Genomic DNA, 576716 nt, shown 5'->3' with positions numbered 1-576716 from the left:
ATTTATTATTTTAAAATGAGAGTAATGGTCATTAGCTCCTGTACACGCATGAGACACCATCAGACTGTTCTTTAGGATTAAAAACGTCCATATTCAAACTTAAACTAGACAAACTATTACTATTTAGTTCATTTCTAAAACATCTTCATATACTTGTATTAATTTTACATGTTGATTGTCTAAAAAAATAGAACTTAAATTAGACTTATCCTTATTACAATCTTCACTGACAGGCACTTGAGGGATAAATTGGGGCACTGAGAGCACTGCATCATTTACAACTTACTGACACTGTACTTTGCAATCAGCTGATGTGGAAGTTAAGCAGCGTCGACCTCGTTCACAGTACTGACCAGGTAGAGAGCTGCTAGATGTTTCATCACCAGGATTATCCAACTGTAGACGGTAGCTAGTGCTGGTGTCCTGACCTGTGTCAGCAGAAGCGGGTATTCCTGAAGAGAGAGATAGTTTGGTGGTAGTACACTTGCCTCCTCATTGAAGTTCTCAGATTTTCAGTTTTGCCGCTGGCAGTCTGATCACTACTGTCTGAGCTACCCCGTGAGTCAAGTCCTGTAGCTTTGGAGTAAATGTTGTAACATAGAGATGCACGGTCCTTGACTCTGCCTGTCTCGTCAAAACGTTTTAGTTTTTTCCACTCCTGATTTTGAAATAAGGTTGCGATTTGGAAAAATTTCATTTAATAAAGTTTCTCACCTCGTCATAAGATCTAATACAACCTCCACAATCACACATCATTAAAACTGCTGTATGTTCATATACACTGAGCTCCATACTGTACAACTAGCAGATAACTAAATGAATAACCACTTCTAAATTTTGTGGACACCATGTTCTCTTGACTGAAAAGATAGCTCATAAGACTAGAGATCCTCATTTACGAGTCAGGCCGCAGCTGCTAGGAATATTATTCTGGGTTTTGTTCACTGATAAACCATAAATAATGGTATTCAATACTTTTCAGATTAAAAATATTTAAAATTTGAATTGGCCGCAGTTTTATACTGGCCTAAGATAACAACCTCTATATGTCACTGAGGAGATTTGCATTTAAAATTGTTAAATTGCGACCCAAAATTTTGTATTTTGGGGGCAGGGGCAATTTTTTGATACTAACAGAAAAGTGCAATTTTGTACCCTACAGAGGTACACTAAGTTTGGTTTTCTAGGTGCGATTGTTAAAAAGTTAATTTGGGGTATCTATACTTTTAATTCAACCTGTGTAAATACTAAGTTAAAAATTTATATTTTTTAAATATGGATGTAGCCATTTTTGGCACTTCAGTCCATAGTAGCAGATGTTGAAAAATGTGGTTCGTGTTGTTTATAACACAATGGGCAATGAAAAACTAGCTAAGTTATATAAAAAAGAATATCTCTTTATTTTTGAATAATCAGTAAGACCATGTTTAGATTTTTATTCTACTATGGCAAACTTTTTAGTCTCTCCTAATGAATTGATGAAAGCCAACTAAACAAATTCTTTTTTTCTTAAGTATAAGTATACATAGCACTTGTGCACACTACAAATGACTTGTCTTTACATGTATGGTATCTACACCTTTACCTATCTAAAACACTGGCTAATTGACACTAAGTACCAATGGAGGAGAAATAAGTTTTATTGCAACCCTGTGCACATTGCTCTTCGATGCAAATAATTTGTTCTTAAATTTGTGTAAGCCTGAACTTGTTTTTCAGAGAACCGACAAGGTGCTGTATTTTTAACAGATTATCATGAACTAGGTTATCAAATCAGGGCATTTCTGGGTTATCACTTAGATATGAGTTAACTTAAAATTCTTTCCATATGATTGTAAATACGACATTAGCTATTTTGCCAATCCTAGTTTTTACAAACCTTGTCCTAAAAACTTTGTTTTTAGGAAAACTACAAGTGCATATATCAAGTGCAATATGGTCATAAATAACTAGGTACAGTAGACTATTATAGGAGGACATTCTAGACAGTGTTATATTGAAACATGATTACACTCTGGGAGTGAGATTTCACTCTCAGTTTTTAATACACAATACTCCTCTGACATCTCCTTAGTATATAACGAGTCTTCCAATCTTCTTTCATTCTCATACACAATGAGATGTGAGGAGGACATCCAGGAAGAAATGGACAAACCACTAGAGAGTGTGGAATGATGAGGGAGTCTTATGCTGAAGGCCTAAAGGTATGAAGAGAAGCAACAAAAGTGGCCAGAATGAGGGGACCAATGCTCTCTGTGCCTAAGCTAGTTATGATCAGTCAATTGTGGAAGTGAAAAAACATAAGAGGCTGATGAGGCCATTGGAAATGGGATTCAAGGTAAAGAGGATTAACTTATCAGACTGAAGTAAAAGACGATTAGGGTGCATAAAAGCTGCTGAAAAGTAAAGTACTAAAAGATGCACAACTAAGAGCCACAAAGCTAGTGAGTAAAAAACTGTTTATAATGGTGTACGATGCGTGTTCAGAACTAACATACCAGCAATATATATATATATATATGTTTTATGTTGTGAGTTAATAATACAACAATTAAAATTTTGAATACATTTAGGAAAAACTTACTTCATAAGCTATTTCTAAGGTGAAAACTTACAGCTAAATAAACTCTGCTTGAAGCAAGCTGTCAACTTCGCTAGAACAAACATTTTTCCTGCATCATACTGTAAATAAATGTGTACGTAACATCATGTAAACAGATTATTCATCTATTCTCAATCACAAGTCAATGGATTCCCATAGCTGTCTCCCAGTATGCCAATTGTCCCTGCTTCTAGGTTCATATTCGTACACATCATGTTCCCTTGAGAGGGCATATTTAAAGAGACAGAAAAGTGTTGTGTGCAAAACATAGAGACTAAGTAAAGTCAACAATTGGAGCTTTTTGAATGTTGCTTTGCATGACTCTCTGTGACCCAAATTAGCAATTACTCCAATTCTTTTCTTTTTAAGCTAAAATACTCTAAGAAATCAGTTCCTGCGCTGGCGTCACACAATGTCACTCTGTAGGACAAACGTGGGTAACTCAGGTCGTAATATGGTGTCATCATACCTGAATATGGCAGTATTTAGCAATTTCCCCAAGATATAAATGCCCAAGGATAACTTTGAACACATAGAATTGATGTTAACTGTAGAGAGATCCGCAAAACCCACAAAATCTCTTTACATAATTTTTTTATTAGTGTATCTGCACCTCTATTTCCAGTTTTAAAGTTTCAGGTATAAAAAGACAGGAGAATACTTTCTCGAATTACTTAAAAATTGTTTATTAATCAACAGTTAAGTAATTTCAAATTAAAACTGGAATTCAATGGACAATCCTTCTATAAGTTGGGTATTTAGACTTAATTTCCAAATGCACGACCACTTGTCTTGTAAAAGTTTTCTCAAGAAAAGGTTTCCTTGTTTTAAATAAATAAAATAAGTTAAAGTTAACTACTTGATTCAAAATTAAAATCGAACTAAAAATTTAACTTTCTTACAAATTCAAATAAAATAACAGTTTTTAATTTAATTCAAAACAAAATGTACTATTTCTTTATTATAAGCAAAACATCTAAAACCTTGCTGAAAGTTTCTTTGTACCACGTGTGCCCCTTCCTGTTGGTACACTGTTGGTACAGATTCAAAGGAGAAACTGTAATTAAACTATATTTCATCCAAAAATATCTACTACAAACTTGATGTCTAGTTGTATTAAGTTTATTCTTACTGTAGTATATTAATTTTCTATTGCAAGTAACCTTCAACTAATATTTAAATTAAAAAATTTACTTCACCAATCCTTGCAACAACTTGTACTCTCTTGCAAACTTGTGTTAATTATTTAGTCTTCTCCCAATCTTCCTGATTCCCTTTGTATCAAAATAATGCAATAATCCCTAATTCCCACGCAGATTGTGTAAGGAAAAAGAACTGGACAAACTACAAATAAAAACCGCAGAACACTCAAAATAGATGCCAAGATGTGTGTGTCTGAGGTACCGATTGCTTCCCTAACCACAACTACATTATCACCGACACCCTTGATTGGCCTTCAATTAACCAATCACAAGGCTAGAGAAATAAATTTTCAACTGCACAATCCCAATTGTAACCCATTATCAAATTATACTTCTAAATAATCCGCCATCTTACTGTCCAATTCCTACATTCGCGGACCCTTTCTTGAGAAATTATATTTTTAATTTTACCTTCGTTTTGACAAATCTACTTGTATTCTAAAATATTTTGTATATATTTTCTCCCATAATTATTCAATAACTAAATTTTAATTTGCCTATGTACCAATTGTTACATAAACATTCCAGGTCAAACCTTGGTCAACATGTATTCCTAGGAATTTTGTTGAATGGGCTTCCTCAACCATGGAGTCATCTAACATCACGGTTGGAGCACAGTCAAGATCCACAAAGTGTTGAGAAAAATTGAGACAGTTTTCGAATTTTGTTTCTGTGGGTTTTCGTATTGTAGCTTGGATTGGAAATGGTTTGGCTTGTCTTTATGATTTGAGATCTGTCACTCAAACAAGACTGGGACCTCTGGGATAGCAGACCTCGAAACCCGTAAGAATGCAACTTGGAAAGCAAGGTTTTGTGGTCAACATAGTCAAACTCTTTAGACAGATTTAAAAATACATTTAAGGTGGACCTTCAACCATCTAGTCCTTCTATAACCATCTCAATCAGTTGTATTACATGGTCAACTGTGGATTTGCCCTTCTTGAAACCAAACTGGTCAGTAGCGTGCTGATTGTTTTCTCTAGGAAGCTTAGCATCCATGCGAGAAAACTAGGCACATGCTAATAAATTAGAATGTTAAATCAGTCCGTCAACTAAAAATTATAGTTTAGGAGTTTATAGGTTGAAGTACGTACCCACACGGTTGTTAACTATAGCTGTGGCACATCTTATTACAAATCCATTCGTTTGAAAGAAGTTACTTCCTTTTCCATCAGTGAACATAAAATAGCACAACCCCAATTGTAACCCATTATCAAGTTATACTTCACAACAAATTATACTTAAAGCACAGTGCTTTGACACATTACTGTCAATGTCTTTGATGAGATGGTGAGCATTACTTTCAGACCATCTACCGCTTTCACATCATTCTTTTAATTACAGTCCACTACTTTTCGTCCTATGTTCGTCCTTTCAAATGTATTTATTTCGGATATAGTTACAGTAATGTACCTAAATTTAGACATGAATTCATTACAAAATATATTTATATGAAATATATTCTTATTGCAAAAAATTCTTTGTTTTTTATTATTACATGGCTTTTTATTAAAAAAACTGTTTCTACCCGCACTCTGGCAATCATATTCTGTATAAACTCCTCATTTATGCAAGGAATGTCCATTGCACCTTCTGCAAAACAGATTTACCGAGCCATGTGATGTTGGTGGCACCTATTTCAAAAAATACTTTGAAACATATTGCAATAGTTTGTTTAGTTATTTTTAGTGTTTGTTTGATATTCATGTGCGAAATGTAAACAAAATATGTGAGAATCACAACATAGCTAGCAACACACTTTCATCTAAATATGTCAAACACTAGTAGAATCATTTGTTTAATGTTTTTTTTTAAAATTATAGCGGTTTTTTGCCATTCATGTATAAAATATAAAAATTAAACAAAAGGTGTGAGCTGCTAGTGACATCCATTCACATAAATACGCCAAAAAATAGTGGCATTGATTGTTTATTTAGATTTTTAGATATCTTTAGTATTCATAAGTATTCTTTTGACATTGGTGCCACCAGATTCATATTGCTTGAGAACAGGGCACTCGAATTCGTTACTCCAGGAATAGCTGATGTGTTAAAGTCCAATGTCTGTCTAGTTTATATTGAATCCTGCATTTTATAAATAACATGTTTCATTAAAACAACATATATCATGATACTACTGCTTTTTAGAATAACTTTATAACAACTACACCCTCAGGTTCATTCCAATAGTGTTACTAAAAACTAAATCATAAAAAAATATCTACATCTATAATTTTACAATAGCACCTCTGAAGACAAGAAAGAGGGGCATTTTTCATCACTCCAAGAGAAATTGCAAACATTTAAAGTAGGTAATTTAGGCAAAATTTCGAACTAGACCCAAATAAAAATGGCTGAAAATAAAATAGTGAATAAATTAGTTAAAGCTTCCTGGAGCCTTTATTTTTATTAATTTAAGGAATCTTTACAAAAATATTACATGGTTTAAAATTAAATGTTTCTTAAGGAAGTTATTTTTTTATAAATAAAGACACGTCATTCCTTCCAGTCATCTTTTATTTTCATTAAATTTTTTACAAATACTTACATTATAAACGGCGTATTATTAAGTTGTAAGCAGCAATTTATTGGTTGTATTGATAATGGGAAGTAGCGTCAATAGTCTGGGCAGAAGTTAGTTTTGTGTGTGCTACCTTCATAACTATGGTATCGTTCACCTTTTCAATTTCAAATAAATGAAGTTTTTCTGTTAGACTCTTTTTTTCCTAACGTGAATTTTTCTTGCAACACTATAAATAGTTAATGAATCAATTTAATTGTCTGTTATTACCGTTGAATAAATGTATGATATCATACCTTTTGTTCAAGTATTATTCTTATAATTTGTTCTAATCTAAGAATATATATTGCGTTTCAATATCTTCAAAAATATCAGATAAGAAACCGGAGTTAGTTCATTGAAGACAATACTGCATAACATCGTGATAACGTTATGGTCAGACACTGAGTAAGGAAATACACTAAGTGACTAAGGTAGCGCAATGGTCATTAAGAATGGTGACTGGGTAAGGAATGGTCATTAAGATTAGAAAATGTTTATCTAAATGTTTTCAAAGAAGAACTATTGCTACAACCTAATTCTGTCTGTTTCCAAATGAGTTTGGATTCTGAGACAGTTATATTTGATGACGAAACTGGGGGCTGCGTAGGAAAGTTTTTGAAAAAAATCTTACTGAGATTGGTCATGGGCATTCACTTGATACAATCAAGAATAAGAACGTTTAAAATATTGTGCAAACGCTTGTCTTGGCATTGAATTTGTATTATAATTACGGATTAGTTTTCTTTACTGTCATTAGCTATTAATATTATCAATCAATGAATAAACTGTTTATTTCAGGTGCATCCAAAACAGGCCCGTTTAGTAAATCTATTGAATACTTGAATATCGCATGTTTGACCAGAATAGTACAATCCACAAACAGTTTAGTCCTTGGAAATATGTTATAACATATTTGTATTACATTGATTTGTACAAGCATAATTTAAAGTGTCAAGGTAACCAAATTATAGTTTTTTCAACGATTCATTAACTATAGTTGTGTTTAGTTAGAACTTTGGTTATACTACTGGTATAATGAAAGGTTAGAGTTATCTAGTTTAGTTTTTAAATGTTCATATGACGTACTAGATTTAGTCATTTAAAAAATATTGTATAGATTGGACGGGTCAAGTGCAAAATGTTGCTTTTGCACCTATTTGTTTCAATAATGTTCATAATATTTGATTAAAATCATATAACCAAAATTAATAAAAAAACTAACGTAACGAGTATCGATACACCCTCATTTTCAGTCCAACATATCGATACATTGGGTTCGATTCAACGCCAAGAATTGATATCGATACCCAAGTCATATCGAACCACTCAAACAAGCACAGCCCAGCTGTGCCTGTTGGCTGCTATTTTTCAAATTACGCCCATTTATCATAATAATTTCTACATTCTGACAAATCAGGTGTTTGTACCACTGCCATTTTGATTTAGACAGTTTACATTTATATTTATCTGCTGCACTATAACTCATAAATCAACACACTGATGCTAAATAACTAGCATTTAAAAGCAACCAAAATAATATATTCTAGGAAAACAAATAAAAAAATAAATTATTTATTTAAAGTGCATGATAATGCTACGTAAGGTTGATTAATATAACTAAACAAATACTGTGGAATGCTGTAAGTATAAATTGTCTTAAATGGAAACATTTCTCGATTTTTTTATTGTCACGTATAATGGATGAACTCAACATTTATTTATTATTTTTATATCGTTGTCTTTATAGACGGGCATGCATAAAAACGCGCGTAAAATTTAAATTTACAATTTAATCTTATAATTGTGATAAGAAGTTGAAACAGGTTTTTAAAATTTGTTATAATAATAAAGTATCTTTCGAACACAAGGTAGTGATATCCAATTTAATTTGTTCAAATTGCAACGTGGAATATGTTTGATTTTGCTGAGAAATCCATGAACTTGTTTTAAATTGACACTGAATTTGATAACGATCTATATGTTATGGTATTGTATTTTTCTTCATGTCCTTTACTTACTTAAGCGTTCATTAAAAGAAAAAATAATATACATGTCATCCTAGAATATATAATTATTATTGACTTTAGAAAACCTTAGAGTATTAACAAAATATATATAATTCACAGTTTTAACAAAAAAAGTACCATGTAATACCATTTAGATAAATAATTAATATTTGCTTCCGTTAATTTTCTTTTTAATAACAAACAATTTACCGTTTTTATACTTGAATTAGTTTTATCCCTCAGTAAAGTTTTGCCGGATTATTTTGAAAAGTTTTTAATACCACTGCGAAATATAAGCATAATTATTTTGTACAATTATGCACAATTTGTTTAATTATACATGTATGTATAATTACGCATAAACATTATTTAGATTAATTTAGTATTTTTAATATGTTTGTGGAAAGCACATATTACCAACATTTATTTTATTTTAACCGGCATTATCAAAACGAAATTTGAATCCCGACTTTTATCATATAATACATTTATTTATTATGAATAAATATATTGGTGTTTTATTTTGAATACATATTAAATTTTGTGATTAAAATCATCTATTTTTATTTAATATACTCAAATTATCTCACTATTGTAACTTTCATGTTACTGATAAATTACTTATATAAAAGTTTTTATCAAAATGTTAGTACAAAATATTATTGTCAATGATAAATAATAAGAAAACCGAAATTTTTACAAGCAATTTGCAATTAAAGTCCCTTTAATCGTATTCTAAAACATAACTCTGTCGAAAGTTCCCAGGAGAAAGTAAAGTGAAGTAATAAACGGTTAATAGGCAAAGTTTCAAAGTTTGTTGAACATTAATTTTTCTTTTGTAGTACTGACTAATCCGGTGAAGTAGTGGTTTGGAAATTATGAGCTCTCTGTAGGTTAGACTGAAGCTTTGAAAGTTCCGTGTATCCTATACGCGAACTTCCAAAATAGTATTATAGTAAATTTCGTGGAATACCGTAAAAACTCTGCAGATTTTTACGGTAAAGTTTTGTTTGTAATGTTACTTTTTATCTAGAGAGCTGTGGTTGTCCCTATTGATTTTTCTGAAACGTATTCTTGCCAACCAATCACAAGTAGCTCGATTTTTCCAGTAGAGTGAGGTTTTTTAATGTGTAGTTTTTAATAATAACATGTAAATTGTAATTTATTTGAAGGTGATAACAGAGTTCCGGCTGTAGTTCTATTAGTCGGTGAACGTAGTTTTGGATCGTTAAGTGTTGTTGTTATAAATGCAGGTCGCTACTCTCTTTAGAGAGGCTGCCACGCTTCTTGGAGCTACAATGGAAGCACCTGAAGGGCCTGGCCTCAAAATGTGAGTGGCCCAAACTTTGACCTGTATTGATTATTGTGCTATAAAAGTTAGATTTAACTTTTAATCGTCGTTAAAACCTTCTCTCCATGTAGCTGTTTTCGTTATTTCCTGTGGATATTGATAATTTTGTGTTAACACTTCAACGGCAACAAAACTTATAAATAATTGGAGATATCTAAGTAAGGCCTCAAACGGCAAGCGGCCCACAGCTCATTATGAAATTTTATATGTATGTTATCAATTATATTCTTGCATGCTCTGGATAGTTTTGTGTTAAAATAAAAATATAGAATACATTTTTATAGGCCTGGTTGAAATACCTATAGTCCAGCCTTGATGAGTTGTGACATTTAGTAAACAACCATTGTGTTAATATTTGTTCATGTAAATGAGATATATGATTTGGTTATATTGTGTTTTAGTAGATATTTGATGGTTATTGTATTACTAGATCATTTAGTTTAGTCTTGTGTGGTGAAATAGGCTTGTGTAAATTAGGTGTGTGACAGTCCTATATTCAAATTGAATGATAAGCCTATTAGTAATCAGTTCTCATGTAGATTGGTGTACTTGTTTTAGATCCTTTTATTAACACCATGAAAATAATGCTAATTGAAAAAATACAGTTTCACAACTGCTTTGTGGAAAGATAATTATATCTTATGTGTTACGGGAATTATCCCGTAAGCGCATTGATACTTCTTAAGATACATTACTGGTACTTAAATTAGGATATATACTGATTTCACTAATTAGTAACATAGATCAAAATCATGGTTTTTTATGTTTATTTACAGTTTGCTTTTTGACACACCATTAATTTTGTGTTGTACCTTACACCCTATTATATTAAATCATAAATTGTTTAGATTTAATTCAATTTTATTGCTTATACAAAGGGCTTTAAGTAGCATAGGCTAACATTATAAGTAGCATATAACTTTGAAGATTAAAAGATTGGAATTTTATTAGTAAATTTACTTATATATAAACAAAATAAATTAGGCCTTGTAGCTTAGGTGTATTGTTTTCCACTGTAAGCAAAACATAAATACACATACAGAATATAATATATAGCCTATAGGTAATTATAAAATTACTAGTGTTTGGCCTATCGAAACCATCTAGTTAACAGTAAGTCCATGTAATTGAGCAGTTTTTATTTAATTAATTTAATAGGTCTAAAGTGGCTTTTTATTCAAATCCAAGACGGTTTGATATCCACTTATAGTAAATATAAAGTAATAGCATCTTAATTTTAATGTGCGATCTTTAACAATATAAACAGCCTGGCATTTATTTTAATTAGATTTCCAAACCTGCATTAAGTTAATAGTGACCTTGAAAAGGTTGAGCTGTTTTAAAATTTTTACTCAATGTCTATGGCTATAAAAAAGTAATAAGTTAAATACTACTCAACAATTTAACCTTAGAGTTTTCTTTACTTACACCAAGTCTTCAACATATGAAATATAAATAGAATCAAAACGTAATATATTGTACATCAATATAATACCATTGTCACATATATATATATATATATTATATATATATATAATATATATATATATATATATATATGTGTGTGTGTGTGTGTGTGTGTGTGTGTGTATAAATTATTATACAACTATTAATATTTTGATTGTAGACCACTTTTTATGGCTGTTGAGTGTTCTCCATTTTATATTTTCAGGTAACATAAAAATATATTATAAATAATGATTAAGACAATTATCCAAAATATGTATTACACTTACGAAGTGTATTATCCAAAAAGCAGACATTTTAATTCAAATGATGTGCCAAATAATAATGGGTTTAGTTAGGATAGTTTAAAGCTTAATGTGTTACAGTCTTTATGGTGCCTAAATATGTTGCTCTACAGGTCGGTCATTCTTTTCATAAACTGAGCAAAAAATAAACGTTGCTTTAAAGAATGGGGATTCAGTACTCTGATACCAACATTGTAATGTAATACGTTAGGCTACCTATATATTTTTATATTCACAAAATTATATGAATACATACCTAATGAAGTATGTTTAAAATTGTGTAGATGACAATTTGGGTATAAATTAGATCAAAATGATTTTTAGAGTCAGTAACAATACATTAAGTACTAATCTAATCTAACCGATTCCTTTTGACTTTAGAGAACAAGAAAATGCAAGTAAACACAAAATCTTATATTGGTAAATACCATAACATGTGTAACATGAATTATGGTTACATATATACTTGATACTTTTGTTTCCGCAGGAAGTTGGCCCATCTTAGGGCTTCTGCAGGTCCAAAACTGCCCTGCATAGGAGGGACAGTGTTTATGGTAGGGTGGGGTGTTCCAGCCCTTTACAATGATAAAAAAATTGTTCCATGCTATAGAAGGATTGATCTATTAGGAAATTTTTTAGCTCACTCTTGAATTTTTTGTTACAATTGATTGTTCTTATTATTAGTGGTAAAACTTGATAAATTTTTAGTCCAGAGAAATTTGGTTTTTTTTTTTCAAAAAGAGTAAGCCTATGTTGCATTGAGAAATTGTTCTTAAATCTAGTATTGTAATTATGACTATTGTTTATAAATTCTAAGTTTTGAGATTTTATGTACCAGGCACATTCATAAATATATAGACATGGAACTGTTAATATTTTTTAGGTTTTTGTATATAAATTTGATAACTAGCTGTGAAACCGTGTATTCAAAGATCAATAGGAATGTGAGTATTTGGTTTCTTCACAGCCCATTGGAAAATAGAAAACTACTCCTACTTTTGTTTACAAGCTTTTGTATTCAACATCTTTTTAAAGTTGTTCAAGGATTGTAGTCTTAACAGATTTGGGTAGGCTAACAAATAATTTTTGCTATAAATTTGGCAGGACTGTACCCTTACTTACATATCTACATCTTTTTATTTTCACATACCTACACTTATAACCTATAAGACTGATGACTCTGTGCCACCCATCTTTAATTTCAGACTTATATCTTCTGATCTTGGAATTTTAGGATTAGTTCTTGTCAACTATAGGATTTTGAGTATTATTCATCCAGGTTCTCTTGATTGAAACCAAGATAGGCCTATATCAATAAAAAATGTTTATGAATGAATTTTGAAAATTAGGGTTTAGTGGGTTGAGCGTTGATAAAATACTTTTACCCTTTTACCATAAGCTGCTTGACGCAAGTGAGTGCCAAGGTGAAATTTTACAGATTTTTGTATTTATAATTCACTGTACACATTTGTGTAATGAGATAGATTAACTTTGTAGTAAATTTAAAAGAATACTCTGAAACAAAAGGAGTTAATAAAATTTATACGTTTACAAAAAGTCAGTTTTGTAATTTTGAGGTTATTATAACATTATAAAAAATTAATTTACTCATAGGCCACAATTAAACGTATTGATGTAAGTGAAATGAAAAGGATACCTTAGCTTATTGTACTAATTTCTTCTAGGCTAGAAATATGTTTTATTTGAATCTATAGCTAATGACAAAACTATGTATAAGTTAAACCTGGAAGTATGTACATAAATAACAAAATTTAAATATTGATTTACAGAAAGAGAACAAATCTCATAATGCAATGGTTTTGAAAATATATATTTTTTAAAAATGCACTCTTTTTAACTAGATATTATATGGATTATAAGTTAAATCTGCTTCTTTACTACTATAAAAAATGTTTTACTAAATTTAATAGCTACTTTCCTATGTTATATTTGGTTTATTATACCTTAATGGTGCCTTCTTATCTATTTATTTATTTAATTTATCATTTATAACCTAATTATATTTTCAATTCAATGAAAGTTATGGTCCACTTTATTAGACATTATAATTATTATTATGACAAGTATAGGATACCTATGCTATTCAGAATAGTTCATGTTATATAAATCTCATTTTGTAACGATACAAATAAAGATGCATTTGGATTGAATTTCATGCTGGTAGATAACTGCATTTTTGTGGTGGAATTAAATGTACTATTAATTAGTAGTAGTCTGATGTTGCCGCACAAATGCATAATTGTCTTCAAATAAAAAAAAATATTAATGATGTATTTCTTCATATAGTACTATTAATTAGTAATAGTCTGATGTTGGCGCACAAATGCATAATTGTCTTCAAATAAAAAAAATTAATGATGTATTTCTTCATAAAGGGGAGTAAAATTTATATTTTAATTTAAAGTAATGTAGACCTGGCATTAATAAGCTTCATACAATTTTTTTGTTATTATGTCAGTAACATTTGTTGTACAATCTTTGAAAATAATAACTAAAAAAATAAATCATTACCTCAGTCTGAGTGTTTGCAAAATAATGTTATTTAGTGGTTCTATTAAAATAACATTTCATTTAAAGTTTTCTAATTTAAGTGAAAAATCGGTTTTCAGTGTAACAAATATAGGTTCTACTGGCAAGTACAGGTATATACCAACCAGAAGTGAACCCTTGGGGAATAGGACTACCTAGTGTAACTTTAAAAAGAGTAGAAATTGGTGCACTGCAATATAATTTCAAATGTGATTACTATACTGTGGAATTGTATTTAACGCTTAAATATATTATTACAAAACACAACTGAAAATATTGTTTAGGTTCAATAAAAACACTTTTGTCATAATATTTTAAAAAGCTTTGATGGTCATGTATAAACATGTATAAACATGACAAACATGGTCTTGTAATCACAAAAAGGTAAAACATAAAATGGTCTAGTCTAAGTATCCTACCTTTGTAATTTTGAAAACTAAAAAAAAAAAACACATTAGACATGAAGTAATAAGATAAGTTTTTTCAGAAATATATTGCAATAAATATTGTTGTGGGAAAGATGGGTCATAAACCAAAGTTTATATAGCTTTATTTTAGCTACTTGAAAATTTGTGTTACCAATGGGCAAACATTTTGAGATTTTCAGGTTTCCAATCTACTTGTATAAGGAAGGGTTAATGTCCTTAATGTGAAATTAAGTTTCTTACGCATATTTTATTGTATTGGAGAGGAAATACTGGTAATGGTTTTTTTTAATTGTTAAAGAACTACCCCTGATTAAACTTCTGTTAATTTTATGTAGCTGTTAAAAAATCTCCTTAATACCTGCTAGTGGTTCAATTTTAGTACACACAAAGTAAACGTAGCATTTAGAACCAGATCTTGATTTAGTGAAAGAAATATACATATAAGGGAAAATCAAAATAAAAATTCCTGTATATGGCACAATGTGTGAATTCTCATCGGAATAGTGTCATGATCTAATGAAATAAAATTGCTTCCTTGATCTTCATTGCCTTATTTATAACATTTTACCAGGTTCGGCAGAACCTTAATCGCCGATTAAGCGATTAGACTGAACCAGTTTTTGGGCTGTGGGGGAGGGAGGATAGTAAACTTGTTAACACTTTCTTCGATCAGTGACCCCATACATCATTGAACATAGTTTGGACTGGAGAACAGAGAACAGTGAGGTTTTGCAGTGTAGACGTGTTAGGACAAACAATAAACCAGTGATTGTGATGCAAAGAATGGAGCAGCGTCCACAGTCACCACATTTGTGCTATCTTCCTTTGGGGATGTCTCAAGGATAAAGTGTTCAAAAATCACTCTTACACACTGCGAGAGTTGATAGAACAGATTATTAAGAAAGTTAACACCATACCCCATAATATGTGTGAAGAAGCTGCACATAGCCTTAGAGATCGTCTTTTCTGGTGTATTGCTGTTAATAGCCTACATCTTGATAACTCTATTGTCTAAAATAAATTTTTTTTTGTCTACACAACTCCATTACTTTTTTGTAACTCCTTAAAAATGCTTAGTCAGTTCTGCTGCTTCACCCTGTATAATTGTATTTTATTTATTATTATTATGTATATTTCATTTCAAATCAAATATTCATCCGGAGTAAATTACTTAGTCAACCAAATACTTCTATAAAATTTCTTTTGAATGTAGATAGAAGATTTTCCTTTTTTTTACTTCCGTAGAAAGAAATAAAAAAAATATTTCCTTCTTCACATGACTGTTTATTTGTAAGAAAACAAATTTATGTTGATTTCAGTTTTTTTTGTATAGTATGGATTGTATTAGGAAATTTACTTTCGAATTATTGCATAAATCCACATCTTAGTAAATAATAATTGTATCAAAAACGGCTCTTGATTTTCCACAAACTATTAAAATGTTTACAGATTAAAATATTTCATGACAGAATCTTCAGGATGGGTGTGCATACTAATTGAAATCCGACTGCTCTTTTTTGTTGTGTAAAAATGTTATTAAGTTTTTCTTTTTTCGTTTATCCATATAGATATATTTCAAATGAAGTATGGGAATGAATATAGAAATGGTTTATTTTTATTGAAAATTCTCTATGTAAACCAGACTTGTTAAAGCGTATAGGCTATGCCAGAATTAGTTTTAGATCATTCTTGTTTCAATGTTCGTTTAAATTAAAATGTACTATCTACCCAAAGACCAAGAAAATTTCTACTGTTTACAAGTTGAAAAGGTTCAAAATTTGAAAAAATACAGTTTCTGTTATATTTTGTAACAGTTAAAAAAATATTTAATTGGCTTTGATTATCAAAACCTATGCAATATTTACTAGTTTTATAGAAGATAAAATTTCAATTTATTCTGTGCGTTCAACAGAGAATCTTGAATCATCAGAGTAAATGTAATACTGATTGTAGAAGTGAAATAAAGTCGCACTTATTTTGAAAATGTTATACTTGAAAGTAAACTTATGAATGATTTATATGTGTTATTTTAGTATGGAGGGCAAATTTGCATGGCTTTCCATAGTATGAAGTTCTATTTCGACACATGATTTACTACCTATAAAAGCACAATCCCAGCAACATCACTGCCACGTTCCCTAAATATGTTCCCATGCTCTAAAGTTACAGAACATTCAAGCTTTGCTGTTAGTTTAACTTTTTTGTCAACATGATATTTTCAGTATACAGTTCCACTAAAGGAATTAGTCCACATTAAGAATCCTTCCTTTCTTAAGTGTGTCTATGTCAGTGTGGTGCAATTGCATACAAGAACTGCTTACATGTTTGTGAACTAAAAGTATGGTAGTCTACTGTGTAATTATAAGAATGTGAAATTAGCTTCTAGTAAAATTATTATGGTTTCCTGTAGGGCGCTAGGAGTTTACAGTACAATTGGGTTAATAGCCATACATTTATAGTACAGTTGTTTTTTTATACACATATGTGTTGTAATAATCTCATGTATCAGTATCATGTAACCTGTGCCAATATATTGTTGGTATGCTTTCCCTAGAATATTATAAGAATGTGTATTGCCTCCAGGTGCATTCACTTCCCCAGCATTCTGGTCTGGAGTGAATTGCTTTCTGTTATTCTAGAGGAGTTTGAAAATTTAATAGAGAGTGATCCTCAAAATTATTCTGAATAAAGTCAACTCATATAATTTTTACAAAATACCTGTTCTTAATTTGAGCCAATTGCTTATAAACTATTGTCAGTGGACATTAGGATTAACACGGAAATTATGTTTATTAGAATCCATCATAACTGAAACTAGGAACAGAGCCAACATTGTAATTCCCTGACTAAGACAACCAATGCTTGTTTCATACCCATTTCCTGTATTTAAATCTTTCAACAGAAATGATAGCACAATGCAGTAGTGTCGTTCAAGCAGACAGCACAAGTATTACGTTAAGTAGAGAGTTGCTACGATTGGCTTCTCTGTGTAGACTCAGCAGCTGCATAGGCTTTGATATTGGAACCTCACATATAGGCTAATCTGGACATCTTTACTTCACATGCACATATGCCATAAAAAAAATCATCATTAATGATTAATATGATGAATTAAAATTTGTATGACTTGAAGGTGCCATCTGCTTAACCACTACTTCTGTTTCAAGCTGTATCTTAAATTTTGAAATAGGCACTGTTAGAATCAGCATGTACAATAGGCTATATTAATATGTTAAATTGTATATTGTTTGATGGTATACCCATTATATTTTTGGGTGGATGTAAACATTTTCACTTTAAACATGTAAACACTTTGCATGCAAACAGCTTTTTTGTAAATTGTACGTAATAAACCATGAAGAGGAAAATATATATTCAAGCCCTCTCTTGGATTTCAGTGAAGAAAGAGTATTATTTTAAGTGCCAGACATTTTACTAAATCTTTTAGAATAATTTTAACAAAATGATCAGTTATAGTACAATTATAACTCATACAATTCAAAGAAAATTATAGCAATCTTTTTAATATTGTACTCTTAATTGTATTAATAAATTATCCATACATACAGATCATAAGTTAAAATAAATAATGACACTTATTATTTTATTTCAATTTAATAATTAACAAAAACAATTATTAATTATAATGAAGACCACAGACTGTTTAAGTTGTAATATTATACAATAACACACATATGCTACACAGTTGAAGAGTAAATTAATTAACTATTATTTAAAAATTAACTATCCTAACAACCCGCAATCATGTGTCGCGTAACAATTATATGTTTTAATTTAAATTCTTCCTTACAAATGTGGGCAAGAGAAGATAATAAAGTTGAACAGCCAATTCCTTCATCTTTGCATTAAATGTTATTTTTTATTGAATTAAATTTGAACTCTCAAATAAAATTGAAAACACAGTTGTGTAGGACACTATACAGTACATTGATGTTGAGCGGTTTAGTTTAAATTTTTTCCTACTTTTTTTATCTCTTCAGACACAAGTTGATTTCACATTTCAAGAGTTAGTCTCTGATAATGTCAGGTTTCGGATGCTGCATTTCTTAATGAATTGGTTCAAAGTTCAACACAATAAAAGCCTTATTAAGCGTTCTTTGCATTTGTAATTTTGTTTTTTACAATTTTCTCAGAAGCAACAAAATATTTCAAGTTATGGATGAACTTGTGCATTAAGCAACTACTTGAATTTCAATAAACAGAAACACTAAAGTATATAATCCTACTTTATCTCATGTAAATATGAGATTCTATATATACATTCTATAATCTTAGAACCTTTTATTAGTTTATTTTTCCCTGAGGAATGAATTGAATTGCAGGTCTCAAAACAGTGTTTCTGTTTTTTAACTACTTGATGATTACAAATGTATGCTATGATTCATTTATCCTTTTAAACCCTTTGTTGTTAAAATTAAATTTTAAAATAGTTAACAAAATTCCACATGGTTAAAATCTTTATAAATACAATTTATTTGACTTTTTGCGGTTTATCTATTATTTTTGTATGAAAATCTCTCCCACAATTTTAAGTGAAATCTGCAAGCATTTAATATAAAAAAACTATTGTGCATTTTATGTTAATATATGTCATTGTTGAGTTGTAACTGGAGGGGGCGGAGAGGATTCATGTGTACAATCATTATTACCCTCTCCCCCTCTTATGAAGATGTTGTGAACATTAGAAAGTGACTTCCCCCCCCCCCTCTTATGAAGATGTTGTGAACATACTGATTACTTAAATTTCATAACTGAATTTATGGATATATATTGCTTTGTTTAGTATTAGAATAATACATAATTTAAACTTCTGAGGTTTAGTCTGATATTAAAGTGCCTTTGATAAAGAGATTTTCTAAATTTATTTACTTGTTTGTAGGTCTGGGTACAATGATGGAACACCCATAATGAAGACGGAACCCCAACACTATGCAGACGGGACACCCATGATGAAGACCGAACCCCAACACTATCCGGAAGGCCCTGGAGTACTGAAGCAAGAGCCTAACGATGATGGCTACGAAACCAGTGGAGATTTGGATTTAAGGGCCCAGAACGAAGTCAACAAAATGATGAACAATACAAACTCGTTACATCAACAGATGTCCCAACATCTCCCACAGATGGCACACCAGCAACACCAACAACCTCTACCTCATCATCAGAGTATGTCTCAACATCCTCAACACCAACAACATCCTCAGCACCCCATTCCACAGCATCCTCAGCAACCCATGCCCCAACATCCCCAACAACCGATCCCACAACACCAACAACATCCCCACGCCCATCATCACCCCCATGCTCATCCTCATAGCCATCCTCACTCCCACCCTCATCCTCACTCACACCCTCATGCCCACATGCATCACCATCCCCATGTCTTGCAAGGTGGCAGTGTTATCAAGTACGAGATGCAGGAAGACCCGTACAGCTTTGTAGATGAAGATCGCATGCCTATGCAGGCCATGCAATGTCCACCTGTCGTAATGCAGCAGGTGCCAAAGAAGCGTGGTCGTAAGAAAAAAGTTAAACCAGAAGATCAGCAGTTACAACAACAACTTCACGGAGGGTAAGTGTAGTTCAAGAGAAATAGACATTGCTTAGAGAAGGTTTTCATCCTCAATACAATATCTGTAAGCTGCATAGCATTTCTTGGGTTATGGCTCTGTTACTACTAGTTACTGTTGGAAACATTCAACAGCCACGAAGGCTGGTTAACATGTCTGGTACCACAACGTCAACTCGATGTCAAAAATTACAGTATAATTTTTGTTAACAATATATTTTTATCGTAAATATTGTTGTTGTTAGATTATGAATATTATTTATTTATATTGAAATTACATATTTAAGATTATACTTTGATGTTTTGGTGACGTATTATTTAGAAGATTGTGCAAATAACATACTTATTATTTAAATTAATTATGCCCAGGCCCAAAATAATCATACCAATATAGTGACTTTTGCAAGTATTACTTGTATAACCCTAGTACTTTTTGGTTTTAGTTTGGTTACTTGTTTTCTTAGCTATAAAAAATAAATATGTTTTGTTTAATTTAATTTATTAATAATACTGTACGTACTAATACTGCAACATTGCTATATATATAATTAAATTAATTGAATTTGTAATTAATTAACAAATTTTTATTATACTGGTACAGTATTATTAGAATTATACAAGTATTTCTTGCAAAAGTAATCATATTGGATTTTTTGGTCTGAGCTCAAAAAAAAAAAAAATAAATAAATAAATAAAATAAAAAATATATATATTTATGTATATACTGATATATATATATAAAGATACAATTATTTTTGGTTTGAGCTAAAATATATATATATATATTTTTTTTTTTTTTTTGAGCTCAGACTAAAAATCCAATATAATTAATTTTGCAAGAAATGCTTGTATAATTCTAATAATACTGTACCAGTATAATAAACATTTGTTAATTTAACAATTTATTACAAATTTAATTTAAACAATTATAAGACTTAAAAATAAAATTGCAAAATCAAGTATAAAGCTCGTACACTCTTTGTCTGGAAGACTTCTTTCACATCTGGACAAAGTTGTCAGGTGTCAGACAGGGTTGTGAAGCAACCATGTATAAGAGAGGGGAATTATCCAACAGAATCAATATTTTTGAATTTTACATTGCTTTTACACCTCTTGTGTCTCCTTGTTTGTAATCAGACCCTGGTGGTCAGTCAATACGCATGAAATGTTGCACAGATTATTTATATACCCATACCGATGGCAAATCTCAATTTACAATTTATAATCATCATATATTTCATGAATGTGTTTATATATATTCAGTTGAACCTTTTTCATAAAAACTGAAGAAAAGAAATTATTATATTGCTTTAATGTACTTTTTTTCATTTCTAAATCAATAAAGAATGCTGTGTAAAAGAAAAAAAAAATGAAATAACACAAAAATCTAGCTAACATTACAAAATTGAGGCAGTAATATTCTAAATGTTTTAATGTGGGTTGGGAATTGACTAGTAAATGTGTAGGAGGTGTAGGAGAGAAGTTAATAATAAATTGTCCTTGACATTCACTCACAGTTCATAGTGTGTTTGTGTTAATAAATTTAGCACCAGTTACGATATGAATTAATTAAAATATAATGTAAACCATTATTAAAATGTTCATAGCTGAAAACTATTTAAATTAAACCTATTCAACTCTTTTAGGGTGTGTTGGTTTTTGTATTCTTTACAAACCCATAAAACAACGAAATGTTTGTCTTTTTTCGTGTGGAACAGCTGAGTGACACTTTTAACACGATATAATCTTGATAGTTAGTACAATTATATTGGTGTAATATTTAATTCTTGTATTAATTGAAGGGAGACTTGGTCCTAAACCTTCATTATCAATTACGTAATATTCCAGATAACTACACTGTTGTAAAATAAACACTCATATCATTACAGTAGTAAATAGACAGCAACCGGTACAAACATATCATGGGAACTACAGACCTGCTGTGCAGCAACCGTTTGGCCTACCAATTAAAAACTAAAAACCTCTTTACTTCTAGTAGCTTTACTGTCAGTTTACAGTGGATGAGTGAAGCAATAGTGATGTACTTAATCTTGTATACTTCTTGACATACATAATTAAGTATTGTGAAGAAAGTGTAATACTTTCATCGAAAAACCTGAAATCTTGACTTGATCTAAAATTTGAAAGGAACAGCTACCACTCTTGCCATTATGCTGTTTGGCTCTTTATCTTAGACAAACAAGCTATTAGCATAGACTGAGCTTCTTGTTTTTGTACTATATGAATGCGTAAGGAATTAATGATTCAGACCAAGAAGAATTGTCTTTGCCATAGAGAATCTTCCAAACTGCAAATCGTATAAGCTCAGCGTATATCAAGTCTTTTTGTACTATTTAATTTGTTGGAGGATTTTTTATGTATGATAAGATCAGTTAAAATGCTGTAATCATTCCAGTTGCTAACAATTAATTTAATTTATTGTTTAATAGTTAACATAGCAGCATGTGAACTAATATAATTTGGTGGGTTATTTGACAAGAAGAGAAGGGGGAGATGTGAAGGAGGAACTTCCCTTGGAAATTAAAAGAACCAGGGCAAAATTGTGATATTTACCATTGCAAAACATTTTAAAAGCTCAATATTAAATTCTTATGAAAAATCCTATTTTAATAACAGAAAATTGTTTTGGAAAAATGCCAACATGTTGTAGTACAATGTAACAAACTGTGTTGACTTCACGATATGAGTATTTTGTAACTAAAAATCATTAACCCTTCAACGCGTTTTGCCGTACTAGGTACGTCATGACACTTTTACTTGAGATCGCGTTTTGCCGTACTGAGTACGTCATGGAGTAGTCGGTTATTTTTTGTAGCTGTAACAGACGACTATCGAATGTTTTCAATGAAAAATGTATACCAATCGAAAGGAGAAGATTCAAACTTTCGATTAATTGAGTCGATATCTCGAAAAAATCGATCTTTAGAAAAAATATCTGAGAAATCAGCTGCATCCGATCGTTTGTCAGCTTACGTTTGTTGTTGTTTACAGTCATTGTTAGTGTGATGGTTATGTTCAACTGACATATTTTTGTGTGTTTTACGTTCATTTGTTTAGTTATTATTAGTTTTACAAGCTAACTATATTGTTTTGAAGAAGGAAATCCCGTTTTGATAGGAACAATTTGTTGTGTTTTATAAACATGAGTTGGGGATGGTTTGTAGGTTAGCTAGCTTTTAGGGAAATTAACCTAAAGTAGGTTAATTTTGTTTAATTTGGCTAATTTTAAACACTAACAACATAGAAGTATAATAAAATAATTATAAACTTGGGTAATTTGCTTATATTATTTATAAAACACAAAATCTCTAAAAAACCGCCAGAAAAATCAACGCAGGAGGGAGTATGACCATGAAAAAAAAATAACGCGTTGAAGGGTTAAGTAATTATTCTTTGTGGTATATTTGCTTCTGAACATTTTTTATTATATTATATTGAGTTTTAATTTTTATATATAGCAACTAAATCTCTTTTTCTACTCTGTAGGACCGTGACAAAAAAAACCTTCAATATCAGTATACATATTTTTAATTCAGTATAAGCATAAAATAATGTCCACAAAATGAGAGTTTTAACAGTATATATTTAAAAGTATTTTACCAAAATGTTTCTAACAAAACTTCTTATTGGTTTAATGATATAGTTGATGGATAACTATTACATAACTTTTTCATTAGTATAAAAAGAATAGGGAGTGCCGATGGCCGAGCAGTCTAAGTCGTTGGACTTTGGGTCTGAGTTAGAGATAGCGCAGGTTCAAATCCTGTCTGTGACCGTTGCACTTTTTATCAGTACCATCAACCTTGTACTGTATCGACTCTCCCCCTTATTCTGGCACATGAGGACGGACAGAATAATGCTTAAAGGGTCTCTCCTTTAAAAAAAAAAAAAAACATAAAAAAGTCCTTCTAATTTCTAACTAAGTTTGTTTCATTGCAGCATGAAACCAAAGAAATATTTTGAATGTAGTAAGATGTATGGTTTGAAAATACACTTAACCCTTTCCGCTCGTATGTCGGACATCGTCCGACATTGCTATTTTGCCGTTCCGCTCGTATGTCGGACGCCATCCGACATTGCAGTGACGTCAGCTTTTCTTTATTTTTAGGCGGCCTACGATGTTTCCGATTGGTGCTGCGATCGCACGGCATTCTCAGGAACTAATAAATGACAGCTGAACTACGATTGGTCGGCTGCTGATTTATTTTGCTTTGTCATTGTAGTCACGTTTCCTAACCAATTTTCAGACGCGTTCGCATTAGTGACTCGATATGTCGTTACCAAGTACCTCTTTTCTTTCTGATTCAGAAGTTATTGCTGAATTACTTAATTAAGGCAAGGATAATCAAATAAACATACAAAAGCCAACAGTTATCTGTCAGTATAACAAATATATGGGTGGCTTGGACCAAGCAGACCACTATATTGCTTCCTACAAATTTCCCCGTAAATCTCTGAAGTAGTGGAGAAAGCTATTTTTCTGGATGTTGGAAGTGGGAATAGTAAATAGCTTTCTCTTGTTCAACACGAATAAACAAAACCATGGAGAAAAAAACAATTCAACACAGGAATTTCAGAGAAATCCTTATCACTGAACTTGTAGGCCATGTCCGTAACCCTATGAGTTTGAAGCGGGGTCGTCCTTCATCAGTAGAAAAAGAAGAAAGGCTAAACAAACAACCTCACTTTCTTGCAGCTCATCCAACAAAAAAAACTAAAGACTGTGCTGTTTGTAGCAATAGAAAGGTGCCAGGAGAAAGAAAGGAAACACTTTACTATTGTAAAACCTGTTCAAAAAATCCTGGTCTTCATCCTGCAGAGTGTTCTGAACGATACCATACCATGCTAAAATATAAAACTTATTAGTGTAATTATCAAATTTTATATCTCTAAAATATAAATTAGAAATAAAATAAAATTATTATACAATATAATAATGTATATACTTTATTGACTTCCAGTTTGCTAAAAATGGGTTTTTACTGAAAATATGCTAAAATAAATACGAGCTGAGGGGGCAGACTAGTGAAAAAAATCCGAGTGGAAAGGGTTAAAGAACAGTATCTGTGTAAAATCATATTTGAATTAGACACAGATAAAGGAAGTTGTAAGAAAATAAATTCAAAAAATATTATTTTTGTCAAACATGGTGTAAATACAGTAATTATTGAGCTCTAAATAACAGAGGGAATCATTCGATGGACGGAACAAGTTCTTGATATCCGATCCTATGAAAGCAGCGGGTGGCTTGGAAATTCCTCGAAAGGAATGGGTTTTATTGAATCGTTTTCGAACTGGGGTTGGGAGAAGCAATCACTGGAAATTTAAGTGGGGTATTACTGACGACCAGACGTGTGATTGTGGCGCAAACTCTCAGACAATGGAGCACATTGTAAACGACTGCCCTTTGCGATTGTTTTCTGGTGGTCTGGCTGGTCTAAGTGGTTTAGAGGATGGGTCTCTAAACTGGCTCAGTAATTTGGATTTAGCTTTGTGACGGGAGATCTTAATATTATTTTTAATTTATGACTCAAGAACTTTGTTCTTACGTACTTTTTAATAATTGTAATTTTTAATTTATTTATTTATGGATAGCTGCCTTTGTCCCCCATACGATATATAATAATAATTGAGCTCTAAAACACTAAATGGTGTATGCAGTAATCAAACTATAAATTACAATTTGTTCATAATGTATAGCCACAAAATATAGTGAGCTTGAAAAGTAACCAATAACAAGGATAGTTGTTTACTTCTGACTGCCCAACAGCTGACGCTGTGGTGTAACTGTTGCCGCGATGTCAGCTGACTTAACTCATGATGAACACTTGGTTTTTGAGTTTTGTGGCAGAAAACAATGCAAAGTGATTAGACAGAATAAAATGAAAAACATTCAAATGAAATTCCCAATACTTTGGAACAGAAATGTTCTTACAGATCTGTTGATTTGTAATAAACTCAATTGGATGATACATTGTCCAACGGTCTTTCTCAACAGAACATGTTTGGGCGATATCATCCATTGGTCTCGTAAGGATTAAGCTGGTCTGTAGCTTTATGTAACATTCTCTATAGTATGAATTGTTTGCAGGATGGTTTATCCTGACAACATGATGAATCCTCTCCAGATGAAACCTCTCAAGGATCCGACTGTGAAAGCATTCAAGGAACGCAAGAAGCATGACAGGTTCAATGGGATGCCAGAAGAAGAAGTATCTAAAAGGACATTACCGGATCATCTAACTCAGAATTTGGATATAGTGATTGTAAGTCAAAAATAATAATTAAATTTGAACGACAGTTGCTTTTACGATTTATGAACTACATCCTAAGAAATAGTAAATATCATTTGAGAGTTGATTAACCCTAGTCGTGGCAGTCATTTCACTTGTTAATGGAATGGCGTTTTGTGTAAGGTATTTTTCTTTTTATTAAAAAAAAAATACATATATAACAGCAATTATGGTGTATAATACATTGTTTTTTTTTTTTTTTTTTAGAAAAGAGTGGAGAATAACATTCTTAAATTTATAACAGGTGTATTTTTGTTATATATATAATTTACCCAAATTTTAAATTTCTTTTACATTAATTGCCTGGGACCATGGTTTGAAAATATTTTTATTCCTAGAACTTTAAAACTTCAAGATAGCCACAAGTTGTCAAAATTATGTAGTTTTGAAAATATATAGGTTTTTAGGAATATATACAAAGAAACTAAAAAATATGTGTGAAAATAATTTGAAAACATGCCTAAAACCCAACTGAATAAAACAGCAACTATCAATTTGAAATTTAGTAACCAAAAACATAATTGTTTTGAGCCATAGTAAAAAAAAACTTTTAAAAAAGAAAGAAAAAACTAACAAAATTGTATTTACAGTGTTAAAATAAATCAATAATTAGTTTGTTTATTGTTTGTAATGGTTGTATTTCTGACTTGGGCTAAAACAAAACTACAACATGCATCTAAATTTAGTAAACAAATATATAACTGTTAGTATTATTTACTAAAACTATTCACATAAAACATTACAGGATCATAATAAACACGTTTTATGCAATAATCTATAAATATTTACAGTCATATATTACGAACGTAATAAATGAACAAAATAACCAATACAGTCAGTCAACAACTGTGCCGGGCTATAGCAACAGAGTTGAAGATAAATTCCACTTTATAAACAGCTGATTGCATCATCTGTCCACTCGCTACAACTATTTAAAAAACTGTCTGCAGACAGGACAGATTCTGATGTTTTCAATGGTGTCCAAATCAAGTTGATACGACGAGTTTACGTACTATAATAAGTGAAATAGTGACGCCATGACTATCAACGACTAATCATTGGTTGCCAACCTCCACGGGACTGTCACCGGTGAATAGTCGTTGATTGCCAACACTAGGGTTAATACAAAAGTGTTCTCAATGGAACCCAGCCATCAATGATATTTAATTTGCTACTAAATCATAATCTTTAATCTAAGTCATTCGGCCCAATAGTTGGAGAAACAAAATAGAAGCTGCTTGCTGCAAAAGTATAATCTCCTGAATGACACGACCACGAGGGCAGGCTGTCATTACGTCCACGGCTAAGACCTACCCTAGGGTTACCCCACTTCAACTGTTGCTCTTAATTAGTTGTAAAGTTGAAAATAAATTTACGATTCATACAAATGTACAGCTGTTGTAATCATTGTCTTATAACTAAATAACAAACTTTAAATTGTAATTCTAGCAAATTTTGCAACTTAACATTTTTTAAACCAGTATTTTTACATACATTTGCAATTTTTTCCTACTTGCGGTAGTTATATAACAAATTGATATAACAATGTTATTACTTTTTAAATTGGGTAATTCTAAGCAATATATGGGTCAACCTCGATTTTTCTCATATTACAATATAATGTTCCAATAGTCAATTAGAAAAGGAAATGACTAGAATTTCTTGCCGGAAAGCAGTTATAGGGAGCAGGCAACTCATATTACAATATAATGTTCCAATAGTCAATTAGAAAAGGAAATGACTAGAATTTCTTGCTGGAAAGCAGCTATAGGGAGCAGGCAACCGCGAGAATTACCTATTAGTGATCAGGGGCACTGACGTGATCTGGGCTTCAAATTTGGAACTACTCGAGTTAATTTTTTTTTCTAAAAGAGCAAGCAGCGCGAAGCGCTGCGCAGCGGGCAAGCATCGTGCGTGATCTTCATCTATACTGAATTGATTCAGGCCAAAGGAATGACACAGATTCCTTTACCAGATTTTTACGGAGATTTTGTATTGGGCGGATTATATTGGTTTACTTTGCTTTCCAGCATGTAATTATGTGTTTAAAAATTGTTTTACATACATTACCTACATTATATTGTAATATGTAATAACAATTTATCAGAAATTTTTAATAAAAAAAAAGGATCACGCACGATGCCTGCCCGCTGCGCAGCGCTTTGCGCTGCTTGCTCTTTTAGAAAAAAAAATTAACTCGAGTAGTTCCAAATTTGAAGCCCAGATCACGTCAGTGCCCCTGATCACTAATAGGTAACTCTAAGCAATATATGACCGTCTGGCGGTTGCCTGCTCCCTATAACTGCTTTCCGGCAAGAAATTCTAGTCATTTCCTTTTCTAATTGACTATTGGAACATTATATTGTAATATGAGAAAAATCGAGGTTGACCCATATATTGCTTAGAATTACCTTAAATTGTACTAAATATAGCAGCAATACAATATTTAGGATATATGCATGCAATAATATAATTTTTTAAAATTAGTAACTACATAACAACAAATTGAAATGAAAACAAACTCAAAATAGGCTTTAAACAGCGAAATTCACACGTTAGTACCTGAGCAACAACAATACATGGACACCTCGCTAGAAACAACAGCTGATGAAACGATGATGTATAATGTTCGGTGCAGTCTACGAGAAATCCAAAGACCACCAAACCATAAAGAAAACTCACAGGTTTTCAAACGGAATAGGTTATAATGCGATTTGACCTGCATTAGTGTTGGTAAAATGAATTTTAAGACATGAATGTTTATAGTCAAAATTGTTGAGATGACGCTTAGTAAAAGTCCAAGTCATCAAAAGTATTGATGATGGATGCTCGGAGGGTTACTATTTCTTTGCCTTACTTTCTTGAATGACTTCAAATAATTTCCTCAAAATTATTGAAATAACGAAGTAAAAACTTGCCTCCTGGTTTTCAATAAATGATTACAATAGGGAATTTACCCTTATGTCCTGCAAATAACCAATGTGTATCCTTTGTTCAGAAGGGAAATGCCTGAAATAAACCTGGTTATCTAATAACTACTTACTGATATCATTGATATCAATTTTTTTTAAACTTTGTAAGAAGCTAATGCTAGAAAGATTGCTTGAATACTGTACAATTTTAAAAACCATAGTTACCTTAAAATAGTATTTAATATAATTATAAATTTTTTTTAAATGTAAGGTAACCAAATGCAAATTGGTAACTTCAAATGTTTAAATCTGATCAGTATCAAAGGAAAAGAATAAGTTGTAATAGTAAACAGTAAGTTTTATACCGGTATTGTTTTATTTTTTAGTCACTTGAGGTGCAAAATATACCATTTTACGATTCTGGCATATACCAGAAGGCATCTTTGCTGCATTGTATGTTGTGTTTGTAGAAACAATCTTTCTTATGTTACCGATGTTAGAAAAACTAAATGAAATTAAAATATGTTGCAGATTGGTATAAACCCAGGATTGTTTGCTGCTTACAAGGGTCACCACTATGCAGGTCCAGGAAACCATTTTTGTAAGTATACATTTTACCATTATGAACCTCTTTAGTTCAGATTTAGCTAGATTATGTTTTGCAACAGTAGCTTATATTTTAAATCCATAAAGCCTTAGGTGCTGCTTTTCCAAACTAATTGAGACCAAATCATGTTCAGATTACCAAACTTAGTTAATATGCATTAAAGACTTGGAGACTGCTTGGTCTAAGGCATCAGACTTTTAAATGAAATGAAATGAAAATAATCAAATAAAAGTTAGTTTAGCATAGTAGTGCTTTTGCAATTAAAATGTTAATATACAACAAATTTCACCTGGTTCAGATTTAATGTAAACATATTATACAACGAAAAGAAATACATTGATGAGTATACTGAAGGAATTATTGAAATTTAACATTCTTTTAAAATAAAAATAAGATGAGTTATTTATCTAAAATTTAAATAAAAACATTACATACAATAAATAAATAGCAAAACACTTAAAATGATAAAAATCATATTGACAACCCAATCATTTTTGTTACCATTTCATACTTATAGCTGGGTAAATATAACAATGTTTATATTAAAAAGAAAATTATCGTTATTCAAAAAATTCACCTGTTGAATATACAGATTTTAACAACTTTGTATGATTAACTCTCTCCAGTTCAACTCCTTCAAGGTGTATGGCTGGAAGGTCAGCATCTATATTAGATTTGCAATTAAAATACTTGGTTACCGTATGAGTTAGAGATAACGGAGAAAAACTGTTGTTCCAGGGAAATGCTTGTACCTATCTGGGTTAACTCCTGAGCCCATGACAGCAGATGATGACTACAAGCTATTGAAGGTTGGCATTGGTTTCACAAATATGGTGGAAAGAGCTACTAAGGGAAGTGCAGATCTCACCAGGAAAGAAATTAAAGAAGGTATTTTAATTTGAATCCCAAATATCTTTAATCGATTGTGAAACTGGTATTATACAGGGTCGAAATGAAGCATCATCCTGCCCCATGTTAAAAATTTTTCTATGAAAATCAAATTAAAGCCTTTAGGAATTGTTAGTCAGGCATCTTCAAGATCGTTGTAAAAAATTGTAAAATTTGCCTTGCTTCCCAAAATGTTTTTGTGGAGGCATTTTAACATTTTCCTAAGGTAATTCTCAACTTGTGACTCGCTAATAAAAGAACTAAAACATAAACATAATGGTAACTTTTAAAATTTTAAACTCACATATTTTAGTTTAAACAACGAAAATGTTTAAAACCACATAACAATTGATATTCAAGTAAATAGTTTTGGAAATGAGTATGACTAAATTGGAAATCTATATTATTAAACTCGTACTGAAGATGTATGCTTGAACAGAGATAAAACAAGTGTACAAGTATACCACCCTCCCTCACACATCTTGCTTAATGTCAGTAAAATAAATCAGCTCATCGTAATTGTATCAGTAACCTCTGTAATTCCTACGATATAATTATCTTAAAAAAAGAATGATTTTAGTGTTTTATTTTAATGGCTCAAAATTTTGTTTAAATGCTCATAGATGTCTGGCACCCATTTGGTACACTTGGGGGACACTTTCTATTTTAGAAATGGTTTATTCCTAATTCACTCACCAACAATAACACAGCTTCAGGTTTCACATAAAAAATAACATTATTTACAAACTGCAACCGACAGCCTCACAGGTTACTCTATGTGGTAAGACTTTTGTAGTAGCTGATATTTTGTGAAATTGAAAAACTATTGAGTTTTCATTTGTAGATTAAAGAAATGTGTAATTGGTTAAATAGCTGTGCTATGGAAAAGCTAAAAAATGAATAATAAACTTTGCCTTTGGCAGTTTTAACCTAGTTTTAGCAAACCAAAAAAATTGGCTGCAGCCAGTTTTGAGTTACTTTTGTCCAGTCAAAAACGTCAATCACTGGCAGTTTACATCAGCTGCTGGCGGGCAAAGGGTTAATGCCCTCATTTGAAGGGATAAAACAGTTACTGTTTGAGAACTGGTAGTTTTATTCTTTCCCCTGCTGATTATCTCCCCAATTTGATTTTGACTTTGAGGTTCAGAGGTCTTAGCCACGTTATATACTGTGTTGGTGAAAATTTCCTCTTAGTCATGCTTCTGTTGAGATTAATTTAAAAAGAAATCAACTTTACTCTTATTAAAAACTGTTAAATGGCTAAGATTAAAAGCCTCAGGTTTTCTCATACTGTTTTTATGGCGAGCAAGGAGGCTTCTTTATCAAATCCAATTTACCGATTTTGTTGTTGCATGATTTTGGGGTGCTTTACAATTTTGTTTTCAGCCAGATCATGGGCTGAATAGGTGTTTACACCGAACTTAGGTTTTCAGTTGCACAAATTCCACATAACATTTACATCAACAATACAGTGTGATTAGTGATTCATTTCTCTTGATCCTAAGAAAATATTGGTTTATGGCCTAGGGAAGTCTTGATATAATTCAAAGCTTTTATCCTATTCCTCACGTAGTTTAGTAATAAATGTTTTTATAATTTATATACAATTTTTCACTTTTGGCACAATTATTTCACCAGTGGCTCTTTCGCTGGTTTAAGTTCTGATCAAATTATCAGACCAATTACAACTAGTTATTCATAATGCAGAAATATTGCATGATGTAATTCTAATATGTGGTGATTTAAAAATGTGGGATTGTCCCACTTGAATAGGGTGACAGATTGCAGACTATAATAGATAGACTGCTCACTTCGATATTAATATAACGTACTGAAATATTTCTTATAATTCACACTTTAAAAGTATTAATTCATAGTTGGTTGTGTGATTTTGATGTTAACATTTAGAAAAAGTTGTATAAAACTATATTTTGTAACAACTATAAAACTATTACGACACTGACTCTGCTCCAATTGTAATATTACACAGAGTCTGCTAGAGATCAGCATTACTCAAATGCTCTCATTATTCAAAATAGATCATTGGGGAGACTGGTATTATCCAGAGTGGTAGAATTGTGCTACACTCTCTAGCAATATATAGAGATTGTCTAGAGTGATTTATTTACTTGCAAACCTTAAAAATAAAGTGTCTCCAAGATATTTAAGAATGGCCTATTTTTCATTTTTTGAAAGTATTATAAGATATTGTTTAATTGTGTGGGGTAATGGAATAGGCATTCAAAAGGTTCTTATTGTACAAAAAAAAAGCTATACGAATCATAACTGGCTCTAATCCGCGTGATCACTGTCGACCTCTTTTTAGGCAATTAAACATTTTAACTGTTGTAAATTTGTATATATTTGATGTATTAATGGTAATAAAGAAAAATCTGCATCTTTATACACAAAGAAATGCCATACACTCTCATAATACACGAAACCAAGAAAGAATTGAGCTGCCTAGATTAAGACTTTCAAAATCAATGAATTATCATAAAAACATGGGAATAAGGCTTTTCAATAAGTTACCAGTTTCTTGGAAAAATTTAAACCATCATAAATTTTCAGAGAGATTACATGAATGGCTTGTAAATAATCCACTGTACAACCTAGAAGAATATTTTAAATTTAATTTTAACACTTAGTCTAGATTGTGTATAGGCTAGTGAGTACTATTGCTTAATAGGATTGTTTTTAAAACACTATTGTGACAAATTAGTCAACTAATAGTTTCTAGTATTGACGATGTCTATTGCTTGTTATGTGACTTGCCGAAGGATAAATAAATGTCTTAATTGTCTTAATTTGTCTTAATTGTCTTAATATTTGTACTCTTGTTACTGTAACTTGGTCTTTTTCAATGGAAAGCACATTTTTATTTAGCCCAAAATTATGACATTACAAATTTTTTATCTTTAAATTATTAGGAAACGTTAGGACCCAGTGTCATGGTTCCTTTAAGTAGTACTAGTTATCTTGTGTGTACGAAGACTTAATACAGTCAGTTATTCTTTTGTAATTTAAAATTTGTTGCCAGTTTTGACACTATATTTATTATTGAAGGCAATAAATAATACTTCTTACATACACAAAAGTGGAATTAAAAAGCCACGTTTATTAGTTAAATAACATTTTTGTTTTTCTACCATTAGCAATTGTATAATATAAGGTTTATGTATTATAGGAAGCCAAATCCTTCTAGAAAAGCTGCGAAAGTTCAAACCTAAAATAGCAGTATTCAATGGAAAGCTTATATTCGAAGTGTTTTCTGGGAAGAAAGATTTCAGTTTTGGTAGACAGCCTGAACTGGTGGATGGAACTAATACGGTAAGTTTTTAATTTGTCATAATGGTACTAATCTTTGTTATTTATTTGCCAATTGGATTTTATTTTGCTAGTTAGCAAAATTCTAAAGTAAAGAGTGAATATATTAAGATTTGTTTGTATATTCAGTATTTCCTTTGTTAAAAATACCACCAAAATCAATGTACCAAATGTTTCCATTTTATTGGTCATGCAATAGCTAAATACAATTTTTAACCTTTGTTTTTTTCTAAATTTACTCAATTTCAATATGGGATCCAAGCATATCATATGGAGATCCATTTTTTTTTTATTCCTCCTTTCCTCACTCATTTCATGTACATTTTCTGAACTATACATAATGTAAAAAATCCACTATTCGAGTGTACTAATAGCAAATTGTGGTTCCAGTACATGTGGGTGATGCCGTCCTCCAGTGCGCGGTGCGCTCAGTTGCCCCGAGCGGCAGACAAGGTACCGTTTTATGCTGCACTCAAGAAATTCCGTGACTACTTGAATGGACTTGTGCCGGAATTAGATGAGAAAGAAATAGTGTTTACTTACTCTAAACTGAAAAACTTTTTTGAACCCGATGTGAAAGAAGAGCCCAAGGACGGGCAACTGTGTAATTACGGGGGATACAATGGGCGCATGGGTGATGGCTTAACGGACTTAACTAATTCTGTGATCAAGAAAGAAAATGGAGAAGAACAACCGAGTGGTCCTCCCAAAAAGAAGCGAGGTAGACCTAAGAAAATCAAAGTCGAAGGTGAAGCACCCCCTGAGAAGAAGGAAAAACCTCCGAAAGAAGTTCTTGATAAAGACGGCAATGTCATACCAAAGAAGAAAAGGGGCCGTCCAAAGAAAATCAAACCGGAAGTAGCAAACAATACGACGACAGAGCAACAGCAACCTCAACAGTCACAGAGTAACAGCAGTACACCTGTTGCAAGCACACCTCAGACTGCCTCACATACTCCCAACTGCTTCTCTCCTCCGATACAGTCACCCATCAACCTGTGCCAGCAGGGTTTCTCACAGATGTATAACAACCAATCTCATACGTACAATCAGAACTCATCACAGTCACCTCTGTCCAGCCACACCTTCCACCAGTCTCCCATGCAGTCTCACGGCTACAACCAGTCGCCCCAACCACCCTCGTTCACCCACTCGGACCTGTCATCAGAGATAAGTGCAGCGATATCGTCGGAGCAGAATATCGGCTCTCGTTCTCCTAATTCGTCTAGTCTGGGGGGGCCTCCAGATTTTGAACCTGCTGCCACTTTACAAGAAGAAAATAGTAAAAGTTCCTCAGACATAAAGGAAGAAAATATCGATAACCATATGGATTGTCATTTTTCAAGTCCTGCTCCATCCAAAAAGAAATCCCCTGATTTAAACTATCAGAACTACGATGAGTTTTCTGGTGATTCTGAAACTAATACATCTGTGAGGTATCCACAGAGACCATCATCTGGGTTCGCTCCAAAACCAGTAATAAATCAGGATGTAGCATCAAAGAGCTTATCAGGATTGGAATCACTAGTGGATCAGATTCCGAATATCGGTGACGGTGAGACACCTCATACAGTAGTGAGCGGAGAAGCGATGGAGAGTGCTCCATCTTCAGGTGGTGGTGGGCAGTTCAGTGAAGACTCTGCTTATCTTTCGGACTACCCTCGAGTGTCTCACTACAGCCCTCAATACCCTTCTGCAGTTCCTACCACATGCAACACGTACACATCCCCGTCTCCAAGCATGAACTTTTCTGTGACTTCGTTGGCGAATAGCAGTGCCACGAGCAACAACGAGACCCCAGGATCCTTCTCCGTCACCAGCCTGGCTTCCAACTATAACACAAGTCATACGGTCACTTCATCCTACCCTAACTTGATGGGACCACCTCACCCTATGGGCTCTCATCACGTAATAGACTCGTTTGGCGGTGGGCTTGTCGACCGCACTTGCAGGATAGGCTCTCCCATGGAACCTCTTTCAAACATGAGTGGGGTCAACATGTCGGTTCCATATCCTTACAATCAGTATTCTAGCCCTTATCCTGGTGGCCCTCCCGCGGGCTTCCCTTACTCACCCTCCCACAACATTCATGTACCTAGTCCCAATTTTCCTTACCCGTCTCCCTACTCTAATTCTGGATATCCTCAGTCCAGTTATCTGCAAAGTCATGTTTTCGATAGAATAAAAAATGAAAGAATGGATATTGGGTTTGGAGGTTTCTGATATGCTTGATTTGCCTGTCAGTAGTTTCAAGAAGACCCCATCACTAGCAAGACTGCTTACAGTTCAAGCGCTTTAAGTTCTTTTGTAATTATATATTACTTTAATGTCTTTTACTTTATAAGTGTTATTGTTATTACATATGTATTTGTTTACGGTATCCATTCGGGTGTTTCAAAGTCCTATCTGCTATATATTCCTCCGTTTTAGTAGATTAACATTTACTTTTGTTAGGGAACCAAAACGTAAATGTAAGAATTATTATTTACTTGTTTGATGTCTCCCTTTCTTCTTAGCAGTTGAGGGTTGTAGTAATTTTTGGTTTGTGTGATGGATGGATTCCAGTTGGGTCAGACATATACTGAAACTGAAAATGTTTAAAAAAAAGGCCATACTCTCTAAAAATAACACACTATTTAATGAATAGGGCTTCAACCTAATAAGTAAAGGACTAAATTTTAGAAATGTTTTTAACAAGCAATGGGTAATAGAAAAGTAATATAAATTATTTGTATGCTTTAAAATTTGTTATGATAATTAGTTTAATTTCAAACTTAAGAGCTAGGTTTATTTAGCTAATAATTGATAAAAGCTAATCAATAATATTTCTGCTCCCTAACAATTAAAAAAAAAATTACAATAGAAGAAAAACAATAAGTTAAACAAAGAAGTCGGTATCAAATCAACAAAAAAGTTAATATCCTATGATAAAGGAATGATTGCATCTTGTACTTTTTGGTCATCGTTTGGTTAACCTTTAGTCAATTATGATACAGCTCTGCTTTTCTCAACTCACCTGGATATGGATTACTGGTAGTTTTGGTTTCACATCAGTTGACTGAATATAGTTCTTCACAGCGATACTGAAATATCTCTGGATTCTGTTGACAATCTTACAGTGCAGTGTTGTAAATCAGAAATATCAGTAATTGGCCAAAACCTGATCAGGTTTACTGGCCGAAACAACAGTAGTTAACCTCTATTCTCCATTCATAATATTTTTTTTTTAACTTGTCCTTTCTAAATGCAAATTGAGACCCTACTGGCGTGATGTACTTGTACCTCTCTCTATACATCAGCACCGTCTCTGGCACCTAGAGGGTTATATCACAGTACCTGCCTATTTATAGTAGACTACATATTGTTAACCCTCTGAGTCTCAAGACAATGATGAGGTATTTCTGTAAAGCACTTGTTTCTCTCTAATAGCATCATTTTTGGTACCCAGAGTGTTGTAAGATAATAGCTGACTATTGTACAGAGTAACCCTTTGAATCTAAGAGGGTGAAGGATGTCTATAGAGCAGCTATCCCTCTCCAATAGCATTGTCTCTGATAACCAGAGAGTTGTAAGAGAATAACTGACTATTGTACAGAGTAACCCTTTGAATCTAAGAGGGTGAAGGATGTCTATAGAGCAGCTATCCCTCTCCAATAGCATTGTCTCTGGTAACCAGATAGTTGTAAGAGAATAACTGACTATTGTACAGACTAACCCTTTGAATCTGAGAGGATGAAGGATGTCTATAGAGCAGTTATCCCTCTCCAATAGCATTGTCTCTGGTAACCAGAGAGTTGTAAGAGAATAACTGACTATTGTACAGACTAACCCTTTGAATCTAAGAGGGTGAAGGATGTCTATAGAGCAGTTATCCCTCTCCAATAGCATTGTCTCTGGCACCCAGAGCGTTGTAAGAGAATAACTGACTATTGTACAGATTAACCCTTTGAATGTGAGAGGGTGAAGGATGTCTATAGAGCAGTTATCCCTCTCCAATAGCATTGTCTCTGGCACCCAGAGAGTTGTAAGAGAATAACTGACTATTGTACAGACTAACCCTTTGAATCTAAGAGGGTGAAGGATGTCTATAGAGCAGTTATCCCTCTCCAATAGCATTGTCTCTGGTAACCAGAGAGTTGTAAGAGAATAACTGACTATTGTACAGACTAACCCTTTGAATCTAAGAGGGTGAAGGATGTCTATAGAACAGTTATCCCTTTCCAATATCATCTCTGGCAACTAGAGAGTTGTGAAAATGACTATTGTACAGATGGTTAACACTCCGAATCAGAAAAAAGCACTTGTCACTCAGCAGTATCATTGTCTGTAGGATCCAGAGTGATATGTGGGAAAGCCACTCAGGCAGTAAGAAGAACTTTTCCACCTCACCCTTAATTTATTATTTGGATATATTGTGGGTCTAACTTCCATAATTACAAAGTTAAAACATTATTTCTTTTTTATATTGTTTCAATAAACATATTTAATATCAAGGCTTAGTTGTAGTAAAATTAAAATTTAAACCGTACCACGGTTTGGATTACAATTTTTGATGAATTCTATTATGTTCTGTAAAATGTGCACAATTGAAACCAGAATGTGTTATGTGTACATTGTCTTTCTCTCCAACCTTGGAGGTATATATGAAGGAACAACTACACAGGTTTAACTCTTGTCTTGCACCATTCTTAATGTGGTTGTTTAAGTATAAGAAGGAAGGGAGGACAACTAGAACTGGAGGAATTACAAGCTAGTGCTGTAGGACTTGGACAGTCTTCTCGGAGTTGTTCTGTACACAAGTGTATATGTACTTACGAATTTTATTGTTTCCATTGATATAGCAAGATTTAGTCATCAGCTCGGACCCAGCTTAATTCCATAGTCAATATATTTGCTCAATACATTGATTTTAACTAATTATGAAACTATTTTTCAAAATTATTGATTATTTTCAATTCAGATTGAGTTTTATTTGTTAACTTTGCACATCTACATCGCCATTGCCACTGTGTCACAGAGTACAAAGGTTTTTCGAATTACTTAACTAATTATAGCCCAATTATATATAAATTGAATGTATATTAGTATTATGAGAGAGAATAACTTTTGAGCGAGTTTGAATTTTTTTAGTAGTAGATAACTCGATTGTTGAGTATGATTTTATTTAATATTTTCCCTACAAATACCCCTCTTATGCCAAAAATTTTCAAAGCTGGTTGTACAAGCTTCGAAAGTTATTCTTCATTCCTCGGAGCAGAAAGTACCCGATTCTCTGCCAGTGATATTCATTTGAGGTCAATACATGAATTTAATCAGCTGCCTGTTCTTAGTTCTCTTATACAAGTCAGTATGTAGATATGGAAAATTCATAAAAAATGTAAACATCGACGAACAAAATTAGCGGAGTCCTTTGTTTATTAAATTGAAATTTTGCTTACTTAAGTAATTTGAAGCTGAGTCTGAAATTCAAACACCCTCAAAATTTGGCTGTCTATTGTACCAGTTATTTCCCAATTATTTATTGTAAATATACGTCGAACATTGTACAACTTGTCTTCCATTTGCTTTGTTTGTTAAACGCTTTCTCTGTGGATTTAATTCTAAGTAATTGAATGAGAAATGTGTCTAGTAACTTAGCTTTAAGTTAACAATTAAATAGTTGTAGTTGATTTGTAATTATTATTATTTAATGATTGTATATCATTAACCAGACCAGCTGGTAGTTCGCTGAGTCATGTAACAAAACGTTTGCTTTTTTGTTTCTCACTTAAGAAGTTTCTAAACAAAATTTCCATATGTAAATGCATATTTTTACGTAACATAAATACAAGCTTACAAATTAGTATTAATTCGTATAGTCTTGAGTTCTAGGTTTTATTTGGTTTACGACTAGTTGTTTACGTAAGTGCTGTTAGTAACTGTATATATATAATTTGCTTCTATCTGGTTTATTAAATTCACGAAATGTAAATTACCTGTTCTCTCGTTATACAGCTTGTAAGCTGTGACTGATATTTGTTGTTGCGTTGCAATCCTTAAATAGGTTATTTCACATTTAGTTAACAAATCTACTGATCATTAGCTGTATAAAAATGATTAGCTCAAATAGGGCAATAACATTCTTTAGTTGTACGACTAAGATAATACCTTAACGTGTTCATAGAGTTTAAGTTGAATAACTTTAAGTTCCTGTTTAAATTTATAATGATCAATCGTGGTCGGTTTGGATAGTACAGTTTCCTTTATATCTCACACGTTACCGTGGGTGTGCGATCGACTTTGTAAATGAAATCCGAGTACAAGGTCATCGCATTTAATATATTACATCACAAACTATTTACGTATTTGTGTTAAATTATCGAACGCTCTCATATCAACCAGTACAACCAGTGAGTTGAATAATATTTATTGAACCTTGGAAGTATTAAGTTTGTATGCGTGAAGGTAAGCAAAAGGTGTAACTTAACCTCTAAAGGGAGATTGATCTAGTCAAAATATATTCGTGGAACGTGTATTTGTGTAGTACGGCGTAGCTGATGAATATGAGTGCAATACTGTATTTCTATTATAATATCATCAGAAAATTTGTAATTCTACTGACTGGCTGCTTTGTTTTTGCTTATAGAATATGATATAGACTGTCAACATTACTGAGGTGCTGGCTATTATGTTTTGTTTATACATATATATATATATATATTTAATAGTTATAATTGTTGATAACTATGAGAAATTTTTTTCGTTTATAACAAGCCTGTGTAAATATTTTATTGTTTCGGATGCATCTTAAAATGATATGTTATGCTTTATGGAACATAATTTTGTTACAATTCAAGTCCAAGGCAAACTTCTACTAGTCAAATTCGAGGTACAAACAAAGCAATCAGTCAATAATAAACGTAACTCCTGTTTCTAGTTGAGATATACCACAAATAATTATTTGTTAATTTATTTAGTAACAGGAAATTATCGTTATAGATTTAACTTCGAGAATTCCTGTTTATTGAAGCTTTATTGTTTTGGAGGCGTGACAATAATTTAGTTAGATATATAATTTAGTTATATATGTATATCATGATTTTAATTTTAATTTTTATAATATTTATTTGTTATTATCACTCCCATTTATGTTGTTACCATCACATTTCAATTAGTGCTGATTGTTTCTATATACAATTCTAATTGTTATTTTGTTATTATATTTGCTCGTGTTATAGTTTTTTTTTTAGTTTATTGTAAACTGTTGTGATTACAATTACACTTGCTGTACAAGATGTATGTACAAATTTTCTGTGTGAGGCATGTTGTTATCTTTACTGGTTTTATTTATACACTTTTAAAAGTTAATATCTCAAAGAACTGTTTTAATGTTCAAAGGAAATATACAAGGTAACTTAGATGAATTTCAAAAAGGAATGTTGAACTTTCAACAAGCCAAAACTAGGCTGAGGACAGTAAATGTGCAATGTTCAATCAACTTTTATTTGATTCTTCCCTTACCAAAGATTACAGTGTGTCCATGATTATTTTCTTGTGTCTGTCTCGTAGACCTTCCAACCTCTGGTGAATCATTTGTAAAACCACAAAAGTTGCATTTAATGATGCTGAGTGCGGGGTGAAAGGCTGTACGAATGTCAGTGAGTGTCCGATATATATGATAGAGAGTGTGTTTGCGTGTGGATAACTTTTTATGAAGCAAACAGGCATCAGATATTTTATATGTGAGTTTCCAATCTCAGTTGATCTGTATAAATGAACTATCTTTTGTATGGGGCATCTGAATGTTTCTTGTAATTGTTATACATGTTGTTCCCACTAGAATCTCTGTTCCGTTTTAGGTGCCCGACTATTCTACCTCATCTTAAAGTTTACTAAGCAATAGTCCAATGGTCTGTTTGCGTTGTCTTAGCTTGTATGTCAACACCCAGATCTAATGTATGTCAAATCGATTGTACAGATTATGATTGTATGGTGTGATATAATGATAAAAGAGTGATGTTATTTAAATTTCCTGTTTCTTTTTTTAAAATCTAAAGATATTAAAAGATAAAAATGTCTCGATGTACTGGATGGAACTTCCAATTGCTTTTTTGCCCGTTTAAACCATTTCATTTACTGTCGTTGAAGTAAACTACTATAGAAACAATTCTTAATGAACAACTCAATGAAAATTATTTTAAATGAAATGTCTAAAAGTAGACACAACAGCAGAACAATAAAGAAATTAATAAAAAGAAGAGAGAATCTTTTACCAGCAATATTAAAGTCTTATTCATTCCTTTTTATTATATATCTTTAATTTCTAAATATTAATTATGACATTTGCAGAGTTGAATTCATCTCTATTATATTTTTGTTAGAAAATTGGTAGTAAAATATCCCCACTCAGCCATGGTGATAGGAAACCCAAAATTACTTTAAAAACAACAAATATTTTCACCTGGACATAAAATGATTTCTGTGTATTAATATTTATTATTCATTATCTGTTATATTTTTAAATTTATTTAGTTTCTCACTACTATCATGATGTTGGATGTGAGACATCAAAGAAGTGAATAAATTGCCATATAATATATATTATATTATATTATATTATAATCATATCAATGAGTGGGGATTCTGTTGTCTGTAACCGAGGTGAGTTCCTATACAGACTTGTGTTATCTGGTTCAGTAAATGTACTTGTACATTTCTTCGTGGATTCTTAGTTAGGTTGTTTTATGGCTAAAAGATTTCCACTCATCATAGATATAATTAATTTCATCATGAAGTAAATAGTACTAGTATGCAGGCAAAAATGATGTTGCCTACGACCTATAAGGTTGAGAAATATTATTGTAAATGCTAAACAAGGAAGTAATACTTTAAATACCATTTCATTGATGAGCAATTAGTTTGGAATGTATATAATCTTGGAGCATTAACATTATGTTTCTGGATAGAATATCAAAGTTGACTACATTATGTAATTAAAATAAATGTCATGTATGACAACATATGTGGGTGTTTCAAAAGTAATATCAGGTTTTTAAGATGCAATATTTTATTCCATTTGACTTGGAACCATAAATGATACATCACACGTCGCACAGTATACAATCCAGTCGGCAAGATCTTCCCATAGCTTAATCTTCCCGTAGCTTGATCAGTTAACCCTTTGAGTGCCAAGTATTTATTGTGTGGGTGTACTGAAAAGGGCCAGATATTTTTGTAGTGGGTGTACCTAAAAGTGTCAGCCCTTTTGCAAGGTTTCAGTAAAAGAAAGTACAGCTTGATTATTTAATAAGCTATCAACATATTTTTTTTATTTTTCCCTGAAAACTGCCTAATTAACATAAAATAACAAAGTTACTATGAAATTAAATTTAGGAATACCAAAAATGGACTTACCTAAAAAATTCCAGAACCTCCTTTAAATTTAATTTTTCAACCAATATTACCAAAAAAATTCATATCCTTTTCTTTGTCCATATCACTGGAAAGCGTATTTAGTTGTCTATAAATGTTGAAAAATGCATATTTTTATCGTCAATAATGAGTGAGTTATACAGCTTTTAAGAAACTAATGTCACATTGTTTCCAGTAGCCATGTCAACCAAAAATGTTTATTTGTGAGTTTCATGATTTAAAGTTTGTAAAATAAACACAAGAACTGTACAAACACACTTAAGCTTGATGAAAACTCCTTTGACAGTACATATATACGAAATATAAAACAACTTCACTTCAGAATGTAAGCTCAAACACAATACAAGATAAACAACGCACTGAGAAATATGCATCACAATCTGTTGACAGTACCTTTGAGATTAATTTTCATTAGTCAATTGATTGGAAACTATAACAATTTATTTTTAATAGAACAGTTCTTCATGAACAATTTAATCTGATATTCGTTTAAAAATATAAAGTTTTAGATTTTTATGGAATTTTTTTCCGAATGTCGGTAAAATCGGGTGTTGGCACTTTTTGGCCAACTTTAGACGTCCAGTAGAATCGGACGTTGACACTTTTCAGATAATTTTTGACATCCGGTAAAATCGGACGTTGGCACTCAAAGGGTTAAGTCAGGTAAATCAGTTGGAAGCGGAGGATCACACAAAATTAAATTATGATCTTTTATGAAACCCCAAAAGAAAAAATCACATCTTGTCCTTCAAGATGTTGGAGGTCATAACAAACTGACCATTTCACTTGGCAACAAGTGGCTAATAAAGCGATATGTTCAACAAATAGTGAATGGTACTTCGTTATGCCAGTGAGGCAGTGCACCGTCTTTCTGGCAAATAGCCATTGTAGTGCAGTAAGATAAGTATCATCGTACAATTGCTTGATTGACAAAGAATAGCATATGAACTGTCCAGCAAGATATGTCACATATTCATCCAATTTCGGGGAGTCTCATTGGGATTGTATTTTGTTGACACTCATAATGAGTATTGATATTTCCGTTTAGGTGAAAATGCCAATTTAATATTAAATGTGATGATGAAGAAAATCTTCATTGTCATGCAGCAACAATTTGTCTGCAAAGATAACACATAAACCGTAGTCTGTATTTGTAGTATCTGTAGATCTTGCAATAACGGTGAACGATAATGAACTACTTTAAAGCTTTAATGAATAAATTACCAATTATTCATTCTCGTAACTAGTCTTCCAAGCAGATTTCTTAGGGCTGCACATAAAAGGCTCGCACAATTTCTTTAGTCGCTCTTGGTTTTCTTGTACTCTTAAATTTGCAAAGAAAGCCAGTGTTTTCAAAATGATGATGCCATCTACAAGTGTTATTTTCACATACAGGATTGCAGTGGAATTTGATAAGTAATGCATATTGAACTGCAACTATAGATTAAGTCTTTGCAAACTGTGAACCAGCCATCAGCTTTACTATTTATTTTTTCTAATTATAAAGAACAGTGTATGTGCATGTACACAGCTATATCCAATGAAACTGTTTGAGTTGGTCTTTCATTTCATTTGTAAGACATGATAGTATAAATACTGCAAAGTTCTAACCTTCTAATATTCACTTTAAAACACCTGTTTTTTCTCATAAGGAAGGCTATCCATAAGAAAGTTGAGAACTATTTACATAATGAGGTGAAGAAACATTGATGTGCAACTTGGTTTTTATGGTATTTTTATAATGATTAGGAGGTGCAGAATTAGTCGTTATTATAAACACAAAGTTTTTAAGTTTCCATGTGGGTTTATAGAATTTAAATTTTATTGTAGACTGTATAAATATCATTAAATCGTCATGCAAATTTCTTCTTAGCATTACATTAGATTATGACGCATGCTGAAGTTCAAGAACCCTAACTTAATGGCTTGGTATTGTTGGAAAGTTAACTTGATTAAACACTTTTACATTGTTAAATGAGGTAAAAAAAATGAAACCACATTTTGAGAACGGTTTGCTTTCTTATTCTGGAGTCAGATTGTTGAAAAAAAAGGTTAAACGTCTTAAAATCAATAAATGTGAAAAATGTTTCAATAAATTGTAACAACAGTTCTAAGTCGAAAGTTGTTAACCAAAACCAAAAGCTAAAAAATGAAGCAAATAGACACTTAGCAGGAAGTCCATCATAGTGGGTTCTGTGTCAATGGTTTGTGACAGGAATGATGTTACTACAGAATAAAAGTACCATGTGAACATTTAAACAAGTAGTATTAGCACTTAACAGAGAGAACCCAATCTCCATGGCTTACAAAATAATAGGGTTCTTCTTATAACAACAAATACTCAACTTAAGTAATAATTTTGATCTTGAAAAATGGTAATGCAAACTATTGATTATTTTTTCTCTAGGACAAGAAGCTTATAAATTGTACTTAGTCCTATAAAAACCTTTGCGCTGCTTCCGGAGTGACAGGATATTCAGGATGGGTAAGGTTAGGGGTTAGGGGCTGCCTCCTATCGAGATCCATGAGGAAGAATTAGTGCACTAAACCTCAAAGTCGTGTCTCCCTGGAAAAAGGGGAGGTCAACTCCGAACCAGCCTCTACAGTCAAAGTAGATAGGGGGTGGTATACCCTTGTTGAGGCTAGCAAGAACCTCTGAGGTTAGGGAACAAAACCCCACCAACTCAAACAGTCATCTCCCGCAGTAGACTAGACCTACTGAATTGCCCTTGAACCCCAGAATCTTGACATTTGTGGTTAGTGATGTGCCGCTCCTGGACATCCATAAGGTTGCCCAGATATAAGTGACACAGTGCCCAGTGGTAGATTCAACTGGAAGGCATAAACCAGCCAGAAGTGACCCCTGGTGGGTAAAAAACTATTGATTTAACAGTATGTTAATTTTAGACACATAGTTTAGTATGTCTCACAATTGGATCTTCACCAGTCAAGGGGCTGATGAAATTATCTTGCAGTATAATTGCACGTGGGATGCACTGAATGGTTTGCAGAGGTGGAGTGAACAGGAATATATCAACTGGTAGACGGATGTTGTGGTTGCCTGTCTTACTATTGGATCATACTTTAATATAGGGGAATCGTAGAATAGTGGAAATATTTCTCTTTATTCAATTCATCACAGTCATAACAATTAGTAAATTTCATAACGGTAAGGTTCCATTATGGCTGCCCAATCACATTTATTACATGTTCGATGCTGTGGAAGCAATAATTTACAAAGTTGGAGTTGAAAGGCTCAGAGGAAGAAAATTTTGATAAGCAGAACAATCTTTTTTTATACTTTCTGTGGTTGCGATTCTGTATGACTGTTTTTGGTTTAACTTTTCATTTGAAAAGGCACGAATCCTTATTGTGGTTTAGTAAGGTTATGAACATAGACAGCAACGTGAACCAACACGTTAACATTTGGAGTAAAGGACATAGAGTGTGATATGACTTGAAGCGACATGATTCCGTGCAAACTGTATTTGATAGTTTGACGTCACTTTCTGTGTATTATGCCCTGATTCAACAAAGAATTTTGTGACATATTGCTGTGGACTTGTATAATATCATGTTCTTGTGTATGATTCATTACCTTACTCGCATTTCTATTTCATTGTGATAAAGGTAAAATGTTTGCCAAATTACATCAACTAATCCATTAACGGACACTTCAGCTACCATGCTACTTTCTAGAATGTGTTACGTCAACGTAATATCTGTCTAGAATATGACTACTGTAGTTACAAAAAAGTATTCATTTGATTATAATACTTAATGCGCATAAGCTTTTGAAATAAAGATGGAATTCAGAAAATTAACTTAGTAAGATGCAACCAAACTGTTTACAATTTTTTTTCAATAATTAACCAAATAAAGTAAATTGTCCTTTAGAGTACACTGACTTATGTTGATGAAGATATCAGTGATGAAAATGTGAAGCACAATTCAAATTTACGAGGTGAATTCTTTCTCTTTATATTTTCTCTTGCTTTTAAGAGTAGAAGTGTACTTTTTCAATCACTAGAGTGGACTTTGAAGGATGTTAGCAAAAAAGAATTCAACTTTACATGTCCTCTGGGTGGATATGATGAGTTTTAGAAACAAGAGTTGTGTAGAGATCCATTCCAGTCTGCAAAATGCCTTTTTTCGTGACTTATTCTTGTATGATTAATTTCCTTAGTTGAAGTTGGTTTTAATGTGTGGTAAGTATTAAATCGTACTGGAATTGCAGCACTAAAATTCTTTACAGACCTCTTAACTATGGTATAGGGAAGACTAAGATTAGACCATTTAGGGGAAGAAATATGATATGAGGGTTCTTTTAACGAATTTGTGAAAATTAACTGAACAAAAGTAACTGAAGTTCTGGCACTCGTAAGGAATGATAAGTTCTGACAACTATGAACATACATAGGATAATACATACCCTCCATTCCATGCCCTGGTATAAAAAAATGTTCAAGATGAAAAAAATGTTGAAGATTAAATGCAATTAAATGTTAATTGTTAAAAATGTAAACTCAACAGTTACAGTTAATAGTTGTTGGTTGTTTCATGTCAGGAAAGGACAAGAAATTCTCACTAGGGCGTGATTTAAGCCATGGATTATTTTTTTCACTGTAATGATATATACAGTATATCCTCCTTTAGTAAAATTAAATGGTACCTTTAGGAATGTAATATGTAACAGAAGATGCTCTTTATAAAAACGACTACACTGTCAGAGAGTAGCACAGAGATATGGAACTTATCTTGAATTTATTCATACCTCTGGCAACTCTCTCCCTGGAACTCTCATGAAATTCTTGTGAATTCATATCAAAACCAAATCTAGTTGCCCACAAGTGATAAAGAATTTTGTCTTGAGGATTTTGGTATAACACCAAAATGTAGACATGGTCTAACTGAAAAGCCAATTCGTTGATTGGTAGTAGTAGTTTGGACACAATCTCATACCGACCTCAGATTGTCCAGTTACCCCTGATAATATTGTAATTTGTTTAGTGCAGGGTGGTATATCACGCAGGCCTTGTGGATAGCATGCAGAACTCATTTTTGACATTGACACTGTGAATTCTTTCTGATACCTAAAGAAAACATCACTTGTAGATTTTTATATATTTATAGAGCAATATTTCATTTCCTATGCAAGAATGTTTTGCAATACACACTTGGAATAATAAGAAATTATCTTTACAAGGTTGAAATGAATTGGCTTGGTTGTGTATGGATTGGCTTGCCCATAGAGGTTCACCTCTAAACCTGTAAGGCACATCTGTATTAGAGCATCATGTGGATCGAAAGAGATTCAAGGTTTTTATTATCGTTAGGCAATCCAAAGAAATGCAATTGACAAAGTCATAGCTAATTATTTACAATGGTCATAGCATATAAACCTTAAAAAATACATATTAGGCACATATATTTCATATAAGTCAATTGAATAAATATGAAAGTCAATAAATAAACTAAACTATGTACATAAATTATTTACTAAAGTTAATGTAAGGTTTAAAAGTTGAATCTACACACAGTTAAAAATATCATAAATAAATAAATAAATAATTTAAAATCTTAGGCTACTAATATCACAGTTCAAAAAATCATTCACTGAATAAAAAAACAATTTGTTTAAACCAACTTTGCAGGGGTACAGTCCATGCCTTTTCAGATAATTTGTTAAAAAATTTAAGTTTCATTTTAATGTGACTTCTATTGGTTTTCTCTAATTTTATTTGAGGCAATTCTAAAAAATAATTTGATCTAGTTGGATATCTATGTATGTACTTCCTGCCGTACTTTAAACAACTCAAGACTCTTTAACACTAATTAAACAGCAATATATATATAAATTATAAAGGGTCATTACTTCTAGTTCTTTAAAAATTTCTACACACGACGCCCTAGGTTCAACATTTTTTATTATCCTAAGGGCTTTCTTTTGCCATACAAAAACTTTTTCGGAATTACAAGAGTTACCCCATAGGGTTATGCCATAACGCAAATGAGATTGAAAAAATGCTTAGTAGGCCATAATTAGCATATTTCTTGATACACAGTTTTTTAACCTTCTCAAAAGATAGGTTACCCTTGCCAGTTTTTTACACAGTTCTTCAATGTGATAATCCCAGCTTAACCTCCTATCTAGATACATTCCCAAAAGCTTTACAGGCTTAATGTCTTTATATATTGTGTGATTCAAAGAGAAAATGATTTTTTTCAGTTTTGCTGTTGTTTACCATAAGTTTATTAGCCTCAAACCAATCTAATGCCCTTTAACTGCCTGGTTTTCTAACTTAACAAGTTCATCAAGACTTTGATCAAAATTTAAGAGAGTGGTATCGTCAGCGTACAATATTGTTGTACACGGTGTATTAAAAGCTAAGTCATTGATGGCAATAACGAAGAGTAAAGGTCCTAACACTGAACCTTGCGGGACACCCACTTTTATTTCTCTAAAATTAGATTTGTCTTGTCCTTGTACAACCATCTGCTCTCTATAACTAAGGAATGATTTGAAAAGATTTAGTTCATTATTCTTAATACCATAACAAAACAATTTTTTCACTATTAATTCATGAGAAATACAGTCAAAGGCCTTTGGTAAATCTATCAGTGTTGCAGACGTCAGAAACTTACTTTCAAAATTTAAAAGAATTTTTTCCACTACTCTTTCTACAGCTTTTACAGTACTACGTCCAGAGATGAATCCAAATTGTTGATCGCAGAACAAATGATTTTGTACAAAGAAAAGATTTAGTTGCCTTTTTATAAACCCTTCTAAAATTTTACTAAATATTGGTATCAAGGAAATTGGGCGATAACTTGATGGAGTTTTTTATCTCCTTTTTTATAAATGGGTGTAACTTTACTTATCTTAAAGGAATGTGGACTCTAGAAACAGCCCAAAGTGGCTCATCGAGAAGAATGAAAAATTTCTCGCCAAACATTGCTAATTCATAGTGACATACCAAAAAACCCTGTTGCAGTTATTGAAGTCACTACTTTATGATTTTAAGTATTTTTATAAAATATTAACTTTTAATATTTCTGTGAAATGTTGGTGGTGTTATTGTGTTTATGAATGTTCTTCACCACATCTTGCATCTGAATTAACTATAATCATTTTTATGTCATAAAAATCCTATGTTCAAATTTTTTCAATACAGAGAATTTTTAAAACTTACATCTTAAACTTATTGGTCTTGTACATCACATGCTACTTACCCACAATTGAGGCGCAATGAAATTGCACTGATATTGCAACTATTAGATTGAAACAACGCTTATGTCTTGTTACTGCTCTATTTAATTTGCTATATGGTGAGTTAATAAGTAAAATAGAATCTAATTTTCAACTACAAAGCCGTGTAATACCTTCAGCGTCACAGCAAGAAATCAAGGAGTTTGTCATGTGCATTCCTTTCAATTTCAGGGGTCAGATAAGCTAAGCGAAGACACTCGGATTTAATTATCTGGAGAAAGGATTCTGGTATGGGAACAAGAAGTAACACTTTATTGTCACTTTTATAACACTTCAGTGCCAAAGGGAAGTTGCCCGAGACAGAGCTCCTGTCTATTGGTGGTTGGAGGAATTTTCACATCTCCGGAGAAGATCACATCTCAGGCTTAGAATGCACCAGGGTCAATGCAGGGGATGATTGAACTCTAATGTTATCAGGAAGGAGTTCAGAGCTGCAAGGTGGAACGTGCAAAGTATGAAGCACTTGAAGCAAGTGCACAAAATGGCTGGGTTAATAGCAGTAATAGCCTCGGTGGCTGAATTAAAAATAACAAGGTGAATAGACTGTGTCCAAAATGAATGTCACTCTAAAGAACAGCATAATGAATGCTTTGTTAATCATCCAGTGATGGAGCTTAACCCTAGAACTGTTAATCGACATAATTATGTCGGTTAATGCCGCTTTTGTGGTGTTAACCATCAAAATTTTGTCGATCAAACATTCCCTCGTATAATTACTTTTTATAATATACTCCGGTAACGTATATATATAATTCATGCACCATTGGATTCGGGAAGAAAAATGCTAAGGAACAGATGAGTTTTATTCCTCTTTGTATTATGGTTATGACGTAGCAAGCTTGTTATTTTGAACGTAAAAGAAAACGCGACGCCGTTTGTTGTGACCGCCATATTGCCGCTGCCGTTCTGTATCACTTTCGTGCCGAGCTGTGGATATTTCTAAGTTTTAATAGTTTTACGCGTGTTTTAGTGTCGTATTTAATGTGTAGTGTGTTTTTTGATGTCGTAGTAGTGTAAACATATATATTTTAGAATAAATCAATTTCTATTTATTGAAATATGTTTGAGAAATTACCGGCTTTGTGTAGGCTATGGCAAAATGACTTGGCTAAAATTCATTTCACATAGTTTGTTATTGTTTTCACTTACTAAACGTTATTTATAGCACTCTTTTAGCTTTGAAGTAACTAATTATTTTTGGTAAATAGATAGTTTTCATAATAAAATATATATTTCCTGTAATTTCTTTGGTTATATATAATAACTGTTTGGGTTATTCTATATTTTTTCAATAACCTTAATTTTATTTATAGTTTTCTAACTATATAATATTTCCTATTACTTATAAACCATAAATTTATAAATTTTGATGTAGTACAAGCTTTAGAAACTATTTTATATTTTGCTGAATGAAAATTTTTTCGCAAAGTTTTTGAATAATGGCAAAATTTAACTTTTTTTACTTTTCAAAAAATAATTTATGGTAATTATTTCATTACTACTGTATATTCTATTTTATTCTAAGTAATAAAATATGCAAAATAACATGTATTCATAGATAAATGTATTAGCAAAACTTGTTTTACCAAAGTCTTAAGTGTACACCCGATTTTCAGAATTTATACGCATCGCTGCTTTTTGTTCTATAGCTTTATGATGCTTTCATAAATGTGTATAATGTTTATGTTTTTCTGAAACTAGATAAATTTGACACAGAATGGCTATCTCACTTATTAATATTTCTCACTATAACTTCATTTGCTAGGTATGGTCCCCCCCAAATTTAAGAAATATTTTTCGTAAATTTTATATTTGATTAAAAAAAGTGTTTATTAGGAAATTTTTGATGGTTAATTTTACAATATAGTGCAATTCTACGTTTAATTCTAAACACAAAAATATATACTCTTATTTATATTGCTTTTATTTTATATTTTTAATAATTTTTTTAAAAAAACCTTGCGCGAAGCTCCAAAACAGCCCGACACTACAGGATGAAATGACCGCCAGTTCTAGGGTTAAGAACATCACCATGATGCAACTAAGGCATATTCTTCAGGCTGCACTAAAGACACTTGATACATGTTTGTTTGACTCAAAAGCAGTCTGGGAATGCAAGAATGCTCTGGCGGAGCTGGCTATGAGTACCACTCGGTTGGGTGCCGGGCCATTAGGGCATTCATGGAAATTAAAAAGCAGACATCCTTGACAAAAAGGGAGCGGAGTCCATAATGGTGGGGCCTGAGTCAGGTTGTGGGATAGCTTTCTCCAACAGCAAAGCTCTTGTAAAAGATTGGGAAAATAGGATAAGAAACTTCAATTAGAGTAGAGCCTCAGGATTAAGACAATCTAAAATGTTATGTTAAAGGGTGGGCATCTCTTCTAGATCAAACTAAGGAGGATATAAGACTGATATTAACCCTTAGCACGCCGTAGACGGAATAATCCGCGATGTTGTTGGTCTTATAACGCCAAAGACAAAATAATCCGCCGATAGATAAAAATATATGTTTTTACTGTTTTTGAAGTTTATAAGCTCAATATATAAGCCACATTACTAAGTAAGGTACTGGCTTGACCAAATAATCCAGTTGCAGCTGTCAGTTGGACGCAGTAGGTAAACAATAAATTGTTTTGTTGCTGGCAGCTGTTCTCCCACTCCCTTCTGTACACTGATGATGATACTATCCGCCATTACCGACTGTCAGTGGAGCACGCATTGTGCCTTTGGGAAGTGTTCTTGCATCGTCATTCCTTATACAAACAGTTGTAAAAAGTTATTGTTACCATGTTTTAGGTGTTATAATCAAGTTTTTATTGTTTCTTTTCTGTTGTGTAATTATGGCTGCAAGTCATATCTGGACCCCATGGCTTCATCTCGATTTGTGTTTTGAAGTTTACCATACAACTGCCTAAATCTATTATCAGAACTTATAAACTGATCAAGATCAGCATATTACACTTTATTTGTTTTCTTATCCTTGTACATAGTTTTCATATTTTTCATCACATGTATTTGATTGAAGTCAAAAGATGACTTTGTCAATTGCATGATTAATGTTTAAAGACAATATACTTTCTGATTTCTGAAATATTTCATTATTATGAAAAAATGTGATTATTTTAATGCAAGTATTACATTATTGTAAAAATTTATTTTTTGTGTGTGACTATTAGTCATTAGGAATGAATAAAAAAAAATAGCTTTAAGGAATTTTCATTTTTATTTTTTCACCTTAAATGAGCGTAATCTAAAAAAATACTAAATTTATATTGGCGTTCAAAGGGTTAAGAATGTTGACAGGACATGGCCCCCCTAAGGAAACATCTTATGAGGGTGGGCCTTAGCCAGACTGATGAATGTAGACTCTGCGGAGAAGAGGAGGAATCAGCGGAGCATATTTGGTTAAATTGTCCTGCTATATCAAAAATTAGGAAAAGCTTCCTGCAAGCATATCTTCTCAGCCTCAAGGACATCAGAGAACAGGAGCCCTCAAATCTGATTGGCATCTGTAAAAGTCTCAGATTTTGAGGACACACAGTATAAGTAATGGAGGCGCAAAGGTCCTTTTTAGGACTAAGCGCGGGGACAAACCAAGGCATATTCTAATAGAGATAGAGCTGAATTATTGTGTTCGCTTTATCTTCAAACTTAGACGATATGACCATATAACAGCCTTCATCAATCAGTTACATTTGTTAAAGTTGAATCTACTCTGTCAGTTCCACATTCTTAGCTTGTTACATTCTATTTTGTATAACGATTATTCCCCTTCCTATCTGTCTGAACGCTTTTCTTTCATTTCTGAAACAAGCAATTGGAATACTCAACGTGGAGCCTCTCTGTTATCTATTCCTGTTCATAGATCCTCTATTTACAGTAAATCATTCACAGTCTCTGCTTGTCGACTCTGGAATAATCTCCCGGATCATATGAGAGGTATTCGTAGTCGGGAACGGTTTCGGGGGGTGCTGAGGGACCATCTGTTTCGGGCCTCGTCGGGTTGACGATATCGTGGCATAGGGTATGGGACGATGGCTTTGTATGAATGGTGATGGATGAATGTCTGTTAGTTTCCTTGTAAGTTTTATTCTATTTATTTATTTTTAGTTTCATAGAGAACCTGTATTTCATTTTATTACTTTATATAAATAGAGATTATATTTTTTTAATGTAAAATAGTAATGTATACTGTATTGTGGCTCTTGTTTTACAGTAATAGTATAGTTTATTAATTTATGGTTAGGTGTAAGAGAGGACTTAATAGTCCTAACCTCGCCAATTGATTATGTTTTACGTTGTATTCAATAAAGACATTTAATTTCATTTTAGCTGTCGAGGACTGATAAGGTGTTGCAAGGTAACAGGCCCCCCGATAGTCAGTAGAAGTATTAAAGGCATTTGAGCCTTGTAAGCAGTTTCTGTTCCTCCATCTGAATGTGAGCCAGCCTCTCCTGAGCAAGTGTCCATTGCACCTTTTAGTTGATGGGGGCTGATTACTAAGCTGAACCTTGTCATGAAGCGAGTACTTATGGATTATTCTGACCACACTTCATTTGTATTTTTACGGTGTAAAATAGAAACAAATTGTATGTTTTTGTACCAAATTAAAGAACCATAATATTGAACAGTGATAAACATGTTTAATGACAAATATCACAAATAATGCCTTAAATATTAACATTTTTTTAATCATGAGTCCTAAGACAACATTGTTAATCATGGAACAATCCAAACCTTGGCTTCATTTTATATTAAAATATTCTACACATATCATCAGGCTTACTACAGTGATACTATACATTCAATTACCTTATTTTCATTGATCTAATTGTCTTTAAACAGCCAAATTAAGTTAATCACACTATTAAAGCTAATTTTAAAAGATACAACTTAAAAACAAACAACTTAATTTTAAAACATAAAATGTATTACACAATAGTGCTTAATGTATGTTGTTTTCCCTGATTTCCTTGCTTGGCCAGTGATGTTAGCAGGAGTCAATCAATGCATTATTAAACAATCACATGCAATATATATTAGTTAATATAAATACAATGGCCATCCTAAATTTAAAATCAGTCTTATATACAAGATAACAATATGATTTAAATTTAAAAAATACAAGAATATATATTATAATTATATATATTCTATATATATATATATATATATATATATATATATAGTATACTATATAATATATATTAGTTAATAAAAATACAATGGCCATCCTAAATTAAAATCAGTCTTATTTACAAGGTAACAATATGATTTAAATTTAAAAAATACAAGAATATATATTATAATTATATATATTCTAATATATATATTAGTTAATATAAATACAATGGCCATCCTAAATTAAAATCAGTCTTATTTACAAGGTAACAATATGATTTAAATTTAAAAAATACAAGAATATATATTATAATTATATATATTCTAATATATATATATTAGTTAATATAAATACAATGGCCATCCTAAATTAAAATCAGTCTTATTTACAAGATAACAATATGATTTAAATTTAAAAAATACATGATAGTATTAAATACTTTGTTATATGAACTATCACAGCTAATTTCAAAAGTTAAAAAATCATAATTCTAATTTGATATGTACAATCTGTTATACAGAGTACCAAATCAGTGTTCTTTATTGTTATTCTGTTCCATGCATTATTAAACAATCACATGCAATATATATATTAGTTAATATAAATACAATGGCCATCCTAAATTAAAATCAGTCTTATTTACAAGATAACAATATGATTTAAATTTAAAAAATACATGATAGTATTAAATACTTTGTTATATGAACTATCACAGCTAATTTCAAAAGTTAAAAAATCATAATTCTAATTTGACATGTACAATCTGTTATACAGAGTACCAAATCAGTGTTCTTTATTGTTATTCTGTTCCATGCATTATTAAACAATCACATGCAATATATATTAGTTAATATAAATACAATGGCCATCCTAAATTAAAATCAGTCTTATTTACAAGATAATATGATTTAAATTTAAAAAATACAAGATAGTATTAAATACTTTTTGTTATATGAACTATCACAGCTAATTTCAAAAGTTAAAAAATCATAATTCTAATTTGATATGTACAATCTGTTATACAGAGTACCAAATCAGTGTTCTTTATTGTTATTCTGTTCCATGCATTATTAAACAATCACATGCAATATATATTAGTTAATATAAATACAATGGCCATCCTAAATTAAAATCAGTCTTATTTACAAGATAACCATATGATTTAAATTAAAAAAATACATGATAGTATTAAATACTTTGTTATATGAACTATCACAGCTAATTTCAAAAAATCCTAATTGTAATTTGACATGTACAATCTGTTATACAGAGTACCAAATCAGTGTTCTTCTGTTCCATGCATGAGGACTGGTGTGGGCTAGAATGGATACTGTGCATGTTTTCCACCACCACCTGAAACCAGATGGGCAAGCATAAACATTAGTGTTGCTGCTTAAAACACTGTAACACATTCAACCTCATATTATTTAGAGTAACTTTTTAATCCTGTCGTTTGAAATATTTTAGCTCATAGAAAATTTTTCTGAGGTCGCAGAAAATCCTGAAGAATCCAATTATGCCTGATGTTCCCATCATTAGTCGCCATCTTTCAGGCATAAGATTTAAGCTCTAAAAATGTTGTTGTCATTGCTGCACTGCATTTAATATAAGAAACTAAATAGCACCTGTTTTACTATATAAATTTACAAAAGAAAATAATTCAAAAACCCGTTCCATGGATTCCATCATAATGTTTTAACTTCGTTGTTTGTGATTTGAGGAATGACTTTTATCAAAGAGTCTCCCTCCCTACAAGCAGCCTTGTCATCACCAAGCTAAAAGACTAATAGAAGTGTGGTAGAAGAAGGTTTCACTTAAGAATGAAAACCATTTAGGATAAAGAACAAAGAAAGGAGAGAGAAGTTGTCATTTATGGATCTGAAGAGTTCTGAGAAAGTTTTTGTAAATACCAATGAAGTGGTGCCATATTTTTTTTAATGGCACACGAACAATTCCATAGTGATTCTCAGTGAAAGATGCTCCAATCTCATGATCCATTTTAGAGTAATTTGAATTTAAGTTTAAATAGCAGTTTTTCAGGGTCCTAGAATCAACGAGTGAAACAATAAAAGTTTTAATATGGGCTATTGATATGCCTCGAATTTATTTACCACATTCCATTATATTTGACTGAATAGCATCAACGAGTTTAGTAATACTTGAACTATTTTATGGCAGAATGTAGGAATTCTTAGCTTTTTAGTGAAAACACTTATGATGTAATATGATGGAACCCTTTTATAGTTTTGAAACAGAAGTAGGCATATTTGAGATAACCTATGTATCATTTGAGTGTTCATGCAAAATTTCAACACTATTGTATGTATTAGCTTTTTCATGACATAAACAAACACATCCAAACAATCATATATAATTTTAAGGTTTAATTTCTTAAAAAAGATGTATGCCTGCTTGGCAAACTACCAAACTCAGTCTTTGTACCCTCAGTATTCAGTCTTGGAAAGAATAAATATCTGCAAACCGAATACAATATAGTTGTGCGTCCTTGCTTTCCAATATATTTTCACTTTATAATTCTTTTTCCTCGGTTTGGTTTAGAAATTAGATCAATCTTTTTATACTTAATCAATAACAAGTGCAAAACTTGCCGCTGCCCCCTCGATGGGGTTTCTTTCATTAAAAAATTTGGACTTTGTGTCTGGTAAGAAAAAGTTATAGTAACGTACTCGCTTGTTTCTTCAAATTGTAGTCACAGAGCAAATTATTTGCTGTGTCATGTCTCTGCCCGGTTCCTTGGCTTTTTATTCCTTCAGCCCCTGTAAGTATACCACCCCACAATGTCAAAGGAAACCAATTTGGAGTACCTTATGTGTACACATTCACAACTCGGTTCATTCAATTTTATAACAATGTTTAAAATTGTACAAAACTTTCATATGAATTACAACAAATACTTTCAGGAACAATTAGTAATTATTTAGATATCCTGTGTGGTTTTGAGTTATATGGATTTTAACAAACCCTTGTAAAACATACATTATTCTCAGTTTCCATAGAAACAGTGAACAATTGCATACAATCAAATTAATCTAGACCAATAAATAAAACTGTTACTTTTTATTGAACTTCCCCTTAACGAGGTAGCTTTGCAAAGTTCCAATACCTCTTTGTTTCTCTGATGGTTTTTTACGTGGTGACTAAAACTGGTCTGTTCTCATAGGATTATTGGTACCTCTGTCTCCTCCCAAAGAAGCATCTGCTGCAGGATCTCCAAATAGACGGTAGCCACACATAGAATCTACATGTGAGACCTCAGCTCATGCAAATTTTCTCTCAGTTTCTAGTTGTCTTGCAAATGATGGCTCTGATTTTAAAGAGCTCAAGATTTTGTCTGATGCCTTGAAAGGAACCCTTGTGGGTGGCCAGTCTATTCAGTAGTTGAGTCAGTCCCATCTTTTACTGAAATTACACTGTGTACCGCGGCAGTCTGGTCTGTGTTCTAGCAGCTATGACTAGAGCTCCACAATCATACAGTATGAAATGTCCCGTGTTTAAGAGATTTATAACACAGGCCTTGTGTGATGAAGCGAAGCCATTGAGAAATGGGTGAACTGGGAAATTTAACACAAAGATGCATAGAACATATGTATTCAAGAAGTGATACAGAACTGATACATACTGGCGTGATATTGTCAAAGATGTTAGATCACTACTCTGTTTCATTGAAATCAGAATGGGGAAAATGTGTGGAAATATAGAATACACCGATTTAGAAATTACTTAGTAAGTAATGAGAGACTAATTAAATTAAAAAGCTCAGGGAAGTAGATTGAAATAACATATACCGTAGATTTGAAGTGTTACTGATGAAATTTAACCAGATATATGATAAAAGTAAATTTAGGAAGGAAGTCAATTAGAAACATAACAAACCATTACCTAAACGGATGAAAACTTGGATAAATGACAAAGTGATTATCATTTATTTTTTCATTTTTAACTTCAGATGAAATTGAAAATATTTTTAACTCAAAACATTGGTGATATTTATAAAGCATCAAAATAAAAACTACTAATTTTGATCATTTTTAAATTCCAAGTAAAAATGACCTTACCTAACATGGGACTTTAATAGAATTCAAATTCAACAGATTTTATCTGGAATCTTTACAGTAGGCAGTTATCTTTGCACAAGATTACTTTCATAATATTTTCATTCTTGTAGCGGTAAGTTTAATACTACAGTCACTGAGTGAATCAATGGCACTAAACCTAGTTGGACCATTACTTCATTTTTGCTGAAAGGCTCTGCATTTGAGGTAAATCATGACAAGAGATAGTTTAATTCGTAATGAGTTTCTCATGATTATTATTATAGTTTTAAACAAAGTATTATACCCATCTGATAACAAAAGTAATTTAATTTTTTATATTGGTTCTATGATCTAAATGAAATATATCTAGCAAATATCAGAAGTTGTTTTAAACAGGTACATATAGCTGATTATTTAACAATTAGTTGAACTCTCTATAAATTAAGAGATTAATATTACTGTGACCTTTAAATGAATCAGTAACATTATTTATGTTGAGAAAACATGAGTTATGTATTATACTATTGTAAACATCATTCATCTGAATGAAAAACTATAAAAGCTTGTATCTACCACCTGATATATTTAACAGTTGATATAAAAATAATCTTGAGATGAGTAAAACATTTAACTTCTCATTCTCGGATGCAGAAGATTCAGAGAGCGTTGAGGTAAAAGAAGTATTCATGTTAATGACAGTTCATTAGGAGCAGGGATGACATTATTAGGCTTGGAGACTGGTTCTGGAGCCTGATTGCCCATTCCAGGGACCATTCTGGAAATAACTTCCTTCTGAACTTGTCCAGGAATTTTTGTTCGGATATAAAGAGGAAACTCCTGTAATTGTTGAAATCTAGTAATTGTTTTGAGGGAGAAGGGCACATGAATCTTTTGTTTGGGTTTTGCTTTGATCAGAGCCTTTATACAGGCTTTCCCAAGTATATTCTTTGGCTTCTCTTGAGAAGTTTTTACAGGAATCTCTACTTGTTCAAAAATTTGTCAAGGAATTTCTCTAGGAACGTTTTATGGTATTTGGTGGGAAAAGTTTTGAGTATATTGCCTCAAGACTTCTCCCTTGTCATTTTTCTTACCTTTACGAAGGAGACTTTTTGGTGTCATCAGTAGGTGAAGGTTGGGTGTTTGGCCGGATTGTTTTAGGGCCTGCTGGTACCTCATTAGGAACTTCACTATCAACAATCTGCGGGTCTTTATCTTGAACTTTTCTGGAGTCCTGTGTAACATCCGTAGAACAGTGTTGACTGGAAGTAGGTCCTAGAAGAATAACAAAAAGGTATTTTTCCCCCTAAGAATATAAAATAAACATGTTGTTTACATTTAATGTCCCATATAAACCTAAATGTTTTTATCCAATGTTAGAAATTAAAATAAAGACCAAACAAATATTATTTCACTTTTACATGAACAGTGCTTATCATTAAACTGTCCACACGCTTTGACCATAGAACCTATTGCAGTCTTTACTAATATTTGTAGATTCTCAATTACTATTTGGTTTAACCCATAGTTCACGTGTTCCTACCTATGGTATTGATTTCATCTGTCTTTATCTAGTGGGAACTTTTGTCCCTGAGTCTATATTTGCAGTGGATCTGCCATTAGTTGAAGTAGATTTATTTTAGAAAAGATAAGCTCCATGGAGGACAAGCAAGTGGGTATTGAACTGAGTATGTAAACCTCATGGAGGTCTATACATCACCTTATCTAATGGAGTCACAAGTTGTCATGATGGAGAACTACTGACAGACACTCGGAGAATAGAAAATGGTTTTATACAGTATTTTTGCACATATTGGTAAAGAAATATTCAATGTAAATAACATATCCAATGAGTCAGTACCAGAGCTATAGAGAGAGAGGGGCACGGAGTGTTGTTTACTTCAGATGGCAAAATTATAGGGGCGGAAAAATATAGGAGGTTGAGTCATTGCGTCACAATTGTTTCTGAAGTATAGATATAATAAAATTTATATATACACCTGAGTTTATTGAGCTACAATAATGGGATTTATATTAAAAGTTTGATTGTTTATTCCTGTATTCAGCGATACTAAAGCAAATTATACATATAAAAAGAACTGCACATTTAAACATTTATATCTCGGAAACTGAAAATGAGATTAAGACATAATATTTGTACAAGTCAAGTACAATTGTGCTGTTTTTGAGTATCTAATATTAGAATTACATTATATGGAAAAGTTGTTTTTACATTACCATTGTGTGGAAAGTTTTGGATTAGTCGTCTGAGATTCTTACCTTGGAGACCTGTGGGTCTGTCATCAGGCTCTTGCTTAATTTGAGTGTGACTTGGTTTTGGAATTTCAAGGGGAATTACATTGAAAACTCCCTTTTTGTTCTCTAAAGCGTGTTTGTTTTTGCCAAGTATAAGCTTGGGCATATCATGGGTACGTTTTCTCAGTATAATCTTAAGTTTTCTTGGCATCGGCATATCATCCTCTTTTTTTATCTTCCACAGGACTTTACCCTCAACTCTTCTGGAGTCCTGTGTAGTACCTGATGAGCACTGTCCAGTAAAAGTTCCACCTAAAAGAATAACAAAAAGGTATTTTTTCGTCCAAAATTATGAAATTAACATGTTGTTTATATTTAATGTCCCACATATGCTTAAACCTTTCCATCTAATGTTAAAGATAAAGATAATTATATTTTTGCATGAAGATTTTGCATTTTGATAAAGAAATTCTCAATGTACTAACATATCCAATGACTCAGGACCAGAGCTATAGAGAGAGGGGGCAGGGAGTATTGTTTACTCCAGATGGCAAAATTATAGGGGCGGAAAAATATAGGAGGAATAAGAAGAATAAGAATCATTTATTCCATTGATCTGTTTACAGAAATAGGACAAGTCATTTTAAAATTACATACATTGTTAGAGCTAAAAATTACATTAACACAAAAGTGTTGTAAAAATTTCACATGAAATTTAAGTAATGTAGCAATAAATAAAAGTAATTATAGTTAGTTATAAACTAAAAACCTAACATTAATATGGCAATTCATGAATTCCTCAATGCTGTAAAATGGATTTTTCACTAGCCAATCATATAACTTTTTTTTAAATATTTTAAAGGAAACAAGTCTCGCATCATCAGGCAGCTTATTAGTCATCATCAGAGGTTGAGTCATTGCGTTACAATTGTTTCTGAAGTATAGATATAATAAAATTTATATATACACCTGAGTTTATTGAGCTACAATAATGGGATTTATATTAAAAGTTTGATTGTTTATTCCTGTATTCAGCGATACTAAAGCAAATTATACATATAAAAAGAACTGCACCTTTAAACATTTATATCTCGGAAACTGAAAATGAGATTAAGACATAATATTTGTACAAGTCAAGTACAATTGTGCTGTTTTTGAGTATCTAATATTAGAATTACATTATATGGAAAAGTTGTTTTTACATTACCATTGTGTGGAAAGTTTTGGATTAGTCGTCTAAGATCCTGGCCTTGGTAAGTTATCTTGCGTTTATAAAGGAGACCTGTGGGTCTGTCATCAGGCAGTGGTTCTTGCTTAATTTGAGTGTTATTTGGTTTTGGAATTTCAAGGGGAATTACTTTGAAAACCCCCCTTTTGTTCTCTAATCTGTGCTTTCTTCGCCCAAGTATACACTTGGGCCTTTCATGAGTATTTTTTTTCAAGTCCGTCTTAAGTCTCTCTGGCATTGGCATTGCAACCTTCTTATTGACCATCCACAGGACTTCACCCAAAACTCTTTTGGAGTCCTGTGTAGCATCGGACGAGCATGGTTCACTGGATGTTGCACCTAGAAGAATAACATAAAGGTATTTTTTTTCCCCCAAGAATATAAAATTAACGTGTTGTTTTCATTTAATGTCCCACATATACTTAAACCTTTCCATCTAATGTTATAAGTTAAAATATAAACTAAAGAAACATTATTTTACTGTTACATAAGCAGTACTTATCATTAAATTGTCCACATGCTTCAACCATAGAATCTATTGCAGTATCTACTAATGCTTGTAGACTCGCAATTACTATTTAGTTTAACCCATAGTTCATTTGCCCTAACTATGGTATCGATTTCATCTGTCTTTATCTAGTGAGAACTTTTGTCCCTGAGTCCATATTTGCTATGGATCTGCCATTAGTTGAAGTGGATTTATTTTAGAAAAGATAAGCTCCATGGAGGACAAGCAAGTGGGTATTGAACTGAGTATGTAAACCTCATGGAGGTCTATACATCACCTTATCTAATGGAGTCACAAGTTGTCATGATGGAGAACTACTGACAGACACTCGGAGAATAGAAAATGCTTTTATACAGTTTTTTTGCACATATTGGTAAAGAAATATTCAATGTAAATAACATATCCAATGAGTCAGGACCAGAGCTATAGAGAGAGAGGGCACGGAGTGTTGTTTACTTCAGATGGCAAAATTATAGGGGCGGAAAAATATAGGAGGTTGAGTCATTGCGTCACAATTGTTTCTGAAGTATAGATATAATAAAATTTATATATACACCTGAGTTTATTGAGCTACAATAATGGGATTTATATTAAAAGTTTGATTGTTTATTCCTGTATTCAGCGATACTAAAGCAAATTATACATATAAAAAGAACTGCACATTTAAACATTTATATCTCGGAAACTGAAAATGAGATTAAGACATAATATTTGTACAAGTCAAGTACAAGATGCACAAAATGGAGGAAATACGAACAATCTTAGCAACCCAAAACTGGGCAGATGTAATATCTAAAGAAAATACAGAGGCTGCCTTCACTGCTCTGGATAGTGTCTTGCGATTTACTCTGGACGCGGTATTGCCCACATAAAACAGTACAAATAAAGAAAAACACGAGTAAAAAGAGTATGGGATGCCGAATGTGAAGAACTTAAAAGATCATATTTAGAGGCATTAAACCGAGAAATCCTCACTGGTAATATAGAAGACAAAAATAACACAGCTCTCAGAAAGAAAAACTATGACCTCAAACTGAAAGATCTGAGGAAAAAGCACAATGTACACCTTATAGAGCAAGCAGAGAACAAATCAAAAGCCTTATGGAAAGTAATAAACTCAGAGAGGAAGAAAAAGAGTGAGACTTCAGTTTTAGAAAACCTGAATATAGAAGGAGGCATGCACAGCTCACCCAATAGAATAGCAAACTACTTAAACAGTTTTTTTTTGTGACAATTGCAGATTAGAACACTGAAACAGAACGAAAGGGAAGAACATGGCACAATAGAAGACCCTGTTGAAAAAATATATTGGCTCAAAACCTCCAGCTTTACAAGGCAACTGAAGAAGAGATAAGAAAAACTATAGATTCAATGAAACCCAAAACTTCGGCTGGAGAAGACGAGATCTCATCTAAATTAATTAAATACTGTAAGAATGAACTAGCAGCCTCTCTAACAAACCTAATAAATAAATCTCTTAACGAAGGAGTATTTCCTAGCACTTTAAAAACGTCTAAAATATATCCAAAATACAAAAAGTGGAAAAAACCACTGAAGCAACCAGCTACCGCCCAATCTCCTTAATACCAAACTTCTCAAAAAAATTCTTGAAAGAGTAGTTCTCAACAGACTCACAGAGCATCTTCATCAGCATAACCTTTTTACCTCTAAACAGCACGGCTTCATCAAGAACAGGTCAACAACAACAGCCATTACGCAACTCATAGAAGGCCTCATAGAGAAGCTAGAATAAGGCTACATTGCCTCAACAATCTTGGCTGGACTTCAGCAAAGCATTTGATTGCCTGGACCACAAACTGATAATAAAGAAACTAAGGGTTCTCGGTATTTCTGGAAAAGAAGCACAATGGTTTCAAAGCTATATAAGTGACAGGAAACAGTTGGTAGAGATCACCTATGAAGACAATCACGTCCTACAAAAGATGAAATCACAAGTACTACCAATAACTAGAGGAGTGTGCCACAAGGATCAGTGCTTGGTCCTGTCCTGTACATTCTTCTAGCAAACGATTTTCCAAAATACCTAGAAAACTTCTGCGAGGCGGTCATGTTTGCGGATGACACAGCGTTGATTGTTGCTGACAAAAATAAAGAACAATTGGAAATAAATTCCTATGTGGCTTATAACATGGCAAAGCAATACTGCTACCAAAATGACCTTGTCTTAAATGAAAGCAAAACCTGCCAACTCATCTTCACAACAACCCCAAACAACCATCAGGGGCTCCCAGACATCACAACTGTCAGTATAAATAAATACTTAGGCATAATTTTAGATAATACCCTAACATGGACACCTCACATAAACCAGTTATGCAATAAATTGAACTCCAGTCTCTTTGTTATTAGAAGAATGAAAACAGGATCAGCGACCATAAAACAGCACTAACTGCCTACTATTCACTCTTTGAGTCCCAGCTTCGATACGGACTGGTAGCCTGGGAGGTACAAGTGACACAAATCTGCAAAGAGTACTGATCATACAAAAAAGAGCAATAAGAAACTCTGAACGGACTGGGCCCCAGAGACTCTTGCAGAGAGGCTTTTAAGGAGCTCAAAGTACTGACAGTGGCCTCACTCTACATCCTTGAAACTGTGCTCTTTACAGTTAAAATCGGGCCAAACTAGAATGGAAGAACAGCATTCTTATAACACCAGGTACAGACACTACTTTCTGCTTGACGCTCACCACCTTAGTCTATACGAGAGGAAGCCTTCCTATAAAGGAGCCACCTTCTACAATCGACTGCCTGAGAATTTCAAGAGGCTGCCTGAGAAAAAAACTGAAAACCGCACTGTCAGACTGGCTACGGGGACCGATCCATCTACACAGTACGAGGAGTTCCTGAACTGGAGAACCCATTGACAAAAAAAAAGAAACTATAGCAACTTTTATGATGTTATATCATAACCTTGAAAATTTAACACTTTTTTACCTATGTACAGTAAAATTTTTGTATGTATGTAAATGTAAACCTGTGTTTTTTCTTACAATGTAATGTTTTTGACGCAATACTATACTCTATGTATATGTAAATAAAGATTGATTGATTGATTGATTGATTGACAATTGTGCTGTTTTTGAGTATCTAATATTAGAATTACATTATATGGAAAAGTTGTTTTTACATTACCATTGTGTGGAAAGTTTTGGATTAGTCGTCTGAGATCCTTACCTTGGAGACCTGTGGGTCTTTCATCAGGCTCTTGCTTAATTTGAGTGTGACTTGGTTTTGGAATTTCAAGGGGAATTACATTGAAAACTCCATTTTTGTTCTCTAAAGCGTGTTTGTTTTTGCCAAGTATAAGCTTGGGCATATCATGGGTAGGTTTTCTCAGTATAATCTTAAGTTTTCTTGGCATCGGCATATCATCCTCTTTTTTTACCTTCCACAGGACTTTACCCTCAACTCTTCTGGAGTCCTGTGTAGTACCTGATGAGCACTGTCCAGTAGAAGTTCCACCTAAAAGAATAACAAAAAAGTATTTTTTCGCCCAAAATTATGAAATTAACATGTTGTTTATATTTAATGTCCCACATATGCTTAAACCTTTCCATCTAATGTTAAAGATAAAGATAATTATAATTATATTTTTGCATGAAGATTTTGCATTTTGATAAAGAAATTCTCAATGTACTAACATATCCAATGACTCAGGACCAGAGCTATAGAGAGAGGGGGCAGGGAGTATTGTTTACTCCAGATGGCAAAATTATAGGGGCGGAAAAATATAGGAGGTTGAGTCATTGCGTTACAATTGTTTCTGAAGTATAGATATAATAAAATTTATACGAGGGTCGTCCGTAAAGTAACCGCCGTTTGGGCGTGGCGCGATAAGTAGTGGGGGTAGCGCCGCCATTCACACATCTGCGTGCGCAGCAGTTCAGTACGCTTCTAGCTGTTGAAGGGAGAGCATCGTGCGATCGCGCGTTCTTTTGTTACGACGTAAAAACATGAGCGCCGTGATAGAAAATCCCGCCAAATGTGAAGTGCGTGGTGTAATAAGATTTCTGTGGTTGAAAAGTTACACAGCAGCTGAAATTCATCGTGAATTGAGTGAGGTGTATGGCCCAAACATTATGAGCGAAGGTGTAGTCCGTCAATGGGTTCGTTTTTTTTTAAAATGAAAGAACGAACGTTCACGATGAAGACCAGAGTGGTAGGCCATCTCTCGTTAGTGATGACTTGGTGAAAGGGCATTGGTGCTAAGGGCATCTTGCTCGTTGAATTTATGGAGCGTGGTACGACCATTACAGCTGCAGCTTACTGTGAAACCTTAAAAATGGCTAACGACGAGCGATTCAAAACAAGCGTCGTGGTCTTCTGACATCTGGAGTTGTGTTTGTCCATGACAACGCCCGTCCTCATACAGCTCAAAGAACAACAGAACTTTTGGAAAAGTTCAAATGGGACGTTTTTGACCACCCCCCCCCTACAGCCCGGACTTGGCTCCCAGTGATTTCCATCTTTTCCTGTACATGAAGCGGTGCTTGCATCTCAGAGGTTTGCGAGTGATGAAGAGCTTCAAAACGCTGTGACAGGTTGGCTACGTTCTCAGGCGGCAGATTTTTTTAAAGATGGAATTTCAAAAAACTGTTAAAAGATATGATAAGTGCTCGAATTTGTATGGTGAATATGTAGAAAAGTAGAGAAAAGCTGTAGTTTTAACATTTATATAATAAACTTTTTGTATCTCAACTGGTTTACTATTAATTTAAAAACGGAGGTTACTTTGTGGACGACCCTCGTATATACACCTGAGTTTATTGAGCTACAATAATGGGATTTATATTAAAAGTTTGATTGTTTATTCCTGTATTCAGCGATACTAAAGCAAATTATACATATAAAAAAAAGAACTGCACCTTTAAACATTTATATCTCGGAAACTGAAAATGAGATTAAGACATAATATTTGTACAAGTCAAGTACAATTGTGCTGTTTTTGAGTATCTAATATTAGAATTACATTATATGGAAAAGTTGTTTTTACATTACCATTGTGTGGAAAGTTTTGGATTAGTCGTCTGAGATCCTGGCCTTGGTAAGTTATCTTGCGTTTATAAAGGAGACCTGTGGGTCTGTCATCAGGCAGTGGTTCTTGCTTAATTTGAGTGTTATTTGGTTTTGGAATTTCAAGGGGAATTACTTTGAAAACCCCCCTTTTGTTCTCTAATCTGTGCTTTCTTCGCCCAAGTATACACTTGGGCCTTTCATGAGTATTTTTTTTTCAAGTCCGTCTTAAGTCTCTCTGGCATTGGCATTGCAACCTTCTTATTGACCATCCACAGGACTTCACCCAAAACTCTTTTGGAGTCCTGTGTAGCATCGGACGAGCATGGTTCACTGGATGTTGCACCTAGAAGAATAACATAAAGGTATTTTTTTCCCCCAAGAATATAAAATTAACGTGTTGTTTTCATTTAATGTCCCACATATACTTAAACCTTTCCATCTAATGTTATAAGTTAAAATATAAACTAAAGAAACATTATTTTACTGTTACATAAGCAGTACTTATCATTAAATTGTCCACATGCTTCAACCATAGAATCTATTGCAGTATCTACTAATGCTTGTAGACTCGCAATTACTATTTAGTTTAACCCATAGTTCATTTGCCCTAACTATGGTATCGATTTCATCTGTCTTTATCTAGTGGGAACTTTTGTCCCTGAGTCCATATTTGCTATGGATCTGCCATTAGTTGAAGTGGATTTATTTTAGAAAAGATAAGCTCCATGGAGGACAAGCAAGTGGGTATTGAACTGAGTATGTAAACCTCATGGAGGTCTATACATCACCTTATCTAATGGAGTCACAAGTTGTCATGATGGAGAACTACTGACAGACACTCGGAGAATAGAAAATGCTTTTATACAGTTTTTTTGCACATATTGGTAAAGAAATATTCAATGTAAATAACATATCCAATGAGTCAGGACCAGAGCTGTAGATAGATGGGGCACGGAGTATTGTTTACTTCAGATGGCAAAAGTATATAGGGGCGGAAAAACATAGGAGGTTAAAATCGTTGTGTCACATATGTTTCCGAAGTATAGATATCAACACAATTATAGATACCAGAGTTTATTGAGCTAAAATAACGAGATTGATATCAAAGTTAGCTTGTTTATTTCTGTATTTAGCGATACAAAAGCAAATTATTTATTACAACCAAATTACAACTTTGAATATTCATAATTTGGAAACTTAAAATTTGATTAAGACATAATATTTGTACAAGTTAAATATAATATTGCTGTTTTTGAGTATTTAATTTTAGAATTACTGTATACAAAAAAGTAGTTATTAAATTACCTTAGCAATTTTTATTCTTGGCCAAGCGTCTAAAAACAGGTGGCATTGATAATGTTTAATGAAGTTCTTAAAGCTTTTACCTTAGGCGTCTAATATTGTAAATATCTATTTAAAATGATTAATGTTTAAGATAAATTTATTGGAACAAGGTTTTTATAACTTACCCCGGCATGTGCCTGCTGGTTTAAACGTACAAACCGCCAGACTACTGAGGCAATACCTCCCTGGCCATTAAAAATAAGACGAGTTTTAAGTGTAATACAGTAATAAAATATATTAAATTTGACAAAATATGAACATGTTTTTTGTGTTCTCTTATGACAAGAAGTTGAGTAGCCTCCCACTGCACAGTCCAAAAAGGACCTTTGCAGTTGCTTGTGGATATTCAGGATGGGTAATGTTGGGGTCAGGGGTAGCCTTCTGTTGAGAATCAATAGGAGGGATAGTGTGCACTATATCTGTCATGTAATCTTGAAATAAGGGGGAGCCTGGTCTGCACCAGCCTCTCCAGTCAAAGCGGGCAGGAGTATCACGTCCTTATGTTCAAGCTAGGCTGCCTTTAACACTAGGGCTGGACATGGATTGGAGCAGAAAACTGTTGGAAGCAAGTGTCGCTAATCAAACTGCTTCTACAGTTTCTTCGGACACCTATTAGTCGAGACCAAGTGAGCACCTGTTTCAAGACGTCACATCGTGAGCCACGTGAAACTATGTCAGACTCCTAACTGAAATATTATGTCTCATGGAAACCATTGGAAGCAAAAATTTCACCCATGCAAATACAATGGAAAATTAACCTAACCTTACTTTAGTTGCAGGCATCTTATGTCCGATTGTTTTTTGTGTCACGAGTTCCTTTCAAAATGTCAGAAGTTGACGAATTGGTATATGTGGACAAACCTTTGGTAAAGGTAGAGGCATAGCTACTGCTATAAGACATCACTAAAAAGATCATCGCAACCAGTGTGAAATATATCTGACATTTGGACAAATTGCCATAAGCATTCTGGAATGTTAATTTCTTCTTGTAATTACGCTGAACGGGTAACAGACAGCTAGTAATTTTTTGACCTCTCGATTCAAATGTGTCTGTGGTAAGCTATCACACACTGGAGGAGCAAACTGTCACAATGCTTTCAACAAAATGACCCACGACACTTGCTTCCGATGGTTTGCTCCTCCAGTGTGCATCCAGCCTAAGAGAGCTCCATCCACCATCTGCCCGTGACCACGCCCCGAAGATAATAATTTTTAAAGGGCATGGCTTTGAAATGGATAACAATTTAAGACATGTTAAACTTCACTCAGCTTTTAAAATTATTTTTATGAGCAACACAGACAAATGTTACCCAAACATCTCAACATAACTCCAAACACTCCTTACTCTTCCAGTCTCTGTCATTCAGGTGGAGAGCAAGCTGCAATTAATTAAACATTATTTAAGAAGCACCATGAAACAGATTAACAAATTTAAGTACCATGTTAATTGCAAACATCAAAGAGCACAAAAATCAGATTTTAAGTAATCAATATATTTGCAGCTGAAATCTAGAAAAGTGAAATTGTATTGAGTACAAAAATAATATTCATTCTTTTCTTTATCACATGGTGTTTTACTATAAAGTTTTTATGCAGAGGTTAGTGTGCTTTTATATAATTCCAGTCTTAAAAGGTTTGTTTAAAAAAATGTTAATTATAAAATTAATGAGATAAAATGTGGAAAATCTACACGGGCATAGTATTTTTAGTGATGCTGTATTATAACTTTATCTCTTTTAAAGCATAGTATTCCTAGATGTGAAAAACGTTATGTAAACACGTTATGTAATTAGATATTTTTGTATATATATATATGTATATATATATATATATATATATATATATATATGTATATATATATATATATATATATATATATATATATATATATATATATACACGAGGTCCAATCAAAAAGTATCCTACCTTTTGGTGCAACGTAAAACTGAAGTTACCTGAAAAAAGCTGGCGTTAATTTTCTTCAAAATAAGCACCCTGAGAAGCAACACAACGATTCCAGCGACGTTTCCACTTCTGGAAGCAGTCTTGAAAATCACTTTTCGGCATCGCCATGAGATCAGCCGTCGTTTTTTTCATAATTGCTTCTCGACTTTCAAATCTGGTGCCTTTCAATGGTTTTTTGAGGTGGGGGAAGAGCCAAAAATCGCATGGAGCCATATCTGGAGAGTACGGAGGCTGAGGAACTTGCGGAGTGCCGTGTTTCGCCAAAAAAGTTTGAATGAGCTGAGAAGAATGAGCTGGCGCATTGTCGTGGTGTAGCCGCCAATTTTGAGACGCCCACAAGTCAGGTCTTTTGCGGCGAATCGCATCTCGGAGACGACGTTGGACACTTAAATAGTACTGTGCATTCACAGTTTGACCCTCAGGGGCATATTCATGGTGCACAACTCCACGGTGGTCGAAAAAAAACAGTAAGCATCACTTTGACATTGCTTCGAACTTGCCTTGCTTTTTTTGGCCGAGGATCCTGGGGAGACTGCCATTGTGATGACTGAAATTTGGTCTCAGGGTCATATCCATAGACCCAACTTTCGTCTCCAGTTATTATCGATGTCAAAAAGTCCGCATCATCCTCACAACATTGCAGCATGTCCTCGGCAACATCCAATCGCCGTTGCTTCTGCTCGTCTGTCAGCAATTTTGGCACAAATTTTGCGGCTACCCGGCGCAATCCCAAGTCATCCGTTAAAATTGCTTCAGCTGATCCGAAACTGACATCTAACTCAGTACTTACTTCCTCCACAGTCATTCGACGATTTTCACAGATCAAAACTTTTGCTTTCTCGATGATTTCCGGAGTTCGACTTGTTTTTGGTCGGCCCGAACGCGCGTCACTTTCTGCCGAGGTTCGACCACTTTTGAAACGGTTATACCACTCTTTAATCTGCGTAACACTCATTGCCTCATTTTCGAATGCTAGCTGAATTTTCCGAATGGTCTCACTTTGTTTTTCTCCGAGTTTCACGCAAAATTTAATGCAATGTTGTTCCACTTTTTCCGTCATCTTCACAGTTAGAGAAAACCGATACGCGCACTTGACTTATCAGTACATACTGACCCGTCTCCGGCGAACCAGTCGGGGGATCAAGATAAGACTTTGTACCTTTCCTTATCATAGTAGGAACTATTGTCGCAACAAATCTTATCTCATTATTGGCAGCAGAAGCCGTGATACACGACGAGGTCGGATACTTTTTGATTGGACCTCGTATATATATATATATATATATATATATATATATATATATATATATATATAAATATATACTGTAGATAAACAGTTAAGAACACTAAGATGTTCTTACATTCCAATATTAAGTCAACTTCTTCCCTTTTAGAGCATTATGAAAGTACAGGATGTTTGAAAATTTGAACTAAAACTTTGACAAATAGTCACATGATTCATGAATGTTATCTATCTCTATCAATAGGGTCCTGTGCAGTACTTGACAAGCTTTGTTCAGCAGAAGACACTTTTGGAGTAGCTCCTAGAAGAAAAACAGAAAGCTATGTTTTTACACAAGAATATAATTATATATGAAGCTTAAATATTTCAGTTTGCAAGTTTTCTGGCCAGGAACTTTATTCTAATTTCACTGCAAGAAAAGTAGATTCTTAGATGCTTGTTCAATGTTATTATCATATCAAGAAATTTAATTTGGTGATTTTTTAATTAGACTTTCAGTGATTTAAAGTGATATAATTAATCTTAAAGTTTAATTTCTAGTTTTTTTTTTAAATTCTTTATTGTAACATTATTCCTGCCCAGTATTCTTAGACGTGAAAAAATGTATGCTGTCTCAATCTCCATTTTGTTATTTTGAATTTATATTGTTACTAATTTTATTGTTTTAATGAATGATTGTTATTATATTATAGTTTGTTACACTTTTAACGTTGTCTGACTTAGTAAGGTTTTATAAAATAAATATTTGATATAAGTAATTTTAATATTCTTATTTATATTAGAATTTATTTAAATGTTAACGAATCATTTTGATTGGAATCTTGTTATTGTTTAATTGATAGTAATATTTTTACTGTTAATGATTGGAGACTAGGGAAGGGGAATTGTTTGACTAATATGTTTTTATTTAATAACAATATTATTAATGATGGCAAGGTTTGACAACTTGAAGTTTAAGAACACTAAGACATTTTACATTCCAATATTAACTGAAATATAAGCACTGGCTTGCTGAGCTTCATACCAAATAAATATTCACTAGAAAATATTCTTAATGGTGGCATTAAGATTGTTTTTTAATCTGAAATTTTTTTATTCATGACATCCTCATCTGTAGTTTCAAGTGTTAAAACTCTGTAAAAAATGCAAAATGCAGACAACTGTTGCAGATTAAAATGGTTTCAATTAATAATTATTAGATTATTTCAGTCCATTCTTTTTATAGAACAGCCTGCAACTAAGATAGTGCTATTTCAAGTGTTTGAATTGGTTGATAATAGGTGGAGGGTGTATGTCAAAGTCTTCCCTTTTAGAGCGTTATGAATGTACAGAATGTTTTAAAAGTTTGAATACAAATTTTGATTAATAGTCAGATGAATTATATGTACCTGTATCAATCTTTGCAGTATTCGATGAGCACTGTTCACCAGAAGAGACTTCTGAAGTATCTCCTAGAAGAAAAACAGAAAGCTATGTTTTTACACAAGAATATAAATATACATATTGTTTACATGAAATGTCAACCATAAACCTAAACCTTTTTATCCAATGTATATAATAAGTTAAAATGTAAATTAAAGTAACTAACATTATTTTACTTTTACATAAATAGTATTTACCATAAAATTATCCATAGAACCTATTGAAATGTCTACTAATACTTGTAGATTCACAATTACTTTTATTAAAATATCCATAGTTCATGTTTTCCTACCTATGGTATCCATTTTATCTACCCATATCTATCGGGAATATTTGCCCTGGTTCCATACTTGCACTGGACCTGCTATTAGCTCAATTTCTATGTTTACACATATGAACCAAATTATTTACAATAAAAAACTTCCAGTTTTTATGAAGTTAAGAACAAAAAAATATTCTCGTTTTTGGTGCTTTTCAACAAAACTGAAACTTTGAGAATTCATAATTTGAAACTTGTAGTCAGTTTTTTAATTAAAGTTTTAATTAAGTGGAGTTTTATGGTAAAAAAAAAAAATAGAAAAGAAGACGCGATTTTGTATCAGTGTGGGAAAGAAATATGGCAGAATGATAGGATTTTGTCGATTAAAATTTGATTAATTTTGAATAATGTTGTGGGAACCACCTACTTTAGTTTGTAGACTGATAACCAACACATACATTTTTTTCCAATAACATTTAAAAAAATCAAAAGTCTATTTAATGTAATAATGATGTCATCACCAGGGACTTAAAATAGTTGTGTGTTTCCGGGTGCTAATAAGTCTATGAGAATCTCATTTCTCAAAATATTTTTCTACATTTTAAAAATTTGAACAAGGTCCTTTCAAATAAAAAAGTTTTTTGTTGATCTCTTTGTAGTTTTCAAAAACAACCTCACATCACATTTCGAAATAAACAGCCCCACCCTATTCGACTACCAGAATTCGCTCTGGATTACTGCTTAAATGGTATTTTAGTGTTGCTTTACAGTTGTATTTGCTTGTTTAGTGGCAATGAAAAATGAAAACTCTGAATGACACATTCTCAAAAAGACTGAAATAAGTAAACTCAGTTAAGGAAGATAGATATACCTGTATCTTTAGATCAACATAATAACTCCAGAGACGACACTCCAAAGTTTCTACACAAGATTTGTAACACTTTGTATGTGTGAGATTTGATGACATGTCATACAGCATTGTCCTGATTTATATAGAGCTGTGAAACAATATTTTTTAGGCTTAAATACATTTTAAAATGAGGATATATATAACAACATGTTATTTACCTGATCGGAGCCCAGCGATGTCTTCTTTTGATGAGCAATTGATATCTCTTTTCCTGGAAACAAATACCAATAAATCAATCTTGTATCAAAAGTACTAGAAATTATGAGCCTGAAATCGGTTTCTATTTTGGATGAAACCTTGTGGCTTTTCTGTAAGTTCTAACAAACTCGAAAGAGTATTTAGAGCTCAAAAGAAAGCTGTCAGAATTATTCACAAATTTAATTTCAGAGAGTCGTGCAAAGATGCCTTCAGAGAGCTTGGATTGTTAACTTTACCATGTCTCTACATTTCCGACGTTGTTCTATACTGTCAACTCAAATGCGAGTTGGTCCAAGGCAGTGATGTCCACCAATACGAGACAAGAGGCCAGGGACAACTTTCAGATTGTACAACATAGAACGATGGCATTTGAACACTTGCTGTCCCAAGTTGGTGTGAAAGTGATAAACAAGCTGCCTGAAGGAATTAAACATCTCAGTGATTCTAAACGATTTAAATCTCGATTAAAACTCCTCATGGTGTCAAAGGCGTTTTACTAGTGAGAAGGGGTCAGCGAAGGAATGACTGTCACAAGTACTTTAATAAGCAGTTTAAGAAAATGAGATCTGACATAGCAAGACTCGTAAACTCCAACCTGGAATCCTTGTTTAATGAACTGAAACAGTTTGTCATTCTCTCCCAAGCTGTTTTTTTCTGATTATTCAAGTCCTAAAAGTGCAGACTTAAAAGGCTCCTTTGAAAGACATTGCTGGAATGAAAGCTGTTGTTATCAATGCTTCAGAAACTGTATGCAGTGTTTATGGTACAGCTGAAATCCAAATATCTATGGATATCGGTTGAACTTTAGAACCTAGAGTTGTGAACTTCCTTTATGGCTTACTGTGATTAGGAAGAGCCAGAACCACCAAGATCAGCTTGAAGAGCATTAACTGAAAAGACAACGCGTCTCCGCTGTTGTAATTAGTAGTGGGACAGAAACAAACACAATATCAGTAAAAAAAAAACACTCAGTTCATAACTAGACTTAAGCCCAGTGTCACCGACAAGATCGATTGTTTGTGTTGAAGAATCTGGTGTATCAAAAAATACTGTGACGAAGCCAAAGACAAAGGCAAGTAACTACAATTATATCCAAGTATCTGAATGTTTCCTAAAGGTTAATATTCTTGAGATTTGTCAGAGAGGTCTTTAGATGCGTCCATTTAGAGGTGTGCTCCATAGTAATCACAAATATGGGTCTTAGAATTGTGGGGGCGGGGGGAGGGGGAACTACTACTGTGATAAGGAACTGAAATGTTTCACAATTCAGCACCAGAACGAATGCGATCTACAGAATAAATGCGATGAGTTATTTTCTTCCTTGGCAGAAACTAGTTCCAGTAATATTACTATGTCCAAAACACGCCTTTAATTTGACAACGTATGTGCTTCCTTCATCTTAGATACTGGTATCATATACAGAGACAACGGAAAATGCAACGCCAATTACTGCACTACTAGGGTTGGTGCCTTGTTTACTGTCACTAAACATCTATTTCCTTTCAGGAGGTCTGAGCCATAAATTTGTTCTGAAAGAGTTTGGGGTGACATCGACCTTGGAAACTAGAACTTTTTGTTTTCTCGCAATCACTTCTCCTCTTCAGTTCGTTCTGATATGATTGACACTTATCTTAACACTCTGGAAGGGAAAAGAGACCTTGTAAAATTTAATATTTTAATTATGAAAACACTACCTGAACACACTCCTGAAAAGGTGACGATTCTAAAATTAGTAATGCTGAGACCTTTTCATTACCCTTTCATGTATTTTATTTGCATTTTTAAGTGTCACATTTAGTAGTCCTTTTGTTCTGCCCATGTATAACTAATCACGGCAATATGTTATCATAACATGGCAGTATTCCATTTTTAATATTAACTACATGAAAAGAACCAAATTTATAAAACCAAATTGTAAGTTTATTATAGTTTGAATAAAGTAATAAAAGTTCTCAGTTTGTTTTATATTCAAAATTAAATCAATCTAAATTTCAAATAAATAAATTTATTAAAAAACAACTTCTTTAAACTTGTCATTTCCTTGAAATAGTAGTTTCTCACAAAATTCAATAAATTCAATTTAAAATTAAACATCTTTGTTCCTAGGTTTTCCAGTCTACACTATTTATAACATGTGCAGCATCTAAGGTTTCTGTAAATTCACTTTTTGACTGAAATAGTCAAATAGTCTTTATTAACCATTGATCATAAATGAAATATGTTTCACCCATAAATGTCAAAATTCAAATATATAAAACTATATAAACCTAATTAAGATTAACAGTAAAACTATACTAGCCTAATTAAAATCTGCAGTAAAACTATATTAGCCTAATTAAAATCAACAGTAATCTCACAGAAATGTTTTAATGTTAATTTCAAATATCATTTGCACGGAATTGTGAGCTATTTTCAGAGTATATTTCACTCTAAAATATTTAAAGTATACAAATCATAATTGAAAAAGTATTGAAATAGCAATTAGACAATTATAGACAACTCAAACTAGAAGAAACAACAGAAACCAAATCCAGATCAAGATCACAGAAAGTAATCAGAACCGCCAACACTAATAACAGAAAAATTTCTACACTAAGCCTGTTTGATTAAAATAATCAAATTTATTTTTAAAATGTAAATTATATTAGGTAAATTTAATACCTCAGTTTTGAAAAAGTGTTAGGAAAATATATTATGATGTAAAATCAAATATTAAAGTTGCTCCTGAAATAAAATCATTCAATTCCAGCTCTATCAATGTTTAAATGTTTAATTTTACACAAATTTAGAGAAACTTTTTCAATGGTGGCAAGAAGGAGTTTCAGAAAACTCGGTACTTAATGGCACTAAAACAATATGGTGTAGGAATTTAAAGTAATATTTTGGATAATTTGTAATTAGGCTCACAGAAAAACAGGGGTGTAGATAATGATAAGATATGTTTACAGTATGTATATGAAAGATGAAAAAGGAAATGCCATGCTTGATTTTTGGAGAAAATTAGCTTGTTATTAATTGTAACAAAATGATTGAAATCATCATTACTGACAAAAAAAACAAATACTAGAAATAGAAGAAATACAACTAATAATAAAGTTAGATTCTAGGTACAGTAGATCCTCAGATTTGGAAAACTTTCTTGTTATCGAGGGACTTTTCTTGCTGAGGTTCGTGCTAAATTTATACTTGTTTTGAGTTACTACATGGATATGGTTCAAGGCACTATCAAGGTTTTTGACTGATTTCACTCATACACTATATTTTCGTATAGAAACACCTCAAAACTGCACAGATATGACAAAAGATAAATAACTGTGACTAGTCGATGATACAGATCACAAAAAACGTTTACCGTATCGGGGAGGAGGAGGTTTTTATGTGCCCAAGACATTGTTTCTCTGAAAATACGTCACTCATGCTGGGAAACATGCACACGAAAGAGTGAACTCTTGCTATAAAGGAGGAATGTACGAAACAACGTACTTCCAGGGCTGGTTTAAGAGGTAAATACGCGGTCGCATAGGATGCCAATCCAAAGGGGGCGCCTAAGCGCTCTCCAATGTTCAGTATTAAAGAAGGAGACTAGACTAGAGGTTGTAAATTGATTCACATCGCCAAATTGTAGGAGTAAGGAGTTAGGAAAAATCGTATATCGTAAGGTGGGACCTTTGCGCATACTCCCACTACTTGATTTATTGTTATTCCCAAATAACAATAACCACAAATAATAACAAATGGACTCGTCCGTCGGGCACCCCTCCGTCATCTACTTGGCCTCATATGACGGACATCCCTCCCCATCCGTTGCGTCTTGTGTCGCTCTGTCATCTACTGTCTCATGCCATGCGTTACAGTAACGTTTTATCGTTCGATCCTAACCATGGAAAACGAAACACCACTTAACCATACATGGTGAGTAAGACCTTGCAAAAAGCTTCATCTACCTTGCAAACTTCAATGGACCTCGTAAAAAGTGTTCAGACATATTTGGAAAATATGAGATCTGATGAAGGCATATCCTAGAGGCTTCTGAAATGGCGGAAAAAATTGGTGTTTCTGCTGAATTTGAAAAAGAAACCGAAGTTCGTCCAAGTGAAACAATGAGGATATTTTCCTGAGAGTGAGGATGAACTGATTCAGGCTGGACTGGCATCATTCAAAGTGAAATTTTTCTTTGTGGTACTTAAAAGAACAATCAAGTCACTTAAAGAGAGGTTTGAACTCATGGAGAACCACAGAAAGAGTTTTAGTTTTCTTTATGACACTAATAATCTTCAGACATAGAACAAGAAGACCTTGAAAGACGCCGGAAAAAAACTTCACGATGTTCGGAGTGATGTAGAAGAATGTGACATAAATGGAGTCGAATTGTTCGAAGAGCTAGACATTTTTGCGCCAATGTTGCCACCTGGAAGTTCTACAAGTACGGCCTTGTCGTATATAACAAAAAATGATTATATGGACACAATTCCTAATGGTTTTGTTTCTCTAAGCATCCTTCTGACGCTCTATATTTCAGTAGCAAGTGGTGAAAGAAGTTTTTCTAAGTTGAAACTAATAAAAACTTATCTCAGATCCACCATTTGGCAGGAAAATTTGAGTGGACTAACAAAAATGGTCATTGAGAATGATTTGTTAAACCAAATAGACACTAACTACGTTCTCAATGAAATGAAGTCAAGAATAATCTCTTTTCAGTGTTAAATGTAACCGTTTTTAAGTTTGTCTTTATTTTACGAGTATATTAATTGTTTAATTTCTTTAAAACTAACTTGCGTTTTATTTATTGATTTGTTCACACTTAATTAACTTAGAATTTTTATATATGTAATTGGTTTTTAAATTTTTTAAATTTTATATTAAACAAATAAGGGCAAGGATGTTTAGCACATGCTGATAATTACAGTAAGGCCTACGTTTATTCATATTTCACTTGTTTCGGACGTTCTTAAGCACTCATATTGTTTAATGTATCGAGACCCGGAGATAATCCTTACTACCATGTAAGTTTTTTGGAGGGGCACCAGAATTTTGTTTGTTTACACTAGAAAAATGTCTAGAACTGGTCCTGCGTACTGCTGAGGCCAAACTTGTACTATAAAGGTTCAGTGTTGCATAAATACTTCCTATTGAGGGTTACAGTTTTGACCTGAATTGAGGAAAAACCTTGCTAATGAGGTAACGAATAAAAGCTTTACTACAAAAAGAATCTTGACATTAGATGATAATGTGATTTCAAGGAGGTTATAAAAATGAAGGGTTGGAAAACATTTACTGTAACGTTAAATTAAAATATTGATTAATTAACCGAACAATACAAAAAGGTGAAAATACATACTGTAAAAGAATGACAGATGAAGACAATATTGACAAAATAAACAAGGAATAGTTAATGCAAAAATATTCATAAAAATTATTCAGTTATGAGACATTTTATACGAGGTACAAATACAAATTCAGATTTAAGTCGTTTAACGAAATTCTTCAAGTTTTCTCAATCCTTTTGATGTTTTGGTGAATGACAGAAGAAGACATCAAATCGAAATAAAGAAATATTTCCAAGTTTAAACCTATGTATCATATTGCTAATCTCTGTAACCATTCCTACAACTATTGCAAGCACGAAAAGATTGATTTTTAACTTTAAAATGAAAGAAGTTGTGTTGTGGTCACTATGACACAACCGAGTCTGTCAAGCGGAGTTCTAGCTGCGGAGTCTCAACTGGCTAAGACGATCTGTAGACGAGAGAATTAGCAATATGGTGTGCCTTCTACTACACTGTATTAAGCCAAGGATACTGGTCAAAATAGACTTTTGAAAAAATCAGTCTTGGTTACCGTACCAAATACAGTGGAAAGGTAGTTACTAAACTACGGCTGTGCTGGACCGGAATCCCTAGTCCCTAAATCATACTAGTGTTGTTCACTTGGAATGAAGTCCACGTTCATCAGCATCTGATTCACATCAGGTTCAGCATAGCTTCTACTAGTACCAGGAGTAGATAGTGAACCAACAGACGTAGCTGCATCCGTTATATCACAACTAGTTGTTTACTGTCACTATCTTGCTTTTTAAAGTAGCCTGAGACATGCTTTATTGTATCGATTAACAGTAAGAAACTTAAGTAATGTACAAATCAGTATTATCGTACACCATTAGTGTGACAACCTCGAGTATAGGCAGTGTTGGCCGAGTTAAGCCATCCTTAACTGTCCACGTTTTTTAAATTTTCCTAATTTTAACATTTTATTAAATAGAATGGGTAGTTGTCTGAAGTTCAAACTACTTACGCTAACTCTATAGAGGTATTGAAATTGTTGAGAAACATTAACTTTTAGAAATGTTCCCTTCATACTGAACTATTACTAATTATTTTAGCTTTTTTATAAAATTTTCAGACTTAATTTAGGTACTTTGAAAAGTAAGCAAGGCTACGTTTGTTTTATAGAAAGATAGCCCAACATGGGACCTAAAACATGGGTTTTGTTTCACGTTACCTTTTTTGGTGGATTAAGAGATATGTAACTTCCCGCAAAGGACAATTTGAAACAAATTGAGTGTAAGCCATTTTGAAAAGTAATTTATCGTAGTTGTACGTGGGAACAACATATAAAAAAAATTAAATTAATTAAATATGTTAAATTAAAACATTGTTAAGCTAGGCCTACCACCATTGAATGGTTTCGGTGGAATAATCCTGATGAAGAGTATTAGGTAGAACAAATTAACATTTGTAATAAAGTTATTCCAGAAAAGATCATGGTTACATATATTGATGAACATAATCACATGTGAATAAAACCTATCATAGGTCAAACCTATCATATGCAGTACTGACACTACATTTAGCCCTATCTTTAAACTAAGTCTTTCCTATATTGGCAAGAATACCATGCAAATTTAACTCTTATCATTGTTCCCTGCAAAAGTAATAACATAGTCCAGGATAGTTAAACTTTCAGTAAACTTAAGGGGAGATAGGCAGTTTTCTCGCTCCCATGCTATTTAAATGGGGAAACATACACATAGTTAGGTACACTTATCTCCCTAACCACTAATCCTACAAACCTGAAACATTAGCACTGGTATAAGTGAGGTATATGGAGTATCTTATACCTATTTATAATAGGTTTTACTCATATAAATATTTTTTTTTCTAGTACTTAATATTTTCAACTTAAAAAAATAAATTTTTAGTTAAATTTTTTTTGTAAATAATTTGCTTAGATACAAGCAAACAATTAGGTACAATGTATTAGTTGATATGCATAAACAATTTCAGGCTTCTATTTACTTTGGTTCTAGGGTTGGTAGGCTGACAAATTCAGTCTTTGGCAATCTTTTCCATATGCAGCTGTTCACACTTTCGTTGGGGTTTTGTGTCTTTCCGTGTAGGCAGCGCTTGAGGAGTTCAGGTTTTGACAGATCTTCATAAATTGGTTTTATAAGAAACATTACAGCTTCAGGCAAGGAGTGTTTATGAGTAAATGGGGTGTTAGTGAACTTGGCTTTTTGAAACTTACACCATGTGTCTTCATCGGAAGGACAACGGTCGTGTTGTGGGTTCGTGTCAGTAGATAGCCTATGGTAGAAGGTTGCCCACACAGCGTCTTGCATTTTTTGAACATCAGTTGTATTTCTTCGGATTGCCAGCCCATAGAAGGTTTGGAAGTTGTCGATTTCAACATCGGTTAGCCTACCCTTGCCGCCCAAAACTTTGCCATCACTGAGTTGTTTTCCTTTCATTGTAGACTTTAACTTTCGAAGTATTGTGCCAAGGCGCTTTTGGATATGGCCTACACACTCCAGTTTGACAATATCCACATCTTCACCATAAGGCTTAGCTTCTAAAACAGACTGAAAGCCTTTAGAGTCCCCATCCCCTAAATATTTAGTATACCGCACTCGAAGCTTCTCTTCTGACCGACTGCAAACGATGTTGGCCCCGACCACCTCCATGCCTCCACTCGACCCGGAGTAATTTGCCTTGCAAACTTTCTTGTGCTCTTCCAGCTCTTTTTCATCATTTTTGTATAAATCTCTGGCACAGTTTATACAAAATTTAGACATACATTCAAAGTCTAATACCTTACCGGTATCAAACGACGTAACCGTAATAATTCCATTCAAGGATTTGTAGCCGCGCTTTTGCCAAGTGCCATCAAAAGCCGCAGCTATGTCAGAACTTCCATTATTCTCTTCTACAGCCTCTGTAGCAGCATTTCTGAGAGAAGTATCACATACTTCTGTAACCCTAGGCAATATGGTCTTGTATAGTGCCTGCATCCTGGAGTTTGGTGGAGCTAGATTCATGACCGCAGAAAACATTTTACCAGCCTCAAGCTCTTTGCCGATTGATCTTAGGGCATAAGCATACCTAATATTTAGTTCATGCTTATTGTGGATTGTCTTTGTGTTCATGAATGCACTACTAAACTTATATTACAGTCCAACACTAACTTATGGGCTATGCTATTAGTGTAACCAGAATCAATCTGAACGCTAAGACAGTTAAATGATGCACTACAACTAGGCCTAATACACTTAGTAAAACTGTTTATAGCCTGAGATAACAGTTGAAGGTTAATGATTACATTTATGTCATCATCTTAATACTCATAATCCTTGGGTAGTTTTGAGCCAGACAGTTTTCTAGAACTAGAGGAAGTTACCTTAGGCTGAGTTTCTGGAGTCTGGCCTAGGCTAGGTTTTGTAAACTGATTACCCTGGTACCTCTTACGGTTAAATTTTTTTATCCTAGGCATGATATATAGTATATCAAGGTAAATCACTTATAATAATAGAATTATGCTGTAAAAACTTAGTTCTGAACAACTTAGTTTGTCACTTGTTTGTAAACACACCACTGAACAATAGGCCTATGTAACAATCACAAACTGTCATTTGTCAACATCAGCTGTCACAAAAGAAGTTACTGACAAATATTACAGAAAACAGAATTGAACTAATCGTGTGACCAACAAACAAAACTAAAATACAACATTAGTATATGGCTTTAAATTACTATATAAAGTACCGTAGTTGAAACCAGCGCGCAGAACTTGACACTAGACGCTACACCAAAGGGTAACACACCTATGTATTTTATTTTCCCTGAACTATATCAAATGAAAACCATATAAAAGTATATATTTTATTAAACAGAATTAAATGGACAATCGAATAAAAATGTTTTTAAAAAATATATTTTTTGGTCGAAAAACTATCTCCCCTTAAGTAGCATTTTTCTAAGCTTTACACAAGGCATACACCAACAAAAACTACCTAGCCCTAAATCAAGTGAAATATCTTTGCTACGATTATCAATTACTAAAACTATTTTGCTTTTGCAAAAGTAATAACATAGTCCAGGATAGTTAAACTTTCAGTAAACTTGAATAGCATTTGTGTAAGCTTTACACAAGGCATACACCAACAAAAAATACCTAGGCCTAAATCAAGTGAAACATCTTTGCTATGATTATCAATTACTAAAACTATTTTGCTTTTGCAAAAGTAATAACATAGTCCAGGATAGTTAAACTTTCAGTAAACTTGAGTAGCATTTGTGTAAGCTTTACACAAGGCATACACCAACAAAAAATACCTAGGCCTAAATCAAGTGAAACATCTTTGCTATGATTATCAATTACTAAAACTATTTTGCTTCTAGCCTTATGGCTAATTCTAATCTTGTGAGACTATCGTTGTAACTAAAGTTTCCCCCTAAGTCTAAATTAGGTTTATCATTTAGACTAAACTTATTTCTTATCTTCGCTAGTAAGGCGATATCATATCACTACTATTCAGTCAAGTCGAATAAATAAAACAGTTATCACAGAAAACTGTGTTGATTCTTTCAACATGAAATATTTGCAATACTAAAATATTGTTTATAGTAAATGTCGTTTTACTTACGCCATAATATTTTGTAAAATATGTTGAATTCACCTCAGAATGAAAACAAACCTATTAGATTAAGGAACTAACGAGAATAGAGAAGCCTAGAACAAATAATTTGTACAATATAGGAACCGGAAGTCAACTACGAGAGTCTAATTTGCAACACTAAAATAATGTTTATAGTAAATGTCATTTTACTTTCGCCATAATATTTTAATATTTTGTAAAATATGTCGAATTCACTTCAGAATTAAATTTATCCTATTAGATTACGTAACTAACGAGAATAGAGAAAGAAGCCTAGAATAAATATTTTTTACAGCACAGGAACCGGAAGTCAACTACTAGAGTCTAATTAATATTTGGTTTTCCAGACGGCTTGATTTTGAATAATGTCACGAAGCCTTGTTTAATTTAAAAATGTTTAAAAGTTACGTTATTTAATTTAAAAGCTTACGTCGTTGATGTAAAACAATGACAATTAATTAATACAACAGTATTCATAAAATTAATTCAATAGTTTGTAATCATTATCCTTAACAATTAAAATATATCTTTCTTCTTCAAACGTTGTATGAAAAACTGAATAACACAATATGAAACGAAATATAAATTTTAACAATGTTACTGCGTCTATAAATTGATATAACGTAATACTAGATCAATCCACTTAAAAAACACAATATTATTTGTTTAATTATGAACTACGGTACGTAAAACAAATCACTAGAAAGATATTAGCCTATCATAATAATATTTACCTGAAATAATATTCTATGAAGCTACCGCATTGCTTTAAAATGCAAACAGATTATTATTATTACGAATTATTACGGATATAAAAGAGTATTGTTACAAAATACGATCAAACCCGTTTTCTTGGCAACTATTATCATTGATAACTGCACGAAGCGATAACGGGTGGTGGCGGCCTGGAGGAATATCAGTCTCAAGTGTCATGCCGATAAAACGTCATTGCTATGAGAAAATACTACTATATTACCATATACAGTAGTCACAAGAAGGGTAATTATCGTACTGCAGCAAGAATCTTATTCAATAAATAAATAGTACTAGTAGAGCCAGCCTTATTGGCCCAATAATCCACTTTGTTTTAAAAATCGACATGATACAATTTATTACTTTGTTTTTAAATTTATTTTTTAAACTGTATCTTTATTTCTAAACTTTATTAATTAGAATGTGTTGCTCTCCAAATCTACTGCACTGGACTGTGAATCCAGATCGGATTGTAAGTTTCTGAGGTAGGCCTACGGGACCAGCCATCAATCAAAAATAGGTGTGGCCTAAGATAAAATTGAAATTACGGTTATAATAAGGTAGATTATGCCTAGAATGTCTGTGCAAAGTTTTATTATCATCGGCTTGTACGTTTTTGAAGTACGACACCATTCATAGATTTTCTTTTCAATCGTTAGCCTGTAAAATCAATACAGTTATGATAATAGGTGCTGCCTGAATGGTTATTATTATGATTTAAAGTAGACAACATTTATGTAAAATCTATATTGGAGTTCCAGTTAAGTAGACTCTTTAGAGAATTCGGGTTTTTTATTTTTAGTTTTCATCTTCAAATTATAACATTAATATAGGATTTACATGGGATTAGTACATTTTTGTTAGGATGTGTTCTATGGATAGGTCATGTGCTGTTTCACACTACTATACGGCAAATAGTCCAATGGTCATTTGTAAGATTGTTTATTTCACAAATTTAAATTTCAAGAATGTGTTGAAAGATAATGGAATGGAGTTCACAAGTTATTATTTAATTTACAAGTGATATAAATGTGTGTTTCTGAAATAAATTACATTTCAAGATAGACCTAGGTCTATGCCAATCTTACTGATGAGCAATTTCTTGAATGACACAGTATAGTTAAATACAAAATTGACATTTAATTTTCTTCTAAACTCATCTAAGAGATATTAAAGTAAGGTAAGTAATTTACTAAGCTGGTAGTCTACTTGCACATAGTAGATTCTATTAGGCTGTATGGAATTTCAACCATTCAGATGACATCTTCGATTACATAATAATAAAGTTCACATGAGTACCCCTGAGAAATCTAATTATGGTTCTCTTAAACAGAGTTACAGTGTTAGGTCCAAATTAATTCCGAATTCCATGCTCTAATACGACCAAATCAAATGGCATGCCCAAGTGATCATAAGACAGTGCTGTCGTGCTGATGAGACAACCATCCTTAATAACTTATTATGTCCATATTTGGCCTACTTTGGCTGACAGGCTACGCCCATGTGGAGATCATTTCCTGTTTTTGTATATATGTGTGATCTGTATTTCTATGAGGAAATAAATATTCATTCATTCAAACTACTCAACATAGGAACTCCACCCGCACCTTAATTTCAATAATTAGTTACCTCTTTTACAGACAACATTGGGCTTACTATACCTTCTTCAGTGCTACGTAACCAGCATCAGATAAATCTGTGACCACATATGCATCATGATACTTAATGCGATCCTAAGTTCGGTGCTAATTCAGTGTTACATGAGCAAGTCTATGTATGGCGTGTATATTCTTGCTGGGAGAAAGTTTATTCTAATGTGTATGAATGTAACATTTTCCTGACCCTGGCTATAAAGGAAACAGAGTCCGCTGATTTAGACATAGCACAATACAGAGTATGCTGGCAGTGATACTCGGACGAACTCCCTTTAAAATGAAAACTGCTAGTTAGGGCATATAATCATAAATATTTGGGAGTTATGTTAGGTAATAGAATGAATTAATCAGCTCTCATTTGTTTTATCATAGATTAAGAAACAATCCACACTCTTCGGCAGTTCAAGACATTCTTATCTTGAATGAAATTAGAACAATTTATTTAGCCTATAACCATTCACAGTCCTCCAAACACGGAACTTCAAGAAATAATTTGACATTGTCAGCAAACATTAGATATTTGGTTGAAATTGCTTTGCCGATGTCATTAATAAATAAATTGAATAAAAAAGGAGCTAGATGTGACCCCTGTGTAACACCAGAAGTAACTGAGAAAGTGTTGGAGAGGGAACTGGCGAATTTCACAATCATAGTACGCCCACAAAGATAACTAGAAATCCATTTCAATACAGACCCAGACACACCAAAGGCCCTAAGTTTTGCGACAAGAAGATCATGGTTGATCCTGTCGAATACTTTGGAAAAGTCTAGGTAGATGCAATCGACTTGATTATGTTTTGAAAAAGCAGATGTGACATAGTTTTGGAGTAAGATTAGATTTGTTGCAGTGGACATTCCACTGCGGAACCCGTGCTGTTCGTTGACTATTGTATGTTTCAGGTCAAATGCAAGCTTATCTAGGACAAGGCTCTCAAATAATTTGGCAAACACAAGTTGAATGGCTATGGGCCTGTAGTTTGTAACTTCAGTTCCCACCGGATTTGTAGATGAGTACTATAAAACTAAGTTTTAAGTTAGCTGGATAAGTGCCGTTCTTCAGCAGTAAGTTGAAGTATACAGCGAGGATAGGTGCTAAAACAGGACTGCAGTACTTTACCACTGCTGGAGGTATGAGATCAGGACCCATACCCTTGTTGGGATCCTGGGTATTGAGCTTCGCTTCAACCTCTTGAGCAGATAAGGTGAGGCTATATAGGTTGCAGTTTGTGTCTAGATCAAAGGTACTAGAGGGAAATGACAAGTTAGTATACACCGACAAGAAGAAATCTGCAAAAAGTTCACACTGTGACACGGAGTCCTCTGCTTCAATACCATTTTATTTCAAACAAGACAGTGAGGTCGACGTTTTAAAATTATTGATATGCGACCAAAATATTTTTATATTATTAGGAGTAGAAGATTCCAGGAATTCAGTGTATCTGTAGTAAGAATCTGCGGCAAGTATTTTGCATTGCCTCCTGAGCAACTTAAATTCCTCGTAGAAGAAAATCTCACCGGTTGTCTTGAACTTTTTGTGCATTATTTTCTTCTGGATCACCAGTTTTCCAAGTTCAGAGCCAAACCAGGCAGGAAAAGCTGATCTTCTCACTGTCTTTACAGGACAGTTGATTTTGACGACTTCAGCAAGGCTATTGCAGAATGTCACAAAGTGCTGTTCAGCTTCCACTTGAGAAACTGATGGGTAGGATAAGCTTTGAAGCCACGCAAACACAGAATTAGAGTCACATTTTCTAAAGTTATAACTTGATGAAGAGGAGTTCAAGGTGGCACAATTCTTCTGGAAATTGATCACGAAAGATAAAGGTGGATGATTTATATCATTTGGGATGATCTCATCATCAGCAATTAGACACTTCTGGAGAGGAAGTAAAAATGGGGTTGAGAACAACTCCACGATTTTTATTTTATTGTGCTGTGATATATTTAATATACAAGCCAAGTTAATTAAGCATTGGGAGGATGGGCAAGGGGAGCAAAGAGAAACGTTTTCCCAGGTTGTTGTAGGTTGATTGAAATCTCCCAAAATAAAGAAATCTGAGACTGTAGGATTGCATAAGGCTCTCCAGCACAGCATCACAAAACTGTTCATACTTTGCAAGGTGCATGTTAGGTGGGGTATACGTTGCACAAATAATGTAAGATTTCCATTTAAGTTGCACTTTAATGAAAACACATTCGACATCAGTAACAGAAGTCACCAGCTGGTAACAATTGATTGGCGAGGTAACAGTAACTAGGACCCCACCTCCACTATCTTTAATATTGAAATATTTAAATAGTGAACCAAATTGTACAGTTTGCTGACGTTCGTCCTAGAACACCACTATAGGACTGTCGTGATAGCACGGACACACCTGTGCTAAACTATCCTAGAGTTCAGAATGAGTAATCCAAGCAAAGTGACAGAGTGAAGCGGTGGCGGGCGGGTGTGATTTTGCAAGACCCCTGACTACCACTGCCCCGCGCCCCGTGGTTGTCAACCCCAGTATGTGTTCCGTGCCTTCCGTGCTTCTCTCGTGTATAAAGTAACTGAATGTGGAGTACCACACTTCAACCTCTTATCGTTCATAACTCGACAACAATGTTGTCAAGTTCATATAGTGAAACAAGTATATATAGTGAAACGTAGTTGGTGCAATGTATTAACAAAGATGATATTAACATTTAAATTTTAGCGCCATAAATAATCTGGTGAGTTTTTCAAGTACTGTAATTTCAATCTAGGCTCCTAGGCACCGCTCCGATCAGTGACAATCAATTCAAATTTTAAAACGTCCTCCTGGCGTACCTAAATGAGATAATTTGACGAAACAAAAAGTATTTTTAAGCTAATGTCCGCAAAAAGTGAATCCATTGTTCAAAATTTAGATTTTTAAATTACGCAATTATAAATAAAATTAATTAAAAACAATCACAAAATTGTACTTAATATATTTTCAGTGTTACTTGGGAAAATAATCACTGGATCCCCTAGAAAGTGCTTTAGCGAGTAAAATGATACAAAATTCGTACAAATAAAAATAAAGTTAGGACGTTTTGAAATTAATATTGGACGTATGGGAATAAACTTACGATCGTCGATGGGTTACTGCGCCCTCTTAATGGGAATAAGAGAGGTTCGAGAAAATGGCTATATCTTAAGAACTACAAGACACATCATCCATCTTTTACTTAGAATTTATACATTCTAATATGGGATCCCAGGATACATACCTTTTACATACAGGGTGTAAATTAAGTTCTGATAAGCCTGAATATATTCCAAACGGATTGAGATATCGAAGTACAACCTTCACTATACTCATTAAAATATTTTTTTTTTATTTTTCAATGATAAAAAATTCCCCACCCCTTTTAAAAGTAGGTTACCGGGGGGTATTTTTTTCAAATTTCAACCCCTATCTTGTGACATGTCATTTTAAAGGTCTATTCAATCTAAAAAGCTATGAAACGAACAAAACATCTCTACGACGTTTCTAGCAAAAGTGATGGGTAAATAACCCCTTACATTAAAATGCCACATAGAACAATACGCCAAAACCCAACCTTGCAAGAACCAAAGAACCAAAAATATGCACACCAGAAACATTAGATACTACGTAAAGGGATAAGCTGGGCACCTCAAAGTCTTACTAAAAGATATCATGCATACATTGTGTTGAAATGCGCAAAACATTGGCATTATACCTACAGATTATTATTTTTACGTTATTTGCCCACTTAAATTTTACAAGAAACGGCGTCGTAGAGGTGATTTCTTAGTGTCATTGTATTTCTATTGAATAGACCTTTAAAATGGCATGTCACATGATGGGGTTTGCAATTTCAACATTTAAAGCTCCCCCATTTTAAAAGGGGGGAAAAGTTTTTTATCATTCAAAAAATCCAAAAGAATATTTTAATAAGTATGGTAGAGGTTGTACATCGATCCAGGCGTATCAGGACTTAATTTACACCCTGTATACATTTTACTTGAAAATATTGGCATGTATTTGTATTACCTAAATAATATGTATTAAATATATTTAAATTTATTTTTAATTTCAAACTATGTCATCTCTGATAGACATTTTGAGATATAAATTGACTTATATATATATGTATAGAGGATATATCTACTGTATATACAACTACACAAACTTTGATACGTGAAATTTATTACCGCGGCTGAGTGGTTGACGTTTATTACATGCATTGCAAATAGACATGGCAGACGCTCGGCGATGAAAAATTATAGACATGCAAAAATATGATTTTCAAGTAAAATTTTATTTGCAAAGCATAATATTTCGTTACATTGGTTGTGTAATTTTGGTTTTTCAAACACAAAGTGTGACAGAAACACGTTATGACGATCGGTTAGTAACTATCATCAACGTTCACGAATATAAATCAACGAAATATATATTTGTGTGCGATGTTAATGCCATAATACTAGTGATAACAAAGGCTCTATTGTCATATTAAACATTGTTTTGGGCTACAGTTTTAGACAAACGATTACAGGCATCAACCTGAGATCTGACAGGAGAGGCGCGGTATAGAAAATATTTTTGTTCATCTTTCACAAAACAAGTTTGGCTTTTATTTAGAAATTTCTTTTAAAAGCAAGTACGCTGAACCTGAAAAAAACAAAGCTGATAATTTTGTAGTAAGAAAAGTATTGAAAAACATTGCAACATGACAATTGGGGTAACGTGTTTAATAAAAGATATGTTGAAAGATAAATCATTATTTTTCTAGAGCCAAAGTTGTTTCACTAAAAACAAAATTAGAATTTAATGGTCGAGAACTTCAAGATGCTTATATTTTACATATCAATTGCCTACCAGAATTAGTACTTATTGTAAATTAAAAAAGTTTGAACACAAAACTTATTGCCAGATTTGATTGTTGCTACTGGTAACCCTTTGAGGGTAACCTAGAAAATTATCACAAGTTTTATTTTATTATTATTATTTATTTATATTTCATTCCTGAAATGTATGTAAACAAAACATGTTCTAGTGTTCTAGTGTAAAATAAAACGAATTACGAACTAGTCAGATATGATTTAAGTGACCACGATATTTCTTTACTTTGATTGCGGAATTACAGTTGTTGTGAACATTTAATTAAAATGTGTTATAAAATAATGTAATGTAAATGGGTTACTCCATAACCTCAAAATTATCAGAAGTTTACCACCAAATGGTTGAAAGTTCATTGTTTTATATTTGTTGGTAGGTCAACTAGAAACACGTTTTGATAAGCATATACTAATTGTGTAAACGTCTTACATAATTTTGGTTGAAAACATACAGGAGAAGTTAAGAGCGAGTATAATTTAATCACTTGTAATAATTATAATATTTATAAATGGTAAAATAATCAATCTAGAAGGTTTGTAATTTTGTTTTTGTTTTTTTTACTACTACCACTATTGGTATTCATTAACAACATAAGTCACTAATACACGACTAGCGTTAACAACTAAAGCGATGAGAGCTACGTTAGATACAAATTAGCCGTTCAAGGAGATGACTGGCCATTGCCATTGCTCGCCGCGCCGTCTCTCTCGCCCGAAACTCGGGAAGTGAGGGTTGTGGGGAGGTGAGGGTTGTATTATATTTGTCAGCCCCCACAGGTCGCAGGTGGACTTGTATTTCCGAAAAAAGTAAAAGTATGAGTCTTGTGTTTTCTGTATATCAGCTGTTATAGTTAAAGCATCAAAACAAATTAAAACAAAACTGAACCGTGATACATTGTTCAACTACGAGTATACTTTCAGTTTAACGCAAGTTAATATACCTTGAATATTTGTATCAATGGGGGAGGGTACATCAAACCCCCCTGGATACGCCTTTGTAGTGGAGTGACTCTCAATGAAAAGTGTGGAACCATGCAGACTACTAAGCTGTAGTGTTGAAAACCTTTAAAATGGTATTTTAGTTCATTTAATGAAGTTTATATATATATAGTATACAGGTTGTGGAAAAAGTCCCGTACGGGCTTGATAATTCCCGAACGGTTACAGTTAAAGCAATAATACTTGGTACATCATTACTGCACCTATAAATGTACTTTTTGAAGCGACTACCATATTTTTGTCGTTTCAGGGGGATGGTCCGCAAGGAAATCTTAAATGAGAGCATAGGTCAAGTAGTACATCAAATAAAAGGTCTTTAATAGTAGAGTACAATGCCACAAATCCGACCTCAAAGGGTTCACTATTTAGAACATTACGCTGGTTTAAAGTTTGAAACATTTACAATGTAGGTCCTGTTCTAGATGGTCTAATATTCTTATCTTGGCTCAAGTTGTGAAAGTAAAACCTGGTAAATTATTACTGGACTTATGAAATAGTCAACAACTTGTAGTAGTCAAGGTATATTTTCAAAAATATCAGTCCCATCGGAAAATCCATTTCAATTATAAAAAGGTCTCTCCAACAGCCACTTCTCCAACGCTGACCCGAGCACAATTTTATTGTAGTACGAACAAATAACAAATGCGGTATCAGTTTTACACCAACGGCCAGCTCCTCCCAGCAGAGTGGTGGCAAAACTGCACCGTTGGATTCCGTTTCGTTCAGCTTTTTGTTTACAAAAATTGTAGAATTCAAATTGGAATAAAATAGAACAGAAATGTCTTTTACTATGATTTTGCAACACATTCGTTCATTATCGAGGGTGACGAGACACGGTTCTGTTCTAGATTTATCTAGAAGTGTGGTGAGACAAAGACTACGGCGTGATTTTGAACTGCGTTGATCACAATTCTTCACTTATCGAGCCATGTGTCTGTATCATAGCACTAGTGCGAGCAAACAACACGTGGTGGCGTATAAACATGTCGTCAAAATCGTACAGTTTCAATGTTCCACCTGGGATGCCCTCCAGATGGCAATGTTTTCTCTGCTCAGATTGGCTCTCATCTACAGACGAATCTCGAACAGATCTAGAACCTATAGCAATATTTTCTCACCAAACCAGTCTGCCTTGCGTTCGTCAGTAAATGAGTACAATTAAACTGGCACGCGATATAAAATTGTAAAACACAAAATAAGGTGCACCAAAAGGAAGATTAATAGCAACATCTTTTTAATAGTTTAGCCATGGTACAGACATGTCATCAATTTTCTTGGTCTTTTAAAACCAGACCGCTCAATATGAAGTTGTGAGAGGTGTGAAAAACGGAATCAATAGTTCAAACCTAACGAAATTAAGTAATGAAATTTACGTTTTTTCCAAAAAGTAAATAGCTACACAGTACATGTGTATTTTAACATATTGTTAATTTTGTCAGTCAAAATTGAAATTGAAATAATATATCGTTGTTATTGCAACTTCCTCAAGTACACTGTATAAACTTACACAAAACAAACACCTGATAACAAACTTTCTAAATATAATTAACAGTTTTGACACTGAAACAAATTTTGATTAGCTGTTGATTTACAAAAAAACTATTTAACATAATATAATTTTGAATTTAGGTAAACTTGTAGATCAGAATCTAAGGATTCAAGTGGCAAACAATAATTGAGCGAATGTTAAGTCCATATGGTTGTTTAGATTTAGAGAAACTTAGACATGGAAACGAGCCTACATGGGCAAGGAGCCTGGCGTAGAATCCAGCTTGGGTTTTAGAATGTGGGATATGCAAATGTAAATGTACAATTTATGCACTTATAATCATTCAATAACAGCCAAAGTTTAGTTTCAGTATTGCTTTATATAATTTTACGTAAAATATAAAAAAAGTTAAAAACAAAATAAAGATGAGAAAAGGGTCCAGTATAGATCAAGGCAATGACTTCAACTTCTTTTATACGAACACAGTTCCAGGTTGTATAAAATTACTTCATTGAAACAGATAATTTACCAAGAGATACGAGTAATTTTGAGATCAGGATTTCTCAAGGTGAGGGAGGGGGCGGACTGGTGAGGCTATATCTCATGTCTTATAGTTTGTCTAAAGAAGACAGTTTTACTTCAGGAGTTTATGTGACGGAGCCGGGTACCGGCGACCTCTCTCGCACGCTAAACAACTCACTTCAAACGTCTACCACATTAAAATATGCACCTATATTACCTCGGATATAATGTTTTACTGATTGGGTAGTATTCACTCACGTATTCGAGTAAAAGAAACATATTTTGTATGTTATTGTGAATCATGATAACAAAAATACAGAGAAAAACACGGGTTTCTTATTAAAATTTAAGCTTTCTCCCTTTTAACTCAACATAATTCCAAAAGTAATGAAAATAAGGAAATTCTAAAACATCATTTATTGCATGTATCTTTAAGAACGACATACCAAACAATTGAGAGTTCTAAGTTAATTATTAAAGGCGTAATTAACTGTTTTGTAACATCTCATGAAATCGGTTATTATTGATTATTTTGAGATTTTGAAAGTACTATACATACTGGTCATGAGTGTTGGTAAGGATTCGTGGTAATTCAATTTTACATCATTTCACAAATAGAAGATATTTCAACAGAGTGTTTGGTGATTACAACGGGTAAGCAGTGGCTGCTTCCTGGTCCGGGAGTACAGTCTGTGTCTTCAGGTGGCAACTGTGGCCGAGCGTCATCGTTTCCCAGAGGAAGTAAAGGTAAAGAAAAATTTCGGAAGTTTCTTCCCAAAACTTGCCGCCTCCCGAAATATGCCGCCCTAGGCTATAGCACTTTAAGCCCATATACAATTGTTCTTAGGCTGGCTTATACGGTTTTTTCGAGTCACGATTGACTTATGGATTGATTTTCTAGGGTTATTGCAAGATCATACACTTCCAAAGAGCTTTTTTCTGCGGAAGAGATCCTTGAGTCTGGGACCTGAGATTGCAGGACAGGTGCAGAGAATGATCCTGATCCGGTGATACCCTTACTTTAACAGACCTTCTAATTTATCACACTTTGTGCTTCATCCTCAAAAATTGTCGTGTTTCCAATCACATTTAAATTACCATAAACAAAACGAACACTTACCCCAAAAATTTGCTTTCTTTGGATAAAACTTCAATCTTTAATATCGCCCTAAGTGTTTTAACGTATTTCCGGAACACATAAGAAATTTTAATAATTTCAATGTAAGGAGAATGAGTTTTTGGCTGGAAATACGTTTTATAGTTTCATAGATTCCCGGAGGAGATCATGGTGGGAGGAGGGGGGCAGTACGTCTATTTAGACAGTACCTAGCATCTCACTTGTTTATCAACAATTCATTATCATCATGTCCCGATCGAATTTACTGTCATTAATTTTACCTACAGGTTAAAATTGTGTATTCTTTCAGCATAAGATCTGAAAATTTTATTTTGCGAATAACGTACAACTATAACCAATTGATGAATTAGAACATCGCTGGCTCTGGCACACGTGTTTTGTCAATAACTTTTTATTGCTTTGGGAATAAATTCTGATACTTCTGTGCAAATTAGTATTTAATGTGTACTATATCGTTGCATAACATTGTTTTCAGGAATTCCACCAACGGCATGGAATTCCAATCCGGTCTAGCGGGTATGTCGCTGGCCCAGCTATTACGTTTTTGTTAATAACCTTTTTGCTGTGTTGGGTACAAATTCTGATACTTCTGTGCAAATTAGTATTTAATGTGTACTATATCGTTGCATAACATTGTTTTCAGGAATTCCACCAACGGCATGGAATTCCAATCTGGTCTAGCGGGTATGTCGCTGGCCCAGCTATTACGTTTTTGTTAATAACCTTTTTGCTGTGTTGGGTACAAATTCTGATACTTCTGTGCAAATTAGTATTTAATGTGTACTATATCGTTGCATAACATTGTTTTCAGGAATTCCACCAACGGCATGGAATTCCAATCTGGTCTAGCGGGTATGTCGCTGGCCCAGCTATTACGTTTTTGTTAATAACCTTTTTGCTGTGTTGGGTACAAATTCTGATACTTCTGTGCAAATTAGTATTTAATGTGTACTATATCGTTGCATAACATTGTTTTCAGGAATTCCACCAACGGCATGGAATTCCAATCCGGTCTAGCGGGTATGTCGCTGGCCCAGCTATTACGTTTTTGTTAATAACCTTTTTGCTGTGTTGGGTACAAATTCTGATACTTCTGTGCAAATTAGTATTTAATGTGTACTATATCGTTGCATAACATTGTTTTCAGGAATTCCACCAACGGCATGGCATTCCAATCTGGTCTAGCGGGTATGTCGCTGGCCCAGCTATTACGTTTTTGTTAATAACCTTTTTGCTGTGTTGGGTACAAATTCTGATACTTCTGTGCAAATTAGTATTTAATGTGTACTATATCGTTGCATAACATTGTTTTCAGGAATTCCACAAACGGCATGGAATTCCAATCCGGTCTAGCGGGTATGTCGCTGGCCCAGCTATTACGTTTTTGTTAATAACCTTTTTGCTGTGTTGAGTACAAATTCTGATACTGCTGTAAAAATTAGTTATAAATCATAGTATAACTGTTTTCGTGAAATTCCAACATGGCCGGGCCAGCTACATAATAACTCCGAACACTACGTTTTTGTTACTAACTTTTTACTGCTTTGGGTAAAACGTTTGGCACTTCTGTACAAATTAATACTCACTACATTTTTGATAATAACTTTTTACTGTGTTTGCTACAGATTCTGATACTGCTGTACAAATTAGTACAACAAGAGTACTAAATCGTGTTATATTTCCACCGTAACTTCGTTATTTGTAGAAAACCCAGTCATTCCACCGTGGTTTGGGCTTGTGTCTAAAACAAGTACACTCAACTGTGAACTTATGTGACTATGATAACACCTCTTCGTCTAGACTACTCTGGATATCTGCTTGGTAACCAGACGAGATCCTCTGTATCCTAGGTGTTTCCGATGTCGAAACGATGCAAGGAGTTCGTTATGGACGTCATCGCCGGCGTTATGGATCACTGTTATGGATCTATTGAGACAGACATGGACTCCAGAAGTCGATATATACCAGTGTCAGATTTCAGTCTCTGTACTAAGTAGGAGGTGAAATGGAGCTTAACTCAATATCCTCAATAATTCTTGTTTGCGTATAACGTATAACCTTGAGTTTTGAGAACATGAAAACAACGTTAAACTTCATGCAGTTTTCGCCTACATTGTTAGTCGCATAATTATGGAATATGACTAATTTAAAAGTTATCATTAAATACTTATCTAAACTCTTTTTCTTTTTTATATGTTTACGGGTTATTTAGAAAAAATTCTAAACTTAGTTGCACTTCGTAGTTTAAATAATATACCTTTATAATGAGACATTTCTCATAGCGCTGCGATAAACAATAAGGGCGTAAAACTGCATTGGTTAACACTGTTCTTAAAGGGAAAAACTCAATGTATTTTTATTACGGCTGGCTCACCAGTTTGTCGCCGTTATCTTTGTCTCGTCGACTGAGGCTGATATCTAGTAGATGTGTGACAGTTGCATTTGAATGTATCAAGCAACAAGTATGACTTGTTATTGTATAGAATGTTTAACCCTTTCGCTACCCTCCAATTTGAAACTTCAACAAAATTAGCGCGACTGATGATCAATTTCTTTCTTAGAGAGAATTCCTCTGTCGATTTCACCGGAAATTATATCCGGATCAGAATATTGCCTTCATGATCCCACATGAGAAGTTTAACTCCTTCGTATAGTGATGCAGTGGAGAATGAAATGGCACGTGCCACCGGTATCATAGGCTTTAGAAAAGTAAAAATCCAACCCGTGTAACACAAGTTGTTGGATAATGTTTTTTACGGAGTCCGTATCCTAGCCCTACAGATTCCCTATCTTAGCCCTACAGAGTCCGTATCCTAGCCCTACAGATTCCATATCCTAGCCCTACAGAGTCCGTATCCTAGCCCTACAGATTCCATATCCTAGCGCTACAGATTCCGTATCCTAGTGCTACAGATTCCGTATCCTAGCGCTACAGATTCCGTATCCTAGCCCTACAGATTCCGTATCCTAGCGCTACAGATTCCATATCCTAGCGCTACAGATTCCGTATCCTAGTGCTACAGATTCCGTATCCTAGCCCTACAGATTCCGTATCCTAGCGCTACAGATTCCATATCCTAGCGCTACAGATTCCGTATCATAGTGCTACAGATTCCGTATCCTAGCCCTACAGATTCCATATCCTAGGGCTACAGATTCCATATCCTAGCGCTACAGATTCCGTATCCTAGTGCTACAGATTCCGTATCGTGGCCCTACAGATTCCATATCCTAGCGCTACAGATTCCATATCCTAGCGCTACAGATTCCGTATCCTAGTGCTACAGATTCCGTATCCTAGCCCTACAGATTCCATATCCTAGCGCTACAGATTCCATATCCTAGCGCTACAGATTCCATATCCTAGCGCTACAGATTCCATATCCTAGCGCTACAGATTCCATATCCTAGCGCTACAGATTCCGTATCCTAGTGCTACAGATTCCGTATCGTGGCCCTACAGATTCCATTTCCTAGCGCTACAGATTCCGTATCCTAGTGCTACAGATTCCGTATCCTAGTGCTACAGATTCCGTATCCTAGCCCTACAGATTCCGTATCCTAGCCCTACAGAGTCCGTATCCTAGCCCTACAGATTCCCTATCCTAGCCCTACAGATTCCCTATCTTAGCCCTACAGAGTCCGTATCCTAGCCCTACGGAGTCCGTATCCTAGCCTTTCAGAGTCCGTATACTAGCCCTACAGAGTCCGTATCTTAGGCCTACAGAGTCCGTATCCTAGCCCTACAGAGTCCGTATCCTAGCCTTTCAGAGTCCGTATCTTAGGCCTACAGAGTCCGTATCCTAGCCCTACAGAGTCCGTATCCTAGCCCTACAGATTCCGTATCCTAGCCCTACAGATTCCGTATCCTAGCGCTACAGATTCCGTATCCTAGCGCTACAGATTCCGTATCCTATTGCTACAGATTCCGTATCCTAGCCCTACGGAGTTCCGTATCCTAGCCTTTCAGAGTCCGTATCCTAGCCCTACAGATTCCATATCCTAGCGCTACAGATTCCGTATCCTAGCGCTACAGATTCCGTATCCTAGCGCTACAGATTCCGTATCCTATTGCTACAGATTCCGTATCCTAGCCCTACGGAGTCCGTATCCTAGCCTTTCAGAGTCCGTATCTTAGGCCTACAGAGTCCGTATCCTAGCCCTACGGAGTCCGTATCCTAGCCTTTCAGAGTCCGTATAATAGCCCTACATAGTCCGTATCTTAGGCCTACAGAGTCCGTACCCTAGCCCTACAGATTCCGTATCCTAGCCCTACGGAGTCCGTATCCTAGCCAAACAGATTCCCTATCTTAGCCCTACAGAATCCGTATCCTAGCCTTTCAGAGTCCGTATACTAGGCCTACAGAGTCCGTATCCTAGCCCATTCCCGCCCGCTGGTCCACGCCCCCGGTCACAATCCAGAAGCACAACACAATTAGGACACAAGGACGGAACTGTAGAAAGCGTGACCCACGGCGCTAACCCGGCGATGGCGGAAACGCGAAGTAGTGTTTGGGATTGTCCGGTTTGTTAGCAATTATTGGCGAGGTGAAGTCGGTTATTTGTTCAGATAGAGCGAAGCGAGGCGGGGCGATGAGCGGTGGGTTAGCGAGGCTCGGCGACACACTTCCAGCGGCTCCTGACTGACCTGTCCTGCTCCTGACTCCGCTCAGTCGCTGAATACTCTCACTATGTCAAGGTTAGTACGATCCATTCAACCTCTCTTCTCCTCATTTACTCTTAGACCCACAACGTTCATTGCTAGTTTATTCGTAATGTCTCTGTGCAGAGAGTGTTTAAATAATTTGTAGCCACCTTTTAGAACCATTGTATGTTAAAAATATAGTACGTTCACTGAATACTTTAACTAGACATTGTGATGATGATTTCCGCTTATGCCGTTTAAGCGGTAAAGCACGTTCGATGCGCGATACCTTAGCAATGACAACGTGTGTAATGTTGGTCTTATTCTTCTACATACTGTTAGTTAAAACGTTTTATTCGGCTCAGAGTTGCACATAAGTATAAATTTAACAACAAGTATTTAAAAAGTAACACGGACATTTGATAAACGTTTTATTCTCATTAAAATTCATTGTCAACATTCTATCTCAGCTATCACAAATTTCATTTAGCATGAAGGAACCTCTGCACAGGCTTTGCCTTTAGAGGCCCTATATCTTCATAAAAGTGTATTTAGTTAAAATATTGGTTAGTATGATCATATTAGTAAGATCACATAAGTGAAGAGTTTCATTTTAATTACTTTTAGTTTATTTTGATGAAAGAGTCATAATGCAAGTGGTATATTTAAATGTGTATTAAAATGCTAAATATAGTTAAAATGATTCTTAGAATATTATTTTAAAATTCTTGTAACTTTTTAAAAATATGTACATAACACCTTTATGAATAAAGATTTTCTTATTCTTATTGCACTAGAACAAAACACTTGTAGATTCGGTTGATTTGTTGATTCAGTATTTCCTCTAACATGCATTACGAGGTAGTGAGCTACCCCAACTAAATTTGTTAAATTTGTTAATTTGTTGATTCCTGAATCCAGTTTACTAACAGTGATGATCAGAAACAGAAACAGAGATTTACAAAGACTACTACAGTATAAGCACTCACAGAAGCGTATGTAGTAAATAGTGTTTCTTCCAACAAGTGGATTCTGTTACTGCAGGAATTGTGTTTACTGGTTCTGTACAAAATGAACCGAATACATTAGAATAACTAAACAGTTATTAGTGAGAAAACAAACATAGTCATTAATTAGTTTAAATACTGATTTCCAATTGCTTCTAAATGATAATTACCGATTTAAAATTGAGCACAACAGAACATTAAATACTGTACATTCCTTCCAGGAACAGTATGCGGGGAGCAAAGCATGTGATCCCTTATGTCTATAATCTGTTGTCTAATATCAAACATAAAATGCTTTTCAAATGCTTTTTGTAGATGGCTGGTTAGTTAATAGCCTTAAAATGGACAAAATAGTGGAACTGTAACCGAGGAAACTTCTGATTTCCTAGGACACAAAGATCTAATTTGAAATACTAAACTTACCATTCAACTAATTTCTTTACTTGTAAATAAAATTATTTACAAACCTCACCATTTCACAATAACACAGATTCACTTACACAGGGCTTATAAAATCCAAGATCAAGGATTCATTCATAATATACCATATTACCATCGAACCCAAATCAGAATCCAAATACATTATGTATCCAAGCAGTGTAATTAATTAAATTACAATTTACGTAAATTAGTAATTCATTTATATGTATTTATATAGTAATGTCAAGTTTACCTACAATATTAAATCTCTAGCATCACTGTAAATAACTGAAAATGAAAATACCACATGTTCTGTGTAAATTCTACATACAACTTGTCGAGGCTGTGAATATTAAGAAAGATTAGTGGACATTTAATTGTAAATTTAATAGAATACTAATGACGATCACATAATAATTGTATTTGGAAATTGCACTTGTATAAAATAATGAATAAAACAACAATGCGTTGACTTTGAATGTTTATTTCTTAAAGGTTCACAACCAATCATGAGTATTATTTTGAAATGTTTCATTAACCTATATTAAAATCCCAACACTTTTAAATGTTGCTTAACTTGTGAATACATTTAAACGCTATCATTAAATAATTTTAAAACCATTTTAACTGAAAAAGGTATTTGGTGTTGATAGTGTTAAGAACAATGAATTCAACAACCATTTTTAAAGAATTGTATAATACTCTGATAACCATCTTAAAACCCGCAATGAGTGTTTGAAAACGTAACCTCAAATACAATCAGGAATGCGATATATTTAAAAAACCTTTGGACCGAGTTTTACAATGGAGTACCCAGACCCCACAACGCAGTACCCCAAGAAGAACAGTAATTACTTTATTGGCAGTACTTTTGCCATGTCACAGAACCTGTGAAATGTTGATAAATGGGAGGTTACAAAAACTGCCTAATTAATATCCAGAAAACATGAAAATTAACATAAAGGTAAATCGAAATACTGAAAATAATAAACAACTAGAACAAATGAAGCCTTATGTATGAGTCCCACACACAGTTAACATTTTTCTAAATACAAATTATTAAAATTTTTGCAATAGACCACCTCCTCAATTAGTTTTATTTTAATTTTGATGCAATTTCTTGTAGCGGTTTTCACGAGGTGGTGCATTCGAGTTTTTATTGGGTTATTTTGCATTGCCTTATGTACTCATAACCATTTAAGATAACTTTCCAGAAAACAGGAATAACATACAAATATTTAGATCACTCAACAAGGGTATGCATTTAAATTAGGCTTTTTGCAGTTTTGTAACTACGCTGAAAATAAGGATGAGTTTTTTTTTATTATTCATATGAATTATGATTTGAAGAAATGATATTTTATTAAATAAATTAGAACATTTATATGTATAATTATGTTATTTCCTCCAATAATGTTCATATACGAGGAATCGTCGTACATACTGTAAATAATGCGTAACTTATACTTATCTTCTTCTGTTTTAATACATTTACATGTTTTGATTTAAACATTCTCTCAATTAATACCTTAAAGACTTACAATTTCTCAATAAATAATAAAAATCTGTTTTATATTTATTCAAAATGAGTTTTCAGCATAAGTATATTTAAAGGCTACAACATTTTTTTATTATATCAAACAATACATGAAAAGAAACCGCTAGCGCATCCCGATCAGGAACGGATATTGCGTATGAAACTTTCGGGTCCATTTTGACGGACGACATAAAACCTAGCAGTCTTAAATGAGAAACCATCGCACTGTAATCGTTATTATTTATATTTTTGTATCCTACGGAATTTTAATTTACCTTATTTTACAAGAATGGGGATCGGGTAATGTTCTTATCTTATCTTATCTACTAATGCCTCCGGCCATCAGTGCTGAAAGCTGCATGACCTTGCAAATGATGGCGTAGGGAGAGAAACATCTCTCGAGATGTACTAAAAAAAAAAAACGTAACATCTCTGTCTGTCACGTAACAGAGAATACAATTCTAGAGGGTCTGATAACAAATTCCTGAGAGAGTAATTATATATTATAATTAATACAAACCTACAGAACATTTGGAATGGTTTGGTGTGGGCTAGCGAAAAACACCGGAACTTTTGCTGGCTTACAACAAACTGTCAACAATGTACACGTGTTGTACCTGTTTCAGAGGTCTCCACGTAATCTGTCAATGCCTGATAATAAATTAATTATTAGCAGAGCTCTTCTATAAAATACCCGAAAAGTAAATAAAAATGAGTTAGTGTTAAAAAATAAACGGGTTTACGGAGCAGAGTACAATTTCAGATGTGAAATAGCACGTTGCATTTCTGGGTGCTGGCAAAATAGAAAGGTGAGGATTCTTCTTCACGTGGAGAGAGAGATAATCTGGACCAGACCGGACCAGTTCAGTTCGCGACCCAGCCACAGTCACTGTGATCGCTGAATCTGGAACACCGCTACTTCAGGTAGAGTGGCCACTCATTTCTGGGCTATTGCTATAGTTTCACTTTTCTATTCGTGATCATTTATACAATGGTTTCCGACTCGAACCGTTCAATGGCACGAGTCACTCTTCCGTCCGTCAATCACGTGTGGGGAACCATCCAGTCTCCTTTGTCAGTTTTTATACTTGAACCTATACAAATTTTGTCGAGTAAAATTGAGGATAAACTTCAATTTTTACAACATACTTGTAATTAAAACAGAAAAAAATTATTAAAATCGAATTGGCAGTAATTGGAGAATGAAAAATGTTGTTCAGTTTCTAATCTGCCCATTTGAAGGTTTAAAATCTATAATTAGTTCTAATCCCATGTGTTTGCTATCATACATGATTTGTCTATATATTCTATCCACCGTTAACTGTATATATCTCAAAAACTGCAACTCGTAACTCAACAATGTCTATAAAGCAATAATTTAGTTTCCTTATAAGTTGTAGATTTCTTTAAGTTATACCACGAAGAAAAGGCTCTTTACATGTTACAATAACCAAAAACGATATCTCGTTGAAAACCGCGATATCAAGCGTGTATCACCTCATGGAAAAAGTTTTGTAAATATTACTTGCTGATGCTTGAAAAATAGAACTTAGTTAACCTTCGGAGCATAAGCGCTCGCCTGGAACGATATCGCAACCTAACTGTGGAAAACAGCAAACAACCGTAGTATTTTTATGATAATGTTCGTCTCATTGAGCAGTATTAAAACATTAACATAGTGATCGCTTGTACATCGTACAGTTATTGTCATAAGACCTGTTTGGTACAGGTTGTTTGAACTTTCTAACCTACACGGGGGGTGGGGGGGGGGATTCGTCTTAAAAGAGGTTTAAATGGTAAATTTGTCACCCAGAATCACATGTCACCCAACGTGCGATCGGCAGATTGAAGGGTTTGTGCAGATTAAGAATATTGCTGCCGGAGACTAAGAAACTGCGGCTTATGCAGACGTTAGTGTTGTACTACAGACTGTCTACCTGCTTGTGGGAACAGCATTTCGAGAGAGGACGTTGGCAGAATCCAAAAGCTGCAGAACTCAGCCATCAGGTTCATTTTCAACATGAGACAAGTTGATCATATCTCTCCTTTCCGGGAAGCTGTCAAGTTATTTCCCGTGGAGGCAGTGTGCATGCTACTGACGTGTTGCATGGTCCACAAGGTTCTCAAGTTTAGAGAATCACAGCATCTCAGCAAGAAACTCCTGTATCGGGGGAGGTCTCTCAACGAAGCACTCCCCAAGATGGAAATCTTCACTTTCCGTAAGTGAGGCTGGAAGTTGGAAAAAGAGGCTACTCTTATTTTGGTCTCAGCATTTGCAATAGCCTCCCTGAACATATTACAGGTATTGTATCTTGTTCGTCTTTTAAAGATAATATGAAGGCATTAATCCATTAATCAAAAACAAATAGTTTGATATTTCTGAGCTGTGATTTAGTCAGTTTTGTTAGTTTTAGTTAGTATTTAGTGTTGAATAGTGTTAAATAACACGCTCATGAATAAAGGCATTTTTATTTATTTTATTACTTAACTTATGTGAGGATTGAAATTGGAACGCAGGGTACCTTTGAGCCACAATTGCTTGCAAAACGCACTTCCAAATGATACACAATCTAATTATTCGTTGTGAAATACTACTCACATTTCAGTATTAGATTTTGCCACAGTGGCATGTTTTTCAACACAAAAAACTAGCATTAGAATTCCATATTTGTCTATTTAGGTGTTTTCAGCGTGACATAAAAATTTTTTCCTGCTTTAAAACAGGCTGTAAAGGTTTGCGAGAATATGTTGAACCATAGGGTTACATATGCCAGTGTCTCACTGACCACAGAACACAATCTTCGGAAACTAATATCATCGCAAAATACCTCAAAGAGAGCTAAACTAAAATATTAAAAAAAACTGTTGAACTGAGCACTGTACTTAAAAATTTTGAATTGCATGCATGTTACCTTAAAGGTATCACGATTGGTTTTGCTCCCTGACTCAAGGCTTTAATACATATGCTTGTAAATTTAGTTATCTAAATTGGAAGTCGTTCTAAAGATGAAAATATCTACGTTCATTGACAAAAACTAAACGTATCTCAGGTACATTTTTGGACGCCATATTGTTTATATATATATATATATATATATATATATATATATATATATATATATATATATAAAATGGTGTATATTGTTGAAATAACTCTATTTTGGATTTATAAATATATGCATTAAACTTAATTACTAAATATGTCAAACCAGCTATATCCAGATTTCTTGTCATGAATCAAATGATACAAAACACAAATTTTTAAACACGCTACAAAATCTGTATCCTATTAAAAAGAAACCAAAAACAGGCAAATTTAAATGATTTCTTTTTGAGTTTGAATGACGTACTTTGAGATATTTGAATGTTTTGTGTGTGTGTTTTTGTTTAGTATTTATCCGGCATACCCGAACCTAAACTTGTATACTTTCAGAGGTCGGTAGCAAACGAAAAAGTTTAGCAGCGATCCGGATAATGCCTTCAAAATAGGGCCTTATCCTGCCTTATCCGTAGACAGCACCAGCCCTAGAGTTTGGGGACCCAACCAGACAGACAAGAATGCGAGTGTTTTATAGTATCATAATTAATAATTTGAAAATAGACTTTCTTAGCACACTAATTTCTCTCTGGGCATCAGTGCTGTATCCAAGTTTTACATTGGAGGGGGAGGTCCAAACCAGCCACCTGGTATTTCTTGGGGTTGAGGATAGTTAGATTGGCCTCCCACTATATTTAAATATTGTGTACAGTATTAAAGATACAGTGCTTGAAAATTGTGAGCAAAAATTTCGGGGAAATAGTTCAATGTATAAGATTTCAAAGGATAGCTTCTTTTACCATATACATTTTTTACCACATACTCTCGCTTTTAACGCCTTTCTGAGTTTATATTTGCACGTTTCAAATTAAAAATGATTAGCGTTGCAGTGTTGCATATTTATTGCTGTTTATCTAATAATGAAGGAATTTCTAAAGCATTAAATGAAGCTACCGTGGTTTCATCAAAGTTATAATGGTGTCAATAATTACGCAGGCTACAATTCAGGCAGGTCTTTCAGCAGGGGACAACGGCGTATTCTCTCTGTCCCCATTTACTATATAGTGGAAACGTAGCCGGAACTAATTAAAGTAGTTTAGTCTCGCCAGTCCTATAACACACTTTATGAGTGGCGGTACCCCAAGGACCCCCCGAAAAGTGAAAGAATTTATTATTTTAACAAAAAAATTAAAAATTAAAACATTCAATCCACATCAAGACCGCATTCAAACATTCATCTCCCGCCATTTACAACCCACTTCCAACGCAGCGCTGGGGTTAGTCTTCGCATCCCATGGTCTCCCAGTCGAATGCCAGAAACCCGTCAACTCTGTAAAAATCGTTTGATGTATTCGTAAAAAATACATATGACCGCTATAACCCCCCCCCTTTACCACCAAAACCTCTAAATGTTTTTTCTTAAACGACAATCTGTGCGCATCTTAATTTAATTTACTAATATATTGATATTAATAAACTACTTTAATTATTTTTGAAAGATAAATATTAAGAATTTGTTTTACGCGTATTCCATTTTGATCTAATATTACCTAACTGCTGAATTTTTAACTTTTAACAAACATTTTAATTCTAATTATTTTTTAAACGGTGTGATACAGGCTGTGAATGTTAATTTTAAAATTATTTAAAATGGAAAGATATATAGTATATTAATGGACATTGGTGGAACTGGTTAGGAATTATGATAAAATAGCTGTTAGGTGAAACTAATCAAGTGGACAATTCTCTACTAATAATTCAGTTATTAACTTCATATAAGTTGTACAGTTATACTATTTATTGATAAAGTTTATGAACATAAGATGTTTAATCTGTTTAGTTCTTAATTAATGTGAGTTTTTAACAGTTTTATACTTCTTTAGCTCATTCAGACACAGTGGTGCACCCAGAAATCTTCTCTGGGGAGGGGGAGGGGGAGGGGGAGTCCGAAACGCTAGGGAATCGGTGGTATTGAAACCCCTCAAGATCAGTAAGGGCTTCCGGAGGCACTTCCCAAGAAATGTTTGAAATAGCCTATTAGGTCCTAAAATTGTTACCATATTAACTTTTATTCTTGACCGGGTGCTCCATAGAATTCGGCACTCTTCACGATATGGAGTCTCCTAGTCACTATTTTGAGCTTGTAATTTTGTAAACCACTACTTAAAGCGTTTAATTTTTAACACCTAGATTACATTGAGGCTTTGTTATTTACCGTGTTATTTAACGCGCAACTCGCCAGACTGACCAGGACGGTGTCGCTTAGTAGTGACAACGAATAACAAGAAACTAACACTGTACAAGTCACACAGTATTCACTCACTACTGTGACAACTGGTTACGGCGGTACTACTGTACCGGGTGCTCGTCTGTCCCGAGAGTACAAGTTACCGCGCAAACCGAAAGTACCGGTACAGGTTACATGTGCTTATACAATATCTACCGGTGCCTATCTACCGTCCATGTTGTCCTTCACTATGCTTGTCAAAGAAGATGAGATGAGCTTAACTCTCGTTGAACTATTCAGGATGGCTAAGAGATGGAGCCTCCTCAAGATCTATTTTACATCCACTATGAGGAGGGATAATGGGCACTATCTCAGGCATGTTACCTTAGAAGAAGGGGAAACTATCTCTGTTCCAGAAAGGGAGAGTTTCCCTTTACGTTGCAAAAACCTTTAAAAGCTAGGGAGACCTATACATTCGGACAATGATCCTAATCAGTAAACTATACCATATCAATGAGCCTTTAACAATTAGGGAGACTCAAACATTCGGACAATCATCCTAATCAGTAAACTATACCATATCAGTGAGACTCTAACAATTAGGGAGACCCACACATTCGGACAATGATCCTAATCAGTAAACTATACCATATCAATGAGCCTTTAAACAATTAGGGAGACTCAAACATTCGGACAATCATCCTAATCAGTAAACTATACCATATCAGTGAGCCTTTAACAATTAGGGAGACCCACACATTCGGACAATGATCCTAATCAGTAAACTATACCATATCAATGAGCCTTTAACAATTAGGGAGACTCAAACATTCGGACAATCATCCTAATCAGTAAACTATACCATATCAGTGAGCCTCTAACAATTAGGGAGACCCACACATTCGGACAATGATCCTAATCAGTAAACTATACCATATCAATGAGCCTTTAACAATTAGGGAGACTCAAACATTCGGACAATCATCCTAATCAGTAAACCATACCATATCAGTGAGCCTTTAACAATTAGGAAGACCCACACATTCGGACAATCATCCTAATCAGTAAACTATACCATATCAATGAGCCTTTAACAATTAGGGAGACCCACACATTCGGACAATCATCCTAATCAGTAAACTATACCATATCAATGAGCCTTTAACAATTAGGGAGACTCAAACATTCGGACAATCATCCTAATCAGTAAACTATACCATATCAGTGAGCCTCTAACAATTAGGGAGACCCACACATTCGGACAATGATCCTAATCAGTAAACTATACCATATCAGTGAGCCTTTAACAATTAGGGAGACCCACACATTCGGACAATCATCCTAATCAGTAAACTATACCATATCAGTGAGCCTTTAACAATTAGGGAGACCCACACATTCGGACAATCATCCTAATCAGTAAACTATACCATATCAGTGAGCCTTTAACAATTAGGGAGACCCACACATTCGGACAATCATCCTAATCAGTAAACTATACTATATCAGTGAGCCTTTAACAATTAGGGAGACTCACACATTCGGACAATGATCCTAATCAGTAAACTATACCATATCAGTGAGCCTTTAACAATTAGGGAGACTCACACATTCGGACAATCATCCTAATCAGTAAACTATACCATATCAGTGAGCCTTTAACAATTAGGGAAACCCACACATTCGGACAATCATCCTAATCAGTAAACTATACCATATCAGTGAGCCTTTAACAATTAGGGAGACTCACATATTCGGACAATCATCCTAATCAGTAAACTATACCATATCAGTGAGCCTTTAACAATTAGGGAGACCCACACATTCGGACAATCATCCTAATCAGTAAACTATACCCTATCAATGAGCCTTTACCAATTAGGGAGACCCACACATTCGGACAATCATCCTAATCAGTAAACTATACCCTATCAATGAGCCTTTACCAACCAATTTACTGTTAGTACTATGCCACTCTGGACATCAATGGGATTGCCCAGCTGTAAGTGACACATCGGTTTTTGCTGAACTCAGTGTAAGTTCTACTGGCAGCTATAAACATGCCTGAGTCACAAACCCTTACTGTAGGACAATAATTATGAGAAGGTGACTCATCCAACCCGTATGAATACACAGCACAACAAGGCAAAACACATGAAACAACTACAACCAGCACTCCAGGTTCCTCAACCAGTTAAAACATCATATCAACGAATACAAATAATGTCCTCAGATTATTCCTGAATGGTTTACTACTGCTATGCTGCTCATTGGCTGCTTCCGACTCCAACAGTTCAGACACTGGTGCGGACTTCTTGCAGTCTGTCATTCAGCGTATGCAACATGAGAAGTTCATCAACTCAGACGAGGATCTTATCCATAGCTACCGACCAACCCCTGTCCCACAGCAGTATGAGTCAATGGTGAGTGATTAATATCCATAATTGAGTAGCACCAAAATAAATTAAACAAACTTTTTCTCTTCATGTACCAGACATTGTATTTCTCTTTCAGAAAATGTTGGAGGATCCAAGTTAGGTTGTTTGGGTCCCTGTGGAGGTTATATTTTTTTTAAATATGGTTTACGCTATATTAACCAAATAATGGGTTTAAAAGTGGGTAAATAAAAATCATTAGAACCTATAGATTAACTACTTTTTAATCAAATATATCATCACTACATAAAAGTTTTGATTTATAATCGGGTAAAAAAATTTAAGAATTAGAAAATTTCAATTTTTAGAGGAAAATATTCATTGGAGAATTCCTAAATCAAAAACACTAAGATTGTAATAAAAATCTTCATTGTATGTATTCTTAACTGTTTTAATTTCACCCAAAATAAATATTCAATTTATTGTACATTTTAAACATATATTTTTAAAGACAGGTAGTACGAGTCATGCTGTTTTCTAATGAATAAAATAGTGAACATTTAATTGAAATTCTTCCTCATGGATCTGAACAGGAGGGAGCCTCTATCCCTAACCTTACCCATCCAGAATATCCTGCCACTACGGAAGCAGCACAAAGTTCCTCATAGAACTAGGTGTAATTTCTAAGCTTCTTGTCCCAAGAGAGCAAATAAAGTGTGACTGTCGGGCTGATCGGAGACGTGAGAAAACTTTCGAGCATACCAGTTCAAGATGGGTAATTAATGCTTGTTTTATCATGTGTGTTTTTGAAAAGATAACTCTTGTGGATAGTCAAATTAAGTGGTTCCTTATTTATAAGTTTTATGGTTATATTATAAGTTTCTGTGTTTTAATTTTGATTGCATAATTGATTATTATTATAAGTGTAGATAAGATTTGTCTTAATAGCAGCTATATGAGTTTATATAAATAAATACAAAATCTCTGTTCCCCTAAACCCCCACATTTTGTAACCCTGCACTCAGACTTACTTAAAACATTCACAATCACAAATACACCCATATTTGACTGTACCCACACATGCGCACACATACTGAACATTCTTCTGGTGGCCAACTTCCGGGTTAGTACAATCTATACTGGGAGTTACCAACATCTCTGTATTCACCCTTCCTATACTCAGTATAATGTTAGTTACTTACATGTTGGTAAAATACAAAATAATTTTCCTGAGTTTTTAAAAACAATATTCTATGCGATACATGAGTTAGCTTATTTTCAAATATTACACCTAAATATATATAAGAATGTACTTTTTCAACTTTGTTAAAACTTTAAGTCGAACTCTCAAAATCTCCGTATGAATTTAATCTTAACCTCTCCCTTAGTGTTTTACCGTCCTCGTGTAATGAGACAGGCAAAAAGTTAATGTTAGAAACATCTAATGACAACATGTTTTGATCAAACCATTTTTAAAGATGGATTGAACACTATCGCCTTTTCCTTTAATTAGCTCTTCAAAATGGTTACCAGCCAACAACACTCTTATCAACGATATCTGTGAAAAGGTTTGTTTTAAAGTGACAAGAATTATCACTTTCAACACCAATTTTCAACTAGCATTCCAGAGTCATTTATAATAATCAAAATAATTATTACATACCTTGACATAATTATTCCACAAAGAATACACACAAGGGAGATCCTATTTTGGAGCATCGAGACACATCGATAAATATTTAACTTAAGCCAGTGTACAGAAAAGTGACAAAACAAATAACTGCACTATTAGTAATAAAAATTAAGCCTTCTTCTGAACCGGAGAATGCTTCAGTTAGATGCTAATCTTATCGTGGTTAAGGTGGCATATGTGAGCACTGGACTGCGACATCAGGGCCAACACACGTCACCAGCTGTCAAACACTCAAGTGTGCCGCTGTTTAGGAGCGTTGACTCATGAGCTGCTGAGTCAACCTCCGACTCTCCACCACTCCAGAGAATACTGTTTCCAATTTTTCCATATTACATGTACCTGCATGTTTACATAGCATCAAGCCGTACTAACTTTACAGTAATCAGACTAAAGCCAAGAGCAAATCTTAATATTACCACTTCATTCCAATATTTTATAAATGAAATAATTGGATTTTTCAGACTTCTAATAAATAAATCATATTTTGGTCACTGTTAAAATATCCTTGTGGAATTCGCACAACCTCTTGTACCCAGAGAGCAATTGTGTTGTTTATAGATGTTTGTTACATTTTTATACTTGACTTAAGATGGGTTTTTCAGGCCGGATCTGGAGAGGGACCCCACCAAGACATACCTCCACTCTCCAAAGGTGAACTGCTTGCACTCTATCAAGCAGCTGTTGCTAAAGGAACTGGGTTGGACCTAGCCAGTCTACCCACTCTGCCATTGACCTCTGATATCCATCAGAATCATGGTAAACAGCATCTTAAAATCTTAGGCCCTGAAGGGAATAACAAGGCCATTCTTAGTTTTATTATTTATACTGACTATTTGGATATGGAAAATTTCAATGACTCTGGAAGTTGTGTTGTGCTTATTTAAATTAAATAAAATTTGGCCACTTTTCTCATAGTGGCAAATAATTTTAGTTTAAATTTAAATAGCTTCATGTCTAAATATAAAACTGTTTGACAAATTATTGGATAGTAAATACATTTTTTAAGATTTTCACTGAAACAACAAATAAATACAGCTATCACTTATTTTTTTTTATTTTCATGATAATTAAGCATCTCTAAATTTGGAGTTCCAGTTTATAAATAAGAAATTTGTTTAAGCCTAATGACGTGTTTCAGATGACTTGGTAAGTCCGAGTGATCAAGGCACTTTGCCAGGGTACTATTACTACTTCTACCCAATCAAGAGTTTTCTACCGAACAGCTCAAATGAGCAGACAACACCGATGATGAATTCCTCAGAGCAGGGCTCAGCCTCACATATGCCCATGCACATGATGATGATGGATGATGGCAGTGCCATGATGGAAGACATGAAGGAGACCAGATTGGATCCGTTATTCCTGGCCATGGCAGGGTTTGTCAGCATGGCGACTATCGTGTCTTTTTCAATTCTGTTTCTGCCCAAGTTCGGAGACAACAGATCTCGGCAGAAGGCTGCTCTCAAGACCTTAGCTGAAGATGAGGAAGAGATGGTCAGTTTGAGCAGAGTGGTGGGACAAGCTATCCAGGGACGTGACTGCACAGACAGACTCGCCTGTGAGCTTGGCAGAGCTATCCTTAAGATGAAACTTGGCCAGAAACCTCTTAGGTAACCTAGCTTTTTTTTTTTTTAACCTAGCTTGCAGCATTATCCTATTCAGTTTAGCATGCTTTAAAACCTTTTAAAGGAAATTCCATTCATATTTACAACAGTATAAAATATGAATGAATTGGTTGATTTCCCAAATATACAAAAAATATTGCAATTTTAACTAATAAACTTTATAATTGAAAACATGTTTTAAAATTACAGAAATTGCTTGAAACGAATAAAAGAAGAATCACTATAAAAAAAAGCATTGTCCTTGGAAATGAGCCTGCATGGGCTATGATGCATGTACGCAGACTCGAGTTGCTCGCGCTTAAATTAAAAACGGACTGAGTATTTAACATCTATAAATTGAAAATATAATGAAAGAAGTAATAACTGTGTAAGTTTAATTTGTAAGTGGTAAAGTGTGAAATACTATTCATTTAAAACAAGTTTACTAGATAAGCGACAAGGATAAGTAGGATCACTGCAGATTATAATGGGACTGTCATAGTGATAACAAATGATATGGGAAGGAGGGAGTAGCGGTACACAAGTCAAGATTGTCTGCCCGTAGTTCGTACCTACCTCTGCGTCCTCAATGGACAATGATAACAATCACTGGCTAAATTTTCTTTTAAAAATAAACATAGAAATTTCATTAAAAAACTAAAATTTGGAAACTGTTCATTTATATTTATAAAAAGCACATGAGCTAGATAGATAGTATGAGTTGGTGTTTGAAAAAGTTGATTTCAGAGGTAGAATTCTTGTAGATCTAGAATAATGTGTTTTGGGTGTGTTGAGTTCTTTCAAACAGGTCATCTAAATTGTTATACAATTAAATTAAAATAAATTTGATAAAAAGCTGTCTTATTTTTAAAATTTTAGTTTCTTGAAATGAAATGAAAATTGGAAATCCATAAAATTTTTTAAAAGCTACTTTTAAAATTGGTTTCTGAACGGTGAGGATCAAGATTAGATTTGTAAGCTGTCTCCCAAGAAATTATCTAAAAAGAGATTGGATGTATGTATAGTAAACAATTCTCATTTCTTGAAGAGCAAGAATATCCCTAAGGTTCTTAAAGGAAAACATTTTTTTATGTGTCTTTTGTTTGAGATATTCAATATGAACTGACCATTTCAAATGGAAACCTAAAATAACTCCAATATATTTATTTTATCAATTGCTTTGCAGGTAGGGTGTACATAAAGTCCTGCACGGGTATAATATTTTCTGAACGATAACAGATAAATAAACAAGATTTGGTACATCAATACTACACCTAAAAATCTACTTTTTGAAGGAACTATCAGTTTTCTGTAATATCATGGGGACGTCCCGCAAGGAGTCAGAAGGAAATCTTAAATAGGAGCATAGGTCAATATGGACATCATTTTAAAGGGCTTATCTAGCAGAGTTTAATGCCGCAAAACGCACTCAAAAAGATTGATCCAGTACAAAATGGCGGCTGTTCAAAGATTTTACTTGGTTACATTTTATTAGTAGCCATAACCCCAGTAAAGTAAAACTGCAACCAAACAAATACTGCAGCTAACTACTACATTATGCTTGTCAGTTGTACAGAAGTGAATTATGACATTAGTTATCCTCAAGGGTTACAAATTTGGTCCTAATATATTGATAACGGGGAAAACCTGATAACAGTAACAATTAGATCTGGGTCGCAGTTAGGACTTTCCTATTAGCCAGTCTATTCATAGTAGGCTATTCTAGTTTTCTTGTTTTAGTAGTGCTGTCCATCCATTTTATCAGTGCGCTTTAGTACAAAAGAGTTTATCGTATTGCTTGTAGTTCTTCAACTATACTATGTCGCTTGACGAACGTGAACGTAAAACACTTCTTATGATGGTTGGTTGGGGAAATAACAGATGATCACACGAGGAAGCATGCCATTTATTTAATGACTACTGTCACGAGAGGCAGCCAATTTCTAGAACAACTGTTCAACACTTTATGGAAACAGGAAGTGTTTCCGAATGTCATAGGTCGCTGAGATTTCTAATTGTTACTGTTATCAGGTTTTCCCCGTTATCAATATAATAGGACCAAATTTGTAACCCTTGAAGATAACTAATGTCATAATTCACTTCTGTACAACTGACAAGCATAATGTAGTAGTCAGCTGCAGTATTCGTTTGGTTGCAGTTTTGCTTTACTGGGGTTATGGCTACTAATAAAATGTAACCAAGTAAAATCTTTGAACAGCCGCCATTTTGTACTGGATCAAACTTTTTGAGTGCGGTTTGCGGCATTAAACTCTGCTAGATAAGCCCTTTAAAATGATGTCCATGTTGACCTATGCTCCTATTTAAGATTTCCTTCTGACTCCTTGCGGGACGTCCCCATGATATTACAGAAAACTGATAGTTCCTTCAAAAAGTAGATTTTTAGGTGTAGTATTGATGTACCAAATCTTGTTTATTTATATGTTATCGTTCAGAAAATATTATACCCGTGCAGGACTTTATGTACACCCTGTATATACTGTTGCTGTGGTTTCTACAACTATGTGTGATCAGGTTGTCTAAAACATAATCTGTGAGGTTTCGAGAGACTGGCATAAATTTACTTTTAGTTATATGGAAAGGAGATTCTGATCAAACTACTGTTTCAATAACATTAAATCACTTAATGCTTCTCGTCTCACATCCGCATTTGAGACAAAAAAGATTATTTCACATGTATACAAATAAGGGTGTTATAGGTAATAAATGTTTTTTTTCCATTTAAATTTAACTTGGAAATATTGTTAGTATATAATAACAACAGAATTGGCTTGATGCTACTAAACCGTAGTTTACATTAATTACATGGCTACTTACATTACTTATTGAAACATTTTGTTTTCTATTGGTAAAATAACTTTGAAACCAAGTAAGGGCCAAAGCCCTAACTACGAATTGTTCTAATGTATTCATTCACTTATTTCTGTCAACTGAATCAAAGGCTTTTTTGAGGTCAAAAAAGATTAGCATTGATTTTGTATAGATTATATTATTTAATTCTTTACTTACATCAAACAATGCATCCGATATACTCTTATCGTCTCTAAACCCACATTGACACTGCAAAAGTACATGGTTTACCGTAAAAAGTGTACGAGTTGTTCCTTAACTACTTTCTCCAGTACCTTAGCAAAGGCACTTAAAAGAAATATCAGGTGGAAATTATTTTGATCATTAAAGCTATTTGACTTATGTAACAGATACACTTTAGCTAACTTAAATTATCTGGGAATATCCCCCTGGGTGGTACTTAAACAAATAAAGTATAACAGTGGTTTTATAAAAGTACTTAATTTGTCTTTGAAGACACGTACAGAGATTCCATCATGACCCGGGGCAGAGACTCAATGTAAACTTGTCACGTGTCTTATTATGTCAAGTTCTGTTAGCGTAAATGTCGCTTCTAGTCTATATTTGCTATTGCTCACCACTGGGTCCTTTTCCCAAAATTGTTCCCAACAGAAGCAAAATAATAATTAATATAATTTGCAACTTAAGTGAGTTTTTCGTTAGTATAATATTTGAATTTGTTGGCAGAAAACATCGTATTGAAAACGTGTATTTAGTTTGCACCCTACCTGCCAATTCATTTACTATTCCCCAAAACATTTTAGAATCTTTTCTGTTTTCCATAATTTCAGAACGATAATATTCTCCTTTAGTGTAAAGTGCTTAGAATTTGATTATAGTTGTGGTAATAAATATTTAAGGTCACATTAAAAGGTTATTTTTTTAATTCTTTTACTTAGCTTATCTATCACTCATATTGAACAGACCTATCCCACAGATATACAAGGCTTAAGTTTCAATATGTAGTAGATATTTTATTACTTAACTCTGTGGCGTTCTTGATTGATTTCTGTATTAGACTGTTAAATAGAGACACCCAAAACAAGTGTTGACACCCAAAGACTCAAGTACGGGTTCCCAGTGGGCGTGTGTCAGGTCATTGGCAAGTAACGCTCAGCCTACGTATGTAGCCGTAGCAGTTTGTGTCATGACACTGGGTCTCAACCACAGCTGCTCGAACTACTCATATCTCTATATTGTACAAAAATGTGATCAAGACAACACTGAGTGTTTTCAGTTACTCTAGAAAGTTTGTCTATACATTTCACACGTCCAGTCCCAAGTTAAAAATTCAAGTATTTATCTGTCAGTTCTTAAACAAGTCTTTGTTTACATCACCTATCAATACACATATTTTGTTTCTAAATGTTCCGATATAAAAATTGTCTACCTCATCTATAAATAAATCTAAATTTATATCACAAGTTCTGTAAAGTGCAAGTACATTAAACTGTTCTCCTAAAAAAATAAAATTCAGACTAATTCCAATCACATCCCCCCACGTAATCTGTATGGCAGTGGCAGTGTGTCGCTTGTTTACCAAAAATACCATCCGTCATTCCGGTTCATTGCTTGTCTGTCAAAGCCATCAATCCTCACCCTCTCCTCCATCACTCAGCCAACACTGAGTCATAATTAATATATCCAGATTAAAGTTCAAATGATCTAACTTAAATAAATCTTCAGTTGATCAGTGTTTTATGAATGACTCCTAATATTACAATGAAATATTTTTACCTGACCATTGTTGACACTATACAAGTTATTAAGAAGTGAAACATCTGGGATTTGTACGCATGAGTTTATTGCAATTATATCATTGTTGCTGTCCTCTATCGGACCCATAGCCCATGAAACCCAACTGCCCAGTGAACAGTAATAAATTTAATTTAATAGTCATGCTTACATTTTAGGTTATACTGCAATGATAGCAAAAAGAATTACCAATACAAGCTAATTCTAAAAATATACAACCCAATTAGTAAACAGTATAACAAAAAAGAAAAAACTGAATCAATAAATGTTGATTGCATAAATATCTGCTAAACTATAGTCACTATTTTAGTGTATGATAAAAAAAATAAAACATAAAATCTTAATATTACGTCTAGTTTACAATTTACATACACGTTGATTACAATTAAAATGAACGAGAGTGGATTGGTTCAAAAATAGAATCTAATTTAACTAGATTATTTTACATATATCAATGTTTACATTCAACGAGCAAAATAGAGATACCCTTTATGTGGCAAACAAAATTAACAATATTCTCAAATATATAGAGTTTGAATAAAAATTTAAAACGCTTTCAACAACATTATTTATGAACAGCAAAAGAAAGAAAACCCATTAAACAATCCTTACTGTTACGTGTTCCTCATTTATTTATTTATTATCAAATATGCAAAGCGGGACATAAAGTAACATGCCATGCAATTTAGTGTTAAATTTAAAATTAAAATGTTAACTGATATAAATGAAAAACAAACAAAATATGTACTCTCTCTAACTATTAACTCAGCATAACTCGAACAAAACAGAAACCACATATTTTACTTGCATAGTCATACGCTAAACTATAAAACTCATAATTTTAATGTATGATTAAAATTATTTACAATAATAAAATATAACTAGCCACCTTACAATTTTGTTGAGCTTTCACTTATGGAAATTCATATACCTACAAACACATGTGTACCCATGCATACATACAAGCACATACATACATAAATTAAACTTGCTCAGGGCTAGAACATAATTGATTTAAAAAATAAAAATCTACATTCATTAATCCATTCAGATGCAATGAAAACCAAATACAACCATATTTATTATATCCCATGTCATGCTTATAAAATTTTAATTCATACTTCCACTAAATAAAAAGTAAATAAACCCCTTTTCTGACAACTAATAGAACAATTTTACTGAAATAAATGGAATTTACATAAGAAAAAAAATATACTTCTAAAATTGTTTATTGTTGGTATGAATATAAAATTTCCAAATAATACTATAATGTTACATGAGGACAAAAAAAAAACTTGTTTATTAAAGCGTGTCAAAGTATTATTATTTATATTTTGTTTTAACCATTAATTATTAAAAGCATGATTTTCTTCCATTATTACATGCAAAAAAACTACTACTGGTTTATACCATATTTAACATTCATTTACCTATGTAGACCTGTATATAAATAAAAAAAAAGAAAAACGTTTGTACTGAAACTTGAAAGAAATCTATATTACTTTACCTTAACATAGCAAATACAATGAAATAAATGTTACTCACGAAAATAAAATATTTATGTCTCCAAGTTAACGAGATTCTTCAATGAGTGTGTCGAGATCATCGAGGGTTCCTGACACAATTTTGATCAGTACAGGCCACCACACAATTGCTAAAGCGATATGTGACCCAGGACTAGATATTACATCCGACACTGGTAAAGAGCCTGTATTTAATTAATTATACAAGACATATACAAGGGAGATTGATGGAGGAAGGAAGGAATAAAGTAAGACAAAAATAGTCAAATAATTGGAACCGCAGTTACCCGTACTGTGGAATCCAGTTACATGTAAAGTGATTACAGTTACACAGGTTACTGCGTTATGTACATCGTAACTCGATGGTGTTACTTTAGACAGAGGGACATATGGCATGTTACGAAGAGTACTGGTTAAAGAATACGGTTGAATAAACATTTTCTATTGTCTCTGGTAGACCTGAGATTACCTGAGTGTTATAAGGTCCCTGCCCTCTCCGCTACTCATATGATTCAGTGTGTTAGTAGGGAATTAGAGAAATAATGTAGCTATCTACTAAAAAAAAACATTTAAATTTAATATAATAATTTGTTTGACTTTGTGTAGCTGTTTTAAGTGTTAAAACAAACATCTACTAAATGAGTATTATATTTAAAAAAAAAAAAAAAAAAAAAAAAAAAAAAAAAAAAAAAAGCACAAAGTGGGTGTATCTAACTTCTCACAAAAACTGCACAAATTACACGAAATTCTAGCGGAATCTTTAATTTAGCTTTTTTTACAATTTGTTTGGCATTCATATGTGAAACATAAAGAACAACACAGATCATGTAGGTTGTTTCGGATAAATTTTTATCAAACCAGGTCTCATTCATCTCCTTTTACTGCTATAATGAGTCTTCATAATTTATTGTATTCATATATTGATGTGTATTTTTAGTAATTTCAATGGTTATAAAATAATATGTCGAAGAGATTTAGCTGCAATGCCCTAACTGTGTAATTATATCCTTTTAAAATATTCTCCATTGTTACGTTTTATTTATGGTTGTTGTTGTTGTTATTATTACTTTGCTGGATTTGTAATTTAAATGCCAGGAAAGGAAGTAATGAAACATAAAATGAACATGGACTATACATAAAGTAGAAGTATATTGTTTTAAGTATTATTGTTATATTGCTGCTCTTCTAGTTCCTTTATTGTTATGTTTCATAGAACTGCTGTGATGTAATTTGGCTATTGCCTGTTTTGTAGCATGAAAATAAATGAAAAAAGTAGGTGCCACCAGCAAACGAGTGGCACTCAATTTGTTTTTTGGTACATGACAATTTAGCCATGTGAAATTAGCAACACCCATTTTGTTTTTGTTAAACCTTAAACATGAATGCCAGCCTAAACTGTGTTAGCAACCTAAACAAAAACAAACAGTTACAAAGGATTACCTTCAATGGGTACCGCCAGCCTCACATCACTAAATTATGTTGCGTAATGACAGAGACTATGTATCCTGCCCACTTAACTAAGCAGTTGATTCAATATGTTACAGAATGTATTTGGGAAATTATGTTTTATATTGACAGAGACTATGTATCCTGCCCATTTAACTAAGCAGTTGATTCAATGTTACAGAATGTATTTGGGAAATTATGTTTTATATTGACAGAGACTATGTATCCTGCCCACTTAACTAAGCAGTTGATTCAATGTTACAGAATGTATTTGGGAAATTATGTTTTATATTGACAGAGACTATGTATCCTGCCCATTTAACTAAGCAGTTGATTCAATGTTACAGAATGTATTTGGGAAATTATGTTTTATATTGACAGAGACTATGTATCCTGCCCATTTAACTAAGCAGTTGATTCAATATGTTACAGAATGTATTTGGGAAATTATGTTTTATATTGACAGAGACTATGTATCCTTCCCACTTAACTAAGCAGTTGATTCAATATGTTACAGAATGTATTTGGGAAATTATGTTTTATATTGACAGAGACTATGTATCCTGCCCACTTAACTAAGCAGTTGATTCAATGTTACAGAATGTATTTGGGAAATTATGTTTTATATTGACAGAGACTATGTATCCTGCCCACTTAACTAAGCAGTTGATTCAATGTTACAGAATGTATTTGGGAAATTATGTTTTATATTGACAGAGACTATGTATCCTGCCCACTTAACTAAGCAGTTGATTCAATGTTACAGAATGTATTTGGGAAATTATGTTTTATATTGACAGAGACTATGTATCCTGCCCACTTAACTAAGCAGTTGATTCAATATGTTACAGAATGTATTTGGGAAATTGTGTTTTATATTGACAGAGACTATGTATCCTGCCCACTTAACTAAGCAGTTGATTCAATGTTACAGAATGTATTTGGGAAATTATGTTTTATATTGACAGAGACTATGTATCCTTCCATTTAACTAAGCAGTTGATTCAATATGTTACAGAATGTATTTGGGAAATTATGTTTTATATTGACAGAGACTATGTATCCTTCCCACTTAACTAAGCAGTTGATTCAATATGTTACAGAATGTATTTGGGAAATTATGTTTTATATTGACAGAGACTATGTATCCTGCCCACTTAACTAAGCAGTTGATTCAATGTTACAGAATGTATTTGGGAAATTATGTTTTATATTGACAGAGACTATGTATCCTGCCCACTTAACTAAGCAGTTGATTCAATGTTACAGAATGTATTTGGGAAATTATGTTTTATATTGACAGAGACTATGTATCCTGCCCATTTAACTAAGCAGTTGATTCAATGTTACAGAATGTATTTGGGAAATTATGTTTTATATTGAGAGAGACTATGTATCCTATCCCATTTAACTAAGCAGTTGATTCAATGTTACAGAATGTATTTGGGAAATGTTTTATATTGACAGAGACTATGTATTTGGTTGATTCAATGTTACAGAATGTATTTGGGAAATTTTATATTGACAGAGACTATGTATCCTGCCCATTTAACTAAGCAGTTGATTCAATGTTACAGAATGTATTTGGGAAATTATGTTTTATATTGACAGAGACTATGTATCCTGCCCATTTAACTAAGCAGTTGATTCAATGTTACAGAATGTATTTGGGAAATTATGTTTTATATTGACAGAGACTATGTATCCTGCCCATTTAACTAAGCAGTTGATTCAATGTTACAGAATGTATTTGGGAAATTATGTTTTATATTGACAGAGACTATGTATCCTTCCCACTTAACTAAGCAGTTGATTCAATATGTTACAGAATGTATTTGGGAAATTATGTTTTATATTGACAGAGACTATGTATCCTGCCCACTTAACTAAGCAGTTGATTCAATGTTACAGAATGTATTTGGGAAATTATGTTTTATATTGACAGAGACTATGTATCCTGCCCATTTAACTAAGCAGTTGATTCAATGTTACAGAATGTATTTGGGAAATTATGTTTTATATTGACAGAGACTATGTATCCTGCCCATTTAACTAAGCAGTTGATTCAATGTTACAGAATGTATTTGGGAAATTATGTTTTATATTGACAGAGACTATGTATCCTGCCCACTTAACTAAGCAGTTGATTCAATATGTTACAGAATGTATTTGGGAAATTATGTTTTATATTGACAGAGACTATGTATCCTTCCCACTTAACTAAGCAGTTGATTCAATATGTTACAGAATGTATTTGGGAAATTATGTTTTATATTGACAGAGACTATGTATCCTGCCCATTAACTAAGCAGTTGATTCAATGTTACAGTATGTACAGAAAAAGTTGAAATATGTATACAGAGACTATGTATCCTGTCCATTTAACTAAGCATTGATTCAATGTTACAGAATGTATCAGAGACTATGCCCCCATTTAACTAAGCAGTTGATTCAATGTTACAGAATGTATTTGGGAAATTATGCAGAGACTATGTAATTTAACTAAGCAGTTGATTCAATGTTACAGAATGTATTTGGGAGTTTTATATTGACAGAGACTATGTATCCTTCCCATTTAACTAAGCAGTTGATTCAATGTTACAGAATGTATTTGGGAAATTGAGTTTTATATTGACAGAGACTATGTATCCTGCCCATTTAACTAAGCAGTTGATTCAATGTTACAGAATGTATTTGGGAAATTATGTTTTATATTGACAGAGACTATGTATCCTGTCCATTTAACTAAGCAGTTGATTCAATGTTACAGAATGTATTTGGGAAATTATGTTTTATATTGACAGAGACTATGTATCCTGTCCATTTAACTAAGCAGTTGATTCAATGTTACAGAATGTATTTGGGAAATTATGTTTTATATTGACAGAGACTATGTATCCTTCCCATTTAACTAAGCAGTTGATTCAATGTTACAGAATGTATTTGGGAAATTATGTTTTATATTGACAGAGACTATGTATCCTTCCCACTTAACTAAGCAGTTGATTCAAATGTTACAGAATGTATTTGGGAAATTATGTTTTATATTGACAGAGACTATGTATCCTGCCCACTTAACTAAGCAGTTGATTCAATATGTTACAGAATGTATTTGGGAAATTATGTTTTATATTGACAGAGACTATGTATCCTGCCCAATTAACTAAGCAGTTGAATGTCAGTATGTTAAGAAATATTGCTATGTATATTTAACTAAGCAGTTGATTCAATGTTACAGAATGTATTTAAATTATGTTTTATATTGACAGAGACTATGTATCCTGTCCATTTAACTAAGCAGTTGATTCAATGTTACAGAATGTATTTTGGGAAATTATGTTTTATATTGACAGAGACTATGTATCCTTCCCACTTAACTAAGCAGTTGATTCAATGTTACAGAATGTATTTTGGGAAATTATGTTTTATATTGACAGAGTATGTATCCTGTCCATTTAACTAAGCAGTTGATTCAATGTTACAGAATGTATTTGGGAAATTATGTTTTATATTGACAGAGACTATGTATCCTGTCCATGTTAACTAATTGTGCAGTTGATTCAATGTTACAGAATGTATTTGGGAAATTATGTTTTAGAGTATTGACAGAGACTCATGTATGCCCACTTTAACTAAGCAGTTGATTCAATGTTACAGAATGTATTTGGGAAATTATGTTTTATATTGACAGAGACTATGTATCCTTCCCACTTAACTAAGCAGTTGATTCAATATGTTACAGAATGTATTTGGAAATTATGTTTTATATTGACAGAGACTATGTATCCTGCCCACTTAACTAAGCAGTTGATTCAATGTTACAGAATGTATTTGGGAAATTATGTTTTATATTGACATAGACTATGTATCCTGCCCAATTAACTAAGCAGTTGTTTTAGTATGTAACAAAATGTGCAGGGGAAATATTGTTGCAGAGTAAATAGATTATGTATGTTACCCACTTAATTGTGCAGTTGATTCAGTGTGTTGCGGAATGTAGTGATTTTGGAAATTATGTTGCAGGGTAATAGAGGTGATGCTCCCAGCCAACCTCGCTAGGCAGATGGCCCAGATCAGGCAACATATGTCCAAGAAGCAGAAATGTCAACTTATCCCGTGTAAACACAAAACACAGCAAAAGCAAATAAATAAAAAAAGGCAAAAACCTCAGAAACATTAAAATTACAGTAGTTACTAAATTATGTGATATAACTTATTTATTTATATAGGGTAAGAAGTATCAGTATAAAGTACACAGTACTCTTAAAGACATTTTTGTATAGAAAACCATTAATTTTAGACTAATAACTAATTTTTTAACAGAATTAAGATATTCACATCTGAAACCAGGTAGAACTCTATATATTAATTTTGAGATAATTTTCAAATCTATCAGACAGTAAGAACTTTTTTTGATTCCATAATAACTCATTGATTATGTTCTCTTATGAAACAAAATGCCTATAATCTTTTATATACATTGAGAAGTTCTGTAAAAAGTTTATTCATACATTTAGCCTTTATCACATATAATACACAATTTTGAAATTCACTGCAAATTATGTTACACCCATGTATCACAGTATGATTGTTGCATTTGCTAGTAGCTCTACAATTATTAAAACATTTTTTTAAGTGAGAAATATTGTTATTCAAATAAATTTTACAATAACCATTAAAATTTCTGAAACATAACACCAGCCTTTTATTCTTATTTTACCTTATTAACATCATTATTCAATTTTTATTTTCTACTTCCTGTTCTAGGATACTATTCACAGCTCTGTATAAGTTTCTAGTAAATTATAATGAATTAGTTATGTTAAATTAACCAGTGCATTGTCTGCCAGCCCCCTGAGGAATATTGACAGTTCTGGGGAGCATATCAGAGCAATGTCCATTAGCTTTGTTCCATGACTTTTACCAAACAAATAGGATATAAACCATATGACAGAGCCATCGTAAAATCTCTAATATCTCCTAAGCTTAGCCACATCAGTTTAAAATTGACTGAATCGAAAGCCTGAGAACCATACGAGCAGTTTACACACTTTCAAACTCCTTATCCTTAGCTACTAGCATTTCATCTACTATAGTGAGAAACGCTGAAGATGTACTGAACCTTGCCTAACCCCCGATTGGGTGTCAGGCAGTAAGCCTTCAGACACAAGATCATATGCTCATTTACATACTTTTCCAATATTTTTGGAATGACTTTAAGAACTGAGATCGGTAAAAGTTGTGAAACTGAAGGACTGGTTGTATTAGGGAGAGAGATCACTATGCTTTTCTTTTAACTGTTCGGAAATTAACTATCTATTAATGAGACATTATTGTAATTAGGTGAATTATGGCCCTATACAAAAAGAATTTAAATATGTGATCATTTTAATGGTATATTAGAGGCAATATTCACAAATTTTTTAATATCAAACTCTGAAAGGTTACGATGAGAGACAAACTTTGCTTTGGGTTTAGTCTTAACCAGTGATACGTTCCCGATTTTGATCGAAAATATTCAAAGTGTTTACCACCCCTACATTTAAACTTTGATTCTTATCTACAACAATTAAATCTATAATTGAAGCCAAGCTCTCAGTGTACTGTGTTAGCCTTTATAATCTCTTCCAGACACATCGGAAGATATTTCATATCTGCCTTCTTGGAATCCAAGAGATTTACATTATAATCACATAGCAAAATCACTGAATCCGGCAAGCGGTCAATGAATAAGGCATGCATTAAAGAGCAGGAATAAGGAACACTGGGTGATCTCGTATATGCAACACATTCACACAATTTCTGGCCTCTCATATTAACAGCACAGATATACTGAAGACGACTGTCCACACGAGGAGTTCCTGAGGCCCAAAATTCATCTCCCACATAAAGAGCCACACCACCCTCACAGTTACCCAACTGAGCAGGTCTGTCACAGCGATAGAAAGAATATCCAGGAACCTTAAATAAACAGGAGGAATTATCAGGGGTCCACCATGACTCTGTGATTTCCAACAAGTTAAACTGAAAATCATCTAAATTTTCGAAGTGGTTTTTTATGAGCAGATTTGTTAAATGAAATTAAATGTAGGTAGAAAAATAATTGAATGGCTCTATAGTATGTAGTTATGCTTTGGCCACAGAGAAAAGTGCATCAGTAAAAGTATTAGTTTAATTTGTTCATTGAACATTTTTGTTACAAGATGTACATTTAAGCAATAATTGCTTTGTCTCTATTAGTTGTCTTATTAACTAAAAAAATGTTTTAGAGTACAGAGATACTATTTATTCCTTTCAATATTGGAAATGCTGTTATGATGGTAAAATCCCACACTTCGGAATGTCGGAGGTCATTCTGGCATTTATTACTAGACTTGCATCAAACAGCACAACACATGTGGTGTTAGTTCATTGAAATACATTTTAAATTGGTGTCTACTCAACTTACCACGTATGAAAATTATCTAAAAATTAGTCAAATTTTACAATAGTACAAGTTGGTTTCTAAAAACAAATCTTTTAATAAATATTTGAAATTTATGCTAAATCTGTTTAAGGTCTTCTTTTATCAATAGACAGTTCTGAAATATAAGTCTAAATTTTGTGAATATATGTACTTTCTTTGCTCTTATGCTTACAATACTGTACGCACGTGTAAAATTTTATAATAGTTAAAAAGGTAATTTTTATAATAAGTAATCCTACAAAACCAGAGTCTAATATATATACAACCGCATGTGTAACTGACTGACTGACTGACTCACGTATACTAATTCTAACCTACTTCCAGATGAGTTAGAGACTTGAAATTTGGTACACAGATAGCTTTCCACGTGTAACCACCAGGAAAATCCCGAAAAGTGAGAATTTTTCATTTTCAACCCCTCAAAAAAAATTCCCAAAAAATCGCGCATTCTTCACCCCTGCAGGCATTTTTTGTAAGCCCGATAGCGGGCGAACCGTTGGAGCTAGCTCGGATCTGACGGAAAATTCATGGTCAGGAATGAAGTGAACTACAAAAAAGGTCTAATGACTTTTTGCTCTATCTTCCATGGTTAAGCGACAAAACGCTCGAACATTTGAAATTCCAGAGATTTTTTCGATAAAAATAATGTTTCAAGCCCGATAGCGGCCGAACCGTTGGTCGTAGCTCAAATCTGATTGACCCATCAAATTAGCAAATTGCGCGATCTACAGAAAAGGTCCAGTAATCTTTTGCCCTATCTCGATTGGTTTGGCCGAAAAACGTGATTATGTACAATTTTGTTGTAACTTTTACGCGAAACTTTTGTTTTTGGGGTCGATAGCGGCGAAACCATTGGTCGGAGGTCAAAATAAGACTAACGTTTTATTTAGGAAATAAGATGACCTACAAAAAAGGTCCAGTGACTTTTTACTATATTTCCCTTAGTTTGACCGCAAAACGCGATTAAGTGAAAATATTGGACATTTTCGCCTAAAAATTTACATTCCGGGCTTGATAGCGGCTAAAACGGTTGGTCGTAACTCAAAACAAATTTTAAACGGGATTTAGGAAATCACGTGATCTACAGAAAAGGTTCAGTGACTTCGGGAGTTGGCTGAGCGTTAGCTAAGCGTCAATAGTAGATAGGGACAGAGGAATATTTATTATGTTCACAGACACAATACCCTCTAAAAAAGGCCCAAGTGTGTCATTAACCCCCCGGTAATATTAACCCCCCCCCCCGGGGATTTCCTGGTATGACCTGATAACCTCCTGTACATTCAACCCCCTGATGTGTTAACCCCCCCTGGTAACATTAAACCCCCCCAGGGAATTTCCTGCCATGACCTCATGTCCGAATTTTACCAGTCACCAAATCTCTTAACCCCCCCCCCCCTGGGAAGATCCTGGTATGACCAGATAACCCCCTGGAGACTTATCCCCCGGTAACGTTAACCCCCCTGGGAATTTGTTCATATGACCAGACAATATCCTGACGAAATTAAACCCCCTCTTGTCTTAACCTCCTTAACATTAATCACCCACCCAGGGAATTTCTCGCCTTGACTAGATAGTCTCCTGGTGATATTAAACCCCCTGTTCGACTTAAAATACTGCCTTGAGGTCGGTTTTTATTATGTTTATACTAAACAATTCAAGATAGCTGACCCGTGCAGACTTTTCTCCCGAGCTCATTTCTGGCTAAACCATAGGTCGTAGATCAGATCTGAGGGCACAATCGAAAGACAAAATTAAATTTCCAACAAGAAAGGTCCAGTCACTTTTTGTCGTATCTCTAACGGTTTAACCGCAAAATGCCCTCAAAGTCAAAAGTTTTTACGAATCCGGAAAAAAATCTATGAAAAAAGGTCAATTTTTAAATCCCTTGTCATTTACTTAATGTCCGGACTTAACCAGTCACCGAATTCCGCTTATCCCCGAATTTGCAAGCGTTTACTTTGGGGGCCTGGGGGCGTAGCCCCCAGCGAGCCGAAGGCGAGTATTTGTGTATAAACTTACAGTTGGTATTTAAAACCTTGGAGAAATTTTATTAAATGAATGTAAGATATTTCATTTTATAAAATAATAAAAATTAATACAGTAGTACTTAAAATTGATATCTTGACAGTTTCAAAAAGTCCAAAATGAATATTACAGAACTACATTCTATGTGTAGATTGGAAATAAAAATAAAAGCGATTTCAAATCAACATTTAATTATAGAAACATAAACATTGTTATATACACTAATACACAATATTATTGTAGTCTTTGGTAACACAATCACTTACTACTAATACACACAATCTCTATACATACACACTAACACACACATACACACACAATAATGCCAAAAAAAGAAGTAAAAAAATCAGATTTTCACAATTCACTGGAAAGTCTGTAATTAGAGTCAGATATTACGTTTACGCCTCACAGTTGTCATTGTGTCTGGAGCTCCTGGTTTGTTCTTACTTCTGCACTCTCAGGCCGCGCTGGAAAAACCACCATACAGAGTATAAGAACAGCAGCATAAAACAAATACTGCTAAAAACAGTTTTTTGAGGTACTGTTGTGTAAAATAAATTTTGCATTAAGAGTTGATTTTGTAATTTTGATCATTTTACTAATTAACAAAACATATATAATATACTAATTAAAAAAAATTGGGAATCGTTCATGATTAAAATTTGTGTAATACTCTGTAAGGAACAGAACATGCTGCAGAATCTGTTTATTATGTAATGGTTCAGATATCTCAAATTTTAAAAAGGTAAACAAATTGAGAGAGTAATAATAACATAAAACTGGGTTACTTTCCAACCACCAAGTAGAGCTACTGAAATATAAGTAAGTGAGACATCTGATAAACAATGTTTCATAATTCACAACCCAATAGCAGAATTTGGGATAAAATTATAAAGGCTTATTTTCGATTTTAGCAAAACTGATACCAATATGTTTTATAAAAATACCCCAAGAAAGACGGCTAATTTTTGAAATAGAAAGCTTAAGAATATTTCTTGGTCAATTAAACTTACTTTTACGAATATAGCATTCAGAATTTGGAGGGAATACTCAAGTTAATCTAGGAAGAAGGAACAAATAATTATGCAATTGGAATAATGAAAAAGAATAAAAATGAATTTGTTTCGAACTGAAGGTAGTTATCCTACAGTGCCTAAGGACGCATGGCGCAGGGGTATGCGTCGTGAACGGAGCCCTTGGGGGTTGAGCACCCCCCCCCAAGCGTAGTCTTACCTGGTCATGCGGGGCTCTGGCTGGGCGGAATTTTTACTTCCTTGGTACTCGTGGGACCTTTATGGAGTCTGATAACACAACAAAACAAACCCCAACAGATCCTGATCTAGAACGTTGCAACAGGCAGTTGCATCCGCCAACCTGGCTTTGGATGTCTCTGCCTGTTCTTCATGTACAACTACCATCGACGACGACTCAGCAGTTGGTGGTGCAGTTGCGGAGGTTGAATCCATGGACACAGAACCTGAAGCATGTGAACTGGACTACAACCTCAAGCTCCCTTTCAAATTGTGGAATTGATGGGCGATGGAGCAACAGAAAGCTGATGGCACCTGGCTTCCGGATGGTGAATGGAGGAGGTAAACGGGCAAGATGGCAGCCAACAAAAGAAAGAAACTGAGGAATCAGAGAGAGTTAACGCTGGGGGGAATTGTAGGTGCTGACTCTACTCCGAGTGGGAAGAGAGGGCGCTCGGGCAGTTCTTTAGTGGAAAAGCCCCTGCCTAAGAGGTGCCCGACCGCACCTCCTGAGTATTCAGAGCGAACTGGCAATAAAACCAATCCCTAAACGGAAGAGGGAGTGGAAGACACATTTAGGGAAGTTCTGACGGGACACAAGCTTGCTTTGGTACCTGAGAACTTTCCTGAAAGGCGCTTCTCAGAGGAGGAGGCCTTGGAGCTGCGGGGGCGCATCTTTGACAAGGTATTTTCAGCGGAGGGTGTGTGTACCTGCAGTTTAAGAGGTGCTTCCCCTAAAGGGGGGCTCTCGTCATGCTGTGGGGCAATGACAAGACCAGAGATTGGCTACGGGGTCTGGCTCCAGGGCTGGGGGTCGGTGGCCCTGGTGGGATAGGTATGATCTGTGGGGACTATAGAGAACTCATAAGATCTATCAAGGTCTTCCTCAGGGTCGACGGTCCTATGGCCGAGAAGGACTCTGCGACCATTCTTGGGACCATTGGTAGGCAGAATGCTGGGATCTCCGTGTCTGAAGGTTGTTGGAGATGTCTACATGGGAAGTTCCAGAACTATGGTTATTTTGGTTGATGAGCAGTCTTCAGCTACTCTTAAAGGGAGGAAACTGGAGGGTGTTCATTGGTATAGAGCAAGTCCAGCTGAGGACGCGGGGTGGGGGCGGCTGATTATGGAGGTCAAGGTCCTTCAGGTCAATCTGCAGCACAATAAAGCTGCTTCAGCTGTTCTGTAGATGTTTCCTGTTGGAATATTTTCATGTGCCCCTGATACAGGAACCTTGGATTTGTAAGGGTAAAATATCAGGGCTTTCTATGACAGGGGTCAAAATTGTTAGTGTCCAGGTTAATAATGCCAGAGCTTGTATTGTTGTAAGCAACAAGGTGAATAGCATTCCTGCTTTGGAATTTTAGTGTGGATTCTACACCCTCCAGAGAGATGGCTGCCCTGAAACTCGAACAAGGCGTGGGACAGCACCAACACTAACAGCAGGGGTAAGTCACTTCTGGAATACATAATGTCCCGTTGTCTAGTGATTGCAAATGTGGGAAATGTACCCACGTTTCGCACGAAGACGCGTAGGGAGGTGATAGATATGACCATGATGACGGAGGGTATGGTTAATCGGATACGTGGCTGACATGTGTCTGACGAACCCTCCCTCTCTGATCGTGCTCACATCTGCTTTAAAATCGGAGAACTAGTATTTGAAAAAGATCAGTATAGGAATCAAAGAAGCACAAACTGGGTATCATACAAGGAAAACCTGAGAGCATATCTAGAATCTGACTGTACTAATGGGAAACGGATTCATAACATGGTGCAGCTGGACAAATCTGCCGACAGTTTGACCTCTGCGATTGTGGGCTCTTTTGATCTCAGCTGTCCCTGTTATCAACAGGAGTAGCTCCAAATTAGCCTGGTGGAGCTCTGAACTGGCCTCTTTGAGGAAGAGGTTCAGGGCTTTATTCAGGAGAGCTAAAACTTGGGGGACTTGGGAGACCTACCACGAGGCTCTTGCACTGTAGAACCGCAAGGTCCGTACGGCTAAGAGATCAGCCTGGAAGAAACTCTGCACCGATATCGATAGTGTGCAGGGCTGTGCAAGGCTTCAGAAACTATTAGCAAACAAATACCAATCTCGCCGCTTGGTGGTCTCAGGGACAATCAAGGTATATACATTACTGAACCGGAGAGTTCTAAAAGTTATGAAGGGAACACACTTTCCGGACTGTATTGTTCATGACAGTGATCAACCATTCGGCAGTGAAGGGAGACCTACGGGATGTGCTACTCATTTGCATTGGAGTCTGGCGTACCATGTCATAGCCTTCAGAAGGATCGAGTGGGCGATTAATTCTTTTAGTCCCTATAAAGCTTCTAGGGGAGACGGGATGAGACCGGTTTGCTTGCAGCGAGGACTGGATATTCTCCTTCCCCAGCTGTGCAGACTGTTTAGAGCCTCTGTGGCCCTTAGGTACATTCCACTGTCCTGGTGAGTGTCCAAAGTGGTGTTTATACCGAAGTAGGGGAAGACTAGCTTGGATTGACCCAAGTCTTTCAGGCCGATATGCGTGTCCTTTCTTCTCAAAACCATGGAGAAGGTTTGTTTGGGAGGGATCTCTTTTGGAGCGACCTCTACATCCAAATCAGCATGCCTACACTCCAGGAAGGTCGTGTCTTTTTGGACATCGAAGGAGCCTTTGACAATACGGCCACTTAGGCAATTATCAATGTGGTCTCCAGATTGATGGTCAAATATGTGACTGGATAAGGACCTTGCTTATGGGAGCAAGTGTCAGTGCAAGGACTATGAGGGCCTGTCCATAGGGCGGCGTCCTTTCTCCTCTCCTGTGGAACCCAGTTGTGAACGACCTACTAATATCTTTGAACAGTAGTGGTGTCTTTGCACAGGTCAACTGAGGAAGCATCTTTACAAAGTCGGCATCCTTCAAGAGGATCCGCTCTGTAGAATGTGTGATGAGCAAGATGAAACTGCCGAACACTTGCTCTTTGATTGCCCTTCAATAGCAAGGGAGCGGTATGCCATCTTTGGTAGTTTGGACAAGAGTGGTGAATTTCCCCAGGAGGACCTGATAGGTTGTTTTCGGCGGTTTGTGGAACTGCTGAAATCATAGACTGGTAGGCCTCATGGTGTGCGTCCGGGGTGCGTAAAAGGCCCTTGAGGCTTAAGTGGATGGCAATAGGCCGCCCCATAGAAGAAGGTAGTTATCATTTCCTAAATACTCAAGTTCAAAACTTTAATTGGATGATTAAACTGATCACTATTTTTTATCTTTAAATGTTTAGAAGAAATAGACTATGAAAAATTGCACAGCACTTCAAGCACTGTTAAGATAAGTGAAGAATAAATTTTAAAACATTTTTAACCTCCAAGTTGAAAGTAAAATTTGTATTTCTTTATTGTTGGGTAAATTTCTCAGGGTTTCGTCCTTTAAAATACGTATGATCTTACAATTGTCGTACAATTACGTAAATATTCTCCAATTGTCCTTTTCTATCTGCAAATGTAACAAATAGTATTATGTACTTATTGGAAAAAATAAATGATACAGTATAAAATTACAGTATTTGGAACTTAAATTTAGTATTATACTGAACATTTACATTAAACTCAATTGCAAAAACACTCTTATTATCTTCCTCCACAATCATCATGTGAAAAAATATCACTTTGAAAACATTGTGAAAAGATGTGTTTTCAAATACATTTAAAGTCAAAATGATAATTTTTTCTTACAGACTTGCAAAAGTCTCAACAAAGTAAGTACCCTGACTTGACAACACACTTGATATTCTCTCAAGAAGACTCACTTGGACAAGACCCCGAAGAGAAGGTGATGTCATCAACGGCAAAGCCACCATTAGTAGCCTGACCTCCCAACACTATGCGGAAGTCTGTACTAGCATCCACTGTGACCTGTGCTGGCATCCACATGGGCCTTGTCGTGTCCATGTTCTTGGCCTCCAAGCTCCATATCTGCGGAAAGTATTAAGGCAGGTATTGTAACACAACATTTAATATATTCTACTTTTTTCTTTAACTTCACTAAAAAGACTAATTATAATACTTTGACAAAAATTATTCTATAAGAGAATTCAAATTTTAGGACATTGTACATATAACATTCTATTTTAATTTCGAAACCCTGAGAAATTTGGAGAAGGGGGAGTACACTGGAGTCTTGCTAATCCAAACACGCTTAATCCGAACATCCGGTTAATCCGAACACGTCCAGGAGGAAATTATTATATTTCACAGGCCAACAAAAACATTTTTTTGACTTTAATAGCTGATTTTTATAGCTTTTTATATACTGAATCCAAATCTGGTCTTAGTTTTTTAGTATCAACCCATAGTTTTTGAGCAATCACTCTTTGTTATATAGTTTACAAATCTCTATATGGTACATGGTAAAATTAATTAAACTCTATGTTAAATCACCATCATGGTTTTTATTTACAGTAGGTCACTTGAAATAATGATAAAGTGTAGTAATGTATGTTTCAGTAGTCAGATGGAATTAGTTTACGTATACTTCCTTTCTCTTTATTCTTTGATGCTTTTTGTGTAGCTTTTTCTGGGATGAGTCGCATATTGAGCTTCTCTGTGAAGTGACCAACAGTAGTCCCCCCATCATGTTGATGTTCCAGCGGCCCTGGTAGCGTTTTTTCATCAATTAACATCTTGGTTGAAAACGCTCACCCTGCTCCTCATTAACATCTCCCCAAATTTTACGGGAAGTAATCAAGATGACTATTCAAAAAGTGAACTTTTCAGGCTCATCAAACATCCTAGTTTTTAAAAATTCTTTAATATGGTAACTACAATAGTACCATATTCGGTATCTTTTGCATTTCCTAAGAATTTTGTAACAACTTGCTTGAATGATACCCATGCTTCTTTCTCATTCATTGTCATTGTGGTTTCAAAGGTAAAATCGAACATCACTTTTCGAATGTTGGGTCCTACAAAGACGCCCTTCTTTCAAGTTTAGCTTCTGAAAGGTTTGGACACTTTTGGCAGAGATACTTGAAACAAGGTCCATCTTTGGTAATGCTTTTTACAAACTTTCATGAGGCCTAACTTTATATGTAACAAGTGGTAAGAGAATGTTTTTAGGATCTACAAGATTTTTGCGGACAATGTTTTTTCTCGTCAGGTTTTTAAAGACTTCCTCACAGGCCAGTTCTTTTTGCACCAATGTTGATCTCTAGCTCTACTGTCCCATTCACACAAGACACATGGGAATTTAGTAAAACCACCTTGCTGACCAAGATGCATGCATGTTACTTTTTAAATCGCCACATATAATCCAACCATGAGCAGAATAGCCAATTGTATTCAAAACTATATCTAGGTTTTCATAGCTCTCTTTCATATGTACAGAATGGACAACAGGTATAGATGCATAAGTCTTACCATTGTGGTAGCAAAATAGCTTTTAAACTAGTTTTGAACGAATCAATAAACAGCCTCCAGTCTTCTTTTTTGTATTCAACACCAAACTCGTTCATCAGACCTGGAATGTCTGAGCAGTTACACTAAATCACCTTCTTCTTCAAAAAATGTTAAAAACTGCTTCTCTCTCTTCCTATACACATATATGCTGGTTCCAACTGCCAACAAGTTCTTTTATTTTAGTCTAGAACCAGTCTTTTTAGACTGATAAATTCTTTAAAAATAACAAAATTTAATTAATTTATGTGCAAATGTAAAACAAATGGTAGGTAATAGAGCTTTAATAAAGTGCCATATTTGGGTTTAGCACGCTAAAAACAAGAATAAGATGTTTTAAAGAAAAAAAGCATTTTGATCGTTGGCCTGTGTTATTTATAACTATAATACGGTACTCAGTTATAGCAACTAAATGCCTAAAATTGAATGTGGGTGCATAATTTCGTAATAAAACCTCATTTACGCGTACAGTATTTTAATGGACAAATTGCGTAGTATATAAATAATGACGTTTGAACACAGTACCAAACTGAAACATATAGGTTTAAGTATAAGTTAAATTAAGAAGTGAAATTAAACAAAATCGGGATATACAGTACTGATATTATTGTTGAGTCCAATATTAATTGAACAGATGTGAATTCGGTAATTCTGTTTTGTTGCAGTGAAGAGTTTGGATGAAGAATAGCTTTGCCATTATGTCATAAACATGACATCGGCTGGTGTAGCAGTAACCTGTTTGCTCTAGGTATTGTAGTGCAAGCATTGCCGCACCTGCCCGTGGCACCATCTATACAATCTAACCATCTGCCATTTATCACACAGGTTCTCTCGTGAGTACTCACTACAACAATCAGCACTCACACTTTTATTTACACAAATAATTACAACAGTGGAATCGATGTTTGTACAGTACTGAGACAAACAGACGACACACTGCCAACCACTGCAGACTACAGTGTTCTATGAGTCAGTGTGTGTATATTTGGTGCACCGGGGGAGGAATTTGGTCCGTAGCGCGTGAACATGCCAATGTCCACTACAAAAGTGATCTACGGTGTATTGTAACTTACTAACTGTGCTTAGTGTTTGCAGTACAACACATTTGTAGCATGAAATACAGTACAACAGTCAGAAAACCTGTTTTAATAAACAATGTTGATAATTTTGGAAAAAATAAACCTATTCTCATGCATAAAACCATGTTTTTCTGTCACTCCGACTAATCCGAACAATCGCGTGATTCGAACCGGGTTCGGTCCCAATTAGTTCGGATTAGTGGGACTCCACTGTATATAAATTGAAACGTTAATTTACACATAAACAGTTGTTTATAAAATACAGAATAATCTGTACGGCTTTGTCCAACATACATTATGAACAAATGCACTGTCTCTTCTGTCAATGGCTGTCAAACAATGAGGTAAAAGGAATTTTTCCATTGAACCGTCTTTGTAGTGTAGTTACATGTTGAAACTGTCGAACGTAGTTTGTTCATGAGGAGGATAAAGAAAGTTTTTAAGAGAGCTCAGGAATTGATCTTATTGTCATTATACTTTTGTATTGGATACCGATCATGGTAATAACTGCACTAGCCACTTTCAGATTCCTAATGCATTAGCTGAAACGTTGGTTTTAAACAGTGTTCACAAAAGATCTGATAGTGGCCTAAATTTATTTTTTAATTTTAATCAGAAACTGTCCATTTAACTCTAATACTCTTTCAATGAGCCTCTTTGCTTATGAAAAGTCACTTTCCTTATCCATCAGTAGACAATATATGAAGGAACTGTTTAGTAGAAGCAATTATTATGCTACAAACGCCTGAACGTTGTCTTTATAAAGTTAGTTCAGTAAAAACTCATCTTGTAAGCTTCCATGTAAATCACAGAAATCCTGACTAGGGCTCCGATTTCTGTGTGGTACAGGGAGGTGTTGATCTGGACACATTTAAGATATAAGAAATCTTTGAAAGTGGAAATTGATCAAAAACTGGTCCACAACGTAAAATCCGTCCATCGTAAAATCAGTCTCTTTGTTCTACATGATCTAGCGGCCATAGTAGGTCATGAAATCGTACTGGCTGCCTATTATTACAGCCTGTTGTATTTACAACCTGTGTATATAGTGCCCATGAGTGATCTGGAAACTGGTTGATACTTATATTGTTCAGATTGCAAAAAAGGAAGTTCAGGTCTTTTCTTTTAATATTCTAACATTTTCTTGCATATGATTTTCTTGCTGGTCGCCATTGACATTGGATATTATATAGCATCTATGCAGTAGTGTGTCCATAATTTTTATTCATAAGGACTATTTTCCTGTTTATACTTTCATAATTATTGTGATATGTTACATTATCCTGTAGTCTTGCTATATTTTAGACAGTATACAATAAATGAACAAGATAGACGAGATACACTTATAAACTAAGGAATCTATTATACTGTATGAAATAATTACTTAATTTCATGTCTCTGGAATGTTTGAAATAAATCCACCTACTATTTAGTTTGAGATACACAAAATACTTCTAGATCCAAAGTGACCTAAGGTGTTGTTTTGCACAGATACAAGCATTTGCACAATAAAATCATACATAAAACAAAGAATAATGTAAAAAAAATCACATTAAAAAAGAAATCACCACAGATTGTAGCAATATTTCACCTTGTCCAGCAGAGCCTCTCCGGAAGAGTTATCTTGCCGAATAATCTGCATTACAGCTGAATCTCCTGCACCAAACGCTGCATACCAGAAGGAGAAACACAGCTGTGTATCATCTCCAGAAGTTATTAGGGGAGACACCAGTTGTACCATGTTGCTCCCCAAGATTTGATTGAAAAGGTCATAGTAAATATAACCATCTAGAAAATATAATATGATTAGTATTTTTATTTTAAGTTGCATTTTACATGTTTTCAAGAAAGTAATTTTCATTACTAAATATCTAATTTTCATAACTTTATTGATTTAGACATTCTATACATAATATTCCAAATATATTTTCTGTTAACTTTCAAATTTGACTGTCATAACATCCAGTTCTTGTTACCATTTGAGAATGTTTAAGATAAGCTGCAAAGAATCGACCTTGTTACGAGTGGAGACCAAATTTCCTCTATGTAAATTTCAGATATCAAATAGTTTGTTGATTGAATGTTTAAAATTTAAAAATAAACGTCAAATTAAAAATATTGTTATGAAGTGGTTAACATTTCCTAGTTTTATTATGCACTCTTACACATTTCAAATTCCAATTCTAACATTATTATTGATTTTGAAAACTAATAGTATACTGAATAAGTGATTGTAAAAATGTTCTTTTATTACAACAGGTTCTATTCAGCACTGTAAAATTGTCTTCCAATCCGCCTATGAAAAAGTAATGTATTTTTATAACAACATAGATAGAGTGCAAAGACCACAATCAATAAAACTTTTGAATACTTTATGTAAGGTTGTATTATTCATCAATGGCATAAGTTAACATAATATTTGATACAGAGTAGACATAGTGAAGTAGATTCGTTTTTAATTCTTGTTAACTGCCCTTTGTTGTTGCGTCATATGTCACAGATCAGTGTGGATGCTGTGCTAATGTTTATGGTTCCTTATTGTTGTATCATAATAAAAAATTCAGAAGTTAATTGTCATTTATGAAGATTAGGTGTGATTATGACAAAATTATTCAATTTTGAATAATATTTATCACCACATTGTTTGTATCACATGACAATGTTCATAATAGTAGATTTACTCCATTGTTTTAGTTGAGTTTCGTAGAACTGATTTCACTCGCTGAGAAATTAAATTATTTACAATGTGTTCAAGTCAGCATTCAAAATCATCAAATTATTAATTGGATTCACTACTTTAGACATCTTGTGACATTCCCTATAAACACACTCAGCACGTGCACATCATACTTAGATTCGCAGTCTCATTTGAAATTAAATACAATTTTGGTATTTAACTTGTTATTTCATCACACAGCCTGATACATTAAAATACAGTCAATTATTATTGTTCAAGATTTCATCAATTAAATTTAGATATCACATGCAGAGTAACAGAAAGAATTTTAAACGTGCTTCCCGTACGGTCTCGGTATTCAGAAGAAGAGAAAGAAAACCGATATGTTCAATTTGAATGACAAACATCCTTCTTTGCATTTATTTTCAATTCCCGCTTATCATTTTCGGTGTGAACCGTTTGAATTTAAATTTAAACAATATTTATCTGTTACAATACGCGTAATAATTTAAGATTGTATTACATTTTATGCACGGAGGAGGATCACACAGTTTAATCTTGGAGTTTGTTATTGTTCTGTGAATTTTGAGTTCTGTGAAGTGTCACTAATGTACCTGGAGCCCCGAAGGTTTTGTCTGGGAGGTTGGCAGGTCTGCGTGTTATAGTAGCCAGGCGCCAGGAGGATGTTGTCTTATCAGTGCCATTATTCCAGCCACACATATCCCTCTCAAACCGACACTCCCCCGGTCTCACCACGGCTCCACTTGGTATAGCTGCAAAACACCATAATGCTTTCAGTAGAGAGAATCTTCAATTTGAAATCGTCAAGATTTCAAATAGCGTTATAACAATCAATACATAATATAGTCATGAATACAAAATTTAAATTCAATTAGTCATTCCAGTTGAAGAATTCATTGATGGCATAGAATGGTTCAGCACCTTCGGATCGCTACTCTTGATGTCTTCTGGCAGTCGATTTGAAAAACTTGGTACCACCATAAGAAGGTTTCTTCTCAAACAGCTTCTTCGTGTGAGTTGGGAGGCTGAAGTTCTCTGCATATCTTGTGTTGTAGGCATGTTGATCACCATTTCGCTGAAGGTTTTTGGAGGTGGCTAAGACTGTGGCTTCTAGTACATATAAATTTATAACTGTCATTAGTCTCCATTCCTTGAAAACCTCTCTGCAACTTTCCTCCCATTTAAGTTGGTCATTATTGTTACTGCTTTCTTCTGTAGTATCAGCACACGTTCTAAATTCTTATTTTGCTGAGACACCCCAAACACTAATTCCATATCTAATATGGCTTTCAAAAAGGGCATAATATGTTGTTCTAGAGTTTCTACAGTACTGATTGCTTTTGTTCCTCCAATCGCAAACAAAGCACTGCTTAACTTGTTGCAAAGTGTATTAATGTGACTTTGCCTAGAAAGATCTTCATCAATAACAACTTCCAGATAGAAGATGATGAAGTGGTTCTCACAAACATCAGGATTACAAAACAACTGACTTTAACCATGAAAACATGAACTAGTTAGGTTTAGGAATTCTTTTAAAGATTTTTATTGTTGAGATAAGATCTACTCTACTCAGAGACACACCATTATATAGCTTTAAAATTGTAATTTCTTTACACAAGCAGTCTCATTACTGACTATTTCATCAGTCCAGATCAGTGAATATTTATGTTTTCTATAAAATATTTTAAAACAAAAACCTTTCCATACAATTATTATATAGTACACAAATAGTTACATTGATGAAAATAAAATCAAGAGTGTTTTATAATATCTATATAATATACATAATGTTTTAAGTGCATACATGGACAGTTGATATTCATTATACATTTTTTTATAATAAACATTAGAAATAAAAATGTACAATGCCCTCACTAAAATTATTATAAACTACCCAAATTAATATATCTCTTTAAAAATACATTATCAGTTTTGAAAAGAATTGTAACACAATAAACACTTAATGTACTAGTTAGTGTACTCATTACAAGAAAAAAAAGAAATGATAATATATACATTTCAACCACTCTTAGATGCAAAGGAAAAGATTTCCTCAATCCAATCATGAGCAATAAGTAAAATCATATACTATCCTGAAACATCATAACAGATAATTACGCACTAGATTTATGTGTAGTAGAATACCAGAGTAAGAAGAATCTGTACAGATGAACACTTACTTGAACATGCTCCACTGAAAAATGTAATATCATCAAAGGCTATGAAACCATTGGCTCTGCTTGAACCCCAGATCCCTTCGATGATTACCTGAAACAAATTGAAATAGTGAGTACCTTTCTGATGTAAATCGAAAAATTCAAACAATCAATTTTAAGCTAGTTTGACATTACTAATACTTAAAATTGCAATTTATTTTTTCGTTCAGAACAAGAAGCTGCGGATACATCTACTGTATTTAAACCTTACGGTCTCCGGTGCGGTTTTCAGAGCGGCAGGATATTCAGGATGAGTAACGATGGAGGATTGGGGTTGTCTTCTAAGGAGATTCCAAGATACAACCTCCATGAGGGGGTACTTAGGGCATTATCTCGGTCATGCCACATAGGAAGAAGGGGTGGCTTTCTTTGTTTCAACCTCCAACAGTAAAAGGAGGAGGTTGAAACCCAATCCTCCATGAGTAACGATGGAGGATTGGGGTTGTCTTCTAAGGAGATTCCAAGATACAACTTCCATGAGGGGGGTACTTAGGGCATTATCTCAATCATGCCACATAGGAAGAAGGGGTGGCTTTTCTTTTCTTTCAACCTCCAACAGTAAAGGAAGCAGAGAGGTTCTTCCTCAAGTTTAGGTTTATTAAAACCTTTAACACTCGGGGATTGCCACCCACTCATATAATCTTCTTCAGTAATAAAGTGAACACAGGTCCGTTTTACACCCTGCCAGCGCCCTAGGCACAATGACCTGTAAGTGGATGCCGATAAAAAAGAATACAGCCATTGTACGAATGTAAAAGATATTGTGTGTTATCTGGACACAACAGCAAAAACACCCAGCAAGATTTAGTGAGTGAGCTGCACATGGTACATAGTCAGCAAGATCATTTTTTGCTGTTAATCCTTGCCTGAAGACCTGAGTATATGCCCGACCATGTTGCCCGTAACTTTGTCCACGACAGTTATCGACATCCAGCTCAAGTAAACTGAGGGTTGCTTCTTCCAGATTCCAGATTTGTGGCATACACTTGGTAAGAGTTGTATCAGGCGTTCGTTGGCGCAAGCATTGGACAATGAAACATACCGAAGTACAACAGCCAACTGGTCTGTGTGTGTGACTCGTCAGGTGTGGAGTCTATGATTAAAGAGAGATAGCGAGCTTGCTTTGATTTCCTGCAAGATTTGTTTTATTACTTCTTTGCTCATAATCTCAATAAATTCACTGCAAATGTCAGAACGAAAGGTTATGATACACTACCTTTGCCTTTGTTACCATGTGTTGGGTGAGAAATGGATTAAATTCAATTATCAGCTCAAGACAGCCTAGAAAAAGGTCCATTTGATGATGATGCATGCAGATACAACCACGGCAGTTTGTTTTTTCCATTTTTTTGCGCCCCCCAAAAAAACGTCAATTGCCTAGCGCCCTAGGCACGTTCCTACCGTGCCTATTCGTTTAAAACGGGCCTGACTGGACATATCAATCAAATAACTTTCTTTACCCCAGTATCTTGACATTTGCGGTTAGTGATCTACTGCTTTTGGTAATCCGTTGGTCTGTTCAGGTGTAAGTGACATCGGTTTCCATTATGTCAGTGTAGGGTCCACTGGAAAGTGTGCGATTATCACCTTGTATATTTTACAATTCACACTATGTCATATGATTGTTAACACAATTAAAATTATATATATTTTAACTCTTCTATGGGAGAGCATTCTAACTCAATGAAGATCAAATAGGTACCTTAAAATTTAAATTGTGGTAGCAATGTTTGGATATGATTTCAACTGTAAAACCTTTAAAGATAGCCATATGGATATAGCTTATGGATAAGTATAAGCCTAACAATTAAAACATGTAAGTTATTATTTTATAAACAGCCTTCATATCTAGGAAATAAACAGGAAATTTTGATGAACTCCAGAGAAGGACTCCTAGTCATTCTACAGGGTGGCCCACATGTCAGTTTCCCTATAAATCGGGATATTTTGTTTCGATAGGTCGGTAACAATGTTAAGTTGGCAACAAAAACGGAGTAAGTTCATTGTTGTCCGTTCCAGTGGTTAGTGTAAAGTGACGCACTTTGCATCTGTTATTTGTTTATGTGTGTTTTTTTAAAATGTTTACAACCCCAACAATCGAGTTTACGTCCTTCAATTGTGGTGGAAAGCGTAATAAAAATACTGCTAATAATTGAAGAATTTATAGTGGTAAATATCCAAGAGTCGCGATACCCACTCGACAGTATATGCGGAAGTTAAATAAGAAATTTGAAAACACAGGAAGCGTTTTAAATCCCCCGAAGTGTGGTCGTCCACGATCAATTTGCACCTGCAGATCAACCTGCTGTTCAAGCCTTTGTAGCCAGTCCCAGTAAATTGATTCATATGGCATCTGCTGAACTATAAATATCAAGAAGAAGCGTGCAAAGAATGTTAAAACAATTACAATTTAAACCTTACCGTAAATCTTTACTCCAAGCGCTTCACGAGGCGATTGGAATTCTGTGAGACAATAATTATCCGCTCAGAGGCTGATCCAAATTTCTTGCAATCAATTTTGTGGTGTGATGAAGCATGTTTCAAACTAAATAGACGTTTTATTTGGCATAACTGCGTGTACTGGTCGGATGTAAATCCTCATAACGTAATACAAGCAGAACTCAATGTGCCTGGTGTTATGGTATGGGGAGGTATTTCGAGTACTGCACTGATTGGTCCTTATTTTACTTCAAGGAAATGTTAACTAAGAAAGTTACTTACGGTTGCTGCAAGAAGTATTAGTTCACGAGCTCAGAAACAATCCCGTTCTTAATATTAATTTGGCAACAAAATGGTGCTCCAGCACATTTCGGTATCCAAGTTCGAGATTTTTTTAAATAACACATTTAATGAATGGATTGGTCACTGTGGTACAATCGATTGGCCTGCGCACTCGCCAGATCTGAACCCATGTGATTTTTCACTGTGGAGTATTACAAAGGAGACTGTGTATGCTTCAAAACCACAAAATCCTCATGAACCTAATTAGAAATGCATTTAAACTTGTTAATAACGATAAACCTTTATTGCTAAAAATTTGTGATTCTATTCTCAGTCATTGTATGAAGTGTATACAAAATCAAGATGACATTTCGAACAACTGCAATAACCTTGTAATATGTAAGTAAATTCCATAATAACAATAACAAATAAAAATAAATTCATTTCATTTAATTTTTTTTGTGATTTTGTATGCGTGTAATTTATAGTATTTAATATATTTTCTTGCCTAAAAGTGTTTTATTCAATTAACCTATAACGCCTTTAAATTTCGTTTTTGGGGAAACTGACATACGTGCGACCCTGTATGATCTAGGTCCAAATAATCTCCTGGGAAACCATTGCATCTCTATTAACCGCTCTAAATATCTTAATCCTGATTACGCCTATTCACCAGCTACAAACCATTTCTGAAGGGTCCTGGAGAAGAGCCTGGGCATATTGCCATTCAGGCCCTTGGTGGTTGTAGAGCCGCCACACAGGTCTCATGTTGGTGGAGTCGGCAGGCTTAGCATACACAGACAGTGCACCCAAGCTGGGGCCAGAGTTGTCGATAAAGGGCTCATTCATCAAATACCTACAAAACACATCCAAACTTAGCATTATTCTTTTATCAATACAAACGTTTCATTACAGTAGAAGTTGCCAGTTGCAGTAATAGGATCTCATGACCTGTGTTTTGTACCTTGCTATGCAGGCTTCCATTCTGAAAGCACCTATTCAGTCCCAAGGGTACAACAGCCCAGTCGAAAGTGATATGCAAACTGTCACTGTGCCCAGCAATGTCCATCTTGAGGATTTTGATGGAAATTGGGAATTCCAAATAAGGCTATACTATTGAGTGCCATACCATTGTGGGTATTTTCAGTTTGAACACTTTTTTACTGGGTTTCCAGACACTACTAAATACTCTATTTAAAAATGTTCCTAGATCAAAAGTATTGCCAGGGAATACTTAAGAAAATCTTTCAAAATGAGTCTCTAATAGTGTAATACTAGTGTTCAGTAAAGCAGTTAACATTGCACTTTTGAACTAAGGCTATTTTCAAAACAAAAACACGAGAGAAAATATACTTATATTACATACTGGGTGTCCAAAAAATCTCAACCTTTGCATAATGCCTGCTTTAACAGACATCATTTCTGTGTAAGGAGTAGAATATTTGCTAACGGTAACCCACTGTGTACATTTCAGCAGGTACTTGATAAAAGAAAGAGCATGGTGAAATTTAGAGATCTTTAAATCGACTCTATCCAACATAGCATCCAATAGAAGTTAGAGTTTTACGTTTATTCAAATGTCACCCGTTTGGATGAAGTGATCAGAAATGAGTTTTCTATGTGTTGTCGGTTTTGTTTCTTGAAAACCGAAAACTTGAGGTATTATAACTCAATGGGTCACCCCATTTAAAAATTTTGAGTTGCCCTCCCCATTCCCCCACTTCGGTAAATAGATGAGTAATTTTGAAACCCATCAAAAATGATGTTATCACAGAGAAGATTTTTGAACCTGCCTTTTCAAATCTCTTAACAAAGAACCTATAAGAGTCTATGAACCCATAACAAATATGTTTAGTTTGAATTTGGGAAATTTACCAAAAGGACAGACATCTGGGCCCAGAAAGTCCTTCAGTCTTGAGGTCCCTGGAAGTGAACCAGGCTCTGCTACCAGGACGCTGCACTGTGCTGCGGGACAGTGTCATCAAGTATCCTGCGGAAAAGTGATACCAAATTACAAAGAGTACTAAATGGCCACAATATATTTGATATTCTACATAGAATTTTATTAAGAGTGAAATGGCATTATTGTGTACTATCTGAGAATCATTTCCTATCTATTTCCTATTTGACAGAACCAGTGTCATTTCATTTGACAGCTGGTGAGACAGAGCTTCTAGCTTTTATGTCCCATTAAAATTACCTCACAAGTTATTATTCGACATGTTTCAAGTAATAGGTAGCTAATGAAATATTGTTTCTATTTATTGGTTCAAATTCACTAGCTGTTCCCGTGGGTTCACACGCTTTTCGTAAGCTTTGTCCGTGTATGAGAACTTCTGGTTCAAGCGAATTATATTTCCAACGCCAACAATTAAGAAAATCTGTCAAAAGTGTATGCTTATAGCCATTGTACATACATGTACTTTGTTATAAAGTAGTCTAAAACTCAAGCTCTAAGTTCAACCAGAAATTTATTTTTAAGACAAATATACATCATAACTTAGTGCCTTCAAATGGTGTTTGGCTATTTAATATAGGGGAATGTCTCGTAATTGCAGTTTATAATGTGCAGGTGCTTTATAAACCCTCTTTGTGGAAGAGTACATATACTTACAGATTTTCATAATGATCGGTCAAATACTTTCTAAGTCTATCAATGTCATATATACAAATATCCTCTTATACATATTTTTTTATTTTGGTAATAAGGCCTGCAAAAGTTTCCTTACAAATTTTTAACTTACTTGTTGAAAATATATCACTTTCGGAAACAAAGTTTTTCAAAAGTTAAAAATTAAAGCACATTTAGCTGTTAATCCTCTTCATGAAGGCATACAAAATATTAGTAAAGAAATGTTATAGTTTACAATTAAAAACACACTGAAGACATCACAACTACTTGATAACCTATTTCTGTTTTATTATTATGTGAAAAGAAAACAAACAAATCGAACAGTGTATATGTAACTTAAACAGGAAGTCAACAGAGAGTGAAAGCGTCTTTATTCTCGTATAGGAATAGTGATCTGTTGGAGACATTAATAAAGTAACATCACTTACGCTTTCAGATAATCCAATCTCTTTAGTTTCACCGAAGACAGAGCTCATATCGATATTTATGTTATTAAGGACACAAAAGCTCTTCTTGAAACCATGTCTTGAAATGGTCTGTGAGATAACTCTTGAAATAAAGGTCTTAGAGACCTTGAAACTTGGTATATAGGTTCCTCTTGGTCCAAAGAGGAAGTCTCTTGATTTGGGGTCAAAATGTTAAAGGGTATCCTTCCCTCTAACTGTGCAATAACTCTTTCATTACATCCGTCTTGTCGTTTAATACTCCAATATATTGGTTTGTTACACTACAAAGTTTTAAAATAAGTATTATCTGCAAGTACGTCTTCTGTGTTCAGATGATAGATCATATACTGAAAGTATATGAAAGTACTTCAACAGTACTTTCAGCATATGAAATTGATCATATATATGAAAGTATCAACAAATAGTTTCTCTTTTGAAAACAAATTGAATAAAATATATTTTTACTTGTAAAATGACGTTAGTATAAAGAGTGTATATATGAACCTTTCTCGGTGCCGATGGTGTGGTCCTGGGCGGCAGTACGCAGGGACTGGCCTGACGTCCGCTCCCAGTCGATGTCGTCCAGCCGCTCCCGAGAACCTACGTTACTCCAGCCACACTCATCTACCTCGAACGTGCAGTCTCCTGACCCAGGAGCCGCTACCTGGGGAGCCGCTGTAACACAAAGGATGTAGTTGGGAGAGAACATTAAAGTAAGAGTTCATAGCTTACGTCTTACAATCCAGTAATCATAATCCATAGTAAAACACATGTTGTCAACATGACCATTAAAGTAACCACAGGAATATGAAGTCCAGATTTTCGTCTAATTCTTAGTTTTAAGGATCTATAAAATTCTCGGTAAAAACTTTTATGTAATGTGATTGCAACATCACTGGCCCCATGTTTTCTCACTTTCTTCAGTAGATGCTTTTTATTGACCGGCTACCTCAGAATCGAAATCCGATAAGGTGCAAAACTGTAAAAACCACAGCTCTTATACAATCTAATGGAGTCAAACTCAATAGACAGGCTCAAAAGGTCATAGAGGTTTAACATCGCTGCCATACATTACCTGTGTAACCTGTCCTGTCTTATTAAAAAGCCAGATAAAACGAGGTTACTCTTTTGGCAAGAGTAGCCGGTAAAATAATAATGACCGGAAAAGAAGTTTTCTAATGTACTTGAATATTTTTTTCTATCACAGGCACCATATATGGAAACAATGGAAATGGGATAGGAAAGTAATTATGACAAATATGTTGGGCCTGGCAATACTGGCCTTATTTATTTCACCCAACTTCAACTGGGTGTGGGTATACTTGATCCTGTGGACATACCTCATCTCTTGTGCAATCTATTCATCTTCTTCCACCTGCTGGAGATCCTGTTGGCTCCAACACAATATAGGTACATATTTAATTTTTATAAAGTTTCGAAACTATGTTTTCGTATATTCTTACTTTAGGCGTACTGCTAGAGAATTATGTTATACTTCAATGACACGCAAGGAATGATGATTCATAACATTAATTAAAACTTAAAGTTAGAGATAAATGGTTGGAAAATGATATCTATCTAACTAAATAGTTAACTAGATATCATTTTAGAAAAATATTACTTTAGATGTTTAATTCCACTTACTAGGACAACTTCCTGGTGTAAGTGAGATGTCATCCACAGCAATGTCACCCAGGTTGTTCTTTCCAACTTTTCCCACTAGAATAATCTGAAACAAATAATTTGATGTGTTAATACACCTACTAAATCCCCTCCCTTAGATCACCACTGTATATATTCTTTAGTATTTTGTATATATACATATATCAATGTTTTATATACATAAAATAATGTTAACATAAATAAATTCTTGAAATATTTTGGTATCACTATGAAGAGCCGCCATTCAGCCGCCAGTCAACAGAATTAAACCTAAACTGCCAATAATACATATCTGCGTAAACAATGAGTTGAAAGAAGCAAAGCTTTTTCGAATTTCAGGATGAATATGAAAAAAACATTATTATTTTTCTTGATATAAAAATATTAGAACATCAAATAGAACCAATTCTTCACAATACTATATTGCTTATACAATTATTCATTTTAAGCAAGCTAAAATAAAGCATTTAATTTTGTTTAGATTCTTTATAATAAAATAAATTATTTGAACTAGAATGACTCTTACATGGAACAATTCACAGTCTTGATTATGATTCCCATCATGAAAACCGGATATATGCATTTACTATAGAATTATAAAATAAATTTAAAAATTAAAATGTTATAACACTAAATTTATTCATCAAAATCGTTAAGTTTCCAAGTGCCAACCGGCTCGATCAGGAAGGTTACATTTCCGTTGTCATTTCATTAATTCTTCACAAGTTTAGGTTATATTGTCCTTATTTATTGTTTATAGTAATAATAGTATTGTGTTGCACTTGTTATGTATTTTTAGACGATCCTGTTACCATATCATAGTCACTTGCTGTCTTCTTGCTGTATTGTATTGTTATAGGTTAAGTGAATGTGTTATTATCCTATTCTCATCCTTACTTTTGTTACATCAAGTTATATTGTTTGAATTGCATATACCTGTTTAACTGCATATTACCTAATTTATAGCTGCCAAACATGATAGCTTAGTTTTTCTTTTCCTTGTAGGTGCCGGGAATGGCATCCCTTATGTCTAGGCTAGCAAGAGCCTTTGACATTTAGGAAACGAATCCCACCAACTCCAACCGTTATCTCCTGCAGTAGAGTAGACCTATCGAATTACCCTTGCACTCCAGAATTTCGACATTTGCGGTCAGTGATGTGCCGCTCCTGGACATCCACAAGGTTTCACAGATTTAAGTGGCACATCAGATTTTGCTGTGCCCAGCGGTTGGTTCAACTGGAAGGTATAAATCAGCCAGAAGTGATTCCTGCTGGGTTTGGGGTTAGCCTTTAGATCTCTGACAAAGTTTAAACAGATAACACTCGTACCTTAAACGTGTTTGCTGAGGAAACAGGAACCTCAGCCTGGTACCATGCGTTGCCTGCTTCACCCGTCAGACTCCATATCTGCTGCTCCGTGTTGTCCCGAGTGTCCTGGAGATGGATACTCAACGTACCCACTCCGTTGCCAAACATATGGGTCCAGAACCGCATACACAACGGCATATCGACTCCTACAACAAGTTTGTTTGTCTGAAATTGTTTGTGTATTGAGGTAAGAATCAGTTGTCACCTGAGAGAGAAGTTTAATTATACGAGGTGGACCTAAGAGGGGCAGTTTTCTTGAGGGTGTCAAGGAACTTCCCTGCGGTCATATTTTAGTAAATAGACAGCATAGAATATTTGGGCCTCTTTTTAGTACCACTATCCATTTAAAAGGTATTTAAAACTGATTTTCACTATAACCTGGATAGCTCAAGAATATTTGTTTTGTTCACTCCTCTTATCAATATTGTACTAGTATTTAGAGTAAAATTGCTCTTTATTTCACTACCTGGTAAAACTGTCAGAGAGTAAATTAAACGTTGATTGCTTATTTAGAGAGTAAATAACCATCTTGTATAACACAGTGAGGAAAGGAATATATTTTTTCACTTTTGTTTTGTCCAGATATGTTTACGAAAATTTCCCATTTTAAAATGGAAATTTTGAAGTACTTATCATTGTAAAATTTAAATATTTGGTATTTTTAATATTTTTGAATTTGTGATAAAAGCTTTAAAACTACATTCTACAAAATGTATACAGTATACGAAACTGTGTTGCGTGTGTGATTTGTTCAGTTATTGATCAATTTAGTAATTTATTTTATAGTTACTAAATTATACAGTATAAGGATCTAATAAGTCTGTTTATAGGTGTATACAACGATAATACTGATGTACTGCAAGAAACCATACCATAATTAAATCATATTCTTCTAATAGTACTAAAATTAATGATCCACAGAGTTAGAACATTTGCCATTAAAAAAATTATAATAATTAAAAGAATGAAGTTCTCACATTTATCACTTTACATTATGTAATATACTATGAAGTAACCTTTTTACAGTTGCAGGTATTAAAAAGGAGAGGGCAGAATGAAAGTACTTTTGTAAATCCAATACGTCTCATAGTCATTTGTTGTACCTTGGAGTTGTTTTATGAAATATTTACAACAAATTTCTAAGTGTGCAATATAGTTGACATAAAAAGCAGTACCGGTAGGTTCAAACTCCATGCTGGACAGCCTGGCTATGTCTCCTGGCCGGCGAGGGTAGGACGAATCGATGAACACGTAGCCTCCCTCCATACCACCGTAGATGAAGCTGGACCTGTCTGTCGCAGGCCCTGTTGATGGGTTTCGGCTTCCCCTGCCCTGTATAAGTACAGTGCATTACCTTACAAAGCAGATGTTGCAACAACTACACTAGAACCATTCAAACTTACTTCTCGAAATTGATCTTCTTGGCAACACTGCAAGTACAGAAGTTGCTCCTTCCTCTTTCATGCTCCCAAAATCTATTCCAACATTCTTCACTGTTCATTCTCCCTTTGCCGAATCTTGTTTATCTCTACTGTGTGTGACGTTGCAATTGAACTTTACATTCAGCAGAGCCTGTAAGTAGAGCTTGAATAACAGTTGATGTAGTGCATCTCAAAGATCTCCTTATTGCTGTGCAAACCCCTAAAACCATTGTGTACCAACTACTAAAACTATTTTTAAGCAAAATATATTATTGTAATGGTTTTAGTTGGGAGGAACATAATAATATATTTACTGCAGATGTAGATTTAGAGAACATTTTAAAGTAGATTTGAGTATTATGTGATGATTTTTTTTATATTCTGGAGAACTAACTAATTACAGGTGGTCTTAAAGGCAATACAGAAACTTTGTGTCCTCATTATTTATGTACAAATAAAGAACAAGTTACTAAAATATAACTCCCAAAATGTTTTACTAGTGAGTTATGGCCAGTAAAATAGTTTAGCTCCTTCCAGGAAATAACGTTAGACTGAAATCTTCTGCACATTAAGGGTGAAGGTATTAGTTTATTAAATATCTTATTTAAATATCGCTTTAAATGGGTCTTAGACCTGTAAATTAAGTAGTTTTTAAGAAAACTAGTAAACTAGTAAACAAATTTGATTTAAAGCAGGGTATTTTTGATTTTGGTCTATTAGTATACTTGTTAGTGTACGCATAATATAGTATACTTTTGATATACAGGGTGATTCATGAAGTTCTCCCCCCACTTCTACAGCACATTGTGTACTAGTAAAAATAATGAAAAAATGTTATATAAACATAGGTCCGAAAACGCTTCGTTAGCGAGTTACAGCTAGCGAAAGATTTCGCCTGAATTCCTGGGTAAAGAGTAAAATAAAGCCATACTGAACTTTTGGAAAGGTTAATTAAGTAAGAAATATCGTGGATTCTTATGTATTTTTACCTGATAAAGCTAATAAAATAGGTTTCAGAACTGTACCTGTAAGTAGTTTTTTGAGGGATTCAGGGTTAAATGCAAAAAATTGGAGCACGAAACAATGTTTTTTTTTTAAGTTTATGTACAATAACTTTGTTAAATTGGTAAATAAATACATAAAATCAACAAACATTAATTGTATAAGAATTTAATTCTGAGAAAATTGATATAATCAAAGTCTAAAATAAAACAGAAATAAGTACCAAAAAAAATCGATTTTATTCAGTATAAATGTATTATAGCTAATGTATACTAGCTGTAAAGAAATACCGTACGGTATTTAGTTAAAATAAAACAAAAACAAAATGTTTGGTTCCTTAATGATGAGATAAATTGAGAAAACAAGATTAACTGTTAAATAAATTTGTTTGTAAATAAAAAATATCATGTTTTATTACGTTGTATTTTTTTAAAATAAAAATTTACATCAAATGTTCGAAAATAAATGAAGCAAACATTTTCCCATTATTGTTTACTAATAATCGAAATTCAGTTTTTTGTTTTATTAATTTCTAAGTTGTTGGTAACGCACGAATAACAGCTGATCAACAATGGTATTCTGTACTGTTACGTTAGAACTGTGTATTAGTGGTGTTTTGCAAGCTACAGCAGGAGATCGGGTTCTGTGAATCGTGTTATTAAATGCAATTTTTTTGTGAGTTATAATTCGATTGTTTATTCAGCGAAAAAATGCCTTACTTATTTACATCAGAGGAATACGCTGATATGGTTTTTATTTTGGGTTACTCTAATGGTAATGCTAGAGCTGCTGTAGAAGAATATGAACTACGTTACCCTAATAGGAGGATTCCAGATACCAAAACAATTTCAGGAACTTTTCGTACTCTTCGGGAAACAGGATCACTACCAAGTACTAGAACCAATTATGAACGAGCTGTCCAACTTGATGATGATATTGTTATTAATGCTGTTCATCGCAGTCCAGGTGTAAGTACACGACGTATTTTCTAGGGCGGATAGGAGTTTCGCAGTCAACGGTGTGGAGGTCACTTAATCGAAACAAATTTTATCCGTTTCATAAACAAAAGGTTCAACATCTACAGCTAGGGGATGGTCCGCTTCGCTTGGAGTTTTGCAACTTTTTGAATATTAATAATCAACTCTACAAGCGTATTTTGTTTACGGATGAGGCACAATTCACTCGGGATGATGTCAATAACTTGCACAATGAACGCTCATGGGCAGAAGAAAATCCACATGAGGTAGTGGAACAGAACTTTCAACACCGATTAGCGTCAATGTCTGGTGCGGCCTTTTGCACAATCGGCTGATTGGACCTTTCATATTACCTGGACGTTCTAAATTGCTGAGTTATATTTGCATTTCCTTCAAGAAGAGTTGCCGCAGCTGTTAGAGAATGTTCCTTTACATCTCAGACAAAATTTGTACTTCCAGCATGACGGAGCACCTCCCCACTTTTCACGTGCCGTTTCTGCTTACTTAAATCATCAATTTCCTGGACACTGGATTGGTCGTGGAGGGCCTCACCCTTGCCACCAAGAGATCACCAGATCTATCTCCATTGGATTATTGCATCTGGGGATGGATGAAAGACATTGTATACAAGACAAAAGTGAATTCTCGTGATGAATTAATTGCCCGTATTATGGATTCGGCTGTGCAGATACAGGGAAGTCCTGAAAAATTAAGAAACGCAACAAAAGCAATACACAAACGTGCTGCAAAATGTATTGATAATGATGGCCTCATTTTCGAACATCTATTATAAACAGGTGCGTACGGTTGGCCCAACCTGATTAATTTTGCTTAAAACTAGTAATGTATTATACTGAATAAAATCGACTTTTTGGTACTTATTTTCTGTTTTATTTTAGACTTTGATTATATCAATTTTCTCAGAATTAAATTCTATACAATTAATGTTTGTTGATTTTATGTATTTATTACCAATTTAACAAAGTTATTGTACATCAAACTTAAAAAAACATTGTTTCGTGCCCCAATTTTTTGCATTTAAACCCTGAATCCCTCAAAAACTACTACAGGTACAGTTCTGAAACCTATTTTATTAGCTTTATCAGGTAAAAAATACATAAGAATCCACGATATTTCTTACTTAATTAACCTTTCCAAAAGTTCAGTATGGCTTTATTTTACTCTTTACCCAGGAATTCAGGCGAAATCTTTCGCTAGCTGTAAACTCGCTAACGAAGCGTTTTCGGACCTATGTTTATATAACATTTTTTCATTATTTTTACTATTACAATGTGCTGTAGAAGTGGGGGGAGAACTTCATGAATCACCCTGTATATTGTTGTCAAGAAGTACGCATATGAATACTAAGATAGCACTGTCTTGGCTTGGAGTTAGGATCCTCTCTAATTTGCTTTGAATTACTCAAATCCTAAAATATACGTCTGAAAGCATTAAACATTAATTTGGTTTTTCAAATTCTTTATTTGGACCTGTAATATGAAACTTAATTACCAAAGACCATTCGAAGTCATCATTTGGATCATTGGTCCAGCCACAAAAGCCGCCCTCGAAGGTACAATGGCCCTTGCATTCGGATCCAGGCTTGAGCATGAGACTATCCACAGCCACATATCCTCGATACTTGCGATAAGGGTCAGGCAGCTCCTTCGCGATCCCTTCAAAGACAATCTGTAAAGAAACAACTATAACAGAGAGTGGTCATCGAGTTAGTGTCAGAAAAGGCTACTTAATCCTAACTTTGCCTGGTGAAATAATACGTTCTTCACCTTTATCTGTTTGATAACGTTTTTTTTACTGAGCAACTGATGCGTGATGTAGTTAAGCATAATGTTTTCCACTTACGTCCTTTCTGATAGCATTATTATTTATTTCAAATGCTTTTGGAACTGGACAGCAATAAGAGCAACAGCTCTCTTGTACCATTGGTTGTGATTGGGTTTGTTGAATGGAACGGAGAGGATGAAGAACCTGGAGGAGTTGGCATCCTGTGCTGACTGTCAGAGATCTTGAAAAGCGTGAGAGATTGTGTCCGATACTTTTAATAAAGATACAGCTGGTCCAAACGTGAAAGTTAAACTGGAAAAATAAGGCTAGAGAAGGTAGTGCTCTTCTTACCAGCCATCTGAAGGATTCTTGTAAGGAGAGAGCTCAAGTTAAAGGTGTAAACATTAGCAAATGAGTCATGAAGATCGGTCCAAAAGACTAAACAGTTACATAAAATACTTTGATTTCCATTATTATGAATTCAAATTGACTTTCAGGTCTTCACAGGTGGGAAATAAACGGGAAGCAAACGTCTAGCCAATTCAAAAAACGTTAGATTAAATTTCAAAATAAATGAACCAAAAACCAAGAGTACTGCAGCAAACACCCAGCAATATCGCATAAAAATAATGTACAGTTACATTATAGTTTTGTGTAATACATTCCTTAATAAAGGAGAAAGGGCCATAGGACGGACTATCTTGTACAAACGTAGGAAATTCAAATAACACTGATGATTGTAATGGGCAAACACATAAAATGCCACTTAGCTTCTGACCTGATGGTCTTTGTTGTAGGTGTAGAGGACCTCAGACTTCATCCACATGTCGTTAGTAGGATCCTTGGTGCCCCAGAGTACGCGAAGGTAGCCGTCCGGCCGCCCGTCCTTATTCACCGGCTGCAGGATCACTCGCAGCCCAGAGGCACTGAGGCCGTCTATTGCAAAACTGAACGATATTCAATAAGTAGCTGAACACATCACAAAACATTAGCTTCACATTATTTTCAATGTTCTTTATATAGTATGATCTTGTCTTAATTATGTATGTCTTATGTTTTCATATTATTCAAACTTATTAGAATAATGCGTAAACAATATTTTTTCCAAAAAGTAGAATCCAATAAACGTTCTGTATAAGTTAATAATGTTTTAGTAAATTTTATATCCTAAATTTGATTTTGGTGAGTGCCAATACATATCAAAATGGTGATTTCACTGTGTATACATGTGTTACCCAGTTATACATTGTTTATTGCTATACATCTATACAATATGTTCTAAAAGTAAATTTTTAAATGTCATTTTTAAAACAATATTAAACATAAGGATAACCCATTGTGGGTGGCATAGATATATATTTTGTAATTAAAAAGAAACGGCCGATCTCATTTTTAGACTTATTCAGCCAGTCTTCATGTTTCAATGGTCTGTGCGAGGATTTATCAAACAGAAAAAGAGGGAGAGTCGATACAGTACAAGGTTGATGGTACTGATAGACAAAAAGTGCAACGGTCACAGACAGGATTTGGATCTGCGTTATCTCTAACTCAGACCTGCGTTATCTCTAACTCAGACCCAAAATCCCACGCCCTAGACCTCTCGCTTCGGCACTCCACGTGATTACATCTCTGATTCTCCTTATCTCTAGATTTTTACCGACACGTTTGTTCCTGTAGGGGGCTCTCACAAAAGTGCAGGTTCTAATCTCAGTTCGGGTATAACAATTCCTTACGATATCAATGCACCATCTAAACCTGAGACCAGATCGTGTGATATGATAGGCGGTTCCAGCTTAGAGCCTAGGAGTATAAAATGATGTGCTGGATATTTACCTGAACCCAACACACTTGCCCTCTGCCCCCGTCGTGCTTAGAACCGGGCTCTCGATAAACGCGTTCTGGCCTTCCCGTATCGTGATGTCATCGACCCGTAGCACCGGCGCCGCCAGCAGGGACGTCTCGAAGAATATATATCCTCCTACAACAGATGTGGGATAAGGACTTAGGGAACAATCATCCTTGAACAATGAACAATAAGTAAGGCAACATGATAACGAAAACAATAGTTAAATTAGTTTTCAAGTTGTTGGAATTAAACGGAAACAGCATACGTGGGTAAGTCAATTATTATCCGCAATGTAGGTGTATGTTTTTTATGTTGGTAGTACTGTCGTGGTGCATGAACAGCGCATGCGTAGTTTAATTGTTATGTTTGTGCAGGTTTGATGCTGCTAGGTTAATCCCATCATTGTTGCCCTGACGACAACCACGGCTGCTCCGCTTTCTGTTTTCACCAAAGCAAATGAACGTACAGTGTTTACGGCTGGAAGATGGGCCATGGGCTGGAATTCATGGACGTCATTCGGTACAATGCGGGAACCGCCCAAGTGTTGCCGGAACAGAATATCAAAAAAGGTAAACGAATTAAAAATTTGAAAAATGATCACATAGATGTTAAGCAAGACAACCAATTGGCCACTGAACGTTGTTATTCTTTAGTGCAAATTAACCTAGCAGCATCCTGCACGTATATCGTATAACAACAAGTAAACCACGCATGTGCCATGTACGCAACCTGATGGTACTACCAAAAGAAACATAAATGAAACTAAATTATATCAAAGATAAGCTTCCTTCCATTCCTAAACTGCACAGAACCCCATCATGCATTATGTCATTAATGGTTATTGTCTTGTCTCTGGCTTAAAGATTCCTCCACATTGGTGGTTCAATTGTTACTGAACTCGTCGGAGCAATTAAATAAATTATGAAATGTTGGAGGGAAATTCGAATGTTTTAAGGTCCCAAAACACTGTTCTTTAAACTTAAATCTAAAATGAGGAGAATGGATGATAGCTTTGAGTGACTATCAAGTATCTTACGAGTGTTTAGAATGTCAGAAAAAGAAAACGTGGATACAGTGTTCTGTTGTTCAACAAGAAATTTCGTGCGAAGACACGGGTTCTGCTAGTGTTTTCTATAACTAATCTTTCAGAAAGAGGGTATCGTGCTGTGATTGATAATTACTTTAAATACTTGTATATTTTTGCATTGATAAACGTTTAGTAAAGTTTTATTGCATTGGTAAAGTTTCAACTTACAAAAAAACACACAACAAGTATTGGCGACTTAAAATGTTTGAAACGTTAAGTCGTTTGGACTAAAGCTGCCTTGCGATAAAAACTGCTTTCCTTTGCTACTTATTCTTTTACTCATTGTTTTGTAAAACTAAATAAAATAATTAAAATTTTCATCCAATGGTTAGAGTCCATTGGTCGATCCACTCAGAACCTACTTAGCCTAATAATGAATAGAACTGTGTAGGAGAGTGATGTTGCATCCACTGATACACTAATATATAATCTTCTGTTGTCACAAGTCACAAAATCTTTATCCAAAAAATAAGACGGGATAATTTAAAGTCCCCACGCACCACAAGAGCATGCCGGAAAATTAATACTTAAAAAATACATAATTCATTAATTTCTGGCAGTCTTGTGAAAGTTCTTGGCGATACACATTCCATTAATACCATAATAGAAACTCCTTTATACTTATTGACAACGTTACATTGTAAGTGAGTGATGAATCATTTTAAATTTATATTAGCTAATTCATAACATTTTTTAATTACTAAAGTATAATAAACTATCCAAACAAAACAAGCAATAAAATATAAACAGAGTAACGTGCAATAAACTATATAAATAAACAAACAATAAAATGTAAATTGAATATCAACCCATAAACAATTAAATATAAATATAACAGGAATCAACAATAAATAGTGTATAATTTATCAGATACCATAAAACTACAAATAAATAAATATATAATAAATACTGTACGTAAATAAATTAAAGACTGAGGTAAAATGCACTTCTGCCATATATGGTTTGAATCCTCAAACCGCGCTGGGCCACCAGGCGGCTCATGGCCATAGGGATCCCCCGAAGTTGCCTGATCAGGCCTGATTATGATTATTGTAAGTCATTCACTCAATGATAAATTTAGGTTACCTTTGTCGGCATCCTCAGTGCCGCTGGCGTCTCTCGTTGGCCCCCCTAGCCAGTTGGACAGAGTACCGGCTCCCAATTCCCATCTTAGCGCCGTGCCGTTCCGGTTAGTCCACTCACAAGTGTTCAGATCCGCGTCAGTGCCGAAGTCACACAATTCTTGGAATTAACATCATATAATCAGTCACACATTTAAAATTAATCACTCAATTTATCATTTATAGCTTCGAAGCTCAATATCATGGCCATCTTCCTATATAGATTTCAAGAACGTAGCCAAGAGAGAAATTTAGAGGGGGTCCAGAAAAGTTATATTTTTCCGTAGTGGACAGACAGTAAGACCCCATTTTGTTCCTTAAATAGTTCCTGACCAGTTTCTTTATTGAGAACTATCTTTCAGCAATACATGCCAGCAATACATGCCAGCAATACATGCCAGCAATACTGTATTATTTAAATAATAATAATCGTTTACTAAAAAATTAATTGACAAATTTGAAAACAAGGGGGGGGGGCGGACCACCTGAACCCTCTTGTTGGCTACGTCATTGATATATACCATATGTTAAGGTCAGTTACGCTTTTGAATTAATTATTGTAAAATAGCTTTGGCTCCGTTGCAGCTGTTTAATTCTATTCCCATGAAAGTTGACTATTTGAAAAACCATTTTAGATACGAGGGCAGTAGCTTCTCCTTTGTTCTGCGAGCATAGAAACAATTTAACATTGATATAGAATTTAGAAATGGGGAGAAGAAATATTGTATTGTGCTGAATTCAGATATGTAAATTAATACATTTTTATTTCAGCATTTCACGAAAAATGTTTTGCACTGTAGGATGGTAACACAGCTGTCACGCTGTAAGCTAAATGTGAAAGAATATTCGAAAGTAACATTTATTTATCTTATTCTGAGGACAGCTTTAAGAGAATTCTGTTTATTCATTTCAGTGCAACTAGTTGGAGTACTATTGAGTTTCAGAAACTCGTCAATGGCACGATTACGTTTGTTTCTGAAATTACTATTATGTAATTGAGGTTAAGTGGTAGAGAGGATTTTATGGTCTTAACTTCGCATCTAATAAAGACATATATCATTTAATTTAATCCACTCACCTGCAGTATCTTGTCTTTTCGTCCGCTCCTGTAACATAGGGTAAGATTAATTAGCAAAAGAGATTTTTTTACGTTGTTCATTTTTTTTAATATGTTACTATATATTGGTCTAAACTGTAAATGTTAAGTAAATCCAATACTGTAAATTCGTCCCCATCGAGAATACTTATAGAATATATTATATTGTCATCCAATAATAATCTCTAAATTTATATACTTCAGCAGTCATATCGTTATATAAAGTACACGGTTTCTTAATTCAGTTATTTGATTTTCTTATTTACTTATGAGTTATATCACATTCTGGGGACACTAAAGAGCAGAGTATAAATAAGTAAATTCCGATTCTCGGATTCTGAGAGGCTTGAGAACCCTATAAGTCGTATAAGACCTGTATGTTGTGCCACATGTGTACAGATACACTTATTACCCTGAGCCATAGTTAATTTGCGTTAAAATTATTACCAATTTCCAGCAAAGATATGTAGATTTAAATGTTAGACGTGTAAATGATATTTTGATTTTTTTTAAATATTTTTAAAATAGTACTGTTTTTAAAAGACTTTAAAATTACTTATCTGTAAAAACTCGTAATACATAAGCTATTTACACTCGGAGAATGTTTACTTCACTAGCTATAATACAATTTACTATTTATTTACTATGATGAATTACTTGTTCAGTCCATCAATTTACTATCTTTAAGTACGGTCAGTCTTCCAATACACCTCCAATGAATCGACATTCCTTACTTAGTACGGGTTCAACACTATCTGTGCAGTAACTGGCACATACCGTCCATAAGCTGTATGTGAAAAGTTAAAAGCAGTACTGCTTATATGGCTGTACTATGTCACGCCTGAGTAACCCCGAATAGCAAAAATGATCCTCCTTTTAGCATTATTCTGCCCGTACCCATAAGCAACTGGCCTGTACGAGGATCTAATCAAACAGAATAAGGGGGAGAGTTAGTACAGTACACGGTTGGCAGCACTAAAAAAAGCAACGATCAAAGATAGCATTCGAACCTGTACCTGTAACTCAGACTCAAAGTACAACGTCGTATATCTTTCGGCAATCGGCTCTTCCATACAAATAACCAAATGGTTGGGTATAAATTCAATAAATCTTTGATGCTTTGTTTAAATTTTGTAATTGGAAATGGAAGTTTTGAAAGCATAATAGGAATTCGGACACTTACTATCGTTATATTTTATTAAATGTATAACACATGTGATGTTACATGTGTGCATATGTACATGTTACATGTGTAACGATGGAAAATGTCTGAAATCCTGCTGTTTAATGGTAAAGAGGCAACAGTGTTTAGTGCTATTACATGTTTATGCTTTATCTTATACAGGGTGTGAAAAAAGGTCCCTGGCTTGGTAACTCCCGAACTATTCATAACTAAAAACTATTTACTAAGTTTACCTTTCATAACTTGAGCCAAGATAAGAATATTAAACCATCTAGAACAGGATCTGCATTAAAAATGTTTCTAACTTTAAACTAGCATAAATTTTTAAAGAGTGGAGGAAAGAGTCGGATTTGCGGCATTGTAACACTACTAATAAAGACCTTTATTTTGATATTTTGAGACCTATGCTCTCATCTAAGATTTCCTTCTGACTCCTTGCGGGCCACCCCCTGGCATGACACAAATATGGTAGTTACTTCAAAAAGTATATTTATTGGTGCAGTAATGATGTGCCTAGTTTATTGCTTGAACGTTCGGGAATTATCAAGCCTGTGCAGGACTTTTTTACACCCTAAAGCATAATCGCAGGTAAACATAGCAGGTAGCAGTCGTGGCCAAGAAGTAAGAGAAGGGTCTTTTGAAAGCTCTGGTCTTGAGAATTTTAAAACGTTTATTAAATTACATGTGATTATTAATATATACTTACAGTATATATACTGTTTGTAAATAAAATCACTAATATTGTGTTACTTGTGCTAAATTGTATCAAGTTGGGAGAAGGTTGTCTTCTTTGATTTACTGTGTAGCTCTAAAGAAGAACAAACAATAATATACACATTTAGAAAGTTTATAACGAGAAAATGTATAATTAATTATATTTACTTTAAAAAAATATAAAATAATACATTTAAGCCACCTAATAACAGAAGTGTAGAATATGTTTTTAGTATATAATAAAAAAACATTACAATGAAGTGACGGACGAGATATCGGTTGTCATACCGTGTTCACTTCCTGGAATAGAATTAATTTGCACTAGATGGACTGTATCGATCAAAGCGTACAGTCAAGCAGCAGACAGCTAATTTGCAATGAATAAGCAAGCAACCTAGTTTCTTCGTGAAGACACGAGAACTGTGAATGAAACCGCTAGTCAGCCGTTCGTTTGGGCAGGGTTGTGATGAGAGGGTTTAGAAACCGGTAAAAACCAAACGAAAATTTTTAGTTTTTTAGTGACCTGGTCGATTCGTGAGACACAGTTAAAACTTTAATCAGCTTCGACCGACAAGGCTAAAAATGGTATCTTTCAGTAGTTCGACCAACTTGATTTAACATGCCTAACAATGTTAAGTATCTGAAGCTGAAAGTCCTTTACAAAGTTTTATATTTTTATATTTTTTTACAATTTTATCTCCACTGAAACTACCGCGGTTTACGATCTATTTCTTTTTTTAGTAACATTTCCTCTATGTATGTTTCTATGCAATTTCTGTAAGGGAAACCTTAGAACCTTAGGGAAACTTTAGAACCTTAGAAATAAGGTTCTAAAGTGTCTAAGGTGGTGCAATCGATTTTAGGACTGGAAGAAACATTTCTTATTTTAAATTCAAGGCCCATTAAGGTAACTTTCATGATTGCAGAAAACGTAGAGAACCTTTTGATCCATCCACATTAAATTTAAATTACTGCCATTTCAAGTTAGAAATTGTACATGATTTTTAGTTAAAAATAATAAATTTCGTTAAGGAAACATCTATTAAAAAATTATATTTAGTAAAAAAAAAAAATTATTTCTTTGGCTGAAATGAATAAAAATGGTGTAACTACAATAGCAATTTTACATTTTTATCTTCAGCCGTTTTAATTTGGGCATGATTACAAAATTGCCTAAATTTCCCTCTTAAATAGTTTTTATTTAGGAGAGAATTTTAAGTCTTATTCTACCTGACCTCATGGGGCACTGGCCTGAGCAAGGATCTTATCAATCAGGATAAGGTGAAGAGTCAATACAGTACAAGGACGATGGTAGTGATAAAAAAATGTTAGTCACAGATAGGTATTGAACCAGCGTTATCTCTAACTGAGATCCAAAGTCCAACGTCTTACCGCTCGGCCATCGGCCATCGGCACTCTAAACGCCACGAACTACTTTACCTGGAGTGGTAAGAATGTATACATTTATGTATTCAGGGCAGTTATCTTTAAGGACGATTTACTTACATACAAAAATATTACCTAAACCTAAAACATATTGCACTAGAGTAACCACTTGCCGGACTGTCCTATTCTGAACATTTTTAGATTTCTTATACTACCTTTTGGTAGAATGAGGCCTTTTGTTACCTTTTCCTGGGGCTCAGTCAAGACTTTCAGAGTTTCACTTACTTTCTGAAGGCGAAGAGTTTTGAGGAGCCAGTACAGAAACCTACATTGATCACTGTTTATGGACCAATGATATTTATTTATTCATCGATGGTATCCACCATTTTTACAATAATAATTAACCATATTTGTATAACTAATACAATATACCAATATAGTCCTACTAATGCTATATAAATATACAATGCATTAAATATGTGGACAGCAAATAAGACAAAAATAAGTCAGGAGTAAACAAGTGTAACAAGTCTAGCGTCTAGACAAGAAAAAGAGGGCAACAGTTAAAAATAAAATTAGAACGACTATAACAGTAACATTTTTAAAGCAATAACAAGAGATAAAATTGAAAACAAACTGTAACAATATGATGAAAATATGATATTCTTCCTAAATTAAAAGTTAATCGTGTTAGAAAGGCTACGGCGATTAAAATTGTGTTACCAGGAAGGTAGTGAAATTGTCAGGGTAGAGGTGTTCCAGCAGGGCAGAAGTTTGTGGTGTTGTGTCCGTGGGCGTAAGTGGTGGCGGGGAGGTGAAGACACTGCAACATATCGTAATGAGCGTACCACACTGGACCCAGTACCAGCTGACCACCATCTTCCACCTCAAACTGTAACACACGAAACGAAGAATGATCCATTGGGGTGAAAAGTAATACATTTTTGTCAGTTCATTGGTGTCTGGCTGAGTGCATGCAGGACTCCTTACAGAGCTTAGTTACACATGTGACCAACGCTGTCAGCCAAATTGCGGTCTCAATCAGTTGAAGTCTCGGTAAGTACTTCAAACCTGCCATCAAAAACATTTACAACATTACTATTGCAGTTAGGTATTCAGGTTCATGAAAATCAGGGTTGTAACCCGTTAGCAGCCTCCACTTTCAGTCTAATCAGTTTTTGGTAGCGTTAATTATAAAAATATTTGACCACTGTTTCAGTCACAGCCCTTTAAGAAACATTCACTCAAGGCAGGATGATAAAAATGTATTGACCTTTCAAAGAGGGCTCGGGGAAGAATAGTGCCAATCACCATTTTTCAATATTTAAAGTTTAAAAAATCCATGACTCCATCAAATAATTACCAATTTTAGTTAACAGATGTTTAGAATAGATATATCTTCGTTGTATGGCTCTAAGAAAAATAAATAAAAATCAAAACAATATTTTACACATTTATATGTCTCAAACACAAAAATTGATGGTTGGAACTTTATTTCCCTAAAGAAAAACACTTTTAATTTTAAAGTACTTGAATTATATAAACAATATAAATGTAAAAATAGAAGTAAAAACTCCTTATTTTAAGTTTTAAAAGCAAACACACTAGTTACAACAAACACCTTAGTAGAGCTATTGGAATAAAGATTCTTTTACAATAAAAACACAAACACAGAAGCTATATTTCACTCAGTTTCAATGTCTTATTCTTTTTCCTTACAGTCATAGTCTGTAATGAGAACATTGTAGAATTCATGATAGGTAGGTGAATGTATTGAGAAGGGTTTTATCATATTTGAGCCTTTTCTGTTAAATTTATTTGTCTCATTGCGTTTGATGTGAATGATGGGAATTGAAGGTCTCCCTTGCTTATGCAGATGGAACGTTACGAATGATCTATTCATGTTATGCTTGAGTTTCATTGCATAAGGTGTCTTAGATTCATATATAAAGCAAAGGAGCTTTAGAAAACCTTGGATGAGTTTCATTGTCTGAACAAAACTTGTGTTTTGTATTAATGTTTTGCAATTTTTTACATTTACGACGACTTGATTTGTCATCATAGTTACAATGAATTTCTTTTTTTCCACACCTAACGATTATATCCCTCCAATGCTCTGGAGAATGCATATTTTGAAAATCACGATCTGACGGTAGAGATAAGTATCGTCAGTCACCAGGAAGTAATGCTCAATTCTCTTAAAACGTTTTTTGTTTGCAATTTGTGACCACGTTGACATTAAATTCCAATTCTTATTTTGGCTACCTCAGTTATCGCTGAAGAAAAGAGATCCTTATTTCCCTTCTGATACCTTGAACGGTAGATAATATTTTCCTAAGTAATATTCCATTAAATGTCAATACCTGTATCCTTATAAGTCATGATTAATATACATTCTGTTCATATTCTTATCTTCGGCAGTTAATGCATCAATGATGTAAAATAATATATTGTGTTGTTTATATGAATTATAAATACCTATAGTTATATTTAGACTGATAAAAACTATTTTTTACTTCCTATCTACAAGCAAGTTATCTTAAAGAGATGTGACTCTTCGATTTACAATTTACGTGGGTCCCAATTTGGGATCACGTTAAATAAAGTTTAGCACTCAAGTTTGCCAAAAATCACTCCCCAATATTGCGTACAAACTTCATCAGTGTACAAAGTACTGTACTGTACTCGTGGTTTGAATGTAATAATTCAACTACCCAAGTATTCGGTTGCTGTACCAAAACCGAAAACCCCCGTATTTTGGAAAACCCCGAACACTGAAATAAAAATTTACTCAGAGAACCGAAAACGACCATATCACCATTAATTTGTACAAATCCCCATTTATTTTCAGTAGCCATTTTCATCAAACCGAATCTGTTGGGTTTTTCAGTGAGTCCCTATTATAAGTACACTAATTGAGTCTGGTTCAGCATAGATATTTAAACAAAAACCGAATTTTCCGGAACATCACAGATTACAAGTTCATCTGTATAAAAACGGCATTCGAAGTAGATGTGCAGTGACTATACCTTTATACTCGTATACATGCGTTAAATTATAAATTCAATTTTCTCTATGATTACATGTATGAGATTTTAGTTAATGAAGAAAAATGATTAATGATAAGGTTCGTTTCTATAACAATTAGCAGTATTTTGAAAGTTAGAATTTTAAAACAATATCAAAGTTTGAATGAGTCCAAAAATACGGGCACGAATTTCAAAATGCGGTAATTTATATTGTCTATATAGACTGGAGAGTCCTATAGTGTGAGGCTCTATAAATAACAAATTGTGTATTCCATCTTGGTAAGAATTACAGAATTTTAAATGTCTGTTAAAATTGGCAAATCTCCACTTCAAACCCTTCACTCAAAAACCATTACCCTTCATTTAACTCTGGCTTATTTTGAATAGATACAAAGTTTGTTCAAATAAAACTTGTTCATGTCTGGCTTCTTTGCATAAGAAAATTTCGTTCCGATATTCACGTTCAGGTCAAAACATAAATTATCTATGAATATAATAAATAGTTATTTGGTATTATATTTAATATTTTTAATTCCTGTACTAAAAGAAATATCACTCAAAAATACCTAAATACTAATATTGTGGTTTTAGAAATTTTATTCTGCTGTTGGCGACCAACTATATGTTAATAAACTCTGACTGCATAAAATATTCCGGGTTTCATTTAGCCTTAAAAAAAAAAAAAAAAAAAAAAAAAAAAAAAAAAAACTATTCAGTAGGGAAATATATAAATAATATTTTCCTCAAGTAAAAAGAGCTTGGAGTTGTGAACTGAAAATTGTTCTTACACTTCGAGAAGTTCAATATGCTATTATATTATTTATTGGGCATGGAAATAAAAACTTTGAAATTTTGGTTTATTACTAATTTTGGAGAAAATCTATCAGTAGAAATTTTGTTTTATGTATTTAACAATATCTAAACATATAAAGAATTAAAAAGATCTAAAATGTATGGAACCAAACAAGATTAATGCGGTGTAATTTCGTAGACTAAGTAATATTTAATGTTAAGAATTCACATACTGTTATTCATTAAGTTAATTATCTCCTTAGCCTGTTATGTCACATCATCAGAACATTAGTCATTACTAAATCTCAGAACTCTACAAAGTAGGCAGTTAATTACTAAGTTAATATTTTAAAAAACACAAAAGGGCGGTCTAATTTAATCTGGAAGAGAATATACTCCGGGTTTCAGTAAATAATTTGAGAACCTTCATCGCGAGTTTTATGAATCTGAAGAGGCACACTCCACTGATATTCCGCTCCAATCTCGATACTGCTAGAATTGAATATATATTACGGGTTGAAGTCAAGAATGTGCGGACCTTCATCGTGAGTTTTGTGCAACTGAAGAGGCACACTCCACCGATCTTCTGCTTCAGTCCCTAAATACTGCCAGAAGAGAATATATTCCGGGTTGAAGTCAAGAAATTGTGAGTTTTGTGAAACTGAAGAGGCACATTCCGCCGAACTTCTGCCCCAACAGCTTCTGCTACTCAACATGTCCAAGCAGTTCTAAAAGAAACTCTAATAGAAGCGGCCCATAAAGCGGCCCATACACTAGACGTGCAATGCACGCCGTGCAAGCACGACGTGCCAAAATTGGAAGAAACGTGCCAGTGTGTGGAGGTCTCCGTGCTAAGCACGCCGTGCATTGCATGGCACGATGGCAATCAAGATCGGTTTGATTTTTGGCGTGCCGTGCCACCTGCCGCCGGGCCATCCTGCAAGTGTGTGGACCAGTCCCGCGCCACGTGCTGAGAGTGGAGTGTCTTTTGAGGTTATTTTTCGTTCTCTCGCGGCAAATACTCTCCTATATTTACCATGTCGACTGCTGACACACAATTTTTTCTCTCTCCTAATTTCTTACCATTATTTATAGATTCTTACAGAAATCACCATTGTTTGTGACGAGTGAGTGTAAAGAGTACTGAAATAAAAGTCTAAAACAAAATGCGTATTTAGACCTTGTGGAACTGTGCAAAACTGAGGTGCCTGATTAAGTCTTAAGTAGTCTCATATCAGAATACATTTCTCCCTCTTTTAAGCAATTTTTCGTCCATAATTGTCTTTTTCTCTTCTTCACTTTGCTATCGTCATGAATCGCACCAATCAACAATACTGCTAACGCTTTGTGTTTAGTTACAAGAGGCATAGTAGTAAAATATCACAGCACGTCAATACTACACAATATCACAAGACCACAACCAACTTCTAGCACGTCACGGGACTGACTAAACTGTCAGTGTGTGGGGCACAAAGTGCCATGGCAGGCACGGCGTGCCAGTATAAAAAACTGCACGGAGTGCAGTGCACGTCTAGTGTATGGGCCGCTTAACAACTTTGGAACCAACTGATGAAATGAACAAAAATGTAAGGTCTCTAAGGATCTCATCTTCTTCTGGAGTACATGAAATATCATAAATAACCTCGAATGTTGTGCTCATGAACTCATAACACCCCTAGTAAAAATTACAAATTTATCCATTCAGAAAGGCATTTTCACACTCAAATGTAAAATAGCCAAAATCTTTACAAAACTTAAACAAGGTTACCCTCAAAACATTGCCAATTACAGACCAATCTCTCTTCTCCCATCACTCTCAAAACTTATTGAAAAAGTAATTTTTATTAGACTATTAAAGTATCTAGGAGATAACCAAATACTAACTGACAAACAACATGGGTTCATCTCTGTTGCCAATGGGTCATTAAAGAGAACCAAGACAACTAGTACTCATGAAGCCACAAGAACAGCATATCACATGTTATTCGAAGCAGTCTGGGGTGCTTCTTAAGGTTGCAATCTCCACAGATTTCTGGTAATGTAGAAAAAAGCAATAAGGTTAAAGGCTGGCATAGGACCTAGCGAGAGCTGCAAAAATATTTCTAAAAAGTGGAACATTTTCAAAAACAATAACATCCATTTACATCATAGAAACCATAATTTACTGCATAACTAAGGATCCTTCAAAACAAAGAGATCTACACTGCTATTACACTAGACAAGCAGGGGATTATACTCTACCAGTCCATAGAACAGCAATGTTCGAGAAAAACCATCATATGCTGGAATGAAACTCTTCAACAAGCTAATAGACCATCTTAAAGACAACCCAGGATCTATAAAGAGAAACCTACGGTGTTGGCTGCAATACAACGTATACTGCACACTAGATGAGTTCTTCTCCAAAATAAGTATGTATTTTTGGAGAGAAGACCCCCTTAAACCTTAATCTGCCCGTTATAATATGTTCAGTAGCCTGTGTGAAAATAAGAGAGAAAGGGGGAAATTGGGTAAAGTACAATTTCGACAGTGTTGATAAAAAGTTCTTCGGTCACATACAGTTTTTGGACCTGCGGTATCTCATAAGATCCAAAGCCTGATGTCTTAGCGGCTATTGGCTCTTCCAAAACAGACCTCGTTATGACGCATTAATGTTCCGTTGTGATAAGTGTTTGATACTGGATTTGAATTTGAGTTTGAGTAATAAAAACCCATATAGAGTCTTTTGTTACAGTAAATTATGCAACGATTGTCATTCCTTGCGCTCTGATTTCCAAATTATGCCACAGCGAGGTCAATATGTCGATTACAGCAGGTTGGCAGGAGACTGCAGGCAGGATGGATGAAGGCTGTGGCCGTGTGTGAATGTGAGCACCCATGTGCATCACTGACATTGGTACTCTTAAACTGGGTCAGTGGTCCCCCTGTTTGCGGTTTGTAGGGTAGTCGATGGACACTTCAAACTTCCAGATATGCATGCAACTAGAACGTCAATCTACATTTTCCAGATCCTCTACTGTTCCAATTGAGATATGTTTAAATGTTCTTTTAATGAAAGTGGCATTATATGAGTTCTGTCAATATCGAGTGTTCGAAAAAGAATTCTTCAGAATTTTTTAAGTTGGATGGATTTTTAAACCGTGGACGTGATATCGTATATAAACGCGATTTTCAGATTCATCACATCTCATGAAGAGCATGAGGCAAAGTTTTATCTCATAGATTGGTATAGCTGACTAACCTTGAGCGAGTGACTCATAGATCACACAATGGAACGCGTTCAGTGGTTCAGCACGTATAATTGTTTCGCGGAAATTAATTCTGCTACCACTGTAAAGCTGACTTACACGGGAGCGACACATGCTAAGATGACTCGTGGAAATAAATTCTCATCCCAGCAATATGGAATGAAAGTATATGGATCCCCACTCAAAAATAGCGGTTGTGTAAGGTACACTCTCGCCCAGGAGGGTGTCAAGTGAAATCCCTGAATAGGCATTTCAGTTGACATGCACTGAGAACAGTACCAACTGATAAGTTACATTTATATGTGAGCAACCTTATATATGTCAAGGAGTGGCACAAGGGTGGAAGGGTGGATCGATAGGTAAAGTATACTGTGGTGGATGGCTGTTGGAGTGGGTGGAGCTGCCTTAGTATCTAGCTTGAACACGAGGGAGATATGTCCACTGCCCGATTTTACTGGAAGTCTGGATCAGAGCAGTTCTTTGCCTCCCAAAGTAACATGACTGAGAAATAGACCGCTATCCTTTCTCACGGGATCTTAAGAGGAGGCGGTCCCTATCCCTACCGTGCCCATCCTGAATATCTTAACCACTCCAGAAGCAAGCGCAAAGTTTCTATTAGGGCCAAGTGCACTGAGAGTTTTCTCAAATATTTGGCCCAACTCAACAAAAAATGCATATTATTTTTCTGAAAAATCGATCTGGCCGCCAAGAAACGACACCTGATAACATCTCTGAACTTTATTCCTCTTTCCAGGCGTTTATAAACGCCAAAACTTATTCAACAGACTTTTCAGAGTTAGGGTTATTTTTCAGGAACTCTGTATTACGAATCGCCATCTTATAGGTAGAATGGTTATTATAATAGGGGAATTCAAGAATGGATCCTTCATGTGAATTAGAAAGAGAGATGCTATTACAAGAATATTTCATTCTCAGCAATATACATTTGAAATTACCATACACTCTATTCTATTTAGTAAAAATTCAATACCTACAACATAGTTATATAGAGTAGGATTTTTGGAGGTCCAATCCTACTTGACCAATAACCAATCCCCCAATTCTTCACACGCGACTTCGCAAACAATTTTTCCATTTCCAATTCGATGGTCATCTCTGTTGATGTCATTATCACTTAGCAAATAATGGATTTATCTGTATTATTTTAAGTATACAGATGTTTGTGGGTATGTTTATGCACAGATTAAAAATGTTAAGGCTCGCAAGAGCGCAGTATTCAACTTTTTATAGAAAGTTTTTAAATGTCGGTTTATACAATTAAGAGAGCAATTTATTATTTAAAAAACATGTGTCATACGCATGTGAAGTAATATCAGAAGAAAACATGTTTCTACAAATATTTTTATCATAAGTGTTCTATGCAGCGCTTTCAGGAGTGCGAGCGAACGTGCAGATATGACTAGTACATTTATTGAGTGCTTCCTTTCCAACGCCACGATATCCTAAATACCAGCTTATAAAGTATATAGTTAAATACTTGTGAGTGACTGATCTTGTAACATACCAAACTAAATAACATACAGTGGAAAAAATAACAAGCAATGCACTAACTTTGACGCGAATACTCGATATAGTTTTATACTGCAAATCAGTTTCGCGTTGCAATTATACAACTAGCAAAAATGCATTTATCAATACAAACTTTATTGTAAGTACAACTAAAGGTTACTAATTTTACGGCCGTAACTAAAGGATATCCCTACAAAGTAAATACTGTAGTCAAATTCATAACTAATTTTTTGTAACACATAACGTAAATTTAACATAACTATTTCTCAATACAATTCATTAATAAGAAACAATACCAATATTAAAAATATAAAAAATTGAAGTGTAAAAGCATAAAACAAAACAATAAATGAGATTTTGAAAGAGATACCATCAGTGCGAGGCTAGACGCTTGGGTAGTATTCCCGCACTTCTGGCAAAGTTTTGTAAAGTCAAAAACAGTTTTAAATTCACAATAAACGTTTGTAACACTGTTACTGTCTAATAAAATGACGAACTCCTTAGTTCGTCTACTAATAATTAAGATATCAAATATATTTCTAACGCAAATTCGGTTGAAAAAAAAATCTATTTACATTTTATTAAAATGTTCTATAAATAAATAATTATACTATATTAAGTAAAATTGAATATTAAACCATAATACTACACAACACCAAAAATATGATGTGGATAATGAAGAAAGTATAACTTACTAAAAATAGTAAAGTGACAATATGTACTTAGAAGCTAGTGCATGAGTAACACCAGTTACTTGAACTATTATAACATTACTGTATAACACACCTAAATTTGCAGTGGTATACACTGGTATGATTTTTATATTTCTTATTTATTTATTTTTATTAAAGTCTTTGTTCCGTAACATAGATCATGAAACCTCTTCATATAAGGTTTTTATATTATGATATAAAAGTATCCTCAAAGTATTTTAAAGTATCATAAAGTATCTCTCAACAAGCATCATCAAGAATAACTTGGTCGTACTTAATCGAACTATCTAAATAGATTATAATAATATTTTTTAAATCTTAAAGGGTTTTACTTCAAATTCAGCGTAACTAATATGGTATCTGTAGTATGCCATATTTGATATCTGTTAAACCTTTTCAGTTCCTATGGTTTTCATAGACGAGGGGACGAACTGTGTTTAAAATTAAGTTAACGTATCGATTATCTTGTACTTAATTATTTTAAAATTATAAACATATAAGTACGGGTAACTCACGAGAACAATATTGTACAGGATATTCTACAGTGCGTTCTAATATTGAGTGTACCCATGTATTGGAAGGAATTTCGATTTTAGCTAAAGAATTTCGATTGCTACTAGTTACGGTACCTATCTCAGCAGTGCGTCTTATTACCCATAGATTTGATTAGAACATTCTTTGTTAAAACTAATAATATAATTTCAACTGTAACGATGAATTCGTAATAAATTACTAAAAATCATATTTTGAAATATGTTCGCGGCTGAAACTCTAAAAAAATGTTCTGGTTCAATCCCAACTGGTAGTATAAGAATGTTCATAATTGTTATTATTGAAGCTGCTTATTATTATTATTCACAATACACTCTTGAAAACACTTCTTAAACTTAAGATATTCATACTGAAAGTGGTTCAACGATAATATTGGTTTCGTTCCACTAAGTTGCGTGAAAACACTTCTTAAACTTAAGGTATTCATACTGAAAGTGGTTCAACGATAATATTGGTTTCGTTCCACTAAGTTGCGTGAAAACACTTCTTAAACTTAAGATATTCATACTGAAAGTGGTTCAACGATAATATTGGATTCGTTCCACTAAGTTGCGTGAAAACACTTCTTAAACTTAAGGTATTCATACTGAAAGTGGTTCAACGATAATATTGGTTTCGTTCCACTAAGTTGCGTGAAAACACTTCTTAAACTTAAGGTATTCATACTGAAAGTGGTTCAACGATAATATTGGTTTCGTTCCACTAAGTTGCGTGAAAACACTTCTTAAACTTAAGATATTCATACTGAAAGTGGTTCAACGATAATATTGGTTTCGTTCCACTAAGTTGCGTGAAAACACTTCTTAAACTTAAGGTATTCATACTGAAAGTGGTTCAACGATAATATTGGTTTCGTTCCACTAAGTTGCGTGAAAACACTTCTTAAACTCAAGGTATTCATACTGAAAGTGGTTCAACAATAATATTGGTTTCGTTCCACTAAGTTGCGTGAAAACACTTCTTAAACTTAAGGTATTCATACTGAAAGTGGTTCAACGATAATATTGGTTTCGTTCCACTAAGTTGCGTGAAAACACTTCTTAAACTTAAGGTATTCATACTGAAAGTGGTTCAACGATAATATTGGTTTCGTTCCACTAAGTTGCGTGAAAACACTTCTTAAACTTAAGGTATTCATACTGAAAGTGGTTCAACGATAATATTGGTTTCGTTCCACTAATTTGCGTGAAAACACTTTTTAAACTTAAGATATTCATACTGAAAGTGGTTCAACGATAATATTGGTTTCGTTCCACTAAGTTGCGTGATTAATAAACGTATTCCTTTATTACATCGTAATAATAGATAGATTATAATCCTTTATCGGTATAGTGAATCACACTCGCTCCTTAAAATTTGAAATTCTTTCAACTTTTTTGTCTACCGCAGAAGTGAATTGTTAACCTTATCTCTTCATTTGTAAGGTAAAGTTAACGTGTAAATAAGATTTCCGTCATAGGAATTCAAAAGCTTCTTTCAAAATGACTCGTGGGACACACTGCTCAAATACACATCCATTGAGACTATGTTCTCAGTGTTCTCCGAAATATTTATGGGCGTCTTGTTTTCTCTTAGTTCGGACAACTTGCTAGATCACCCAGTCCGAAAAGGATAAAAAAGTTCGAAAAACTGCGTAAAACTTATATTTACGAGAGAAACAACGCAAAGGGTAATTCGTAAAGTAAATAATACGATTTAAAGTTTGAAACCGAACCTCAACTAAACGTGTAACAATACGTCATAGCAATGTAAACGATACATCTCAGGTAGTGAAATCCAGCAAAAGAAAGCAACTCAGAAAATTATAAACGACTGCAATCCATCATAAGTGTCATGCAGTGAGTGGACTTGAGCACGGTTCACGCCATGACAATAATCCAGTTGAGATAGCATCTGTTCTCAACCACATTTTTTGTACAATATTAAAAGAACACGTTTGAATTCCTGCTTGTCATCATATCTCATATTTAAAGTAATTTCAGTGTTATTTTCTTTTATTGTTCGTGCATTCAAGCATGATAATTTACGTAAAACGCTACTATACGAAAGAACATTTGTGATAAACCATTTTATCTTGTATTATAAATGTATTCCAAATATATTAGTAATGTATGCAAATGGCGCAATGTAGCGGGTACAAAAAGTGACCTTTCTTGTCGAAAATTTAATTTTGTCTTCGATTTTGCTATTTGATTTGATCTACGACTTCTCTTTAGTCGGGACAGAGAGCTTCGGGAAGAAAGGCTGCAAAGGTTATACTTTGGGAATACTTTTGAATATTTTCAATGAAGAATTTGCTACTATACGGTGTTTTCTAGGGGTTATATGGGGAAATCTAGAATTATACGAAATATTCAAGTTTCTAGCATACCAGGAAGTGTTCAACTCTGTGTACTGAGTACCTCTGAGGGTTATGACGAGCTGCTTGATTAGTTTTAGAGTATTTCATCTACGACAATACAATTTATCAGCAGAATAAGTTGATCAGTGGTTTGATTCAAGACCAGAGAAGTTCCCGGAGTAGGGGAATAAAGTTACCGGGATTTAAAATAACAGAGGTTTCTTCTCAGGAGAGAACTGTGTATGTTATGAGAATAAGTATGTCAGAGTGACGTGTATCTTGGAAATGTTTGTTCACCGTCTTAGTCACTATGCCGCTATATACGAATCCTAAATAATTCAAAACTTTGAACAGGGAGAATTTTCCTGAATTTATTAACAAATAACAAATGTTGGGTGAACATAAATAAAATTCACTCTATCCCTGTCTACTATTGACGCTTCACTACTGGTCAACCAATTCCTAGGGGGAGGATGAAGACAGTCTCCCATTTCTCACAAAAAATTGCGTTTTGCGGCCAAACCATTGAGGATATGACACACAGTTACTAGAAATTTTTGTATATCACGTGGTTTTGTAATTTATTTTAAAATGTTTTGAACTACAACTAAGGGTTTGGCCGCTATCGAGCCCGGAATCTAAATTCTCACGTGAAAATTACAAAAATTTGACACATAATTGCGTTTTGCGGGCAAACTAATGGAGATAGAGCAAAAATCTGGATCTTTTTTGTAGTTCACATTATTTTGTAATAAAATCAAATTTTTTAGTTACAATAAATGGTTTGGCTGCGATCGAGTCAGAAACAACATATGCACTTAAAAATTACAAAAGTATTTGCTTTTAAACGCGTTTTGCGACCAAACCATTGAGGATAGGGCAAAATGTTACTGGTCCTTCTGTGTAGATCACATATTTTCCTAATTCACATTGACTATTTTTTTAGGTACGACCAACGGTTCGGCCCATAAACTAAATTTTCACGTAAAAATTACAAAGTTTTGCACATAATCGCATTTTTCGGCGAAACGAATAAAGATAGGGCAAAAGGTTATTGATCCTATATTTCATGAAATTGTATTAAAAAACACACTCTGTCACTATATTATAGCAAGTACTTTTTGTGATTCAATGTTTATTGAAATTAAATAAGGCTATTGCCATTGCTTTCATTCAAATTGCTTTTATTATACAATTTAATGTAAATAAAAGTCGTTTGACAGGTATTTGGTCTTCCGATCATATGTTAGTTTGCTTATTTAAAACACATATGTGGCAGATACGGCCAAATACAAATTAATTGAATCGGAAAAAGTAAGCGCTCTGTGGTGTAATGGTAGCACATTCACCCGGCAAGTGAGAGATCCGGGTTCGACTCCCGGCGGAGCAAGTACTTTTTGTGATTCAATGTTTATTGAAATTAAATAAGGCTATTGCCATTTATACAATTTAATGTAAATAAAAGTCGTTTGACAGGTATTTGGTCTTCCGATCATATGTTAGTTTGCTTATTTAAACACATATGTGGCAGATACGGCCAAATACAAATTAATTGAATCGGAAAAAGTAAGCGCTCTGTGGTGTAATGGTAGCACATTCACCCGGCAAGTGAGAGATCCGGGTTCGACTCCCGGCGGAGCAAGTACTTTTTGTGATTCAATGTTTATTGAAATTAAATAAGGCTATTGCCATTTATACAATTTAATGTAAATAAAAGTCGTTTGACAGGTATTTGGTCTTCCGATCATATGTTAGTTTGCTTATTTAAACACATATGTGGCAGATACGGCCAAATACAAATTAATTGAATCGGAAAAAGTAAGCGCTCTGTGGTGTAATGGTAGCACATTCACCCGGCAAGTGAGAGATCCGGGTTCGACTCCCGGCGGAGCAAGTACTTTTTGTGATTCAATGTTTATTGAAATTATATATACATATATAATATATATATATATATATATATATATATATATATATATATATATATATATATATATATATATATATATATATATTGACGCTTCTGTATCGCTCATCCTGTTCCCCGATGTGGGGTTCTAGACGTATACTAGTCATTCGTTTACATAGTAAGCAATATAAGCTTACCCAGTAGGGATCACTTCTGGCTGGTGATCACACGTCCTAGCAAATAGTTATAGAAGCTAAAAGGCTCTAAGTACCTTAAAATCAGTAGCAGTACAAGATGTAACTATAACCCACCAGGGATCACTTCTGGCTGGTTTATACCTTCCAGTTGAACCCACCACTGGGCACAGTAAAAACCGATGTGTCACTTAAATCTGGGCAACCTTATGGATATCCAGGAGCGGCACATCACTAACCGCAAATGTCTAGATTCTGGGGTTATGGGCAATTCGATAGGTCTAGTCTACTGTGGGAGATGACTGTTGGAGTTGGTGGGGTTTGTTCTCTGACCTCAGAGGTTCTTGCTAGCCTCAAGGATGTGCCACCCCCTGCCTGCTTTGACTGGAGAGGCTGATTCAGAGCTGGCCTCCCCTTCTTCCGGGGAGACATGACTTTGAGATGTAGTGCCCTAATTCTTCCTCATGGATCTCGATAGGAGGCGGCCCCTACTCGCTAATCTTACCCATCCTGGATATCCTGTCATTCCGGAAGCAGCGCAAAGGTTCTTACAGGACTAAGTGCAATTTTATAAGCTTCTTGTTCTAAGAGAAAAAAAAAAGAAAAAAACCCAATATAAGCTCAATCCGGTATGAAATTTGAATTGCACAAATTGTAGTCAAACAAATTTAAAACTTCTAAAATTGCCGATTTACGACTAGAATTGTCCAATTGAGGGCGTTTTCGGACTTACGGAAGGATATACGACGAAAAACCGCTTGACCTTTTTTGTAGATCTCAGTAAGCTAAACAAAACTGGCAACAAATTACCTCCCTGCAATACTCCAAAACCAACATACTAGAGAATTGTGCCACATAAAATATAATCGAACCTCAATTCATTCGTACTTGTTTACAGATTAGTGCATTGCTGAGATGCACCTTCGACCACGATATCAATCTGAAATACATAACTTGAGCCTGATACAATTTAAACCGCTGTTACGACAAGCGAATACTCAAGACTGTCAATAATTTCAGCACAAACAGCAACGCTGAGGCAAATCGGTTATGTACGCCTCTCGATGGCGCTGAGTCAAGATTTTACGGAGTGTTTGATACCAGTCTGTTCGGCTAGCTGAACAGATACATAGAGTAATCCTGTCAGGACTGACCTATTTATGTTCATTTTATATATTGTTTTTAAGTTTTAAAATTTAATTCCAAGTGAGAATAATTGTAATAGATCTCTCTCTCCCTCCCTCCCTTCCCCCCTCTGTCTGTCTGTCTGTTTGTCTGTCTGTCTGTCTGTCTCTCTCTCTCTTCTCTCTCTCTCTCTCTCTCTCTCTCTCTCTCTCTCTCCTCTCTCTCTCTCCTGTTTAGATATATATATATATATATATATATATATATATATATATATATATATATATATATATATATATATATATACTTAAAAAAGACCGAAGGTTAGGTTAATGAGTAAGTGTTGAAGATTTTGAAAACTAATACCATTTAGTTGTTCAGTAAAAATATTTAGTTCTTTATAAATGTGCGTTTGTATATTGAAGGTGGGTTGGATTTCTCTAATTAACATTTGTAACTCTAATGATTTAGAGTAATTTCAGTTTGTTCATAATTAAATTTCCTTGTATTATAAATATTATTATATATTATAGTATATATATAATAATAATATATATTATAGTATTATATATTATTATTGTAGAACTTGGGTTTGATGCTTAGTTTGTTTTTCCTTTTTTTAATTAACAAGCTGATGATGACTCCCTCACAAGTGCAAGATTTGTTTCTTTTTGGTTTTGTATATTTTTCTCAAGCTTGTAAATTGTTTCATACTTTATTTACGTGCATTTGAATGAGAAAATTTTATTATTATTACAATAAGCGTACATAACTAGTTTATAATGGAACGGTATATGACCATGAAACTATTTGATGTAGCCAAACTTGTAAACTGTTTTTAATTAGGTATCCTGCACACAGCGTACTGTACGTAATAACGTTGTGTATAATTAAAGTTGAAAATGCTCTTAAACTTTTATATTCTCATAATTTCATTAAGATTACTTTTTTAGAACTCTTTCAAGGCCAAAAGACCAGACTGCTCTTACCCGCAAAGCGCTATTATCGTGTGTGTGTCGACAGGTCATAAATTATAAATCAAGTCGTTGTTTTATTTCATGACATGTCATATTGTCAGTAATGTGTTGCATTTAAAATTACCTAACGAAGCCTTCTCATCAGTCAACAACTTCCAGTTGACAAAGAAGCTGTTGCAGTCGTATCGGAACAATAAGTCGTGAGCAAACACTTTTTTATTCAGTTGAACGTAAGTAATGTACTGTAATATAATTCCCACAGCTCAAGAGGCTATTACTCATGGATTATGTAATCTTTGTTTATTGTTTGTTTGCATCGACAACTCTGTTTGGTTAGAACAGGCAGCCTCTATTAACTCTGTACGAGAAGTGTTTGTTTCAGTCGGCAAAATAAAGAATATCTGTGTCCAAATCGGAAGATATATAAGTTATTGCTCAGATGACTTCTTTAAGGTATGGTTTACACCGGATTTCAGTTAGAAATATAATTTGTAAAAATTAACAGGGGGTGATTAAGTTCCCTTTTCTTGGCAGGCATCGAAGCTTCTACAAAAAATAACTCCTGTGTCCTATTCCTAGTGGGTCGAGAAACTCAAGAACTCGAATATTAAATTTTGTGAGTAAAACTGACCCCTACAGGCTAAAATTGGATGTTTGAATGAGATCTATTGTGGAGTTGTATGACACAATTTAAGCAAGTAAAATGTTGACATTTGCCATGCGTTGTAGAATGTTCCGGCAATAAAAATCTGATTTGATTTGATTTGGATAGGTTTTAATAGTGTGAATTTTACGGCCCAGACATGTCTTTGAATCAATCAGAAACAATCAGATCTAGTACGTACAACTAGTATGGGATGATGATCTAGTGGTAATTTAAAAAATTAATCAGCATACTCGAGATTACGGGTTCTGATGCCAAGACACAACACCCGTATCGATCAATTTGATCTAATCGGCGATGAGTGATTTCTCAAGTCTATAATAAATAACACTAAGGCGTTGACAAAGTGTTTATGTATTCTGGTGCCTGCATAATTCCCATATAAATCAATATAAATATATAGCATTACCTGAATTCAAGACCTTTTAGGACTTCTGTTTAACATGGGAATGGTCAAAACACCAAGCACCCATGGCCATTACATTATTCAAAACGCGTTTTGCTAGTTTAAGTCGCGAAACAAGTATACATTATGTCATACGTTAACACTATACCCTTTTACTTTTATTTGTAAATATAAAGCTCATTAAACACCAATAAACATTACCCGTATACTGCGGTATCAATTATGGAAAATGCTAATAGGAGTTATTATTACTATTAAAAAGGAATTAAAATTAATAAAAACACAATTTTAAACACTTATAAACAAAAGTAAAACATAAATAAAAACTATAAACATCCAGCATTTAGTGTTAAACACACATTTATTTGGCAGCGAACGTGAAGGTGGTTCGGCTCAAATTTAGCAAAAAAATTATTTTTTATTTTTTATTTGTGAATTGTTTTCTACAACTCTTTACCTTTAATTTAACACAAATTTCATTTAAATAAGATGAGTATTAGTGGTTTTATTGATATTTTAGTTTGTGAAAGCACATACATTTTTTACTGGTACCGTTGGTTAGCAACCTTGATTGTGCTCTTGAACACACTTTATATAATACACACCTACTATTTTAGGTTATATTGTTTGTTGTAACCTTCCTCCTACAGTTATGGCAGAGACAAAGCCCATTTTTAGAGATTTATCTCAAGAACATTTGTTGCGGAAGTGCCTCCATGGTGGAACACAAAATCCTTGCGAGAGCCTGAACAGCATAATTTGGAACCGGTTACCGAAATCGACCTTTGTGATGAAGAACACACTTGACTTGGGAATTTATGAAGCCATTGCTACCTTCAATGATGGCAATATCACAAAGTTTAAAATCCTGAGTAAATTTGGTATTTCCCCTGGCCCAATCTGCATAAACACAATGAAGAACTTTGACTTGACCCGGATTAAAAACGCTGAGAAAGATATGTTGGAAATCGAGAAAAAGTGCCGGAAACAGCGAGAGATTGCTAAAAAAAGACTAAGAGGACATGTATGAAGAGCAGGAAGATCCAGAAAACCCTTCATATGGGCCAGGCATGCACTAAGGTAGGATTACTTATGTCACTGTGGTTAAATGATGTTTACTAGCGATTTTCCAAAAAAACAGATTTTTTACACTTAGGAACAATTTTCTCCTAGACTACTTGAGTTATTGCATTGATTTTGGTTTTCTTTGTTATTTACACTACAATGAACAATATGAATGATGGGATATTCATTATTTATACTAGAATATATTTTTTTTATTAAAAATAAATTTTAATTTTAAATGTTTTTTTTCAACATTTTTTTGTTTTAAATTAAAAATGTGTTATTTTCATTTAATTCAAAAACCCATCACTTAAATGTTAGGTGTAAGGATAAGGATCAAAATTTAAAAAAAAATAGCTTATTACCTCTAATGGTTTTGGAGTTGTGTGTTCCTAAGTTTGTGCTTTTTAACATGGAAAGGATAGGACTAGCCGAACCCCCTTGGCTGTTCGGTCAATAAATATACCTAGTCAAAATATTTTATTTAGCCTCCTGCTACAGATCAGCACCTGTGTAGTTAATTATATTGTTGGTTCTAGAAATTGGCAACATTCTCAGATACGGTTTAAATTAGTTAGTCACATTTTTGGAAAACGGTTTTTAAGGTAGGCTACGGAAAGTTATAAAATGGAAGCATTTATTTTCTTGAATTTAAAAATAGCCATGTTTTACAATTAATGTCTTTTCTGTCAGATCTGACTCATTATGAAAATCTCTACTTTTAATACATTCTTAACAGCCTAATAAAAACTGTTTCTAATAAAGACAATATAATACACAAATTCAAGAACGTTTATCTGTTATTTTATAATGAATACACCTGTGTAGGGGCTCCTGCAAAACAAACTGAGTTATGTTTTCAGCAATCGGAGAGAAATAAAATAAAATAATAAAAATCGAGTTATAGTGAAGTGCCAATAATCTAAAATACATAATATAACCAACTATAAATGAATACATGTTGGAATACAGCTTAAAACTAAACGAATAGAGCAATTTAAAATAAATACTCTACAATTTTGTAAAATTTAACATTCTAGTTTTGAATCGATAGTAAAAAACTATCGATGCCTCTATACCCAACAACCACTCTTTCAGTCTTAAATGAAAAATCTGCTTGTTTTAGCAAACTTTATGAAATTCGTTAGTTTACTGAACATTCATGGAGCAACGAAATTAAGTTCTGGTAAAATAAGCTAACTGAGGTTTCCAGATGAAAACATTATTTGGATTTCCAAGTTTATGTAAATAATAACTAACATTTCCTTAACTGTTTTGTTATAAGGTAAGTTTAAATTTTAAACAAATGCTAAACATATTTTCCATTTAGAACTGAAAGATGTTTTATGGTGTAACTTGATAAATAATAATGATCTTATTAAAAACAAGAAACATGTCACGTGATGCAGTATAGCGTAAAGGAAAAGTAATATTGAAACCCGAATATGTCCCTTTGCCGGCTTTCCTCATCTAAACAAACATACAGGAAATAGTATATATATATATATATATATATTTGTACGATATATTTCGATGTGTACTCTTATTTACACTTTACCATAAAAACTTATCATTATTCGATATCAGACAAATATTTATAACAAATATAAGTATAAAATTAACCTAGGAATATTTCAGCAATACATATTGACGCATTGCTTAATGTAAAATTGCATAACAAACTTATTACGTTATCTATTATAAGAACAATTCATTTTATTATCCATGAGCGTTTAATTTATTTACTATTCTCTTACAACGCGTCTTAACTATTTAACGATAGTTGTAAATTTAATCTGTTCTAATTGGAAAGTCGATAAGTAAGCCTTATAACAAATTACGTAGGAACTATATTCTATAAAGGTAAATTAATTAATTACCACCTTGTCGTAGATCATGTATAAGACAGTATCGATCATTTATTATTTAATCAAATTAGGTTTAACTAAATAAAATAATACTTTAAATGCACGTTAAAGTATATCTATGCAATAAAACAATACACAATCTGCATATAAAGTATGAGAGTACTATGGGAGCGAAATGCGTAGAAGTGCATAGAGGAAATGATGACCAATTGTGTATGTCCGTTTTGTGAAAAATTGTGAAATCGTTGCCCTTGAACAATGACACAACAGACAATATAATCCACGATCTATCTATACAGCTACTGCTGTATAGATAAAATTATAAGTTTGTCAATTAATAACTGCATCACTTTAACCTCTTTCTTAAAAATTATAAAATTTGTTTTTATGTACGCCACTGGATTATTTAAGGACTTATTTAAAAAAAAACTGTAAACTTCGATACAAAATATTTATTTAACTGCAAAAAGATAATTTGGACCTTTGCCAATAACTCATCAAATATATAGTATGGCTTATTTGGGATGGTTTCATTCAGCGTTTTATTTTGAGTTTGTTGGTACAATTATGATATACTGTTCTGATATAAATCAGTGTAATTACTGATTTAATTGTATTCGTGTCCACCGATTATATCTATGTTGATAATGGTATTATAAGTATTCTATAATTTGTATCGTATCTTCGGCTAAGTATGATATCCGTGTTGTATTTCCTTGTAAATACACACGAGGAATATATAAGGAAACACGCGAGTACATTAAGACAATAATTGTAAAACTCGCTGCTTAGTGTCTTTCAAAAATGCATGTCATTCCCTGGATATGGATCAAGGTCAAAAGAAGTTTAGTAAATCGCACGATAAATAAATAATGGATTGATACGTTAGCATTGACCAAAATTTAACAAAACTATGACTAATGTACAAGTATTAAAAATTACAATTTACAAAAATTGTTTTTCCATACAATAAAATATAGTGTAGTATGATTTGTTCAAGTGGTATAATTTAATTTATTTCTATAAATAGTTTGTTTCGGTAGTTTTTTGCACTGTTGAGGTACCATTTCGAACTTGATTGGATCCATTTAAATTGAAAGCTTGGTTGCAAGTTGTGCAATGTCGACTGTAAAAAAATACAATAATGTTATTTGGCATGTTGTGCACATAAGTGCTCTTTCCTTTTTAACAATCAATGTTTTAGTGTGGTAAATTAAGATAGTACTTTTATTTATATATATATTAGTTCTTAGACTTATGGGGTCGGTATCATACTAATTTCAAAAAATTTTTCAGTTTACACCACGTCGTAACATTCCTTTTGAACAATTAAATTATTTCTTGTCTTGGTGTGATAGCCTTCTTCAGTAAAAGTGTTTCTGTCCGGTAAACTGGATAAACTTATATATAAGATTTTGTTATTAGTCTACAGCAGATGAATAATTGAAGTTGGATACAGGAAAAGGCATCCTTTTGATTCTTCCTGACCTCTCGCAGGATGGATTTGTTTCTGCAGGGTGGTAGAGGGGGGGGGTGTAGTCAATCTGTGCCGATGATGGTCGGAATTCCTTTCCAAATGAGATACAAATTGCACCGATGATCACTTCGTGCCGGATGTAGTCTATGTGAGCCGGTTGTCACTTTTCAGACCGAACCTTTATTACACACAAGGATTCAAGCCTTCCTCAATATTTCAATTACGTTTCATTTTAAACACAATTTTGAATACACCCATTAGAAATGATTCGTCCTATTCTCCGGAATTCAGTATTTGATTGGTTCCTGGTTCCATCCATTGAGGTGTAGTAATAAAAATCTAGTATTAAACAAATTGAATCTAATCGTCTTTCAAACTTATTACGTCAAAGTCTGCATTAAATGTTTATTCACTGTAAACTCATCAGTTGAACAAAGTCATACGTAATGTTATCTTATGCAATACGTTTTATAACACATCGCTGTCAGTCGACTTGCGTCAGTTGGCTACTTTATTATCCAAAGTTTTGTAACCAGATGAATTCTGTAAGTCAAACAACAAATAAATTTAAGCCAAATGCTTGTTTTCGCTGCCATGAAAAACAGTTTCAATGGTTAATCTCAGATTCAAAACAAATACTTAAATTATTTTCGTAATGCACAGCTCCGGTTGTTTAATCCACTGATAATTTCCCTAATAATAACATGTAGTAGCAAGTTTAATAGTACAATATCCCTATTAAAAATGAACACTTCTATGATTTTTTCAAATTCATGTAGTATTTGAACTGATTACATTGCCATCGTATGTTATTAGATTTATTCATTGTATGTGTAAATAACTCATACACAATTTTTAAACCTCAAAAATGAAGCATTAGTTATTTTTGACGTGACAACGTCTTAAATTAGGTTGCGGCTCGGAGTCACTCATGAAAAAGTGTAACGCCCGGTAACGTTACGATGCCCGTCCAGTGGGTCCGCCGCACGGGATCCGCACGGGATAAAGCAGATAACTGTGGGTCCGCCGCACGGGATAAAGCAGATAACTATGTTTATGCGTGAAAATGTGGAGTGCTTAGATTCGTCATTTACAACAACTACAACAATAAAGGTAAATAATTGTACACTGATATTTCATTATCGTAAACTATGATTGATTGATTAATTGTTAGATTGACACAAAAGTTGAGAAACTGAGTTTATAGGTTATGTCATACTATTGACAAATGTTGATAGTGTTAAGTAAATTATTAGTTTAAATCACTCTGCAATCAATCGTAATTCAGTCGATTGAGAAGAAACAGCGCGTATTGCTAGTCAAACATTTAAAATAACAAATTATAACCTCTAACCTGTCATAACAGTGCGACCAAACAAACGAACTAAACCGACCAATCACCACGCGCGGAGTTAGAATTTAACTGTGTTTAGCAAGAATTTCAAATTCCAATTTTAGTAAATGTTTTATTCAACTTTACCATTTACAATAACAAATTTTAATTAATTTCAAATTATGTACAATGTTTTAGTAAACAAAATATATTTCTATAGTTAAAATTTGTGCAATTCTTATTTTCATTCAATTCCTTGTTCCTATTGTGCAATTTAATAATATTCATATCAATAAATATTCTACCGAGAAAAAGACGTTGTCACGTAAAATCTTCGCCCCTAAAAACCGACTTTACAGGCAACCATAATTTTTTTTTTTTTAATAACACTCATAATTGTCCAATAATTTTAATTTTCTTACACGAAGCTTACTTGACGATGGCATCTTAGATGTCGAAAGGCCTCGTGTAAGAAAATTAAAATTATTGGACAATTATGAGTTTTCTTTTATAGAAAATAGTATTTCCAATAAGGAGAGCTCCTCCTTCAATGAAATGTAGAGTTATTTTTCAGTTTCCTTACAATGATTTATTCAAACAGAATCTTCAGAAACACTGTTTTGTATTAACATTTATGGACTGCTGTCATTTTACAGGTCAAATATTAGTAGTACACTGCTCACATCAGGGAGTATTTACACTTCACTCAGATTATATAATAAACTTCTTGTTCAAGTTGGACATCTCATTTCTCGGACATGTAAATACGTTACAATCAAGGGATCAACTTCCATTTGGTTGAAACATTTTATTTGACTTATTTGTAATTGTTGAACCTATGTTCATCAGGAGCATTGACAGTGGGTTGGCGTCATGATGTAACTTTGTAGGATTGAGTGTTGAGAGAGAGAGAGATGATGTTGGTTATGTGTGGCGTGAGTGTATAAATGTGTGAGAGGTTCCAAGCCTCCTAATAAACCGATATAATGTTTTTATTTGGGATAAATTAAGTTTATATTGTTGTTATTAATTTATTAATCATACATTATTTATTTTATTTATTTATTTATTTATTTATTATAAGCTTCACATAGGTTTATAATTTTCAGCATTGCTAAAGATAAACATATGAATTGTCAATGTTAAAAATAAACTAAACTAATAAACTAACCTAAACTAATCAAGAAACAGTTACATATATGCAAAGCTTAATAAACTTGGTCAAAAAATTCAATAATAGGGATTGGTAACCAACTTTTATTCATTTAAGTATTCATTAACTGAATAGTATGCCCGGTTAATGAGGTAGCATTTTAGGGAGGTTTTAAATGCGTTTATGGAATTCTCCTTCTTTAGATTTGGAGGTAATTTATTATATATTTTAAGAGCTGAATAATAAGGACCCTGCTCGAATAGTTTTAATCGGTGTATGGGGTATTGTAAGGGTTGATTTCTGATGTTATGATGGTGTAATACTTGATTTTTTTGAAAAGAGTTGTTATTAGTTTTAAATATTAATAGGATTTCTAGAATATATAGAGATGGTAAAGTGAGAATGTTGCATTGTAGCGGAACATTGCTTCGTATTTATCAGCACCCATAGCTTGTCCGGAGACTCTAGAGACCCAGAGGTGTAGGCGACACTCTTGCCTCGACTTGTGCGCACAGCTACACATGTGACCGGCCTACAGTTTTAGTTTCAATGACGCACATACTGGCTTTAGTCTGCAAACTGCCAATTTTTACATTTTTTATTTTAGGTTATAATTTTTTAATTCTGCATTTTATTTCATGAAAATAGAGTCCAAACACGAAATGACTACAACATTCCTGAGGTATCTTATAAATAATTCAATGATGCCGATGATCAATTCAACTTTTTGATATCAGTTACTTACACTTTATTTTATTAATAAAGCAAATAAATCTATACTATTATATAAAAATTAAGTTGTGTCAGTCTGTGTGTTCATGTGCGTGTGTTGTACTCAATCACGTAAAACTACTGGACAGACTGTACTGAAAGTTTTCATGGACATTCTCATGGATCCTGTTTAACCTATTCTTATTCTTATTGGTTATGTAGATCCTATTCTTATTTCGAAAATACCTTCGGGCTTACATAAATCTGTATTACTCATGTAGAGTAATAACTTACTCAATGAGTAATAGAGCAATACTGATAATGGCTATTGAGGGTTTGTTTGAAAAAAAAAATGGCCCAATAATGAGTAGCCAAATTCATACATAATAGTGACCTTAAATTTTAGTTTGAGTAAATTGTTAATACCTTAGTGGTACGCTATACTCTATAGTGAAAGCATCACTAGAATGAAGAATGTTTATGTTGACACTAATGCGCAGCCAGATCTTGTCCATAACTATATTCCAATTCCAAATAGACCACACTCCTAGTATTATCGATTGATGAGTGCTGAAGAGGAAGGGTCGAAGGCCCAAATGTTATAAATGAGAAATGCTGAATTGACGTCACTACCCTTTATAGAACTGTAACTTGAAGTTGCCCTATCCTTGACACTGTATTCAATTTAAGAGCTTGACGGCCAGGGAAACGAAGAGGCCTCTATTTCTACAGTGGGTTTCGAAACGCAATTGACAAAGTCGTCTCAACTTTACTCCTACGCTTGCTGAGGGCTGAATTTCGAACCCTAGCAGTCCTAGCCACTGCATTATACTGTTATAGGGGGCTAATAGATCTTGGGAATTCCAGCCGCATTCGCTGCTTGAACGTAACCAGAATTCGCTACATTGACCTGAAAAAGCGGTCTTACGGCCATAATTGTTTAAATCACATTGCTAAAATTTCATCACCTGCGATCTTCGGGCTTAAGGCAGATCACAACAGTCCGTCACAATGTCCAGTTGTGATTTTCAGAGTATCAACTTAAGTTATATTTTTGAAAATATTAAAATTATTATGTAGTTTTATAATGTAACTGTCAACCTAGTAAGAAAATAAAATTGTTAAATTCCCATATCCCAGTACCTTGCCAATCTGTTGTGGAGGGTCGAGAGTAGCCTACTCACCGGTCACCGGTACGGTAACTGACTGAGTAACTACTGACCACTGTCCACTCCACACCCCACACCCACCCATTGTTTGGCCGGTTACTATAACAACCATTGTAACCTGCCACGGTCATTACCTCGCATGTGTGAACAGTCGCACAATGGACGCGGTACCCGGTTCGCTTCGCTTTCTCCTCACGCAAGTCTACTGCCCGGTACTGTACCCGGTAGCCAACAGGTCAATTTATCGACCGATCGATCTTCTGTCAGCGTGCCGTTGGCCGGGCGGTCAGGGGTCAGCCCGGGTTCGAGAAGACCTCCTCGTGGACGAAAATATACAGATTTTTACAACAAGTTTTTGATGTACTTTACACCACGAGCTAGGCTATTTGTGAATACACAGTGAATAATGAAGTACTCTCCGTAACCCTCTTTGCAGATGACACTAGTTTGATTTTCAATCATAGTTATTACCACCAATACCTTGTCCAGAACTTTGACTGATTTTGGTCCGGTCTTCTGGAGTGGTTCAACACGAATAAACTGTTCCTTAATATCCCAAAAACCAATCTCATATCATTTCACTCCAAAAAACTCTAAATCTCCGAACCACATTACTTTGGACACACTCACCCTTAACAGTTCACTCTGCACTAAGTTTGTAGGGGTATATTTAGACTTCAATCTTAAGTGGGATTCCCACATAAATATGTTAGATAAACATCTCAACTCCACAACATTTGCCCTGAGGTGCCTATTAAACTTTTACCTCTAGGGAAACTCTCAGACTGGGTTACAATGGCTTGCTTGAGTCAAAGATTAATTACTGTATTATTTTCTGGGGCTTCTATAGTGTAAATTTCTTTAACAGAATATTCTACATCCAGAAGAGGGCACTGAGGATCGTCTGAGGATTGGACTGGCGGGACAGTTGCAGAGAGCTCTTTCGATCAAGGGACACCCTCACTCTCGCCAGCCTGCTTGTTTATCACAGAACAATTTTTGTCATTCGAAATAAACATATTTTTAGTTCTTAGACACAATTAGTTATAATACAAGGCACAAAGGAAATCTTGTAGTGGATATATATCGATTGTTGTTAACACAACGATCAGTTTTCTTTTTTGGACTTAAATTGTTTAATTCGCTACCAAATTGTTTAAAGGAACTTGCCAAATTAAAATTTCTTAAGAACATATTGCCTTCGGGAGGCCCTTGATGAGCTGATGACCTGAAAGTCGGTGGGTCTGAGGCACCTTTAATACGGACGGGCTTTCCTATTTATTTTATATTACTAAAATAAATAAATATAAAATATTATATAAATTATGTTTTTATCTACGGATATTTCCACTGCTAGAAATGATATTTTAATGCTTATTGACCAATGGTTATTTGAGACTTTCACAAACAACTGTTCATAGTTCCATCGTGTTAATAAAGCAGTTTGAAGTTTGCGACAAACTGTGTCAGATCTCATCTCGATACTTTTCAAAAGCCAGAACGCATCTTTTATTAAACCATGTTTGACTAATACATATAATAAAAAGGGTTATGTAAAATAAATATTTGTATTTTCTAGACATTCGAGAATAATTGTATCAACCTTATTTCATTCCAAATCCTAACTGATTATTTTAATCAGTATAGTAGACGCTTCAACCCCCAAAGCAAACATTGTTGATTTTAAGTTACTATATCTCTGTAATAAGGTTCGGAAAAACTGCTAACAAGTTTGCAATTATACAGCCTGAAAATACTAAGAATTTGATTAAGTTACAGTAAGTAAACATGATTCATGCTTAAATAATAAAAATATAATACCTCAATAAAAAAAACAAACTTTCATGAGAAAAATAAGTTTCTATATGATTCACAAAAGAGAATTTTCGTGGCTATCCTACTTCTCTACCCCGTGGATGTCATTATTACAAATACGTTTAAATTATTCAGGTTTATGTATTATGTATGATGACTATGAAGTAAATATTTAGAAACAAACTATTTCTTTGAAAATACGGAGGTCTTAATAAATGTTGGTATAAGTTGAAATGTGTTAGTGTAATCGCAGTTTCTTCTGGAGGCAACTCTAATGAGATCCAACTCCAAAAGTTTGCCTTTGATCATGGTGTATTAGCTCAAAATCATATCTTTATTTGAAAATCCTTTAACAAAACGTATTTTGTTATTTTTGTAACAAAAAGTAGTACGCCACGCCACGTGTCGTAATAGATCATGCTGAAGTTGCATGAAAAACTTCAAATAAAAAACTTGCATGCCAAATTATACAAAAAAGAATTTGATACGAAAATTACGCATCATAGAACTTATCCTTGTGGAAATGAAGTTTCATGTAAAATGTTGGAGTCTACATATAAAATCTGTCTTGGCATATTTTGCAATATAATACATCCATATTTTTGTTCATTAAATTGGGCTTCATATTAGAGTTGATATAATAACAGTCCACTATAAAATTATGTGTTGGGCTAGTTGGGTTACATGTGTTAATATGTTACATATATGAATCTCTTGTGGATGTATTGGGTTTATTTACAAATTTATGTATTCTGATATTTCCTCATTGCCATCATGGAGACCCACAATACTAATGTAAAAATGTTATTTTAACATTGACACCAGTCTATTATATATTTTCTTTATACTATATGAATGAATGTCTCAATTGTGAAAATCTCATATCCATCTGTACTACAGTTTGTTTACAAATTTATTTATTCAGCTAGTTGTCGTTGCCATCATGTAAAAATATTCGCTAACGCTCAGCCAAATCCCATGGAGTGAAATACTCCATCATCGAACTCAGTGCTCCTCATATATAAATGAAGCTCCACGTGAAATGTGAAGAGTATGGGTCAGTTCGGTTTCGAGATATCGTGGGGAGAGACAGAAAGAGAGAAATAAAATATTTGAGCCTCACGAGTTAGTGTGGCTTCGCTAAAACTCAGCCATAAAGAATGGTTATATTGTATTCATTGTGATAAATAATGCAGTGCACTCAGACGCTGTCTTTGACTTGACACCTGGAATCTGAAGTCATGTTCGTTTAAAGAGATTCAAAGAAAGTCGACGACGAAGAAGCTCAAAACGGAGAATTTACATCGTTTCGGACATCAGAGACGCCTTTAAAGTCTGATACAACGTCATATACGCTGCAATGAAAATGAAGGTGAACTGGAGCTAAACTAAAAATTCAATGATCAATGATGTTTTTCTACAATATGCATACAACCACAATGGTAATTTTTTTCTAAACGGGTTTTAAAACTAATTGATATGACAAAATTTGTATCATCAAATAATAATTTTTACATTCCATCTTATGCTAATGTGACGGTACGATTACAATTATAACATTTTACAAAGAAGCCCGTACCTATTTCCGTAATGGTTGGATCGCAAGGAATTACAAAGTAAACTCATTAATTTGATTACGGGTTAGTTAAGATGAGATAATATCATTTGGTTGTCACCTTTAGAGAAACACAGGCTTTCATCTGCCAAACAGCCCAGATAAAGATTCATACTCACACACGCGTGCCAGTCAGAACAAAGGTGATATGTAATGAGTAATATTTTGTCTGTTAATGACTAAAGTAAATGGTAAATTTGCGTGACCGCTGGTGCTGGGCACTTACGAATCTAAATTATGAGGGGAAATTCGTTACCTGTTCTTATCTCGTAATCCAAGGTCTTTTCTCAAAATCGATCGAAACTGTCAAAAATTACATAAACTGATTTTACATTTTAATGGTTCCAGTGATTTTCCAATCTAGTTTGACTAGAATTATGCAAACTCTTCAAACTGTTTAATTTTAGAAGTAACGGAATTTCGTCTACTAATGTTTTTAGACTTATCGTCTAAAGCGTGTGATTTACATTGAAGATTCTCCAGATTTTCTCAAGCTATAGTACACCCACACTGTATTCAAAAAGACTCTCCCATGCTTTGATCATTTTTCAGGTATCCATTATCAACTGCAAGATTTGAAAACATGACATCAACTCATGTTTCGTTAAATTGTTCTATATTAGATGTTATCTAAGTGGCTAAATGTATAGCCTCAGTTATTATTGCCAGGGTATATGGGGTTGTAAGATTAAAGTATATAATTTTATTTCAATGTGTATTATACACAATTTCTTTAAGAGCGAATCTTTATCATGATGCTCTCGTTTTTTTTTTTTACTTATTATCTCCGTCCAAAGTTACCTAGTACGAGGAAAAACGCCTTCTGTGGCTAATGATCGCTTTACATTTCTCACAGGTTTGCTTGATTCTGAAAAAAGGATCATCGTGGTCTAAAAATAACCGAGTTATGTTTTGCAAGTACTGTTATTCTTTTTAAACTAGATTATCTTTTTCAGACTCCGAAATTCCTGAAATTCCTTGTAATGTCTTGATTCATCTAAAATCTACCTGAAGTACAACCTGTACCTTTTACTCTAAAATAGTTTTATTTATTTACACACAACTACTTTTCCTTTATATATCATAAAAATAAGTTTCTCTGTTGAAAATGAACCTTGGTTAGCAGTTTAAATGAAATTTAAATAAACTTTGCACACAAAAATAATTCAAATTCAATAATAAAATAATAATAATATAATAGATTACATAAAATTACAAACAAGCTTAAAATTAATCCTCGTTTATTTACATGGTTTTTATTATTTTTTTATTTATTCATTCTTTATTTGTATAAGTAATTTTATTTGAAAAAGAACAAACAATCCTCTATTGTCAGCAAAAATTCTTTTAATTTGCTATAAAAAACTTATCGTTAACGGCAATTTTCAACTCATATGGTAATTTATTGAATAGTTTCGGCCCATTGTACATAAAAGACTGCTTTAGGATTGATTTATTGACTTTTGGTAGTCGAAACATTCTCTGGTCTATACTTCTAGTACCGTAATTTAAATCCGTAGTTCCCAAATTACCACTTTTAATGTAAAATAGCCTAAGTACCTTAAATACAAATAGATGTTGGAAAGGTAGTATTTTAAGTTTAGCCCTCAGAGTTTGAAAGGGCAGGCGAGGCATCTATCTCATAACCCATAAGATATAAGAAATTGCCCTAAGGCGTGTTCCACCGCAATCCGTTAATCTGCTTTCACCGAGGGAAAATTCTTTATAAAATTACGTCACAAGAGCCATTGTTAGGTTAGACATACCTAAATGCATTTTGCAACGTTTGGTATGACTGCATAATAACTAATAAGGAGGAACCATTTTTACGGCATAATTTTTGAAACAATTTTAGGTGAAGAAGCCAATTCTCATCTCTGTCGTATTTTAGACTTATAGATAAATCGTCTAATAGATCGAGAAATTTACAATTTTAGTTCCAAAATTGCCTGCCTCAACATACTCTTGGTTTTCTTCTAAATAACCCAAATTTACAGATTTATTGACAAATATAAAATACTCCTAATTTAAAAGCTTTAAACTGCAGAAGCATCTAATTATTTGTTACGGATAATGTGAATAGTGTAGGATAGACAAGGACAACCATAACATTTGCCGTGACGTAAGGGCCTTTATAAAATTTTAATCATAATATAAAATTTGCATAAGTAATAAAATAATAACTTTATTACTCAAATATTGCCAAGTAGCCTTAAAACCTTTTTTTACAATAAAAATTCGTTGATCATTAAAATTGTGCTTATACTGAAAATTGTCCGGTTTAATTAAGTGATACGGTATTATGCCTAAGGGCCATTCAAGAATAGTGTGTAGGTGTGTATAAATCTGTTAGCTCTAGCCGTTACGGCAATACTGTACGAGCACCTGACCTTCCCCCCCCCAACAAGAACAACATTTGCCCCGACGCGACGTAAGGGCTTTTTTTTATAAAGTTTTATAATTGCAATCGTATTATCAAATTACCTTAGGTTGTAATGTAAAAATAGATATATAATGATACAAATATTGCATTTTATGTAGTTTTAAAACTTTTTACATGATAAATGTACTCTTGGTAGTTAAAATTGTGCTAATCCTGAAGTTTATCTGGTTGGCTATGTTATGCACTCAGGAAATGCAACGGCATCAACCAAGATCAGAAGTCAGACTGCATTAGATTTTCAGAGGATGCTAACCCCCCTCCCCCCCCCTTATATAGCCTGGGCCATTACACAATAAATACAAGACACAAGATACTATATGATGTATGGCGATGGATTAGCCTCTCATAGCTGACAACAGAACAGGTTATGCGTAAAAGACTCGAGTATGTTCTGGAGACTCCAGAGTAGAGTAAGGACCACCCATGCCACTGCAGAAGACATGGACTATCCATATGTGACAACACATGCCGGTGTCATATATGCGAGAGGTCCGTCACTGGTTTAAAAATTACATCAAGCAAATTACTAGCATTCGTATGTTTTCAATTTTTAATTTTGCTTAAAGGTACTTCGTGCCAACTTAAGTACTAAATTTTAAACAACATAATAATGCATTAATTTAATGTTTAAAAGTACACAATACCAAGTGGAACTTTTCCCATAACTGTTAGAAGAATACTTTCTAAATAATTCTTTGGTGTACTCGTACCTGTAAAAGTGTAAACACAAGGTTTATAAAGTCGATTTTTAGAGCTTATGGGGAAAAATGAGGACATTTTAACAGAAAAATAAAAGTCTTGTTAGTGGCCAAATAGCCTCGTGGCAGGCAAAATAACAGCGCTGGAGCCGCTGTCATCCGATCGGATGACGCGGGAAGCCGGAAAAAATTGGTCATCCTGGTTTCAGATTCAGATACCAACCGGCCTGATGTTTTGCCGAGCTTTAGGAGTTCTTTCCATCGCGGGCCGAAGTTACGTAAGTTGGTGAAACCGTCAAATGATATATACTGAATCATACGTTGGTGTTATATCGGTTTAGGTTTCAGTAATTTTGATATGAGTGAACATTAATGTCCATTTTCGTAAGCATACTATCCTAATACTTGCATTCGAATCCAAACACATTATATGATACCGTATATGAATACAATTGCCACACTATATTTTTGTCACACCTATATTTTTGTTAGATGACAAGTGCATATACACAAGTGATTTTTTTCTGCCTTGTTTTGGTAGATTACATTTTTATACATGTACATTAATTAAATATGTACATTTTACTTTTACAATTTAGATAATATATAAGATCTGGAGCAAAATCAGTGAATTTAGTTTCGGTTTCTGTTGTCACTTATATTTTTTTCCAAAACATTAAATAATATAAGATATTCTGTTAAATCATTTCCCATTTCATATTTTCAAATAAATACAGTCAATTATATTTTTTAATAAATATCGAGACTCACCTTGCAAACTCTGAGCTGAGTTTCTATATAGCACTCTTCAGGAAATCAAGTTGTTGATAAAAGTTCAATCAGTTATTTATAAAACGATGTTCAGTTTTTCTACAGCACAACTTATAAATTGAAAGGTTACATCTATGAACTAAAACAAGATTCTGTCAAAGTCGTGTCTAAGCTGGTAGGAAACAATGCAATTCTCAAAATACACCTTCTTTTGAAAATTATTGATAGAGAAAACACTATTTATTTCAGTTCTCAATGTTACATCACTATAGATATTTATTCTATAACGCGAAAACAACAATTTTATCAGCACGCATGGACTTAATGTATGAAATACCTTCACCTTTACCACTATCTACTAATCCCGACAAAATATTTTCCAGATTTCCGGTTGTGCCTCTCTGCAATGTACCCATTCATCCATGAATTCGCCACATTACAAAAGTAAGGCTCATCTAATTAACCCTTAAAGCGCTAATCTAAATTACTGTCAAACGCTAAGACATAAACATTTTTTTTAAATTTCCCAAAGCTAATTTTTGTTTCATATACCTTGGTATTACCTTAATAAGAAAAAAATAATAAACATGTAATATTACATATTTTTGAGAATTTTATACGCTCGAAAACATTTGAAATTTTGAATAAACTGCATTGCAGGATAATGTACATAGGAACACTATTTGACAGATTGCATTACATTTATACAGGTTATTTATAATAAGTAAATTGTAACTGAAGTTCCTGTATAATTAGTACATAAAAATAAATTAGTTCAGTATAATATTTTGAAATGTAATAATATGAAATTCAACACAAACTTATTTATATGATAGCCTACAAGGGAAATGAAACAAATATTTGTACTTATAAACCGTATTTATTTAGAATAAATAAACTGGACTTGTATGGCGAAACTGGTATAAAATACAAAACAAATAATTGAAAAAAACATATTACACATAATATACCAAAAATGCGCTCATTCGTCAAAACTTGGATCATCTGGATTAGCCATTATAACAAAAAAATTATACTAAATGTTAGTAAAAAACAAACTAAAACACTATAAGAATAACAACGGACTGATTCAAAACACTTTGTTTAACAATATAACCAACATACGACCAACACAAACTTAGTTAAACAACTGAACGAAACGAACGCGTCTGTAGGCGGCGATTTGTTTTCAACCCGAGTAGATACCGTTACAACGTCCACCAACGGTGACAAAGCGTTTTGTCTAGTCCCGACAGTCGAAAGGAACATCGACCTGCTCTCTTACGGAAGTTGTAACAACTAATTCTTTGCCATTTCAAAAGTAAAGCTTTTGCGTTTGTAGACGTTATCCGCATTTAAAGCATCGGCAGTTCCGCGTCTATAGGCGTTAGCCGCGTTGGAAGGGTTAATGCCTGTCATAGAAATGAATCGATTAGTTGAACCATAGCTCGTTCTTATTGATAAATGTGTACATTAGATACTTGATATTGTACACGTGACTGATACACATATTCTTACATGATATGAAGTGTGGGCGTGACAAGATTGACGTGACGTACAAGTCAACGTTACCTATGTTATTATTTTGCACTTACACCATAGTAAAGCTTTTGTATTCATGTACATATTAACTTAAATTTTTATTTTCTGGAGGTGACTCCCATCTCCTCTTCCATCTAGATCAGAGGATTCTGGGACGCGTGGGTCCAAACCATGAGGGGAGATTAACGCCATGGGGTGAGCTTGCAACAATCTTCGTCTATCATGTTGAAAGGCCAAGCCGATAACCATATTCGCTGATAACCAAAGCACCTTTAAAGGCGTTTAAGTCTTGTGTGTTCAGCTCAAATATTGTAATTGTTATCAGATCATCTCGATTCCTCTTTCAGGAGAACAACATTACTGTTTGTAGGGATCATAGGAAAATAAAAAGCTAATGTTATGTAAACCTTGGGCTCAGTATTCAACATGACCTATCTTAGTCCTTTGTAAATCTTTATGAGGAATCCCCAGATTTGTGACATACAACATTTGTTTCATACTAAACGCACACTAAAAAAGATAACAAATGTTGCCGGACTTATGAGTGATTAAGCTTGTTCTTCTTCCACCTTTCCATGGGGTGGCATCTGATCTTATCTACATAGTTCCATGTCTGAGAAGGATGTTTATCTTCTCAGATAAGGGGCCTAATCACTGGGAAAGGATATCTAAGGAAACATCTTCACAAAGTAGGTATCTCTATAAACAGTGCGATATGTGGGTTACACCTGTATGCGATAAGCAGAACAAATTTGCTAATATGTTTTTTTACAGTTCTGTGTTAGCAAAGGGTGTTTTGCCATCTTTGGCACATTAGGATGGTAATTTTACTTAGAAAAGCCTAATTAGTTGTCTTTCTGCCTTTTGTAGATCTGCTGAAACTACCTAGAGCTTCATTATTCCATAACAATAGTTTCATGAGGCTTAAATGATTAGCAATTGATTATCCTTTAGCAGAAAAAGAGGATGTATCTCTGATTACCTAACATCTACTCTTATTATTTGTAAAGAGAGAATGACAGTTGAATCATTACTAGTACTCGTGTAGTATTAACTCTTATAATTTAGCTCACATCCATTACTTGTATGTGCTACGCATAGGCAGCTTAATGTTAGAAAATAAGGCCTAACGAACGCTGCTTGAAGTAATGAAACGGCTTTGAGGTTTTTGAGGTTTGAACATTTCTAGTAATTCTTTGTTTGTATACTTTTTTTGGTGATGGAAGGGTTTTGAAAGAAATAGTATGCTTCCGAACGTTCAGTGCTGCAATACAATCAGTAACACTACGTTTCGAGATCTGCAATCTGACCTCTTCTTCAGCTAAATGACAAACTAATGCATAAAATCTAGGTTAATGTAATGTAGGTAATGTAGAGTTGTGACACGTATACGTCAGAAACCACAACGTTCTGTTTGGTCGGCCGGTGAGTGCAGACCTATTGCGACCTGTATTCTGTAGTTCACTGTTTAGTTTTAATTAATGACATGTTTTAAGATTCAGTGTGCATGGAATAGTCAAACAACATGGCTGTTGTGGTTCCTGACTTAAGCGTGCCACAAAGCTCTGGTAGGTTTTGTTTACTTTAACAAATGTCCGGAAAATCCTGTTTTCTTTTTAGTAATATGAATACTTGAATAATATTTGTAAATAGCCAGTCACGTTATTGAGAAATTGTCTGAGGAGTTAAAATCAAGATGACCATCCAAAAAACAAAAACGGATTGTAAAGCTATAGCTTTAGTTTGTAAAGTATTTCGCCTGGTTTATGTTGCAATTTATTGTGCACTATCTCGAAATCCAAACTTTTAACCTAAAAAACTTCCTAATAAAACAAAACGAAATCGAGAAGGCATAGTTATGCCGGCCCTTTGGATTTAAAAGCAGGAATAGTTCTTACCTATTTACAAATATTTTCAAACATTGGTCCACTACCAAACAGGTAAAGACTCCAAGGCATTACAGAATGCTCACCTATTTAGTGGCTGTTGTGGCCTTGAATTCAGGTTCGCGTCTGAATACACTAAATTTATAAAATATTTGCTTAGGTACTCTGCTGAAAGAAAAACATTGATGTAAAAGGTACAGACGTAAATTAATAACAAATCAACTTTTATGTTGCGTAATAAAAACTTTATTTTACTTAAATTATTCTAATAGCACCATTATTCTCATACAAGAAATGTGTATACTAGTATGTAATATAATTTCAACAATTTAATGTATGGAATATAAAATTATAAGTCTATTAACACAGTTTGTAACTACAGCTAACATTTAAAAACATTCTCTTTGTAAAATTGCAGATAAAAATAGATTACGTTGTGAGAGTATTATAGATTCAGTGGTTCCGAATTGTTTATTGTCTAATTCCATTTCAACAAGGAAAGTGGCTTATGAAAAGTGACTTTTACAAGAGTACCAGACAGCATTATTAAAATTGCAAAAAATGTTTCTGTTAAATACAAGAAAAGGAAATCATAGCTGCTCTGGCCACAATAAATAGTTTGGTACACATACAACGAAGAGTGTACTTGTACTTAGAGTACACGACATAAATCGCCATAAACTTAGAGCACAAACCTTACAAGGCACTTTCTTAACTAAACTCTAAGTATGAACTAAATTTAGCTATTTAGTTCATACTTGTAAGTACATTCAAATTAAGTTGAAAAACTACATTTAAAATTTTGCTCCTGTGATCATTATTGCATAAAATGAAAACTAAGACTTATTGGTAGATTTAGCTATTGATTTTTCAAATAATTATTCGAAATAAATATAAGTACATTTTTTATGGCACACAAAACCCAAATTCGTTGATAAAATACGAATATACAAATACGAGAAAACCTATGACTACAAAAATATGCAATGTGTCATATTTGCTCGTGTATTGTAAGAATGATTACATGATTACCTTACATTGATTAATAATAATTTAAAACTGTATTTATTTGTGTATAGTAATATTGCGTTACCAGTATTCATCAGCTGATTTTTGGTATCTTGAGTTCTTGGAAATTAAATGATAACTTGGAATTTGTCATATTAACATCTTATATCTAATAACATTTACCTACCTAGTATCTTAAATATCAATCAACTTTAACGTGCTACCCATTGACCAAACTGAGATTCTCAATGACCAAGAACTTTTTCTTAACTGGTTATTAAAAATCACAGTTTGGGGTATGGCCACAATTTAGCACGTATTGGTGGGCAAAGTACACTTTGTGCTGCGTTTATGTTTGTAAGACAAAAAAAGGAAATTTAATCATAGCCCTTTCATGCATACAATGGAAACCTAAGCTAAAACTGTACGTGAGGCTCATGTTTGTTGATCTAACCAGCGTGACCGATCTCATGATCACGTATGAACATAAAATAATATTCTTTATATTGTTAATATTATTAAGACTCATTCTGCAACTTACATGTAAAAAACAAATACTATAATTATATCTACACTTTGGCGTGATTCTAAATTAAATTGCAAACAGTTCCAAAACTTCCACGCGTATAAAACAGTACAAACTTGATATTTGTATTTGCTTCGCCCGTTTTAGACTGTGTAGACTAAGCTATTATAATATGAGAGACAGAAATCTGTTGTAGGAATTGTTGAACCACACTGCCACAATTACAGCCTGATGCTGTGGATAATTTTTGGTAACTTGCTCTGAGCAAAGACGACAGCGTCGTGGACCGTAGGGAAGCACAGGAGGCCTGCGACGTTCAGAACTCCGCATCTCTGCAGGACGTCACACACGGATCCTGGGCAAACAGTGGCATTAGCACAAACAATGCAATCTTAATCCTTAGGGTCATGTGACCTGTGTCCCGACTATGTCAAGGTTTCCGGTATTTGAACCGAAAAACATTGAAGATAGTACTTAGGATACGTTGTACAACATGACTAGCGTGATGCTGTGAACAACTTGTAGTATGTTGCTCTGAGCAAAGACTTGGGCTATAGGGAAGCACAAGTGTTACATGTTAATAACTTTGATAAGAGTCAAACATCTACTGAAGAACATCGATTAAGTTAAACTTTCATTTTTAAAATTTTAAATGCTTATTACATTTCAAAGATAACATTACTAGATTATTTTGGTTCATAATATGTAATAAAATAAGGTAATAATTATATAATTCAAAGATTGTGTAAAACTAAGGGTATATTTAAAAAGTAGTATTTGGTTACAATACATAAACAAAATTTAAATATCAATTCGGCAAAAACATATAATGCGAAAAAGTTTTTGCATTGTAAATGAGATGCATTGGAAAAGATAGAGTGTACAAAATGACAACAATGCAGTCATCAAATTTGTTAAATGCAAAAATCAAATGAATATTAATCAGCAGTTAAACAAAATTATTAATTGGGTTAGTATTTTTTAAATAAGGGTTTGCGATCAGAAAAACCAGCAGATGGTTTAGTTATTATTTTTTTCATCTAAAAATAACCAATATTCTAGTAAAACTGTTATGAAATATTCCTTTTTTATATATGACATTTCTTACAAATGAAACGGTGAATGTGGTACTGTGATTTACAGAAACCCCGTATTTAACAAAGATTTAATCCGATATCATAGTATAAATGCATAGATAGGAGTCAATGGAGGAAGCAACAAATCTTCACTACTATAAAACTTCAATGGACATTTCAGGAGACCCTCCATCAAGAGAAAATGCGAGATGGACAGGTTGTTCAGTTTACTTCACAGTTATACGTGGTCAGCTGAGATTCCTGACTAAGCGAATTTGCCATTAGCTCCATAACCGTTGGTAGAAGCCGCTACACCTGGCTTGGAAGTCATACTCTAATGATTAGTGCAGACTCAGTTCAATTGTTCCCCGAAGAACCTTCAAGAACCGTGACGGAAATGACAAAGGGTATGGCATTTGCCGCACTGATAACCGTAACTACTGTAGACAACAATACCGTAACTACTGTAAGTTCAAAGTGCGGAACCCTGGTTCGGGTTAAGATTAAAAAACTCGGCGCTTAAAATCAGCTTATGCATAACTATCCAGACCCCCACCAAAAGACTCTCTGAGATTGTTGTATAGAGTCCGGATAAAAGAAAATTAAGGCAACCCTCAAAGTTGCGCATACCTTAAGCAAGGAATAAAGCGGATTAACTCATTAGGAATATTAGCTCTTTGGCTTACGTGGTTGGTATCATAACTACTATACAAGTTCACTGTTCACACCACGTCAAAATTCAGTTCACACCATTGCTTACACAATTAAATTCTTTGGTGAACAGATGCTAAACGAAAACCGGTTTTTTAAAGGATAGGCCGATCTTTTAATCTAACAGATCAACTGAATCAGACAGAGATAAAATACATTATAACTAAAAGTAACTACTACTAACATCGTTGTAACTTAACATTATTTATTGGAAAAATAAAATTTTGATTTTTGATGTACGAAACTTGTGCTGTAGTTCAGGCTTGGCACATAATATAAGATAATATAGGAGTCATAGATTAAACTAGGATAGTACCAGATGGGCCGGCCAGGTAGATTGAAGTGGAGCGGGCCGCAAGTTCCGAGGCTAGGGCCTTGATTGCCTCTGCCCCAGAAGGATCTACGTACTGAAGTCCCGTCAGGTCAAGTACCAGGAACGTTATCTGTCAAAACATCACGATCTATTAGTTTAAATGAAGATGTAATTTTTATAGAACTTTTAAAGCCCAACCACTTTTAAAAGTACCATACTTTTGAAATGTCAATGGAATGGTTATTGCATTATTTAAATTTCCCCATTTAATTAAAAACCGAAACACATTGCATTAATGGAAAACTGATTCAAGCACCGTAAATGAAAAGATGTATAAACTCATGTCCATGATGTATCAGGGCAAAATAAAAAGATTAAAAAACTTTGGTTCCAATCACTAAAAATTACAAAAATGTAAAGGTGTTGTGGTATTGTATCTCCCTTCTTGAGGTGGAAAAACTCTTTTCATTTTAGCAGGGGGGAGGGGATTTTGAATCTATTTAAACAACTTCATGTAATAGTATAACTTTTACGTAAGTAGTACTTGAATACATAAGAAAGTTAATAAGAATTCTTTTTAGAAATCTTCGTTGGTAGTAATCTATAACAATTTGCCAACGAACATATACACCAGTTTTTAAAATAATTGTTACCATTTCGTTCCATTTATTGTTGTGGGAATTTTTTGGACTATGGAAGATCACACAGTACAAAGTCAAATATGTAAAATAGAGACCAACCCATACAAAGTAATGGGATAGAGGCAGCAACACATAATTAGAGAAGTATACTATAGGGAGTATTAACTGACATCCTCTCGAATATACTAACAAAGATAAAAGTGAATGATATTGCACTTAATCTTAGAAGTGATAAAATGAACACAACGGTTAAAAGCACTTAACGTTTTAGATAAATACCCTCTTCGACTTGAGTGGTAGGATTTCATGCTTTCAACAATTATAGGTGCCTTTAATTTCCTGAAACATGTTTTCGACTTCGTTTTCTTTTCCTAAAACACATTATCACCAATATACTATTTATGGGCTGTTGAACGAAAATTAAGACTTTAGACGTAGATTTAATCTGTAAAGGTTTGGTCGAATATAAATGCCTTAAAGTAAATACAATTACCAAAAAGAAGCTCACTAAATATAATATGTTTTTGTTGTATTGTTGTCCAAATTATGTTGATAGTGAAGGAATGCGTTTTGTATTGTTGTATGAATGGTACACTACCAACCGATGAGTAATGGAATCAAATAAAACTCGAACTGTATCAGTGGCGAGGTGAAGCAGGTAAGGCGAAGCAGGAAAGACGAAGCAGGAAAGACGAAGAAGAAACTGATCGCTCGCCTCTTGCATAAGGAGGCGACACCAGTTATGGAAAACGGACTGGCTCTGCGACGCTAGTATTGTAAAGGTGATCAAGTGCCTCACCTGCCGAAAGAAACAGTTGCAGACCTTCTCCCAGAGCCGTTCTTCCTTGTTGTTGAATTTAAATCATTAACGAATTCCAGCAGTTACAGATTCTCAGAAATACACTTTCCTGTTTACTCTTCTTGCTCTAGATTTCAATGATGAACTGACAAACAAATGGTTAATTAGAGTCTAAACCTGTAACTAATAATGTAGTTGTAATTACCTCTTTTTCCATGTCAATTGACAAGGATTTGTTGGAGTCAAACTTTGGCAAGGTTTTCAGCTCCATCTTCTCTTCTCCCACTCCATTACTATTCAGTATCCTGTTCACTTCTTGCCTGAAGCAACTTTTGTTGGCGAAGTTTAGTCCTCCTCCATAATGGATGATGCAGACGCCGTTTATGTCCTCAACCTGAAACAATAGGCTGGATATTGTTCGGTACTAATCATTTCAGTTGCCTGGGCCGAATCCTGATTCAAACCGGAAGAACCATATTGTATCAGCTTCGAAAACATTAATGGTGGGAATAAGTGGCAATCACAGTGCAAATATTCTTGTCTAACTACAAGAGACACCAATTTAAAAACCATTGTTTGTTCTGTGTAGAATACATTTAAAGCGCCTGAACCCAATATTATCACGGATGTTTTCTTTATTGATATCGATGTTTTATGTATGTCATAGTTTGAGAAGAAATCAAAGTAACCATCTAGCCAGCGGTTTTGCATAACGGTTGTGATGATTATTGCGAGATTGTGCAACAAATCCGCATACATACATATTAAAACGTAGGAAATGTATGGACATTTTGAAGGGTAAAAACATCTCCCCATTTTTCAAAGGGGGTAGAGTGGGGTAACTTTAAATTTTCAAATTGAAACCCCTATCTGGTGACATATCATGTTAAAGGTCTATTCAATATAAACACAAATATACTAAGAAAATACCTCTTGGCTGTTTCTATCAAAAGTTGTAGGGCAAATAACGCACAAAAATAATTGTGTGTAGGGAAAATGCCAATGTGTTGCGCATATCAACACAATGCATGCGTGATATCATTTAGTAAGACTTTCAAGGGCCCAGCTTAACCCTTTACGCAGTATTTAATGTTTCTGGTGAGCATAGTTTTGGTAAGAGGTGTCTTTTTCTAGGTAGCATTACAATGTAAGGGATTACTTGCCTATAACCTTTGCTAGGATCATCGTGGATATGTTTTGTTCATGTCATTGTGTGTCCATTAAATACATCTTTGAAATTACACAAGATAGGAGATGCAATTTGAAAATTTAAAGTTATCCCCTACCACCCCACCTTTGAAAAGGGGGCTGAAATTTATTTTACCCTCAAAAAATCCAAAAAAGTAATTTAGTAAGTATGATAAAGGTTGTATATCAATCCGTTTAGAATACATCCCGGTGTATCTGGACTTAATTTAAATCCTTACCCTCCAAAAAGGCCAAAAAAGTATTTGAATAGGTATAGGGTGAAGATCAATGATAATATCTCAACTTCTGGATAATCTCTTTCTGGATAATATCTCAACATATACGTTGTGGTACGTGGAATATATCCAGGCGTATCAGGACTTAATTTACACCCTGTATAACATAAAACAGGTATTTTTACAAGCGTTGACAACTCCTGTAGTAAATGATACTTATAATAGTTAACCGATACATCTTCGGCCGTTGAGAAAGACGATGTTAAAGAGACAGATTAAACTCGGAATCGGAATAACTTATTCACACAATGGAATGCAAAGGTTTTCTGAGCAAATCACAAAATTAAAATAAAAAACCATTGAATACAAGAGTAATTAAACCAACCTGCATTGTATAAAGCATATAATCTAAATATACAAGGCATAATACACTAATTTTACAATTTTAGGAAAAGGGTTTTACCACTATCCCTACTAAGCCCTATCGGGTCATGAAGACATGGACATCAGGAGAGCTTCCTGGAGACTGTAAACAGCTTTCCAAATCAAGTAAGCCCCTGTGACATTTTATAAATTTAATTAAAATTTTATTTTTATCTGGATGGGATTCTATAGTGCGTTGTAGAGGTCAAGGCCTTAGTTTAGATAAAAGATTTACTTTTTGAATAGGTTGGGTCAGAATCTGTCTAAAATATATCATATGTTGAGATCATGTTTTAAATGCGGTAAGATATTTTTTTATTTTTAAGTAAAAAGGAACATTGCTAAATGAAAAAATGAGAAGAGGAGGACCCCAAGGCTTGTTCGGATTCGCTCTCTACAGCTGCCATCAGTCTCAATCCCCCCCCCCCGACCCCCAAAGGTCTCTTTTTAAGAGTAACTACTGTATTAAAATTAATGACGCTACTCAATTTAAAAAACATTCTATCGTACTTAACCTAGCGACAGTAACCTAGTTTAAGAACTTCTTCCTATTTTATTTTATTTACTAATGCTTCCGGCCATCAAAGCAGACTATGCACTGATGGCTACGAATCCCTAAAGCTGGTATCCATCACGGAAGGGTCGTCTGATCACAAATGCCTGCGAGTACAATCAAATATTGGAATGTGTGTAAACCTTTGAGAACAGTTTGAGTGGTTTGGTGTGTGCTAAAAATACACCAAATCTCGTAATGGTAATTGTCAACTTCAGGTTAAATAAGATACAAAGTTTGGAGTACAATTATTTTACCACTCCAACATTTATTTATTTATAAAGTATTACAATTTTTTTTTCAAAAGAAGCGGAAACAATAGAACAGAACATTTATATAAGCATACGTACATGACGCGGAACGTAAAAAACAAAGCAGTTTTAAGACCAAAAGTTAAAAAATCTTTTTTTTTTTAAATCGTTTGTTTTTTTAGACCCAAAGTGTTTTAATATGTTACCAATTGATATAAAGAAGTGTAAATCTAATAAAACATTTAAAGTTCACCTGAAAAAATGGCTTATGAACTCTGAGGAAACCAAACAATTAACAGATATAATTGAATAAAACATTTCTGAATGTAATGTGAGTGCTGAAAAGGTTGTATATGGAGTATAGGGAAAATGTAGGTTTCATGAGTTAAAATAAAATAAATAAACTACGAAAGTAGCAGTAATTTGATAAGTGTGTATAATTGTTCTAGTAATTATGTTTTGGTTGCTTAATTTTATATTAATAGGTAAGGTTTAAGATTGTCCACAGTAGTTTGTAAACAAATAAAGTGATAACACTACAGAGGCCGAATGCCAATTGTCAGTGTCAGAAAAGTAGTGACTGATAATAGTGTACGAGTGTTTGATTGCCGGCCATCAAACCTGTGTAGGGTGGTCGAGTATATTCCTACCATTATATGATGCATGAAGTGTATGTGTATATTGTGTATATTGTGTGTAAGTGTATATTGCAGAAGGAATAAAGATATTTTCTTTTCATTTCATACCAAATAGAAAATATGAGAGTTAAACATTCAAGTCATATATAAGAACATTGGTCAAGTGCTCACAAAAATAAACTTCTGAATTTCGTACATATATGTTACTACTGAATTTCTCTCATGCCGAAAACACGTATATGAGTATATATATTTGTCTGTTACTACTTAACGGCGCAGTGAATGTTCGTCAGAACTTTATACAACTGCAGTGAATATGCGAACAACGCATTTAAACTAATTAACATGATCCTTTCTCTCTTAATCTATTATGCAGTAACCGGTCTTGAACCGAGCAGCATATCAACTACGACATAACCAGCCTGCCGTTTAAAATTATTACATTAAAATGTATCAATTAGTCGATTTAAACTGAAATTTAATCGTTGATAAATAAAACAAAAAGTGGTTCTAGCTCAATAATTAATGTACAAGAGTTTATTAATTAATTATAACAAAAGAAATACTGAAATTTTGGATCACCGCTGACCTGATCGTAGCTATATCATTATAAATAAGGCTAACATATATACATTTATTATTCTTAGACCAGTATATCTGGTTTATTTGAATTATGTCATTACAATTTTATATCCAAATTAATAAAAACAATTACTTTGTCATATATACTATTTAAGAATTTGGTGGGGCTTCTGCCTTATTAATACACCTCTGATTGGAGTAGATTTGTGATGAAATTTTATATTTGTAAATAATATAATGCAAGCCGTGTTGGCAAATCTGGTGATAGCAAACTTTTTGGCGTTGCCATTAAAGAACATTATGATAGTATAAAGTAATTCAATTTTCGTTAATTATTTTTTAATTAGTTTAATTTCTACGGTAATCAGGTTTTAACTTTTTGTTAGAAAAACGTTTTTGTTGTTCATGTGTCGTAATCATATTTTCAGCTTCCATGAGAAATGTATGTTTTATTGTCAAACAGAAAGAAACTAGGTTGCTATTTCTGGTTTGTTTTCTTTGTCTCATTATATTTACTACATATAGCTCAAGTACTACGAAATAACAAAGTTTAGATACAAAACTACCAAGATTCCAGCTCCTCACGGCTTTTTCTTGTCTGCGTCCTAGCAAATAGTTATAGAAGCTAAAAGGCTCTAAGTACCTTAAAATCAGTAGCAGTACAAGATGTAACTATAACCCAGCAGGGATCACTTCTGGCTGGTTTATACCTTCCAGTTGAACCCACCACTGGGCACAGCAAAAACCGATGTGTCACTTTAATCTGGGCAACCTTATGGATGTCCAGGAGCGGCACATAACTAACCGCAAATGTTGAGATTCTGGGGTTCATGGGCAATTCGATAGGTCTAGTCTACTGTGGAAGATGACTATTGGAGTTGGTGGGGTTTGTTCCCTAACTATCGGAGGTTCTTGCTAACCTCAACAAGGGTATGCCACCCCCTGCCTGCTTTGACTAGAGAGGCTGGTTCTCCCTTTCTTCCGGGGAGACATGACTTTGAGATGTAGTGCTCTAATTTTTCCTCATGGATCTCGATAGGAGACGGCCTCTACCCCCAACCTTACCCATCCTGAATATCCTGTCACTCCGGAAGCAGCGCAAAGGTTCTTACAGGACTACGTGCAGTTTATAAGTTTCTTGTCCTAAGAGAACAAAAAAAAGATGTAACTATGTAGACAAGTACAGATTTAACCCGAGTGGTGGGCAGACGAGACTAACCTTCCCGTATCGGGTACTCTCGACGTAGATGTCGGTGTACGGCAGTCTGGAGAGCGGGTAGATCAGAGGTCTGATGCCGCGGAACAGGATGGTGACGATGGACACGGTCAGACCCACCAGCAGCCCGACGTCAATCTCCACCAGGATCACGGTGACGTAGGTAGCCACCCAGACTATCCCGTCCAGAGTCGACATGTGCCATATCTTCACGATGTCCTTCACTTGCAACAGTATTCCCTTCAGCGCCACAACGATTAGGCTCGCCAGAATGCACTGAAATTGACAACCATAGGTACAGAGCTCAAGATGTCGTATTGTGAAAGTGATGAAAGTTTGCACATTTGTGGTGGATAACCGAGTAGGGTGCATTCAGAAACACTGAAGACGTAAACGTCTGATCCCCCCCATCCTTCTAGTTTAAATGTAACTTAAGAAGGAAAGACAATTTAAAAAACTTAATTAACAGTAACTGTATTTGTTTTAATAAATTAGTAAATTAGTATTTTTAAAATAATAAGATACTATTGCATACCATTTTATAAAACAATAAAATACCAACCATGTACGTACATTTTAATCGACAATTTTCAGAACCAATAAAACATGTGTTTTTCCTTTAACATGGGTTTTACTGTAGATAAAACTATTAAGAGTAGTCACTTGCCAACATGAATCATTGGAGTTAAATTTTCTAAAAATAGTATTTACAACAACCTGGAATTAATCAGAGATTGTGAATTTTGAATCAGTGTCAGCCTTTCGTGCAAAAGTTGTTTCCTAGCTAAAGTTCTGATTCATTATGGTAAGTTGAGTGAATCCAATATTCAAAGTTTTTAGATTTGTATGTGATACAGATCCGGATTTGAAAAGGTATTCATGTAATCAAACTGAAAACTAATTACACCAATTTTAAAATTAATAAAAATTACATAATTTGCCTTAACATAACCAGTTGCGTTCTTTACAGTCTCATTGTACTACAATTCACATTTTCATTGCTTTTTGTTATTTAATTAACGAAGTCTATATCGTAAGTGATACTTTAGCGCCCTACTAATTAAAATTACTTATATTATCACATCCTATTCTTGTGGCTTTAATCATGATAAAGAACTTGTATCTTGAACTTTTATTTATTTTTGTCTCAGGCGTTTGGCTAACAATATGAGCAATGTATGTTAGTGACACATTTATACTTTTCTTTTATATTTTAAAAACTATCGTGTAGTCTTAAGGTATGTAATGAACCTTGCTGTGCTGTATGCTAGAAAGCAAGCGATCTTTAGCGAACTGAGATTGACCCTAGAAGTAACCTTTGGTGTTCCCAAATCATAGATTTTAACACTTTTTAAAAGTGCTGTTTGGATATTGTAGGTCGTCTTCGAGTGAGCAACTCAAGAATTTGTAAAAAAGGGCAAGGTCTTGGACTTGGTACAAGACCTTAAAGAATGTCTATGCCCATACAAGTTTCTATAATCAAACCCGTTTTTGAGGTAAATTTAAGGAGATCAAAGTGTACACATTTTGACAATAAAAATATAAGAATATGGCGGGGTTTTAGAAGTCCCTAAATATATCTGGATACCAATCTCGTTCATGCTGAATATTGGGATATTGAGGTTTTAACATCTCGTTTTGCTAGATTATTTTGATTACACAAATCAGCAGGTCTTATCGACATGTTTATTCATACCTATTTCACTCTTATACATTAAAGTATACCATCGTCAAATGTTGTTGAATAGTATGTAAAACAAAAAATTGTACCCTTGGCAAAGGCTCGAAGACAGGTGCGAAGGAGACGAGGACGACGGTGAGGATGGCGGCGCAGATCATGCTGGCCAGCTGGGTGCGGCCACCGGTCGTTTGTTGGATCATGCTGCGCGACAAAGACGCCGCGAAGGGCATGCAGGACAGGAAAGATCCCACAAGGTTGCCAGCCCCCTATATGGGAAAAGTAAACAACGCATAAAAAACTGTTTGGAAACACAGAAATAAGAAATAAAGAGGAAATGCTCAAGGGAATAGTTAAATACTATTAGAGAGTTAGAAAATAATAAAGGTTTCTGATATTCAAATTTTATCCCTTGCTTACAAAACTTGTAACACATTTGGACGGGCTATGGGGCCTTGAGCAGGTACTCAGGTTTCTATCCCTTGATTACAGAACTTGTAAAACATTTGGACGGACTACGGGGCCCCGAGCAGGTACTCAGGTTCTATCCCTTGATTACAGAACTTGTAACACATTCGGATGGCCATGGGGCCCCAAGCAGGTACTCAGGTTCTATCCCTTGATTACAAAACTTGTAACACATTTGGATGGACCATGGGGCCCCGAGTAGGTTCTCTCAGGTTTTATCCCTAGCTTACAAAACTTGTAACACATTTGGACGGACTATCGGGCCCCGAGTAGGTTCTCAGGTTTTATCCCTAGCTTACAAAACTTGTAACACATTTGGACGGACTATCGGGCCCCGAGAAGGTACTCAGGTTCTATCCCTTGATTACAGAACTTGTAACACATTTGGATGGACCATGGGGCCCCGAGCAGGTACTCAGGTTCTATCCCTTGATTACAGAACTTGTAACACATTTGGATGGACCATGGGGCCCCGAGTAGGTTCTCAGGTTTTTATCCCTAGCTTACAAAACTTGTAACACATTTGGACGGACTATCGGGCCCCGAGTAGGTTCTCAGGTTTTATCCCTAGCTTACAAAACTTGTAACACATTTGGACGGACTATCGGGCCCCGAGAAGGTACTCAGGTTCTATCCCTTGATTACAAAACTTGAAACACATTTGGATGGACCATGGGGCCCCGAGCAGGTACTCAGGTTCTATCCCTTGATTACAGAACTTGTAACACATTCGGATGGCCATGGGGCCCCAAGCAGGTACTCAGGTTCTATCCCTTGATTACAAAACTTGTAACACATTTGGATGGACCATGGGGCCCCGAGCAGGTACTCAGGTTCTATCCCTTGATTACAGAACTTGTAACACATTTGGATGGACCATGGGGCCCCGAGTAGGTTCTCAGGTTTTATCCCTAGCTTACAAAACTTGTAACACATTTGGACGGACTATCGGGCCCCGAGAAGGTACTCAGGTTCTATCCCTTGATTACAAAACTTGAAACACATTTGGATGGACCATGGGGCCCCGAGCAGGTACTCAGGTTCTATCCCTTGATTACAGAACTTGTAGCACATTTGGATGGACCATGGGGCCCCGAGCAGGTACTCAGGTTCTATCCCTTGATTACAGAACTTGTAACACATTCGGATGGACCATGGGGCCCCGAGCAGGCACTCAGGTTCTATCCCTTGATTACAGAACTTGTAGCACATTTGGATGGACCATGGGGCCCCGAGCAGGTACTCAGGTTCTATCTCTTGATTACAGAACTTGTAACATATTTGGATGGACCATGGGGCCCCGAGCAGCACTATAGGTCGTCCGGTTCCATCTCCATGTGGAGAATTGAAATAGATACTTGCTTAAAGACATGCAGAACCACCCATACAGACTAAAAAGGAAGACAATAGAGCACGTGTTGTCCGCATTATTAGGAGCACAGCAGATCTCCCAAAAAGAAACAGAATTACATTGTATTTATTATTATTATAATTATTATGTATTTCTACTGTGTAACAATAGAGCTGAGCAATCAACACAAGAAATTTAAAAAATGAAACCTTTGCACAGACAGTCTTAACATTATTAGATTTTTTTTGTTCTTCAATATGAGATTGATTGGCAGACAAGGTGTAAGAAAAGTTGAAACTAACTAACAAGTAAAATTAATTTAACTTAATCAATTGGAACTTAATTTAATCAATTGTTGTTTAACTTGGGATTATCCAAGGATACTAAACTCTCCAATCTGTGATTTGATTTGTCTGTCACAGGTTTCAAATCTCTGAGTGAAAATGTTCTAGTAATCAACAAATTCGTTCAATCTAATTGGGTTCAATCTAATTTGTGAAGTAGAACCTATTATGAAAGGACAGAATTCGCTAATATTTAAACAACTTACAAAGATGGTTTCAGTTTTTGAAGCGAAACTCTGGTAGATGTTCAATATTAAATAGGATAGGGATGTTTTCAAAATGAAACTAATAATAGACAATTTAGTAGGATGAGTTTACAGTAAAACCAATTATATTCACACAGATGGAATAATAGTAACTTAAGAGATCTAGGTTTCCGATCTGGACCTTGCAGGTTTATTATTTTAGATGCGTAAAGAAGTATATACTAATTTGCTACTCTTTGTTTGAAGTTTGTTTGTGACGATGGATGGATTGTGAAGGAAACAGAATTTTAACAGACATTTTATATCGTTCAGAAATACAAAATAATAAGTTAAACTACGTTTCGTGATTTGAAGTCTGATCTCTTAGTCAGGTAAATAACTAACCTAACACATAGAAGTAACCTTACACAGTACATAATTCTACAAAGGCCCAACGAGAACTTCAAAAGGGCCTTTATAACCCAATAAAGGTCGAGTATAAAAGAAATTGCTTGTTTTGACAACTAATTGTGACACCCTTCAAAATTAAATCTACGATTTTCAAATGCCATTCCTCCAGTCACTTATTACCAAATCCGCCCGTTGAAGTTCCAAGTTTAATTTGTGACTTGATTCGTCCTAGATAACCTTGAGGACTTCCTGTCTACCAACCCGCTGATTCTTAGAGGACGTCCTATTGGAACACTGCAACAGGAACGAAAAGTAAAAACTGCTAGGTCTGCTTGGCTACAAATCTGGCCAACACTGTTGTAACAAAGGTTTGACTAAACATTACAAAGTGTACCAAGACAAGAACAAAATCATTTATTTGGCGTGGGTGGATGAGGAAGTGAGTGGATCGTAGTGGAGTAAAGTTACTATTTTGTTTTGCACAGTGAAATACTGTAATGTTCATACTTACACCAGACCAATTACAACATGCCTTGCTGCGAACTAGATTAAGACTGAATAAATGCATACGAGATAAAGAAACGAGATGATAAGCACGTTTACGATACGGAATATGAGGTGCTTTAGGAACCCAGAGGGAAATCTGAATGACGTGTTCGACCTGTCTGGAATATACGTGCCAACTACTTTTATCACAATGAGCTGGCAGTTCACTGGAAATACAGCGACGACCTTGACTACTTTTTTCCTCGCATTTACCTAACAGCGTTGAAAACACCTCGACTACATGTGATCGTAATTTACATGACTATTGAACACTACGGCCATTTCAATGTTTAAGTACTGTCTATCATATTTTAATGCATGCATATCTGATTATCAGGAGGTGTCCATACTTGGAACATGGTTCTGGATGGAGGTTCAGAACCAATTTGAGCGCAAGCTTCTCTGGCTAGATAAAACGATGGTATATTGAAAAGGAAAACAATACTTATGGTAACAACCAATAAAAGAAATTATTGTCAAATAAACATACCTGAGCCAATAGCTCCTGATTTGCGTCGATTTCATATTTCATTTTCTGGGCAAATATCAAAGCCATGGAGATGGTGACTATGTAGGCGATGACTGCGATGATGAAACTGTCCACTGCGACCGCCGGAATGAGCTCGAAGTTGGGAGAATGGAATCCCGGAAGCCTGTCGGACAAAACACGAGTTACTTACATTTAAAAGTTTTCACGTTTTTAATGTAAAAAGCTAGAACAAAAAAAGCAGTGTGGTTCAGTATTTATTTGAAAGTCTTGTAATTACAGTATCAAAAGGAAAGTAGCCAACAAGGCGTTGCAATAAATGTCCGAGTATTTTTTAAAATTAAGTATTAATTCTCTCTATACCATCAATAACGTAATAAAATTTACATCACTAGCGTAAAATCATCCATGGGTTACTTATAATACTAATAATATTAAACAAAGTGATGATCCATAAAGATGATCAGTAAGAATTTTCCAGTTCCTTCTTAAAATCGTGTCGTTTTCTAAGTCAACTGAGTCAATTCTGTCGGTCGGTGCGATAACCCTTGATAGAAATTTCCTAACCTCTGGAATCTTGGTACGTAGGTTCCTCTTAGAACTGAATTGATTTTAGGGCCAAAGAGAAGTCCGTCCATCTGTCTGTCTGTCTTCGCAATAAACTCTTGATAAAAAGATCCTAATGTCTTGAAACTTGGTACATAGTAACTTGTCTCTTGGAACTGTATTGATTTTAGGGCCAAAGAACAGTCCATTCATCTGTCTGTCTGTCTTAGCAATAAACTCTTGATAGAAAGATCCTAATGTTTTGAAACTTGGTACATAGGTGTCTCTTGGAACTGTATTGATTTTAGGGCCAAAGAACAGTCCATCCATCTGTCTGTCTGTCTTCGCAATAAACTCTTGATAAAAAGATCCTAATGTCTTGAAACTTGGTACATAGGTTCCTCTTGGAACTGTTTTGATTTCGGGGCCAAAGAGCAGTCCGTCTATCTGCCTGTCTGTCTTCGCAATAAACTCTTGATAGAAAGATCCCAATGTTTTGAAACTTGGTACACAGGTGTCTCTTGGAACTGTATTGATTTTAGGGCCAAAGAACAGTCCATCCGTCTGTCTGCCTGTCTTCGCAATAAACTCTTGATAGAAAGATCCTAATGTCTTGAAACTTGGTACATAGGTTCCTCTTGGAACTGTATTGATTTTAGGGCCAAAGAACAGTCCATCCATCTGTCTGTCTGTCTTCGCAACAAACTCTTGATAGAAAGATCCTAATGTTTTGAAACTTGGTACATAGGTGTCTCTTGGAACTGTTTTGATTTCGGGGCCAAAGAGCAGTCCGTCTATCTGTCTGTCTGTCTTCGCAATAAACTCTTGATAGAAAGATCCCAATGTTTTGAAACTTGGTACACAGGTGTCTCTTGGAACTGTATTGATTTTAGGGCCAAAGAACAGTCCCATCCGTCTGTCTGTCTGTCTTCGCAATAAACTCTTGATAGAAAGATCCTAATGTCTTGAAACTTGGTACATAGGTTCCTCTTGGAACTGTATTGATTTTAGGGCCAAAGAACAGTCCATCCATCTGTCTGTCTGTCTTCGCAACAAACTCTTGATAGAAAGATCCTAATGTTTTGAAACTTGGTACATAGGTGTCTCTTGGAACTGTTTTGATTTCGGGGCCAAACATCAGTCCGTCTATCTGTCTGTCTGTCCTTCGCAATAAACTCTTGATAGAAAGATCCTAATGTTTTGAAACTTGGTACATAGGTGTCTCTTGGAACTGTTTTGATTTCGGGGCCAAAGAGCAGTCCGTCTATCTGTCTGTATGTCTTCGCAATAAACTCTTGATAGAAAGATCCTAATGTTTTGAAACTTGGTACATAGGTGTCTCTTGGAACTGTATTGATTTTAGGGCCAAAGAACAGTCCATCCATCTGTCTGTCTGTCTTTGCGATTATAGCATTATATTGTTGAACTGTTGTAATGATTTCCTTACCTATTACAGCGTGTATGGTTCTACTTATATAAAAATATAAGAAAATCAAACATTATGTAGTTAAACGATTTACGTCGTTAATCTACATAAATAATAACTTTACACAGGATAATTTAAAATATTCTTTATATTTTAACAGATTAAAAATTAATTTTGAGTTAAAGGACCAATATCAGTTGCTGGATGAACAGTTTCAGTTCAATATTCAACAATCTATGTTTTATATTCAAACAGCCAGTTTTATTGTACATATCAGTAGAGTTAGCACCAAATTTTAGTTTGTATTTTTTTATTTAAAAACACTTTTTAATAAAAGGATCTCTAAACTGGCTCAGTAATTTGGATTTAGCTTTGTGACGGGAGATCTTAATATTATTTTTAATTTATGACTCAAGAACTTTGTTCTTACGTACTTTTTAATAATTGTAATTTTTAATTTATTTATTTATGGATAGCTGCCTTTGTCCCCCATGCGATATATATATATATATATATATATATATATATATATATATATATATATATATTTATATATATATATATGTATGTATGTATAAAAATAAAAGGGTTTTATTAGCAACCTTATTTAAATAAACTAATAGAGTAATTTTAACCATACTATATTAACAATGCACATATATTTTCCAGCCTTTATGAACCTACTATATTAATCTATGTGCCCTTATTAAATATTTAACACTATAATAGTAATGCAAATGACATTCTATTATGACCACAAATTCATTCGTGAAGACGTGTTTACACAGAAGTTTGCAACTAAAATGTTATCAAGTAACTCAGGTTTGTTTGGAACATTTTGTTTTCTGATGTTTTGCTTGGAAACTATGTATGCACTTAAAAAGGGATCGAACTTATTGTTTGGGCGGTTAGTGTCATTTAAGATGTGGGGAGTGGATGATTAAATTGCAGCTGCAAGTGCTTGTTATTAGTTTTATTGTTTACTCTATGTTTTATTTTGGCTACCCAAAGAGCATCAAGAAGATTGATAAGACCATCGCTAGGAGCATTAACCAGATATAGTGGAGATCTGAAAAGGTATGATATTGATCCACCGTCAGGAGAACTGAGGACAGAATGCGGTTATATAACATTTTTGAGAAAGGAAAGCAGCAACTTTAAATATGTCATACTTCAAGTAGGACCGAAAATTGCTAACAAAGTGCATAGTGTGTCCTGCAAGTGCGTGAGATATGTATTTATAACATAAAAGTAAGTTTGCAACTAAAAATGTTGCAATTTTTGGCGCACATTTGAGTTTTAACAAGGATCAAAGAAAGTTTCAGTATTTTATCTACTAGTGTAAACACGAAATTCGGTTTACGACTCAGGGTTTATTTTTTAACATGAAGAATTGCAAATAAGTAACAAATTGTAATTTGAAATATGTTTAATTCCAACTGTTTTCTTGGGGTTGCAAAACTTTTCAGTTACGGTTTAGGAATTTCTATTTCGTCTTAAACTGCTCAGAAGATTGGCAAAAAAATTGTTTCGAAGGAAACAGTGTATAAAGTAACATTAAATTACAACACTTCTGAAGTAGTAAAGCATACCTTAGAAAACCCACTTTACATTGTTACAAATACAATTTTAATTTCAAACTCCATAGATATTTAAATTCTAAATCTGTAAAGTAGCTTAATGGTTACGCTCTTACCCGATGGATATATGTCCGACCGTAGTGAGATTGTACTTAACGTGTATATCCCAGAAGGTGGAGGCGATTGTACCTACGGTGACAGCTATCAGTTCTACGGGTACAGGAATCACCGACCTTCGGCTCACCCACGGCTGTAAATAAGATATTCGGGTATTTATAAACATGTGAGCTGTCAAACTTTACATATACTATTACATTTATACAAATACTACAAGTTTGCAAGTTGCAAAACCTAACTATTGAAAATAATTTTCACTAAACGCTAAATTTAGGAATCTCTAAATTATTTAGTTAGTTAACGGAATAATATATCCGGTCTGTGAGGAGGCGCTGAAGGGAACTTTAAATGTTTTCAGGAATTGACCTGTTTAAGACTTGTTAGGAAGCTGGTTGTATGGTTTAAAAGAAATTCTATTCTAGCAGTTATTTAAGGAAAGATCTGTGTCTAACAAGACACCGTATCTTTTATTAAAACTATTGATGCTTTCCAGTAGTGTACATTTCAAATACACTTTTAATCATCCGGTAAAGCAAACCCTCCTGATAGTTGTTTGTTTCAAGACAAACTTTAGAACTAAATCTCAAGATTCCTACTGTCCTTTTTCAACAACGAAGAACTTTTAAATTGACTGCTGGAGTAGTCGGGAATGAGGGCTGATACATTTTTTCTAAAACATGTACTAATATAAGATATGCAAAAAATTAGATAACATATACAAACATACAAGATTGTGTGTCTTATACAAAGGTTTACACACATTTAGCATGAGAAATGTGGATTACAACATTTTTATAAATGAAAACCTTCTTTAATAACAATAAAAGGTTTATATTTGGTAAATTAAGTTGACACTATTTTCCAATACAAGTCTTACCTCACAATCAGATAACAACTTGCAAATATATCTGACTGCCTTAATATGTTGGGGAATTAGATTAGTTCTGGACCAGAGTTAGTCGAATCTCTCTTTAAGGTATCTGTGTTGGACCTAATGAATTATTACTAATGGAGTGATATGCTGGGTAGGATTTCATTGGTTTGTAGGAGCCACTTTTATCTTCTCATTTATTTTTTCATTACAAATCCCTGCCTTGTAACTCGTCTCATTGCATTTATCTGCTGGTAGACGTCTTCTGTTAATCACACAATGCGTTTCTGTTCTCTTACGATATACGAATAATTAACTTAGGTGGCCTAGATTATCTCAGCGCATTTGCGACATGTAAAATAAAAAACACCTCACTAAAGATTCTACCCAGCTGATTGTATTCCTGTATTTCCTCTTCTGGCCCAGGGCAAAGTTTTAAACATGTTACAAGGTTACCTGGAGTACAGAAGTTATACGAGTTTGTTACAATTAGGGCGGTCTTTGTCCTGATTACGCTGGCTAATCTGTTAACATATCGAATTTACTAACTTTGTAGTTAGTTTAGGAACCCTATCTCTAATACTCTATATCTGTCAAACCCTAATTTTATGGTTAAGGTTTGTTATATGCCGGCATATTATAGTCGGCATTAATGGCGAATGTAGCTTACTAATCGACAATCCGATAATGTATAGTTTGTTGAAGTTATGTTTGAAATAATTATTGTTTAAAGTAACTTTCTTATCTTATTTGGTGCTTAAATAAGTTATTTTCATGTTGAGAACTATTCCTAGTGCATAACAAATGTAAAGTTTTGGCAAGAATGTTCATTTTGATAAGAAATAATTACGTACTACTCAAACTTGCCTTATTCAACGAGAAAACGTGAGAGAAAGAGGCACCGAATTAAGCAACGATTAGATAAATAAAACAACTATACTTCAAACGATGCCGTAATATTCTATGACGTATAGAACAACTCAAGGATTACTGATTGAATTCCTTACGAAAAATACCCCAGTTTACCTGGGCTGTTTAAAATTCAAACTTTCGGAAGGATATTGTGATTAACATTGAAATACTAAATTGTTATAACTATTATTCGTAGCAACTTTTGGGCGCAACAAACCGAAGTAGTACCTTTTCAGTGATATAAACTTCATTCATTGGGTGAGTGGTAAGCATGCAAAATAACGCTTCAACAAAAACGGGGTTAACGTTTCCATTACTCCTGGCAAAATTACTCTGTAAACAATAAAATTACTGTTTACCTTAACTACCTTCATGTTAGGTAGTCACCATGTCCTATAACTGCGACATTTCACGCGATTGAATGACGCGGTTGGTTTTGTCCACTATCACAATTTTCCGGACAAACGTAATGATTTGCATGAAACAAATATGTGAATGCTTTCGGATGTACTAAAAAATGTATTACTAGTAAAATATTTATAGAAACAAAAATCACCGACTTACCATGATTAGATGCAATTATTTTTCTCCTATACATTTGAGATTTTCGGAGAGCTGAAAACTGTATTGGTTAAACGATTAACATTGCAACTGTATTGATAACACAATTTAATGATCTTAAAGTTGTGAGCTGTATTAGATTAATATGATAATACTAATACGTCTGTATTCGTTGAAAAATGGAAAAAATACGACAAGAAATTAGAGCAGGAGTATGTTGAATACTCGATACTCTATTGAACATTTGAACATTGTTAGACAGTATGACATGCTATGGAATATTTATTAGTGTATACAATCTGAATTGATGTATTAATCAAAAAATTTCCGAAGTGGTGAATATTAGGAAATTCGAATTAGCTTTGCAATTCCTTGTTTAAAGTTTGTTATTGACGATATAAGGTTTGAAAGGATAACAGAATTTTGGACATTTGCCATCGTTATGTGTTACAAAAGGTATAACACAACGTTTCGAGGATTAGAATTTATCCTCTTCGTCAGGTGTGGGAGGTATTAATACATACAAAAAATGAAGAACAGAAAGAAGAAAAGAAGGGAAAGAAAAGGATTGAAACATACTCAAAAGCTGCTTTGAGTCCAGTCCAGGCGAGTCACTCACTGAACAGTATGCAAGTCCAGAGCACAATCAGCTTTTAGCAATGTAGCTAATTGCTCTGTACTCTGTGCTGGTGTGGTTGTCGTATTCGTGAATTTTCTCGAAACTTGCATTCTATGCAGTGACAACGCGTCAACTAAATGTTGATACCCAAGCAGTTTTGGGTATGTTTGAATCCTTTTCTTTCTCTTCTTTTCTTGTTTCTGTTCTTTATTTTTGTATGTATTAATACCTCCCCCACCTGACGAAGAGGATAGATACAATCCTCGAAACGTTGTGTTATACTTTTTGTAACATACGACGATAAATTTACAAGTTGCGAATAGCCCACGGCATTGTTACGAGGCGAGGATAAAACTTCTTATCTATTGATATCCACAAAAAACTACAACCGTTTAGCAGCGAAATATCAAGTGGAAGGTAGTGGTTCATTGTTAAATTTTTCGTGGTTGTCTTAATTTTTCGTTGGTACACTTAATGAATTCTTCTATGAACTGGTATGAGTAGTAATATAATCGATTTGATAATGGTAAATAATGCTTATCTTTCAAGTTCTTTGACATCAAACTTTCTCCAAAGTCCATAGATTTTATTTATTTTATCCACGAAATTTAACAAAAATATGAAGTATTTTATGATCTTTCATTCTTTAAAACGCGTGTATATGAAAAATGAGCGGCAATGTTTCCAACTAGTAAAAGGCGCGTTAGACAATTGGCAGAAAATATTCGAGAAAATAACAAAGTTTATTTACGAGTATCGTCTCATTGAAGTTGTCCTCGATCGAATGAGCTTATCACGTGACTGACGTATCACGTTGTTTAGAGAGAAACTGTCTACTATTTAGCGCATCTCATTTCTACAGGTCCGTACCTAAACAGCAATCAAACCTATAGAGCGATGGGTTTCGAAGTAGGTTTTTTTTCTAGTCACAGTTAACAAGAGAAAACATGAGAAAACATGAGAAAACATGAGAAAACAAGAGAAAACATGAGAAAACATGAGAAAACATGTTTTGGCCATTCCACCAGGAATGTATGCATTTAAAGTAGGAATGTTTCGTAATTTTGTAACCAAACTCAAGGGGAAATGGGCTGAAGATTCGATTCCTATGTATAACTTACAACTTAATGAAACATTGCGTAAGAAAATGAAATGTTTTGTAATATAATATTGATCAGAAACTACAAGTTTTTGATGTGAAAACACAATCTCCTTCAATATATTATACATTTCTCTTTTACGTATATTTCACTTTCCTGTGCAACAGGAGTGTTGATAATAAAACGGTCTTTAGACGTCGGATTTTGGATTTCAATAGAGATAGCGCAGGTTCGAGTCCTGTCTGTCTATGACCTCGCACTTTTTATCAGTACAATCGATCTTATATTGTACAGACTCCTTCCCCTTATTCTGTTTGATAAGATGACTGGGCAGGCCAATGCCCCATGAGGACGGACAGAATAAGGCCTAAAAGGAGAATGGCCTCCCATTAAAAATAAATTACGGTAAAAATTTATATTCTTATATTTAGTCGTTGTTCCGCTTGTCTGACGTCATAATGACTTTGAATCAGTAAAGTAAATGCCTACATTTTTTCATAGAGTTATCAATAAATTGTTCCCAAAGAAGGCTTCTTAAAGGAGAAATTTAAAAAATATATAAAGAATTTTAAAATATAAAATATATAAGAATTATAAAAAATATAAACCTCTCAAACGATTTATGCCTTTAGGCTTGGGATGAGCGAACCTGTGGGCAAAAGTCCGGTACACGATAAAAATTGAAAGGAGTTTTATAAAATAAAATTGTGTACTTATAGTACCTTTGTAGAACAGGTTCTTATATTGCCTGTTCTGGATGCGACAAGAGAAGTAGCTCGCGATCAAATTGATTCCAACTTTAATTTGAAAGGGGTAAAAAATTTACATTGTTTTTACACGGCCTTGGGTTTCACTGTATACCCGGAATAAATACCCAATATGTTTACCTACAGTGGACTCCTATTAAATAAACAAACGAATTCCTATTATTACTTAAATCATTTTATTTTAACTCATGTTGTGTTGAATATCCTTAAGAAAAATTTAGTCCAATCAGTAGAGAACTCGCTTGTATGTAAATACCATTGAAACACAATTGGAAACCACTGATTGCTAAAATTTTTTAGCCAATCTTTCTGAATGTAATGGAACTTAATTGTGTTTCCAAACGAGAGAAGTACAATATTTGGACTGCATTAAACACACTATATAGTATAACATTTACAACTCAACAGTTTATATACAAACATAAAACATCTAACATTTTGTCATTTATGAATATTAATAATTATATGTAAACACACTCATTTACGTCGAAAGTTTTTATACAAAGGAGGAGGAGGTTAACATTATACTAATTGTAACGTTAACATCGTTGAATGTGATGGTACTGGAGTATTATAGTTAAGTGAATGCAGTGTTAAATATATGGTTAATTTTAAAATTAAGAAGGTGATGTTTATAAAATATGTCATTAACGTATAATTTCATTAATAACAGTTCGTCCCTATTCATTCTTAAATTGTTAATGGTGTATTTACATTTATGGATATACTTGATTTGAACAAAAAGGATGTTTTAACGCAAAAATCAGATCTTATTAAAAATGTGTTATTTACTATGTATCCAAAAATAAGTGAATTAGCCATTTTAAAATCACTAGCGGACACTTTTCGAATAAAGAAAAACAATCAATCAATCAATCAATTCATTTATTGCCAAAAACATAACATGCATAGGCATTCGTCAAGAAAATTATAATATCCTAACTTAAAGTATAGACTACTGACAGATCAAACACAACAAGACCAAATCAATATAACAGGAGTGATCTACAATTTATTATCCTCAACGTATTCCCGGACACTGTAATATTCTCTCGAAAATAAGAAATTTTTTTCAGACGATTTTGAAATTCCCTATCGTCCACAACAATTTTCAAGCAGGATGGCAAAGAGTTAAAAAGGCGGATGCAGGAGTAAAGACTTTGTTTTTCAAAAAAAGATGTTTTATGGCAGGGTAGGATTAGGTTGTTTCTTTTTCTTAAGGAGTAATTATGGGCTGGATTAACGTTGACTGAAAAAAGGTGGGGATACTTTTTGTAAAAAGAAAGACACTGAAGGATATAAATGGATGGGAACGTAAGGATATTATTACTGCGAAAGTAACCCTCTACAAGACTGGGAACGACTCAACTTGAAAATAATCCGTATAGCTCTTTTCTGGAGACGAAAAAACATATTGAGTTTTCTTACTCTCGTATCCCATATAGAGACTCCATAGCAAAGGTAAGGATAAAAACAGCCATAGTAAGTAAGCAAAAGAGAATTTCCTCACTAGCAAAAACAGGATAGTCTATACATCAAAAATATGCAGCTGCTTAGTTTTTTCGTGACTTTTTATATAACAGCCAATTTAATATAAGAAACAGATGTGGAATCGTGGTACATTTAACGCTATTTTTCACCAGTTACAAGAATAGCAAAAAGACTGAATTTAAACAGTAATATTTATAGTAAATCAGGAAAAATAATAAAAGTACTTTCGGCGTACTTTTATGGTTTTATGGTAACATCAAGAGAGTATGAAGGTACTTATCTTAGTTTAAAGTAAAAATATTAGTATATGTAGGGTATACAAATCAGACTCTATTGTTTGCCCAAGGCGTGCCAGTCTAATGATTGCATGTAAAATTCCGCGAAATCGGTATTAGTGTTTGCTTGAGTAAAATACAATGGAAACAATGGATAGTTATATTTTACGGAAACTACATCGGGTTTTTACGACGTATTGATTGAGCATTCATTAGACACGTGTGTGTCCAATTTCACATCTCTAGTACAGCGAGAAGTTGAGAAACAAAATCTATGAGTAACTCTTCCGGGAATTGCAATCTCATTTATTGATGGTTGATCTTTACGAAAATGCTTTAGTTTTTCTATTTACGACATGAAACACACACACACACACACACACACACACACACACACACACACACACACACACACACACACACACACACACACACACACACACACACACACACACACACACACACACACACAGGAAGTTGGAGAATTAGTGATGAGTAGGTATATCTCAAATATACATGTTACATCAAACCATCCAAAAAAGAAGCACTACATTGTAGAATTTATGAAAACAAATATTAGGGATTATTTCTGTTAATTATTTTTTTTATCTGTACATAATTTTTTCTTTATAATTTCGTGGGTACTGTCTACCAGATAGTATGTATAAATCTAGAGTAGTTTCAGTATCCTCGCCTGTTACCACCAATCTACAACTGTTTTTGCTACTGAAAAGTTCATATCAAACATGTAATATTAGGACTCACCTTGGTTTCACGTTAATAGTTGTATACAATTATAATTACTTATATATAATCTGTGGTAAATTTTGTATAAAATTATGTATTTTTACATAAAATGTTGTATCTAATTTTTGGTAACGTATGTAAATTACAAATTTCAATTACATATTGTACAAATTCAATTCAAATTTATTGAACTGATTTATTAATTTCATTTAACTGGTTCAAATTGCATACATTAGTCCCCCTAAGTGGAGCATTACTTATCAACAGGGTCCTATTATTACTAAAACATTAATAGATTTATACATACAGGAGTATAAATCATAATCATGGTCTCAGTGTTGTTACAGAAATATTTTACAACATTATTAATACAATTATATACAGAAATGTATCAAATATATTGTACACGATAAGGTAGAGTAAACTTACCTTCACAAATTTGTTGTCCAGTATCAAAACGACAACCGTTGTCAAAGAGATGATGGAAGCTGCCGTGTTGATGGTCGATAGATTTTTAAAAACTTCGATGTAAGTCTGTAAGCAAAAGAATACGTTAACCAATTCTTTTCGTCAATATTCTTCAATCAAACAGCTGTTTTCAACAATGAGAGTTATTAATCACCTGTTTTTTTTAAACTGCAACGCAGTAATAAAATCAGGTAATTCAAGAAGTGAATTTTTATAGGAAGCAAAATGGTAAAATTTTCAATATGCTACCATTTTGTTTCAACAATTGCTAGAGAGCTGCAATTTTCACAGAATATTTTTAACCTCTATTTATCAATTTTGTAGAGTCTGAACATGTTCGTTGCATAAATAGGCAAGTAATAGAAAAGAAAACGTTTAAATCTCTTCGTGGGACACCCGGTATATAATGATATAGACAATTAAATAATACGACATATGTGCAAAACGTGCTCTTAAAAGGCGATCTTTTCAGTAAAATCAAGAATGCTAGGGTGTAATGTTAGTTATTACTATTCTAAGTTTACACGAGTTTACAAAAGTAAACACATTACTAGTAGAGTTATAATATTGACATATCTTGTTTGTGTTGTCAAAACGTTGGCAACTTGATCTAAAAAAATCACAATGATCCCTGATTTTTTGAGCTATAACCAATCACGAAATAGCTCCAGGCCTTCCACAAACCTTTATAAGCAAGCGTGCATCATCGCATCTATACCGCGTCGAAAAATTGCTAACGTAATTTAAAACGTCACAGATTTCAGAGTCATTAAACTGCAAGCAAATATTAAACTGAAACTGGCGGAGCCTACAATGCAAGTCCGCAAAAGGTGAGCCGCTTGTAAAAAGGACTTGTCTTTACTTCGATTTGCTGAGATTATCAACCTACTGATAAAGATGAATAAATCAGCGATCAATTTGTTAGTCACATCAGTCATATCATATTTGCCTTTCATATCACAACCTGCCAACTTTTTCTCACTCTAAAGTCGTCTCTTTGTTATTTTCTTTGTAAATTATTTCTAGGGTTTTCCTTACCACCCTTCATAATAGTATGGTTTACGAGTACATAATAAGTTTTTTCCCACTATATAAAATGCTTGGTTTTGTGACTTTGTTCTGCAATGGCTGAGTTTCCCAAAGCTTGTATAAAGCTTGTGTGCCTGTAAATTAGTTCAAGCATACATGAAATATTAACCGGAATTTTGCATACCATTGACTCGTGTCTTTTGCTGATTCTAAATAATTTTTGGATCGGCTTTTCTGATATACTGTTTTTAATATCTCGCCTATTTTATCAGTCGCTCCTTCAACGGAAAGAATTTATGTCTGTTTCGAACGTTCTTTATTTTGATTAGAATCTAATGGTGGCGCATTCTGACATCTAACATTTTCAAAACAGGAGTTTACGTGTTACGTTGCATCAAGTTTACAACGATACACTTCAGTGAGTCCACGAAATGTCATTTAACCTGTCAGGAGGTTAAAACCTCCTCCACCTATTAAAAATAATATGACTAAAGTCGCACGGTTATGTCTGCCACGGTTGGGACACAGCATTTTAAATAATCTGTCTCTTGTTATTGGCGCGGAGGAGCGAGGGACACAAGGAGACAAAAGACATTCTGTACATCCGATCTTCCTAGGAATGTTTAGTTTAAAACCTGTTGTCAGGGTAAAACTGACAGGGACCACCTTCCGAGCTGCGCCTTTGCCCATCTTGTCAATGGTTCCAGCTGTAACGGTTTTATAGTGTACTCAATTGAAGATTGAAAATTTCACTTTCCTCAAGTACCTTTTCAGCCAATTTAGGACACAAAATCAACAACAACACCTATCAAATTAATTAGGTATTCTCATCTCCGTCAAATCCAAAATCATCCAATGAGGTGTTGTCACACCTTAAATATTTCGGAGATAACACTCCATCACCAGCTCAGTATAAAACTGATATCAGTATACAGTGTTATCTCCGAAACATGTAACGATGGGCAATACACCATAGGTTGATTTTGGATTAGACGGAGTTAAGTGTATCTATTTGATTTGCTAATTGAATCTAAAATGAGCATCATCAATGAATTTTTAAAAATAGAAAAACTGTCTTGTATAAACTTAGATACGTGGCGTGAACCAGAAAATTAGAAGATATATATGGCGCTGGCCTCGTAAGCATGATAACTGAGATTAGCTTATTATTAATCATGTAATTACATTCGAGATTGGGTGGAAAACAGCCCTAACTCCGCCTCCAAGTCAATTTTCATTACACATCATTTAAGAAACCTTGCGTCATTTAGTCTTTTTGTATTGCAATACCACACAACCTAGTTTTTAATCGATAGGGAAATTTCTCTTAAGGAATAAATAGATCGTCAGTCGTTTTAGTTTTGGTGGACGTCGAAATGGGAGAGTTATCGAAAGGGTTAAAAATATAAAACGATAATTTTATCTCATATCACATTACTTAGCTTTACACAATTAGACCAACCGCCAGAATCGTGACTTTCAGTCTGTACATCTAGTTATCTGACGATTAATTGTCCTTACAATTAATCGTCAGATAATTGTAAACCCTTGTGCCGAGTGTAGTAAAACAATCGACCTCTATACTAGTTATACAGTATCGTAAAGTGCTACAAAGCCTGGGTACGTATATACTCACGTATATGATTTGAAAATTCCCATTGTGCTTTCGTATATCCATTCCCAAAAGATCTTTGATCTGCGAGGTGAAGACATGGATGGCTGCTCCTGCTGTGAAGCCGTTCACCAGGGTCTCGGAGAGCAGAGAACACATGATGCCCATGCGGAACACGTACATCAGCAACTGCAGCATAGGCAATTCTTAACATTCTCTGGTGGCATTAGAGATCATTCATCTTTCACTGCAGCATCCAGGCGCCGTAGCTCTGTGCTGAGATTGTGGCGTGCAGAGTAGAGCGGAGAATCACTACAGGACAAGATGCGGTGTGTATGGTGTGGCCATAACACTCAAATTAGCAAACACTGCAATACTTAGAGAACATCTTCTCTTTGACATACCTCATGGAGCCCAATATGATATAGGAAAATCAGCTAATCCATCCTTGAAAGTGTGCTCCTCTGAAGAAATTTAGCCAAAGAAAAGAACTAGATTATGATAGTACTGTATCACTAAATATCGTTATAAACACGTATGCACAACTCTTAGTCAATGTATTTGGAATACGAAATATGCGTTTAATAATAGCATAAATTTATATTATTATATATTACGAAAAAACTATATATAATATATAATAATTACATTTATTACGAAAAAACACTACCAACATCTGATTATAAAATAAAATTCCTTTCCACCAACTAGTTTTGTAAATCATAGTATATTATCTTGACGAAATTCCCTCAGTAAATGTATAATTTAATCCATTACTTATATTTATACAACATATATACTTTATATTTATAAAACTATTTAATATCTTTTTAGTATTTTCTACTTCAAAAATTAACGATAGACTATATTTAATATTAAGGACATGAAACACAAAAATTATCAAATATACCTGAATTGATTTTGTATAATTCGATGGATTAGCCTCGAATTATAATATAAACCCAATATAAAAAAATATAAACCCAAAAACAAATATAATATTTCAGAGGTGGTTTGATGTTTTTAGAAGCTTCCAAATCACAAAAATTCATCACAGAACATAAATACAGTTGTAGGAGGTCAAAGAGCTTACTCTAAAGTCACTTCTAACAACCTTACATGAAAGGAGATGACCTACGCACCAGCTTAAAAGAAAGTTGTTTTTAAAAATTTCTAACTACCTTTCCAAAATTAACGTGTACACTGTACTATATACGTTGCAAACACGTATACACAACTTTTGTCTTAGTCCACGTGTTTGTAATATGAAATATGCGTTTAATAAGAGTTATATAAGTAAGTAAGGGGTTAAAGATAATGGATTACGATTTACAAAACTAGTTGGTGGAAAGGAACTTTATTTCATCATCAGATGTTGCTAGTGGTTAAAGAAAAGATAGCTTGAAAAAAACATGGACCTTTGAATGGCTTTGGAAGTGAATAATTTTTAAGTTTTGGATGTGCCTTCAGGCACATCCAAAACTTAAGATACGTACTTGATAGATGGACACCATGAATGTGACAGAGACAGCGACTTCCAGGGGAGAGTAGACGGGCAGGCTAGTATTTGTCGGGGAAGTGGAGTTGAACATGGGAGCGGGCGGACCTCCTCCGGATAACTCGGACACCACCTTCCCGGTCATCAGACAGATCACGGCGAAGGAGCCTGTACACAATCCAGAAAACAGGATAATTCAGTACTACGAGGATTACATTTTTTAACATGACTTACTGTTAATTCTGTTTTCCTATTATGGGAAATCGGATTTTAATGTTTATGGGTTGCAGCAGAAGGTCGCATACTAGACGGGAGGTAAACCTCCCACAAACAGATTATCCTTCAACTTCCAACCCACTTCGTATTGTAATGAAAATCGGATGTGCTCTGTTTCTCTTCATCTGCATCCGTGGTTGAAAACTAAAACCAATTCTAATAGTTTCTGCGTGTTACATACAATTTGTATTTAAAAATTCACACTATGCCCACGGTAGAGAGTTCATTCACTGCTAACTTGCATTTTTGTTTAACTTATTTTATTGACGATGGAGAATTTTAAAGGGTAACAACCATTGAAAACGTTTTCGCCGTTATATGTTACATAAATATTAAAAACTACGATTAACTAGTGTAGCGATTAACTCATCATTGTCATTTTGATTAATTAAAAAAAGAACAGTTTAATTTTGATGTATGCTTATTTGTATGCCTTTGACACCTGAGGAAGAGGTACATTTCAATTCTCCTAAAGGAGTGATATACATTTCTGTATCATATAACGATGGAAAATATCTGAAATCCGGTAATCCTTCCAGCTTTCTATCTGAAGAACACTCAATATCCATTATAATTGTTATGCTAATTCAAATTACCTTGTTATAACAAATGTTTGTTATCGTTATCTGTTATTCAATTCAATTTGCGCACAGATCATCATTGATCCATATTTAACGGATTGCAGGTGTAATCAATTAATGTTAGTATAATCCTAATTCATAGTTAATTTTACCGAAGACACGAAGTTGTAAATTTTAAATCTCGCCCTTTAACAATATTCGTTTTAATGTAAAGCACATATTAACTTCTCATAGCAGAAATGTATTTACCACAATGTAAGATATTGTAAATAAAGATGCAAAATGTTTTAGTAAACAATTTTGTTCCACTATTTATTGTGTTTGCTCCAGGTTGTAGTTATGATTATCAGTATTTCCTGTCATTACTAAATACTCTATTTACTTATTTACTTAAGTACAGCACGGTCGTGTATAATGAAGACAAGAACTCATTGCACTCATAAGAGAAAATAAATTATATGAAACTGCATGTAATAAAATTGAACAAAATAAAACAAATTCTAAAACACAAATTTCATACTATTATAAGAGAAACCATATAAATAATCAATAAAAAACCTAACTTAATGAAAGAAAATAGTCAACATTATCAAATTGTCAAAACATTTTAGCTTGTGATAAAGAGGCGATATTGATCGCTGTTGGTTAAGATTCAGCCAATCTCGCTTCATTCAACTCATCTGTACAGGCGGGTATGTATTATTGATAGTTTCATCATCTAAGTGGGGGACGAGCTCAGTTGTCAGTCCATTATACATTTAATAAATACTAGCTAATACAATAATGTAAAAGTGAAATGAGTGAAAATAATGTTTCAATATGTTACGTTAACAATAAGAAGAATGTATGGTGATACAAACAATATTGTAACTTTAACATCTAGTTTTAGTAAATACTAATTATATTCCCTGTTGTTTGTTTTAGCTACTTAAAAACCTTCGTCAAGTCAGTGTATCACATAATAATTAAAAAATAACATACGTCATACCTGTAAATTTAACTTACCCATAGCAACATGCCTTGAGGTTCCTAGAAAGGCGTATACTAGTACTGGGAATATAGCCATGTAGATGCCGACAACAGGAGGCACGTTTCCTAGAAGTGCGTACGCCATACCTAAAACATCCACATGGTTTATTTAAGCTGAAAGGTGTAGGACGTTGGTGCCCTGCCTGCTATTGTTTCAATCAACAAGACCAAGTAATCCGTACAAAGGGTCATTGATTCATAGTCTATTGTCAAGTTTAAAGTAGAATCCACATCACTTAGGCGTTGGCCGTTATTATTACTTAAATATCAAGAGTATTGGTCTGATTTGATTTACTACTGACAAAGCCAACTCTCAATTCTCTCATTATCCGATATACGATTAACGCCCCCTACTCCCTAACCTGGATAACTACACTTCTCAAGGAGACAATACAGTTCACCATTTGCGTGCAGGTGAGTACACAACGATGGAATGTTTTAATCAAACCTAGTTGCCTAACATCTCCCAAATAACTAATCTTCCTCAAGTGGGTAGATAGTGTACCGAAGTTTTCAAGTTCACACTTCGTACAACTATTTGTAACAAAATTAAAGTGTTGAAATGTTTTGGTCTCGCAGTGGATAGTCAACTCCAGTTAACAGATGTCAAACTGAAACTGCCCATAATACAGGTCCGCTTATACATCATGTTAAATTATCAAAAAGCTGGCAGTCTGCGATAAAGAAGCTAAATTGATTACTGTTTGGCCATATTGGTATTTGATGTTTAACCTTCAGCCAATTATGATACAGCTCCGTCCCATTAACTAGCCTTTATACGCGAATATTTATTATTTTCTGTTTTGGTTTAATACTTGTTAACTGTAGATGGACGACATATTTGAACATTTTAACTGTTCTAACAACATTTCGACCCAGTGCGAAACTTTATATTGTTACGGTTTAACATATTAAGATCAAAGTGGATGTCAGATTGTAATTAATCAGAGGGTTCAGCATAACCTGAAAAACATGTCGCCAAGGTATTGGAACCTGAATAGCCACTCTACAGAAAATTAAATAGCCTGCTCATAATTGCTTTAATTAGCAAACAAAGTTCTATATTACACTAAGTAACTTAAAATATTGCTAAATTAATTAACTCGTTTACCAAAGAATCATATAACACTCGTTTAACTCTTTCCCCATGTACTGTTTTAGTTTGATGATTTATAATTTTGAATTTGTTCAAAGGTTCGGAGACAGTTTTTAAGTGATGGTACAGTCTCACTTCAAAATACTTTTTTACAAAGGGCCAGTAATAATATCGAATGATTTTACTTCGATACATTTTATCACTATTTTTTAGTCCTGAACTTTTTATCAGATGATCAGATGATCCTTTTATCATGATGATCTGTACAAAATGCCAAATGAAAATGAAAACTACTTTTTTTGTAAATACACACACAAATGCAGCGGTTTATGACCGCCATTTATCCGCTGTATTAGTTATCTAGTGCTACTCCCCATATCTCCGCTCTCTTAGTTACCTAATGCACCTCCCCATTTCTCCGCTGTATTAGATACCTAATGCTACTCCCCATACCTCCGCTCTCTTAGTTACCTAATGTACCTCCCCATATTTCCAACCCATTCGTGACCTTTTGCACCTCCACAATCTCCACTGTATTTGTTACCTAATGCACCGCCCTATATCTCTACCCTATTCGTGACCTAGTGCACCTACACAATCTCCACTCTATTTGTTACCTGGTACACCTCCCCATATCTCCAAAGTATTAGTTACCAAATGCACCTTCCCATATCTCCACCCTATTAGTTACCTTGTGCTACTCACCATATCTCCGCCTTGTTAGTTACCTCGTGCACCTTCCCATACCTTCGTAATATTGGTTACGTAGTGCTACTCCCCATATTTCTACTCTATTAGTTACCTAATGCACCTCCCCATTTCTCCACAGTATTAGTTACCTAGTGCTACTGCCCATATCTCCGCCCTGTTAGTTACCTCGTGCACCTTCCCATATCTCCGTAATATTGGTTACGTAGTGCTACTCCCCATATTTCTACTCTATTAATTACCTAATGCACCTCCCCATTTCTCCACAGTATTAGTTACCTAGTGCTACTCCCCATATCTCCGCCCTGTTAGTTACCTCGTGCACCTTCCCATATCTCCGTAATATTGGTTACGTAGTGCTACTCTCCATATTTCTACTCTATTACTTACCTAATGCACCTCCCCATTTCTCCACAGTATTAGTTACCTAGTGCTACTCCCCATATCTCCGCCCTATTAGTTACTTCGTGCACCTTCCCATATCTCCGTAATATTGGTTACGTAGTGCTACTCCCCATATTTCTACTCTATTAGTCACCTAGTGCACATCCCCAATCAAACTCCGAGTTTTGCTATTTGTAATTTTTTTCTAAAGTGTTTAGTATAATATATAAATTGTAAATACCATAAGAAGAAAATTTATACAAAACAACTAATAATACACTGAAATTGTCACAGAGTATTGTTTAGTCTTGACTCTATTGTTTAGTTCCAAACAAAACCGACGTACCTAAAGGGCATTTGAAATTAAGTTTGTTCGCTATCGTTCATGCTTTGGACACATTGCCTTAATTATTGATACCGGGTGAGGTAAAATGCGTGTTCCAATATAAATAATTTCAATCAGTTAAATCATTCGTTGGTTTTAAATGTTAAGGCTGGTGTCTTTGTAGATGTGGAAATTATGGCGAGATAAATAAAACAATATAACAACAAAGATTGCTAGATTAATATATACACCACTCACCCTGAGGGATGTTCATGATGGCCACAGTACACCCAGAGACGATGTCCTTGACAAGGTCATCTTTCCAGCTATAGTCCGCTAACCAGGTGACTGCTGGTACCATACCCACCAGAGTCTGTTTTGGGGAACATTCACAGGCCGCATGCAGAAGTCGAGCTACAAAATTATAAAAACTAATGAAACCGATATATGAAATGAAATGAAATGAAAAAGTGCTTTATTTTCCCTTTAGTTGTGTATACACATTTAGGTCCCCACAGTGAACCCAACTTCAAGCACTTGACAGCATTGGTCAAAATGACCGTCAGCTGGCTGGATTTAAACTATAGGAGTATTAAATACAGTACAAAATAAACTGCTAAACTACCAAACTTTTCACAAAATGAAATTTGTAAAGTAAAAGAGAAAAAGTAAAAAACACATTTACATCCTAAAGGCAGTTAATACAATACGTTACGTTGATACAAATATACAGATACAGTACAGAAAAAGGAATATAAAAGTAAAGACTGAATCCTTATCTTAATGGTCTCTCCTGTGATGTATAAGTGCAATATAAACTCGTAATCTACGTAACTATGTACATTATAACTAGCGCGTTATGTTTGCACAGTTTTCCTTACTTATTAAGAAATTAAAAAAGAAAACGAAGAAAAAGAAAAAGAAACCGATATACTCGTACTAAGGTCAATAAGTATAATGCTGGCAAAGTATTTGTAAATAACTATCACAGATAAAACAACTGACATAGAAGCATTATTAGTAAAATGATAGTTTTGTTTGAAGAGAAAGTTGCTTATACAAACTTTAAAGGGATACATGAGATTTATATTCTTATTGCTCAAGGTTAAAGGTTTTTCGTATACTAATGATAAAATTGTCAAGATGTTTTGTTATAATGATTTGGTATCTAACTGTTAAATATCACCTGTTACAATTTACCACACTTAATGAAACTCTTACTAATATTACTCTACTATTATTACTACTTCCAGAGGAGAAAGTTAACTCAAAAATTTGGATGTTTATCATAGTTTCAAGTAAAATCAAATTCAGAAATGCCATTTGTGTTCCAATGTCAAATCATTGAATGAGATTAAAATACTTTATAACGTTTGTTATGAAATATAATATTTTCGTAATCAAAACATTACAGTGACCACTTCATTGCATCTGCGTCTGTACGCCAGAATTTTCCCGCCATATTCAACGTAAAATACTCACGTTAGTGCACTGAATAAAGCTACAGCCCAAGGCGAAAATACAAATTTGGCCTTTTTACATATTGCCAAAACATTTCAGTCATTTGGTGTCATCCAAGAATACCTGATTTGGGACCTCTTTCCAAGTGCTAATAGTTGACCTGGGAATGAGAAGTTTGCTGAGTGCTGCTGAAATTAAATGGAGAAGAGGAAAGTCAGATGAATAATATTTATGTGAACTTGACGCATAATGAATTACTTATGTTATACAAAAAACATGAAACGATGTGTTACCTAGATGGGAAGAAACACGTACAACAACTAAAGCAGATGTTAATTAATTAATCTGAACAATCGCGTGAGTCAATGTGATGACACGTTAACACAATAATAGAGGAAATAAATATTATATTTTATTAACTATTACTATTAATTTTAAGGCAACGCGAGTTTTTTCTTCGCAATGATACGTTAACTGATCTTTTCTTTCTCTCCTTAAGTAGATTGTTCAACCCACATTGGTACTTCAGCTAAATAAGACTACAGAATGATTTCCTGAGCCATAACCACTCGAAAAAAGACTACACAAGTGTCTGAAGCATCTAGCAAAGAAGCAGACATAAGATCTTATACAACAGCAGTGAGAGTATTTTCGTGTACGAGAACCAATGAATGAAATGTAAACGATTATGACACAAAGTGACGCACAGATTATATGTAGATATGTAGCACATACGCGTGCACACCTTCTGTTACACGTGAAACTAACGAAGTAGGTGAGCTCGCAATGCATATTTATAAGTCACCAGCCGAGATACCGGTTTCCCACCAGGCCATGTCAACAGAAACAGGAATTCCAGCGATACAGTTGACTATTTTTTTGGAATAAATATTACAAATGTTCTTAGTTAATACCCAATCTTATCTGTGAAGATACCCTACCATGAAGTATTGAAATCGGTTTACCAACTCATCGCTTTGTTTTCAATTCAACAACCTACTTTTAATTTACCCCTTTCAAGACTTTGTTCATAATTTATGCTCCAATTTCTAAAAGTTCCTTAGCTAGTTGTTTTTGAAGATATATATATATATATAAGGAAAGTGCCTATCCCAACAATAAATTTTGAACAACAACGCATAAAAGACAAACGTTGTTCTGGAATAAACCAATGTACAGTACAGTTGAGATTTTATAATCTTCTAAAATAAGGACTGCAGCCACACTAGATATAGAATGTAGAACAATTTTACTTTCCCTCATTATTATGTTAGAGACAACTTTTCAAGAAAAGTTTCGACATGTTATATTTGGTGATGATAAACCAAACCCAACATTTAATATATTCACGTACCGGTAAATAAACCTTAACAAGGAATGTCCGTTCATGAAAAGATCGTTTTGTTCACAGACTTTATGAACATGGCAACAAATCGATCTTTTGTTCTTTGGCGGGAAAATATTGCAAATTACCGATCGTTTTTATAGATTCGCGAATAGTTTATTTATAGAACCATCGACAGTATCAATTAAACCAGTTTAAAATGAGGACCCAGCGAAGAAACCGGTTGGCTATGTATGCTTCATCTCTACCCTCCATCACAATCCTCTTCGGACTACGAGAACTTGCGTGTTCGTGTCACACGTGTGAAGGTTGGCTCGGCTCCCTTACACCCAGCCTTGCACAAAGTAATTAATAAGTCCTCAACATCTAGCTTTCTCCGGCCTACCCGCACCAATAGGCCATGACGCCAGGCCGGTGCCTCTCCACGGGTCACAAGAGGTCTCAAGGATGCCATCGCGTGACACGGCTTCTAACTAACTTTGATGTATGTATTGAACGACAAACACATATGAAATTACAATGGCATTGCGTTTTAAAAAAGCATGGACTTTTTGTAATTGTTGCTGAATAATAAAATGCACCAATAACGTGTTCTTAAACTTTTCTTAAACGAACATTGTGGAATTTTATTTCCAAACCTCCCAAGATGTTCCTAATATTTATACATTTGGTGGCAATCCAGTAAGTACCATTTTTTCCGTAAGTTTCTTAGGGGTCCATCTTGATTTTGACATGACATGAAATACCCATATCAACACATTATCGAAGCAGCTAAATTCAGTTACATTCGCCCTGAGGTGCCTTTCTACATTTGCCTCCGAACAAGTTCTTAAACTGGGTTACTTAGGCTACCCAAAGTTGAGGTACGGAATAATATTTTGGGGATTTTCTAGCGTCATCAACTTTAATAGAATATTCACTCTTCAAAAAAGAGCGTTGAGTGTCGTCTGGGGAATGAGACCAGATGAGAGCTGTATAGAGCGTTTCCGATCCAGCGGGATCCTAACCTTGCCCTCCCTTGTTTGTTTTTCAAAATAAAACTCTTTTTTACATTTAAATCGTGATCATAACACACGACAGAAATTACCTAATTTCAGACCGTTTCAGACTCAACCTTTACAAAAACTCAATTTTTTATTTTGGTCCTAAACTTCCAAGTGTAATCAAAATTCAAACAACTGCAAACAGTTTCAAAAATCATTTAAAGGCTTACTTGATCGGGAAGACTTTATACAGTCTCCACGAGGTTCTCGTGATACCCATGTCTTGATTACACTTATTGTTTTTGTAGTAGGAGTAAGTTCAGAAGGAAGTTGGAGAGACATTGTTGGCGAGGTCAAAAACCATCTGGGTTTCGAGTGGCCACAGGAGTAAGTAAGTAAGAGTAAGAGTAAGTAGGAGTAAGTTACAAGAATTTATTGTGTGCCTTTATATAGTATGCTCTGTTGTAAACATACCATAATTGTTGTTTGTGATTGTTCTGTTGATTTTCTATAATTACTTTTGATACTGACGTTTTGACTTACTCAGAAAAACCTTCCATTGTGTGTGTTATATTGTGTGAATAAATTATTCTTATTCTAAATAATGAAATAGGTTTAGGTGTAATAAATGCAAATGTGAATTCAGAACGGAGAAACACAGGAGCGTTTGAAAAGATTTCCTGTAAATATTATGCTACAGGTGTGAAGAAAGTAGTTGCATATGTTCAGTGCAATAATTCACAAGCCCCAAGTAGTTTATTCAGTAGTTGTTCCCAGTAGTATCTGAAATTCCTTGTCCTACCACAACAATACAGGTTCCGGATTGTGAATGAGCGGTTACACATTTGTCTTGGGCGAAAACTTTTGGGAGGTGCAATTCATTTGGGTAACGGTTCAGTAGCAATACTTTGCGGAGCGTTTTAGTTGGATTTTTTAAATTTTTTGTTTCAGAGTAACAACCATCTTTCGACGACGAGGAAAATGCGATGAAAACGAAAAGAAAAGCGGAAAAATATTTTACAGGCTTTTGTTATTTCCCCTATGGAATTGGAAACTGAACAAAAATAAAAAATTCACGTCTCATAAACATATTCTTTTTTTGTCTAACTTTAGAATGATAGAAATAACACATCTGCGAGGAGCGTACAATACAGTATACAACTTAAAGTATTGGTTGAAAGAACCACAAGCTGTCTTTTTTTTTAATGGTGACGGGAAATGGAGGAAACTCAGATTCTGAAACTTAGCCTTACTATAAAGTATAGTGGTACATTACAACTAGTCCATTGAGCATTATCCTAAATTATGTAATCTGATTTTAAATGGTACTTTTATCTAAAAGATAAGTTTATAACACACCCAGCTTAGGTTCCAACCTGCACACGTTTAATATGTGATCTATGCACTCTACACATGCCAGGGAAACACCCATCTCGTATACAGGATGCTTATCAACCTTTTATGAACCTCAATTCTTGTGGTCAAAATAATAATTGAGCTCCTAAACACGAGGCACGATATCCGCAGAGAAATCCTAGGCACCAAGTACGTTATCAAACCGGTATCAATCTTCCATCATCCACCTCTGCAATAACCTTGAGTTACGATACCTCATTGGTTGTGACAATGTAACAGCATCATTACAATCTTTCATTAATCATTCGTGAAGGCTTTCATATAATATTTATTGGCTATGCAAAACAAAACTGTTTATTGCGTTTACATCTCATGGCACCTAAGATGTGCTGTTAACATGCCTATTAAATGTCGTCTGGTTTTCAAGACACCCATCAGTATATCTATTAGTTAAAGGTTAATTTTTTGAGAACAGAATTAAAGTGTTTAATGCATTGTTAAGGCGTGTATCTTATAATGCAACATTTAAATCTTAATCTACCGTAGGTGCTTGAAAACCAGATAATTAATAGGCGTGTTAACAGCACATACTAGGTGTGATGAGTTGTAAACGCAATAAACAGTTTTGTTTTGCATAGCCAATAAATATTATATGAAAGCCTTCACGAATGATTAATGAAATATAGTAATGATGCTATAACTTCCTCACAACCAATGAGGTAACTCAAGGTTATAAGAGAGGTGCATGATGGAAGATTGATGCCTGTCTGATAACATACTTGGTGCCAAGATTTCCACTGCGCGTATCGTGCCTCGTGCTTAGGAATATGTTTTGTGGTCAGATGTCTTGAGACAAGGAATCATTTGATATCGTGCCCCATGCCATGATATATGCACCAATCTCATGATATTGGTCATATATCATAACCAAACCTCGATTTTTGCACGATTTTTATGTGTCTCGTGTTTAGGAATATGTTTTGTGGTCAGATGTCTTGAGACAAGGAATCATTTGATATCGTGCCCCATGCCATGTATTAATGTGTCTCGTTTTTAGGAATATATTTTGTGGTCAGATATCTTGAGACAAGGAATCATTTGATATCGTGCCCCATGCCTTGTATTAATGTGTCTCGTGTTTAGGAAGATGTTTTGTGGTCAGATGTCTTGAGACAAGGAATCATTTGATATCGTGCCCCATGCCATGTATTAATGTGTCTCGTGTTTAGGAATATGTTTTGTGGTCAGATGTCTTGAGACAAAGAATCATTTGATATCGTCTCCCATGCCATATATTACCGTGTTTTCGTATTTAGGAATACATTTTGGGTTATCATGCCTTGTGTTCAGTATATGTTTCCTCGTATATGTTTAGTCATCATAATTGTTAAAGAGATGAAATAAAGAATCTAATTCTAGAGGATTGTCCCAAGGAATACAAAGAACAATAATATTATTCTTACAAAATGCCCTATCAGAACAATTTAAACAAACAGCAATTACGCCTATTACTGGTTTACATCCTCGGTTATCTTACACAACTGAGTGGTGAGACAACAAAAACAACAAAGAAGAAACAAACATCAAGCAAAGAGCCTATGCACGCGTTAACATACATAATCTAGATGCGTATTTATATTAGCATTATTTTTCCTTATGACCAAATAGCAATCTCGGCCAGCCTCGCCTGGAGGCTAATCGGGTTAGTTGCCTTGCTTAATACTGGATATTAATCAGGAGAAAGCACGATTTGCCTTGTGGTCGTAAGAACGGAAATACGGTCGCCTAATTTTCTGCAGTTTCAGCCACTTCGATTACCCTCACTTCACACACCAAGCATTAATAATTACAAAAATTAAAGTGCCGCATTTAGGGTTTCGTAATATTCACATATCGATACTCGGCCGATCGTGGACAAGTAAGTTCGTGCTGCCCGTAGGTAAACATGGTAATAAAATGAGATAAGACTCAAGGTATTTACAAGTTTTTAAATATTTTCAGGCCGTATATGAGTATAAAAATAAATGGTCTTCAAATAGAATGTAACTGTCATACGATATTGTTTACATTTATTATAACGGTACATGCAGTTCACGCTAAGTAATAAACAACCCACAAACAAACATGCAGTGGAGGTAAAGTATTTAAAATATTTACTAAATTCCGTGTTTTAATTAATCCTCAAGAAAGCTGAGAGTAAGAATGAGCCAAGCGCATTAACGGAGCCTGATAAAATAAAGGGTTTAGTTTGTTTACAAGTTCGTCTATGTAATAAACACATCGACGAGGACTGTTGTCACATTCGTACTGCTTCAGTAACGTACTCGCTTACAAAAACATAATGATGATGGACTCTGTACGGTACTTACAAGTGGCGGTGGCTGGTTGTGGATCACGGGAGAAGAAAGCATCATGCAGGCCGGAGTGCTGGTAGACAGGCCGCTCGACTACCAAGCGGCAGGAAGAGGACTGGGCGACCATGTCTCTGTCCGGACCGACACTGGGGGGGCAGACGACCTGCTCCCTGTCCTCTGTATCCGGCTCGTGGCCTCTGCTCGCCTCCCCTGCACCTGGACCGAACGACACAGGGTTGAAGGACACAGTCACAGTCACGTGCGTACACACAAGAATGTCCTGACGGCGGTCCTGTTCAAGAAGTTGTGTTTGCAGCTAAAATAAGGATCAAGCACCGTCTGTGCTGGCAGCCATCTTGCTTTTAACCCCCTACGTACAATGTTTTTATATTCAAACAGTTTTACGCCCTTTTTGTGGTCGAAGTGTTATTGAAGGCGTCAAATCTTAAAGATACATGCTTATTAATACGCATCCACTTGTTTTTATCTATCTATCTATCTATATATACCATATATTTATATATACATATAAAACTTATATTTTATATATATGCTATAAAATATATATTATATATTTAATATATAAAATATATTTTTTATATATCTTGTGAATATTTTTATAGTTAATTTAGAAAAAGTCAAACTTTTTGACCTTTTTGATTAATGCTAAAAAAATATACAATTTACAACATACGCAATAAAAGCGTGAAAGTTTAACATTGTTCTTAAAGGTTGACACGCAAGGTCATTTTATTATAGCCGACAAACGAGTTTAGGAACAACGGCACATGTTAACCAACCTGCATTCCAACCATTTGTTATTTTGCATTCACAATCGTTCTATTCAAACAAATAGTCTTGTGTTGAACACGATAGCAAGTAAAGGATTTCATCGTCACTTCAACCGTTCAGCTATTTTTGTCGATCGTGTAATGTCGTTGAACGTGCATACAGGGTGATCAACTAAAGGAGGCAACCGTTGAGTTTTCAGAAAGTATTGAACTTACAGCAAATTTAAATTGGAAATTGTGCTTTATATTTTATGTTTATTTAAATACAGGCAGTGCCTAATTACAATTGTAAACTTTTTATTACTTACTAGTACCCAGATGACAAGCTTAGTGTATAGTTTAGCGAACTTATTTTAAATTTCAAAATTGCTTTAAAATGTTCAAGAAGCTTTGTAAAGTTGTAATCCAAGACGATTAACTCTATACATTATATATATATATATATATATATATATATATATATATATATATATATATATATATGTGTGTGTGTATGTATGTATGTATATTGTACCTACATAGGCTATTGTGAGCATCACCACGACTAATTAAAGGAATTGAAATTAAATTATGCAACACTTAGCACAATATAATCTTGCTCGAAACATTATATTTAGAACTTCAAAACGTTTCCAACAGCAATGGCTTTTTATTTGTATCCTTTATGAAAAACATTGACCCTATAAAAAGAGATATACATTTTTGTTCCAATAGTGCAAAAGGATGCTCGTAATACATGGTGTTTTAAAACGTACTTATTTACGTGGGTAAATACCTTGGTGTTAAAGCTTGGGAGATGTACATGTTACATGTTACCCAAGAGGTAGTGTAATAAAAACATTGTAATTGTCTATAAGAGGTAGACAAAGCCCTAATAATCGTATGTTGTAGTTCAGTTCTTACATCAACAAATGCGACGTTCTCGGATGTATATCTTGTGTAAAAGTGTCCAATATAATGTTGATTAAAGGATAATATGATTAAAAGACTATTCCCGAAGTTATAATACTTAATACAGTTGCGGCTCTAGGCCTGTGCAATCCGGGTTCCCGTTTGGGGCGCCGTGACGTAAGGGCGCCAAATCAAAAGAAATTTAAAATATACCCCTCAATAATATCACTTTCGTAATGGCTTGCGGGAAGTTCCAGCGTAACAGGAACCATCTTCCTCCTCGGTTCTTCTAAGCATTGAAAAGTAGAGTCGCACCCTTCCTGCTCGCAAGCTGTCCTCAGTTGCATAGCTGAGTAAATCCAAAATCCGATAAATTTCAATAAAATGCTGTTATTTATTTGCATGCTCTGTTACAGGTAAAAAACGTAATTACCTAATTTAAAAAATCTAATTGCGACAGAGCAATACTAAAAACTAAACAAAAAATACTACTTGTAAGCAAGTAAAAAGTATTCATAAAAAACTATTAAACTCAAAACAAAATGTACAAAAAGATACACAACAATAAATAAACAAATCAACTAGCAATAAACAAGGATACAATCACTTATTAAATTGAATAAAAAACTACGGTTATAAGTTATACCACACTTTGGTTTATAGGTATAAATATGCTTATACATATTTATGTATCGAGTACAGTTAAACATATCTAAAACTATCTATAGCTGTGTAATTGCAGCGGGGTATTCAGGGAACTCGGAAAGTCCCCCATAAAACTGTTTGAAAAAATAATAGAAAACCCTGACAAGGGTCACCATCAACCAATGATCAGTTGCAATTGAACATTTCGTTAAGTTTTTGTTTTAAGAACTAAAATCTCTATATGTTGATTTTACGTGATTAGTAACTTCCTTCCCAGGCTAAGAACTCCGATAGTCAAACGACAGACGAGGAACAATGATATTTGGAGACTATACTTGGACAACACTGATTTGGACTATTACATCTCATTATTCGATTAGAATCCAAATATTTTTCTTTACAATCACGTTTGTGAATATTACAGAAATCTATAAAATAAAAGTAGATAGCAATTTAAATCAAGCGTTATTAATATACCTGATTGGTTGAAATAACTTGCATGCGAACCAATCTTGCTCAGGGATATCATCATAGCAAGAACTCAATTTGGAAGTATTCCAAGAACCGATTTCCTGTCACTGATGGAATTTTAAAGGAAGAAACTTGTTGTCAGGGAGAAATGAGAGTTGACTGTTACAAAAAAATAACAGAGTGATTGAATGATCGACTGATCCTTGAGTGAATGAAAATATTCATGATGAATAACTCAACTAGACTGATAAATAAAGTTTCTTTTTCCATATTTTAATAAATGGGCGAGTTGATATCTCCATAAAAGCCAAAACTTACAGCATTCACAGACGGATTTTGGGGAGTAAATGCACAACTTATTTTAAAGTTTAAAGTTTTTAAAGGGAAGAATGACTTCAAACATTTACTATATTTTTCCTGTACACCACGGTGTGCTTCAATAGGTCTTTTGTTTATCCACACTGCTTTCATCAATTCTAAGTCAACCATAAAAAGAACTGAATCAATAGACAAATATCTGAACATCATTTTTGTGTTATTGATTGTATTAATTTGTGTTTCGCAAAAGTTATATATTTTACCCTACCATAAGAAAAAAGAAATAGTAACATCTTGAAGAAGATATTACCTTACCGCCCCTGCGTCTTTACAGTTTATTAAAAGATAAAACATATTTTCTGAACTGTTTGTGACTGTAGTGATTAACTTGTTCAATTGAATTGGGTCAAAAAGTTAACTTTTTGATTTAAAAAACGTTCTATTTGAATGTGGGGTTTCTCAAAACTGAACTAAGTAAATAATTTAAACACAAGGCTTGAGAGATCGCTTGAATAATTAAATAAACCAGACAATACTTGGAAACACTATAACATCGCATCGTATTAAAAACGCTGTGGTGGATTTTATTTGATGAGCCAAAATTGTAATCAGCATTATAGAAACTGTTCAACAAATTTATTGCGTAAATTATTAACTTGTTAATTTTCAAATAAAAGCTCAACTTTATTTATTTAAATACACTGATGGTTAAATAAAATATAAACATCGAATATCTTAATAACGACGGTGATTTTAACTACTGAGTCTTACTTTTATATCTCCATGCCTTTTAGCAGTAAGGTTTTTGTAGATTCTTCTCTTTAGATTTCTTTTTGAATTAGCATACCAAACGTATATGTATCTCTGGTGGATGATACAATTTATTTAGAAACGTAATTTGCACGGAATTTTAAGAGCTCAGCTTATGTACAGTATTTCTGTTTTCAGATGTATTAAAACTTGACCCCCTCCCCACCCCACCACTAAACGTAATACTTGCAGCAAATACAGCTATTAACTTGTGGGTGATTTTCGATGGAAAACTTTCTATTCTAAACTTTCTATATATATATATATTCTATATAAATATATATATATATATATATATATATATATATATATATATATATAGAATATATATATATATCTTGGCATTCCCAACATCAGTGGTAGTAAAAAGGATAGAAATGGGGAGAAGAGGGAGGGTCCCCTTTTTTACTCCACAACATGCACCGTTGTTGCTAAAATTGTCCATAAAATTGTTCAAATGCACAGAGAAAAATATGATTTGTTAATATTCACAACTATTCCCAAAATTTTACGAAAACTACAACTTTATGAATACCATAGCGTAACAACACAAACGGCTTTTTTGGTGAGAAGATTCATAAAAAATAGGCATACGTACAATGACCAACAGTTTATAAAACTAAGGACCTTCCTGAACTATTTTATGCACATTTCTATGATGTCCTATAACTTATAAATACGTAATATTTGAAGTGTTTATATTTTATTCATCTTGATTTAATATCAAAAGACTCGTCCAACTTTTAACAAACATCTAACAAGTACTAACAAGGATACTACGTTTGCCGTGCTAAGAAATTATCAAATTGCTTGGTTTTAAATGTAATATGTATTGGTTATTTACCTATTATGAATAGATACAATGAAGAATTTTAATTACAAAATACACCAATTTCTAAAAAGGCGAGATGGAACACACAGTTAGTTAGTACTTTTTTATTGTAAACAATCTAACCACTTCCTGGAGGCTAACTTTATTATGAAAACTGGAAACAGAGTTGAAACCACCAAACTAAGCGCAGGAAAGTAGACTGTGGTATAGTACAATTTTACATCTCTGAACTTCATATTTTACACTGTCTCTGGCGTTTTCTTTAACTTTCATTCATAAGTAATAGCAACATGTGTTACTATAGCAATGAAGCTGTCTAACAAAATATTATGAAAAGTGTATTAAAAGTGTATTATTAGAAACATCATTACCATATCTTGACAGCTAAATTAGCCGAAGTTATACATTACCAGTTGGTTACCAGTGTCAGCTCGAACCTGGTTAGTAGAAACGGACAAGTGCAAGTGAAGGAACGGCGGAAACTGACGTGTATTTAAATAAATAACAACGAGCGATTGTCCATGAGTGATTTGTGCAAAGACGTGCAATTATGATCGGTAATAAATGGGTAAAACGTTACTTGTTTGTGTTCGCGGAACCTCTCTCTATTTATGACGTGACTGAAACACCGATTTCAATAGTAAGCATTTTAAGACAAGCTTCAAGCCACGAAGTTTTAAATACGGTTGGTTGATTTACAAAAGTAGACTTTAACTAGTTTCTGATTTTAAAAATACCTTGATTAATTCGGAATGAATTCCACAAAAGTATGTGAAACCCAAGAGAAAATGGAATATGAAGAGTTCTAAAATTTGCTGTGGGATTTTCCAAAAACAGTAATTACAAATTTTTTCTATTTGTAAATGTTATACTGTTAAAATGATCTGAAATAATAGTAATGGCAATTAATTTATCACTGTGTTATTTTGAAACGCTGTAAACAAGCAACTTTATTATTTCTTTAAACACCAATAGTATTTATTTTAACATAGGAGCCCTTTCTGAATCGAGAGCAAAGGTTTAGCTCAATTAAACGTGAATCCTTTTGTTGAAAAAATATGATTTCCGTTATTATGCTATACAACCCAAATTTCTTACAACGCGGCCAACCACAGAAGTGTCAATAGCATAAGCAATGTAGATGGCAGAAGCTAAATTGACAAATGTAAATAGTGGGTGAAAATAAGTTATATGTTTGTTCGGAATTCAAATAAATAAATACCAGTGGAAATCATTTTGTAATTAATTGTCAATGATGTGTTTAGATGTTTGAAAAATTTGATGATTGTTTATTCACGAATATACATATATCTTCAGATTTGAAATAGTTAATATAGGCTTGATGGCATTATTGTATAATAATTAAGTGTTAAGAATTATGAAATTTACGGTACATCATTGAATATTTATATTATTATTAGTCTCATTAAAACACGAGGACAAAATGCGGAATAACATTTAAAACGTGGTCTTTTTAAATATTGACGTAAAATTTAACGAATTTTACTTACAAAAACAGTATAAAAGCAAAAACATTAATATTTGCAAGAGGAAAAATATTCACCCTTATTTATTAGGATGAATAACCAACTTAAAAAAAAAAACTGACAAATTATTGTCATTAAAAAAAACTTGTAAAAATGCTTGAATATTCTGCAGATATTTTATGCTTCTTTCATTTTCCGTGATTTTCTGATTTCCTGAAACTTTACTTTTGCTTTCTATATTGCACTGTGTTGGAAACATGGTTTCATTACCAAACAAAACTCTAGGCTTAAAATCCGTGCCAAATTACAATGCTGTAACTTAGACCTTTTGAACCATAAACTTAAGTATGTTTTTATGTAAAAATCTAACGAAGAAACAAACGCTAAGCAACGCGAGAGAAAACTGTGTTTAGTTTTTTATTTATTTCTTTTTAATTCAGAAAACATGTTGTATACTTCAATGGCATGCCTGCATTTACAATTACTTTAACGCAGCTGGCTTAACTGCTAGCGTATTGACTTCGATATGAAAATATAGGGTGTGCCAGAAGCTCCACCACCCTTTACTTTGAAAGGTTTAGATTTAAAATCTCATTTTGGGAGTGGTTAATAACATACACTGAGGATATTTTTCATGATTAATTTTCACCATTATTCTTCTTTTATCATGACCTCCTCATGGAGTGTCACAAGACGAGGTTACCCATAAATAATATTTACCTCTACAAATCAGATTCACCCTCCACATGGTATAGGTCAAAATAAAATATTTTTAACAGTAGTCTTTTAACTATGGGACACTCGGTAGTGGCGTAACTAAAGTAGGGATATGGGGAAAAGAACCTCCCCCCCCCGCTAAACGCCTCAAGTTGTTAAATATACGGATAATAGCATTCCAACTTCTTCGAAATACAGCAGTAATATGTTGACTGCTGTATTTGATCTATCTAATTTGTTCTCACTTAGATTAACTAATATTAATTTTCATAACCTCCGGTGTGGAGTGGAAGTCAGAATCATACTCCCCCCCCCCCCAAAGCCAAGTTACGCCAATGAAATTCGGTATACTCCATAACATATTAGTATATCTGAGCAGCAAAGGCGGGCAGAGCATTTAGACCCACCACTCTCGTAGTAACGCAGCTGACACTCGGTATACTCCATTACAAATTTCAGTGTGTCTGAGGAGCAAAGGCGGGCAGAGCATTTAGACCCACCACTCTCGTAGTAACGCAGCTGACACTCGGTATACTCCATTACAAATTTCAGTGTGTCTGAGCAGCAAAGGCGGGCAGAGCATTTAGACCCACCACTCTCGTAGTAACGCAGCTGACACTCGGTATACTCCATTACAAATTTCAGTGTGTCTGAGGAGCAAAGGCGGGCAGAGCATTTAGACCCACCACTCTCGTAGTAACGCAGCTGACACTCGGTATACTCCATTACAAATTTCAGTGTGTCTGAGCAGCAAAGGCGGGCAGAGCATTTAGACCCACCACTCTCGTAGTAACGCAGCTGACACTCGGTATACTCCATTACAAATTTCAGTGTGTCTGAGCAGCAAAGGCGGGCAGAGCATTTAGACCCACCACTCTCGTAGTAACGCAGCTGACACTCGGTATACTCCATTACAAATTTCAGTGTGTCTGAGCAGCAAAGGCGGGCAGAGCATTTAGACCCACCACTCTCGTAGTAACGCAGCTGACACTCGGTATACTCCATTACAAATTTCAGTGTGTCTGAGCAGCAAAGGCGGTAGAGCATTTAGACCCACCACTCTCGTAGTAACGCAGCTGACACTCGGTATACTCTATTACAAATTTCAGTGTGTCTGAGCAGCAAAGGCGGGCAGAGCATTTAGACCCACCACTCTCGTAGTAACGCAGCTGACACTCGGTATACTCCATTACAAATTTCAGTGTGTCTGAGCAGCAAAGGCGGGCAGAGCATTTAGACCCACCACTCTCGTAGTAACGCAGCTGACACTCGGTATACTCCATTACAAATTTCAGTGTGTCTGAGCAGCAAAGGCGGGCAGAGCATTTAGACCCACCACTCTCGTAGTAACGCAGCTGACACTCGGTATACTCCATTACAAATTTCAGTGTGTCTGAGCAGCAAAGGCGGGCAGAGCATTTAGACCCACCACTCTCGTAGTAACGCAGCTGACACTCGGTATACTCCATTACAAATTTCAGTGTGTCTGAGCAGCAAAGGCGGGCAGAGCATTTAGACCCACCACTCTCGTAGTAACGCAGCTGACACTCGGTATACTCCATTACAAATTTCAGTGTGTCTGAGCAGCAAAGGCGGGCAGAGCATTTAGACCCAACACTCTCGTAGAAACGCAGCTGACACTCGGTATACTCCATTACAAATTTCAGTGTGTCTGAGCAGCAAAGGCGGGCAGAGCATTTAGACCCACCACTCTCGTAGTAACGCAGCTGACACTCGGTATACTCCATTACAAATTTCAGTGTGTCTGAGCAGCAAAGGCGGGCAGAGCATTTAGACCCACCACTCTCGTAGTAACGCAGCTGACACTCGGTATACTCCATTACAAATTTCAGTGTGTCTGAGCAGCAAAGGCGGGCAGAGCATTTAGACCCACCACTCTCGTAGTAACGCAGCTGACACTCGGTATACTCCATTACAAATTTCAGTGTGTCTGAGCAGCAAAGGCGGGCAGAGCATTTAGACCCACCACTCTCGTAGTAACGCAGCTGACACTCGGTATACTCCATTACAAATTTCAGTGTGTCTGAGCAGCAAAGGCGGTAGAGCATTTAGACCCACCACTCTCGTAGTAACGCAGCTGACACTCGGTATACTCCATTACAAATTTCAGTGTGTCTGAGCAGCAAAGGCGGGCAGAGCATTTAGACCCACCACTCTCGTAGTAACGCAGCTGACACTCGGTATACTCCATTACAAATTTCAGTGTGTCTGAGCAGCAAAGGCGGGCAGAGCATTTAGACCCACCACTCTCGTAGTAACGCAGCTGACACTCGGTATACTCCATTACAAATTTCAGTGTGTCTGAGCAGCAAAGGCGGGCAGAGCATTTAGACCCACCACTCTCGTAGTAACGCAGCTGACACTCGGTATACTCCATTACAAATTTCAGTGTGTCTGAGCAGCAAAGGCGGTAGAGCATTTAGACCCACCACTCTCGTAGTAACGCAGCTGACACTCGGTATACTCCATTACAAATTTCAGTGTGTCTGAGCAGCAAAGGCGGGCAGAGCATTTAGACCCACCACTCTCGTAGTAACGCAGCTGACACTCGGTATACTCCATTACAAATTTTCAGTGTGTCTGAGCAGCAAAGGCGGGCAGAGCATTTAGACCCACCACTCTCGTAGTAACGCAGCTGACACTCGGTATACTCCATTACAAATTTCAGTGTGTCTGAGCAGCAAAGGCGGGCAGAGCATTTAGACCCACCACTCTCGTAGTAACGCAGCTGACACTCGGTATACTCCATTACAAATTTCAGTGTGTCTGAGCAGCAAAGGCGGGCAGAGCATTTATATGATGGGTTAACAAATGATGACTGCTATACAATGTAATTTTGTGAAAAAATGCAATAAAGTAATTATTATTACAAATGTTATACACCATTGTATACACTATTCTAAGGTATAAAACTAAAATAAATATAAGAACTATTAATTGTTGGTACAAAGTTAAAAGTTCTCTATCAAAAATAATTAATTAATTAATTTTACTACAATTTATAAATATATACCGAAGTTTTAAATCTGATGTGTTTTTAATATTAACAAGGGTATTCGATTAAAGGTTTTTAACAATTTTAAACCACCTCAATAAAACCACCTCAAAGTGATACAATTTTTTTGGTTGGAATATTTCTGTTAACTTTTAGGGACATTTTGGTCACATCCCACTGAGAGATTTTTTCTGAAGACAGTGAAATATGTCGAAAGTTCGTACAGTGATTAAGTAGTTAGTAGTCACTTAAAGGTTGTCAGAATATTTCATGCTTTTCGCCGTTTGTCTAAATAGAGTATATTTAAAATTATTTAACATTTGCAGTAACCAAAGATTAAGTTTTAAAGCTTTATAACAGAGCAAACACGTCTTACTTTTACCACTAGAACGCGCCCTAGACGTTTTTTTCGCGTGAGTCCTCAAACAATACTTAGTTTACACCTCCTGAGTTTCTTCTGTTAACGAATCAAGTCATATTTTAACTACATTAGCATATCTCTGCCTGTAACTAAGGGGTTTCACACACATTTGTGTGGAAATTTTTTTAAATGAGTAAATATGGTATTTCTCCGAAAGATAAAGTTCTTGGTTTTATTACTAAGTTACGTTAGATATTCAACAGTTTTGTTCCTAACATGTGTTTCACCGTTTGCATACCTGAAAAATCATCCTATCCATAAAGAATGGATAGTCACTAAAATAACTTGTTTTTTTACCAAAATGTTTTCCTTTATGATCTCACAAATCTTAGATTCCGGATTTTAACATTTATCAAAATCTTGTTTCAAAAAAGTAGTCAAAAATTTAGTTTTAAGTTTAAGTAGAAAGCTTTCTCAACGACCTTTAATTAACTTTTAGATTTAACAGCACCTAAACTGGTTGAGAACCGAAATTTAAAACTATACGCCTATATTGATAAGAACATATACAGATTTTTGTTTTGAAATAATATATTTAGTACAAAAAAATAAACAAATCTAAGTGAACCTAATTAATTAATTTAGAAATCAAGACATTGATCGTCCAAAGAGACCATCATTAGAAATATAATGTAACATATTTGCATATGGATACATTTAAAATGTTTATCTTGGCAACTTAAATATGCAGAAAATTTGGGCTGAAAATTATCAGTGATAACATTTGGCACGAACTGCGATAAAATTACCACCATACTCAAAATGTTCACACGCATACACGCGCGCGCGCGCTTACTTGTTAGGGCTTACTGGAAACTTTTAAAGCCTTAATATATTACCTTAAATGGAAAATATACATAAAGTACTAATTTAAATATACATTTTTATGTTTTTGCTACACACCGATGTAGTTGTCTGTTTTATCTAGAAACTCTCTTGTTAATCAAACAAACTTTGTGGTTTTCTTTTGTTGGTGCAGAAAACTGATGTCAGCTGGGCGTGGTCACGTGACCATTTTCGTGCTGCTGATTGGTCTATTGCACATGAACTTCGAACTGCATGATTGAAGTGTCAGTGTCGATGTTTACTTCCAATGCCACTGTTTAATATTCAAAACTGCTAGAAAATCGTTTTTGGCTTCTGCCTGATTATACTAGAAAACATTATGCAACTAGTATCCACCCTAGTTATCTCTCCAGTATCTAACAAAAATAGGTTCCAGACTCTGTCGGTTAATTTCAAAACACCGACTGCACGTAAACCTAAAGGAAATAGCTTTCCCCAAACAAAAAGAAAAAAAACGAAGTTCCCTAAAAACCAGCAATATCCTCAAAATGCCCACTTCAAAAGTATTTTTATTAGAGGTGACAGCCATGCCCGTCACATCGCGGGCCTTGTACGAAGCATAAACTGGCCCTACGATCTCGGTTGGCGGTGTGTGCTTGCCTGGCGCCGGGCTGCTTGATGTCGTGGGTCCAAGGCAGACGTCAACTGAGTCCGGAACCCGCTGCGAGGTGCTGATGGCTGGCACAAACGACCTGGCGGTGGGAAAACAGAACAATATCTACAGTCACCTGGAGACCTACATCACGGCCAGACCAATCAAACACTGACATCGTTCTTGTCACCCTTCCACGCCGACACGATCTGGTGCCGGACCACTCTATTCACGATGAGACCGCACTTGTAAATGCCTACATTGAAGAGCTCGCAATCCGACACAACATCAAGGTCCTAAACTTCAATAGGATCGGTCGCAGGCATTTCACAAGACACGGTATGCACCTCTCAATGCAGGGAAAAGCGGATACTGGCTGGAATGATTGTGGAGAGCCTCGCTCTGCTGAGACCTGTCCCTCCGGAACCAGAGAAGCCACTCCTAGTGACCGCCGTCCCTCCAGCCGCCGTGCCCGCCACCTGCTGCAACCCCCTGGGAGCCGGCTGCTGCCTCTCAACGGTCTTCAAGGCTCCAGCTTGTCTCATATGCGGAGGCAGCTAGGGCGTCAACTACACCTGACAGAGACTCTCGAAAAGAAGGCTCTCCTATGTCAAAAAACTGTTCTGGTCAGACATGTGTGAAGCCGACCTAGGGATGACTTCAGATCCAGCTCCAAAAACGCAACAAAATTCAAAATCAACATTTAAAAAACATCCAAAATTTAAAATTGGCAACTGAAACAATAAAATTGATTCACCAAAACGCCCCAAATTGCAACCAACAAGGTTGAAGAGCTAGAGATCATGTGTGAAGAGCGTAAACCCAGATGTGTTTATAGTCTCAGAGCACGGTTTCAAATCCGATTCAATACATCTTTTTAAGATTCAAAATTTTGAATTGGCTAAATATTTCTGTCGAACCAGCTGTAAAGGGGGCGGTGTGGCGATTTTTATGAAAAATTCCTCAAAATTTGAAGATTTCAGAATTAAAAACAGTTCGGACATGAATTTTGAAGCTGAAGGCATCACAATCTTGTCCAACTCTTCCGCAAGAATAACTATCATTGGACTTTATAGATCCCCCAATGGCTCTAGAGATTCTTTTTTCGAGAGCTTGGAACACCTTCTGAGTGGTCTCTCCTTTAAATCAACAAGGTTTGTAATAATTGGCGATTTCAACATTAATGTTTTGGATCACACCGACCCCCTTACCCAGCGGCTTCGCGATCTTCTAAATTCTTTCAATCTAAATTGGTCCGTGAATTTGCCAACACGAGTGACAGCCACGACGCGTACTGCCATCGACAATGTGATCACCAATATTCCTAACACAACAGTCTCTGTATTAAGTTCTGCGATCTCTGATCACTTTGCGCAGGAAGTCGTGATTCATGGATGCAAAACTGGAAAATCAAAATCCAAAATTCAAAATTACTAGGGCAATTACTTCCCAAAACATTTGCCACCTGAATAGATGTTTAAAAACCGAGTCTTGGGAGTCTTTGAGTGGGTGTGGAAATGTCGATGACATGTATCAGTCATTTAGTGACACATTCAGTCACTATCTGGATGTTGCATGCCCGTTCAGGAAAACAAAAAACAGTAAAAAGCTGCAAAATTCATGGATAACTAAAGGAATTCTTATATCTCGAGAAAGGCTCCAATTCTTCTATAAAATCTTCACCAATACTCAAAATTATGATTTCAAAATGTTTTTTAGAAGGTATCGGAGAATCTATAAGAAGGTCATAAGAGCTGCAAAAAAGCCTATGACATCAATAGAGCCTTGGGTACCTGTGAAAATTTTTCCAAAACGGCTTGGAAAATAATTAATAACTTTTTCTCGAGATGGAGGTTCCAACAAGTGTTCCAAATCTATTGCAATCCAAATTAATAATGAAATTGTTGAAGATAAATTAAAAGTGGCAAACGAGTTCAACAAATACTTTTCAAACCGTGCTTTTACGAATTCGTCATTTAAGAATCCTCAGTCTCACGGAGGAGAGACTGGGGGGACCAGGTTGCGTCCATGGCTTTGGCTCCTGTGTGTGAAGAGGAGGTAGCACGTGTCATACAGAGACTGAAATCAAAAAAGACCAGTGACGCCAACGGGGATGTCAGTATGGCTACTCAAACGATGCTTCAAGCATATTTTGAGTCCTCTAACAAAATTGATAAATTTTTCATGGGAGACTGGAAGTTTTCCATCTCTTTTAAAGACGGCCAAGATCACCCCAATTTTCAAAAAAGGACGATCCTTGTCTTACAAGCAATTATCGTCCAATCTCAATTCTTCCAGTTTTCAGTAAAGTTTTTGAAAAACTTTTCTACGAAAGGCTTGAAAGCTTTCTGGAAAAATTCGAAATTCTGAATCCAGAGCAATTTGGATTTAGAAAAAACAAATCCACAATTGACGCTGTGAACAACCTTTTGGACAATGTTGTCGATGGTTTTGGATAGACGAGAGCATGTGCTTAGTATATTTTCTCGATTTGTCCAAAGCCTTTGACTGCGTGCACCACGAAACACTGTTGCACAGTTGGAGAAATGTGGCATTCGGAGTGTCCCGCACTTATGGATCGGTTCTTACCTTAAGGATCGACATCAGTGCGTGGAGATTTCGAGCGTCATTTCAAACAAAATTAAAATAGCCCACGGTGTTCCTCAGGGTTCTATCCTTGGGCCTCTCCTGTTTTTAATTTATGTCGGCGGATTGAATTCAGTTATCCAGCATGGAAAGCTGGTTCAATATGCCGATGACACGACTCTTTGTTTTAAAAGTAAATCAATAGAAGAACTAGAAATCACCTCATTCATGGAACTGAACACTTGCATTCAGTATTTCACTGAAATGAATCTGAAAACAAATCAGTCAAAAACAATCGTAGTAAATTTCGGCCTTCGTCAGCATGATCGAGTGGTGCGTCCGGCCGTATTTATAGATGACGACCTTCTCGAAGAAAATAACTCCACAAACTTTTTGGGAATGATTCTAGACAAAGGACTGACCTGGAGCGATCATGTTGACAGGGTCTGTGCTAGAGCTACCTCAGGTATATATGCTCTGCGCAATCTAGCAAAATTTTGTTCCCCAGAAGTTTTAAAAATGGCCTACTATGGCCTAATCCATGCTCATTTTGCGTACGGGATAAGACCTTGGGGAAGTTGTGCAAAAAACAAAATGGAGCGCGTCTTTAGACTCCAGAAAAAAGCTGTCAGAATCATTAAACATTTAAATTATAGAGAGTCGTGTAGGGAATCTTTCGGGGAGTTTGAGATTGCTGACTTTGCCTTGCCTCTATATTTTTTGAGGTGATCATGTACTGCAGAGATCAAGGTGCACTTTGATTCGTGGCGGGGACGTTCATCAATATGAAACTAGAGGCGGGACAACTTTCGCACGCATCAACACAGATTGACTTTAGCGCAAAATCTACCGCAAGAAGTTGGTGTCAGATTAATCAACAGGCTTCCCTGAAGAAATCAAAATTTCCAATAATCAAAATCAATTTAAAACGCGTCTCAAACTCCTTTTGGAGTCCAAGGCTTTCTACTCTGTTGATGAATTCATGTCAAGCCGCTGGGATATTTGAGATTGCTGGATCTGAGGTCAATGCGATTGTGACCCGAATGAATGTAAGAATTGTAAAGTATGAGGTTGTGTGAATGTGTGGATGAACTCGTGTAAATAGACTTATAAAAACTGTTGACGATTGCGATACGATGTAAAAATTGTTAAAAGAATGCAATAAAGAGATTATTATTATTATTATTATTATTGTTATCAAGCATCTATTATTTTAGAATTCTAGAATGCACGAGATTTTACTTGACTTTTGTTACGTAGCTGATTCAGTGTAAAATATTATATAAACAATTCGAAAAACTAATTAGTCGGATTTGGTTATGGATCCCTCATATATTCGGTACAAAATATGTTACACATTTACGTATCGAAATGTTTTACGGAATTGACTACTATGTATAATCGATTACAAAAATGTACTGGGAATATTGCGTAGAAGTGTTGTTCATCACCTGCCTTTCGCCATAGTTTTATTTACACCATGAACTAGAGCGACCACGTGGTTGAAGCCGATGGTAGACCGCCAGCAGTGTTATGGCCCAGCTCTGCCAACAGCTGACGGTCAAGGATATGCGAGTACGTGTGACCGACGTGAAAGCCGAGTCATCTACGGCGCCTCGCTGAGAGATGCCCTACTACAAAAGAACGTTTCTTCACCTCGAAGAGCCAGTTATGTGGCCCAGTCGCAGCCTATTCACCTCCCAGCCCATGGGAGTGGTCGACCGTCGACCCATGTTCTTGCGTTATGTACTTGAATAGTGAAAACGTACAGCGGCCTCTGGTGAAGTTTGCACACCCGTTAGGGAAGTTGAGGAACAGTAGCGTACGGAAGAGTGTGCTCTGTTGTTAAAATGGTCGTAAATAAAACAAACAAGTCTTGGACTGATATTCTCAACCGTGAAGTTTGCACACCCGATAGACAAGTTAACCAACAGTAGCGGACGGAAGAGTGTGCTCTGTTGTTAAAATGGTCGTAAATAAAACAAACAAGTCTTGGACTGATATTCTCAACCGTGAAGTTTGCACACCCGATAGACAAGTTGAGGAACAGTAGCCGACGGAAGAGTGGGCTCTGTTGTTAAAATGGTCGTAAATAAAACAAACAAGTCTTGGACTGACATTCTCAACCGTGAAGTTTGCACACTCGATAGACAAGCTAACCAACAGTAGCGGACGGAAGAGTGTGCTCTATTGTTCAGTTTTGGACTGACATTTTCAACCGAGCCCAGGCCATTGTAACGTCGCATGACATCAGTAATAAGAGAAATGGCGTAACACAGTACAAGTTACATCACAATCGAAACACTTCTGGCTTGCCCTTTTGATATTGGCCGATTTACAAGTAACAAAATTGACAAAACGAACGTCCAGAAGCTCTTCGTTAGCAAAATCATGGCCAGTGTAACATTTACCCCAGATTGCAGTTCCTCCCATGCTACAAGATCGAATTGAAATGAATCTTAAAATGATTTGTAATTTTATTTTGAATTTCAACAACGAAAACACATTTCCTAGATCAGTAACTATAGTAGGTATTGAGAATTTAAAACACATAAACGAAATAGATCATAAACTAAATGAGTATTCCTTAGGAATAATACAAAGTAAAAAAAGAACTTACCCTATATTTGGGCAATAAAAAACTAGCATACAAAATGTATTAGGCCTATTACGTTTGTGTTCCTGTAGGTTGATTCTTTTAAAATTTATGGTCAAGTTGAAAAATAATTCATATTAAGTAAATCAAAGATTACGTAGCTCTATAAATTGAAAAGCAAATCTATAGTGAAACCATTGATGGTAATACCTCATTTTAGTCTTTTGCAATATGTTATTTAGAATACAATGAAATTGCTGGAGAACAACATGCCAATTGAATAAGTTATTGAGAAATTGTTTTCATAAAAAATGTTAATAACAATGGCTTGTGACGCGCAGGGCGACTGTTCCACAGACTGATGGCCGAATATGTTAATATCAAAACTGGTTCTCAAAGCGTCCACACCTCATCGTTATCTTCTCACTAGGTCTTGTTCATCCTGTTTGGAGAAGGTCGGAGCAGAATCATCCACTCCAGTACCACTATCATCCAGCTAACGTCAGCTACCGCACGAGCCGTCATCTCTGATGACGCATGAATGTCCGGTTTTATACATATTCTAAGAGCAATAGAAACAAGTAAATCAGTAAGGGTAAACAAGAATCCTGCATAGACTCTAAGGCATACATAGTTTTTATATCGAGATGCACATTAAATTTCTTCAATATGTATGCGACCACGCATTGTTTTAATAAGGTTTTATTACTTTATAATTAAGAATTACCGAATCGATAGAGTTTTTCCAAAAAAGGTGCACCCACTGGTGTAGAACAATCTAGACCCATTTCAATATTACCACCTATGTCAAAAACTGAATTTTTTTACAAATAACGAAGCATATTACCCAAAGACAACCAAACAGGGTATACCTTAGGGTACACTGATACACTTCCTTCGTGATTTTTTTAATGAGTCACTTGATTTAGGAACCAATAGGAAGTATTATTACTGTTGTCATGATTTCAAGTACACAATTATTACAACTTCCGCGAGAGGCTAGTGATGAGACTACTTAAAACTCTTGATCGTGCATTGTTGAGTTCGTGCTCAACACCTTGACAACGTCTAGTTTTCTGATAAAATTACTCCCGCTTCGCAGTGTGCATTTCCTAGGATAAAGGAGATTTATAGATTTTTTCTGGGACAAGATTACTACCTTGATCAGCGAATCTTCAGACCTTTAGGTATTGTTTCCTGTCTATAGAATCGGCATTCGCAGAAAGGGGTTGGGAACAACCAAAAAGTAAGAGAACTCACATTTTCATACTCAAAATTCGAGTTAAAATTTCCTCCTGCAAGGATAATATATCTCATTCACGTCATACTATACTCCCTGAGGAGGTGGTTTTCAAAATTCTGAAGTGATCCCTTCTCTCTTTAGGCCCTATCTCAGTGAGGCTGCCAATACGGAGCTTTTTGTGTCATGTGGAGTGTTTACATCACTGTCAAGACTTAACTTTCCAAAAGTGACATTGTTGTATAAATGGCGTACTAAGGCGTTTCAGTATTTAGGTAAATACAGTAAGCGCGTGTTTTCAGGGCATTCGTCATACTGTCAGATCGGGCAAGAACTGTCTTAGAGCTAGCTTGTAAAAGTGTTCAAAAATTTAACTCCTTCTGTAAGACTTGAATCAATTACATTTGTTAAATATCTTAAATTGAGCTGGATTATTAACAGGTCAAAATAATAATACATTTGATTTAGTGACCACGTTCCCAGTTGCGTATGAGGAAACTACAGAATTTACTGACATTTACTCACATTTAGGCAATTTGTTGTTGGATATTATTGGTTTATGCAACAACGTGGAGGCGTAAAATATATGACGTAAGGATTACTTAACAAATAAGGAGACCTTGAGTAACTGAATTCATATTATGCGCAAAACCGGTTAAATGCGTGATCTACCCACTACCCATAAGTATTCGCGTAGAATGTAATTACATCTGATCTAAGTGCTTTCAGATCTAAAAGAGCTTCTAACAATAATGGACTAGCCTATTCCAATGAACATACGAGTAATATCAGTTTAAATTATATCGATGTATTTTTAAAACTACCTATAAACGTGGCCTATGGACAACCAAACCTTTCTTCGCAGTTGGTATTTCAATACGCAACTAACTTCAGAGGTATGAACACAACGTTTGTAATGTTGATGTAATATGCCATTTCCTACGAAATTCCTCTGGTTAACGTGGTCAGAATTATGTTATTAATATTTTTTTATAAATAAATATTATAAAAATGGGAATGACCAGGAGAAAATTAAAACTGTCGAAACCATGACTAGACAATGTTACGTATTTCCGTCTACGGCAATGGGGTTCCTACATGTACCAGAGCCTAGCATCGCAGTTTGTACCGTAGTTATAAGGTTGTTGATACCAGTTTTCCTGATACCTCCACAACAAAAACAATTCTCATCAGAGTGTTTGTCGTATCTTTATCAAATGTGACATTTTCATTGTTAAATGCCCATTGTCGTAGGTCTAATCTATAAACAAATGTTTACGCATTCATAACTTAGCTCTGTGACTTGTCAACATAAGTACTTCACGGAAGAAATTATCCCTGTTGTGACGACGTAAGCTTCTTTGTCGTTAGGTATGAGCGAACCGTAACCTTCCATTCACCGTCGTAAACCTTCTAATGCTAAACTTTCAGTTCCGCCTGCTTGTTTAATAGGAGGCAAGGCCTAGCCGTAGCCCACTGACACTATGAGGCGGCTCGCGATTCGCAAGGTCGCCACAAATAATAGTAGATGACTCCCAGGTACCTTTATCTAGTCAGTATACGCATTTCAACTGTACCATAAACTGTTTCGAAATCAACTCTTGCAAAATTCACGGTCATAGATAGGACCATAATAGCACTTGGATCATGGGGTAAAATCTAAGAGTCCTCTTTTTATTCAAAAGTTACTTGTACGTTTGATCTTAAAAGTCTGGATACAGTGAATCTTTCTGTATTGGGAGGGCCACTAAAAAAGTTAGGACCATATAACGAGACCCCTTTCCTTCCGAATTCCAGCGTCACTTTTGGGTAGTGAAGCCCTGACTGGACATGCGGTGATAAGGACGTAGCCAGGAAAAAATTGTTTTGGAAGAGGATGGAGGGGGGGGGGGTCCAGACAAATTGGACAGAGAGTAAGTCCCTATTTCGTCCCTTAAAAGTTCTTGACCCGTTTATTTGTTTAAGCGATCTTTCAGCAGTACATTTCAGTAATACTGAATTATTTAAATAATAATAATCGTTTACTAAAAATAGTTGAAAAAATTTAAAATTTGGACCCCTTGTACCCCCTCGCTGGCTACGCCCCTGTGCGGTGAGAAACCTCTCCTCGACAAAAGGGCCCAAAGACCGAACCTGTAAGTACTGCTTTTGAGGCCCTGTATATTTCTCAAAGAAAGTTAAAGTTTATGTTATTAGTATAAATGTTATTATTGTGTATACTTTGTTACAATATAATATGTTATATTTTTAAAACATTATTATGTGTGTTTTGTCTTAAGGTCAGACTGAGCAGCAGAAAGGCTTGGTTATGTTATATTTTGTTTTCAACATCTTTGGTTGTGTACTTTGTTCTAATTTGAAAAGAATATTTTCAAGAGGATTATTTTTTGTTTTGACTGTAAAAAAATCAGATGTATTACTTTCTTTAAGACATAAATGTATTTCTTTCTTAATCCACCGAGTGCATGATGGAAGGCATCAGTAATATCATGAGACAACGTTAGGTGCTGTCGACCATAATCTCGAAGGTCATAGTTCCGTTGTTAAACATAGAGCCTTTGATTGTAATTAGTGTCACAAGAGATAACACATGAGCGCACGGACTGCTGCTATAGTGGAGTGACAGAGCAGGTTGTAAAGTTCCGTGGCGCAGCCCTAGCGCCGGACCTCAGAACTAATTCAAACAATCCCCCTGGACCTCAGAACTAATTCAAACAATCCTCCGAACCTCAGAACTAATTCAAACAATCCTCCGGACCTCATAACTAATTTAAACAATCCCCTGGACCTCAGAACTAATTCAAACAACCCCCCGAACCTCAGAACTAATTCAAAAAAACCCCAGACCTCAGAACTAATTCAAACAACCCCCTGAACCTCAGAACTAATTAAAACAGTCCTCCGGAGCTCAGAACTAATTAAAACAATCATCCGAACCTCAGAACTAGTTCAAACAATCCCCTGGACCTCAAAACTAATTCAAACAATCCCCCGGACCTCAGAACTAATTCAAACAATCCCTCGGACCTCAGAACTAATCCAAACAATACCCCGGACCTCAGAACTAATTCATCCTCCGGACCTCAGCACACCACGTCCATATAAATGATTTATCTCCTGTGCAATTAGACAATCAAATTTAGAGTGCAAATCCACACTCATGGAGGAGTTATATACATGTATATATATATATATATATATATATATATATATATATATATATATACCCAAAGTTTGAGAATTTGGTGAGCTTTCAAGATGAAACTTATACCACAACTTCATAGCCGAAAAACGAAAAATAATAAAATAACAATTCACTCTTGCAACATCACTATTCTACCATTTTTACTCCGAACCTCAGAACTAATTCAAACAATCCCCTGGACCTCAGAATTAATTCAAACAATCCCCCGGACCTCAGAACTAATTCAAACAATCCCTCGGACCTCAGAACTAATTCAAACAATCCTCGGACCTCAGAACTAATTCAAACAATCCTCGGACCTCAGAACTAATTCAAACAATCCTCGGACCTAAGAACTAATTCAAACAATCCCCGGACCTCAGAACTAATTCAAACAATCCTCGGACCTAAGAACTAATTCAAACACTCCCCTGGACCTCAGAACTAATTCAAAACAATCCCCCGGACCTCAGAACTAATTCAAACAATCCTCGGACCTCAGAACTAATTCAAACAATCCTCGGACCTCAGAACTAATTCAAACAATCCCTCGGACCTCAGAACTAATTCAAACAATCCCCGGACCTCAGAACTAATTCAAAACAATCCCCTGGACCTCAGAACTAATTCAAACAATCCCCCGGACCTCAGAACTAATTAAAACAATCCACCGGACCTCAGAACTAATTCAAACAATCCTCGGACCTCAGAACTAATTCAAACAATCCTCGGACCTCAGAACTAATTCAAACAATCCTCGGACCTCAGAACTAATTCAAACAATCCTCGGACCTAAGAACTAATTCAAACAATCCTCGGACCTCAGAACTAATTCAAACAATCCTCGGACCTAAGAATTAATTCAAACAATCCCCCGGACCTCAGAACTAATTAAAACAATCCCCCGGATCTCAGAACTAATTCAAACAATCCTCGGACCTCAGAACTAATTCAAACAATCCTCGGACCTCAGAACTAATTCAAACAATCCTCGGACCTAAGAACTAATTCAAACAATCCTCGGACCTCAGAACTAATTCAAACAATCCCCTGGACCTCAGAACTAGTGCACACCACGTCCATATAAATGATTTATCTCCTGTGCAATTAGGCAATCAAATATAGAGTGCAAATCCACACTCATCGAGGAGTTAGGAAATATATACATGTATATATATATATATATATATATATATATACGTATATGGAATATATATATATATATATATATATATATATATATAGTATTTATGTACATTCCAAGTTAGAGAATTTGGTGATCTTTCAAGATGAAACTTATAACCAAAACTTCATAGCCGAAAAATGAGAAATAATAAAATAACAATTTACTCTTGCACCATCACTATTCTACCAATTTTACTTTCAAAGCGATGACAGATATGGTAAAGCTCTTGAGTTTATTTGTTGCAACAGAAATTCAATAAAAGTTACAGACAAGCTTAGTTAGGAAATTATAGTAAGAATCATACTCCACAAGTACACAGTTTACACGCATTTTTTATTTATCTGTTGATGGGACTCAAAAAATAAATCTATAACCATCTATAACGGTTTTTACTTGTATTTTACCAACAATTTTAACTGTATAATTGTTTATAATTTCTGAAAAAAGAATTAAAAACATACGCAGTTTATGTTATTTTGTTACGTGGAAGTTTAATAAGATTTGTTTGAGGCGTTCAGGCAATTCTGGTTTTGGAGTAAAACATGCTTTTTCACTTCAAAAGTCAAAAGTATATAGTATTATTGTCCTTGTTTAAACAATGTGTTTGTTCTCTTCAAGGAGAATTTGGGATTCTGTGAGATAAACGACACAAGGCTTTGTGACATAAATAACGGCACAGAGCCTCAGATCTAATCTGAGATGACAAAACCTGTTTAGATGATTAGACTGGTAGGCCTGCCAGCCCGGTCATCGGCCTCAGGCTGACCACCGCACGCACAACGCCGAAGATAAACATCTGGGTTGTTGGAGATAACGGTGTTATAAGAGGTTGTAGAAGTATGGATGTGGCAGATCGTAATCATAAAGTTAACTCAAGGAATACGGAACTCCACTTTCTCATAATGTATAGCCATTAGGTGATAGTAAGTAAAGTAAAGTAGTCTTATATTACCAGGTGAAGTTGGGGCTAAGAATCCCTCTCTAACACTTAACCTGGGGACCAAAGGCTTAAAGGTGACTTTCGAACTACCACCAAATGGGCGGGCAGGCGGGCTGCTTGCAAGGACAGGACCGTTCAGCGGTCATCCATCCAAGCAGCAGCCACGCTCGACGTTGCTTGATCTGGTTATCTTGCGATAACCGTTGTACCCGCTACACTACGCCATTGGCAAAGGTGAACTACCGTCAGAAGTCTAGGTGGAACAAAAGACTCTGGAATAGCTGCGGAAACCCCATGGAGTCAGGCCATATGTCTACGCAGACTATTGTTTGCTTATTGTCTCCATGGTTGGAAATTAAGTGGTTAAGGTTTATAACTTTGCGTTTAGAAATAAAAGGAACTTTTAAAATTATTTCACATGTTATCGCGTATGGAAACAAGTGAATTGAGAAGGGTTAAGTGTTACTTATACCAGCGTGTACCATCCCTTTCCCTCCTATACCCATGCCACTCGTCTCTACTTCGCTGTTATGGTGTTTGCCATTCATACCAGGCTGAGGGACCGACAGATGCCTCAAATGTTGAGACAAAAATTGATAAAAATGGCAATACATGGCGAAAACATGGCAAAATTAGTCCAGGAGACGATCTTATTTTATAATAATAACAGTACACTGTTAAACTACGATGTAAACTGATATACCCAAAAACAAATACTGAAGTGAACAAAGCTATTTATATCTCCATTGTGAACAAAATATAGCCTGATGATGTTCAATGACCAATAAACTTTTACTCGGTCTTCAACTTGTCTGAAGCTTCTTAAAGAATTGTGGTGCTTCATTAAACTTTGAATAGTAAAAAGTGTAAAACTACGACAAACAATGAAAAATACTAGTCTATTTTGAAACCTATCAATCTAACCTAATATTAATTTAACGGTTCCAGTAAGTTCGAAGTTATTATAATATTAAAAATTCGTTCCAGAAGACTTTTGAAAATTCACATAGTGTACGACGTACGTAATATAAACTTCTGTCTAATACTAACTAATAATAATAATAATAATAACAAATAATATATATATCCATCATATCCCACCATATGCCTGTCTTCATAATAATCAGGCTAAAATAAAAACTGCTGAAGATAAATGGTTTTATAGTATGCAGATAAGAAATGGTTTCAGGTAATGACATGTTTTATCTGTAAAAATTTAAATTTCGTTAAGAAATGAATATTAAAAACATGTAATTTTCTTAAATTCATAAATGAATAAAAAAACCATCCCATGAAGATATTACCTCATGTACATAATTGTAAATATTTAAGATCTTTCAACAGATTCGAACCTTTTTTCTGGGCAGTTATCTTAAAGACCTATGAGTTTAACTTGAAAAAATATTTTCCAAACCCAACCTAGATTGCACTATTGTAATGCCAACGAACCACCACCGTTCTCTGCCACATTCTCTGTTTCAGTGGAAAATCGAAATCTCTTTTAAAAGAACGGACTTTTGTTGAAGTCAACAATTGTGTTCAACATTTCAACAGCCACAGTCTTAAAAGAAACGTATTAAAATGCAGTGTTATTAACTTTACTCTGCAGCATATAGGCACAGAATGTCGCCCTATCGGATTGTCGGTAGGATCAATTACAGAAGAAGTCTACAGCACTAAATTCCTTGGAATACACCAAGATCGAGGGTTGACATGGAATGATCACATTGACCATGTTTGCACCAAATTATCCTCTAGTATTTATGTTTTGAGGTCATTAGCCAATTATTGCCCGACTCAGGTTCTGATGACGGCATATCATGGCTTGATTTACCCCTACCTTACCTACAGCGTGTGTTATTGTGGGGTGCAAATGCAAACAACCAGTTTACGAAAGTGTTCAAATTTAAAAAGCGACCGATACAAATCATCGCTCGTTTGAATTTCAGAGAGTCTTGTACAGAAACCTTCAAAAACTTCCATTCATTGGGTACAGCAAAAAACCGAAGTGTCACCTAAATTTGGGCAATCTTATGGATGCCCAGAATCGGCACATCACTAACTGCAAATGTCGAGATTCTGGGGTGCAAGGGTAGATCGACAGGTTTAGTCTACTGCGAGGGTGGGGCTCCTAAGTGTCGAAGGTTCTTACTAGCCTAGACATCAGGGTGTGTCACCCCTACCTGCTTTGACTGGAGGCTGGTTCAGAACTGGCTTCCCTTTCTTTCGAGGAGACGTGACTGACATTATACTTCCTCAAGACTTCAACAACAACAATACTTCCTCATGGATCTCAACAAGAGGCGGCACAACCCCCAACCTTAACCATCCAGAATATCCTGTCACTACAAAAGCAGTGCAAGGGTCCTATTCGGACTAGATGCAATTTTTAAGCTTCTCGTCCTAAGAGAGAAAAATACAATACTTCAAATTATTTGGTTCTAATTGTTTTTCATACGAGGATTTGTTATAGTTAAAGCAAGCAGTGTCATATCAATAGACAAGCAAATTTTAGTAGGAGAAAACGAAATAAAATTTGTGTTCTGAAAGAGATTCTTTAGGACGTGCACATGCGGACCAGTGATAAGAGTACGGACGCTCGACACTGTGTTGCAGTGTTGCCGACACCAATCTCACACAAAACGGCATAAGTTCCAAATGAGAAGTAACCTGGTACTCGCATGGCAGTGTCTGCGTCATGAGATAGCACGTCTCCGTGAAATCATTGAGAATGGAGCTCTCTCATAGAAGTAAAATGTATAACGAATCGTACAAGGCACATGATTAACTGATAAGAATACCTTGAGCTCATTATGCGATCGCGAACAAAGACGTAGATCTCTTTATATTGACATCATGGTACTAAGAATATAGCATTTTTTCCACATTTATAGGGTTATATTTGGTTGGAGTGTCGTTGCAAATATATTCCAAACATGGTTACATTATTATAATGAAATTTAAGAAGTGGGTTGGCAAAATTATAATTAGTTAGAGGTATGCGGTTGTATAGAATCGAAGACATGTTTGTAAGCAATCTGTCACAGTCAACATAATTAATTTGTTACTTAAATTCAGATGAAATTTAGACATATTTATGCAAATTCAAAAGTGAATACCTACATTACAGCTGAGTTTGATGTTAGAGCTCTCAGTAAAGCTGACTAACCCATCCCACAATGTATGATGATGACAATAATAAACGTTAATGTTCATATAAATTCTGTGGAATGACTGTTTATATTGTGAGTTGTGTGGTGTTAGAGTTGAGTCTGAAGCAAATAGTATTATTTTTATATGTGTCTATAGACCACCTAATCAGAGCATTTCTGAAATAAAATGATTTTTTTCTATCGATTCAGCATTGCTTGGAAACCTGTATCCATCTTGACAGATGGATTGTTTTGTCTGGTGATTTCAATTATAGATTTTTCCACCATTAGTCAGTCATCTAAAATTTTTATCGATCTGATGAATTCGTTCGGCTTGGTGAGCACAATAGACACTTTCACTCGAGAATTTAATGGTTCCAGTTCACTCATTGACAACATATTTAGCAATATTCCAAAGAATATGTTTTCACCTCAGGTTCTAATTACTGGAAATTTCCGATCATCATGCGCAAATTGGAGACATTGCCTCATTTGTTCCTTCAACCCACAATATTATTAAATTTACATTCAAGCGGTGCTTCACCCCGGACGGCATTCGGGTCTTGAGGAGTCTTCTGGAGGGTGAATCATGGCATGAGCTTTTTGGAGCCGCTGATGTTGATGAAAATGTTTGACTCATTTCTTGCAATTTTGTCATTTTATATTGATTGTGTTTTTCCTACAACAAAGATTGAGTTTGGTACATGGGGCACTCAGATGAGGATTCCTTTGGATGAAGATCTAAAAAAACTTCATAATCGCCTTTTTGTTTCTCTACTCGCTGTCTAAGCATCTTGACTCTTCTCATCCTTTGAGAGTTTCTTTTATTCAAACCAAGAAGGAGTTTAGGAATCGCATCCATTCCGCCAAAGCGAAAAAAGTATTGACCTTCATCAGCGGGGCTCAGAATAAACAGCGAGCTGCTTGGAATGTGGTTAAGGATCTCATTCCTGATAAGAAAGCTAATGCTTCACACATATTACGCTTGATGACGAGAATGGCGATCTGATGAACAATCCTAGGATGATTTCAGAGAAATTCAACATCCATTTTTGCAGAAATAAGCCAGAGTTTGAGAGATTCTGAGGGTAATTCTTCATTTGTTCCTCCAAGATCATTGTCTTCATCAAGTATGAGTTCCTCTATATTTTTTTGCTCCAACTGATAAGAATGAAATCATCTCAGTCGTAAAGTCCTTGAAAAACAAGCAATTCAGCAGGATTTTGATGGAGTTTCATCCAGGATTTTGTTGAGCTGTATAGATTATATTGGCTGATCCTCTTGCACAGATTGCGAACTCGTCAATTTGAATCTGGGAAGTTCCCATCACACTTGAAGCTCTCAATTTGTAAAACCTATATTTAAGAAAAAAGGAAGTCCAAATGAACTTAGCAATTACCGCCCCATTTCGATCCTTTCTACATTTTCAAAAGTTCTGAAAGGCTTGTGCTGACCAGACTTTCCAATTACCTGTCTGTCAATGGAATTTTACATGACCATCAATATGGCTTTCGTGAGGGGTTTGTCTACAGTCAATGCAATTTTTAGTCTTCTAACTGAGGTATCAAACTCATTGGATAACAGGAATCACGTGTTTGGCCTATTTTTGGATCTTACGAAGGCTTTCGACGTTGTGGATCACGGTGTTGTTGCTCAGAAAACTTGAAAACTTGGGTTATTAGAGGGAAAGCTTTTGATTGGATTGCTTCTTATCTCCTGAAACCGTAGACAGATTGTTGAAATTCGTTTTATTGATGATTACAGGGTGCTTAAGAAAAACAATTTTCTGAGGAGCGAGAAGTACGCACTGGAGTTCCCCCAAGGCTCCGTACTTGGTCCTTTATTATTTTTACTATTCATAAATGACATCCATCGAAGCGTGAAAGGTTCCAAGTTGTTTTTGTTTGCTGATGATACCTCTTTGGTCATCTCTGGTTGCAATCGAGCCGAGCTTGAAATCCAAACCTTTGTTCAGGCCAGTTAATTTGCTGCAGTGGTTGGGTGAAAACTCTCTGTTTGTAAATACATCTAAAACCAATTTTCTTGATTTTGGAATTAGAAAGTCTGCTAAAACGTTTGATTGAATCTCAAAACATTGTGATTGGAGAGTCAGAAATGTGTCCTTCTTTGAATGTTAAATTATCTTGGAATTGTTTTGGATGATCAGCTAAACTTTTTTAGTCACATTGATAAAGTCACGAAAAAACTAAGCAGCTGCATATTTTTTGATGTATAGACTATCCTGTTTTTGCTAGTGAGGAAATTCTTTTGCTTACTTACTATGGCTGTTTTTATCCTTACCTTTGCTATGGAGTCTCTATATGGGGATACGAGAGTAAGAAAAACTCAATATGTTTTTCGTCTCCAGAAAAGAGCTATACGGATTATTTTCAAGTTGAGTCGTTCCCAGTCTTGTAGAGGTTTCTTTCGCAGTAATAATATCCTTACCTTCCCATCCATTTATATCCTTCAGTGTCTTTCTTTTTACAAAAAAGTATCCCCACCTTTTTTCAGTCAACGTTAATCCAGCCCATAATTACTCCTTAAGAAAAAGAAACAACCTAATCCTACCCTGCCATAAAACATCTTTTTTTGAAAAACAAAGTCTTTACTCCTGCATCCGCCTTTTTAACTCTTTGCCATCCTGCTTGAAAATTGTTGTGGACGATAGGGGAATTTCAAAATCGTCTGAAAAAATTTCTTATTTCGAGAGAATATTACAGTGTCCCGGGAATACGTTTGAGGATAATAAATTGTAGATCACTCCTGTTATATTGATTTGGTCTTGTTGTGTTTGATCTGTCAGTAGTCTATACTTTAAGTTAGGATATTATAATTTTCTTGACGAATGCCCTATGCATGTTATGTTTTTGGCAATAAATGAATTGATTGATTGATTGATTGACTCTAAAAGAAACACGGGATTGAGCGTTTGTTCTGTTCAGGTGCCAATGTTTTAGGTTTCGTATTTGTTTTTGACAACAGCTATTAACACCAAACTATCGTGGCTTATTGAATACGGTTCTTTTTTAATTAGTACGAAATTGGCCAGTAAAGAGTTTATTTTGCACTTTGGAACCTGCATGATAATTACAAGAATGGATCTTTAAATTATTGCAACAAATTTTCTGATATTCAAACATAGCTCCAAAAAAGTACTTTATTATTCCAGAGATTAAAATCCCTCCTTTATTATTATTTTCGTTAATAAATTAAATTAACCAATAATTTGTCCAGTATTTTTTATAAGCATAAACATGCCTTTAAGGGCACAGCGGGTTTAAATAAACTTAAATACTATTAAAATACATTCCGAACCACATACAGTTGCGTCTTATGGAAATACTTTCGTTCAAATCTTCGGTATCAATATATTTTCCAATTGTACATTTCAGGATTGGTGTTGTAGTTTTGAAATAGGGAGTGCATTGTCTTTTAATGTATTGTACCAAAAAGCACATCCACTAAAAAAACCGAAAGCTTCACCAACATTTCAGTTGTCTTTATTAGAGTGATGGACACTCATTAGAATGATCGGACACTGCGAGGATACTACTTTATTCGTATGTTAACCAGCACATGTTCAACATACAGAGTGTTCCAAAACCATGTTTATTTACAGAACCCGTCAACATAAAAATTTAAATTGAAACACCCTTTGTACGACTTTGCTGTCAACAAATATCATTAATACCGGATATTGAACTATCTTTTGATGTTCTTGATTTCGCAAAACCCTTCAATTTCTATATGATTGTTTGCAGTTGTATCCAGTCAGGGTGTTGCCGCAATCTCGCTGAAGGCGAATGGGCTGAAACGAATTGGCCAATACCCGGGTCTCACAGAAAGAGTGCGCCAATTATTTAATTTAATTTAGTTTAATTTTATTTTTGCGCAAAATACTATTATATACTGTACCATAATATGAGATCAAAACCCAAACGATTATCATCTCTCACTCATTACTTCAGAAGTCAAAACGTGTCTCTTCCGTAATGCGACAAAGTAAAAAGATTACTATGAATTCAACTCTTGGTTGGCGTGATGCTGTTTTGGGCACCCATAAGAAGGAGTTTGCTTAAGTATACTGACTCAAGAGGATGTAGAATGTTTTGTCAGAACGAGTGAGACTTTTACTGGTGAAAACACTGGTTTTTCCACATTTTTCATATTGTAACTATGTAATCAATGATATGACTGTAGATCTGGCTAACAAATTGCAGCTATTCTAAAATCATTGTTTACGTTTCGTATTTGACCTAAAACGTGACAATCTTAACCCAATTATGTCCAATCATATCTAAAATTATGTTCTAAAAGTGGCTGATATAAGATTATTACAAATTTTGAAATTGGTATATTTTACTAATAACTCTGGAGAGCCTATATTTCTAAGTGACAAATTCAAATTGATCTCTGAAACAGGCCAAAGAGAGAAGAATTGCCTCATCAATTCTTCTTATTCCCCGCCATCGAACCTCAACTTACAATAAATCATTTGTCGTTACTACTTGTCGAGCAGAAACTCCCTTCCTAACCATATTAATTCGGTAGGGAGTCGAAACCAGTTTTGCAGCATTACTAAAAGCTCAATTAATAGAAAGGATGCCAGCGATGGTTTAGTTGGGGTAGGTCTTGCATGACGGATGTAATGCAAATAAATGTGTGTGTAAGTAAGTTATTCGCCTTAAATTTTAAAGAGACGTTTATTACACGATTTAGTTTTTTTCCAAATGTTGTAGTAGTTTTACTTGACTTAAGAAATGTTGTTATTATATTAGGGTTAATTGTAAGACAGGCCCTAGGATTAATTTTAGGACCTCATGGCCCTAAATTCGCCCATTTTATAATATGTTACAAGTAAAGTCATTTTTCATAAGAATATCCGTTTCCCGTTAAAACTGCACGCATCACAGATGGAGCTACTTATCAAAGTTATCAATAGTTCCAGAACTTAGGAAATATTAAAGTTTAAATTGGGGCATTGTTTTGGTCTGCAAGAAAGGTTTCAATCATATTTTACACAAAGAAATAATGTAATCATGTTTTTAAAATAACTATATCGTGGTTTAATGTATTTAAAACTATCAAAACTATTGTAAATCATAAGAAATGCATTTATTGCTAGAGCCAAACCAAACTTGTCACAATAGTTTTAACGTATAAGTACTATGGAAGTACTCATAGACTAAGCTTGTTATGTCTAATGTCATAAAAATCAAACAATTCTTATCTTTACTGCGTCTTTATCTTTTATTGTTACACACAGTTGCAATTGAAAATACCAATTGTACCAAGTCTTATCTAGAAATTCTTCAACGTTAAACATTTTTATACTATATTAAAAGTTTAGATTTATTCTAGTTTTTATTCTTGGAGATAATTCAAAATTTTTGTATATCTGTAAATGAGGACTAGGAGCTGTAAATGAACACAATAAACTGAAGGTGAGCTCTGTATCTGTAAGGATGATTGGCGCATTTTTATTCCTGGTCTCCATGAAGTCTTTAAGACCTCATAATGTGATGAATAATACAAACGAAAACACTCGACTTATTTAGTTAGAATAATGAGTTAATATATTGGTTTCACTCTATTATAGACCAGCTTCTTACAAGTGAATTGTTATATTCATCTATAATTGCGCACAATTAGCACAATAATTATGACATCATTCCTAATATTGATAACACGAACCACAATAGGTACTACACAATTTACTTATACTAGCTTCAGTTGATCAAAAATATATTTCCTCAATGCGTAAAAACGCACTTTGAATCAAGTAATTACACCTGCAAGAAACACACTTTCTGATAATTACCAACCGGTTGCAGGAGCAAATTGGACTGGTCGAAATGCTAAAAAAGTTGCCAAAATTAGCCTGCGATAAATTTAAGAGTCCCTAACAACTAAGTTGATTTTATTCCATAAAATATTCAGAAGGAATACTTATCTCTGCAGAGTCTCTTATGAACGAAATAATCACTCTGTAAGTGTTGTTAATGAAGTTCTAAGATACGAACTAAAAGTGTAACCTTTGAATAAAGTTTCGAGTACTTAGATAACTGGCCATAATGCAAATAATGTTACGCATTTTCAGTCGCGAGTACTTGGTTGTTGAAATGGTTGTGACAGCTGCATCACTGGTTGTGAGTCAATGCAAAAATGGCAGTGATCGGGTTTTCTACACATAAAGTAGCTATTGCGGGAAGTGCTGATTCAACGCGAATGTTGAGTTTAGCTCCAGTTCACCTTTCTTTCTCACAGACCATACTCCGGGTATCCGGAGTCGGGCTCGTTTGAAGAGATCCCAAAAAAGCCTGTGACGAAGAAGCTCAAAACAAACTCACATCGTTCAAACACATAGACACCAAAACTACAAAATAAATAAAATATATTGTCATCTAGATGAAGAAGTTATCTCATTGTTTCATCGGGTGCACAGTTCAGTACAATGCGATGTTTCCATCACCATCTCTAAGCACGGTGGAGCAACTGAGTTTTCTGCACATTACGTAGCTATGGTGGGACCGTTGATTATGTGTGAATTCAATAAGAAAGAGCACCGGTTCGCCTGACTGATGCATCTGTTCATGCTTAATGACACAAAGTTCACCTCCAGTAAACTGTATAGTGCCTGTATAGGAGTACGCTACACCACCTGTCGTCCAACAGTTGCATGCAAAATTTCAAACCTAAATAGCTCCTTCAATTCTGTAATTGTCCTGGTGACAGATAGACAGACATATTCTAGTCATACAGAAAAGAAATATTCACATCCTCTCGGCAGACAAAAGGTAAATTGTGTTCGCCCACTGAGTGGTAGACATCAGTACCGCTCAGCCTAAGTCCATGGTTGAACATGCACCATCATTGAACTCATTCTTGTCTATGTAGAACTGAACAATTGTCATGCACAATTAGAAGTGTACATTCTTGAAGCTCTTGTCTTATTGGAAATGATATATTAATTTAAACAAACTCTCCAATAATATAAAGTTTTTTATTTTTGTGAGGCCTTTCGTAATCAAATTAATTGTGACAACTGCGATTTAAAATACATTGGCCAAACAAAAAGAAAGTTAAAACAGAGAGCTAAGGAACATAGCGCATGTTTAAAATACCAACAGGAAGAAAGATCAGCCATGGCAAAACATGCACTTCAAACTGGACACTCTTTTTCGAATGCAAAATTATTAAAAGAAGTACAAAATAAAAAATTCCTTGATGCATATGAAACAATTTTTATAAAAAAGAACCAAAATAATCTGGTAAACAACGAACCTGGGCCTTTTCAAAATTCACCGTTACTTTATTTGATTTAACTAAATATAAACTTTATTTTTATATATACATATAACATACTGTGCTGTCATAGAATATTACCTCTTTATATTTTTAATGACGTATGTTTTTATTTAGTACAAAAGTGTTTATGTTACTATTGTTATTATTACTTTTATTTAGTTGTGTGAGTCCGAAGATGTACTCATTGAGTACGAAAGGCCTCACAAAAATAAAAAAAACTTTATATTATTGGAGAGTTTGTTTAAATTAATAGAAGTGTACAGTTGAAATCTTTCTCGAGATCCTGCCACATGATATATTCAAATTTCCTAAGTTTATTAAGTAAGTTAGGTTATACTGAAATAAAAGTTCCGGTAAGCCAGCAAGGGTACTTCAACGTAAGAGTGCTCTGAAGTCAAATATTGTCACCGACCTTTAACATTGACCCCAGTGTATTATATTTGCTTTTTATTCTATGAATAAAAGTGTCATTTGTTAAAATAGCATATGATTGTAAAAAGTTTGTTTAAACATTGAATTATTCATCTATTTCTCGTTTCTATCATGTTACCCATACGAGCTATGTAAAAATATTCGCTAACGCTCAGCCAAATCCTATTGAGTGACATGAACTATCAGCGACAATGTAAATTTAAGCTTCGTGCATAGTCTATAAGGTAAGTTCATTTTCGAGATATCGTCGGACATACAGACAGATAGACACACAGAACCAGCCTCACGAGAGATAATCTTCGCTATAGCTCAGCCAATAACACCTTAGTAGCTTTTAGGAATTATTGAAATTTACTAATACCTAAGGGCTTAGATAACATGTGACTCCAGTAATGAATTGCAAGTAATATAATTATATTTTCAAATCAACATTAAGAGGATTTTGTAGTTTAAACATGTTTTCCTAGACTCTAACCTTCGGAATCATTTGGCATTTGAGTTTCCATCGTGTTGAAGCACAGTGTGTGCAAAGTAGCACACGAATTCCATGTTATCTATATATACATCCCACATATAGGAAAACCTAAATAGACACTCTGGACTTAGAAAACCCTACTCTCTAATAGTTTCCAGTCTGTGGTACAATTTGCCCACAAAGTGGGAGACTTGCGTCAAGATAATCTGGATTTCTCAGGTAAAATTGCCTCTAGGTGGCTCAGATCTTCAGAACGAGATCACTAGAAATGTAACTTGTAATAGTAATGAGAAAATGTGGAACTCTTGGATTTAGAAGTCAGTTACCTGGGTCTCTGTAGCCTCCAGAGACTAGATCCGTCTATCCTCTGGGAACCGTCAGTCTTCAGGGTCAGTTTAACTACAGCGAGCCTTGTACCACTAGTACCCCCCCCCTCACCACTGGCAACCGGATTGGATGACGAGCAATCATCTGGAAGCCTACAAACTTTGAAAGTTATCTATTTCTTGGGTGACTCGGTAAATTTCCGGCCCATTAGATAATGGGTATATCTAATCTGACAACGGTAACCATATTTTGCCGCTGGATGATCACTTTTTTCAGGAACCGTCGGACTATGGTAGTATCTGGCTTAAGAAGTTTCCAGCCTCTTGATACTTTCATTGCTGACTAACCTGACAATTGGACAACTGAGGAAACAGTTTCAGGAATATCTCGTTCTCAGGAACTTTTAAGACTATAATTACCACCTAAAGTATGTGATCAAGTGATCAATGTAAGCAATCTCTCTAAAATTCCCTCACCTAAATTCTGTAAAAACTCTGCCTCTGATACCAACTAGGCTCTAGGAAACTCTTGAGCATCTACGATTGTGTAATGCCGATCTCTGGAACTATATACCGCCGGCCTGAAATATTATACGAGTTACTGTATCGTAAAGTGACTGGAATCGTCTATCCTCTAAGAATCTGTCGACTCTAAAGACGCTAAAGGCACTGTCGAAAAAGTATTCTTCGAGGAAAAGTGTTTCCAAGGCCTTCTCCAGCTTGGCTCAAAAATGCACAATAAATATTGTGTGTTAACATACTACACATATGGTCCTTTCAATGTGAGGACGGAGTCTATATCATCAGCTGGGGGAATGCTTCTATAACTGTTTTGACTATATCTTGTATTCGCTTACTACAGAATACTACTTTTCAGTTCTCAGCCACCATGTTATTTATAGAAAACAGTACTTAATAGTAGGCCTACTTAATTATGTAGTAAAATAAAAATAAAATTTACTATTTCGCTCATATCTTCGAAGAAACCTAAAAAATCGTGTATTAATAGTTTAAATACTCAGTCAACTTATACCATACTTTACTGAATTTCGACATTTATACAGCTACAATGCTTTTATTATTTTTAAAACATCGTTTTTTATAATAATTGTATGCTCAAACGGATAAACGAGTATGTCTATTTTACTTTACCAGGTCGGGAAACAATACAGAGGAATGTGTACACAACATTTAAAAAAGAGAGACATTGATTATTACATTACATTGACACATTTTATTACCATTAATGCTGTTTCTTCTTCAGATTATTTAATCTTATACAATACATATACATACTTATATTTGTAGAATATTAATAAATTATTTTTTTCGCACATTACTGCACTCGTATTCGATACCAGCTGGTTCCCGGAGGTAAACATCAAATTAATGTTATATTGGTGCAGTGGTTATTGTGAGATCATAGCTCCACACCTCAACCTCCTTCCCGTTTCACCCATTTTACGTGGCATAACCCATTTACATTATCTCGTTGAGACTAGAAGAGGAGAATCGATCGTAACTTGTAATTTATGAACTTTTGCAATTTTGATTGGAAGTATTCAGGGGCAGAACGCGCTATTGTTAAAAAATTAAAACTCAAAAAATGAGTGATTGCGTGAAATAACTTTACAATAAAATACGAGAACGTAAGAGAACGAACTTCTAGCAAGTTCATTTGAATTTAGAGAGTGGAAGTTTCGCCATAAAATAATAATCACAGTGAATTAATGTTATACAAATATTATTATTTATTATAGAAAATATCATAAGAGCTTTGGTGTCTTAAAAGGCACCATTTCTCAAATTATAAATACATCCTGAGCTTCTCATATTCCTAATCCATAATCACCTAGGCGTTCTTTCAAAAGCAATAGTGGTATCAGAATAGCACTTATCGTATTCAACGTTTTAATAATTAATTATTATAATCTGAGTTTTTTTCACGCTACGTTGAATCATTGCTGATACGAATGGTTTACGCTTTACAATGCGTCATAACATTGGTAACACAATTCAAGTCTTGAGATAGTTCGGTATTGAAGTGGAGAGCCATCCTTATATAACACAGATTAATCCTGGTCCTGCCAGCAATGCACGTCTGCTTACACAAGTGAGTGGAGGAAATTGTATAATGATTAGCAGAAGTTAAACCAATCAGCTATCAGTATGACCGATCAGTAATGGTGGCTTCTCTATACTGATTTTCTGTGTATTGATTGTTGTCACTATCTCATTGAAACCCAGCTGTCTGAAGAAGAAGTTCACTACATAAATATTCCCACCATAGAAGCCATCTGATTGCAGAAATTATCCGACTACAGGGCCAACTGATAACACAAAATCAACTGACTGCCGAACCAGAACCAGCTTACTAGAAACCAGCTAAATTATCAGCTATTACCTCACCTAGTCTCCATTCATATCATGTAAACATTGTTGATTGACAATACGCATTAATTATTTCAGCTCTACCGTTGTAGTGTGCTGTACGCACAGCTGTGCTCTGACAGCTTCGGTAACATTTGTCACACTGCAATTATCTCACCGGGTGCGATGGCTGGCTTGAGTTTTTAGCTCCGCGCGGTTATAAAATGTCATGTCGTCAACGATAACTCTTATTAGTTTCAAATTTAAAGTTTGTTATACGAGTTCTGTAAAATGTCCGGAAACACCTTAACATTCTTTAAACCTTAGAAGATAAAATCTAAAAACTTTGCACAATCGAACCTTTAAAACGGCCGTCATTTTGTATTGGATAAAGCTTATGAACTGTGTTTGCGACATTGATACAGATTTCTAAAATAATATACTCGTACATAATGACCTAGTTTTGCATTTAAGATTTCCCTGACACTCTGCACAGGTCCCCATTCCCTTCCCCCCCCCTAGGTTTAGTCGTGTAATAGCTATTGTGTAATAAATTATGCAAAATAGACGTACAACATTGTGCAAAGTTTGTAGATTTTATCTGCTATGGTTTTAAAAGTATTAGGGTGTTTCCACGCATTTTACATACCTTGTATATGAAAAGACTTTTGTATATGCCTTGCATGTCTTAGCATTAAAGAATTTTATGTGCCCTATGCTTTTCATTTACCAACAATAGTTACTTCAGAGTTTTTCTTTTACTAACACTTTGGATAAATCTCGCTCCATGGATTTTAAAACTATTACTGTTATATAATTCGTTAACTACTTACAAAATTATTTTAATCCTCCTTTGCAGTGCACAAGAGGGTCAGGGCTTTTTGTGAAAAACTGATCAAGGTAGTAATAAATTATATCCAGTAGCCTATTTAAGAACTTTACTTATGCATCGATGTCTAAATATAACAATTGAATATATATTGTTTTTTGCGTCAGTGAAATTTCGATGTAATCGAATCCTAGTATTTCCTGGTATTTCCAACCATAAAACACCGAATAATTGGCTACGTGTCGAGGACATTGTTGAGATTCGAGCTAATTAGCCACGCCTAGGTAATGAATTATCAGAACGACTGTTAAATCGGTAAGTTAATTTGGTTTCTAGATAACGTTATACAGTCACATTGTTATCCGTGACGCATAAACGATAAAATCTCTTTCACAATGGTGTGACATTTCTATTTGATCGTTATAACATTGATAACTAAAAGAAACCGGAAAACATTACAACAATACTCATTACGACTTTATTTTGACGGTCTGAGTTTGGAAACTCTTTTGTACCACAAATGTACTTACAAATGTAAATATAATTTAAAATAGAGCAATATTGTTGAAAACAAATAAATAAAACAAATAACACCAATTGGAATAATAAAATAGACGCTTAAGATATAGGGTGTCCCAAAGATACCATTCCTTCTTAACTTTTGAACGGTTTAAAATTGTTGTGGATAAGTAATAAAAATAACTGAGGTTATCTTTGATAGATATTAAAACAGTCTCCCCTCCCACCCAATATCAAAAATGGAGAGCGGCAGGATCTTTAATTATATTTACAGGGTGTTTACAACTCTCCGGAAATATTTTCGGAATTTGTTCTTAGTGTCAAGACAAATAGAAGTATGTAATATAAACACAGGTCAGAACTGCTTAGGTTACCGTTGTCCGTATGTATGTGTTTTTTTATTTCAGAAACCAGTAAAAATAAAAAAAAAACTCAAACTAGGCACAATTAATTTTGTAGCAGTCTCAAATATATAAAAAAATAATATCATTTACGTTACAATACGGCGGATGGTTAAAGTTTTTAAAGCTTAATACAGTAAAAACTAATAGGACTATAAAATTTTTACAGAATAATAAAAGTTGTAAAATCTAGTTACATACATTTTGGCAGCTAAAACATACAAATCGATCTGTAAATAATATATATATACAAGCTCTCGTAGTAATGCACATTAAATCATGCCGTAATCCTGTAGAGTGACAATTTTATATAGTTTCCGGTCCTAGTTAAAATCGAAAATAGAAAATTAATAAGCCATAAATAAATTCTTTGCTATCCAGAAAAACGGTACAGTCTGGGAATAGACAAAACACAAACTAGGAAGCGATGTTTAACTCTAAATACAGTTCTTATTCATTCTAACCCCGCACTTCTCTTTCGTATGAAGCTGGGCTAGCCCTCCTGGAAATGCACTCAAAGGACAACTTCCACTGTACGAAGCATTGTCTGGGTGTCGGATCCGTAATCTCAGTATTCTGTGAGAGCTTTACCCTCCTAGACTTCCAAAACTCACTCCTGTCCACACTCGTATGACATTTATTAAAAAAAGTCCATTCCCTCCGAGGGAGTTTCACAACATCGATTTCTCTTTAGCGAGCGATTAAATGTGACTTCTAGATACTTCAGGGTCACTTAACAGTATCATCTGCATAGATGAACTTCTCGAACTGTGTTAAGGACAGGTCAGTGGGGGAGCAAGAACTGACTCCTGAAGCTGACTATCCTCAAGGGCTATGAAAGGGTTAACTCATATTAATACTAACGTTCCATTTATGATAAATGTTGGAAGCTTCCAAAATTCCTACAGCATGATGCATTTCCTACCGGCTGTGTTGCATGATTTGAAACCCGACATTGTTTGTTTAATGGAGCATTTTTTAAGACGAGAACAAACTGAGACTGGTTGCTGTAACTGGTTATAGTTTGGTAAGTTACTATTGCAGGATAACAAGAAAGCGTGGCGGAGCAGCTATATCCTTGAAATGTAACTTAAAATGCCGGTGCAACATCATGCAGCAAAGTTCCGAATTTGATGTTGAAATTGCGGCTGTTTTCGGTCAATGAACTGAAGCTTACTGTTTTGTGCCTTTACAGGTCCCCGGATGATTCTTTGAGTACCTTCTTGGATAAGTTAGCCCTGGTTCAATTCAATTCATTTTACTGCATTAGGTACACAGAAGTACATCGCAATCGTCAATATAGAATAAATCTAAACATAAACATAAAAGTGCTATTAAGAAAATCAAATTTAATAGTACTCAAAAGAAAGAAATGTGCACACAAAAACCAAACATTTACCTTAAAATTTAAAAGCCACTGTCAGAGAGGAATTCATTTACATTATACAATTCCTTTACTATTAAGTACCTCTTCAGGTTCCTGCCTCCTCACAATCATCTTTCAAATTTTGAGGGAGAGCATTATAAAAAACATTTACACCCGCGTGCATCACCCTAGTCTCGTGCAGGGGAGAAAACGAAGCAAAGTGCCGTGCCTTGTCGGGTAGGCATGAGTGCTTCCCACTTACGGAATCTGACACAGATGCTTCCTCACATACATGACAACTCTAAAAATGTAAAGGGATGTCATTGTTAGAATGTTAAGATTCCTAAATAAACAAGGCATGATTTCGGAACTTTGACAGATTTCGGACCCTGCATATTATCCGTACAGTTCTCGTTTGGACAAAAAATGCATATTCTGCAAGTTCTACCACTCATTAATCCAAATGACAGCAATTTCATTGCAGAGGACTGTTATACCGATCTCCTGAAGTCTTCACCGGTTTCTGAAGATTTCATCGATTTATTGGAGGATATTTCCTTAAGGCCAATGGCTGCGGGGATTACTCGTGTGTCCACACTAGGAGATTACTGTCTAGATAATGTTTTCACAAACACTCGTGTACATCTTGTAAAGCCTCATGTCTATAATTTCTGTCTGTCGGATCACGAAGGTCAGGTTCTGGAGTTTCCATTACTAAATGTCTCGTTTAGTAAAGAGAGCAGAACTAAATTCGTCCGAATATTTAGTACCAAGAAAAAACTATTACAAAAATTATCGTTCACTGAATCGTGGGGAGATGTTTTTCGCAAAGATCAGTTGATGCGATATTCTCTCGTTGTATGGACATCTTTGTTACCCATTTCAACTCTGCATTTCGTTTTATTAAAGTCCGTTCAAAAACAATTGCACGTCAAAAATGGTTGAACCAAGAAAAAAGAGAAGAACCCCCCTGCCTACTTTGACTGGAGAGGCTGGTTCAGAGCTGGCCTCCCCTTCTTCCGGGATGACTTTGAGATGTAGTGCCCTAATCTTCCTCATGGATCTCGATAGGAGGCGTCCCCTACTCCATAACCTTACCCATCCTGAATATCCTATCACTCCGGAAGCAGCGCAAAGGTTCTTACAGGACTAAGTGCAATTTATAAGCTTCTTGTCCTAAGAGAACAAAAAAAAAAACTTATCAATAACTCCAAGTCAAGAGTTGTTGAAGATTTTATGTTGACTAGTAGAAATCCAGTTAAAGCAACATGGTATATTCATAATCAACAGCTATATATCTGGCTTGGTAGTTCGTAGTTACCCTGGAGTGTGTCAGCTGGAAGTGGATGGCCAGACAATTCGTGACCCATCACAGATAGTCAATTACTTTACCAACATACTCATAAATGTACCTAATACTCTGAACAAGACACAACGCCCATTAATATGAATGTCTGCTCACTTTCATAGAGTCGTGTACCAGTTAATTACAAACACACAGTGAATTTGAAGTAATGAATTCATTAAAAACATCCAGTCAACAGATATATTTGATTTATCTTCAATTTTTACTAAATAATATGTTCAAGAACTTTCTTCTATTTTAACTTTTTTAAAGTAATTCCATAACTTAAGGAATGTTTCCTACTAACCTTAAAATATTCAAAACAATACCAATCTCTAAAGGTAACCCTGCATCCGACTCAAATTCTTATATATCAATATGAACTACATTAGTGATCTCAAAAATATTTGAAAAACTATGTTCAAGAGATTGTATGATTTTATTTCAAAATACGGTCTTCTGCTTGTCAGTTTGGCCTCAGCCCTGGCCTAAAGACTAATCCCTCAATAGCCCCCGTTACCATACATATTTTGTCTTCGTTTAATTCGAAGCAGTATGCTTTGGGGTTGTTCTATGACCTTACTCGAGCATTCGATGTTGTGGACCATCACATACTCTTAATTAAACTTAAAAGTTTTGGTATTCGTGGTATTATTCTAAAACGGTTTCAATCCTTTCTAGTGGGGCGAGTGCAATGTGTCTAACTAGGGCATAGCAACAAGAATTATCGGTACAATTCTTCTATTGTAAAAACAGGAATTTCTCAAGGATCTACACTGGGTCCAATCTTATTCCTCATCTTCATGTATGATTGACCTGTCTTTCTTAAATCTAACCTGGAGAATATATTTTTCCGTCACCCGATACTTCATCACGTAAATCCAATAAAAATATTTTGTTTCTCTATGATAACAATTATGGTTTCAGATTAACAAATTATTGTTGTATAATGCATCCAAAACAGAGTTCGTTCGTCTCATTCTTGATGAAATCAAGACCACCTCCTAAAATTTTTGGATTCAAAATTAATAAAACTGTTTCGATGAAATGTTTAGGTGCTCTCCCACATCAGGGTTTGGATTGGAAAGGTCACATCAATTCATTATGCAAAAAGGTAAACGCTACAATATTTGTTTTGCCATGTATGTCCGAGTTTGTCTCCGAAAACGTTCTCAAGACCGCAAAGTTTGGAATTTTCAATCTAGGAATGATTTTCTGAGGCCTGGCAGGGGAAATATTTGCCGTAACGTTGCCCTCTCTACTTATTTATCACACCATTATAATTTTCTCTTAATACGAAAATCTTTTCGTACACTAAAACATAATTGCAATACCCGAAACAAATCCGAGCTCAGTATAGAAAAATTAAGATTATGTTTGTTTACACAGTTTACAATAACAACAATAGCTAGGGTGCAAAAATATTTAACTCAATAACCGAAGATATTAAGAAATCTCCTAATATTAAAGTTTTAATGGCGAGTCTGATCGAAGAGGCTTACTATATTCTTGACGAGGCTGCCCCCATCATTGCATGAAATATCTATTAAGATTCATGTATTTTAAGCTATAAATTTGTAACAATTACCTTTTAGAACTGTCTTCCACTCGAAATATGGTTTTCAAACTTGCCAGAATATTTGATTTATTATTAGCAAGAATCTGGGGATGTGTGGATATATAAACAAATTTTGACATTTTGAATGTATAATGGGCCATCCTACTGTTTAAATGTTCCACGTTGAAATGGCATATGTTCAAGACAGATCATTGATTATTTGAGTAAACCTGGTTCTTAGTTTTGTTGACTGATTTAGCTGGGAGATCAACAGCGTTGACAGTCCAGCCTCCCTTGCTGAACGGTTAGCCGCTGTTAGGTCTAGTTGCCAAAGGTACGCCCGAAAACGAAACTCATAATTAGGCCCGTATTTAGTCACAAACTATTTAGTGCTCTCATACAGATCGACAAGATTTGGGGTGGCAAAGTTTAAATTTTATAAAATATTTACGAAGAATTAAAATAATTATAACAAGTTATGTTATATTGTCTAATGCAAGTTGTAAACTACACTTTATCAAATCAATGAAGAAGGGTGTTCCTAAAGGAAGTGTTTTGGGACCAGTTATGTTTAATATTTATGTAAATAACCTCAGCAAACATGATTTTCAAGGCGATTGGTAAATGTATGCAGATGATATAGCGTTAATCGCAGCTAATACGGTTTTCGAGATAGCAGAACAACATATACTTGTACAAGCAGTCTACAACCTATTACTTAGATGAACGAATGATAACAAGCTCGTGAAAAATTCCAAGAAGACATTGATTTTAAATTTTCATTGCACTCATAGCAAACCTCATAGGCCGCTAAATATTAAGTCACGTTTGTTATTGTTTACAAAACCACAAATATACATACTGCCAGTGTCCAAGTCTGAGGGTGGTTTTTGGCTAATAACCGTTTGATAATGACTAATGAATAGTTATTGATAAAAAAAATGAATTGGGACTCACACGGTAATTATTTATTTAAAAAGTTGAAGGTAATATAAACTAAACTTTATCTCAAAAACGCAATACATTTTACAGAATACAAATTAATTTACAAATCTATGTATGAATCACTAGTTCGTTATGGCAGTGAAGTATGGGGCACAGCATCATCAACAACCTAGTAGAGTAGTCACTTTACAAAGAAGAACTCCGGACAATTATGATATTCGGACACCAAAATCAACATTTAGATTCCAATTACATTCTCAGTTTACACAAAACCCTTTTTCCAAAAGAAATTGATGATGTAGAAAATATTTTATAACACAAATACAACCATGAGGTTAATTATGAGTAATTAGTTTAATTGTGCTATTTATAGATCTTTATTGTCATAACAGTATTGTTTCCTGTGTATCTTAGGTCTTGTTTTGTTTGTATTTTTAATTTAATGGTATCATACATCTCTGATATTTGTCATTTATGCGCACAGTTTTGGAATGCTGAAGCGTAAATAAATTGATAACTTACGAGTATTTAGAATAGAATAGAATACAATATGTTTGTACTCCTTCTATCAATTTACATAGCTTTGCAAACATTCAAAGTTTAGCTCGGAAATTCTAGCCATCGAACCAAGTAGAAATGGCTAGCACAACAGGAAATTGACAAAAAAAGTCTCTTGCAGTCTAAATAAACTTAAACCTTGGTGGTCCACTGCAGTGTTCACAGCGAAATAGAAAATAACATATAAATGAATACTAATACTAAAATATACTTAACAACAAAACATTATTACAAACCCAAGAAATGAAGTATTCTACAATACAGTTAATACATTTTTATGTATAAACATAATTGAAGATACAGCAGTATAAAATATAAAAACAAAGGAATAAATGCATCCAGGTGTTATAAAAACACTTCAAACTTCAGTGAAGAATCTCAAAAAATCCTTTGTGTCTTCTTTTTCTAGCAGCCGTCTTTTAACTTCTTTTTGAAAGAGTTTTAGGTTTTGGAGTTTTAAATGCTGTGATGTAGCATGTTAAAAAGCTTTGGACCTATAAAAAAAGTTTTCCCGAACATTGTTTTATTAATTTTTTATCTTAAGTAAATATATTTATTTACATATACATTAAGTTATGTTAATGAACTAAAATTCTTAGCTAAATATTTGAACACCCAACGCCAAATGATTGTATTTGTTGGGACCTTCTGTTTGTTCTTTTCTTTTTTTACTATAGAAGCAGCGGATTATTGAAGAAAACGCTATAAATGACGGGCAGACACGCAACTATTTTTAAGAAGAACCTGTCGGGTCACTAACAATAATAAATGCTACCAAACAATAAATACATCCACATTGTTATAATACACTATTGTTTGATGTGAAATAACGGAATCATGTATGAATTAACAATTTTAACAATACTGGATGGTCGCATTATTTGGCAAGATTAATGATAAGCTGCAACTTCAGTTATCATTAGAATCGAATCAGCTGAATCTATAAGTAAATTTTTGTATATGTAATAAATATATATATATTATAATAATCTTGTAAGACACAAAAAACTTAATTCCTCTCTAATAGCATTACAATGTATTCTCTTCATACACTCTCTCTTTACAGCAGTTTAATTTAGGGTCTGAAAACTCATTTTAAATTCAATAAAATTATTAATTGCAAAATAACTGTATTCAAAACATTGATTAACTTAAAAAATCAAAATTTATTAGTTCTTGTCGTATTGGTTTCACTCTTTTGGATTTTGAGTGGGAAAGATCAAAATCAGCCCTAACTCGGCATCAAAATAAAGTAATTTTACTTTAATTTCCTTTAAATCCTTTTGGAACTCCAAGAGTAACGCTGTTTTGTAGAAAACTTACATAAAAAGTAAGAAATTGTTATTAAAATTAAAATTAAAATAGTATTTTCTCTTACCCGAAGAAGACATTTTGCAGAAGAAGGCAAGTAGGCAGTAGTAGGTAGTAGGTAGTAGTTTTATCCCAAGAGCAAGTAGGCTACTGAGCTCGAAGCAAGATTGAGGTAAATCGCGACTAACACTACGTGACTCAGAGCAGATTGTTCATATATCGCATTGTGGAAGCATTACGGTCGGTATTTTAGTGAGTGTATAGCAGAACAATGCCACACAACGATAATTGGCTTCTATTCATTTCTTAACCATTCGGTTGTTAAATTTTGCCTTTACAATATAAGTCTATAAAGTATACCTTAACTAATGAATCATTTCTTAGACTCCAATTAGATGAATCATTAGAACTGGCTTGCTTTTCTTTCAAGCACATACGTTACCTCACGTTTGCGTGACATTTTCATACAATTGAAATCGAATGTAAATTTTAATTTGCTTTAATTTTTTGTACTATAAGCGTAATTTATTATTGGTATCAATAATCAATTCTTCCTGTTTCAAAATTCCTAAGTAGAAACTTTTAATAATTCGTACGTAATTTTTAAAATTTTTCTGAAATAGTATTAGTAATAGTATTATAAAAATAATAAATTATTCCAAATAATTTAAACTGAAGGGATAACAGGGTTTCTGATATTTTCCATCGTTTATATGCGACAAAAAATTGAATACTAATTTTCGAGAATTGAAATCTATCCTCTTCATCGGGTGTCAAAAGGCATAATAGTTAAGGTTAAACATGCTTAAAAATGCTTTTATAAGCTTACAAAATGTCATGTACAGAACCTCAATACAGGACACACCTCTGTGTCCAAAGGGTTAAACTTTTCAGTGGGCCATACATGAGTAAACCTCTGAACTGGTATAGAATCGGTTGTTTCCCAGTTATCTAAAGAATAAATAAAAAAAACGGTGAACTGAACTGGTGACCTCTGTGTCCAAAGGGTTAAACTTTTCAGTGAGCCATACATCAGTAAACCTCTGAACTGGTATAGAATCGGTTGTTTCCCAGTTATCTAAAGAATGAATAAAAAAACGGTGAACTGAACTGGTGACCTCTGTGTCCAAAGGGTTAAACTTTTCAGTGAGCCATACATCATCAGTAAACCTCTGAACTGGTATAGAATCGGTTGTTTCCCAGTTATCTAAAGAATAAATAAAAAAAACGGTGAACTGAACTGGTAAGCGATTTCGGTGCGATACCAGTTTCCTTACTAAAAAGATTCCTCTCACAAACCCCGATCTTACGGAGAAACTCAGGGCTGTACCGGTCTTTGGGGGAAATTATACAGCCAAAATCCTACCATCCAAAAAAGGAAACACTACTAGACAAAATAACTAATAAAGAGAAAAGTAACGAAACTTTGAACGCTAGCAAATATACTACGCTAAATGCAGATTCAACCAAAGCATTTGATCGCAAAACAGCCAAAACTTTTCATAAAGAAAAAACTTTTTTTCAGTCAAATTCAGATTAAAACATTATTCCAAAGTTACAAGTATGGGCTTCCTAAAATCCACAAACCTTGAATTTCTCTTTCGCGAATAATGTATTTGAATTCACCGCATATGAAAATATATAATGTCCTCTTGGGCATCCTGACACCACTTGAAGGTAAACTAACTCTTTTATTTAAAAGTTCAAAGACTTCGTTAAGAATTAAAAATCTTTGAAATTAGCTGATCCGATAAACCAGTGCGCTTTGAAATTCTGTTCACTAATGTGCTAGCTCCAGACACGTTAACAAACATTGCATATCGATTAAAATAACACCAAACATCAAACAAGACTCAAATTCCAATCCATATAATGATGGAACTGTTACAATTATACACTCAGTGCAAACCAGTTCGAACTATTGGGGGGGGGGGGGGGGTTGGAATTTACCGTAAAGATGAGAGAATGGCAATGGGATGAACTCTAGTACCTATTTCACCAGTCTTTATGGTTATTAAGTTATTATTTGAGCACAAAGCTATGATTTACACTTAGTTCAAACCGAACATCTGGTACATGGATACATACAGGGTTTGTCCGGAAAGTAATAGGACTGAGTCAATTAAAAAAAATGTATTGTGCAAATCGTTACAATTCTTTAAAAACATTCAAAATAGGCTCCTTCTGCGTCGATGCAGCGCTGCCAGCGCGATTTCCAAGCATTGAAGGCGTCACAGAAGGCATTCTCCGTAATTGCCTTGAGAGCCGCGGTGCAAGCTGCTTGGATCCAAAATGCTTGTCTTTTCTGGCGAGGAAACAAAAAAAAAGTCTGGGGGGACGACATCTGGGCTGTAGGGCGGCCGTGGAAGAGTTGTGATGCCGGCCTTGGTTAGGTAGCTGTTCACAAAAAAGGCGGTGTGAGCCGCCATTTCTGGTCGCCAGTGAGCACTTTTGTGACCATCTTCGCACACACTGCGCATATTCAAATGCTCCGTCACAATTTCATGAACCACAGATTTCGGTAAATGTAACATCTGGGCAATTAAACGAATACTTAGTCGACGGTCTGAGTTCAAAACTTTGCGCACACAAGTCACATTGTCGGCGTTTTTTCGAAGTCGAAGGTCTTCCAGCACGGCCTTCATCACCAACCTCTTCCCGGCCCTCCAAAAAGGCCTAGTGCCACCGAAGCACACACCACTTCTTGCTAAAGCAACATCTGGGTAAGCCTGCTTGATTATATCAAATGTCTCTGTCGCAGATTTACCGAGTTTAACACTGAATCTAATCGTGTACCTCTTCTAACGAACGCTGCATTTTCGGCTTGTACCACTCACAGAAACACGTTACGTGAAAATGCCTGTCCTGACTCTTGAGGTGCTCGGAGACAACTGACCAGCCGCTTGTTCGTAAGCTAGGAACGCCCTCTACCGAATCCAATCGGTGCGCACACGCTCCGAAGTACAGTCTCGGCAAAAGAAAATCAGTCCTATTACTTTCCGGACAGACCCTGTACATACATGCATATATGAATGACACTTTCGTCATCTTCCCTAACAGAGGCACTGAATTAAATTTTTTTCACATACGTAGCACGGCTTTCCGTCCTCAGCACTTTCCATCCGTTCCCCTGACCATGGAGGTATTGTTACTAAATATAAGCATTCTAACTTCCCCTCAAACCCCTACTTTCCTTCTCATCCTCACTGTCCCGCCCCTAGAGCAGTAATTTCTATTCAGGAGTCGAGAGTGAGTGATTAATCTTCTAGTCAGACGAGTTATATTTTGTTTATGTACTAGCATTCATAAATAATTATTTATATAGAAGTGTCTCGTAAACATCGTAAATAGTTTATTTAATCTTTCAGCTAAATTTCTTATCCGGAAATAAGAAGCGTACTGAACATAAATATATTGATTATTCTAAAGTTTATAAAAGTATACATAAACCATCTTCCTCAAACTCAAATTTTTCTTACTTAACTTAAACTCAAACAGTTTCTGTGTAACTTAAAACTCACTCTGTCTTACCAACTTACTTTTTCTCTACATAGCCTTAATATTAATAAACGAAAATTAAAATCTTGTGCTTTAAGATTAACTTGCAACTTAGTAGGGTTTAAACAGGTCTCAACCGATCTTGAATTCTCCTCTCGGAGGTTCACTTCCAACCTGTGCAACTTAAAAATCAAGCTAACAAAAAATATTATCTTTGTTGTAAATAATTACAATTTAAAATTTGTATGTCAAACATTATACCCGTTAGTAGATTTGGAGATTGTTGTACCGAAGTAATTTAGAATTTTTTTATAATAAATCGGTTTTGTTTATTGCGTACCACTTTTACGTGACGCCTAAATTAAACGATCCAATCTCAGATTTAACTCAGAAGTTTGTTCATTAGATCTCATACAAACGTGTACATAGGCGAAACAGACTCTTGTTTCTAATAATAAATTAGCATAGCTCTCTTGCGTGGTGGTTTGTCCCTCTCTATTTTCTGTTCCAACGCTAACTTAATATTTCGGATTTGGTGGTTCGCCTACCAACACACTAAACTAGAGTAGTTATGTTTCGTAGTGGTTTGCCCACCAACACACTAAACTAGAGTAGTTCTATTTCGTAGTGGTTTCCCAACCAACACACTAAACTAGAGTAGTTATGTATCGTGGTGGTTCGCCCACCAACACACTAAACTAGAGTAGTTATATTTCGTGGGGGTTCGCCCACCAACACACTAAACTAGAGTAGTTATGTATCGTGGTGGTTCGCCCACCAACACACTAAACTAGAGTAGTTATATTTCGTGGATGTTCGCCCACCAACACACTAAACTAGAGTAGTTCTATTTCGTAGTGGTTTGCCCACCAACACACTTACCTAGAGTAGTTATATTTCGTAGTGGTTTCGCCCACCAACACACTAAACTACAGTAGTTCTATTTCGTAGTGGTTTGCCCACCAACACACTAAATTAGAGTAGTTATATTTCGTAGTGGTTTGCCCACCAACACACTAAACTACTAGTTCTATTTCGTAGTGGTTTGCCCACCAACACACTAAACTAGAGTAGTTCTATTTCGTAGTGGTTTGCCCACCAACACACTAAACTAGAGTAGTTATATTTCGTAGTGGTTTGCCCACCAACACACTAAACTAGAGTAGTTATATTTCGTAGTGGTTTGCCCACCAACACACTAAACTAGAGTAGTTATATTTCGTAGTGGTTTGCCCAACAACACACTAAACTAGAGTAGTTATATTTCGTAGTGGTTTGCCCACCAACACACTAAACTAGAGGACTTATGTTTCGTGGGGGTTCGCCCACCAACACACTAAACTACAGTAGTTATGTTTCGTGGTAGTTTGCCTACCAACACACTAAACTAGAGTAGTTATGTATCGTGGTGGTTCGCCCACCAACACACTAAACTAGAGTAGTTATATTTCGTGGGGGTTCGCCCACCAACACACTAAACTAGAGTAGTTATGTATCGTGGTGGTTCGCCCACCAACACACTAAACTAGAGTAGTTATATTTCGTAGTGGTTTGCACACCAACACACTAAACTAGAGTAGTTCTATTTCGTAGTGGTTTGCCCACCAACACACTAAACTAGAGTAGTTATATTTCGTAGTGGTTTGCCCAACAACACACTAAACTAGAGTAGTTATATTTCGTAGTGGTTTGCCCACCAACACACTAAACTAGAGGACTTATGTTTCGTGGGGGTTCGCCCACCAACACACTAAACTAGAGTAGTTATGTATCGTGGTGGTTCGCCCACCAACACACTAAACTAGAGTAGTTATATTTCGTGGGGGTTCGCCCACCAACACACTAAACTAGAGTAGTTTATGTATCGTGGTGGTTCGCCCACCAACACACTAAACTAGAGTAGTTATGTTTCGTGGTGGTTCGCCCACCAACACACTAAACTAGAGTAGTTATGTTTCGTGGGGGTTCGCCCACCAACACACTAAACTAGAGTAGTTATATTTCGTGGTGGTTTCCCCACCAACACACTAAACTAGAGTAGTTATGTTTCGTGGGGGTTCGCCCACCAACACACTAAACTAAAGTAGTTATATTTCGTGGTAGTTTGCCTACCAACACACTAAACTAGAGTAGTTATGTTTCGTGGGGGTTCGCCCACCAACACACTAAACTAAAGTAGTTATATTTCGTGGTAGTTTGTCCTACCAACACACTAAACTAGAGTAGTTATATTTTGTGGGGGTTTGTCCACCGACACACTAAACTAGAGCAGTTAAATTTCGTGGTAGTTCGCCCACAAACACACTAAACTAGAGTAGTTATGTATCGTGGTGGTTCGCCCACCAACACACTAAACTAGAGTAGTTATATTTCGTGGATGTTCGCCCACCAACACACTAAACTAGAGTAGTTCTATTTCGTAGTGGTTTGCCCACCAACACACTTACCTAGAGTAGTTATATTTCGTAGTGGTTTACCCACCAACACACTAAACTAGAGTAGTTCTATTTCGTAGTGGTTTGCCCACCAACACACTAAACTAGAGTAGTTATATTTTCGTAGTGGTTTGCCCACCAACACACTAAACTAGAGTAGTTCTATTTCGTAGTGGTTTGCCCACCAACACACTAAACTAGAGTAGTTCTATTTCGTAGTGGTTTGCCCACCAACACACTAAACTAGAGTAGTTATATTTCGTTAGTGGTTTGCCCACCAACACACTAAACTAGAGTAGTTATATTTCGTAGTGGTTTGCCCACCAACACACTAAACTAGAGTAGTTATATTTCGTAGTGGTTTGCCCAACAACACACTAAACTAGAGTAGTTATATTTCGTAGTGGTTTGCCCACCAACACACTAAACTAGAGGACTTATGTTTCGTGGGGGTTCGCCCACCAACACACTAAAACTACAGTAGTTATGTTTCGTGGTAGTTTGCCTACCAACACACTAAACTAGAGTAGTTATGTATCGTGGTGGTTCGCCCACCAACACACTAAACTAGAGTAGTTATATTTCGTGGGGGTTCGCCCACCAACACACTAAACTAGAGTAGTTATGTATCGTGGTGGTTCGCCCACCAACACACTAAACTAGAGTAGTTATATTTCGTAGTGGTTTGCACACCAACACACTAAACTAGAGTAGTTATATTTCGTAGTGGTTTGCCCACCAACACACTAAACTAGAGTAGTTATATTTCGTAGTGGTTTGCCCAACAACACACTAAACTAGAGTAGTTATATTTCGTAGTGGTTTGCCCACCAACACACTAAACTAGAGTACTTATGTTTCGTGGGGGTTCGCCCACCAACACACTAAACTAGAGTAGTTATGTATCGTGGTGGTTCGCCCACCAACACACTAAACTAGAGTAGTTATATTTCGTGGGGGTTCGCCCACCAACACACTAAACTAGAGTAGTTATGTATCGTGGTGGTTCGCCCACCAACACACTAAACTAGAGTAGTTATGTATCGTGGTGGTTCGCCCACCAACACACTAAACTAGAGTAGTTATGTTTCGTGGGGGTTCGCCCACCAACACACTAAACTAGAGTAGTTATATTTCGTGGTGGTTCTCCCACCAACACACTAAACTAGAGTAGTTATGTTTCGTGGGGGTTCGCCCACCAACACACTAAACTAGAGTAGTTATGTTTCGTGGTAGTTCGCCTACCAACACACTAAACTAGAGTAGTTATGTTTCGTGGGGGTTTCGCCCACCAACACACTAAACTAGAGTAGTTATATTTCGTGGTAGTTCGCCCACCAACACACTAAACTAGAGTAGTTATATTTCGTGGTGGTTTGCCCACCAACACACTAAACTAGAGTAGTTATATTTCGTGGGGGTTTGCCCACCAACACACTAAACTAGAGAGTAGTTATATTTCGTGGGTTTGTCCACCAACACACTAAACTAGAGTAGTTATGTATTTTCGTAGTGGTTTTGCCCACCCACCAACACACTAAACTAGAGTAGTTATATTTCGTGGTGGTTTGCCCACCAACACACTAAACTAGAGTAGTTATATTTCGTGGTGGTTTGCCCACCAACACACTAAACTAGAGTAGTTATATTTCGTAGTGGTTTGCCCACCAACACACTAAACTAGAGTAGTTATATTTCGTGGTGGTTCGCCCACCAACACACTAAACTAGAGTAGTTATATTTTCGTAGTGGTTTGCCCACCAACACACTAAACTAGAGTAGTTATGTTTCGTGGTTCGCCACCAACACACTAAACTAAAGTAGTAGTTATATCGTAGTGGTTTGCCCACCAACACACTAAACTAGAGTAGTTATATTTCGTAGTGGTTTGCCCACCAACACACTAAACTAGTTAGTTATGTTCGTGGTGGTTTGCCCACCAACACACTAAACTAGAGTAGTTATATTTCGTAGTGGTTTGCCCACCAACACACTAAACTAGAGTAGTTATATTTCGTGGTGGTTTGCCCACCAACACACTAAACTAGAGTAGTTATATTTCGTAGTGGTTTGCCCACCAACACACTAAACTAGAGTAGTTATATTTCGTGGTGGTTTGCCCACCAACACACTAAACTAGAGTAGTTATATTTCGTGGTGGTTCGCCCACCAACACACTAAACTAGAGTAGTTATATTTCGTGGTGGTTCGCCCACCAACACACTAAACTAGAGTAGTTATATTTCGTGGTGGTTTGCCCACCAACACACTAAACTAGAGTAGTTATATTTCGTAGTGGTTTGCCCACCAACACACTAAACTAGAGTAGTTATGTTTCGTGGTGGTTCGCCCACCAACACACTAAACTAGAGTAGTTATGTTTCGTGGGGGTTCGCCCACCAACACACTAAACTAGAGTAGTTATATTTCGTGGGGGTTCGCCCACCAACACACTAAACTAGAGTAGTTATGTTTCGTGGTGGTTCTCCCCACCAAACACACTAAACTAGAGTAGTTTATGTTTCGTGGGGTTCGCCCACCAACACACTAAACTAAAGTAGTTATATTTCGTGGTAGTTTGTCTACCAAACACACTAAACTAGAGTAAGTTATATTTTGTGGGGGTTTGTCCACCAACACACTAAACTAGAGCAGTTAAATTTCGTGGTAGTTCGCCCACCAACACACTAAACTAGAGTAGTTATGTTTCGTGGTGGTTCTCCCACCAAACACACTAAACTAGAGTAGTTATGTTTCGTGGGGGTTTCGCCCACCAACACACTAAACTAAAGTAGTTATATTTCGTGGTAGTTTGCCTACCAACACACTAAACTAGAGTAGTTATGTTTCGTGGGGGTTCGCCCACCAACACACTAAACTAAAGTAGTTATATTTCGTGGTAGTTTGCCTATCAAACACACTAAACTAGAGTAGTTATATTTCCTGTAGTTTTGCCTAACCAACACACTAAACTAGAGTAGTTATATTTCGTGGGGGTTCCGCCACAACTTTGGGTTATTGTTACTAACACTAAAAAACCGGTACTATTTTGTCAAAATAAAAATATCATTCTATATTAAATTTCTATGTTGTCGAAATCAAACCTGTGTCCAAGAAAACAAATATTGTGTTGATGATTTTCACAATCAAAACTGGGAGAGAAATGCGCTTACTTGAGATCGTGTTTGTGCCATCTATTTCCAAACTATACATTCGTTCACAGAAAACTTTTTGAGTTGTTCAAAAAACACTAACCGAGCCTTGGTACCGTCCCATCAAGACTGAATATTTCGGAGACCACTTTTGATTATTAGATTATTTGATTATTGACGTTTTGAAGAGAACAGTTTATTGCAATAAAATACATAACAAATTTCAAAGCTTAAAAATCTTCTAAAAGATCAATGAATTTAAACGTCCAGCTTAATAAAATATTTATGAAAATTGTTTGTATTTTATAATAAAAATCTAAACAGTATTTTAAGAATGATGGTTTTAGGAAATAAACATTTTTAAATGTGTATAACGTAACATGTACGTGACAGGTGCGTTCGACCCACCTTTGCATAAGTTCCCTACGGAACGGGTATTTTTTGACTTTACATTTAACTCCAAATCTATTAGAGATATCAGCTTTTTTATTTTCTGAATTTTATTAAGTATCTATTTTTTAATTTGAATTGAGACACAAGATTTTAAAAAATCTTCACAAAATTAAAAAATTATAAAATGTTTCTGAATATGCATAAAAGAACATATTCCAGATAGACATTCCGACCCCTTTAAGTATTAGGGTTTTTTGAAAATTGATGAAGATGATAGATTCAATCCTCGAAACGTGGTGTTCTCTTTTTGTAATACACAGGGTGTTCATTTGAAAAACTTCAAACTCGTATTAAATTACTTATAGCCCAAGTATCAAAATTCTGTAAAGGAGGGGTGTATAGTACTAATTGGAGGAACAAGAAACATCATATGTTTTATTTTCAACAAGATAGGGCTCCACCACATTATGCTCTTCCTGTGCGACAGTGGCTAGATGCACACTACCCGGATCACTGGATCGGTAGAAGAGGATCAATTGAGTAATCGGCAGGGTCTCCAGACTTAACACCCTTAGACTTTTTTTGTGGGGTCACCTGAAATCAGTAGTTTTTAAAACACAACCCACTGGTGTCCAAGATTTGAAAAACAGGATCACTGTTGAGTGCAGACGCTTAACCAGAGAAACTTTTAGAAAGGTTAGGCAAGAATTTGGATAGGTTAATTTTTTGCTTGAACAACAATGGCCACCAATTTGAATTTTTTTTTATTTTTACGTTTACACAAGATTCACAACAGTATTCAGTGAGTAGTGTTGTTGTTATTAGAAGTAGTACCTACAGTTTTTGTATATTAATAATTGTTGTGTAAAACATTACATTTATGGCTGCTGACACCAAGCGGCCGATTTCGATTTTTTAAACCAAAATACGGCATTTATATGAGGTTCAATTTTTGGTGTCACAAGGTATTAGTTTCCATTTTTTAAATTTTTGAAAGGGGGGCATGGGGCAAACCCACATTTTGAAAAATTGTTTTTTTTCTTCTCCCAATTAGTACTATACACTCCCATTTACAGAATTTTGATACTCGGCGGGCTATATGTCTTTTAATACGAATTTGAAGTTTCAAATGAACACACCTGAATAACAACGGTAAATGTCCGAAATCCTGCCATTCCTTCAGATCATTCACCGCATATAACTATCTAAATGTATATGAACAAGATAAAGAACTTTGAACACCCTGAATAACATCGGTAAATGTCCGAAATCCTGCCATTCCTTCAGATCATTCACCGCATATAACTATCTAAATGTATATGAACAAGATAAAGAACTTTGAACACCCTGAATAACAACGGTAAATGTCCGAAATCCTGCCATTCCTTCAGATCATTCACCGCATATAACTATCTAAATGTATATGAACAAGATAAAGAACTTTGAACACCCTGAATAACAACGGTAAATGTCCGAAATCCTGCCATTCCTTCAGATCATTCACCGCATATAACTATCTAAATGTATATGAACAAGATAAAGAACTTTGAACACCCTGAATAACAACGCGTAAATGTCCGAAATCCCTGCCATTCCTTCAGATCATTCACCGCATATAACTATCTAAATGTATATGAACAAGATAAAGAACTTTGAACACCCTGAATAACAACGGTAAATGTCCGAAATCCTGCCATTCCTTCAGATCATTCACCGCATATAACTATCTAAAATGTATACGAACAAGATAAAGAACTTTGAAACACCCTGAATAACAACGGTAAATGTCCGACAATCCTGCCATTCCTTCAGATCATTCACCGCATATAACTATCTAAATGTATATCGAACAAGATAAAGAACTTTGAACACCCTGAATAACAACGGTAAATGTCCGAAATCCTACCATTCCTTCAGATCATTCACCGCATATAAACTATCTAAATGTATACGAAACAAGATAAAGAACTTTGAAACACCCTGAATAACAACGGTAAATGTCCGAAATCCTGCCATTCCTTCAGATCATTCACCGCATATAACTATCTAAATTGTATACGAACAAGATAAAGAACTTTGAACACCCTGAATAACAACGGTAAATGTCAGAAATCCTGCCATTCCTTCAGATCATTCACCGCATATAACTATCTAAATGTATACGAACAAGATAAAGAACTTTTCAGCTAAACAATAAATTAAAGAATTGAAGTTGTACGACCGCCATTATAATGGTACTTGTACGGTTCCAACCAATATTTTACTGCAGGCATTAGACTGCTACTCTCAACTTACTCCAACTCATAAATAAGCCAAGCTTTGTATTAAACAGTCACAGTTTTATTGAGTTCTGCATTTCACGCTTTATTCAGCAATTACATTTTATCTTTACAACTTTTTCTTTTATTTCGTAACATCTTAGAGCGATTGCGAGTGTAGAACATAGTACAATCTTTACAATTTAGGGTTCCTAGAAACTACTAAGGTATATAAATTTATAAATTCCCAAAAAACATTTTAATAATATAATATTAAAAGATTATATATAATAACTGTTGTTGCGTTTTCTCGATACGTTCGCAGGTCTATAGTATCGTATTATCCTATAGTAACAACCTGTTGGCTAACTGCAATATAATCTTGTCAATAGTAATAGGATATGTTTTAATCGTTCCTGGATTTCCGTGATTCTTAGCTAAACAATGAGGAATAACTTTTCCAATTTCCTCTTCGTTCAGCCACTAGCCGCCATTTTTTATTTAACAAATTATCATCTCTAAAAACTATCAAAATAGCTAAATAAATCAAATTTGGCATATAGGTTTGTATAGGTAAGAGGAAAATTAAAAAGTGTTATTTTTCTTTATTATTAACAAAATGGCGTCTGTTGAAAAATGTTAAATGGTTCTGGGAGTTAAAAGTATACCTGTTATTGAATTTTCCAGATTTAACCAAAGTTGTGACTTCAAGGGCGTTTTGTGGCTGAACAGTTAGCGATTCGACACAAATGTTGTGATCTTTATTATAGCAAATTTAATTTTGTATTTTGAGTCCGCTCTCGGATTTAAGTAGGGACCTTTGGTTTTGCCAGTACAGAGCTGGGGAGAAAAGACTGCACTGGCTAGCTTTAATGAACTTATTAGGGTAGGTAATTAAAAATGAAAACTGATCAGGATTTCATATATTTTCTGACGATTGCATCGTCTAAGCTTACAACTGTAATAAAATTGAAATCTCTAGCATACTATGAAGTGGATTACAGTCTGTAGGTATCCAAGACAACCCTTTTTTTTCTGAAGAGTAACGAATCAAAGTCAGTAATGTTTATAAGATTATTATCTTGATCAAGGGGTTAATTTACACAGGACATTATCTGGTCATAATCGTCGTTTGGATTTGAGCTACGACCTCTGGTTTAGCCAGTACAGAGCTTGGGAGAAAAGACTGCACTATTCAGCTTTTCTGAATTTCTTAGAGTAATTCAATGTAGAATTTGCAAGTATTAGGCGTTTTCTATGGGTTAAATGGTCTAAGATAGAATTATGCGAAATTTCAAGTTTTTAGCACAACAGGAAGTGGATTAGACTCAGTGTACTGAGTAAGTCTGTTTCACGGGGCGTTATGAGAAAACGTAACTGAGTTTTACTACCTGAAGAGTACTTAATCTAAGTCAGTAATCTTTATCAGATTATTAAGTTGGTCAGGGGGTTTCATTTACGCAGTAGATTATCTGATTATACTAGGAAATGCCGGGGATGGGGGTTAACATTGCCGGAGGTTAAGACACTCGAGGTTCTTTTTTACAGGGTGTTTTGTCTCCTACCATAAATAGAATTCATTCTGTTCCCATGTATTATTGAAGTTTCGCTAACGCTCAGCCAATTCCTGATGTAGCGTTGTATTCACTCGTTTAACCTAGTAATACAAGTTCAATTCAGATCCGGTATGAATTTCACCAATTGTAGTCGCATCAAAGTTACAACTTCCAAAATTGTCACTTACGAGATTTTGCCATTGAGAGTAATTTTCAGGGCTTACGGAAGGAAATACGACAAAAAACCCAACTAGCCTTTTTTGTACACCTCATTACTTTTTAGTAACAGAACGTTTTTATATTTCAGCTAAGACTAAAGGTTCAGCCGCTATCGATCCCAGAAACAAAAATCAAACGAAAAATAGCATAACTTTTTGAAAACGCGTTTTGCGGCTGAACCATTGAAGATAAGGCAAAAGATTATTGGACCTTATTTGTACATGCCGTCATTTTCTAAGCCGGGTTATCAATTTGTTTTGACCTTTCGGAGAATAGTTCGCCGCTTTCGAGGATGGAATGTAAAATTTGTATGTGAAAACTACTCATATCTTGCACATAATCGCGTTATTTTTCCAAACCAATAAAATACGTGGTAAAAAGTCGCTGGACCTGTTCTGTGCTCCAGACTGGTGTGAGCGATCAATTTAGTACTACCTCAATATCACGGCTACTGCCATATCACCTCAGCCTGACAATCTCACTGACGACTGTACTACGTAGTATTACACGTACATAAACAATGTACAATCAGCTGTTCTCTAGACTGGGTGAGCGATGACTTTAGTACTGCCTCACCATCACTGCTACAACCACGTCACCTTAGCCTGACAACCTAACTTACCACTTAACGACCTTATGATGCTTTTATAATTATGATGCATTAAGTGTAATATTGCAGAAGGAATAAAGATATTTTCATTTCATTTTCATTTTCATTTTTACATTTTATATTACACGGACATGAACAATGTATAAACAGCTGTACTCCAAACTGGAGTGAGCGATCACTTTAGTACTGCCCCACTATCACTGCTACTGTCACATCACCTCAGCCTGGCAACTGTACTACGTAGTATTACACGGACATGAACAATGTACAATCAGCTTTGGCTCAGACTGGGGTGAGCGATCACTTTAGTACTGCCTCACTATCACAGCTACTGTCACATCACCTTAGGCCCGACTACCTAACTGACCACTTTACGACGTTGGACTACACGGACATGAACAATATATAATTCAGCTGTGCTCCAGACTGGCTTGAGCAATCACTGTAGTACTGCCTCACGGAAAAATGTAATAAAATGTCATTTTCTAAGGCTATTCAATATCTCTGGTCAGAAATTAAATTAAGTAAAAGCTGATTTCTAATAAGGAGGTCAACAAGTTCGAAATCAAGGAAAATTAAATCATTATAGAGTAAGTAGCTGATTTGTCATCCATCATACTTCGCTGCTTTCGAAAAGAACTCACTTAGGCTTAAATAATGATCGTTCAAATACCTTACAAACAAAATTTTCCTTTGTACAATAGCTTACTTTCAACACGTAGGTCACTCAGAATTATAACTGGTCAAACTAATGGAGATAGAGTAAAAAGTTACTGGAACTTTTTGTAGATCACCTCATTTACTAAATCCAACTTTTGTTTTATGTTGACCTCCGACATTGGTTTCACCGCTATCGACCCCAAAAATAAAATTTTCCTGCATAAAATTACACAAAAATTGCACATAATCACGTTTTTAGGCCAAACCAATGGAGATAGGGCAAAAGTTAACTGGAACTTTTCTGCAGATTGCGCAATTTGCTAATTTTGATCAGATTTGAGCTACGACCAACGGTTCGGCCGCTATCGGGCTCAAATCATTATTTTTGGCGAAATAATCTCTGGAATGTCAAATATTAGAGCGTTTTTGTCGCTTAAACCATAGAAGATAGAGCAAAAAGTCACAAGACCTTTTTTGTAGTTCACTTCATTCTGACTAAAGATGTTTTAGTCAGATCCGAGCTAGCTCCAACGGTTCGCCCGCTATCGGGCTTACAACAAAGGCCTGCAAGGGTGAAAAATGCACGAATTGTCTCAATTTTTTTTATGGGTTTTTAAAAGTAAAAATGTCCGGTTTTCAGACTTTTCCTATAGGTTATATTGCAAACGGTACCTGTGTGCCAAATGTCAAGTTACTAGCACTTCTAGAACTATGTTAGAATTTGTATCTATATATCAGTGAGTCAGTCAGTGAGTCAGTTTTTACATGGGGCTGTATAAGTATTCAGACTATAATGTATGTCCCTATTTCAAATTCCAAGCGGTCAATCATATGATATTCCTCCGGAAGTGGAACTTTCCCGTAAGAGCCCCCCCCCCAAAAAAAAGCTGGAATTAACATATAAACTAGCTAACTCTAAAGGTAGTTTCTGGAACTTGGAACTGGCTAGTATAGGTTGGAAGATCTTGTAAAAACGGGAGGAATAAAATATCTTATAAAACTTTCTTTTCCAAGATTAATTTTAAGAAGACTGTTACTCTGTACCGGGAAAGGGGAGTACTAGTCATAATGGTACCATCTCTCACCCTCATTGCCCTGATAGTAGAATACGTAATGTGCTGCCAACACTATATATTATGTGTTAGAGAATAACCCAGCAGGGACTACTTCTGGCTGGTTTATACCTTCCAATAAACCTTCCTTTGGATACAGAAAAAAACCGATGTTTTACTTAAATCTGATCAACCTTATAATAACCAGGAGCGGTACATCATTAACCGCAAATGTTGAGATTCTGGGGTGCCAGGGCTGGTTCTGAGATGTTTCGATAGGTTAAATCAACTGTGGGAGATGACTGTTGGATTGGTAGTTTTCGTTCCCTAAGAATCACAAGTTTTTGCTGGCCTCAACAAGGGGTGTGCAACCCCTGCCTGCTTAGTATTACACGCACATGAAACTATGTACTAGCAGCTGTGCTCTAGACTGACCACCACTTTAGAACTGCCTCCTTATCACTGCTACTTCTACACTGCGCCTAACAATCTCACGACGTCTGTACGACGTAGTATTACACGGACATGAACAATGTACTAGCAGCTGTGCTCTAGGACTGACCACCACTTTAGAACTACCTCCTTATCACTGCTACTTCTACATCGCCTCAGTCTGACAATCTCACGACGTCTGTACGACGTATTATTACACGGACATGAACAATGTACAATCAACTGAGCTTCAGACTGGGGGAGCGATCACTTTAGTACTGCCAAACTATCATTGCTACTGCTACTTTGCCTCAGACTGACAATCTCATTGACGACTGTACTACGTAGTATTACAAGGACATGAACAATGTATAATCAGAAATAGAATACACAATATTTCAATATTGAATTTCAACAATAGAAATTAAAGGAAGTAAAGCTGATGTATAATAAGGAGGTCATCTAGTTCGAAATAAAGGAAAATTAAGTCATTATAGAGTAAGTAGCGGATTTGTAATCCATCATACTTCGCTGCTTACGAAAGAAACTCACTTACGCTTAAAATATGATCGTTCAAATAACTTACACAGAAAATGTTTCCTCTAGTACCTGTCGTTAGAGACAAAAAATAGGAGAATACTCTGTTGCCTGTATCTATTTTATCTTAATGTTCTAAGACGTACAATAGTTTACTTTCAACACGTAGGTCACTCAGAATTATATCATGACAAACGTTGATTTCATAACATGATTACATGAATATCCTGTGTTCTTTGTCAGAAAGAAATCGTTATTTATTATTTTTATCATATTTTGATGCTTCGTAACGTATTGTTACTCTTATTAGCTGCTAAAAGTATGTTAACCTGATAACATAAGATAAATAACGAAATAGTCTATTAAATATCTGAAGCAGTTGACAAATACAAGAAGAACCTCTATTGTCCTGGGTTTTATTTTTTATCTTATTATTGCAATAAAACGGTTTTCAATAGTTCTAAATAGGGATGTCGTGTAAAAGACAGTGAAATTTTATGGTAAAGACGCAATTCTGATAACGGTCTAATCTCTGAACTACATTCCATCTAATTGATTCAGGAAAGAATATATTTAGCTTCCAAAAGGAGGTGGGGCAGAGTCCCTGATAAACAAAATGTAGACATCGCTAAAAAAGTTAATAAGAAATGTCGCGATAACAGCTCAACCTTGTGTATACATACGTAAACACTTTGTTTTATAAGTGGTATTTTAATTTATTATAATGACAATAAGAATTTTAGTATCCATGGAAATGCAACAAGATAATTTTGGAAAAAAAAATATTATTGAATAGCACGCAAAATTGTACTCGTGAAATATGAAGAATATTCAGGTCATGTTGGAGTCGTTGGACGAGAACGGACAGTTGGTTTTCGCCGTGATTACAGTGATGTTCATAATTGTAATGATTGACTTCCTGACAGAGATCAGAGCCAGAATTAAAGATGAACCCAGAATTAAAGATGAACGCAACGTGAAGGAGCTTATCAAGCAAGAGCTGGAGAAATATATGTGAGATACAAAATGTAATAAACATGTAAAATTTTTGTATAGATTAAAATTTTCTTCAAAATAAATGAACTTGTAATAAGTTGTGTATTATTTTTAAATATAAGAAATTCCGGAGGGGGGTTATTAGTAATAACGGTAAAAAATCAAGTCGTTCTATACTGGAGGATGTTGTGTCTGTGCAATTAAAACAAAAAGAGGCCAATATTTATCAGAAAATTAAGTATATCTGTTGGTAACAAATTTAAAATAAGCTACGACTAACTATTCTGCAGCTATCGATCCAGGAAACAGAATTATTTTAAAACCGCTTTTTTGGCGGCCAAACCAATGAGGATAGGGCAAACAGTCACTGGGCCTTTTTTTGTAGAGCACATCATTTGCTAGTTCCTGATACAACTTGTTTTGAGCTATGACTAACTGTTTGGCCGCGATCGAGACGGGAAACTAAATTTTCACGTGATAATAACAAAGATTTTGCACATAATCGCGTTTTGCGGTCTAGCAGATGGATATAATACCAAAGGTTACAGGAACTTTTTGTAGATCACATAGTTTTCTAAATCTTGTAGACTACGTATTTTGAGTTACGACCGACGGTTTCGACGTTATCGAGCCCAGAATCTAAAATTGCACGTGAAGATTACAAACAGTTTTCACATAATTGCGATTTACGGTTAAACCAATAGAGATGGTACCAAACTTTTGCTGATGCTTTTATGTAGAATACGTGATTTTCAAAATCCCATTAACATATTTTTTGAGCAGCCGCCAACGGTTTGGCCGCTTTCGAGCGCGGAAACTAAATTGTTAAGTACAAATTCAAAAATGTTTCCTTTTAAACTCGTTTAGTGGCCAAACCGATGGGGATAAGCCAAAAAGTCACGTGACCTTTTTTTAGATCACTTCGCTCCATACTAAAAGTTTATCGTCAGATCCGAGCTACAACCTACCGTTTAGGCGCTACTGTTCTTCAAACAAAACTCTACAAATAAAAAATTGGCAAAATTTGACAAAATGTTCGAATTTGTTAGCTTTTTTAGGGTGGACCGATAAAGATGCGGAGAAATCTAATGTGCGTATTTTTTTAGATCAGACAATTCATTAAAAGCCCTTTAATAATTAGATTTGAGCTGCGACCAACGGTTTAGTCCCTGTATGGCTCGAAAGCAAACAACTACACCAGTTTTTAGCCAGTTTCAACCGGTTTAAATTTTTGTTTAGGTGTTAATAAGTATAAAGTTCCTGTTTTTAGACTTTTAATGTACGTTATACCGGAAAAGCGACGTGCGTGCAAAATTTCAAGTTTCCAGTACTTCTAGAAGTATGTTAGAATTTGTATCTATATATCGGTCAGTCACTGAGTCAGTTTCACATGCGGCTGTATAGGATATAGGATATGTCTGTCCCCATTTCAAATTGCAAGCGGTCAATCATGGTATATTCCCTCCTGGAGTGGAACTTTCCGTAAGCCCCCCTTTAATAATTAGATTCGAGCTTCGACCAACGGTTTAGTCGCTATATGGCTCACAAGCAAACAACTACACCAGTTTTTAACCAGTTTCAACCGGTATTTAATTTTTTTGAGGTGTTAAAAAGTATAGATTTCTTATTTTTAGACTTTTATTGTTCGTCATACCGGAAAAAGCGACGTGCTTGCAAAATTTCAAGTTTCCAGCACTTCTAGAAGTATGTTAGAATTTGTATCTATATATCGGTCAGTCACTGAGTCAGCGTCACATGCGGCTGTATAGGATATAGGATATGTCTGTCCCCATTTTAAATTGCAAGCGGTCAATCATGGTATATTCCCTCCTGGAGTGGAACTTTCCGTAAGCCCCCCTTTAATAATTAGATTCGAGCTTCGACCAACGGTTTTAGTCGCTATATGGCTCACAAGCAAACAACTACACCGGGTTTTAACCAGTTTCAACCGGTATTTAATTTTTTTGAGGTGTTAAAAAGTATAGATTTTCTTATTCTTAGACTTTTAATGTTCGTCATACCGGAAAAGCAAATTGCGTGCATAATTTCAAGTTTCCAGCACTTCTAGAAGTATGTTAGAATTTGTATGATTATATGTCAGTGAGTCAGTGAGTGAGTTACACATGCGGCTGTATATTATATAGGACTCGACTTCGGCTCGCTGGGGACTACTCCCCCAGGCCCCATTTTAGGTGTTGGCCAAATTCGGGGTAAACGGTATTCGGTTAGAGGTTAATTCAGAGAATAAGATTAGGGGTCTGGGACTTTAAATTATACCTATTTTATCGATTTTTCACGTTTTAATCAAAGTTGTGACTTTAAGAGCATTTTGTGGCTAAACCGTTAGAGATACAAGAAAAAGTGACTGGACCTTTCTTGTCGGATATTTCAAATTGTCTATCGATTCTGTCCTTGGACTTGAGCTATGATTTCTGGGTTTCTCGATATGGAGCTTGGGAGAAAAGTCTGCATTGGGCAGCTAGTGTGAATTGTTGAGTGTAAATATAATAAACAATCCAACACCAAGTTAGTATTTTGAACTTGTTTAGGGGGTTTAATTTGATCAGGAGATTATCTAGTCATAGTAGGAAATTCCAGGGAGGGAGGTTATTGTTACCGGATGTTAAGACACACGTAGGTCTCTTTTCGAGTGTGTTGTGTCTGTGAAACATAATTAAAATTCACTCTGTCCCTAATTACTATTGACCTTCGCTAACGATCAGCCAATTCGTGATGTGCTGTAGTAGACGTATACTAGTCAGTCGTTTACGCAGTAATACAAACTCAATCTCAACTGTTATGAGTTGTACAATTTTTAGTCGGAAAAATAAAAAATTCCATAAATTGCCAATTCACAAAAAAGATTTTGCCATTAAGAGCGGTAAACAAGTTTACGGACAGATATACAACACAAAGCTACCGAACCTTTTTTGTAGATCGTATCAATAGCTATTTATAAATGTTTTTAGATTTAAACTAGCACAATCGGGTCAACCCCTATCGACTCCAATAACAAAATATTCACGTACAAATTACAAAATATTAACATTTATTAGCCAAACCGATGGATATAGGGCAAAAAGTCACTAGACCTTTTTTGTAGATCGCATTATTTTGTATTAACATACTAGTATTATTAAGTTGATCAGGGGGTTTAATTTAATCAGGAGTTCATCTACCAGGAAATTCCCGAGAGGGGGATCTATGTTGTCGGGGGGGGTTATAAGTACGTGAGGTACTTTTGTGGGAAATATGTGTCTGTGCTACGAGAATATGTGTACAGTAATTTTTATCAATATAAAAAGTTGATCAGAGGGTTTAAATTACTTAGGAGTGTTGATAATGAATCACTATTTCATTAAATTAATTAACCACTAATATGTCCCTATTTACTATTGACGCTTCACTGACGCTCAGCCAATTGACGATGTGGGGTTGTAGTCACTCGTTCACGTAGTAACAGAAGTTAAATCCGGAACCAGAACGGGTTGTACAAATTATAGCCGCATTATATTTACAACTCCTGAAATTGCTAATTACGACCATGGTTTTACTATTAAAAGAGATTTTAGGGCTTACGTAAGTATATACGACAAAAAGCAAGCTAGCCTTTTTTTAGATCTCTAGATTGCCTAGTTATTGAAACTTTAGGACTTAGGTTATGAGCAATAGTTCGGCTGCTACCGCCTTCAGAAACAAACTTCTCACGTAAAAATTATAAAATATTTGCATTTAAACAGGGTTTTTTCGGGCAGACCGGAATGTAAATTTATAAGCGAACATTTCCAAATATTTTCACTTAATCGCGTTTTGCGGTCAAACTAATGGAGATAGAGTAAAAAGTTACTGGAACTTTTTGTAGATCACCTCATTTACTAAATCCAACTTTTGTTTTATGTTGACCTCCGACCATTGGTTTCACCGCTATCGACCCCAAAAATAAAATTTTCCTGCAAAAAATTACACAAAAATTGCACAAGATCACGTTTTTTTGGCCAAACCAATGGAGATAGGGCAAACGTTAACTGGAACTTTTCTGCAGATTGCGCAATTTGCTAATTTGATCAGATTTGAGCTACGACCAACGGTTCGGCCGCTATCGGGCTCAAATCATTATTTTTGGCGAAATAATCTCTGGAATGTCAAATATTAGAGCGTTTTGTCGCTTAACCATAGAAGATAGAGCAAAAAGTCACAAGACCTTTTTTTTAGTTCACTTCATTCTTGACTAAAGATGTTTTGTCAGATCCGAGCTAGCTCCAACGGTTCGCCCGCTATCGGGCTTACAACAAAGGCCTGCAAGGGTGAAAAAATGCACGAATTGTCTCAATTTTTTTATGGGTTTAAAAGTAAAAATGTCCGGTTTTCAGACTTTTCCTATAGGTTATATTGCAAACGGTACCTGTGTGCCAAATGTCAAGTTACTAGCACTTCTAGAACTATGTTAGAATTTGTATCTATATATCAGTGAGTCAGTCAGTGAGTCAGTTTTACATGGGGCTGTATAAGTATTCAGACTATATGTATGTCCCTATTTCAAATTCCAAGCGGTCAATCATATGATATTCCTCCGGAGGTGGAACTTTCCGTAAGCCCCCCCCCCCCCCAAAAAAAAGCTGGAATTAACGTATAAAATAGCTAACTCTAAAGGTAGTTTCTGGAACTTGGAACTGGCTAGTATAGGTTGGAAGATCTTGTAAAAACGGGAGGAATAAAATATCTTATAAAACTTTCTTTTCAAGATTAATTTTAAGAAGACTGTTACTCTGTACCGGGAAAGGGGAGTACTAGACATAATGGTACCATCTCTCACCCTCATTGCCCTGATAGTAGAATACGTAATGTGCTGCCAACACTATATATTATGTGTTAAAGAATAACCCAGCAGGGACTACTTCTGGCTGGTTTATACCTTCCAATAAACCTTCCTTTGGATACAGAAAAAAACCGATGTTTTACTTAAATCTGATCAACCTTATAATGACCAGGAGCGGTACATCATTAACCGCAAATGTTGAGATTCTGGGGTGCCAGGGCTGGTTCTGAGATGTTTCGATAGATTAAATCAACTGTGGGAGATGACTGTTGGATTGGTAGGGTTCGTTCCCTAAGAATCACAAGTTTTTGCTGGCCTCAACAAGGGTGTGCAACCCCTGCCTGCTTAGTATTACACGCACATGAACTATGTACTAGCAGCTGTGCTCTAGACTGACCACCACTTTAGAACTACCTTCTTATCACTGCTACTTCTACATCGCCTGACAATCTCACGACGTCTGTACGACGTATTATTACACGGAAATGAACAATGTACAATCAACTGAGCTTCAGACTGGGGGAGCGATCACTTTAGTACTGCCAAACTATCATTGCTACTGCTACTTTGCCTCAGACTGACAATCTCATTGACGACTGTACTACGTAGTATTACAAGGACATGAACAATGTATAATCAGAAATAGAATACACAATATTTCAATATTGAATTTCAACAATAGAAATTAAAGGAAGTAAAGCTGATGTATAATAAGGAGGTCATTCTAGTTCGAAATAAAGGAAAATTAAGTCATTATAGAGTAAGTAGCGGATTTGTAATCCATCATACTTCGCTGCTTACGAAAGAAACTCACTTACGCTTAAAATATGATCGTTCAAATAACTTACACAGAAAATGTTTCCTCTAGTACCTGTCGTTAGAGACAAAAAATAGGAGAATACTCTGTTGCCTGTATCTATTTTATCTTAATGTTCTAAGACGTACAATAGTTTACTTTCAACACGTAGGTCACTCAGAATTATATCATGACAAACGTTGATTTCATAACATGATTACATGAATATCCTGTGTTCTTTGTCAGAAATCGCATTTATTATTTTTATCATATTTTGATGCTTCGTAACGTATTGTTACTGTTATTAGCTGCTAAAAGTATGTTAACCTGATAACATAAGATAAATAACGAAATAGTCTATTAAATCTCTGAAGCAGTTGACAAATACAAGAAGAACCTCTATTGTCCTGGGTTTTATTTTATCTTATTGCAATAAAACGGTTTTCAATAGTTCTAAATAGGGATGTCGTGTAAAAGACAGTGAAACTTTATGGTAAAGACGAAATTCTGATAACAGTCTAATCTCTGAACTACATTCCATCTAATTGATTCAGGAAAGAATATATTTGAATCGGTATTTGTTAAAAGGGCATCAGTCACTTTTTTTCACAATTCCACTTTTTTGTGGATTTGGATTCTTTATTTCTAGATCTACATTCTGTGTTAATAGGGCATCAGTCAGTCAAGTAATAAGCCCACAGCACAAGATTGAATATTGTGTAATTTGTTAAAAAGGCATCAGTCTATGACTCATGCCCTTTTAACTAAAAATGTTGGCTGTACTTTTGTTTAGCTACAGCTGTTAACATGGAAACAGCTGTCTAGCAGCTTGAATATTGTGAGCAGGTTTTAAGGTTATAGTTTTCAGATTCTTTGGTTAATTCAACAGAGTAAACGAGTAGAAAAATATGTTAGAAAATATGGAAAGTGTTAATCATGATGTTTCTCGTAAAAGGAAGTTTACAGATCCTAGTGAGTACAAAAGGAATCAAATAAGGAAAGCCATTATCAAAGGGGAGAAATATGTGAACCATAAAGGCAATGAAACTCCAGCTAAGAAGCCTTCATTTACTTGCGGGTAAGTAATAATTTAAATGAGTGTTATCAACATAAACTTATAAACTTTGTTTACCAATATAATTGGTGTGTGTCTTTTTTAAATAACTTATATAATAAAATCCTCAGAGCTACATCAAGTTACAAGTCTGAGCCCTAAGTAGGACTATTACTGAAATAATTGGTTTTGCATTAGCCTAAAACTCTCATTTTGTTACAGATGCAAGAGAAATTGCTTGGGAGAGTTTCCAGAGGACAACGTGACAGATTTTTGCTAGGTTTCACGACCTCGGTACGAAAAATGAACAAGGACATGTTTACTATATGGACTTATTGATGTGGAGGAAGTGGCAATACGTAGACCAAGAAATAAAAATCCAAGAATAAACAGTGCTAGTTTCAAATATCACCTTTTGATTGGAACTTCAAGACATATAGTATGTTTGAATGCTTTTGTCAATGCTTTTGGTGTTACAACTAAAAGAGTCCGGCGAAATCAGAGAACTCAAGAAGGCCCTGCAAAACTCCCGAAGATAAAAGTGGAAAGGCAGTGTCTTTTTCCGTGTCCGATGAAATAAAAAGCTTGGTTAGAGAAACATATTAGTTCATTTCCTGTGAAGGAATCCCACTATTTGGGAGGAACCAAATTTTACCTGAATGCGGAATTAAATTTAAAAATAATGTATAACTTATTTGTGAGAAGTACCCTAAAAAGAAGGTGAGTTATAGTTTTTACTACACGTTTTTTAAAGATTAATTTTAATCTCAGATTTTGGTCGGCCTCAAGTCGACACATGTTGCACATGTGAAGAACTTAAGCTAAAAATTAAATCTCCGCACTTGAATGAAGCTGCAAAACGGAGTGCTGTGGCCGAGCTTCTTGTACATAAGCGACGAAGCCAAAAGTTTTATTCTGCGCTAAAGTATGAGGCCTCAGAAGATGCTAAGGAAGAAAAACAATATTCTTTCAATTGCATTTGATTACATGCAAAAACATTTCCCTCCCAAAGGTGCCTGTGCAGGAACTGTTTTATTTGCGCCAAACTTACACTGAATGTGTTTTGTGTAACAGACTTAAAAAGTAGAAACAGCAACATCTACCTCTATCATGAAGGAGAAGGTCACAAGGGGGCCTAACGAAGTTTGCTCCTTTTTGGATGACTACCTTAAACATGTTCCGGAAAGTGTGACAGAGCTCCGTATTTTTTTCGGACAATTGCGCTGGTCAAAATAAGAACCAGACATTGACTAGGTTTTTCTTATTTTTTAACTGACAGTAAAAGGTTCTTAAAAATTCAGCACTTTTATCCTGTCAGAGGTCACAGTTTCCTTCCTTGTGACAGAGAGTTCGGCTTAATCAAAAGGATGCTTAATAAGCATGACAGAATATTCAGTATGTATGAAATCATTGAAGGTAATAATATAAAAAGTGCCAAACCTGGAAAGTTTCTTGTGAAGGAGGTGAGAGCTTCAGAGATTTCTAACTTCAAATCTTGGTGGATAAAAGTATAAAAAAAATACTCCAGTTTCAGAGGAAACAAAAAAAAGAAACCAAGCAAAGAAAAAGTCAAATTTGGGATCAGTAAGCTGTTTCATTTTGTATTTGAATCTACTTTTAAAAGGCCACATAAAGGCATACACCACCATTTAATGGTCTCCATTGCCACAACCTTTTTCATGTCTTTAACAAACACAGGGATTACTGGTCCCAGCGAACTTGCTTACCCAGAGGGTAAAGTGCCTATAAAAAAATCAAAACTCCAAGATTTAAGGAAAAGTCATTTCAGTATGTACCTCATGAGAACAGACAATTTTATAATGATTATTTTAGAATGGCCTGTAATGGAAAATATTAATATGCAAGAAGAAGAAGATGAGTGATAAGTATCAACAAAAACCTAAAATAGGGCACAAATTTAGTTTCTTTTCTATGATAAGGAGTTTAAAAAAATTGTTTAAGTAACATAATTTAAGCTTAGGCCTATACCAATAATTCTGTACTCATTGTATCTTTAAAAAATAAATGTCTTTTTATAAATTATGAGTGTTAACACTATTTTTTTCATGTGACATATTGAAAATTTGTTAAAAGGGCATAAGTCACATATTTTTAAAAATTCATAAAAATTTGAAATTTTGATAAAAATTTGAAATCTTTATATTGGGATGTTAAAAATAAGGCAGAAAAATGCAATGCATATTTATTTACGAATTTTACATTTGCTATATAATATTTAATCGGTTTTATTAAGTTTTCCGAAAGTTTACTTTTTCATGACTGATGCCCTTTTAACAAATACCGATTCATTTAGCTTCCAAAAGGAGGTGGGGCAGAGTCCCTGATAAACAAAATGTAGACATCGCTAAAAAAGTTAATAAGAAATGTCGCGATAACAGCTCAACCTTGTGTATACATACGTAAACACTTTGTTTTATAAGTGGTATTTTAATTTATTATAATGACAATAAGAATTTTAGTATCCATGGAAATGCAACAAGATAATTTTGGAAAAAAAAATATTATTGAATAGCACGCAAAATTGTACTCGTGAAATATGAAGAATATTCAGGTCATGTTGGAGTCGTTGGACGAGAACGGACAGATGGTTTTCGCCGTGATTACAGTGATGTTCATAATTGTAATGATTGACTTCCTGACAGAGATCAGAGCCAGAATTAAAGATGAACCCAGAATTAAAGATGAACGCAACGTGAAGGAGCTTATCAAGCAAGAGCTGGAGAAATATATGTGAGATACAAAATGTAATAAAACATGTAAAATTTTTGTATAGATTAAAATTTTCTTCAAAATAAATGAACTTGTAATAAGTTGTGTATTATTTTAAATATAAGAAATTCCGGAGGGGGGTTATTAGTAATAACGGTAAAAATCAAGTCGTTCTATACTGGAGGATGTTGTGTCTGTGCAATTAAAACAAAAAGAGGCCAATATTTATCAGAAAATTAAGTATATCTGTTGGTAACAAATTTAAAATAAGCTACGACTAACTATTCTGCAGCTATCGATCCAGGAAACAGAATTATTTTAAACCGCTTTTGCGGCCAAAACCAATGAGGATAGGGCAAACAGTCACTGGGCCTTTTTTGTAGAGCACATCATTTGCTAGTTCCTGATACAACTTGTTTTGAGCTATGACTAACTGTTTGGCCGCGATCGAGACGGGAAACTAAATTTTCACGTGATAATAACAAAGATTTTGCACATAATCGCGTTTTGCGGTCTAGCAGATGGATATAATACCAAAGGTTACAGGAACTTTTTGTAGATCACATAGTTTTCTAAATCTTGTAGACTACGTATTTTGAGTTACGACCGACGGTTTCGACGTTATCGAGCCCAGAATCTAAAATTGCACGTGAAGATTACAAACAGTTTTCACATAATTGCGATTTACGGTTAAACCAATAGAGATGGTACCAAACTTTGCTGATGCTTTTATGTAGAATACGTGATTTTCAAAATCCCATTAACATATTTTTTTAGCAGCCGCCAACGGTTTGGCCGCTTTCGAGCGCGGAAACTAAATTGTTAAGTACAAATTCAAAAATGTTTCCTTTTAAACTCGTTTAGTGGCCAAACCGATGGGGATAAGCCAAAAAGTCACGTGACCTTTTTTTAGATCACTTCGCTCCATACTAAAAGTTTATCGTCAGATCCGAGCTACAACCTACCGTTTAGGCGCTACTGTTCTTCAAACAAAACTCTACAAATGAAAATTGGCAAAATTTGACAAAATGTTCGAATTTGTTAGCTTTTTTAGGGTGGACCGATAAAGATGCGGAGAAATCTAATGTGCGTATTTTTTTAGATCAGACAATTCATTAAAAGCCTTTAATAATTAGATTTGAGCTGCGACCAACGGTTTAGTCCCTGTATGGCTCGAAACCAAACAACTACACCAGTTTTTAGCCAGTTTCAACCGGTTTAAATTTTTGTTTAGGTGTTAATAAGTATAAAGTTCCTGTTTTTAGACTTTTCCTGTACGTTATACCGGAAAAAGCGACGTGCGTGCATAATTTCAAGTTTCCATTACTTCTAGAAGTATGTTAGAATTTGTATCTATATATCGGTCAGTCACTGAGTCAGTTTCACATGCGGCTGTATAGGATATAGGATATGTCTGTCCCCATTTCAAATTGCAAGCGGTCAATCATGGTATATTCCCTCCTGGAGTGGAACTTTCCGTAAGCCCCCCTTTAATAATTAGATTCGAGCTTCGACCAACGGTTTAGTCGCTATATGGCTCTAAAGCAAACAACTACACCACTTTTTAACCAGTTTCAACCGGTATTTAATTTTTTTGAGGTGTTAAAAAGTATAGATTTCTTATTTTTAGACTTTTAATGTTCGTCATACCGGAAAAGCAAATTGCGTGCATAATTTCAAGTTTCCAGCACTTCTAGAAGTATGTTAGAATTTGTATGATTATATGTCAGTGAGTCAGTGAGTGAGTTACACATGCGGCTGTATATTATATAGGACTCGACTTCGGCTCGCTGGGGACTACTCCCCCAGGCCCCATTTTAGGTGTTGGCCAAATTCGGGGTAAACGGTATTCGGTTAGAGGTTAATTCAGAGAATAAGATTAGGGGTCTGGGACTTTAAATTATACCTATTTTATCGATTTTTCACGTTTTAATCAAAGTTTTGACTTTAAGAGCATTTTGTGGCTAAACCGTTAGAGATACAAGAAAAAGTGACTGGACCTTTCTTGTCGGATATTTCAAATTGTCTATCGATTCTGGCCTTGGACTTGAGCTATGATTTCTGGTTTTCTCGATATGGAGCTTGGGAGAAAAGTCTGCATTGGGCAGCTAGTGTGAATTGTTGAGTGTAAATATAATAAACAATCCAACACTAAGTTAGTATTTTGAACTTGTTTAGGGGGTTTAATTTGATCAGGAGATTATCTAGTCATAGTAGGAAATTCCAGGGAGGGAGGTTATTGTTACCGGATGTTAAGACACACGTAGGTCTCTTTTCGAGTGTGTTGTGTCTGTGAACATAATTAAAATTCACTCTGTCCCTAATTACTATTGACTTTCGCTAACGATCAGCCAATTCGTGATGTGTTGTAGTAGACGTATACTAGTCAGTCGTTTACGCAGTAATACAAACTCAATCTCAACTGTTATGAGTTGTACAATGTTTAGTCGGAAAAATAAAAAATTCCATAAATTGCCAATTCACAAAAAAGATTTTGCCATTGAGAGCGTAAACAAGTTTACGGACAGATATACAACACAAAGCTACTGAACCTTTTTTGTAGATCGTATCAATAGCTATTTATAAATGTTTTGAGATTTAAACTAGCACAATCGGGTCAACCCCTATCGACTCCAATAACAAAATATTCACGTACAAATTACAAAATATTAACATTTATTAGCCAAACCGATGGATATAGGGCAAAACGTCACTAGACCTTTTTTGTAGATCGCATTATTTTGTATTAACATACTAGTATTATTAAGTTGATCAGGGGGTTTAATTTAATCAGGAGTTCATCTACCAGGAAATTCCCGAGAGGGGGATCTATGTTGTCGGGGGGTTATAAGTACGTGAGGTACTTTTGTGGGAAATGTGTGTCTGTGCTACGAGAATATGTGTACAGTAATTTTTATAAATATAAAAAGTTGATCAGAGGGTTTAAATTACTTAGGGTGATGACAATGAATCACTATTTCATTAAATTAATTAACCACTACTATGTCCCTATTTACTATTGACGCTTCACTGACGCTCAGCCAATTGACGATGTGGGGTTGTAGTCACTCGTTCACGTAGTAACAGAAGTTAAATCCGGAACCAGAACGGGTTGCACAAATTATAGTCGCATTATATTTACAACTCCTGAAATTGCTAATTATGACCATGTTTTTGCTAATAAAAGAGATTTTAGGGCTTACGTAAGTATATACGGCAAAAAGCAAGCTAACTTTTTTTTAGATCTCTAGATTGTCTAGTTATTGAAACTTTAGGACTTAGGTTATGAGCAATAGTTCGGCTGCTACCGCCTTCAGAAACAAACTTCTTACGTAAAAATTATAAAATATTTGCATTTAAACAGGTTTTTCGGGCAGACCGGAATGTAAATTTATAAGCGAACATTTCCAAATATTTTCACTTAATCGCGTTTTGCGGTCAAACTAATGGAGATAGAGGCTATTCAATATCTCTGGTCAGAAATTAAATTAAGTAAAAGCTGATTTCTAATAAGGAGGTCAACAAGTTCTAAATCAAGGAAAATTAAATCATTATAGAGTAAGTAGCTGATTTGTCATCCATCATACTTCGCTGCTTTCGAAAAGAACTCACTTAGGCTTAAAATATGATCGTTCAAATACCTTACAAACAAAATTTTCCTTTGTACAATAGCTTACTTTCAACACGTAGGTCACTCAGAATTATAAACTGGTCAAACTAATGGAGATAGAGAGTAAAAAGTTACTGGAACTTTTTGTAGATCACCTCATTTACTAAATCCAACTTTTGTTTTATGTTGACCTCCGACCATTGGTTTCACCGCTATCGACCCCAAAAATAAAATTTTCCTGCAAAAATTACACAAAAATTGCACATAATCACGTTTTTAGGCCAAACCAATGGAGATAGGGCAAAAGTTAACTGGAACTTATCTGCAGATTGCGCAATTTGCTAATTTGATCAGATTTGAGCTACGACCAACGGTTCGGCCGCTATCGGGCTCAAATCATTATTTTTGGCGAAAATAATCTCTGGAATGTCAAATATTAGAGCGTTTTGTCGCTTAACCATAGAAGATAGAGCAAAAAGTCACAAGACCTTTTTTGTAGTTCACTTTATTCCTGACTAAAGATGTTTCGTCAGATCCGAGCTAGCTCCAACGGTTCGCCCGCTATCGGGCTTACAATAATGGCCTGCAAGGGTGAAAAATGCACGAATTGTCTCAATTTTTTTATGGGGTTTAAAAGTAAAAATGTCCGGTTTTCAGACTTTTCCTGTGGGTTATATTGCAAACGGTACCTGTGTGCCAAATGTCAAGTTTCTAGAACTATGTTAGAATTGTTATCTATATATCAGTGAGTCAGTCAGTCAGTCAGTTTCACATGGGGCTGTATAAGTATTCAGACTCTATGTATGTCCCCATTTCAAATTCCAAGCGGTCAATCATATGATATTCCTTCCTGAAGTGGAACTTTCGATAAGCCCCCCCCCCCCCCAAAAAAAAGCTAGAATTAAGGTATAAACTAGGTAACTCTAAAGGTGGTTTATGGAACTTGGAACTGGCTAGTATAGGTTGGAAGATCTTGTAAAACGGGAGGAATAAAATATCTTATAAACCTTTCTTTTCAAGATTCATTTTCAGAAGACTGTTACTCTGTACCGGGAAAGGGGAGAGTACTAGTCATAATGGTACCATCTCTCACCCTCATTGCCCTGATAGTAGAATACGTAATGTGCTGCCAACACTATATATTATGTGTTAGAGAATAACCCAGCAGGGACTACTTCTGGCTGGTTTATACCTTCCAATAAACCTTCCTTTGGATACAGAAAAAAACCGATGTTTTACTTAAATCTGATCAACCTTATAATGACCAGGAGCGGTACATCATTAACCGCAAATGTTGAGGTTCTGGGGTGCCAGGGCTGGTTCTGAGATGTTTCGATAGGTTAAATCAACTGTGGGAGATGACTGTTGGATTGGTAGGGTTCGTGTCTTAAGTATCACAAGTTTTGGCTAGCCTCAACAAGGGTGTGCTACCCCTGCCTGCTTTGCATTACGTGGATATGAAAAATGTATAATCAGCTGTGCTCCATACTGGCGTGAGCAAACACTTTTGTATTAACTAACTATCACTGCTACTGCCAAATATCCTGAGCCTGGCAACTGTACTACGTAGTATTATACGGACATGAACAATGTACTAGCAGCTGTACTCTAGACTGACCACCACTTTAGAACTACCTCCCTATCACTGCTACTTCTACATCGCCTGACAATCTCACGACGTCTGTACGACGTATTATTACACGGACATGAACAATGTACAATCAACTGAGCTCCAGACTGGGGGAGCGATCACTTTAGAACTACCTCCCTATCACTGCTACTTCTACATCGCCTGACAATCTCACGACGTCTGTACGACGTATTATTACACGGACATGAACATGAACAATGTACAATCAACTGAGCTTCAGACTGGGGGAGCGATCACTTTAGTACTGCCTCACTATCACTGCTACTGCTACATTGCCTCAGACTAACAATCTCACTGACGACTGTACTACGTAGTATTACAAGGACATGAACAATGTACTAGCAGCTGTGCTCTAGACTGACCACCACTTTAGAACTACCTCCTTATCACTGCTACTTCTACATCGCCTCAGTCTGACAATCTCACGACGTCTGTACGACGTATTATTACACGGACATGAACAATGTACAATCATCTGAGCTCCAGACTGGGGGAGCGATCACTTTAGAACTACCTCCCTATCACTGCTACTTCTACATCGCCTCAGTCTGACAATCTCACGACGTCTGTACGACGTATTATTACACGGACATGAACAATGTACAATCATCTGAACTCCAGATTGGGGGAGCGATCACTTTAGTACCGCCTCACTATCACTGCTACTTTTACATCGGCGGTCCCTTCCCCTAACCTTACAAATCCTGCATATAATGGCACTCCGGACGCAACGTTAAGGTTCTTATAGGACTAAGTGCAATTTATAAGTTGCTTGTCCTAAGAAAAAAAGTGTTAGAGAAAGTTGGTGGATTGTACACAAGGGCGAGCGTCTTCTTTCAACTTTGGAAAGGCTGGCACAGATCAGGCCTCCCCTTCTTCCAAGATGACATGACTGTCCCCGGTATCGCTCCTCATGGATCTCGATAGGAGTTGGGCCCTCACCCCAACTTTACTCGCCCTTATTATCCTGTTACTCCGTATTGCAAGTGCATAGATCCTTTAAGGACTAAATGCAATGAGAGATTTCACACCATCTTGTCTTAAAAGAACTAATAAGATTCAGTTTCCAAGCTATGAATAAATTTAAACATATTCTAAGGATGAGTTTATGAATGGTTTTATCTATTTTTCAAGTCTCAGTAAGTTTAGGTTTTATGGCGCCTAAGTGAAGTTAAGTAATTAGATGTTTACTCTTGGCGTAGTGTACCCGAAGGTGAATAACACATTGCATCACATTGGTTAGTAGGTTAAGCTGGCTCCACATACTGCAAACACACACGCGCACACGCATACTAACAAATGTGCTTCCAAAAATGTGGCTGAGCTTCCACGATACCACAACCAAGGATGGACCTCAGAATGCGTTAAGAATAGCTGTAGATCTTACAGTCACTGAGATGTTTTATCTGCATTCTAGAGCAAATGATTATTTCCGTATGGATTTAACGGATATCCAAATCAGAAACAGAGATAATTTAAACCAGATTGTAGTAAAGGGTAATGCTCGTTAAGTCATTGTGTGTTCGTTACTCACACTCCTGAATACAAGCCTCCTCAACTTTAGAGTTTTTATATCCTAAAAGACTAGGAACAGCCTCCTGTATAGTAAATTAACCACCAAGCACCACACGCGGAAGGGAGGTTTTCCCTTACAAGTTTTTGTAATATGCTAAAAAGCAGGTCTGCTTTTAAATTAGTCTAGTTCTACAAGCTTCCTGTTTTTACTTTTAAAACATTACTGTAAAAGGGAAGCTGTCTTTTTTATCGTTAGGTATATCGGATTAACTGTTATTATTTACTTTTCTTATGATTACAAAAGGACCTAGCATATAATTATAGCTCGACATTCATTTAATACTCAGCATAGTAAAAGTACCGTAACGTTTGATTAGAATATTTCAATTTTGACTTTCAACACATGATAAGTGTTAACATTCTGAAACAAGGCAATTGGAGTGTTTTTGTTCTCTATGCTAAGAAGAACCATTTATTCCATTTAAACCTATATGCCTCCTTCATGGTTTATAGAGTGACAGAAATTCAAGATGGGTTGACGTTACATTCTGTCGACCACGAGATAGGATAGTGGGCACATTTCAGATTTCTTTCTAAGTGTTCTTAGTAAAGGGGGAGAATGTCTCTGTTTCATCAGTGCTTCAGTATGGGCAGATCTAGGTTCTCCGTCTTGTTCGATCGTGCTGAAAAGTTTAACTCTACGGAAACCCATTGATTTTGATATTAACTCAAGGGTATACAATATTCAAGATTCACTATTACACTTAAAATTGCTTTCCAGAATTATGTTATTCTGCAGAGACTTACGCAATTTGTATTCATACTTCTGGGTTTAAACACCAGGCTCGAACTTATAAAATATTAGTACAAGGAATCTGTAAAAGTATACTCATTCATTTACAGTATGTATCCCTGGAAGTCAATGTATTATATCTTCCAGAAATTTTTGTATTATTAGTTATATTATAATAAATATGTTATACTGAAAAAATGCTAGAATCATAAATGCACAGTAATTGATTAAACGTAGGACGATATTAATATTGAATAAGGAGATGTAGCATCCTTTGTTTGGGAATTAAAAGTCCCATATCATGTTATAAATACCTCTATTGAGAAATCGTCGTACCATCAGGGTTGCACAAATCTACTGTATAGCAACAAGTGAGCATCTACCTTTCTTCTGACTAAGGTGGGTGGAATGGGACATTTTTCTTTTAAACACGTTTAATAAAAATATATTTTTCCATTCCAATAATGCTCTGTTGAAACTATATATAGTACAAAATTATTAATATAGCATAAATAGTAATATAGTATCTTACTAAAGGCTGTAAGAGTACGGAAGAAATAAAAAGTTTAAAACTGAATGAAGTCACCAAAAAAAAGGAAAAAAAATGTGGAAGAGAGCGTAATTAAAGTCGCAAGCAATTTGGGAGTCGCATTGAAGGATAGGACATTGAAGCAGCTCATCGACTCCCAAAAAGCAGAACTGAAAATCTGCCGGCTACGATCGGACAGCTTGCAGGAAGTAAGCTAAGAGACAGTGCTGGAAGCAAGAGAGGAGGTTGTGACCAACACAGATGTGACGGGGCTTCAGTAGGTACAATCTACGTAAGTGAAAATTTGACTTTTTAATTTTGAAACTTATTAAAGAGTGCAAAATCTTAAGCTAAGATGTTGAACTATCGGTTTCTTTGATTCCGAAATGGCATTGCCCGTGTTAGAAAATTTCCTGACAATGAAATTATAATTGTCAAAAAGGAGGAGGATCTAACTAAGTCCAAATAAAAGCTTTTAAATTAAGTATCATCTTCACTAATGAATAAAAAATAGCAAATTCTTCCACAGCTGCAGATTGTATTGTTAGCTCAACAAGCTGTTTTCAGAGTGTTTCCACTCTATTGAAATATAGTAAAAATTAAAATTCTTAAATCGGAATTTTCTTTTTGCATTTGAATGTAGCCTCCATAAGAAAGCACTGGGAAGAATGTTTTGTTTTGTTTAGCGATTTAATTGAGTACTTGGATGTCATAGTTTGTACAGAAGTGAATGTAAATGAATGTATATTAGATATTTTTCATCTGGATGATTTTGATTGATTTTTTTAGTTTAATATCGAAGGCTAAAGGTGGTGGAATATTTATTTATGCTCGAAAGGATAATATATACATATTTTAAAGCGATTAAAATAGGTAAATAGGTAAATTAAAACTTTTGAAACAAGTTTGTTGGAAAATATTGTTTAAGAAAATTAAATTTATTAATACTACAGTTTTTTTAGAGGAGTTGAGGGGAGGTGCAATTTTAGAACTGAAAAGTCGAGTAAGTTTGACAGTTGATGACTTCAATTTAAACTTGAAAGATAAAGTTTACAACACTATAAATGCATATCAGAACCTGATGGCCATCAATGGTTTTCATTCCTATATACACCGGTACACCAGTACACCTCTGGAGTATTTGCACTTTTGGTCAATTGTGCATGTAAAAATATGAGGCTTGTGTAAATAATTTTTTTTTTTATAAAAGTTTTATTTGAATATAAAACGTGTTCCTATAACAATTTCAAAATGTTAGTACATGAGATCATTAAACTATAAAAACACTGCAAGAAGATGACAAATATAACAATTAAGTTACAGATAAAAATATTTGCTCTTTTGTTTTTGTTTTCAAATATACCTTTATCCACAATAATTTAAATGCAGCTCTTCATCAATTGGTGAGAATCGCTAAATCTACTGAACGCCAAACTGATAATTACTTTCCTATCGTCTCTTTAACCATTAAATATGACCAAAACACATTTCCGAACAATTTTATGAGATTTACAGCATAAAATAATTATTGCCGCCTAGATTGGCCAAATGCCCCACTGTACACCATTGGATCATCAGATATCTTGTTTAATAAATGATTTATTCAAAGCGATGTCCTCGGAATAACGTCAGCGAAAATAGTCTATAATTTTCCTAGATCTAACTAAGGTAAGTAATTAAACACGAATGTGGTTTTAATCAATATTAGCCCTTAAAATGTGCGAAGATAATCCAAAACAATATTAAAACATCAGTTACATGTTTAACAAAACTGGTACAATTACTCCATTGTTAGTATTCTGATACAAACTTATTTTTAATTCTATTACGTCTGTTTTGAAAATGCAAGGTAAATTATGCAAACGTAATTTGTGTTCGCAGTGTGTTTTAAGATTCTGTTCTTGAAGAGTGTTTACTTGTAGGATTCTGAGACCTGTACTGCGCTTAGCTAAAATGTCATCTGCACGGATTCCCGAACTAGAATTCAGGATGGGTAAGGGCAGGATTTGGAGCTGAGTCCTGAAGAAATCTCAAACCATAAAGAGAATACGGCCTCATCTCATCCATGTCTTTTTCACAGTAAGGCCTTTAAGTCTTGATTGTCCGTGGGTTTTAGTTACAATACCCGCAAAAAATAAGTTGAAGATGAGTATTGCACTTTAAGCGAGTATCCCGTCCTCAAAATAATAAAATAGAATATACAGTGTACTTGCAAGTTTAATAATTTCTTTCCTTAATAATGGTTAGACTTGCAAGTGTCTAAACCATTTCTTTCCTGTAAAGCAATGATACTTAGTATATCAGTATTACTCATTAAAATCTCATTTTTATGCGTGTGTCAGGTTTTTCCTCACCAAAAAAGTCAAAAGAAAAATCTTAAATTCGATAATAGGTTTAGATTTACATCAAACTATAGGTCTTTTTAGTAGAACATAATGCCACAAACCGGACCTCAAAATGTTTAACCTATCCAAAATGGCGGTGTATAAGTTATAGGACGGTTTTTTGTGAAATCTGTATAAGTTTTTTTATACCAAGAGATCATTTGTTTAGTCAATACAGCAAGGTACAATGTACCAAAACCCTTATCATTATCGCCTATATAAGTTATTTAGAAACGTTCTAAACTAAATAGGTTAAGGTTAGATAATAAAACATAACAATTTACCTGCGAGCAGGGGCAATGTTTCGAGATCTGCGAACATTGATCTCTTGGCCTTTGACCTCGAAGATGCCATCTCAGCACAGGACACTAGGTCACTGTTCAGAACGAGTCAAGAACACAAAGGTCGCACGCACAAGCACAAGTTCTTTCCAGCACAGACATCGGTGGACGGAACGTTGTTATCACTGTCACTGCTTCTTCAATACCGACACAATCGCAGTCGAATTGCTCATCAAGGGCTTGTGTTGTGAACTATACTCTACTTCGTTAAGTTAGTTGTGATGAGTGATAGCGGAATCGTTTTACGATGTGATACCAGAAACATTTGTGACATACATCCAGCTAAGCGTGGCGGAAAAACATAAGTACAATAACAGAGTTTAATAATCAGCCTGCTAGGCAATTTGAATTAGGTGTAGGTATAAAAATTAATGATGTGATGAAATATATATATATAAATTTAGGTTAAAAAAACATGTGTTTTACATATTTAAAAATTTGGATATTGCCCTCAAAGGGAGAGGGGCATCATCAAAAAAATTTATTAAAATATCACCCCTTCCCCCTCATTAATTCATTATAGAAAGAGCATAAAACAAAAGACTCAAAAGAGATTCGAGGTCATAATTAGTTTTTGGGGTATTCTAGGTCAAAATAGAATAGGAGCACCTCAAATATTTTGGCTCGTGTAGTCTTCTTGTAATTCATACTCTAATTTTTAACGCAATCGTCTACCCTGACTCAATCTAACATTCTTATTAAAACATTTAACTCTCTATTTAATATCCTTCTCAAAAGTCACATTATTACATTGCTCAAAAAGTACAACAAAGCTGTCTAGTTCAATACGATACATCAACAAGTGAAAATAGAAATATCAATATTATTTTAATGAACGTTGGAATTTATAACTAAGTATTTATCGTACAACTAATTATGCGTAGTTACAATATTAACTCATTTTTTAGGAAGAATATAAATATAATCGTCAATTTATGTCAATATCGCAATTCGTATTTCTCAAATCTGTGTATATATCTATCAATAGGTATAACATTAGAAATTTAAATGGATGTTTACTTCCGACTGATTATGAAGAAAGCCAGTTGTTTTCAAATGCTTACACTCGTTATTGTTACTACCTGCCAAATAGAGTGCCTGCTGTTACCTACAGACTCGGTCTCTGACTCGTTGCTCACCGTGGCTCGATGGTCCCTACATCTGCGGTGCTCCTCGTAAAAAAGTTCCGAATAATCACTGTCCAACAGAAGTTGTGAGTCGCGTTACTGAGGCAATAGCTGCTTTACTCCGGACGCCTGTGGGAAACACGAGCCTATCTCTTATCAGAGTGATGATGCGCTCGCTGCCTTCCCAGCTTCCGAGCGGGCTGGTGGGAAACTAAAATTATATATGCTCTCTCATAAGGGCCATTTCATTTTGAAACTTTATATTATAAATTATATTTTCCACAACAACACAAATATGTGTCGGATTTACATAAGGAACGAGCTACACAACGATTCCGATTCGTCATTGAATTATTCTGGGAGAAATTTGATGTAACATTTTTAAACGAGTTGTTTCAAGGCTTGAGTCACTTCTCGAACACAGTATCTCCGAACTCACGAACGTACCGCCGGACCGCTGCGACAGTAATACTGTGTACGGCTGTCCGCTCCTTCGCAATCCGCTCCGCCTGTTACACTTTTCCGGGCCAGAAAGGGAAAGCTGACTTCGTAATCCCCAGGACCGTTCGAGTATGACAGCTCATTAGCAATTAGCTACAGAAAGATGTGTATTTCAAATGGCCAAACTGTTCATTTAAGAAGTCAAATCTGTTTGCGTTAAGAGTGAAACAACCTTGAGTACGCCCTCACTGTTGATAGTATAATGAGAAAATGTCTCATTTTATAGACATGATTTATACATATCCAAGAGTTTCTTATGGACTACTGTATGTGTATTTTTAATGTTTTGAAAGATGAAGTACAAAAAGATTTAGAATTTTATTCTGAACAAAACCAATCAACATATTTAAAAAGCTGTGTTTGGATTCGTACGAAGAAATTTTTAAATAAGATCTTATTATGCTGAGACTATAATATGGTAGTAAAAGTCTTTGAAGTTCATGTTGTTCTTGTTGGGCTAAAACCAAGATGGCCACTTGTACAGATGGTTTTTTTTACCGCAGCATCGAAAATCTTGGTGCATTTAAACCGGACACATCAACTTCTGAGTTTTAGTTGTGTGAAATCCTCATACAGCATGACAGAGTGCCGAGTTTATGTATGTTTAGGAAAGGTTGTTGTTGTAAAAAAAGACTTTAGTTAAACCCGATGATTAATATGTGTACAGTAAATAAATGCGTGATTCGAGTAAATTTCATACGGAGACAGGCAATGACCTTAAATTTTAAATTAACTGTCCATTTCCTTAAAAGAACAAAAGAGATTAAGACGTTGATAAGCATTTACATGGGGGGGGGGGTGGGGGGGGGGGGGGGTGGGGGGGGGGGGGGGTGGGGGGGGGGGGGGGTGGGGGGGGGGGGGGGTGGGGGGGGGGGGGGGTGGGGGGGGACCTCAGAACTAATTCAAACAATTCCCCTGGACCTCAGAACTAATTCAAACAATCCACCGGACCTCAGAAATAATTGAAACAATCCCCTGGACCTCAGAACTAATTCAAACAATCCCCCGGACCTCAGAACTAATTAAAACAATCCACCGGACCTCAGAACTAATGCACACCACATCCATATAAATGATTTATCTCGAGTATAGATACATTCCAATTTAGAGAATTTGGTGATCTTTCAAGATGAAACTTATACCAAAAACTTCATAGCCAGAAAAAATGAGAAATAATAAAATAACAATTTACTCTTGCACCATCACTATTCTACCAATTTTACTTTCAAAGCGATGACAGATATGGTAAAGCTCTTGAGTTTATTTGTTGCAACAAAAAATTCAATAAAAGTTACAGACAAGCTTAGTTAGGAAATTATAGTAAGAATCATACTCCCACAAGTACACAGTTTACACGCATTTTTTATTTATCTTGTTGATGGGACTCAAAAAATAAATCTATAACCATCTATAACGGTTTTTACTTGTATTTTACCAACAATTTTTAACTGTATAATTGTTTAATAATTTCTGAAAAAGAATTAAAAACATACGCAGTTTATGTTATTTTGTTACGTGGAAGTTTAATAAGATTTGTTTGAGGCGTTCAGGCAATTCTGGTTTTAGAGTAAAACATGCTTTTTCACTTCAAAAGTCAAAAGTATATAGTATTATTGTCCCTTGTTTAAACAATGTGTTTGTTTCTCTTCAAGGAGAATTTGGGATTCTGTGAGATAATAAACGATACAAGGCTTTGTGGTGACATAAATAACGGCACAGAGCCTCAGATCTAATCTGAATGACAAAACCTGTTTAGATGATTAGACTGGTAGGCCTGCCAGCCCGGTCATCGGCCTCAGGCTGACCACCGCAACGCACAACGCTGAAGATAAACATCTGGGTTGTTGGAGATAACGGTGTTTATAAGAGGTTGTAGAAGTATGGATGTGGCAGATCGTAATCATAAAGTTAACTCAAGGAATACGGAACTCCACTTTCTCATAATGTATAGCCATTAAGTGATAGTAAGTAAAGTAAAGTTGTCTTATATTAACCAGGTGAAGTAGGGCTAAGAATCCCTCTCTAAACACTTAACCTGGGGACCAAAGGCTTAAAGGTGACTTTCGAACTACCACCAAATGGGCGGGCAGGCGGGCTGCTTGCAAGGACAGGACCGTTCAGCGGTCATCCATCCAAGCAGCAGCCACGCTCGACGTTGCTTGATCTGGTTATCTTGCGATAACCGTTGTACCCGCTACACTACGCCATTGGCAAAGGTGAACTACACGTCAGAAGTCTAGGTGGAACAAAAGACTCTGGAATAGCTGCGGAAACCCCATGAGTCAGGCCATATGTCTACGCAGACTATTGTTTGCTTATTGTCTCCATGGTTGGAAATTAAGTGGTTAAGGCTTATAACTTTGCGTTTAGAAATAAAAGGAACTTTTAAAAATTATTTCACATGTTATCGCGTATGGAAACAAGTGAATTGAGAAGGGTTAAGTGTTACTTATACCAGCGTGTACCATCCCTTTCCCTCCTATACCCATGCACCTCGTCTCTAACTTCGCTGTTTATGGTGTTTGCCATTCATACCAGGCTGAGGGGCCGACAGGTGCATCAAGTGTTGAGACAAAAATTGATAAAAATGGCAATACATGGCGAAAACATGGCAAAATTAGTCCAGGAGACAATCTTATTTTATAATAATAACAGTACACTGTTAAACTACGATGTAAACTGATATTACCCAAAAACAAATACTGAAATGAACAAAGCTATTTATATCTCCTTTGTGAACAAAATATAGCCTGATAATTCCAAATGACCAATAAACTTTTACTCGGTTCTTCAACTTGTCTGAAGCTTCTTAAAGAATTGTGGTGCTTCATTAAACTTTGAATAGTAAAAATTGTATAGACTACGATAAACAATGAAAAATACTAGTCTATTTTGAAACCTATCAATCTAACCTAATTATTAATTTAACGGTTCCAGTAAGTTCGAAAGTTATTATAATATTCAAAAATTCGTTCCAGAAGACTTTTGAATATTCAGATAGTGTACGACGTACTTAATATAAACTTCTGTCTAATACTAAAGTAATAATAATAATAATAACAAATAATATATATCCATCATATCCCACCATTTGCCTGTGTCCATAATAATCAGGCTCAAATAAAAAACTGCTGAAGATAAATGGTTTTATAGTATGCAGATAAGAAATGGTTTCGGGTAGTGACATGTTTTATCTGTAAAAATTTAAATTTCGTTCAGAAATGAATATTAAAAACATGAAATTTTCTTAAATGAATAAAAAAAACCATCCCATGAAGATATTACCTCATGTACATAATTGTAAATATTTAAGATCTTTCAACAGATTCGAACCTTTTTTTCTGGGCAGTTATCTTAAAGAACCTATGAGTTTAACTTTGAAAAAATATTTTCCAAACCCACTATTGTAATGCCAACGAACCCACCACCGTTCTCTTGTCACATTCTCTGTTTTCAGTGGAAAATCGAAATCTCTTTTAAAAAGAAACGGACTTTCGTTGAAGTCAACAATTGTGTTCAACATTTCAACAGCCACAGTCTTAAAAGAAACGTATTAAAATGCAGTGTTATTAACTTTACTCTGCAGCATAATAGGCAACAGAATGTCGCCCTACCCGTCTTGTCGGTAGGATCAATTACAGAAGAAGTCTACAGCACTAAATTCCTTGGAATACACCAAGATCGAGGGTTTGACATGGAATGATCACATTGACCATGTTTTCACCAGATTATCCTCTAGTATTTATGTTTTGAGGTCATTAGCCAATTATTGCCCGACTCAGGTTCTGATGACGGCATATCATGGCTTGATTTACCCCTACCTTACCTACAGTGTGTTATTGGTGGGGTGCAAATGCAAACAACCAGTTTTACGAAAGTGTTCAAATTAAAAAAAGCGACCGATACAAAATCATCGCTCGTTTGAAATTTCAGAGAGATGTCTTGTACAGAAACCTTCAAAAACTTCCATTCATTTGGGTACAGCAAAAACCGAAGTGTCACCTAAATTTGAGCAATCTTATGGATGCCCAGGATCGGCATATCACTAACTGCAAATGTCGAGATTCTGGGGTGCAAGGGTAGATCGACAGGTTTAGTCTACTGCGAGGGTGGGGCTCCTAAGTGTCGAAGGTTCTTACTAGCCTAGACATCAGGGTGTGTCACCCCTACCTGCTTTGACTGGAGGCTGGTTCAAAACTGGCTTCCCTTTCTTTCGAGGAGACGTGACTGACATTATACTTCCTCAATACTTCAACAACAAACAACAATACTTCCTCATGGATCTCAACAAGAGGCACAACCCCCAACCTTAACCATCCAGAATATCCTGTCACTACAATAGCAGTGCAAGGGTCCTATTCGGACTAGATGCAATTTCTAAGGCTTCTCGTCCTAAGAGAGAAAAAAATACAATACTTCAAATTATTTGGTTCTAATTGTTTTTCATACGAGGATTTGTTATAGTTAAAGCAAGCAGTGTCATATCAATAGACAAGCAAATTTTAGTAGGAGAAAACGAAATAAAATTTGTGTTCTGAAAGAGATTCTTTAGGACGTGTCCACATGCGGACCAGTGATAACAGATACGGACGCTCGACACTGTGTCGCAGTGTTGCCGACACCCAATCTCACACAAAACGGGCATAAAGTTCCAAATGAGAAGTAACCTGGTACTCGCATGACAGTGTCTGCCTCATGAGACAGCACGTCTCCGTGAAAATCATTGAGAATTGGAGCTCTCTCATAGAAGTAAAATGTATAACGAATCGTATAAGGCACACGATTAACTGATAAGAATACCTTGAGCTCATTATGCGATCGCGAACAAAGACGTAGATCTCTTTATATTGACATCATGGTACTAAGAATATAGCATTTTTTCCACATTTATAGGGTTGAATTTTGTTGGAGTGTCGTTGCAAAATATATTCCAAACATGGTTACATTATTATAATTAAATTTTAAGAAGTGGGTTGGCAAAATTATAATTAGTTAGAGGTGTATACGGTTGTATAGAATCGTAAGACATGTTTGTAAGCAATCTGTCACAGTCAACATAATTAATTTGTACTTAAATTCAGATGAAATTTAGACATATTTATGCAAATTCAAAAGTGAAATACTTACAATACAGCTGAGTTTGATGTTTAGAGCTCTCAGTAAAGCTGACTAACCCATCCCACAATGTATGATGATGAAAGTTAAAATATGAAAATATAAAAGGGGTGCAATAATAAACGTTAATGTTCATAATAAATTCTTCTGGCGGAATGACTCTAAAAGAAACACGGGATTGAGCGTTTTTATTCTGTTCAGGTGCAAATGTTTTAGGTTTCGTATTTGTTTTTATGACAACAGCTATTAACACACCAAACTATCGTGGCTTATTGAATACGGTTATTATTTAATTAGTACGATATTGGCCACTAAAGAGTTTATTTTGCACTTTGGAACCTGCATGATAATTATCAAGAATGAATGTTTAAATTATTGCAACAAATATTCTGATATTCAAACATAGCTCCGAAAAAAGTACTTTATTATTTCAGAATTTAAAATCCCTCCTTTATTATTGTTTTTCGTTAGTAAATTAACCAATAATTTAATCCAGTATTTGTTGTAAGCATAAACATGCTTAAACCTTTAAGGGCACAGCGTTGTTTAAAATAAACTTAAATACTATTAAAATACATTCCGAAACCACATACAGTTGCGTATTATGGAAATACTTTCATTCAAATCTTCGGTATCAATATATTTTCCAATTGTACATTTCAGGATTGGTGTTGTAGTATTGAAATAGGGAGTGCATTGTCTTTTAATGTATTGTACCAAAAGGCACATCCACTACAAAAACCGAAAGCTTCACCAACATTTCAATTGTATTTCTTAGAGTGAAACAGACACTCATTAGAAGGATCAGACACTGCGAGGATACTAATTTATTCGTATGTTAAACCAGCACATGTTCAACATACCAGAGTGTTCCAAAACCCATGTTTATTTAAGACCCTGTCCAACATAATAATTTAAAATGAAACACCCTTTTGTATATCTGGGCTGCCAACAGATATCTTTAAAATACCGAATATTGAAGTATCTTTTGATGTTCTTGAATTTCGCAAAACCCTTCCATTTTCTATATGATTGTTTGCAGTTGTATCCAGTCAGGGTGTTTGCCGCAATCTCGCTGAAGGCGAATGGGATAAAACGAATTGGCCAATAACTCGTGTCTCACAGAAAGAGTGCGCCAATTATTTAATTTAATTTAGTTTAATTTTATTTTTGCGCAAAATACTATTATATACTGTACCATAATATGAGATCAAAACCCAAACGATTATCATCCTCTCACTCATTACTTCAGAAGTCTATAGACAAAACGTGTCCTCTTCCGTAATGAGACAAAGTAAAAAGATTACTATGAATTCAACTCTTGGTTGGCGTGATGCTGTTTGGGGCACCCATAAGAAAGAGTTTGCTTAAGTACACTGACTCAAGAGGATTTATAATGTTTTGTCAGAACGTGTGAAACTTTTAATGGTGAAAACACTGGTTTTTCCACATTTTTCATATTGTAACTATGTAAAACAATGATATGACTGTAGATCTGGCTAACAAATTGCAGCTATTCTAAAATCATTGTTTACGTTTCGTATTTGATCTAAAACGTGACAATCATAACCCAATTATGTCCAATCATATCTAAAATTATGTTCCTAAAAGTGGCTGATATAAGATTATTACACATTTTGAAATTGGTATATTTTACTATTAACTCTGGAGAGCCTATATTTCTAAGTGAAAAGTTCAAAATTGATCTCTGAAACAGGCGCAAGAGAGAAGAATTGCCTCATCAATTCTTCTTATTCCCCGCCATTCGAACATCAACTTACAATAAATCATTTGTCGTTACTACTTGTCGAGCAGAAAAACTCCCTTCCTAACCATATTAATTCGGTAGGGGGAGTCGAAACCGCAAGTTTTTGCCTGCATTACTAAAAGCTCAATTAATAGAAAGGATGCCAGCGATGGTTTTAGTTGGGGTAGGTCTTGCATGACGGATGTAATGCAAATAAATGTGTGTGTGTAAATAAGTTATTCTGCCTTAAATTTTTAAAGAGACGTTTTATTAAACACGATTTAGTTTGTTTCCAATTTTGGAAATGTCCGGAAAAATCCTTGTTTCCAAATATTTGTCAAATCGTTGTATAGTATTTTAATTTACTTAAAGAAATGTTGTTATTAATATTAGGGGTTAATTGTAAGACAGGAAAATTATGGCCCATAAATTCGCCCTTTTTATAATATGTTTCAAGTAAATGTCATTTTTCATAAGAATATCCGTTTCCCGTTAAAATTGCACGCATCACAGATGGAGCTACTTATCAAAGTTATCAATAGTTTCAGAAACTTAGGAAATATTAAAGTTTAAATTGGGGCATTGTTTTGGTCTGCAACAAAGGTTTCAATTATATTTTACGCGAAGACATAATGTAATCATCTTTTAAAATAACTAAATCGTGGTTTAATATATTTAAAAAACTATCAAAAAGATGGTAAATAATAAAAGAGTGTGTTTATTGCTAGAGCCAAACAAAACTTGTCACAATAGTTTTAACGTACAAGTACTATGGAAGTACTCATAGACTAAGCTTGTTATGTCTAATGTCATAAAAATCAAACAATTCTTATCTTTACTGCCGTCTTTATCTTTTATTGTTACATACAGTTTGCAATTGAAAATACTAATTGTACCAAGTCTTATCTAGAAATTCTTAAACGTTAAACATTTTTATACTATATTAAAAGTTTAGATTTATTCTAGTTTTTATATCTTGGAGATAAATTCAAAAATTTTAGTATATCTATAAATGAGGACTAGGAGCTGTAAAATGAAACACAATAAACTGAAGGTGAGCTCTGTATCTGTAAAGGATGATTGGCGCATTTTTATTCCTGGTCTCCATGAAGTCTTTAAGACCTCATAATGTGATGAATAATACAAAACGAAAACACTCGACTTATTTAGTTAGAATAATGAGTTAATATATTGGTTTCACTCTATTATAGACCAGCCTTCTTACAAGTGAATTGTTATCTTCATCTATAATTTGCGCACAATTAATAATTATGACATCATTCCTAATATTGATAACACTAACCACAATAGGTTACTACTCAATTTACTTATACTACTAGCTTCAGTTGATCAAAAATATATTTCCTCAATGCGTAAAAAACGCACTTTGAATCAAGTAATTTACACCTGCAAGAAACTACACTTTCTGATAATTAACCAACCGGTTGCAGGAGCAAATTGGACTGGTAGAAATTCTCTTAAAGTTGCCAAAATTAGCCTGCGATAAATTTAAGAGTCCCTAACAACTAAGTTGATTTTATTCCATAAAATATTTCGGAAGGAATACTTATCTCTGCAGAGCCTTAGGAACGAAATAATCACTCTGTAAGTGTTGTTTAATGAAGTTCTAAGATACGAACTAAAAGTGTAACTTTTGAGTAAAGTTTCGAGTACTTCTGGCACATAATGCGAATAAGGATACGCATTTTTCAGTCGCGAGTACTTTGGTTTGTTGAAATGGTTGTGACTAGGCTGGATCGCTGGTTATGAGTCAATTCAAAAATGGCAGTAGTGATCGGGTTTTCTACACATAAAAAAGTAGCTATTGCGGGAAGTGCTGATTCAACGCGAATGTTGAGTTTAGCTCCAGTTCACCTTTCTTTCTCACAGACCATACTCGGGCATCCGGAGTCGGGCTCGTTTGAAAGAGATCCCAAAAAAAAGCCTGATGACGAAGAAGCTCAAAACGAACTCACATCGTTCAAACACATAGACACCAAAACTACAAAATAAATAAAATATAGTTGTCATCTAGATGAAGAACGTTTTCTCATTTTGCCTCATCGGGTTGCACAGTTCAGTACACTATGATGTTTCTGACACCATCTCTAAGCACAATGGAGCAAACTGAGTTTTTCTGCACATTACGTAGCTATGGTGGGACCGTTGATTATGTGTGAATTCAATAAAGAAAGCGCACCGGTTTTGCCTGACTGATGCATCTGTTCATGCTTAATGACACAAAAGTTCACCTCCAGTAAACTGTATAGTGCCTGTATAGGAGTACGCTACAACCACCTGTTCGTCCAACAGTTTGCATGCAAAATTTCAAACCTACACAAGCTCCTTTCATTCTGTAATTGTCCTGTGGACAGATAGACAGAACATAATTCTAGTCATACAGAAAAGAAAATATTCACATCCTCTCGGCAGACAAAAGGTAAATTGTGTTTCGCCCACTGAGTGGTAGACATCAGTTACCGCTCAGCCAAAGTCCATGGTTTGAACATGCACCATCATTGAATTCATTCTTGTCTATGTAGAACTGAAAACAATTGTCATGCCACAATTAGAAGTGTACAGTTGAAATCTTTCTCGAGATCCTGCCACATGATATATTCAAATTTCCTAAGTTTATTAAGTAAGTTAGTTTGTATTGAAATAAAAGTTCCGGTAAGCCAGCAAGGGTACTTCAACGTAAGAGTGCTCTGAAGTCAAATATTGTCACCGACCTTTAACATTGACCCCAGTGTATTATATTTGCTTTTTATTCTATGAATAAAAGTGTTATTTGTTTTTAAAATAGCATATGATTGTAAAAAGTTTGTTTAAACATTGAATTATTCATCTATTTCTCGTTTCTATCATGTTACCCATACGAGCTATGTAAAAATATTCGCTAACGCTCAGCCAAATCCTATTGAGTGACATGAACTATCAGCGAGAATGTAAATTTAAGCTTCGTGCATAGTCTGTAAGGTAAGTTCATTTTCGAGATATCGTCGGACATACAGACAGATAGACACACAAGAACCAGCCTCACGAGAGATAATCTTCGCTAAAGCTCAGCCAATAACACCTTAGTAGCTTTTAGGAATTATTGAAATTTACTAATACCTAAGGGCTTAGATAACATGTGACTCCAGTAATGAATTGCAAGTAATGTAATTATATTTTCAAATCAACATTAAGAGGATTTTTGTAGTTTAAACATGTTTTCCTAGACTCTAACCTTCGGAATCATTTGGCATTTGAGTTTCCATCGTGTTGAAGCACAGTGTGTGCAAAGTAGCACACGGAATTCCACGTTATCTATATATACATCCCACATATATGAAAACCTAAATAGACACTTTGGACTTAGAAAACCCTACTCTCTAATAGTTTCCAGTCTGTAGTACAATTTGCCCACAAAGTGGGAGACTTGCGTCAAGATAATCTGGATTTCTCAGGTAAAATTGCCTCTAGGTGGCTCAGATCTTCAGAACGAGATCACTAGAAATGTAACTTGTAATAGTAATGAGAAAATGTGGAACTCTTGGATTTAGAAGTCAATTACCTGGGTTTCTGTAGCCTCCAGAGACTAGATCCGTCTATCCTCTGGGAACCGTCAGTCTCCAGGGTCAGTTTAACTCCAGCGAGCTTCGTATACTAGTACCCCCCTCACCACTGGCAACCGGATTGGATGACGAGCAATCATCTGGAAGCCTAAAAACTTTGAAAGTTATCTATTTCTTGGGTGCCTCGGTAAATTTCCGACCCATTAGATAATGGGTATATCTAATCTGACAACGGTAACCATATTTTGCCGCTGGATGATCAATTTTTTCAGGAACCGTCGGACTATGGTAGTATCTGGCTTAAGAAGTTTCCAGCCTCTTGATACTTTCATTGCTGACTAACCTGACAATTGGACAACTGAGGAAAACAGTTTCAGGAATATCTCGTTCTCAGGAACTTTTAAGACTATAATTACCACCTAAAGTATGTGATCAAGTGATCAATGTAAGCATTCTCTCTAAAATTCCCTCACCTAAATTCTGTAAAAAACTCTGCCTCTGATACCAACTAGGCTCTAGGAAACTCTTGAGCCTCTACGATTGTGTAATGCCGATCTCTGGAACTATATACCGCCGGCCTGAAGTGTTATCTGAGTTACTGTATCGTAAAGTGACTGGAATCGTCTATCCTCTAAGAATCTGTCGACTCTAAAAACGCCAAAGGCACTGTCGAAAAAGTATTCCTCGAGGAAAAGTGTTTCCCAGGCCTTCTCCAGCTTGGCTCAAAAATGCACAATAAATATTGTGTGTTAACATACTACACATATGGTCCTTTCAATGTGAAGACGGAGTCGATGTCATCAGCTGGGGGAATGCTTCTATAACTGTTTTGACAGTTGTATATCTTGTATTCGTTTACTACAGAATACTACTTTTCAGTTCTTAGCCACCAAGTTATTTATAGAAAACAGTACTTAATAGTAGGCCTACTTAATTATGTAGTAAAATAACAAATTTTACTATTTCGCTCATATCTTCGCAGAAACCTAAAAATCGTGTATTAATAGTTTAAATACTCAGTCAACTTATACCATACTTTACTGAATTTCGACATTTATACAGCTACAATGCTTTTATTATTTTTAAAAACATCGTTTTTATAATAATTGTATGCTCAAACGGATAAAAACGAGTCTATTTTACTTTACCAGGTCGGGAAAACAATACAGAGGAATGTGTACACAACATTTAAAAAAGAGAGACATTGATTATTACATTACATTGACACATTTTATTACCATTAATGCTGTTTCTTCTTCAGATTATTTAATCTTATACAATACATATACATACTTATATTTCTAGAATATTAATAAATTATTTTTTTTCGCACATTACTGCACTCGTATTCGATACAAGCTGGTTCCCGGAGGTAAACATCAAATTAATGTTATATTGGTGCAGTGGTTATTGTGAGATCATAGCTCCACACCTCAACCTCCTTCTCGTTTCACCCATTTTACGTGGCATAACCCATTTACATTATCTCGTTGAGACTAGAAGAGGAGAACCGATCGTAACTTGTAATTTATGAACTTTTGCAATTTTGATTGGAAGTATTCATGGGCAGAACGCGCTATTGTTAAAAAATTAAAACACAAAAAACGAGTGATTGCGTGAAATAACTTTACAATAAAATAAGAGAACGAACATCTAGCAAGTTCATTTGAATTTAGAGAGTGGAAGTTTTGCCATAAAATAATAATCACAGTGAATTAATGTTATACAAAATATTATTATTTATTATAGAAAATATCATAAGAGCTTGCTTAGGTGTCTTAAAAGGCACCATTTCTCAAATTATAAATACATCCAGAAATTCTCATATTCCTAATCCATAATCACCTAGGCGTTCTTCCAAAAGCAATAGTGGTATCAGAATAGCACTTATCGTATTCAACGTTTTGATAATTAATTATTATAATCTAAGTTTTTTTCACGCTACGTTTGAATCATTGCTGATACGAATGGTTTACGCTTTACAATAATATTGGTAACACAATTCAAGTCTTGAGATAGTTCGGTATTGAAGTGGAGAGCCATCCTTATATAACATAGATTAATCCTGGTCCCTGCCAGTAATGCACGTCTGCTTACACAAGTGAGTGGAGGAAATTGTATCATGATTAGCAGAAGTTAAACCAATCAGCTATCAGTATGACCGATCAGTAATGGTGGCTTCTCTATACTGATTTTCTGTGTATTGATTGTTGTCACTATCTCATTGAAACTCAGCTGTCTGAAGAAGAAGTTCACTACATAAATATTCCCACCATAGAAGCCAACTGATTGCAGAAATTATCCGACTACAGGGCCAAACTGATAACACAAAATCAACTGACTGCCGAACCAGAACCAGCTTACTAGAAACCAGCTAAATTATCAGCTATTACCTCACCTAGTCTCCATTCATATCATGTAAACATTGTTGATTGACAATACGCATTAATTATTTCAGCTCCACCGTTGTAGTGTGCTGTACGCACAGCTGTGCTCTGACAGCTTCGGTAACATTTGTCACACTGCAATTATCTCACCGGGTGCGATGGCTGGCTTGAGTTTTTAGCTCCGCGCGGTTATAAAATGTCATGTCGTCAACGATAACTCTTATTAGTTTCAAATTTATACGAGTTCTGTAAAATGTCCGGAAACACCTTAACATTTTTTAAACCTTAGAAGATAAAATCTAAAAATTTTGCACAATCGAACCTTTAAACGGCCGTCATTTTGTATTGGATAAAGCTTATGAACTGTGTTTGCGACATTGATACAGATTTCTAAAATAATATACTCGTACATAATGACCTAGTTTTGCATTTAAGATTTCCCTGACACTCTACACAGGTCCCCATTCCCTTCCCCTCCCCCTAGGTTTAGTCGTGTAATAGCTATTGTGTAATAAATTATGCAAAATAGACGTACAACATTGTGCAAAGTTTGTATATTTTATCTGCTATGGTTTTAAAAGTATTAGGGCGTTTCCACGCGTTTTACATACCCTGTATATGAAAAGACTTTTGTATATGCCTTGCATGTCTTAGCATTAAAGAATTTTATGTGCCCTATGCTTTTCATTTACCAACAATAGTTACGTCAGAGTTTTTTTTACTAACACTTTGGATAAATCTCGCTCCATGGATTTTAAAACTATTACTGTTATATAATTCGTTAACTACTTACAAAATTATTTTAATCCTCCTTTGCAGTGCACAAGAGGGTCAGGGCTTTTTGTGAAAAACTGATGAAGGTAGTAATAAATTATATCCAGTAGCCTATTTAAGAACTTTTACTTATGCATCGATGTCTAAATATAACAATTGAATATATATTGTTTTTTTGCGTCAGTGAAATTTCGATGTAATCGAATCCTAGTATTTCCTGGTATTTCCAACCATAAACTACCGAATAATTGGCTACGTGTCGAGGAGAACATTGTTGAGATTCGAGCTAATTAGCCACGCCTAGGTAATTAATTATCAGAACGACTGTTAAATCGGCAAGTTAATTTGGTTTCTAGATAACGTTATACAGTCACATTGTCATCCGTGACGCATAAAACGATAAAATCTCTTTCACAATGGTATGACATTTCTATTTGATCGTTATGACATTGATAACTAAAAGAAACCGGAAAACATTACAACAATACTCATTACGACTTTATTTTGACGGTCTGAGTTTGGAAACTCTTTTGTACCCACAAATGTACTTACAAATGTAAATATAATTTAAAATAGAGCAATATTGAAAACAAATAAATAAAACAAATAACACCAATTGGAAATAATAAAATAGACGCTTAAGATATAGGGTGTCCCAAAGATACCATTCCTTCTTAACTTTTGAACGGTTTAAAATTGTTGTGGATAAGTAATAAAAATAACTGAGGTTATCTTTGATAGATATTAAAACAGCCTCCCCTCCCACGCAATATCCAAAATGGAGAGCGGCAGGATCTTTAATTATATATACAGGGTGTTTACAACTCTCCGGAAATATTTTCTGAATTTGTTCTTAGTGTCAAGACAAATAGAAGTATGTAATATAAACACAAGTCAGAACTGCTTAGGTTACCGTTGTCCGTATGTATGTGTTTTTTATTTCAGAAACCAGTAAAAATAAAAAAATAAAAAAACTCAAACCAGGCACAATTAATTTTGTAGCAGTGTCAAATATATACAAAATAATATCATATTACGTTTACAATACGGCGGATGGTTAAAGTTTTTAAAGCCATAAAAAACAGTAAAAACTAATAAAACTATAACATATTTACAGAATAATACAAGTTGTAAAATCTAGTTACATACATTTTGACAGCTAAACATACAAATGCACATTAAATCATGCCGTAATCATGTAGAGTGACAATTTTATATAATTTCCGGTCCTAGTTAAAAATCGAAAATAGAAAATTATGAAGCCATAAATAAATCTTTGCTAACCAGAAAAAGGTACAGTCTGGGAATAGACAAAACACAAACTAGGAAGCGATGTTTAACTCTAAATACAGTTCTTATTCATTCTAACCCCGCACTTCTCTTTCGTATGAAGCTGGGCTAGCCCTCCTGGAAATGCACTCAAAGGACAACTTCCACTATATGAAGCATTGTCTGGGTGTCGGATCCGTAATCTCAGTATTCTGTGAGAGCTTTACCCTCCTAGACTTCCAAAAACTCACTCCTGTCCACACTTGTATGACATTTATTAAAAAAAAGTCCATTCCCTCCGAGGGAGTTTCACAACATCGATTTCTCCTTAGCGAGCGATTAAATGTGCCTTCTAGATACTTCAGGGTCACTTAACAGTATCATCTGCACAGATGAACTTCTCTAACTGTGTTAAGGACAGGTCAGTGGGGGAGCAAGAACTGACTCCTGAAGCTGACTATCCTCAAGGGCTATGAAAGGGTTAAACGCATATTAATACTAACGTTCCATTTATGATAAATGTTGGAAGCTTCCAAAATTCCTACAGCATGATGCATTTCCTACCGGCTGTGAGCATTTTTTAAGACGAGAACAAACTGAGACTGGTTGCTGTAACTGGTTATAGTTTGGTAAGTTACTATTGCAGGATAACAAGAAAGCGTGGCGGAGCAGCTATATCCTTGAAATGTAACTTAAAATGCCGGTGCAAACATCATGCAGCAAAGTTCCGAATTTGATGTTGAAATTGCGGCTGTTTCGGTCAATGAACTGAAGCTTACTGTTTTGTGCCTTTACAGGTCCCCGGATGGTTTCTTTGAGTACCTTCTTTGGATAAGTTAGCCCTGGTTCAATTCCATTCATTTTACTGCATTAGGTACACAGAATTACATCGCAATCGTCAATATAGAATAAATCTAAACATAAACATAAAAGTGCTATTAAGAAAATCAAATTTAACAGTACTCAAAAGAAAGAAATGCGCACACAAAAACCAAACATTTACCTTAAAATTTAAAAGCCGCTGTCAGAGAGGAATTCATTTACATTATACAGTTCCTTTTTACTATTAAGTACCTCTTCAGGTTCCTGCCTCCTCACAAACATCTTTCAAATTTTGAGGGAGAGCATTATAAAACATTACACCCACGTGCATCACCCTAGTCTCGTGCAAGGGAGAACGAAGCAAAGTGCCGTGCCTTGTCAGGTAGGCATGAGTGCTTCCCACTTACGGAATCTGACACAGATGCTTCCTGACATACATGACAACTCTAAAAATGTAAAGGGATGTCATTGTTAGAATGTTTTCCTAAATTCCTAAATAAACACAGCATGATTTCGGACCTCTGACAGATTTGGGACCTTGCATATGATCCAGACAGTTCTCGTTTGGACCAAAAATGCATATTCTGCAGGTTCTATCTACCACTCATTAATTCCAAATCACAGCAATTTCATTGCAGAGGACTTTTATACCGATCTGCTGAAGTCTTCACCGGTTTCTGAAGATTTCATCGATTTATTGGAGGATTTTTCCTTAAGGCCAATGACTGCGGGGATTTACTCGTATGTCCACACTAGGAGATTCCTGTCTAGATAATGTTTTCACAAACACTCCTGTACATCTTGTAGAGCCTCATGTGTGTCGGATCACGAAGGTCAGATTCTGGAGTTTCCATTACTAAATGTCCTCGTTTAGTAAAGAGAGCAGAACTAAATTCGTCCGAATATTTAGTACCAAGAAAAAACTGTTACAAAAATTATCGTTCACTGAATCATGGGGAGATGTTTTTTCGCAAAGATCAGTTGATGCGATGTTCTCTCGTTTTATGGACATCCTTGTTACCCATTTCAACTCTGCGTTTCGTTTTATTAAAGTCCGTTCAAAAACAAGTGCACGTCAAAAATGGTTGAACCAAGAAAAAAGAGAAGTTATGAGATGCTTATTTTATTCAGATTGCAGGACCATAGAACTCAAGGTTCAATACAGTCTTCTTGAGAAACAACATAAGTAACTTATCAATACCACCCAGCAGGGATCACGTCTGGCTGGTTTATATCTACCAGTTGAACCCACCACTGGGCACAGCAAAAACCGATGTGCCACTTCAATCTGGGCAACCTTATGGATGTCCAGTAGCGGCACATCACTAACCGCAAATGTTGAGATTCTGGGGTTCATGGGCAATTCAATGGGTCTAGTCTACTGTGGAAGATGACTGTTGGAGTTGGTGGGGTTTGTTCCCTTACCTCAGAGGTTCTTGTTAACCTCAACAAGGGTGTGCCACCCCCTGCCTACTTTGACTGGAGAGGCTGGTTCAGAGCTGGCCTCCCCTTCTTCCGGGATGACTTTGAGATGTAGTGCCCTAATCTTCCTCATGGATCTCGATAGGAGGCAGCCCCTACTCCCTAAACCTTACCCATCCTGAATATCCTATCACTCCGGAAGCAGCGCAAAGGTTCTTACAGGACTAAGTGCAATTTATAAGCTTCTTGTCCTAAGAGAACAAAAAAAAACTTATCAATAACTCCAAGTCAAGAGTTGTTGAAGATTTTATGTTGACTAGTAGAAATCCAGTTTAAAACAACATGGGGTATTCATAATCAACAGCTATATATCTGGCTTTGTAGTTCATAGTTACCCTGGAGTGTGTCAGCTGGAAGTGGATGGCCAGACAATTCGTGACCCATCACAGATAGTCAATTTACTTTACCAACATGTTCATAAATGTACCTAATACTCTGAACAAGACAACGCTCATTAATATGAATGTCTGGTCACTTTCATATAGTCGTGTACCAGTTAATTACAAAACACACAGTGAATTTGAAGTAATGAATTCATCAAAAACATTCCAGTCAACAGATATATTTGATTTATCTTCAATTTTTACTAAATAATATGTCCAAGAACTTTCTTCTATTTTAACTTTTTTAAAGTAATTCCATAACTTAAGTAATACTACCAATAATAAGGTTTTCTACTAACCTTAAAATATTCAAAACAATACCAATCTCTAAAGGTAACCGTGCATCCGACTCAAATTCTTATATATCAATATGAACTACATTAGTGATATAAAAATATTTGAAAAACTATGTTCAATCATTCAATCAATCAAAATGCCTTTATTTACAAGCGTTTCTCAGTACATACACTGTTTTTGCAGAACAACTCAAGCCATTTAATGGCCTTAAATACTAAATAACAAAGACTTGTGATTAAAACTAAAAGGAACAACATTGGATTATACTAAATACTAAAACTTATACACTAACAACTTAAATACGTTATTTATCACCACATATGTAGTCCTTAAGTTTTTAATTTAAAAGAATTGCAACTGTATTGCTTAAGGCTAAGGGGGAGGTCATTGTACAATTTAGGGCCGAAATATGAAAAACTTTTCCTCCCGACTTCATGCCTGACTTTTCGAAAGTCAAGAAGATAGCCATGGCGGGTACTGCGTTGCGAGACCCCCTCCCGGAACAACAACCGCTCGCTCAGGTACTGCGGTTCCTGGTGTGATAGGACCTTGTGGACCAATGAGCAAGTCACCATCCTGCAGACGGACTCCACTGGTAGCAGGCTGGCAGCATCTCGAAAGGGGGACACGTGATCAAAACGTTTCAAGTTGAAAATGAAACGCACCGCAGAGTTTTGAAGTCTCTGAATACGTTCTACGTCCCCCCGCGAGATGCTGTTACCATAGGCTGGATAGCAGTAATAAATGACGGAAAAAAACCATCGACTGCATAAGCTGAAGCTTCGCAAATTCCGGCAGTAGAGATCTGAATCTGTATAGACCTCTTAATCTGCCAAGTGCACGTTGTATGACATAAGTGACGTGTTCAGAGAATTTTAAATCGCTATCAAGCATGATGCCGAGCGTTTTCACCCTGTCACTCAAGGTCAAAAACACCCCATCAAGAGCAATCCCCACACCACTGTCTGTCAAGGCCTGTATTGTGTTGTGTGGTATAGTATGAAGGACAGTGCACTTGCCAACATTGAGCTTTAACCCATTGTCTACAGACCATTTACTGATGTTTTCAAGATCAGAGTTTATATGGGCAAAAGCCACCTGAACTGAGCTAGGGTCATAGGACAAATGCAACTGGCAGTCATCAGCATACATATGAGCCGTACAATGTTTAATACACTTTGGGAAGTCAGAGGTGTACAGGTTAAACAGTACAGGACCAAGACAACTTCCCTGAGGCACACCTCGCTCCCTACTTAGAGAGGCAGATGTCTCGCCCTCAACCCTTGTCACCTGGCTTCTTCCTCCAAGATAAGACTTCACCCACTCAATAGCGTTTTCTCCAAAGCTGTAATAGTGCATCTTGGCCAACAACATTTTGTGACTAATTGAGTCAAATGCCTGAGAATAATCCAACATAACAATGGAGTTGTATTTTCCACTGTCTTTAGAGTCAATCAAATCTGAAAATAAGTTCATCAGGGCAGTGCAAGTACTATGATTATGTCTGAAGCCAGATTGAGTTTTAGGAAGAATGTTCTTATCATCCATGTGCTTCATCAATTGCTTAGTAACAATTTTCTCCAATATTTTGGACATCGCTGGTAAAATCGGTATTGGCCTAAGTTGATTAACACTATGAGGGGTGGGTTAGGTAGGGGATGAACTATACTTTCTTTCCATCTTTGTGGAAACATGCCTTCAGACAAGGACTCATTTATCAAATGTGTGATGGCACCTAGTGCATATGGACTCACGGCTTTAATCATCTGAATAGTAATTTCATCGCTGCCCGCTGCTCTGGTTTTTATTTCATTCATTGCTGATTTCACGTCCTTGTCAGTGACTGCATGGAAGTTAAAATTAACGGCATCATTATTTAACTTGTTCGAGTTCAAATAAATTACTTTTTCTTCGCTAACCTCATTTGCACTGCCCATCTCAACAAAGTATCTGTTAATATCATTTATATTCAAATTATGAGGCAAACAGTTATTGGTAGAAATTCCAACTACATTAAATTTCTTGAGGCACGTCCAGAAATCTTTTGGGTTACTTGAAGATGATAATTTTTCAGTGAAATATGACTTTTTTGCTTTCCATATCATCAGGTTCAATTTATTTCGTGCCTCTTTGTACAGTTCCCAGTCTCCATTAGTTCTGGACTTCCAATATTTTCTATGCAGTTTATTTTTAATTTTTGTATTCTTAATTATTTCATCATTTGTCCAAGGAGCCTTCTCTTTTGTGACTCTTTTACAAACAAGAGGGGCGTGTTCATTAAATACCTTTTTAATATTCCTTGAAATAAATTGTTCAATATTATCTATTCCATCTAATTGCGTTGTAATGTTCAAGAGATTGTATGATTTTATTTCAAAATACGGTCTTCTGCTTGTCAGTTTGGCCTCAGCCCTGGCCTAAAGACTAATCCCTCAATAGCCCCCGTTACCATACATATTTTGTCTTCGTTTAATTCGAAGCAGTAGGCTTTGGGGTTGTTCTATGACCTTACTCGAGCATTCGATGTTGTGGACCATCACATACTCTTAATTAAACTTAAAAGTTTTGGTATCCGTGGTATTATTCTAAAACGGTTTCAATCCTTTCTAGTGGGGCGAGTGCAATGTATCTAACTAGGACATAGCAACAAGAATTTATTATCGGTACAATTCTTCTATTGTAAAAACAGGAATTTCTCAAGAATCTACACTGGGTCCAATCTTATTCCTCATCTTCATGTATGATTGACCTGTCTTTCTTAAATCTAACCTGGAGAATATATTTTTCCGTCACCCGATACTTCATCACGTAAATCCAATAAAAATATTTTGTTTCTCTATGATAACAATTATGGTTTCAGATTAACAAATTATTGTTGTATAATGCATCCAAAACAGAGTTCGTTCGTCTCATGATGAAATCAAGACCACCTCCTAAAATTTTTGGATTCAAAATTAATAAAACTGTTTCGATGAAATGTTTAGGTGCTCTCCCACATCAGGGTTTGGATTGGAAAGGTCACATCAATTCATTATGCAAAAAGGTAAACGCTACAATATTTGTTTTGCCATGTATGTCCGAGTTTGTCTCCGAAAACGTTCTCAAGACCGCAAAGTTTGGAATATTCAATCTAGGAATGATTTTCTGAGGCCTGGCAGGGGAAATATTTGCCGTAACGTTGCCCTCTCTACTTATTTATCACACCATTATAATTTTCTCTTAATACGAAAATCTTTTCGTACACTAAAACATAATTGCAATACCCGAAACAAATCCGAGCTCAGTATAGAAAAATTTAGATTATGTTTGTTTACACAGTTACAATAACAACAATAGCTAGGGTGCAAAAATATTTAACTCAATAACCGAAGATATTAAGAAATCTCCTAATATTAAAGTTTTAATGGCGAGTCTGATCGAAGAGGCTTACTATATTCCTGACGAGGCTGCCCCCATCATTGCATGAAATATCTATTAAGATTCATGTATTTTAAGCTATAAATTTGTAACAATTACCTTTAGAACTGTCTTCCACTCGAAATATGGTTTTCAAACTTGCCAGAATATTTGATTTATTATTAGCAAGAATCTGGGGATGTGTGGATATATAAACAAATTTTTACATTTTGAATGTATAATGGGCCATCCTACTGTTTAAACGTTCCACGTTGAAATGGCATATGTTCAAGACAGATCATTGATTATTTGAGTAAACCTGGTTCTTAGTTTTGTTGACTGATTTAGCTGGGAGATCAACAGCGTTGACAGTCCAGCCTCCCTTGCTGAACGGTTAGCCGCTGTTAGGTCTAGTTGCCAAAGGTACGCCCGAAAACGAAAACTCATAATTAGGCCCGTATTTAGTCACAAACTATTTAGTGCTCTCATACAGATCGACAAGATTTGGGGTGGCAAAGTTTAAATTTTATAAAATATTTACGAAGAATTAAAATAATTATAACAAGTTATGTTATATTGTCTAATGCAAGTTGTAAACTACACTTTATCAAATCAATGAAGAAGGGTGTTCCTAAAGGAAGTGTTTTGGGACCAGTTATGTTTAATATTTATGTAAATAACCTCAGCAAACATGATTTTCAAGGCGATTGGTAAATGTATGCAGATGATATAGCGTTAATCGCAACTAATACGGTTTTCGAGATAGCAGAACAACATATACTTGTACAAGCAGTCTACAACCTATTACTTAGATGAACGAATGATAACAAGCTCGTGAAAAATTCCAAGAAGACATTGATTTTAAATTTTCATTGCACTCACAGCAAACCTCATAGGCCGCTAAATATTAAGTCACGTTTGTTATTGTTTACAAAACCACAAATATACATACTGCCAGTGTCCAAGTCTGAGGGTGGTTTTTGGCTAATAACCTTTTGATAATGACTAATGAATAATTATTGATAAAAAAATGAATTGGGACTCACACGGTAATTATTTATTTAAAAAGTTGAAGGTAATATAAGCTAAAATTTATCTCAAAAACGCAATACATTTTACAGAATACAAATTAATTTACAAATCTATGTATGAATCACTAGTTCGTTATGGCAGTGAAGTATGGGGCACAGCATCATCAACAACCTAGTAGAGTAGTCACTTTACAAAGAAGAACTCCGGACAATTATGGTATTCGGACACCAAAATCAACATTTAGATTCCAGTTACATTCTCAGTTTACACAAAACCCTTTTTCCAAAAGAAATTGATGATGTAGAAAATATTTTATAACACAAATATAACCATGAGGTTAATTATGAGTAATTAGTTTAATTGTGCTATTTATAGATCTTTATTGTCATAACAGTATTGTTTCCTGTGTATCTTAGGTCTTGTTTTGTTTGTATTTTTATTTTAATGGTATCGTACATCTCTGATATTTGTCATTTATGCGCACAGTTTTGGAATGCTGAAACGTAAAAAAATTGATAACTTACGAGTATTTAGAATAGAACAGAATACAATATGTTTGTACTCCTTCTATCAATTTACATAGCTTTGCAAACATTCCAAGTTTAGCTCGGAAATTCTAGCCATCGAACCAAGTAGAAATGGCTAGCACAACAGGAAATTGACAAAAAAAGTCTCTTGCAGTCTAAATAAACTTAAACCTTGGTGGTCCACTGCAGTGTTCACAGCGAAATAGAAAATAACATATAAATGAATACTAATACTAAAATATACTTAACAACAAAACATTATTACAAACCCAAGAAATGAAGTATTCTACAATACAGTTAATACATTTGTGTGTCTAATCATAATTTAAGATACAGCAGTACAAAATATAAAAACAAAGGAATAAATGCATCCAGGTTTCATAAAAAAACTTCAAACTTCAGTGCAGAATCTCACAAAAACCGTTGTGTCTTCTTTTTCTAGCAGCCGTCTTTTAACTTCTATTGGAAAGAGTTTAAGGTTTTAGAGTTTTAAATGCTGTGATGCTGTGTAACATGTTAAAAAGCTTTGGACCTATAAAAAAAGTTTTTCCGAACTTTCATTAATTTTTGGTCTTATGTAAATATATTTATTTACATATAGATTAAGTTATGTTAATGAACTAAAATGTTTAGCTAAATATTTGAGCACCCAACGCCAAATGATTGTATTTGTTGGGATCTTCTGTTTTTTTTCTTTTTCTTTTAATAAAGAAGCAGCGGATTATTGAAGAAAAGCTATAATAACGGACAGACACGCAACTATTTTTAGAAGAACCTGTCGGGTCACTAACAATAATAAATGCTACCAAACAATAAATACATCCACATTGTTATAATACACTATTGTTTGATGTGAAATAACGGAATCATGTATGAATTAACAATTTTAACAATACTGGATGGTCTCATTATTTGGCAAGATTAATGATAAGCTGCAACTTCAGTTATCATTAGAATCGAATCAGCTGAATCTATAAGTAAATTTTTGTATATGTAATAAATATATATATATTATAATAATCTTGTAAGACACAAAAACTTAATTCCTCTTATAGCATTACAATGTATTCTCTTCATACACTCTCTCTTTACAGCAGTTTAATTTAGGGTCTGAAAACTCATTTTAAATTCAATAAAATTATTAATTGCAAAATAACTGTATTCAAAACATTGATTAACTTAAAAAAATCAAAATGTATTAGTTCTTGTCGTATTGGTTTCACTCTTTTGGATTTTGAGTGGGAAAGATCAAAATCAGCCCTAACTCGGCATCAAAATAAAGTAATTTTACTTTAATTTCCTTTAAATCCTTTTGGAACTCCAAGAGTAACGCTGTTTTGTAGAAAACTTACATAAAAAGTAAGAAATTGTTATTAAAATTAAAATTAAAATAGTATTTTCTCTTACCCGAAGAAGACATTTTGCAGAAGAAGGCAAGTAGGCAGTAGTAGGTAGTAGGTAGTAGTTTTTATCCCAAGAGCAAGTAGGCTACTGAGCTCGAAGCAAGATTGAGGTAAATCGCGACTAACACTACGTGACTCAGAGCAGATTGTTCATATATCGCATTGTGGAAGTATTACGGTCGGTATTTTAGTGAGTGTATAGCAGAACAATGCCACACAACGATAATTGGCTTCTATTCATTTCTTAACCATTCGGTTGTTAAAATTTTTGCCTTTACAATATAAGTCCTAATAAAGTATACCTTAACTAATGAAATCATTTCTTAGACTCCAATTAGATGAATCATTAGAACTGGCTTGCTTTTCTTTCAAGCACATACGTTACCTCCTGTTTGCGTGACATTTTCATACAATTGAAATCGAATGTAAATTTTAATTTGCTTTAATTTTTTGTACTATAAGCGTAATTTATTATTGGTATCAATAATCAATTCTTCCTGTTTCAAAATTCCTAAGTAGAAACTTTTAATAATTCATACGTAATTTTTAAAATTTTCTGAAATAGTATTAGTAATAGTATTATAAAAATAATAAATTATTCCAAATAATTTAAACTGAAGGGATAACAGGGTTTCTGATATTTTCCATCGTTATATGCGTCAAAAAATTGAATACTAATTTTCGAGAATTGAAATCTATCCTCTTCATCGGGTGTCAAAAGGCATAATAGTTAAGGTTAAACATGCTTAAAAATGCTTTTATAAGCTTGCAAAATGTCATTTACAGAACCTCAATACAGGACACACCTCTGTGTCCAAAGGGTTAAACTTTTCAGTGGGCCATACATCAGTAAACCTCTGAACTGGTATAGAATCGGTTGTTTCCCAGTTATCTAAAGAATAAATAAAAAAACGGTGAACTGAACTGGTGACCGATTTCGGTGCGATACCAGTTCCTTACTAAAAAGATTCCACTCACAAACCCCGATTCTTACGGAGAAACTCAGGGCTGTACCGGTCTTTGGGGGGAAATTATACAGCCAAAATCCTACCATCCAAAAAAGGAAACACTACTAGACAAAATAACTAATAAAGAGAAAAGTAACGAAACTTTGAACGCTAGCAAATATACTATGTTAAATGCAGATTCAACCAAAGCATTTGATCGCAAAATAGCCAAAACTTTTCATAAAGAAAAAAACTTTTTTCAGTCAAATTCAGATTAAAAACATTATTCCAAAGTTACAAGTATGGGCTTCCTAAAATCCACAAACCTTGAATTTCTCTTTCGCGAATAATGTTTTTGGAATTCACCGCATATGAAAATATATAATGTCCTCTTGGGCATCCTGACACCACTTGAAGGTAAACTAACTATTTTATTTAAAAGTTCAAAGACTTCGTTAAGAATTAAAAATCTTTGAAATTAGCTGATCCGATAAACCAGTGCGCTTTGAAATTCTGTTCACTAATGTGCTAGCTCCAGACACGTTAACAAACATTGCATATCGATTAAAATAACACCAAACATTAAACAAGACTCAAATTCCAATCCATATAATGATGGAACTGTTACAATTATACACTCAGTGCAAACCAGTTTCGAACTATTGGGGGGGGGGGGGGTTGAAATTTACCGTAAAGATGAGAGATGAGAGAATGGCAATGGGATCAACTCTAGTACCTATTTCACCAGTCTTTATGGTTATTAAGTTATTATTTGAGCACAAAGCTATGGTTTACACTTAGTTCAAACCGAACATCTGGTACATGGGATACATACATACATACATACATATATGAATGACACTTTCGTCATCTTCCCTAACAGAGGCACTGAATTAAATTTTTTTCACATACGTAGCACGGCTTTCCGTCCTCAGCACTTTCCATCCGTTCCCCTGACCATGGAGGTATTGTTACTAAATATAAGCATTCTAACTTCCCCTCAAACCCCTACTTTCCTTCTCATCCTCACTGTCCCGCCCCTAGAGCAGTAATTTATATTCAGGAGTCGAGAGTGAGTGATTAATCTTCTAGTCAGACGAGTTATATTTTGTTTATGTACTAGCATTCATAAATAATTATTTATATAGAAGTGTCTCGTAAATATCGTAAATAGTTTATTTAATCTTCCAGCTAAATTTCTTATCCGGAAATAAGAAGCGTACTGAACATAAATATATTGATTATTCTAAAGTTTATAAAGTATACATAAACCATCTTCCTCAAACTCAAATTTTTCTTACTTAACTTAAACTCAAACAGTTTCTGTGTAACTTAAAACTCACTCTGTCTTACCAACTTACTTTTTCTCTACATAGCCTTAATATTAATAACGAAAATTAAAATCTTGTGCTTTAAGATTAACTTGCAACTTAGTAGGGTTTTAACAGGTCTCAACCGATCTTGAATTCTCCTCTCGGAGGTTCACTTTTGGAAGTGCAACTTAAAAATCAAGCTAGCAAAGAATATTATCTTTGTTGTAAATAATTACAATTTAAAATTTGTATGTCAAACATTATACCCGTTAGTAGATTTGGAGATTGTTGTACCGAAGTAATTTAGAATTTTTTTATAATAAATCGGTTTTGTTTATTGCGTACCACTTTTTCGTGACGCCTAAATTAAACGATCCAATCTCAGATTTAACCCAGAAGTTTGTTCATTAGATCTCATACAAACGTGTACATAGGCGAAACAGCCTCTTGTTTCTAATAATAAATTAGCATAGCTCTCTTGCGTGGTGGTTTGTCCCTCTCTATTTTCTGTTCCAACGCTAACTTAATATTTCGGATTTGGTGGTTCGCCTACCAACACACTAAACTAGAGTAGTTATGTTTCGTAGTGGATTGCCCACCAACACACTAAACTAGAGTAGTTATGTTTCGTAGTGGATTGCCCACCAACACACTAAACTAGAGTAGTTCTATTTCGTAGTGGTTTGCCCACCAACACACTAAACTAGAGTAGTTCTATTTCGTAGTGGTTTGCCCACCAACACACTAGACTAGAGTAGTTCTATTTCGTAGTGGTTTGCCCACCAACACACTAGACTAGAGTAGTTATATTTCGTAGTGGTTTGCCCACCAACACACTAAAACTAGAGTAGTTCTATTTCGTAGTGGTTTGCCCACCAACACACTAAACTAGAGTAGTTATATTTCGTAGTGGTTTGCCCACCAACACACTAAACTAGAGTAGTTATGTTTCGTAGTGGTTTGCCCACCAACACACTAAACTAGAGTAGTTATATTTCGTAGTGGTTTGCCCACCAACACACTAAACTAAAGTTACTTATGTTTCGTGGGGGTTCGCCCACCAACACACTAAACTAGAGTAGTTATGTATCGTGGTGGTTCGCCCACCAACACACTAAACTAGAGTAGTTATGTTTCGTGGGGGTTCGCCCCACCAACACTCTAAACTACAGTAGTTATGTTTCGTGGGGGTTCGCCCACCAACACACTAAACTAGAGTAGTTATATTTCGTGGGGTTTTGCCCCACCAACACACTAAAACTAGAGCAGTTAAATTTCGTGGTAGTTCGCCCACCAACACACTAAACTAGAGTAGTTATATTTCGTGGTAGTTCGCCCACCAACACACTAAAACTACAGTAGTTATGTTTCGTGGGGGTTCGCCCACCAACAAACTAAACTAGAGTAGTTATATTTCGTGGGGGTTTGCCCACCAACACACTAAACTAGAGTAGTTATATTTCGTGGGGGTTTGTCCACCAACACACTAAACTAGAGCAGTTAAATTTCGTGGTAGTTCGCCCACCAACACACTAAACTAGAGTAGTTATGTTTCGTGGTGGTTCTCCCACCAACACACTAAACTAGAGTAGTTATGTTTCGTGGGGGTTCGCCCACCAACACACTAAACTGAAGTAGTTATATTTCGTGGTAGTTTGCCTACCAACACACTAAACTAGAGTAGTTATATTTCGTGGGGGTTCCGCCACAACTTTGGGTTATTGTTACTAACATTAAAAAACCGGTACTATTTTGTCAAAGAAAAATATCATTCTATATGACCCACCTTTGCATAAGTTCCCTACGGAACGGGTATTTTTGACTTTACATTTAACTCCAAATCTATTAGAGATATCAGCTTTTTTATTTTCTGAATTTTATTAAGTATCTATTTTTTAATTTGAATTGAGACACAAGATTTTAAAAAAATCTTCACAAATTAAAAATGATAAAATGTTTCTGAATATGCATAAAATAACATATTCCAGATAGCCATTCCGAACCCCTTAAGTATTAGGGTTTTGAAAATTGATGAAGATGATAGATTCAATCCTCGAAACGTGGTAATACACAGGGTGTTCATTTGAAAACTTCAAACTCGTATTAAATTACTTATAGCCCAAGTATCAAAATTCTGTAAAGGAGGGTGTATAGTACTAATTGGAGGAACAAGAAACATCATATGTTTTATTTTCAACAAGATGGGGCTCCTACACATTATGCTCTTCCGGTGCGACAATGTCTAGATGCACACTACCCGGATCACTGGATCGGTAGAAGAGGATCTATTGAGTGGCCGGTAGGGTCTCCAGACTTAACACCCTTAGACTTTTTTTGTGGGGTCACCTGAAATCAGTAGTTTTTTAAAACACAACCCACTGGTGTCCAAGATTTGAAAAACAGGATCACTGTTGAGTGCAGACGCTTAACCAGAGAAACTTTTAGAAAGGTTAGGCAAGAATTTGGATAGGTAATTTTTTTGCTTGAACAACAATGGCCACCAATTTGAAATTTTTTTTATTTTACGTTTACACAAGATTCACAACAGTATTCAGTGAGTAGTGTTGTTGTTATTAGAAGTAGTACAGTTTTTGTATATTAATAATTGTTGTGTAAAACATTACATTTATGGCTGCTGACACCAAGCGGCCGATTTCGATTTTTTAAACCAAAATACGGCATTTATATGAGGTTCAATTTTTGGTGTCACAAGGTATTAGTTTCCATTTTAAAATTTTGAAAGGGGGGCATGGGGCAAACCCCCATTTTGAAAAATTGTTTTTTTCTTCCCCCAATTAGTACTATACACTCCCATTTACAGAATTTTGATACTCGGGCTATACGTCTTTTAATGCGAATTTGAAGTTTCAAATGAACACCCCTGAATAACAACGGTAAATGTCCGAAATCCTGCCATTCCTTCAGATAATTCACCGCATATAACTATCTAAATGTATACGAACAAGATAAAGAACTTTTCAGCTAAACAATAAATTAAAGAATTGAAGTTGTACGACCGCCATTATAATGGTACTTGTACGGTACAACAATATTTTACTGCAGGCATTAGACTGCTACTCTCAACTTACTCCAACTCATAAATAAGCCAAGCTTTGTATTAAACAGTCACAGTTTTATTGAGTTCTGCATTTCACGCTTTATTCAGCAATTACATTTTATCTTTACAACTTTTTCTTTTATTTCGTAACACCTTAGAGCGATTGCGAGTGTAGAACATAGTACAATCTTTACAATTAGGGTTCCTAGAAACTACTAAGGTGTATAAATTTATAAATTCCCAAAAACATTTTAATAATATAATATTAAAGATTATATATAATAACTGTTGTTGCGTTTTCTCGATACGTTCGCAGGTCTATAGTATCGTATTACCCTATAGTAACAACCTCTTGGCTAACTGCAGTATAATCTTGTCAATAGTAATAGGATATGTTTTAATCGTTCCTGATTTCCGTGATTCTTAGCTAAAAATGAGGAATAACTTTTCCAATTTCCTCTTCGTTCAGCCACTAGCCGCCATTTTTTATTTTTTTATTAACAAATTATCATCTCTAAAACTATCGAAATAGCTAAATAAATCAAATTTGGCATATAGGTTTGTATAGGTAAGAGGAAAATTAAAAAGTGTTATTTTCTTTATTATTAACAAAATGGCGTCTGTTGAAAATGTTAAATGGTTCTGGGAGTTAAAAGTATACCTGTGTTATTGAATTTTCCAGATTTAACCAAGATTAAAAAAGTTGTGACTTCAAGGGGCGTTTTGTGGCTGAACAGTTAGCGATTCGACACAAATTTTGTGATCTTTATTATAGCAAATTTAATTTTGTATTTTGAGTCCGCTCTCGGATTTAAGTAGGACCTTTGGTTTTGCCAGTACAGAGCTGGGGAGAAAAGACTGCACTGGCTAGCTTTAATGAACTTCTTAGGGTAGGTAATTAAAAATGAAAACTGATCAGATTTCATATATTTTCTGACGATTTCATCGTCTAAGCTACAACTGTAATAAAGTTAAAATCTCTAGCATACTATGAAGTGGATTACAGTCTGTAGGTATCCAAGACAACCTTTTTTTCTGAAGAGTAACTAATCAAAGTCAGTAATGTTTATAAGATTATTATCTTGATCAAGGGGTTAATTTACACAGGACATTATCTGGTCATAATCGTCGTTGGATTTGAGCTACGACCTCTGGTTTAGCCAGTACAGAGCTTGGGAGAAAAGACTGCACTATTCAGCTTTTCTGAATTTCTTAGAGTAATTCAATGTAGAATTTGCAAGTATTAGGCGTTTTCTATGGGTTAAATGGTCTAAGATAGAATTATGCGAAATTTCAAGTTTTTAGCACAACAGGAAGTGGATTAGACTCAGTGTACTGAGTAAGTCTGTTTCACGGGGCGTTATGAGGAAAACGTAACTGAGTTTTACTACCTGAAGAGTACTTAATCTAAGTCAGTAATCTTTATCAGATTATTAAGTTGGTCAGGGGGTTTCATTTACGCAGTAGATTATCTGATTATACTAGGAAATGCCGGGGATGGGGGGTTAAACATTGCCGGAGGTTTAAGACACTCGAGGTTCTTTTTTACAGGGTGTTTTGTCTCCTACCATAAATAGAATTCATTCTGTTCCCATGTATTATTGAAGTTTCGCTAACGCTCAGCCAATTCCTGATGTAGCGTTGTATTCACTCGTTAACCTAGTAATACAAGTTCAATTCAGATCCGGTATGAATTTCACCAATTGTAGTCGCATCAAAGTTACAACTTCCAAAATTGTCACTTACGAGATTTTTGCCATTGAGAGTAATTTTCAGGCTTACGGAAGGAAATACGACAAAAACCCAACTAGCCTTTTTTGTACACCTCATTATTTTTTAGTAACAGAACGTTTTATATTTCAGCTAAGACTAAAGGTTCAGCCGCTATCGATCCCAGAAACAAAATCAAACGAAAAAAATAGCATAACTTTTGAAAACGCGTTTTGCGGCTGAACCATTGAAGATAAGGCAAAAGATTATTGGACCTTATTTGTACATGCCGTCATTTTATAAGCCGGGTCATCAATTTGTTTTGACCTTCGGAGAATAGTTCGCCGCTTTCGAGGATGGAATGTAAATTTGTATGTGAAAACTACACATATCTTGCACATAATCGCGTTATTTTTCCAAACCAATAAATACGTGGTAAAAAATCGCTGGACCTGTTCTGTGCTCCAGACTGGTGTGAGCGATCAATTTAGTACTACCTCAATATCACGGCTACTGCCATTATCACCTCAGCCTGACAATCTCACTGACGACTGTACTACGTAGTATTACACGTACATAAACAATGTACAATCAGCTGTTTCTCTAGACTGGGGTGAGCGATCACTTTAGTACTGCCCCACTATCACTGCTACTGTCACATCACCTCAGCCTGGCAACTGTACTACGTAGTATTACACGGATATGAACTAATGTACAATCAGCTATGCTCCAGATGGCGTGTGAGCGATCACTTTAGTACTGCCTCACTATCAAACAGCTTACTGTCACATCACCTTAGCCGACTACCTAACTGACCCACTTTACGACGTTGGGACTAACACGGACGGATGAACAATATATAATTCAGCTGTGCTCCAGACTGGCTTGAGCAATCACTGTAGTACTGCCTCACGGAAAATGTAATAAAATGTCATTTCTAAGGCTATTCAATATCTCTGGTTCAGAAATTAAATTAAGTAAAAGCTGATTTCTAATAAGGAGGTCAACAAGTTCGAAATCAAGGAAAATTAAATCATTATAGAGTAAGTAGCTGATTTGTCATCCATCATACTTCGCTGCTTTCGAAAAGAACTCACTTAGGCTTAAAATATGATCGTTCAAATACCTTACAAACAAAATTTTCCTTTGTACAATAGCTTACTTTCAACACGTAGGTCACTCAGAATTATAACTGGTCAAACTAATGGAGATAGAGTAAAAAGTTACTGGAAACTTTTTGTAGATCACCTCATTTACTAAATCCAACTTTTGTTTTATGTTGACCTCCGACCATTGGTTTTCACCGCTATCGACCCCAAAAAATAAAATTTTCCTGCAAAAATTACACAAAAATTGCACATAATCACGTTTTTAGGCCAAACCAATGGAGATAGGGCAAAAAGTTAACTGGAAACTTTTCTGCAGATTGCGCAATTTGCTAATTTGATCAGATTTGAGCTACGACCAAACGGTTCGGCCGCTATCGGGCTCAAATCATTATTTTTGGCGAAATAATCTCTGGAATGTCAAATATTAGAGCGTTTTGTCGCTTAACCATAGAAGATAGAGCAAAAAGTCACAAGACCTTTTTTTGTAGTTCACTTTATTCTTGACTAAAGATGTTTTGTCAGATCCGAGCTAGCTCCAACGGTTCGCCCGCTATCGGGCTTACAACAAAGGCCTGCAAGGGTGAAAAATGCACGAATTGTCTAAAATTTTTTGGGGGGGTTTTAAAAGTAAAAATGTCCGGTTTTCAGACTTTTCCTGTGGGTTATATTGCAAACGGTACCTGTGTGCCAAATGTCAAGTTACTCTAGCACTTCTAGAACTATGTTAGAATTGTTATCTATATATCAGTGAGTCAGTCAGTCAGTCAGTTTTCACATGGGGCTGTATAAGTATTCAGACTATATGTATGTCCCTATTTCAAATTCCAAGCGGTCAATCATATGATATTCCTTCCTGGAAGTGGAACTTTCCGTAAGCCCCCCCCCCCCCAAAAAAAAAGCTGGAATTAAGGTATAAACTAGCTAACTCTAAAGGTGGTTTCTGGAACTTGGAACTGGCTAGTATAGGTTGGAAGATCTTGTAAAAACGGGAGGAATAAAATATCTTATAAAACTTTCTTTTCAAGATTCATTTTAAGAAGACTGTTACTCTGTACCGGGAAAGGGGAGTACTCGTCATAATGGTACCATCTCTCACCCTCATTGCCCTGATAGTAGAATACGTAATGTGCTGCCAACACTATATATTATGTGTTAGAGAATAACCCAGCAGGGACTACTTCTGGCTGGTTTATACCTTCCAATAAACCTTCCTTTGGATACAGAAAAAAACCGATGTTTTTACTTAAATCTGATCAACCTTATAATGACCAGGAGCGGTACATCATTAACCGCAAATGTTGAGATTCTGGGGTGCCAGGGCTGGTTCTGAGATGTTTCGATAGGTTAAATCAACTGTGGGAGATGACTGTTGGATTGGTAGTTTTCGTTCCCTAAGAATCACAAGTTTTTGCTGGCCTCAACAAGGGTGTGCAACCCCTGCCTGCTTAGTATTACACGCACATGAACTATGTACTAGCAGCTGTGCTCTAGACTGACCACCACTTTAGAACTACCTTCTTATCACTGCTACTTCTACATCGCCTGACAATCTCACGACGTCTGTACGACGTATTATTACACGGAAATGAACAATGTACAATCAACTGAGCTTCAGACTGGGGGAGCGATCACTTTAGTACTGCCAAACTATCATTGCTACTGCTACTTTGCCTCAGACTGACAATCTCATTGACGACTGTACTACGTAGTATTACAAGGACATGAACAATGTATAATCAGAAATAGAATACACAATATTTCAATATTGAATTTCAACAATAGAAATTAAAGGAAGTAAAGCTGATGTATAATAAGGAGGTCATCTAGTTCGAAATAAAGGAAAATTAAGTCATTATAGAGTAAGTAGCGGATTTGTAATCCATCATACTTCGCTGCTTACGAAAGAAACTCACTTACGCTTAAAATATGATCGTTCAAATAACTTACACAGAAAATGTTTCCTCTAGTACCTGTCGTTAGAGACAAAAAATAGGAGAATACTCTGTTGCCTGTATCTATTTTATCTTAATGTTCTAAGACGTACAATAGTTTACTTTCAACACGTAGGTCACTCAGAATTATATCATGACAAACGTTGATTTCATAACATGATTACATGAATATCCTGTGTTCTTTGTCAGAAATCGTATTTATTATTTTTATTATCATATTTTGATGCTTCGTAAACGTATTGTTACTGTTTATTAGCTGCTAAAAGTATGTTAACCTGATAACATAAGATAAATAACGAAATAGTCTATTAAATATCTGAAGCAGTTGACAAATACAAGAAGAACCTCTATTGTCCTGGGTTTTATTTTATCTTATTGCAATAAAAACGGTTTTCAATAGTTCTAAATAGGGATGTCGTGTAAAAGACAGTGAAACTTTATGGTAAAGACGAAATTCTGATAACGGTCTAATCTCTGAACTACATTCCATCTAATTGATTCAGGAAAGAATATATTTAGCTTCCAAAAGGAGGTGGGGCAGAGTCCCTGATAAACAAAATGTAGACATCGCTAAAAAAGTTAATAAGAAATGTCGCGATAACAGCTCAACCTTGTGTATACATACGTAAACACTTTGTTTTATAAGTGGTATTTTAATTTATTATAATGACAATAAGAATTTTAGTATCCATGGAAATGCAACAAGATAATTTTGGAAAAAAAAATATTATTGAATAGCACGCAAAATTGTACTCGTGAAATATGAAGAATATTCAGGTCATGTTGGAGTCGTTGGACGAGAACGGACAGTTGGTTTTCGCCGTGATTACAGTGATGTTCATAATTGTAATGATTGACTTCCCTGACAGAGATCAGAGCCAGAATTTAAAGATGAACCCAGAATTAAAGATGAACGCAACGTGAAGGAGCTTATCAAGCAAGAGCTGGAGAAATATATGTGAGATACAAAATGTAATAAACATGTAAAATTTTTGTATAGATTAAAATTTTCTTCAAAATAAATGAACTTGTAATAAGTTGTGTATTATTTTAAATATAAGAAATTCCGGAGGGGGGTTATTAGTCATAACGGTAAAAATTCAAGTCGTTCTATACTGGAGGATGTTGTGTCTGTGCAATTAAAACAAAAAGAGGGCAATATTTATCAGAAAATTAAGTATATCTGTTGGTAACAAATTTAAAATAAGCTACGACTAAACTATTCTGCAGCTATCGATCCAGGAAACAGAATTATTTTAAACCGGTTTTGCGGCCAAACCAATGAGGATAGGGCAAACAGTCACTGGGCCTTTTTTGTAGAGCACATCATTTGCTAGTTCCTGATACAACTTGTTTTGAGCTATGACTAACTGTTTGGCCGCGATCGAGACGGGAAACTAAATTTTCACGTGATAATAACAAAAGATTTTTGCACATAATCGCGTTTTGCGGCCTAGCAGATGGATATAATACCAAAGGTTACAGGAACTTTTTGTAGATCACATAGTTTTCTAAATCTTGTAGACTACGTATTTTGAGTTACGAACGACGGTTTCGACGTTATCGAGCCCAGAATCTAAAATTGCACGTGAAGATTACAAACAGTTTTCACATAATTGCGATTTACGGTTAAACCAATAGAGATGGTACCAAATTTTGCTGATGCTTTTATGTAGAATACGTGATTTTCAAAATCCCATTAACATATTTTTTGAGCAGCCGCCAACGGTTTGGCCGCTTTCGAGCGCGGAAACTAAATTGTTAAGTACAAATTCAAAAATGTTTCCTTTTAAACTCGTTTAGTGGCCAAACCGATGGGGATAAGCCAAAAAGTCACGTGACCTTTTTTTAGATCACTTCGCTCCATACTAAAAGTTTCTCGTCAGATCCGAGCTACAACCTACCGTTTAGGCGCTACTGTTCTTCAAACAAAACTCTACAAATGAAAATTGGCAAAATTTGACAAAATGTTCGAATTTGTTAGCTTTTTTAGGGTGGACCGATAAAGATGCGGAGAAATCTAATGTGCGTATTTTTTTAGATCAGACAATTCATTAAAACGCCTTTAATAATTAGATTTGAGCTGCGACCAACGGTTTAGTCCCTGTATGGCTCGAAAGCAAACAACTACACCAGTTTTTAGCCAGTTTCAACCGGTTTAAATTTTTGTTTAGGTGTTAATAAGTATAAAGTTCCTTTTTTAGACTTTTTCCTGTACGTTATACCGGAAAAAAGCGACGTGCGTGCAAAATTTCAAGTTTCCAGCACTTCTAGAAGTATGTTAGAATTTGTATCTATATATCGGTCAGTCACTGAGTCAGTTTCACATGCGGCTGTATAGGATATAGGATATGTCTGTCCCCATTTCAAATTGCAAGCGGTCAATCATGGTATATTCCCTCCTGGAGTGGAAACTTTTCCGTAAGCCCCCCTTTAATAATTAGATTTCGAGCTTCGACCAACGGTTTAGTCGCTATATGGCTCTAAGCAAACAACTTACACCACTTTTTAACCAGTTTCAACCGGTATTTAATTTTTTTGAGGTGTTAAAAAGTATAGATTTCTTATTTTTAGACTTTTAATGTTCGTCATACCGGAAAAGCGACGTGCGTGCATAATTTCAAGTTTTCCAGCACTTCTAGAAGTATGTTAGAATTTGTTTGATTATATGTCAGTGAGTCAGTGAGTGAGTTTACACATGCTGTATATTATATAGGACTCCACTTCGGCTCGCTGGGGACTACGCCCCAGGCCCCATTTTAGGTGTTCGCCAAATTCGGGGTAAACGGTATTCGGTGAGAGGTTAATTCAGAGAATAAGATTAGGGGTCTGGGACTTTTAAATTATACCTATTTTATCGATTTTTCACGTTTTAATCAAAGTTGTGACTTTAAGAGCATTTTGTGGCTAAACCGTTAGAGATACAAGAAAAAGTGAACTGGACCTTTCTTGTCGGATATTTCAAATTGTCTATCGATTCTGGCCTTGGACTTGAGCTATGATTTCTGGTTTTCTCGATATGGAGCTTGGGAGAAAAGTCTGCATTGGGCAGCTAGTGTGAATTGTTGAGTGTAAATATAATAAACAATCCAACACTAAGTTAGTATTTTGAACTTGTTTAGGGGGTTTAATTTGATCAGGAGATTATCTAGTCATACCAGGAAATTCCAGGGAGGGAGGTTATTTTTACCGGATGTTTAAGACACACGTAGGTCTCTTTTCGAGTGTGTTGTGTCTGTGAACATAATTAAAATTCACTCTGTCCCTAATTACTATTGACCTTCGCTAACGATCAGCCAATTCGTGATGTGCTGTAGTAGGACGTATATACTAGTCAGTCGTTTACGCAGTAATACAAACTCAATCTCAACTGTTATGAGTTGTACAATTTTTAGTCGGAAAAATAAAAAAATTCCATAAATTGCCAATTCACAAAAAAGATTTTGCCATTAAGAGCGTAAACAAGTTTACGGACAGATATACAACACAAAGCTACCGAACCTTTTTTGTAGATCGTATCAATAGCTATTTATAAATGTTTTTAGATTTAAACTAGCACAAATCGGGTCAACCCCTATCGACTCCAATAACAAAATATTCACGTACAAATTACAAAATATTAACATTTATTAGCCAAACCGATGGATATAGGGCAAAAAGTCACTAGACCTTTTTTGTAGATCGCATTATTTTGTATTAACATACTAGTATTATTAGAGTTGATCAGGGGGTTTAATTTAATCAGGAGTTCATCTACCAGGAAATTCCCGAGAGGGGGATCTATGTTGTCGGGGGGTTATAAGTACGTGAGGTTACTTTTGTGGGAAATATGTGTCTGTGCTACGAGAATATGTGTACAGTAATTGTTATCAATATAAAAATTTGATCAGAGGGTTTAAATTACTTATGAGTGTTGATAATGAATCACTATTTCCATTAAATTAATTAACCACTAATATGTCCCTATTTACTATTGACGCTTCACTGACGCTCAGCCAATTGACGATGTGGGGTTGTAGTCACTCGTTCACGTAGTAACAGAAGTTAAATCCGGAACCAGAACGGGTTGTACAAATTATAGTCGCATTATATTTACAACTCCTGAAATTGCTAATTACGACCATGGTTTTACTATTAAAAGAGATTTTAGGGCTTACGTAAGTATATACGACAAAAAGCAAGCTAACCTTTTTTTAGATCTCTAGATTGCCTAGCTATTGAAAACTTTAAGGACTTAGGTTATGAGCAATAGTTCGGCTGCTACCGCCTTCAGAAAAAAACTTCTCACGTAAAAATTATAAAATATTTGCATTTTAAAACAGGTTTTTCGGGCAGACCGGAATGTAAATTTATAAGCGAACATTTCCAAATATTTTCACTTAATCGCGTTTTGCGGTCAAACTATTCAGATAGAGTAAAAAGTTACTGGAACTTTTTGTAGATCACCTCATTTACTAAATCCAACTTTTGTTTTATGTTGACCTCCGACCATTGGTTTCACCGCTATCGACCCAAAAAATAAAATTTTCCTGGCAAAAATTACACAAAAATTGCACAAATCACGTTTTTAGGCCAAACCAATGGAGGATAGGGCAAAAGTTAACTGGAACTTTTCTGCAGATTGCGCAATTTGCTAATTTGATCAGATTTGAGCTACGACCAACGGTTCGGCCGCTATCGGGCTCAAATCATTATTTTTGGCGAAATAATCTCTGGAATGTCAAATATTAGAGCGTTTTGTCGCTTAACCATAGAAGATAGAGCAAAAAAGTCACAAGACCTTTTTTGTAGTCACTTCATATTCTTGACTAAAGATGTTTTAGTCAGATCCGAGCTAGCTTCCAACGGTTCGCCCGCTATCGGGCTTACAACAAAGGCCTGCAAGGGTGAAAAAATGCACGAATTGTCTAAATTTTTTTATAGGTTTAAAAGTAAAAATATCCGGTTTTCAGACTTTTCCCTTATAGGTTATATTGGCAAACGGTACCTGTGTGCCAAATGTCAAGTTACTAGCACTTCTAGAACTATGTTAGAATTTGTACCTATATATCAGTGAGTCAGTCAGTGAGTCAGTTTTACATGGGGCTGTATAAGTATTCAGACTATATGTATGTCCCTATTTCAAATTCCAAGCGGTCAATCATATGATATTCCTCCGGAAGTGGGAACTTTCTCCGTAGAGCCCCCCCCCCCCCAAAAAAAGCTGGAATTAACGTATAAAACTAGCTAACTCTAAAGGTAGTTTCTGGTAACTTGGAATCTGGCTAGTATAGGTTGGAAGATCTTGTAAAACGGGAGGAATAAAATATCTTATAAAACTTTCTTTTCAAGATTAATTTTAAGAAGACTGTTACTCTGTACCGGGAAAGGGGACTACTAGACATAATGGTACCATCTCTCACCCTCATTGCCCTGATAGTAGAATACGTAATGTGCTGCCAACACTATATATTATGTGTTAGAGAATAACCCAGCAGGGACTACTTCTGGCTGGTTTATACCTTCCAATAAACCTTCCTTTGGATACAGAAAAAACCGATGTTTTACTTAAATCTGATCAACCTTATAATGACCAGGAGCGGTACATCATTAACCGCAAATGTTGAGATTCTGGGGTGCCAGGGCTGGTTCTGAGATTTTTCGACAGGTTAAATCAACTGTGGGAGATGACTGTTGGATTGGTAGTTTTCGTTCCCTAAGAATCACAAGTTTTTGCTGGCCTCAACAAGGGTGTGCAACCCCTGCCTGCTTAGTATTACACGCACATGAACTATGTACTAGCAGCTGTGCTCTAGACTGACCACCACTTTAGAACTACCTCCTTATCACTGCTACTTCTACATCGCCTGACAATCTCACGACGTATTATTATTACACGGAAATGAACAATGTACAATCAACTGAGCTTCAGACTGGGGGAGCGATCACTTTAGTACTGCCTCAACTATCATTGCTACTGCTACATTGCCTCAGACTAACAATCTCACTGACGACTGTACTACGTAGTATAACAAGGACATGAACAATGTTATAATCCGAAATAGAATACACAATATTTCAATATTGAATTTCAACAATAGAAAATTAAAGGAAGTAAAGCTGATGTATAATAAGGAGGTCATCTAGTTCGAAATAAAGGAAAATTAAGTCCATTATAGAGTAAGTAGCGGATTTGTAATCCATTCATTCTTCGCTGCTTACGAAAGAAACTCATTACGCTAAAATATGATCGTTCAAATAACTTACACAAAAATTTTCCTGTACCTTTTAAAAACTTAAAGGGTTTCTTAGATTATTTTTTAATGGGAAGATAAAAGTTTTTTTAAAAATGGCACTCAGAATTTCATACAAACTTTTTTTTTACTATTACTGAAATGGGTTTCCTTTTAAAACCAAATTAAATTTTATTTAATATTTCACTAATGCCTAAAAATTTTTAACCAAAACAAAGATAAAAAAATGAATTAACTTGCAATTTGGGAAAAAATTTTAATTTTGGGTTGTTTCCCATGAAAAACTTTTAAATTTTTTTTAAATTTTCTTTAACAAATATTTTTAAAAACGTTATAAAAATTTGACAATCCAAATGTTGGGGGAATATTATTTCCAAAAGGGTGGGGTCCTAAAACCAAAGTTGCTCTAAAAATTAAAAAAAAGAAAGTAAAAAAATAAAAAACATTTTTTTTTTATTTTTTTAAAAATAAATTTGTTTAATCCGTAATTGGAAAAAAAATTTAATTTTTAAAAGTTTTATTGAATTTAGTTTTTGGGTTTGGCGGAAACGGGTTTTGTAACTATGTTTAAAAATTTTTTTATATTTTTGAAAATCAGAGCCCGTTTTAAAAGGCCCTTAAAATTAGAACCCAGGGGTTTCAACAAATGGGATAATATGATATTTTTAAAAAAGTAATTTTTTAAGAAATCCAAAAAAAATGAATAAGGTTTAAATTTAAATAAAAAATTTGGGGATTGGAACTGTAGTAAGGGTTCTTAAGGGGAATTTTCTTTAAAATTTTTAAAAAAAATTATTTTCAGAAAATTTTATCTGTGGTAACAAAATAAGTCATAATTTACCCCTTTTCCCCAAACCGATATTTTAAAATTTTCGGGCCCCAAAACAATAGGTTAGGAATAACCAGCGGGCCCTTTTTTTTGGTTATCCCTTTCCATACCCTTTTTGGTAAAAAAAAATGTTTTCCCATCGACCAAATAATTGCCGGGAAACAAAATTTTCCAAATTTGGTTTTGGGGCGCCGGTGGTATAAGGGTTTTAAATTTTTAATCAAAATGTTTTTTTGTAGGGTTTTTTTAAGAAAAAAGGTTTTGGTGCCCACAAATTAAAACCCCTTTTATTTTAATAATTTTATAAACCCGGTGGTCCAATTTGGTTTAAAAATTTTTGATTTTAAAATCCCTTTTTTTTGAGCCGGCAACGGGTTGGGTTTTACGGAATAAATTAATCATTAAAATTTCAAACTTTTGGGCCACGGGAAAACCAAATCCGTCCTTTTTTTCACGCTTTACATATTTTCCGACCGGAAAAACTACCTTAGCCCCCTAACACACTTTAAAAAAACCCCAAAATTCAAATTTTAATTTTTATTTTAGGGGGTAAAAGGGATTACGGGTAAAAATTTCAATTCAATAAACTTTAAAATGGGATTTTCTTTAGCCAACTTTTCCCTGTATGCTCCCCAGAAACAACCATTTAATTTAACCGGGATATTTAAGGGTAAAAGTTTTAATTGTTAGACTCCCCTTTAAAAACCTTTCCTCGTTTAAATCGCCTCCTTACATTGAGTTGTTGGTTATTAACCGGAGAAAAGTTAATTCATTGAGTTTAGTGGGGGGATCCTTTAAATCCTCCTCATTTTACTTTAACCCTAGTTGAAACTAGACCTTAAAGTATTTTCCTGCAAATTTATTTTATCGATCGTGGGAAAAATTTTTCCCTTTCAAGTACTTTTTAAAGGGGGGCCCTTTTTTAAAATTATATCATACCGGAAGCAACGTTTAAATTTAAAATTGGAATTTATAAATGCTTGTCCAAAAAAAGGTTTGGTAGAAAGTTGGGATACACATAGGGACTCTTTTCATTTGGGAAAGGGGCCCAAAATTTTCCCCTTTTCCAAAGGGTAAGACTTCCCGAGTTCATTTTGGATGTTGAAGGGTTGGTACCCCCCTTTAATCCTTTATCAGTTTCCCTATGCAATATACCTTCCTAAATGAAGGAATAATTCTTTAAAAAAAAATAGTTTTTTCCAGTAGAATATTAAAAAATTTAAGGGGTGATTTATTGGGCTATTAAGTTTAGTTTGGTTTTATGGGCCAAGGGAATTATATTAAGTTTTTTAGGGGAAAAGGGGATAACAAATTAATTAGGGAAAATTTGACCTTGAAACCAAAGCCCCGTTTAAAATTTTTAAAAATTCTATATCCTCCAAAACCCAAAGGGGGACTGTTGGGTTTTAGTGTTTACATGAGAAATTTTCTTCTCTAATTTTTTGTAATATTTAAATATAAAAAAACAGAGTATTTAAACTTGATAAGGGAAACGTTAAAGGGCATTGTTCAACTCACAATCCTTTTCAGCCCTCAACATTTAAGTTTTTTTAAAAAACCCCGGAAACCCTTATTAAAAAATAAAACAAAAAAGGTTTTATTACAAATTTTGGTATTTAAAAAGCCAGGTTTTTTTAAAATTATTTTTAATTTTATTTTATTAAAAATTTTAAAGGACTGTTTTTTCGTTAGGGTGGTATGTTGTTTAACTTTTATTAAAAAGTAAATTTTTTAAAATTTTATTTACATTTATTTAATAAGTGAAGTGTTAAATTTTTTTTATTTAAAATTTTTAATTTTTTTTAAAACATGATTAATTTATTAAAAGGTTGATTTTCTCATTAAGAATAATTATTCATTTAAAACCCAATTTCAATTTTAAAAAAGAAAAATGGGATTATATTCTTCCCCAGATTTTGCAAATAAAATTTTAAGTTTTGAAAGAAAAAAAACTCTATTTTATTTAGTTGGGAAAATTTTCTCTCTGTTAAATTATTAGGTAACCTGGAAAAATAATTTGTTTTAAAAATTTGAAATTACATTTAAAATTGTTCCAATTTATTTATTTTCAAAGATTTTAGAAATTTTTCAATCTCGGGTTTAAAAATGAAATTATATACATTATCTTAAAATTTTTTTTATACATTGTTTTTCCCCGTGCAATATTAAATTTCCGAAATTTTAAAATTAAATTAAAATTAAATTTTTTCAAAAAAAGAGAAATTAATGAAATTTTTAAAGTTGGAAATATTAAAATTGGAATAAAGGTAAACTTGATTTTAAGTAAATTTTAAAAATTCATTTAGAAAATACTGTTCAAATTACTTTCCAAGTGTTTTTTCTTCTTTGTGGGTTTGGGAAGGGTTTTTTTTTAAATTTTAAAATTTTTTTTTATTCCCTTTCTCTGAACCTATTAAGAAAATATAATATAGACTTTAATTTATCTTCTAAAATTAAAGTGGAAAAAAATTTTTAAAAATGGAAACCCCAAAAAAAAAAAATTGGGAAAAAACGGAAACAAAACATTTGGTCTTAAGGATAAATTGACAGCCTCCAAAAGGATAAGGGGTTGGCCAGTCGGCGCTTCAAAGTTTGTAAAACAGTGTTAAGCAGAGAAGGTTTCGGGCCCTAAGTATAGTTGGAATCAATCTAGGGGAATAATGCTTTTTTAAATTTTATTTAAAAGTCAAACTTTCAAATTTTTACTAATTTTTTTATCCAAAGGTTCCTTTAAAATGCGACAATTTAAATTAAAAGAGGAGGAAAATTAAAAATTCCTTTTAAAATTTAATTTAAAACTTTTTAGAAAAAAATACAAAATTTTTCCCCTGCATTTTATTTTAAAAAATTGTTCCAAATTTATTTAAAAAAAAAAATTATTTTTAAAGGATTTTTTTTCATATGGTCCCCTAAAAAACACAAAATGTTTTTTTGTTTAGACAAGATTGGGTTTAGGAAATTAAATTTGGTAAGGTTTAAATTTTTAAATTTGGGATGATTTGGGAGATTTTTTTTTAATGGAAGGGGAAAGTAGTTTTTTAAAGGAAAAATTTTTTATTTTAAGGAATTGAAATAGGTAAAAAACTTTTTAACATTTTTAAATTTTTAAGAAAAAAAATTTAAACTCATTTTTTAGAGATTAAGGAAAAACTGAAAAGTATAATTTGAAGTTTGAACTTTTTTAAAAATTTAATGATTATTCACAATAAATATTTCCCCCCAAGGTTTTATAATTTCCCGGTACACAATAATATTATTTGCAATTTTGGAGTTAAAAAAAAAGTGTAAAAATTTTTTTATAAAAAGTTTAAATTTTAAAAATTCCAAACAATTCCAAATTTCTGAGTTAAAAATAAAAAACTTAAATATTAAATTATTAATTTAGTAAAAATATTTTTTTGTTTTAAAATAATTTAAATAAAAATTTAAAATTTTTGAAAAGTTTTAAAACCAATACGACTCAAATTTAAAACACTTCCTAATTTTTTCTTTTCTATAAAAGGAAACAATTTACAATTTACCAACTTTAGTTAACTAAAATATTTAATTGCCTTAAAATGCCCTCCCATAAATTGATCATCATTTTTTATAAAATATTAAAGGGTCTTTCTTTTTAGGAAACTTTATTAATTTTTAATCTTAAGGGAAAAAAAACAAAGTAAATTTAATTATATTACCCAATTAAATAACAAAATATTAAAAAAATTTAATTTTACAAAAAATGGAATTACCATTGGATATTTTTTCCCATTAAAAAATTATTTTCCCTAACCTCTTTTTGAAAAAGGAAATTGTTCAAATTTTTTTTATTTTTAAATTTTTGAAGAGGACTGTAGATTTTTAGGTTTAGAAAAGTTGGGGGTTTCCGAATAAGAATTTTGGAATGGGTCGGTTGGGGTTTAGGGACTAAGGAACCCTATCAAAAAAATAGGCCCCCTACCTTTTTTCACTTATAAGCCTTTAATTTTATGTCGGTTACCCAAAGAAAAATGTTAAATGAGTTGACTTAAAATCCGCTATAAATAAAATTCTTATTGAAGTTTAATAATTTTTATTTCTTTAAAAAAAATTTATTAAAAGTTTTTATATTAAAATTTAATATGTTAAATGGTTTGGTTTTCATTAAAAAAAAGAAAAAATTTAATAAAATTAGTTTTTTTAATAAAATTATTTTAGTAAAATCCACAAACCGGCCAAAATTTAATACCAAAATGGCGAAAGTTTAGACGGTTTTTTGATAGTTTTTAAGAATTTTTTTTATAAAAATATTTTTTATCAATAATTTGTCAAACCCTATATAATATAACGTTATTAAAATTTTAACCAATAAGGTTGTAAGATAATAAACAATAAAAATTTTCGAGGGGAATTTTGTTAACATTGAACTCTTTTTGTCGAAGAATTGGTCCAGAGGAACACCTATTTAACAAAAACAAAAAGCCAACACAAGTTCTTTCACCAAAAGGGGACGAAAGTTGTTATTGTACCCCTTTTAAACCCCAATCGTAATTTACAAGTTTTTTAAATATACTTTTAAAGTTAAGTATTAAAATTGGGTCGTTTTTGTTTACGAAACCGGTTTGGGAAAATCCGAAGCTTTTGGGGGAAAACATAATAAATAATAACCAGCCCTAATTTAAGGGTATGTTTAAAAATAATTTAAAATTATTTAAAAAAATTTGGAAAAAAATTTTGTTTTTATTAAAAAATTTAAAATTTTAAAGGGATCTTTTAAAAATTTAAAAAAACATTTCCCCCTTAATTTTAAAAAGGCTTTTTTAAACAAAAGAATACAGGTAAAAATTAATTTTTGGGTATTTAGTTAAAAGAATGAATAAATTTTTTTTTTAGTTTTTGTATAAATATTTTTTAAAGAATTTCAATTAACTTAATATTAAAATTTAACCCTTTTTTTAAATTTAAAATTTAATATTAATTAAAAAACAAACCCTTTAAATAAGGGCCAATAAATAAAGTTTTTTAATTTTAACTTTAAATTTAAAACAATTTACCCAAAAAAAATTATTGGCAATATTAACCTTTTTTAAGTTAATAATAAATTTATTTATTATTTTTTTAAATTGGGTTTTTAATTATTTTATTTAATAAAATTTATTAAAATTTTAAAGGGTTTCCCCATTTAAAAGAGTTGTTTTCAAATTAATTTTAAATGTCCAATTAAATATGGTTACTAGGTTCTTTCTCACCTGGTTTGACCTAAATTGGGGTCCTCCCCCAAAAGTTCCAAAATAACGCAACTGATATTTATCCCTTCTAATGTTTTATCCACATTGGGGAAAAGCTTTCTTATAAAGGAGCCCGGCCCCCCCCCGCGGTCAAATTTTAATTATCTCTTTAAGGACTTTTTTTAAACTTTTTTATAATTTTAAAACAAAATTTTCGATTAATAAGGAAGATTAAAACACCCCCCAAATTTGTTTTTAATTTTGGGGGGAAAAAATTATGAAATTTTTAAAAGGTTTTAAGGTTGAGTCTTTTCGAAACTACCAACTAAATTTTTTCCGGGGTGCCCGTAAACTTTTTTAAGTTGTCCTCGCAATGTGTTTAAATTTTGCGAAAGGGAAAATGGTTTCCTAACCCGGGAGAAAGGGAAAAGAATTGAGGGTAGAGGGGGATTAATTAACCTAAGAAAGGGATTTATTTTGGCAAAGTTCATTTAAATTTTAGATTGGACCCCCATATTTAAATGTAATAAATGCATTTTCCAATATAAAAAATATCAGGAATTAAATTTATTTTTTTAATTTTTAAAGAAGGTACAAAATTTTTTTAATATTTTATTTGAAAAAAATTAATATTTAAAAATTGTTTGGTTTTTACAAAAATTTAAAAAGAATTCAGACTATAATAGGTAGTTAAAGCTTTAAGTTTTTTTAGTGGGCTAAACCAGAGGCCCTTTTTTAATTTTTAAATTAAAATTTGGTGTTAAAAAACTTTAGTTTTTTTGAAATTTTTAAAAACAAAATTCGATTTTTGTATTTACGAAGGTTTTAAAAATTGTAAAGGGGTTTTGTATTAAAAACATAAAAAATCTTAATAAATTAAAAAAAGGCCTATTAAATTTTACTTTCTTACCTTTTAAAAAAAGAATTAAACTTAAATTTACAAGAACCCAAATAATTTTAGAAATCAAGGGTTCCCAAATTTAAAACAATTGTTTTTGAAAATAGGTTTTTCGCTTTTACAATTTAACCTTCAAAGAAAAAACAAAATTAAAAGCGGCGAAGGGGTTAACTTTTAATAATTCCTTTTGAGTTCCTTCGTTAAAAGGGTACCTGTTCAACTTCTTCCCCGTATAATAAGTCAATTGTTAAAAACCCAAGGTTTTAAAAAATTTTAAGAGTTTGGGAAAAAAAAGAAAAAATATAATGTAATTATGAAATATTAAATTTTTATTGAAGTTATGAAGGGATTAAGTAAATTAAAAAAAGTTAACAATCATTAAATCCAAAACATAATTTAAACTTTTTAAACCTTTTTAGGGCGTTTTTTTTTAAAAAATTCCCAAAAAAATTTATCCTTTTTTTTTTTTTTAAAATTTTTCCCTGTCTTCCCCGGTCTAAATTGGGTTCAATAAATTTTTTTGGAAAACCATAATAAATTATTTCGCTAAAATTTTAAAGGTTTTAGCCCCCCTAAAAAAAATTTTATGGCATAAAATTTTGAATTAATTTAAATTATAGTTTATTTTTTCAAATCTAATATAAGTTTTGGAATTTTGGACTCCATTGGGTTTGGGGGAATTAAATTCCATTGTTTTTATTTTTAAAATTAAATATTTTATTTTCATTAAGAATTTAAAGCCTTTAAATCCATATTAAATTTTATGAAGAAATGCCAGTTAGTTAGGCCTAAAATTAAATCAAAATTTTTTTAAATTGTTTCGTCTTTTTGGTTTTCCCATGGGAATGCATCCCGTATTTTAAATTTTATTTTCAATTTAGAGTCGAAAACCTCCCCTTTAATTTTTTTTTGTAGATAAAACCATTGCTTCTCTATAAAATAAATTTAATTTTTAAAAAAGAAAAAATTTTTATTAAAAACCCTTTAAATAAAATTTTTTTCAAAAAGAGCAAAACGTTTGAGTTTAAATTCTGGGAGAAGTAAGGTATTTAAAGGTTTTTAGTTTACAATGCCTTGTAATCGTTTTGACTTTCCAAACCTTTATGGATGGAATTGAAAATCGTAAGACGGTGTGTTTAAAAAACAGTGAAAAATTTTTAAAATTCATAAAAAACTAACCGTTCTACTGTATTTTCATGTTAACCTCCGATTTACGCAGAGTTCGACGACAAGCGTTTCACACATTCGTACGACAACGACCCACTTTGGGAACTTTACACCAAAACATCACATCACCAACCGTTTGACACTCTGATCGGTCGAATCCACTCCAAACCGGAACGATCCATCTTCACCCACTCCAACAATAAACATCGGCGCGGCGCCCAGTGTCACTCGCCCTGCACTGTTCACTGTCACTCAGATAAACTCAGACGAGCGAGCACCAGTGTTTATCGCAACTGGCCTCATTAATTCATCAGTGGGAGGGAGGGGGGGAGATGGCTCTTCTAATGAACCGAGAAAATCCCTAAATCCGGGTCATAATTGCTTATTAGAGTTTATATAAACCGCACTATCAGTGACTTATGAATAAAAACCATTCAGCGCTAGGAAGAAACCACTGAACTTGTTAATTGAGATGCTGCTTGAACTAGAGTACAACTAGTACTTTACGCAACTCTAACAAAGTCTATATTTGTATTAAAGTTATACTGGTGGAGAGGATCAACATGAATATTACCACAAACACTCAGTTTTAAGTAATATTAATAGTATTAGTTTTTTCAATATTAAAAACTGATATAAATAAATAGTTGAGTTACAATAGCAAACATTAAGTTACCAGCTTTCTGGCAGAAATATTTTTTTCAGGTACCGTAACCTAAAAATGTCTTCGTTGATATAAATATTAACCAACGTTAATATTTATACGTTCTGTGTGTATGAATACTACATTAGCGGTAAAATGAATACTAAGATGTGTTTGAGTCTTAACAATTTCTATAGTGTGGACGTAATATTAAAAATGCAAACTCTCGTGCAAATAGACCAAACAGGAGGTTAATATTTTAAGGTCACCAAACTCAAGGCTAAATAATGACTTTATGTATAGCCTTAATTATGAGTATAAGAAACCTGAAAGTGGCGATTTCAAACAAACATATAGGAAAAATCCAACATCCTTAAATTTTTCCGACGTTCAGAACTGTACACAGCCCTATGAAAAGTGGACAGTGGGGTGAAACATTCAGTTTTTTATGTACCGTACAGTACATTTTCACGAAATTAATATTTTGTATAGGAAGCCTTTAACAAGCCAGATATTCTGTTTCACAAACTTCTGAAATCGTTTTTTAAAACTCCCTCAGTACTCAGACAAAGTTTTGTATAAACCCTCTACACTGGAGTTAGTGTATTCTTAATAGCACCATAAGGCTGACAATGTAAGGTTGTCTGCGAAATCGATGTATTATCAACATCACCTTGATGTTGCAGATAGGGCTGTCTGTAATGCTGATTTATTCGCAATGCTGTTTGTTGTAGGCTACCGAGATAAACTGCCTCCGAAGACAGTGTATTATCAATATAGCCATGATGTTGCAGATAGGGCTGTCTGTAATGCTGATTTATTCGCAATGCTGATTGTTGTAGGCTACCGAGATAAACTGCCTCCGAAGACAGTGTATTATCAATATAGCCATGATGTTGCAGATAGGGCTGTCTGTAATGCTGATTTATCCGCAATGCTGATTGTAGGCTACCGAGATAAACTGCCTCCGAAGACAGTGTATTATCAATATAGCCATGATGTTGCAGATAGGGCTGTCTGTAATGCTGATTTATTCGCAATGCTGTTTGTTGTAGGCTACCGAGATAAACTGCCTCCGAAGACAGTGTATTATCAATATAGCCATGATGTTGCAGATAGGGCTGTCTGTAATGCTGATTTATTCGCAATGCTGTTTGTTGTAGGCTACCGAGATAAACTGCCTCCGAAGACAGTGTATTATCAATTATAGCCATGATGTTGCAGATAGGGCTGTCTGTAATGCTGATTTATCCGCAATGCTGATTTTGTTGTAGGCTACCGAGATAAACTGCCTCCGAAGACAGTGTATTATCAATATAGCCATGATGTTGCAGATAGGGCTGTCTGTAATGCTGATTTATTCCGCAATGCTGTTTGTTGTAGGCTACCGAGATAAACTGCCTCCGAAGACAGTGTATTATCAATATAGCCATGATGTTGCAGATAGGGCTGTCTGTAATGCTGATTTATTCGCAATGCTGTTTGTTGTAGGCTACCGAGATAAACTGCCTCCGAAGACAGTGTATTATCAATATAGCCATGATGTTGCAGATAGGGCTGTCTGTAATGCTGATTTATTCGCAATGCTGTTTGTTGTAGGCTACCGAGATAAACTGCCTCCGAAGACAGTGTATTATCAATATAGCCATGATGTTGCAGATAGGGCTGTCTGTAATGCTGATTTATTCGCAATGCTGTTTTGATTGTAGGCTACCGAGATAAAACTGCCTCCGAAGACAGCGTATATTCTCAACGTCAGCCTAAGGTGGTGCAACCATTTTTTTGTTGGGATATTTGAACAATTTAAAATCATAAACTTTTAAGATTACATCATTAAAGTCATAAAAAGTAAAAAATGTTACTCCCCTGGAATTATAGGCATTTAAGGTAACAAATGTTTTCTATGTTTCAACTAGGCCTAAATAGAAAAAAGCTGAAGATATGTGCAATTTTTACAATACGTACATGAGATATAGCTTCACGAATTGAGATGTTTTTTAATGATTTTAAGAAATTCTGTTTTTAAATTAATCTAAGTTTATGTAAATTGCCATGTTTTTAATGCAAATTTCTTCAGGAAATTTATTTACTTTATAAGCAGACCCCATGTCATTCTCTCCAGTCATATACCAGGTCCATACGCTTAAACATTCATACGCTTATTTTCAATAGTTTTCCTTTGGATCTCATTATAAGACTTCTCTAAGTTCTTCAAATGCCCGCCATTTGTCCATGGAATGAACCAACAAGATTTTTTATCATTCAGTCTCCAGAAAAATATATATTAAAGTGCTGTGAAAAAATTATAATTAAAATACAAAAACGTTTTTGAATCCACTGCACCACCCTAAGTTTTTCTGAGCCGTCTCAATATCATTGTATACCGGGAATTCTGAATACCGCAGTGAGACTTGAAAAGTAGAATTATCGGTGATTTCACAGATTTCCAGTATCGTCAGAATAACGAGATAAGGTTGCGAACTCAGTGAGTGTATTCAAACTCAAACTCAAACTCAAAAATCTTTATTTTTACAGTTTTTCAACCATACAATAGTGTCAACCAAAAAATAAACGAAGTAATCCAGTACAACAGTAATTACATATGATTATCACATTGCACACATTTCTATGGGTTACAATAAGAAAAGAGCTATCTACAACTAGCTCGTTCCCATACCTATTTACATTCAATTCGTCATCAGGACAAGAAATCCCCGATGCTGTAACAACACCGCTGTAATAGAATTTTCTTTACCCCGTTTCCGAAAGAATTGAAATTATTCTCTGACTTGAGCTCCCCCGGTAGTGCATTGTAAAGCCTGATCCCATTATATTTAAGGTGGTGTTCATAAAAAGCAGTTTTATGCCTAGGAACAGAGATTTTTTCCCGATTCCCGGAGATTGTAGATGTGTGGAAGAGTGTCAGACTTGAACAAAGGTAAGTTTCTATGGACATACTTGACAACATGTTGAATGTAAATGGATGGAAAAGTTAATATGTTGTTGTCAGTAAAAAGAGGTTTGCAAGAAGAACGCCATGATTTCCCAAATATTATTCTAATTGCTTTCTTTTGAAGCTTGAATAATACTTTGGTCCTTGTGCACTCAAAGCCCCAAATTTCAATTGCATATGATAAAGAAGGATACACAATGCCATAATAAGCAGCTAGTAAGACATCGGTACCAGCGAAAGCAGACAGGCGCCTCAACACAAAGATTCCGAGCTAATCCTTTTACAGACCGCATCAACTTGCTGAGCAAAATTAAGACCTCTGTCAACGATGATCCCAAGAAAACTTAATGTTAAGACATGGTTCGATTGTATCATCACCAATTTGAAACATTCTGTTATCATCACCGACAGAACTCGCAATCTTAAAGTCAACGACTTTAGTTTTTTCACTGTTTAAGAGTAAGCGGTTCTCCTGAAACCACTGTATTCCTAAAGCCGCCTTGAAGCTCTATGACTGTTTGTGAAGACGATATAATCAAAATATCACACCCAATGTACAAACCCGTTATATTGTCAACAGCGCATTGAGGCAAAGATGGGATATCGGGAAAGCCAGTAATCCCATTTCGCGAAGCCAGGGTTTCCCAATAAAGCGGTGAGGTTGCCAAATTATCGATGAAGTCCGAGTATTTTTGGTGCCTTAGGGAAAACTAGACTCGCCATCGAAGCCAGAGTTTCACAATATAGCGGTGAGGTCGCCAAATTATCGATGAAGTCCGAGTATTTTTGGTGCCTTAGGGAAAACTAGACTCGCCATCGAAGCCAGAGTTTCACAATATAGCGGTGAGGTTGCCAAATTATCGATGAAGTCCGAGTAATTTTGGTGCCTTAGGGAAAATTAGACTCGCCATCGAAGCCAGAGTTTCCCAATACAGCGGCGAGGTTGCCAAATTATTGATGAAGTCCATGTATTCTTGGTGTGCATTAGTGAAAACTAGACTCGCCATCGAAGCCAGAGTTTCCCAATACAGCGGCGAGGTTGCCAAATTATTGATGAAGTCTATGTATTCTTGGTGCATTAGTGAAAACTAGACTTGCCAGCGAAGCCAGAAGCCAGAGTTTCCCAATACAGCGGCGAGGTTGCCAAATTATTGATGAAGTCCATGTATTCTTGGTGCATTAGTGAAAACTAGACTTGCCAGCGAAGCCAGAGTTTCCCAATACAGCGGCGAGGTTGCCAAATTATTGATGAAGTCCATGTATTCTTGGTGCATTAGTGAAAAACTAGACTTGCCAGCGAAGCCAGAGTTTCCCAATACAGCGGCGAGGTTGCCAAATTATTGATGAAAGTCCATGTATTCTTGGTGCATTAGTGAAAACTAGACTTGCCAGCGAAGCGAAGCCAGAGTTTCCCAATACAGCGGCGAGGTTGCCAAATTATTGATGAAGTCCATGTATTCTTGGTGCATTAGTGAAAACTAGACTTGCCAGCGAAGCCAGAGTTTCCCAATACAGCGGCGAGGTTGCCAAATTATTGATGAAGTCCATGTATTCTTGGTGCATTAGTGAAAACTAGACTTGCCAGCGAAGCCAGAGTTTCCCAATACAGCGGCGAGGTTGCCAAATTATTGATGAAGTCCATGTATTCTTGGTGCATTAGTGAAAACTAGACTTGCCAGCGAAGCCAGAGTTTCCCAATACAGCGGCGAGGTTGCCAAATTATTGATGAAGTCCATGTATTCTTGGTGCATTAGTGAAAACTAGACTTGCCAGCGAAGCCAGAGTTTTCCAATACAGCGGCGAGGTTGCCAAATTATTGATGAAGTCCATGTATTTTTGGTGCATTAGTGAAAACTAGACTTGCCAGCGAAGCTAGTTTGTACCGAACGTTCTGATAAGTTTCTGCAAGCGATTTCCTCTAAAAGAAATATGAAAACTTGTTAAGTAGTGTGGAGGTATATTAAGACAGAGAGTTCTTGACAAGGCTGGTATTCACATGCTTCTAGACTGGCAAGCATACTGGAACAACTGTATTTAATTAGTTCTAATAGCAAAAGGCAAAATTTGACTAGGTCTATTTTTTGGCATAAGAGTTGAGAGGACGATTTTGCCAATTATATGGTATTGGTACCATTGAATGGTACGCGTTTAATGCCGGAATTGGTATCTTAGGACCAGAATATTAGAAATTGCTTGTATTTCTAAAAGTTGCTTCCTATAACAACTGCATTGCTTCTGGAGTGACAGGACATTCTGGAAGGGTAACGTTGGGGTTGGGAGCGCATCCTTTCGAAATCCATGAGGATGGATTTTGGGCATTAATCTCATGTCTCCTTGGAAGAAGGAGTCAGCTCTGTACCGGCCTCTACAGTCAATGCAGGCAGAGGTGGCACGCCCTTATGTTGAGGCTAGCAACTGCCTTTAACGCTTACGGAACCCCTGACTCTAATAGTCGTCCTCCACAGTAGACTAGATCTATCGATATACCCTTATACCCCAGAATCTCAACATTTGCGGTTAGTGATGTGCCGCTCTTAGACATTCATAGGGTAGCCCAGATTTACGTGACACATCGGTTTTTTGCTGTACCCAGTGTAGGTTCAACTACAAGGTATAAGCCAGCCAGAAATGAATCCTCCAGGACATGTGCCAGACATTTCGGACTTGGAATTACATCGTTTGCAGGTAATACCATCACGCTAGGTAGAGGGCAGCATTGAAAATGAATAAGCTTTGCCTGTAACGCAATCTTAATTTACACTCGCTTCGCCGCCAGTTCTACCTCACAATCCTGAAGACAATTCGAAATACATTAGTTTTGCTGACAACCATATCTTGTAAGCCTTGCTATTGGTACTGGGAAATTTATTTCGCGAGCATTCTTAACTAGCAAAGATTTCTAGGCTGCTAATCCAGGCCAGCCTTAAGACGAGGTTCAGAAACACTCCTTTGTTGACAACCCAAACTCACAAGCATAAAGGCGGCATTGGAACACTACACTCCTTCCACAAATCTCGTACCAGATTTAATTGGTTTCTCCGGAAGCCACTTATTGAAAATGTTGATTTATTTGGATGTAACATGGCAGCCAAAACTGTCTCGGTATTGCTTGTGGTATTGCTATGGCATGGGAGAACGTTTGTGCTAGTTTTGTGGTGTCTTTACTATATTGGAAATTTGTATAGTAATAAACACAGGAGAAGATTAAAATTTAAAACTTTACAGTATGTATATGATTGTAGTTACAGGACGTGACATGTTTTTTATTAATTTATAAGTTACGAAAATTATAGTTGTTTAGTGAAATATAATTCAAGAAAATCACCTGTTTTAAAATAATGTTTTATCAAGGAAAGCAATTTTTGATATAAATATGGCACTCTCTCCAGCCATGTTTCGTGTATATATTTTAAAAATGGCATATGATTATAAGAGGTTTCAAAATTCTCCCTCAAACACCTGCCACTCTTTAAGAAATAATCAAAAATTTGTTTCCATTTTACTGTCCATACATGGTATCTTAAAGGGCTATGCCATAACTCTCTTTAAAATAGAAAAATTATTTCCAACCTAAAACAGATTTCACCACCTTAACTAATAATTATAATGTATAAATAATTTTAGGAAAACGTGAGGAAAATCTTAATTATAGCATTTGAATTATAATTTTTAAGGTTCCGGTAGATGAAAAGGACATTAAGCGTGTTGTTATTATGCTTTTAGCTCTGTTCAGATGACGCTTATTGACGAGTAAGTTGTTTTCCATTTAGAAGACATACATGCTCCGAACCAAAAACTTTTCCCCAACCTCTCTAATTTTGACGGATTTTCGTTCTTGCTGCCGTCTACAATATTACATAAGGTTAGTAATAATATATTGTTATTAAATATATAATATTATATTAAAAAAACCCATAAACCAACCACAAAGAACTTAAACTCAAAAAATTAAACTAAGAAAAAATATTTTACAAGAAGTTTGAAAAAATTTAGCTTTGAGGAGAGAACATAATTTGTAAGGGATTCTCTCTTGTCCTGATAATTTCACTTTCTCAAAAATCATATTATGAGACCATTTTTTTATATTCTACCTTTTGAGAGGATTTCAATATTCCTGTTTCCTACGAATCTTGACTATCTCAATCTAGATATGATGTCGAATGACCTTGTCCAAAACACCATTCCCCATTCCTCGCAAGATATTTATATTTAATTTTTCTCGGAATTGCGTAATCGAACAAATTCACCACGCCTGCCCTACAATCCTCTTTTGGGTTTGCTATGCGTAGGTAAGGTCTGAACAAATCTTTGGACTATAAAACAAAAACCAAAATAATTATTTCTAAAGTCGAATTATATCGTAAAGGATATCAGAATTCTCGGGTTAATTACTCTGCCCTGTTTCTATCTAAAGTAAAGTAAAACCAGTCTTATTTTACCAGGCGAAGTTAAGGCTAAGAAGGCCTTTATAACACAACGGTTTTAAAGGTGACTTCCGGACCACCACCAATGGCCGGGCAGGCGGACTGCTTGCAAGGACAGGATCGCTCAGCGGTCACCCATCCAAGCTCCTTCATCACTTCGTTTTGAGAAACCTTTTGGATTTTCTTTGTTGTACAAAATATTATCTTTTAGGAAGAACAAATAGCGTATAGTTTGGTGATGTGTCTAGGCTAATCGTTTTATAGCTAATTCAGTTGTGTCTCAGAGCTACAGTTCGGGTCATTTATTTTTCTAATTGTTTATTAGGGTGATAAAATATATCCTGAATTGTAACGTCCAGCTTTGAATTGATAATACTCAGGCCTCTCTCCATAGATCGAAATCAACCCGATCTGCAACTAATCTAGAGCGATTGGACTGAAATCAGCCTCACGCCTCTTAGAAAACCTGTGTTCTCTACTTTTACTCGTTAGATTAATCTCTTATTCTGTTGTATGGAACTGAGGTTTAATTGATTGAACACTAAATAAATTGCGTTAATGTATCAAACGCTACTTCCCGTTTATGTTCTAAATGTTAAAGTATATCCATAAGCCACTAATGAGCGATTCTTTATAACCTTGACACCTTGTTTATATCTTATAGTCAGTATATAATAATAAATAAATACAAAAAATACAAAATTTAAATAGGTTGTTTAATTTGATTTACCACAAAACACAACATTCGTCCAACAACTTTTGGCATGAAACGGTTCCCATTAGTGGTTATTAAGTGATTTGCAATAACACTGTTTCTTCTTAGACATAAGGTACGAAGGTTTATTATTTTATTTCCGCCGAAAGATACAGAACAAAGTTCAGCTGCACGTGCATAGAAATCTACCCAACATTACATTAAGCGAGTTAATTAGGATAATATAGTGTTTCACAACTCTATGTACATGTTTCTCGAACAACAGTTTGAAACGGGGGTTGTAAACGATGACGTGTTCACAACTCAAGCTCATCCGTTGTGGACGCAATCATTATCTGGAAAGACAAAAGGTAAATATTTTTCTGAAAAAGCATTTTGTTCAAACTGTAGTGCGCTTAAGCAGCAACCTTAGCAACTGTTAGAAACAAAAACGTCTCTGCGGAGATATGAAATAATTTCCCCATATATAAAAAATGTATTTTTGAGGGAATTTTGGAACACTCACTCTCTCAGTTAATCATGATAATATATTTAATTGCACTAAGAAACTTTATTGGTCAATCCTTGTGATTAAGTTCGTTTATTTTCTTAAAATATTAAACAAACTTGACTAAAATAATTTATTACAGTTGATTGGCTAACATCGAGATTGATCAGGTTTTAGTAAAATCCAGTTAGCTTGGCCGATGATTTTCGTACTTAGTCAATTCGGTTGTTTTAGAACATAATTTCGTTTAGTATTCAAATAATAAAGTTACAATTCAAACAATGTTTCCAGAACATTCTTTGATTAATGTGGACGTTTTGTAACGGGACGTTCCAAATCAAGTAATGTATTTATAACTTAACAAACACTGATACAATTCGTCGTTTACATGTACACAAGGGTGTGCCATAGGGAGGTATAATGGCATAACACATAACTATTTTTAACCCATGACCAAATATATATAGAAGTATTCTTTGCTGAGTATACGACAAATTCTTTCTTTTTCTATGTACTGCCAAGAAACCAACCATATGGTGGCTAGTTGTGCAACTGGATGACATTGACACTAAACGATTTAGCTATATTCAATCCCCTTGATACAACCAGCTATTTCCTTCAACGACAACAGCATTTATTGGTTCCAATATATATCTTTTATAACTGATTAAAGGGTCTTAAACTGAAATTCTTCTTGTAGTAAAACAAAACATAACCTACAAAACAAAATTGTGTCTTATTGTACGTTTGATTTATAATACTGTAATAGGGATTGCCTCCTAAGTAAAGCGTTTTCCTACTCATTTTATTTTACATTTTTAATCGATAAGTATAAAACTATTCAGAAACTTTCTGTTTTCTAGTAACCCTTCACCTTTCACAAACGAGCAAGAGCGACTCTCGTGTCCTACCTGTGGTGTACAGTCGAGGAGGCTCTATGCCACCCTCCAGCCTGAGGAGGACCCGCTGGAGTCCATCCAGAGGGACGTCACGGTCCGAGATCAAGCTCACGGTGGAATCGGAGAGCTGGAAGTAGGACATGGCAGCTCCTGGTGCTAGCACTGGTGGCAACGACTGTCTCCGCACATCGCGGTCGTAGTGGAAGTCGCGATAACAGATAGCGGAGATCCCAAGAACAACAAGCCGATGAGCATGTGAGCGTAGCTGTCGCGTGTGACATAACCTCGCGAGGTTCACGAGTCTACTGGCTCCAAGTCGGAAGTTAAGTTCTAAATTTAAGCTCGATGTGCGCTCTGGCGCGGAGTTACGTAGATGCGCTCGGGTGTCGGAACATTACGTGCGATTCAACACTCGTTTTCATGTAAGAGTTATCTCAGATCTGTTGTTCGGAGGTAACAAACAAATCTTGATGCCATATTACAGTATTAAGATTGAAAGCTTATTAAAGATTATATAAAACTAAAGGCAGATTTGAGTATGGGGTGGTAGTCAACCCCAACGCGCTCGCAGGGGGGGGGGGGAGTAGAAGGACAGTATTTAACTTGAACCGTGTTTAGAAAATATTGCCCAAAACTTTGAGATATGATTAAATGATAAGAGTAGAAAAGTTTCTCCCACCGTGAAGTTAGACATTATGTCGAGCTGAGTTTATATTCTAAAGTTTGTAACTAAAACTGTTGAACACGTTCACTTCGAAGCAAGCATGTTGTGTACTGTCTTTATAAGTGCCGGGCACCCACGGGCAAGGTTGGCCCTCGACCAATATTTCATCTCGTTATAGATAATTAATAGTCCACGAACAATCCGTAACGATGTGTTGTTGTTATCTACATTAGCCGCTTGCTTATCTTGTTTAAATAACTACAGGTCCCTCTAAAAAACATTTATTTTAGGTTGAATTGGAAGCTTTGTAAAGCTTTTACCTAAAGTAATAAACATTGGTGGACTATTCAAAAGCGTATGGGTAAGCTTTAGCTTATCGTTCGTGGGGCTGGAAAACGTAATTTATATATCTTTGTCTGCCTGTCTCTGCGCACGATATTTCGAAAACGAACTGACACATAAATCTGTAATTGTTCTTGTTCTTGAAGATTCATTTGCACACGAGGAACACTGGGTTCGATGATGGAGCATGTCACTCCATGGGATTTGGCTGAGCGTTAGCGAATATTTTTAAATTGGTCTTATGGGTAACCATGATGGAAACGAAAAATAGCTGAATAAATAAATTTAGAAACAAACTGTAGTACATATGGATAGGAGCTTTTAACAAGTGACACTTTTACTCATAGAGTAAAAATAAAATATAATAGACTGGCGACAATGTTAAAATAAAGTAAAAGTAAAACAAAGAAAAAGTAAGAGTAATGTCGGTGACAGTATTTGACCTCAGCACACTCTTACGTTTTAGGACCCTCAATGACTTACAGGGACTTTTATTTGAACACTTCTATAAAAATTGTGAGAATGCTCTTGTAATTATACTATATTTTGTAATCATTCAATTGAATTTTAATTATTGTTTGGTGATATTACAATTCGCAACTAAGTGAACAAAAATGTGTAAGTATCATGTGCCAAGATATCTTTAGAAAGTTTCCATCAATGCGCTTTGAATTTTGCATGAAATTTTATTTCCGCATAGAAAGGGCTAATGCGTTACTGATGTATAACTCTCAGTGCGCTAACACAATTTATATTTTTTCTGCCGAGAGGATGTGAATATTTCTTTTCTGTATGACTAGAATATGTCTGTCTATCTTTCCACAGGACATGAGAGAATGGAAGGAGCTATGTAGGTTTGAAATTTTGCACGCAACCTTAGCATGTTACGCGACGTACGGAGTGGCGTACTCTTACGTTTTATTAACCATACGTTTACAACATATGTTATGTGGCCTAATTCCCTTTTTAAAAACAAACCAGACACAAAGCGCAAGTGCAATTAAAAACATAGTCGAAGCAAGTCACAGTGAGGGTCTGTACTAAAGCGCACAACACGACCAAAAGTGTGAAAAAAGTTTTTTTCAATAAAATTATACAAAGACACGTGAAAACTCATCAAACACATGAAAAAAACAAAAACATTTCGATCGTTAATATTTTACACGTATAACATAACATAATTGGGAAGTATTTCTATTAAGATGATGTATCAGTGAAAATGGAAAAAACAATGATACATTATTTGTACATTGTCAGGACCCGAGACTATGTTGTTTCTTACAAGTAAAACTCTCGATTCCTGAACCGTATTATAGAACTCTGAAAGCTCCTGGTCGGCGCGAACAAAATTAGTTTCAGCCTTGTTGACTTCTAATTAACTCTGGGCTGGACAATGAAAAGATTGGGTATCCAAACACTCGCACTGTTTCAAACGTCAAGTTAGTATGTATGCTATTTCTGTGTTGTAAAAATTCAATTAAGCTGTCTTTACTGTGGTACTAAATTCACATACATCGTCTACTTAGTCTGCATCGTCTGCACAAACATGCAATATAATTCGACAAAACAAAAGTGCTTCAAAACGTTCCTTCTATTACTATTCGTGCATAATAAACAGAAACTTTAGAAATAACCAACAAAGAAATGAGTTCAACAAAGAAATAACCAACAAAGAAATGAGTTCAACAAAGAAATAACCAACAAAGAAATAACCAACAAAGAAATGAGTTCAACAAAGAAGATAGCGTCATATTGTCGAAAAGCTGGCATCCTGTGATAAAAAAAGTCTTATTCATCACTGTTAGTCACATTGGTTGGTTAACCTTCAGCCAGTCAGGGTTGAGGCAAGTCTGAATCCCCCCCCCCCAACATATCTTTTTTGTAAATAAGAACAATGTAGTTTATAGATAAATATGTGTTGCGAGCAATTTTGAAGGAATTATTTATATTACTTCGTCGTACTTAATCAGAGCCAGAGCACCTTAATATTGTACAGTTTGTAACTCTCTTTCGGGCCGCAAAGTTTCTCCGATAGTTTTTTATAAGTTTCAACAAGTTTAAACTTCTCTCACCTGTAACATCCGATGGCTGACAGGGTGAGACACGTTAGAATCCGTGTTGTACTCGTATATGTACAAGTCTTTCTTGCTCGATTTCGAAATAAACTTTAGCTTAGTTAAGGCACTAGCTTCCTTGAAATCTTCGTTAACTATCAACGCATGGTGCTTAAAACTTTAAACTTAGATTACATTATATTGATGCCTTCTTTGTATGAGCCTGCAAATCTGCCGCTATCTTAAGTGCATAACCCATAAATACGCGGATATGACGAGCGGACTCGCGCGACTAACGAGACTCTTGCAAGATAAATAAATCAGCGTAGTCGCCAATTGGTTAGACTCGTACTTTTTTGTTTGAACCGTGTCACCAAACAATCTTCAGCAAATAATTATTTTGGGTAAACTTCTATAATTGAGTTAGCAACGCAATCTTCCCATGCTCCGTTACTTTTAATAACTGCAGTTTCTAAGAGCCACAAATCGCATAGATTTTAGGTTAAATTTCCCACTGTAATCACATCCTTATCTTCCGAGCTTGAGACATAAAAATGTATAAGTAACACGTTTAATACTTTTCATCCGAGTTGCAGATAGGTCATAGGTTACTCGTAGTGACCTTTGGCGGATTAGTAGCGGACTTGAGCACCATTTGCGGCATGGGGAAGAGAAGAAGTAGACGTTGGAAACAGAAGAGGACAGGGGAAAACAGAACGTTGTAGTAGTCGGAGAACAATCCAAGTGTGGAGATGGGGCAGGACGAACTGTGGTTCTTAGTTAATACCCAAAATCCCAAACCAGAAAACCATATATATTTCAATTAATTTAAAATATATCTTGATCTTCTACAAAACCATTGGAGAAACTTGACGATAATCACTGTTGTGATCCGCGAGGATAAGCAATACGCGATAGGTAGGTATCATGCAGGTGTTAGCGGTATGGATTGAAGTTATACAGCGAAAATAGGCACTGTGTCAGCATCGCCTTTCCAGCATGGTAGTTAAAAACATTATAACAAATGCTGGGTTGTAGACAGATGGCCTCAAATTCACCTATATAACGGATTCACTCCTGTGAGAACAATGCTCATGTTTGTCTCTCCACTCTGAATAATTTAAAAACGAATATCTTTCATATATCCTTTTCCAGCAAGTAAAATTAGTAATTTAGCCTGAACGCGTGGGTGATTCTTGTAATGAAACTACTTGCAAGTACTTGGGTGGTTCGGGTGGTTAGATTTTGCGGTTGTTTCTTCCACGTACCTTTTCCGGTCAGTTGGTCACAATTATTACAGAAAGTCTGCCAATGAAAAATTGGAGCACTTTAATATTTAAACACCTTCACTACGGTTCTATATAGAGTCATCTTAAGTAGTCTAAGACCACAGCACGTGTAGTTTGGCATCTACCGCAGTCAACGGGTTGAAGTGTCCGCTAACTTTTTAGTGTAGTCACAGTGAAAGATTGTCTCATAAATATTCTGTTTCATCACGATGTGAAGTTTAAAATGGAACACTGCATGGACATGACCTCAGCTATTCTTGTAGGCCTTCCTCTAGGTTTCAGTACGCTATACAACATTTACATTCTTATGTGATTACGGATATTACATTTGAATATGAGAGCTTGACGGAACTCCAAGGATGTGGCATACAGGTTCGTGACATATAAATACGCAACAAATAAAATTGCTCATATGTTTAGTAAATTGACCAAATTAAATGTTTCAGTAAAGAGGTCTGTGTCTTAAAAGCGTTTTAAATAATACAAAGCTTATATTTGTGTTTGAGTTTCAAGAGGTGGTCAGGGCAGATCTTGTTGTCTGTTTGTGAAAATGCTGAAACTCGCTAGAAGTACTTTGTGGTTAAGTTAAAGCTTATGTTTGTGTTTGAGTTTCAAGGGATGGTCAGGGCAGATCCTGTTGTCTGTGACAATGCTGGAACTCGCTAGCAGTACTTTGTGGTTAAGTTAAAGCTTATGTTTGTGTTTGAGTTTCAAGAGGTGGTCAGGGCAGATCTTGTTGTCTGTTTGTGAAAATGCTGAAACTCGCTAGAAGTACTTTGTGGTTAAGTTAAAGCTTATGTTTGTGTTTGAGTTTCAAGAGGTGGTCAGGGCAGATCTTGTTGTCTGTTTGTGAAAATGCTGAAACTCGCTAGAAGTACTTTGTGGTTAAGTTAAAGCTTATGTTTGTGTTTGAGTTTCAAGAGGTGGTCAGGGCAGATCTTGTTGTCTGTTTGTGAAAATGCTGAAACTCGCTAGAAGTACTTTGTGGTTAAGTTAAAGCTTATGTTTGTGTTTGAGTTTCAAGAGGTGGTCAGGGCAGATCTTGTTGTCTGTTTGTGAAAATGCTGAAACTCGCTAGCAGTACTTTGTGGTTAAGTTAAAGCTTATGTTTGTGTTTGAGTTTCAAGAGGTGGTCAGGGCAGATCTTGTTGTCTGTTTGTGAAAATGCTGAAACTCGCTAGAAGTACTTTGTGGTTAAGTTAAAGCTTATGTTTGTGTTTGAGTTTCAAGAGGTGGTCAGGGCAGATCTTGTTGTCTGTTTGTGAAAATGCTGAAACTCGCTAGCAGTACTTTGTGGTTAAGTTAAAGCTTATGTTTGTGTTTGAGTTTCAAGAGGTGGTCAGGGCAGATCTTGTTGTCTGTTTGTGAAAATGCTGAAACTCGCTAGAAGTACTTTGTGGTTAAGTTAAAGCTTATGTTTGTGTTTGAGTTTCAAGAGGTGGTCAGGGCAGATCTTGTTGTCTGTTTGTGAAAATGCTGAAACTCGCTAGAAGTACTTTGTGGTTAAGTTAAAGCTTATGTTTGTGTTTGAGTTTCAAGAGGTGGTCAGGGCAGATCTTGTTGTCTGTTTGTGAAAATGCTGAAACTCGCTAGAAGTACTTTGTGGTTAAGTTAAAGCTTATGTTTGTGTTTGAGTTTCAAGAGGTGGTCAGGGCAGATCTTGTTGTCTGTTTGTGAAAATGCTGAAACTCGCTAGAAGTACTTTGTGGTTAAGTTAAAGCTTATGTTTGTGTTTGAGTTTCAAGGGATGGTCAGGGCAGATCCTGTTGTCTGTTTGTGACAATGCTGGAACTCGCTAGCAATACTTTGTGGTTAAGTTATGTAAAATGAGAATAACAAATTTGAATACAACACAGAAAGCCCAAGTTTAAACGGTTCTATACATAACGTGCATACATACAGTCATACAGATAAAATAATTCGTTTCACCTTTAAGTTAGTAGCTTTGCTTACGCTCAGACACTAAAACTAAAACTTTTAACGGTTTAGGCAAAGAACGTAAAAATATCCACCCATTTCCACACAAATCATCTTCCAGTCGTGTTTTTAGAATTTCGAATTAGGACATCACAAAATGGAGATTTTAAAAAAACTATGTTCTATTATTATTAAAGATGAAAAAGAGTCCCTAACTCTTCTTAGAGGAGTAACCTAAGATTATTATTACGAGTAAATCATACGAAGTTAGTCAAAACCCTAAAGTTTCATCTTTCTATCTGCATTGTATGATAAGTAGTTTTATTTTGTTCAGCTAGAGCAGATATCGACCGCAGCGTGAGGTTGTGGTTCGTTTGGTTGATATTGCGCTATTACGTGTTGTGCAGATGCTACGTCATGCATCTTTCTGGGCGAACAATCTTTACAGCCGACTTGTTGGTTGTTCCTGTTGATTGCAAAATTAATTATTGCTCTTTATGCGCTATAATTCTTCATTCAAACGTATATTAATCATCAAAAAAACAAACAACACAAGTTTATTAGGAAATACACAGACACATTTGCAAATCTCGTGGCCAGCGATAAACACAAAAACAAACAAGAAAGTTCCTTCAGTCCATTCTTCCAGATCTGACCTCCGTGGCGTCTTTCAGTGGAGCTAACTGTTATTCACATCAATCTCCTATCTGATACAAATATCTTACTAATAACCAATCGTGTATGAAGATTGTTCAGTTTAATTGAAGTTCCTCTCTGAAATGTTTTTTTATTATATTTGTATAGTCAGTGAGCGTCTCAGGCACAAATCATAAACCACAAAATCTTGCAAGCAAATTGTAATTGTTGTATTAACTTTTCTTCCTTCTAAAAATGTACCGCCTTTTGAAACATGCCCCCTTGTCCCGGCACTGCAGCCAAGCATGATATAACTTGCCCAATTCAACTCAGCTGTGTAGACAGATAGATGTGTATTGTTGGCAGTTCCGTTTAGCGTCTGTTGACTGAATGAAAATGGATCTTCACAGTTAGGCCACAATATTTCAAGAATTTAATTGTGTCAGCAACGTTTCAATACGGTGAGAAACGAGCATATATGTTAGTTAAAGATAGAAGATGTTTTAAAACTGGAAATCAAAACTTAACAATATTGAGAGGATAACAGGATTTCGGACATTTGCCATCGTTATTGGTTACAAAATGTATAACACGTTTTGAGGATTGGAATCTATCCTCTTCGTCAGGTGGGGGAAGTATTAATACATAAAAAAAGATAAAAATAAAGATTAAGCACTAAAAATATTGCTTAATCAATTTCGTGAAACAAAAAGGTTACTCCCTTACATCATATCAGCTACTCATCATTTATTTGCCAATTTGCAATGGAGTATAACTTCATTTCCAAAGGTTTATATGACATTTTTAAACAATTTTAGCATAAAAAATGAATTTCTAACAATATTTGGAATAAACCAAAACCAAATACGGTATTTGGTTTATAAGTATCATAATCTGTCATACATGTCCGCCCACCACACTATGTATATTTTTGTTTGTATCGTAGATTTTGATAGAAGTAACTAATGCATATCTTCCCCAGGAGGGGTCACTTCTACTGGTATTGCTTCCAGTTGAACCTACGCTGGGTACAGCAAAAACCGATGTCACTTAAATCTGGGCAACCTTATGGATGCAGCACATCACTGACCGTAAATGTTAATGTTGGAGGGGTTTGTTCCCAAGAGTCAAAGGTTCCCAGCCTGGACATAAGGGTGTGTACCACCCAGAGGGTGGTACAGAACTGGCAACCCTTTCTTCCAAGGAGGCATGATTGAGATTAATGCCCAACATTCTTCCACGTGGATCTTGACAGGAGGCGGCCCCTACCTCCACCCTTACCCATCCAGAATATCCTGTCACTCTGGAAGCATCACAACGGTCCTTTTAGGACTAATTGCAGTTTCTCAACTTCTTGTCCTAAGATGAAAAAAACTAATGTAAGTTTTTCACTCCTAAATATAATAAAATTATAGTTTTATTTCAATTGTGAACATTACGTTTATTTAATGCGATCATTTGCGACATTTGTGCGAACTGATATGTCCTTGCCATAGGACTGGCATACAACTTACGTCATGTTAATAAGTGTATCCTTGTCAGGGCTGGATATAAACAACCCCTCAATTTCCCTCTCCAGACCTTCATAGTACTCATCAAAACTGCCTGCACCCAACAGTATTCAATACAGATGTCATTTTCCTTAATAAAATAAAAATATTGGTGTCGGCGGCAAAACAAGGTAGCCACATCAGTTTAGTTTTGAAATGCTGCTTCTAATCATATGATAATACAGGGCTGTTCAGAAAGTAGATTACATTTTTGTATAAATAACCAAGGTTTTAGAAATAAATCTTCCACATAAGTTTTGAAGCAACAATTAAAATACATTTCAACATACTTTACATACAAATTTAGGTAGTTATAAACAGTGAAACTTAAGACATTCCAACATCATTAAATTAATTCTGCTGCCGAGGTTTCAAACAATTGGTCACACCCTTCTATCTTTGTTGGAGCATTCTGAGTCATGTTATCATTGCTGGAATCATGCTGCATTTTGCAACGTTCAAGAAAATCAACATACAAGAGGCTTACCATCCTGTCCCAAAACCATTCACCATAGTCTTCCTTGTTAACATCATTCACATGTCTTTTTTTCAGTTTCAGAATGAATTTATGCCCCCACTCAAAAGAACGCAGTTTACATGTTTTATCCTAATTTCATATCCAGTTATAATCAATTTAAATAATGTCTGCCATAAGATTGGCGCAACAATGCCATGCAACATGTAGCATCTGCTAGACAGTCAATTTAAAATGTATTTACTAAATATTGATGAGAGATAATGTAGGTGAAAATATTTTAGAATAGTAATTAGTAATTAGAATTAGTAATATCAAAATATAGGTAGATAAATAATTTAATTTCTCAAAAAAAAGGTCTGTGGATGTAGGAATGGTACAGTAAGGCAGCAGTTTCTTCTGATAGTCGACTTAGATTAATTTGTCGATTAATAGGATAATTTGATAGGGGTAAGTTTGAAGTTGACAATGAGTCTCCCTGGCCTTGTAAATTGGATAGTCGGAGGCCAACCAAAGGCTTCGGTGATAGTTAGCTGGTTAGGAGAAGGGGTTGGTATAAAAACCACAGACACAAGCATCTCTGCGTCTTTTTAAGTACTATTTTGCATTTTAATTGTGCGTGTTTTGATTTAACTTTTTCCCCTCCAGATCTACGTGGGATTTTGCGTAAGTAGCTCTTTTATGGTCGAATTTCGATTTTCATCCTTAAAATTTGTTGTCAACTAATGCTAGCTTTCCTTTACAGAGATTATTGTATTATTTTGATACAAAAGGGAAATAAGAAGATTTGAATTCACTTAATGATTAACACGAGTTTTCTAGAGAGTACATGTCGTTGCAAGCATTGTTCAAGGTAAAGTCTTCAATTTTAATATTTTTTAAAAGTTAATTTTAATAACCATTTAGCATACAACAGTCAGAGTAATTTTTATATATCAAGATATAGAAGAATTTTTTAGTGAAACATAGTTAAATTATAGTTTGAACTCTGAGTCTGTAATAACAGTGACAGGTTGTGGTACACGAGGTACAAAGAATTTTTCAGGAAGTTTTTAATTGTTTTATTCAGCCTCGTTTATAATAGAGAAAAGTACATTTTATTTGGAATTAAATTAGAAATTTATTTTATATGAGTTTTATAAGAAAGTTAAATTTTTAGTTCAATTTTATTTTTGAAACAAGAAGTTTAATTTAATTTATTTTATTTGAAAGAAGAAAACCTTTACAACAAAAGTGTGTTGTGTAAGCTTTTGGGAATTAAATCTAAATATCTCATAAGTACAAGGATTGTTCTTTTAAGTCCAATTTAATTTGAATTTACTGAACTGCTAATTGATAAACAATTTGTAAAGTGATTTGAGAAAGTATTCTCCTGTCTAACTACCCTAATATGTAATCAAAAACTATTTTGTAAATTTACAAATAGATGAATCTGTAGCTCGCGATAATGTCACCGAGCTGAGGGCTGCTTCTCAGGATGCAGCCGGCTGTCGGTTCTCATTTGCACCTGTGAGTGAGGCGAGTATTTTTGAGGATGACTAGCAACGTAGTAGGGGATGATAATATACCTCTACGCTTTCTGAAGGATACTCTACCAATCACACTACCTATTATAGTTGTTATTTTCAATTGTTCATTGAATTCTTCTGTTTTTCCCGATATTTGGAAGCACGCCCTGGTTCGCCCTTTGAAGAAAATTATTGAAAAACATCTAACCTTCAAACTCCTACTGAACTACACCCAATAAGCATTCTCTCATGTCTCTCAAAATGTCACGAAAGAGTAGTTCACCAATAGTTTTCGTCTTATCTTAATAATTATAATATTCTGACCAAATTCCAATCTGGATTCAGATATTATCACAGTACCACTACAGCCTTATTGAAGATTACTGATGATATCCAATTGGCAATTGACAAGAGACTAGTGACAATTATGATATTATTTGATTTCTCCAGGTCTTCGACTGTGTATACCTCCCCCTCCTCCTTATCAAATTAAAGAAGTATGGTTTCTCTGATGGTTGTGTTAATTGGGTCGAGTCTTACCTTACTGGACATCAGCAATGTGTAAAGGAGGGGACTAACCACTTTTGTGTCACTACTCAACTTGGATATTGAAGCCATTAACTTTTGGGCAATACAAGGACTGAAACTAAATGAAAACAAAACGCAAGCAATGATAGTTGATAACTTTAGAATGGTAAACGGAATTAATCTTGATACCCCACCGGAACTTAAACTTAACAGTTGTGAACTAATTTACCAAAACAAACTGAAAAATGTTGGATTTATTATGGACACAAATCTCAAATGGACTGACCAAATTACGATAACGTACTGAAGAGTCTTTGCTGGCATCCACGGTCTGAAGCAGTTTGCCTTGTACCTGCCATTCAATGTTAAGGTGATGCTCATTAAGACTCTTATACTACCACACTTTGACCAATGTGATGTCGTGATGGTGACATGACCGTTGAGCAATCGGACAGACTCCAGCGTGCTCAGAACTACTGTATAAAATGTATTTTTTATCTCAGACGTCAAGAGCACGTTACACAATATTGTCAGCAATTATTGTCACTCATGAAACTTCATCAACTACATAAATTCCACATACTTTCTGTTCTACATTTAAGCATCAAAACCAAATATCCTGTTTATCTGTCCGATCATATTAACTTTATCTCTGATATTAGTAAACGACCTACAAGAAGGGGAGCCACATTACTATCACTTCCAATTTATCGTTCAACAATTTAAAAAAATTCCTTTTCTGTTCAGGCTTGTCGCCTTTGGAACGCTCTCCTCGATGATATCAGATGTATTGAGGACCGTGCTCGCTTCGGGGAGGGGGTTAGGGGCTTGCCGCTGGGGGGCCTTTGGGGGTGCTGCTTGTTGCAGTCATGTGGTCAATCAGTGTCTTAGAGTGATTGAATGTTTCTTGCTTCTTGTTCTTCATTTTGAATTTTCTTGTATTTAACATAAAATGTATAGAGATTTTCTTTTGTATATTAGTATTGAATTCATTTAAATATATAGATTTTTACTTTAAGATCATTTAATTTAGTATAGGTTAAGCATTTTTATTTTTTATATTTAAAGAATTAGTTAATACTTTACCACAATTGTATTAAACTATTGTAAATTTACTGTATACAATATGAGGTTGAGTGGTAGAGAGGGCTTGATAGCCCTAACTCCGCCTCTTTAATAACAACATTTTTCATTTCATTTCATTAATATATATAATTACGAGTAATTAGATTTTAAACTGGATAATTAAGTGCAGTTAAACTAATCAAAATATCATGTGAAATGATTTTGTGGTTTTGTGGAACTTATGGATCTCTTTACACAACACTTTGTCAAATTTGTGGTAAATTAATGTAGAGCTTTGTTATTGTAAATCAGTTGTTTCCTTGAATCTTCCAATGAGTTTTATGACCATTCCATGTCACAATGATAGGTTGTACATTCTTTGTGCTCATTTGTTAGACCTTTTTAAACCTAATGCACCATTGGCACAATTCACGTCTAGTGTTCAGATTCTTTCCGTACACTTCACACTTCCAATAAATTTCAAACTATTTTAATTGTTTTGTCGACAAATAAATTTTACTGATAGTACCTATCAAATTGTGGGATTCTAATTAAAACCTTCACTATAAAATAGCATGAAGTGATTGATACTCACAGGAGAAGCAATATACCGACTAAATGAAGAAATGCACAGACACCAAAACTGAAGCTATAGACGAAAGCATAATCTACTTTTTGGAGAGCCCTCGAATAATATATGCAGGGTTTATTAATTGATCTATAATAGGTAAATATTATTAAGTCAACAGAATGGTCTTAACTATCACAAACATAAGACAGGAAGGGTCAAGAACAACATTTACCACCTCTGTGAAAAAGGACCAGAGACAGCAGCGCACATCTTTGCTCATGTGAAGTTGTCCCTCGTGAAAAGTTCAGGCACTTTGGTAAGGTTACTATGCTACCTGAAGAAGTGGTAAGAATGAACCATAAAAGTTTCTTGCTCTACTTTGAGAGTCTAAAATGTTTTAGGTACTGCCATCATGTACACACCGGGGTTGCACCCTATGGGGTACCCGTTGCTATGCATTTTCTTATTGTTTTTTTATTGTTAGCATGTCTTGGTGGTTTGTTAAATTGGATCCTGTGCTTAAATAAATACCTCAGACTATATTGTTCATCCCGTTGAGCACACAAATGTTTAACTGTTAGGGTAAATTAATTTTTTCAGGTATCCCTTGTGGTACACGAAGAAAAATTGAAAAAAACATACTGAAATAATTTGCAAAGCCTACATACTTTTATTCTTGACTTTACTAGTCATTGTACTTAGACGTTTAACATAAAAAAACTGATTACGTTTTTTTGCCACTGTTATTGAAAAATTCAACTTATAAAAAATCAAATTCATATAAAAAAGTCCAGAAAAAAGCAGTCGCTGTGAACGTGTTAAATATGTTCATACAGAAAAAAATGTTTAATGGAATTCGTTACAAAAACATTTTGTTAGTATTGTATTTATCTTTAAAAGTATAGATAATATATGGATTTTTTTCAAACATACATACTTTTAGAATGGATATAAAAAAGTTTTTACAAGAGTTGTAAAACCACATACTATATGATAAAGGTTTACTTGATTTTCATTTTCAGTTATAATACTTGTAAGTTTTAATTTTCAACATTAAGTCCTCACTCAATTATTGGATCTGAATGAACTGATCTGATTATAGTACAGTACGCGCGCTGAAGGTTCGGCCCTGTCGTTGCCCTACTAACCAAATAAAAACATTGACTCTCCAATGATCCGTCACGGACGGCAATGTTTAATTCTCGCTCGACAATCAACTTACGGTTAGACCAACTTCCTGTACAAATAAAATTCTGAAACTTCGCAGATCTATTTTCCTGTTTATGCCAATGCTAATGGATGTATTAAGTTTCAATGTTTTATTACTTTTCTTCAATAAAATATATTTTAAAATTAACTGAGCCAAAATTGTGATACAAAAAAGTTTGTATGTGAGGATTTTTTTTATTATTTGGTCAGGAAACTTTCACCAGCGGGAAAGTTTTTCTGAATGAACTGAAGTTAATTTTAGATTTAACTTTTTTCAGATACATAGTTTAGGTTAGCCGTAACTTAGTCTGAAGTGGAATGTATCACCGACACCGCTGCCCTACAGTTTATGGCCTATTCACGTAAATGCAACACGGCAATACCATTTGAAAGTTTAACATTGAATCACTTTGCAATAGTTTATTTCTGAAAAAAAAAAAACACTTTAGGCCATAGTGGTGATCTGTGATAAACTAAAAGTTTAAACTTTAATGAAATTATGTTGAATTTCATTGTATTATATTCGAATAGAAAATGTTTTGGGGTGTATTGTTTATACACTAATTTTATGACAGATGAATGAATACGAAACACTGATGTATAAAGAATCCTGAGAACAGGGACAATAAATATTCAGACTGCAGCGGGCCAAACATTGGCGGATGTCTGCAGAACAGTTGTTATATCGGGCAATCCACCCGTCCCCCGCCATAGTCCGCTCAGTTGACTCGGAGCCGAACCTTCAGCGCGCGTACTGTAAACCCCTTAGAAGTATATTGCTGTTATAATGAGTAGATAGATCATATTTCCATCATGTACAGAGTTTATTGTTTACAATAGATTAATGCAGTCTATAATACACTGAAAGTGTGAGCATATAAACAATTAAAACTGAATTGACAATAACTAATAGGTTTAAAATGATTTGAAATGTATTTTCAGTACTAAAAAATAAAACATTATCAACATTTGTAATGTAGAAAATTATAAGGTTAAAAGTCTGTGAAGTCAACTGATGAAATATTATAATTTCAGAAAAAAAAAACAAATTAAACAATACATCGATGCTCATATTAGCCTCATAAAATAAGCTGTGATCAGTGTGTTGTCAATTATCTGAAAATCCGGCTTATTTTGATGATCTGAGCTGAATGAGCTAATCCTCCCATAATTAACAGACACATAGTTTATAAAAGAGCATATATTTTGTAAACCCCCAATTTTGTTGTAAAATGGTTAAATACTTTTGGAAAAACTCATGGGAACACATTTCTTTCATATGGGGTTAAGTATTTCGGTTTCCAGTTTTGTTACAACTTTGTGTACATAAATCTGACGAAACTATTCTAATTAGGTTCCCTGTAACAACGAGGGTTACACATTGCTTCTTTGATATAGCTCTAATTGTTCTTTGTAATACGTGTAGGACGCTTTAACACATTGACACTATGTATACATTTTAACTTACCTGACTGGTAAAGACCAATTACTGAGTTACTGGACCAATTTAGCTGATATTCAATACTTTTGTGTAGCGTATTAATACCTTCTTACAATCTTTGTAATCTACTACTAAATTCTTTTTACTAAAAATATATATAATAGATACATGTTTTTATTAAAATCTACATTTTCTCAAAATTTGTCCTGACAAAATAGTATTAAAAGTCGCCTTGAGTTTTTTCCCATAATAACAATCGCAGCATTATGGCAGAAGTATAATTTTAAAGATATAATTAATACGTATCCAAACAAAAAATTATAAAAGATTATGAGTTTTTCTCCATAGTCTAAAAAACTATCTACAAATTGTTGGACGTGTTGTCATTATATGTTTAAAATGAGACAACTCCTGTATAATTTTACAACTAAAATAAGGTCTAAAAAAGTATATGAGATTTAATATTGTTCTTGGAGGACTACAATCAAGATGTTCACCATTATAGCGGACATGACCACCAGTTTGACCACTTGTAAGTAATCATTTGAATAAATTACAATGAACCGCACAAAAAATATATAAAAGATAACATTTTATTTTTGGACAAAATTAATTTGAATCTATAGTGGAATCCACATAAAGACATTTATATTGCTTGAATCCAGTATATATGATAAATCTACACATTCAAATTATGATATCAACCTTATCATTTAAAGACTTCTCACTCACATCTTCTATGATGAGCCCTTGACTCCGTGGACTTTTTAGTTACAGTCACTGTTTGCTGAGTACCAAGAAGAAACATTTGGACACTATTTACAGAGCAGTGACAACCCTCACCTGACATAAGTGACAAGTCATATCCAGGTTGTTTAATGTGCTAAAGAGGCTGTTATGCCGGTGGCTTTAGAAGTTTAAAGGGCAGTTTTTTGGGGTCCCGAGATCGGAGAGTTAAACAGTTTATGAAAACACCAATGAAATAACTTCAATTGCAATGCAACCTGCCATGGTGTTTCATTGTTAACTCCAAAATTTCTAGTAAGACTTGAACTATATTTTAGGTCAGTGGGGAAGAATCCTAAAGTTGGAATCCGTAGCTTTCTTTGTAAAAACCTATGTAATATGATGGAGCCCTTTGATAATTTTGATGGAGAAGTAGACATAATTGAAGTAGATATTATTTCAGAATTCATTCAAAGTTTTAACTAAGTCAACATTTGTCAACAACATCTAAGCTTTTATTTGACAGAAGCACAAATATACAAAATATTACACCTATAATATTTACGATTTGGTGAAATGCCAAAAATGACACATCTGCCTGCTTCATAGGCCACCCAGCTCGCAGTACTCTTTTGTGCCCTCAAATGTAAAACTTGGAAAGCATGTTATCTGTAACCTGATTCAATGCAGTATTTTCTCAAGGTTTCCGATCTCTGTTCATAATCATGTAATGTACATCATCTTCGCTCAGTCTGTATTCTTAGATAACTCCTTGTTATTTGGCGGTCTCCAAAGGTTTAAGATTGGTAGGAATTATAGTGATGATTTTATTTAAATCAATCTTAAGCAAATATGGTTATAGGACTTGAAATTCGTGAATCGGAAAACAATTTGTAAGATTCAAAACCTTTTGATTTAACCTGTTGATTAGTAGCGCCGCAGCATCTGCGGCGCAGTGCGCCAAGGTATAGGTTAGTAACGACGCAACTGTTGCGGTTTGAACAGTTTTACTGGTTAGTTTCACCGCAATACTTGCGACTCGTAAGGGTATTGATTTCTAGACATCTAGCAGCTGTGGTAAGTACTACGGAACATCACTGGTCCAAGTAGTTCTCAGAGTATCCGTTAGATCGTAGGAGCGTTCAATTTTGTTTAGTTCTGTAACAAAGCCCTACAAGTGGCTTCGCGGGAACCAGTAGTTTACCTCTTGCCATGACATTGAAACCCGTGTTAGAGGTTATGTTTTTGTTTTTCTCATGTGATTAGTCTGATTTATTACAAACCTAATTAGTTTTGTTGCCAATGGCTGGCCGTAGCCATCTAAATGATGATGAAATACGTGAGTTCTTTTTGGATTCGGGTAGTGAAGACGAAGAATTGGATAGTGATTTATTTCCTAACAGTGTGAACGCGTCAAGTGTTAGCCTAGACGCAGATGTAGGCCTACCTACAAAATAAAATACTCAAAAATCCAAAAAATAAAAAAAGACTCACTTTTTGAGCCATGTGCACTAAAAAAACTCACTAATCAACAGGTTAACCATCATTACTGGAGGATGTGCAAAAAGTTGAAATGGAATTGAAACTTTTTACTTGAACTTAATTCAGTCAAGCCAGAATATTACTCTCATTATACAAATGTTAATTATTTTTTTGTGGAAAAAAAATAAAAGAACACAGGCAATCACAAAGACAGTAAATATACTTAAAATGGCATGAAAAGATTCTAAGAGAACGTGTTGCTGTCACAGCATTACTTGGAGCATCTTCTGTCCTTTGGCCTTGGAGATGTGTCGTGGAGCATCTCATCATTGGCGTAATGGTCCTCGTCCGTGCCCAGCTCATATCTCAGTGAGCATGACTTACCAACAGCACTGCTGGTGAGGGGCGGATGCCTGAGGAACACCCTGTCATGGCGGTGAGTGATAATTTTGCTGAAGCTCGCCACCACTTATGTACAGTGTCCCCAACAAAAATATCCGAACAAAGTGATATACAAGGACAAAAAACATTATAAGCAGGAAAATGTTTCATGCGGATAACTCAAAATTAACATATTCACTGCGGGTGAAGACAATTGTCATGCAGTACTGGCGTGTCATGCAGATGACAACAATAGCAGACATCTGCTTGCTTGGCCGCCATTGCCTCAGTGTGAGCCTAGCAGTTACCATGGAACGTTGCGCCGTTTGCCACGTGTTGTGCCTGTTTCATACGTTGCTTATTCGCAATCCGTTCGTGGTTCGCAATTTTCTTTCGCTGGCTGTGCTGTATTGTTTATTGTGTGTAGTGTATGGTGTAAGGTGACTGTGTATGTGTTTATTATTGTATTTACGCAATATAGAGGACAACAATGAACTAGTAGAAGACTTTATGAGTGAACAGGACAATTCCGATTCAAGTTCAGAGAGTTCTGCCGATGTGAGTTCAGTCCATGTTTATGGACTGTTTTCAATTTTTTAAACAAAAGTTTTTTTCACTATTTGTGCAATAGACAATGTCTTCCGCGAGTGACAGTGCCATTCGGGAGTAATAGACCCAGTGTCCTGCAGTACTGACTAAGCGAGGACTGGTGCCAGGTGCGGCTGACAATTGTCACAGTTATGACGTCACCAAATCTGGCAGTGGGGTTACCTGGACAACCTTGTACAACCTTTTTGACTGCTCTGACTTCATTTTGGGCAAGGTAAAAAAAAAAAATCCCCGCATTTACCATGACCGGTCAAATTTTTTTCAGCAGTGAATGTGTTAAAAATATTTTGCACTAAAATTTTGTTAACTGTTAAAAAAGACGCTATAAACAGGAAAACCTTATATGCAAGAGATGTTCACTGTATCAAAATACCTCATATAATTTTCATCTAAAAACAAACATTTTACTATTTTGGGTTTAGATCCTGTACCCTTACCTTTATGAGTACATAGCAGTCACGTTCCAGAGTGTCAACACTCAACAAAGGATTACTCAGTTGTTGAGTTATTTATAAAGACAATTATGAGAATATTGTTTTGGCTCACATATTTTTTTCAACTGTGTAATATGAAAATAATGTACTTTAAATTAGCTATTTTGTAAACACTGTATTCCTAGGGAAAGGGTTAAGGAAAAATAAAAATATAATCCATTTAAAAAACTTTATTCTATATAGTAAACATTTCAACAACTTACTTAAATTATACGAAAATAATGCATTAGTTCAAATTATGCTTACTTCTCAAAATTAACATTTAAAATACAAAACGTAACTTTTTACAATATCGAACAAAATTAATATTCTATTTTAACACAGTAACATAGTGTGTCGTGTGACTTCATTACATTCCAGTTACAAAATTGCATATTTTAAACTTTATGTAAAATAATATTGTTCCTTAAAAGGTCATGTTTTCGTTTCTTCTTAATAATGTATAGCATTGTGTGTGGGTAAATAAGTTTCCATGACATTATTTTATGTGAACTTCTGGAATATTATTTAGTTAAAACTAGGAAATAGTAATCTGTTTGTTTTGAAAATTACGCTCAGTCTCAAAAATTGAACCCTAACATGTCTTAATTCTTAGGCAAACCCAAAGCCCTCTGAACACTCGTGGATAGCTTTGAGAAGGTATAACCGCAGCTTCGTGTAAGTCTCATATACAGGCAGATCCAACTGGTTAAAACTGAAACAAAACAGTTACGTGGTAGTGACATATGAACAAAACACAGAACTGCTACTTCTCAAACTATTCAAAAATCAAAATAGCGAGTCAAAAGAAAATTATATATCTCCCTAGCTCTTGTTTGTGTTAAGTCTAAACATTGTAACAATACTTGAGATAGCATTATTAGAATACTCAATAAGAATTCTGTATAAATGACATAATTCAAATGCAAGTTGATTAGTCTGTAATGTCTGTGATGTTTATTTTAATGACATTGACTTCAGACCAAAAATGCTGAAAGAAATTATTGATACTATACAATACTAAATCTATTAATAAATATTCATGAAAGACAGCCATCACATGAGACATGCAAGATTACTGAGGAACAAGTATCTGCTGCAAAAAATACAAAGTGTCAACAGGAATTTGAAGATTCTTTAAGTCTTATTCCTGGTATGGAGAAGTGGTCAGTGGTGAAAAGGAAAAGTATGCAGGGACGCTTTAACCATCGGAGTTCTTTGATGCAAGATAAGACAACCTCACAGACTGTTACTGCAAATAAGTACAGCATTTTAGATAGACTCTCAGAAATTTGTACAGAAAGAAAATGAATCATATGATAAAAATCATTGCATTAAGAACCATATTAAGAAAAATAATATTGGTACTGATAAATCTTACAGTGGGAAAGGTAAAACTGGTATGAAGGGCACAACATTTAAATTTCAGTTTAAAATGAAAGTGAACCTTTGTTCAGATAGTCAAGGTTCACTTTTGTCATCAAAATTGGAGGAGCTAAGTAATGGCAAAGTGAACTGCTTTGGGTATGTGCGAGCCTAACACTACTCTGACTCAAGTGGCTGACTCTGCTTCTTTATGGGATGATACTAGTCCAGTCATTCCTCTTAGGAGGAAGTAATGACAGTCTAAATGGAAATTTTCAGAATATTTATTCTAATTTGGAATTAAAACTCCATAATCTTAGTAAGACCAGGCCTGTCTTTATTACTACAGTTCCAATTAGATATGACAAAGATTTAAGCAGTGCCGAAAACAATGAATTTGAGACTTGTCAATAGCTACATTACTGAGTTAACAAACAGGCTGGATGATGTCTTCCTAATTAACTTGAATGGTTTCAAGAGGTTTCATTATACCGCTCACGGCCTCCACTTAAACAACAGAGGTAAATCAAAATTAGCTTATGTAATTTTAAATGCTCTTTCCTGGTGGCAGTCTAGGAACAAATCTGGAAATTTAGAAAAGATTACGACTACAAATTCCAAACATGAAAAATGTAGGATGCAACCTTCAAACTTTGATAGGCTTATAGGTCATCCTCAAAACTGTATCAATATTGTTGAGGGGGATATGGACTATGTTATTAACAATTTAAAACATAACAAGTTTCACGCTTTTTCTCACTGTATATCCAGAGACTTTAATAATGATAAAAAGATGAGTGCTGGAGTTGCTGTCTCTTTCAGAAAGCATTTTGGTAGACCATGTTCTTCGGACCTACTCAGTGAAAACTTGACATACCAGGTTTCTGTGGACGGGGCTGCTGTTTATGGTCTTGTAACTAAGCCTAATTACTACAGTAAACCATCAAAAACTGCTTATAATGAGGCCTTCATACAGCTGACAGATGACTTCAAGGCAAGGAATTTTAAAGTACTCATATGCACACCGATGGGATGTGTCCGAGATATGATTCCTACTGAGGTTTTTGCTGAAAACATTGTAAGATTTCAACGCAACACCAAAGCTTCAGTTATCATTATTACTCATGATGAAAGATCTACAAAAATACTACGTAATGGTATGAGCTACTCACAATTCGTCAAGAAGATATTGGTAGTTTTAGTTCGGAAAATCATGCTCAGGACTTTGAACAGATGAGTGAATTTCCTCTACTACCCACAGCTAAAAACTTTAGGAGAGTTCAAATGGAGGAGACAGCAGCAGATGGCAGTTCAACTCAAGATGATTTAACTTTACAATTACCCCAAGTGTCCAGTGTCAGTGTTGAAAGTCAGTCTTTGCTCTCAAATGGGTTAGGGATTAATGGTCCAAGTGTTGTTGAAGCACTAGATCTCTCAACAGCTTACTGTGTAAATGATAGTTATGATGAAGATTGTAACATTTCTGTATTATCTCCTTGTAATAGTAACAATAGTGATAGTGATGGATCAGTATTTCTTGGTTTTTCTACTCCTGTAAATAGTTGTCGTAAAATTAATGTTTCAAAAAACTGAATCAATTCCGCAACAACCTTTTTAACTTAGACAAAAATATTCACAAAGTACTAACACAGTCAAAGGACGGATTTTTACTGCATTGTAACATTCAAAGTATTAAAAGTAAGTTTGAAATTTTGGAAATAATAATTAAAAGTTTCAATGCAATTAAAATTATTTGCTTGAATGAGCATAGTGTTGATGAGGAAAATAAATGTGTTTTAAACAAAATACCCAACTTTAGATTAGCGGATGGTTTTTTTAGAAATGCATCAAGGGGTGGTTCTTGCATTCTCGTCCATGAATCTTTCTCTCTTATAAAAGCAAGGAATGATTTAAATATTTTTAATGAAGAACTATGTTTTGAAGGATCGTTTGTAGAAATAGAATGTTTAAATCTACTAGTAGTTTCTATATATAGAATCCCTGGGAGTTACGTCACTAAATTGTTTTTAATTAAATTCAGGGCCCTTTTAAATTGTTTACAAAAGGAAACTCTAAAAAAACAAGTAATTATTGCAGCAGATTTCAATATAAATGTGTTGGTGGATGACTCTACCGTCAAGTACTTTGAGAACCTAATCATTAGTTCAGGTTTCTCACTAAATGTAAGGCAACCTACAAGAATTACTAAGACCTCTAAAACATGTATTGACAATATTTTAACAAGTGTTAGCTATGTACACAACGTCTATATAAATATTGACCTAGGTTTGTCTGATCATAATGCTTTACTTGTTCAGCTGCCTAAAGGCAAAAATATCAAAAATAAAAATAACTCTTACATCTTTAAAAAACGATTATTTCCAATAAAAAAAGTTCCCTTATTTGTGGACAGACTATCCTGTTATATGGAATACTTTATTCTTGACAAGTCTGTTGATGAGAGTGTTATAAAAGATTTTTATCTATAATCAAGCTGTCTCTTGATGAAATTTTTCCTGCCAATGCTATCTCTTCCAAGCAAAGGAGAAAACCAAAGAAATGGATTACTCAGGGAATCATAAAATCCTCTGAAAATAAAAGAAGGCTTCATATTCAATCAAAGTACTGTACAGATCCTTTATTTCTAAGTTATGTCAAAAATATAAAAAAAGTGTTCAATAAGGTTGTTGTGGAAGCGAAGAAATCGTGTAATAGTTCTTATATAATAGATTCTAAAAACAAAACTAAGGCAATGTGGAATGTAATTAAAGATGAACTAGGTCTTAATAAAATCAGTAAAAATGACATTAAATTAAAGATTAATGATAAGGAGATAGATGACCCGATATCTGTAGCTAAACTTTTCAACAATCAATATACAAATATAGTAGAGATATTAAAAGTTCCAAAAGTTCCTGTCACATTACCCCCTTCACATTATCTTACATGTGAACAAAATGACATTGAGTTGCAAGTTTTTTCACCCACTAACAAAACTGAGGTCAAAAATATAATTTTAAATCTGAGCAACAGTAGTTCAAGTGGATGGGATGAGATCCCTAATAAGATACTTAAATGTTTTGTTGATACAATCTCTGATGTACTAAGTGGACTTATAAATAAGTCCTTATGTGAAGGAATTTTTCCTGAACTATTGAAGTTATCAGAAATTCACCCAATACATAAAAAGGGTTCACGTAGTGAAATAAACAATTATAGACCAATTTCTCTTCTAAGTTCGATTTAAAAAATTTATGAAAAAATTATCCATAGCAGACTTTTTGACTTTTTAGAATCTAATAACAAATTATGTAAAGAGCAGTATGGCTTTAGAAAAAATTCTAGTACACAAGCAGCTCTTTTCTCTTTCGTAAACAATACCATTGAAGCCTTGGATGAGTCAAGTTACACTGCAGGAGTTTTCTGTGACTTATCCAAGGCTTTTGATTGTGTAAACCACACACTTTTGCTGACAAAGTTAAGAAGAATGGGTGTCAAAGGCACAGCTCTTACACTATTATATTCTTATTTATTTAACCGTAAACAGAGGACAGTTATTACTAATAAATCAGGAAAATATTATTCTAATTGGGCAGATGTAAAACATGGTGTACCCCAAGGGTCAATATTAGGCCCATTGTTATTCATTATCTATGTCAATGACCTGCCAAATTACCTTCCTAAAGAAGTTTGTAGCCTCTTTTTATATGCAGATGATACAACTGCTTTAATTAGACGGAAAATGTTAAGTGACTTAGAACTGTACACCAAAGATGTCATTGACAAACTTCACAAAATTTTCCTTACTCATGGTCTGTTGTTAAATCGAGACAAGACTAATATATTACGCTTTAAATTAAGAAATGATAATTTTTGTAAAGGGTTTAGTAATAATACACACGTAGTAAAATTTTTAGGCATACATTTAGACACTAAATTAAATTTTTCCAACCATATCAATATGTTAACCCTGGAACTGGCGGTCATATTTCTCTCAGTGGCAGAGTGTTTTAGTACTTCATACATTGCCTCATATTTATTTTATTATTACATGTTTACTGTAAAGTACCTATGTCATATTATATATTTCTTTATTCAGCATTGTTCAAGGAACTTTTTTCATATAATATAATTAAAACAAAAAAAATACCCTTACTCTAACTCTTCATGAAAAAAAAAATTTTGTAGAAAAAAGAAAAGTTAGTTCAAAGTTTTTGATTTATAAAATTGTTGTTGTTAGTGATATGCAAAATCCAAAATATAGAAAAGTAAGAGCATTTAATTCTGAGTATAAATAAAACAACACATAGTTTATAAGGTATTTATTTTTACATGTGGTAAATGATACAAAAATCATACACTGACATTCGAAAGTGCTACTACCAACAAAAGTAAGAACTTCAAAGCCAACTTGGATTTGTACAATCTTGTAACTATTAGTTTATATTAATTTTCTTTTTTATTATATATATTTTTTTAATTATGTTCTGTTTAAATGTCTAAATCGGAATCCTCATCGTTGCTTATTTCATGTTAACTAGTTCTCAAATGTCACTTGAACGATTGCGGAAATTACGATCCATTATGTAAACACGCACAAAAGATTTACTATTATTGTGTTATATACACAACCATCATTACAACAAACTCAAACAAACAATAAATCAGACAGAACACCATATACAGCTGACGAAATAACAATAGCCGAATGAACCAGTTGACTCATCGCTGCGCGCGCAACTAGCAAAGTACGCGGGAGAATGTAAACACATTTCAGAGATTATAAAACGTATGGACGTGTAACGAAACGATAAAACTATTTATTAGTGTATTATTTACATAAATTGAACCTTCCTCTTTCGATTGGAATCAACGTACAACTAGTTCTCGAATGTCACTTGAACGATCGCGGAAATTACGATCCATTATGTAAACACGCACAAAAGATTTACTATTATTGTGTTATATACACAACCATCATTACAACAACCTCAAACAAACAATAAACCAGACAGAACACCATGCAGCTGACGAAATAACAATAGCCGAATGAACCAGTTGACTCATCGCTGCGCGCGCGCAACTAGCGCGGTACGCGGGAGAATGTAAACAAACAGTTCAGAGGTTATAAAACGTATGGATGTGTAACGAAACGATAAAATTATTTATTAGTGTATTATTTACATAAATTGAACCTTCCTCTTTCGATTGGTATCAATACCGATACTCTTAGATCGTGTTTTAAGTACGAAATATTGAGAAATAAAAGACGTATTAAAACGCCCGATATCGGGCGCTGCCATCTAGGATGCAACTAAAACGCCCGATATCGGGCGTTTGCCAGTTCGAGGGTTAAATAAGAAACTTAATTCAACCAGATATGCTTTGAGTATACTAGTTCGAATAACATCTTTGGAAGTTGGTTTAGCTGTATATTATGCCCATGTATACTCGATGTTGAGTTATGGAATTACTTTGTGGGGTAACTGCTCAGATGTGCAAAAACTGTTTATTAGTCAAAAGTCAATTATTAGAACAATAAGTCATTGCAACTCAAGAACAACATGTAAACCGTTATTTAAAAAATTTAACATCCTTACTTTGCCATGTATATACATTTTTGAAATGCTTAAATTAGTTCATAAGAATCCTGATCAATTTGAAAAATACAAATTTAATCATAGATACCACACAAGAAATTGTAATTTGTTTCAATATCCGGCACATAAACTAAAAAAATTTGAAACTAGTCCTCTTTATCTAGGTTTGAAATTATATAATAATATTCCACAGGCATATAAAAAACTTCCCTTATCTACATTTACTAAAAAATTAAAAGAAGTACTTTGTCAAAAAACATATTATAGTATAAATGAATTCTTTGAAGATAGTTTATGATGATAACGAATAGTAAAAATATATCTTTAAAATATCTACAATAGGTTTAGCCTTAGATTTAATCAATGTTTCTTTTTTATGTTTTATAGATCAATGTGTCAAAAGTTATTTTTTATAAGTATGAAAGTAATGTTTTAGAATAAGTTTAGTTATGTAGTTTTTAATCATTGACTATGTACCAGTTTTTATTACATTGTGATACCAGAAAACGTATTGTACAATAAATATTTGTCTATTGTCTATTGTCTAAAATCACGTTTTATGTAATCTTTCATATTTGAAAACTTTATATTATAAGATTTGTGAAAGTAGCTTAAATCGATTTACTTTGTTATAATCACTGAGCCTGACACAAGGTTGAAACAAATAATTGGTATTGATAAAAATGAAATTTATCTCCTGACAATAAATTCAAATTTCATTAATGTTGATGACATTCGAGTAAATAGGAAATGAAATGAAACTAGTAATGCCATTACAGTTTCGCCTTAACGTACAAACCTAATCACCGAATTGTGTTATAGGTAGACACAATAAACCTAGAGTTAACTACTCATTCTTCCCGTAATTGGACAACGAAAACCCATATTGCTATAGTAACTCTTTTTAACTATATTTGATATAATTGATGACAACAAACATAAAATATATTTAAAATGTAACAAAATCATTATTGAACGCAGCATTATTACACTATAAAGAGTGCCATTTCATACAGAATAAATGCATTGGCGGTGACCAATATAATGGACAGTCCACCTGACTTTGGCACACAACACGTCAACTGCACCTTGGCCAACATCTTAAAATCTTATCAGTAGAAAGGTACAAGCTCAACACATAATTGATTATTTTGTCATCAATGAATAACCAACATCTTGAAAACATTAAAGATAGTGAAATTATTTCAAACAAAGATGGGTTCAAACATTTATTGAGTCTGTTTCATTCCTCAACTTACCACGTATGAGCAGAAGGCAATCGGTCGGTTGATCTCTCATCTCGATGAATTTGGAACTTTTGTACACCGTTCATGCCCTCGAGGGCAGCAAAGCCTTGCAGAGGAACCTTGGAAGTTCCTGTGACGAACTGAAGAAACTTGGCTCTCTCAGCCTGGTCAAACTCTCGAAGGGCACGCCAGAACCACTGAATCTGTAACACATTATTAATATTATTGTATATGTACAGGTAAAAATTTGAAACACAATAGTTTGCACCTCAAACTAGTTGGTGCAATAGTCAAGTGTGTAGAAAATATGCCCCAAACTGAACAGTCTAGCAATAGTTTCTTAAAAATTTGTTTTTATTTTATTAGTAATTGATATATTTAAAAAAAAACAAACTATAATGCCATAAACTTGGGACTGAGGAATCTAGATTTTTTTACTTTGGTTACTTTTTCTAGTTCCTTCCCCTAGAATTAGAAGAATTAAATACAAATTAGAAACTGACCATTGTTCAACTCAACTCAATTCAATTCATTTATTGTCAAAAACATAAAGTGTATGGACAATCAAGATACATGTATATACAATGTGATATATAAAAGTAATAAATCAAAACGAATTAGTCATGTAAGCTAAAATGAGATAAAATAATTGAGGAGGTCTACATTTTTCTATTCCAAGTATTCTCCGACAGAAGATTATCCTACCTGGCAGTAATAAACCAAAAGATGATCAAGGATTACAGAACACTCCACTGAGCTACCACAAAAAGCCTTAGAATCAGGAACATTATGCGGTTCTCCAGAAACGTAAAAGAGGAATCATTTATAATAATATTTAAATGACTTAGATCTACAATGCTACCTAATCCAAGATTTAACAACATTTTGTATTGTTTCTGTGGATAGTTATTAATTAACTGATACAGGTACACTAGGTGAAAGACAACAAACTTAATAGATTTATTAAATGTAATAGAGTGTTACTAAAGGACATATAACATGGTGTATCAGTAACTAATGCTTTATTTTCTTTTTTTAATTTCTACTGTATCATCAAATAATTGCAACATGGATAACTTAATTTCCAAACAAAGCTACCAGACAATGTTAATGCCAAGTGTTACCTGCAAAGAGTTGGGCTGGTATTTGTAGTATTCTGTGTTGGCCTTGAGATCTTCAATATCTACATTTGGCAGTCCGGATATCAGCAATTCCAACTCTTGTTCATTGAAGATGCTTATCAGTCGCATCGGTATAATGTCATAGAATCCTTCCAAGAACGCATTCAACCTAAAAAATGTATTACATTTTAAATACTAACTCTATTAACAAATAATCATGATCTGAGGCATTTACAACCCCTTTATTACTTGTAATAAACTGATCTATGTTGTTTATTACAAGCCTGTATTACAAGTATGCTTGTCTGATTGCCTGGACATTTATATTATAGAACATTCAATTAATATGTTTATGAATTATGTTGATGAAATCATAAAGGTAACACAGCTTTTATCAGATAAAGGGATAACACTAATGGCATCAAGGACCAAACAAAGCTCAGAAACAATGTTATTACTCACAAAAAGCTCTTTAACGTTGTAAAGTAAAGTAAAAGTAAAAATGTTTTATTTTACCCGACGAAGTTAGGGCTAAGAAGCCCTCTCTAATATTTCACCTGGGGGCCAACGGCGTAGAGGTGATATTGATATATTGTTTGATATTGATATTGATATATAAATGTATACATACGTGGGAAAAAATTTTTCCGGCTTGAAAAACATTAATTTTGATTACACCTTACTTTTTAAATGCTTTATGAAACTTACTGTTTTCTAATGGCTCCTGTCATTTTCATCTGGCAGACTAGTCGAATGTACTCCATCTTATTCTCCTCAGTCACGAGCAGGTTACGTCCATTGGGGATAAGATCTCTAATTTCTGTCACGCCAAACTCTTGCACCTACACAACATGAGAGTTATAGATTACAGTATAGTGCAATTATCTCAACTTTATGTGACGAAACTGCTATTTTATAAACCAAAATTTGGATGGATCAGAACGCGTGTAACATTATTATAAACCATGTGACTGCAGCAATTTCATCAATTTAGTGATTAAATGTGGTTCATTTAGTTTTAACTATTTTAAAACCACAAACTGACCTTTAAATTCCTTCTTTCATAGCTTCATCATCTATGCTGTTATTAACTTTACTATAAAACACAAAGATACCTCCATATCACAGCTAAAATCATAATTACTTTTCAAGAATAAAAAACTTTATTGTTATTTGTTTTACGGCATTCTTGCAGTTTTTACAGGTAGCATCTTTTACAGTCATAAGCAGTTTGTAAAACAGATTAATACCAATATAAGAGCATGTATGCTGAGTTTTCTAAAGTTTACACTTTATAGAACATTAAATAATAAGTTTTATGAATTTGACTTAAAACAAATCATTAAATCACAGTGACAATTATCACTATATTGAGCAAGAATATTATTATATTACTGTTAACCCATTGCGAATCGTATTGTTTTGGCACGCGGGCACGAATTAATTTACGGCAACGGCCGCACGAACAGCAATGGTGCGCCACATTGTATCGCTCACTATTGTATACTAGAAAATTCAGCTGTGAAGGTATTCGTTCAGATGGAACATGGGCCTGCTGGGGTATCCGTGATGTATAAACGATAACACGCGAGCAAGGTTCCGGGGTGGCAGGGATGATGTCTGAATCATAGTCTAAATAAAGCGGCTCGGGCGAAGCGATTACAACATCTGGGCCATTGTCTAGACTAAACCCACCAACATGTACGTCTGCATCGTTTAGTTCTGTGTCACTAACCTCAAAAGTATTATAATAACAACTGAGGAAAACACCCAATCAGAAGCGCTAAAAAGCAGAAAGTAAACTCATATGAATGATTTTTCAACTTCGACATACAACTGTGATCTGTAGGATATTTATAAAACTTTTGAAAACTCTAAACGTAGACCGTTGTTAAACACTCTTAGTTGACAAGTGAAGACGATCGCACGATCTATCAGATACTAATAGAACTATTTGGAGGTAAACTTAAAAGCAGATCGCTTTTGCGACCTGAGCTCGTCATCGTGCCGTTAGGCCCAGCCGCTGCGTGACGAGCCCAGCTCGTCAGTGATCTGCAATGGGTTAATATTTGATCTCAACTTATAATTTGAAACAATAACGACAAACAACAATAAAATGATGCATTACAAGAGAAGCAGGAATACAGTAAATCCTTTCGTAGGAACATATGTATGGACAGAAAATTCAGGATGTAAACAATCTTTGGTAAAGGGATCATCACTTCTGTTGCAACCATCACTTGGTTGAAAAAGATAAAATACTGTTTTAATACATGCTGTGCCAAAAGCAAGATTTCAATTCTAATCTACTAAACAGTAAAATAATCTTGATATTACTTTGACTATATATGCAAAACATTAACCTAAATTTTTCACTGAATTCTAGTATTTACTTAAAAACTTTTAATCAGTTCTTTAATGGACATCTAATATTAGGTTTAGGTAAATAGGAATTTTAGCTTTCGCTTTCCCTTTGAAAATATATAGGTAAGTATGGTCTCTACTCGGAATAAAAGTAATACAAAAAGTGCATATTTATTTACTTATATATCTAATTCAATATTTTTATCATCAACTGTAAAATTTGTTAAACAATATTCTTTATAGTATACACCCAGTAATGATCCAATCCAGAATTTTTGATTCTTACAAAATATGAAGAGGATTAACCTTTTAATCTGATTCTTCCTACTTCATCAATAGTCACATTTAAAATTTGGCCTCCCACCATCTTTACTCCATGGAATTTCAAGTTCAAACTCAATTTTATGAGATATTGAATTGAAAATGGACTCAGCATTACATTTCCAATTACAGAGGAATTGGAACAATTGACCTTGACCAGTTATCTCACAGTATGTTTGGTTCTGTACGGACGCCATGAGTTTTGGGTTTTGATAAGATTAACAAACAATGAGTTAAGGTCCGGCTAGATGATCTAGTTTGTGACGTTGTGGCTAGAGAACTACAAATTTCCCCTAGGATATAATGTAGGTCAATGGTGTTTTACCATAGCTATTTGAATATCAAGAAAGTTAAGTGTTACTTTGACACTCAGACCTTACAAGCCAGTCCCCTCGGGGATAGTGATTTTCCCCCCACTTACGTTTTTGATTCATTAACACTATAGCACTATCTACTGAAAATAAGATAATACAAATAATTTCTATTACGTAACAACTATGAGAGAAACCTTTACTCCTTGTTTAGAAAGGACGTGAGCTACTTCGCACAGAAGGTTGGATAAAGAACATTGATGAAACACAATGATGAGTAAAAATAGCCATATACATGTAATCCTAGACTCAAGAGTCATGTGCATGTACCTCAGTGCTGAAGGTAGGCTCGTAACCGATGCTGTCCACTGGGTTCTCCATAAGGAACACCAGTCCCTGGTAGAAAGTGTAATCCTCACTCTCCATATCCGTGTACTTGACTAGAATCCCCAGAATGTGCTTATAGAATGAACGGGTGAAGTAGCATTCCAGCAGCTTGTTGTCGTAGATCGCTTTCGCTGCAATATACAGGCAAGTCTCAGTACATTACAAAGATCAAGAAAGAAGATCGAGACAAATCAGTAGAAAACTTTTTATTAAATTAAGATTTTAGAGTACTATGGAACAAGTTCCATCTTCTGTATACAGAATTGAAACTACAGGTAAGGATGAGTACGTGCTTGTGTGGCCTATTTATTGTATTACATTATAGTTTGAACTATTTTATGTCATATGAGTGTTATGTTGTTTTTGTCTTATTTGAATTGTATATCATAGTTATAGTATTCTTATTTGTGACACTATTCATTGTACATTATGCAAACCGATGAATAAAATTCTGATTATAACGATCTGGAAGTAATAAGCAACTCTGTCAAAAAAAGTTTCTCAAATCCAAAAGAGGTGAAAGTAGAAAGCCTACATAAAATTGAGACATCGGAAATAGTTTCATTCTGAAGACAAGCTTGTAAAATCTACTGATAGAGATTTTATTCAACTTGGACAAAAAAGATCGTTGAATCAATCAAGACCAGTTGCTAATTCAAGTCTCAAATTACTGAAACTTCATTAAATCAACAAAATGCTATTAAAGAAACACCGAAAAAGAACTGATGGTTTTTAAATGATGAAACACTTACCAATAACTCGGCCAACAAACTTAAAGTAGCATAGATGGTTCGGGTTGCAGTGTGACGAGGGATTGATCATGTAGGTAACTCTATCGCCAGGGGATGTGGTGAACAGAGCGTACATCGGGTTGAATATCTCTCTGGAGATGATCATGTACCACTCTCTCAACAGGCCTCCTGCGTCTTGGCCTTCCTCCCCTGCAAATTAGGTTGTAAAGAATATTGGGTAGTCAATTAAGGATAACCTAAACTTGAAAACTAACATTAAGTTCATCAGGTTTTTTTTTATAAATTAAACTGAAAGTTTCCTTGGATGTTACTGAATACAGTGAACAAGTGTTTGTAACAATCATAAGTAATTCTAGTTTCAGCTATGTTGTAAGATAAAGCTATGCTTAATCTTTTATAAGTATTCCAAAAATTATGTTTATAAAAGTACTTCCAAATCCATAAAAATTGTTTTGAAAACAAAATTAAACTAAGTTTAAAACTTTATAAACATAAATAGGCCAACAAATTTTCACTTTAAATCTCAAAACGTTTTAAAAAGCAAGAAATATCAAGACTATATGCAATTCTTGGGATCTGAACAAAAGCTCTGTTCCTATTTCAAACTGCGGGTATATATGTTATATCTGAACATTGTTTACAGCGACTGTAGAATTACTTTAATAAGAGAGTTGCAATTTTAAAGTATAGTTTTTTTCAGTTTTTAGTGAATTGGCAATTTCCATGGATTGTTTTCTTACAATTATTAATATGTTTTAAAAATCTTAAAAATCTGTGTTTTATTTTGTTACTTCCTATAATAATTTAAAAAATCTTAATTCAAATACATTTTAACGAAATCAACATCAATTATTTAAAGCTAATACCATGCTAGGGGGCAGTAAAGAAATTTATATCTAGCACTCTAAAGAACAAAGTTTTAAGAGTTTTTAAAGTTGGATATTATTCATGAGTTTTGTGAGGGAAAATTACTCCATATCAATTCTACTTGACTTCAAAATTTACTCTTGTCCAACCTAGTATAAATACAATTGACTAATTCATATCATGTGCTCTTGTTAATACAACAGTATTTTTATCATATGACATAATAAATCATACTACATTAATATTCTTGGATTGACATTTTAAAATTCTCCATACTAGTATTATCAATCAAACAATTATAATATCTTTATTCACAACTTCATATAAAACAGTCAGTGTAGTACATAGTGTGTTCAAAAAGTATCGTGAATTTTGTGTATTTTCGAAAATTATTTATTTATTCGTGAATATCTATTTTGTCCCCTTCAAATTATACAACGGGATATTATACAACGTTTTTTCCCATCTTCGAAGCACTTCAAAAAATCATTTTTTTGTATCTTGTTCAGCTCCTCCTTCGATGCCGTCTCTATCTCGTCAATCGTGGCGTAGCGTCGTCCTTTCATGGGCCTCTTCAGTTTCGGGAACAAGAAAAAGTCATAGGGGGCCAGACCTGGGGAATACGGTGGCTGCGGTATCATTAGTGTGTTGTCTTTGGCCAAGAAGTCGCGTACAAGCAGCGATGTGTGAGCAGGGGCGTTATCGTGGTGCAAAAGCCAATTTTTCTTTTCGCACAAATTCGGGCGTTTCTGGCGGATTGCTTCGCGCAAATTGTGCGGTAATAATAACTTGCAGGTAATATTCCTTATTCACCGTTCTACCTTGTGGCAAGAATTCATGATGCACTACGCCCCTGCAATCGAAGAAAACTGTAAGCAAAACTTTCACATTCGACCGAACTTGGCGTGCTTTTTTCGGTCTTGGTTCGTGCGGCAGCTTCCATTGAGATGATTGAGCTTCAACCCATGATTCGTCACCAGTTATGACCCTCTGGAGCAAATTCGGGTCGTCACGGACAGACTCCAACATCTCATTAGCAATGTTCATGCGATGCTGTTTTTGATCGAAATTGAGCAATTTTGGTACGAATTTTGCGGCGACCAGTCTCATCCCTAAATTATAGATTAAAATCTAATGGCACGAGCCAATCGATATGCCTAGGTCCTCGGCAATTTCTCTAACGGTGATTCAACGATTGGCCAATACCATTTTCTTCACTTCATCAATTTTTTCGTCTGTTGTTGAAGTGCTCGGGCATCCGGCACGCTCTTCATCGTTCATATCTTCTCGGCCTTCTGAAAACATTTTGTACCACCGATAATAAACGTTGCTTTTGTCCAAAGTAGCTTCTCTGTATGCCACAGTCAACATTCGGAATGCATCCGCGCACTTAATTTCGTTTTTCACACAAAATTTGATACAGGTTCTTCGTTCCATTTTTTTGAATAGGTAAAAATCGAAGACGAACCAAAACACGTGCAAGCAAAACAGCTGTCAACAATTAACTGAACAGTCAAAATGGCCGAAATTGTCAATATAAGTAAGAGACATATGTACCAACATAATGCCACAAAAAAAAAAATCCAAATTCGAATATACATAACCCGCGAAAATTCAAAATTCGCGATACTTTTTGAACACACCTCGTATAGTAAAGCTGAACTAACATAATAGTAAAGCTTACTGAATAACTGAAATTAAATAAGACTATCGAAAACTTGAAACCTAAGTAAGATTGTCATAAGCCAATAGCTGAATCACTGATTGCTATCTATCAATAAAGCAGTCTACTAATGATTTCAAATTTCTTATAAACAGGGCAATTAATCTTCTTCATTTTTTATTTCCTTTAGCAAACACATTAAAGAATGTTGTATCTTTATCTTACTAGTTAACTTTTGTACATTTCTAATCTAAAAATTGTTGTTAAAGAAATGTTATAGATTTCATAAAAAGTTCAGTAGATTAAGTACAGTGTTCTTTATCAAAGAAGCAGTGCAGAATAATTATCACTAAAACAGTTCTCAATAGTATTCCCACAGGATTCCATCTTTAGACCATTTATTTTCATTGTTATCACCCGTCATTATTACAAGGTCCAATGACAAGATCTTTAAAAAAATTATGCCAATGTTACTATTTTGGAAATTTTTTTGCTAATAGGTACATCTTAATGATATCTATTAAAATCTTTTAATCTATTAAAAAACAATACTAACCAAAGCAACTCTTCAATTTTAACAAGAGGCTGGAATAACCAGAGCATTTGGTGGGAAGGGCAATTTAGTGAACAGTTGAAATTGTTGTTCGATTCACCTTTCGTTTACAAACTTCTTGAAACAAAGTTAAAGTTAATTTAAGCTGCATATTTTGAAACTTGATATTGTATATAGCTCTGAAATGATTTAGCATACCTTCAAACACAATGTAGAAACGATTCTTCCATTCGTCGGGTGTTCTTCTATGTAGTTCTCTGAACGAATCCTCAAAGACTTGAGTCCTACGCACATGAACTGCTAATTCCTCACGGCGGTGACCTTCATCCGCTCGCTCCAATTCGCCTCGGAAGTATCTACGCTTCACGTCAAAGTCCAAAACTCGGGTATGATTCACGAGTACAGCGAATGGACCTTCCAAAAGTGGAGTAGTGCACTGCCGTAATATTTGATTTAATACAGTACGATGTGTTTCTGTAACAACCACAAACAATAATGACTACATGACTATGGTCTTCCTTTTTTAATTCACACATCATCTGAACAAATGCTACGTTTCAGTTTAACATCTCTTTACTGAAGATAGCTATCCACTGCCAGACTGAAATATATTATGAGTAATTGCGTTAGTAATATTTTTGGAGAGATGTATATCGAAAACTGAGATGATAATGATATAACTACGAAATGATGATGTTAAATAAAACCTGTAATTATTATAATGTCATTAACGCTAAATAATCAGGTATAATTTCCTTAGCAATATAGGATAACTGATATTTAGCAAATAATGAATTACTATTTACAATTTTTTAATACTAATATTAAATTTCCTTGAACAGGAACTAAAAATCTTAAAAATTAACTAACAATAAATTATTTAAAAAGTTCTTGTAATACTTTGCAATGTTGATTAGTTTAATGACCCAGTTAAATACAATTTTAATTTAACTCTCTTTAGAATAAAACTGACTTTGTTTTCTTATAATTTATGAAGTGACTTTGGTGTTCTAATCATTTATGAAGTGTTTAATTTCTCTATCATGAATTGTTGGACATAAAACTGCTTTACTTGCAAAAATATTAATTATTTTATTCATTTTTGTAATAAAAGAAGGAATGAGAGCAATTAGTAAAAGTTCAGAAATTTACCATAAGTTAGAGGCAAAGATAGTTGATTGTGCAAATGAATGTGGTACATAAGAAATACAGATACTTGGTAAAGTGCTTTTAGAGTTAAAGCACTATTATGTACCAAGGAGTTCGAATGAATTCGGATGTTAAATACTTGATAGCATGCCATAAAAAATAACATATATTTGGGAATATCTGTATATAAATCCATGCAAAATCCAATTAGTAGAAAAAAATTATAATAATGATTACCGGCAAACTTGAGGAATTTAAGCTGGTGTGGAGGTACAGGAGTAAGTGACTCTGAGCCCTGGCTGAGGTTGCTGAAATAGCTGGAGGATGTTGACGGTTGGACATCGTTGGCGGGGTCAGAAGGTAGGGGGGACACTGGCGGAGGGGCAGGGGTCAGACCGTCCAGGCCAAGGCCACCTTGACTCTGACTGCGGTTGTTGGGACTGTTGATAGTCCCCGACGGCTGACGCTCCCGGTCCACACTGGCACGCTCGGTGACAACACGTTCTGTGACGATGCGCTCCTCCGCACCTGAACCTCTTGATGTTTCCGGCTTCTCCATTCCACTGGCGTGCACCAGGAAGAAGGCTTCCACTGCCGGCTAAACAGATGCAGTCATTTTAAACACTTGTATATTTTGTATCGTGGAAATAGATACTCATATATATCTGATAAAAAACTGTAGTTTAATTGGTTTGAAGTGTAGGATCTGAATACCTGAAGAACCAACACCGCGTGGTTGTCCTGCGTGTGTTGCAGCTCTGTCAGACACTCGCTGAGTGTGTTCCACAGGATGTCCAGGTTGAGTTGCTCACTAAGAGGTGGCAGTGGCGTATCATCAGACTTTTCGCTCTTACCCTCATCTTCCCCAGTACCTGATAAATCCATTTTAACTTTTAAAATGTACTCATAACATTGTAAACACACATTACATTATAACTCCTTAAATTTATAATATTAAATATTATCAAACTGAACCTTATTAAATGTATTTTTTCCTAAAATGTTCCTAAAATGCATACCTACATTGAGCATATCTATGATATAGCTTTACTCTTATCGCATACAATTAATATTTTCATACACAAGTTCCCTTTAAGGGCAACAAATACTGCAAAATTTTGTTTCAGATCAAAATAATAAAATAAATCAATTAAATGCTCTTCTTCAATTACTTTATTTCCCATCTCAACACTAACGAGACCTTAATTTTTAACAAAAACATAGTTGTGCATTGATAAAAACCAAATATTATTAATAAAACTGGTAAAAGAATATTGTTAATGTATTAAGCAAGTTATAAATAGACTGACCAGAGCTGGTGGGCATGAAGTTAGATGATGGGGGACTGGTATCCATGGGTACTTCCTGTGACGGAGGAATTATATCATCTTGCGATGACGGATCACTGGACGATGTGGTGGGATCACTAGACTGGGTTCCCCCACTGCTTGCCATTTCAGCTGCAAAACAAAGTCAATTCAAACCATTGGTATGGCCTTTATTTATCTACAACTGATAATTTTACTGATTATCATGTGCCTCCTCTTACGCACATGAATATTTTGCACAGCACCTACGTAGCTGAGAAGCTAAGTATAAAAGCTATGGGAAAGTCATACATCAATCAATCAATCGTTTATTTCAGAACACAAAGTGTATAACAACGTCATCAGTTAAAGGTTAACAACAATGCACACTAACTTATAATTATTATTAAATACAAATACATTTCAAAAATGCATCAACCCTTTAAATATATGTTTTATTTACTATATTCAAGAATAAAGTCTTTGGTCATTTTGTAAGACATTGTAAAAACGGTGAATATTTTGTTTAATAGAACTAGGCCTAATTTTTAATTACAATTTAATGGTCTAGGTGTAACATTAACAAAACTTTTTAAAATACAGTGATGCCAAAGGACTGAAACCAGGTTAAAAGTTACCCTATAGATCAAAGTACTCACGCTATACAAGCATTTTTCAGTTAACCATAACTTAATAGTGGTTTTAACCCTGTTTAGGGACATGCCTTTGACGTCATTAGGTAATGCATTGAATAACTTAATGCCCTGATATATAAAGCTGTTTTGAGTGCTAGAGTAATTACATCTTTTTGTAACAATATTTAGCCTATTCCTTGTTTCATAGCCATGAATATCAGCTATATGTTGAAAAGCATAGAGGTTTTCTTTAATGTACATTAGTGTAGAAAAATATACATTGATGGGAGGGAAAGAATGCCTAATTTTATAAAATATGGTCTACAGTGAGTCAAATTTGGCAAATTGCAAATAAGCCTAATGATTTTTTTTTTTTTGCAAAACAAACAACTTATCACAATAGCCAACTTATCACAATAGCCAGAGTATCTTCAAAGGGTGATTCCATAGTTTAGCTGACTATGTACAAAGGCATAATACACACTAAGCAGGATATCCCGAGTTACTTTATTTCTTAAAGATCTTATGAAGAATACACAGTGCTGGTAAAGCTACAGATAGTCACAGTAGTGGAGTGTGAGACTGATGTCAGTTCTAGGAAGCAATAGAACAAGAGTTTAAAAACATTCTTAATTAGAAGTGAAGAAACAAGTGCTCCACTTCTGAAGCTTGAGAAATAACATAAAAAATGTTGAATGATTATTTCATTTACGTGCTTGGTTCTTTGGTTTAAAAGAACTGTTTCAATATCACCCTTCTCTCACGGACATGTTGTAACCTATTTCTTTCCTTCCCTACCCCTCATCGGTCTACTGCTAGTTGAAGATTAACTCACCTACTGTACAATGTTCCCTAATTTTTTAAATACTGTTTCTGTAGTCATTTGTTTAATACACTGTCTTTATGTCAAGACGATGTGAAAGAACTGGCGATAAGAAATTCATTATGTCACTTTTTATAGTTATGAAGGGTTATCTTGAAGTTTTTTATGAAATTACCTGATGACAAGCTAATTTATTTAAAACAACAGGAATAGTACATTTAATTACTAGTCTCAAGAGTGACCTATGGCGGGGTGAGACTGCATATAAATGCGTGAGAAGCCAAGCATGGAAATTCTATAGAGCTCCACAATAGAACTTTCAAGGCGAGTACTGAACGATACTTTTTATCAAAATGCATAAAAGCACACGGTATCTTTTAAAATGTTATATGTCATTTTGATAGTCTAGTAATTATTCTTCCATAAGGAAATACAACACTATTTTATAATTCATGTTGGTGTTGAAATCAGCTGTTTGAACATAGGACTGTCAAAACAAATAACGTATGACACTGATGTGTTTCAATTGTTTAAACATGGAAAGAGGTGTTTACGTAGAGAAGGAATAGTTTACGAACAGTAATGTTTGGGAGAGGGAAAATCAGCTGAATTAGCTATGAGGGAAACAATGACTTTTGCAGATCTCAACTGTATTGGAAAATTGCCCATTACCATAAAGAGTGATGAAAATATATTTTCTTTAAAAATGGTTTTTGAAGAAATTGTAAATTTTGTAAAATTACAGGAAGTTTGTCAGTGCTGCTTAAATGAAGATAATAGAAAATGTTTTAAAATTATGTATTATTTTGGTTTTTGTCAGTGCTGGTTAAAATAAGAAACATGTATTTCCTATTACAGTAAAACAAGAGAAGTTTGTTAAAGTGAAAAACTTTGAACTAATATTTGCGACTCTGGATCATTTTTATTCAAAAAAGAAATTAAATTATCGTTTATCTGTACAAAGCCAAAACTTCATACAATACACAAAATATATACAATATTTTATTGTTTTTCTATTGTAAATATACATACCTGCTTGTTTTCTTTTCTTCTTATCAAAATTACGGACGGATTCTCTTAACTGTACAATAACCTTAAGAATTCTAAGGAAGAAAGCTTGGCTTGATGTTTTGGAGATAAGTGGAGCCATTGAGTTCAGCTGCAGATCAAGGCCAGCTTTCACTTTTTTGGGAGCAGTTACTACTACTGTGTCTTTGGTAAACCTGGAAACAAATAATGTACAGTTAACTTGCATCATAGTACAATTTTTGTCGTAAAATACACATATTAAGGGGAGATGTACGCCCGAAAATTAAAAATTTTGATTTATTTTTTTTATATTTTTTTTGTATTGTTTAGTTTGTTCTGATTAAAATGATATATAATACATGCATATACGGATCCTAAATAATATAAAAATAATATTTTTTTCTTGCATAAAGCGTCCACGGACGACAACCCACAGCATCAGCTTTGCGACATATCATGGTGTAGGTATAAGCAAGCCATTCGGGATGCTAAAACATATGAACATAAAAATTCACTGGACCAGCCCATAATTGATCTGATAAAACCTATATTCAGGGACCTGGCAAAAACTGAGTTGTTAGAGTTGTTAGTCTGCACGTCCGCACTCAAAATATTAACGAAAGCTTCAATTCTGTTCTCTGGTCCAGAGTGCCAAAAAAATAACTTTGTAGGACTACAAACTCTAAAGTTAGGTACATATGATGCAGTTATTACTTTTAATGAGGGCAGTCAGGGGAGATTAGCAGTCTTAAAAGGGCTTGGGGTCAAAATTGGCAAAAATTGTGCAAAGTGCCTTAGTGAAATTGATCGAGGTCGGATGATAAAATCAGATATAGCATGTGAAGAGAAGACAAAGCTAGCCAGAAAAAGGACCAGGATGATCAGGAAGAAACTCCTTGATGTTGAGAAGGAAAATGATCAGAATTACGAAGCTGGAATGTTTTGAAATGTAAGTAAATATATGTTTATCATGTTTTCGCGATTTCCCGAAAATCTATTTTTTTTACACAAAAGTCCCATTATCTCAGAAAGTAGAAGGCCAATTCATTTCAAATTTTTACAGGTTATTAAGAATGTCTGTTTACACAACCCCTACTAGATTTAAACTTCTAGCTCAACAATAAAAAATTATTTTAAAATAGTAATCCAAAATTATAAGCAAAAAAATTTACAAATATTTAAAAAATAAAAATAATGCCAAAAAGTTAATGGAATTCAATGAAATTAGTAGGGTGTCTTTAGAATACTATGTTTATTTCAGGGTAAAAATTTCAATCTTATAACTCTGATACTTTCTGAGATAATGGGTTATATATATGCATATGTTTAACATTACGGGCTTATGGGCGTACATCTCCCCTTAAAGTAGTAAAATGACAAACTATCATATTTTACCACATTACAGTTATAAAAGTAACTTCTCAATAATTATAAGGAACAATATTTTTGTAATGAGCACGTAATGTGGCTAACAAAAAAGTGGTGCAGTTAACCCTAGAAAACAGTCTATTTTTCAAAATAATTTATGAGGGTTGTCCAGAAAGTACGTTTGGGAACAACTTCTGAGTGGGTGGGGCTAGAGCTGCCATAATGGGAAAAAAATTCCTAAGCTCAGTATACATCGAGCTGTCTTGGCGCGAGGTCTCGTTCCTCTCCTACTTCCTGAATATGACTAGTTAAGATGTGCGCTCCAATTGAAAATCCTGTTACTTGTGAATTGCTTTATGAGATTACATTTTTGTTGCTAAAAAACTGTAAAACAATTGAAAATTACCGCCAACATTGTGATGTTTAAGGGAATGGAATAATGAGTGAGAGGAAAGTGAGGCAGTGATGTATTGATTTTTAAAATGGCCACATCAATGTTAATGAGGATCGCAGTGATTACTGAAGACATGTTGACAAAGTTGATGAAAAAAATCATGAAAATCTCAATTTCATGATCACCAAACTTTCTCTTCCCCTCATTTTACGAAGTTTAGTTTATGAAATTGTGGAGAGGCTTGGTTATCACAAATTTTGTGTCAGGTGGGTTCTAAAAATCTTAACAGAAGACTACAAAAAACAAAGGCTTGCTGTATCGCTGAATGTTTTTCAAGAGTACGATGAACATCGAATGACCGTCTCAAACTTATAACTGGTTGAAGTATGTTGATTGTGATGCAATAAGGCAGTCAATGGAATGGGGACAATGCATTCCCCCCCCCCCCAAAAAATGAGTGAAAACTCTATTAGCCATGTGATTATTGCCAACGTTTTGTGGGACAATAAGATTGTGATTCTGGCTAATTTCTTTGAACAAGGCTCGACAATCCATGCAGAAAAGTATTGTGAAATACTAGAGAAACTACGGCGAGCGATACAAATAAAAATTGAGAAAAACAGAGCTCAACAATTTTACTACAGTTCATTCCTACTGCTGGAACAATAATAATTGATAAAATATTTTGTTTCTTCACGACAATGCACGTAAATACAAGCCTATCATACCAGACAGCTCTTGGATGATTTTGGATGGGAGACGTTAGATCACCATACAGCCTAGATCTAGCGGCAAGTGACTATCCACCGATGAAGACCTGGCTCTCACCACACCACTTTGATAGCTACGTAGAAACTTCATGTGGGTGTTAACCGATAGTTAATGTCTCAGGCGTCGGATTTCTTCAAAGTTAGAATAGAAAAACTTGTGTAATGCTATAAGTGCTTATTGCATTGAAAGATAAACTAAGAATATAGCTTTCAAAATGTATATAATAACAAATTTTCTTTCACTTTCTGTTAGTTATTTATTTAAAGATGTCTATTACTTTCTGGACAGCCTGCATACATACATTCATAATTACATTCTAATCCAGTGCTATCAAGTAACTCAATAAACAATCGTGACACAATACGGATGCAACTTAATACAGTACGGACAATTTTACAATGGTTATAAAACTTATAGAGCACTATGATCGTACCTGTATGAAGAATATAACTTGACCATGCAAGAATAATTATTATGGCGGACACAGTTATTATATAGTCATAATAGTAGCAATATTCTTCAGACAGGTGTGGGTTATAATTGTGTATGACAACAGTTTAATCATAAATAGTAACCTGTATTAACTTAAAATGTAATGATTTTGAGCTAATAACCTCAAACCACCCAAAGCTATTCAAAACATTTTAAGGTATAATCATACACATATTCTTATAGTGGGCATATTTAAAAAAATATACAAATTACGATTAGCTTATTTGTTTACTACAGAGAAGTGGACATCCACGCATAGACGAAACAAGACGAGTGGCAATGTATAAATATAGATCGACGTAGGAAACAGGAACTGCAAGCTAAGTATTACATTAAAAAATTACAATAATTTATGATTTTTGTTACCTATTTACATTTTTTCAAGCCCAAAATTAAAAAAGTTTTTTATGCTGCCAATAAACTGTTATCCTCGAATAACCACAGCAAACTTATATATCCAATAATACAATCCGCTAAAAAACTCATGGCAATGTGCAATCATAAATATATCAAATACAATTAATTACTAAAATACTATTTAAAATTATCATAATTATTTTATCCATCAACATTTTTCCACAATTAAATTTCAACAGAAACCCATTTTAGTGGCCTGCAATTTGTGCACTGCCACGTACGTGTCATCCGCAAATTAACTTATTTGGATTTTTAATTCAAACCTTATTTTGATTGGAGATTCAGCTTCCACACAATAATAATGACATTGTGAAGTTGTGACTTTCCAAAATGTATTTTAAGAACTTCTGTTGACTTTTTCATTTTATAATAAAAATACTTTGAAAATGTTGGTATCGATAATCACTAATACTTCAATACTGCTAAGAATCAAGGAATCTACCCATTCCTAATAATGTTAAAACTGCTACAATAGGGTAATAATTTTAATGATGGGCTATACATAATGACAGTATGTTATTGATTCTACTGAATCCAAAGAAAACCACTTACCTATTACTTAAAATACCTTTCAGGCTTGTTAGCCTACTATCTACACTATTATCTTCTAACTCGTCATTTTGAACTTGTTGGCTGTTGAGAACTCGCAACTCATTCAGCAAACTTTCTATATGTACACAAACGATGGAGGCCATGTTGCGTGCTCCATCCAACAGCAGGTTTAACACCTGAAAAAAAAACACAATAAAACAATATTTCACAGCTATAATTCACATATATGCCAACCCCATGTTTTTACAAATGACACCCAAAATCCAACATGAATTAATCAAAATATCCTTTACACATATTACAAACAATAATTTAGTTTTTATGTAATATACAAATATTACAAAATAACATAGGGTTCCAAGTATTATAACAATACTATGTTTACTTAGTTTACATTATTGTTTATAGTGTTTTTAGATTGAATCAGTCAATACGTATGTTAACATTTTTTATTCAAACTTTACACAAAATATTATGAAATGTTTTTACCATTATTATTATTTTCCCTCATATTTCAGTCAGATACTGTTTGTGGTCTAGCAACTAACCCAAAAGTAAATCTATGCAATTTGACTCCATTTTTATTTTCCGAATGTGCGTAAAACAAGCTTAATATATTGTTACAAAAAACATTGGTGTAGACCAGTCAACTATATGTTCGTATAAAAATCACACTGTTTTTTTATTTTTTTTTAATTTTTTCCTAGATTATGAAAAACGGTTTGCAAAATATTTAAATATCTCTATTAGAGCTGAAAATACAATTCCTCGTAAACCATTATTGTAAAATATGGCCAGTCTTTTTGGCATGGAAAATCTGAAAACCTGTATTTAAAAAAAGATTAAATATGTTATATAAATATGATGAAGTGACCACTCTTTATATCTAGAACGCAAATCAAGCAGCTAGGTCTCTAATGGTATCCATGTTTTTATCTTTAGAGCTAAGTATATTTTTGCTGTATTGCAGTTATTTTGTAAAATTAATCAATAATAAATATTTATTATTACTCATGTACCCGTTTGTAGTACATACGAATATATGAGAGCAGAACACAGCCAGAAAATATTATGCCCCAAGTAATAAATGAAAGCAAAACTATATTTGTATTGAAATTGTTCAACCGGTCAGGTTATAAAATGAGCCATAATTCGGGGATATGATGCTCTTGCTTTCAAACGAATGTGTAGGAAACATGATTTTACATGTAATGGCCTTAAGAAATTGTCATAAGACTCCAGCATATTACTCACAGTTTCTCGGGTGTTGGCCAAGTTGACAGTCATGTTGAGCAACAGGGCAGTAGCATCTTCCAACCCCTCCTCAGAGCATGTGTTGGAAGTCAATACATTGATGGCCAACCCCAGATGGTGGAGAGTCACTGGGTTCACCTCCACCTAAAACCCCACAGACATCTCAGTATTCACATATATTCTACTTTACAGTTTAAATGAATAAATACAAAAACACGTTTAATTGAAGAATACAAAGTATGTTTAATTAATTATTCTTAGTAACCTTATAATTATCCAAAAACTCGAATTTCGGTTTGGACGTTTCAACACAAAAATACTTAATAACTGATGAGGACTTCACACTCACAACTGGATAAATGATAAGTAGAGTATCATTTTTTTGTTTTAAGTTTGTTATTAACGATGGAAGGTTTGAAAGGATCACCGTTATATGTTACAAAAGGTATAACAATAAGTTTTGAGGATTGGTATCTATCCTCTTCTTCAGGTGGGGTAGGTATTAATACATACAAAAATAAAGAACAAAAGAAGGGTGTTGTGGTGTTTTACCTTTTGTAACAGAATATCATGTCGGTAACTAAAACTCACCTTGTCCCACAGGCGTTGTTTATGAACTTGGAGACTGATAGAAATGAGGGAGAGGAGGCGTAACAGTTTGTCCATGAGCAGTGGGCTACGGTGGACAACTGGAGAGGCAAGCATTTTAAGAAGTTGGCCAAATGGAGAGCTCTCCAGGCAGAGGTTCTCCGGGTCGGAAGCGGGGGTGGTGCTGGGGCGTGCTGCGGTTTTTCCCTTCTTGGAGGTACTTAGGGAGTCCAGGCGAATCAGCAAGTCCCAGAAGTTGGAAGTGTTGTCTGGTCGAGGAGACTTTGACGACTTAGGAAGGGAGGTGGCGGCGGCAGCACTGCTATTCGGGCTTGCCACGGCTTTGCCAGGCACAAAGTAGCTCGGGAATATTCTTGCTAATGAGATCAATATATCTAAGGCATGTCTGAAAAAAAAAAAAAACATGTCAGATAACATTTAGCTGAAATTAGTTGGAAGATAAAAATGCATATATTAAAAAAACTTTTTGTAGTATTCTGTAAACTTTGTTTTTAAACAAGTGAAAAAATTTCTTCTGGTATAATTGGAAGATAGATAGATTTCATTTTCAAGAATTGGTCACTTAGATAATGATTTTAGTTTAACCCTTAGCGTGCAAAAGGCCATGCTCAAGATCCTGTTTTGTCTTTGAGTGCACCTGAATAATGTGATGTGCTATACTCCCCGATTGGGCAGCCAAGCTACAGGCCCACTACACGTTCCCCCAGCCTGTGCTTCACTTGCCTACATTTCAAATGACCATAATATTGTTGTAAGGTAAGATTTAAATACTTTCACTGTTGTAAAAACCAGATAATGATGTAAATCATTGTGTGAGTTTCATACAAACAATTTTTACTATAGAATAATATAGCTTTATACGTAATTGTAAGCATGATTATGGGTAAATCGTAATTAGCAGTAAATCATTGTTTAATAATGCAATTCAACTTTATTTACAAATTATAAATGTGCAAAATGCCAAGTTTTATATAGTTATCAATATAATATTAATTTGAGTGAAATATATGTTTTATTGTATTTAGCTTTAAGAATTAAAAACTACATCAGTAGCTTAGAGCGCATTAACAATTTTTTATAACAATTTGTATAATGGTAGATGATTACATAATTACGGTACATGATAGTCCAAGGCATTTATTACAAGTACAATAATTGCGCGGGATCATATTTAACAAACCACCAAGAAAGGTACACAATAAAAATACAATGAGGACAAACATAGCAACGTGTGCCCCATCAGGCTCACAACACATTTTACGATAATCCGGTGTGTACCCGGTCAAAGATCGGGTGTACCCAATGGAGTAAACATTGTCGTAAACTTGTTAAATTACAAATTTTTGCATCTCCAGAAAAACTTTAATTGAAATAAAAACAAGACATCATGTTTTAGAGCCTATACAAATAAAATTTATATTATGTCTAGTTTCAAAGTCAAATTCAAATGACTTTATTTGTATTATATACAGTATAAATACAAATGGACGAATTTAGATCCATAACACCCTGTTTTACAATTAACCCTAATACAATACTTAATTCAAATAAAACTACTACAATTAAAATAAAACCAAAATTATACAATAAAGGTCTCTTCAAGAATTTGATACACATACATTCATTAGCATCCTATCCGTCCTCCAAGACCTACCCCAACTAACCCATCACTGACATCGTTTCTGAGCTTTCAGACGAGCTCAATTTGCTTTTTTATCTAGTTTAGGTTTTTTTTAACTACGGTGTATGAAGGTACAGTCTATTTATTTCAAATAGAGTATAGATTTAATTGCTACTGAAGATGGAATTCAATTTGTACACTTTTAAATTACAAACCATTTAATAGGTTTAATATTTTAAAACTGACAATATTGAATAGGTATATTTCATTGAATAGGTTTATAAATGTAGGTTCTAGTCCTGTAAAACTTTTAGGATTATACCTAGGTAGTAGATTAAGTGGGGTCTCAAATACATCAGTGATGTATTAAACTATCTAACATTACTTTTTTATAAAGAAAGTTAAGGAATTGCATTAGTCTGTCAATGTTAATTGTTGCCTGTTATGCCTTTGTTTATTCTCACTTACTGTATGGAATAAAACTCCGGGGCAGTAGCTGACATATGTTTTTATATGGTAGAAAAAAGCAATTTGAACAATAAATAAGATCCCAGATAGAAGTTTATGTGTACCGTATTTTAAAGAATTTCCAATGATTAGTCTGATTAGTGTTAAGGACTTTGTTCCTTAAACAAGTTTCAATCTAGGCAAAACAGTCATACACTTGATACAAGGAGAAATTATATGCTCAACACTGTCCCTTTAATACAGCCACATGTTCATGAAAGTCAAACTCTTTAATAGACTTCCGAAAGAAGTCTGGCTTGTAAATCTGCTGTAAGTAAATTTAAACTCATTATTACTAACTGGTTAAATCAAACTGCCTTTTATTATGCAAATGAGTTTTTGGCCTGTAATATGTGTACATTAAAATTTTAGTAATTATTTGTTTGTTACTTTTAGTTTTTATTTTATTTAGATGAGTTCTCTGTGTTTTGTTAGTATATTTATTTATATACTAGATACAGTTTTATCATATCGACTTTTCAATATTTTTAATTTTTATGATACTTTAAGTAACATGTTTTTGACTCTGTCTATTGCCAATAAAATTCTTAATTCTTAATGTTGCCAGTTCTGTGTCAATTTGTACGGACAAAAAGCAATTTAAAAATACGTCCTGATAAAGTGTAAAATTAGAGTAAATAGTAATGTGGACAGTTACCTATATACAAAAGGGGCGGCTTGGGGATTAATGGTAATGGACTTGTCGTTGCGGCGACCGGGGTTTTTATGGACATGAAAGACGGTGGCTCGACAGCCGAGGGCAGCATCCATGCTGATGTTGAGCCAGGACGAGCCGGAGCGTGTCGCATTCCAACTGGAGCTGGAACTGATCATCATTATCCAAATAAGTGTCTTGTCCATGCACAATATAAATAAAGTAAGAAATTTAGTCATAAAATTTCATGTTGCCATGGTCATATGTACATTCACAAATAATTTTGACTCCGCTTGAATTCCAAAAATGGGTAATTTTCTAAAGAAATATTGTCTAGCATATTGTCACCAGTAAATCAATATAACTACAACTTCCTTCAGCAAATATATATATATCACCTGAACAAGACTTGAATTATTTGAACTTGTGTTATATGTTATAGTAATGCTACACAAGCCACAGTAACAAATAAACAACACTGCTGTCTGCAGGATATCAAATGTAACAACGAGTTGCGCTAAGCAATGAGGTGCTTGGATGATTTTCAGCCAGTAATTAGTGAAAACAATATGTACTTCGTTATTATGTCAATTTATACTGTGAGTTAATGAACTGATCTGCACACGTTTCACTGTAATATGTTAAGTAGTTGATGAGTAACACATTTAAGAGGCTTAAAGAACTCTTTAAGAGACTAGAAGAGAGAAGATGTACTTTATCTATTAAGAGACACGCCAATTAGTCTTAATATACAACCCGTATCAGTTCCAAGGTTAATAACAAGTAACCTCTATATTATTGAAGGTCAAATCCAAAATTGTTGAGTCTCAAATCCAATTCCGAATTTATATTTATTATTCACGAATTTTGAATTTCAAGAACATTTTTTAAGTTTGTTTGATTGAATAAAATCATAGAAACCCGATTTCTGCCATCTTAACCCTTGGGGAACCACCCAATAAGACAAAAATAAGCTAAGAATACCAAGCTCTCTTCTGGAACTGATATGATTTGTTATCTGATAAGTACGTGATTTATTATGCATTTTTTTAGTCCAATTACTCGGCATTTGCTTCACACATTTCTTTGAAACACAAACGAATTCTTGGCCTCATTTTCTCTATTGGTTATGACATAGAATAGTGTCATCACAATAGCTTTTACTGAAAGAAAATAAGCGCTGAGCCACCTAGTCATCTGATTTGTTTCTTTGTCCATTCACTTCAGTGCTACAAATGGACATTGCTGTTCTACTGAGGTTGTGGTTGTTTTAACTATTGCTTAATGTTGTAGGCTTGTGTTTTCCCAGTGCCATTAGAGATATTTTGCAAGAACAGTGATGGTTACGGTGACAAAATACCAAATAGTGTTTCTTTGGCAGGTTACTTGTAAGTTAGCTTAGGGTTTGGTTTTTAGTACATGATGTTTCCTACCGTACATCTGTATCTAAACATTATTTTCCTAATAAAATGGTCACTACAGTATATATAACATATCAACACCAGCTAACAATTTATATACTTCTTTAGCAATTGGGTTAAGCAGCCTCCTAGTTTATGTACAAGTTATCAGTAAAAACGAAGCTTGTCATTGGATAAACTTTTCATAAAAATAACATGAATTATAGTTTGTCTTTCAAATTATCAATTTTGTTCCTACTTAATCGGCTTTTATGTATGAATAGACATATTCACGTTTTATTATGGACATTCCCCACAGACCTGGAGACTTGCTAAAACTAAAGCACATTTTAGTTTGAGAACTGGTTAGTATCCGGCAGGAAACTGTAGAACAGTAAATACACCAAGGAACACAGTTGTTGACCCCAGTTTCTGAAATTTTATTTTTGAATTTTGTTATAAACCTCGGTGGGGCAAATATATGTAAACAAATCTACTACACTTTAAAATGATCAATCATCAAAATGAACTGTAACTCTCAGAATGGTTGTTTTTTTTTTTCAGAAATTTTAACAAGGAATATTATGATGCTAAAAAAAATGCTTTCACGGAAACTAACCCCTTATCTGCAGTGTTATATTTGCTAATTCTCTATGTTTTCAGAAGTAATTTTGAAACCATTACATAAATGTAAAAATTTTAACATACAACTATTATAAACTACCTTTTTCATTATGAATGTTTTATAGGTTTTTGAAATTTATTAGAGAATAATGCGAAAAACCAAATGCAAATATTGCAAGTACAAACTCGTAATCTGCAACCTGTGGTCTTGTCATAGTTGGATGAAAATATGCTGGATAGCAGCTCAATTTAATTGCCTTGTACAATCAGTAATTGTTATTTATAATATCTGCTAAAGTGCTTAACGTCCTTGACAGTTAGACAGTACAACAGAGAACACCGCAATATACACGCCCACACGTATTTAGTACATATGACTGGAAACATGTCAACAGTAGTTAATAGTTTAAAAAGAAATATTTCTTGCCACAATCACCCATTACGCTCCTTGCAAGAACATTTGTTTGAAAATATTACTTTTTTAACTACAAACAGAGGGGAAAAGGTTGAAAAATCAAGTTAAGTCACTCAAATCACTACAGTGATTGTTCTTTGGTCAAACAGTACCCATTTTTAAATCAAGACATCTGAAATAGACATTACAAAGAAGATTATCAAAACGTCTTTTGAATAAGAAATACTTGGTGTTGCCTGTACACATGAGCACTTTAAAATTGTCATGTAAATGCAGTATTAATCAACTCAAAGGTAAAGGAATATTTTTTCCACTCTAGCAAATACGGAATTTAAAAGAGAGATTCAGATTTTTAAGGAATTCTGTACATTTTTGTTCAGCAAGAAAACAAATTGATGCTTTAATTTCCCAAATGATGTAATGAATGATGAGATTACCTTGACATGAGGGAGGAGGGGGAAGAGGAGGTGGTACTGCTCTCCAAATTGGACCCAGGCTGTGTCTGACTGCGCGTCACCCTGCGTACTGCGCCGGTATTCTGCTGTGGGAGCTCTCCCACAATGGCTCCCTGACCCTCATTGCTCTTCTCCATTATGGAGAGGATGGCCTGCCAACAAACGTTACAGTGAAAATAGCTGACCATCTCAATTTACATAACGACTACACCAGTAACCTGTTGTATTCCGTGCTATTTAACAGAAATCACAACGAAAAAATTGCATTTTAATTTGAAATAAAATATAATTAATTTACAGCATGTACTACAAAAATATTTTTTGGGGTATGGGGTATACTATTAGGTGAATTCACAAGTTTATTTAACTTAATATTTAATATGTACATTGATAACACCGTTCCTGTAGACAATGTGTAAACCACGAATAAAGATGCTTCATAATAATAAAAAAATATTTGATGTTACAAAATCATAAAATAGTTACAATATTCTTATATGAATAAATCAATAAAAATAAAGAGTTCAGTATGACTAGACTGACCCTAATGACCCACTCCCTTGTGGGTGGATGATAGCAGAGGTTGCGGAACACTCTGTGTAGACGAGCAGTGTTGAGCCTTGAGTCGTCTACAAACAACAACACCAGCAGGCAGGATATGCTCTCATAGTCCAACACTTGACGACCTCTGGGCCTGTCGACAGGAGCAAGGCATGGAATTTACTACAGTAAGCTATATCAGTGATCTCAACCAGAGTTCATGCAGACTTTACACTGGTTTTATATTTCCAAGGCTACATCTGCAGGAATATGAGTTTTCATTTTCCTTAATTGCATAAGATTGTTGATACCAAACAACGTCTTAAAATTCTTAAATCAAACAGACACAAACAATATTTTTAACAAACAATATAATCCTTTTATCTTATTCACACAATTTTAATGTAACTTCAGTTATTTGAAGTCCGAGGAACATACTAAAATTTGATTTCGTTAATTTCTGTATTAGTGCAGAAGTGTAGAAACATTCAAATTTTTAAATTTATAGGCAATACTGATTTGTTAACTTAATTGTTTCGTTTAAAGAGGTAATAAGATTTGTATTCATTATTCAAAAAGGTAAACTAAATTTTATTAACAAATTTATTTAGTAAACAAAAAACCACTAATACAAAATATTTATAAAATTATAACAAGTTTCTTTATGAAAATAATAAAGAATGAGTTGGTAGCACTGACTCTGTGCAATTCTCAAAAACAGTTATATCGTAAAGTATTGCTAGACTAATGCTAATTGCTAGACAAAAATGTAATTATGGTAAATTTTTATGTGTAAATTGAAAGATTCTACTTAATGCGTAGTATTAAATAACAGAAAAACATTAATGAATAATTAACTTTTTAAGTTTACAATAAGTGAAAAATTAAGAATGATATAATTCCAAAACTCATTTTCAAGTAACTGAAAGATCAATAAATACTATATTTATTCATGAAATTTTAACTATTTAATGTCAATAAAGTTAACAAAGTGTGGTGAACATGGAAATGTATTCTATATAATATTATTTAATATTCTGTTTAAGTTGGTTTAAACAATATATCATTTAAAATAGGTCACAGAGGTATTGCTAATTTTCAATTAGGCCTGAAAACGGAATAGGAACTACCAAATCAATCAATCAATCAATCAATCAATCTTTATTTGCCTTTTTTACATATGACATGCCATTGACAAAGTCAGTAATATTGTCTAGATGACATGGTCAGAAAACAAGCAATAAACCCAAACTATTCAGTTTTTAAAATATCATTACAGTTTAAAAAATTATTATTCTTTGAATATCAATATCATAATGAAAGACAATAGTTTAACAAAAGGAGATTTTAAAATAATTTGAACAACAAAAGAATTTATAAAAGTTTAACAGATATTAAATTAAAAAATATTTTAACTGATTGCACGTGGAATTACTACAATACTAGCACCAACAAATTTGAAATCTTAGGATAACAGGTTACAATATAAAATTCTACAGATGAAATTTACAGTACTGAATAAAAAAAAAGGACAGTTTCTAGATTAAAATTGAACAATTTACTGAAATCTCATTGTTGTTTACAAATATATGTTTTTCAATTGTAGTATAACAGATTTAGCGAGCTGTACAGTGGATCCTGTATACATTATTAACAAACTAAAAATTTAATATCCTTGTAGTTAAAAAACTCTGATAGGGTATAGAAAGGATTGTTCAAAAGCCAATATGGGTACAGTTTGTTTTGAAATATTTTTGTGGGATACTTATCTGCCAAATGTTTTACTTTGTTGAAGATTCTTTGAGAAATTATAATGTGGCTGTTTTGAGATTTCGCTAATCTAACATGATCTATGGCAATATTAGTTCTATTTCTAGTATAGTAGCTGTGTATATCACTTCTTAGAGTGAGAGTTTGAAAAATTTTTGAGTAAATAGGTAACTAAATCAAAGATGTAGAGATTTATCACAGTTTGTAATTTAAGTTCAATGAACAGAGGCTTGCAGTGGTCCAGAGAATGGGCCCTCGCTATCACTCGCACAGCTTTCTTTTGCAGAATTAGAATGTCTTCAATCTTACTGCTGTTTCCCCAGATTATTAATCCGTATCTTAAAACTGATTGAAAAAATGCGTAATAAGCTGATTTTACGTAGTTTTTAGGCACACACGACAATAATCGCCTGAGTAGAAAAAATTACCCTAGACAACCTTTTGGATATGTACTCAATATGGGAATTCCAAGTCAAAAGTACTATCGATATAGATACCCAAAAATTTTACAGTAGTAAAAAAAGCATTTATTGTATCATCTGATGGTGTTTGTTTTAAGCTGAATATAATATTCTGAGTCTTGGCTTCATTGAGCACTAATCCATTGGACCTAAACCACAATGAGGCCTCTTGTACAGTCTCTCTAACATAGATCTTGTAATTCATCGAGATTAGAGTTTATGTTAATAAAAGTTGTGTCATCTGCATATAATAAAGATTTGGCCTTGATATTTTTTGGTAAATCATTTATTTGTAATAAGAACAACAGAGGAACCCAAAACCGATCCTTGGGGCACTCCAGTAGAAACTTTAGCCTCATCTGACCAGTTTCCATCAACACATACCTTTTGCCTTCGGTTTGATAGATATGACTGAAAAAAACTTAGAGGGAGTTCCTGTTACACCATAATAATTTAGTTTAAGGACTAGTTTGTTGTGGTCCACACAGTCAAAAGCCCTGCTCAGGTCGCACAAGGTGGCCTGAGCAAAGGCCTTGTCCTCAAAGGCACTCACAACTTCTCTAATTAGTGCATCTATTGCATCTATGGTGCATTTACCCTTTCTAAAACCAAATTGTGATACATCAAGGTAATAATTTTTTTTCTAAATATGCTAATAATTGATCGTGAACTAATATTTTCTATGATTTTTGATAATGTGGGTACAACTGATATTGGTCGATAACTCTCCGGTAGATTTTTAGGGCCTTTCTTGTATATTGGACAAATTCTGGAAAGTTTGAGCTCTTCTGGAAAATAACCATCATTCAGGCATTTATTAATGCCTAAAGTTAAAGGAGTTAGTATTGTATGATAGATATTTTTTATCATATTGTTGGACATATTGAAAAATGTCTTTACTGTCAGAGTTTTTTAGTCTCTTGATAGCTTTAGAAGTGTCATCAACAGAACTTGTGTAAAGTAAAAGTTATTACTTTCTATTTGATAGTTACAAATTAGGGTCAAACTGTCTGTGTTGGGATGGTTAATGTTATTTACGGTCTGCTCAACCGAGTCAATGAAAAAATTTATTAAAACAGTTCTGGTGTGATTATCTAATTTAGTTTGAGTTGATGTGTTAGTAGTATTATCTTTTATAAGATTCCAAGCAGCTTTACATTTATTTTTGCTATTTTCAATTTTTGTTGTATTGTAGTATAACTTGGCATTTTCAATAGATTTTATGTAGCATCTTTTGAGGTCAGTATAGTTTGCATATAACCTATCACTGCTTGAATTTTTTACAAGTTTGTTTAGAAACAGAAGCCTTTCTTTCATGTGAACCAATTCTTTTTGTATACCATTTTTTATTAAATGTTATGTTTTTCATGGTCTTACATTTTTTTCAAAGTTGAGAAATAAGCAATTTTATTAAACAAGAACACTTAAAAAGTGTTGAAAACCAATCTTGGGTACTTGCTACATTTTCAGAGTTCATTAAAGCACTCCAGTCATGTGATATCAAACTTTTCAGCTAAATTGTTTGTTGCTGATTTTTGGAAACTAATTGTAAAAGAGTTCATGTGCTCCAGTGTTTTGTCATGATATTCAGATTCATTACAGTTAGGATTCATATTGCATGTCATGTTCAAAAATAACCCCGTTATGATCTGAAGAAAGGAAAATCAAATATTTTGGATTCCAAAACTTGCCCTGGACAGTTAACAAAATATATTGTCAAGACAACGGTCACCTCTCGTAGGAGCATTGTTGATGTAAAAAGTAGTTGAATTGTCTCAAAACATTAAGAAAAATTCTTGTAGTTTTATTGTTTGATGTTACATCATCAAAGGCAACTAGATGTGTATCGAGGTAAAACACAGTTGTTGGCAAACTTCCCTACTTATTGAGTAAGGGAGTGTAGTGTTGACGTACCTGCCCATGATGTTAGAGTTGGTAATACTCGCACCCAGACTGGGCACTTGTGAACCTGACTGCACACCATCCAGAAGCCGAGTGCCCAGGTTCCAGGAGCTTAGCCAATGGGTGCGGTTGCTAGGATTCATCATGTTCTGAATCGTGTACCGCGGTCCTGTCGGCCTCCCTGCGTAACCACAATGATAACAATTCACAATTTGTTTGTTTCTGCACATAAAATGGCTTTATTGAGAAAATGCAACAGTCATTGTAATTCAACACTAGTGTTTGAGATGGAAACTGCATTAATAAAAGACAAAATCGATATACAAGTTCAAAATAATTTTGGCAAAGCTTGACTTATGTTAACCTTACCTACAAAATAGATGATCTTACCACAGGTTGAATTATAATTAGAATGCCATTGCATTCATTATATTATTAGCACTGCAATGTAATATAAAGGCGATAAATTATTCTTACTCTGAATAAAACAAACAGGGGCTTATCTACTACTACTCAAAAAGTATGGTAGAAGTAAAACTTTATTTGATTCCAAGAACCCATTACCCCATAAAATGTCATACTACAAGGTAGTTTGTAATATGAAATTTACGCTTCTGTGAAGACAGAGAAGTAGCAAGAGAGCAATTTTATTTTTACATTGAGGTACACAGTAACTTTGTACATATCTAACTATTCAAGTGAGGGTATGATACTGAACGAAATCTTGCCCGGTCATTAACTTCTAATCAACAATGAGAGTACCTTGAGTACCTTCCGAATTTGAAATTCATACAGTTATTTGCTTTTGGTACACCCGTCGTTGCTCTTAACTGAGTTATCCATTTCAGGTGTTAGTGTAATCCATATAGCTGCCCTACAACCATTACACCTCAAGTTGCAGTACTTCTTGGACTACAAAAAAACCAAGTGCAATTTCCGAACCACCATTATTCTATGTCAAATGTGTTTGCTGTATTAAAACGTCAAAACAATAATGGTATCTAGATTCTTAAACCGGATACCTGGTCCAACGCTAGGATCTGCGTACCAACTATAGTAATCAATCAGGTTAGGGACACTGAGAGGAGTGAACAGTCCACCTACTTATGTTTCTGGGAGTGCTGGAGTGACGTAGGATAGAGGATAGCGCACTCGTGTGGGTCACATGTGACAGGAACCTCTCCTGCATCAGCTGACGGTTGCGAGCCTCCCACTCCCGGCGCAAATTCTGAGCCTCGGCAGCTAGATCTGGTGGTAGAACGGAAATCTGGGACTCCTCCATATCCGTCAGAATCTGCAACAAACATTTGGTTAGGCTTAACAAAACCATACAAAAGCTTATTTAAATCCTTAGCTTTTTAGCAAATGATAGTAAGTAGTTTCAAGTCACTGGTCAGAATCAGCAATGATTATCTGGTATTACATATGAATGTATTGTGTTACCAGGAATATGCTTACTCAGGGGAGGGAAAGCTGATTCTACCTCCTATATCATTATTTAGTATGGCTTTCAAATACTTTGACCTGACCAAACCATTTTATTGTATTTCTCATGAAATATTACAGAAATAAATTGCAATGTTATGGTTGGGGGGTAAAGAATTTGGCTTAATGACATCCTACTTGTGTAACAGGAAACAAATGGTACATCAGCATAATGATGGATCTAATTTTCAATTAATTAAATCTAGTGTTCCCCAGGGATCTATTTTGGGATCTTTAATATTTTTAATGGCAATATTTTATTTCCCAAGTTATATAGTGCAAATCAGTATTATATGCAGACGATATTACTTTAGTTTGGAATGGAAAAAACATTGGAAAATTGCAAGTAGATCAAAATGTATCAATGAATATTGCAGAGAGCTGGTTCGAAACAAACCATTTAAAAATAATTAAAAAAAGACAGAATAAATTTTGTTCAGTAACTAAATTAATTGAGGCAGAGTCTATTAAAAAACTATTTGGCCTATACTTAGACAGCAGTTTGAAATGGGATGTACATATACAATATCTTTGTAAAAAGCTATCTAAAATCACTTGTTTACTAATAAAACAAACTGTGTGTTAGTAGTGATATGTTGATTATTGTGTATTACGCTGTTTTCACTCCCAGATTGTATATAGTGTTACTTTATGGGGAAATAGTACTTATATGGAACAAGTTTTAAGACAGCAAAAACATGATATACAGATCATAAAAGGACTGGACAATTGTGAATCTTGTTTTCCTGTTTTCAAAAAATTATGCTCTAGATTTACTACCTGCCAGACTTAAAACAAATAACAGCATATTTTGCATGAATCAGATTAATCAACAAATTGCCACAATTTGATCACACTGTCAGTGTTAATAAATTTTTAAAACTGCTTGAAAAAATGGTTGAAAGAACAATTTTTCTACAAGTTTGACGACTATCTAGCTACTATATATAGCAAATTTTAAACAATATTTTATTAATTTAGAATTGAAGGCTAAATTCAGATCAGATAGTTAAATGTATATATTTCTATAAGTGTTGTGCGTGATGTATATACACTATTCATTGGTTTTAATTGTGTTAGTTTATACATAAATGTTATTTTTTATGTTTTAAACTATTGTCTATCAATTATTTATTTGTAAATGTACATCTTATAATCTGTTACACATTTTGTTTTTGCTATTATAAATTATTATAATAACTTTTCATTTTTTTTTTATTCTGTTTATGTAAATTTTGTTAACTCTGTCTATGTATTTATTTGCAAACGAATGAATATTTTAAATCTTTTATGTTCTTGCCATCACAAATTTTACAGCATTTATTAATTTTTATACATTATTTATAATGTTATTCTATGTTTATTTTAATTTAAACCTAAACATAGTAGTTAAAAACAGAATGCAACACACAATGAAAAGGTAAAATTGTTTTGTTAGTATTGATGAAATCTATTGCATCACTGTATGTTTAATAATATAAGAAAACTTGAATCTTAAAATCTTGAAATTTCTTTATTACGCATCTGTGTGACATTAATGGGAATATTTTGTTGGCTTTAAAGTCAATCTTGTATGTTTAGTCAATGTTGATGTTCTATGTTAAGTATTTATTGATGACTTAAGACACGGGAGAGTAATACCTAGTGTCCTGCTCATGTTGAGAATGTTAGTAACACAGAAAATAGAGACTTACAGCTTGGCGAAGAGAATGGGGGAGGTCTTGGAAGAAAGCAGCCGCGTCTACCGGATCGTTGGGGTTACAAAGCGCGGCTGCCTGTCTCTGCTGCTCGAGCCGCTGCTGCGCCAGAACCTCCTCCTGTATGGCAGGAGGCAGAGCAGCCAGGAAGTCAGCATTCACCTCCATACCACTACTGGTTCCTTGAGGGAACTGAGAGCTCTCCTCTGTGTTCTGCTGCACCCTATTTTGTAGTCTTTGCAATCTGAAAAGTCCATCGACACATTCCTATTAATAGGTTCTTACTGAATACTTAAATATCAAATAACCAAATGTTACTGTATTATGATTGGTATCTAAAGTATATAACAGGTGTGAACATTAAAAACTCTGAATCATGCATAATAGGAGCATAAATAAGAAAAGCCTTTATTGATTACATATGAGCTGACTCGTTCATATTTATTTATAAAACTATAATGTATTCATTAAAGAACACAATAAAAACTATAAGGAATTCATAAGAAAGGTGAATTGATTAATGTTTTGATTTTCTTTTCTATAAATGATTACACAGTACAATGGGATATACTAATTATTTGAAAACCACAAATTGGGAAATTGGTTGGAATGAACTGATTCTTGCTAGCGAATTTAATGATTATTTTACTAATTTAGTTAAGTGGAATAATAATTTTAAGATTGCATCTGTTATCTCTGCTTAAGACTGGTGACCCATGTTTGATTTCATCTTTACAGACCTATATAGGTAGTCAGTAATATTGAAAAGTACTTGAGTTCGTAATAAAAACCAATTGTTATCATACTTTCTTGGAGAAAACTTGTTTTTGTCTATAACTAGACAATATGGGTTTTTCCTGGCAGACTTGGCACTGGAGAGGCACTTAGGAATATCACTTCCTGCTGACAGAGGGGAGTGTAAGTATATAAATTGATATTCAAAAAGCATTTGATGGAACTGATATTAATATTTTATTAAACAAATTTAAGAAGTATGACATTGGTAGGTACGTTTAAGTGTGCCTTGAATCTTTTCTTCAGATAGGAAACAAGTAGTTAGGATAAATAATGTAATAAGTAACGCTTCTCAACTGCATTTTGGAATAGGCAGGGATTTGGATCCAATTATTTTTTAATACATATAGCCTATATGTATATAGGGTGTTCACAACAGGGTGTCTCGAATTTCTGTGGCTGATAGTGCACATCATTTGGAACATAAATAACATAAAAACATAGGTTGAGAAATGTCTTGATTAGCCGCTCGCTGCCATTTTGTGTATTTTATTCTCTAAAACTAGTTAATCTAAAAAAAAATGTTAGTCATAGGTTTGAATAGATAAAGAAAATTAAAAAATAATTGTGTTATTTTCATCAATATTAACAAAATGGCATCTGTTAAAAATGTTTTGAGTCAAACAACAAATAACCAGTGTAGATATAAAAAATTTAGTATACACCAACTATTTGAAAAATTTTATTTGAATTCCAACGGTATATGTTTCAACAAAATCCGTCAATGCATAAGCGAGCACGACCACTTGCAATTCTACGCTTGCACAAGCCGAGAGCACACCAAACATGTCAAAGTTGAGAGGTATCAGTTGCTTGTTGGTATGTTGTGTTGTTGTCAACAAAATCCGTCAATGCATAAGCGAGCACGACCACTTGCAATTCTACGCTTGCACAAGCCGAGAGCACACCAAACATGTCAAAGTTGAGAGGTATCAGTTGCTTGTTGGTATGTTGTGTTGTTGTCGTGCACAGTTTTCTGGGTCAGACGCACAGATAGGTTGCGCTATTTATTCAAACAATTAATATTTTTACAGATTTATTTAAGTAATCTTATTATGTATATAAATGGTAATCCAAAAGCGTTTTAATACAGTGTTATTTTTAAGGGTAACATTTATTTTAAAAACGTCTATTTGATTCACCACAAACTGTCGTTTAGTTTCATTGTCAAATTTATTAAACCTTTCAGGGTCCTCTGGGTGGACACCTTCCAGCCCTTCTAGAAATACTGTTTGACAAACTCACCTTAAATGCTCTGACAGCACTTCGGCTCTCATATCTTCTGGAAGAGCGGCTAAGAAAGATGGATCCACACCTTCTGGGATTTCTTCAGACAAGAAGGAACTCTGGGACGCAATAGATAAAACTGGGTTTGCTCCAGTAGAAGGCTCCATGGGTAAAGGCATTGGAGGTGGAGGCGGGGGAGAGTAATCTGGACTTCGGCTGTTAACAAAACACACAATTTAATTAATACTGTGTTAAAATACTGCCAACTAAAAATTGGTAATTTGATTTTTTTAACAATTTTAGGCATAAGAATAATTTAAATTTGAATCATTTTCCTTTGTACTGGATTGAGATGGCCACCTCTAAGTTTCCTGAACATAATGTAGCCGAGTTAAGCTCCAGTTCACCTTCCTTTTAGTGCAGCATCTGAAATCTTACGCTGTCATAGACTTGACTCCTGGAATTTAGTATCACGTTTGCCTGAAGAATTTACAAAAGTCAATGACAAAGAAGCTCAAAATGAACTCTTTACATTATTTCAACATCCAATGTCCAGACTATAAAATATAGTGTAATTATTAAACTCAAAATTCACATTGATTCAACCCTTTTTACCATAGCTGTGTTACGTGTAGAGAACTTAGTTTTTCCACTGTGACCGTGTGAATACCTCTTCACCTAGATTACACTATATTTTGTAATCTGGGTGTGTCTCTGATATTGAAACGATGTAGATTTTGAGCTTATTACCGTCAACTTTTTTTGGAACTCTTCAGACGAACATGACTCCAGATCCCAGAAGTCAAGTCTCTGAGAGCGTCAGATTTCAGATACTGCAATTTGATTTTCACTTTAAATTTTCTTCTATAAAGACATTTAAAGCGATGTGTAACTCGATAGGTGTTTATATGAAAAAATTTTAATTTGGACCCAAAATTTGGTATCTTGGAATCAGGGGCGATCTTGCAAATACTAATCGAAAAGTGCAGTTTTGTACCCTAAAGAAGTATACTAAGTTGGTTATTCTAGGTACGGTCTTTAAAAAGTTAATATGGGATATCCATATTCACCTTTTATAATGCTGACATATGTCCAAAATCCCATTAATGAACAAAAGATATAATAAAATTCCACGACTCATATATTTTTATTTATATATTGTATATTCGGTTCATTTGGGTACTATACAAAATTTAATTTTTTATTTACTTCCAAATTTATAAATTTTGGATATTTCACTCTATTTTATTCATTAAGTTCCGCCCCTTGGTACCTGAAGTAATTGGCCAACTATGGAGTTACATTGTACATTCTTATATTAGCTCTCGATTACCGCTTTAAATCAAACTGAACTTACATAAAATAAATCATGTTTCAAATTGTATTAAACCTGAAAATATAAAAGCATGTGAATAACATTTGTATTTGGTATTTCCAACAATGTCAGTCAATCAGCAGAAAAATATGAATACCTGAGATCAATCATAATTGTCATTGAAGTAGATGGAAACTACGTTTAGTTTCAAGCCAGCTTAGTTATTATCTTTCATGTATTTATTTCAAATTTAAGTTTAATTAAGAGCAAAAATAAACACTACTCACATAACATGAGGAGGACTGTCAGGAAGAGGTTCAGGCTGTACTTCTGCCTGAGACTGAGAAGACGGCTGTGTTAATGGCTGCTCAAACAACTCGTCTTCAATAGGACTGCTTTGTGCTGCCATCTGAGACTGTAGCCAGGTAGCAGCCATTTCTATCTCTAACGCCTCATTTCCCTGGCCGATCGCTACCATAGTTCCGCCGCCAGAGTTGATCAGGAATTGAGAGCCACCTGAGCCAGAGGAGGTCATGTCTACTGGCAGTGTTCCGAGGATCCTATAGTCGTTGTTAAGGGCCCTTGCCTCACTTGTAGGAACCATCGGTTCACTATCACTACTGCTGCCATTTTCGTTGCTTTCCCTGATCTCAATAATATCACTGTTTTCATTTCTGCTGTTGACAAGCAATGCGGGATTAACTCGGTAGAATCCATCTTCGGGATCACCGGGTGGCTGGTACGGAACACTTCCGGGAATCAAACCCATGGGATCCGAAAGTTCCGGGAGAGACTGAGCCACAGGAATCAGCTCGAGAGCTTCTGGGATGCTGGAAGCTTGTGTCCGCTGGGGCGATACGAAGTGCACGACAACAGCTGACGAGTTGTCATCATCGGTCGGTGGTTGAGACTGATCAGTCGGTTCTTGTGGTGGAGACGATGGTCCTCCGGGGGGTTGTATCGGCAGCAGGGGTCGAACATTAGGGGGGTACAGAGGATTACGGGGATGTAGGACAGATTCCACAATAGAACCGGCTAGACTCTCCGTCGCTTGGGCCACCTCCTGAGCAGCAGCCAGCATGGCTATGCGACGTGGAGTTCTGGCCGGTGGTCGAGGGGTCGGTTCAAACATATCCATTATACCTGTAGAGTAAAGAACAACCAGTTACTGACAGATGTATATATACACATACACAAGTATATACAAGTAGTGATGTATCGAAGCTGAAGCTAGAATCCACCAAGTTTTAGACAGAGATTCAGATTCGAGGATTGATTGGCAGGATTCGACAATTGAATCTGCAAAGATCCGCCATGCCAATGGTTATCAGCTGAAGGCAGTGCAGAAACTACCGATCATTAAAACGTGTTTTTGCCCTACACTGTTTTTTAAAACCTGTAAATATATAACCATATTAACAAATTAATGAGCTTTTGTAAATATTTTGCTTGCAGTTAATTTTCCACATTTAAGGCCTCACAGCACTGTGTGGTTGCTGCATGTTTTTGAGAAGGACAGCTATTTGTCAGTATCCACATTACCGATTGCTCCAAATTGTTTTTGTTGTTCTATGTTTATGAAAAACCGTAGATACATAAACTAACTAATAAATTACCTTACTTTTGTAAATAACATTTTGCTTGCAATTTTTATTTTCTATGTTTATATCTGTGCAATGCCATATGTCCGCTATGTCTGTCAGTTGCTCGACGATAAGCAAACATCTGATAACTAATTTTTATTTACTTCTCAATTTTTGTACTTGTATAAATATTTTCTTTATAAAATATACTATGTTTATATATTATATTACTGTTTGTGGTAAATTGAGATGTTTCACACATTTCATGTTTAAAATAAGTTTCATAAATGATAAAATTATGTGTCATGTTTATTTAAAGGTAAAGGCATACATTCTAGAAGCTCATATCACAATCTAAAAGATTAAAGTAGAAGGTGGGGATATGACTTTGTTCTAAAAATATACAGCCAATTTCCTGAACCTGTGCAAATCCCTTCAAAATAAGAGTGGTATTCGTGGATTATTTTTTTATATTATTCAGACAGTATTCAAAGGTTGAAAAATGGCAAAAACTAAATTGTTTTGATTTCATTTTAACCATGCTTACGTTAAAAAAACTATCATGATTCGAATTAAAGAATCGGGAATCAATTTTTTAAGATTTGAAATAGCATTTGAAAATTCTGGATCCGCCCATCACTATATACAAGTACTAAGTTTTAGTATTTAATAAAAATTACATGTATTCCGTAAAGCATAATATGAATACAATGATCCAAATTGGAACCATGATGTTACGGGTCCCTTTGTAATGCTTTGACCAGTTAGTTCTGTTCCGGTAAATACCACAAAATTTAAGAAATCAAGATATTTATTAAAATCAACTGTAATATTCTTACCATCATATAATTTTTTCTTCTCCGTCTCTCCACTGCTTGTACAAGCTTTCTTGTTATTGTCCTCTTCATCATCCATCTTCTTACGTTTTTCTTTACGTTCTGCAAATTCTAGATTCTTATAATGCTCAAAAGATGGCACCAGTTCAAATCCAACACCTGTAATGAAACAATTCTCTCTATTGATTTGAATTTATATTCATTTATGGTAAGTAGATGAATGAAATGATTAAAACACATTTCATTCATTTATAACACCTGAACTCATTTCCACAACATTTTATGCATTTTATGAAACCTTTGAGAAAACATAAATGCAACTAAATAAGTAATAATTCATAATTATAGTAAAATACTTATACTGATATATCACAACAAATACTCCCAAATTGAAGGAAACTGCCCCACCATTGTAATCCATTGTTATACACACAAATATACTATAAATCTTGTTGAGAATTTATCCATTGATTAAGCAATGGTTACTATCATCTTCAAATGCTGATTCTTGTACAATTCTAACAAGAAAAATTACCTCAATACCAGTTTGAAAAAATATTTTATTTTAATACCTTCCAAATCTGGATTTTACGTTTAAAACTACTTGTATAGCTACTAAATTATAATAGTAGGAAAGAAAATGTTTACGTATAGCGCAGTCGCAGATAGAGTCTCGATCAAGAAGTCGTAACTCCTCGTTCCACCAATACATAGACGTGGGGACGTTGTTGAGTGTTGCGGCAAGGCTGGGGCCCAACAGGTACCCGGACTGATCCTGTAACACTCACTCATGTTAGGAATAAAATAGCTCCTCTTAACTTCATCAAGTGTATCAAAATGAAATTGGTTAATTTCTACGAAACTAATATCAACTTGCAATTTTCTTTTAATGATTTTAACCAATTATTTATTCACAATTACAATAACTCTAGCTATACCTATAAAAATAAACTATAAAATAAAAATGTTCCTCAAACTAATTGAGCTCCATCAATCTTACTCATGTAAATTAACTCCTAAATCAGTTAAACATTATTTTTTAAACGCCTATTTTGTAATAAGATCTTCGCAATTGGGACAAAATATTTCTTATCTTATACAACAACTTAAATTACTCAGAAATGTAAACAATTTTGGAAATCACTTTAAATGCTGTCACATGTTATCAGTTGCATTGCAACAAACATTATTGTACAACTATGCAACAAATAACGTTTACCTATATCCTATGTTTATAGATTGATTTGAATGACTTACAACAAAGTTAATCTGCTCCTCCTCTGCATTTGTGAGGATGCCCAAACCATTGTCCATCACTATTAATCGGGTATTGGGGAAGGTTGAAGCTAACATCTCCCCGTACGTGTTTCCTGGGTGGCCTGGAATGTTGAGATAACTGGGCGGATCACCCGAATTCTGGCCCATCAATCTGCAAAAGTACAGGTCAATGTCAATCTTATTATTTAATATTGGTTTTTTTTGTAACTATTAAAACGCTGAACAAAAAACGTAAATCAAACAAAAAGTTAGCTCTAAACACTGAAAAATTAGTAATCTAAAAAGAAAGTCATACATATCGTAACGATTTAAAATGGTCTACTTATAACACTATTTTTCATGTCTCAGGTTCACAACAGCTGACACGAAAATTTGACAGCGATCTGTGTATGATTTGCACCGGTTTACCAATTATTCGTTCATCTTACGATAATTTTCCCAATTTTCCTGTTCAATTCCGACTTGTGTATTTGTAACCTTGTGTGCTTTTAAATCTAGGGTTTTATGCATGTTAGGTTGTAGATTGTTATAATTGGGCAGTTTTGGGTATTCCTTTGGTTTCAAATCGGTGGAACCAAGGGTCAAACGACCCTTGGTTTCAGACATTAAATGCTTAACAAATCATAATAAACAATAAATAACGTAACTGTAACCTAGAAACAGGTTACAAGTACACACAACAAATACAGGCTGCCTGTAATGATGCTAAACCGAATCACCTGAACTTTGTTATTTAAGGCCACAGAGTACTAAGATACGAAACGTAAACATTTAAATGGTACATGTTTGTTAGCAAGACTTTTGAACATTGCAATATCCAAATACTAGGCATTTTGGTTAATAAAGCTGGCTGTTAGTTTGATAAAATGTTCGTATTATACAGACATTGGCATTACTTTCTAGACAACCCTCGTATATCAATAATAATGGTTGTTGTGACAGCTCAGAAATTAGTTCTCACAAGTAGTATAAAATAGGGCATAAAACTCTCAGAATTAAATGTTTTAAACTTTCCAACACTTTCTTTTACATATTTCTACAATTAAACAGTCAAATGTAGAAGAGGTGTTGCTTTGACCACTTGTATTGATTTCTAAACTAAATAATACCTTTGAAGGAAAACAGGAGCTGCGACAGCGGCCCGGTTCATCTGCACATACTGATATCTGCGTGTACGACTCATGCGCTGTGTGCGTGTACCTGATGTGCTGGAGGGCTGGTCCACGGGCTGCCGTGCCATCAGTAGTGGATGGTGAGTCGGTATTCTGCTGTTTCCTGATAAGAAAACACATGCGTCATTTAAAAAATAAATCAAGAATCAAGATCTTTATTAGTCTTTAAACACAGTACACATATGCAATTGACTTCGTCAAAATACTTATCAGTAATAATTACAGTTATTTTGTACAACCACTCTAAAGTTTAAAATATTAATAAAATAGAAGATTTAACAAGTATAATAAATTAATAAATAATTAACAACAAGAACATTACAAATAACAATAACAAGAGAATAAAAACAATGACAGAATGAAACGTGTCTAAAAATTTATATCACTAGTATCACAGGCAAAGTATTCATTGACACAATAAAATGCTTTTTCTTTTAACCAGCCATCAATTACAGACTTAAACCTATCAGTACTTACTAACCAAGCTCCTTCTGGCAATTTATTAAAAAGTGTTATATCCATATAAAAATGTGACTTTTCTTAGTTTTTTCTAGTCTAATTGGTGGTAAGTCATGCTTATATAAGTTTCTTGTATTATAATCGTGAGTATTTCCTCTGATTTGATATTCATTTAAATTTTCTTTAACTTTCATGAGACAATAAAAAATATATGTACAAGGCAATGTCATAATGTGAAATTCTTTAAAAATAGGCAAACACGTCTCTCTGTCTGGTACTCCTTTAATTATTCTAAGAGCTTTCTTCTGTTATATAAAAGCTTTATTAGATACTCTACTGCTACCCCATAAATTGACACCGTATATCAAATGTGTGTGAAAAAAAGCATAGTAAGATATAATGAGCATTTCGTTACTAACAGAGAACTTGAGCTTACGAAGTAAAAATACAACTCTAGCTAACTTTTTACAAACATTTTGTACATGGCAATCCCAATTTAACTTACTATCTAAATAAATACCAAGCAGTTTAACAGTTTTAAAATTTTCAAACATATTACTAATTGTAAAACAAATTTTTTCAGTTTTATTTTCATTTACTACTAAAAAAGTTAGCTTGAAACCACTTAACAGCCATTTTTAACATTGCATCTTGTTCTAATAAAAGATTTTCGATAACATTATTACTATGTAAAAGTGTGGTGTCGGTAGCATAAAGGACAGATTTACATGGAACATTACAGGAAAAGTAATAGACTGCTATAGTAAAAAGAAATGGGCCAAGTACTGAGCCTTGAGGCACTCCATTTTTAATTTCATTAAAGTTAGACTTATCATCACCTTGAACAACCATCTGTTTCCTACAGCTAAGATATGATGATAAAAGATTCAGTTCAATTCCTGTAATACCATAACGTGTCAGTTTATCCAAGATCAAAGTATGTGAAATACAATCGAAAGCCTTGGACAAATTAATTAAAGTTGCAGACTGTACAGCTTTATTTTCAAAATTTTAGATTATGTCATTAACGAAAGATTCAACTGCCATTACAGTGCAACAACCAGGCATGAAACCAAACTGTTCATTACACAAAAGATAATTAAGCGAGAAATAATCATACAGTTGCACCTTAATACAATACTCAAAGATTTTACCAATGATGGGTACCAAAGATATAGGGTGGTAGCTAGATGGATCTAACTTGTCTCCCTTCTTATATATAGGAATTATTTTTACCAGCTTGAGAGCATTTGGAAAAACACCTTGTTCTAACATCTTATTATATAAATATACTAGAGGATCTATAACAAAAATTATTTTTTTAACAAAAAAATTAGAAAACCCATAAAAATCTTCACTCCTGGATGAACTAAGTTTAGATATACACAGTTTAATGTCCTGTTTTACAATTTTTCTCCATGCAAATTTTTCTCTTCAAAAACACTTATCAAGAAAATTATTTAACAGTTGTAAAGCCTCACCATTACTTTTAATAATATTCTTATTGAGCTCATCTGATACACCCACAAAATAGTCATTAAACTTTTGAGAATTTATATTAGATTGCTGACTCAGGGTCAAACTCTCTAAATTAGTTTTTATAACACTCCATGTAGCTTTACACTTATTTTTGGAATTTTTAATGAAATTCATTTGCAGTTTTTTTAGCTTAGTCTATTTTATATCTGTATCTTTTCTTAGCATAGATATAATCTTTTTTGTACGTAGCTTTATTTTCTACATTTACACAGTTCTTAAACTTATCAAACATAACCATTAAAATATCTCTCATTTGCTTTAGTTCTGGAGTAAACCAGTCACTGCCAATATAAAAGTGAAAAATTCTGTAACTACAGTAGAGTCCCGTTAATCCGACCTAATTGGGACCGAGCCCTATTCGGATTATGTGATTGTTCGGATTAGCCAGAATTACAGAAAAATACGGTTTTAAACTTGAGAGTGGGTCTATTTTGTTATAGAATTATCAACATTGTTTATTAAAATATGTTTTCTGACTGTTGCATTGTATTTCTTGACAAATAAACGTGTTTGCGAATACTAAGCACATTTACCGTATTTAGTGTGAGAGTTCTACTGTTAAGCAATGTGAGCGTATTGGATATTGTACGGGTCCACGCGCTACGGGACGACGAGAACCTGGGTGATAAAGGAGAGTTGGTGCCACAAACAGACGGTGCAGCAGCGCTTAGCCTTGCACTACGATACTTAGAGCAACAGGCTACTGCTACACCTGCCGATATCATGTTTATGACACGATGCAATGGTGAAACTACGCGTCATCCAATAGACTCTCTTCAATGCGACAGAAGACAATAACTGAATTTATGTCTTTTAACAATTAATATTGTACTCAATAATAATATCAGTACTGTACGTCCAATTTTTGTTTGATTTCACTTCTTAGTACAGTAATTTAACTCATACTTAACCTATAAGTTTCAATTTGGTACTGTATTTAACTTCATTATTTATATACTGTATCGTACACAATTTGTCTTAATAAAATACTGTATGTCTATTTAATTAAAGTTTTCTTTGTTTATGTACGAAATTATGCACCCATTTTCATTTTTTAAGTAATTAGTTCATATAACTGTTCATTATCGTTATAAATAATTCCTCCTGGGCCTGTTCGGATTAACCGACGTTCGGATTACACGTGTTCGGATTAACGGGACTCCACTGTAGTTATCGCTACCACCTGTTCAAGCTCCTCTGTGTATTACGCGTCCACATAAGATAAACATGCATGTCTAATAAGTTTTGTGCATAACGATGTTTGAAAAATATCCAATTCCAAATATCCGATTTGGAAAAATAAAGAGAACAAACAATTACCAACACAGCACTACCATGAGCCAGACTGCAGCCTAGTATTGCGTGTCAAGAGGTCTGCGGTGCATGAACTTTCCGTACGAGACCACAATGTTACTGGTACATAAGGTCAGTTTGGCATTAACATAATAATAAACATCTGTTTACTGCTGAACAGCTGACGTCCGTGCAAACAACTGGCAGACACGCTGGTGTTGACAAATAAAGACAAAGAAAATACAAACTTAAAGTAAAATATTATATTAAAATCATATGCTATTCTTTTACTGTATGTTTCTAAATAGTTTTTACACACACAAAAAAACACAAAACCCTTTTTAGCAATCAGTAATTTGGGTCCTGCTGATCATTATCCGCGAAAGAACGCAGCAGACTATCAAAATTGCTTCAAAATAAATACAGAAAATACGTATTACTATACAACCAAAATATTATTATTAAAACTAGAGTAAATTGTTTTGTACAGGAAGTACAACAAAACCACGTGTTAACATAGGTAATTTGTGTCCTCCCGATTAGCTGTATCGCGGTTATTTGTATCTGCGAATCGACTTATTTGAATTCGGGATTTAGCTTCGTCACATCACTAGTTAGTTACCTTATGATATCATGACTTTCTCAGTGTGCTTGAATCAGTTCTGTTGTTATCGGAATCCAATAACGTTTCTTGATAAATAATATTTCCTGAATATGTAAGCGATCTAGCAGAAAGGATAAGAAACATTTTCAAATAGTTTCCGTCATTCCCACTAGATTCACAGTTACGCTTTTTTTATTTCTTTTCAATTTACTATCATGTGACGGTATTCAACCAGTTCCAAGTAATCAGCTGATTCTATTTCTGTTTGTGTACAATTCAGCTGTTATACCTAATACATGTTGTAACCTCATTTTTAAGTTTCCGGTTGACCTGATAGTTTGTGACGATTTGTTGTGTTTACTGTGAGAAAATAAATGTGAGTGTTTGTGTATGTATTTACTGTGTAAAATATATGATTGTAGTTTGTGCAAGTGTTCGTGTAGTTATTGCGTGTGTATAATGGCGCACGAAAGACTTGAAAAGATTTGTATGAACAAAGGAAGTGACTCCGACAGTGATGAAAATAGTTGGATGGATAATAACTGAGACTATCACACCCAGATACCCAACACAGACACAATACCAGAAGCCTCATACACAGATCTCGTGCCTGTTACACCTAGTCCTCCACTAAATACATCCTTCCCATATCTGTGCCCTCAATTTCTATTCCAACTACCAGTATCACCTTCCCAGTGCCTAGCCCTCCTTGTTCTGACCCTGATGAGCTGATCATTATGACCCCTTCTACTATTGTTCCTAGGCACAACATTGTTTTGTTCCACCTCGTGGGTCTGCTCTTCCACTGCCTACAGACTAGCGTATAGCGTATGATATTCAGCTTCATCCTCCTGCAAATGTTAGGCCAACTGAGCCTCATGTAAATAATTGAATGTATAGGCCTCAAAATTTATCTGAGTGGTGAACAGAAATTTTCCAAATAAAAGATTTGTATTTGACAACAACAAATCAGGTATAAATCCTGAAATTTTGAAATTAGATAATAACTTTACTGAAAATTACAGTTTTAAGGCCCTCTTTGATAACCATCAAGTGGAACACATTGTTCACGAAAATAACCGTTACTTTCAACAAGTAAGATTTGTAACTACTGTTCGTCCACACTCTAAAATCAATAAATGGGTTGATACCTCTGAAACTGGGAGTAAACATTTTTGGCATTTGTTTTAGTCATGGGACATTTACTAAGAAGATGACACCGATTTGGAGTCAAATGTTTTGTTTGATATGATTGTCAAACTGGGTACATCTTAAGACTTTATAGTTTATACTGGAAACGCCAATTAAAAAAGGTTGGTAACCTTGGAATGTCAGAGGCCGTTGTTGCAACCCTTATGGAACCTTACTTAGACTTAGGACATATATTGTACGTAGATAACTGGTTCATGAGTCCTTTGAGGCTTCAATATCTTCATGATAATGAAAATGGTGCCGTGGGAATGGTAAAACCTGATAGAAAAATTATGGATGTTTCCTAAGATGGCAACAAAAGGAAAAATGTTTTAAAAACACTATCTCTGACAGCAGAGAAATGAGCAGATAAGAGAGATTTGTTGACGCTCTCCAGTGTCCATGATTCTAGAATGGTAGAAACTGGCAAAAGACACCCTAAAACTAAGGAACCAATTATGAAGGTCCAGAGTCACTGACTACAATAAGAATATAAGCCTTGTTGACAAGGCACACATGCAGATCCCATTCAATGACAGTGCCCGTAAGTCTAGCAAATGGTATAAGAAAATGAGAATTTACTCCAGAGGCCAGTAACTACAGATAGTCACAGATCCAAGGATATAGCTCACGTTACACTCTTTCTTGACATTTTCCCACTACCATCCCTGCTACAGATAAGAGGATAAGTCGAGGAGAGTGTGCAGATGGACCGGCGTCAGCGAACAGCGGCACCAGAAGACGACAAGGATGTGCCACAAATGCGTTCTGATTAGTGTACACGACTGTTGCTACACCTTCTATACCATCAAAGATTCTGAGGGTAACTGGTATACTGATACTAACATGTACCTAACGTGTACCTTAGTATGTTCATAAGAAAATACTGAACATGTTTTAAAATTTATATTCATATTTTGTACATATAACTTTGGTGCATAGTTAAAATAATTTCTGTATAAATACACAAAAAAAACTTTAAAACTTTTACGAATTGAGTGCTTTTTATAACACTTATCCTACAGTAAACCTAACATATGAATAAAACAAAATTTAAAACTGAAAAAACCTCAATCTTTAGGGCATTAATACAGAGAAATAAACTTAGTAGTCAATGGGTTAATAACTAAGTACCGGCTCATCATGTGCGAGAATCAATCGAGCTCTGGATTAAAAACCGAGCAGATTATCAGTGACAAACAGTAAGTCTACTGAGCGAGTACTGACGCTCATAGTGTTATGCTACAAAGTGTGAATACATGATTCGTGCCGTAGGGCATATGAGACAGTCATCGGACACAGTTAAGTATGCCTAAATAGCGCAAAAGGCATCATGTACCAGCATCCTCTGTGTGCTGGGATATACTCTGCACACAGACAGCTTAATGTAAGTAAGTTAGTTAGGTTACGAGTGCAGGTCCGAATTTCTAAATTTATCGGCAATTAGATCAATGGTAGCAGTGATGAACAAGTCCTTTCGGAGTGCACTCGTTTCCACCTCCCGACTACCTTATGAGCTTAGCTTAGCTCTGACTCTGTAAACGTTACACCGAAGTAACCTTTGGAATCGTACCCAGCCTCAGGTGACCAAAATTCAATTGGCAATATTTCAAAGGCTTCAAAAGTTAATCAGGCCCTGTCGCAAGCCTCAAAGTATACCATAGAAATTTACATACAAAATTATAAAAGTAAATAAAAAATGATTCAATATTAACCCTTTCCGCTCGGATGGGCAGCAGTGCTGACCCAAATATGGCTTCTCGTAGGCTCGTATTATTTTAGCGCGTACTGTCCACTCAGATCGGATGGGCAACGGTGCTGTCCACTATGGTGCCTGCGTGCACACAGCAGCCATGTCATTGTTGCGTCCCCACCAGCTCGGATTTATTTTCAGCGCGTCATTGATACTGTGCCTTTTAAAAAGTTAAATGGATTTAAAGGTCCAAAGGTAAATAATAATGTAGTCGAAAAGTATTACAATGCACGTGTTATATTTCTATAAACTAACATGAGTTAGAATGAGTATTAATAATGTGGCAGTAAATAATTAAAACATGATAAAAAATAAAATTGAACTGTTTATTATTGTTCCGAATACAAATTTAACTGCAGGCTAGTTGTCATCTTGTTGTTGAAATATCTGAGATGAATGGTACTTTTCAAAACAAACACCGATGTGAAGACCAGGCTCATTTTCACAAGTTTTGCAATAAAACTTCACTCTTTTCCTGGTGCCGCCTTGTGCTCTGCTGCTACACACGACGTAATCCTTCACTCTTCTACATTCAAGAGGATATGGTAGATGAAGTTTCCCATTTAGTCGGGAAATGTCTTGCAATTGGGATGGTCTTCCTTTTTTATTTGTGTTCCTTACATCGCCAACAAGCTCTAATACCAGTAATTTTCTAAACTGACATTGATACATTTTACCATGGGCTTCAGACATGTTGTACAGTATATAGGCGTTCACTAGTGCAGCTTCTTGGAGCCAGAAATACACTTTCCTTTACCATTTAAGGGACTTTCTTGTGAACCCATAAGAAGCTATAAAGTGGTCCGCCAAGTCCACTCCACCCATGTACTTATTATAATGACATACTGCTGTAGGTTTTTTCACTTCTTCAACTACGCCTTGTTTCTTTGTCCTATGTACTATTTGTGTACCATTGCCGTAAAGAGTACTCAACATCGTTACCTATTTTTGTCTTTCCAGTGAACAAGTGAGAAACAATCATCTTTTCTGTAAAATTTCATGTCGCCTTTCTTTAATTTAAGCACAGATCTAGTACCGTTAGATTTTGACTTCCTTTTTCGAATCTGCAATGGCAATCCTATCCTATTTCTAAGGATAGTCCCTGTTAAGTGAACTTTAATATCACTTAATTCCTGGGCTAGATCCATATTTGTATAATACCTATCGGTAAATGTATGGAGCCCTTCAACAGATCCATAAGACTCCTTAAGTTTATTCACTAAATGGAGAACTATTCGGCTTGTTGCACCTAAGTCCGGTCTTTCCAACCGGTCTGTTTTAACGAAGTATGGCTCTAAACAGCAAATGTAGCCAATCTGAGAATCTGAAAGTACAAATACCTTAATACCCCATTTGATAGGTTTTGCTTTGTTGTATAGCTTAAACAGAATGCGGCCCTTGAACCCAACGGTACTTTCATTGACACTTGCTGTACTTTTAGGTATGTAGACATTTCTAAACTGTTTATCTAGGTAAAGTACGACATTTCTTACTTTACCCGATCTGGATAAAGTTCCTCCTATGGAACCAACAGGAGGAGGAGCAGCATGCAGGTTCAAAAAAATCTGAAAAATCTCTCCTTCGAAAAAATGTCCTTAAAAAAGGGCTGATAATCTACCCAATCCTTTGAAAAGTAATCTTCAACTTCGGGCTTGTGGTTCATTGCCATGTTCATTAAGCAACCAATAAAAGCCTTAAACTCAGTAACGGTTACCTCTTTCCAAGTCTTCCACATAGATTTTTTCCTTAAAGGAGTTACTTTCATTATCTTTTCTTGGGCGTAACGATTAGTTTCTTTTACAATCTCAGTTAATAACTCATATGTAAAGAAAAGTTGGAAGAATTGCAAAGGGGTTGTTGGTTTTACACCTGTTGGAGGTTTAAAACCCATTATTGAGTGTCCAATTGAATTTTACAAACATTTCCTCACCTTCATTCCATTCTCTCCAACCATTACAATCATTTTCAGCTTCCTCATCTAGTCCATATTGATTTTCAGTACTATTATCTTCATTGTTCATTTTGTCTGCCACATCTTCGTCTACATCACTTGAGTGTACTGAACTATCACTATCTTCACCATTTAGAATGTCCCTAACATTGCCTGGACTACAGTCAATAAACCTATATTCATTCATTGTTATCACTTTAAAAACACAAAATACAAGTATTAATACTGATATATTTACAGTTATATTTACACTGATATCTACAATACTTCATTTACACTATTTAATAAAATTGCACAATAATAAGAATGATAAACAATCTGTTCTAATAATGCGTATAGGTTAACTCACTAGTGACAATGTGGTTAAAAGCACGCTAAAACGAAAGCCTAGAATGCAATATTGACCAGATGATCAATTTCCAAGCTTTGTAATGGAACAGCTGATTGATCTTAATGCGTTGTATTATAAAAAAATACGTCAGAATAAAAAAAAAGTTTATAACTTGTGATCAACGCTGCTGTCCATCCGAGCGCTAGTAGGATTATTCAACGGACAGCACAGCTGACCATCCGATCTCTGAGGACGGCAACTCTTAAAAATAAATGTGCGCGCTAGAGGAAATGGGGGTGGCCAACACTGCTGCCCATCCGATCTCTGTGGACATTCTAACATTACCGCTCCGAGCGGAAAGGGTTAAAGTTTCAAATATCATGAAGTGGAGTTGAAACACCAGCACGATCAGACAAGCTGCAGGTTATGGTACAAGAAATTTCAAACTGTTATTTGGCATGTCCATTACAATATTAGGCAAGCAATCATTGTCAAAAAAAGTAAACAAAAAAATTAGGACAATACAAATTATGAGATCTTGACAAGGCCAGTAATGATACAGTTTGAGCAATTTCCTTTATAATTTTGCCGTTACGTTTTTTGTTACAATTAAGTTACCCCTATAACCAACAACTGAAAAAGAAACATACAAATATTTGAATCGAGTGTGTTAAACCGTTGTTACAATAGTACGTATTAATAACTTCCTAGAGGAAGAAGTTTGCAGCAGTGAATGAATGGTGCCATCAATGATACCTGATGAGTCTGGGTTGGCATTTCCAGCCTCTTCAAAGAGACTGAAAGGCAAGAAGGACTCTCGTGACCAGGGCTGGCCGAGTGGGGCACTCGGATCGGGCTCTGAGTATTCAATCATTAAGAAGTCATCAGAGTCTCTGTCAAGACCAGGAATGCGAAACAAGCCTTCATCGGGTTCAAATAACTCCAGGCCATCTTCATCATAGCCCCCGTTACTTTCCTCACCCTCATTATCTTCTCCTGGAATGGAAAAATTGATCCTTCACAAATGTACATGTGACATCTCAACAACATTTTATAAAATTATTATTTCTCAAGCTTCACTACAGGTGTATATTACAGTGTATGTTCAGACCTTCAATTGGAACAGAAATGTTATTTGTAAAGTATTACCACTCTAATCATGACTGTAAGAGAGCTATTTAACTCTCTTGCTGAAATGTGCAAAACACAATATTTTACAAATCAGGAAAAACATTTATACTAACCGCTGATATTCTTGAAACTGTGATGGGCAATCTTATAGAGGGTCCAAACATATTACCTGAAACCACTTGAAGACTTTAACACTACTGAGAAGTTTCTTAATAGATAGATACCAATATCAATTGTTGGTACAGGTATCAATTGTTTTTCATTGGTGATTAATAATTTTTTTCATTTCAGATTCTATATTTTCTTACAAATCAGAGGAATTAACCGGTTTTCTATCTAAATCCACATAAATATCTCTAGTTACAACTCCTGTTTGACCTGAGGAAGGGTTTATTACAGCCGTAAAGCACATCACCAGTGCATTGTGGTGAGTATTACGAGCGGAACATGTCCTCGGGTCTCTCCCAAGCCACAGCTTGCAAGATGACCCTACCTCAGTCCCAGCTCGCACACGGCAACAGAGCAAGCTCATTTCAGCTTTGACCAACACCAGGTAAGGCTTAAGAACACCAGGTAAGGCTTAAGCACTCCCAGCGTCCCATGTACTGGAACAAGACTGAGAAGAGAAAAGGAAAGAAAACCTGAGAAAAGACTACTGGAAAGTTCTAGTGTCAAAAATAGAAGAGGGTAGCCAAGGTCGGCCAGAACTATAAAAAAAGGGTTCTCATTTAGAAAGGAAATAAAACAAAGATCCCGTGGAAGAAGCATGTCACAAGTTAGTGGAAGTAACAACATACTCAGCTCAGGTAACCCCGTGATCATCATCCACGTACTCATACAAATTATGAGACCCTGTGGGTGGTATGTTGATGACACCATAGTCCTGATTAACAGGAATATGAGACTACTTGGACTAGTACTCAAATATTTTAATAGCATTACAACTAAGCTCATGTTTGCTCTTGAAAAGGAAAAATCCAACAAACTGAAGCTTTTTGATCTTACACGACATAAATACAGCTCGATTGAATACAATATTTTTTGAAAACTCACCAATTTAGATAGAAAATTTTTGCATATAGTTCTAAAATGCATAGATTGTTAAATGTCCTGATCAGCCCTGATAGGTAAAACAAAGCTATCATCAAACACATAGCTACAACCAACTGTTTCAAAAGCAACATGACTGACAAATTGTAATTTACATATAAAAGTAATAAATGTTACCTATCCTGAACGACACTGATGATGAAAAAAAAGAAACATTTCATTAGTTTAGAATACAGCCACAGAATCAAAATTTTTTTTTAAAAAAAAGCTAAAGAGGACTGTTGGAATTGTTTTAGCCTTCATTACTAATAATCAATCTCACAACTTACTGCCTTGGACAAAGGTTAAACCCGACAGCTATAAGGAAGAAACAAGGTTTTACAATATATACAACATTCTTACTGTCAGAGTTGTTATAGGCCTACCAAATACACATATCAAAGAATTAAAACTTCAATATATACAAGAAATGTACAATTCAATACAAAGTACATACACAACACTTAGGTTTCAAAGTAATAATTTTAAAATATACATATTTGCACTATATACATATTTTTTACCGTATACACTTCTTTCGTACACTTAGGTTAGTTACAATTTGTTTTCTTTTTCTCAGAGTACTGTATGAATCTTAGTTATACCTCTGCTTATGGTTTCTAATCAGAATGTATCTATAGCTATCAGTTGGGTAGTTGGCTAATTTTTTTTTTTTTTTTTTTTTTTTGCAGAGACAAATCACAGTTCAAATAGTTTAATTTCTCTAAAATTTGTAATTCATTATCATTAATCCATTGTGGAATTCAGAAAAACATGAACTTTTAATACATTTGTATAATAATTCTTCATATGGCTACTAAAAAGGCCAATATTTTTCCTCGGTTATAACCAGAAATCTTTAAATTCCACTCTCAATTACATCATCTCTATGTCTAATAACTAATAATAAAAGCTAAGTACTAAACTAAGTATTTATAGTAAAACTCTATTCCGACAAAACAGAATAAATGTAAGTTATAACAACAGTAACACAAGACAAAATTTATTTTACAAAAAAGTACTATAAGTGAGTGTATGCTGAGTGTACACGTAGATGTATAAATGACTGAATAATAAATAAATAACAATATGAAGATCAATAACAACAATAATACAACAACAACTAATAATAAAGATCTAAATACAATAACAGATAATAATCTAGATTTATAAATAATTGAATGATAAATAAACAGCAAACAACAAAGATAAATATTAATAACAAATAAAAAACATCTAAATTAACAATATAACAGGGCAATAATATTTTAAAACAAAGATGGAATAACAGAATTTAATAAACATAATAAAATTTATATAACAACTTTTTAGATCAAAATTATAATCATGTACATCAAAGATCATATTATTATAATCATTTGGCGAATATACTGTTTCACTTTTATCTTAAACTTTGGTTTATTTTAAAACTACTTGTCCTGCCTTGTCAAATGAAATTATCCATTAACTCTTGCGTAAGCAAACTTTTTCCTAGCCATTTTCCTGTGCAAGTTTTATACTGTTTCACTTTTATCTTAACCCTTCAAGGCGGGAGTATTGAAATGTAAGCCGGACCCTGCTGCGGGACTATTTTTCCAGATCGCGCCATATTTTCGCAAGCTTTTACAAAAACCTTTTTTTCTCGGGCTGTAGACACTTTATCAACACAATTGTTTTACCAAATTGTTAAGAAATAAGTATACTACAATATAAAAGTATATATAATAAAATTTAAAAGCTGATTATATTTACAGGCCTATATTTATATTTATAGGCCTACCTCTTCTTGTGCGAAGTCAATTTCATCTTCCTCGAATTCATCTGATAATAATGCTTCACTATCTCCAGCGATCTATTTCACTTGACCGTGCCATTTTAGAATTACAAAAAGAAAAATTAAATGCAATAACACTCCCGTAAATAACCTCACTCTAACCAAACAAAGATATATATACCCAACACATTACTGCACATTTCACAATAACCTACATTATAAATGTAAGTTATACACACTCCTACGTGATTCTAAAGTTACAACACTGATTGGGATAACTATAAAATGTAGCTTGCCATTATATTATTCAACAAAATAATATTAAAAACACAAGACAACAATCACAGAACGCATTGCATAGCAACAAGTTGCACCAGCGCGAACGAACTGAGTACGCACAATGTCAAGGTCAGATGCTCACTTTTGTAAACAATACAGCTGTCTCTGTCGCACTCATTTTCGACTGCAAACAGCTGCAAAAGATCGACCAACTCATAGACAACGTATTCCATATAGCCCGAGTTCGATATAGTTCACCAAAATAACGACAGGTTTCACCACATGACGGAATGTCGTCATGACGTTAAATACACGTCAAACCGCAGCTGACTACACTTTTGGGATGACGTTTTTTACAAGTCAAATCAGCTTGAAGGGTTAAACTTTGGTTTATTTCAAAACTACTTGTCCTGCCTTGTCAAATGAAATTATCCAATAACTCCTGCGTAAGCCAACTTTTTCCTAGCCATTTTCCTGTGCAAGTTTTATACTGTTTCACTTTTATCCTAAACATTGGTTTATTTTAAAACTACTTGACCTGCCTTGTCAAATGAAATTATCCAATAACTCCTGCGTAAGCCAACTTTTTCCTAGCCATTTTCCTGTGCAAGTTTTATACTGTTTCACTTTTACCTTAAATTTTGGTTTATTTTAAAACTACTTGTCCTGCCTTGTCAAATTAAATTATCCAATAACTCCTGTGTAAGCCAACTTTTTCCTAGCCATTTTCATGTGCAAGTTTTATACTGTTTCACTTTTATCTTAAACTTTGGTTTATTTTAAAACTACTTGTCCTGCCTTGTCAAATGAAATTATCCAATAACTCCTGTGTAAGCCAACTTTTTCCTAGCCATTTTCATGTGCAAGTTTTATACTGTTTCACTTTTATCCTTAAACTTTTGGTTTATTTTAAAACTACTTGTCCTGCCTTGTCAAATTAAATTATCCAATAACTCCTGTGTAAGCCAACTTTTTCCTAGCCATTTTCATGTGCAAGTTTTATACTGTTTCACTTTTATCTTAAACTTTGGTTTATTTTAAAACTACTTGTCCTGCCTTGTCAAATGAAATTATCAATAACTCCTGCATAAGCAAATTGTTTCCTTGTCCAAGTTTTCAGCTTTAATATGAGTACTTTATAATCAGTGTATTTAGTTTTTCGTTAAATAATGATACATTTGTTAGCAATGTCAGCCTTATGTAATGACATTTTATTTGTTTTGTTATTTCTCTATATATTGTTTCCTTGTTGCTAATTATGTAAATCATCGGTAATAAATTAATAAATTTTAAACCTAAAACTTGTACACATTCACTGTTCAGTTGTAGGGGGTGTAGTCAAAAATGTTCCTAACATTTGATTGATGATTTCATGGATTGGATGATTTCATATTTTTATAAAAACAGACATCGTTACCTTCCTGGTCGTCGTCATCATCATCGTCGTCATCGTCATCATCATCTTCTTCCTCCTCCTCGTCGTCATCGTCGTCATCATCTTCCTCCTCTACCTGATCTTCAATATCTGTGGCCGCATCATCATCCAAGTGCACCACCCTGTCAGTGGGAGTAGAGTCCGAATCATCACTACTACTATCCTGACTTGTCTGAAATAATCATTCAATTTACTAGGATTTTTATTGAACGCCAATACAAACGCCAGTACCTACTATACTGCATTATTCTACAAATATACTATCATACATTAATAATTACTTAGATATTGATATTCAAAACCACTGCAGTGCCAATAAAAAGGACTTCTTTCTATCACTTTTAATGTTCTCACAACTTAATAACTGTGTCACTAAAGAATATTATGTTTATCTTACTTCCTCATTATTGGAGAAGGTGTTGAGATCCGTGCTCGAAGAGAATATTGAGCTGAACCTAGTGAGTTCATTGATCACTCGGGACTGCCCTCTTCTTGAGCGCCTTCGTCTAGAAACATTCAACAGTTACACTCACTAAATTTGCTCAAAATGAATGCTACGCTCACTGTCACACAGTTGTTTTTGATGTTTCTTCTGTTATCTTTGACTCTATTCATTGTCGACTGAACTTGCGAAGAATGATTTGAAGTGATTACAAGTTTTCTTATGACAAAATGATACTGTAAATAGGTCAGTCAACATCTGTTGAAAGTTTTGAAACTGAGATGTGGTTCATTGGTGTGTTCAATTAAATCTTTAAATTAAACATAGTTACAAATTTAAGATCAGTGAATATCTCTACTACAACATGGCCTTAGATAAATCAGTATTTCTGAGGTATTTCATCATTAGGCTTTACTACATCCCCACTCATAAATATTACTGTGAAGCTCGAATACTGTGGAAACATCCATTTGGGACCCCTTACGTAAAATGATTTTCTTAAAATGTCTGTCTACATATGTATGCATGTAATACAGTGACAAAACAGTAACTTTTGATCAAAAAGTATGTTTTAGTGAAAAAATAAACAATATAATTTAATATGTTAATTTTTAAACGACCTGACTACATTCCCAATTTGAAAATCAAATAAACTATTACTATTATACATAACTTAACCTGTTAATTTAATATATTTGAAAAAGGATAGCAATAAACTTTCCTTACAACTCTTAATCAGACCAGTATAGTATACAATGAAAATTTTACTTCTTTTTATATTAAACACTAAGTTCAATTATTTTTAGTGCTATTATATATATATAGTTTAAAATATGAGTAAAAATTCATGACAAATATAATTCTCACCTGAGTGTGTCCAGATGTTAGAAAACTAGTTCCTTTCAACTCCTAACGTTGAATACAATAACGGAAGTTGTCCTAACATATTTCTAACGTTACTATTACAGAACTTAGTAATAGCTAACCAAAGCACCATCTCACCTGAGTGTGTCCAGATGTTAGAAAACTAGTTCCTTCAACTCCTAATGTTGAAAACAATAACGGAAGTTGTCCTAACATATTTCTAACGTCACTATTACAGAACTTAGCACTAGCTAACCAAAGCACCATCTCACCTGAGTGTGTCCAGATGTTAGAAAACTAGTTCCTTTAACTCCTAAAGTTGAAAACAATAACGGAAGTTGTCCTAACATATTTCTAACGTCACTATTACAGAACTTGGCACTAGCCAACCAAAGCACCAACAAGCCTCGAATGAGTTATAGGTGAACATTTTCAGTGTTTATTTATGGAAAATTTGGATTGTGGTTGCCAAAAATTACCAGAACCACTTGAACTGGTTCATATTTCATTACACCGGGGAAAAACAAAATTATTTACAAAACCACTTCCATTCAGAAAGAAACAGGAAACTATTTATCAATAGCAGAATTGTGTTTTTTATGTTAAATTGCAAGGGTCTACTTTCTGATTTTCCGTACGACCACAATAACTACTGACTTATCGTGCAAAAAGGGAACCGTATTATGTTATTTTTATAACCTGAATGGACTATTTACATGTTATAAACTTTGTTATGATTAGGAATTTAAGTATTTATATTTATCTACCTATACCAAGAATAAAAAATGTGGTGTATGTGTAGTTAATAGTCGACCCTACTGTTACTAGCCAGATAAGAATAATGATCACACAAAAATAGAAGTGTTTTTGAGTTAGGATTTAAGTGTGTAGATGGTTAGGTTTCTTAAAGTTGCTTATTATCTTCTTTAAAATTGGAATGAATTAAAATTAAAGATACCGTTTCCATTCATGACTCATCCATCATCACCAATATTAACTAACCATCGCAATAAACTGACGATAGTACGCGATAATATTTATGCCGATTGCAATCATTGATTGTTCTTCAGTTTAATACAGAAAGGTTTAATCCGCTGCTGCGTTGCTGTTGTGGGCACGGTGTTGGTCACATCATCCACTTGACTAATTTTATTTCTTACAAAGTATTAACTCAGTTTATGGTAAAAATAATGTAAATTACATGTCATGAATAAATATGTACAGAAGAAGTTTAAGGTTTGGAATTATTTGACAAGTTATTTCTTTACAGCAAATGTTGGACTGATGTTAATCTATTGATTTTGTCAAATTTAACACCACACAGGAAGTGGGAGGAGGGAAAGAGTCTCCCTCAGTTGTTGTTTCAGCATCATGTCGTTATTTCATTAATTAAAAATACTTCCACTGAGATATTTATATGTGTAAAGAGCTAAATTTAAAATGTTTCTGATAGAAGTGGAAATTTTGAATTAGGTGGGGAATATAGATTAATAGTTTTTTTATAGAATAGAAACAAGACAAAACTTATTTTACCGAAACTTACGCGTTTTTGGCACTTACATTGTTTAACAATGTGCCTTATTCTATAAGAAATTCCATTAAAAAAGTAGTGGGGGTAGCACGCTGTCTCTCACACTGGTGGATGCAGAATGCCTGTGCCAGTCAGAAGGTTGTACAAGCGCTCGTCATTTTCAATAGCTTTGAAAAATGTGTGCCACAATTGAGTCTCACGCCAAATTAGAATTGCATGATGTGATTCGGTTTCTACAGCAAAACCATATTCAGAGGTAGTTATTCATGAGGAACTCTGTGCCATTTATGGGCCAAACATTATGGGTGAAAGGTGTGTACATTAATGGGTTCGTTTGTTTAAAATTGGATGAACAAAGATCCACGACTAAGGAAGAAGTGGCAGACCATCAGTGGTGAGAGATAAACTTGTTGACAAGATTAAAGAAACGGTTACATAACATCGACATTTCACAATCTCTGACCTTTCGGATAAATTTCTCAACCGTAGCTTGGTTCTCGGCATTTCGATGACGACGGTGAACTCAAAGACACCGTCGGCGGTAGCGTTTTCTTTGCTGAGGGCATTTCTAAGTTAGTCAAAAGATATGAAAAGTGCTTAAATCTCAATGGAAATTACTTAGAAAAATAGAGGAAATATGTAATTTTCAAATTTATATCATAAAACATGTTTATCTGATTGGGTGTTTCAGTAATAAGCAAACAAATGTTGCTTTTGGAATAGCCCTCATATTATTATTATTTTTATAATTTTTCATATACTTTCCTACTTAATTTCATAATTTTAATTTATGTTATATTTTTAGTATATTTGTGTATTTGTATATGTATCTATCGATATTGTTTTTTGTCCTGGAAACTTACACTACTCTTAAGTATAGAAATGTAATGTGTATTTTTGGGTGTGTACATATATATTACACACACACACACACATATATTATATATATATATATATATATATATATATATATATATGTTGCCAATAAAAACGAATAACCGATTTCCATTCGTATTAAATTCAAAAATTTTTGATAGTATCCACACACATCTAGTTTTAAACGAAACATTATAGATGACACCTCTTCTTAGACTTTCAAAACATTTCAATATTATGTACATATTCATAGTATTTATTATTAATTAAGGAATTGTGATATTAATAATATCAATAAAATTTACAGAGAGAAAATTTTAGTTACCTTTCCACTCTAATATTTGGTATTCTTCTGCGATCCATAACATTTTGCATAAGATCTTCCATTTCATTGACGGTTTCAACTACCCTGTTCATCACCTCATTTAGTATCTCTGGGTGTTCATCAATGATGTCTGCATTGTCATCATCGGCTACTTCACCAGCGACTGGCCCGCCTGACTGGTCCATCTGAGTAGTTTGGTTGGTGTCTAACTGGCTGTTAGCTGTAAACCAAACAACAATTATGGCAACTTGAGAAAAACACCACAATGGAATTTCCTTACTTTCCTTGCCGTTTAGTACTGAATAATGTAAAACTAACTAACATACGTTTTTAATGTGGAAGTTGTGGTCTAATTCCTTTCAGTGGTGGATTGTTTTCGATACCTTGTAATTTGACGATTTTTAGGTTTACAAACTTATTGCAGATGACAAATAAAAAATATGATAAAAAAAGTATAAGCATTTCTTAATAAAAAATATAAATATAAATATAAATTCATCAGGTTTCACCTTGAAGTGATATAAATACAAAATATATAAAATAAAAGTATAACATAATTAAAAAATATAATACAAAAATATATGCACAGAAACTTACCAAGTTCTTACCAGAATCTTCAAGTTTCACTTGTGATTGGTCGGTCTTGATCTTTCAACTAATTTCCATTTTTTGCTTATAATACAATAATATAAATTGCAAGCTGTTGATTTGTAAACACTGTATTACATTTAATACAGTGTGCACGTTCTATTGGAGGATTTTGTTACTAACAACACAATAGACATTACAGAATAAACGGATCTGTAAAATTAGTGATTACACGATACGCTGAAATTAAAAACATCGATTCTGTAAAATTACGTAATATGCATTCATCAGAAGTTTCGGTGTTCCATAAAATTACGGGATCCGGAGTCAAAAGTGTTAAATACTTATTTGTATATAAAAACTTTACACTGCATCTACATTTTAACTTATCAAAAGGTTGATACACTGATCAATGATCCATGTTGATTTTTTATACAGATTTCACTCACTTAACCCTTTAAGTGCCACGCGTATTTTCCGAAGGCATATGCATAAAGTGCCACGCTGATTTTCGCATATTTGTAATCTTTTGCCATATATTTGAAAAAAACTGTTGTAAAATAACTACCAAACAGATTTCCATATTTTTGTTGCAGTTTTTTTCTTATTAAATGCAGATGATACATATCGTTACAAGTAAAATTTGATTTATAAAAATATAAAAAAATTTCAGTATTTATAAAAAAAGTGTTTTACTTTTGTATAAAACGTTAAGTTTCGGCCTAATTTGAGTGTATACGGTATTTTTAAGATTTTTTTTCTTTATACCATGGTAAAGGCCATATAATTCTAAATAAAACCCATGTGTAATATCTTATTCTAGAATTTTAAAAACATGGCATTATATGTATTAACAAAATGCTGCCCGGTACCAACATTTTATAAACTGTACTTCATTTGTCAGAGTTTAGAAATTACTTAGTAATGATGTAGTTTTCCCAATAAATCTAATAAAACATCAATATAACACAAATAAATATGATTAGTAAATGTAGAAACAAATACTTGCTAACATATTTACATAAAAGTTTACATTTACTAAATAATAACCCTAATAATATTTACACTGAAAATTCACGTTTTTCGCTTGGACACAACTCAAATCACTAAATTACTTTTGTAAATAAATACAGTAAAATACTGTATAAGTTACTATTTTATTTTGTATTTACTCAAATGCTTGGTTATCGCCACATAAACAACAAGAATGACTGTTACGCAACACGGTACTCGTCCACTATGTCGTGACTGTAAGACAAAATCATCCCATAGGTACTTCGGTATTATCACAGCCCACTATTTTTGGACGAGTTTTCCTTATCAGACATCAAAATAAACTTCATTATACGTTCCTTCTTCCATAATGAATCGAAAAATACTCGATGAGTCATACTTCCTATCTCCAAATCGTCTCCAAATAGACACATGAATGACCTGACATTTTCGAATAATGAAACGTTGTTCTTATAGTTTTTTATTTCATTCATTGTCGTAATAACCTGTAAATTCCACAATAGGTTCAATAAAGTCAGTTGTTTTTAATACTGTAATTTATTTTGTCCCAGATAAGGAAAACTCGTCCAAAAATAGTGGCTTCTTGATAAGTACCCTAACAACATAAGTTTCACAGATAAAATAGTATAGAAACAACATAAAACTCGTATTTATTGATAGTTTTGGAAATTGGTGACGCTGGCACTTTACGCACTTATCATACCGTCAAAATTAGCGACGCTATGGCACTCAAAGGGTTAATCACAAGTCAGCAATAAATTTTAACAGTTACAGTAATTAACCAATTATTTGCTCACACATTTTTTGTCAAAACAATGTCATTTTGTTATATCTACTTAGTAACAGATAAGTGAACTAATGTCGTACTTGGGGGTTGTGGGTTTACTTCATCGGTGCTTTGGGCGTTGGCAGCACCCAGCTTCGGCTTGGTCTTGGGAATAGAGCTTCCGGACGGCTGGCTCATGATGCGAGATAGGGTTTCCAGAGGCTTCAGCACAGCATTGATGGTAGCTGCCATCTTGGGACTGGACAGGTCCAAGCTGTGTGGTATACGAGCCAGGTCGGTCACAATGCCCTTGCGCATCATGAATCTCACCATGTTGTTCACACTGTCAAAAACAGAACAATCCTAACACTGATTGACTCACTAGTTGAAATATTAAGTTCATGAATTACAGAACTCACTTGCCCGAATTGTACAACTTAAAATTGTCATGTTCATAACTTAATACATGACAAGCAATAAACCATCGTTGTTCTTATGCCCAAGAGAAAAATTGGCCTTTCATGAGTTCAAATCTATAGTGGTTTTGTTAACTTTCTAAACATCAGTTCAAGACTCTCTTCAGTCTTTAATCATCCCTTATCTTTTCAGTTCAAGGTCGTTTGAAACAGAACTATACTGTTAACAGTCAAAGGAACTCGTTTCTGAAATGTAAAATAACTTTAAGGTTTGATTTATAGTTACGTTTTAACAGGAATGATAATTTACAACATACCAGGGAAATATAACAATAACTAGCCCTTTGGAAACCACCTTCAGATATGTCACACAAGTTTGCAACAATAAGAAGAATTACAGATATATCCAATGTTAAATGGTTTACAATAATTTCATAACACATTTTCATCAAATCTTCATTTAAAAAAATAGGTTGGTTTTGCATATAATATTTGACTTGCATTTAGTATATATTCTTTATATATGTCCCTATATCGCTGTGTAAACTGAAGATCATAGATGAAACATCTTTACATAGTTATATATAAATATATCCTTTATAAGAATAGAAGAAAGTTACATGTCAATATATTTTTTCACGATAAGGGAAGGTTTGAAATTTTATTGTAAAATTTACCACCCATATTATAAGTAATAATATATTTTATAACCTCCACACTACTACACACCTACTAAATAGCACATAAAGTGTATATTTTCAAGTTGAAGGCATATATTCTGGAAGTTCATTTTACATATCAAGTTAAAAACATTATTTTAATTACTTTATTTAAAAGCTTGCTAAGTGTAGAAAAGAGGGTTACCAAGTTAAACCTCCAACATGGAACTAGATCTACTATTAATAAATCATTCATTTGAAATTAAGCAAAAAATTAAGCAAATTAAGGAATTGGTCGATTCCAACACTCACCGGAATACTTTGAAAATTAGCGACTATTTACACTCAATTCTGATCTGTTACGTCTATTCACAAACGACAGATACTCGGCATTACACAAATTATTGATTGTTAAAACTTGTTTTTGTTGTACTTGGTATATGAAAAGGCATATAAGATATACAAATTATTGTTGTTTAGTAAATAATACTTTGATTTTAGTTCATATTTTCTATACTTATGTTTGAATATTGCCTTTAGTTCATATTTTTGTTTGTATGCGCCTAATTGCAGATGACATCTGATGGTTATTACACAAATTAATATTGATCGTGTTTATATCACACCTATTATACGAAAAACTGTATAAAGATAACCAAATTAACGAATTATAGTAGTTTTGTACATAATATTTAGCTTGCAGTTTTTATTCCTCTATTCATGTATTGCCTTGTGTATACAGTGTCTATGCACGGTCATCCACTGATGGGCGGAAACCAAACTGACGATCACTAAGTTTTTCCCTGTTATTTGTGTAGTTAGTTGTATAAACATGTGCCCTATGAGGATATATTATGTATGTTCATATCATAAAATTTTGTTTTCATGATTAAGGGTTGATTGAAATTTTTTACTGGGTAAAAGCCAGATCTGGCTTAGCAATAACAAAACTAAATCATTTAGCACGTTATACTCTTAGTTACAAATAACACGAGAACTGTACTGAATTCGGACTCGAGACCATAATTTTGGTATCAAAATCCAAATTGAATTATTATAGTATCGGCCCATCACTACTTGAAATATTTGGATTTTGCATTCAGACCTGTATTGGTTGAGTTTCAGAGCAGGGCTGAGTGGGGTGCTACTGATGGGAACTGGAGGACAGTTCTCTATCATGGTAGTTACCACTCCCACTAAGTCTTGGATGTGAGTGTGCTTCTTGCTGGACTCAGGCCATGCCACAGTTCTGCCCAGGGCAGACTTTACCTGTAAATTACCAATATATTACATCAGTATCTGTCTCAAAACTATCAAATTTTCTTTATATGAAATTACGTCAGTAAAAGAATCTACACTAAAACACATAACCTCAAATTTAATTACGTAATGTGTTCCAGTTCGGTTATCATTATTGAAATATAATGAGCACTTCAAGAGTTATTTAGTATATCTAGGAGTTTCCGCACGTACTTTTGGTAAAGAGCTATTTGTTTATTGACTAACTGTACATCTAGAGTGTTCAACATGTGGGGAAAGCCTATACTCAAATGGAAAATTCATTTTTAAGACAACGTTCAAAATATGAGGGTTAGCCAGAAAGTACACAGGGGTTCAGTTACCTTCTCTGTGTAAGGAAGAGCTTTGTACATTCACGCACTGTCCGGTTATAAACTCAAATCATGAGTGTTGTAATAGAAAATCTTGCCATGCATGGAGTGAGTAGTGATATAAGATTACTTTGGTTGAAAAAGTACTTCACAGCAGCCGAGATTCATTGTCACTTGTGTGCGGTTTGTGGCTCAAACATGAGCGAAGGTGTAGTCTGTTAATGGGTGTGGTTTAAAAAAAATGGAAGGACAAATATTCACGATGAAGAAAGAAGCAGTAGGCCTTCTCTTGTTCAGTGATGACCTACTGAACAAAGTGAATGAAAATGTTTGTGAGAACCGTAGAACTTTTCAAATAACTTTCCTGGAACTTTTCGGAGATAGTGATACAAAACCTAGGCTACAACAAGTGTTGGGTACCAAAACTGCTCAAACCAACAAATAACCTTTTGGCCAAGTTCAAATGTGACATGTTTTATCATTCGCCATACAGGGTGGATATGGCTGAAACTTTCACCTGTTACCGGAAATGAAGTGGTGGTTTAGATCTCAGCAATTCACTGATGACAAAGAACACTTCGATTCAAAACACTGTGACAGGTTGGCTACATTTACAGATGGTATATTTTAACACAGAGGGTATTTCAAAGACTTCAAAGATATGACAAGTGCTTGAATCTGTTGGTGACTATATAGAAAAACAGAGAAAATTTATAGATTTCAGATGTATCTAATAACATTTTTGCACCATCACTAATTTATTTTTTATTTCAAAACGGAGGTTCCTTTCTGGATAATTCTCATAGACACATAAAAGAAAGCTATCAAAATTAGGTTTACTTAGAACTATGGAACTGCGAAAGTATCTGGTTATGTACGTGTTGCATAACATTTAACGAACATGGCATATTGCCAAAATGTGTACAGAAAGGAGTATCAATCAAACCACTTAAAAACAAAACAAGTAGCATACTAATGGATATAAAGTTCACATGCCAAATTATTAGAGAGTGGATAAGTTAGCTTTTCAGCTGCTAATACTGTTATACAAGTATATAATTATTGTTATCATTAAAAGTATGTCTATTTGCATTGTTGCAGCTTCTTAAATGTAATCTGACAAAATAAAAAGTAATTCTTGATGAGCAACAACCTCGGACACGAGAGCGCACTGGGCCTCGGGGGAGTGGTTGCAACTGGCCAGAGCTGCCAGCAGGTTCCGTGCCATGTTAGGTCGGTCCTGGTCCACTTGTGTGCTGTTCTCTACCACAGGCATCAGGTAGTCCAACACAAACGCGATGGCTGTACAGTCCTGTCACAGAACAGCTACATGAGTAACAACATCTTCAAATATTATTGAATTAAATGAAAAACAATTTTTTTTTAGGTAAGGTTAGGACTATAAAGTCCTCTTTATAACTTAACTTCAAAAGTCAATAACCCTACTTACATTAAATAATCAAAACTAATTCCTACAATAACATTATTTCGCTGTTTTTAGATCATAAAAATTAGTCTTCTGCTCCAGAGCGAATTTAAATTTGATTCCACATGTATAAATTACAGCGGAATTTTGATTTTTGGGGCCAATTAAAATCATTTGGACTATCCAAAATTCATAATTGTACATTGTACAAGCATATCAAGGGACTGGGAGCAAAGAACAAATTATATAAAATTTTAAATTTAAAAAGTTTGAATTATACAAGTTTGACTATATTAGAAAAACAAATACATTATATTCCTCCAGTCAAATCCAGTTTCCTGAAAATGCGTAGATAATGGAACAATTATGTAGAATGAACCATGTCAAACCTAATAGTGCTCTATTCCTGAAACTTTGTTGCTCTAAGAACATATTAACTCAAATTTTGTGTTCTTATTCAATCAACAAACAATGCTTCAATTAAGTACAGAAATATAAATAAAAAGTAGATTCTTTTTATTTCAGTTAAACTTTCCTTTGAACTGTGAAGGTTATTCTCAACAAAGGCAGCCGTATTGTAATATAATATGTGTATATTTTAACTAAAAGCCCCTGTATTACAACAGTAATGATAAAAACAATCAATCTTAGTTACCACAGTTGTGCATTTCACCAATGGCATGTAATGCACACAGTGGCCTCTGTCACTATATAGTACTTACAAAGTGGATAATATATAACAAGTATTGTAACCAGTCCTGTAACTACTGGTCAGGGTGGATTGCAATTTATCTTGAGATATAACAAATTTAAATTGTTAACCAATAACAGTGTAGCGCTTAGAAAACAATTGCTCATCACAGAGCGTCCCACCGTATTGATTTCCAGAGCAAATTATAGTAACTTTTCTGCTTAGACTGTATGCAATACATATTGATAAAAATTGTATGAAAAAAGCTACCAGAGAAATGTTTCTGAAATTGATTTTGATGAAAGGGAACACAATTTTAGGTTTTACCTCTTTCAAGAACTCGGTCTGCTTAGCCGTGAACTTGTGGTCAGTGATCATCTTTGCGATACAGCCGTACGAGCGGACGGCATCCCCCAAGATTTTGAGAACATTGGAGATGGTCAATAACGGTGTGCGCTTTCTCCTGTCCTGCTGTGTGCTCTGTGGAGCAGGAGTTGCCTGTGCAGGACACAAACACGGACAGTAAATAACATTATATTGAAAACTAACACCTTTCTAAAAATAAATTTAAGTTAAAAATTCGTATAAGCAACACCACTACTTATTTTTATAATTATTTCATGGTGCACATTTAGGTTGATTTTCATTCTTATCAACCAGCCATTTTAGCTAGCCACTAGATAACTAAATATTTGAGGTCTGTCAGAGAAAGGGATTGCCTCAAACAAAATATAGAAAACTATCCAAGATTCAGTTGTTTCTACAGCTCTACAGTATGTTTCATAATAACTATCCAAAGTCTTTTTACCATAAGATTATTAATTAATCTAAAAAAACTTACAGGTTTTAAAACAATGAGTAATAAAACTTACTTTCTTTGGTGTATTATAGGAACTGGTGACTGGGCCGGTGGCAGCTATATACATAGGCAAGTTTGATGCATTGAAGTTGTCTAAATCTGGTTCTTCATTGTTCCTTAGGCTGGAACCACTAGAAGTGTTCTCTTCGTTGAAATGTAAAGATTCACCCGGCTGTAAGCCTGAACAGATTTATAGTAATGTAAAATATGCTAGAAGTGAAATGAAGCCATCAAAATCGAATATGAAAAAACACAACACTAGTACACATAAAAATTAAATTTCATGACACTAGATTCAAAAACAGTCAATCGCAATCTATCAGTTCTCTACTAATAAATGTGGTTTATTGTATAAGAACTCATTTATATGGAAGTTTAAATTAATTTGAATTAACTTCGAACAATTAGTAATTATATCAATTGTTCAAAACATTTGACAGTCTGTTCAAATAAACATTATAAATTCTTTGTTATTATGCAGAACATTTTGTTTGCTAAGTTGGAAACTAACGATTGTCTATAGGCTGCAGAACTTGCAACAACTTCAAAAAGGATAAGCAAACACAGTAATAAGCAAACATTTAAACCTTGATGTAAGTTAATCAATGTACTATTATTGAATATGAATTTTAAGGCATACATTAAAAGTTAACATGACATATCCTGGTTCTATGATATATTTGGTTTGGTTGAAATGTTAAATAAACCTCAGATTAATATAAATAACAAACAAAAATCTACTATTTAGAAGTGTTTGAACAGATAATATAGGGATACTACAAAATAGATTTCAATTATTTATCTAGTAACAAAGCTAGTTTGATATAATTAAAATAAAAAAGCATAAAGAAACTCAGATCTGAATTCAACTTTTAATTTTGTTTGAGAAATATTACCACTTAACCCTTTGAGTGCCACAGCGTCGCTAATTTTGACGGTAAGAAAAGTGCATAAAGTGCCAGCGTCTCCAATTTTGACGTTTCGTATTTCGATAATATTTTATATAGTACAAGATTATTTTGGCCAAATAATCAGACGGCTGTATTCAATAGGTTCCAAACTATCAATAAATACGAGTTTTATGTTGTTTCTCTACTATTTTATCTGTAAAACTTATGTTGTTTGGGTACTTATCAAGAAGCCACTATTTTTGGACGAGTTTTCCTTATCGGGGACAAAATAAATTACAGTATTAAAAACAACTGACTTTATTTAACCTATTTTGGAATTTACAAGTTATTACGACAATCAATTAAATCAAAAACTATAAGAACAACATTTCATTATTCGAAAATGTCAGGTCATTCGTGTGTCTATTTGGAGACGATTTGGAGATAGGAAGTATGACTCATCGAGTATTTTTCGATTCATTATGGAAGAAGGAACGTATAATGAAGTTTATTTTGATCTCTGATAAGGAAAACTCGTCCAAAAATAGTGGCCTGTGATAAGTACCTGTACGATGATTCTGTCTTCCAGTCACGCGACGTAGCGACCGAGTAGTACCGTGTTGCGTAACGGCCTTTCTTGTTGTTTATGTGCCGATAACCAAGCATTTGAGTAAATACAAAATAAAATAGTAACTTATACAGTATTTTACTGTATTTCTTTACAAAAGTAATGTATGATTTGAGTTGTGTTCAAGCGAAAAACGTGAATTTTCAATGTAAATATTATTAGGGTTATTATTTAGTAAATGTAAACTTTGATGTAAATATGTTAGTAAGTATTTGTTTCTAAATTTACTAATTATATTTATTTGTGTTGTATTAATGTTTTATTAGATTTATTGGGAAAACTACATCATTACTAAGTAATTTCTAAACTCTGACAAATGAAGTACAGTTTATAAAATGTCGGTACCGGGCAGCATTTTGTTAATACATATAATGCCTTGTTTTTAAAATTCTAGAATAAGATATTACACATGGGTTTTGTTTAGAATCATATGGCCTTTATCATGGTATAAAGAAAAAAATCTTAAAAATACCGTATACACACAAATTAGGTCGAAACTTAACTTTTTATAGAAAAGTAAAAAACTTTTTTTATAAATACTGAAGTTTTTATATTTTTATAAATCAAATTTTATTTGTAGCGATATGTATCATATTCTGCATTTAATAAGAAAAATAACAACAACAAAATGATGGAAATCTGTTTGGTAGTTATTTTACAACAGCTTTTTTCCCAACAACTTACAAATATGCGAAAAACAGCGTGGCACTTTATGCATATGCCTTCGGAAAATACCCGTGGCACTCAAAGGGTTAAAGACAACAAAAATCACAAAGCTTCTCCTAAAGATTCTATTTATAATTTTAATAGTGAGTAGGAATTGTTTATTATTGCCTTTTATGAGGATACAGCCATAAATTGCTATAAGTTGACTTGCATCCTGTGTTTGGGCTGAAAGTACAAACAATATGACAACATATGGTTGGGCCAATTTCAAATTATGTTTATGAATTGTTAGAATGGAAGTGAGGTTCAAGTCACAAAAATGTCCTACGGGAAATTGTATAAATTTATATACACATTTACATATTTTGGATCTAAGTATTTTTTTTTTCAAACTGCTTGGCTTGAAACATTTTATTTCATTACTCTGTTTTCAACATAGGCCTAACTCTGAAATTTTCTACAATTGTTATTAGTAATATTTCTTTTAAATATATCCACACCAAAATATTTATATTAAAAAAATAAACACAAAAAAGTAAAATACATATGGTTTATTTTTACTTTATGAATAGCCTTACAAAGCACAACATATGAATAAATTTTATGATAAGAATAAAACCCAACTGCAATCGTTTTGGTGTTTTTATAGAAACGCCCCGGACATTTTCACAAGGTTCCTACACAAATGATAGTACAAGGAGGTTTGGACTGGTATTAGGCATGAATGTGAACATAACAGAGATCTTGAAAAGTTTGTAACAGAGTACTTTATTCTGGCACTTTATAATATTTTGCAGAATACTTGCATAAGAATTTTCTTTAACGATTCACACTTCTAATGTTTTACCATTTTTATTATTTATACTTAAATCTCAGTCAGTTTATAATGAAAAGTTCAAATAGATGCATCACCTTACAACCAAAACAAATCCTGTAGTTAAGGGCAGTCTGACATGAAAAAAAATTTTTTTTGGGGAATTTTGGTTTTTTATTTATTAATATTCTTTAGAATTTTCTCTTTAAAATGGTATATAATATACCTTATTACTATAATATTAACCTTATATAAAAAAAAATATATATAAAGGCTTGCAACTGTTGTTTGGCGTTGAGCACCACTCCTTATAGTAAACAACAATCTATAAAAATAGATATTTAATTGGTTTTGTTATGTTGGTACTGTTTTGCTTTTAGTCTGGTTTTAGCTGATATCACACACTGTCAGCAATTATGACAGATGTCATCTGTTGTTATATTATTTTATGTTGGAGGTTATTGTGAAGTTTTGAAATACTGTGTTTTTGTGATTTGCAAGTTTCCCTGTTGTTTTTTTATTTGTAAAGGAGTTTATTGTAATTGAATGTAGATTAAAATGGGTAATAAGAAGAGAGTAGGAACTAAGAAACTATGTTACAAGAAGAAGACTGTTGTTCGTAGCAAGAAAACAGTAGTAACTTCAGGTAATGAAGAGGATAGGCCTAGAACACCCAAAGTTGTTTCCACATCCAATGAGAAATTGAGCCCTAACCTAGCCTGCTATGATAATTCAACTGATACCTTACAGTATGACATAGTAAACATTGTACAGCTAGAATCAGTTTTGAAAGATGTTGCAGTGTGTAGGGTTTGTCATGGCAACCTATCATTTAGTCGAAAACCATTAGCAGGGCTCGCAGTACAAATTTCCGTCTCCTGTAGCTGTGGCATGACAAAAGCTTTTTGACAACTGTCCCAAAGCAACAGATATTAGGCCTAGGCCTATTGAGGCACCAAGCAAAAGTTCACAATGCTACTATGACTTGAACCTAAGGTTAGTATACGGCTTGCGTGTAATAGGAAAGGGCTATACTGCTGCCCAAAACTCTTTGCGGCATGATGAATTTACCCGCTCCGCCCAGCAAGTTCAATCAACATGAACAGTTTTTGTCCAGCCATGTAGAAAGTGTGTGTGAAAACTCTATGAAGAGAGCAGTGACAGAAGCAGTTATTGAAAATGGAAATTTTAATGACTTATGTGTGTTGCGGTTGACGGAAGCTGGCAAAAGCGAGGCCACACCTCGCTAAATGGCGTTGTCACAATTACTTCAGCAGATACGGGTAAAGTAATAGATATTTATTCAATGTCAAAATACTGTAACTGCCCTCAGAGAACAAGCAACCAACACTTAGAAATATGCAAGGCAAATTATGTAGGTAGCAGTGGAGGTATGGAAAGCTGAAGGTGCGACTGCAATGTTCAAAAGATCCGAGACTAAATACGGTGTTCGCTATGTGGAGTACCTTGGAGATGGTGACTCCAATGGCTATGCAGCAGCAGTTGTGGCAGAAGCACCATATGGCCCAGATGTGTCCATTCAGAAGTTGGAATGTGTAGGACACGTCCAGAAGAGGATGGGGACAAGAATAAGGGACTTTATCATGAAAAATAAAGGCTTGAAGCTTTCTGACGGAAAATCTCTTTCTGGGAAAGGTAGGCTAACAGGGAAGGCGATCCAACAAATCCAAATATACTATGGACTAGCCATCCGTAGGAATACACACAGCGTGGAAGCCATGAGGCGAGCAGTTTGGGCGTTGTACTGTCATGTTTCAGTCTACTAACGATACGCCTTTACATATTTTAATGCCCAGACACCGAAGACACATGGTGTAAGTATAACAAAGCCGCCAAAGAAAAAACTAAATATGACCACAGCCAGCATTTTCACCTCTCACCTGTTCTAATGAAAAGCAATCAAACCTATTTTTAAATCTTTGTGCAGCCTAGAACTACTCAGAAAATGTCTCAAAGGAAAATCTCAAAATCCTAATGAGTCTATGAATAATGTCATTTGGGCTCGGCTCCCTAAACGCACCTTTGTTACACTAGGTGCTCTTAGGCTAGGTGTCTATGAGGCAGTCCTATCATTCAATGATGGGTACAGCTCCAAAGTGAAAGTTTTAGAGCACATTGGGCTAGAACCAGGACTGAATATGCGGTTAGCTTTAAAACGTCTCGACACCCAGCGGATTCGCAAAGCAGATAAAGCGGCTACCGACATTGAAAAAAAAATCAGGCAATCAAGGACTTTAGCCAAAAGGAAGCTGGAGGATCTGTATCAAGAAGCAGAGGATCCAGACAACCCTTCCTACAGTGCAGGCCATCATTAAACCAAGGTATGAGTCCAAAATATGCTACCTTCTTGCTTTTTCTTGATTGCCGAAACTTGTTATTTTTTAACTTTGGGGCCCTATAACTCAAAAACTACTAGGCCTACCCCAGTCAAATTTTTATACAGTATTCTATTACTATTGCCTAGTTCACCCCCTCATGGGAATTTATAAATATCTCTTGTCAATGAGGCACAGTAAAACATTTTTTACTTATAAAAAAGTTAGTTAAAAAACAATAAATTATAAAAAAATTATAACTTTTTTAATTTTTTTTTTCAAATTTAAAAACCTCATGATAAGACCTAGATTATAAGCTATTTAATAAGTAAAATAAAAATCAGGACTCTATCTATAACCATTACAGAGATATAGGTTCCCAAGTTTAACATTATGTTCTTATGGAGGTCGGACTGCCCTTAACATCTTCACAGCGACATCTGACATGTACCGGCTTTAGAATAGCCAGGATAGTATCAGTGAGTGCACAACACAGAGATCTTCACGTAACAGAAAATACCTGCAGAAGTTTCCGTCTAACACAGAGATCTTCACATAACAGAAAATTACCTGCAGAAGTTTCCGTCTAACACAGAGATCTTCACATAACAGAAAATTACCTGCAGAAGTTTCCGTCTGATTTTCCTCATCAGCTGGTGTCTCGTTCGCAGCCTCCAACTCCTCCTGATAAGCCTCCAACAAGAAGTTCAGCAATTGCACGACCGTGCGCTTGACCAGCACGTCCACCTCTTTGGGGCCTCCTTTAGGGTTCTCAGAAGGCAGGCATTTCATCAATAGTCTATGGTCATCTTCTTCACCTGGTCATTAATTAAGGAATTAGGATCACGTTTGACAGTACAAGCATGTATAATATGTTATAAAAAGCTACAGAAATCTGTTAGTTGGATCAGGCATAAAAATAACTGGGTAAGTTCCATCACTAGTAATTATAAAAACAAAATATATTTGCAAACTCACTGCGTTTGTTTAGGACAGATATATCAACACGCATGATCTCTCTGGCTACATTCATGAAGATCCTAGGATTCCTACAGATGGCTGGGGCACACTCACGAAGAATGTAGTGAAGTTCTTTGAATGTTGGCGGTATATTTGGTAATGTCTTGAATCGAATCACCTGTTTGACAAAAATAGTTATTAGAATTATTTCAAACATGTGTTTTCCTAAGTATTAAAAGAAAGTCAATTTTCAAACTGAAAAACAGATAAATGTGGGCTTCAATATTTTGAACTGGATATAGACGGCATTATTAGGTTTCATGAACAGTCTGAAAAAACTCATCCTTCAATTATCAACATTATTTGACTTCTAAAAAAATTGTGAAAAATGCTGCCCAATTCCTTTACCTTCTGGCAAGAAAACTATATTACATATTGTTGCTGTTAGCGCCTTTCTATTACGTCATTGCATGTTAATAGTGGGTATTGCCCAATCATTTAAAAAAACAATTACATCTTTACTCTATCAACAAGTGTCTTTAAAAAATTAAATTTATAATGAAACCTTATTTTAAATACTCATTATAATATATATAATTATTGAGGCTATGTCCTTTCAACTTTGTCCAGATAAGACAAATTAATAGATATCCATTATTTTAAATATTTTACAATCCTTTTTATCAAATAACATTAAACTTTAACCTACAAGGAATAATGCCAATTTTTGAAGTATTTATTAAATATAGTTTTGCTCAATCTGTTTAATCATAAAGGGACCTCCAATTAGTGATCATATACTCTTTACCATTTTATTGCATGGTCGATTTTTCAAGAAAGCTTATACTATTGTTGACACTTATAAGATATACTGTACCCGCTCAATAGCAGCTGTGATGTTAGCAGGCTCCTCGAGGATGTGCCGGATCAACATAGTGGCCAGACCAACAAACCCCGTGAACGCTGAGGCCTGTGTTAGTTTGAGCAGCTGCGTGACCACACCCAGCTCAGCAATATAGCGAGCATGCGCATAGTCTCTGGTAAAGCGAACACACAGCTGCATAACCGCGTGTAGTGTGTCTGCATCCACTGGTTTTGAGATCAGCTGCATGCAGGATCTACAATAAATACGTGAATTCTGTAATGTTTGTTTTTAGTAGGGTGCAAAATTTCACTTGTTACTCTAATTGATATGGATAGTTGCAGCTAGCTGGGTATTACCCAGCGGTCTAGAGAGGTTTCATATATTTCGATTATCAAGTGTTGACTCAGAAAGTTGATGCGTGGTTACAGCCACGATTTCGTTATCGCTAACACTTTCAAGGCCATATCACTGCATTGAGTTTTTTGAGATTCATATTCTGGGAACGTAAATGAAGTATCTAACCGACGACTCGTACTCTATTGTTATACCTTTATGGTGGAACAAATTTAAGCAAGTAACCTAATTTTCCAATAATACTGTAAGGTCGAATTATCAATCATTAGAGAGGTTTATTTACTAGGAAATACAATGATGAATTTATTTTACTCGCAAATTACTGAGAGAGCCAGTTAGCGCAACCCACAGATATTGGTATCTGCAGTGCTAGTCGTCCATGTTCCGTTAACTGAGAAGGCCCATACTTTAGTAGACGATCATGCTCTAGGTGGCAGCAGTTACGTATGGCAGCACGCCATGCGAGCTTTATTACAGCCACGCCATTTAAACCATTATCTCGCTACTAGTTTTTTTAATTAAAATATAAGATACTATTGTATTGTAGTATTTCACTGTTCTGGCAAAAAGAAATAAAAATTGGAACTTTATAACTCAACCAAAAATACAGTTCACATTTAATTTAAAAGTCTTGCTTATGAATTAAAAATCTATAAAAATTTCCATTATTTTTGCTATTATTAGTTATCTATAATCAGGACAAGAATCTATGTTATTTGGACTTGATAAATAACTTATTTACAATCGATATAAATACTTTATTATTATTATTATTATTATTATTTATTTTTGTCTGCCTCGTTCTTGAAAATGCTATAAGATTTATGTTTGAATTTATTAGAAGCTTTTTACTATCAAGTTTTGCATGTATTGACTACTATTTAAAAACTGCCCAGACATTACAAAAATTAAAGCAAAGGCATAATCTAACATGGCCCAAACTGCAAAATATTATGAATCACCTAAATGAAACATTTATGAACATATAGTGGAACCACTCTTATTTCAACACAAAAAACATAGATTTACCTCAGAATTACTTCAATGTCATCTGAGTCCACACCAGCAATCCTTTCCAGACCAAAACGGCGATGAAAGAAATCTACATAATATTCAGGCTCTGAGAGGGATTCTACCGTGTCATTGGGATCTTTGTCTTCGAGATTCAAGAATCTTGAGATAGGAGCTGGTACTTCTGTGGGCTGGTTTTCATAATTACTTTTTGATAAGGATTCTTTAGGTTCCACCAGGGTCATCATAACAGGTCGTGCTTTCCCTGAATCATCATTGATCTGTAGACAGAGCATTATTTATGTCACTTAACTACATTCATACAAACACGATACCTCAGATTCTGTATTTTAGATTGATTTTGTCAACTTCATTCTACCTAGCAATATAGTAAAGAAAATATGTATGGTGTAAAACATACGGACTACACCTTCAGCCAAATGTTAATAGTACATTTTCATTTCTTTTGAAATGTTAAATATATCATTAAGATCATAGGTAAATTTGAGTTAAATATTTTTTAAATTTAATTTGTTAATGTTAGTTTTATCATATATATGGTTAAAAGTTTCACAGTTAGAACCAAAGAGTAAATGTTTTCCAAAGGACCATTTGCTTTACTTGTTTAAAATATTGTGGCCAAAACTTGTTACATGCTTAATTATTACTTCTGAATTTATTTATATGCACAGAAAACCTTAAAAACTTTTCTAGTCTTAAAAAAAAAAAAAAAAAAAAAAAAAAGCGCAGTTTAAGAATATGCCCAAACTATCAGAATCGTGGCATACGATAAAATCCGTACTGTCTTATTTTAGTTTATTGTGCACATTACAAGTCACAAAAAAGCCATGATTATGAAGGAATACATAAATGTATTGATTTATAACCTGCAAGAAGCAAACTTGAATGCGTAACGCAAAAAATAAATGACCACCATGCGGATATTTACGTATGGCATACTACTAACACAGGCATTCATGGCAGGTATGTGTTAAAAAAAAATGTTTTCATTTATTATGTCTTCTTCCAAAAAGCAGAAAATACATTAATCTTAGTTCTTTTAAATCTCTAAACGTATGCCAAATTTTCTTTAAGGGTTAAACGATTTAGAGAGAGTGCAGAAACCTTTTTCACACAATAATAAACACAACCTAAAATGAAGTGAGCAAGATTCTGATACCTGACACATGCTGGCAAAGGCAATGGTGTAACGTCTGCGGCCACTGGTGATTGTGACATCTCTGTCACCTCTCCAGTACGCCTCATTGATCAACTTGTTGTTGTTTGGCATGTATAATGACCACTTGCCAGATGCCAAGTCCAGCCACCGCCAGATGTGTGTTGTTACCTGCAGGCATGCAAATTACGCTAAGTATTATTTACACAAGATAAATCTACACAAAAAAGTTACTAAATTTAATTATTTTATGTTGTAATATTAATATATAATTTAATGTATGTGGGGTTTGTACTTCTTTTAATGGAAATTAATTAATCTTTAATGTACACACCATGACAGTACATACATATTTATGCATAACTTTGTCCAGGGTTTTATTTTTTACAAAAGCTTCAGAAGAGAATTTAATCTTTTCTTAGTATCCTTAATATATCAGAATATCCATAAAATCCTTGAATAAGGTTAACTAGAAATTCCAACCTTTATTGTCATAAGAACTGATGGCTTATTCTTAATCTTACGTCTTAATCTCATTTTCAAATTATGAGTCTCCCTGATAAATGTTGGCAAAATGACTAAATCATGGCTAAGCAGGAATTGTATCCTTGTTTTTATAAGATTTCCCTTAACCCCAGTTTTTGGCATTTAACTGGGAGACCGCCCAATTACATGACTGATTCTGCTGTTTAAAGTGGGATATATTGGCGAAGGATGAAAGGTGCATAAGTGTAAAATTGTATGTGTAAATGAGAATTTTGTGGCATGAATGTAAAAAATTTTAGATTAAAATTTGTGACGTTTGCTATACAGTGTAATATTGTCGCTGCAATAAAGCTGATTTGATTTGATTTGATTATAAGTACTGTTAAAAACCAAAGTCTGGCTATACATACATGTGGTAAAACATACAACTTGAATTTATTAAGCACTACTAATAATCACGGCAGATGATATTTTGGCTACAATAAAGCTCAATGATAAGACAGTGGATATTGATAGTCACAAAGATAAAGTACTTTGAAATACATCATACGGTACTTCAAATCTTGAAAACAGAAGAGAGAGAGAAAGAGAGGACCCACATTGTATATACATTGAACACATGGTATTTATAATGCAGGAGTTTGTTTAAGTGTTTTATCTTATTAAAAGTGATCAGAAATAAGACAATATTGTTTCCTACATATTCATTACATGGGAAAACTTAAGATGTGGCCATCAGTACGGTGAGGTCACTTATTGAACCAGGGCCATCGTGATTTCTGAGTAGAAAGTGAGTGAGAGGAAGAGCTAAATATCAGATGTTACCGAAAGAGAACCTTGACACAGCACTAGGACACATTGACTGACTCATTCAATATCACAGGAAACAGGACCATGCATCACTTTGTGACAAAGTGTTAAAAAAAAACTTCAATCACAGGTGGAAAAGATGTGCTTTGACAAAAAAAATAATGGTTGACAGATTTTTGTGAAAACAAAACGTTTTGGAGTTTTAGCTTATTCAAGCAAAATTGTAATTACTGCATACATACATTATTTTGTTATTATAAATACACAATCTTTCTTCCTTTATTGTAATATTACAAGATTTAAATCAAGTTAATCACAATTTCTAGCCACTTTTGGTTATTTTACATATTTACTATTGGCAAAGTAAGGAATGCAAAAATAGTTATATATTTCACCAGTGCAGTAGCTCTGCACTCTATACTCTATGTATGTGAATTTTATTTCATTCATAATTCAGAAATTGGTAACAGGTGCTGGTGTCTGTACATAAAAATGAATTTGTTTCTATTAACATCTATATATCTTATTTTTTAACTGCCTTATTTCTTTGTTACAAACTACTCACTAATTTCTTCACAATTTTCCGATGACTAAAACGAATATTAGATACATAATATCATCCGTGTCATTAGTTTCAATAATATGTTGTTTACACCTTAATATGTGACATTAAAATATTTATGTAATGCTAGGATAAAGATTATAGCCAAGAAATTATTAATAAATTTAAATGTAAAATATTCTTTTTTTGACTTTTTCTATGGCTGTATTATGACATTGTCAATGATTGTAAATATCTATCGATAAATAAAAGCTTATTTATTGATTAATACCTTGTGCATCTCTATTTTTCTGTTGACACAGACTGAAACCTTCTCAAGAAGATCAATGAGCAGAAGCAAGGGTGCCATCCACTTGGGTGTTGCGTCACCCTCTCCCATAAACTCTGTCACATGTGCCATCAGTCGGATGAGCACAGAAAGTAGACCTGTCGAGTGTACCACTTTGGCGCACGGCACTCGTATCTCCTATGGCATTAACAAGTAATAAGCACACTAATAAAAACTGCTCAGACAACTGCATTTTACAAGACATTTACAGTAGAGTCCTACTACTCGGTAATGCTTGGTTTTCTTTAATTTAAAAACTAAAAAGTTTGTTTCAATATCATACTGACACATGTAAATTTCAAATATTTAAACTTTAAGAATTTGTAACACTTGGAGTAGAAGGATATGAAGAATAACAAAAGCAAATACCTCAAACAGCAGCATGAAGAGGTGCAAATTGCCCGCAATTCGCAACGAGTATGTTGAGTTTAGCACAGTCTCGTGGATGTCCGGTTTGGGACGACCCTCCCTCGGACTGTATGAGTTCCTCTTAGCCACATTGAACACGAGTTCTTCCAGTAACATGTTCACATTATCTATTGTCTGAAACAACAATGGAATATACATTACTTTTCATCGTTTCTTCGGTAATTTTATAAATTAGTATTACCTAATTTATACCTATGCTATATAAAGGATGACACCAATAATGAAAATGGCCTATTACTGCCTGACAGAATTCTGCTGTGGCGTCTACAATGGACTGATATCATAGGTGTTTTCGCTTGATACAAACGAGTGATGAACTATTGACGGTGATGGACTCCACCTGTAGGTACTTACATCTAGCCGATAGGTATGTGATATCTATATGATAGCATTTAGCTGTAGAACTATTAGTGTCAAGATATATGTTTGTTCTGTGCAGGAACCCTCTACTCAACAAGGGAATTTAAGCAAAATTTTAGCTTATATTGAAGAGGTAAGGCAAATTGTCATACATTTTGTTATTTTAATTTTATTAAATTCTGGTAAATTTCACTATCATCAAAAGATAACATAAAAATAAAAAAATTGTTACAATCAGCTGTTTTTCTTTGTTTGAAATTTGTTACCAGAATTCACTGTGTAGGGAAAGTCCACTTGGGCATCCAGACACCACTAACAGGAAAAATTTGCTTTTATTAAACATTCCAAAGACTTATTTTTATACTGGCTGGAACTGACAGGCTAGTCAGCTTTACCGTTGACAGTCTGTTCACTCATGTACCAATTCCAAAAACACTCAAAATCTTAGAATTTCGGCTAAAAGAAGATGAAACGCTCAACAAGAGGACGAACTTCTAATCCAACACCAAACGAAACTTCCCTCATAAAGACAGCAAACTTAATGAATTATTATCCCACACAAACAGCATTTCTCCCTCGATTCATCTAACCATGGAGTTAGAAGTCCAAAACAAACCTCCCTTTCTGGATTTGTGTGTAGTAAGAGATAGGAGTATCTTTAAAACATCAGTTTATCATAAGAAAACACAAACACAAGCCAACACCAAAATTTTCAATAGATTCATATAATTTATGTCAAAGAAGCAGTCGCAAACTCTTTGTTTGACAAAGCAAAGAGCTAGTGAGATAAAGATGGGTTAAAAGAAGACATAAATAATGTAAGATCAGATCTTGTAAAAAGTTATAACCCCAGTCTGTAATAAATAAGTGCAAACGAAACAATAATAAAAAACCTGGAGTCAGAACATGAAAACAAAGAAAAAATTACTTAGATGTGCCAAAATTATCTAATAGTAGACAGAAAATATAATATTAGAACCTTTTTAGAAAACAAAACACTATTAGACAAAATCTCGTAAAAACCAAGCTAAATGGCACTCAGGACTCAAAATATTGTGTTCACAAGATGAAATGTTCTTGTAATAGAGAACCCATAAGCAAGACAAAAAAATCAGTTAATATAAAAATTTAAGAACATAACGAAAATACGAAAAAAATGCTAGTGGAAAAGTCTAAAATTGCTCAAAATTGCTAGTATGAAAATCATCATATGAAATGGAGAAGCCAACATAATACACCGCCAGGAGAATTTCTTTAAATACAAACTTATTGAGGCTTCACACATAAAATTAGCCGACCAACAGGTAAGTCAACCTTCGGTTAATGTTAGGCCACTTTGGGTACCAATATTAAAAGAAGAAGTAATTAGGAAACTAAAAAGATTTTAATAAAAAACTTCAACAAACAAAATCTGTAGACACACAAAAACATGACATAGGGCCAGGGGCAACTGCCTTTACCTTCCCCCTCCTGACAGTTGCCTTCCTATCTAATTGTTTCAAATGACACACTGCAATACCACAAGAAATGCTGACATTGATTTTATTGTTAGTGTCCCACTTTTGCCAGTGCTGGTGTGAAGTTTTTGTGCTCGTGACTTGCATCCTGTGCAGTGACAACGTCTGGGTCCATTTAATCCTGTCTGGACTAAAAGCATTATCCGTGGCAGTCCACTACCAAATGTCGTAGTACATGTATAAACTCATACATTACAAAGACAATTGATTTTAAAATATCCCATAATTAAGATCATTACACTGCCCTCATCGTTTCACACAAGAATGTTAAAGAGCTGGAAATTAATGCCTACATTGCTGCAAGTATAGTAAAACAGTACAGTCAGGAAAATGATCTTGTACTGAATGAAGAAAAAACGCAACAGCTTTTTTTTGGCCCACAAAGAAGGAGTGCTCTCGAGCTACCCAATGTCTCAACATCTAATGAGGCCAAATACCTTGGGATAACCCTAGACAGTGATCTCAATTGGAAAGCTCATGTAGACCAATTGTGCAAAAAACTTAGCACTGCCCTATACATCATTAAGCGACTCAAACACATCCGCGACACAGAAACCTCAAGAACAGCTTACTTTGCGCTATTTTGAGTCGTTAATGCGCTATGTACTGACTATATGGGGGTTTTCATCTCAAAGAAATCTACAAAGGGTACTGCTCCTGCAAAAAAAGGCCATCAGAATAATAGCTGAACTGGGCTTTCGAGATTCCTGCAGAGGCGGCCAACCTGTATATCAGCGAGGTAATAATATATGCAGTTCACAAAGGACTTTACCAATTCTTGGAGACCCATTCCTATAATACCAGGAACAGAGTTAACTATAGACTCCCTGCACACCACCTGACTGCCTATGAAAAAAAGCCTTCCTACATCGGGGCAAGGCTATTCAACATCCTTCCATCAAAGCTGAAATCACAAAGAAGCAACAAGAATTTTAAAGGAGCTCTTCTTGACTGGCTAATGGAGAGGGAGTTCTACTCTGTTGAAGAATGCCTGCAGATGGGGAGACCTTCTCATTGAATGACCATTTACCTCAAGCTAAAAACTCTTGACGCCATGACTGTACTCTATGTCCATGTCAATAAAGATAATTTTGTCTTGTCTTGTCTTTGTATAACCTTTAGAATAAATTGACAAAACACTTCATTTCCGACATACTCTGTTTGGATTGCTGTGAGTTTTGCAAGTGAAATTCTTCTGTAAACAGCAATGTCAGACACCAACAAGATTAGTGTGCAACTAATGTAAAGGATACCATTCGGTTTGCTCCACTAAATACATGCACATCAATCTAAACCAAACGTGTAAATAGTGTAAATAACTTTATTGTGTTAGAGAAAATTATTATATGACAACTTCATATGCAAAGAGAACCTGCTTTTTATTATAAGTTGCATGTGGACCTTTGTAAATAAGCAGTTTTTTTTGTAATGCATTAATTTACTTACAATCAAAATAACATATTCTAAATTTGTATACAATGAAAAAAGAGATAGTACCGTTTCTTGCACTAAAAACATTTCTTTTCTTTGTTTTATTCAACATTTTTTAAACTAGTTTATAAAATGTAATAAATATATAATTTATTATTAATTTTATTTTAGTAGAATACTTATACATGTTTACTAAAAATATGTTAAAAGTCCCTCATTCAGTATAGTCAGTTTTGATAGAAAGTGCTTGAAAGACATAATTCAGTTTTAGCACATACAATTTGTTTAACCCTCCGAGCGCTTTTCGTCACGGCCGCGACTGATTAATGCCTAATATGACGGCCAAAGTCGCGCCCGTGACTATATAACAGCGCTTTGTTTGTTTGAATATATTCATATTAAAATGGCATCAAAAGTAGTCAAATTCGGTATAAATACTTCAAATACGGTAAAATACTTTCGTTTGACGGTACGTTACAACTGCATACTGCTGACAGCTGACTACGGTGTTGCGTGATTTTACAAACATGTATCGTGATACTTTGGTGGAACATTCTAATGAAATTCGGGATGTTTTAGATTAATATGTATCTAGTAAAAACGATGCAAGTGACATTGAAGCTCCTGATATACCTTCAGACATTTCACTTCGTGATTTTTCAAGTGGCAGTGGTGAAGAGTACGAACCGGACACTAATGAACTTTCAAGCTCTGACGAAGGTGAGTCGGATACAAACGCTAGGCCTAGGCCTAATCCAAAACAAAATAGGAATACAAGGCCTACAACCCTGCCAAATTGTCCTAGAACCCCCATTGCACTTCCTCCATAAAACAAACAGACAAGGACACGGGTTTTCTCACCTGAACCTGCTAATAGACATTAGTTTCCGGTTAGGAATATTGGCCCAAGAAATGTAATGCCTAGGAATAGATTTTTCTTGATTCTTAGCCATTTACATTTGACCCTGGCTAAAAACAGTTCACCGTGGAAAACCAGGTTATGACCCATGGGTCAAAAAGCTCGATACCTTTTTGACCACCTTTAACAAAACTTTCAAACAACATTTCGTCCCTAACCAAAATGTTTGTATAGATGAATCCTTGATTGGTATGAAGAACCGCTGTTCATTCATACAATATATGCAAAAAAAAAACATGGCCGGTATGGAATAAAGAAGTTTGAAGTGTGGGACAGCCAGACCACTACTACATTATGCATGTTGAATTATACAGTGGTTCAGATTTCCTAAGAGGAGACCCCAACCCTTTCAGTAAGTAATTTTATCATCAATAGAAAAAGCTTATCTGTTGGACAAGCACTACCATGTTTCTTTTAACCAATTCTACACAAAACTTCCACTGGCCAAAAGATTGTATGACAGAAACATGTACATGACCGGAACCACAAACAAATCTTCTAAATTTTTGAATCCAATAGATTTGAACCACAAACTTGGGGCCAGAGAAAGTATGCAGTGCAGACAAGAACAAGCATATTTGGTTGGTTTCAAGCAGAAAGTTAATTGAAAACCGGTTTATTTATTAACAACCGCATGTTATGCAGAATATGTTCATATCCAAAGCAAGAAAGGTTTAGAGGGAGTCAAACCATTAGTAATACATAGATATAATCAGTTCATGGGAGGGGTAGATGTGTCAGACGAATCTATTTATCATACTGCAGCAGAACAACTTCAAAATACTGGAAGAAGATATTTTTTTTAATTTTATTGACATGGCACTTTTTAATTCCTATGTTCTCTACCGCCAAAACACTGACCAACCTCATTTAAGAATTGACTTTTTGGTTGGAATAATTGACTCTTTGGCACAGCCAGAACAAGAACCACCAGCTGCTCCAGGTCCAGGAGATAATGTTGGCAGTAATCATTCCATCGCCCACCTTTCAGGGAATAAATAACACCAGTACACAGTTTGCGAAGCAAAAACAAAAAAGCCCAAAGCAGATTTTGGTGCCCTGGCTGTAATACAGGCGTGCACAGGGAATGTTTCCACTTATTAGAACATTTCTGGAGTCCCCTTACGCCTGGGAGGAAAAGAAAGGCATCACAAAGCAGTGACTCTTAGTAAACCCGGGGAAAAAATTGTGTATATAGTTGTAAATTTTACAGTTTAGTTTTTATTTTAAATATAAACAAAGTGTATATATTTGTAAAGCTTATTAAATTTGGAATAATATGGCTAGTTTGAAACTGTGTTTTTGTGTACATTAGGACATGACAAAATGTTTAAGTTTTTTTTACTTCGGGCTACATACCTGAACAGTTAGTAAGTACAATATTGTTATACTTCTCTTATTCCTTACTGTTTTTTTAATATATTGATATATAACATAAACAATTTAATTACAAAATTGTATTTTATACGGTTTTAAAAAAAAAAGAATTGTAAAAACACTAAAAAAGCTGTGGCACTAAAGGAGTGGGTATGTGGCACTCAAGAGGGTTAACTCTAGGTCCTAGGGTAAAGCAAACCTTTATTCACAAAAAAAATTAATAGTGCTATAATGTTACTCTAAGTACTCACCTCTGTTGCCAGTGCGTTAAGTAACTTGTAACAATACGATTCTCCGTTGCGTCTTATGATGATAGTCAACAGATCACAAGCTCTGTAAACTGTCTCTGGCATGCTCTCGACATAATCAAGACATGTTTGCAGGACTTGATTTGAAAACCGAGCAAGAACATCAGTGTCTAATGGCTCCTCCCATAAGTCTTGCTCATCACATTCCTATAATATACAAATTGTGTTACTACTTAGGGAAAGTCTAAATTGTTACCTCTACCTTTTAAAGAGCATCATAAATGGTATTTCATTCATCGGAAATATAATCCAATTAAACTGGAAAAGTAGGAGAAACTTACCTCTATTAAATCAGAAAGAACTCTTCTTATTGACATAGAAACAGACATTATAGGTTTTCATTCAATAATACAATATCCAGTGTTTCCAAATTGTAGAGATAAAGAGAGATGTAGTACTTATAGTGATGTACATTTTACACACTATAGTATTAAGACATAACATATAAACAGTATATACAGCTCATGTTTCGAGTAATTGAGTAAGTCTACATTTCCACATTGGATAGGAAGGCTGCAAACGTAATATCATCTTATACTTAGGCTAGTTGGCTTTCTGGATTTGGTTACCCACAGATAGGCTAAATCTTATCTCCTTAGGAGTTATTGATTCGTAAGATTAAGTTGTGATTTCGCTACACTTCTGTGAAAGTCATTGAAATCACAAGCTAGTATTAATACTAGCTGGGAGTTAAAAATAGTAAAATAACTAATCAATCAATCACAATTGAGGATCTTGTTTGAGGTAAACCAAATCAGGAGAGCTATCCATTAAATCAAGCAAAAAAAACAATTAAACAAGATCCGTAATGTTCTGTTCTTGGACCCCTACTGTTTCTATGCTACATTAAAGGACTCCCACATGTTATTACTAGTAATGAAAAAAATTAAGTTTACCTCTATACTTATGTAAATTAAAAAAATAGTACCAATTCATTAGATTAACTAATAACAATAAATTTGCTTGGCATAAATAAATTCTTCTGTAAAAAAGAACTAATATGTGCTAAAACAAACTTCATGCCAATAAAAATATAATTTCCAAGTAACCAAAGACAATCTAAATAATTTTTAACTATTATACAAGAGGTAATCAACAATTCTGAGTATTTGATGAAAATGTAAATTAATATACAAATAAAACTCAGTAAAACATCTGAATTTTTTTACTGAGTACGCTTTGCATAAAAAGTTAAATTTTGTGACTTCATTACATTGAAAATAATTTTTTCTTATATCCATTTAAATATATCTTTTCATATTAATGTGAAAAGGTGTGACCAGCAAGAGAATATGGACAGAATATGATTTAGCAGAAATGATTCTGTTCAAGAAATTTTATTAGGATTATATTATGAAATTTTAAATCTTGTCATTCTGTCAGGAAAGATTTAAAATATCTCGGCATATACAATAATCTATACACAAGGCAAGATTACACTTTTTTATCTAAAGTTCGTTGAGCACTTATTATGGAACAAGAATTCAAGGAAATTTTACAGCAATCAAAATGAACTGTATATATTGTTCAATAGCGAAATATAGTATGTCAAAATTACATAAGTGACAATGCAAATTCAATTTGGCAACATTGAATTAAAAAATTTAAAACTATGTTAAATGAACTGATTAGGAATCAGCAAGGCTGTCCTACATGGGGCACTGGTAAAGTTACACAGCGGTTGAGAGTATACAATTAACACCGGAACTACACATCAGTATTGATGTGAACTGTTGCACACCAAGTGTGGTTATTATGCATAATGATCAAATTCATTAGTAAAAGTGATGAATTAGTGACTTTTACAAGTCATTATACACAATAACTAATGTAATTTGTCTAAAGTAATAGTATAGATAGGAAAAATATTTACTGTGATTATACATTATGAAGAAAAGCTAAGTCAAGTTGGTCAAAGTAATGACATCAAGATGGTGAGGGAAGTCACTGGACAAAAGGGTCTAGTGACCAGCTAGACCTGACCTGACCTATCCTGACGTGACCTCAACTGACCTATCCTGACGTGACCTCAACTGACCTATCCTGACGTGACCTCAACTGACCTATCCTGATGTAACCTCAACTGACCTATCCTGACGTAACCTCAACTGACCTATCCTGACGTAACCTCAACTGACCTATCCTGACGTAACCTCAACTGACCTATCCTGATGTAACCTTAACTGACCTATCCTGACGTAACTTCAACAAACCTATCCTGACGTAACCTCAACTGACCTATCCTGACGTAACTTCAACAAACCTATCCTGACGTAACCTCAAGTAACCTATCCTGATGTAACCTCAACTGGCCTAAAATGCTCAAAACTTACCTAACCTGCTACAATCTGACCTACCCTCACCAACCTGGCTTGCCCAACCTAATGTTGGATAAAATTATAAATAAAGCATGATTTATCATTTTGACCAACTTTAATCAGATAACATGTATAATGGCTGCATAAAGTGATAAATATAGCATTATTAATTACTTTGACCAAAATCACTAGCTATACATTATGACTTGTAGTAATTTAACGGTCAATCCAGGTGTCAAGAGTCCTAACAGCAATGTTATAATCACATGCATACATAAATCACAGCATAAAAGTATGCATGGGGGCGTCAAGGGGGATATTATGATTTGGAGTGCCATAGTTAATATATCAACAAAGAGAAAGCCGCTGAGCAGGTACTCATTCTCAACAGATGATAACACAACAGTTATCTCATTATTACAATAACTGTTTAGAACCCACGGTATATTATGATACATAAAATCACTGTTTTGTTTACTAGATTTTTCAATGTTAGAAATATATGTAAAAAATTAGTTTTAGCTGTTATGAATGAAAATGTATTGCTACACTAGTTGTTTTAGAACCTGTGTTATTCTTACTACTGTTGTTAGTCTTATAAAAACTAATAAAAGCAGTTACTACTTAAACTCTTACTATTTTAACTCTTTATTTTTACATTAAATAAGTATACCTAGGTTGTTTATACAGTTCCCGTAACAACTACTTAAATATTTTTTTTAAACCTCTAAGGATCGTTTATGAGGTAGTTGAAGAACTTTAAATTATTAAATATTTGTTTAAGTCAATGGATTGATACGGTGAGGATACAGTATTGTTCATTTTTGTAACAATAAATACAGCTGACTGATATAAAAATATACGCTAAAGACATTAGCGAAGTCAAGTTAATGAATATGTAAAAGATTTGTTAGTAACAAAACTTATATCAAATTTAATTTTTCTTATTTTTAATAAGTTTCCAATGATGTTCACAAGATCTGAAATATTTCAAGGTCTTGTCTGTGAACCATAATAAATCGTAAAAAATTTCTCAAATCTACGGACAGAGGAATAGAAATAACAATTGACTGGAAATACGAAACGAAAGGCAGTTATAAAGTGCGGGTGCTCCTCTTCCACCGGAGAACGTTTTAAGACGTGTTGATATATAATTATTATTAGTATCTCTTTCCAATTATTACTAATTAATATAAATAAATATATTTATTTATTATTAATTAGTAATTATTTTCAACAACTAACGCATGCCCAGCTAAAAACAGACACACATTCTAGTTAAACATACCGTTGAGGGGCTCGGTTGAACGTTATGCGGGAAAAAGTTGTTTAGTAAGTAATCGGTGGCATGTTCAAGTGTGGCAGTGAGAATGAGTGCCTCGTAGCAATGCTCTCGTGAGAAGCCCATATCCATGAGCTGAGTGAGCTCTGTAGGGTTTACCTCTGGCCTGTGTTCCCTACCGGCACCACCTCGTCTTCCCTCTGATGCAGCAGGATTCACCAACACTGTGGTTTCGCTTTCCTTCTGTTTGCGCTCCTAGCGAACATCATCACATTAAAATAACTGCACGGTATGAAAACTGACCAACACAAAACCTGAGTCAACACAGAAGTCAATTGCTGTTTGTATCATTAACTTTCCATTAAACAAAAATCAAAGTTTTCACGAGAGTCTTCCTCATTCGGATGAATCAAAATAAACACAAACATCAATTAAGCTACTGTATTGACTTTGGTTTCCGTTTCTTTATCCTCTTACAGGAAAGCCACAATACAAGAACGAAGTCACACAATTCTCTGAAAAAATGCAGAAATGAAACAGGATCAGAAAAGGACAACTAAAAATTGGGTCTGGAAGTTTAAACTCCTACTAAAGAGAAGCCACAGAGACAAAGGTCACCTCAACGTACAGAAAATGGAAAGGTAAAAACAGGATCAGAAAAGGACAACTAGAAATTGGGTCTGGAAGTTTAAACTCCTACTAAAGAGAAGCCACAGAGACAAAGGTCACCTCAACATACAGAAAATGGAAAGGTAAAAACAGGATCAGGAAAGGCCACATGAAAACTGAATCACATCAAGACTTGTGACAATAACGTGAGTCTGAATTAAAATGGTGTCAAATCTACATGGAGCAAAGGGGGAAGTGGAGACAGTGAAACAAGAAAATTCAACCAATACCTGAATTAGAACTAATCCACATCAACACCAAAATTGCACAATAATCCTCGAGAATCTATCAACACCTTGAGAAAGTTTATAAAACCAATCATAGCATGTTAAGCTTTGGAAAATTGGAAATGAATTAATGAACAATTCAATAATATTCTGAAACCAATCCAGAAACATTGCAAGTACCAGCACACATGAGGTTAATGAAACATCTTACAAATCCCAGAGAGCAGAGTTTTTTTTTCCCAATTTGAAATTAAATTCAAAACATTACAACCAAAGTCCAATTTATCTAAGGTAACTTTGATAGAACTAATAAATTAAAAATCCAAAAGAGAAAAATAAAGTACGAGATAATCACAACCCTATAATATAGTCATGAACATATATATTGCCAATTTCAAATGTGCATGAAATTTAAAATAGGCAAACTTTTAAAGTTTAGCAGTATGAAATACATAGAAAATTAACATACCTCTAGCAACATGTCTCCACGAAGTATGTGTCTGTAAATCGTGAGCATTGTTTCTGTAATTCGTGCTCCATAGTTAGGAAAGGGTTTGCGCCCCCAAAGATATGATAAAGCATTGAACGCCATCTGAAATAAAAATAGTTGTCTTAGTACAAACATTCTTATGTTGTTTATGTTGTATATTGAGTTAAAACATATTTTGCTTGAATTGCTTTAAAAAAGTTAAAATTAAAATATAGTTTATTGTATAATATTTACTCTCACTAAAATAAGTTTCCAATCTCGTAATTTTACCAATCATGTAGAAAACTGACCCTATGAACTTGTTGCACATATTTCAGAGAGCTGAAGTAATTGCTTCCGGGCATAAATCTGGAGGGCAGCATGTGAGTGGATTCATAGATCGCTTTTGGATTTGCCATCTTCTCGAGTAGAAGCAACCAGGCATCTATAAATTCTCCGGTGCCTTCAGGGAGGTCTTTGGATGTCGCTGTGGCCTCCATTTGTTGGCAGGTTCCACCACCACTCAGAGCCCATAGGAATGTGCTGATACAGAACATAGATATAGACACCTTTCATACAGGAGTAAACTCCTTGCTATGTTAATATATATTAAAATAAAGGGAACTAATTTTAAAAATAACTTTATTCAGTAAATTTACTGTTTTTCTGACAACTGTCATATAAAAGTTAAACAATTCAAAATATGTAAATTATTGGTTCAATGTACACGAAAGTTATGTGAATTAACTCTTCATATGCCACTAATAAATCTATTAACTTTCCAGAGAAGACAAGTAAAATAATTTTGTTTCTTTAAGTTCAAAGCTAATTTTTATTATAGCTAAATTGTAAAATGTAAAAGAAAAAATAACTGTAAAACATGACATTTTATTTAAAATTAGCGTATTTATTGATAAAATAGAAAAAGAACTATTTACTAAACTGTTTATTTCAAATAAATTTTAATTTCATTGTAAAATGTAATTAAATTGACAAGTTTACTTACATTTTACTACAAAACAAGATAAATATTTCAAACTAATCACAACACTACCACACGATGAATAATAACGGGATACGTAGTAGACGCACACGTTGTGACAACCGACTAAACATACAACAGATATGTTTGGTCATGGCCCTGTAGGAGACGCAGAACTGACAAGCAGGCAGTAGGAGTTAGAGAACTAAAAAAACTCTCCAAGAGACATTATCTATAATATCAAATATACCTGTTTTTGGTGTTTTGGTAAAAGTCTTGTCATTCTAATATATCCATCTACGGCGTAGGAAGGGTTAAAATAAAAAGAAGTAAAAAATATAGGTATAGGTATGGTCAATATTAACACATAATTATAAATAAAAAATCTATACTCACTCAAAAAACGCTTTTTGTCCTTTAGACTTAACAAACTTGAGAAGCATAAGATGGTACGGATATCTCTTCTCATCAAACAACATCGGCTGAGTGAATCCCACAGAACATATCAAATAAGTGAGTCTGGAATAAAGCAAAAAACATTTAATCAAAGATTATATCAATTACAATGAATATCATACAAGATTGTATCTATTACTGTTTGGTTTTGGACAAATCGTGGGACAATATTCAACAAACAGGTACAATATAACTGGTATGTAAAGGATGTTCCACTCAAACCAGACACTTTTTAAACCCCTTTTCTAAGGTGTTACTTTATTAGACTGTTGCTTTGTTTAGAACAGCTGAAGTAATGTAAACCTGGAGCTGTTGAATTTAACAGCAATTACCATAGTTCACTTCAACCTTGTACGTTTGGGCTATGACATCATGAATTTGTGCAGACCAGTATACACCAGCATATGTTGTTTTAAAACATTAATTTGGTATATTTTATTATCCAAAAAGCCAGTATGCAGGTTGCGAGTGTCTCAAATCGATTGTGAGAGAATGAATTATTGTTAAATAGTGAACTTATCTTTTATGAAGTGAAATATATGTTCATGAATGTAGAGAGTGTCTAAAATTTATAGTTCTTGGGTTTGATTCTTGACATTTTTAAAATGTAAACATATGCAATGTTATTCATAATTTTAGAAGTCTTTGTAAGAGAAACACTTTGGCGAAAAACAAATATTAACATATCATTTTTATTATAAAGTGGCAAATGAAATCTAAGACACTACGTATTACACTATAAGTTAGCTGGCCACTTTTATTCACCAGATTTGCTTTTAAAACAGTAATACTACAAAGCCATTCAGTGAATTATATTCATGTCACAAATAATAATAACATCTGCAGTGAATTCAGTATTGAGACCACAATTTTGGTGTAGGTATCAGAAATTGAAACCAATTTTTTTTGTATTAGCCCATTCCTAATTGAATATTACATTTTTATATCATTAATTAATTGCAGTATTCCAATATAAAATTGGTTGTATGATTTTACCGCTTTGAATAAATAAATAATTACCCTAATTTGTGTTTATACATTTGTTTTATAAATTGATAATATATTTCACTATAATCATAAAATAATATTACTTGCTGCAGTTATATGAACAGCTGATTTTAATCAAATAGACGATTACCATTCATCTTTTCTCTCACATTCGATTTGAGACACCTAACATGAAACATCCTATATATATATATATATATATATATATATATATATATATATATATTTATATCTTGAAAATTAGTTTTACTGTGCAAAAAACAAGACTTTGGGGAAAGTGGATTTAAAACAATTATTTTTTTTAGTTTTTGAGGTTGAATCTATTAAAAATGGAAGACAAACACATAATAACAGAGTTTAGAATGTAATTATATTTTTTAACAAAAAAATTAAGCACTTTATACTTTAACTTGATATTAATTGCAAAGTATTAATATGGCATTAGTATATTGCCACGTATTACATTTAATAAAATTCAATTAGTTATTTATTTTATACCCAATCCGAGAAGGGATCTGATATTTTTACTGGATTTGGCCATTCCATCCAACTAGTAAAAATGTATCATTAAAACTAAATGGTTTGAAGTAAACAGGAACTGACTTGAACTTTGCAACGGGTGAATTAGGCAGATAATGGGGACTGAGCCCACGGGTGAGAAGGGCAGCCAGGGAGTTGGCTACGTTGTGCGCAGAAGGGGTCGGGGATACTGGTGTGTTGGTCAAGTGGTTGCCTCGGCGAGTGCGCACAGGGAACCCTACACACAGCTGCAACAGATGAACGTTGGGTTTTACTCTATATGTCTATTCAGCTATTCATAGTCATTAAAAATGGGATTTTAGAGATAGCAGATTATACCTTATAATTTTAACTGACAACATGAACACACCAATGGCATATTTTAACCCTAAAGCATGAAACTAATAGACCAACAATTCCTCACAAAAATGTTAAGTCAAAAGTTGTAATCCTGACTGTTGATACTGAGTACTGGCAAGTACAGACTATTAATTACATATTTAATTAAAAATTGTTTTTATGTCAAATTAACCAATTAATTGTGGCTTTATCATGGAATAGGATCTGTGGTGGCTGGACGTTCCAAATTTCGCATAAAAAAACTGTCCTTGATGATTACTAACACTTTTTTAATTCTGTTAACCACATTATTAATTCATATAATGATTAACGTCAAAATAAAAACGAATGTAATATCAATAAATAGTAATTTATAGAAAATAATTCTGAAAAAGAGTTATAAACTATGTATTTTGCACTTCATTATGCAGTAATATTGTTACCAATATGCAAGGCTGATATTTGACCTTATCAAGGTGTAGAAATATTTTAAAATATAAGCTGAATACAATGTACAATATTACGCAATACGAGATCAAAACTGTTATTAAATCCAGGTTGTCTGAATGGGACCTAACTAACAAATTATCACACAAAATCTAATATCCTATACAAATCCAGTAAACTCATGCCAAACACTCTGATTTATTACCAATAAAATATTTTGTTTTGTACCTTATTTGAAAAAACTGAATCAGCTTACTAAAACATAAACCCTAGAAATGAGCACTCCTTCGTTGCTCACCTAAATCTTCTTCTAAATGTAAGAATGCCTCAGAAAACTGTCTTCTATGGAAGTACATTTGAGTTCTGAGGAAAAGGTACATAACAGTACACACCACGGTTGCTCTCAGAGTGACCATAATTAACGTAATCAAAGATTTAGAATTTGCCTTCAGATAATACTGACACAATAGAATAACACCATCAAGACACCACAACTAGACATTTAATTCAATAACTAACTGTACTGAAATTACTAGATAAAATAAATAATAAATATAAATAAATAATAAAATAAATTTTTAAGTCAGTAATACAAGGAAGAAAGTGGAAAGTTGGGATTGAAGTCATATCCGGGAGATTGCACTCACAAACTCTGAAACTATATAATGTGATGTAACGTAGCAAACGTAGGAGGAAGTTCTAACAATGACCTACACTAGTAGAGTAAATGTATTGCGTTAACCGAAATCAGAGGTGGCTTTTGCAAACACATCATCGATAACACCACTCTTAGTCGCAATCAGACACCGTCAACGCATTGTGTAAACAATTCCGTGATATGATCACCCGCACGTTGCCCATTCTCATGCACAGTTTTACCACAGCAATAATCCAATTAATTGATTACCGATTTTAGATGGTGCTCATTATTTTTTCTTCTTTTCCAAGTTCTTTTAGTGTAAAAAACTCTTTGCAGAGATTTAATACACTTTAACAATGAGATATCCTCAAAGTTTTTAACTCCTCGCTTATTCCAAGTTGGGTGGTTACCCATACAGCACCCATTGCCATTCAATACTGACCAAGAGAACTGTCTGTCATCTCTCTAAGAATACAATTCAACCCCTAACCAGGAAGACTTCGGTATTATTCGCCTAATTAGTATTTTTTTTATCGACAATGCCGTTTTGAACCTGATGGTTAAGAAAACAAATTCATATTCTTATAACCACATCAACTGAAACAGGAAGAATCTGCCTTAGGTCTTTCTTGCAGAATTGGGTTGAAGTGGTCTGTGATGATGAAATGTTGGGCTCTCCTCATAGACACGGTTCTGTTGGAAAGAGAACAATAGAAACCTATCAGTTTACACGACCCTATATGTTTTTCTTACATGTCATCCCACTGCAACGCTGAAAAAAAGCAAAATTTCCTAATTTTACAGAAACAAACAAATTTACCTTGACCAGGAGACCAAACAGTTCTGCAAGGGCCCTCCCCAATCTCGATGAAGCTCCCAATAAAGGTTTAATGTACTTTAGCTTGATGTTGGGAGGAATAACAGAGGTTGACTTCGATGAAGATCGGTTTGAAAAATTTCTCGTCGTCCACCTCCATATTTTCTTCTTGCGATTCACTGGATATATCCATACTCTCAGATTGCTGAAACAAACCATACAATTGTTATACATACACACATATAATCATGATATGTTTACAAATTTATTACGGCTTTGAATATTCGACATGACAAATGGAAATCTATATTGAAAGTAAAATTTCCATATCCAAATTTGTCTCATGTTTGAGAAGTGACAGATACATTTAGATGTTAATTGTAAACCACCACATGTGAAAGTAAGAAAGGTTAACACATTGACAGACTATAATTGTCTCCCTTTTCAATCACTTAGATTATATAAGAAAATTTGCTCAGATGAGTTCACAACTAACTCTCATAATAGTTCAAGAAGTGAAGTAGAGATGAAAGATGCACTTCAACAGATGATGATAAATAATGAGAAGTTTGTACAGCAAGCACATAAGTTATATAACACATTTAATATATAACTAATATTTTCAAATTATATTTCCCTTTTTCATTTTTTAAAGTTATAAATTAACAAAAAATTCCATTCCTTGAAGCTATAATTCACTTAAATTTGTAAAAAAACTCAAATTGCTACCTTCATCCATTTTAATTTGTACCTGATTACAAAATTGCCTATATTTTCTACAAGCATTTAGCCAGTAACTTTAATTTTCATATTCCGGAAAGTTACTTTACAGTGCTATGCGTTTAACACAACAAATAATGTATAAACCCAAAATCAATTGCATCAACCTAGCAGCTACAAAGGCAACTTTACACTTTCGAAGCATTTTTCATACTTCATTTGTGCAATTATACTTTCTCAACAATTATTCTTAAGTATATACAAATCTTATATGTTTTATATGAATATATATATATACAGGGTGTATATTATGTCTGGAAACACCCAAATATATCCTTTAATAATTTAAATATAAATTTGAAACCTCTTACAATCGTGATAGAGATTGGGCATCTACTTTTTGGAACAATGTTTTGTTATGTCACACCAACGGGGGACGTCCTGCCGAGGGTATCGTGAATATTCTTAATGGAAGCCTATACCTTGTGATACATAATTTTAAAGGTAATAGCTTACTGAATTGAATGCCACAAAACCGCATCTCAAAGGAATTATTCTATCAGAAAATAGAGCATTTTTAGTATTGAAAATTTACTGATGTTCAACAATGTAATTTTAACATGGTTCTTGCCACAAAATGTGTTACACTAATTTTTTAGCATTTTTTAAATGTTCAATTAAAATAAAATAAACAATTTATTTTTAAGCTGGTTTCATTAGTACAAATTTACCAGTTTTTATTACAATGAATAAAACTTATGAGTCACTTTCTCTGATTACTTATGAATCTGTACTTGGTGTTTTCCAGTCAGCAGGAAGGTTTAAAGAGACAAAGGTCACTAGCCTATGAGAAACATTATTGTGTTATTAATCATCTGGTCTACAGGTTTCAGTTTGTTGAGCATGGAGCTTTCACTAGACAGGTCTAAGCTTGGGAATTACAAATGGACAAAGGTCATATCATTCCTGTCGAGTTAATCAGTGTCTCTGAAGCATTGCTGTCAACAAGTTATCTAATTACAGTAGTTCAGTTTTTATTTGGCATTTTAATGGAATTGTCTGAAAGAGAACGAATTACTCTGTTGATGATGCGAGGATATGGCGCAGTAAGCTATTACCTTTAAAATTATGTATCACAAGGTATAGGCTTCCATTAAGAATATTCACGATACCCTCGGCAGGACGTCCCCCGTTGGTGTGACATAACAAAACATTGTTCCAAAAAGTAGATGCCCAATCTCTATCACGATTGTAAGAGGTTTCAAATTTATATTTAAATTATTAAAGGATATATTTGGGTGTTTCCAGACATAATATACACCCTGTATATACACACACACACACAAGACATATACAACAATGAAGAATCATTTCGCCCAATATTATGATGTATCACTGACAAGAATTAAAAATAGAGAGATGTTCTTATATTACTTTTGTTATTGTTCTATCTGGCTCACATTTGCCTACAATTATTAATTATATTGGCAATTACCAAGTGTTTTAACTTATTGTAATTTAACAAAAATCATACCTATTTAAATGTTATCAAACATAATTATTTAAGCACATCTAATGTTTTAATGACATATTCATTTGAAATAAACAGGATTCATCTAGTAAAATATAAATGTTTACAGATTAATTAGTTGCAAAGACCTCTAAGCAAAAACAAAACAACAATTTATTTTTAAACCATACCACATTGTCAAGACTTAAAACAACAATTTATTTTTAAACCAGACCACATTGTCAAGACTTACTTTAGGGATAAAATGATTTCTGCCGCATAAATCAATTAATTCATCAACATTTTATGGATACTGAGTAAATATACAACACAGTTTTTCTAAACAAATAACAAAAACTATTTCATAATAGATTTTGAAAATTCAAAATTCAATGGCCTACCATTGATAATAATTGTATGAACTTACGAAAGAGCTAACTTAACACATGAAATAAGACCATAAATTCTATAAACTAGTCTTACCATTCTCATCATAGACGGTGGGCAGTACTTGAAGATCTCTTCCTTGGAGAACTCACGGTTTGAGTCCTCACTACAGAGTGCCAACAGGACTGTGCTCTCCCACACTAGTGCAGAGTACAGGTCCGCCAACTGTGCAAGCACTGTCAACCCCAGCTCTGAGCCCCAGTTGTTAATCGAGATGGTGCGAATGTCCAACTGAAATCATCCCATTTTACATGTCTCGACAAAATAAAACAACCGAACTCTGCATTTAGGTGTGTCAACACATGTTATAAACACCAACGGAGGAAGGCCTACAAGGAGTTCGGCAAAAAATTTTAAGTACATCGGCATTGCTCAAGAAGTACATTATTTTAAACGAACAACATTTGATGTGAAGAATCAATAACTACCTTAACAAATTATTTCTTACATCCAGTATTCATTTACTAAGTTTAACTTTCACAACTTCAGCCATGACAAGAATATTAAACAAACTAGAACAGGATGTACATTGCAAATGTTTCAAACTTTAAACCAACGTAATTTTCTAAAGAGTGGATCTTTTCAAGATGGATTTGCGGCATTGCACTCTACTAATAGAGACCTTTAACTTGATGTACTACTCGACCTATGCTCTAATTTAAGATTTCCTTCTGACTCCTTGCGGACCATCCCCCTGACATGACAAAAAATGGTAGTTACTTCAAAAAGTAGCTTTATAGGTGCAGTAATGATGTACCAAGTTTTTATTGCTTTACCTGTAATCATTAGAGAATTATCAAGCCCATGCAGGACTTTTACACCCTGTATATATAATTCAACTCTTTGCCTTAGGAACAGTATTTTAAGAATTGACCTGTCAGGTCAGGTGCTATGTCAGCTCAATATTATCAAATACCAAAATTTTCACTCCGCTCAAGTGACCAACAATGCTAGCCATTTTTGGGTTTTCTCTTGTGTTTCCTCAGGGGACAAAGAGAATAATTATATATGATCCGAGTTGACACAACAATTGCGATAGACAGCCTGAGAGGACATTTAATGGGTGCATATATTTAGTGACAACTATATAGCACTTTCTATCCGAATGCAAAAGTTACTACTAAAGTAGTATATACATACTACCTTACAGCAAGTATGATTTCTCTAAGAATTATGAAATCTTCCTTGTAAAGAAAGTTATTACCTGGCCTGTGCGACAGACGTGCACAAACATGATGACATATCCATGAGTAGCCGCCATGGCATGTAGTAGGGGGGTGGCGGAGGGTGTTGAAAAGGCTGTTTCCATGTTGGGAGCTCTAGCCAGTTCCTCCAGCAGTATGCTACCACATTGCTCCTTCTGTCGATGACAAAGGGGGTTCAGTCTGCTCAGCACCTCGGACAGCTGGGATAGGCCGGACTTCATCACTTGTGCCTCATGCGCGAGGTTCTGCTAACACAGCGTATCAGCCAATAGTAGTAATCAGTTATTATGGAGGTTAACAAGCAAGTCAATTTGAGCTATTTGGCTCAGTTACACAGTTTTAGAGAGCCAGTGGCGGGGTGGTTTTAACACTTTCATTCATTTTAACAACCTTCTTACACTGCCACCCGTTTTAATGATTTTTAAATAAATATAATTTTTTAACCAATCATAAGAAAATCATGGGACTTACATTTTTTCAAAGCTGAGGTCTTCCTATTTGTACACAAATGTTCATGCATAAATATTTTCAAATCTTGTTTTAAAATTTAAAAAACTATGTTTTTTGTAACAAAATAAAAAGTTGACCGAAAAACATAACCATATACAAGTCTATAACATAAATATATTTCTCATTATCATCTGATGTATTCAGTATTTTCATTACTGTCACTATAGCTACATTGAATATACACAATTGAAATCCACTTATGTTTAATTCTTTGTGGGGCCTAATTCATTTGTTCCAGGGCTATAATCAAAATCTTCATCAGAAGCTGAAAATAAACAATAAGCTGTAAAATTTCGTAATAACCTAATTATTTATAAAACACAAGAATACAAGTTTTTATTACTATTAAGCTGATATTTGTTTTAGTAAAAAACAATGTCAACAGGTCCATAGGTAGTAAAATCAGGATCATTATCTATGTCATCTTGGAATAAATCATCACTTTCAATGTCACTTGAAAATCTGAGAAACTCTTCTAGCGCTTGATTGTCTTCAATACTGTCACGATTTATTGTATTTACAAAAATAAAAATTGTTATAAACTAAAGTAATAGCAAGCAAAACAATAACAACGCAGACGACAAATTAGCTGAACGACAACAAATAGCTGCCCAGCCGCCGTGACGAGTTCGTAAACAAACCACTTTTTCCAGTATTCTAGATGACTGCCAACAACATTTCATAGATCATAATCCATATAGTATGAAATAAAAACACGGAAATAGCGAATGACTCAATGCTGAAGTCTAAATATGTTTAACACGTTAGCTGCCATGGAGGTCAGATCTGACCGGCAGTAAACTAGCCCTAAATGCCACGCTCATATTACTGCCCAACCCCCCCGAAATTGCCAAGTTTCTAAAATTATTTTATTCATTAACTCGAATTGTTTTGTTAGTTAAAATTCATTTTCTGTCAAAACTGCATTGAAATCTCTGAATATAATGCAATTTGAGCGTCGGCCATATCTGGCCGGCACAACATTTTTTCGTTGTGATTTTTCATTAAAAATAACACTGCCGCCCAGATCTGGCCGCACTATATTGCTCACTGTTGCGACTATTTTGTGCGCCGATGTTGGTATCAGTTAGGGCTGCCGTCTGCCACGTCAGCGCTGTCAGCCACTGTCCTGCGCAGTAACCATTGCTCGTCCGTGCATTCCACTGCGTTCCCGCCATAGTGTGTATTGTATCTTCTAATAACCTATTGTGCGTGCGTAATCTTTTCTTTTAACCTAGTTTTGAACGAAACTAAACTTGTGTAAACGATTTCATTATGAGTAGCAGAGACGTAAATGAAGAACAAATTCAAAGACTTTTTGGACTGTCCAATGTCCAGTGAACCAGACCCTCAACATGAAATTGAGGAAAACATAGGTTCAAGTGTTGACGACACGGATGAAGATCCGGACTTTTTGCCAAGTGAATCGGATCATGACAGTAGTGATGATGAAGGCGAGGCTACAATGGAAATAGAGACAAATGATATGAACGGTGGCGATTCTGGTGAAAATGACGGAGAAGTGATGATGGATGAATGACTGAATTTAAAGGTAGGCAACAAGAATTTCTTTTCACTTCTACTTCTGAGTACCAATTTAAATATGGCCAATGATGCTAAACCTGTAGACTATTACTTAGCTTTCATTACTGACGACATTATACAAATGATGGTCGTAGAGACTAATAGAAATGCCAGTAAAGTATTGCGAGAAACGAGGTTGAACCGAAGTAGTAGACTTAATAAATGGGCTCCCACAGATGATGTAGAAATGTGGAAGTTTATTGGTATCCTCATATGGATGGGCTTGTCAATCATCCCCCGCATAACAGACTACTGGTCTGGCAACATTTTGTATAAGAATACTGTTGCTTCTCAAGTTATGAGCCGAAACCGTTTCCAGCTAATGCTACGCTTTTGGCATTTTAACGATCATGCTGCTGAGGAACGTGATGGGCGTATCGCAAAGATTTTTGCCCCTAATTTCTAAGATGAACGACATTTTTTTGAACAAGAAATCTGCTGGCCAAGATCTCGTAATAGACGAGAGCATGATTCCCTTTAGGGGCAGACTGTCATTTCGACAGTACATACCCAACAAGGCCCACAAATATGGCCTAAAGATTTTTCAAACTTTGTGACCAGCAAGGGTATACCTATTGTATAAAAGTTTACATGGGTAAGAGGGACCATTCCAGAATGAAAATAATGAATTAGTTTCAACCTCAGTGGTCATGGAACTGATGGAACATAACTTGGATAAGGGACACATCTTATATGTAGATAATTACTACACATCAGTGCAAACTTGCCAAAAATCTTTTAGCTAGAAGAACCCACCTTGTTGGTACTGTGAGAGCAAACAGGAAAGGTCTCCCTGCCGATGTTATGAAGGCACAAATAAAAAAAGGAGAAATGAAAGCCCTTGAAAATGAAGATGGTATTGTAGTTACCAAATGGAAGGACAAGAGAGAAGTGCGAATGTTGTCCACCAAACATGAAGTAGAGTACGTTCTCACAGGAAAAATAGACAAAAAAAGGCAATGACATTTTTAAGCCATTAGTGATAGTTGAGTACAACAAGGGAAAGATGGGCATCGATGTGTCTGACCAACTCTCATCTTATAGCACTGGTGTTCGAAAGTCAAGAAGATGGTACCATAAAGCAGCAGAAGAAATAGTTCTTGGAACCGCTGTTGTAAACTCTTGGCTGGCCTACACTAATGCTGTGAAAGCATGACCTACAGCAGGCGGACATCAGAAAAAAGCACTGCATGTCAATTACAACTTTTAAAGAAAATCTGGCTGTTTCACTAATGGGTCTAGATAATAACACTATTACTCCTGTAAAAGGTACAGGGCACCATTATCTGACTATATCTCAAAACTTTACTGGAGAGGGAAAGGGTAGACACAGGGTCAGAAGGTACTGCAAAATGTTTTACAAAAAAGCTGTACAAGTAAGTGGACGTGATGTGGCCAAGAAACTGGGCAAAGTGAACACATTTTGTGAGCAGTGTCCTGAGAAGCCATACTTATGTAAAGACTGTTTTCGTGAAGTTCACAAATAACATGTTTTATAACAAAGTGTCATGTAATTATTATCAATATTGCAAATTTTTTACAATTTTATTTTATTTCACAACTAAATATTTTACAAGGAAATGTACTTTATTGATATAGTTAGGTTTAATACTGATTTATGTAAAAATTAAACCAGAAATCATTGGCTGTACCTTTATTCAATCCTTGAAAATCACTATCACGTAAAATGTGTTTCTAGGTTTAATATTTTGTAAGTATCATGATCGATTTATGTAATAAATTAAACCAAAACATTTGTAAATCATTGGCTGTACCTTTATTCAATCCTTGAACAATCACTCCATCACGTAAAATGTGTTTTCTAACAAGAATTTAATTCATTTTGTAAGTATCAAAATGATCGATATTACGTAATAAATACTGCCGGCCATTTCTGGCCGACACAATACCATGACAACAAGTCAATATTTTAGTATTAATTTCCCGCGCTAAAGTAAGTAGACAACAACGGGAGTCGTTTGTAGGTAAATAGCGATATTCAAGATCGCTAGAAGTTCAACAAATTGACTGTAGACCGCAGCACATAGTAAAAAAAACATAACCTAACATAACCCTGCTTTTTGATGTTGCCGGTCAGATATGGCCGACCAGAAAGTCTTACCATTATATACGGTGCCGGCCAGATCTGACCTACATGGCATTTGAGAGAAGTTTCAAAAATACCTTTGGCAGCTAACGTGTTAAATACATATTTATTAACGTAAAAATCGGCAACATAAAATGACGTTGGCAGTGAAAGTGTTAGGTGTTGGATTGTGGGTCTGAGACAGAGTATGTTCAAACCCTGTCTGAGATCACTGCACTTTTTATAAGTACTATCAACTTGTTTGATAAAGTCCCCACAAAGGCCAGTGGCACATGAGGATGGACAGAATAAGGCTATAAAAAGAGATTGGTCTCTTTTATGTATATATTAAAGCGTTTACTAAATACTTTTGAAGCCTATATTTTGTCTAGACTACGAACCAGAACTGATTTGCAGACGGAAGCAACTGCCTGCGCAGCAGGAGTAATAGGGTAGTCTACTGGCAAGTTCGGGAGTGCTAGAATAGACAGCAACGGTACCAGACCATTTTGGCTGACAAACTCCCGGCAGTGATCATCAGTTGAGTTGTTGCTGAGAATAGCATCAACGAATTTCATCTGAAACAAATAAACAAACGTTAAATCCACTGATTGATCCACTGATTTTCAACACTAAAAAATATATAGTAAAATAGCTTAACACTAAAAAATATATAGTAAAATAGCTTTAAGTTGTGAATCACCCAGACACCTAATCACGCTAAATTTAATCCTTTGACTAGTAACCTACACAGTTATGTTAAAATGCATCTTGTGCCACCAGTGGTAATTTTTAGTGATCTGTGGGATCATCTCACAATATTTTCTGTATTGTTATCAAGTTATAATTGTTCCCCTGAACACATGTGCGATTTGGCAGAGTTTGTACAAACACTTAGTTTCCGTTAGAATGCAGTGGCTTGTCATCTGTTCCAGAACAGTAAAATGGTAAAAGCCTGATTGTACTTAACAAATTTGCATACATTTTTAGCTAAATTCATCTTATTAAGTGAACTAATTTTGAGAGTTGTTGGGAATGATATTTATGGATCGCTAGTAATGATTAGAAAATAAACGTTTATCTAATTACCGTATGAATATGTACTACAATGGTACGAGAAAAAATGTTCGAATTAATTTTTTTCTGAGATGTTTATGAGAGAAAGTGAAATTAAATTTTAAAATGAAATGAAAAATGCCTTTATTAAAGTGGCGGAGTTAGGGTTGGAAAGCTCTCTCTCTCTCTCACTCAACCTCAAATCATAAACAGTAAATTTACAATAATTGAATACAGAAACATATAACTGTTAATACACTTATACTTTATAATAAAATGTAGACAAAATTTCTTCACATAAAATAACTCATGTGAACATTGTGATGAAAATGATTGGACAAGTAAGACTTGTAATGCCAGGTACCAGTAGAGTTGGGACTTGGTATGGATGTGCTGCAAGTGTGACGTTGCGCTGTGTGTATCACAATACTTCTGAGACTTTTGACAAATATTTAGCTTTTGTTTATTATTGTTACCATTTTTTTTACTTACAAGTGAACATTTAATTGCAAAAAGAACATTATTATTTCCTATTTCATATTTATTATTTTTCCTTTCTTAATTATAGCCTATGTCTATTAGCAAACCTAAAACAAATAAAAAAGAACACACCCACGTTTAGGTGAAAGACTAAAAACCGTTAAAGGGCTAAAAAGAAACACTGATCAAAATTAAAAGCTCAACAATTTCATAACAAAATTAGTCTTTAGGAAGAAGAAAATATGTTGTAGAGATGAAAGGCAGAACTAACCACGTTGAGTATGTAGTCGACAAGCGCTACTGGTGTTTTCTCACTGAATGTGGTGCTGGTTTCAACAGAAGAGTCTTCGCGTTGAGGGTGAGATGAGGTAGAGGCCTCTTCCTCATCCTCCTCTTCCTCATCACTACTGCCTGCCTCATTGGATACTCTGGGCACAGGGTGAGGTGACTCCCCAGAGGAGCCTTTCTGAGGTTTCCAGCATACGTACTTAGGGTCGTGACCCAGCAGACACAGCTCTTGCAGCAACTACAATCAAAGATTTTCAGAGGTGAGAAGGTTTTCTGGGAAATGTGACACATAAACACTAAACCAATGAGAATCAAGTCTTCAGGAACTAGTAATGTAGGTGAATTGATACAACATTTTAGTCCAAAATATCAAAGTTGTACGTTTTAACTGCCTTTTATACCATTACCTCGTTAAAAAGCTTAGCAAATCCAAAATTTTATCCAAGGTTACCAAAGAAGTACTCTTTCTAAAAATATGTTACAGTTGACAATTTTCAGCACATTTCCAATATTTTTAACTAGTTCAAATTTAGGATATTTCAAACTTGTAAAACCTACAAAATTCAAATAACGGTATGACCTTCCGTTACACGTTATCAATAGCTCTCTTAAAAACTAAAATTGTTAGTATTTAAATTTTGGCTTTATCTTGGATGGCTGAGAAATGGCACCAAAAATACTAATTCTTTATAATGTTTACACCAATGTCTATTAAGGATATTTTTAGAAACCAAAGTAGTCACTTTTTATAGCAAGATCTAGTCCATAATAACTGATTTAATTATTTGTTTATTTTTTTAAGGTAATTTAAGGAAAAAACAAGATGGCGGAAGTAGTATTAGTTAATATTAATGCTCCTTAAATTTTAGCTTTTTATACTGAAATAGTTGCTTACAACTATATAAGTGTAAGATACAATGCAATGTTCAACTCACAAAATGTAACTGTAAGTATATCAGAATAAAAATATTTTTTAAATTTATCAAAGAAAGAGAATGATTTTTTCCACCTTCTTTATTGAAAACAATTTTATTCCGTGTATACTGACAAAATTTCATCTCAACTCTTGATTGCATGCTCTAACCCTGTTAAAATAATGTGGCAATTAGAATTTTGGGCGGTAGCAGACAGTTTATACTCGCATAATCTCCTGCACTATATTAGGTAGATGGATGTACTTCGTACCTTAATAATAGCTGCAATGGCATCGGACTTGAGGCTAGGCTGGTGTCGCATCAACTCATCCATTGCGTTTCCCAAGTTGGAGGCGGTGTCACCGATGGGATCTGAGCTACGGCGCCGGCGCATAGCTGACAGGTAATTGGGTGAGAGTAACACTTTGAACAGCTTTTCGAACGGCTTGTACTTAATGAAAGACGCCAAACCTCGTGTGTTCAAGCAGAGTGCACTGAATACGTTTGGTACCGAACCCAGTACCTCCCGGGTGGCAGGAACCTGCAAAACGTATCATTCGCAATTAACATGAAACATCTGTTCTACACAATTTGAAGGAAGGTAGATTTAATTGAAGATTAAATGAACTTTTTCAAATTTCATTTTTTTGTGATCAAATATTCAATTTGTTCACACTTCCAGGAATAACTCTCGTGTGTAATCCACTTGTCAATAAGTAAAAGATACACATTGTACGAGTGTATTAAACATTCATTTGTTCTAATATTTATCATCCATATTTATCATACCTTATTAACAAATAAGGTATGAACATTTTTAACCTTTTTAAGTTGTCATGTGTTTTTTACAGCTTTTTCTCTTCTCATCGGTTTTGATGAAATTTTGTTTGAAAATCTGAATAAGGCTGCCATTTTGAAATTATTAACTATAGATTTTTGTCTTTCAGCAGAAAGTAACATCTTAATAAGACATTCAAACGCGCAAAATTACTCGCCGTAACTTAAACCGTTTCTGACACGATTTTTTTACATTAAACATATAAGTGAGTATTCTTAAAATGGTTAATCCTGTAAATAAATAAAATAGAATACCAAAAATATTAACACAAAGCACATTTTTGGCATAATTTAAAACTATTTCTGAATTGTGCAACTTTAAGTAATTAAATTTTATATAGAAATTCAAAAACATACAAGTAATACAAAGAATACATGTATTCACATACATCTTTTATGAGCAGGGCATGGAGTACAACGTCAGTCAGGCCAATGTCTTGAAGTGAAGACAGCAGAGAGGGTTCATGGAACACGTAAACTGCTACTACGTCTGTGGCCAGGAGGAACAAGCTCGGACCATAGTACTCAGCATTGCTGATGATATGCTTAAGTGAAGTAGGTAGTGAGCCATCCATGACGTGGCGGATGCTCTCTGTAAATGCAGGATCCTGAAACATTACAATTTCATCATTTGTCAGTATAACACAAAGTAATTGTATTACAAAACTTCACAATATTACCAAACACTGCTATAAATGTACATACTCTTTACTGTACTGAAACAAAACTTCACAATAGTACCAAACACTGCTATAAATGTACATATTCTTTACTGTACTGAAACAAAACTTCACAATATTACCAAACACTGCTATAAATGTACATATTCTTTACTGTACTGAAACAAAACTTCACAATAGTACCAAACACTGCTATAAATGTACATATTCTTTACTGTACTGAAACAAAACTTCACAATATTACCAAACACTGCTATAAATGTACATATTCTTTACTGTACTGAAACAAAACTTCACAATATTACCAAACACTGCTATAAATGTATATATTCTTTACTGTACTGAAACAAAACTTCACAATAGTACCAAACACTGCTATAAATGTACATATTCTTTACTGTACTGAAACAAAAACTTCACAATATTACCAAACACTGCTATAAATGTACATATTCTTTACTGTACTGAAACAAAACTTCACAATATTACCAAACACTGCTATAAATGTACATACTCTTTACTGTACTGAAACAAAACTTCACAATATTACCAAACACTGCTATAAATGTACATACTCTTTACTGTACTGAAACAAAACTTCACAATATTACCAAACACTGCTATAAATGTACATACTCTTTACTGTACTGAAACAAAACTTCACAATATTACCAAACACTGCTATAAATGTACATACTCTTTACTGTACTGAAACAAAACTTCACAATAGTACCAAACACTGCTATAAATGTAGATATTCTTTACTGTACTGAAACAAAACTTCACAATAGTACCAAACACTGCTATAAATGTGTACAGATATAAACATAACACACTACAGTAGCATATGATATAGAAAACACTCAATGTTCAGTTATCAGTCAATCAGTTCAGTTTTTGTATCATAACATAAGGTGGTACAGTTCTACCTTATTCAGCCTTTTGTGCCATGTTGTTTTGTACCTTACATGACGAATTCCATATTTTATACAACACGCCATTAATTTAACACTGTATAAATGTACTAAATCATAGCCAACATGAAAACAAAAGCGACATGTTAAAATATTCATTCAAGAAACATCTTTATGACTTGCTCATTAATACCTTTATACAATTTTATACACCTTTATAAACCAGCAAGTCTAATTTTATTATCAACTGAACTGATTTATCAAGAAAATGTCACTTTAGCAAATAACTAAGTTGAATATAACAATGACAGAAAGCAAGTTAACAAATTCAACTGCAACCATACGTTATCACAATGCTTAAGGACTATTAAGGTCTATTTTACCTGCAAGGCTTTTTTCAAGAAATTCAACATTGATTTAAGGAGTGCTGCTCTTTGTGGCAAACAAGTCTTGTTTACTTTTGAAGACGAATTTTCAGAGTTCTGGCTTTTTTCATAACTGGATTCTGAAACTGTACATACTGTATAAACAACATATCCATCAACAAACTGACCATCCTTATATAACAATAAGTTCATTAAAGTGACCCTTATTTAAATTTATTTGTATATTCATAATTGTTATTTCACATTGTATGCCAAGGCGTTTGACGATCAAAGAAACAACAATACAAGGAGTTAAGTGTTACTTTTTGTGTTCAGTATCATTACTATTTTATAAATCTTTAAAAAAAGATTTATTAGTCTTGACAAATAACATTCTGAATGAATTTAACTTATAATTCATTACGGACCTTGTAATGTGATTCATCTGGCAAGTCATTAAAGTAATCTGAAGTGGATTTTGAAAACGTTAAACGCCAACAACCCTATCTGTGAACCATAATACATTTTTACTGGCGGATCTATGTTTAAACATGCCTTTCTACATAATCACAGCTGTTACTAAAGTTAGGCTTTAAGTTAGCATGAATTCTTTATACAGCAGATCTTTTCACTTGATTCCAATACAAATATTTTCAAAATAATGTATCACAAATTGATGAATAAAATCAACAGAAATGCATCAAATATACTTTGAAACTCAACTAGTGGGTAAGATGATAATTTTATAAATAAAACTTAAGCTGGAATAAACCTATTGGAATTTGAAATTTAAAAATTAGGGATCGATTTTTAAGATTCTGAATTGGATTTGAAATTCAAACACTTTTGATTCGACCATCAATATTTCTAAAACTTAACATCGTTGCACTTGGTATTCAAACTGTTAAAATATTAAAAATCCAAATATATTTAATGTTATATTTGGATGTGTTTTGATGAATTACCGCAAATCAGTATAATTAATTTCAGAAAAGACTTATTTTCTTTATTTTTGGGCTTTTTAATCATAGGCCACAAATTTTCCAGACCAGAGTAATATTACTTCTAACTTTCGTCGGTGTCTGGTGGCCCATACCATTTCCCGCACACACACTGTAGCTAGATAAGACTCTTAACGTTGTCTCGTTTGTTTTAATGTTAAGATTGTAAAAGCATTAGACTACAGAAAATGAACTGTAAAGCTATTGCTATTATTATATTCTTTTAAATTTGATCAATACTTTTTTTAAACGAACCTTTTTTAAAAAAATATTTGAGTTATTGTGCATGACAGTTTATCACAAAACAACAAAAAAATACCTAACCACCCGACATGGATTAAACAATACACAAATACGAATTGTTTATGAACCATGATGAGATTTAACTAGTAATGACCATAGCAGCTAGCCTACTTGTAAAGATAGTGTTAAGTGAGATGTCAATGACGACAAAAATCCCATGTTAATCTAATTTTCTATCATGCATAAGATATATATGTAAATAAAGAATTAGTAAATGACCGATCATCAGTTCGATCAACTAACTGATAAAGAATTATAAAACTGTTTCTTTGACAGTAAATTTATCCAATTTACTATATTTGAATATAGTTTAAATATTTAGACCTCATAAACATCAATTTTAGCAATAAAATATATGATCATAAAAAGATTCTAAGGATTAATATAAAATATACCAAAACTAAAACCTAATTTAGTAAAGACACTTACATGACATAAGTTCTTTTGAACACGATGGATTTGAGTCACTGTCAACAGCTACTCTATCTATTGCAATTCTGACCATTTCTTCATCGACAAAATCCATCGGTTCCTCTTGATTTATAGGGGGTGAGTTTCCTTCACCAACTGAATCGGCATGTTGAAATTGCCGCTGTGACTGAACAACTATCTCGTACGGCTGGTCCTGCCTGCATATGTTAATTTCCATCTAGAAGAGACAACAAAATTACTTTTACTTCTACAAATTAAAGACAGAACTACAATCTATTTCTCAGTAGATTTTGTACAGAAGTACTATCCCTTAAAATGATAATGAATCTATATCCCAGGGCACATGTCTTGTAAGCACAAAAGCTTAGTATTTTGTGCTTGTATCCTTGCTAAGCCGGCAAAAAAACCTGTAAATAAATGTAAAAATATACCGCTACATACTAATAACAGAATAAAATTCAATAATTAACCCTTTTAGTGCCAGGGTTGATTCAACATCCCATGATTAAAAGTGTCAAGTTATTTTTTGTCTGACTACGCGAAAAGTGCCAGAGGGTTTTGGACGAACACGCAAGGTTTCAGAAGAAAATTAACCTAAAATTTTTATATCATAAAAAACTCCTTTTTAATTCTTATTAAATGTAAATGAAGTATGTATCAAAAATGTAGTAAAATTTAGATTTTTATATAATTTTTAAGATTAAAAAATCACTTCAGACAGTAACATATCCGCAGAAACAAAATAAAAATCCATTTTGAGGTGAAAAAAACTATAAAAAAATGTTATTATTTATTTTGAAATTTCAAAACTTTCATGTTAAAGAGCATTTAAAAATAATCTAAAATCATGTGTAATAACCTAATATTGCACAATAAGCAAAATTATAAAACATTAGTAAAGCGCTAGAGGTTTCGTTTTGCTGAAATAACACAGGGTTTTGGAAAAAATTCAATTAAAAGTTAATTTTTCCATTATAATAAGCTGTTTTCAATTCTTTTTGAAATTTCAATACTTTAAAGATAAAGACCATTTTAAAACAATGCAAAATTAAGTGTAATAAAATATTCCTTACTAAAACGAAACTCAAAACATAAACAAAACCTTACTTAGGCAATTTTCAAGAAACTCAACAACACTATCTTTATGGATATCTATGTATCACCGGCACAAACATCTTCAAAAATGTTCTTATGTGACCATCATCACTTTTTTTATGAATTTTAATACCTAATATAACTCAGATACACTTAAAATGAATAAAAACGCACAGTTATATAACATAAAAGACACTCCGCTATTCATCATGAGACAGCAATCCAACTGAGAAAATGTATTTTTAGTTGTTTACATCATCTAGCAGCAGTACAAAGCAGAAATAACAGTTGAAAACGTTAGTTCAGTTAATGTATTGGCCTTTGGTATAATGTCAGCCAGTATGGAATAAGTTTAATATGTACTACAAATGAAATACAAATCGTCTCAAAATGCAAAGACTCCGGCACTTTTCGCTTAGGTAAGTACCATCTCGCGAGACTCTCGGTACTCAAATGTATCTTTACATCATCTCGTAGCAAGATCCCTGGCACTAAAAGGGTTCAGTTTAAAACAGACGATAACATTTTTCATAATAACTGAGATCAAACGTTAAGACAGAAACAAATTTCAGCTACATTATGAAAATGCATCACTCTTCATAATCTGCTTACATGAGGATGCATGCACTGTCACGCTTATGGGCCACTAGCAAGTCAGGGTTAAATATTCACAAATCAAATCATGTTTACACTTAACGTAATAAATTAGTTACTTAGTAATATTTAAATTAATATTGATTTTTTACGAACCTCAAGTCGGTTTATGAAACTGTTGAGTCCACCATGGCTTTGGAAGGACTGCATGTCAATATTTGTGATAAGATCGATAACTCGAACTGCTCTTGTTACAAACTGTAACAAATAACATCATACATATTTCAATTGTATGTGCAATGATTTCAATTACAATGACGCTTACACTCTAAATTACTTTGTATCTATGTATACATCAATAAAATAAATTCATTGATTTATTCACTCTAGTAAAGTTACACAAAAATAGTGAAATACATTTAAGTTATATATTGGTTGAATTTTGCAAAACAACAAAAAATGCTAATCAAACACTAAGATATTGTACTAAAATTATATATTCACTTATTATCTATAAAAAATGTTTGGCTTTTTAAAAGTAATATTTTATACATCCTTCATACATAGCCTATATTCATACAGATTTAGTTTATGAGAGGAAGTAAACTTTAACTTAAAACAGTACATTAGGTGGATTGAAATCTGTCTTCTTTTTCAGGTATCAAAATACACTAAGACAGGTTTTTGACACCTAAGGAAAACATTCCAATCCTTACAATGCGGTGTTCAATTAATGTTACATATAACAATGGCACATGTCCAAAATCCTATTATACTTTCAAATAATCATCTATTGTTAATAAAAAAACTTTCAACAAGGTATTGTTTTAATTATTACTTAATTTAATTTTCATAAGGAAAATGTCAAGTTCTTAATTGTTTTATTGCCTGCCATTATAACATTGATAAATGCGTATGTTTAGTTCTAAATGAAAAACCAAACGACTAATTTTGAAATAAAAATGTTAAACACATGAGTTTATTAGCGTGTTCTTTTACTACAAGTAATTAATTAAATATGCTTGCAGCGTCTATCAGCTATGATGAACTATTTCAATATCTGAATATGACGATGGATGGATATCCACTCACAGTAATATGCTCAAGCTCCAAGCCGGGCCAGTTAATGACCCGAAGAAGGCACTCCATCATGCCGCAGCTGACGAGGGCCTCGCCGCCGGCCTCGTAGCTGGCCAAGTGGTACAGGAAACTGAAGAGAGCGGTGGCCAAAGGTAAGGGGAACTGATCCTCAGGTGCGTCACTGGCCTGGGACCCATCAGTGGTCAGAGAACTGATGCAACTTCGCACCAACTGGGGTAGGAATCCGTGGTACAACGCTGCCCCAGTCACGTCTATTATCATATTCAGTCTCGACCCGGGCTTCCTGAAACACATTATGTTTGAAAAGACTCGTGTATACTTAGTATTGTATAATACAACAACTTATTTGCACGCTTGATGCAGCAGCTGATTGATCCTCCTTTGTTCTTGTTAATATTTACTACACACTGCATTACAAAAATAACTGTTTAGTGTATACCCATGTATCAATTATTCCATACAAAAATAATTTTAAAATAAATATCTTGTTTAGCTAAGCTTCTCTCTTCAGCTTGTAAGAAGCTATGAGAATAACGTGAATATTATCAGTAACTGTATTCTGATTGAAACATAACCAGTGACCCATTAGGGAAAGTACAGTGGAACCGCTTATAACGTCTCCTGCACATGTTACAGGAGACACACACTGCATGTGCTGTGTTTCACTTATAACGTGAAATTACAGTTTCACAGACTAAAATCAGGCAATTTTAGTGCAAAAAAGCCCACTTATAAAGTGCCTATTTCAATAGTTTATAAAATTTTTTGTCCCGCAAATTACTGGTTTCAACTCTGTGTTATCTACACTTGGCGTACTAGGTAGCGGTGGCAGAGGTACACCTTTCCTTTTCTGCAATGGGGAGCATTGATAGGAGTTGATATACTTGAGTCCACATGAAGTGATGTCAACTCAAACTGGATTGCTTGTATTTGTTTACAATGCGGGTTATCAAGCATATTTCTATGCAAATTAGCATAAATCAAAATTCTCTATACACTTTTATACTTTTTATTGATTTCTGTTTCACAAAGAAAAGAAGCCAAGTAAAATTTTTCAATTTATATGGGCTTATAAATGAAGCTGAATTGGTAGTTTTATACTAGACAATTTTATGCTTTTATGCCTCTGACAGTGATAATGTGCCATTAGTTGATTATGTGGGTGACGGCAATGCAATGGGTAGGAATAATGTCACTAATGCTGTAACTGAAATATACAAGTATACTGCCCCGTTAAATGTTTCACACTGAAACACTAAAAATACTATTTCACTGGTACAAAGCAGATTAAGTAAATGAATAAAATTTAAATTGTTGAAAATCGTTCGTAAATGAGTTAAGTACATGTTTATCAAATATGTTAAATATGCAAATAATCTAGGCATAAACAAAAAACCGTGCTTACCAATAGTGCTCAAACCAATATACTTATTTACGTACTTGGGCAGGTGGGGACTGCGGTCCAGGTGGATAATGGATGTGAGAGTGCGCAGAGCAGCAGATCGGATCTCCACTAGCCCCGGATCGTGTAGCTCCAGTAGCTGGACCAGCTCATCCAGAATACCGGGATACAAAAGGTTATGGGAGTCAGCATTGGAGTAAAGCAGCACGGACAGAGCCTGCAGCCGTGCTTGCACACACTTGAGCCGCAAGCTATGATTGGAGAACGAATGAGCCAGGCGGAGGTGAGTGAACAGCAGCATCTGGATATTGAATATTATTATTTACACTAAACATCATAAATTTCTTTGTTTAAAAAAATTGTTATACTTAAAGGTAAAACAATTAATCATAATTTATCTTTCTATTGTACTCAATATAATTTTAATTAGCATCAGACTTATTAAAAAGGGTTTTCAATATACAGAAGTGAATTGTGCGTATTTTGGCTGGTATATCTTGAAGCTGATGTAGAAATGCCTTTAAGGAGCCAAATGTAATAGCTAGCACTGCTATACACCACAACAATACGTAGGCCCTTGTGAACCTGCGATAAGCCCAACATCACTAGGCTAGAGCGGATAGCCTGTCGCAAAATTTGGGAACAAGATTCTTCTGGACATTCCCAACAAATATTTTTAAATATTGGGGGAAAATCCTCTTTAAAAAGCGAGAGTATCTAATTCAGGGATGCCCTACTCAGCTGGGGAGTACCTGGCCTGATTTCCTTTCATGTTATTAGGTGTTAGTTGTGTGATGTGTTACGTTATATTTTTTTAGTTACTGAGAATTATGTTGTTTTTAATTTAATTTAAGTATTTTATTTTAAAATTTTTACCATATATGTAATTTATGTTTTAAATGAGCTAACATAAGAGAGGCCAAGTGACTATTAACTAAGATAATAAGTTTATCAACCAATCATATACTTATTGCACATAACTCATCTCAATGTACAGAATACAAATGCAGGAGGATTTTCATTAAGTTTATGTGCAATTAAAATACATTATAAACTCCATTGGTAGTGGATAAAATAAATATAAAATACAATAAATATAAAACATAACAGTAACAAATTCCTTCCAATGTAATTGAAATGTGTCACTAAATGCATGTTTAGTCCTACACTGAACATATAACATGAACTTGCTATTACCATTAGAACATACATGAACTTCATGCATTATTATAATTCTTTAAATATGATTAGCCTATACATGAATTTAAAAAACTATAATAATAAACTTATTGGTCTAAAATATAACGTCACAAACATTTTATTCACATAAAATATAATATATACCCTAAGCAAATTTTACAACTAAATATTAAACAACCAAACACTAAGCGAATGCATGTATACACATTTAGTTTAGTACTTAACTTTTTAACAATAGTATTTATGTCAATGCTAATGACTCTTGAGGGGATTCTTTTTAATTCAGAATACTTGTAACAACCAATCTGACAAAGCAGCATTTAAGAATTACCTGGACGCATGTAGAAACTACAAAATCGCTTTGTTATTATCATGACGGAGCAAAAACACTCATACAAAATCAACTTGCATGATCGCTGTACAGAATGTCTATTATATGCGTTTTACAAGGGCCATTTTTCCAACCTCCAATGTTTTATAAAAAAAAAAACAAATCAGTACAATGGAATAAATTTACTATCAAGAATTACATACATATATGGTTACTTTCCAACATAATCACCATTTAAATTGAGGAAATTGTCATAGCAGGATACAAGCTTTCAAATAACTCTTCAATGACTTGGAATGAGTGCATTGTCTGATCGGCAGCTCTTCTCTCCTAGACAATTCTTCAATTCAGAGAACAGGTGAAAGTTGCCAGGCGCTAAGTCAAGACTATCCGTTGGATGGTAAAATATAACCCATCGAAATCCGTCAAGAATCCGTTTCATCAAAGCAGCACTATGAGGACAGGCATTTTTATGAATAAGGATAGTTCTAGAAGTGAGTATTCCTCTTCTTTTGTTCTAAATGGCTCCCCATAACTGCCGTAGCGTTTCATTGTAGCCTTCTGCACTTATTCCAGTCCTTTGCTTTAGGAATTTCACAAGCAGAACACCATTATGGTCCTAAAACACAGTAGCCTTATTTTTTTTAATTTTTTTTTTTTTTTAATTTTGTGGTTTCGTTTGAGGAATTTGCATCCATTTTTGTGACCGTTGTTTAGTTCTGGAGTGTCATACAGATCCCATGTATAGTATCCTGTACATTTTTTTTTTCAAAAAATCTCCATCAGTTATAACGGTTAAGAAAAAATAATGCTGCTCATCCATTGGACATCTTTGGAATCTAATGACCACAAAGTTTCTTGTAGCCAAGGTGTTCTGTTATGATATTGTAGAGGGCTGATCTTGAGTTCAGGAAATTTATCAGTCAAGACAACTCACTAATGACAAACCTCCGATTGCCTTTTAACTGTTTCATCAATTTATTCAACGAGATCTTCTTTTGAGACAGACTTGTGTCCTTGGCCTCCTCTGTTATGAACATTAACTCTTCCATCTTTCAATTTAACACTATTCACGCACTACACCGTCACTCGTATAGTTTTCACCATTTACTCACGACATTCTTCAGTGAAATTTCTGCTTGATTTAGTTCTTCAGCTTGCAAAAATCAACAACACTTCGCACTTTGCTGTATAATTAATTGTAGTGGCTACGTTTACGTGTTGCTAGATGAACTTGTAATAGCATCAGACGCTCAGCAATGTGCAAGATTTCGGAGGTTGAAAAAAAAACAGCTCTAGTAGATAAATTTATCCGAAAACTACTGAAAATCAATCATATTGAATTGCAGAATCAAGCATGCAATATGATGCTTTGTCAGAGTGTAACAATGACAACGAATTTTATAGATGCAATGACTTACACAATGAACTAATGCGTATTACAAAGCAGAACTATACAACTAAGTCCAATTCAGATTTCATCAGGTATTTGGTGGATATTTTGAACAGACAATTGAGAAACTCCCCTACACTTAACAGTGTACCTAAAAGAGGTATTGTTAGATATAGCAAATAAAATTTAGCAGAGTTAAAATGTTTATTGTTGAAAAGGAAAAGAAATTGTAATAAAACCTTGTATAGGTTATGTTCAAAGACTCAAAATACAACTGCGAAACATGGACCTAACAGTACACCAAAGAAGTAGTTAAGAATATGGCAACTTCAATTCATAACACTGAAAATGTTTTCGCTTGCACATTGATGTGCATACATCAACACAACAAATTTGTCAATACAGTTACTTACGTACTTGTTCATCTTTAAGAACTAGGAACACCACTACTTGGCCATCCGTGAACCACGCAAGTAGCTTAATCAGCAAACCAACAATGCATTACACTTTGGTAAACGTCAGAGAAAGACATCAAATCAAACTTAGGCGCAGGAAACAAAAACATATTGTCTAGCAAACGCAAATTTCATAATACTTCCAAAGCAAGCATTTACACATTAGTGTTCTGATAATAAAGACTTACTTTACAATTAGAAAAATAATATTGAAGATTGCTAAAGTTCAATTTTGTAAATATCACTTTGTTGATATAAAATTTGGTTTTATTGTTGTGTTGCGGTTCATTACTTTAATAAATTGTATAGCAAAAGAAAGCATAACTCAAAGTAAGAAGCTTTTTAAAAAACACACTCTTAAGATAGCAAGTTACGAAGTCATCATTATTGCAATCAATTTTTGGTCAAGTTAACTTTCTTAAATTTCATATTTACAGTCTTTTAAGGAACATTCCCCAGCAGGAAAAATTTTTAAACATTTATATGATCACTACACAAGTAATTATAAGAATTTACAGTAGGTTTTTAGCCTATTTTGTAAACAGGCTCAAGAAAAACAGTTGAAAAATAATATATATATATATATATATATATATATATATATATATATATATATATATATATATCATTGCAATATGGCTGAATATGAAATTTTACCATTATACATGAGTATTATTTTTGTCTTAAGTGAAACTATCTGAAAAAACTATATGACATTAATATAACTAACTCAACCAAATGTTGACTGCACCCCTACTATGTAAATTTGATTAAATACCATGTCCTTTAAAAACCTATTTGTTTGGTTACCTATTTACCACAGTTATTAATATTATTATATTATACTGATGATGCATTTACAGTACAATTTGTAAAAGTTACAATCCAGGTTACAACTCTATAGATCCCGCACCCAGGCCTGCCACACACTGCAACCGTTGTACTGTACTGCACTAAGAACATTTCCCCCCACCTTAATTCTAAATCACCTAAAATATTTCTAAAAATTACTAGAATAAAATTTGGTTCTTCCCTTCAATCCGACTTAAGGATCACTCACTTCACATATAATACAAAAAAAGGAGTAGGCATATAAGTTTCTCATGCTTTTTGTACAGATAAACTTGATTTCTCGGTTTACTTTATTTATCCAAGACATTACGTTAGCTTTATGATGTATTAAATATTATATACGTTAGCAGTATATTTATTTCTTATACCAATTCCATTACCATACTTATCTTATTGAATCATACAAAATATTATCAACATTTTATTTCAATATTCAAAGTATATGTTCTGACGATGTTAATGAAATTTGGTGAATTAAAATGTGACCCAGCAGCAGGCCCAGACACTGGGTGTGATTCGGCTTCAACTCTCGTACTGTGTTGCAAATATGCCCGATTTATGGTATTTTTGTCGCTGGTTCAAAACTAATTAAAATTCAGCACTAAAATTAATCCATCAATTTGTATGAACACAAATGATTACAATTTTAATTTGGCACAACCATATCATAGTTTAAGAAAACACCTGACCTTTTTACTCACTGATTTAAAAGAAACAACAAACACAATAAGTAGTGGTATGCCATGCATGCTGTCTCCTTATGAGTCACATGATATAACAGCTTCAGTGCCTTCTAAATTAAAAAGTAAAAGTTATTAATTAGAATTATTGTTAAAATCTTCAACTCTTCCTTCATGCAAAGTATTTGGAAAACAAACTTTTAATGCAATACAGTATTTTATTTTGAATTATGCATCAAATTGGGACACATTCATGACCAGACAAATGACACATAGTTATAAAAATCTCCCAAAAAGGTTATTAAAAAACAGTTTCATTCGAATTAACCCTTTAAGTGCAGAGTTTTCAACAGTGCTGTTATAGGCTATTGCCGAGTTTAGTTATCGTCCATAGAGCTGCTTCACAGTCCAGTACAGATGTAACATTTTTTTTCTCACCATGATCAACTTCAGCAATATTTTCATTTACCAAAGTGCCGTCTGAATCTCCTGCTTTGTTACGTCAGGTTGTGGTTAATAAATTGAGTCCACATCCTGATTGCCATCATTCTCAAAAAGTTCAGGGTTGCTACAGGAGTCCAATAATGAAATTCCCTGACTTTTCCCTGATTTCCAGACCAAATTTTTTCATTTTTCCCTGACTTTTTTCGACGCAATCCCCAGGGTTTTTGGCAATTAATGGGTGGAAAAAAAGCGGTGTTGAGGCTAACAGGGTGGCAAATATAAAAAAGCAAAGGCTGGTAGGGAGCTGCCTGCTTCATGCGCCGCGTCGTCTGCAGGTTTGGACTCGGCGCGGCGGCAGTAAGTTTATTTGTGTAAAGGGATTTTATATTTTTCCCTGACCAACGTCGAAATTCCCTGACTTGAGACCGGATTCCCTGACTTTTCCCTGATTTCCAGTCCTGTTTTTTTTTCCCTGACTTTTCCCTGACTTCCCTGATTTCCCTGACCTGTAGCATCCCTGAAGTTGAAGTGCTGAACAAATTGATAAAACGTCCTTTATCTTTTAAAGCAATATATCAGGTGGGACTTACTTATACGTTCGCTCAATCTATCACTTAATGCTCAATTGTTATTTCTTTTGTTTTTACTAAGATTAAGGGAGCTGAAAGTTTGGTCTTGCTCTAAATAATACAAAATTGCTTGTATTTCAAATGCCACAGAATATAGTTAAAAAAAAGAACAGTTCTTGAGTTTTGTTATTAACAACAAATGAAACTGGGAAAGCCATGTTTTATTCAAACAAAACTTAGATTGTTTACTTAATGCTCTTTATGTTTTAGCCAAATGTTGTTTTTGGAAGTATGTTTTTAGTATGTTTACTTTTCATATGTGGAATCTGAACGAAAAGCATTTCTATATGTGAAGCTGCAACAAATTGTAAAAAAACTGTTCCAACATGCAGAGATTAATTTGCATTATTAGTCATTCATCGTACAAAGCTTCTTGTGTATCATTTTTCCAAAAGCTAGAAATCATGGTATATGTATTTTAAAATAAAGATTATTTTTCTCTAAATATATTTTTCAACATGGCTACTACAAAAGATATAAAGTACTCCTTAACTAACCTATCCATAAATAATACAATTGCATTTTATAAAACCACCTGCACATAGATGATTACAATTATACAACCATATACTTAACATTTATAATAATTTCAGTTATTCCAGGTTTAACAATTTGATTTGTTGCTATCTAAAACTTACTACTCAACCTCAGAATTTTTATCACTTTGATTATTTAAGAATTTTATATTTTATATTTATGCCATATAGTATTTATTTTTTGTGATATTTTAATTTATTGCATAATATATTATAATTGAAATACCAAAGTTCTATTTTATTATTTATTCATTATATTTAAGTTGTGAAACTTATGTAATTTTACGCTAGTTTATGACAAGCCGCCTATTATTGATATGTGTGCTTTTGTAACATTTCTGTGCTAATAAAATATTTTTATTTGGTGGAATGCTAAACTAAAGGCAGATGGAAGTGGTTTTTGAAATCTGGACTGGGTCAAGTAAGTATTACATTTTTTTCTGAAATCTGGGAATAAAATTCAGTCAAGAAATTATTCGTTTAAACACTAGCTGTTATTTTTTATCTTTTACAAAACATTAATATCTGTAGAACTAGCAAAGCCACAGATACCAAACTTCACAGATACATAGTAATACATAAAAGGAAAATTTTAGAAAATAATGGTGTGATTTGCTTTAATATTAACAAAATGGTGCCTGTTGAAAATGTTTAAAGTCAAATAACAAAAAAATCAGTATAGTTATGAAAATGCACAAGATACCAACTATTTAATAATCTTTATAACAATCCTAACGGTACCTTTTGCAATGAAATCCGTCAACGCAAAACTGAGCACAATCACTTTATAGGTGTGCTTGCACAAGCCGAAAGCAACAAAGAATCTGTCAGTTGAAACATATCAGGTTTTTTTGCATCAGTTATACAAAAAATACAAGATGTTAACTATATTTCAATTTTTATAACAATTCAAACGGTACTGTTCTCAACGAAATACGTTAATGCATAAGCGAGCATGACCTTTTTAATGTTACACTTGCACAAGCCAGAAGCAACAAACATGTCACAGTTGAAAGATATCAGGTTATTTGTTGCTCCCGGCCTGTGGAAGCCTATATTTTCAAGAGGCTCTATTTCGTTTATATTTTTTTTCCTCTTATTAGCCAAGTTTGGTAGCTGTTCCAACTGTATGTAACTTTACTAGTTCTCGAGATATTAATTTTTTTAATTCAAAATACAAAATGGCGGCTAGCGGCTAAATGAGACATTTCATAGCCTATGTTTATATGACATTTTTTGTATGAAATGATGTGTACTATCATCCACATAAGTTAGTGACACCTCCTGTAAACACCCTGAATACAGTAAGGGTATCTTTATAGAAATAAATAACTTCATTACCATTTTACCAAATGTGACTTACCACTTCAATTTCAATACCCTAACCCACTCTCTGTGTGATGTTAAATAGCAATGAGTACCCTATGGCTATTATTTTTGTTTTTGTAAAAACTCACCTTATACGTCCAGAACGAAATATGGGTTCATAATGGATTATGAGTGTTCCTTCCATTAGAAGAACGTTTTGTTCCATCAGTCACCAGTGGACCCTACCTCCTCTCCATGAGCACCACTGTGGTTGTGGCATTGTTATTACCATACAACATCACTTCACTATCTTCAGAAGCGTAGAATATGGGTCCACACCAGATTTGGAATGTTCCTTCCATTGGTAATAAACATTTTGTTTCATCAGTTACCAGTGGAAAACTAGCTCCTCACCATGACTACCACTGTGGCATTGTTATTACCATACAACATCACTTCACTATACAACATCACTTCACTATCTTCAGAAGCATAGAATATGGGTCCACACCAGATTTGGAATGTTCCTTCCATTGGTAATGAACATTTTGTTCCATCAGTTACCAGTGGACCCCTAGCTCCTCACCATGAATACCACTACCACTAACACTGTATCATTGATAATTTTTACCATACAACATCACTTCACCATACAACATCACTTCATTATCTTCAGAAGCATAGAATATGGGTTCACACCAGAGTAGTAGCTCATCATCTGGTAAGCTCTGTCTACCATGCTCATGAAGGTGTTGTATTTGACAATTGCGAGAGGGTTTTGTTTGGAGAGGCCTTGATTGTCAATAAAATTTATCATCTCATGCTCAGTTAATATTTAAGTCACCACAGCCTTATCCTTCCATTTTCCGATCATCACTATTATCGTATCTGGCTATGGATTCACCAGTTTTGAGCATGGCTGATTTTACTTCAGCTGGAATCAGTCTTGGCGCAGAGTTCCTGTTGAGTAGTTTTTATGCACCAAGAGCCGAGGACAAACTGTAACTGTTATTATAGTTGTCCATATAGACACTGTGTCCATTACCTAGTTTTTCTTTCAGTAAATGCACAACAGTATGACCCTTGCCATCTACAACCTCGTCTGAAGAACCGGCGTAACCTAAAAATTTTAAAGTAAGTCCTTGGAGCTCTGCCAGTGTGTAGTTTCACTCCTTATTTGTGCCTTATTCTTTTATATACTGCCTGTGCCTTATTCTTTTATATACTGCCTGAAGTGCAGTCTTTCCCACCACAGGACCATTACCTCATCAAGGGATCTCTTTTTGATGATAGTATATCTGCATCATTTTATTGTTAAAATAACTAACAACTTTTTGTACTGACTTCTCTTTTGACCCGTCATCAGTCACTTTGCTACAATGAAGACAGCGCAAAATAAGCAGAAAGCGGTTCCTTGACATATTCTGCCAGAAATACTTAAAAGTCAAACATAAGGTCTATCTTCCAGTAGTCTTGTATTCTATTCAGACGAATGGTCCGCATGTGAACAATTAGTCCCATGAACATTTTTAGTTCTGGTACTGTTAACGTTTTCTAACGGTTTATTCGGGATTTAAGAGTCAGAGAAGGTTTGAAGTAGACTTGAACAGAGTAATCATTTGTAAATCTACATATTTTCTCCAGAAATACGTTATCAATCAACATATTGAACCAATGCAATGGTGCTCTATCACCTGGCATAGGCACAAGCAATGTGTCAGTTCTAGTAAATTGAATGGGCCTCATCCCAGATGTAGTAATTACCCATTCAGGAGGAGTCAAATAAGTGTAAGGAGTTTTGCCATCACTTTCTTCATTTTCCTTCGCCAGAGTCGTCATCAGATTCAACATTCACAATTCTTTGTATATCATCATTCTCATCAATATCACTGTCAACAGGATCAATTGGTTCAACGAGTTGACGACCTAATATCAGGTAGGTTTCCAATGTAGCACCGGATGCGCCCTGTAGCTCAGATGGTCCAGGTAACGAGGGGTCAAATGTTGTTCCGCTGGCTTGTACTCCAAACGGCCGTGGCATTGAAGATTCTATTGAGGTTAAATAAGCAATAAAAAAAATACTAAAAAACACTGTTTTAGATGTGCACTATTCGTAAATAAAGAAAACAAGCCTTGATACTTAGGGGATGGGGTGGACCCCACAGTAATCCCGGCCACTTGAACCAAGTACTCGCATAAGCGCTGTATCACACTAAGGCTTGCAGCTCTTCCCCCACCCATGAACCCGTCACCATCAGTCAGAGTCACGAGGGGTCCACCGGTGGACCCGCCACATGTCCTGCATCGTTATATACTTACATGTGCTACAGTCATTTATACTTCATCTACTTGCATTTATCCGTTTTTGTTCATACTACTAATGTTCCATCCAAGTTGCACTGTGCATCTTCAATAGTTAATGCCATACCACTTACTATACCATGCAGCATTCGTCAAAGAGGAAAGATACTGAGAAATATACTTTTGTCAACTGACTTTTGTGAACAGAGAATTTTGATGTCAAGCTCTTATAATATGTTCCATCATAATTTATATAATGTTACAATCACGCCAGGACCGGGCCAGATAAACTGGAGGTCCATGTAACCAAGGACCTACTGTGTTTGAAAATGTTTCACTACAAGAATCCTGTTTCAAAAATGATCGCACACATTACTTGAAGAAAAAACAATCCAGCTCATTTAACATTTTCAAGGATCCAACCAACAATAATAATATATGAAGAAGATTATAAAATATAACATATAATTACCATTTTGTTTTGAATATTGCTCTATATCTAAAATAACAGACAAATAATTGTACCATTTTTTAGTTAGAAAAAAATTATGACAAACCTAGGTATTAAGTAAGTAAATATACAACTGAAATTGTTAAATTAAAATGATCACCTAGTTTTGTAAATGTAGTAAACAACAAATCAGACTACGAAAGAACAGACTTCAGAAACACTTTGGACGTTCGCTAGTATAAAACTAGCAAAGGCTAGGTTAGATCGATCTAACTAGTTTTATTAAAAGCTAAAAACAATATGAATAACCTTTGCCTACTTCCGTTTAGATTGAGCAAAGACGAGTCTGGAAATTATTTAGCTACAGCTTAGTACTAAGCATGTCCTAACCTCTAGCAATTGCTAGTGTATACTTGCTAAGGTGACAAAATATCAGATACAAGTAGTTAAATAAGGATCTGCCCATTAAACGGATAAATAAATACCAAGTTTTCGGCTAGAAATTTTGTTCCATCAGTGGTATCCCCGAAAAGACTCTTGGGACTCAGCAGCCGTTAAATTTATAAAATTGAGTGGAAAAAGTGCCAAAATGCCATTGAAAGATATATTAAGTAACAAAAAAGACCTGTTGAAAATCTAACAAGATAGTAATGTGATACAACTTTTTTAAATGTGGAAAATAGATATCCTGAAGGAAATTTAACCCTGCCAGCATGAGTAGGTGGAAATGTGAGGTAAAGTGAAAAATCTTTTCCAAAGCTCTTATCAATGATACACTACACCACTATACGTGTACCACTGCATATACTGTAAAAAAAGGAACTGTCCTAAAAGATGCTGAAACCATAAACACTGATACATCAAACAAAATTATTGTTTGAGTCAACACTCCATCTGACAGAACTCCAACACAGATTACAACAGCAATTAAATACAAACCAATTGGAAATTAAAAAAGGAAATTACAAAGGTCGAAATAACAAGGACTAACCAGGCAAAAGTGGCTAAAAAACCCATAGAAAAATCCACGATGAAACTAAGTCATGGACCCCCGCTACATGCTAAAGTTAAACGCAGAGGATGAAAGCTACTATGATTTCTTCCTCAAACACATTGATTTTTACAGAACACTCAAGACAGTACATCCTGACTGCTCACTTACTTTTTTAGACAATGCCAAAGTGAAAATCTTACATCCCTAACCAAACAAAAACAGTGAAAAACAAAAACTCAAAGTATAAAAAAAGTCCCAAATAAAATTTCCGTCTTACACCAAAATGTAGAGGGAATAAGTAAAACATCAAACCGGCTAAATAACCTTATAGAAGAAACCAACCCCGACGTAATCATAATTAGCGAGCACGGGCTTAAAAAACATCAAATGGAAAACACCAGACTGCCTAAGTACTGCCTAAAAACACATTTCAGCCGTGAAGACCATAGAAAGGGAGGTGTCACTATTTTTGTCAAAGATGAACTAGCAACAGCTGTGCAACCCATAATCATAGAATACAACAAAGAGCTGACATGTGAGATAGGCATGATCAAAGTATCGCTAGGTAAAAGGCATCTATACATCTTAGGTGTCTACAGAACCCCAGCAGGACAACTTGAAGAAGCTTTAACCTTACTCTCAGCGACAATTGAAGAAACAAGGGCCGAGAATCACCCGATTCTTGTTATGGGGTACATAAATGTTAATAGTCTGAAAAAACACAGGGAGAATGAAATGCTTAATGACACCCTAAGCAGCCACAACATCACTAGACTACCACTCCCTCCAACACGAGTTACCCCAACATCCAAGACATCTATAGATTTCATCTGTACAAATATGGTCACGGATGAAATAACTACTAACGTGATCCATGCTGGAATTTCTGACCACTCAGCTCAAATCTGTGAAATAACACACACACAACAACTCTACCAAAACAACAAAGTACAATGCGCAGAATATTAAACCAAAGAAACCTTAACTTACTAAAGGCTCAGTTGGAAAATGAAGACTGGCAAAATATACACAACACAGACTCAGCAGAAACAGCATACAAAAATCTTCTGTCAACAGTGGTAATCAACCTGAACTCAACTTGCCCTAGAAAAAATGTCCGCCCTAGGAGGAGGAAGGCGATGGTTTTTGCTGACAAAGAAACAAATTGCCTAAAACAAAACTATTTACAATGTCTTCGAAAATATGAGCTCACTGGAGCGCTATCAGATAAAAATGAAATGAGCAAGGCAAAGAAAGATTATGATATGAGGCTGAAATCAGTAAAGCGCCAAGCATCAGCTGATCACATAGCAAATGCTGCAAATAAATCAAAGGCATTGTGACAGGTCATAAATAGTGAGAGGAAGAACAATCAACCAAAAATAACACAACCACAAATTGCTATAGGACAAGAAATCGTCACTAACCCCCACACAATTGCTAATTACTGGTTAAAGTACCAGTTTTTCACCAATATTGCAGAAATCACCCTAAAAAACCAGCCAAAAGTCACAAAACAACCTGCACCTCCACAAACCTCAGGTAATGATTTAACACAGCTACCTTTCACTAATGAACAAGAAATTGAAGAGATCATCGATAATCTTAAACCCAAAACCTCGTTAGGATTAGATGAAATTTCAGCAAAGATGCTGAAACACTGTAAGAAAGCTTTAACTCCACCACTAGTCAAAGTAACAAACTTATCCCTCGCTCATGGCCACTTTCCAGCCGCACTTAAACAAAGTAAAGTATACCCCAAGCTAAAAAGTTGAAACCAGACTGAAGCCAAAAACTACAGACCCATATCATTACTGTAATCTCAACCTTCTCCAAAGTAATTGAGAAAATAGTTTTAAAAAGACTAATGGACCACTGTGAACATAACAGCCTGTTAATAGAAAGCCAACATGGCTTCATCAAGGGAAGATCCACAACATCTGCCATAATCAAACTTGCGGAATTCATCATTGATATCTTGGAAGAAAAAAGTCTGGTTACTGGAATTATGCTGGATTTCAGCAAAGCTTTTGATTGCTTGGGACACGAACTGATCCTCAACAAACTTGAACAGCTTGGTGTGAAAGGCCAAGCCTACGCATGGTTCAAGAGTTATTTGGAAGGAAGAATTCAGGTTGTTGAGATTCAAGACACACAAAAAAAACATACGCCAAGAAGATCCGACCCTTTACCCATTACAAGGGGTGTACCTCAGGGGTCGGTATTGGGACCAGTCCTATTCATTCTCCTGACAAATGACATGCCACAATATCTAGGAATGCACTGTACTCCCCTAATGTACGCTGATGATACAACACTTCTAGTCTCCGAGTCATCACCAAACAATGTGGCCATCAACTCTTACATTGCACTGAATAAGGCATATCAATACTGTCATGAAAACGACTTAGTTGTAAACGCTAAAAAAAACCAAACAATTAGCTTTTGGGAGAAGACAGGAGGAAGTCCCAGAACTACCAGAAGTATCAATGGAAAGCCAGACCAAATTCCTAGGAATGACTATCGACAATGCACTATCCTGGAACAATCATGTTGACGCACTCTCCAAAAAATTGAACTCCTGCTTGTACATTTTTAAAAGAGTAAACCTCGTCAGTGACGATGCCACAACAAAAACTGCCTACCATGCATTGTTCGAGTCTCACTTACGATATGGCCTTGCAGTTTGGGGAGGCACAACAGCAGGAAACATTAATCGAATTCTACTTCTCCAGAAGAGAGCAATCAGGATTATGGCCAGCCATGGCCCAAGGGAGAGCTGCAGAAAGGTCTTCAAAACTACAAATGTGTTAACAATCATCGGCCTATACATAAAAGAAGTCATATTGTATGTAACGATCGAACAGCTTCAACGAGGCCTTGATACACACACAACACACAACACTCGTCATGCATCAAACTTTCACCTCCCTCTACATCACACTGCATCATATGAGAGGAAACCATCCTACATGGGGAGGAAACTCTTTAACCTCCTACCAGAAGAGCTAAAGATGCTGAACGTGAAGAAGTTGAAGACAGCCCTGACCAACTGGCTCATCGACCAACCATTTCACTCCATTGATGAGTTCCTGGACTGGAGGAAGAATGAAGAACACATCCACTGAAGGAAAAAACCTATATAAAATTGACGCCATTGCATTTCTCGATGTTATGTTAATAAAGAATTTGTCTATTGTCAGGAAGAACCACTGTTTATTGCATAGCACAGGAAGTACTAAGGTTAGTACCACCAAGATGACATTGATGTGTACAGGGGTTTAGTATGCTTCTAACTCCGCAAGGCAAAGCAATGTATGCACAAACTTGAAGTGTGAGGTGTTATAACATTTTTTCGCAGGGCGAAAAATCACTCAGAAGTCGTGAATCGTGAATTGTGTTCATGGCCCAAACATTTTGAGTGAAGGTGTGGTCTGTCAGTCAATAGGTGAGATTTTTTTAATGGAAGAACAAGCATCCACAATGGAGAAAGGAGCAGTAAGCCTTCTCTTGTCAGTGATGACCAACAAAATAAAATGAATGAAAAAATTTGTAAGAACTGTTAATTCACAATTTTGGAACTTTCTGACCATTTTCCTGAAATCAGATAAACTGGCTACTACAAGTTTTTTGCTAATTGGGTAGCAAAACTGCTTATTAACGACCACAAAAAGAATGAGTTCTGCCATAGATTTTCTTTCCCTTGTCATGACTTTGAAAGAGAAAAATTTTTGAACAGGATTTTTACGAGCGATGATACTTGGGTTGCCTATGTGATGATACTCGGGTTGCCTACATGAACCCTGAGAGAAACCGTTGTCAATGCAATGGGAAATACTGCTTCTCCAAGCTAGCCCGTCAACAAGGAAATTCATGGCTACGTGTTTTTGGGATGCTTTTGTGGAATTTCAAAGGTTTTGGTAAAATAGGTGGCCAGTAAAATCATTAAAAGTGCACGTCCGCACTATACCGACGTCAGGAGTTGACGCTATATTTACGATGTCCTTATTATAAGGACGTCGGAGTTAAAAGGGTTAATGATATCAATTAGTTAGAAAAAACTCTTAGTTTTTGTCATTGTTCTAACAAACGTTAACATGTCTCTGTAATTGGCTAAGAAACAGTGACCTCTTTTCTTAAGACTAGAGAGAAATCTAGTTCAGTTAGTAAAAGCTAATAGTCCGCATTTTTATATCTTTTTCTGGGGGTTAGGAAAACCTTCAGTATTATTTATAATGTACTTCTTGCTAAAACTAATAATATACTAATTCATAGCTTAGCTTTTACCAACTTTTACTAACATTCCCAAACCTTCAACCCTCTATGAGCGTTAATACCCAGATTCCGTCTAACTGCCAAAACAGGTCCGTAATGTGCAACTTCATCAGCTTTGTTGTCTCTTCGGCAATGACTCTACTTCGTGCACTACTCCCCATTAGACACAGTGATACTTTCAATTATTTCCAATTTCATGCCTCTGTTTCTAAATTAAAAAACTGCATTTATTTGTTTTGTGGTACCATATGTTGATAAATATTACTTTAAAAATATTGTCTTAAATATTTAAAAGATATTTCAACACATTTTCGTCTGATTTATCAGTTAGAATTCATACCAGCAACGAACATTTTAAATATATTCCAAATATTAATAAACTCTACATAATTCTGTTGAAATAAATTATATCCACATATTAAAACAAATGCATAATTTTTATGGTAGTTTTGATTGCTTTAAAACCATATATAAAATATAACTTTATACAAACAGATGCCTGTAACACAGACCAAAATTATGCTTTCATACTTTGTGAATGTAGTGCACCAGAAATAGTTGCTACTATTAAAAGAGTGATCCACTATAACTCAAATGAATAAATATGAACAAACCCCGTAACATTTAATACAGTGTCTGATGTAGCTGATCAATGTTTGAACAATCCCTAACCTCTAAAAGGTTATCCTTTAAGAATACTAATTTTAAATGTATGCCAATTCCTACAGCGACATTTAAAAACACTATCAGATTATAAGTTTATCTTCTATATAATTCATATCAGCAATTCCAATATCAATCTAAATCCAATTTTAAGTTTGACATTAAGATTGGTGATCAAAATATATATGAAGTAGGAGAATCAAAATCTCTGTGCTTATTAATTTATAAGCTTAAAACTATAAACTGGACTCATGTATGGAGTATGAAATTGGTATGAAATATTTGTTTTTCATACCCTTTGAAATTAGAAACAAAGACGAAAAACATCTTTTCAAACAGAATCTTAAGAAAAACCTTACGGAACGTCCTGTTTATTTACTTCAAGAGTTTTTGAGAGGAGTTAGAGCAAAATTCAGTAATTGCCTAGGCTTATTTTATATTATACTGTGTAAAGCTAGAATAAATTTGTTTTATTGTACTAGTATAATGCTGTACAATGACACTATTCAATCTGTATTTTCCATGTGTATGCAGTGATGAATAAAGATATTTGAATTTAATTATTACATAACTGGTGTAAGAGGATAACAGAATACTTACGTGCCCATCTTTGGGAACATGGAAAGATTCCACCAATCCATCCATGATTTCAGAGGGAAGTTTACTTATTTGATCTACGTTTTCTAAGTGGATGCATGAAGCTTGGCTGGAAGAGCTCTTGTCTTCTGTGTAGAATTCATAATGCAGTGTGGTGGCAGTAAGGGGAAACTGAAAATTATTGAAATTTGGTTAATGTTTCGACTTGATTGAGTTTTTTAGTATTTTTTATTTAGCTTATAAAGTTAGGAATTCATCATATAAAAGTTGGGCTCATGGATATACCAGTTTATAAACATTAAATTAACTACAGACTATTTTTAACTATCATAAAATAAAGTACCTTTATTATAGCTACCATCATATAGTATGTACCTATAGTGAACATATCTACATTTGTAACATCCTATAAGAAATCAATTGAGAGAAATTCTCCTCAGTTTACAAAAATGTTAAATTGTCCCAGTTAGTTTAACCCTTTTAACCCCGACGTCCGTACTAGTACGGACGTCGTAAAAATGGCGTCAACTCCCGACGTCCGTATAGTGCGGACGTGCACTTTTTATTACTTTACTGGCCACCTATTTCACCAAATACTTTGAAATTTCACAGACTTGTGCACAAGGATATTTTGCATCGAAATATATTAGTTTGTAATGGTTTGACTTCGTATTTTGTCAGTCTGTGACTGAGCAATTGCAGTTCGTCTCGACTGACTGCTCACGCTTGTTGCAGACAGCTGTATATCACGTGGTTGTGAATAACCGTTTTCTTCACAGTTTTAGGTTAAAGCAGTATAAAGTACGGCAGTTAAAGTTTAGTTTACTATTTGTTTTATTTCAAAATGAGTAAAAGACATCGTTTAAAGTCTCCCGTAAGTGAAAATACAATAATTAGTAACCTAGTTGCAAAATGGTGTGGATGTTATTAGTGACGACGATTTGAGTGATGGATATCTTGAAAATTTACATTTTGTAGTGATGTAAATATTGTTTTAAAACTTTTTTAAAATTTAGATTATGAACAGTTTTAGTTATTTTGTCAGAAATAACTTTGGTTTTATGTTTATTTTAAGTACTGTGAATTTCAAAGGTCTTGTTACATTGCCTTGCCCAGAAATGGCCAAAAGAAAAATTTACACGGCTTTACAAACATTGATGTTACTCAATTTGTAAATAAGGTAGGCCTATAATTTTTGTTTCCTTTTATTAAGGATTAAATATATCATAAATTAAATGGGTATTTTTGTGTCAAATATTTTTTTATCTATATGGTTTCCATGATCAAACTTGAAATTTTTTCATTTTTATTTATTTTTTATATATGTATATGCATTTAAAAAAAATTACTTTCAAAATAATAATTTTATTTGTATATTTATGTAAGCTACATGTATAAAGAAGTAAAACAAAAAAAGAATTACCTAAATATCTTAAAAAATAACTAAGTTATGACTTTTTTACAAAACCCTTACATTTTGTCTGAAAATGGCTTGGGATTTCTGGCACATCACTTGATTTAATGGCCGGGGTTAAAAGGGTTAAATCCTGACAAATAACTTGTTCCAAATACCGAAATAAATCAAAATTGTAATTGTGTTTGCAATTTTTTGACCAAAAAAACTTAGGTGGTAGTCACGTTACTGGCTATATAGACCTAAGAATAAAAAATGTTTTATGTATTTGTGAAAGAAAACACAAATGACATTGAGTAAAACTATCAACCAGAAACAAAAATTGAAAAATTCTTGGTTGACAAGGACAATAGCTATAATGCAGTTAATACCAGTTTGTGGAATATTGTATATTTCCCCTGCTTCTAAAATGATGAAACTGTAAAGCAAGATGTCAGTCAGCGTTAAACAGAATTGGTTTCAAATTTCAATGACAGTTTTACAGATAACGAAGAAAGTAGCAAAGAGGGCAAAGAAAATTTTTGAAATCATCAGAAGAATCTAACTGAACAGTTAAAATAAAATGATAAAACAACTAAAAAAATATATAAGCTAAAAATTGTAAATCTTTTAAAAAGTGCTTTGTCCAAATAAACAATATCTGAATAATCTAAAATACATCATCAAATTCCGTTGCAATTAATGAAAACCCAAGGTGTGTTGCCAGACAAAAATTAGGAAGGCAACGAATTAAGTGATGAAGTTGTTAATCATAAAGTACATTGGAAGTTTTCAAACAGAATGACAATAGTAATTTTGATTAAAGAAAAATATTTACCGACGGGTGACAGTGTTTATAAACAAAAACTACTACTATTCTTTGGACAAATTTTTAGATGTTTTCAAAGAAAAAAATCGATTGATCAATTCATTGCTTGTTAAGTACTTTGCCTGGACCAGTTGTTAGTCATAACGTGAGTATATCAGATTGTGAAACTAATTATTGCTAGAGCAAACCTTAACACTAATTAAACAACTTGGCCTAATGATTTACTGGTTTGTGGTTCCCAGACTAATGAATATGTATTCAAAGTTCTGTCCAAGAAAGGAATTTCTTACTGACTAACTGATAATGTTATTTTGTGCATTGTCAGACAAAACTGGGACCTACATGGCAGACAAACCATCCACATATACAAGAACCATCAAGGAGGTTTTATACAAGCAGTGAGGCATTTCAATTCATGGCTTTAGGACTAGGAAGAAATATTTGAATGTATATTTTATCTTGATCTAGATCATATGAGACTTGATAAAACCAGAAGTACTCATTTATTTTTAAGATAAACTATTTAATAAATTCCCTGAAATGGACTGGAATGTAAAAATTGGCTTACAGACAAAACCTGTTATTCTGTTGGTCATTTACTTGGCCTGTGATATTAATTTGTTTTAATAACTTTTGTTTGCAATTTTTTTAAATATTTTATTGGGTGTTATAAATTTATATTGTTGTTTATTACTATTTGTTGTTTTGTAAATATTTGATTGTGATGTTTTATTTTTATTCAATATCCTCACTATTATAAACGTATTCTAGATATAGTCTGTATCAGTAAAACAAAATAATATTGTGAATTTGTCTACTGCGTGAATAATTTTGTGCTTCAACAATAACAACAATATTAATAACATATTCTCGCATGTATTAAAATTACATGAAAAGCCACCACATAGTAAGTAGCTTGTTAAAATTTTAAATTTTTACTGAAAAAATTGTTTAAATGGCTTGCTAAACGTACTTTTAATATTATTACTACTGTAGAAGTGATTTAATCAACTTGGTTATTATTATTTTATATATATATATATATATATATATATATATATTTATTTATTTTAATTATTTTACGCTAGTAAAAATTAAAATATTAACAACTCGTCAAGTACGTACTTATTTGTTTTATTTATGATATAATTTTACCAATTAACTACAGTGAAAAAAATGGAACTTACAGGAGTGTGTGCCCGGACACAGTCCGCCAATCCAAATCCATTTTCACGTCCACCCCAACTCTGAAAAATAAAATATTAATTTAGTTTGTGCCATAATTTGATTAATAAGGTAACCAATAATACAGATTATAAATATTACTCAATCCAAGGGCAAAATATTTTTTCAATTAATTCGTACACAACTAATGGAACTGACATACTGTAAACATTAACCCTATGGGTACCGGACCAAAACTTGTCTTGTGTCTGGGGAACACCGGAAGAAGTTGGGTCCAAAAACAACTGCCACAACAACACAAGTTGAATCGTTTGGAGGCTGGGTAAGAGTTTTTGAGAAACTACAAACTCCATGGGCATAAATTTTTCCGGACTTAAATTTTTCCATTATTTGGAATTATGAAGTCTTTATCTTATTATAAACATCAACTAGAGTTTTTCCCATCCAAACGAGATAACGCATCCGCCGTCACACCACGTATTTCACACTTTGCAGGAGATTTTATTGACATTTTTCGTAACAGGTATTGTCACATTCACAGTTCTCATCGTACTGACCCGGAACCGGTTTCGTTTTTTAGGGAAGGAATCTGGCTACTGGGCAAGTGTAGAAAAAAACATTAAAAATAAACCCTCCGGCCGTGAGTTCCTGAATATGCCTTGTATATACAAAAGTTGATTTACCGAAATAAAATGGCAAATCACAGCAAAAGAATTTTCAATTAAATACGATTACTTAAACAAATCACAAAACATAATAAGGCTAATATGACTAAAAACAAAACCAAAAAAATATTACTATTTTGTACATTGTTGGGTTCCACTACCCTTATTCCCATGAGTTAATTACGAATTAATTGGTTTTAAAACATTAATCACATAAATGAGGTAGAGCAAAAAAATTTTAAGATTTATTCACAACATGTTTTAAAATATATAAGAAATACTAATAAATTATTGTAAGTTAATTATAAGAAATGGAGAAAAAGAGTATAAGAAATACTAGTTTACTTAGTGGTAAAAGAGCTCCTCTATGAACAAGAAACTGGTAGACCTACTCGCACAGTGCTTAGTAAAAAGATCATATTTCTGTTGTTTATTTCCTCTTTCCACTTTCTAGTCCTCAGTTTGTTAAATAAATCCGTGTGTATGTTGTATCTTAAAAGCAATAATTTCATACCCTATAAGTTGGTGTTAAAACAATGTTTATAACCAATTACCTATGTTATGAAATCTTGTTCATTGTTTGTGAACCCAAGTAAACAATCTAATCTATTGCTGCTGTGTGCAAAAGAAATTCCAACTCATATATTTGTCCAACTTTGCTAACTTGAGTGTGAGCTGTGTAGCACACATCAAAACACACATCCTTCTTCAATGTTCATGAATAAAAATCTTGTTATCTATAAAATCAGTCTTTTTTTTATTTGAAGAACATACCTCAGCTAGATAGGTGAGACACTTGAGCAAAGTATTTCGCATTTCTGCGTTTATTCTTGTAATGAAGTTGCTTCGTTTCGAGAACATGTACAGAAGGTTGAGGACTCCCAGGACTACATCGAGATCGCATGACGAGAGCAGGGTCAGCAGATGTTCTACAGAGTTGTAGAGGTGGCGAGAGAAAGAGTGCTCTATAAGCAGTGTGGTAAAGTGAAGCACCCATAGCAGCAACTCTTTGGACTGAAACACGTAATGATTAAACTAACATTCATTAGAACTTACACATATTATTGCCTTGACACTTGAAAGTTAGGATGAAATATAGGCCTGCAATCCACAAATAGCAACACCAATATACAAACATTTGTACAGTTATATTCTTTCCTAATAAGCTACACAACAAGAAATTTAAATTATTTTAGCAAAATAACATTCATTTCATTATAAATTTAAGCGAATCTTACTTTGTAAATATGGTGTAGGAGTTTATATTGTAGAATAAGAAAGTCAAATTTTATCGTATTCTACAATGTTCAGAAAACTAAGGATTTTCGTTTTACATTGCCTTAAACAGAAAATTACTAAAAGAAGTTATTTTAGTCCTCATGCAATACTAGTTACAATAGATCTATATAATAATGTATTTAATTTTTTTTTATGAATTCACAGATTTATTTACAAAATAACTAAAAAAATCAGATAAAACACAAACCTGATTTTTGATCAGGTGCAACAAAATAACTGAAGGATTTAATCTTTGAATCACTGGATAATTTTAAATACATACAATTATGCACAATCACTTGGGGGAAACTTAAGATCAGAAAAAGAGAGAAAAATAATTGGATCAGACTTACTTCCTGATTCTCTGGCAGATCACAACAAATCTGCCAACTCTTTGGGGTGACTCGAGTAGCTGCTGCTGCCAATATTGAGTCACATAAATCTAAAATCTCAATCCAGTGGTACAGTTCGCATTTTCCAAAAGTCCAGGTATCAATTTTTTTCAGTTCCTCAAGGAGCTCTTTTCTTGAGCATGATCGCAGTTTGTCGATCAAAGCTTGACATTCTGCCGGCTGTAATAAATAAAACTGTGTCAGACCATTTCTACCTTTAAGGAAGTCAACTGTTCACACATACTAACTTACCAACACTAACCCTTTCAGAATTTACATCCGGTCTCACCAGACGTTAGTAAATGTGTAAATAGAGTCAACGCTGGGTTGCAACATTGCTTATTCAGGTATACAATTTTAAAACATATATTGTTTTATATGAGATTACTCATAAAGAAACAGCCCATTCTTTGTAATTTTTGTGTGTAACAAAGTACAGAGCAAAGATAAAATTAGTATCAAAACTACACATAAGCCACACACTCACTGATGGCCGAGTCAATTTTGAGACTCACAACTGTCATGAGTTGTATGTGTTTGTTGGCAATATTTAGTCATTTGTGCTTTGCCTTATTATTATAGATTGCTCCAGATCATTCCGGAGTGAAAACACAAAAAGATGTTAGCCCATTAAGCTGGATACATGTGATAGTCACATAATACCAGTCCGGGACCAAATGCCAAGACATGCGCTAGTCACATAATCCTCGTTCTACCCTGAACTATTTATTTATTTTGTTGAAATTCTGCTAGATAATCATTTGAATGTCCTTTCCAAGTTTTTTTTTGTAACAACTAACCAAATAACTTCATTTCTTAAGGGTGGCTAGACTGTTATTCTTTTTCTTTTTGTTTTCTTTGTTTGGAGCATTGTTTTGTATTGTGTAACAGTTAGTTTACATGATTAAATGTGAAACTTACAATTCATATGTTAGTGACTGAGAGTAATATGTACGGTAACCAAATGAAAAATGAGGAGGGGTGGGGGGGGAGTCACGTGACCGGACGTACTATTTTCAGCTTTATTGCATTCATTCTGTGGCTCCAATACTAATCCAGTTATTTTTTAGCCGCACCTCTTGTAATAGATTATAATTACCATGTACACGATATGGCTAATACGCCTATTTCAGCCAAGTTTTAGGCATTGTTATAAAAATAACCTAACATGGGGTCCCAACAAACGACTTTACACATTTTCATATAACCTCTTACTGATCAGAAATTCAAGTAAAACATAAATGGAATTTTACTAAATAAAAACTGACGAATATTTATTAAATCTAGTGGATGAGAACATTATTTCAAATTGGAAATCCAAACGTTTTTGATTATACATTTCATGGATATTGTTTAATGTGCACTAAAATATCCTCCCATGTTGACCTTGATGCACAATATTATCCTTTACAACACTAGATACATGACAAATATTGTACTTGTGCTCAATTAGATTGGGTGTGACTATAAATGCTTATAGAAATACTTGTTTTATGTAGGAGTTATATACTGTCATGACAAGTTTTAGATTAACACTCCCCCTATTACATGTACAAAATGCTAATATAGAATTGGTTTATATTGTGAAAGAGACTATGTAACAACCAGGAAATCAGTTTGGATATTGATTTGTCTTGTGTTGTTTAACACATATTGACATTGAAGAGTATTTATTATAGATAACAACGATGCCTAGTATTGTGAGAAGTAGGTTCAAACTATAGCTGAGTTTATCTCTAAATGACTTTAATATTACTGTGTAAATGTAAAGTGCCATTAACATTTATAACTTGTATAATGGTTTGATTGCATGTCCTATTGCAAAACCTTTTGTTACTGTTGTTAACCTTAGATCCGGTAAATAGAAAGTTCTTCACTTGCGCCATAACAGGTTTTATACCTTTTGCAATTCCTGTTTTCAATTTAATTCGTGTTTTTACCTTGAATATACCTTTGGTGTAAAATATGTCTTGAAATTACGAAAAAATAAAAAGGTTTTCAATGACAGTAGAAAGAGATGTTCAGAAACAGCACATTGTGTCACTTGATACATTAACGAAAAATAATATTTTTTTTCATTTTATAGACTAAGTAACACATATATGCAGCACCTCAAAAAAGCTCAAAACATTTAAATAACATACAGATTTACATTGTCAGTACACTTAAATTTATTATAACGTACGTTTAACACAGTACTATTAAATTGTACCCTAATTGTGTATTTAATTTCCATACAGGTACAATATTTACAGACTATATATATATATATATATATATATAAAACACGTTATATTCTATCAATATTCATTTCAGTGGATCTAAGTGGTGAACTTATTACTAATTTAGGCCAAAGATTAAACTTAAGACTACACTAAATATAACATAAAAAGTCTATTTGGATACTTACAACTTCCGATGTGCTCTTTTTAATTCGACTTCTATCTATTTTCATGATTGTGATTTGTAAAAGCGGTTTTCAACGCAAATGATTAAATCTCAACATCATCTGAAACAAAACAGAGAAAATAAGCTTAATTTGTAGATATACTCATCCAGACTTGACACTATTCATATAAATCATTAGATTAAATATATATGATGTAAATATTATGATCTAAATCATATTCCAGAGGGTAAATTTAAGTTACCCCTTAATAACCATAACACTATTTGTTGTATTGATCTGTAAAAATCATTAAAAATATGTCAGCTGACTACCAAGTCACATACAAAATATTACAATATTTTAAAATTAGGACATTCTTCCTTAACGTATACAAAATAAAAGTAAAGGTAAAAGATTCTATGAGCAAGGTGAGAGAATGTCAATCAATTGAGGCAACCTTATGACAACATATGACATTGTCAAAAACACTGAAAACAGCCAATTCCTCCGACACGAACATGTTCACTTGAGTATAAATAGATTACAAAATACTAAAACAAGCTTACTTTCCTATTAGTTTGAGATATTATTGTTCTTATAGTAGTTGAATTGTTAGTTATTGGTTTTGAGATTCTATAGTTATTCAGTTATTGTTTAGTCGTATAGTTAGTAATTTTTTTTATTACTGAGAATGTTCATTTGTTTTTGGGACAATACAGAGTGGCCGAAAGATATACTAGTAAAATATCAACATAATATATCAGCAGGAGTCTGTGTTGTGTAATGTCATCAGTTCTAACCATAAAAGTCTCTTATCAACCAATTATAATGTCTAATCTAACGTCACAAGGCTAAAAAACTTGTAACAAATTATCCAGATAATTTTCACCTACTGTTTGTAAGTTTATGCTATGGACTTGCTATAACTAAAAAAGCTGTTCTGTACGCCTTTTACAAGAAATCAACTAACCCATTGTAGAATTACAATGTACAGTGAAATACAATGTTACATTGTTGAGTGAAACACTGAATTACTTCTAAGAACTGCAAATGCTACAATAAGGACAGTGTTTTCTCCAGACAAGAGTAGCTTATTCATGATGAGTGTACATGTTTCAGAAAGTTCCAAGAAATGATGCACAACATGCTGCCTATCATTAGTGTAGAACTTCACAGAATGAAAACTTGAGGCTAGTATGGATAATAAAGTGTTGGTAGAGATTTTCAAGGCGTGCTGGATTACAACAGTTGTGGAAGAATGTATAAATAGCTGATCAGTGCCTCTTATATGTGACGAGGGAAATTTGATCAAAATCGATTATGGACCTTCATCTAAGGGACTGAGGACAAAAGCTTGGCACATTCAGTAGAGCCTGTAAATAGCAGATGACCAATGTGCCCTTTAGGCTAAGGAGCTTGTCTTGCTGGCGGCATTCCAGTCAAGATAGGCAGGTGGTCTGAGTGGAAGGGTAAAGCGATAAATCGTAATATGTAATGGAAATACGAGCTAGACATAAAAATACCACAAGATTGCAATTAAGTTGCTCATTGTGATGGAAAAAGTGTTACAATCACAGAAACAATAATGTGTTATATACAAGAGGTGGAAAGAGACCCAACAATCCGAAAGAAACTTGGTAAATTTCCGACTTATATAGGAAATTTTAAGTCCTGGAATGTCTTATTATCTCTTAGAGAAAGAAATATGAATTAACATTAACATATACTTTAGCCAAACAGTCTAACCAGTAGTCATAACACTACTATAGTTTTCAATTTCTAGTAAATTCTAGATGGTTCTGGCATAAATGAGTATTAAAAGTGAGGATTCATCATAGTTTAAAATTTACAAACACAATGAATATATAAACAAATAATGAAACACAAGTTTGATAGGCTTATCACAAATGAATATTGAACTAGACAGGACATCGCGGCTGAAAGAAAACATCATCATTCCAAGTTGATTACTGTTCATTATTAAACCTGAGAACTTGATATACTAAATTTGTACAATTTTATTAGTACTAATTTTAGTTTTGTCCTTGTAATTATTGCAATTGCACTGACTTGTGCAAAATAAAACATAATTTCTTGTAGAAGCATTTCTTAAGATGTTATCTTTATTTTAAAAGTTTTCTAGAGGCTTAAATATGTTGTAAAATTGACACCTGCCATGTTTATTGTTGTAGAAACTGCAAACTATAAAGTTAATGTACAATCAGTAATATTACTAGTTTAACTCCAGGTATACCATTAAAGTGAATTATTTAATTCAATAAACACCTTAAGTGAATCAACAAATAATAGTTCTTAAATTGATCTTTATGGAGATGAATACCTTACTTATTTTTTAATTAAATGACTTAGATAATTAGATAGATTCTAACAAACTGTAAACATCCCTCAAGATAGAATCTAAGGGTAAAACCTCAATATCACATTGAGACACATAATTTAGCAGTGTATAATGACATACACTATAAAATGCTTTGATTCCATCAGTAATGCCAGGACTGATTTCTTTCTGTAATTAACGTTCTGTTGCTAATAAGGATTAAAAAAGTTAGACCGTTGCAGTAACAGATCTCCGCTGCCAAACCTGTGTTGCTCATTGTCATAAATGTTGTTACTTTCAACTTTAAAGAGTTAAAAGAGTATTATCTATATATTTTTCAAAAATATTTGACATGCCATTGATTGTAGTGAAATGGGCCTACAGCTTATTGCTTTTTCAGGGTTGTCCTTTTCTAAGACAGAAATAAATTTAAGAAATGTTACTGAAATCAATACTCCATTTAAAACTATTAAAGCAGGCCTACAGCTTAAAAAATATCATATAAGTACCACATACATAATATAATCCATTGAATATTTAAACTCCACACTGCCAACAGGTCTCAGAAAAAGGAAAAATAGTACAATTTTCACTCAGTATTATTAACTTAAGCATGGCAATTCTATTGATAAAAGAACTTTAAAAAACTAGCACAAATATATTGTAATCCTCCTTATATGGTTTCTTAACGAATAACCTGAGAACATTGAAACATACAACCTTGCAAAGCATTAACATGCAACTGGCTGACAACATATTTTACATTACAATAAACATTCAAGCCCACAAATTACGAATCAATAAAGTTCATACACAACTTTGCACCACTTAGTACTACAAAAATCAGGCATTAAGAATCTTTTAATTACTGGCATTGGCTGTTATTGAATGTTCTCTTCAAACTCTAAGTGGGTGGTGACCAATCCCACCAATCCCTCTATGGTAGTGGTGACTGGCTGTTCGCAAATTGGATAATTTTAAGTTAATTTGAAAATTAATAATACATATATATACAAAGTTTCATTTTTGATCTTTAGTTTTAACAAAAATGCTAAGTTGGGTGGTAATATAATTTAGATTAAAAACTTTGAATAGACATAATTTTTACGACACATCAAAGAAAGGCGATTACAGCTAAATAATACTATAATACTACATAGAGGAAACAATATAAAAAAGCAGTATACAGCTTGCATTAAATTTCATGAAGATCCCACATACAATAAAGATGATCTTAGGAGTGAATAGATCTCTCTGTAGCTCCACCACGAACATCAATGTTAACTATAGTTGTTAGAGAAATTAATAAGCAAAATTAAGCCATTTATAATCAAATCAAAACAAAAGTCACACTGCCCAGAAATATTAAAGTGCCAATTGATGGACATGACATAAATAAAGAATAAAATTGTTTTACAGAAATTACGTAGGTAATAGTGTAGCCTACAAATATTTAAAAGTGGCGTTTATTGAATTAAAATTTATAGGCTTTACTTTTAAAGGGATAATTACTTACTTTACATTATATATCAAAACAATACATTCAAGAGAACTTTACATTATGAATAAAAACAAAACGTTCATTAGAAATTGTTCAACGAGTAGCTGTGCAATTTTTGGTCATGTCCTATTTACAAGTTGCCAGTAAAGGAAGAAAGTCAACGAAGGTCAGTGTGCTGTAAATGTTTTACCACCATCTCTGAAACACCATTCCAGACGACCTTTAATAACCAGTACCAACATGTAACACGTGAACAATGTTGCCAATACGTAATCCATTTAAACAGTGTTTCTATTTACTTTGAGAGTCAACAAATCAAGTTTCCATTATACCAACTACCTACCACCTAAAGCCAAAGATGTAAAAAAACAACTAAAAACAGAAACACTATGATGTTTTCAACAACCCAACTGGTTCACTTGTGCTTCGTGTTTCCTATATGAGCTTTACACATTTCAATTTATTAAAATATTGTTTCTTACTTATTAGGATTCAAAATGTCCCAAGCATTAGAAATAGATTCTAAAATATTATTACTTTCAAATATAACAGAATAATAACATAAAGAAGACAGGCATCACTTTGGGCTTAATAGCAGAAAACAATTAGAACAAATTGTAACATGAGTCTAGGAAAGTTGACTTGGCAGTAAGTAAATAAAATGGTCTCAACATTGCATAATGACATTGCATGGTGGCATTGTATTGGTTAGTTTGTAGGCCTAAATTGCACAAACTAGAATTTAGTGTGTTCCAAATTCAGTAGTCATGGTAATTGATTTTTATATCTAAATTTGTTCATCATAATTGTAGGGTCAACCACATCACAATCGCAATGTGGATTTAATAAACACACAAAGCATCATGTGGTCCTATCTTGCAGGCAAATATTTAATTGTTTCAACTAACCACCACACCGCAAACAAGACTGTAACTTTTATTTTGTGGAATACTAATAATATCCAACAGACTGCTGGAAGTTTACAGCAGCCATATTTGAGATCGGAAGTTGACTGCAGTTATAGCAGCCACATTTGAGATTGGTATGTGATGTCAATATGATTATTTATAAACATGATAGCTCAGCATAACTAGAGAAACTGCTGATAATATTGACATCGATTTCGCTCACTTGGGTACAATTCCAAACTTTTAAAAAAGTGTTGGTGACGTTTTTGTCCCTAGGCCCATGGGTAATCAAGTACTAATGGATACTGACAGTCCTTGTGTCCAAATGAGTTTGACCCAGGTGCTGTGCCTAGTAATGGAAACTTGAGCTCAAAGTTGGGACAAGGGAATAATGTGAATTTTAAGTTCAGCTCCAATTCCCCCTCCCCCTGTAGCTTCGTTATATGTGGAATAGTATTGATAAACTACATGACATAAACAATACTAAAACAGCTCTAAATATAAAAGAGCTAATACAAGTAAAAGAGCTATAAATAGCATGAGAAAAATATGGATGTGTACTTGTATGTAGGAAAAATGAAAGGCGTTCACAGCAAATTGAGGCCCAAACACATTATCCGTTGTACATTTTACCATCAGATAGTTCAAAATGTTTCTGATTGCCCAAACCAGCAAGTTTCAAAGCAGAGACAAAAGTATAATAGTATCAGGCAGGAGGTTTTGGTCGTTGTTGATGGACTCTTGTTTTTGTAAGAGATTGTAATACTGATTGGGTACTATAAAGAAACCCTTTCAAAGGTCTTCCTTTCAATATCCAATTTACTTCAAGGACTAAAAAATTTTTGAAAATTAAAACTATTATTTGGGAGTGCCAATGGCCGAGCGGTCGGCCGAGCGAGTCGTTGGACTTTGGGTCTGAGTTAGAGATAGCACAGTTTCAGATCCCGTCTGTGACCGTTTCACTTTTTATCAGTACCATCGGCCTTGTACTGTATCAACTCTCCCCCTTATTCTGTTTGATAAGATCCTCAAACAGGCCAGTGGCCCATGAGGATGGACAGAATAAGGCTTAAAAGGGGATCGGTCTCTCCTTTTTTTATAAAAAAAATCTAAATAATAAACAAATCATTGCACAAGCCAAAATGTAATTACCAATAAATCTATAGTGTTTTAAAAGGGTGGACTATCCTTCAAACAAATATACCTCTAAAAGCTTCCTAAATATGAAATTAAAACTAATGAATTATACCTCATCTACTGGTTTCACATGGCTTTATTCTTGAAAAAATAAACACTTTATGGGTGGATAATTTAAATACACCAATCTTTCCCCAGATCTAAATTTAAAAAACTAACACATGAAACTTTAACACCGCAAAGACTTTGAGTCAGATTCGAGCACAATTGTATAATTACGTTGTTAATCCTTGTGCATAACTCAACCACAGATTTTCCCGTTGTACATAATGTCTGTTGATCAGTTAAAAAAACATCCACTAGGAGCTGCGAAAATAATATTATTTTTTGTTGGCCATCACCTGTTGCCGTCTGCTTTAAATTATTTGGTTTGTTAGGTTAAGAACTGTTACATTTTTAAGGCTATTAATTTAGGATAAACAGATTGTTTATACCTTAGCCATAAAACAAAATTGTTTCAAATTTTCTTGTTATTTACATGATTAAGCTTTTTTTATATAGACCAGAGGTATACCTAATTTGAGAAGTGTTGTTTCATATGTAAAACTTGAGTAAAAATTTGACATATAACTATTTGACTATATTATAGGCCTAATTTGAAAACTTAGCAAGGGATTTAATTAAATTTTTAGTGTTTTTACTCACATAAAAATGTACACTTTTCCTATAAATTTTTACATTTAACAATCAGTTATTATAGTACATATTAAGTGAGCTATTGTAAATGTTTTTATTACTTTGACAGTTAAATAATATGTATAAAAATAAGTATAAATATAGTTTAGCAAAACGGCTTTGATAATAATACAATAACAAACCAATATGAGGCAAGGTTTTTTCCTTGAAAAATTGTTAGTTTTCAAGTTTTAACAAATATTATTATATCTTTATTAATCAATGAAATAATTAAGTATTACATAATTTCAAAGATGAAAGAAAGGACTTTAAATTAAAATAATATTTTTAATATAATATTTCTGTGTATCAAATAGCCTATGTGTTGTGTGGCAAAACCTGAAAATCCATAAATTTGTGCAATTTAGTTCTGTATTTTTTTTTATATAGCACGTCAAACTCCAATCTGTTTAAATTATGTAAAAGAAGTGACGGAGGAAGTAATAGAAGACAAATTGAGACCAGGAGCAAACCACTGGAATGCAGTCATAGTTTTAAATGTAAGGATAACCGACTAGTGTAATTTTCTTCACATTTTCACTCACATCGGCAAAAACCCAAATAAGTCAGGTATATGAAACATAATGTTTCAGTTTGGAAGGAAAAATACATCAATTTTTAAGAACGTTGAGTGGTACAGTTTGAAATGTTATTACTCTCAAAAACCAGAAACTAAAGAAAGAACAGCTGTTTCTGAGCCTACAACAATATTAAGAGGTGTTTATGAAATAAAAACTGTTAATGTGACTAATCAGCAGGAAAGTAACGTGTGATGAGTTCTTTCTCACAGTATGCCAGAGAAAACCACAAAAGAACACAAAGAAAGCTGCTATTTCTTACATAAGTAATCCCAATGCCTAACAACATGTCATAATGAACGTTATTCAACAAATTATTTAGTTGAAAAAACCAATTACATCAAAAGTGAACATTTCACCAATAAGTTTTAGTCAGTTGGGATGATGGGAAGAAGAAAATGCTATAGGATGAGGCATACCATTGCCAGCCTGGCCGTTTGGCTTTACTAATTTATTTATTAATAATGTAAAGATATCTCAATTAATGATTTTAATAATAATGTTATTGCAAGAAACTAGTCTTCTATACTCATGTGAAGTTTAAACAATATACATCAGGTCTACATGTATTACACAACTGCTTTTTGCCACAATCAAAGCTTGCAATGATATGTCCCATATTATAGTTACATTTTTCTTCAATAAATTAGTTTTAGATTGGTAGAACAATAAATTACAATATAAACTTTTTAAATAAACGCCCTATTACATTACAAGAGCTTTATCACACCATTATTAAAAAGTTCTTCTGTAGACGGTTCATAACAGACTTTGGACATCTGTTTCTAATCGTCACTAACAACTAGGTAGCTTTTATACCGCTAGATGCCAAATTTCAAAATGAAAAGTTTGATGTTACTTGATACAATCACAACTTGATAATAAAATTTAAAAATAACAAAATACTAGTGACTAGTCAAAACTAGTTGTTTGACTTTATAGAAATACCGCAACCGTATTTGCAATGGATGTCTTTCTTCGGACATAAGAGAAATAAACAGATGCTCTAGTTAGGACAGAAATTCTGAACGCAGTGATGTAGCAAACATTTACCTGGATAAAATTTCCTGCGTCAAAAGTAGAATATAAAATCCTGTCATTTTGCATTTTGCAAGTAGGCGAACAGAAACGGTAATTCAGCATTCTCTTCATAATTTCAGTGTGTACTAAATATGCATTATTATTCAATAAACAATATATCAAAATAAACTGTGGAACATCCCATTTATTCTTATATAGAATTTGCTCTATTAACCCTTTGAACACCGATATAAATTTAGTATTTTTTTAGATTACGCTCATTTAACCCTTTTACTGCCGACGTCCGACATATCGGACGTCGGCATTTTTGCCGAAAACGCCAACGTCCGATATGTCGGACGTCTGTTTTTTTTTATTGTTACTGGCTACTGTTATGTTCAAATGCCGAAATATTCAGTATTTTGGTTGTTTAGGAGGAAAGGATAATGAAAGAAGCCATTTGAAGAACTTTGGATTTCTATTTTCGTCGTCTTTGACTAGAATTGACGAACTACCTAGACAGCTGTCAAAACCAGATGATCGGGTTAGATTACTGAAATCTTCGTTCATTGTTGTTGTTTACAATGTTATCGAAAGTTTTTTGAAGTGTTTTACTTTTGTTGATCAAGGATAAAATGAGTAAAAGAGTTACATCTAACTCTCCTGTGAGTGAGGGAACAATAATTAACAGTCTAATCGATGGTGGTGTACAAGTGCAAGACGAACTGAGTGACAATTTTCCTTCAGAATTTGTCAGATTCAGATGCCGAGAACGATTCTGATATTAGTGTTAGGGCTATTGATGACAATCAAAGTGATGTGGATGACACTGATGACGATCCTGACTTTATCTTACCATCAGATAATGAGGAGTTATTAGATAGTGAGGGGGATGTGGCACAGATAAGTTTACCTTCAACTTCCACTGGTAGGCCTAGAGGAGGCCTACCAGTTTTGGGAAAATCCTCATAGTGCAGCTATGTTTCAAGGTAGCACCTTCAAAATTTGGTATATGTTCTAAGCAATTGCTCTAGTTTATAATGATATCATGCTCAAAATTTTAGTATAATTTTAAAAATAAATTATCAGATGCCAAACACAATTTTTATTTTTTTATTTATTTTTTATTTACATAATTTTTAAAATTAAATAATGAGTTTGTTTCAAATTAAAATTTCTTTTTATTACTTGAAAAACAGCATTTAAATACGAGTAAATAAAGTAAAAATTAATGCAAATCTAATGAAAAATAAAAAAGATACAGCATTTTTTGTAAATGAATGCACAACAGCGATTTTCCCCCTTGGCAATTTTGACTGGTACGATAAAAAAATGGCCGGCAGTAAAAGGGTTAAGGTGAAAAAATGATAATGAAAATTCCTTAAAGCTATTTTTTTTTATTCATTCCTAATGACTAATAACACACAACAAAAATTTAAATTTTACAATAATGTAATAATTGCATTAAAATAATCACATTTTTTCATAATAATGGAATATTTCAATAAAAATCAAATAATTCAAGTTACAGAGTAATCAAATAGGCCTACATGTGATGAAAAATATTAAAACTATGTACAAGGATAAGAAAACAAATCAAGTGTAATATGCTGATCTTGATTAGTTTATAAGTTCATAATAAGCACTAGAAAACGTAGCATTCAAAACTTTAGCAACAAAATCGTCATAATCAGAATCGTCTGGGTGATGAGCCTTAATTACACAACAGAAAAGAAACAATAAAAACTTGATTATAACACCTAAAAAATTGTAATAAAAACTTTTTAAAACTGTTTGTATAAGGAATGACAACGCAAGAACACTTCCCAAAGTTAAGTGTAAGAAAGGGCCATGAGGCCCTAACTTTGCCTGTTGAAATAAAGGAATTTTCATTTCATTTTCATTTCAAAGGCACAATGCGTGCTCCACTGACAGTCGGTAATGGCGGATAGTATTGTCATCGGCGTACAGAAGGGAGTGGGAGAACAGCTGCCGGCAAAAAAACAATTTATTGTTAACCTACTGCGGCCAGCTGACAGCTGCAACTGGATTATTTGGTCAAGCCAGTACATTACTTAGTATTGTGGCTTATATATTGAGCTTATAAATTTCAAAAACAGTAATAAAATATATTTTTATCGATCGGCGGATTATTTCGTCTTCGGCGTTATAAGACCTAACAACATCGCGGATTATTCCGTCTACGGCGTGCTAAGGGTTAAATCTGATTTTCAACAGCAAAAGTTTGATTAAAAAAAGATGACTGCAAAACTAGTGACTAGCCGTTTAACATTGGGGAAACATTTTTAAGCAATTAGTCACCAGCCGTTGATAGATCCAGAGTTAAAATGGAAGTAGAACCTATCATTAATGCCTCAGATCAAACTAAGAGACAGCTACGCTTGTACTTTGATATAGCCCTTTATCTTGACAAAAGACAAAAAACATCCACTACAACAGAAATGATTTGTAGGTTGGTTAAGGCTTCAGGAAAATGATCATATTATACACCTACTATTATACACCACCAACGCGATTTTTCAAATGTGAATCGCAACTGTGAAACGTGTACCTTAATTAACATTATTATGAAAAATTACCCGAAGAATTATATCACCAATAATTGCATAGCCAAGGTGGTTGCGGGCAGCCACTACTTTTATTTCAAATACTACTACATATTAATAGTTTCTTGTACAACTATAGATTGAATGTAATCAAGTATTGTTATAAATACATTAGTTGTTACAGTCAATGATTCTTGTTCAATACTTGTTCTTTGAGTCCCCAGTATCTCTGGCTATAGTACTTTATGCATTGTACTGCTATTATGGATTAAGGGCCATTCCATATGAAATCAACTAATTTGGACCATAACCTCCTACATGTTTATAATTTTGGATTTACTGATAGTACCCACCAAGAATAATAAAAATCCAAAATGTAAGATTTAAAAATCAATTACTTCCTAAATTATCAATACCTATAAATAAGAAAAAGTCAAAAGGTTTACAATGTTATAGTATTTTTTTATTATAGAGTCTAAAAAGTTTAAATTTCAGCAATTTCCTTCAACTTTAAGATAATTTTAATTTGACGTTGGCTTGTTAGAAAAATCTAGCAAACTTCCTATTTGACTTTCTTGTAAAAATGGTATATCAGTGGCGTAATAATCTGTTACATCTATGCCAAATTTCATCATGGGATCCTAGACACTGAAACACACTGTTTAATAATTAAACTCCAGTACCCTAATATCATTTTCAAATGCTCTTTATTTATCTATTAATCTACAAAATTAAACTTGTTTGTCTGATGAAAAATAAATATTACTTATGTTGAGCTTCATTAATACATGAAAAATGCAGTGCATGTAAAATATCAAAAATAAATTATTAGAACAGAGTGATTACTGTACCTTTTGTTAAATTTATACAAATATATCGAAATATAAGTTAACCCTTCCCACGCGGAATTTATCTTTCAATTTTGACTCATAACGCGTAATTAAATTTAAAATTTGTTTTACATGTTACCAACTCTAATTTTTTTTAGTTAGTGGTGGCTATTAGAAATAAAAAATAATACAATATCACAAAATAATCAGACCCCTATATTTTTTAACAAATTTTACAAAAAATTGACAAAACAACCTTTTTACTTGAATTTCTAAAAATATTTTCAATAAGGTAAAATTAATATTTTTTACAAAAAACTAAAGAACTAAATTGAAACATGTTTACAAACATGGAACACGAACAGTAAATAAGGAAATATGGCAAAACAGCGTTAAACACTAAAATATGCCGTGCCGGGATATATCCGTTTACCGCGTAATGGTTCGCCGCAGACTGAGGCTAAATCAGCCACGAGGGACAAAGCCACGCCCCCCCCACCACTGCGACGCGCCAATGAGGTTCAAACTGTAACATCTGCTTTTCGGAACAAGTATTCAACACTCCCTTGAACTCTAGCGGATTCCACGGCAACTACAATCTATTAAATAACACAAAATAGACTTTGAAGGATATATCCGTTTACCGCGTTTCGGTCAAAATTAGGCCTAACGGATATATCCGTTTGCCGCGTGGGAAGGGTTAAGTTTCCTTCCACTGCTTAGTACAAATCTTATTGTACGATCTATTTAAACAGTAATTACACAAGCATACATTCATTATTGCAATGTTGTATGTCACACTACAGCTGAAGAAAATGACACCCATTTAAACTGAATAATGAGAATAATTATTCAACGGTTATTTAATTCCGTTTATTTCAACGGAATTAACTTCAACGGTTAATTAGAATATACTAGCATTTAAAAGTACCAAACAAAGTCTTTTAAAAAAATGTTTACTTCTTCACATCTTGTAAAGTAGGAAAGGCCTACTTGATATAAAGAACAAAATTTTGGATTTTTAATATTATTGATAGGACGGTATGTACTATAATTTAAACAAAACATTTAAAAATCCAAGAGGTCATGCATGATTTGGGCCATTGATTTATTTTACATGGAATGTCATAAAGTTGGTGCTTTGGTATTATCCAAATTTTTTTAAGTTTCACTTACCAAAGACCTTGAAAAACTACATAAGAACAGACTTTATTTGACTTATTGTAAAAATTACATGCCATTATGACGGTCGGTTCTTGTTTTCTGCCTCCCACAAGGAAGAGATATCAACAAGAAGGAGGCTACTCTATCCCTATCTACCATTTTGTATTATATTAGGTTATATGAGTAGGTAAATAAATATGTATAGAACGAGAACTTTACTGGCACGCATTAATTCCTTTTAGGAGGAAGACGAGAACAGATTGTTATAATAACATGCAATTTTCGAAGTGGGTCAAAAAAGTTAGGTTTTTCTAATAATCTACTTTTTTTAGGGACACAGTAAGAAAAACTTCCAAAATAGTGGCCTCTGATTAATACTTAAGTATTATAAAGTTTTCTTTTTTTAAATTGCTTTATTATTAAAGTGCCAACCAAGCTGAGTTTACTATTATGAAGGATCTTTTAAGAAAATAACGACAACATAGAGGTTGCTCAGAACAAACAATAGGCTACATTACTTTACGTAAGCCTATATCTAGGCTTTACGTAAACTCAATAACATTTTATGGTAATTCTGAGCTATTGCTGGATCAACTTTAATTTCATTTATACTCTTGCAACAGCTTTCTAGTACCTAAATCATGGTAAGGAAATAATAACCAATAAGAACTAGACACTGTAAACAAGAATTAATGCTGCAGCAAGCCATACGCGAGGCTAAGCTCACACACCACTCCTTATAGCAATAGCCGCCTAGACATGTCCACAGGTAATTATTCATTATCCCTATGGCGTTAACTATACTATGTTTAAATGAGCAGTGCAAGCTGGAATTGAGTTTTTTATAAAGTAATCTGATCTCTAGCATTAATGTTTGACGTGTTTTTAAGTCACCACATATACAGTATGCATAGGACACTTGAAGATAAAAAAAACTTGAGCTTGCACACCTAACCCATGATCACTTGGATGTCCTTAACACATGTGCTACATAAAACATATTACTGTTACAGCTAATCATTACATAAAGGACACTGACTCAGTATCCACTACAGACCGAAGAAAGAAATAGACTGGACATTCTCATATAAGGGCCATTACGGAAATTGAATCCGAACCACACCCCCTTATTGGTGAAATCGTTGAACCGATGATTCAGTTTTTATTTATTGTGTTACATTAACACTGCCATAAAGCATAGATACAGATATAATTCAATTCTAAAAATTTTATACTCTTATACAAAAGTAAATTGGTGAATGATAAACATTTTAGAAAGTTTGTCTTGCTCTTATAATTATATAGACATTAATAACGACACTTTTCTTAACTAAAAACATCAAAAAGTTTGTCTGCGAGAATGTTCACTTATACAAACATTATTGAAGTATACATAATATTAGTTTGCGGTATAGAAATAGTGAGGCATGAAGCTTTGGGAATGAACCATGCATTTCTTCTGCACTCCTTATTGGTGAAATTGCTCTGACTTTACTTCAATTGGAGCTCACCTTTCTGTCTATTTCTTTCTATTGTCTGTCATGGGAATCTTAACTACATCATTGAGCTAGTTTGCCGACAGCATAACGCCACACTGTATGCAGATAATGCAGACCATGCCGTGTGGACTTATGATGACTTGATAAAGAATCAATTCACGTTGGCGATGCCTTGTTTTATTTCTTTACCTTGTTATATTAGAAAGCTTATTTACAAAAATAAACCACATTGAAGCTGATCCAGTAAAAACTCTGAGTTACATATTTTACTAATTTTGCTTAGCCTACTTTATTCTGCCATTCCCCTTCTGTTAAAATTACAACATGTTTTTAGAACGAAATTTTACTTAAAAAGCTCACTGAATAATGTTCCAATCATTATTAACTATTGCTAACCCTACACTGGCCTTATACTGTAATTATTGCTACTAAAAATTTGGATTTATCTTGCACTTGAACTATGCTTGCAGTAGCCTACCATTAGTCTAAGAATATAAAACGGACATTATCATTCTACTTTCAAATTAAAAATTAAGATTCATGAAATGAGCTAATACCATAGTGGCCTCATTAAAACTTTCCACTAGGCCTGATATTCAATACTTACAAGACAAGCCTACTATTTTATATATCAAGTATCATACGCCTATTGTAAACCCACAGTTATGCAAAATGTACCAAACAACCTCAATTATAATTTATCTTGACTACTAGGCTTACTTATAAATAAGAGCATCATACATGTATCTAAGAACAAATCCATTATTTTCAGTAAAACCAGTAATAAATGGCTATCAACTCTTAAACTAGATCTGATATTTACAGTACACACACTTCATAATTAAGACATGCCAATATAGCCTATGTGTTATAGACAACTAAACATTTATTTTTTTAATATACACCATTGTTCAAAATGGCCAACTAGGTCTAGACCTAGGCCTAGTTCTATATAGCTGATTGATATAAGGTAGTTGTAGCCCTGTAAGAAGACAATTTCCTTTTCTGGTTCAAGATATGGTTTAAGCAAAACTTGCTCTAAAATGTGAAACTAGACAATCAGAACATGTTCCTTCAGTTATGTTAAAATAACTAAATAGACAAACTGTAGATAGGCTTAGGCATATAAGTTACTTGAACAAGTTTTAGTATTAAACTAGCATATTGTCAATGAAATATAGAATTATCTGAACTTGACTGACCTTACCAAGTTAAGTATAAATCTCTCAGAAAGAACTAAACCGAACTGTTACTTAAATGACACTCTGTGACCACATACATACTCCTGCTAACATGACACTAAGCTTAACCAATCCCTTCCAATATTTCATTGGCGCAATTAGGCTATTAAATTTGTGACCTGACTTGATATTCAGTATTATTGTTTATCTAAATAAGTAATACGCATTATAAATTAAAAACTAGAATGTACAAAGAACGGAAGTCTTACCTAAAACAATCCAAAGTGATTATTGCAATTTGTTATTCGGGATACTGAGGTGAAGACGCCATTTTATATTTTAAGTCATCCTTATTGGAGCTCAAGTACACTGCACGGTTAAACGTTAATAATATTTTGAATTATTACAAAAGGAATGAACAGTTAACAACACAGACTTAAGCACTTGTCACAGAAATCCTAACGAATTGTAATAATAACACTAAAAACCGTTCAACACCATAACAACCGCCGCCATTCCACAACTAGACTGTAGAGTTTTGACCACTACCACTTAAATCAAAAGGTGACTTGTAATCTAGGATCAGTGTTCGCGAAACTCAAAGACAACGTAATACTTCCAGTACATTCTTAAATTAGAGGTTTGAACGTCTTTGACTACGCAAAAATAAATTAACTCATACTTAATTAAAGATTTTAGCAACAAAACGCATGAGTTTTCTTTAAAAATCCGTAACTTATTACAACTATTGACACAAC

At 34.3% G+C, this 576716-nt stretch overlaps 6 protein-coding genes across 12 annotated transcripts; 2 read left to right on the top strand and 4 right to left on the bottom strand.

The window, feature by feature from the left end:
* Window positions 1-9428: 9428 nt before the first annotated feature.
* On the top strand, window positions 9429-42155 carry LOC124368828. 2 transcript variants are annotated; one of them, XM_046826235.1, is made up of 7 exons: window positions 9429-9702; window positions 19353-20045; window positions 26155-26329; window positions 29800-29869; window positions 30614-30763; window positions 33951-34093; window positions 34481-42155. In XM_046826235.1, exons 1-7 carry the CDS (start codon window positions 9620-9622, stop codon window positions 36311-36313), a joined length of 3147 nt encoding a protein of 1048 aa, XP_046682191.1. In that variant the 5' UTR covers window positions 9429-9619; the 3' UTR covers window positions 36314-42155. The 2 variants fall into 2 exon arrangements, with proteins under 2 accessions (XP_046682191.1, XP_046682192.1); XM_046826236.1 differs by lacking the exon at window positions 9429-9702 and adding an exon at window positions 9710-9931.
* Window positions 42156-55984: 13829 nt separating this feature from the next.
* On the bottom strand, window positions 55985-85233 carry LOC124368827. Of its 4 annotated transcripts, XM_046826233.1 has the most exons (9): window positions 84992-85233; window positions 76279-76331; window positions 74918-74980; window positions 68960-69320; window positions 67136-67423; window positions 63410-63769; window positions 62227-62514; window positions 61041-61221; window positions 55985-57247 (listed from the first exon to the last, which is right to left on the bottom strand). In XM_046826233.1, exons 5-8 carry the CDS (start codon window positions 67326-67328, stop codon window positions 61043-61045), a joined length of 1020 nt encoding a protein of 339 aa, XP_046682189.1. In that variant the 5' UTR covers window positions 67329-67423; window positions 68960-69320; window positions 74918-74980; window positions 76279-76331; window positions 84992-85233; the 3' UTR covers window positions 55985-57247; window positions 61041-61042. The 4 variants fall into 4 exon arrangements, 2 of the variants coding, with proteins under 2 accessions (XP_046682189.1, XP_046682190.1); XM_046826234.1 differs by lacking the exon at window positions 74918-74980; XR_006923009.1 differs by lacking the exons at window positions 55985-57247; window positions 61041-61221; window positions 62227-62514; window positions 63410-63769; window positions 67136-67423 and having other exon boundaries at window positions 68964-69320; window positions 76279-85233.
* A 25565-nt stretch (window positions 85234-110798) lies between these two features.
* On the top strand, window positions 110799-128446 carry LOC124369402. Its single transcript, XM_046827406.1, has 5 exons — window positions 110799-110923; window positions 112782-112971; window positions 115219-115372; window positions 115755-116226; window positions 127836-128446. The coding sequence occupies exons 1-5, from the start codon at window positions 110799-110801 to the stop codon at window positions 127990-127992; spliced, it is 1098 nt and encodes a 365-aa protein (XP_046683362.1). The 3' UTR covers window positions 127993-128446.
* Window positions 128447-132477: 4031 nt separating this feature from the next.
* LOC124368826 (MAM and LDL-receptor class A domain-containing protein 1-like) lies at window positions 132478-193732 on the bottom strand. Its single transcript, XM_046826232.1, has 18 exons — window positions 193658-193732; window positions 168151-168319; window positions 164127-164154; window positions 163014-163169; window positions 160828-160972; window positions 159773-159941; window positions 158722-158898; window positions 154985-155141; window positions 153771-153955; window positions 152424-152508; window positions 151284-151454; window positions 149577-149691; window positions 148386-148557; window positions 144945-145032; window positions 143358-143516; window positions 141658-141854; window positions 137343-137508; window positions 132478-132770 (listed from the first exon to the last, which is right to left on the bottom strand). The coding sequence occupies exons 2-18, from the start codon at window positions 168304-168306 to the stop codon at window positions 132718-132720; spliced, it is 2379 nt and encodes a 792-aa protein (XP_046682188.1). The 5' UTR covers window positions 168307-168319; window positions 193658-193732; the 3' UTR covers window positions 132478-132717.
* Window positions 193733-204676: 10944 nt separating this feature from the next.
* LOC124368825 (prestin-like) lies at window positions 204677-392823 on the bottom strand. Of its 3 annotated transcripts, none has more exons than XM_046826228.1 (15): window positions 382322-382553; window positions 332029-332367; window positions 247617-247817; window positions 240361-240516; window positions 237566-237676; window positions 235702-235871; window positions 234230-234394; window positions 231526-231630; window positions 223753-223886; window positions 220088-220250; window positions 216385-216561; window positions 214618-214890; window positions 209733-209921; window positions 208091-208217; window positions 204677-206342 (listed from the first exon to the last, which is right to left on the bottom strand). In XM_046826228.1, the coding sequence occupies exons 2-15, from the start codon at window positions 332096-332098 to the stop codon at window positions 206209-206211; spliced, it is 2175 nt and encodes a 724-aa protein (XP_046682184.1). In that variant the 5' UTR covers window positions 332099-332367; window positions 382322-382553; the 3' UTR covers window positions 204677-206208. The 3 variants fall into 3 exon arrangements, with proteins under 3 accessions (XP_046682184.1, XP_046682185.1, XP_046682186.1); XM_046826229.1 differs by having other exon boundaries at window positions 382443-382544; XM_046826230.1 differs by lacking the exons at window positions 332029-332367; window positions 382322-382553 and adding an exon at window positions 392443-392823.
* An 18703-nt stretch (window positions 392824-411526) lies between these two features.
* LOC124369401 (E3 ubiquitin-protein ligase HUWE1-like) lies at window positions 411527-576512 on the bottom strand. Its single transcript, XM_046827405.1, has 66 exons — window positions 576228-576512; window positions 560522-560620; window positions 558073-558291; window positions 557216-557455; window positions 555779-555838; window positions 552373-552540; window positions 535299-535561; window positions 533850-534141; window positions 532914-533015; window positions 531066-531285; window positions 529351-529478; window positions 527763-527981; window positions 526808-527077; window positions 525606-525860; window positions 524200-524376; window positions 519618-519863; window positions 518394-518644; window positions 515740-515941; window positions 513578-513741; window positions 511907-512029; window positions 510840-511071; window positions 510529-510651; window positions 509170-509418; window positions 505507-505710; window positions 499592-499765; window positions 499166-499360; window positions 497040-497207; window positions 495878-496140; window positions 494507-494747; window positions 493648-493807; window positions 493290-493487; window positions 487349-487515; window positions 486804-486974; window positions 485513-485671; window positions 483855-484018; window positions 481776-482017; window positions 479307-479526; window positions 475666-475774; window positions 475251-475440; window positions 470317-470556; window positions 460377-460542; window positions 459247-459418; window positions 458638-458764; window positions 457993-458148; window positions 455858-456713; window positions 454274-454471; window positions 452231-452477; window positions 450156-450345; window positions 449064-449232; window positions 444922-445072; window positions 444361-444530; window positions 441488-441655; window positions 438684-439086; window positions 438093-438236; window positions 436839-437014; window positions 432848-433038; window positions 430361-430510; window positions 429765-429922; window positions 429288-429648; window positions 428100-428375; window positions 424819-425007; window positions 424010-424197; window positions 421392-421525; window positions 420687-420852; window positions 419575-419765; window positions 411527-412065 (listed from the first exon to the last, which is right to left on the bottom strand). The coding sequence occupies exons 2-66, from the start codon at window positions 560564-560566 to the stop codon at window positions 411963-411965; spliced, it is 13113 nt and encodes a 4370-aa protein (XP_046683361.1). The 5' UTR covers window positions 560567-560620; window positions 576228-576512; the 3' UTR covers window positions 411527-411962.
* Between the last annotated feature and the right edge of the window lie 204 nt (window positions 576513-576716).

The sequence above is a fragment of the Homalodisca vitripennis genome, chromosome X, assembly GCF_021130785.1.
Source record: "Homalodisca vitripennis isolate AUS2020 chromosome X, UT_GWSS_2.1, whole genome shotgun sequence".
NCBI classification, from domain to species: Eukaryota; Metazoa; Arthropoda; class Insecta; order Hemiptera; family Cicadellidae; genus Homalodisca; species Homalodisca vitripennis.
This window is presented reverse-complemented; position numbering and strand designations above follow the sequence as displayed.

Bases quoted from the DNA above. Each gene is read 5' to 3' on its own strand.
- LOC124368828 (XM_046826235.1), top strand. From the start codon at position 9,620: ATGCAGGTCGCTACTCTCTTTAGAGAGGCTGCCACGCTTCTTGGAGCT. The intron at 20,046-26,154 runs GTAAGTGTAGTT...AATTGTTTGCAG, and splicing joins CAACAACAACTTCACGGAGG to GATGGTTTATCCTGACAACA. The intron at 26,330-29,799 runs GTAAGTCAAAAA...AATATGTTGCAG, and splicing joins AGAATTTGGATATAGTGATT to ATTGGTATAAACCCAGGATT.
- LOC124368827 (XM_046826233.1), bottom strand. From the start codon at position 67,328: ATGCCGATGCCAAGAAAACTTAAGATTATACTGAGAAAACCTACCCAT. The intron at 62,515-63,409 runs GTAATGTAAAAA...TTATTCTTTTAG, and splicing joins CCAAAACTTTCCACACAATG to GTGGAACTTTTACTGGACAG. The intron at 61,222-62,226 runs GTAAGAATCTCA...TTATTCTTCTAG, and splicing joins CAGACCCACAGGTCTCCAAG to GACCTACTTCCAGTCAACAC.
- LOC124369402 (XM_046827406.1), top strand. From the start codon at position 110,799: ATGCTTGTCAAAGAAGATGAGATGAGCTTAACTCTCGTTGAACTATTC. The intron at 110,924-112,781 runs GCATGTTACCTT...TAATGTCCTCAG, and splicing joins GATAATGGGCACTATCTCAG to ATTATTCCTGAATGGTTTAC. The intron at 115,373-115,754 runs GTAAACAGCATC...GACGTGTTTCAG, and splicing joins TGATATCCATCAGAATCATG to ATGACTTGGTAAGTCCGAGT.
- LOC124368826 (XM_046826232.1), bottom strand. From the start codon at position 168,306: ATGGTGGTCAGCTGGTACTGGGTCCAGTGTGGTACGCTCATTACGATA. The intron at 152,509-153,770 runs GTACGAGTGTTA...TATTTGTTTCAG, and splicing joins CCTCAGCAAACACGTTTAAG to ATTATTCTAGTGGGAAAAGT. The intron at 149,692-151,283 runs GTTCATATATAC...ACTTTTCCGCAG, and splicing joins CACCATCGGCACCGAGAAAG to GATACTTGATGACACTGTCC.
- LOC124368825 (XM_046826230.1), bottom strand. From the start codon at position 392,572: ATGTCCTACTTCCAGCTCTCCGATTCCACCGTGAGCTTGATCTCGGAC. The intron at 247,818-392,442 runs GTAGGACACGAG...CGTTCGGTCCAG, and splicing joins TCCTCGACTGTACACCACAG to GTGCAGGGGAGGCGAGCAGA. The intron at 208,218-209,732 runs GTAATTACAACT...ATGTTTTGACAG, and splicing joins CAATTGACATGGAAAAAGAG to ATAACGTTCCTGGTACTTGA.
- LOC124369401 (XM_046827405.1), bottom strand. From the start codon at position 560,566: ATGAAAATAGATAGAAGTCGAATTAAAAAGAGCACATCGGAAGTT. The intron at 445,073-449,063 runs GTACGTCAACAC...TCCTGTCGACAG, and splicing joins AACTCTAACATCATGGGCAG to GCCCAGAGGTCGTCAAGTGT. The intron at 439,087-441,487 runs GTAACTGTCCAC...TTTTTTTTTCAG, and splicing joins GCCGCCCCTTTTGTATATAG to ACATGCCTTAGATATATTGA.